Below are 556,234 nucleotides of genomic sequence, written 5' to 3' on the forward strand. Positions count from 1 at the left end.
AAGAAATGCAGTATACACTGCTTTAATGAGCATTGTTTTCTGGTGGGTTGATTGCTCAGTTGAGGTTGTGACCTGTTGCTAATGGAGACACAGAGGGCCTCATTTATAAAATGTTGCGTAGAATCCATCCTACATTTGATCTTAGGATAATTTCTCCAATGTGCGTACGTGTGATTCAGAGAGCAGACAAAAAACGTGCACACAACACTCTTCTAGATGAGAGATCTATAAATCGCAAATGATTTTGAAATTCTGCACAGCTGAATGGTTTCAGATCTCCATGGCACCTAATTAATGTCATTAGCATATAAAAGATCACCAGTCAATGTCCAAATCCTTTAGGCTTATGGTGGGCGGCAAGAATTGCTTAGTTCCCTTTCGAGTCGGTCTCTCGAAATTGCGCAATAGCTTACGCTTTAGGGAAACTCCTTTCTCTGAAATTCCTGAAGCCTTATTGAATCATGCTATTGCACTTGCAATAGCCAATGGCGCTCAAGCGCTCACACGCTGGGTGGGCCCAGCCGTTATATAGATGGCGCTGAATGCCAAATTATCTCAGAATCTTTCTCCTTCCCATAGAGTTCCTGGACTTGCACAACGAATGAAGGGGCACTAGGAAAATCTGATTCCCATGCCTGTGAGGACCTGCCTATCAAGATTCTCTGCACGACGAGGCTCAACAGCGGCCCACTGGATTCTGCGTGTCCCCCTCCTACCGCCACAGAGCCGGCGGAGAGGTCGTAAACAGCTCCCTCGGGAGGCTCTGCTGATGAATTATTGCTGAATTATTGGTGGAAGGGGCAGATAAACATGGTTATCCCCGGTCACATCCCGTTGAAGAGGCCGTTGTGGCACACCTGTGTCCGTCCCGCGGATGGAAGTCGGCTACGCTGCCTTCACAGCCATGTTGGACTACAGCCCACATTGCCGAGAAGGCATTACATATTTCAGCTGGACACGCAGCATCTGCCCTTCATACAATGACCCTGCAAGTATTCCAAACTAGACTGAAGTCCCTGGATGAAGAAGGCCTGGACCCAGAGTCTTTTCGAAAGCTGCGCATGGCAGCAGATAGCCAATGGCGCTGTGTGTAGCAAAGAAGGTCGCCCAGGGAGTCGGGCGCAGCATGGGCAGCCTGGTAGTACTGCAGCTCATGCCCACAGAAATGTGCAACTCAGACAAATCGCAGCTGCTCAACACCCCAGTAAACCCCATGGCCTCTTTGATGCCGTAGGGGCGATCTTAGAGAAGTTTGCGCAGGCGGAAAAAAATCTAAGATGATGACCCACTTCTATCCCAAGCGAGCCAATGCTCCCCCTCGGGTGAGATTGACAAGATTGTCATATTGGGTTGTCAGTACCATAAAGAACGGCTATGCGCTTCAAGTTGCTCACAGACCGCCCCGCTTCAGCGGAGTGATCATGTCAGAAGTCCCGAAGCAGGGCTCTTCCTCTTTTACGTGGAGAAATTCTTGCTCCTGGTCAAACAAGCAGTAGAAATAGTGCCTGAGGACCAACGGGAATGTGGCTTGTACAGCCTCTATTTTCTGGTTCTGAAAAAAGATGGTGGCATGCATCCAACCTTGGATCTAAGACCGCTGAAATGAGCGCTGGCAAAGCGCGCATTCAAAATGATCACAGTGAAACAGATCCTCGCACACATTCAGCCTGGGGACTATTGCATTGCCGTGGACCTGAAAGATGCCTACTTTCATATCAGATAGCCCCTCATCACAGTTGCTTTCAGAGGTTTGCATTTGAAGGTGTCACTTATCAGTTCAAAGTCCTGCTATTCGGACTAGCTTTGTCCCCTCGCACTTACACAATGTGATAAAATGCCCCTGAGACGCGTCCTGAACTATCTCGACGACTGGCTAATCATAACCTAGATTCAGAGTGTGCTAGAGGACCACAGACACAAGCTTCTCACCCATTCATGGCTGCTGCAGCCTCTGTTTGCTGCCTGGGTCTGCTGCATATGAGGCCACTGCAGCTATGGTTAAAAGGTTATCGGGAACAACGCGCATTGAGGCAACACTGACCCTGGCTCGACGTGAGCGAATGTTGGATTAGAGAATCAGTGTGGGCAGAGTGGCCAGACAAAAGGTGGCCACCCCAGATGCATCATTGACCGGCTGGGGAGCCCTACCAGCATTTGGTACATGGACGAGTGCCCAGAGGCAGTGGCATACAAACTTCCTAGAGCTCAAAGCAATTCACTTCGCCCTACAGGAATTTTCGCTGTTCATAAGGGACCATCATGTTCTAATTCGGACAGACAATACAGAGTTGGTGGCGTACATCAATTGCCAGGGAGGTGTGCGCTCAAGCGCCCTGCAGAGAATGGCACAGTGCTTTCTCCTGTGGGCGAATCAGCACTTCCTCTCGATCCGGGCAGTCCATGTACCAGGGGGCGAGCCGGACATGCTGTCCAGGGAGGATATCGTTTACGGAGAGTGGAGATTGCACCCTCAGACCGTGAAATTGATATGGAGCCTCTTTGGCGAAGCAGAGGTTGACCTCTTTGCTTCGGAGGAGAATGCCCACTGTCTTTCTCTCTGACGAGTGTTCCCTAGTAGGAAACTAGCATACGAAACCCAAGTAGGATATCCAAGAAGCGAAAATGCACTTTTTCCCTGGCCAAAATAATGCTGCTAGTGCTGCAGAAAATCAGGGAAGAGCGGGACACTCTTTTGCTGATAGCGCTGATATGGCCCAACCAGCCATGGGTTCCTGAGCTGGTGAATCTGTCGATAACTCCTCTGTGGCCGATCCCATTGAGAAGGGACCTTTTGTCTCAGGCTAAGGACACTTTAGAGGGTTGCTCAGTGGGTTAACACACCCTAATAACAAGCTTTCTTCAGGGCGCGAGACGAATGAATCCTCCCCACCCTCGTCTAATGCCAGTATGGGACTTATCATTAGTGCTCTCATTCAAGACGAAGCTACTGCTTGCTTTATCATGTGGGAAGCGAGTGGGGTATTTGCAGGCTCTCTCTGTCAACAGTGCTTGAATGTAGTTTGGACCAAACGATTGCATGGTGAGGCTTAAGCCTAGACATGTTTATATACCTAAAGTGCTCTCAATGCCGTTCAGAGCCCAGGGTATAACGCTACAAGCGTTTCATTCCCCCGACCCAACCTCTGAGGTGTCTCAGAGGCGCGTCCTGTGCCCTATTTGTGCATTGTGTGCTTATGTGGATAATACCACCCAGTTCTGCATCCCAAGCAGCTGTTTGTCTGCTTCAGAGGCACTAAGAAAGGCCATGCAGTGTTAAATCAGAAACTGTCGCACTGGATGGTGGAAGCCATTTGCCTGGCTTATGCCTCCCGAGGAGTCGACTGCCTAATAGCGGTATGTGCCCACCCCACTCTTGGTGTCGTTGTGGGCTTGGACTAAAGGCATGTCTATTCAGGACATTTGTTTTGCGGGGGGTTGGTCTTCACAAAACAATTCCGCTAGGTTTTATAACCTGGAAATTGCAGGGGAAGACGGCTGAGCAGCCATTGGATGACTGAGAGACTTTGTGGCCACGCCCCTCTCTAGCTCGTGTTTCAACTTGGTCGTATAGACCGATGTGCTGTGCCATTGCTCACACTAATAGCTACTGTGTATGCAAGACTAATGCATTCATAGCACAACCTTCTGTGTTCTACGTATTTTCAGTAGTATCCGGGGGCTCCAGCTGACTGTTAGCTGTCTGCCCTATTATTAAGCTTGTGAACTTGGCTCATCCTGCAGTTTTATGCACCAATATATTTGTTGCTTCATTATTATCACTGTGCCACATTAGTCCAGCGTTGCTCGATTGTGTGCAGGGCGGTGCTGAAGTTGCCATTGCTAGTTTGGCACTCTGTCAGCTAGTTGTAAAACCTCCTCAGGGTCCATGAGTAATTCTCGCTCAGTCTAAAGATTCTGAGAAAATCTGGCTCTACCTATATAACGGCTGGGCCCGCCCACCGTGTGAGCGCTTGAGGCCGGGCACCTTTGTCTATTGCAAGTGCAATAGCTTGATTCAATCAGGCTTCAGTAATTTTGGAGAAAGGAGTTTCCCCAAAGCATAAGCTATTACATAATGCATTGTTCTCTCCTCTCAGGGAACCATTATAACGTTGAGTAACCCAAGACGATTTCCAAATACCTGCAGTACTCCCACTCTCTGCCACAAGAAAAACATCTGCTTACAACCTGACGTGGTGCTAAAAAAAATTCCACCTCAAAGACCGTTTTTATAAATATGCGTACATTTTAGAATGCGCAAAGTTCAAATCTGTACATATGCACGTTTTATAAATGAGGCCCAGAGAGAAAGGGATACTTTCCCCTAAGAGGTGAAAAACAAGGTTTGAAACTCTGAAAAGGTCTTCTTTTGTTAACCAACCGAGTGAAAGGTGCTAAACTTTTAGAAAATGTTCTCATATAATATTAAGATCTATAGATTTTGGCCTTGTTACCAGCTCTGGTTTGTGTGATTTTCTAGCCATGCATGAACATTACATTTAAAATAAAAAAATAAAATCATCAGAATGGGAAACAGCATTGTATTCTGACTTTCCCATAAACTAAAGGAAAATATTTGATCTTATGATTTTATATTGTTTGAAAATTTTGTTTTTCTTACAATAAGATAATTTTACAATACAATAATTTTACAGTAATTTGGTAAATCTTGGAATGGTTGATGTTTGATATTAAAACCATTTACATTTCACGCATTGATAATTTTGTTAGATGCTAGATGCCATAATGTCAAGTGATTGATTCAAGTGAAAGTGCTAATAGTTAATTGCTGAATGATGACATTTAAGATCTTGCTTGTTTTTATTGTTCATTTGAACCACATTCTGCTCACAGAAGAAAATGAGAGTACATAACAAAAACACCTGAGTCTTCAGAAATAAGAACATTTTTCTAATGACATACAGGTTGTATCCAGTTCAGATGTGCAGTACAAAGCTGGATCTATTTTAATTCACCAACATGGATGTATATTTGATGTATAAAGCATTTGTGCAAAACATCACAAAAATACACAAACCAAAAGCAATAATCTAAAAATTCCTTCACAGTTTGTGCAATAAGAATAACTGCTCTTCACAATAATAATAACTATTTCTAATATCTGAGGAGGAAACCCATGAAGAAACATCTGGGTCATAAAAGAATGAAGAGAATTGACGAAATCGATCTATTTTTAGGACTTTTTCTTTTTTGAAGCAACCCCACTCACTGTAAGGTGGGTAAACTAACTATAGTACAGTAATGACAAACATTATGTCCAAGCACAATTTTTGTTTTAAAATCAGCATAAATTGCTTTCAGTAAAGAATGTACTACTATTATTACAATTTAAAATTGAAATAATTTACAATCAGTAATCAAAGTGGAGATGGATGGTGTGTTTTGATTTGGTTGCAAGTTGCAACATGACCAGGGCCTAAAATTAACGCTCACCAAGCGTAAAATGCATGTAACAATCGGTGTTGGCGAGTATTTGAAACAATGTCAATCGCCAATTGGTAAAAAATTTATGAATTTTAACCATGCAATGTTGCGAGAACAAAACGCTCTCCACAGTTGACAGGTCAGAGCAAACGGAAGTTATCATGAACTTAACAAAGGTCAGTAGACCAGGAAGATTTTAAAACAAGTGGTTCATTCATAAATCCATAAGATCTTACCTTCATGACCGGAAAACAGAACACAATGAGCACAGTGCTGAAAGGTATCAAAATTGGAATAGAGAATTGTGGAATTTCACTGGTATCTAAAATTTTGGTGCCATAACTTGCCTGTTTTTGCAAATCATTTGTGGCAAAAAGCTAGTTTTAGGCCCTGAACATGACATATTTGACAGATTCACTCTGGAACTACCTATAGTCTTGTTGGACAGATTATCAAACAGCTGCATGTCCCTTTCACCCTCTTTGAGATGCCCAAGTGACCCTTCACAAAGACCCTGGGCCTCATTTATAAAATGTTGCGTAGAAACCGTCCTACATTTGATTTTACGAATATTTCTCAAATGTGCGTACATGTGATTCAGAGTACGAACGTATGCACAAAAAACGTGCGCGTACCTCTCTTCCAGATGTAAAATTCATAAATTTTGCGTTGCTGAATTGTTTCAGATCTCCATCTTGTGAACGTCACCTAATTAATGTCATTAACATATAAAAGAGCACCAGTCAACATCCAAATGCTTTACTTGAGAAATATATTGCCAGGGCAAAGAGGATACTGACAATGCGCCGACAGACAAGTTACTTTTTTATGAAACAAAGTCTCATTTGTCTTTTTTTATTTTATTTTTATTCAAACAATAAATACCGTGTTGTGGCTCTTTGTGTTGTGACAGATCGCTGTACCGCCTCAGTTCAAGTGGCACGTGAACCAAAAATCTCTTCCTATTAGTTATAGCATGAAATAAACATGAATGAACATCAGAAGGTGTATGTTGTTTCAACCACGGAAAGACGTCAATACACACAATTGTTCAAGTTCAAGTTCACCAATGTTAATCTACTAACTCTGATAAAATGGTGGACAAAATCGGCGTTATGATTGGTCAGATTGCCTGTCAAAACTCCCAGCGAAGGGAATTTGTGCTGTAATCTGCCATTCATCCTCATTCTAAGACAAAAGTCAATAGCGATTGACTGTAACTTGACAGTGTGTAAACGTCAGTGAGCATTCAGAGCAGTCTCAGCTCTCTTCTTTGCCCTGACTGTCACATCCACACAAACACATTCATATGCTTGAGTTTTCATCATGGCTGTCTTCTCATTAATTCCCAAAAAGATTTTATCCTGCTCTCAGATATGCTTGCAACAAATCTCTTTAATATATAAAAAAAAACTCTTTAGTTGGCAAATAAAATGGATATAAACTTTTTTCCATCAAGATTTTTGGTTATAAAATATAAATGTATAGAGGAATGAGTATATTTCAGGTGTGTAACTGATAGCCATTTTGACATTTTCACAATTGAAATCCCTTAACTTTTTGCAGTTCAAACAGTCCTACAGTTTTGTGTACTAGTTTTACATGATGAAACCTAAAAACTGCAGTTAAAACTGCATGTATTTATTAAATGCTTCATCTTCATCTTGATGAGCATCACAAATTGTTACACAAAGTGTGCTTTTGTTGTAAAATATTACACTTAAAAAAAAGATTATAAATATTTCACCTAAAATTTCAGCTGAAAAATACAAGGACTATATATATTCCAGCTGAAAAAAATAATAAGCAATGTATATATTTATATTACATTCGGCACAGACAAAGCTTCACATTCCATAAAGAGTCTATGTAGATTACTAAAAGGTTTTTTGCTATATCTGCATGCTGCACAATTTGTATCAAATTAGTTCAGCAGTTCAGAACTGTGATTCCATTGATGTTGGTCATTGGATAATGCCTGTACATTCACAGAATAATAATTTATTTCTGTTAGAGGTTCAAGAAGAAACACCTGTGAAACTATCAGTGGTGTGAGGTAGAGTTCTCTCTGATGCTCAGGACAGTGAGAGGACAGCCATGATTTAAGGAACTCATCAGTACAACCCCAGAAGCAGCAGAGAATGAGAAAAGAAGAGGATGAAGAATCTGACGTGGTCACGCGGAGTCTGGTTTTCCCTCTTGCGTCTCCTCTTCTTTATCAGATGTTTCTTCTTTACTCTCTAAATCAAAGTTCTGCAATATAACATTAATAAAATCAGTAAATTGCATCATCATGAAGAGTATTATTCGATCGAACACACACACACACACACACACACACACCTCTAACTCCCTCATAACTTCATCCATAAAGTCGTTGGAGTTCTTCTTGTAGGACAGAGCCATCTGAATGGCATCTTTAAACACCTGTGGAACATTGCCAGAACATTAGAACTTCACACAGCAGGACCAAGGACTTCCCTTTAACCCTAAAACACATAGGGCCTTTTACACATGGTCACTTCGTGTGTTTTCTCTGATCAGATAGCTGTCCGGTCGAGCAAAAGCCAGGTGTAAATGCCCTCCAAAACGCTTTCAAGACGGATTTAAATCCGATCACTCAAATCACTAAACTGGACAAGTGTAAATGCATCTGGTTTTTGAAACCACATACAGTATGTAAACTTTAAAAAATAAACCAAAATGTTAAGAAATAAATGAGTGTGAGTGTGTGTTATAGGCCATATGACACGCTATAGCCAGATATGACAACGCTACAGCATCACGCATCACCACAGATGAGTAGCTGAGTATCTCTTCAGCAAGCCAATGCACAAACTGCCACAAATAAAACTGAAAGTAAGTCCCAGACACTCAACACACAATCATCTTCATTAAAAGTAGTGAGACTAAACAATCTTACCAGTGCTTATACCACTCTCTCTCTCTCAAAGATTGTGGTCTTTGATCTTGATATTAGCTGATGATAAATAAAATGCTGCTCATATCTGTTGCTTATGTTGACTTGAACTTTAGCAAAGGAATTGAAGATCGGATTTATATTTGTTTTGCGGAGACACATTTATGTGGCCAAGTGTAAATGGAACCGTTTTAACAAATCAGAAAGCTATCCGATCAGTAAAAATGTATGAAGTGACCAGATGTAAAAAGGTACATAGCTAAATAAAATTATTCCACAAATGCATCTGCAAGTCAAAAATGATACAATTAAGTGCTTATTCTTTTTAAAACTACATGTATTATCAATTTAAATTAAATGTTTTTTAGTTTATATGAAAATTACAGCAAAATTACAAATGTAGGGTTAATCATTTCTATTATAAGATGCATACAATTTCATCTCAGCAAAACAATAGGGACTGTGACATCTACTTTTAAAATTCATACTAAAAGTTCAGTATGCTATAGCAGCTTTTTTTACTGAATGCTCCCCTGGCTGTTGATCTGTCTGTCTAGGATGCTCTGTTTTCCATTCTTACCTTCACCACATTGGTCCCATCAGCAGCAGATACAAAGTAGAAGGGCAGACCTTGTTTCTTAGCAAAGTTGAAACTCTTCTGGGTCACCTTCATGTCAGCTTTGAAACAGCAGAACACATAAAAGAACAAAAGATTAGAGACATGCAAAGACTAACTCTGACTAATAATGCTCTTATCTGTAATCTCACAAAGGACATATGAAATGTACCATCTATCTTGTTAGCGACCACCAGACATGGAATCTCAGGCCGGTACTCTCGGAGTTCTTTGTACCAATTTGGGAGGTTCTTATATGTGATTTTCCTCTGGACATCAAACACCTGGCAAAAGCAATTGGATTAATTCTGAAAGCTTTTTTGAGATCTACTTTTTATGAAAAGCATTCAAAATAGGTTTCAGTTACAAAAAGCCACAACATATTTTTCACTCACTAAAATATGTTGTTGTTTTTTTTATATAAGTGGAGGTGTGTGTGTGTGTGTGTGTGTGTGTGTGTGTGTGTGTGTGTGTGTGTGTGTGTGTGTGTGTGTGTGTGTGTGTGTGTGTGTGTGTGTGTAAAATAAGTATAGGTTAAATTATTAGAATCATTTAAACTGAAATAAAAATACATTAAACCTAAATATTTAAAAAACAAATGACAAAGGTCATAACAAAATTACTAAAATTTTAAATATAGAAAATAAAACCTAATTAAAAACATTAAAGGTGTCCTATTATGCCATTTAACGAAGTCTTGACTTCGTTTTTGGGGTCTACCAGAATTTTTTCATACTTGATTGTTCAAAAAACGCATTATTTTTCACATACTTTACATTATTACAGCAGTGAGAGAGCTGCTGTAATAATGTAAAGTATGTGAAAAATAATGTGTCTGGGTCTGGGTCGAACACGCCAATTTCGATGAAGCCCCTCTTTCCAAAATACGAAATATGCTGTGATTGGTTAGCTGGCCTATTGTGTTGTGATTGGCAGCGCTTAGCGTCCCGCCCCTCCATAACTGTGAGTTCTTCTCTAATGTAAATATTAAGGATACCAATTCAAGCCTGATTCAGACCCTGACAATGTAAACAAACAAGAGGATCGTGCAGAACAGATTTCATGCAGACTTTGAAAGCACAGATTTCACAGGACGTTTCAGAGTGGTACGTTTTTTGTAATTTTCTTAATATAAATTAAAGATACAATGTTATCCACTATTTATTCATGATATTTGTCTAAAAACTAAGGTAATACAAACAGTAATCGATCACAAAACCATGGTTAATTTTCCTAAAGAGCAGTGAACCGTCTTACAAAAGCGAGAGCTTCTAAAAGCAACAGAAAACAAGCTGTTTTCCATCAAATGTGCAGCACACAGATAAATATTGGGGTTATAATGTTCAGGAACAGTGTTTAAAATAAGTTCAGCCTTAGAAAGGTCAATTAAATACGTTTTGGAAAAGTGGAAAAAAGTGCGTCTCTTTGACAGCAAAAACACTGTCTACAACAGCCAGGCCTCTTCCCCTTTTTTGCGTATTCCGTGGGCGGGGATTATTTAAATGAGTAATATTGTGACTTCATCAGATCCGGAAAAATTGTGTCGTTGTCCAAAAGTTCGTTTTAGTTCTTGAAAAGAGGATTCTGTTAAATAAAATATCTCCCTTTGGAGTGGACTTTGAGCTTTGTAATATTGCAGATATTTTTAACGCTCAAATAGCAACATTACACACTAACTAAAGTTGAAAAAGTGGAAAAGCATAAAATAGGAACCCTTTAATAAATACCATAATAGTATATAAATAAGAATAACTCAAATAGAGTGTTTTGTGACCGCCTCTTCTCTTACCATGATACAGGCATGAGATTTATGGTAGTAAGATGGGTGCATGCTTCGAAAACGTTCTTGCCCTGCAGTATCCCAGAAATCTGTGGTGAAGTTAAACAAGTGCATAAGTGCTCAGGTTGGATACACAAAGGCATGACTGCTCATCTAACATGAAAACTAAACTAAAACCCCTTGTATTATAAAGCTGCATGATTAATCATTAAAAGATCGCAATCTCGATTCAAATACCAACACAATCTTACTCAGTAAGAATCAGTAGCGAATAGCCAATAGATATAAAAGAATACATTAGAAGATGAAGCAATAGCATCTTCATCTAATGATATTATTTAATAATCTTAAACCATTTTTAATTATAATTATTTACCTAATTTAGGTTTTACACCTAAAACCGATTCCATAGTATAGTTCCCAGTTGTCATGTATAGGTGTAAAACAGCTTTCACAAACTCTTTTCAACCACACAGTATCATTATTTCTGTTACTATAATTCAAATGATCACAGAAGTACTAGCATAAAAGTTTATAGTTCGGATATAAACACAGATGTGTACGGTAGCGATCAAAATAGAGTAAATCATGTTATATGTGTATACAAATACATGTTATTTTGTTTAGTTTTCTATTCAGAATCATATCGTTATCTATATTTTAAACAACTAGGGGCGTTTACACAACAGCGTTTTCAAATAAAAACTGAAAACTTTTTATGCCTTTTTGCCATTCATGTACACGACAACGGCGTTTTGGCCTGAAAATGCAACCTTTTGAAAACGGGTTTCAAAGTGCAAGTTTTTGAAAACGATAGCTTTGCCGTCTCCGTGTAAACTACAAAAACGTGAATTAGTGAAAACGTTGGTGGCATGTGCATGCGTATAACGTGTTCAATCTACAGGTGCGTAGTGTTTTTTTACAAAGTGACATTGCCAACTACTGGCCTGACATGCATAATACAGCGTTTTTATCGTTTTGCACAGATCTGTGTGAACGGAGATCGTTCTGATAACGTTGTTGTGAGAATGCGAAAAACACAAAGGAAAAACTTCTCTGTTTTTAGAACATCATTGTCGTGTACTTAGTTTATCCAGAATCGTATTGGATTATTGACGAGAAAGCATCGCTATTTTGTGATGAAAAATCTCGGTTTGGGTTCAGAAAATTCACTGTGAACATGCACGACAACAACGCGTTTCTAAGCAACGCCAGGACCCACGAAGGGCCTTATTTGCTCTTGGTAAGCACCAGGCTGTTTTTGAAGATGCCTGATTCGTTTTTATTTGTAAATTTTAAAGTAGCCTATGTTATTCTAATGATTTCTCTAAACACAATACAACCAAAAAGTGGCAAAAAAGAAATACTGATATTACTACAACTACTATTAATAATAATAATACAAATTGAGAAAAGAATACGTTAGAAGATGAAGCAATAGCATCTTCATCTAATGTTATTATGTAGATGTGATGGTAATTTTAAACTATTTTTAATTATAAAAAATATGTTTGTATCAATTTCTGAAGGTGTAAACTTTGACCTATATTTTACACTTACTAGGAAACAAAACCAAGAAACAATTACTGGAATATCTTCTTTGTCTTTGACAAATTACCTGTCAGTAATATCAAACACAATAATCGTACTTTTTTGAGTTTGAGTAAGCAGCACGTAACATTCACAGAATGTTGTCTTGGTCGCATTCTTGACATGGGAATGACACAGAACAGAAAACAAATCTATATAGATCTGCTTGATGAACAGTCTGATAGAAAAGTCTTTTCTTTTGAAATCGATAGCTTTGCCGTCTCCATGTAAACTACAAAAATGTGAATTAGTGAAAACTTTGGTGGCATGTGCATGCGTATAACGTGTTCAATCTACAGGTGCGTAGTGTTTTTTTACAAAGTGACATTGCCAACTATTGGCCTGACATGCATAATAAAGCGTTTTTATCGTTTTTCACGGATCTGTGTGAACGGAGATCGTTCTGATAACGTTGTTGTCAGAACGTGAAAAACACAAAGGAAAAACTTCTCTGTTTTTAGAACATCATTGTCGTGTACTTAGTTTATCCAGAATCGTGCAGCTCTAATTCTTCATAAGACACGTGTATGAAACTTCATCAAAAAGGTCAATTATGTGCAAAATGTGTAATGTCTCAATAATAAAACTGCAAAATTCTTGTATACCAAAATAACACTGTTTTTGATGCCAAACTTACCAACCAGTATAGTTTGTCCATTGATAGTTGTGGTGTATTTGTACAGAGTCAAAGCGTAGGTGGACAGCTGCTGAGGCCGACTGATACATTTCATTAAGAACCTGTCAACTTTGAGAAGGAATGATACACTCACATACAGAGAGAGAAGGAGATCAAGCAGATCTTGGAGATGATACACACTCACATGCACACATTCAAACATAGAGACAGTTGATACATATATACTGTGCATATACACACACATAATGATGTCAAAGGATACTATCCATCCATAAGGAATCTCTCCATAAGCCTGAAAAGATATGAAAACCATTAGAAAAAATGCAAAAGCCTTCACTGTATGAAAGCAATAACACAGCTAACGTTACTCCATTAGTGTCCGTAACACATTAAGCATAACGTTAACTTACTTGGATTTTCCCACAGCGCTGTCTCCGAGGCAGATGATCTTGACTTGTTCATCAGCGTCATATTTCTCCAGGTCCAGGTCAGAAATGCCTCCTGCGTCCATTGCGAGACTAGAGAAGCAGCAGCAGGAGTTGAAACACTGAGCCTCTTAATACAGCGGGATTAGATGACAGCTGACCACACAGCTGAAACACGGCACTGCTTTACTCCATCACACGCTTTCTAACTCTATGGATATCGTTTGGTTAATCTTTTCAAGCAATAATTCGTAAAACAAACCGCAAATGGTACATTACCAAACACAACCCGACAGTGTTATTGCTTTGGCTAACGTTAGCTGACTAACGTTAATTAGCAGATTAGCTCGATTGTTACCTAAGCTATCTAACTATCTACGCTAAATACATATTTACGGTTTTATAATCTTCGGTGGCTATATTTAGGGCTCGTCGTAAGTTTGTTTGCATTCACGGATAGATTATTGACTAGAAAGCATCGCTATTTCGTGATGAAAAATCTCGGTTTGGGTTCAGAAAATTCACTGTGAACATGCACGACAACAACGCGTTTCTAAGCAACGCCAGGACCCATGAAGGGCCTTATTTGCTCCTGGTAAGCACCAGGCTGTTTTTGAAGATGCCTGATTCGTTTTTATTTGTAAATTTTAAAGCAGCCTACGTTATTCTAATGATATCTCTAAACACAATACAACCAAAAAGTGGCAAAAAAGAAATACTGATATTACTACAACTACTATTAATAATAATAATACAAATTGAGAAAAGAATACGTTAGAAGATGAAGCAATAGCATCTTCATCTAATGTTATTATGTAGATGTGATGGTAATTTTAAACAATTTTTAATTATAAAAAAATATGTTTGTATCAATTTCTGAAGGTGTAAACTTTGACCTATGTTTTACACTTACTAGGAAACAAAACCAAGAAACAATTACTGGAATATCTTCTTTGTCTTTGACAAATTACCTGTCAGTAATATCAAACACAATAATCGTACTTTTTTGAGTTTGAGTAAGCAGCACGTAACATTCACAGAATGTTGTCTTGGTCACATTATTGACATGAGAATGACACAGAACAGGAAAAAAAAATCTATAGATCTGCTTGATGAACAGTCTGATAGAAAAGTATTTTCTACTTTCCCACAGAGGTCAGTGAGTGCATGACTAGATTAAAATTGAAAGGAAGAACAGAATGGATATATAAGCTATATATATATATATATATATATATATATATATATATATATATATATATATATATATATAGCCTAGGCCTATATAATGAAACTTTGCAACAGTACTTGGACCCAACATCTAGATATGTCTCTTCTTCAAATGTTGACATAGCCTACTGTTAGAAGATGGAGTTGATCTTCTTTTGTCAAAGATGAAAATTTCAAGTGTAATGAAAAACTTCCAGGAAATTTTGTTCATGTGGTGTGATGCAGACCTAACCTCTCTCAAATCAGAGAAGGTCTTGGACAGCATGGCAGCAGGGCCGGGTTAACCATTAGGGCAACTGGGCACTAGGGGCCCATGACATCTAGGGGGCCCTGACAGTTAGGAAATACACAGAAATTTAATAAAGTTATCAAACTCTTTACGATCTTCTTCACTGCATAAAGTGCATCTACGCGGGTTCACGCGACTTTCCTCCCTCCCCGCTGAACGCCAGCGATTACTAATTCGTGAAATGCACTCCCGCTGGTTGAGCGCGGTAAAGTTCGTTTCAGGTTCGATATTAGCCGGACATTTGTTCTATAGGGTCGGTAGTCTAACAAAGATATCAATAGCAAGATTAGTTTTAACATTATGTGACCATTGTATATCGACATGATGAAATATTCGTTCAAAATCATTCGTGCATTAATGCTGCATAATTATAGCCTACCTGAGAATGCTTTGACGCGTTTCCACAGCGCACGATGCTTAAGGGAACGTCTGCCAATTCCACCAACTGCGTTAAACGTAGTCTATAATTTGTATTATTTAAAATTACTTTTAACATTTAAAAACAGACGTTTTCAAATCCCAAAGCTTGCAGAAGGTTCCTAATGTCAATACTGACTTTACAGCTATACCGCTTTCCTGGTAGCCTTGAGTAAATTAACATGTCTAAGAAAATGATTCATAAAACGTATAAATATCAGTTGAGCCTATGTTTATTTTCGTCACTGACACAGACGAAAATGAAAAGACTATCAGTCAAAGTTCAGCTTTAGGAGAGGTAGAAATAGGCCAGTATAAGAATACTGAGAGAATAAGAAATATGAAGATGAGGAGAGAGCAGACAAATAATCTAATGACAAGGTTTTAAAGCTAGCCTATTTCTTAGAATTTTTTGGCCTTCAAAAGTCCTAAATTGCACATATGTAGGTCAGAGAAATCCAAATTTTCTCGGGGGAGCATGCCCCCGAACCCCCCTAACTACGGGGGGCCTTGAGTCTTGTTGCCCAGGGCACAGGAAATTGTTAATCCGGCCCTGCATGGCAGGGTGTTGTGAGATTTTCCGAAAGCTTGTCACATATCTCAAGGCACTTCATTTCCCATGTGATATCAGAGTAATAACCTATAGGTTTTCTGAGAGCACAGTGGACAGTAGTGGAACAAGCACACAAATGAAAACCATAAGCTCTTAGCCCTTGACTTAAGTGGCACTGTCACAGCTGTGGGTAAAGATGTCAGCAAATTTAAAGTAGGTGATCACATTGTGTCTTGTTACCCTGTGGCTGCCACCACTAACGTAGTTCTCCCAGCAGCTGTTTGCTGCAAAGCAAAAAGGCTTTCATCCCTTGTACAGCCGAAAAAAACTTTGTTGCATTAACTTCGATACATCCTGTTATCACTCTAAAGCTGCTTTGAAACAATCTGTATTGTAAAGGGCGTTATATAAAGGTGACTTGTGTGGGATAACAAATTTAAGAATCTGTTTAAGATCTGCTGATCTTATGTCCTTACATAACATAACATGAAAAACTGATGTAGTACATTGAATTTAGCATTTAAGGTTATAATGAAGATATCAGCTGTTAAGCAAAGTTTACAGCAAGAGATTCCTGACAGTCTTGTTCTCTCTATTGTAAGTAAAAGGAGTACTGAGACTCTCACCCTTTGTCTTTAATGGATCTTGGAGACCCTGTCCCAGTCTTTGAATAGTTATGATGATTGGATTAGGATTGGTAACACTCTAGAGTCTAGGGCGGGTGCCTTGTGTCTCTTATATGGTACTGACTTGGGAGATCTTGCATGAGGCTTTACGCAAAGCTAAGCAGCAATGGAAATTGGGCATTTTCTCCACTGTTCCTGGCTCAGTTTTGATGAATGTGTTAATTACTATTGCAAACAGATCAGGTTGGAATGTCAGAGTGAGCACGCAGACTGATCAGCTGTCTTGTGATTTTAGTGAGGTTGCGGGAGCTATTCTTATACCTCCTTATAATGTAGAAACCGCTGAAATAGCTAGCAGTGTTAGAGAGGCATCAAAGACATTGTTCTTGTCTATGACAGCCAGACAGAATTTCCATTCAAAACTACAACATTCCGACGGACAAATGAGGAAGTCTGCTTTCATGCCCTCCTCATGCCCCAAATAATGCAAAACGGGTCTCTGCAAACGCAAATGCCACACATCTACCGTTGGCATAAATCCATGCATTTGGACAGAAAGTCCTTTTCTTTGGAGGCAACAGCTGTTCAAAGAGTGAAATCTCAAGACACTGATCTTCTGTCTTTAAAAGAATCGAAATCATACTTCAGATGCCAGATCCTACCCATTATCATCCTGAACAGTGAAGACAAGAACCAGCTGTCTGACATTCCAGTGATGCCCAAACACAGTCTATTCAAGAAAAATGCTGACTATATTGTCACAGGGGGTCTAACAGGGTTGGGCTTTGAGACAGTAAAGTTTATTGCTCAGAAAGGGGGGAAAACATTGTCATTCTGTCAGTAATCCAAACCCTAATGCAACAAGAGATAAGTCAGGTCAGTAGCCATTGGGGTTCTGTCATTAAGTCTCTGCCATGTGATATTTCTGTATCTGAGCAAGTGGACCAGACAATTGTTAATATTGGAAAAAAAATTCCATTCAGTCCCATCAAAGGGGTATTCCACAGTGTGGTTGTCCTGCATGATGGGCTGATTGAACGTCTTGACAAATCTCTTTATGAGAAAGTTATGAAGCCAAAAGTAAACAGAGTGATTAACCTTCACCGTGCTACCATACAGTGCAAACTGGATTACTTTGTGTTCTATTCCTCCATCTCTGCCTTCATTGGCAATGCCTCACAAACTAATTATGCAGCGGCTAATACACACTTTCTGTCAGTACCGCAGAAACATTTGGCTCTCTGGACAGACTATTAATTGGGGGGCTTTATATACAGTGGGGAGAACAAGTATTTGATACACTGCCGATTTAGCAGGTTTTCCTATTTACAAAGCATGTAGAGGTCTGTAATTTTTATCATAGGTACACTTCAAATGTGAGAGACGGAATATAAAACAAAAATCCAGAAAATCACATTGTAGGATTTTTAAATAATTAATTTGCATTTTATTGCATGACATAAGTATTTGATCACCTACCAACCAGTAAGAATTCCGGCTCTCACAGACCTGTTAGTTTTTCTTTAAGCCCTCCTGTTCTCCACTCATTACCTGTATTAACTGCACCTGTTTGAACTCGTTACCTGTATAAAAGACACCTGTCCACACACTCAATCAAACAGACTCCAACCTCTCCACAATGGCCAAGACCAGAGAGCTGTGTAAGGACATCAGGGATAAAATTGTAGACCTGCACAAGGCTGAGATGGGCTATAGGACAATAGGCAAGCAGCTTGGTGAGAAGGCAACAACTGTTGGCGCAATTATTAGAAAATGGAAGAAGTTCAAGATGACAGTCAATCTCCCTCGGTCTGGGGCACCATGCAAGATCTCACCTCGTGGGGCATCAATGATCATGAGGACTGAGGAAGGTGAGGGATCAGCCCAGAACTACACGGCAGGACCTGGTCAATGAAAAATCAAAAATCTCGGTTTGGGTTCAGAAAATTCACTGTGAAGATGCACGACAACAACGCGTTTCTAAGCAACGCCAGGACCCAAGAAGGGCCTTATTTGTTCTTGGTAAGCCGTCTTTGAAGATGCCTGATTTGTTTTTATTGTAAATTTTAAAGCAGCCTACGTTATTCTAATGATTTCTCTAAACACAATACAACCAAAATGTGGCAAAAAAGAAATACTGATATTACTACAACTACTACTATTAATAATAATAATACAAATTGAGAAAATAATACGTTAGAAGATGAAGCAATAGCATCTTCATCTAATGTTATTATGTAGATGTGATGGTAATTTTAAACAATTTTTTAATTATAAAAAATATGTTTGTATCAATTTCTGAAGGTGTAAACTTTGACCTATATTTTACACTTTCTAGGAAACAAAACCAAGAAACAATTACTGGAATATCTTCTTTGTCTTTGACAAATTACCTGTCAGTAATATCAAACACAATAATCTTACTTTTTTGAGTTTGAGTAAGCAGCACGTAACATTCACAGAATGTTGTCTTGGTCACATTCTTGACATGGGAATGACACAGAACAGAAAAAAAATCTATATAGATCTGCTTGATGAACAGTCTGATAGAAAAATCGTTTCTACTTTCCCACAGAGGTCAGTGAGAGCATGACTAGATTAAAATTGAAAGGAAGAACAGAATGGATATATAAGCTATATATATATATATATATATATATATATATATATATATATATATATATATATATATATATATATATATATATATATATATATATATATATAATGAAACTTTGCAACAGTACTTGGACCGAACATCTAGATATGTCTCTTCTTCACATGTTGACATAGCCTACTGTTAGAAGATGGAGTTGATCTTCTTTTGTCAAAGATGAAAATTTCAAGTGTAATGAAAAACTTCCAGGAAATTTTGTTCATGTGGTGTGATGGAGACCTAACCTCTCTCAAATCAGAGAAGGTCTTGGACAGCATGGCAGGGTGTTGTGAGATTTTCCGAAAGCTTGTCACATATCTCAAGGCACTTCATTTCCCATGTGATATCAGAGTAATAACCTATAGATTTTCTGAGAACACAGTGGACAGTAGTGGAACAAGCACACAAATGAAAACCATAAGCTCTTAGCCCTTGACTTAAGTGGCACTGTCACAGCTGTGGGTAAAGATGTCAGCAAATTTAAAGTGGGTGATCACGTTGTGTCTTGTTACCCTGTGGCTGCCACCACTAAAGTAAAGTAGTTCTCCCAGCAGCTGTTCAGGTTCAGTTGCTGTAGCCTACTCATTATTATGTAACCACATATATAAATATAAATATGTGTAAATAAAATCTAAAACATTTTTATTATTATTTTGTGTCACTTTATCGTATATGTTTAGTCTTTTTATTATGATGACATCAGCACCAAGTGAAATTGTCATTTTTTTACTTGATGAATAAAGTTTCTAATGTCTAATTAATTATTCAAATTAATTAATCCACTCTAGAGTGTTGCTCTAGAAAATGTACTGTAAAAAAATAAACATTATAAATATTAGAAGGTTCTGTTGAAATCCTGTCTTTGCTCTTATAAGCTCCGCCCTAATTTGCATGTGTCTGGGATGTAAACACAGCTGAGAGACACTCTTGTGCTACTGACAGCTGGACCTGACACAGAGAGAGAGAGTGAGAGAAAGAACAACTACACATTTAATATACTGTAGGTAGCAAAATGGCCCGTAGACTGTCCGTTACAGAGGAGGATTTCTACTGCCCTATCTGCTGTGACATCTTCAGAGATCCAGTTCTCTTAGCCTGCTCTCACAGCATCTGTAACGGCTGTGTGAAAACCTTCTGGAATCGGCGAGGAACTCAAGAGTGTCCCATCTGCAGAGCTGTATCCTCCACACCCGATCCACCCATAAACATCGTGCTGAGAAACATGTGTGATCTGATAAGAGAAGAAACAACTCAGGACCTTCCCGTAGAGACGGCGGGGTTCTGTAGTCTTCATGGAGAACCTCTTACTTTCTTCTGCGCTGAAGATCAAGAACTAATTTGTGGAAAATGCAGAAATGCATCACATAACAACCACCGCATCCGTTCAACAACAGACACATCACAGGACCTCAGGGTAAGAGCTCAAACTTAAGTGTCAGATTGTCTGGTAACATGATGCTGCACGGCACGCTTTATTTAAACAGTTCATTTTAATTTAACACCATTGAATCAGGTTTCTGGTTCAAATGTGATTGCTTCGTGTTAAATTGACTTGAAACAGTTACTCTTTGACTTAACTTGATTTTTTCATTTTGAAATAACATGTTTCATTCAAGTAACCCAATCAAACTTTCATTTCCCATCATGCTTTGCAAAGAAGATGAGAAAAAAAGTTTATTTTATGTTAGTGGTTTTGGGGGTTACCATTGTGTTTGGTTTGAGGACCTGCTAACAACAATTCACATTGCTTTAACGGTCAATTTTAACATTGAGCTCATTTTTTTGTACATTTGGAGTGCTGTCAATACAGAGAACAACGACAAAAATCGGTGTTGCCTACACCGTGTTATCCTCTTTTTAAAATTTGCACCCTGTTGACTTCAATGGGGCAAGTTAAACCTGCTTTTAGCCTCTTAACATCCTTGATGTGTCATTACAAGTGCACAGGTCATGTGAGTGAATGAGTGATTCCTTCGGAGTGAACGCGGGTCAATCTGACTGCAGATGAGAAAGATATACGGTGGCCCAGTAGTGCACAACACAACGGTATTTAAAAAGCAAACATAAGTTCACAACACAACGAAATTAAGCCACAACACAACGAAATAAAGCCACAACACAACGGAAAATCTACAACACAACGAAATAAAGCCACAACACAACGGAAATGCTCCCGACCACACTAGACGGCTCTCGGAGCGCGATAAAGTTAGTTTGACGCGCTACCACAGCGCTTGATCCCTGAGGGAACGTCTGCCAATTCCTCCAAGTTGTTAAAACGTATAATTTGTATTAATTAAAATTACTTTTAACATTCAAAAACAGACATGTTCAAAATCCAAAGCTTTATTGTATTTGATAATAAACTGACTTAATACAGGTGACTTTTTTCCAATACCCTTAATGTATTTACAGTAAAGAATAATTTTTTTTAGGAAACTTCTGTAAAAGTGTTTTTTTTTTTTTTTTTATCATGTTTCAAAGGTTGTAGTTTCTATTAACCAGACTGACTTACAACAGGTGAAATTGTGCCAATAGCTCCTGCACAGTACAAGATTTGTTTTTTATGCAAACATTAGGCCTAAATCAAGTTTTTTTTTTCATGTCACAAAGCTTGTGGTTCCTAGTGACCAGACTGACTTATTATAGGTGGAATTGTGCCAATACCTTCCTATTTCACCAAATGGCTTTTATTTTTATTTATCAAATTATATTATAATAGATTATACGTTTTAACCACTTGGTGGAATTGCCAGACGTTCCCTTACGGATCATGCGCTGTGGTAGCGCGTCCAAGCATTCTCGAGTAGCCTATAAATCAAATACACAGCTATAATTCATGTAGGTTATTTTGAAGTAATATGTCGATATACACTGTTAAAACTAATCGTGGTATTGATATATTAAGACTGCTGACTCTATAGAACAATGGCTAGGAAAACTAACTCCGAGAGCCCTCAAGTGGTCGGGAGCATTTCCGTTGTGTTGTGGCTTTATTTCGTTGTGTTGTAGATTTTCCGCTGTGTTGTGGCTTATTTCCGTTGTGTTGTAGATTTTCCGTTGTGTTGTGGCTTTATTTCGTTGTGTTGTGGCTTGTTTCCGTTGTGTTGTGGCTTAATTTCGTTGTGTTGTGGCTTAATTTCGTTGTGTTGTGAACTTATGTTTGCTTTTTACATTTCGATGTGTTGTGCACTACTGGGCCACCGTAAAGATATGAATAAAAATGATGTTTATTCAGCCAGCGCACATACCTGTATTTACATCCTGTTTTAGGTCGAAGTCCATAGTAATCGATTGTCGCGTTCACGCGCATGATCATAGGTACTAAACCAATGCGCGTGAACTCGACAATCGATTACTATGGACTTTGACCGAAAACAGGATGTAAATACAGGTATAAGCGCTGGCTAAATAAATATCATTTTTATTCATATCTTTCACATCTACTCCAGTCAGATTGACCCGCGTTCACTCCGAAGGAATCACTCACATGACCTGTGCACTTGTAATGACACATCAAGGATGTTAAGAGGCTAAAAGCAGGTTTAACTTGCCCCATTGAAGTCAACAGGGTGCAAATTTTAAAAAGAGGATAACACGGTGTAGGCAACACCGATTTTTGTCGTTGTTCTCTGTATTGACAGCACTCCAAATGTACAAAAAAATGAGCTCAATGTTAAAATTGACCGGAGTTCTCCTTTAATAAGCCTGCTATGGCAGTGGATGAAACCAGTATCACTCCTTGACTGCCATAACTGAACATCACATGTGTAAAGAAAAGTTATATTTAGTTTGTTGTTATTTAAATCACAGGACTAAACAAGAAGTGATAAATATGATTCATTTGAATAATTCAATTTAAATGAAAATCATTTAAGTTAAACTAAAACCATTCATTCAAGTTAAGTGAACACCGTTGATTCTAGTTAGTTGTATGTTGGGTTTTACTCAATCAAGTGGAACAACTGTCCATGATTATATCATGTTCTTTTGAGCTATTTTGCAATAGTCAAATCAAATGCTTGGTCAAAATGTCCAGCTTGTGGTCAGATTGGACTGATTGCCAGTGTCAGATTTAATGGACTGGAAAAAAGGGTTGAAAAATTAAAGCTGTCTCGTCAAACAGGTCTTAGCATACTAATGGCCCTTATATGACACACATTCACACACTACAAAAACAAAGGTTTGTGGGAACTTTGCTGATAAAGTCAAATATAAGCTGGATAGACCTGATCTATTTTGGATATGCAGGTTTTTAACAAACAACCTGTTTAACAATTGTAAACAACGCTGGGAAAATCATCATGTAACAGATTAACACGGAATGACACGTAGAGTAAACATCTGAGCATCATAGGCTGAAACGATGACATCACTGTTTTCTCCAGAGTGGCTATTTATATAAATGAACTAAATTTATAACTTTTTTACAACAAAAATGAACCATCACCATATCTAAGCACTGCCCACTAAAATCTATATAAACTACAATGTACATTGCCTTAGTTAGACTTGGATGACTACAGCGACGCACAGTGATTTCAAGCACAACAATGGAACTATATATATATATATATATATATATATATATATATTCAAATGTATTTCAGAAATTGATATAAAGCTGAAATAAAATTTCAATTTCATTTAATTTCTAGTATGAGCTCCAGCAGAAACTAAAGGCCTTTCTGGAGAAACTTAGAGTCTATGAACAATTTAAACAGTCCTGGAATGAAACAGCGGAGTACATTAAGGTGAGTATCGGGAGGAAATTCCAACATTTACACAGTACTGTATGGGTGTATATTGTATCAGCCTGATTGTGCTGATATTTTGTGCCTACAGAGACAGAGCCAGCACACAGAGACTCAAATTAAGGAGGCGTTTGAAAAGCTTCACCAGTTTCTAGAAAATGAAGAAGCTGCCAGCCTGACGGCACTGAGGAGAGAAGAAGAACAGAAGAGTGAGATCATTAAAAAGAAGATGGAGGAGATTACATCAGGGATGTTATCTCTCTCACATATTATTGAGTCCATCGAGGAACAACTGAGAAGGAATGACTTCACATTTCTAGTGGTAAGGAGCACTTGGTTTGACTTGTTCCATGATGCTTTTATTCAAAACTACAAGTGTCCCCCCCCCCCCCCCCACATTATATTACATTAAGTTGAAATTACAGAAAGTAATTCGAAAGAAATTATTACTATTATTCTGCAAGGATGCATTAAATTGATAAAAAGTAAAGACATATGTGTTACAAAATATTTCTATTTCCAATAAATTCTGTTCTTTTGAACTCTCTGTTCATCAAAAAATCCTGAAGAAAAATGTATCACGGTTTTCTGATCACATAACATAAATTAATCTTTCTGTTTCTATCTACATTTCTTTTTTCCTAGAACTACAATACTACAATTGAAAGGTAAGAAAATATGTCTTTGCTTAACCTTTATGGTTCTCAGCCCACATCAGTACTGACTCCTAAATGTTGTTTCAGAACAAAGTGTACTCTGCGGGATCAAACCAGACCTTCAGGAATGCTCATCAATGTTGCAAAACATATTGGTAACATAACCTATGAAGTGTCAAAAAAACTACAGGCCAACATTTGTTACAGTAAGTATTGAGCAGTAAAAACCTTCTCATCTGTTCTATTACTGTGTCTTAAAAGTGGGTGAACATCTTTATCTCTATCCCTCCAGCCCCAATAACCCTTGACCCCAACACCGCCCATCCTTATCTGGCCCTGTCGGATGATCTGACTACTATAACTTACACTGATGAGCACTTCCAACAGCTTCCAGAAAACCCGGAGAGATTTGACGGCTACACGAGCATTCTTGGTTCTGAGGGCTTTGACTCAGGGTCTCACTGCTGGGACATCGAGGTTGGCGACAACACTGCCTGGGCCGTGGGGGTGATCACAGAGTCCGCATACAAACTCAGACAGAACCCCTCCAAGACGGGCTTGTGGTATGTGGGCTTCTGCAATGGTAAATACGGGAAGGGCTATTCTCCAAAAATCCTGACCCTTCTACGGGTGAGCCAGAGAATTCAGAGGATCAGGGTGCAGCTCGACTGGGACAAGGGCAAAGTCATTTTCACAGACTCAGGCCATAATATTGGTTTGCATGTGTTTAAACACGCGTTCACTGAGAAAGTATTCCCTTACTTTTATAATCACTGTATGCAACATCCGTTGAGGATCATACCAGTAAAGACAACTGTGGAAGCACACATTTAGAGCCAACACAACTTGAAACTGGTGAAGTTAAGTTGATAGGTTTACTGTGATATCAGTTGAATTAATCCAAAGGAGACAGTAGCATGAGAAGTACAGTACTGCAATAAAACATTTATGACATGACTGCAATATTCAAGCCATCTACAAAAACATTATTTTAACCAGAATCGTTGTTTTTTTGGAGCAATGCTTGCTTACAAGTAGATTTACCTGCAAAGGTATTAAAGAGGACCTAATATGCCCTTTTACAATGGCTTGATTTTGTTTTTAGGGTCTACTAGAATAGGTTTGCGTGCTTAAATGTACAAAAAAAAAAAAAACACATATTTGACATTATTGATGCTTCACCTCTCTTCCCAGTCTGTCAGTAACGCTCTGTTTAGCCCCTCTCTCAATGAAGCCCCTTCTTCCGAAAAGTGCAATGTGCTCTGATTAGTCGGCTGGATCAGTGTGTTGTGATTGGTCAGCCGCTTCGAGTGTTTCGGAAATGTCACGTCCCTCACCATAACTGTCAATTTCATGCCACATACCATCATTGCGTAACAACATAATATGTTAATATGCGGTTCCGAATGTGGATGTATGGATGGATTCTGAACTATACTAGCATACTCTTATTATTTCTGCTATATAAAGATATGGTAAAAATAGTACGAGTAGTATTATAGTATGCGGTTATGAATTCAGCAAGCATCTCTTGGACATGGCAACAACACATTACTAATGCTACTCAACCACCCCTCGCCCCTTTTTTTTTTCTGTCTTGGGTGGGAATTATGGAATATTGAATTATAGAATATTGTGACATTTATGTTCCCAGAATAATTCTCAAGACTGTACAAAATATACAATCGAAGTGTTTCAGGGAGTACAGAAACAGTGTTTTCTAATATAGAGAATAACTCCTTTTGGAGTGACTTTGAAACTTCACAGATTTGTTTTTTCATGCTCAAACAGCAACATTAGCCTACACACTAACGAAAGTTGAAAATGTTAAAAAAAGAAAGAAAAAAGAAAAAGAAAAAAGAGGCAAAACTAACGTATGCCAAAAAAAAAGGAAAATAAAACTAAGGTATGCCACTCCCAAATGTGTCAAAGTAGCCGGACTTGTGTATTTACGGATATGACGAGCACGCACAGACAAGTGACGCAAGTACGCGATTTCACGTGAAAAGCATCTCGCTCTGCCTAAAATATAAGCACTTATAACGGGCTTACTAGTGAATCAGGTAAGACAAAACTTTTGGGAGAAGAATTGGTGGTGTATTGACTCATTATTCAAATTAAGTTTACTTTGAACAACAACAAACAAAAACAAAAAAACATATAGTTATATCGTGCAACTTAAAGGTTTTCCGAGAATCCATTTTATTTTGTAAATAAAGCTCACTAACTGAATTATTTTATGTCATGGAGCAGAAAAAAAAAAGTTTAATGAAAGATTTTAAAAAGAAAAAAGAAAGAGTAACGGTGAACAACTGCACTATTTATGTAAATATTGTACCTGTACCAAGTCAATAATAAAGTGACACTAACAACGAGGTATCTTGATTCAAAGATTTACTTTCTTTCTTGATTTACACTGTAAATCATCAGTGCTGCCACCATTTTAGCTCTGTTCCAAAACCTAGTGAGCTGCATTGCTGTCTGCTACCTACACAGACAGCATCCAAACTGAAAAGGCAACTATATGAACAGGCATAATTAGAAATGTTTCCTGAGCCGCAAATCAGCATATTATAATGATTTCAGAAGGATCATGTGACACTGAAGTAATGATGCTGAAAATTCAGCTTTGCATCACAGTAATAAATGACATTTTAAAATCAAAGCAGAAAACAGTTATTTTAAATTGTTATAATTTGTCATAATGTTATTGTTTTACTGTATTTTTGATCAATCAAATTCATCCTTGGTGAATATAAGAAACCTTAAAAAATGTCACCGACCCAAACTTTTGAAAGGTAGTGTCTATACAGAATATACCTTTGCGTATGGAAGCGTCTGTGGTGTAAAAATTCTAGTTTTTAGTTTTGGAACAGCGCAGCACAATTATTGCATCTTGGAGCCTTTTTTTTTTTACTGAAACATCATTTCAAGTTGTATATTATTGATATTAAGACCTGCTATGACAGACTGTAGCTTGTTGGACTGAATTTATAAAGGATCTGTTTAATCAGCACCATCCACAATTATGGGAGCAATGTACTCAGAATGACGAATTCCAAAGGAGAAGCTGGGAGCTTTGGTTCCTGTGAAAGCAACCTGTTGAGAAAGACAAAGAAAATAGTTTTAGTATACTAATTATTGTTATTTTAAGTAACAGTAGTTTTAGTAGAGAGCAATTCTAAACTAAAAACTGAATATACATACACTACCATTCACAATTTAGGGTCTGTCAGATTTTTTTAAAATGTTTTTGAAAGAATGTTTTTGAAAGTAAGCTCATTTATTTCATCAAAAATACACTGAAAACTATTTCTATTTTAATTTATTTTATATATTAACATTTTATATAATCATATATTAAAATGTAACTTGTGATGAAATAAATGGATTTTTTAGCATCATTACTCGAGTCTTCAGTGCCACATGATCCTTCAGAAGTCATTCTAATATGCTGATTTTTCATTTTTAATAAAAAATCTCACTGACCCCGAACTTTGAAACGGTAATGTATTAAGTACAGACCCTTTCTGGATGGTAGGCTGCAGGTCCTGGTTTCTTGGTAGTGTCCCCAGGCATGAGGTTGCGACCGGTCATGCTGTATTGAGGGGCCTTTTGTCTGTACACACATGAATCTACCACGTTGTAGGTCCCTGGGCCTGGAGTCTGAGAAAAGGATTGTTATCATCTTTGCAAAGAACATAAGAGGTACATACTGTAATGTGTCGGCACCTTCCGAAAATCTTCATGGAAGCTGCCAATAGGACTACGACCACTGAAGGAGACATTTGGACAGGCTGTTTTATTCACGACTTTTGGCCCTAATACTGGGGGGAGCAAGTACGCAGCTGGACCTGGAGACAAGATTATGCACAAACGTCTGCTAACGCATGGGAAACATGACTGTTCTAGTAGTATTGTTGTGTATATCTGTTTGAATCTACCTGGTGTTTGGTCATTGCGGAACAATTTAGTTCTCGCAGAGAGGGAGAACGCAGGGGCCAAGTAATTGGTGGTCTTCATTGCCTTTTCAGGTGAGTAACTGCCTGAAAAAGAAATCAAAAGACAGTTGAACTTTACTGTGTATGTTCTTCATTGTTCTACATTTGCACACAGCTACAAAGCCTGTGTGTTTTTTGTTGTGTGAAATACCTGGGCCAGGGGTCTGGAAGGGCTGAATGTCCTTTCGCCGGCCGTAGACAGAGTACGCAGGGGTTCCGTCCCGACCCATCCTGGTGATGTTGGAGGGAACGAGGTATCCGGGCCCTGGGGAGAAGTTGGCCGGCAAGTCACGAAGGCGCATGCCAAAGCTAAACGCTGGGCCTTTTTGCATCCGCGGGTCATGCTCGTTCATTCCTATAAAGGGCAAAGAAAACCCCCAAAATTGAGATTTACTGCAGGGCACTAGCTAGGTATTTTGGACCCCTGACCCCTTTTTAAAAATAACATTTAAAAATTGTTGTGTGTTCTTAGAATCGTTCCAACCTTTCACCCCATTAGCTCCTGAATTACTGTGTTTATTGTGAATTGTGTGTGTGGCCTAATATCACATAAAATGTCCTCACTAGTTAAAGGGGCTTATAAATCAACCTAATCATGTTTGTGTTTAAATCTAGTGATTTGCACAGGTTTCTATCATGATGGTTACTTTTACAAATAGAGGTTGTGTTATAGAAAACATAATTAACCTGATATAAAATCAGTGGAAGTCTATGAGATGTCCGCACTAATAGTGAAACAAACGTGTGGGCGTGTGTGTGTGTTTAGCCTAAGTTACCAGTTGCCCCTGGGAGAGAATATGCTGGCCCTGGACTGTTATACATTGCAGCGATGGGGCCCCTTGGCCGGTGGGGCCTCCAAGAACCTATCCATACATCCATAGGTGACATGATGTCTGTTTTAAAAAAAATAATATATAGAATTAAAAAATTACAAAATTAATTTGCATTTCTAATTTGATTAAATAGTCAAAACATGTCATAGAGTTCTGTAACAGGTAAGTTAACGTTAACCGTAGCGTGATATCTACAACAAAACATAAAAATATACAACAAACGAAGGAAACACAATAACTTACCTTAAGTGCAAGATATTGATTTTGTAAAGTCAAAGCCACGTTCCTACAATATCATCGCTTAATGGCGACCTTTATCAAACGATAAAAAGTTCCACTTAGATAACTTAAAACGATCGAATTGCGATGCTGAATTACAATATCTGCACAAAATAACTATATTATTTAGCTACATCTAAAAGTAAAATAAAGGAACCAAAATCTGTGCTCAAACTCGCAACTGCTGTACTGTACTTGACGCTTAACGTTATAGCAATTGTTTTCTTTTGCATCTCTATGACGCCGTCGCCTTGGTGATTCTTTGATGTCAGTTTGAGTGACATTCCAATGGAGAGAAGTTCACGAGTAATGCCAATCCACTAACCCGTGCAGTATAATTAATTATTAAACAAACCAAATTCAACAAATGCTCCCCTTAGAGATATTTCAAAGTTTAATACACACATACTGTCTTGTCTATAGACCAGATTACAGACTACTTATACAACACTTATAAAACACATCAATTTCAAAGTTACAACCAGCCTACATACTAAAACGTTTGCCTGCAGTGACCATATAATTATTAGGACACTTAAGCCACACTTAAAATGCGTGTGAATTCCATTACAAAAGATAACAAAATATTAAACCAACTAACGTGCATGCAAATATAAATGAATGAGTGAATTAATTAATGAATGAATAAAGACAACACGGGCACACTTTAGGCCCGTTCACACAAGGACGATAACGATAAAGATATAGTTCTAAAAATCGTTTTCAGTATTAAAGTATACCAGAGTTCAACTTCACAACACAGCTATAACGATAACAGCAGAGAAACGATATAGTTTGAATCACTTTCAGAACGATTTTTCTTCTCATTGGCAGCCAATCAGAATCCATCCTGCTGTAACAAGCTCGAGCATTAAGTGACAAACAAGCACACGCTTAGAAGAATAAACAAAACGATATCCGATGATGTGGATGCTAATATTATCTTTATAGTTATCGTTCTTGGTGTGAACGGGCCCTAAGGCTAAACAGTTCACAAAAATATTTCAATACTCATTAAAAAAATCTAATTCTGCAGATGCAACTAGGCTTGATACTGTACACATTGAAATACATATCAAATAACTTGATCAGTCATACAGTTAATGAAACAATATTTCTTTATGGATATCTTTTTTAGTTTAACACTGATGGCGTTGCAGTATTTGGATGGTGGTTGTGTAGGCACAGCTCTCTCATTGAAGCTCTGAGGACGCGCAACAAGATGCTGTTCCTCTCTATTTCCTCAGGAGGGCGCTGTTATGACACAAAAACATGCAAAAGTTTGTATAATACGTCTCCAGTTACTGCTCTTATTTGTTTGCTATCTTTATTTGTGAAAATTAGCACATGTACACACAAACTTACTCTTGTTAAAGCTCGAATGAGTCTCTGTAGTATAGCATGTTCAAATTGAGGACATTGAACCACCACATGACCCACACAGTCCAGCAAACAGCAGATGGTGTGCCGCTGAGACTAAAACAGCACAGAATTATAAACACACAAAGCTGTATAAGATGAGATACATGTCTTATATGTATGATGCATACTCGTAACTATACAACTGATTACTTTCGATGCTTTTTATGCTTACAAAATGTATATTTACTACATGTATTAAGTCCCACACAATACAGTTCAACATCAAACTGTGGCCAGACTTAGTTCAGATGTTCACCTTGTGAAGTGTGATAAAGGAGTTTTGTGCAGGCCAGGTTGAGGTCAGCCTCTCTATGTCATCTTTATTGAGAACAGGCTCCTGTTAAAAGAAAGCACACCAGCTAAACTATTGCATTTGAAACAATGAGAAAAACCTTTCTAAAAAAAAAATGATAGTTTTTAACAGACATGAATATGTTATCTGTCTTTTTTATCACTGACATAATTTTGTGCCAGAAGTACCATACTGTGACCTCTGACCTTTAGTCTGTCCAGCCAAGTCCATAACAGTGTGCTCAGAACGTCTGGATCTGTTTCCATGACTAATGTAACCCAGCCACATTCACTCAAATTGAGCTCATCCTGCAGAGAATTAAAACAGGTTCAAATCTCTTACATTACCACAATATTTACTCACTGTAATTTCTTTTATTATTTACAACTGTAGTCAAAATCAAGCCATACATACTATACCTGCAAGCCCGCTGCTCTTTTCAATACAGTGTCCACTGGAGGACGCTGTTGTGCCATTGCCTTAGCGACAGCTCTCGATAATGACGACTGATCTAATGTATAATCCTCTCGTCGTAACTTTAAAAAAACATCCACAACATTTGCACAAAGGTAATACAAAATAAAAGTTCTAAAAACCATTCAGGCAGTGATCTTATATGCAGGAGAAAAAAAGACAGACATTTTAATTTGTTTCACACTGACCTCGAGGTTTGAGCTGAACTTTAGGAAAACTTGAGGTTTCTTGGTTGTACATTTCGTCTTCTTGTTAACAGTCTCATTATATGAGTGAGGAGCTGATGTTCCATTGCTTTGGTCTGTCATCAGGATATGAGGAATCTTTTGGGATTCTGTTAGGATTCTCTGATCTTTTGATGGACCGATTTCCCCATTGCTCATTTTTTGGAGTCCACCAGATTGAGGAGAGTAATGTGAGAACATGAAATCCTTGCAGAGACAAGATTTCAAATGTCATGTATCGTATTTTAATATATTTTAAAATGTAATTTATTCCTGTGATGCAAAGCTGAATTTTCAGCATCTTTACTCCAGTCTTCAGTCACATGATCTTTCTAAAATGGCAGCTAATAAACATCATCAATTTTGAAAACAGTTGTGCTGCTTAATATTTTTGTGACACTGATACACTTACAAATAAATGCTGTTTTTTTAAAAAACTTTCTATTAATCAAAGAATCCTAAAAAAAAAAATATATAGATAGATAGATAGATAGATAGATAGATAGATAGATAGATAGATAGATAGATAGATAGATAGATAGATAGTGAGCACCAATAATTGATAATTCAGCATAAAATCAGCATATTAGAATGATTTAACAATGATCATGTGGCACTGAAGACTGGAACAATCGCACAATAAATTATATTTTAAACAATATTAAAACTTTTATTCGAAATAGATTTTTTTTTTAGTAATAATTCAATTATTAATAATTCAAATTTTCAACATCGGTGATAATGTGGGTGCATTTAATCCTGAATTGATTCATCAGATTACTTCCACTTTATGAAAAATGTATTTTTATTATTTTCTGAAATTCCAAAATACAGCAAATCTTGCTAAAAAAAAAAAAATGATTAGCTCTCACCTCAATGATGGTAATCTTGCTGAGATCTGATTCGCTGTAGCTTCGCTTGTTTAGCAGGACGTCTCTCTTCCTCTCCAAGAACCCGAATGGCTCGTCCCAGGACTCGCAGGAGAACATTCTGCTCGAGCCTCGCCTTTCCTTCAAAGCAGGAAGGTTCCTCTTCAAAAGTGTCTCCTTCACTGCCTTCTTTAGAGCCAAAATGTTCACCCTCTTCTCCAGTTCTCTCTGGACCTCTGAAGGACTGGAAGCTCCCTGGGTTATAGTGATCAGCATGCTGCAGAGGACGTGCAGGATCTTGGGTGTGTGTTTGAGTGTTCGGGCCTCTTCCCCGTGCAGCAGAAGGGCCTGACGCAGGAGGTACTGCCGAAGACTGAAGGAGGAACCGTGGCGCACGTTCAGACACGGGAATTGGGCCAGCTGAGAGCTCACCAGCCGGGCGAAATCAAACACCAGATTGATCTGTGATCGAGTCTGGATTGAACGAGGCCTTTTGATCCGGACGTAGTGGACAGCTTCACTAGCGCTGATTCGACAGGTGTAGACTAGATAGCATGCGATAAGAACACCTGTAAAGCAGGATGGATATTAAAGAGAATAGAATGTCACTAAATTTACATTGAAAGTACTGATATAGAAATTGCAACTCGCCTGTCCTGCCTAATCCAGCATGGCAGTGAACAGCCACCTTCCCTTCCTGCACAGAGAAAGCCAAAACCTTCACGGCATCCACCATCCCCTCCAGAGAAGACACTCCAAAATCAGACATCCCAAAATTATAGAAAAAAACTGTCAGACAAAAAAGGAATATAATTCAGTAATTCATCAGCTAATTTATTGGGTAAATCTCAAAAGGAACATGTAGGTCATATTTCGTTGAATGGCATGAACCATTCATATATTATTAGGACCAATACATATTGTATATGTTTGCATTGTGACATAATTTTCATGATAACATATTATATATTATAATAGCACCATTCAAAAGTTTGGATAGAAATGTAATTTAAAATTAATTTTAAAACAGAAATTAACACTTTTATTCAGCAAGGATGCATTAAATTGCATGAAAGTGGCAGTAAAGACATTTATAATGTAATATATATATATATATATATATATATATATATATTTCAAATAAATCCTGTTATTTTAAACTTTCTATTAATCAAAGAATCTTTGATTAGTTTTCCACAAAAACATTAATCAGCACAACTGTTTTCAACATTGTTAATAATAAAAAAAATAGCAACATTTTATTTTTTTAATATAATTTAATCATTTTTATAATTTAAAGAAGGGGAGAGGTATATATATATATATATATATATATATATATATATATTTATATATTATGGTAATAAGAATTATAAGTGGCACAATGCAAAACATATATATTTTGTATCCTATTTTAAAATATTTCTTTCTTTCTTTTTTGTTCTTGACAGGTTTTTGCCTTTACAGTCTATGGTTTTTGCATGTGTTTTGCTCACTTTGGCTGTCCATAAAGACCTGAGGTGAATATGTGAACCCACTGTCAGGCTCCAGAGGAGGGCCGCAGTGAGCATGTTCCCCTGGGAGCTGCATATTAATAATGGATTTAATGTTCAACCTGTAAGCACACACATACACTGCCAATTATTAACCAGAAACATCCCCCTGCAGAGTGTAAGTAAATATTAAACATCCTGATTAGGACTGTATTAAATAACACTCACTGTTTGAACTGTTCTATGATGCTGTATCTCTTGATGAGATATGTAGAAGGTCGTGCCATTGCAATAATGTCATCCGTCACCCTAAATACAAAGTGAGAAATAAACACATGCAGTGAATATGTGCATGGCTATGTAAGGATATTCTATAAAGTAAAGAAAGCGGGACATTTTTAATTAGGACGCAGTGTGACCATCTAAAGTGACATTTTATATTTATGCATACATGCATACAAATTCTTTCACATATACAGTTGCAATCAAAATTTGTTAAACCCTCTTGACCGGCAAGACGAGAACAACATTTTATGAAAACAATTCAACAAAATCGCCTTTCAGTAAACTATTATAGAAAGTTAAGTTGTAGAAAATAGAATAGAAAGTAAAGGGCGTAAAGTTGATGAAAAATAAAAGAAAAAATTATTCAACTCCCAAAAGTCACATTTTGTGCAGAATCATTATTCTTTATAATCTCCAATAAACACTGCCTGTAAGCGCTTAGAAGCTTCTGTCACCTCTCTACTGCAATCATGGCCCATTCCACGCTTAAAACGCTTCCAGATCACTGATAATCTTTGGTTTTTACGTTACCACTTTCTTCAAATTCCACCAAATATTTTCAATGAGATTTAAATCTCCAGACTGCACAAGCCACTCAAGACCGTTCTATGACTGATTCCTGATCCAAGCTTCAGTAGATTTGGATGTATACTTTGAGATGACTGTCCTGCAGGAAATTACATTTATCATCAAGCTTCAGTTTCTGCACTGAAGGCATCCCCATCTTTGCAAAAATGGCTTGATGCTTCAAAGAATTCATGATGTCCTTCATACAGTCAAGATTTCCACTTCCTGAAACAGCAAAGCACCCCCATAACATGACTGGACCACCTCCATTGTTGACCATGGAGATGGAGTTCTTCTGCTCATAAGCTTTGCCTTTTTTGCACCAGATATATCAAAGATCCATGGGTACAGAAAGTTCCAGTTTGGTCACATCACTCCATAAAACATTCTTCCAGAACTCCACAGGTCTATCCAAATGAATGTAAGCATATTCAAGTCAGCCTTTTATGTTCTTTATGTTCACATGCACAGGCTAAATGTATGGATGTGTAACAGCACAAGCTATTTTGCGTTTCCAAAAGCTTAATTGTGTTTTAACACAGTTGTGTACAATACAACTAAGTGACTTAAAAACAGCAGCGTTGAATAATTATGAAATAGCTATATTACAAAAAAAAATCCTATAACTCAAAAGCATTACATTATATACTGACATTATCACTTATTTTGCCACTAAATTTTTTTGTTATAGATGCATTTTTTTTTTTTTAAACACTATCTTTAGAAAAGCTTACATTTGTAAATTGTTACATTCTCCGGGGGGTTGAATAATTTTGATTGCAACTGCGCATTCATGTTCTCAGATATAACCATTCCTGTATGTTTGGTGTGTCACTTCTAACACTAAATCACTCAGTCAATAGAACAATGTTGGCCTCACCAGCTGCTAAAGACTCCTTCAACGGCCTGCTGGCTCGTGCTCCAGCACGCCGGACCCTCATAGCGGCAGTCTCTCCCCCCACAGGCCAGAAGACAGATGATCTTAGGAGGAACAGCCTTCACCAGACTCTCCCTGGCCTGAGAATATGATGGTCTGGGCACTGGAACTTGTGAAATCATGGAGGACAGGAGAGGAAAGGAGGGAAACTAACAGCAAATGACTGCTTCTATATGCACTAATGGCTTAAAATGTAGCAGGCCATTATGTGGATATGCTGTGCTTTGGAAATTCAGCTGAGGAATACTATGATGGGAATACAGACAGAAAACATGCACACTTGCAGTCAATGACAGAACTGTCAGTTTCCTCCTACTATATACTAACAAGACAAGAAATGAATTAAAATAAGAGAAGAGCAGTCAAGCTAATACACTATAATCACTGCACCGCCGCCATGTTAGCTGACCCACATTTTAAGCCCGATGAATTATCTCCAGCTCTGAGCTTTTCTTTATTGATCATTTTGACAGTCAAAAAAAAAACAAAAAAACTGACTTACCCATGTGGCTCCATCCAAAGAAAGAGTTCAATGTGAGAGGCGTACATGGAGATGGCATGACAAACATGTAGAGAGAATGTTACATGGCTATACTGCATACAGGTACATGTTCATGCCTCAAAGCTGACCCAGCGATTGGCTTCTAATCCTTATTAAGTGTCATAAACACATTAGTGGATAGACATTCACGATTCGTATTAACTCTAATGGTCCAGCAGTCTGTATCTACAATATACCTACCAAACCACAAGAAATATTTTTCTCATGTGCATTTTGCTTAATCAAAGGAACTTTTGAAAACAATTGCAAAGTTTTCTTTGGTCTGAATTAAGTTACCCTTACAAAAAAGAAGATTATTCAAGTGTGCTATTAATAGACTTCTTATATACTAAAAATAAGAAAGTATACTTTATATATATATATATATATATATATATATATATATATATATATACTTCTCAGAAATATACTTGTACTTAAAGTATACTTAATAAAATTAACTTGAATTCTACTTCTTTTTTGTAAGGATACCCTTGCGAAAAAAAAAAGTATACTTCAGTATACTGCAATTAGAGAATTGAGATGTCCTTCAAGATGGCTGAGCTCGATTGGTTTCCGGGTTTTCTTATAAGGGATACTGCACCTGTACTACAAGTGAACTTAAAATGATCCAGTTTACTATTTTATTACTTTTAGTAAACAATTTTAGTTTATGAAAGTACACTTTGAAGTATACTCTCTCTCAGTAAACTACAAGTTTAGTGCTTTTATACAAGTAGCCTATAGTCTACTTGTAAATTTTCTTTAGGTGAACATAACATCATACTTATAGTTTACTATTGTATTAATATATTATTTTTGCACTTTAAGTATACTAATGTTCCTATTTAGGTATTATTATTTTTATACTTGAAATATATCTTTAACTGTACTTTTAACTCTTTCCATTTAAAAACATTTTATTCTAGCTTCATGCTTCCTTTTTTATCAACACTTGAAAGTGGGTACGTTTCATTAAAAAAGTAACATTTTAAACAAAAAGCGACACGTTTCAGCTTTTCAATCTTTTCAGCAGAATCACGTTTTTGTAAAAAGACTCAAATGTCGATGATCAAAAACATAGATGGAGTAACGTTAGATCGAGTCCATCAACACCCCCAAAGCTTCACAGTCGTTAACCCTTCCTGTGTCGACATTTAATCCGGTAACGTTAGGCAGTCTTGAACTTAAAGGCTGTTTACTGTTTGTTTGATGATCCCATTATTTTATATTTTATATAATCTTCTATCACCTGTCTCTGCATTTTCTTCGCCTGTGTTTTTTTGATCCGGAGATTCTGTACTAGAAGATATGTAATAGCGCCCCTACCTTATAACAGTGAAAACATGGATAGGCGGAAAATACTCATAATTTAGTCCAGGCGTTTTAAGCCAAAATGGGGGTCAACCGAGAACAAATTGCAACAGAATCAAACTCAACTGATTTTGTATCCTCAATATGTCCTGAGTAAGGAAAAAAAAAAGCCCCATTCCATTCAGGGTTCCATTCAGACCTTAACATTTAGTCTTTTACTGTTATATGTCAACAGATTCAACAAGACATTTTCTCCTGGCTGTACCCAATGTTTAGATCTGTTGTGGTATTTATGCAAATTAGCACATCTGTAATTAGATTATGCACCGTTTGTCCATTTTAACAAACAATTAAAAAAAAACTTGTAATACATTTTTTGTTTGTCTTGATATAAGTAATCATCTCAGTAATTTTCATGGTGATATCTAAAGGTTACATTTTTTACCCTATTCATGTGAGAAAAATAATGAAAAGGCGCATGAATAGGCTATATTTGGGTCTTTTTCGGAACTTTCCCCTAATGGGATTTTTCTGGGCTTTTTTTTTCCTTACTCAGGACTTATGGAGGATACAAAATCAGTTGAGTTTGCTTCTGTTGCAATTTGTTCACCCTTTTTTCCTAAAACGCTTGGACTAATTAGGAACATAATGTTTTCTTTATACATGTAAAGAAAAAAAAAATTTTTTATTAGTTTCATACAATGTAAGTTTATAAGACTGTATGTTAAACTATGTGGAAAAAAGAATTTAATAGGCTACTCAAACAAAAGAGTAAACACATCTACAAGCTAAGCATACTAATTATACTTTAATAGGTAATATAAAAAAGATATTTAAGTAATCTAATCTTGATCAAAAGATTGACTACATGTATAGTCCAAATAGACTTTTCTGTCAGTAAGTCAAGTATACTTAAGTGTAATTTTAAGTTTATTTCTGAGAAGTACATAAAAAGCATTCTTATTTTTAGTTTAAAAGAAGTATACTATTAATAAACTGAAATAAGCATAAATGAATGCTCAATGTAGCCAAACAAATGAGACCATAGCAATGAGACAAGCAACAACAAAAAACACAAACTTTTTCTTTTCTTTTTTCACAACATACTTTATTTAGGGGAAGTTACCGTGTAGCTCATTAGAACGTTTTGTATTCAGGCAGACAAATGCACAGATATCCATCTGCAATCATGACATTCTGAAGAACATCATTGTAAAAACTAAATGCATCACTTTCTAATGATTCCCTGCCACACAACCAAGAATCTAATTAGTGCTCAATAGGATATGAAGGCCTCTGATGTTGTGTTACATCTATTAAGCTTCATTTCGGGGCTAGACCTGTTCTGTATGAAATCATATCTCATTACAGGTATGTTACATATGTTGTGTAACTTTTGTTCAACAGCACTGCAAAAACACCTGTGCGTGAGATTTAGCAGTGTGTCATATTGTGAAGTGTAAGTAAGGTATCTGAACCAGTGGATTCAACGAAGTCAGCACAACTTGCAGAACCGTTGTGCCTGTGAACCCTATCCCGGTGAACATGTAATCTCGCTATTAGCATGCTCTCTATAGCCGAGTGCCATTGACATGGCATCAAGTGAGATAAAAGAAAAATAATAATAATAAAACAGTGGGCTTTTACCACTGACCCTGATCCGCTGCTCCAGAAACCTTCTGTTAGTTATACTGGAGAGCTTTGAATCAAGCAGCCATAGTCTGAATATATCCTTACAACAAATACACCTGGGCTTCAAAGGGGCATTGACCTCCCAAATGTGAGCAACATAGTACATCCATTTGTACATTTTCAAAATGCCCATTAAGCCCATCTCTGTTTGTATTTTAATGGATTTTTGACTACTGTAGACCTGTTGCAGAAACAGTCAGTCCTGCTGAAATAACTTGGAGTCATGTGCGTTGCTCAATGGCACAATGGTGATTGAGGACGATTGTGATGACAGAAATAACTGGCTCACATCTTCCAGCCTCTTGGAACAGCAGCTCTTTAACCATGAGGTCATCACCTCTCCATGTACATTTCATTCTTCTCTCCATGGTTTCTTCAGGGTTGCACAAACAGACACAAAAGCAGAGCCAGTCTGAAGAAAAGCGATGGTGCTGCCACTGCACAGCGGGTAAGTTGCGAGGTCCATCGTTCCTATGGAGGATCATGGTCTACGTGTCAGGTTTGCCATGGACACACATGGCGCGGGAGGTGCTTGAGTCGTGACATTTGTCACAAAAGAATCTGTGTGTTTCTTTGGCTGCTGCTTGCTTGTATCAGCAAGTACACACAGTTCATGGATCCAGCGTACTATTGGGTCTCTTTCTCAACACTGGCTGCATCAAGGTCTGAAGCAGTTGCCAACCCCTGGCAGCCGACAATTACTCCAGCACCTCCATCATCTTCATCATCATCATCTTCATCATCATCCCCTTCATCACTCTCCTCGGAAAAGATCTGTTGACACAGGACAAACACGGTTGCTTAGATAATGTAAAAAAAAAATGTTCACTCCACTTAACGGTACACTATATAACCTTTGCCACATTAGTGGTTAATTAACTGCATGTGTCATTGTCTCTAGTCCGCAGGTGCTGGGCTACTCCGCAGCAGTTGTCATCCCGCCCGGTTTAAAATAGTCAGAATATAAACACTTGTTATAGGCGTACTAAAAAAAAAGTTACATTGTGTACCTTTAACTTAAAGTTATTATTTTGCTTTGCCTTAGTTAAGTTGTATGTACTTCAAATATTAAGAATTTTCAACTTGACAAGTTATTGCCAAATCTGGCAGCCCCCACTCCATATATACATACAGCACTTGATATAGGCCTATATAGAGAGAGCAAGTACAGTCAGTTTCATATAGGAAGACATATAAGGAAGATTCTAGAGTCATCCCATCTAAAACATTAGAAAACCTCTGGCACACCCTCTTCAACAACTACAGGGGTGGGGTGAACACAACAAACATGAATTGAGTTTAAGATGCCACACACAAACAAAGGATTATAATGTAGTTAAAATGTATATGTATCTGTTATAATAGGCTATTACAGCAGAAACTATTGTGTCAATTATTCCAACAAGACAGATTAATGCATATGTCCTTAAAAAGTATGTTATCTGCAGTAAAGTTTGTAAAGACAATGTGTAAAAGACAACCTAATGTCAAACCTAAAACCACACGTTGTGTGATTCAAAATGGTTGCTGAAGTGGAAAAGTTAGACTACTTTATAATATAATTTAGAAAAATGCAAAATCCTACTAGGATACACCTCTAACATAAACAGCATTGCACATCACTTCAAAAATCATGTATTCGATTGTTGTCACGACCATATGATTGAAAACTTGCATACTTAACTATGAATTCACAGGTTAGAAAAAATATTAACAACAAACCATAAAGCTTACCATTCTTTTGATTTGTTTAAGCTTCAGAGCAGCAGCAGAGTTCATGCAGAAAAAGAGATATTCCTCCATTATTTATACTCCAGAAAGAAAACGGATCACACCTCATCAGAGAACGCCCATGTCAGCAGCCAATCCGGTGCAGGCACATTACATTCGATGTTTTCACAGAAACGAAACTTTGCTTGTGAGGGAGTTTCTGAATCATGTGATTTATCATAACAATTCAGAACACGGCTGTATGCTATTATTATGTAAGATAAGCAAAGACAGTCTTGTTGACATTATAGGAAGAAACTGTGAGAGTAATTAAGATTATATTCTGTCACCCCATTTTAAACCTATAACACACCCTTTTAGATAAACACATTCCCTACAGAGTTGAGTGAACAACACAAAACAACATTTACGTTTTACATGTATTAATTTAGCAAGCAATTTTATCCAGAGCGACTTACAAAATGAGGAACACAACTAATTTATCATAAAGAGGCAATACAGTTTCAGAAATCGTTTAGAAGCTAACAGGGAGAGATTAAGAAAAAGTTTATTAAGTGCTGACGGAAGAGATGAATTATCTGTTCTGCTGTTTCTTGAATATGATTAAATGATTTTGTGTCTCTTAGTCAAGATACTACAAGACTATGGAAGCAATATTCAATTTGAAATGTAATAATGTGCAAATGACAATGCAATAGGTAAAATGGCAATCCATTTCTGTATTTACATTTACATTTTCCATTACATTTGTGCAACGTTTGGTGCAAAATGAGAATGATAATTCAATTATAATTTACTTTTGCCATTTCAAACACTAGTTTTAATATGTAAATTGAATACATATTTTAATGCTTTATAAGTTGCAAAATGAAAATGTATTACAGAAATTATTAGATATGTTTGATATGTTCAAGCAAAAACTGTTGCAAAATGATCATTTAAATGTTATTTTTCTGAATTGTATTTACACTCACAGTTAAGACACTTGCGATTGAATATTCTAAAACTTGCTGAAAATACAATATGAGAATTAACTGCACAATTACTAGAAATTTGTACTTTGAATATTATACAAATTGCATGCATACAATATATAGATATGTGTGTGTGTGTGTGTATATATATATATAATTATTATATATTATTATATTAAAGCTGTCAAATCGATTAATCGTGATTTATCACATCTAACATAAAAGTGTTTGTGTTTACATAACATGTGTGTGCATATATTATTATATTTATATAATCCCTAAAAATATTCCCATATTGGCCTATACTGTAAGATGTGCTATCGTTAGTAAACACATCATAAAAAAATGGACAAATGAACAAAAAATAAACACAGCACAATATGGACTTTTGTTGCGGATTTTGCTATTTTTATTTAGGTTTTTTTTTTTTACATTTTGTTCCGGGGCTTTTGTTTTATCAGCTGGGCCCCGGACCAACCGAACCAAGCAATGCAGAAGATTTCACCAAAAAAGACACTTCTTCATTTCAGTTTACTTTTCATTTGTAGCATTATTCATAAGACAGCAATGTCAAAGAGGTTTCTCGGTTCACTTTTAGCATTATGCATTGGTAGGATTTTTTTCTGGTTGGTTTTTCACTTTGTATAGACTTTGTTGTAGACTTGAGGCTTCGCGTAAGATGTCAGGCTTCGCAGCATTACGGCGCTGGCCTCTGCGCATCTAGACACCAACGCAAAACAGAGAGTTTCCCCTCTGAATGTTGCTGGGCCAGATGACCCCGCCCGTGGCAGCGAGGATTTACATGAGATCCGCCTCCTTCATGATGCTACAACAAACAATAAAACCATTCAGATACAGGAACTGCAGATGGTGTCAAATACCAACATTTGGTACAATTATATAACAATATTGCATTTGAAAGAAGTCATTTAGATGTAACATTGCGAGGTTTGTTTGTTTAGTTCACTAATGTCTTTTACAGTATAGATTAAAAAAAAAAGTTTGAAATATCTGGTATACTCACACATTAGTGTGACGAGATCACTCAAGGTTTCATGGCGTCTCCAGAGGAACCACCATAGACCTGTTAAGAGGATTCAGATTCCAGGTTACACAGCGACAAACCACCAAAATAAAATTTGCATTACAAAATCCTTTCATTGTGAAACACTTTAAGAAAACTTTTTATTCATTAAAGTTATTCATTATTCGTAATAGTAATTGTGAGAAATTATCTCTTACCCTGTTGATCCATCAGCAAGAGGCTCTCATAAAGGACAGATCAATGTGTGTCGCTGTAATTTATACTGGTACGCTGTTCCCGCCCTCAACTGATCTGAGAACTGCTGTTGCCCTGGTTTTCATAGGTTTCGATTTCTCTGTAAGTTTCTGTTCTTCTGTCTGCCCATCCCTCTACAGGACGGGTTTGTTATTCTTGGTGAATGACACAGCATTTTTGTTAATACTTCATTAGTTAATATAATATCCACTAAAATGAACTCCTCTTTGCTAAGATAACACATTTTTCTGACTGTTATGTCCCAGGTCATATATTTATTTTTGTTTTATTTTATTGTGAATGTGTGTGTTGATATTTCTCCTGCTGGCTAACAGCCTGCTGGGAAATGTTGTTTTCCTGCGCTTCTCCCTATCCTCTAGTCTAGAGGAGCCTGTATTTAAGCAGAAGGAACTGGTTGTGCAAAGAAAGACACTGAGCTATATTGTTTTAAGAAAACCTGTTGCTCCTGCTGTGGTGGCAGCCAAAGTTGATGTGTTGTAGTTTTGTTATTGATTGAGAAGCAGGGAGGTGGGTGCTATTTACCCTTTTCTCAGGTTTATAAGGAAGTCAGGGAAGAGTTTTGTTGTTTACTTGATAGATTTATTTCGACTTCCTTACTACCAGTTTACTTTATCTTTGTTATTTTGACCTTATCCACTCAAGCTTCTTTACTTGTTTCTTTTGAAATTATGAACATCATCTGCAAAGACCTTGTAAATAAACCCTTGAGAAGTATTTAATTTGTGTGATGAGTGGTGGTGCAGTCATCTCTCTTATTTTCTTGCTCTTTTGATCTCATTGGTACGTTTTTGATATGCTACCGCCCAATCATGCCAATGGGATGCATCACTGACCAATTGCTTTGCATCCCTTTCTAGGATCAGAACACTTGTTTAATTATAAATATTGTTTGAGAATATTAAATATTGGGGCTGGTAGAAATCTGACTTGGGAAATTTCAACAGCTCTCAAATTTAAACTGTACTTGTCAGTATTTGTCAGGATACAGGCACGGAGACAGAGATAAGTGAATCCAAACACAGCTTTATTCAAGTTGACAATAGTGCAAGGTGAGTATTCAGTGAGTTCAAATGCAGATTCAGTGAAGATCACTCGGTGCAGGGCAGACAGCAGGTAAGCATGTTCACTTCAGGTTTGTAGATACCAAACAGTCACAGTTCATAAATAGGCTACTTGTCTTTTCTCTTTCAGATGCAGTCAATAGTAAGCAAGCTCGGAGGAAACACTGGAAGCTCGGGAGAACAACGGATCACAGGCAATAGGAAATCAAACAGGATTCCTGGAGACAGCAGAACAATGACACAGAGGTTAGTGTTTCACAGGTGAGTATACGTTACATCTTGGAAGCATCAGAGTTTCAGGAGACAACAGCTCATGGTCTATTCCTGTTGGAGGCTTGACCATGAACTGGGGCTATGGTGAGTGTTTTATAGTGCTAGTTGATGAGGCTGCTGATGATGAACAGGTGTGTGATTAGTTTTCCGGAGAGAGTGAGTGCAGGTGTACCAAAGAGGATCCTGGGTAATGTAGTGCAGAGACAGACGGTGAACGTGACAGTATTAGTCATACAGTACAATAAGGTTTCATTTGCATTAGCTTAAATAAAGAACGAAGAATACTTACACCATACATTAATCTTAATTGGTCATGACACTTTAATTCCGTGCACGGAAGATTCATAATATTTTTGCAAAGATGAATGGAAAAATATTCCCAAGTTAAGATGTTCCAAGCTGATAGACTCATATCAAAAAAGACTGGGTGCTGTAATAAAAATAATAAAAAAGGTCTGATATGATTTTTACATCACAAAAACATTTATTAACCATTGTTGTTACAGTAAACTAAAACTGAAAAATTAAAGGTATTATAATAAAAGCTACTTCAAAATATGAATAAATACTACAATGGTATAAAAATAATACCAAATTAACTTACATTTTATGGACCTTAATTAGAATGCTTTCGTTTACCCAAAGTCTTCAAAATGGAGCCAAACAACATGATATAGACAATAAAATATTAAACTATTGGCTAGATCGGGGGGGGGGGGGGGGGGGGGGGGGGGGAAGAAACACACACAGACAAAATATGTTTTACATTTTATTAAGAGGGAGTTGCCTGTAGCACATTAGCACATTCACAAAGACTTTGTAAAAAGTCTTGTATTTGTACGAAGAACTAATGTCCCAATTGCTACAAACCAAGTGGGCTATACTCAATGAAAGCCGCTGATGCCAAAACGGCATTAGCGGATTCACTTCTGGCTAGATCTAAAGGTCCTTTAATTCGGACAGTTTTGTATGAGATAATTTCTCAATACAGCTACTATAAGTTACCCAATGTTGTGTAACTTTTGTTTAACAGCACTGCAACAGTGCCACAGTTAGTAAGATATTTGATCCACCGGATTACTACCAGGCCAGTCTATATAATCAGAGGGCCTGTGAACCCTACACTCATAAAAATAAAGGTTATAAAACGGGGTTTCGCAGTCATGCCACAGAGGAACCATTTTTGGCTCCCTAAAGAACCTTGAACAGTTGTTAAAAGAACCATTTTTTCTAGAACATTTTAATAATCTAAAGAACCTTTTTCCACAAAGAACCTTTTGTGCAATGGAAAGTTGGAAAGTTTTGTCCCATGGAATAAAGAACCTTTATTTTTAAGAGTGTATCCTAGTGGACATGTAACAATAACAAATACATCTGGCCTTAAATGGGCATTGGCCTTCCATTTATAGCAATGTAAAAAAGCAATGTAAAACATTTTCATAAATACTGTACATATGCCCGTCCAGTTTGTATTTCAAACAAATGCTTGACTGCTGTAACTACAGAGAGTATACATGCAGAAACAATCAGTCCAGCTTAAAAGTTTTTGGAGTCATGTGTGTTGCTTGATGGCACAATGGCGATGGAAGATTTTTGTAATCACAGAAATAACTGGCTCACATTTTTCCACCTCTGTACCAGCAGCTCTTTAACCATCAGGTCATCACCTCTCCATGAACATTTCATTCTTTTCCCCATCGTTTCTTCAGTGTTGCACAAACAGACACAAACGCTGAGGTTTTCTGAAGAAAAGTGATGGTCCTACACATAACAGCAGGATTGTTGCGAGGAAATCATACGTGTCAGGTTTGCCACGAAGATGTCACAACAGAAGATGTGTGTTTGCTTCAGTGATACAGTACATATCAGCAAATTTAGCAAATATATGCAGGCTTATATCAGCAAATACACTTTTTTGTGGATCCAGCCTACTATGAGTCAAAGACTGCAAGCAATCTATCCTTGGCAACAGACGCTTACTCCAGAATGTACATCAACTTCTCCATCATCATCGCTGTTATCCTCTTCATCACTCCCCTCGGATATCTGTTAATGGAGGACAGGCATTGTCACTAAATATATACAGTATATATATATATATATATATATATATATATATATATATATATATATATATATATATATATATATTTTTTTTTTTTTTTTTTTTTTTTCAATTTTAATGAGTAATCAAAATATAATGAGAAAGCATCTGCTATAATATTATTGTAGATACATATACATTCTATGTATATATTCTTAGTTAAATATACATTTTCTTTTTGTGCGTGCCACCTTTAACTCACAGTTCATGCTATTGTTTTGTGCGCACTGTTTGTAAGAGGAAGTGCCTTATCTCAGGTTTCAGGTGGAGTGCTCTATAGAACATTAATTTATGTACACATAGTTTCTTCCACATAGTCTGTGCGTTTGCTATAGTCATCAATTTGCATTTTTTCAACTTATTTTTTAAAGAATACTTATATTTTTATTATACTTACATTTATTCTAATAAAATTGTACTTATATTGCATACAGTAGTCAACATTTGAAGTGGATTAAAACCTTTCATCAAAGTTATACATGAATTTTGAACAAAACCCATTCTTGCCTTTAGGACAACTATGATTAACTTCTTTAATCCACTTCAAATGTTGACTGCTGTCTGTGTGTGTGTGTGTGTGTGTGTGTGTGTGTGTGTGTGTTCTGCTCCACCTTAAACCTAAGATAGGGGGCAATTCTTCTGATGAACACATTCTCTACAGATGTGCACACAAAACAACAGCCTGAACTGTGGATGCACAAACATATACTTATATATGTATATCTACCATAATATTTTAGCAGATGCTATCTCATTATATTTTAATTACTCATTAAAATTAAATTCTAAGTCCCGATATATAGTGCCATTTGCCGGTCATACCTACAAGACCTGTTTTTAAAGCCTACTTTATCTGCAGTGACACTTCGCTGCATTCCATTGCTGAAAATTACGGAAGTTAGGTTCACAAATAAATGATTTAGATAACGTGATGTTATTTACTGCAAAAACTAAAAAAACAAAACAAAAAAAAAAACACAAAAACCTTGTAAAAGTAAACTAAGTCTGATTCGATTTTGGAAAAGTTACTGTAACAATGTTAACATCGCTTAAAAATTCTAATTTCTACCTTACAATGTTAAACAGAGCATATCATTTCATAAAGCATGTATTTGGCTGTTTTCACATAATTTAATATGGACCCGACCCACACAAAACTTGCATACTTACTGATGAATGTTGATTTGCAATAATAACAACATTGTTTATCATATGCTTCTAAGTTTATTGAAATAAATCGTTCAAAAAAGCTTACCATGCTGATGATTTTTTTTTGAAGTTTTGGAGCATTGCAGCCTTATTTAAGGAGAAGTGGATCTTCATCCATTATTTATACTCTTCCTACAGAAACTGTTCACACCTCCTCAAAGAACTCACAAGCATATGGTGACCTGCAGCAGCCAATTAGATTTTAGATGTTTTCACAGAAAAGAAAGTGCAAGTAAATATTTGTTTAGAGGGAGTTTCTGAATCCACGTCTTCCTATCTGCATGCACCTGCTACAGTTGTATTGGAAAACAGAAGTACAATGTAAAATCATGTATGTACACAATAATTGCATTGTATCAAGTGATTCATTTAAATGTTACAGTTAAAGACACTTAATATAAAATTATAATAAGCAAAGATAGTCTAATAAAAGAGTGATTGACAGTGGCATATATGGTCGTGTTTTAATCATGTTTTGCTTCCTGCTTGTGGAGGGTTATGGCAGTTCTATTTCTGGAAAGCTGTTGATTGCATTGTGGTAGATTTTTTTTTCTTCTTTCGCACCTGACTTAAATTTACCTGGGGCGTTTCCAATCGACACCCAAGCGTCTACAGTCGACACTTAATAATCTTTATACTCTAGCATTGCGTCTACAGTCGACAACTGGCTTCGAGTCGGACGACGTCTCGTCCCTTTTCCTATGACACGATCAAAGCGTCTAAGCTTCACTCACTAACTTGCTGCACAGCATTAACAGACTCCAGACAACGCCTTCGAATATGCTTTAATCACGGCCGGAGGATCTCAGACCAATTTCAGAGAGAATCCCACCAGCAAAAAAAGTACAACAGTTTTTATAGAATAGGAGCATGGCAAAGGTGACATGATTCATTGCATAATTTTCCTACAATGTGATTGGTTCTTATTCAGCAAACCCTTGCTAGGTAGAAGCTTTGTCTAAGTCATGAGTTTATATATTTAAACATCTGTCTAGTCACTTCCCCTTTTGTTATATTTGGACATGATTCACTAACACACACCCTGACTGAGTTTTTTTCCCCCAAAGGGTTTGGAAACATATAGGATTCAAAAGCATATGTTATTTAAAAATAAATAAATAAATAAATCCATCACAACATCAATACTTTATATAATATACACACTGTTTATATTGATGTACTGTTTCACCATTGATTTCATTTTCGAATGTTCTTTAATTGCAATATCTAAAAATAACAATGCTATGGTTAGTTGCTACAAATTGATCAAACATTGGCCAAAAAACAACAGTACAATATGAAGTTGTTGCGAATTTTACTATTTTTATTTATTGTTACATTTTGTTCCGGGGCAAAATTGGCAAAATTGTTGCCAAATTCTTACATTTGTTTTATGAGCTGGGCCCCGGACCAGCTGAACCAAGCAATGCAGAAAGGTTCACTTAAGGTTCATTTTTAGCATTACATGCAATGGTACTGGTTTCTTTTTCATAGACTTGAGGCTTCATCCAAGATGTCAGGCTTCGTAAAATTACGGTGCTGGCCTCTGCGCATCTGTACACCAACGTAAAACAGAGGTAGAGAGTTTCCCCTCTGATTAGTGGTGGGCCAGATGATCCTGCCCCTGGCAGCAGGAGATGAGATCCGCCTTCATGATGCTACAACAAACAATAAAACCATTCAGATACAGGAACTGCAGATGTTGTCAAATACAAATTGTATGACAATTAACAATAATGCATTTAAATAAATCATTAAATGTAACATTGCAAGGTGTTGTTTATGTTTAGTTCACTAATGTCTTTTAAAGTAGCTCAAAAAAAGTTTGAAATATCTGGTATACTCACACATTAGTGCGACGAGATCACTCAAGGTTTCATGGCGTCTCCCACAGAGGAACCACCATAAACCTGTTAAGAGGATTCAGATTCCAGGTTACACAGCGACAACCCACCAAAATAAAATTTGCATTACAAAATCCTTTGATGATAGAAAACACTTTAGGAAAACTTTTAGGGAATACATTATTCTAAATAATAATCATAATAAGTAATAATAATAATTGTTAGAATGATCTCTTACCCTGCTAATCCGTCAGCAGGAGGCTCTCATGAAGTGTCATCAATGCGTCTCTGTAATTTATACTAGTACACTGTTCCCGCCCTCAACTGATCTGAGAACTGCTGTTTCCCTGGTTTTCATAGGTTTTGATTTCTCAGTAAGTTTCTGTTCTTCTGTCTGCCCATCCTCAGGAAATGATTTCAACAGCTCTCTCCCTCACATGATTTCTAACAAAATGAAGAATTTTCGATACTAAGGTTCAATTTGTTAACATAGCATGAACTAATAAGGAATGAAGAATACTTTTTCATCATTTATTAATGTTAACTGATTGCAAATCAAACGTTTTCTCTGTGAATGTACTGTGAAATAACATGAATGCACAACAGAGATTACTAAATGCTGTAAATATATTAAGCTACTCTGTCAGTTCATGTTAGGTAATGCATTAAATAATGCCAGCTAGCAAATGAGACTATATTGTAAAGTGTTTCTGTAGTTGCTTTATGCTATTTTAGGATTTCTTTCTCTGTTTGAGATCAGCAGGGTTTTTGTGGTGTCAGGTTTTGTTTACACCTTTGGCCACAGAATACGCAGGTTACTTTCATATCTGCTCTGGATTATGAGCAGAAGGGGTTATAAAGATAATGTTCATAAATGTGGATGATAAAATGTCATTGACATCTGCATGTTTAAAACTCAGATTAAATGAAGGTAGACCAAAAAAATGGAACAATGGAAGTTAATGGGGTCCAAATGTTGTATGAATCCCCCCGAATTTTAATATTTTTATGTTCGAAACACTAAGATTAATGGTTTCTCGTGCACACACTAAAGTCTGTATATATATTTTTTTTTTTTTCAAAGGTCCTTTTAGAGGCTCTGTAATACCATGCTAAGAATATTGTGAGAAGAAACCAAAAACGCTTATAACCTGCATTTTTGTATAATGAAAAAGTGCACCTTGAATTAATTCAGTCATGTTTGACAATCACTAAGCTGATATGAAAACAGACTTCTTGTATGATACATTTATTTTCATTCAATTCTTAATTTTCTTTTATAGAAAACTAAATAGGAGCCATAGTCTGGAAATGCAAATATTTTTCCATACTCAGCTTTCTTTTTTCCATACTTTTCCAGACCTTAAAATTACTCAAATCAAATTCCATACTTTTCCAAACTGCGTATAAGCTACTCAAATAAAATAAAACACAGATATTCATTTTAGTTCAACAGGTTTTTCCATTTTTATTTTTATTTTTTTATTTTTTTTGGGAAAAAGTTGCAGTCAGCCTTTATACAAAACATGGTTGGTTTTATTGCAGGTCATCCCCATAACCTGTAACCAAGCAACAGACAACCAGAAGCCGACCAAAGAAAAACATTTTTAGGGGATTGTTTTTGTCTTTGTCTTCGGTTTGTCTTTGGTTTGTCTTTTGGTTTTGTCTTTGGTTGCTTCTAGTGTACTGGTGCTTCGCCAGCAGGTCATGGGTCTGGTGCTGCCCACTCCAGGTCCACTGGACCCCAGCCAGGCATCCAATGTTGCCAGAGAATGCACTAGAACAGGGCAGTGGACCCGAGTGCCGAATCCCTTGGCAGATTCTCCTCCTCTCCTCCTCTCCTCCTTAAAATCAAAACATGAAATGACAACATTATTATATCTAAAACTTCCATCTGATCTCAGTAAAAAAAAAGAAAGAAGAATTTAAAGTGAAATATACTTACAAAAATTAAACGCAAGCAAAAGAGATCCTTCGGCAGCGTGACGTCTTGACTTGTATGCAGTCATCTGGTGGCAGCTAAAATTGAAAGGAGACGGAGAAATAACATTAATACCATTGATTATTAACTAAATCCAAATATATATATATATATATATATATATATATATATATATATATATATATATATATATATATATATATAATCAGCTTGATAAGTCTGTGCATGTAATCACAAATAATCAAGAATTTGTCAGTCAACCAGGAAGTGTTTTCCTTTTATTTCTCCCCCATTCAGTTTCGGTTTTCTTCAGACAATAAAAAATGTAGGTCTCTAGATCTCTTAGACAGAACTTTTTCAATGGATTGTGATTTAATTTGACAAACGGGTGGAGATTTTATTCATTATATTCCTCAAGGACAACGCCCTTACTATTTAATATGTAAAGAGGTCACAGAAAAAAGATAAATGATTAAAACATTATGCAATTATTACTGCTGCAAGTTTTAAAAAGCAAAAAATAGACATGATCACTCACCAGACTGCAACTAGATCACAGCATACAAGTAAAGTCATTCCGCTCCATCTCAGACAACAGTCTGCAGGATAGAAAAGACTGATCTCTGCTTCCTCTCGCTTAAATAACCTACAGCATTTCCTGTATAAACACCTCCCTCTCCTTACCAGGCTCAGTTTCTTAGTAAATAGAAAGCAACACCAGTGACTTGTCTTAAGACATTTTTATTTTTTTCTTGTTATATTGTTTATAACTTAATGAGGAGGAGGAGGGTAGTGAATGACAACCCGGGTCACTAAAGACCTGAGGTATGCGTTTAAGGGTTAAAAAAAGGTTACACTTTATTTTAGTACTGAGTAATAATTACTATCAACTACTTAATGTTAGGAATATGGTGTGGTTTATGGTTAGTTGCATGTAATTATGCACAATTTATAGTAATTACTATGGAACTACATGTAATAGTAACAAGGACACAGTAAAATAAAGTGTTACCAAAAGATTTATAGGAAGCTTTGTCTGTTGGTTCCCTAACCAACCGAAACCAAGCCCACAGAAACCAAACAGGGGATCCTTTACCACAACATGATTCATTTTGAAATATTTCTGAGGTGATTGCATAAGACTTCACTTTAGTAGTTATTTTTGTTTTTTGCACACAAAAAGTATTCTCGTCGCTTCATAACATTAAGGTTGAACCACTAGTCACATGGACTAGGCTATTTTAACGATGCATTTACTACCTTTCTGGGCCTTGAAAGTGGTTATTACATTGCAGTCTATAAAACAATCAAACAACAAAACAAGGTCAGCAAAATGGGACTGGAGATGGAGTTTTTTTTATATATGGAGTTATACATTATGTAATCGACAATGTAACTGAAGCTTTTATTACATTTATCTATGTACAGTTCACTGATGTATCTTAAAGGGTTAGCCTAGTTCACCCAAAAATGAAAATTAGTAAAGACAGAAAGTTAGTAAAGACAATGTTTAAAATAGTGACTACAGTGGCTCAACCATAAGTTTATCAAGCGACGAGAACACTTTTGCGCAAAAACAAACAAAAATAACGACTTTATTCAACTATTCATTTTCTTCTGTGTGGGCTTCTGAGTGAGTTCACGTAGTGTAACAGCGCAGCGCTTCTGGGTTGTATGTCAGAACGTAGGCTCACCACTGGCCGACGCTGGTCATGTGTGTGATGCTGGCCAATAGTGAGCCTACGTTCTGGCGTACAACCCAGAAGCGCTGCGCTGTTACACTACGTGAACTCACTCAGAGGTGAACTGTAGCAGCAGTTTCTAAGGCGTCCTCCAGAGGAATCACCACAGACCTGTAAAACTAATTCACGGACGTCTGAGTTTATTCCCAAACCTAACAAAATTGACCAAGCTCAAAAAATAAACAATTCAACACCCTCCTACCTGTGACGTGTGCAGATGTTGCCCTGGAAAGTCCTAGAATCATCTCCACACCCAAATCTAATCATGACTGATAAGAGACAAACGCACGCTAGGGGGCAGTTACTGTGGCTGTGGTAGTTTTAGTTTACAACGGTGGCAATAAGTTTCTATTCCGCTCTTTGTTTTGGTTTCAGTATGTTTCTCATTGCATGCACTAAAGATACTCGAGTTATTTTTATGACTTTTATTTACCCTTTTTTGAAAATCCTTTCAAAAGAGTTCCAGTTCAAGGAAAAAATATTTCAATACAGAGACGACATGACTCATGTAACTACTGTATAGTAATTAGAAAGATTTATTTCTCTCTCTCTCTCTACTGCAAATACATACTGATAGATGTAATCTATAAAATAAACCAAAATATTGTAAATGCACACAAAGTGCTATTTATATTAACTTTTTAGTGTTCTTTATCAATATATCCTTTTCAAATATTTTAGTTACAGTTTAGTGAGTTGGCTGAAGATGTTAATTCCAGGTGCCATCTGCTGGATTGATGCATTAATGCAACTTAGATGAAATACAACTGAGAAATTTACAGATTTGTGTTGTTGAGAAAATTACTATCAACATTAAAAGACTTTTGGATGTTTATACATAAATGATTTTGCTCCCAAAAAGTGTGACACCTGAATTTAAAGTCTGCATTTAAAGAGCAAAATAGATTTATAACATTCAACACAGTATGTTCACGATTATGTTTTATTCTAAAACAATATCATACATATAATACACAAACAAATTTGTCATGATAATAGGGTAAAATAGATTTTATCTGTTACACCTCAGTTCAGGAAAGCATACCATTTCAACCAGACAAGGAATTCATCAATACATTAAATTTGCATTTCGGAGTCAGATTCAGACACAAATAATGATAAGCTCAAGAAACACGCCTGAGCAAAACATTTCACATGGCATGACAAATGTAACCCTGTCAATTTTGCCCCAATAAAGTCCTGAAATGACCTTTAATGCAAACACTTAAAACTAGAGTAAAGTGCAATATCTAGTTCGCCACTAGGTGGCAGTGCACAAAGAAACGTTCTTCTTCTGCTTTTTTCTGCCATTTGCCTTGCCTTACAAAAGCCTGGAAAAACGGGAGCCAGAGTAAATATTAAGATTGAAATTGATTGAAAACGAAATATATCCTCGAGGTTAAACTACATTGAAAATTAGACAACACTTGTTGTAAAACAAAGTTATCTCGGTGAGTGAAAACTATCATTTTATGTTGATTAGCTTGAAGCTAAAATGGTGAAATGACTAAAAAGTTTACATTTCAACATTACAGTGGATTACAGTGGATAAAAAAAACAAAAACCAGTCTGGCTATCTACAATAGCAGTGGATGTTACCCCACAGGTATATTTTGTTGTATATTCTAATTTTTGTACAATGAAAAAAATGCATTTTGAAAGGAAATAATTTTGTTTGAGTCAAGTATGTCAATTTTGAGTTACTATGCTATGCTGTACTTTTGTTTGTCCAATTCCATTTTACTGATTTTAATTTTAAGTTGTATTATTGAACATATGGACTTAAATGATGAAAAGATGGAAAAAGGACATTTAGTTGAACATTAGTTAATTTTCTGCACATTTTTGTGTAGACTGGTTTTTTTTTTGAGGCTTCTTCTGGTCCCGGATCCCTGGTGTTCTTTCCACTGAAGTTGGATTCCTCTCTGTTCGCCCTGGTGCCTGGTTCCCTGGTCCACTGCCTCAACTAACAGCGCTGCAACGGTGCCATTGGGTGGTTTGATATGGACGCTAACGCTAAGTATTGAAGGGGTGGCTGGACAGTTAAAATATTTTGAGTGCACTCAAGGGTAACAATTTTTTCCTTTGAAAGATTTTTTTCCTTTTGTTTTGTTTCATGAGATCTCAAAGTTGTGGCCGATTTGTTAACATCAATGACACTAATGCTGTGTGAACTGAACTAAATATTGAATTTTGAATGAGAAAATAAGAAAAATAATTTGAATAAGAACTACATTTAAACTTTATTCTATTGTCCTGTGCTTCCTTTGGAGTGGAATCTATGTGTCCTTTGACCATATGATTAGTATATAACCAGCCTCCTCATCGAATCTAGATTTAGATAACTCCTACAATAGATTCTTAACCTGCCTATAAGCAGAACTACCACCGTAGGGTTACAGTCGTGGCGAGCCAGCCAGGAGGTTGGTACAGTGTATAAAATAGACTCCACCCCAAAGCTGAAGTACACTAAGATCGCATTTACTACAAAATGGATCTTTGCAATCAGTTTAATGTGCATGGGCCTAGTTGTCTATATGTCACAGGCATAGACGAAGCCTATTCTGATGATGACATTACAGAGTTCTTTAAAGTTAACGGGGACATTAAGAAAGTAGTCAGAGTTCCCAATGACCCAGAACAACCCAGAGGCCGTGCACTTATTGAATACACAGCAGAGCGAACAATATCCAGACTCGACCCAGTACAACTAGGTAGCCTGCCCAGTCCCAATGATCTAGCAGTTACCTGGTGTGTCAAGACAGTCCGTGAGCTATGCCAAGAAGAACTAGGACGAGAACTCGCTCAGAAATGTTTAGCTGAATTGAGCTCTCTTGCTGAAATTAGTAAAGCTGGCTTTTGGGAAGCACTTCAAAGTGAACTGCAGAGTGCCCAGCCCCAGACAGAACTTGCCCCTCCGCAAAGCCCAGATACTCAGCTACAGCCCTCTGAAAATCCTGTTGCTGTCTCCACAAATGGTAGCAGTGCAGATGGTGATATGCAAACCAACAATGATATTGCTAATCCATTTGATGCAGTCACCCGAAACATCCCAACTACTGCTACAAGGAATCCATTTCTTGATGAAGGCACAGTTAACCCACCTCATGTCCAAAAAGTTATTGTTGAACATTTCATTCGCAGTGACTCCACACCGTCTAGCTACAGTCAAAGCAGGATCCGTACATTCTCGGGGCGGCTGCCAAAACCAAATGGAGAAGTTGATTATGATTCCTGGCGTACTCAGGTAGACCTACTTCTTAAGGACGTGTCTGTCTCTGATTCACAGAAAGTAAGGAGAATATTGGAGAGTCTCCTCAGCCCAGCAGCGGACATTGTTAAGCCGCTTGGGACGGATGCAACCCCCCAAGCTTACCTCACCCAGCTCGAGTCAGCATTTGGAGTGGTTGAAGATGGAGAGGAGCTATTTGCTACCTTCCTGGGCTCTAACCAAAACTCAGGTGAAAAACCCTCTGTCTATTTGGGCCGTCTCCAGACTCTCCTCACCAAAGCCGTAACCAGAGGGGGAGTTTCAGCTGCAGAGTCTGACAAGTACTTACTCCGGCAGTTCTGTAGGGGATGCTGGGACCAGAGTCTGATCATTGGCCTGCAGCTCGAACACAGGAAACCCAATCCCCCCTCATTCCCAGAATTGTTGTTGCTTTTGAGAACGGAGGAGGATAGGAGAGCAGCAAAGATGGATCGCATGAAAAAGCACCTTGGAAGTACGAAAGCTGCTGTACATGTTCATTCAGTTATGAGCATGCCAGTATTCGAACCTGAAGCTGCCCCCACTGCAACAAAGAGACACGAGACAGATTCTAAACTAGAAAAGGAAGTTGCAGAGTTGAGGATACAGGTTGCAAAGCTAATACAGCAAGGAAAGAAAGGAGAAAGGCATGAGGGAGTGCAGAGCCGTCCAGCCCAAAGTGAACTGCCTGCTAAGACTGAATGTTTACTCGCGCAAGCTTCCAATAGAGACTCAAACCCCCATTCTCCGACACCACCTAAGCCCTGGTTCTGTTTTAAATGTGGGGGTGATGGCCACATCGCTGCAAAGTGCACTTTTGAACCCAATCCAGGCCTCGTCCGGAAAAAGAATGCAGAGCTCAAAGAAAAACGAAGCAAATTCTGGGCCAAGCAGGGAGCCAACAAAGCATCTTTAAACTTCTAGAGGCTCCTGCCTTGGGGCGACCAGGAGCTGAGGACAAAGAATGTCCCATAGCAATGACTCACAATGAGTGCTCTTCTGAACGTAGTAGTTCTTCTGGCTGCAAATTGCCGCCTGGACTTGTGGGACCTCGTTGCACTTCGAACATCTCTGTTGGAGACATGAAATGTGATGCCATTCTCGACACTGGATCCCAAGTAACAACAATTTCAGAGACTTTTCATTCTAGATACATGTCAGACTTACCTGTTCAGTCGATACACAATCTTCTCGAGGTCGAAGGGGCTGGAGGTCAAGCAGTGCCTTACCTGGGGTACGTGGAAGTCCACTTAACCTTCCCTGAGAATGTTACTGGAACAGAAGAGCAAATGTCTGTTTTAGCACTCATTGTCCCTGAGAACCAGTTCAATAGCAAGGTTCCTGTCTTAATTGGCACAAATGTCTTGCTTGAGTTATACCAACGTGGAATAAGCTATGACAAATCCAAGTTTCTCAGAAGATCAGACAGTTTTGCAGTACTACTCCAACATGTGGCCCGAGTACGCGAAAGTGAAGCTAAAGCTTGCCTAGTGAAATTGCACGGAGAAAAGCCCATTACTATTCCGGCAAGACACAAAATGTATCTTTTTGGAGATGTTAGAGTCGGAAAAGCCAATTCCAATATGACATTTGTCGTTGAACCCCCCGAATCTTCCTTCCTGCCAGGTGGGTTGTTCATTCAGTGTGCACTAATAAACATAAACACAAGAGCTTCAAACAAGATCCCTGTAGTCCTCAGCAACACCACAGATCACACTGTCACCCTACCTCCAAAGTGTGTTATTGGTGAAGTGTCTGCAGTTCAAAGTGTAATGCCCATGACCTCCTCTGCACAAGTCGATTCACAAACATCAAATGGCAAACATTCATTCAATCTGGATGACTCCCCAATGCCAGAGGAGTGGAAGGCACGCATTCGAGATAAACTGAACTCCATCCCTGAGGTTTTTGCGCTTGATGAGCTGTCATTTGGCCATACCATCGCTGTGAAACATACCATCCGTCTGCAGGACGAGACGCCCTTCAAAGAAAGATCCAGGCCGATACACCCCAGCGATCGAGAAGCTGTCAGACAACACCTTAGAGAGCTTCTGGATGCTGGTATAATAAGGGAATCCGAGAGTCCCTTTGCATCCCCAGTGGTTGTCGTGAAAAAGAAAAACGGAAAGATCAGACTATGCATCGACTATAGGAAGCTTAACAGCCGCACTATTAAGGATGCTTATGCTCTTCCTAACATCGAGGAGACGTTTTCTGCCCTGAGTGGAGCAAGGTGGTTCTCTGTGATGGATCTAAAGTCTGGATATTACCAGGTGGAAATGGTGGAAGAAGATAAACACAAAACTGCGTTCACATGTCCATTAGGTTTCTACGAATTCAATCGTATGCCGCAAGGTGTCACCAACGCACCTAGCACCTTTCAACGCCTTATGGAAAAGTGTGTTGGTGACCTACATCTGAACGAGGTTTTGGTGTTCTTAGACGACGTCATTGTCTTCTCCCAGACTCTAGAAGAGCACGAGGCAAGGCTCCTGAAGGTGCTTAATCGTCTCAAAAGCTATGGACTAAAACTATCCCCAGAGAAGTGTCAGTTTTTCAAGTCCTCCGTGAAATACCTGGGCCATATTGTTGACGCTCAAGGAGTTCACACAGACCCAGATAAAGTGTCAGCTCTGAAAGATTGGCCCCGCCCTGGAAACAGAGAAGAATTGAAACGCTTCCTCGGATTTTCAGGGTATTACAGAAGATTCGTGGAGGGCTACTCAAAAATCGCCAGGCCTCTCAACGCTCTCACCGCTGGGTACTATCCACCTAAAAAGAGGGGTAAAGTTTATAAAACCCTGAGACCCAACACTGGTATAAGCCCCAGAGCACCCTTTGGCTCAGAGTGGACGCCTGAGTGTGAGTCCTCTTTCAGAACACTGGTTGAAAAGTTGACATCGGCCCCTGTACTCGCTTTCGCAAATCCCAAGCTCCCGTATGTGTTACATACAGATGCTTGCTGTGAGGGGTTAGGAGCAGCTCTTTATCAAGCTCAAGATGGAAAGCTTAGAGTAATAGCCTATGCCAGCAGAGGCTTATCCAAGAGCGAGAAGAACTATCCTACTCACAAACTAGAATTTCTAGCGTTAAAGTGGGCAGTTTGTGAGAAATTCTGTGATTACCTGTATGGTACAGATTTTTCAGTCCTAACAGATAACAACCCGCTTACCTATGTCCTTTCATCCGCAAAGCTCGACGCAGCCGGACACCGCTGGCTAGCGGCCCTCTCAACCTTTAGATTCAACATCAAATATCGAGCTGGACGTGCTAATGGTGATGCGGACGGACTGTCAAGGAGACCTCAAGCAGCTCCTCAAGAGGATCATGAGTACCTGCAGGAAAAAGAACGGATCAACTCAATGACAAAACGCCTTATAGAGGGGGAGATTCCATCTGACGCAGTCTCAGCTGTATGTCAACGCCATTCAGTAACCATGCACTTACCTGTCCTTGCTGAGTCCCTTGTTGTTGACGCCTCCTCCTTACCTGATCTATTCACTGGTACTGGACAAGACACTGTACCTGGCATGACAAAAGAAAACTGGCATGAAGCACAAAGAAACGATCCATCAATTGGGAAAGTCATCACCTTGGTCAAAAAAAGACAAAAGCCCCACTTCAAATCTGTAAAAGCTGAGTCACCTGAAGTCAAGTTGCTCCTTCGGGAGTGGGATAAGTTTGAGCTCATTGATGATGTCCTTTACAGGAAATGTTTTGACAGAGGAAACAAAATTCATCAGCTCGTCTTACCTGAGGAATTCAGAGAAAGAGCTCTCAAAGGTTTTCATGATGAGGTTGGTCACCTAGGGCCAGAGCGTGTGTTCAATCTCGCTCGTGCCAGATGTTATTGGCCTAAAATGAAAGAATCAGTTGAGAAGAAGTGTCACACATGCGAACGTTGTTTCAGAAGAAAAACTCCGCCACAAAGAGCAGCACCCATGGTGAATATTAAAACAACTTACCCGCTAGAGCTTGTTTGCATGGACTACTTGTCCCTTGAACCCGACAACCGTGACACCAGAAACATACTAGTCATCACTGACCATTTCACCCGCTTCGCAGTAGCTGTGCCAACAAAAGACCAAAAGGCCAGAACTGTTGCTAAAGCTCTCTGGGAAAACTTCCTGGTCTACTATGGGTTCCCTAGTCGCCTTCATAGTGATCAGGGACGTGACTTTGAATCCCACACAATCAAGGAGCTGTGTTCACTGATAGGGGCTGAGAAAGTGCGCACCACCCCATACCATCCTCAGGGGAATCCTGTGGAGCGCTTTAACAGGACCCTTATCAGCATGCTCGGTACCCTTGACGAGAAAGACAAACATCACTGGCGAGACTTTGTGAGGCCTGTTGTACATGCGTACAACTGCACCAGGAATGATGCAACAGGTTACTCACCGTATGAGCTGATGTTCGGCAGGCAGCCGACTCTGCCAGTTGACCTCATTCTTGGCCTGAAACCTCTAACTGAGACTAATACAACTCACTCAGAATATGTCCAAAACTTGCGCAAGAGACTCAAAGAAAGCTATGCACTGGCTGCAGAGAACTCCAAAAAGTCTGGAGAAAGAAATAAGCACAGATTTGATGCCAAGGTGAAAACTGCTGAATTAGAAGAAGGGGACCGTGTCTTGGTGAAGAATGTCAACGTCCGTGGCAAACACAAGTTAGCCGATAAATGGGAAAGGCCCATCCATATCGTTGTGAAACGGATTGACGGTGGTCCTGTGTATGTAGTCAAGCCAGAAACAGGAAATGGCCCTCAGCGTACACTTCACAGGGACTTACTTTTACCATGTGGATTTCTGCCAGTTGAGACTACTCCTAATTCAGTGCCACACCAAAGCAAACAAACTCAAATGCGCCTGAGGAATAGACAAGACCAAGAGATGGAATGCGAATATTCGGACAGAGAAGAAGAGGATGATGGCTACTATGTGAATGAACCTCCACAGTTCACCACATGGGGACCCTATGTGCAAGAGTTCGAAGTTATCCCCGTCAGTGGCTTTCAGTCTTCTCTGAACCCCATGGCTCCTGAGTTCAAATCGCCAGAACCCCAACCAATTCCTGATCACTCAGTTGCACCTCTTGACACAAATACAGCTGTCCATCAGTCCCCAACCCAAAGTGACCATGTCATCATAGACATTCCAGAAGATGAAATATTGCAAAGCACAGTGGTCACAGATCCGACACCAGCTCACGACACGGACAATGCTCAGAACAGGTTCCCTGTAACTACTAAAAGGCACTCAGAAGTTATTTGTGGGGAAGAACAAGGTGAGCCCAGACGTTCACACAGAGAAAGACATCCCCCACCCAAGTTCACCTATGAAGAGCTAGGGAAACCCCTAATCCTTGCCCTTAGTCAGTTTTTTGGGAAACTCCAAGACATTATTCCTGACCATCAGATACCTTGTCAGGTTTAACACACATGCAGGGACTCATGTGGTTTAGAGGGGGAGGGTGTAACCCTGTCAATTTTGCCCCAATAAAGTCCTGAAATGACCTTTAATGCAAACACTTAAAACTAGAGTAAAGTGCAATATCTAGTTCGCCACTAGGTGGCAGTGCACAAAGAAACGTTCTTCTTCTGCTTTTTTCTGCCATTTGCCTTGCCTTACAAAAGCCTGGAAAAACGGGAGCCAGAGTAAATATTAAGATTGAAATTGATTGAAAACGAAATATATCCTCGAGGTTAAACTACATTGAAAATTAGACAACACTTGTTGTAAAACAAAGTTATCTCGGTGAGTGAAAACTATCATTTTATGTTGATTAGCTTGAAGCTAAAATGGTGAAATGACTAAAAAGTTTACATTTCAACATTACAGTGGATTACAGTGGATAAAAAAAACAAAAACCAGTCTGGCTATCTACAATAGCAGTGGATGTTACCCCACAGGTATATTTTGTTGTATATTCTAATTTTTGTACAATGAAAAAAATGCATTTTGAAAGGAAATAATTTTGTTTGAGTCAAGTATGTCAATTTTGAGTTACTATGCTATGCTGTACTTTTGTTTGTCCAATTCCATTTTACTGATTTTAATTTTAAGTTGTATTATTGAACATATGGACTTAAATGATGAAAAGATGGAAAAAGGACATTTAGTTGAACATTAGTTAATTTTCTGCACATTTTTGTGTAGACTGGTTTTTTTTTTGAGGCTTCTTCTGGTCCCGGATCCCTGGTGTTCTTTCCACTGAAGTTGGATTCCTCTCTGTTCGCCCTGGTGCCTGGTTCCCTGGTCCACTGCCTCAACTAACAGCGCTGCAACGGTGCCATTGGGTGGTTTGATATGGACGCTAACGCTAAGTATTGAAGGGGTGGCTGGACAGTTAAAATATTTTGAGTGCACTCAAGGGTAACAATTTTTTCCTTTGAAAGATTTTTTTCCTTTTGTTTTGTTTCATGAGATCTCAAAGTTGTGGCCGATTTGTTAACATCAATGACACTAATGCTGTGTGAACTGAACTAAATATTGAATTTTGAATGAGAAAATAAGAAAAATAATTTGAATAAGAACTACATTTAAACTTTATTCTATTGTCCTGTGCTTCCTTTGGAGTGGAATCTATGTGTCCTTTGACCATATGATTAGTATATAACCAGCCTCCTCATCGAATCTAGATTTAGATAACTCCTACAATAGATTCTTAACCTGCCTATAAGCAGAACTACCACCGTAGGGTTACAACAAACATAAAACACATCAATCAATTTCAACTTTAAATTATAATGGAAAGAACTTCAGAGATGTTATCATTGCATCATTGTGGCTGAAGAACATAATGTTCCCTTTGACTCTGAGAGTAAAACCAGTCGCTCAAACATTTACCACAAACAACAATGGATTGTGGGGAGTAAACTAACCTAATAAAAGAAAGTTAACCTTTTCATGCCATGCATGCCATGTGCTGTTGATATGGGGAATTTCAACCAAGATTCAGAATGAAGTAAACTCATGCAGACAAGGATAATGTTCAGAAGGACCACAGGACTCCACGCCACTACAGTGGATAATGTGATTTAACAAATTTTACAACGTTGCATACCTATAAGGATTAATGGAACAGGCATGGCTTTGATTTGCCCAACGACTCCACATGTAAAGAGCAGTTCTGAAATATTACTGACCCCACAGATTCTTCAGGGAGCTCCTTAACAGAAATTCTCAGCTAGATGCTAAAACATGATGGTCAGATGTTAAGGACACTAAAGCAAAACCAATAACCCTGCTCACTGATCAGGGACTCCAGCGTTTTTGGTTTTGCATGAGGCCTTTCTGAAAAACTGAAAAGTCAAGAGTGAAGGAAGGTCCTTCAAAACATTTTTTCCTCTTGCAAAATAATAAACTAAACGTTGTTTTTGTTGGAATTACAACAAAAAAAGAAGAAGAAAAGAAATAGATAAACTTGCGCTACAAAATATTGTAAAAAAGAAAGGCTAAGACAGGCGCAGAGTGTTTGATGGTTTCTCCCCAGCTTCCAGTTCTGTCACACACTTAAAAATTCTAAGAGGAGTCTCTAGCCTTTCCATTGGTTCATACACCTCATCTCGCCTCTAGCAGACCCACTAGCGCTTGGAGAGCTCATTGGATAACCAGTCCAGTCCTTCGTAGAGTCCAGTGCCCTGTGTAGCGCAGGTCGCTTGAACGTACCACTGCAAGAAGCCCAGACAGAGGAAATCAGCCAAAATGTAAAAAATAAAAATGCCTATAAGTAGGTTGATGCAGCTTACTCTACTTAATCTTTTTAAATGTCATGTAAACACTTTATTCCGCGCCAGCCAAATCAGACTAACAGACCTAGATAATGTGATAGTAGCACCAGTTTTGTCCAGCATGTTCAATACTATGCACAAGTTAGTGGTCAGTAAGGTTTTTTTTGGAAAAAAATGCTTGGCAAGGATGAATTAAATTAATGGTTAAGATAGTTATGCTACAAAAGATGACCATTTCAAATATATTTTGTTCTTTTGAACTTTCTATTCATCATAGAATCCTGAAAAAAAATCCAGTGGTTTGCACAAAAACATTAAGCATCACCACTGTTAAATGTTTCTTGAGCAGCAAACTAGTATATTAGAATGATTTCTGAAGGATCATGTGACACTGAAGACTGGAGAAAATTTGCCATCACAGGCATAAATGATATGTTAAGTAAAATAAATAATATAATATTATATATATATATATATATATATATATGAACAGTTATTTATTTTTTTACAATATTACCTTTTTACTGTATTATCAAAATAAATGCAGCCTTGGTGTAGCCTGGCTAACGTCAGACCTCTTTCTCATTGAGACGTGGTCTGGGAACCACATGTTCATTTTCTCGTATTTGAGGCGTGGTTTACGAATGCCCAGAGCCGTTTATTGGGCGCTACGAATGTCTATCAAATGCGCCTGTACGTAGCTCATAGCCAATCGTTTCAATTATACCAGATGACGTATGTAGAGCGACAGAAATTCGACGAGGAAGAAGACGAAATAAACTTGAGTTCTAAACTACTTAGAACACTATCTAAGGCTGCATCGAAAGGTAACTTCGCGTCTGATGCCATGTTGGATCCATAGATATAAACAAACTGCTTCAGTGTGTCGCATAGACGTCGTCATCGTCTTGCTGCTCCCTCCCCGTTCTGTGATTGGTTCCCTTTTTGAGGGGAAAATCTGGTCCATGGTGTCCAGGCTGCCTAGCAGCGTGAATAAAACTGCGCTGCGTGCAAGGCAGCATGGGGAAACCCAGGCTAGCCTTGGTGAGCATAAGAGACTTTAAAAAACATTTATTTTAAAAATCTTACTGACCCCAAACTTTAGAACGTTGGTGTATACATGTTAATTAGATGTTATTTAGATTTTGTGCAGTTTAATAAAAGGTATGACTATGTCGAAACTAAAGAGTAAAGGAGCACACTGGTCTCATTAGTGTGCATGTGCGTACCGTTCTGCTGCGTAGACTCTGCAGCCCAAGTTTGTCTGTGAGTTCACTGACAGCCATGGCGTTGGGCAGATCCTGTTTGTTTGCAAAAACCAGCAGCACAGCGTCCCTCAGTTCATCTTCCTGCAACTGCAAATATGCACAGGAAAAGACACTGATGAGGCAACTTAACCACATTAAGCCAACAAAACACTTCCACAAATGTCCTGATTCGTTGCTGCCATTAGAGACACTCACAATTATATATGCTTACCATTTTAGAAAGCTCCTCTGCAGATTCTGCCACTCTCTCTCTGTCATTGCTGTCCACCACAAAGATCAGACCCTGAGGACAAAAGAACGAATGGAATAGGAGAAATGAGTTTATAAGAAACTATGTAAGTGTTTCTTATAGTATGTAAGTGTGCAGTGAATTAATATTTCATACAAATGCACATCAAGATCATACCTGTGTGTTCTGAAAATAGTGTCTCCAGAGAGGACGAATCTTATCCTGACCACCGACATCCCACACAGTGAAGCAGATGTTCTTGTATTCAACGGTCTCCACATTAAAACCTGCCCAATAGAAACACAGTGCTCAGAAATACACATCATACAATAATGGAACAGTTCTGCTTTTTAATGAAACACTGGCGGAACACTTTAGTGGTGCAAGACAGGACAATCAGGCAATCACAGAAACCACATGTATGACGGACAGCCAGTGGATGTTGACATATCATAAAGGGAGACAAAAGTAACACAAATTCATAACTTGTCCCCAGTGGATGATGGAACACTCATATGACTGTTACAATACAAGACAATGACCTCAATCTATCCATGAGAACTGCTCTGAGATCATAAAGATGAGCTAATGGTGTCACATGTTTACCAGTCCTGTCCTCTTACCTATGGTTGGAATGGTGGTCACTATTTCTCCAAGTTTCAGTTTGTACAATATTGTGGTTTTGCCGGCAGCATCCAGCCCCACTGTAAAACACCAAGAGTGCATGATGGGAATGAGGTTTTCAACAGCAGTCACATCACTTTAAAACTCTCAAAAGAGCTCATGTCATGTCCTTAAATGGCCAAGGATATAAACTACATTGTACTATTCTATTAAATATACTGGAATATAACATTTAACATGAACTAAACGATACTTCTCTTTATTGTGGGTTTTACACTATAATTAACAAGAGCATAACTGTAACTCTACTATGCTAGTATGGAAAGTTGGAAACCTATACTAAAAATTGTGTAAAAAAGTCAGCAAAATGTGCCAGGGGGTAATAATATATAGCTATATTTAAAGCTTTCTTATTGTAATACGGTCTATATTTAGAGCCTTTCTTTATTCAACAAAACCATAAAGTTGAGTTTTTATCATGTGAAATTTGGTCAAAAATGTGAAAGAACTAAATTAAAGCACTTATCATTATTTTTAGAATATTCAGTGAAGCAAAAAGTACTTTTTCCCCAAAAAAGTGAGAGGTCTTACTCTTGAGCACTGAATATTTTCATTAACAAATCACTGAATAGCACAACACAATACAACTGTATAAGTATAATGCCATAATAAACGTGAGGTGGTTTCATGATAGTTATGAGAAAAAGTAGTATACTCTACAATAACATAATTATACTAAGTCATACATTTCACAGTATAAGGCACGAAAAAAAGACACACTATACTACATTACACAATTAAATAATTTACACTTCACCCGAAGATAAATGATACTAAACGTAAACAGGCAGTGTAACAGCAGCTCATCCGTTCCTGCTCATGAATTGACAGTAACTTACATTGAAATTATTTATCACATCCAATTATTCAAATTTAAAGCTTGTGAGAGCATATCGCAGACTATTTAGCCTATATATAAATGCCCACTTGACTTAGCTATGTAGATACATTGTAAAGAAAACCAGGAGTCAGTTTTAGTTTTCTATTTCATCTGTTATTTTCTGGGGAATGACAGAATTGCGAAAGTTGGCTAACGCCGCTAGCTTAGCTAGCATGAGATTCAATACTCACCCATGAGAATTCTCATCTGTTTCTTTCCAAACAGCCTGCTAAAGATCGACGAGATGGTCAAACCCATGATGAAGGACACAAATCACCCAAAACTACGGGATTACTCCTAATGTCTAAAGTTTTTCGGTGTGATGCTCGTCTGGTGTCAAGAAACCTTGTCGACTCTGCGCTTGCGTAATGCCACGTCACGGCCGCCGTGGAAGATATGATGCCACGCCACTTCCGACAAGGAGTTTTTCATAATGACAGCTTTTAGAACAAAATAAACAGCTTATAATAATACAAAGAGAAAGAAGTACACATACTGTTCAAAAAATGAATAATAATAATAATAGTGCAATTATTATTATTATTTATTGATGTCATTATTACTGAGCAGTAATAATGACATCAATAAATAATAATAAAATATAATTTATATTAATTTATAATTAAATTAATACAAAATAATTATTATCATTATTTAACAGCATGTGTTCCTGTTTGTATTATTATACACTGTTTTTGGTTGTAATAAAAAAAAAAAGTCAAATTGTATGGAGGACCAAACCTGCAGAAATTAAAAATGAATAAATACATAAATAAATATGCAAAGACATGTAAAAAAAACAAAAATAGATGACTATTTATACTTTTATTTCCCTATTTATGTATAATTATATATTTTTCCACATTTATTATTTCATTTATTTATTTCCACTTTCATTTATGTATATATGTATTTATGTCTACATTTATTTATTTATACATTTATTTATTCATTTATTGCTCTGTATGCTAATGAGGGGGGCGTGTTTTACCTCAGACATAGCAATCGAGCTCAGAGCGGCAGTGCTGAAGCTTTGAGGCCACAGTGACACTTTGTGGTGTGACCAAAAAATATGCAAGAGGTTTGTGGATGTGACTTTACAGGTCATGCAGGAAATAAATGACTTAGAGATGGGCAATATGGCCAAAATCTTAAATCACGGTTCATGTCCTTTAATATCACCCTAACTGTATGTATAGGTTTACCATAGGCCTACTCTTTATTCCGGACATGGCTGTAAAACATCAGCTAGTCAGGATTTCTCAAATGTCTGGGCACACATGAACAGAATCCGCTGATAACAGACACTTTGACACAGAAGCGCGTCAAATTATCCACTATTAGGCTAACCACATTTTATGCCATGCATTGTAGATCCGTACGATCCGTACACAGAAGGAAACTGCATTTTTAATGTATCTTCCAAAGCCAATGTTGACAGCAACAGAAACAAACTTTTCCATAAAGAGGTGATATTTCCTGGGGCATTTTTAAAAACCTTATCAAATAAGTTCTTAATTTTAACTGATCAATTAAAATAAAGAGGATATATTCCGGAATAAAGAGTAGGTCTATGTATGGTAAACCTATACATACAGTTAGGGAGATATTAAAGGACGTAAACCGTGATGTAAGATTTTGGCCATATTGCCCGTCATTTATTTCCTGCGTGACCTGTAAAGTCACGTCCACAAACCTCTTGCATATTGTTTGGTCACACCAAGGTGTCACTGTGGCCTCAAAGCGTCAGCACTGCCACTCTGAGCTCGATTACTATGTCTGAGGTAAAACACGCCCCACTCATTAGCATACAGCGCAATAAATAAATAAATGTATAAATAAATAAATGAAAAAATAAATGTGGAAAAATATATAATTATACATAAATAGGGAAATAAAAGTATAAACAGTCATTTATTTTTGTTTTTTTACATTTCTTTGCATATTTATTTATGTATTTATTTATTCATTTTTAATTTCTTTGTTTGGTCCTCCATTTGGTCCTCCGTGTGTGTGTGTGTGTGTGTGTGTGTGTGTGTGTGTGTGTGTGTGTGTGTGTGTGTGTGTGTGTGTGTGTGTGGTTTAATGGCTGTCATTGGAGTGTACTTAAATTTATCCACGAAAATGTCTTACGATTTCAGGATAATTTCTTAATATATTGTAACACATCAATCAGTCCAATGAAAACAATCCAGTGAACGAACGAAGTTTTAAAAAAAAGTGTAATTTGCCATCACTGCTCGACTGTCACGCGCCGGTTCGCAATCGCATCATTCTAAAATTCAAACAGAAACAAATAACAAATACTTCTGCGGTCTGTTTTTTACCAGGCAGTTTCTCGGTCGCGATGATTAATGAAAATAGCTCAAGTGGTCAGGGAAAAACAAGCTGGTCGGAACTTAAAGATCTCGAAAAAGGAGGACGACAATTAGCGTGGGTTGAAGTGGACGAAAATGAAGAGAAAAAAGAAGCTGAAGGTGAAACCCACCGCTGGGTCTTGAACCCACAGAGTCACTTCAGGTAAGTTAACGTTAACACAGACTCACTAGCCTGGAAACTCACGCTCACCATATTTCATATTAACCAAGCTAACGTAATTCAGTTTCTAATTATTCAGCATCAGCATATAATTAAGCAGTAACTTAATTAGAAGTGTGATCGTTGTAACGTAAAAATATATATTTATATAAGCTATATTATGACGTCTTATTTTATCTCTAGGACGGTTATTAAGAGTGAACATGAATGACAGACGATAACTGATTATACTGAACAAATATTGTTTTGTAATATCTTAATAAAATCAAACACAATTTAAATACACATTTCACATTCACATTTTTAATACACGCGATTACATTTAAATAAATATAAGTAATATAAAATGTAATGATAAAATTAAAAATTTTACACTTGCAATTGAAATTAATACAGAACGTGTGCTACTAAATGATACTATGTGATATGTAACATGTTTTTGCATGGTAATTCAAGGTTAAAGTCTTCTTTGGCATTATCACTATTTATTTAAATAAATACATATGTTAATACGTATGTCATAAATACATAAATACGTATGTCATGAGGATGTAATGTCTTGTGTCTGTCAATGTGCCATTAATGCCATCACAGTGATCTAAAAATAAATGTTAAAATTTGCCTTTTTCTGTCTTTTAGGCACTACTATCTTGTGTATATGGTGGTCTTAACATTTGTGAACCTTATAACGATTCCTCTGGACATTGCATTTTCTGATGATATGCATGGACGTGCCCGCAAATACTGGGTGGCTTTCAATGTATTCTCAGACCTCCTGTTTTGTGTTGATGTTGGCCTTAATTTTCGAATGGGTATTTTCAGTGAAGACGGTCAGGTATGAACATGCCTTCATTGTCTTGTATGTAGTGTAATATTAATATTATTATATTATGGCTTTACCTTTCTAAAATACGATTAAAAATGGATACAATGCATTATTGTTTCTGTCTAGGTCATCCTTGATCCGAAATTTATAAGAAAGGATTATTTCAAGGCTTGGTTTGTGCCTGATGTGATGGCTGCATTTCCGGTCGACGTTATCATTATTACTGTGGTAATTGTATTCATCAGTTAATATAACTCACACTTATCAAATTGTAGAGATACTTCTTACAGTACAACCAATTCACCACAGGAGCATTTTGATCACGCTGACACTACTTCACTGATGGCTTCGAAGTTGGTGCGGATACTCAAATTTGTGAGGATTTTCAGTATGATCCGTTTACTCCGTGTGCCAAAGCTTCTGAGATTCTGGTTTGAATTGGAAAGTGTAAGTTTCACAATTTATAAGGACACAATTTGTTATGAAACTTTAAAAGGAACTTCCAAATGATCACATATGGAATTTAAGATATTATTTATGTACAGTAGCACTTTACATTGTTTCAAAGCTTGACTTGACAAATGCGTAAAAATAAAGGCTCCAATAAAAAGGCTGTCATATTAAATGTTATATCAAGAAGGACTTGTTATTCTCTAGTTTTTCAGAAAATCATCTATGACCTGATCATTTAAAGGGATAGTTCACCCAAAAAGGAAAACTTTGTCATAATTTACTCACCCTCATGTTGTTCCAAACCTGTATGAGTTTCTTTTTTCTGTTGAACAGAAAAGAAGATATTTTGTAGAATGTTGGTAACCAGACAGTTGGCAGCACCTATTGACTTCCATAGTATTATTTTCCTACTATGGGAGTCAATGGGTGCCGTCAACTGTCTGGTTACCAACATTCTACAAAATATCATCTTTTGTGTTCTAAAAAATAATATAGCAACTAAAGAACCCCCAAAAAATAGTTTTTAATAATATGATTTAAAAATAAGATGAAAGGATTTTTTATTTAATTTTTTGTAGTATTTTCTCATATTTTTCCTCCTCTGTCATAACACGATAAACCAGCAAGCAACAGGACATTTTTGGTTGTATTTTGTACACCCTTACTGTTCAATGGATACTTTATGTTTTATTATCTATCATTTTAGTTGTCTGATGTACAGCTTGAAGACGTCAAGAAGTTATTCAAGGTTATCTTAGTTTTCCTGATGATGGTCCTCATTTGGCACTGGAACACTTGCGTTCAGTACTTCATATCTGGAATGGAAGAGTTTCCCCAAGACTGCTGGGTTGTAAGAGAGAAAATTGAGGTATGTCAAATTTTTTATTGCTTATGCAGGCATTTGTTTGAAATGATGTGTTCAACATGTCTTCCTTTTTTTTCTGTTACATTTTGCAGAATACCTCGATCGGGGAAAAATACTCCTATGCTTCCTTCAGAGCTTTCTCTCAAATGGTCTGGAGATCAACTGACTCACCAACACGTACGCCGAGCAACATTCTTTCCACATTCATTATTTTTTGAGAAATGATAATCAATCTGATAATTGGTCTTTGGTGCAGAATCACTTTTACGATCAGGATTTGGGATTTTGTTTCAAACCTGTGATAAAACGTTAGTCTAAATCTATGATGTGCTGTTACTTTTAAGTGATCAGACATATGATTTCCATTTGCCAGATGAAAACAAAAAAGCAATGCATGTTTTGCATGAGCAAACACCACTGAAGAACTGGGGAAAAAAAGTAGTTTACATTGAACTAAAGTGATTCCCTTTTGTTTTTTTGTTTTTAGGTGTGGATGAACGGTGGATAGCTATTGTAAGTATGGTGATTGGATATATAATGTGTATTACATTTATTTCTTGGGTGATCAACGCATTTGGGAACATGTCTGCGACTGGCAATGCATACAAGGTAAAGGTGAATTTTAAGAGTTAAAATTAAAGCTGTTTGTTTATTGTTTGTATATGTTAAGTTTGTTTATTCAACAAATAAATACAAGGCGGCTCTGATAATATTATGCCATTATATAAAATTTTTCAGATAAACCAGCTACAATCCTCCACAATGTTCCAAAAGCTGCCCAGAGTGTTGCGCCAACGTACCACTGCCCAGTACAAGTGGCACCGGGATAAGAAGAACATCCTTGACATCGTGTCAAAACAGCTCAGAAAGGTTTCTAATTGATTCATAAATATAAACTTCAGATAACACACAATAAGTTTTTCTGCTGTTCAAACAATCATTTGGCTCAAACAGTATCTTTTTATAAAAAATAATATTTAATGGTGCTATGTTTTCTGTTTCAAAGGATATCATGGCAGAAATATGCTCCAACCTGTTGAACAAAGGCATGTTTTTGTCATTTAACAAAGAATTCACCGAAGCCATCTTGATGAAGTTGGACTATGAGTTCTTCAATGCTGGTGACATCATCATTCATCAGAGTGCTCAACCCGACAAAATGTTCTTCATTGACTGTGGACGGGTTCTTGTGAAGAACGAGGCTTTCCAGATGGAGCTGTGTGATGGAGATCACTTTGGAGGTGATGTATGAGAAACTTACTGTTGTGTGATTCGGTTGAGAAGTAGTCTTGTGTAGAGTAACGGTCTGGTCCACATTGCAGTGCTAATCAAGTCAAATTTAGCGCTTTTCAAATACACATTGTTTCAAAGCAGCTTTACAGAAAATCATGTTAATGTTTATAATATCTGAATTTCTGCATGCCTCTGATAGTCACATTTATCAGATTAGAGCTGGGCGATAGTATAGTTTACATTTTGCAACAATACAAGCAATAAAGCAGTTGAGATCTGCTATATACATTATGCTGATACTGTATGAATGCGAATAAAGTTGGACATGCTTAAATATCCAACCTTATATAAAGAGCTGGGCAAAAATGTTTTGCGCTGAAAAAAAAAAAAAAAAATTCAGCCAACTGAGACTATTTAATTAGTTTCAGCTGCCTGATTTATATACATATATATATACATATATATATATATATGTGTGTGTGTGTTAAAAAATATGCTATTTTTAAGAAATTAAAAACAACAACATTTAGACATCAAAACATGCACACTTAGAGCAGGTGTTTAAACTTTTGCTTTAAATGCAATTTGTTTCATATCAAAAGGAACCTCTTGTCTGTCGCTACGTTGTCAGTGTCCTCTTTACGCCGCAATGTTTTTCACTGCATGAGAAAACAGACGTGTGGTGTGAGAGCATGAGGACAGCGTCAGTTACATGAGTTTCACACTCAAAAAGGCTCAAAATTAGATTACAGAGCTTGCTACATCAAGAAAATGTTTTCCCAGTTTTGTGTGCTTGATCAGATGGTCAGTCAGATAATCTTTGCTGTGAAACTCCAATGTGTTTTAAACAACCAGCCTCATACTCACAATTTTAAGTTTTGTGTTTCTGCAGAGATCTGCTTCCTGTTTGGTGGAAGGCAGTTGGCCACAGTTTCTGCGCTGACCACCTGCAGCCTTTTCACCCTGTCATTACAAGAGTTTCAGAAGATTGAGGAAGAGTTCCCACATGTTGTGAACGAACTGAGGGGAGCAGTTCAACAGCATGAAAATGATCTAGAAAGTAAGTCTTGCACTATGAGTTGCTTTGTGCGGTCATCTTAGTTTTGTCGTGGCCATGACACATTAACTTGTGGGAACGTGATAAGTTGTGGCCACGAGATCATTTCGTCGAGCTAACGCATCATTATTTTGTTTAGAAATAGGAAGTTCGGATCATTTTACTAACTCGGATCTTTGAATCTCGTTCATCAAAATGAGTTATTTCGTTCATTTCAGCAGAATGTATTTAAAATGTTACATGTTAGCCAAATTCCCCAAACACATCAAATGTTGATCGCATTTAGAATAAGAAAAAAAAATTGCAATGCAAGGAAAAGGCCAAATTATGAGAAACAGAAACGAGTAATTAATTGATCTTGGTCTTCAGGCTATGCAGTCTGTTATGCCTAGTTCACACTACACAACTTTAAACGTCGGCAGATCGCTGTGCTGTTTAGACTACATGACTTGCTCTGGAGTCTTGAAGTCACTATGTGACACTACGTAAATGATCTGAAACAGGGGGTTACACACTAGACGAGCTGACAAAAACTCTGTCACCCAACAACTCTATCCGGTCCCAAAACCACATTTTGGTTGGTCCACAAGAAGTGGAATGGGAAATGGCACATTCCAATGGCGCATTGTCTATTTGAAAATGGACGGCGGGACAAAATTGGCAGTAAAAAAAATAAAAATAATATGGGTGAAAGGATGGATAAGCACAAGCGGGCAGCAGGGATTGTCTGTCAGAGAGAGTTGGAGGTGAGTAAAACATTATAATGAAAAAGCAGCTGCCTGTTGTGGTTTGGCAATGATGGTTACAAATACAAAAGGCTTTGTAATGTCATAAGCTGATCATTGGCTGTTGCTCGTCGCGACACGTGACACCACAGGCTATTGAGTCGGCCAATAGCTCCAGATATTTTGCATGCTAGATATTTGTCTGGCGTCGGCGATGTGTCAGCGAGTGTTTTTGATGCGTCGTTAAGTATTTCACACTTAAAGATTGGCGAGCACGGATCACCCGCAGATTTGCATGCGATTATAGCCCGACCTGACGGCGAGCTCGTTAACTTGCAAATCGGGCTTAAATCCTGTAGTGTGAACTAGCCATTAGTTTACCTCTCCTCCTGAAGCTGTTCGTTCATCCCGTGACATCCTCATAAACTGAGCTTTGCAGTCGGTAGTAGCCTACCGGATACAGAATTGATTAGTTCATGTTTCGAGTCTATCGACTTCGGGTTCGAGTCATTCGTTCATCACATGACAGAAGAACAAATGACTCGGACCCGAACCCGAAGACTCGAGAGATGAACTAATCATTTCTGTTTCCAGTACAGAACCTTTTGGATGTTGCGCATGCGCGGTCAACACAAAATGAACAAATCACTCTCTGAGACAACTCGGTAGTCCCGAGTCATATTACACCGTGTCCTAACTACACGCGATGCTGCGACGGGCGATAAAAGTTATCTTTTCCATGTTAATCAGAGTTTTTGTCCTAACCAGCCGCGACGGCGACACGCGACGATTTTATTTTAGAAACGGTTTCCATTTTTCTGCGACGTCGCGCTAGAACAACAAACACAAAGTGTGGCAATGATTTATGTGCTTTATTTAATGTTAAAAGTGTGTAATGTGACTTTGAATACCATTTAGTGCTCCAGCTTTGAAACTGTAAAAGCAACCTCAGATTAACCTCAGATCTTGAAATTAAACAAATGGAAACAAAAATGTTCAAACTGTGAACAAACAAGTATATTCTTTGTTACGGCCTAAGCCTTATGAGTGTTGTATTTGTATTTTGTGTGTATCTGTTTCTGTGCTCTGATTAGTTTCTTTCTCTTGTTAGGCTCCGCCCCTGCGCACCTGTGCCCTGTTGCTCTAATGGCTCCTGTTGAGAAGCCTATAGAAGAGTGTGAAACAGAATGAGGCACGCAGCGGTGAAACCCAGCTTTCATTAGCCGGGTAGTTATAATATAGTTATAAATAGTTATAAATAATGTTAAAGTTATAATAAATGTTTAAACTGCACTTTGCCTCGCTTGTCCTTTTATGTTGCTTACCCCTTTTCCAACGAGCATTTTAAAAACAGGGGTTTGTAACATCTTTGACAAAGATTGTTTTAGTAACTCAATAGCCTATGTATTTTTAATAATGTTTAAATGGTGTAATATTTGTGAATTTGATTATGTAGCCATCTTATTTATTTTCTTGCGAGTGCCGTCAAGATTACTCTCTGGTGCTGTGAACCTGATTCTATTCTTAGTATATTTTTATACCCTACAATTTATAATCGTTTAACTATTGATTGCAAAGGATGGAAATTGACCCAAACAATCTGTAAAATAGTTTAAATGTGCCTTATCCATCATCACATTCCGTGGCTGTTATTGGTTCATCATTACCATCATCAGTAACAAGATTAATATTCTTTATTTACACATATCAGTTCAGAAGGTGCCATATACATCATTATTATTATTATTATTAATCAAGTAAACAGAATTAGATGTTGTAATAAGTAAAAAGGGGAAAAACACATTCTGTTCATTTATTCTACTTCTTTCCAAGTACTTCCAGTTTTCTTTGTGGTTCTGTTGGTGTTGTTCATAATCTATTTGCCTCTACAAAGTATGCTTTATTAATAAGTTAAGCCTATATTGTGTACTAAACTTGGTACTTCAATATCACTTTCTTAAGCCACATTAAGCGTATTATATGAGAAAAGAACGCTTGATTACGGTGCTGTTGTGTGTTTTAGCACATACTGCCATCTAGTGGTAGCAGGTTTTCTCAGACAGCTGTGTGTGGATTGTGCAAGGCTAAACTGGCGAAATGAAAGTCTCAAAATCCAAATGAATCAAATAGGATTGACTCAGAAAGAGTTAATGAATTCACGCGTGTCACCTGATCCAGAAATATACATCTTACTTGTTGCATGTACATATTCTGACTTACATTAATACAAAAGAGGTTTTGTATTAACAACTATGTCTTTGTATTAACCTCTATTTGTACAAAATGCTGCACATTCACGCATTTCTAGATTTTATTGTATTAGTTTAAATGTAGTGACGCACATTTGTGAATTTGTCAAATAAATGGGTAGTTGTGCACACATTAATAATAAGCACCAGGCCTATTAATTTGTAGTTGTTTGTGTGTGGTTTGTGAAATGCTTAAAAACCGCAAAAGGAAAGTCTCAAAATCCAAATGAATCAAATGAGATTGACTCTTTTCTGAGTCAATGATTGAACGCGTGTCACCTGATCCACAAACGCATATCTTTGTTGCATGCGCAAATTATGATACACTAATACAAAATATAACATTTGTATTCACAAAAATGTCTATTTCAACAAATTGCTACACATTCATTCAATTTTGAATTTTGCACACGCAAGTTGAAAGGCATTTGGTCTTAGTAAAACATATCAGCAACCTTTATCAAGTTCATGGATTATAGTGCTTGCACGTGTTAATCATATTGATACTATATTCATCCCATAGGTTTGCTGTTCAGTAAACTGTCACATTGTAAACTTAAAAAAAAAAAAAAAAAAAAAGGACAAGCATAGGGCACTTGCTCTGGAGAGTTGTATAAACACTCAGGAGACAGGGAAACGGAGATCCATGTGGGTAGGCCTACATGAGACCCTTAGAAAGACCGCGGGGAGTACAACCACTTGGTCCAGGAGCTTCGCCTTGATGATGGTCGGTTCAAAGCTTATTTTAGGGGACAGTTTGACAACCTGCTGTCAATCATCGGTTCGAGCATCACTAAAATGACAACCAAATATAGGGAGTCCATCGGTCCTGCCAAGCGGCTGACCATTCGTTTACGTAATGTTTTTGCTTGTAAATGTGTAACGTTTTGTAAAATGTTATATCCTGCTGGGTAGTTTAACCTGTGGTCGTACAGCATAATTTATGAGTTAATATTTAGTAATATATTTTGTATCAGTACTCAATCTGTAAAGTAACTTATTAGAACATGTTAGACAAACATAGGAAAAGTAAAAAGCACAATATTTACGTCTGAAATTATGCACAGACACATTCACCTAGAGGTCAAGGCAGACTGCAACTCAAATGGGCAATTATTCTACCCAGGGCTAGTGCTATGTAGCCTGGCTAACGTCAGACCTGAGACGTGGTCTGGGAACCACATTTTCATTTTCTCGTATTTGAGGCGTGGTTTACGAATGCCCAGAGCCGTTTATTGGGCACTACGAATGTCTATCAAATGCGCCTGTACGTAGCTCATAGCCAATCATTTCAATTATACCAGATGACGTATGTAGAGCGACAGAAATTCGACGAGGAAGAAGACGAAATAAACTTGCGTTCTAAACTACTTAGAACACTATCTAAGGCTGCATCGAAAGGTAACTTCGCGTCTGATGCCATGTTGGATCCATAGATATAAACAAACTGCTTCAGTGTGTCGCATAGACGTCGTCATCGTCTTGCTGCTCCCTCCCCGTTCTGTGATTGGTTCCCTTTTTGAGGGGAAAATCTGGTCCATGGTGTCCAGGCTGCCTAGCAGCATGAATAAAATCGCGCTGTGCGCAAGGCAGCATGGGGAAACCCAGGCTAGGTGCTATGTATGAGCATATACCTGCACATTTTTTAAATAAAGTCTAGGCTCTTGCACTACTCACAGTAACTAACTCCCTTTTATATTACAGATTTCTAGCCACTGGCGATTCAGAACAACTGCATTCAGATACAGGGTTGGATTCTCTACCGTGGTGGGCATTGTGTAATGTGTGCGAGGCAATCTGGTCATGTCTGGTCGAAGAATACATTCAATTTCCTGGAACGAAGGCATTTCCTTAACGTGGCATACTGTACTAAGACAGTGCTATTAAAAGACCAAACTCAGTAAACATCATATTAATAAACCATACCATGTATAAAAAAAAAATCAGATCAGATGAGCCCAGAATATGAACGCAACGCTTTTAATTACACGCTAAGCATTTTCTTACCATATCCATTATAGAAAATGCTCAATGTGGCTGGACACCTCATTGATAAATGTGTATAAATAACAGAGTTAAAGCAATGAGCTGAATTTCTCATTAAGCGTTTTCACAAGTAATGTTTCCTAATTTTAGCCTATTATAGGCCTACTAGGTGACAAAGTTCACAATAGACTTTATCAATAATGCATAAAATAGATTCAGAATTCTGCCAGGCTTCCCTTGTTTAACCCACAGCGACACCAACAGACTTTGAAGCGGACTAATCAATGATTGGTCGGCTCCTTAGCTGCAGACCACTTAATTAAGAGTGAATACTGACTTTCTATTGTGTTGTAGAAGATGGAGGAGATCGTGGATGACAGACGGAGCACATACCCACGGTGAGGGAACTGGTGAGTAGCGGAGTCACAGGACAGGAGACACGGAGGACCAGGAAGACAATGGAGGTAACATATACTTTGGATTTAGCAGGAACAACAGGTAATCGAGTCCTAGCTCAAAACAAGACCAGACAAAGTGTGGAGGTGAGGTGAGACAAAGTGAGGTGTGTGCTTTTACACTGCCTGTGATGATGAGTAGATGATGTGCAGGTGCAGGTGATTAGTATTCAGGTGATAGTGATCTTCGTGATTGGGTGGTGATGGAGCCTGGCTGGACCCTGACAAACTATTTATATATATATATATATATATATATATATATATATATATATATATATATACACACACATATAAAAATGTTATACATTATCTATCTATCTATATACACTGCGTGCATAAGTATTATTTATGATTTTCTGATCATATTTTTTTTCCCCAAGCACATTTTACCAATTCCAAACCACATCAATCTTAATAACTACTATTCAACTTGCATAATAATTAGGCACACAGTGTGTGTGTATATATATATATATATATATTAGTGGTGGGAGAAAAAATCGATCCATCGATGCATCGCGATTCTCTCTCCAACGATTCTGGATCGATTCTGAGAATTTCAGAATCGATTCTGAGCTTAGTTTATAACCAGATGTGCGATGACGCAGAGTTTGCTTTAGAAACACCCGTCTTCTGCTTGCTAACAATTCCCCACACACGTACCTTCAGTAAAATAATATTTAATAAAGTTCCGTAAGGTTGAAACGAATTATAAGGACATTCACAGGCTTCATTGTACAGGATGCGCTGTGAGAGACGCGCATGTTTGATGTTACACTTGAAGTGTGCTGTCTCGCGCCGCCGCGCGTCGATATTCTCCTTAAAAATGCTCTACGAAGTCATCGTTTATGTGGTTTGGAATGCAGTGGAGTTATATATTTAAAATATGAACCTCGCTAACAGAAGGCTGCTTTCAGTTTCAAATGCTGATGCGCGCTTTGTGTTGACTGCTCGCGCATGCGGCTGTGCGACTCCGTGTAAGTGGTTTAATATACTTGTGCAAAATGAACGTAAACACAGCAAGTTATGTCTTAAGGGATTAAACGGTGAGGACAAACCACATTACTACTTGTATTTAAAAAGAGATCCGAGCGTGAATGCAGCTAAATAGATATCTAAGATATCTCAGTCTAATAAGATGTCAAAGTAAAAAACAAAAGTATGATGAAAATAAATCACTCACAGTTCTTGAATGGAAAATGTTCAGATAATCTTAAATACTGAAAGCACTCTTCTGTTTCTTTGTCATTTGTTTCTATGCTTCTCTTTATTATTTGCTATTTATATGGTTTGAAGTTATATTAGTTTAAAATTCTTAAAATAAAACTGTTTTAATGTTTTATTTATTTTATTTGTAATTATAAAAAAAAATAGACTACTTAATTACTTATGTAAACTAATGAATTAATTAGTTTAATTAATTAATTGGGGGGGGGGGGGGGGGGGGGTAGATAAAGAATCGTTCTGGAATCGGATCGTGACTCCCAGAATCGGAATCGGATCGGATCGTGAGGTGACTGAAGATTCCCACCTCTAATATATATATGTATGGAATAATAATATATATATGTGGAATAATATTATAATATATATTTTATAGTGTTTTTTGTATTTTCAATTTTTCTCTTTTTTTCTTCTTTTTTTCTGGGTAACAGTTCACTCTCAATTTTATTTATCAGTGAAACCTGCACTATTCCATTCACTGTGTTAACACATTTCATTGTGTTGTTTCAAATTTGTTGCCTCAGGAACAGCACATAAGACATTTATGATAATCAGTGCAAGCAACAACTAACCGGTCAGCTGATTTTGTGCATTTAAGGTGGAACCACCGTCTGCAAATAATGCACAAAATATAGTCATCTCTGTGCTTTGGGTCACCCTTACACGTTGAGGTTAAGCAGAGAGTCCAGTCTTTGCTGTTCGGGTGTAGCCTTTTCAAGGTACCAGTGTAATCTGCTTTGCTTACATGTGCTGTTTGTGTGACTGCCTCATATGTCTGTACTTCTTTTTTAAAGCAATGCAGTTTTTCGTGTGAGAGTCCCGCCCTCCTGACCTTTGGAGGCTCACATTTTTCAATATATATATTTCAAAAAATAAGGGTATGAATCCACATTCTTGCCTTGACGCTGTTGACTGGACCTAATGGTGTGTTGTCAATGATAGCACAAGCATTCACTACAGCAAAGGCCCGCAGTCATACCCATTTCCTTGTTGTGGAGTATTCACCACATCTGAAGTTTTCCAGTCAGAAGCCTGAAAGTTTTCTGTTGCTGAAGCTACACGCAAGCTACTACTTTCTTTCATTTTGGAGCAGCATGCTTCAAAGTTTAAAGACTGTGGATTGAATTGAACTGAAATCTCTCGCTCTCTGAAATTTACAGTGGCAAGAACCCAGTGATAACCACGGCCAGTATTGTCGGTGTTGAAGGGAATTATAATTAGATCATAATTTATAGCCTTTTTTGTAGCACAAAACTGCAAAATTGGAGTAAAGTCTCCTAGTGCAGCTAGCTGGTAAAGGTATGTGGGTGCACAAAGAATTGAGTCTGACTTTTTTTGTTGGTGAATGAAGACATTAATTGCCTGCTCAATTGTTTCTCCTTCAAGCCAGGTCATTGGAGAAAGACAGCGGCTTTTGTCCTCTTTTTCAGCACCTGGTCGTGCTGGCACGTTTGACAATGTAGCTTTATCAGAACACTCCTGCTCTGTATTTTTTTCATTTTCAACATTCAAAGAAATTGATGGCATGCTGTCCACCAAAGAGGCTGATTCATATGAGCACCCAAACTGGCAAGTATCTTTTCCAGCATCAGTCTGTGGTGGCTCCTTAGACAGAGCAGCTGTATCGGAACACTTATTTTTATCTGTTTTGTCCTCCTTTTCAACATCCATAGGAATTTGTGGAATGTTGTCTACCAGAGAGTCAGGCACTGAAGACAGTAAGGAGTCTGGTGCCGGGTTTACCAAATAAACATAGTCTTTTGTTCTGGGTTTTTTCCGGCCCGATTTTGTTTCATTGCCTCTCCCTCTCTTCCGCATCACTGATGTATTTTCGATTTGTAGCAAAGTGAAGCCCCGTAGCCATTTCTACTGCAAAAATGTGGTAGCATTTTCCAGTGCATAATGCACCATTGGCAGTATTTCAAACTACATGTTCTGATTCGTTTGAGGGACTTTTCACGACAAACACTCTCAATGATGGATTTAGACTCACCAGACCCATTTCAATGACTGTCTTGGCCAAAGATGTCTGAGAAGACAGAAGTTTAACTCCTTCAACTTTGCATGGTTCATTTTCTGTGTTGGTCTTGATCCTTTTGATAATTTCTTCCAAAGGAAGAAAAGGGGGCATGTTCACATCCGTCACTGCTACACTAAGGTTCTGCTTCATTGCATAATTTCCCAAGCCACATTTTGCCCTCTGAAATTCAAATAAAAAGTATGACTGCATGTAGTACAGTGAGAGCACCATTGCGTCCACTGGAAGTTCTCGCCATTCATTTGGGGATTTTATCATTTTGTTGATGCTCTCACTTATATTGTTTGTTTGTGTTTTGTCTTTAAATGCACATAATTGTTTGGTGTAGTATGCAGCCATGTTTTCACAAATGTCTGCTTTCAGGTGATGGTCAAAGTAGCAGAAGAATCCTTCTGACCATCCTTTTGCGAAGGCATTATAGCGGGCATCAAACTCATTTGGACAGGAGGAATCAATGAGCTGCTCAATATGGTCTTTTAGGACCTTCACATCATCCTTTTCCCCCCATGTGTCTTAACCCAGTACTCACATCTCTTAAGATGTGGTTGCGGCAGAACACTTATATTGGTAAAGTTTTTTTTCAAAGCACCAACAATTCCTTTCTCCCTGTCAACTGTCACTGGTATCTTTTGGTATTTTTTTGAGTCCATTCCCAGCTTCCCAAAAATCTCAGTCAGAAATTTCTCATGGTGTTACATGAATTTACGTTCATGTAACATGAAGCCAACTGGATACACTGGGTCATTGACCAGTGCAGTGTTTCTCATAGCCAGCACAGACACATAAAATCCCCCATTTGAAATGTTGTGTCATAACTTATCATTTGTGGGTACTCAAACTAGGCTAAAAAAATAGGCTAACGATTGCGTCATAACCACGTGACTCTCTGGAAATTACTGTATAGACAGGAGGAGAAGCTCGCAGTCAATCGGGGGGACGTGGAGGCATAAAGTCCGATAAATTCAAGGGAGAAGCCCATGGAGAATCATACAGTTGCTCCTGCTCCTAGCTCATGGACAGCTCCTACTCACGCTCTCCATCTCTGCAAGATTCGGAAGGGAATGATTCAGATTTCTCTTGGCACAGCTACTAGAAGACTTACAACTGTCAGACAGGCTGCTCACGTCACATCTACGTCGTCAAGCTCAGTTTGAGCCTGCGCAGTACGCTCAGCCATCAGGAAGTGAGTGCTTCTAATTTGCTTCACTTTTCTCCGTTGAAACCTATGGGGTCGCTGTGTCCAGTTTATATACTGTCTATGGGGTGGAGTCAGGCTCTGACCAGGGGTTTAGTTACCCTTTAAGCGTTTTTCACGTTAAGCGTTTTAGAATGTCCCCGTCATGCTGCGGAACAGGAATTCCACAGCAATACTAAACATCACATTAAGATAATACTGTTGTCGAGATACACACATATCAGATTATTTGAAATTAGATTATATGAAGCATTATTTGGAAACTATTTTAAACGTGTTCACAGTATGTACTATAGGTCAGATGACTGGAGAGTAACAGTAATCACAGCAAATAGCAAGGCCAGACAAAGATATATAGAGCAGCAAACTGTCTCCATATGCCACAAAACGAACTGGCAAACACATGAGGGAAGAGAGCACAGGACCACCAGGGGCCTCATGTATAAAACTTTCCGTAGATTTCATCCTAAAAGTGTGCATACGCACGATAGCTAGATTTTGTGTACAATTAGTGAAACGAGGACTAGACAGGAGGCGCGCTGGGCAGACCGATCCGTGTATGACAGTAAAAGTATAGGCTACTGCAAAAGCGATTTGAAAGCATAAGGGGCCGTCTGCTCTCTAATCGCTCTCGCTGTACTATTATGTCATGCTCTGATTGGCCTACACAGCACGCCTTCAAGTCGAACACACCTTGGGACTAAACTAGGGGGCGTGGTAAAGGAAGACAAGGGGAGCACATGGCCTATATAAAAACAAAGCAATGTGCTCAAGCACAAAACAAACATCAAATCATTAAGCAAAGACAAACAAACACAAAGTATGTTGACACAAATTTTATTTTCTCACAGTGCAAATGTTAAATATTATATGATATTTTATCATATTATATTATATTTTATAGAATAGTTAGTTGTGGTTCTTGAATCTGATTGGCTGAGCCTTTTCCAGTCATGGCATGAATCGCATTTCCACCGCAGTAACTTTCCCCAGGAAATAGGAACTTTGGGGTGGTACTGGTTCCACCGCAGAGACAAGAGTCTAAATAAAAAATTAAGCTGCAGGTAAAAATATCCCCCTCAGAAAGTCCCTGCTTGCGTTGCGAGGTAGTACTTTTTCAAAGTTCAGAAACTTTCGGGGATGGGACTTGGGCGCTGAACCTGCTAATTGGTTGAGTTCATTCATTTCATTTCAACCACCATTTTAAAAAAATCTGTTGCGGTGCGTGCAGTCCTGTCCTGATAGACTTATTTGCCTAATCTTCACGGTACTTTAGACCTCGGTGGAAACGCAGAAAGCAACATGTCAGGGGGAAAAAAGTTCCTGGGACAAATTGTTCTGGGTAATTTAGGCGGCCAAACTCTACTAATAGTTGTGTTTGACTTGAAGCAGCGCTGCACCGAACAATCGGTGTATGACATCAAAGTACCGCGAGAGCGATTCGAAAGCATTCGAGCTGGCAACCGTTTCACAATTTGTATCACTCAGTGTGTTTCTGCCAGATCTATACGGGCAGCATTTCTCACAAGTCCCACAGGACTACAAAACACGCCCCTGCAAGTTCGCATTCTACTACAGGTTACGCCTCCTGCGAAGAAACAAGCGTGGATGTCATTACCTAAATGACTAAAACCATCTTTTGCAGTAAATTATTTTACGTTCTATGTATGAATGGTTTGTAAGGCTTATATTGCTTTCGAATCTTATGAAGTATGAAATTACAGCTATTAGTTAAACATAAAATAAATTATTCAATAACATTAATGGTTAAAAACCTATCCCCCAAGCCTAAACCTGTACCTTAATCTACCCCTAAATAAATAAAAATGTACTGTAGTGTTTCATAATTAAAATACTTTAAAAACTGAGGAAAACAAACAGGATGACTATGGCGTCTGGTGATCAACGATCTGTATCACTATGTGGCGATAGCTTAAAAAGCAACCGACAAATGCATTGATTAGCTTCTGTCCTAAATCTCCAGGAACTTTTACATGGAGCTTTTCCAAGAGTGTTACAAAAGCTTTGCTGAAGAATTAGCACCGTTCCTGGTAGAGATGTTTTTGGAGAGTATTCAGTCAGAAACTTTGCCTTCTAGTTTAACACAAGGACTCCTAACTCTTATAGCCTATCTAAACCTAAAAGAGTTACTTCTTTGATAGATAATTGATGGCATACCTGTCTTCTAAATAATGATTATAAAATATTAGCTTGGGCTTTGGCCAAAAGATTTAAGTGTGTCCTGAGTTCTGTTATTGATGAGACTCAATCAAGATTTATGCCAAAGAGACATATAGCAAACAATATCCGTCTTGTACTAGATTTATTAGACTAAAGCGAATAGTTAATGATGACAGTTTTATTCTTTTTGTAGATTTTTACAAAGCTTTTGACTCTCTCAAACACCATTTTTTTCTACCTCTCTAAAAGCAGGGGTTTGGTGATCCATTCTGCAAATTTATAAGAACTCTTTATAATAATGACAACTGTTCCATCAACCTTAAATCGGGTACCTTGCCTATATAAGAGTTTGTCAGGGTTGCCCTGTATCCCCTTATTTATTTATTGTGGCTGCACAACTTCTTTCCTCCTTTCTTTCGAGGAGTCATCTGCAAGGTATTACTATTGCCAACAAACATATACTTATTACTCATCTAGCTGATGACACTAGCCTGTTTTTAAAAGATGAATCACAGATTCCGATTGCCTTCCAGCACATAAATTATTTCTCTAAAGCTTCCGGTTTAAATTTAAATCTTAATAAATGTGAGTTGTTTTGCTGTTAAAACCTGTCCTTCTCTCTCCGATTATAGTACTGCAGTTAAGTCACAGGTGACCTATCTTGGTGTATCCATATTGGATGATGAAGTCAGATGCAAACTGAACTTTGACCCAGTTGTTGAAAAAACTAAAAGGACATTCAATTCATGGTTACAGAGAGATTTATCTCTGAGAGGACGAACCCTTATTGTTAAAGCTCTCAAGATCTCAAGAATGACTTGCCCTGCTCTGTCCTTATACGTGGATAAATCTGTATGGGCAGATATCGAATGCTATTTGACTTTCTGTGGAAGCATAAGAGGCATTACGTTAAAAAGTATGTGGTTATTAACAAATAATTGTGGTGGGCTAAACTTTCTTGATGTTACATACCTTAATAATAATTTCAAGATTAATTGGTTAAAACAGTACTTAACAAACCCCGTTTCATTTTGGAATAGTCTTCCCAATCTTGGGAAGGTGGGATGTCTCCCTTTCTTATTGTTATGTAACTACAACATCACTAAATTGCCCTTTAAATGATCAAATCTTAATAAACAAGTGATTTTGGCCTGGCACCTAATATATAAACATAATTTTATTCCTCACCGTTTTTTTATTTGGAATAATTTATATTCTTTATAAAAATAAATCTTTGTTTTTCCAAGATTGGGTCAATAATAATATTATTTTGACCTCTCAATAAAAAAATAAATAAAATGCTGATGGACAGTTATATTCCTATTGAGAGTTTTTGAACAGGTATAACATCACTCCACGAGAGTTTGCTATTGTGATGGATGCCATTCCTTGTGGGGCCATAACTCTTCTCAAAGACTCAGCTTGACCCCCGTCTCCTTTGTCAGTAGCTCATCCTTTGATACAATGATTGGGAATTAAAAATTGTTTTAATCTAACTCTTCTGGTTGTAACAGGAGAATTAGACAGCTATTTCAGAACGAGATTGTTTTTCTCCCATGCACTGTGTCCTACTGGAATGGACAGTTTGTCGACATTCCATGGAAGAATGGGGATTTTATTTTTAATAACCAATAAGGTAAAGGACGTCTTACAAAGTACTTAATCTTTTTAGCCTGTGAAGCTAATTCAAAAAGATGTTTCCTGACATTAACTCTTTTTTCTTTTTTTGTCTGTGTGTGTGTGGTGCTGAAGACGAGTCTGAAATTCCTCATCTCTTCTTGGAATGTACAAGTCTGTTCTGGAAGGTGTTTTTCAAAGATGTTTTATTTAGTCATCACAACTTTGATAAAGATGTAAAGGACCAATATTTTTGAATACACTTATTTATTTTCCTAGCAAAGTTTTCTTACACTAATGTAAATTTCAGGGTGCTAAGCCCTACATTTTCGTTTATTTTTTGTTAGGAACTTAAATCCTACCTGGACACTCTCCTTACATCCAGCAACTCCAAAGACTTTAAAACTGTCTCACTGGGTCATTGTTATGGTATTTTCCTGACTTTATTGAATTCCCAATTGTATTACCCCTGGCATTGGTTTTGCATTTTCTTAGCAACAATATATATGCAGTGCGGTGAGTCCTATCGAACTCGTCAAGTTTTCTGAGGCGGACTTACTTTACTGATCCCACTATGACGAAGGTCATACGGTTGCTTGGTAACCTTCCCGGAGTGTCTTTTACTTAACTTAATTCACATTCATGGTCCATGCCTTTCTCCTATTAAGAATCTTTTATTGGACAGCTGTTTGAGGCTTATTTACGAGCGTGAGATATATAGCCAATCAGTAAAGCTTACTGGGCCTACGTCACTTTACGTAGTTAATATTCATAAGCAAAGCCTTCGCCGTAGTAGGTTTGTCTGGTCAGCGCTGTATCTTCAGCAGCAAGAGTCAGTCAGTGGAGCTTGATTCAGCTGTTGTGGCCGAAGATGGCGGCGTGTGGACGTGTTCTGCTGCTGCTGCTCCTCCTCATGTTTCTCTGCCTTCTTACCGTGCAGGCTCTTAAACCTCTTCCAGGTTTCGGGAATGTCCATCCTCCAGCTGTCGCCATGAACCAGCAGTTCAGAGCCGCGCCACCGAATGCCGGGAATAACGCCGTTGCTGCTGCCGCTGCCGCTGCCGCCGCGTCCTCCGGTTTTCAGTCTCGAAGATCCACCGGCTGGAAGCTGGCAGAAGAGCAGGCCTGCCGGGACGACGTGACCCGGCTGTGTCCAAAACACACCTGGACAAATAACCTGTCTGTACTGGAATGCCTGCAGGACAAAAAGGAGGTGAGCAGGAATCCTAATGATGATACTTATTTTTCTATAATTATTTAAAAATTAACAGATACACAATAATTTTACACAATACATTTTATATATATAATTGTGTTAATATTTTTTTAATAATACTTGTTTGTAGTATTTTATATATTTAAATATTAAATATATTTTGTTACATTTATATAGGCCTATATATATATAAATATATATATATATATATATATATATATATATATATATATATATATATATATATATAGGCCTATATAAATGTAACAAAATACTACAAACTATATATAATGTATTATTATTATTATTATTATTATTATTATTATTATTATTATTATTATTGTAAACTTGAACTCAGGGTGATATTTTTGTTTTATCTTCTGTCATTTAGCTTTGTTAATTTCACCCTGATAAGTGAAGTAGACAAGCTTTCCAGAGCTAAACTCCTATTGAAACAATTTTGTTCAAATATTATCTATTTATTTTGTTAAAGGCTCCATGAAATGCCTTGTTGAATACACTTTTCTGTCTTTCCTGTTTTGACCAAGGAGGTCCATAATATCTGATATAAACTCAGAAATGTGTTAGCATTTCTGTTTATCTCAAGTGCAGTTTCTCAGTTCTGAGGCCAGGTTGTTTTCACCCAATCATTTGAGCTGTAAATATAGGCTATTACTACCATGTGACTAACTATTGTGGATCTACAGGGAAATTACATCCTGACCACGTTTTCACAGAGTCTTTAATCGCAGGTGCATAAGCTTTGACTCTGACCATAACATCTAAATGAATAAGTAAATGTTTAGGCTATATATAAGTAAGGAAACATTCTTATTTTTCTCTGCATTTATAGCTGCACAAACACAGACCTTTAATGTGGATTGAACTAATTAAAGAACCTTAAACACTTGATTTGTCTTTTGTAGTTTGCCGTGCCGTGCTTGTTGGCACAGTGGCCTAGTTGTGTGGATGAGGAAATTATTACAGGATAACTTTTGTCCCGCCACAGCTGACGTCCTCCAAGTCTTATTTTCATAATAAAATTAGTTTGGAATGATAAAGTCTTGATGCTTACATCTTTTGTACAGTAATAATAATCCAACAATAGTGTATATAAAATTTGTTTTCTGAAGCCATACAATAGTTTTGTGTGCTGAACATGACTAAACAAATAGTTTTTCAGTGTCTTAGACACCAAACGTTCCGTGGCGTGTCTTGATGCACCATATTTGAATTTATGCAAATTAAGATCAAGATCTGCAGTGAAAAATATCTAAAATTGTAATTGGGTAAAAAATTTTTTACCCAAACTATCATACGGATTCTCACTTGTAATACAGTGCACAAGTTCAACTAACTATTAATGTATACTTTACTGTTTCTTTTTGGAGTTTAAAAGTCCCTGGTCACTAAGCAAAAAAAAAAGAAAAGAAGACTTTTATCTGTGCAGATCTTGATATGATCTAAGACATGTATGCTTATTAAACATGAGCGATGATACTTAAACATTTGTTTTAAGATACTCCTCCGTCACTGCTTAGCCTCTGATGGTGCACCACTTTTCATTTGGCAATCACAAGGGCCAAGGTTCATTTGCAACTAGACACAAATTAATTTAAGCCGAGAAACATCTTACAGCAGCAGTTTTCTCCACTAAGACTTTCACAAACTCTTGAACTTCTGTTGAAATGTCTCTTATATCGGAGTCTCGCCCACAGTATGCTAAAATCCAGCTCTCATTACAGTCACAGCTTTAAACCCATATGCCTCTCTCTCTCTCTCTCTCTCTCTCTCTCTCTCTCTCTCTCGCTCTCTCTCTCTCTCTCACACACTCTCTCTCTCACTCTCTCTCACACTCTCTGTCTTCAGTAATTCACTGACTCAGGCTCTCATTAGTGTTGAAGCGAGGTCTTGCTCTCTGGTCCGTGATAACTAATTTCTACACCTGAGGGACATTTCAGATAGTGGTCTGTCTGAAACACGGCTATTATGCGTGTCCCATTTAGGGTGTCGAATCTTTGTTTCGTTAGCCTTGAAATGCAATTTGATGTACGCTTCGAGTTCATTTCTTTTTAATCATCCATTCATGCCTCTGAAAATTGAAATGTGGGTGGCTTCATTTCTTGCTCTGATGTATTCGGTGGTAATATGCTTGTAGTAATTGGTCTAAATGCTGTCTATGAGCAATATGTGCACTTGGTGTGCTGTAGCTTGCAGAGAACATCTAACACACACACACACACACACACACACACACACACACACACACACATATATATATATATATATATATATATATATATATATATATATATATATATATATATATATTAGTGCTGTCAAATCGATTAATCGAGATTAATCGCATCTAACATTAAAGTTTTTGTTTACATAATAAATGTGTGTATATATTTTTTAATTTATTATATATATATATATATATATATATATATATATATATATACGTGTGTGTGTGTGTGCCTATGTGTATATATTTATGTTAGATGTGATTAATCGATTTGACAGCACTAGTAATTTATGTATTAGTAATTATTCACTTTTTTGTGGATAACTACATTTTTTTGGACAAGTATCGGGGTAGTATATATGTATAGTTTTTTTTTTTATCTGGAGTTGCAATCACTTTTTAACATTTTTGGACAAGTACCTTAGTAGTATATGTATGTAAATATGTAATTATAATCTATGTATACAAAAGAACCACTACAAGCATCCATGCCAACAGCAGTCCATTGGTTTTGGCATTGGCAGCAGATAGAAAATTATAATTATGCTAGCACGGATGAAACATCAAGACAAGCTGTAAACTCATCCTTCAGTCTCTCCTCCTGCACCACACGCCAAGTTCATTTGCCCGCGAACGGTTGCTTCAGCAGTCCGGACCGCGGCTCTAATTATTAGGATAATTGCTTTGCAGAGGCTCGGTAACAGCTGTGGCCTTCTGAAGAGGTAAATGATGTCCATAAATCTTTCTCCCAGCTCCCTGAGGTCAGACCCCTCCGGGTCGGCCTTTTTGTGAACGAACCCTTGCAAACGCTTGAAGGAGGGAGGTAAGGTGGTCGTGGCACAGCTGCAGCACGTCTGTCTCAATGTAATTTGCATTTTTAGCAGGTTCCTCTACTGGTGGGACGGCGTGGTTGGTTTGTTGTAAACAAAGCAGCTAGCGTGACTGATATGAGAACCTCCCGCGGGGATCCGTGGTTGAGGGGAGACATCCTGATAAAGTAAATGAAGGAGCTTAGCTCTTAATCAAACATTTGTTTGATATAGCAGAATGGAATGAATAAGGCAGCTAATCGATTGTGTTTTTGCATTTTCTTTTTTTCAAATGAGCTACCTCATTTTTTTTGTGTAGGCCTATGTGTGTGTTTTTGTTGACTGTAAAGCTATTAGTTTGGAAATGTCTCTTTCAGTGTTCCGCTGAAGGGGAAATCATGTCTTGTGGCTTTGACAGCTCACAGCATGATGGTCTTGGTGTGACCAGGCCTGATGTTTCCTCTTGGTAGATGGCTAGCCTACTTCTTTAAATGCAAAGCAACGTGTTAACCGAAAAGAAAGGATTATCCAACGTTATAACTCCAAAAAACACAAAGCCATTTTTGTGACCATTATGATTTTGTTGCATTATGTGACATTGTCTTCGTCAATTAAAATGTTTCCTCTCTCTCTTATGCTTCTGGACATTTGCATTTATTGTATTTCTCATTATTTTCAGTGATGATTTAAATCAGGCAATATAACTAATGTAATTGAAAAATATTTTACTTTACATTTCATAGAGATTTTTTCATTATTGTAATAAGATTTAGGTGGATGTGAAAAATAATGCAAAATAATGTCAATAATGGTTTATAAATAGCCTTAAAGGGGTGGTATAATGCCCTTATCACAAGATGTAAAATAAGTCTTTGATGTCCCCAGAATGTGTATGTGAAGTTTTAACTCAAAATACCCCACAGATATTTTTATATAGCATGTTAAAATTGTCAATTTTTGAGGGTGAGCAAAAACGCTCCGTTTTGTGTCTGTTCCTTTAAATGCAAATGAGCTGCTGCTCCCGGCACAAAGGGCGGAGCTTCAAGAGCTCGTGTCCTTTCACCTCACACAGACATGCACTGAAAATTTCAAAAACTTTTAGCCTTTTATGTTCAAACCGGATTCAGACAATGATGGAGAGACTCAAGAAGTGACGACATGTAGAATGCAACAGGATTTTTCTGAATGGTTAGTTAATGAATTTATGTAGCTTATGTGTAGTTATCTTCTAGTCATTGATTAGCATATTCTGTCATGATAATCTATAAATTGTGTTCCGGGGGCGGGGTTTATGTAAATTTTAGGGTTGGTGATGTCACTAACCCGGGAGGAATGTCGTGTAGTTCCTATTTCAAGAGGAAATATGATTTAGAAATGGTCTTGATTTCACTTTTTAATTGGTGAGGGTCAGTGTTGAATAATTGCTTTCATTCTGACTAATGGTGCAGAAATCCTGTAATGGCTTGAGCAAAGGCAAGTCTCTGACTGCTATTGTCAGAGGAAAAGCTATCAGATATCATAGTTTTGACTGTCAGTAAATGTGTTGCAGTCACAAAAATGGGCTTGCAGGACTGCAATCATGTGGTTGTTCTTCAGCCATTCTTTTTTCGTTTGTCTGCTTCGGTCAAAGGCGTGACATGTTTTTGACCTCTCAACTGATGTTTGGCCAATTTTTATTGCTTTTTTTTTGATGACAGACAGTGGAACACTTTTTAAAATTGCCAGCCAATATTTTTCTTGCCTGGTAAGGACAAAACAGAGGTTACTGCTATTCTCTACTGTAGCTTTGATCCATTAATTCAACAGTCTCGAAACATTATTAAAATAGAAGCCATGGGCCTTTTTTTAGGGGTTTGAACTTTTTCTTAGTCTGATGTGAATCTGATTATTCATTGTGACTTCTAATTCTTTGAACAATGTTGTCGTCTAAAAATAAACATCCTGTAGGCTGTTTCCATCTTGTGAGCTTTGCCACATAAAAGATTTAGCACGAATGGCAATGAGGAACGTCTGATGTTGTTTACCTCTGTAGTGTAAGAACAGGTGTTCTTGTAGCACTCGGATTATTATAATTCATGTCTTCTAGCGATATGACAGAGTGTACGTCCGTGCAGTATGAGTATGACAGACAATCAATTTATATATGCATGTATGTATGTATGTATGTCATTGACAAATAAAGCTTCAAAAAAGGTGTTTTTCAAAACTTTTCAAAACTGATGTAATGCATATTTTTGTAAACAATGTGTTTAAACAAGTTTCAGTTGTTATAAAAAGTCAAAAAATTAATTTAAATATTTTGAAATGTTATTTGTCAGGTGGTTAAACCATTTTTTAACTAAACCAAACCTGGTTTAACCATTTTTTTTACCATTTGTATATGAAAGGTTTCAAACCAAAAATGATGCCATAGTATTAAGTTTTTAATTTTGTATTATTAAGACTCCATTTTAACTAGTTTTCTTAGTCTGTTCATTTGTTTGGACCGTTGCACCACCTGACATTTTGGGGGTTTAAGATAACATAAAATAATGTGTATTATTTAAATTTACTAAAAATGAATTCAAACTAAATAGGTTTTATAGAATAAAGTGATATATATGTCATGAATTTATCAAATAATTTTAAAAGGAAATTAAAATTATGCACTTGGTACTCATGTCAGTAACACATTACTGTATACAGTAATGGTCAAAAGTTTGGAAACATTATTAATTTGAATGTTTTTGAAAAAACGTCTCTTATGCTCATCAAGCCTGCATTTATTTGATCGAAAATACAGGAAAAACAGTAATATTGTGAAATATTATTACAATTTAAAGTAATGTTTTTCTATTTTACTATAAAATATAATTTATTTCTGTGATGCAAAGCTGAATTTTCATCAGCAATTACTCCAGTCTTCAGTGTCACATGATCCTTCATCTAATATGCTGATTTATTATCATCATAAATTTAGTAAATAAATAAAAATATTAAATATAAAAAATATAGTAATGTTTCCAAACTTTTGACCGGTACTGTACACACACACACACACACACACACACACACACACACACACACACACAATTTATTGATGTCAAGTGAAATTTATAATATAATTATTTTACTATGTATATACACTTTTTAAATTTCAATTATAATAATTATGAAATTTCAATTATAATATTATGAAATTTCAATTATATAAATCGCTGTACTATGTTTGTTTATATATACATATATATATATAGAGAGAGAGAGAGTCAGAGTCAATAAAACAGACTTACCGATACATGGGTTTGACAAAAAATGTTTTCTAGAATATAATTTTTGTTGTACTTTGATTAAGGAAACAGTCTGGCTGATTTACTAGCATGCACATAATGTTATTTTTGTGTTTTATATTTTATTTGCAGTGTCTTTATATGCGGTTTCAAACACCCCCCCCCCCCCCACAAAGTAAATAAAGTTAGTAAGGGATCTGCTTTTTCTCACTCAAAATAAAGATAAGCTCCCCGTTGAATTACTCACTCGATTTCCCTGCATTACTGCCACATTCACTCTTGCACCTGAGTGAGGAGGGATGTTTTATTCACTGAAAGTGCATCTCACTGAACAGAAACCAGAGCCCGTTTCAGAGGGCGAACAGACGCTGGGTTGTATTCTCTCCACTTTCCACATCTTTCAGAGTCGTGCTGTGATCATTGCACTTGGCAGGCCCTTAAGTGGTTACAACATATAATATTAAACACGACCACTGTTCCCTCCGTGCTTCTCCTGTGACACACCTCCCAGTCTGTATAGATTCACAAAAACAAAATAGTGACGTTTCAAATAGTGACGCTTCATTAATTAGGCTCAAAGGAAAGGATTATACCAAGTTCAGCACAAGTCAAGCTCAAATTACATAATTTATGGTGTAATGTTTATAACCGCAAAAATTTAAAGGGTTACTTCAATTTAAAAAGGATATGGAACACGGTGGAAAATTACTGTTAAAATACTCGATCATAAATCGACATTTCATTTGCAAGTGCAGGAGGTGGTTTTCTGGGAGGTGAGAATGTGCCGTTGATACTAATGCTAATACAGTAGCAGAGAGTTTGGGTTTCTCTGAAGGTAGAAGGGAGAGATTCAAGGCTGGTGTCATAATCACTCATCTGTGCATGAAAGAGGTGAGCGAGTGCTTAATGCGCTCTGCCGCAAGCAAATCCCTGACTGAGTGAAACTTCACCTTTTTATCAGGTCTCAACCTGACTGAAGCTGCACTTGTTGACGGTGGTTCATCCATGACTTGTTCCGTCTACTCTTTATTACTTATGACGAACCCTGAACCCGGTGCGCAGAGCAAAGAGATGTCACAGCTAACACAGATGTTGGTGTCACAGCAAAGAGATTTCTGTCCCTCACAACTGATTTATTTTACCAGCAAAAGCAGAAATGATAATTTTATAAGCCTTGTCAGAAAATATGTGAATATTTTAGGTGAGCATGCTCAAAAGAGATCAGTTTACCATCCGTCCTGTCAGATTCAGTCAGAGCAAGATAAGGTTTAAAGTGAACAGTAGTACAATTTAGTAATTCAATTATTGGCTATTGAGATTATAACACGAAATTGTTCATTATATATACAAATGGTCATTAATCTAACAGAACCCAAACCATTACCGTAAATTGCTTAATTGTCACTGCATGTCTAATTTGCATTAAGCCCTGCAGATGTATTTTTTCAAACCATTGATCAGTAGTTTTCTCCATTTATGTTGCTTCATAAAAGCCTATTTGTGTTTTTCAAAATATTTTCAGCTTAGCTCAAAATAACTCAAAATAAAAATGCACTGGCATGTTGTAAGAAACTTTTTTAATGAAATAAACATACTTTATTAAGCATTTAATAAATTAAATTAAACTGTTTATGTATGTTTATGTTAAATACACACAGTTAAATAAAAAAATCAACAAAACCCAAAATAATGTATCACGGTTTTCACAAAAATAATAAGCAGCACGACTGTTTTCAACATTGATTAATAATCAGAAATGTTTCTTGAGCAGCAAATCAGCATATTAGAATGATTTCTGAAGGATCATGTGACACTGAAGACTGGAGAAATTATGCTGAAAATTCAGATCTGCATCACAAGAATAAATTACACTTTAAATAAAAAAAATTACAGTGTTACTGTTTTTTTATCGAATAAATGCAGCCTTTGTGAACAAAAGAGACATATAAAAAACAAATCTTACCGTCTCAACTTTTGTTTGGTAGGGTACCTTATTTTTTGGGTGTATCTAGTTTTATTTTAAATGATTTTCCTTCTAAGCAAAGTATCTGCCAAGTTAAACATTATCTCACTACTTTAGAAGGAGGTTTGGAAAGAGACTTTGTCCCTCCCTATTGTAAAACATTTATCTTCCCTTTTAATTATTCTTCAGATGGTCTTATAGTCCTGCAACAAAACTACTATACTTTCATACTAAGGAATTGTTTGGCTTTTTGAAGCCTGTTTTTTTTTTTTTTTTTTTTTGAGAGCAGGACTGGGTTTCTGATTAATCTCAAATTGCACAAAACAATTAGTCAGACATAGGATTGTCACTTTACAAAAATTTCAGTAGTCTCTATCAGTCAAATTTCACTTTTTCATTTTCAAAGCAAAACTGTTGTGACTATTTTGTTGTAATATTTTTTAATTTGACTATTTGCAAATTAAATGTATGAAATAAATTAAGTTAGTTCATTTTGATACTATAAATGATTATAAGTAAAGATGTTAAAACATAAGCACGTAGCCTTTAAATATTGTTCAGTTAAATAAACATTGAATTTAAAAAATCAAATGAAGAGAATGCAAAACAGAAACAGGTAACAGAACAAGAGGCAGGTCTTACACTTTAATGCACGGATCTATTTTGACACTTCTGGTTTTTTTGTTTTTTTTCTTGTTTGTTATCAAACATCTCAGTTTCGTAATTTCAACTTAAATTACATTAAACTGACTGAAGTTGAATCTTGTTGTCATAACTTATTGATCATATACATTTTTTACAGTGTATTTGACAGCATGAAAACTAAAAATATGATTCGGTAACACTTTATTTTACAGTGTCCTTGTTACATATGTTACATGTACTTACCATAGTAATAAGAGTAAATTATGCATAATTACATGCAACTAACCCTCAACCAAATCCTAATCCTACCCTAACCCTATAGTAAGTACATGTAGTTGCTTACTATTACTCAGTACTTAAATATATAATTACACTGTAACAATGACACCTTAAAATAAAGTGTAACCAATGATTCTAATTATTAATAGGTTATATCAAAAAAGCAATCAAAGAGCGCTATCTTTATAGTCAATGAAGCTGATATCACCTCGGTTCGGCTGAAGCGCAAGCTCACTGACTGAGTGAAACCTCCCGTTATAATAAACAAATCTGTCTTTATACCTCGTATATATACTCTGGTGTATAGAGCAGATTTTGATTAACTTAACAACACCTCTGATTGGCCATTGCGTTTACGCACTCGACAAGCATGTCTGTGATTGGCTACAATGCTCAACACTGCAAAAACAAGTTGTAAATCTAAACCTTTGATGCTCTTCACAGAGCGCTCACACAAATATGCACGGGAGAGTTTGAAAGTAGTGCCTATCACCGGGTACCGGATTGACCCGGTATTCGATACTACCGTTACTGCAGAAAGACTGGTACCGTTAAGTTTTTAAAGTATTGACTTGGTACCGAAGAACCGATAAATATGACAACCCCAGTCAGACAAGTTATTAAAGAACTGGAGAGGTGGTTGTTATTATTAACCAGACTTTTGTTGTTATTTTTTTGAAAGTTGTAGGAAAGCTCTTATTGGGTCATAACCAACACTCATCATTGAAAAAAATAAGATGGATGGCCAACTATTAGTAGAAATCATTGGGGAGCTTTAAAACGGTACATTTGCATTCACAGATGTCTGCAGTCTACTAGAAATTGTAATAGGAAGTGTTTGTCAGCCTAGACTGCAGTTATTATTCAACCCACATTGCCTGATGTGGATTATGGAGAAAATGGTCCAGTGGTCTATAATATTTCCTTCTGCTTCTTAATGAATCAGACTGACTTACAGTTTAGAAGATAACTGATATTCATTGCATAGAGACCATTGACATTTCAACTGTTCCACCCACCTGACCACCTTTCATTGCTGTGATCCAAAACACATGCCTTGTTAGTTTTTATTTTTTTTAAATTGATCACAGGATACATGAACCAAATTAATTGAAAAAGAAAAAGTCACTGAAGATTGATGTCACTAATAAAAACTGTAGTGATTTTACTGTAGTTCGAACAAGTGAATCCCAGCAGAATTCTGTGAACCCTTTGAACCAAATCGTCCAAATTCAAGCTTTATCAAATTATTACAGCAAGCAACGTGTAATCTCTCAGAATTAGTAGATGATCCATGAATGCCCTGACCGCCCTGTAATCACAGAGCCCTGACGTACAAATAGAAATATCCTGTTCTGGCTCCCGACGAGAAACTGGATGATTGATCCGGGTGTGGTTACTGAGCTCAGATATCAGTATGTTCCTATTTAGAGCCTGTTATGTGGTTCTGCGGCAATATCGTCTTCTGATCCCCTTCATGAACATTAACGATGAATCTGTTTAGTTGTTTTATGTGGGTATAGAACACTAATGGTACTAGTTTTATCAGCTGTTGGTTAAGTGCTATGAGGATTCAGTACACATATTTTTATTTTTAATGTAAGAATGTCACAAAAACAGGACCAGGTCTTCCTAATATCTGTCTGTCTTTAGCTCTCTATCTGTCTGTCCTATAAAGGCCAATCAGAAGAGCCGATCAGATGACGCTAAACTCACAAGACATTTTTTTCTATGTGCTGCTAAAATTGGTTCTCTACATTCACCGGTCTGGCAGTTCTACCAGGTGTCTGAAAAGGACAATAAATTTGCAATGTCTTTGCGGAGAGTGGATACATTGCAATGACAGCATCCCTACAGCAATGACGGCAAGAAAGCTTTCTGTGTGCACGCTCCAAACCAGAGTGGAACATGGACAGGCAAAGTGAACTTTTAGTTTCAGGTTTGCGACTAAATGGTTAAATACACTCAGAAATATATCAAAATGGCCGGTTTGGTGAGTATTTGCTTAAACACTGTCGGTTTTGTTTTAAGTGAACATAAACAGTTGGGAAATAAATCGCATGTGTAACAGTATAATGGATCCGTGCATTTGGTTTTAAAGTGACAGCAACCTAATAATACTGCTGCCATCTGTGTCAATGTTAATCAAACAAGAAAAGACAAAGAGAAAATCACTAATTTCTCTTAAATTTAGTAGGATTAATCGATGTTTAATTTATACAGTGAAGACTATACAGTGTTGGTTTACATTTGATTACTTTCTGTTGATAAAGACTCTTCTGTTTTTTATTTATTTCACAGGAATGCTATATTTGTTCAGCTCTAAGCTGTTCCTATTCACCTCTAAGGCCCTGTATCTATCCACCAACGTGTTTTTTCACGCGGCTGGCATATTTTTATAATTGTTTTCAATGGGAGAGCCGCGTTTTTAAAACTGCATGAGTGTAACGAGCATAGACAGTAAAATAAATGGACACAGCGACCCCATTGGATTCAACGGAGAAAAGTGAAGTCAATTAGAAGCTCTCTCTTCCTGATGGTCGAGCGTACTGCGCAGACTCACACTGAGCTTGACGACGTAGATGTCACGTGAGCAAACTGTCTGTCTTCTAGTAGCTGTGCCAAGAGAAATCTGAATCATTCCCTTCCGAAACTTGCAGAGACAGAGTGTGAGTAGGAGGTGTCCATGAGCTAGGAGCAACTTTTGCTAAGTATTCTGATTAATTACTTTGTCATTTTGCCTCCACGTCCCCCCGATTGCCTGCGAGCTTCTCCTCTTGTCCATACGGTAATTTCTCTACTGTGCGACAGAGAGTCGCGTGGTTATGACGCAATCGTTAGCCTATTTTTACAAAAACTGTTTCTACTGGGCCATACGCAAGATACACGGTAATGGAGCCTTTTATACATTTTCGTGTTTCTTTAGAAATAAATAATGGACAAATGTAGTCTTTAAACGCCTCAGATGTAAAGTTATTCGCTGTCAAAGTGACACCAAAATGAATGGGAGTCAATGGAATGCTAACAGCAGGTGATGGTCTGCTAATCAATGGCGGCACCCGGGGAAGCTTCAATGTTTTCCGAAACACTGCCCCCCTGGTAACGAGACGCCGGGCATCTTTTCCACGCTGAAGTGCTGTTTTTTACCGGTCACTGAGAGTTGAAGAACAGCTGTCCAATCACAGTGGAGGAGGGGCGGGACAAATACCACACCGACCAACCACCACGTTCTGCTTGTTCAACTTCAACAGATGACAACAAGAAGCATAATAATGGAAAAATGATTTAAAACTAGAGCTAGAGCAAATACGTTACGTTACATTGTATCGACATTTTTATATAGAAACAACACAGAAACAAACTATCTGTGAATTGAGTTACAAGTAACACTTCTGCGGATATTCCGTATCATAGCAAACAAAGGGTCTCCACTGGAAAAAAAAAAAACTCTCTCAAGTGCCCACAGCTAGGTGCTTTCAGCAGAGCGCCTAACATTTTCAGCTGGCTAAAAACAGTTTGGTGGACAAGCAGCCTTAAAGAGGGAATGGTATATGCTGCACATGTTGCTTGCCAATAAATAAAGAGTTGTCAATTCATAAGACTTTCTCATCTCTTAATTTTTTTATACTTAAAATACATTGTTGTTAAGAATAGTATTTATTTCGGTGATTGGGATTGGTGATTGTGACTGTCTTTCTGTCAATCTGTCTATCAATTTGTCTCTCTGTAGTATTCATAATAATTTATTATATTTTTAAAAATAAATCATTTAGTTTTATATGTATATATTTATAATGTATATTATTTATATAATAATTGGTGTATATATATATATAATTCTTATAATATATAATATATTTATTCTTATTAATATTATTATTATTATTATTATTATTATACCTATTCTACTCTCGATCAACTTTATAATGTACACTATATCTTCCTTTGTGTCCACGCTGGCAGGTTTGTTTTGATGTCTGAGGGCAACTGAAGGATGACATATTATTGTCAAGCCATTGTTAGAGCATTGTATGTTAATGCACATTGATTTTTGTCTGTTTGACTCTGTTGTTGTCGTCCCCTGACAATTGCTAATTGCATTTTCATGCTCTGTGAGTCACTCAGGAGTTGTTTACTGTGCTAGGTTAGAGACTGTGGTTATTGACAGTTTGCAGACTGTGGTCTTACCCTGCTAGAATGAGAAAAAACAGACATACTGCTGAAATAATGAATTTTGTTGAGAAAGGAAAACTAGAAGTCACAAGGCATTCTCTTTATGTGCTTGAATTATTAAGAGGCTTTAATGTTTTGTTACATAGCTGATATTGTACTGCATTTCAATTACGACAGGAACGCTATCAGAATTTTATATCAAGGACCAGAACTATCCGTACTTCTATATGCTTAACAGCGTCTTTAACTGTTTAACTCTTATTTATAATGCTAATGTTGGCGTTTTTGTATGTGTTTGTTTTTGTTTTTTTTATTTGTAAAGCAAATGTGTCTGCATTGGAAGATACTGTATGTACTCAAAGACATAACTAAAACAAAAAATATATATTCTGTTTCATAAATTTGGGATTTTAAAAATGTATCAGCATCGGTTGATTTTGGACCATGAATTGGATTGTGTAATTTTTATTTTATTTTTTATATTTTATTTTATTATGGTAACACTTCATAATAAGGTTTCCTTAGTTTGCATTAGTTAACTACTTTAGTTAACATGAACTATGAATGAACAATACTTATACAGCATTTATTAATCTTAGTTAATGTTAGTTTCAACATTTACTAATACTTTATTAAAATCAAATGTTGTATTTGTTAACATTATAGGGTAATGCACTGTGAACTAACATGAACAATCAATGAACAGCTGGATTTTTATTAACTAACATTCATTAAAAAGATTAATAATACTGTAACAAATATATTGCTCATTGATAGTTCATGTTAGTTAATAAATGAACTAATGTTAACAAATGAGACCTTATTGTAAAGTGTTTTTTATTTTATTTACTTTTTTGATTTATTTTATTTTATTTTTATATTATTTTATTTTTTTGTCTTTATTTACTGCCAGCAATATAGCTTTACTGCCATGATTTTCAGACCATAAAACTTCAGTATTGGAAATCATTCTGAATAAATGAATAAGGAGAAGGAAATGAAGTGAAAAGTAAAAGTAAAATTCTCTCCCTCTTTCTCTTACAGGACACAGAGATTTCTACGGATTGCAACCATGTAAGTACTCAAAAAGCCCTGCCTTTAATAATAGAAATTCATCTGCGTTCTACTGTCCTTCAATATGACTCATCTCCTTCACAGCTTCACACTTCTCTTATAGTGATGTTCCTCCCTGTTTACTAGACCCCCTGTGCGCACTTTATTCTTTCAAACAATTCTTTGTATCTTTACGAGAGAATGCCTCAGTAGGATTTAGAGACTAGTAAGATCAGCAAGTAATTTCAGAAGAATAATGGCCTAATCACTTTCTAATGATGACTGCAGCCCGCAATTAATTTGGTGGGGCCCCGAGAGAGGTATCTGTTTCTGATCTCCTTCCCTAACGTTCGTGGCTTTGATGTTCTCATTAAGACCGCAGTGCTGAGGCCTGGTCCACAAATCAGAAACGAGGAAAATTTAAGCATACAATTCAGGCCTGAGTCACCCGTCTCATTAAGCAAGGCTTATAGTTGAGCAATAATGATGATAAAGACACGAGCTCTCTGTCGTTTTGAAACATTCATCAGCACTTTTAGTTAGTGTCACTATTAATGTGCAATTATATTACTGAGAGGTTTTGAGCTTTGGTGTGTGATACAGTAACTACAAGGCCGTTTACTTCAACTGAGATCTTATTATTTAAATAGAATGTTTCATTTTTTCATTTAAAGGAATAGTTCACCTGAAAATTAAAATTGTCATTATTTATTCACCTTAATGTCATTCCAAAGCGGTATGACTGTGAAACGTCAAAGGGAGAAATTGGGAACCGAAGCCTTCAAGCTTCAAAAAGGATGCAAACGCATTGTAGAAGTCACACTTTATTTCAAGTCTTCTGAAGTCACGATAGCTTTGTGTGAAAAACAAATTTGAAATGTGCACCTTTATTTGCTGATAAATGTTCCCGCCAGTGGATTCACAAACATCACTACAACACATAAATTACATTAATATGCATATTTGTAATGTTTCATATTCCTAATAATGTTACCTCTCCTTTTTCTAGCTGTTGTGGAACTACAAGCTGAACCTGACCACAGATCCGAAGTTTGAGTCCGTGGCGCTGGAAGTGTGTACGAGCACCATGTTAGAGGTCAGGTTCTGCCATTGTTTTGCTGAATCATATTACTTTTGGTCCTTATCTGTTCAATCTGTTCGATTCTCTCACCTTGAGTGTATGTGAGTGTTAGGGGTTAACAGTTTAGGACCCAAGGACCAGATGTTTGAAAGAAGACCCGGAGTCAGAATTATAATAAATTGAAGAAAAGTTTTACTGAAGAAAGTTTGCAGTTTCATCAGCAGAAGTCAGCTTCAAGACTCACACAGGAGTTCGTAGGTCGCCTCGCTTACAGTTACAAAGATCACAGTAGTTATACCCTTCATCACACACACACACACACACACACACACACACACACACACACACACACACACACACACATACACATACACACACACACACACACACACACACACACACACACACACACACCAGTTATACCCTTCACCAAGGTCTAAGCTATGTCATTGCTTACAGGTTGAATGATTCTCATTGGCTAAGAAATAGATGAACATAGTAATTTTCCACACATATACAGATAGACTGAAGCATATCTACATAGATTATGCAGCTGACACTCGGACCCTGAAGTTAGGCATGTCATGACCTTCCAGGTCGCAGATTTGGGTTGCTGGGCGCCAGCATGTCCAGAACAACAACTCAGTCAATCTCCAATAATACCAGTGGTTCCTTAACCTGTAACCAAGAAGACTAACACACACACCAACATGGTTCCAAGGTTGGATTTGGCCAGGCTCTAACTATAAACAGGAGTCTCGTCTCAAAACTTCAAGATAAGACACTTTAGTCTAAATGGAAAATATAGGCTTTAACTGAGAAATGGTCCCTTAAACTATAGACTTCAATGACCCCTATTTGACACAAAAAAAACATGTCCATATTTCATTTCTGGAAGCCGGGCTAAATAAGCAAGCACTGTTACTGCATTCAGATATCAAATACTGACATTAAAGAATACATGAAAAGAACATTTCAGTAATCACACTGATAACTTCTATAACAAATTAAAATCTCCAGAGAAGTCATTCAACTCATTTGATATTTAGAAGGAAAGATATTGATTAATACCTTGATTATAATCACTCATTATTACATATACATTGAAGCAGCAGTGGATTCCAATCCATCCCCTTCAGTGAGTGTGTCATTTTATTTAATAAATCTGTGCACTGCAGGTTTCAGAGTGAAACACGGCACTGTGTTCTTTTACAGTAGTCGCCAAATGTTATGTCCAGCCTAGGAAATTATAAAAAATTGTTTGCATTTGTGAGTTTTTAGTTTTTCTATGCATAAAACCTGTAGCTTTGTTGCCTTATATATATAAAATATTTTGATGGTTTAATCGAACTTATCAAATATCCCCTCTGGATTTAATATTTAATAATAATAATCACAATAAAAATCTTATTTATTATTTTAGTCATATTGAATGGATCAAAAGCAGTGGGAATATGGCCTATGAAAAAGAATTTCCTTAATACTCTGTTCACGTTATGATTACTGAAAGAGGTTTGAGTTGGGTCTTGTAAAGAGTTTTTCCTAAATCGTTGAGCTCTAAAAGGAGGGCTCACACTAAAAGTCTTTAGTCATTTTTTTTTTTTTTTTCTTCTTCTTTTTTTTTTATGCAGATGCACTCTCCAACAAAACCACCCCAGTAATTCTAGAATGAGTAATCCAAATATAGCTATTCATGGCTCTGGTAGAAATTCCTGAATTTTTTCATATTTTCTTTTTTTTTTATATGGTGCAGAGGAACTGCCGTCTACATTTATAATGCAGTGTGGTTTTATGTTTGACTGCACTCTAAGCTGCCATAATGTAATTAAAATGAATCTCAATGGACAAAAGTTTCTCACTAACCTATTCGTGTGTGTGTGTGTGTGTGTGTGTGTGTGTGTGCGTGCGTGCGTGCATGTGTTTTGATGCAGATTTGTGGTTGAATTCACAATTTAATTACCATTATACATTGACTTGATATTAAATAGGGAATGAAAATTCTTCATATCTGTAGCATTGATGCCTGACTGCTCCATCTCACGGATAATTAAAAAAAGAGCATTAATCTGTTTCTTAGCTGAAAGAGTGTGCAGATGAGGAGCGAGGGAAAGGCTATCTGATGTCCTGCCTGGTGGATCACCGTGCTAACATCACAGAACGCCAATGTCATCAGTACATTACCAAGATGACCAGCATCGTCTTCAGCGACTATCGGCTCATATGTGGCTTTATGGATAACTGCAGAGAAGACATCAACACCCTGCAGTGTGGAAGCATCACTGTCGGAGAAAAAGTAAGCTTGCGTTCCAATAATAGTGGAGAATGCTTTGACTCCTAGCCTACTTAAAACCGCAAAGCTCTAGAATGTCCCTTTGGGAAACCATAGGATGTTGGCTTGGTACCAGATGGCTCTGTTATGTAGTGACTCTGCCATTCCCAAAGTATCCACATTCCTCCAGGCATGATTGAAACTGGGCACCCGATCACTGCACTTGCCTTGTTCCCCCGGGTGCTCTCTGCTGAAATTAAAAAAGTTAACTTTAGACTTGTCTGCTCATTGACTTAAAATATCCTAAATAAGCTCAGACTGCCACACAGACAAGATGGCAAGTGAGGAATGAAAATTGTATTAAGCATCTTAGTGGGTGTACACATATTTCAATGGCTTTTTAGATCATGGGCTATGTAGTAATTAGGTACTATTATAAGAGTAACTGACAGCTCCCGTTCTGTAAAGCCTTTACATTTTGTCATGAAGTTGCGTGCCTTAAATTCTGGCACTTAATTACTGAGTGGATGTTTGAATATCATCATCAACACTGTTTTACTTGTTTGTAGTTTCCTTAGGTGGTGTTTTTTCCCGGGCCTCAAGAAGTGTTCAGCGGCTTAAGACTTGGCCATCAATTAAATTCACTGGCCAATGATCTAAAATTGGCAACATTCTTTAGCAGATTTTTTTTAAAGTTTATTTTTTATATATATATATATCTAAATATAATTTATATTGTATTTTTAATTTGTATTCATTTTATTTTATTTTATCTTAATTTATTTAATATCTCTCACTGTCCCAGTATTGTTAATGTTAACTAAAACTGCTAATAGTTTGAACTAAAGCTGAAATTTAAATTTAAATTTAAAAGAAAATTAGAAATCTTGCCTTGGCAAATGAAATGAAATATAGTACTTAAAGCTGCAATCCGTAGTTTTTCCGCTTTGTCGCCATCTCTGCTCGAAATCTGCAATTGCAGTTATTCGCGGAATTATCAACTTTACGTGGGTTGTGCCTCGGCACGGCACAGTGCGGATGAATCCAATGTTTTGAGGAGAATGTGCGGCTGTCAGTCGCCGCGCCGGTGTGGATCCTGTCATTCGCAATCACAGATTCTACTTTTTGGAAGTATGACCAACATAAGAATTTTCACTGGAAAATGTCATCTGTAAGTAACATCCACTTTTGTTCTGACCAACTAAGGGAAAAAAAGCATTGCAGTAAATCTCGCTGGTAAATCTAATGATCGCTTATCATTCATGTCAAACCATGCAAATTATACTTTGTTCTCAAACATCAGGTTTGTGGGTGAGGGATGAAGCGAGGACTCAATTGCAGGAAGATGGGTTTTTATTCATCAAAAAATAAAACAAAAACAAACAAAAACTATCCCGAGGCAGGGGATGGCGCACACAGCAGGGAAACACACAGTGTACATACGATGACGAACCAGCACAGGACTGCAAACACAGGGATTATAAATAGGGAGCAAACAAGGCAGGTAACGAGGGAAGACAGGTGGGGCAAATTAACCAATAATCAGGTAACAAGGTGGGTGGGGTTAAACAATAGACAGGAGAGCACATGGCATGTGCTCACACCAAACATGACAAAAACACAAGCACATGGCAAGTAAAACAAATCACAAGCCATGTGCTTACACAAAACTAGACATGAACACGCAGCCAATGAGAACACTCATAAGCCATGTGTTCACACAAAACATGACAACATGAAAGCACACAGCTAGTGTAAAACACAAGCTGCGTGCTACACAGCACAAGACAAAACATGACATAAAAGTATGCGGCCGACGTAAACACGAACCGCATGCTACACAGGGCACAACAACACGCAGACGGAAGAGTGTACGGCTCGAGTAAACTCGAAACCTCACGCTCACGTGACAAGACAGAGCGCACGAGAACGAGCGAAAGCTCATTCCGTGCGCTCACAACAGAAAACAAACACGTGGAGCATGGATGTCTGAATCCTGACACAGAACCGAAACCAAACTATACCGACGTGCCGGGATCCAAACACCATGCCCCGCACATGTAACAAGGCACATAGACAAGTGAGTGCACGGCTCGAGCACGCTCGAAACTGCGCACTCAGACAAAGACGAGACAAGACCAGGAGTGTCAGAGCTCTGTCACAAAACCAAGAAATGAACTAGACCGAAGTGACAGAACCCTGACATCAAATTGTTAATGTTAACAACATCAGCATTACATGACTACATTTAATGCCCTTCCGATATTTATCCTTGTTTTCATATGGGCCCGGTTGCAGTCTCTTTTTTTCTGTAGCCACTCTGAAGTCCGAAGTCTTTTGCATTTTACAACGGGTGAATCTCCAATTGTCACTGGTGATTGTCGTTTGAACCTTTCTGGATCCGCCATCAAATTTATAAGTTTAATTATATCAAGTGCTGTGAGTAAAGGCTATAAATCTCCACCTCCAACATCCTCACACGCAATATAGCCTACTAGCCGAGACACCTTCTTTATGTGTACAGATGTGACGTAATGACGCAAAGACATGCTTGAATTTCCGCGGAAATCCACCAGTAACACTGGAATTAAAAACATTATTACAAGCTTACTGTTTTGAATCGAGCTACGGCAAGCAGATAGTTTTGAACACCGACTGGTTATGTACTTGCTCAAATTTATTTAGGATAATTTTTTAACCCAAAAAAGTTACGGACTGCAGCTTAAAAAAACTAAAAACTAAAATAAAATAAAAACTAAGTAGAAAAATGAATCAAAATAACAAAACCACATAAAAATTACTAAAATTTAAATTAAAAAATGCTAAATATTAACAAATACTATACATTATAATAGTATGTAAATAATACTAAAATAACACTACTCTCTCCCTGCACTTTCCTGTCTTTCTCTCCTATATAATAAAGCCAATAAGCTTATAACAGAAATTTCTTAAATAAAATAATGGTCACACTTTAAATTCGGTGTCCTTAACTACTATGTACCTACATAAATGTACTTATTGAAGTTCACATTGTATTACAAAACACGTTTGGTGCTATCGAGGTGGGATACGGGTCATTTTAGGGACAGGTTTGGTGGTATGGGTATGTTTAAGGGTTGGTTAAGGTGTAAGGGAAGCCTCAACAGTGTAATTATACACCTGTATTACATGCAGGTATTTTAAAAAATATAAGTACAATGTAAAAACATGTATGTACACAATAAGTGTATCGTATCAAATGATTAATTTTAATATTAGTACATAGTAGTAATTTCATTTATAATCTTTGCAGTCAAGACACCTAATATAAAGTGGAAGCAAAATAATTATATTAAATAAAATAATTTTTTGCACTTTTCTCAAAGAATTTATTCTTGTCTTTTCATCTCATAATTGAAAGCATCATTGGTAGTCTCTTTGATTTTCTCTGTAAAACATCTAACTAGTTGACAGTTTTCTTCCCTCCCGTTTATCTCTTCAGTCTAACATATCTGTTGTCCCAAAATAAACCCAAAGCCAACTAATTTGTCCTTCTTTTTTTCTGCCTGTTAGGACCTGCATTCCCAGGGCGAGGTGATTGCGTGTCTGGAGAGGGCTCTGGTCAGGGAGGCAGAGCAGCAGGATAAGGCTCATAAAATCAAGGGCGACTGCAAAAAGTCCATCATGAGAGTGGCCGAACTGTCTGCGGATGATTTCCACCTCGACCGCTACCTCTACTTCTCCTGCCGAGACGACCGGGAGCGCTTCTGTGAAAATGTATGTCAGCTTCTCTAATATACCTAATTTGCATACTTGTACTATTCACTGCAAGTATGTAATTTTCTGGTCCAGTATCATGAAGGGGGGTAGGCTGACATGATTGACAGCTGCCCATCATGTGCTATGAGTCAGAATGACAGGATTAGACCACATAGCTGCTTTGTGTAGGAGATGTGGGCCGATGTGTGCACATATCACATGTGTGAACATGAAGTGTCGAATATCTCCCGGTTGACCTGTCAATGCTTAACATTTTATTGCTTTTATTGCTTTTTTTCAGACCCAAGTGGGAGAAGGCAGAGTGTACAAATGCCTGTTCAACCATAAATTTGAGGACGCGATGTCAGAAAAGGTGCGGCACATGTATAGTTATTGATATTATGGGAATTAAACACATGATTATTCAATGTAAATGCAAATGTAATATAAACAAGTTTTTTTTTTTTTTTTTTTTTTTTTTTTTTTTCTTAACCAGTTTAGTGCAACATTATGTGCATTAAATGTCAGTGTGGGAGGGTAGTTTCTGAACTGAAGTCATAGTCTAGAAGAACCCACAGGAATGTTGGTGGTCAGTTTAGTGTATGTGTTTGTCCTGTCCGTGTACTTAATAAGCATCTCTGTCCACAGTGCAGAAACGCCCTGACAACTCGGCAAAAGCTCATTGCTCAAGATTATAAAGTCAGTTACTCCCTTGCAAAGGCCTGTAAGGCCGACCTACGCAAATATCATTGTAACCCGGACACCAGCATGCCCCGCGCACGAGAGGCCAGACTCTCCTACCTCCTCCTCTGCCTGGAATCTGCTGTTCACAGAGGTCTGTTAATATACATCTATTTACCCAAAATCTGGGTATGTTTGTAGTAGAATAGTACAATTGTACTCATGCTACTTTTTTTTTTTTTTTTTTTTTTTGTGGTACCATTTCATTTTAGTTTTTATTGTATTTTCTTTTATTTGGACAAAATATTATGGAAATTTAATATTAGTCATAAAAAATAATAAATAATTATCAGCATCCACCAGAATATTAAATCTAAATGAATTATTATACATTATAATATAAATATAAAGTAATTAAAGGGGGATGGTTGATTATGATTTCACCTTTCTAACTTAAGTTAGTGTGTAATGTTGCTGTTTGAGCATAAACAACATCTACAAAGTTACAACGCTCAAAGTTCAAAGCAAAAGAAGATATTTGCTTTTAAAGAAATAATTTAAGGACTACAACAAACGGCTGTTATGGATTACACAAGATTCCTCCAGGGTTAGTGACATCACTAACCCTAAAATTTACATAAACTCCGCCCTCGGGAACACAGTCCATGTTGAGAAGAGGAAGAGTTGTTGTAGTAGAGCACTTTTGTGAGTCTGCTCAAGCTGTCGCATCCGTCTTTTCACATGCAATACACAAATGCAATAGCATGTCACTCTGTAGGCATCTTACAACAGTTCCCACACAAGCGATTTTAGAGAATATCATGACAGAATATGATAATCAAAGTCTTGAAGATAGTTAACTGAATTTAAGTCAGCAACATAAATTCATCAACTAACCATTCAGAAACGTCCTGTTGCACACTACATGTTGTCACTTCTTCTTGAGTCTCTCCATCATTGTCCGACTCCAGTTTAAACATAAAAGGCAGAACAGTTTCTGACATTTCAGTGCTTGTCTGTGTGAGGTAATCAGAGCTGCTAACACACACACTCACACATGAGCTCTTGAAGCTCCGCCCTCTGTGCCGGGAGCAGCAGCTCATTTGCATTTAAAGGGACACACACAAAACGACCGTTTTTGCTCACCCTCAAAAAGGGACAATTTTAACATGCTTTTAAAAAATTATCTGTGGGGTATTAAACCTTCACATACACATTCTGGGGACATCAGAGACTTATTTTACATCTTGTAAAATGGGGCTTTATACCATCCCTTTAAATATTCAGTGAATATTAGCACCCCTATTATTTTGTAGTGTGCAAATTGAATGCAGGATGTAAATGTTCTGTTTGCATAGAAGAAAACAGATGACAGTATGTCATGTACAAGTGTGAAAAAGTACAGTATACAACTCAAGAGTTAGTCTGCACAAAATACATTCATAGAGCACACTGCATTTTTTTTTAAAAACATTACATGCAATATACTGTATATACTGTGCAGTATGACGTAAACAATGCGCTAGAATTCTATTCCAGGCATATAGTTTCTTTTCATTCATGCATGTTTCTCTGTTTAAGGCTATTTATTGATTTTCTGCAACCTAATAAGCTTGTCCATTGTTTTGTCCCTTCCCGTGGTTTTCACTGCTGTCATCTCAGGCCGTACGGTGACGGGAGACTGTCAGGGTGAGATGCTGGACTACAGACGCATGCTAATGGAGGATTTCTCTCTGAGTCCTGAGATCGTGTTGCATTGTCGAGGAGAGATCGAGGCGCACTGCTCAGGACTGCACCGCAAGGGCCGAACCCTCCACTGCCTCATGAGAGTCGTCCGCGGGGACAAGGGCATGGTGGACAACCTCTGTCAGACAGCAGTAAGAAACGTTGGGATTGTGGGAAAGGGTATTGGATATTTAACATTATTAAATGTATCCTTGCTGAATAAAAGTATTTCTTTCTTTCAAACTTCACCCCAAACTTTTTGAACGCTATTGTAGTCTTAAGGGCCCTACACACCGGGACGAATATCGGCGCGCGTTATTCGCCAGCGTTTTTCAACGCGTTTTTTGTGTTCACACTAGGGGTGTAACGGTACACAAAAATCACGGTTCGGTACGTACCTCGGTTTTAAAGTCACGGTTCGGTTTATTTTCGGTACAGTAAGGGGAAGAAATGCAAACATTAAACTGCAGGTTGTTTATTACTATAAACTTTTTTTAACAATTTGTTTGCACTTTTTTAAACACTTTTTAATAAAATATAATAAAATAGATATAAAATAAAAAAAAAAAGAATAAGAAATAAAATACTGCTGCAAAGTTCTCCACTAAATAAAATACTCTCAGTCTCAAACCAATATCACATAATAAATTTAATGAAAAATATAAATAAATAACTATGATTACAGTGCAGCATTACCAATCCCAGCTTGTAGGCCTGCTCATATTTAAAAATTAAGGCTGGGGATCGATAAAAAAAAAAACTAATTAATTGCACAATTTGCTGTAATTAATTGCAATTCCTCCAAGCTTGTAATCATCAATAATTAAACTTATAATCACCTAATTAAATGAAACATGGGGAAAAAAGGAACAGAAAATAGCCCTATATTAAAATAATATTAAGCATAAATATATCAATGTATTATTATTTTTCAATAATCAATCAACATAATCAATTTAAGATTTTTTTTCCACTTTTTTAATAATTATCAAAATAAAATATAGTCCAAAGCTATAGTAGCCTACAAAGCTATTATTACCAGAGCATGTGATCAGAGCAGGTCATTTTACCATTGTTGCCAGCATGACTATACCAGCTCAGCAAACAGAAGTGTACTACTGAGAAATTTCACCTTATTTGAGCGGACTTTGCTTTTCAAGTGCGCGTGATCGGTACATGATTGGAGTGTTTGGGCCGTTAACGACAGAGCAGAACACGCAGCGCAAACACGGACTCGAACATTGAGCAGAGAGTGCAGCGGGCCGACACGCGGAACGGAGAGTGCGGCGGCGCACACGGAGCGGAAAAGCTTTTTTTCGCCCTGCAGTTGATTTCATTGGTTTAGGTTACAGTGACGAGGATAAAACTTTAGAATCAGCTGCAGGGCGGGATTTGCGCTGAACGCGGAGACTTCCGCCACTTAATATGTTCGTGTGGAAACACGAAAATGTACCTATGTTCCGCACACAAAATATTGCATTCAGTCATTCGGTACACACGTGCACCGAACCGAAAGCCCTGTACCGAAACGGTCCGGTACGAATACACGTACCGTTACACCCCTAGTTCACACCCAAGCGATTTTCGCTGACGATGAGCTGAGTGAACATGCAAATTCATTCCTTTTTTTTTTTTTGCAAATTACGTCCTTCGGATGAGACGTTAAACCGAGGTCCTGACTCTCTGTGGTCGTTAAAAATCCCAGGATGTCCTTCGAAAAAGAGTAGGGGTGTAACCCCGGCATCCTGGCCAAATTTGCCCCTTGGCCTCTGTCCATCATGGCCTCCTAATCATCCCCATATACTGATTGGCTTCATCACTGTCTCCTCTCCACCAGTAAGCTGGTGTGTGGTGGGCGTTCTGGCGCAATATGGCTGCCGTCGCATCATCCAAGTGGATGCTACACATTGGTGGTGGTTGAGGAGATTCCCCCTTTCATGTAAAGCGCTTTGAGTACCTAGAAAAGCGCTATATAAATGTAATGAATTATTATTATTATTATTAAATTCATTCCCTGACATTAGATGGCGCTTAATGTAAAACAGAAACCACTCCATAACAGTTCTCTTTTATCAAGATTTTTGTAGTCGCTGTCGCGTTTGTCATATAGTTCTTTATGTTCCGACACCAACGAGACCAGCAGCTCTACAATCATCTTGCCTTGCATCTTCCTCGTCTTATTTCTTCCCGGCAGTGTAGACGCTACTTGGTGTATATCTTCTTCGCCGTTACGTATGTGTGCTCGGCAAGACCGTTTTGTGTTTGAGCGCCCCCAAGTTGTGTTTTACTGTAACTTCAGTAGCTCCAGACACGTGAACAAAAGCGCCAATCTCATTGGTCGGATAGTTTTTGACGCGGCGCGTCAAACCAAAAAAACGAACCCGAGGCGTTTTAAAAAAAATGACGCTTTTACGCGTGCCGTTTTTCGCGCCGGTGTGCACACTCACATTGGCGACCTTTGTTTAGTCACGAGGCGTTAAACGTCGGCGAATATCGCGCGCGAAATTCATCCCGGTGTGAACAGGCCTTTATAAGCATGAATTGCTTTCTCAGAGATATTTTTTATTTATTTACTTAGACTACTTTTTTTATTGTCTTCTTTTTATATTTTTTCATCTGTGACATTCATTATTTGTCTCCTGTAGCTGCAGACTCTTATCCAGTCAGCAGATCCCGGCACCGATTACCGGATTGATCGCGCTTTGAATGAAGCCTGTGAGTCAGTGATCCAGACAGCCTGCAAACACATCCGTAGCGGAGACCCTATGTGAGTCATAGTGCATTAATATAGTGCAAATACTTTCAAGAAATGGTGTATTTTACTTTAGCATCAATGTTCAATTCTCCAGGGGAAACAGCTAATCAGTACTAGGTAACTGTAGTCTGGCACAGGATTTATTTGTTGATTTAATTCCTGTAGAGATTATTCCACTTGGCTTCATGCTTTGTTCAATTCTTCGATACTGTCCGGTTATCGAGTTTCTCATAGTCTTTCTTTCGCAGGCACCATATTAAAGTGAAGTGGATTTAGAGGACAGGGTCAAATCCAATTAAGTGTGTGTAGAGTGTAAATGTGTCACTCTCTTTTTCTAAGAGGAAAAAAAGATGGTACAGGCATTCAAGTTGTAGAATACAACACAGTCCAGTTACAAGGCCCCAATATACTCATGGCAAAGTTCTTTTTGTTCTTCACTTAGGGGTAAAAAGAAGTTCAGAATACCTTTTTTAAAGTGGTATACTCTTAGTAAATATCCCAACATCCCAATTTTACAGAAAGTTGGGATGTTGTTTTGAACTACTGAAACTAACTCCATAACGAACTTAGTTTTGGCCTGATTTGGGCCGAAATGACGTCACACCAGTTCATTCTTCAAGTTCGATTTAAGAATATCGGGGCCTTTATGTTTTGTTTTTTTGGACATTTGGAAAAAATGTCTGTTGAGTCCAGTTACACAGTGTCCGCATTGGAAGAGACTGATAAACTAAACTCTTTATTTTTTAATGTATTTATTTGTTTACTTTTTGTGATATTTTTGTGATACTTCCAATGCATTTTTATTTTTTACAAATATCGTAAAATAAATAAATAAAAAAAAGTAATTAATAATTTATCTAAACAAAGATAAAAATTGTAATATCTAAATAAAAAATTATATTAAAACGAATATAACCAAAACTTTCTTTATTTAATTAAAAAAAAAAAAAAAAAAAAAAATTATATATATATATATAATTTTTTTTTTTTTTTTTTTTTTTAAATTAAATAAAGAAAGTTTTGGTTATATTCGTTTTAATATAATTTTTTATTTAGATATTACAATTTTTATCTTTGTTTAGATAAATTATTAATTACTTTTTTGTAGGAAATGTGCTTTGAAAGAGACTATAATACTATAATACTAAGGCGTCAAACAAAAAAACAAAAACTTTAATTATACATTTTTCATTAATTCGTTAATTTATTCATTCCGTTTTTAAATGTATTTTATGATATTTGTAAAAAAATAAAAAGTAAAAAGTAAATTTCAAGTTGGGATTTTAAATGTATCAGTATCAGCCGCTAATGTATTGTGCAGTGTAATTTATTTCTCATTTAAACTTTAAAACCAAAATTTCAATAACACCATTAACATTTTATCATACTGTACATTGTAATGTTCAGTTTAAAATATTCAGTGTTTTAAATAGTACAAATAGTGTGTTTGTGTGTGTGTAGGATTCTGTCTTGTTTAATGGAGCATCTTTACACGGAGAAGATGGTTCAGGACTGTGAACACCGGCTGCTGGAGCTGCAGTACTTCATTTCAAGAGACTGGAAGTAATCATCCTAAATTCCTTTTTCTTTACCTGACCTTACTGTACGTGATGACTCATACAAAATAAGACTCTTGAAACCCCCTTATGCTTTTAAGTAATGTTTCGAGTGTGTTTGTATAATAGCTTGTTGTTCAAATCCATTCAGTCAGTCAGAGGTCTTTGTATGTTTAATGGCTCAGCACTCGTCTGCAGTTTGGTTTGCCTGCATGATGCGACCTTCACTGTGTGTTTCTCTCATCCGTTCAATTTGAGAAGGATGCCCACACAGTGCCATTATAATAAAACCATTAGATGGTCATAACTTCATTCACAGCCCATTAGATTCAAGTGGTTTTTAATTAGAGCCGTTTGAAACAGCAATTTGGTTTGATGGTCCATTGTGACAGTCTGGCCGTGTGACAGCTTTGTTTGTTACAGCCATAGAGAGATTGCTGTTTTGTTCTCTTTTGAGGCTGAATCATGACAAAAGATGTTTACCTTTAATCTCGATACATGCACTGAATGCACCCGTGAGATTTTTGTACATCCACTCATGTCACATGATCCTTCAGAAATCATTCTAATATGCTGATTTGCTGCTCAAGAAACATTTTTATGATTATCAATGTTGAAAACAATTGTACTGAATAATATTTTTGTTGAAACCGTGATACATTGGGAATCTTTTGTCTGCGGAATCTTCTTAACTGCTTTATAGTCGCTTTTTTTCAATTTAATGCATCCTTGCTAAATAAAAATATTAATTTCTTTAAAAAAAAGTCTTACTGACCCAAAACTTTTGAACGGTATTGTACTTTATGCTAAATGTGTACATAGACTTCAATGAAGGATTGATTTCAGGTATATACACAATTGTGCTTTCATTTTGATAGCAGTGGTTGAGGTTAAGGTGACTGTGATTGTGACTGATTTTTGTCTGCTATGTGTTTTTTTTTTTCCACCAGGCTTGATCCAATCTTATACCGTAAATGTCAGAATGACGCTTCCAGACTTTGCTACACACCAGGCTGGAATGAGAGCACTGATCTCATGCCTCCTGGCGCTGTGTTTTCCTGCTTGCACCGACACGCTTACCGGACAGAAGAGCAGGGAAGAAGGGTGAAAAGCACAAATAATGGCCTTTTTTTAATTTGTCAACTCAGTTCTCATTAAAGGGATAGTTTACCCAAAAATGAAAATTCTGTAATTTACTCACCCTTATGCCATTCCAAATCCATTAGTCTTTTGTTTATCTTCGAAACACAGATCGGAGAGATTTCTGACCCTCCATTGACTAGTTTATTCAACCAAAACTCTTGAGACTTCAAAACATTCATAAAGAGATCATAAAATAAATCAATATTCATAGACACAATCGCTTTATATGATTTACAGGTTTATTTTATGTTTTTATTCACATATAAACATTGATCAGTGAACACTGTTTGCATTCAAATTTGCTCATGCATGCTTGCCTGACACTCGAGATCCAATGAAGTTCATTTTCGTGTGCTATCCAGTGCGTTTGAGCTTTCACAAGGACCAATGAGATTTGTTCTTGCGTGTCAAGCAAGTACGGCTGAGCTTCTGTTTATGTTCGTAGTGTCTATATGTGAATAATATATGTGTCTTTATGAATGCTTTGAAGCATCGGAGTTGTGGGTGAAAAGACTTTCAATGGAGGGACAGAAATCTCTCAGATTTCATTAAAAATATCTTAATTTGTGTTCAGAAGATGAACGAAAGTCTTTGGGTTTGGAACGACATGAGGGTGAGTAATTAATGACAGAATTTTAATTTTTGGGTGAACTATCCCTTTAAATCACTGAAGAGACAATTGGAATGAAGTTTGTTCCACTTTCTGGCAAGGAACTACCCACTTTGGGTATTTGACCAACATACAAAAGTCAACTTTATATGAGACAAAAAGCATTTAGAATGGAGAGCATGCAGTTATGGATTCAGCCATTGAATTTGCATGTCAAAACAGATGATTGAACTGGTATTCTGTCATAATATTCAACTGATGTGGAAAAATTCACTGACTCCTGTGTGCAGCTCACCAGGGACTGTAAGGTGGAAGTCCAGAGAATTCTTCACCAGAGAGCTCTGGATGTGAAGTTGGACCCTGAGCTCCAGAAACGTTGCATGACTGACCTGGGCAAATGGTGCAGCGAGAAGACAGACACTGGACAGGTAAAAAATGTGCTGAGATTTGTGATTATGAGATCTGACTTTGTCATTGATTCACTGGTAGTTTTTTTCTGCATCAGGAGCTGGAGTGTCTTCAGGACCATCTAGAGGACCTGGTGTCAAACTGCAGAGAAGTGGTGGGAAACCTGACGGAACTAGAATCTGAGGTATGTTTCATATCTTACTCCACTGCAGGTACACAAACCTCAGAGTGAACAGGTACATAATGCACGTAAACGAAATTGCTTGCGAGGTAGGTACCGTTTTTCAATTCATTCAGCTTCAACTGCTTAACATACAGACGCCATTTGAAGTTTTGTGGATCATTTTAGCATTAAGTGTGCTATGTTTTGTATACATTTTATGCTTAATATTTACATTTTTTTATTTTGCATATTTGCATGAATTGTGATTGGATTTGAACATTCCCATGCAAGCATTCATATTTCAACATCTTGTTGGGTTACTTTTGGGTTAATGGGTTACTTTTATTATTATTTTTTCTAAAATTAATACTTTTAATTGCAAGGGTGCATTAAATTGATCAAAAGTGACAGTAAAGACATTTATAATATAACAAAAGGTTTCTATTTCAAGTGAATGCTGTTTTAACTTTCTATTCCTCAAATAATCCTGAATTTCTATCACATTTTTTATCATGAAATTTATCACAATTTCCACAAAAATATTAAACAGCAAAGACTTTTTTCTATGTGGATAATAATATAAATGTTTCTTGAGTGTCAAATCAGCATTAGAATGATTTCTGAAGGATCATGTGACTGGAGTAGTGATGCTGAAAGTTCAGCTTTGCATTAAAATATATTCAAATAGAAAACAATTATTTTAACAATATTACTGTTCTTACTGTATTTTTGATACATGCAGCCCTGGTGATTGTGACTTCTTTCAAAAACATAAAATTATATTATATATAATATTATATCTTAAAAGATCTATAAATATATACATATAATTGTAGGACTTCTTTTTTTTTATTTTTATATATATGGCCATACTGTTGTGTTAACAGGACATTCAGATTGAAGCCCTGCTGATCCGAGCCTGTGAACAAGTCATCCAGAACCACTGCCACGTTAGTACTCACTGCACACATCTAATTATTCTCTTTATTTATTAAATCTGAATTTCTCATTTCGGTCTCCTTCCTTCCAGGACGTAGCTGATAATCAGATAGACACAGGGAATCTTCTGGAATGCCTGGTGCAGAACAAACATCAGAGGGAAATGAATGATAAATGTGCTGTGGGCGTCACTCATTTCCAGCTGGTAAGGCAGTCACACATCCAATTTAAATGATGACAAGTAAATGTTTTCCTAAATGTCATCCTGTCCCAGCCAAGATCATACTGAATGGTTTTGGGTTGGTTGCATATGTTGACCGACTAATTAATCAGCTGACATTTGACGAGGCATGTAATGGTATAAAATGTTCATGTTGCAATAATTGCTGAAGCTTTTATCACGGTAAATGGTTTTATCACGATAAGTTGCACAAAAAAAAAGTGTTGTCATACTATAACACATGTAATAACTTCTTTCTTATAACAAGAAGAACTGAACATTTAAATACAGTAATACACTGAAACATTTGTTTACTTTAGATATTGTTTTTAACAGATTAAAGTGCAAAAGAATTATAAAGAACAATTAGTAACCCTTTAAAAAAAGATCTCATTAGTTATCGTTAGATAATCCATTAACATTAACAATGAGCTATTATTCTTTGATAACGTTAGCTAAAACATACAACTAATCATTGTTAGTTCATGTTAGCTCAGGTTTGGATTTTAATAATGTATTATTAAATGTTGAAACTACAATCAGAACATTTTCAATCAATATCTAGAGCATGTTGTAGTAGCCTATCAAGTCTTTTTAAGCATTAAGTATTTGGTGCTGTGATGAACACCATGATTTTTCTCCTATTTCTCACCTGACCTAAGTATACCTGGGTCTCGTCTACAATCGACGTCCCCGAACGTCTTCAGTCGACGTTTAGTCTATCTGGGTCTCGTCTACAATCGAAGTCCCCTAACGTCTATAACGTTTAGTATATCTGGGTCTCCTAACTGACATGCTGCGCAGCATAAATGACAGACAAACTTCAGCAAATGTCCTTTAAATGCTTTAATCACGGCCGGGAGAGTTCTCGAGCAATTCTCAGAGAATCTCAGCCACAGAATAATACATCAGGTTTTATAGGATAAAGACATGACACATAAAAACAAAATCATTGTGCCTAACTCATGACTTTAACATGTCACCTTCTATTAATGGCTGCGTTCACACTGCAGGGCTTAATGCTCAATTCCGATTTTTTGAAAAAATTCGATTTTTTTGCAAGGCCGTTCACATTTCCAATTAAATGCGACCTTTTGTGATCTCCTGTGTGAACGTGAAATGACCCAGAAGTGACCCGCATGCGCAGAAGAGTACTCAACGGTCAACGACGTCACTTGTTGTTTGCGGAAGTAGCTAAACATGGATGTCAACAGTGGAGCTCGTTTAGCGATATTAAAGTTATTTTCCCAACGGAGCCAGCACAATTACAATCTTCCGTGTTTATCTTCTCATTCCCGCCTACTTCAACTCAGAATTATGACGTTTGTCGCGTATCAATGACGTGCGGGTCGGAAACATGCGACCTGGCCGTTCAGACTGAAGTCGCATTTCAAAAGATCGGATACGTATCGGATTTGGACCACATACCCAAGTGGCCTGGGTCGCATTTGAAAAGATCGGATCTGTGTCGTTCAGATTGTCATGAAAAGATCAGATACAGGCCGCATAGGGGCAAAAAAATCGGAATTGGGTCGTTTCAGCCTGCAGTGTGAACGTAGCCAATGTGATTGGTTCCATTGGTGAAGCAAACCTCCCCACTTAGTGTTAGTGGCCTAAGTAAAAATATCTCGGAACATAACAAAAACACAAGTAAAGGGTTAAAGGGATGGTTCGGAGTAAAATCAACCTAGGGTCCTTTGCACCATGACCTCGAGCCAAACACCCCCCTAGAAGCCTTTTTTCACTTGGTCGAACATTATTAAAGTTAGAGATTATTTAGAGAAATCAGCCGGATGGCTTAGTGCAGGCGCTAATGGATCCTATGATGTATCTCGTAAATTACCCCCACTAATAATGCCCAGAATGGTACCAAACTTCTACAGTAGTACAAATAGGTTCTGTACTCATAAAACGAGGCATTGGAAAGTTTGTAAGTACATCAGGAGTTTATTTAAATAACACTTGCCTGACGGCTCATGCTACTGCTAACCCGGATGTCGGCGTCACTTCAGTGATTTGGGAAAAGCACGAAAAAGTCCTGGCAGAAAGCGATGCATAAGGATGTAGTGTTTGTCATTTCAGATTGACCACATTTTCTGAGTGAATTGTGAGTTAATAGATTATGAAAAATTAACTACTATCTGAATTTTTGCACATATGCTTTATATCAACATTACACTACTGTTCAAAAGTTTGGTGTCGGTAAGATTCTTTTTTATGTTTTAGAAAGAAGTCACTTATGCTCACCAAGGCTGTATTTATTTGATCAAAAATACAGTTAAAAATAGAATTATTGTGAAATATTATCACAATTTGAAATAACTGTTTTCTATTTTAATATATTTTAAAATGTAATTTAGTCCTGTGATGCAAAGCTGAATTTACAGCATCATTACTCCAGTCTTCAGTGAAGTGATCCTTCAGAAATCATTCTAATATGCTGATTTGATGCGCAAGAAACATTTCTTCTTATTATCAATGTTGAAAACAGTTGTGCTGCTTAATATTTTTTGTGGAAACCGTGATAGATTTTTTCAGGTTCTCTTGATAAATACAAAGTTAACTGAAAGAACAGCATTAATTTAAAATAGAAATATTTGTAACATTATAAATGTCTTTAGAATAGCTTTTTTGATAAATTCCTTGCTGAATAAAAGGTTTTTTTTAAATCATAGCAACCCAGAACTTTTGAACGGTTGTGTATTGCACACTGAAATAAGGTGTATTACCCAACAGTCCTTGTGAGTTATGGGATGTATTTTTATTTCAAGTGTATACTTGTCTACCCTATAGGTTCAGATGAAGGACTTCCGCTTCTCCTACAAGTTCAAAATGGCCTGTAAGGAGGATGTACTCAAACTCTGTCCAAACATTAAGAAGAAGTGAGTTCACAAATCCCAGATCTACTTTGCTGATATGATTCGTGGCTGTTTTGCAGGTTTTGAAACATTCTGCATAAACTTTTTTTTTTTCATTAAATTTTGATGGTGATTTATTTATTATATAACATCTTTCCATAGAGGCTTAAATCATCACAGCCTCACTGTGTGTCTCCTCTTATTTTGGCTCTCTTGCACTTGCTTGCTTTCTCTCTCGCTGACACAAATTTATCCTCTTGAACCAAATACTTTTTTTTATCCTCTGCCCCCCTAATGTCTCTTTCACCCTCTTCATGTGTCATTTCGTGTTTCTTCCACCTCAGGGCGGATGTAGTCATCTGTTTGAGCACCACAGTGAGGAACGACACGCTACAGGATGTGAAAGATCAGCGCGTGTCTCTGAAATGTCGGAAACAGCTGAAGGTGGAAGAGCTGGAGATGGTAAATTCATTTTACCCAAGTTAAATTAGACATTCACCCTAATGTCGTTCAGACCTTCTTTCCTGTACAACAAAAGTGAACTGTGATTTTATACAATCAAGGACCTAAAAGCACCATTAAAAATAAATGACACTGAATTAAATGTCACATTCTCTGTCCTCTTCGTTCACAGTCAGAGGACATTCGACTAGAACCTGAGCTGCATGACGCTTGTAAGAAGGATATCAACAAGCTGTGTTCCTCTGTTGCCTATGGAAATGCTCAGGTAAAGGTTTACTTTGATCTTTTACATTTCTAGATAGCTTTATGCCCCCACCTATGGCTTCTGCATGCAGACACATGATGAAACTTGTCCAGTTAGTGAAAGAAGCTTTATATAACAAGATTCCCACGGTCATGGAAGACCTGGAAATAGAAGATAATTTTAAAATTGAGATTTCCAGATCATGTCTTCAGCAAATAAATTTGCACTTCATTGAACCAAATTTACAGTAGATTCTATATGTACATAAACTAGGATGTGTGTTAAAATAATAAAACGATAAATAAGTAAAACAATTATAAATTATGCAAATAATTACAGAAGTTACATTAAATTAATGTTCTTCAGGTTTTACCGTTTTTATTACCAATAAATTTACATGACTTTTCTAGTCATTTGTAATTACGGGTATTAAAAAATATATATATTTATTTTTTACTCAAAAATATAAATTTGAACCCAATAACATGTCTTAGAAAAAGACAAAACTGCAAAAAAATTAATTATTTTATTAATTTCCGTGACTTTTCCAGGTCTAAAAATCACACTTTTAAAATTCCCTCATATATGCTTGTTTTGCAAGACTGTGCGGACCCTGGTTCTTAAATAAAAATAACAATTGTGGAGGGAACAAATAAAAAATAAAATGTCAGCTTGCATCTTGATTTATTTTTTTAATAATCTGTTTTAGTTTTGTCAATAATTTTAAGCCATCTTGAGTCGCCTCTAAAATGTTGTGGTGGCCCCCTAATTGATAACCACTGATTTAAATCCATTGATTGTAAGTATTGGTATCTAACATACAGTACAAATGGAAATCTGCACCTTCATTTATCTCTATAAAATGATACTTAAACGACTTACTGGGTGATCATGAAAGTCATGAAAATCCACTGGTCAAATGTAGGAACCCTGTGGAAAACCGTACATTACAGCCAGATGGTTTTAAAGGGATAGTTCACCTAAAAACGAAAATTCTGTCATTAATTACTCACCCTGATGTCCTTCCAAACACGTAAAACTTCGTTCATCTTTGGAACATAAATGAAGATCTTTTTGATGAAATCTGAGAGATTTCTGTCCCTCCATTGAAAGCCATGCAACTGAAAATTTGACGCTTCAAAAAGTTCATAGAGAGATTGTAAAACTAATCCAAATGAACTTAATTGAACAGATTGAATTTTGGCTTTTATTTATTTATTTATTTATATATATATATATATATATATATATATATATATATATATATATATATATATATATATATATATATATATATATATATATATATATATATATATATATATATATATATATATACATATACATTGATCAGCAAACATAAACAGAATCTCAACTGAACCTGCTTACGCGTGAGAACCTGCTTCTTATGGAAGCTCAGTCGTGCTGCGTAACACATGAATGTTTTTTTGTGAATAAAAGCCTAAATTTAATCTGTTCATCATATAAAGTGATCGAGTCTGGACTAAACCGCTCAATTCATATGGATTCGTTTTTCGATCTCTTTGTGAACTTTTTGAAACGTCAAAGTAGTTGCTTAGCTGTCAACTGAGGGGCAGAAAGTTCTTAGATTTCATCATTAAGATCTTTATTTGTGTTCCGAAGATGAACGAAAGTCTTACGGGTTTGGAACAACATGAGGGTGAGTAAATGATGACAGAATTTTCAGAATGTTTGGGTGAACTATTCCTTTAAGCACGTACAGCATGTAAACATGCAAAGTACATATTATATGTAATGCTAAATGGGATTTTCCTTGCTCTTTGTAAATGCATTTTCAATTTGCCACACTCTTAACTTTCTTAACTATAAAAATGATTCCACCATAAATCATGTTGACACAACCATGAGCACATTAAAATATGACCACACACATTAACATAATTACACTTATTCAGTAGTCGGCAACCTGGCAGGGTCCCTTGTAGTCATGTAACAGCAATGGCCAGCCAATCATAATGAGTCTTTGTAAAAAATAATAATAATGTGTGGAAATGCATTTAATCATGCCCTCTGACCTTCATGCAAATTTCACAAGAATTGTTCATACCTTTGGCACAATTCCTGCTTTAACTACCACCTAGTGTGATTATTATTTGAAATAGTTAATGCATTTAGTCACGTCCCCGATGACCATAAACAAGAAACCTTGACTAACCTTAAAGGTGCAGTAAGGGATTTCTGAGAAACACTGTTGATATTTGAAGTCAACCCAAACAAACACACTCCTCCCTTCATTTTCATCTTTATCATAGCTCTGCTGAAGCGAAGCAAAATAATGCTTTGTGAAAAATAGAGAAATAGTGAAAAACAGAAATCGCGTACTTGCACCTTTAACTTCACAACATAATTGGAAAAAATAAAATGCTGGAGAAGTGTAGAATTGAGCCCTATTAAAGGGTAACTCTCGCCAAAATGCAACCTAGGGTCTTTTTGTTAATCTACTGTCCAAATACGGTCCAAACTTAAAAGTGGCGTTTCCATTCTAATTATGCTTTTAAACGAAAGTTTGCCTCGGGTAGATTAACAAAAAGAGCTTAGATTGCATTTTGGTGAGAGTTACCCTTTAACAAACTCACTTTGGAGAAGCCCTTCATCATTTGTTCTTTTCTCATTGGTATCTCTCCTTTTCCTCTTAGATCATTGAGTGTCTCAAAGAGAACAAGAAGCAGCTGTCCCAGGTGTGTCATCAGAAGGTCTTTAAGCTTCAGGAAACTGAAATGATGGATCCAGAGCTGGACTATCAGCTCATGAGAGTGTGCAAGCAGATGATCAAGGTGAGGTGTTTTAGCAGGTAACTAACTTAGGGCAAGTTCTGCGGTTCCCTTCAGTCATGTCCTGACACATTATTCATCCTTCATTAAAGCTTTCCTGTCAAACAGAGCGACCTGATGGTTATAAACGTACTCTGTATTGGCAAAGATCAATAGTAGCTTAACCCCCACGTTTTAATTACTTAAGCCAATAATATCATCGTGGGGCGGGAGTGAAGCGGTCGATGGATTGGACCTGATTTGCAAAAGAGTGTTAAACACTCAAAACTCATCACTTTGTCTTTTAGGAAAACAGTATGGAATGAGCAAACACATGACCACAAACTTTTGAAAAGTAGTGTAGTTTAAAAAAGGACTCCTCATTTTTAAATGTATCACTTGTTTTATGCCAAATTACATCACAGAAGAGCAATGGTGTGATGTAGCGGGGCTTATAATCTCAAAATATGAGGGTTTATAATCTTGAAATTTCTGGTTAATTTGCCAAAATGACTGGGCCATTAGCTATCACTATATTCCCCCTGAGTACGGACCTCTGAATCTGCAATGAATCTTTATTATGGTTGTTATATTATTTATTTAGCTTCCATATGTTTCCCATAGATCTGTCCAGTCTGAAGTCTTTCTCTCCTGTCTTTCTCAACCTATTTATCCTTGGTTTAGCGTTTTTGCACAGAGTCGGATGCTAAGAATTTTCTGCAGTGTCTAAAACTGAACAAGAACAGCGAGCAAATGGATCCAAAGTGTAAGCAGATGATCACCAAGAGACAAATCACTCAGAACACAGGTGAAGACCTTACACATCTCCACCAATAGAACCTTTCATTTCCACATATCTAGTTGAGTTGGTTAATTTGAAGCTTTGTCATCTAAAACTCTCTCTGTTTGGCTCTTAATTTTTCTCACAATTGTGAGTTATAAACTCGCAATTCTGACTTTTTCTCCAAATTGCAAGGTTTGATCTCTCAATTCTGACTTCCTTATTCAAAATTGTGAGATATAAACTTGCAAATGCGAGTTAAGTCCAATTCTGAGGAAAAAAATGCTTTTTTTAAGAGAATTGCGAGTTTGTCTCACCGTTATGACTTTATATCTCGCAGTTGCGTGTTATAAAGTCGGAATTGTGAGATATAAACTTATATAAACTTTCTTAAAATTGTGAGTTTATATCACAATTCTGACTTTATAACTTGGAATTGCAAGTTTATATCTTGCAACTTTGATGAAAAAGTTTCCCTTTTTATTTTTTATTCAGTGGCAGAAACAAGCTTCCATAGAATTATTTCAACTTGTGTAATACTAGATTTCTAATTTTGTTGTTGTCTTGATGTATTCAGACTACAGATTGAACCCTGTGTTGAGGAAGGCTTGTAAGGCAGACATTCCCAAGTTCTGTCAGAACATTCTCAACAAAGCCACTGATGCCAACGAACTGGAGGGCCAAGTCATATCCTGCCTCAAACTCAAGTATGCAGACCAGGTATGCGTGTCACTGAAAATTAGCAGCAAATAAATAAGGAATAATGTACTGTACAGTCAGCCTTTTATTATAGCAAAAGTATAGTCTTGTATCATTACTGAAGGATTTATTTTCTGATAATGACCAAATTGACTGTACATTATCCTGCTTATTTAATTCATTATTGTCAATTAAAACTATTAAAAAGTGATTAGTGATTAAAATAAATCTGAAATAAATATAAATATTAGATGAAAAACTTAAACTTAAAAAATGTACAAGTAAATTAATTAAAAAGAAATGCTGCCTAAATCCGCTAAAATTACTCAATCTGGGAAAAAAGTTACAATTATATAGAAATATTTTTTTTTTTAAATAACAATAGTTATAAGGGCAAATGAACAAAAAAAATAATGATGTGCACTCATAAATCATTCATAATAAACACTGCAAAATTCCATAATAAGAATTTCCCATTTTGATTTCATGGTGACTTTAACCATGAAGTTTAAAATTGGTTAATAAATTGACATTTTTTTGTCAGCGGTTGTCTGGAGAGTGTGAGGATCAGATCAGAGTGATTCTTCAGGAGTCAGCGCTCGACTACCGGCTCGATCCTCAGCTCCAGGCTCACTGTAATAATGAGGTGAGTGGAAACATTGGCTCTGCATTTTGGGATTGAATTGTCTGCTAAAGACACATACTATCTGAACTTCGAACTTGAAATTTGGCCAAACTGTGGATATAGATCAGCTTCATTTACTGCCTACTGTTTAAATGATGCATAAAATGCTGTCTTTTGCGAGGATTTTGCTAATGTTAGGAACAAAGCCCATGGCCTTCAACATACAGCATCTTTATGAGATCTAACAGTCTGTTTAAACGTCAGGACACTCATTTTGAGCTATCCAGAGAGAGTGAGTGGGCGTCTGAGAGTTGCTCTAAAAGATCTTCATAGCGATGTTGGAAAGAACCAATAGAAGTGAAGAGAAAACTGCCTCATGAATAACTAATCTACAGTACTATTTCAGTTCTGGTTTTGAGGGAATGGGAGCAATTCATCTGTAATGTCACAGGAAAGGAACTAGATTTCCAACTCAAAATAGTCATATCAACTGTCATATTTAGCACTAACTCTTTTCGTCAATATACACTACCATTCAAAATTTTAGGGTCAGTAAAAATTACAAAAAAAAAAGTCTCATGTTTGCCGAGGCTACATTTATTTGATCAAAAATACAGTAAATGCAGTAATATTGTGAAATGTTATTACCATTTTAAATAACTAAAATATATTTTAAACTGTAATTTATTCCTGTTATGCAAAGCTGAATTTTCAACATCGTTAGTCTTTCTTATTATTATAACAAATGTGCTGTTTAATATTTTTTTGGAAATCATCATACAATATTTTTTCATATGTTACAATGTACTTTACTGTCACTTTTGATCAATTCAATGAAATGTTCTTGCTGAATAAAAACAGTAATTTAAAAAATTTATTTAAAAAAAAACTGACTGTCCCCAAACTTTTTTAAAGGTCAAGGAAATCTATCCCTATTTCCTCCCTCTGTTTTCATGGTCTTACGCAAACTCTAGTATAAATTCAATTATTTACAGGCGATATATGTAATATTGTCATTTTAATTTATTCATCAGTTGCTCATTTAATTTAAATTTCATTTTTATTAAGCTTAAAAGGTTAGTTCACCCAAAAATAAAAAAAAATTATGTCATCATTTACTCACCCTCATGTGAGTAAATTTAATTTGTTTAGCATATACATTTAATCTGTTCATCATATAAAGCAATCAAGTCTGAACCACTCAATTCACATGGATTCGTTTTATGATCTCTTTATGAGCTTAATGTCCTAACTGAACTAAGGCCTAATCCTGGCTTAATCTAAGCCCTGAATATGAAATCAGACCTTTAAGTTTTATTTTAATTCTGTCTGGACAGTGTAGAATGACAGGAACCTATTAGTATTGTATCTGGTAATGACAGTCCGAATCCAAACTGCTGTCCTATGTTATGTCACGAGATTTTGTGCTAACTGCTGCACCAAGGCTTAATTGGTTTTATTAAAGGTAAAACTGTTATTGTATTAGGACTATTTGATCTGCTATGCTGCAGAGTGTGTTTGTAATGCAATGGGACAGGAACACCCTCCTCCTGCAGGCTGGTGTCCATAAGCTATAGGCTCTCATGGAGCAAACAAGCAGAAATGGCTCTCTTGATTAGTCAGTAAAGAAAATGTACTTTGAAAAAATAATGAAATTGAGATTTTATACCTTTAGTCACTTCATAACGTGTGTGTGTGTGTGTGTGTGTGTGTGTGTGTGTGTGTGTGTGTGTGTGTGTGTGTGTGTGTGTGTGTGTGTGTGTGTGTGTGTGTGTGTGTTTGTGTGTGTGTGTAAGATCATGCGGCTGTGTGCAGAGGAAGCTGCCGCGCAGGAACAGACGGGTCAAGTGGAGGAGTGTCTGAAGAACAACCTACTGAAAATTAAACAAGAGGAGTGCAAGGCGGTACAGAACACATCCTCAAACATGCTTCATCTGCTACACACTGGTTTCCTCTGCATCAGTTGCTATGGAAACACCATCAGTGTCTTTAAACCCACATCTGTGGGGTTTATTTATGAGCAGAGATTCCCACACTAGACAAATAGGTGGTTGTTTTATATAGATGTTTAGATTTTTTACTTGCATTGGTCATATTCAATATGCTGAAATATGTATATTCGGTTCAAATATATATACATACAGTATGTATGTATGTATATTTTTAAAGAAATTGATACTTTTATTGAGTAAAGACACAATAAATCAATCAAAAGTGACAGTAAAGACATTTATAATGTTAGAAAAGATTTCTATTTCAAATAATTGCAGTCAATTCACTTTATTAGTCAAAGAATCCCACAAAAATATGAAGCAGCACAACTGTTTTCATTGTTAATAATCATAAATGTTTCTTGAGCAGCAAATCAGCATTTTAGAATGCTTTCTGAAGGATCATGTGACACTGAAGACTGGAGAAATGATGCTGAAAATTCAATATATATATTGAATTATATTTTGTTATATTTTAATATCTATTTAAATACAAAACAGTTCTTTTAAATTGTAATAATGTTCCACAATATTACTGTTTTACTGTATTTTTGATCAAATAAACGCAGCCTTTCAATTTAACATTTAAAGTTTTTACTGACCCCAAACTTTTCTACAGTAGTGTAATCTCCAAACACACACACACACACACACACACACACACACTCACACACTCAGATCTAACTATTATGGTAATTAATAATCATGACTGTTTTGGTGTCCTCTCCAGTTTTTCTCAACCTTTTTTTTCTCCTCTGATGTCTTAGAATGAAGTCTTTTTTTGCTGCTGTTTTGTGCTTCACATGTGAAATGAGCAACAGTCCGCTCACACACAAGCTGTAATAGTTACATACAGGTTTAGTGTCTGCATTTCAGTCATTTCATCCTCTTTTTCATGTGTAGGAGGTGTTGAACATGCTCAAAGAAAGCAAAGCAGACATATTTGTGGATCCTGTCTTGCACACAGCCTGTGCTCTGGATTTGAAACACCACTGTGCAGCCATCAACCCTGGAAGGGGCAGGCGTGAGTATTCACTGTATTGTGTGTGTGTGTGTGTGTGTGTATAAACAATATACACACTATCAGAGCATATGAGCGGAGTGGAGCGGTGAGAATCTCCGCTCATCGCTCACGGAACTGTTCACCCCTCCGCTCCCCCGCTCAAAGCTACATCAGGCCGCTCCGCTCATTTTCGCTCAGCGCTCAAAGCAGTTTGCTTCGCGCTCCACTCAAATCGCCCCCCGCTCGCTCCAAAAAAGGAAAAAAATCTACATGTATATCACTTTTAGCTTAGACCACAGCCTTACCTCCTAAAGAACTAATGAGCAACAACAACATTTTTCAAATAGAAATGTTTTATTTCAAATTACAAATTACAGGCCTATGTAAGAAGGAATATAGCCTACACAAAAAGTCCTGTAAAATTAAACGAATAAATGGGCCTAATAATATAAATAAAAATTATATAAACAAAAAAATACATAAAAGGTTTAAAAGTAAATTAACTATTAGGCCAGAATTTTGATAAGTGAACTTTTGCGCAACGTGCACGATTAAAATTTTAATTGGCTTATATGCATTGTACACACAAACTGCTGTAAAATTAAACAAATGAATGGGCCAAATAATATAAATATTATTACGGACGACACAAATTAAATAAAACAAACCATTAGGCCTACTTGAATGACAAAACGAATTTGTTTGAATATTACGCTATATTTAATTTACACTTTGTTACAAGTTACCGTATTCAATTTGCTAACCTTTTGCTTTCTTCCCAGCGCGTTCACGTATCATGTTTTCGAGAGATGTGTATTTTTAGATTCCAAAATGAATCTTTACTGACATTCTCCACATTCGTTTTCTTGTACCACATTATCATTGTTAGTTCATTTTATATTAATACCTGTATGACTTCTCATTTTCCTTTTTGAAGTACTTTTTGAACTCCATTATTGAGCGAGTTTTGACTGAAAATAGTCTGCTGTTGATGACTGTGCAAGACAGATGGATTCTGGGTCAGGCTTGACTGAGCATGCTTCAGACTCGTGGTGTGAGCGGAGCGAAATTGGAGCGGGAAATAGGGCGACGCTCCGTCCTTTTAAAATTGCCGCTCTGCGCTCTGTCCAAGATCCGCCAGCTCGCGCTCCCCGCTCGCTCCCGCTCCACTCCGCTCACATGCTCTGCACACTATACAGTCATACTTTTAAAGATGCTATGAGACATATTTCTTTCTTATTAAAGGTAGGGTAGGCAATTTGTTTCATAAACACTTTTTGTTATACTGGTTGAAACTCTCTTCTCACCCTGAATAGCAATCAATAATAGAATTGTTCTAAATATCTAAACATGTACATACAGTGCTATGCATAAGTTTAGACACCCATGCTAAAGTTGACTAAAAAGAGGAATAAAAAATCATCTTTTGGAAATTGAACTTAATGCCTTAATTAAAAAAATTAGGAAAAATCCAACCTTTAAGGACACCAATTTTCTTTGTGAATGAATAATGTATCGTAAATAAATAAATGTTCTTCCTTAAAATACAGGGTGCATAAGTTTGGACACCCCTATGTTAAATTCCCATAGAGGCAGGCAGATTTTTATTTTTAAAGGCCAGTTACTTCATGGATCCAGGATACTATGCATCCTGATGAAGTTCCCTTGGCCTTTGGAATTAAAATAGCCCCACATCATCACATAGCCTTCACCATACCTGGCCTTTAAAAATAAAAATCTGCCTGCCTCTATGGGAATTTAACATAGGGGTGTCCAAACTTATGCACCCTGTATTTTAAGGAAGAACATTTATTTATTTACGATATATTATTCATTCACAAAGAAAATTGGTGTCCTTAAAGGTTGGATTTTTCCTAATTTTTTTTAATTAAGGCATTAAGCTCAATTTCCAAAAGATGATTTTTTATTCCTCTTTTTAGTCAACTTTAGCATGGGTGTCTAAACTTATGCATAGCACTGTATATCTTCTGTGGAAGTCACAGGACCAAAAAATGTCTTGTGACGCTTTACAGACGCTGCTTGTGTGAGTTGTGATCATGTGTTTTGAAGGAGGCTCTGAAGGGAGGGTTGGATCTTATGCTTTCAAAGCTAGCTTGCTATTGCTAGCCTGTCCGAAATTGCCTACCCTACCTTTAAATATCTTGCTCCACATAGTTGCATATTAAACCCCAAATACATCATTTAACATTGAATATTCTGTTTCACAGTTGAATGCATTATAAAAACAATTTCATGTTGTTTAATTCATGATGCCTAGTAAGATAACTGTGTCGAGGGTCTATTTTAGAGACCTTATTTCCGTGTTGGTAGATAGAGAGGAAAAAATATATGGAACTTGACAGATGGTGTTATTATGGTGTGTTGTTTTTTCTTCTGCTTCTTAACTCTGCAATTTGGAGCTCCTGACTCACTGTGTTTGTAATCCTTTCCCAGAAATGTCCTGTTTGATGGAAGCTCTGCAGGACAAGCAGGTGCGTCTACAGCCTGAATGCAAGAGAAGATTACAGGACCGCATAGACATGTGGGGCTATGCAGCGAAGGTCAGTACACAAACACATTTAACCCTTTTGCACGCAAGTTTCAAATATTCTGGCTGAGCCCCCAGCGGGAGTTTTTTAAGACGAACATAATTTTAGAATGCGTCAAATATTATTTTTATGCCGACGCGTCATGCTTGTCACGTGACACACCGCAGGGATGTATGACAGATGTATCGCTTTTATTTAATTTTTCCTTTTTTATTAAAAATATTCACAATCTTGTTAACTATATCATGAACTATCTGATATTCCGATTCTCAAATGTGTGTAAGTAAATGTGTTTTGTCTTTTAAAAACCTTGATAATGATCATGTTAGTTGATCTATTATGCACAATAGGGGTTAGGACCCCACACTATTCCATTGGCTCAAAATACTTTTAATAGGCACTCTCTTTAGTGCCTGTTTACAATTCCTACAAAATCATGTTATGAAAAATGCTGTTTGAACTACGTTATAAATGTCTGTATTAGTTAGCTTATATACTAGCATAACATACAGATACACGATTAGCCTGATAGCTTAGTTTATACACGCATTTGCACTTACCCTACATGTATTCACAATCATCTTTAATGTAATTACGTGTTAAATTAATTTTTAAATGTCGAAATATTTTTGTTATAAAAGGAATGTAATGATGATCATTTATTCACTTAATAGGCTATTATTATTTATTAATTAACTAACAGTTTATCAACTGAAAGAAACGTTCACTTTGTTTTATTATGCATTATATAGAAAGCTATACATATTTTAAATGAATATCATTTGTATGTACTTAGTATTAAGTGATAGTTGATGAAGACCCGGTTTCGAGGGCGGACCCGATCTGTCATGACACCGCCATGTTAGTTTGCGCCGCAGTTTTACTTCATGTAAATTCACCCACTTCTCCCGAAATACATGAAAGTAAGTGACAGGTGAAGTGGGAGAAGAAGCTATATAGTTATAGTAAACTATATAGTTACCGATACAATCTGGTATGAATTGAATGAAAATCAGTGTGTATTTAACAAACTTTAAATTTTTATATATTTTTGCTATTACTTATGTGTATTTAAATGTCTGAAACATAGAATAAACATATGCAAAATAAATGGCGTCACACTCCCTACTTCCCCTAAATTGAGTATTTAGAAATAATATTTACACAATATAACTAAAGGCCAAAGTAATTCAAGACAACCTAAGAGTTATAAATCAAATGAACAAAAGCAAGTTTCACAAAAGGCACATAACCACAGAGGAAATAAAGTCAGCGCAAAACAAATGGCATGCATTCGGCCTCCATAGAGTGTTTGGGGCGGTCCTTTTCAATGGAACCAGAATTAGACCAATCAGGATCTCTGCTGGCTTGAGTGCAGGTCACACCTTCTCCTGCAACAGAAACACTTACTTTCTAAAAGACATAAGCTGTAACAGTACGCGTCAAAGGGTTAACTAGCTGTCTAGATAGACAACTAAATATTTTTTTATAAAATATAAAAATTATAAAAATTGTTATAAATTATAAATCTTATAAATAAATCTTATTATTATTATTATTATTATTATCATTAAAAATATATACATTATAATTATTATTAATAATTAATCATTTTAAACCAGTATATTAAGATCAATTATTATTAATTTAATAATTAAAAAATAAATTAATATGGGCATTTATATTATATATCAGCAATATTATTATTATTATTAATGTTTATTTATTAACAACTCTTCACTTTGATAATGTCGCCTAAAGGATGTTATGTCAGGTTTAGCTGAATTCTGGGGACAAAGTCACTTCCTTATTATGAGTTCTAGTTTGTGATTTCCCAGGTGGCACCAGCTGAAGGTTTCTCGGACCTCGCTGTGCAAGTCATGACGTCACCTTCGAAGAACTACATCTTGTTCGTGATTGCACTGGCTGTGTCCATCCTCTTCCTCGTGGGGCTGCTGTGTGGCCGCATCACCAAACGTGTGACCAGAGAGCTGAAAGACAGGTAGAGAGAGGATGCCGCCCATCCGCCCCTTCCTGTTGCACACCTCATTTCCTGCCCTCGCTGTTCTTTGTACTTACACCTGCGAAGACTTTAGGAGCTGTCAGCAGACCTTCTGTGGGCTGGTGTGATGTTAGGAACCCTCTCTAGCCCATGAATCCAAACGATAAACTTTTGAAATGCTTCTCGGACAGGATCAAGATCGTTTTGGGACATTATGCCTTGATTATTTATGGTTTTTGTTTTTGTTTTGAGAGTGGCAGCCTTACTTCTTGACTGTAAAATGTTCATGTGTCAATGCAGTATTTTTGTCGTTGTATCTTTTCCAGTTTTTGAGAATGTGCGGTCACGGATGGGCTTTAATCAGCAGCTTACATTAAGAAGTTCACAAGCCATCTTTATATAGTTTTTTTTTTTTTTTATTCCCTACAGTTTTTTTGTTTGTTTGTTTTTTAATCTTAGTCCACTTGATTTTTGGATGTCTGGGATTGAATTTTGGATGTCTCCTGAATGTTTTGACACTGGGGAGGTACGATGGTTTTTCTAGTCCAATGTGATGAACTTGGTGACATGTGAAACAGTGGTCTTTATCAGGTAAAGACGTTTTATCATACATTAAATATAAACTTGCAAAGATTATGACATTTGAATACACCTAGTAAACACCAGCCCCACCAATTAAAATTTTGTACATCGTGACATTATTTTCTTAACAATTTCACTATTTTGCTCATGTAATGGGTAATGGTGTATTTGCTCGATGTAATGGGAATTTTACTTTTGAGGTTTTGTCATTCTCACTATCCTCAATAGTGTTTCTCATTGCTCATTTTTACCGTTTTATGGTTTAAAAAAAAAAGTCACTAATACAAATTGGTTTATTTCTATATGTAAAGGTAGTACAACAAATACAGCAAAAGAAAAGAGTCACAATGTCATAAAATGTTTAGTTTTCTTTGAACAAAATGTGACAATTTTGTGTTTTTAGTGTCCGTTTTGCGCAATTGCAGACATTAAGTGATAAATATACGAAGAGAATGAAATTGGAGTAGACCTTTAGAGGTGGTTTCATGTTAAAGATCTTTTTATTGTCCAGGGCCAAGTTTCCTTCGGACCAACGTTGTAAGGTTGATCGCGACTAGATACCCTGTTTCAGAGGTACTTTGAATGTTCACAGGACAATTGCACTTTTTTTTATGTTTTGTTCTGTTTGGCTTAAGCCTTATTTATTGTTTACAACAAATGTGCTGATCTTGGTTTCATATATGTGAGTGTGCGTGTGTGTGCATAGAGATAAATATGTTCTAATGTTGCCTTTTCTCTTTCTCTGTCATACCAGTGAAAGGAAACGTCCATTAGTCCCCATCGATGGTGGCTCTGTATTTTTTCAAAGCTGTACCCACAAACATCTCTAGGATGGAAAGGAATTACATACTTGTCTTTGTCTATTTGTTAGTTACTCTGATTATAACTGTGATGATTATATGCATAACATTTGCTGAAGACATAAGGGTTTTCTAAAAGATCCGTGCATGCTTTTCCCCCAGAACTCATTCTGCATCCGCTCACATATGAGCAAAATAGTGCCAGTCAAAAGTTTGGATGTTTTTGAAAGAAGTCTCTTATGCTCATCAAGGCTGCATTTATTTGATCAAAAATACAGGGGAAAAAATAGTAATATTATTACAATTTAAAAAAAAAATGGTATTCTATTTAATATACTTTAAAATATAATTTATTCCTGTGATGTAAAGCTGAATTTTCAGCATCATTACTCCAGTCTTCAGTGTCACATGATCCTTCAGAAATCATTCTTATATGCTGATTTATTATTAATGTTGGAAACAGTTGTGCTGCTTAATATTTTTTTTGGAACCTGTGATACTTTTTTCAGGATTCATTGATGAATGAAAAGTTTAAAAGAACAGCATTTATTCAAAATAAAAATCTTTTCTAACAATATAAATCTTTACTGTCACTTTTTATCAATTTAACACATTCTTGCCTAATAAAAGTATTACAAGTATAAAAAATAAATTACTGACCCCAAAGCTTTTGATGATTTCTTTTTTAAATAAATACTGTTCTCTTTTCTTTTTTTTTCTTTTTTTTAAATTCATCAATGAATCCTGAAAAAAAGTATCACAGGTTATAAAAAAATAGTAAGCAGCACTTCTGTTTCCAACACTTATGGTAAATCAGTATATTAGAATGATTTCTGAAATTTATAATAACTATAATAATTATTTTAAATTGTAATAATATTTCACAATATTACTGTTTTTTTGTTTTGTTTTGTTTTTTCCTGTTTTTTTTTATTAAATAAATGCCGCCTTGATGAGCATAAGAGACTTCTTTCAAAAACATTAAAAATAGTAATGTTTCCAAACTTTTGATCGGTACTGTATAATATATATATATATATATATATATATATATATATATATATATATATATAGGAATTTGTGGTGAAAAGTGACCTAGACAAATCAAAATTTCACCCCAAATTAAAAGATAAAATAAAACAGGAGCTGTACCACCATAGAAAATATAATGTGCATTTGTATATTGTGTCTCTCAAAGAGTGTGCAAAGCTCTATAAAATTAATTTGTCCACTATCCTTGTATTAAAGGGATAGTTCAGCCAAAATTGAAAATGTATCATTTACTCACCCTGATGTGGTTCTAAACCTGTATGTTTTTCTTCTGCAGAACACAAATATATATGTATATATATATTGAAGAATGTTGGTTACTCTACAGTTGTGGTTCCCAATTTGTGATGATGATGACGACAGAATTGAAATGTTTAGGTGGACTAACCCTTTAACAGGTTTAAAAATCCCAGAGTCCAAAATCTGGTAACAGATTTGTACATTTCATTGCTTTTTTCTTTTTTTTTTTTTTTTTTTTTGGAGCTCGGGAGGCCACAGGCGTACTGCTTACCTCTAGCATTGATGATCTCAATGTTCTTCTGTAAATAATAGATCTAATGTGCAAATGACATTGTCTGAGATTTCTGGTGATTGAAATTTGGACTGTAATATTCTACTGATCATATGGTCACATTTGACTATATATTGTAGATAAGAAAATGTTAAAAGTTATGTTATTCCAAATATATTTCTCCTAATTCTTTTTTGGTCTTTTTTTTTTTTTTTTTTTTATTATGATGTGTATTGTTTGGATTTTTTTTTTTGGGGGGGGGGTTATTTTACTATTTTACATATAACTGGATGAGATAACTTAACACATTGGATGTTATTGGAGTGTTAAAAAAAGCCGACTGTGATGGGTCATTAATCGCTCTTTTCTTTTAAAACTCAAAGTGCCCATGTTGTTTTAGATTTGAACTCGGTTCGATTTGTACTAGTTTGGAAATCAAGTGATCCTTAAACGGTTTTGGAGTATGTGCATGGAATATCGAGTCTTTCCAACTATTCCAACTTTTTTGTAGCAACTTTTTTTTTTGCTAGAACTTGTTTTTTTCTTTGTTTGTTTTTTGCATTGTGCTCAAATCACGTTGCCATAGATTGTACATTTTTATGTCAAAATTTAGGAGTCCATATGTTGAAAGACCATTGTTTGGGGGGTTTGGGACTTTTGACGAGTCCCATTTTGAAAGCATCTTTTGAAGCCACAAGCAAGAGCAAAACCTGATTCCATTACTCTGAAAAGTGACATTGCCCGTCATAATTTCCCAAAAGTCATGGTGCAGAGCCAAAGATGATCCTGCTTTGAAATGCTCCTCTGCAAGACTCTAAGTGGCTCCAACATCTGCTGGACGGTAGTTTTTCTTGTTTCATATTAACTGCAAATTGACTAAACATTTTAAAAGGTTATGGCTGTGATAGTTTCTCAGTTTCTTCATCTTGCCTTGTAACATTAATGCAACAAATCATATTTTTTATTGTTGGTTTCCCTAATTCTGTACAGATGATGAATTATCAGTTTAATAAAATGCTGTAGATTTTCTTACCATTCTGTTTTGTCTTCAGTTTTGTTTCATTCAGTATATTGAATATTGATTCAGTTATTCAGCTAAAGTTACACAAATGTCAAAATTATAATCACTTTCTGACTGGCTGTTATTTAGTTTTTTTTGTAAAACTTAACAAAAAGGTCCCAAATACAATTGTTCAGTGTTAGTTCAGGTCCATAAATTATAAGTATTTTGTTAGTTTATGTTAACTAATGTTAAAGTCTTCTAGTCTTCTTGCACTTTATTCTCTTTACCCATCGGTCTCTGGAATTGCCAGTCCGCTGTAAACAAAGCTGATTTCATTACATCTATTTCTAGTCATTCAGGTCTCAGCCTATTGGCCCTGACTGAGACCTGGATCAAACCAGAGGACACTGCCACACCTGCTGCCCTCTCCACTAAATTCACTTTCTCACACACCCCTCGCCTGACCAGAAGGGGTGGAGGTACTGGTCTTCTCATCTCAAACGATTGGAAATGTGATCCTTTACCTCCTCTGTGTGACACAGCTAATTTGAATCACATTCAATTACCATCACTAGGCTATTTAAATCCATTTTGTAGTTGTCTATCGTCCACCAGGTCAACTTGCCAGTTTCTTGGAGGAGCTTGATGTGCTACTCTCATCCTTCCCTGAGGATGGTACTCCTCTCATAGCTCTTGGAGACTTCAACATCCTCCTAGAAAAACCTCAGGCTGCTGATTTCCACACTCTGCTGGCCTCATTCGACCTCAAACGAGTATCTACTGCGGCTACTCACAAATTAGAACAACCTCCTCAACTGAGACTGCCCTGCTCTCTGTAATTGAAGCTCTGAGACTGGCAAGAGCAGCTTCCAAATCCTCAGTTCTCATCCTGCTGGATCTGTCTGCTGCCTCCTGTCAATTTTAAAGACGAAGGGCATCTCGGGAAGCGCAATACAATGGTTCAAGTCTTACCTCTCAGGTAGGTCCTTCAGGGTGTTGTGGAGGGGTGAGGTGTCTAAGACCCAACATCTAGCTACTGGGGTGCCTCAGGGCTCAGTGCTTGGACCACTTCTCTTCTCCATCTACATGACATCACTAGGATCTGTGATTCAGAAACATGGCTTTTCCTATCACTGCTACGCTGATGACACACAACTCTACCTCTCATTCCAGCCTGATGAGCCGACCAACCCAGCGCTACACCACAACTTCTCCATTCAGCTAGGTTCGTCATCCATGACTCCATCAAGGTCGGCCAGGAACCTTGGAGTTGTGATTGATGATCAATTGAACTTTACAGACCACAATGCTAGAACTGCCCGGTCCTGCAGATCTGCCTTATACAACATCAGGAGGATCAGGCCCTTCCTATCCGAGCAGGCCACACAACTCCTTGTCCAAGCATTTGTTCTATCCAGAATGGACTATTGTAATGCTCTCCTAGCAGGTCTTCCAGCTTGCACTGTCAAACCTCTGTAACTGATCCAAAATGCTGCAGCTACGTCACTCCTCTCCTCACAAAATTGCACTGGTTGCTAGTTTCCGCTCGCATCAAATTCAAGTCACTGACACTGAAAGAACAACCACTGGCTCTGCTCCCTCCTACCTAAACTCATTACTTCAGACTTAGGTGCCATCCAGAAACTTGCGCTCTTCAAGTGAATGTCGTCTTGAGGTTCTCTGTCCTTTTTCTGGTCTGTTCTCTGCTGGTGGAATGACCTGCCTAACTCAACCAGAGCTGCTGAGTCCGTGGCCATTTTCAAGAAACGACTGAAGATGCGTCTTTTTCGGCAACACTTGATCCATTAATACTAACACTTTATCTTCTATTATATATCTATTATCTTCATAAAAAAAAAGGACACGTACTGCGTTAGATTAAACTGAGAAGGGTCATAGCACTTGCATATTGTTGTCCTATTGTTAGTTTAACGGCTTCTATTGTTCTCATTTGTTAGTCGCTTTGGATAAAAGCGTCTGCTAAATGAATTTAAATGTAATGTAAATGTAAGTCCCCCTGTGGTGAAAATCCCTTTTCTTTAATGTTGTTTATATGTCTGTGTAGACAAACCATGTGCAAATTCATAAGTCAACACCATTGCTTGAGTATTTTGTCTTTAAAACTGCAGTGATCTAAAGACAGTCTCAAAAATATCTTCTGTCTTCTGGCGTCACGAACTACCTTGTAACCAATCACGTCAATGTTGATTTCAGAGTCCAGGAATGTCCAGAAACATATGATGACAAACTTGTTTTCTAAAGCAAATTAAAACAACGTATTCGTTAGTTACAAGCTCCTATCATGTAAGTTTAAATAAGAAAAACTTTTCTCCTACATCAACATGTCATACATTTTAAATAAGACACTATAAAAGAACATTTGCATTAATGAGTGGTTCGTAAGGGTCTTTGGTCCTGCTAAAAGAGCAAATGAAACAGAGATGAGGAGTTGAGGATGTCTCATTAGAATCAATAGAGAGGAAGACACTGCAGAGATGTTCTAGTTAGTCCTATCAGCAGTCTTAAAAACATAGCCTGCAGAATGCCCAAAAAACATGAGATTTTAGTTCATGGTTAAAGATTTCAAATTCTTATCATTCCTATTGCTAATACAACTGTAGAAGGCCTGAGGATTGCTGTCACTTGGGCTGCTGCCATCAATGATTATGATAATGAAATACTCTATGCATAAAATAATGAGGCACTTGTCTTAGTCAGAGCCAGTCTTCCTCTGCATTAAGAGGCTTATGTAACCCAGGAGGACTTGGATAATGAGAGTCAGTACTCAAAATGGCATAACATGAATACCAGGATGTCTTAGTATGTGGTCTGTCTCCTTTTGCTTTAATGGCAGCAGCACTGGAGCACAAAACCTGATGATCGTGTTTGAAAATGACCCAAAGAGCATCACAAGCTTCAAATGAACATGATTATCTGTACAAAGAGTCACAAGATCAATTCTTATTTGATGGACCCTTTTACATTTCCAGGTTTCTCTGACGCAGAAGTAGGCCTGATCATAGTATATAGCGATGAAGAATGACTATTAAATATATATTTTGTGATCCTTCCCATTTGCTCAAATAGCAAAAGAAAAACTCCACAATGGTGTTTTCACAATTTTATAAAAGTGGTAAAAATAGAGAGATATTGATAACAGCAGTCGTCAATTTGACTGCTACTCACAGCCGCTGTATTAACCTCCCTCACAGCAGCGTTTACTAGTTTCTTGTAATTTGATGCAAATGTAGGCTAATATAATATTAAAGTATAGTGTGAAAAATGTACATATATCTTTTTATTAGCCTACAGTCTGTGAAAAGGGTCCATTAGTGACCTGGGAATAGAATTGCCTAAGTAAATTGCGTCACAGTGTTTTTTTGTTTTAAATGTTTCAGAGGTCTAAAACGTCGATCATCAAACAAGTGGTGCTTTTACTGCCACCTAGTGGTGTCTGGACTGAAATGCTTTTATAGGTTTCCCAAGGTTTGTGATGGACCAACGGGCAAAGATTAATGACGTCAATCCTGAAGGGCTTAGATATAAATAACTAGTGGACAGCAATAATCGTCACATAATTTATTACCTACTAGTCATCCGTCATCCATCCATCCATCCATCCAGAATTACCAGGTCCAGGAGGTCAATACTCTCTCTCTCTCTCTCTCTCTCTCTCTCTCTCTCTCTCTCTCTCTCTCTCTCTCTCTCTCTCTCTCTCTCTCCTGCAGCCACATTCTGTACACTGTTCAGCCTTCTTTTCTTCTTCAGGAAACCAGCCTTACCAGCCAAATATTGCATTTCGTCCATATAATGAAACATGCCATTTTGCAAACTTTACTTATAACTTTATTAACTAAGCTAGTTAGAAGAATATGTAATTTTTTAGTCTGTATCCTACAATGTCTTAACACAATGATGTTATGAATATGTCCAAGCAAGCAATAGATCAAAAATAAAACAATGCTTTAATAGAAACCATGAGTAGACATAGTGATCATTTAACACAGCATTTTCTAATATAATAGACTTGAATGTGAATGTGAATTTTATAAATGTCATTTATAAAATGGAAGAAGCCCACTTATTTTTATGTAGGCTATATGGTATTTTCCGGTATTTTCGTTTTCCTAATAAAATAAATAAATGCATAACCTAATGTAGGCCTATTGTTCTTTATTTTGCAAAAATGTCATTCTGAAACGGAAAAAGCACATCAAATATATAAGATTATATCATAAACTCTAGTTTTCAGTAAATGTAGTCTCGAGTAAAGCATCTACACATAGCCTACTACTTTTTTGCTAGCTTCACTATTGTACTAACCTCCATGACCCGCCCTCTCTCTCAAAAGCCCCGCCTTCCAAACACATGTCAGCCAACCCGATGTCAGCACACCTGACTGTGCGCAATGATTGACAGGCTGAGAGTGCTTCCAATTGGCTATAGTCAGTTTGACCATTTGTGTGTTGAGTACAAGGCCTTGGCTTGTTGCAGAGATACGTTTTATAGTTTGGTGTTTAAAAAAAAAAGAAAAAAAGCACCTTTAAGACATAAACTTTGGCTAGAGTTCTCAAGTCACATTTACCTCCAAATCTGAACACAAAAGAAGATATTTTGAAGAATGTTGGTAACCAGAGAGTTGATGTTAGCCATTGACTTCCATAATCCGTTTTATTAACAATATTCTTCAAAATATATCTTCTTTTGTGTTTAACAGAAGAAAGAAACTTATACAGGTTTGAAACAGAAGGGACAATTGATGACAATTTTCATTTTTGGGTGATCTACCTTTTAATGCATTTTGATATTTGCATTTCTTATAGATAATGCAGATCATATCGAACCATTAAATTAATTAAATATCGAAAGCAATTAAAAGCCATTCAAATTCACATTTTCATGTGATTTACTTGCAGTTACTCATTTTTAATAGTTCACTTTTATGGACCTTATTTGATTGATGCACCTCCTGTTTCACCGTCACGTATTTCTTCTTTGGTCCAGCAGATGGCAGTCTGTGTACAGATTTTGCTCGCTTTCATTTCTTATCAGCATTTTCATATAAAACAGCAGCTCATGTAATTCCTCATTCTGTCAGTGAGCTTATACTGTAGCTCAACATATAGTTTATCTTAGATACATAAAATAAAATGCTGCAATAACACCGACCGTTTTCAGAATGCATTCTTATCCGGCCTCAATTAATTCCATAAATCTTCCCAGACAGTCCTTGTCGATTCATTTGCTCTCTCAAATTTCGGTTTTGGATTTAGCTGTAATCTGATTTTGCCATATTTATTGGGGTTGACTAAATCTATTTTCTAAAAAAAAAAAAAAAAAAAAACTATAATAAATAAAAAACACGAGTTTATTTGCCAACACAGAAAAAAATAGTTGAATTTACTCAAAATATACATGCAACATTATATACATCCAACTTGGATCAATCTGATTTAAAATTATCAAGAAAGCTTTTGTTATATGTACTTAAATATGAGTTCACTCAACATTAATTACTTAAAAATATCAAACACAATAGAATGTACTAAGTAAATGCAAGTTGTGTTAACTTAAAATTTAAGCGCATCTACATAAAAAAAATCAATTAATTGAGTTGAACCAACATAAAATTTGGATTTCAGATCTTGAGCTATTGATCAATTCATTTAGAATTGTCAGTCCAAAATAAAAAGATTTTATTCCTCTCCTAGGTGTGCTGCACTATTCTTTTATCAGTTTTGTTATTTTGGCCCAGTCAGCTCCTGAATCAGAAGTCTCAAATGAATCAATAAATGTATCATTTATCAAATTTACTGTCTTTCATGTTGCACTTTTTCCCTTAGATGGGGTTTAACAGTGTTAAATTGTTTTCTTTTAAATAATAATTTGAGCAGATATGATATTGCATTTTGTGATATTGCGTGCGTGCGTGTGTGTGTGTGTGTGTGTGTGTGTGTGTGTGTGTGTGTGTGTGTGTGAGAGGGGCAGATAAACCCATCGGGCTGCTCTGGGCTTTTGTCCTGGGGTCATGCACTTGACCTTTTGTCTGAACTGCGGAACAGCTGCTGCACCACGAGCTCTTCTGATACTGTCTGCTCCAGATATCAGGACTTGAAATCATCGACAAGAGGGTTTGACATGCTTATAGATCAGAGACTGTACACTTCATTATAAACGTATGCGATTAAATCGAATGGCACGTGAATGAGCTTAATGTGAATCATAAGTGGATTTGGCTCCGTTTTAAAGATTTTCAAATGTTCACCTCTGAGATTTTCTTTTTTTTTTTTCTCTTTCTTTCATTGTAGCGAATTTATTTGTTTCTTTGTAACGAATGAATGTTTCGAGGATGCAATAGACACAAATCTGACACGATATTTGCGATTGTTAAAAGCATCCAAAGTCGGTGAATCAAATAGCTAATCCTCAGCTTTTTGATTCGTCAACATAAAAACAACATTTAATAAATAACAATGACGAACATTTAGATTTTCACAGCATAAAATATTTTTATTAATGAGGAGAATAGGGTGAAGACTATACCATGTGTCTGTTGACGCATGAAGAAATATGCGACTGTTTAGCAGAGATATCATGTTAAATATTTTGTGTATAGTTATAATAATATAAGGGTATTAGTTATAATAATAGGCTATAAGGATAATTGTAACTTTATATTAATATAGCTAATTTTGTTAAATTGTAAAACAGAATGGGGTTTAATGTGTTTTAAGAACGAATATTTTGATGTTTATAAAATATTGACATTAAGGCTAAATTAAAGTTAGCCTATTGTTAATGATTGCAACAGTCATTATCCGATATTATTATTATTATTATTATTAAAAGCAGAAGAGCATCACGTCTTAAATACTTTTATAAATATCTAAAGATTTTATATACAATTTGAATGTTAAAATGTTAATTGCTGAATCAAAGGCCGGATATTAAATTATAATATGCCTTGAATCGTAATTATCCGCTGCATTTGAATTCAGAAGTGGCTGTGTTATATTTCAGCACGTGGTACAGAGGTTAAACGGTATGGACATTTAAAATAACATGATTTTACAGGCAAGACGACAATTTTTGAATCCAGTTAACAGCATATAATTTTCCGCATCAGGACTGTTGTTTGGTCATTACAATTCCTCATTTTCTCAAGCTGTTCTTTTAGGTTTATAGGCAACTTACGTTGCATAATTCGATCATAGGCTATATCAACCAACAACACACGTGAACGGACTATATCCAAATTTATGCGTAGTTTTCTTTCTGTATTTCTTTCTTTCTTTCTTTTTTTAACACTGACCCGCAAAGTCCGACAATTTAAATTGCTTAAAAATGTCGCGTGAAATGACATTTATAAAGATATCAAATATAAAAGAAAATATAGAGCAATATATAGTCCCTATCATCTTCATATACTTCACATATATGAATATGATATTAAAATGCCACAGTAATTCATTGACCTTTCTGATCATGTCCGATCAACGCAACGTGGTTTTAGGCCGGCAATTTCCAGTCAAGTTCATGTTCACAGCACGTGCATCTCATGTACATTTATAGAGGTAGAAAAATAAAAGAAAGAAAACTTACACTTTTAAAGGTTATTAAACATCTTTTTTTTCAGGTTATAGCCTAGTTTTATAGCTGTATCTATTAAAGCCAGACATAAGGCCTATTCTAATAAATGCAAATAAATGATGACAGAAAACAGTATAATATGAAAGAAGCAATCAGAGTAGAAAATAGCCTTGCACATGAAGGAACAGAGAAATATATTCATAGAGTAGAAATATATTTACAATATGGACTTACCCCAAAAAAAAAAAAAAAAAAACCCAGAAGAGAAGAGGGCTTGCGGTTGTCCCGTCTGATGATTTTTGAGAGATTTGAGGAGCAGACGCTGTGAGACAGGGTGTCGGGCTGCTGTTTGAGGTTAAGGTCAGGAGGTCAGCAGACAGACAGCAGTCAGGGCTTTAAACTGCACAGCACATTGCATGTCATATGGAGGGCAGAAATTGGGTGGGTTAAATAAGGATTTACAATTCCATGAATAGCATCAAGATTCTTCAATCTCCACAATTTGACATTTGTTGTGAAGAGAGTAAATGTGATTTTTTTTTTCCTTTTTTTTTTTCATTACTGCAAGATTAAGCATAAATGTGCCCCTCGGCAGAATTTCTTTCTTCCCTTTTTTCTTTCTGAAGTTAATTTAGAGAGTTTAAAGTGTTTATTTTGCCCGTACTTCACTGATTCTATTTCAATAACTACACATGATTTGTTATCACTGCATTTTTTCTTGTCAAATCAACTCATTTTTGTGGTTCCGATAACATAATATTTTGAGTTTGTTGATTTAAACCAATCTCCTTCATTTCAATGAACTCAAAATTTGAAGGCAACTTATTTTGGTTACACTTTATTTTAAGGTGTCATTGTTACAGAGTAATTATATATTTAAGTACTGAGTAATATTAAGCAACTGTACTTAGTAGGATTAGGATTTGGTTGAGGGTTAGTTGCATGTAATTATGCATAATTTACTGTTATTACTATGGTAAGTACATGTAATGTAACAAGGACACTGTAAAATATAGTGTTGACCTTATTTTTAAGTTACAATATTTTTTTTTACAGTGTGATAAATGATCAAATGTTGTCATTGCCATTGCCATGCTTTCTGAATCTTATAGAAAATAAATATTTCATTGCACTTTTATATCAAAACCTGCCAAAAATCACCATCCATTCAGCATTAAATAACAATTTAAATCCAAATGACAAAGAATATTAGTTAAATATAGATGAATGAGATGTTATTATTGGTATTTAAAGGCCTTACTCTGGATATAATAAAGAGTTCACATTAGTTTAGATTGGACTACAGCATTTCAGGACAGTAGGTTATCAATGAATCGTTTAAACAATCTTAAATATGTGCAATTTAAGATTTGAGTTTGTCCATCCATCTTTTGAAGCCTCTGTGTTGAACCCCAGTCGTTCTCTCCAAAAACTCAAATAGAGGAGCGTGGTTGCCATATCAACCGGCCACCTGACGTGTTACTGTGGCAACAGCAGTATTAGACAGAAACCGCTTATTAGATGTCCCATCTAAGGGTGAGAGGGAGGGGCGAAGGTGGAGGGGGTAGAGGGACATCTAGATTAAAAAAGAATGAAACGAGGAATAATACTGGCTAACGCTACTAGTGATAAAAGCTAGTGTAAAATTGTGGCGGATCTTAAATCCTTATAAACCCTTTGACTGCAGTATAAGCAGACAGTCAGAATGGAGAGGGGTGACGTTTGTGTCCACAGAAAAAGGCAATAGTGAAGTGATGCTCAAGGGTCGGTGGTGTGACGTTATAACAGATGCGGCGTCCGTCTAATGGGACTTTTGTACTGTAACACAAACAAAGACATTCAATCAGGTCACAAATCAAGTGTATAAGTGTATGTATATAGACCTTATTCAGAGCAGCACCATGAAAGCGAGGCTGTGAGGGATAGACTTGATGTGCTTTCAATGGCATCCGCTCAAGCTATAGAAGATCACTAATCATTTTTTGAAAAATTTCTTTGAAAGATATTTCTACAGTGTTTGGTCAGCAAAACAATCCAAAAACACATTAAGTAACTGTACACAACCCTCTGAAGGGATGTGTATCTATCAGCCTCCCATTGAAAATCAAAGATGGCGCTGCTGTGAATAAGGTCTATTGTCTGTGTCACACCCACAAATAATTATTTTTGATAACTGTGATTATAATATTGCTGAGCAGTGAAATACTTGATAACAGGGTTACTGGTTAGTGTTTCTGTTGAGAGCTCCAGTGTTGGCAGTCTCATCTTCTCTCATTGTATGCATAAACTTTAAAATGAAAGAATTTTGAACCAAGAATATTTCTTTAATTCCAAGTTAAATTGACAGTGTCATCTCATCCCTCAGTCTGTAAAAATGTGAAGTGATGCACTTTTGACTACCAATAATGTGCACTGTCAATGCATTTGTTATACAAAATTCAAGATGACTCAATTGTTATTGATTGACAGCATGCCACAGATGCTGTTTACGGATATGAATTTATATTTAACCCAGATATTTTTAATAGAAATTATACATTTGGAAGAGTTGTGCCATATCCTTTTTAATATCCTCATAAAACCCAAATCTTTAGATAGTATAAAAAAATTCCATTATTTAATAAATTAATATCTGTGATCAGTTACTACTTTTATTAGAAGAATTAGGTAAGAAAATCAAATGTAATAAGAATATGGCACATAAATATGCTTATTAAACACGTAAAGGCAAGTTGGTGTTTAGAAAGAAGCAATGTCATTATTTAATAAACAAACATCTGTGATTTGTTACCACTTTATTAGAAGAATTTTCTAATAACAAAAAGGCTAAATATGAATTAGACAAGGACATCAAGTGGAAATGGAATAATGCACATAAATAATGCTGTTAAAAAGGCAAGTAAGGAATTAACACATCCAGTGTGTGCGTGTGCGTGTGTGTGTGTGTGTTTAGCATGTTGGGGTAATTAACCCACATTAGATTAATCTACGAGGGTGGCATTTGTATCACAATGAAAACAGTGACCCCCAGCACTGCCGTGGGGCTCACAGACATATAGAGGTCTGGCACCGGGCCAGAGACACACGCGTGCATAAACAAACACATATGCATACACACACATTCACACAAGCAGGCAAGATCCGAGGGATTATGCATTCAGATCCAACCATCACAGCAAAAGAAGTATGATTTCACCTCAAAATGTACAGTTTTATTCTTCTTTTTTCCTCCTACAAATGGGGAAATGTAGTGTGAAATGTCCTTAAGGATAATGCATATAGTTTTTGTGCTTGATTACTTACAGGTTCAGTAATACAGAATCTAGCAAATCTGGGCTAAACATTCCCACTTGGATTATCCTAATAATTTCCTTCCAAAAAATTCAAATCCACAGAAGGATTTGCCAGCTATTGAAACTTTACCCTGGATCAATAACGACTGGATTTAGGGCTCTTGTGTTCTGTTATCCTCACAACCTCTGAAGATCCTGAACACAGGTATCACATAGGGAACATAAATGGGATTTCCCAGCAGACCATGTATTATTCCAATTCCTTTTTCTTGCAGCTGAGAAATAGTGTTTATGCAAAGTGGCTCACACCGTGGCCCACATTCGTGAAAAATGACTCCCAGAAATGATTCTTCTGGGGTGTTGTATTGTTTTACACATAAATATATATCCAGCATGAGTCATGAAATTTACCAATTTTCTTCAACAAGAACGGGCCTTGCTGCAGCCTCCCACATTTATGTAAACCACCTTTGGCTTAACCATATCCATTTACACATTTTACAGACTAGTCCGTATGAATAATTTAGCAGAATTTTTGATTTACCTGTTCCATATAAAAGATTGAAACAAATCCTTCACTTAAAAGATGGTTATACAATAGAGCTCAACATGTTCTGATCTAGAACAGCCATAATATATAACAAAAAATGTATATATTTTAATAGATGCAAAGAATTATTGCAGGTATATCTGACTTAATTAGCCAAATGTAGATGTGTTTAACTGAGTGAAACCTTCACAACAAGCTTCAAAACAATCATTTACATTGACAGGTAAATACTACTGTTAGAATAGGAAAATCACATGGATTAATCATGTGAACTATTCTACTCTATAATTTAATATGTAACATGTTTTGTCATTTATTCTGAGACATCACATCTGTAAAAAAAAAAAAAAAAAAAAAAAAAATTCAATAAGGCTAATAAATGTAATTACTTTTGATCTTTGCATATTTCATTTAGATAACCAAAAGCCTCTTATTTGGTAAATGTATTTATTTAAAAGGTTTTATTTTAAAATCGATTAGATTTGACTTTGCTGGCTTTTTGCATTAACATTAAATGCATTGTTCAGTGAGAGGAAAGAAATGTTCTTTTTTTCTATAAGCGGTTGAAGAATCAAAGCAGCCATAAGGGGGCGCTGTAGAAGCACTCGCCTCTGTCGTCACCTCATACTGGTTATATGGTGATCGAACACATTTGTATAGTTTGCCAGAGTCCTAGACACATTTAAGTTGATTTGTAATTGTTGTGACTACATCAAAAAAAAAAAAAAATTTAAAAACGTGAAAAATATTTTAATAATCCCTCTGAGGAGCGGCAAGCGTGTGGCAAAAAAATAGATGCTGTTTCTTCTTTTTTACCCCTACTTTATAGGCTTGTCTTAAGACCGCATCATCTTTTTTTGCTTGCGTACGAAATACATTTGCTTATTTAAATATGATGCAGTCTGTTTGTTTTACAAGATGTGTGTTAACGCTAAGCTTGCATAGTGTTGTAACTGAGAAAAACGATTATTATAAACCATAAAAAATCAGCACAAACCCAAAATCACTGTTCCTGCAGATGGGTGCATGAATCAGAACTTGTATTCAGCTGTTGGTCCATCTGTGGCTGATGAATTCTGCTCTTTTGTTCATAAAGGCTTTTCAAGGAAACGTCATTATATGGGCTTGAAAATGACCGTGATTCTGCGTCTCTGTTGACGCATGTGTATAAATGATTTAAAAAATGTATAGGCTAATGCATGGAGAGAGAAAAAATGCACCAAGATTTTGTGATGCACACACATGTATTATATTTCCACATGCAAATAAGCTAAAATTCACGCATCAAACTTTCACCATAACAAACTTAGAATGTGACTGTGCGTGTGTGTGTGTGTGTGTGTGTGTGACCGGTGGTCAATGAAAAGTAGCCTATATAGCCAACATTTTGACTCATTATAAACAAATATATATATATATATTAAAATAGTATCCATTAGCATTATATATATATTTTTTTTGTTTATATATAAATGGTTATTTGAAGGCATGGTAAAAAGTGCTCGCTTGGATTCTCCAGTTTGAAAATGTGCAAATTTATATTTAACTTAGAAAATACCATAAAATACATTTCGTGCATTTTAAGTAGCAAATAAGTTAAGCTATATCAAATCTTTATGTAATGCAGGGTCGGTTTTTATGACAAAACGGAAACATTGACCATAACAGCAACAGCCATTCAAGGACGCGCGTGCACGGACACACACACACACACACACACACACACACACACACACACAAAGAACACAAAAGAATTATCATGACAAAAGACACAAGTAGAGTGAAAAACACTTCAACACTCGCTCCTTTCATGTAGAAGTTTTAATGAAAACAATTTTCTTCCTGCTCGTGCACAAATGAAACGTATGCCATGTGCTACTGGTAAAATATTGATGCGATTATTATTGAGATGTTGTTGTTGCCTATATGCAATGCTCCTTTTACTCGACCTTAAAGATGTTTTTCATATGTAGCCTACCCTATGTGTACGCTGAATTGTAAAACTTTGGACATTTTATTTCCTTTGTAAAATTGTATTGTATTGATCATTATTATTAATAGTTGTATATCTATTATTATTTATAATGTGTATTTTTATTTATAGGCTACAAAATTTCCAATACACTATTTAAAATTGGGTTCAGATGAGTAACGTAACGCTTAGAAACACTGGGATACATTGTGTAGTAGGCTATATACAGTGTACAATTTTAACTATAATGCACACTAATGAAAAGCATTTATAGAATTTAAACGCATAAATATGAAGTTTTGTAAATGTAGGCATATTTATCTTTATGTCCATCCTCGAACAACGACTGCTAAAATTAACCGCTGTTTTTGATGCTCAAGTTTACAATTTTACAATTTGCGTTAATTATCTTGAAAATCGTATCCAGTTGCATGTCTACCCAATTATCATCCACTAAATCTATGCGGTTTAAGCATAAATGCACTTTTTACAGTAGCGCTACAAACTTTCCACTAGCCCTATTGATTGTCAGAACCTGATTTATAGGATTTGCAGAACATGCATGATTATGATCATAAGGTTTCTTCTCCACTGGTGCATAGCTACTCATCATGTGAGTATTAAATATTGCTATAAATGTTTATATTTTTCCTCATCCACCTGCTTCTCATCTCATGGCACCTTTGTTGTGTTATCCTCCTTTATTGTTTGTTGTTTATGTGCAGATGTAAAATTGTCCGATAGTCTAATTCCATCACTATATGACCCCCCCAAACACACACACACACACATACACCTCCCTCCTCTCTTTCTCTCTCCCATCCTGGAATCTTATTGATCCAGGAGGAGCTAATTATCTCTTCCCCTCGTGACTGTGTAATCAGCACATGCGCAGTGTGTTAATTCCAGCCATTTTTTGCACGAAAGTAATTAGCAGGAATAAAGACCGGACTGATTTTTTTTCACTCTCTCCTCCTTCCTCGAACCGAAGCCAGGGCGCGTCTGTCGTCTGCAGTACAACCAAAAACAAACCCTTTTAAATGCTTTAAGGAACAGTCAAATACCTCGTTTAACTTCAGCGGCATGATGTGTGAACGCATGCATCTGCGCGAATGGGATCTATAAACGTGTTTACCGGAATACAAAGCGACGCGTCCAAATGTAAGTTTGTATCCGATGACTGTTCTTCAATCTCAGCCTATAGTTGATTCTTCTTTGCTCAAATTTGATTCTCGCTATTTACAAAAGTATAAAGCGTAACAATAATGAACTACGTGATTATTTTGCATCCCTGCTTGTTTTGTTATTGATCTTTACTAGTTGCTGTTATTACATATGTATGACATAGTCGCTAATGTAAAGCGCACCCTATTGACTTCCTTTGATGTCAGTGTCTTTCTCGATTTCAGTTTGAAGTTATAAAGCTCTTCTGGTGTTCTCCTACCTGTTTTCTTCAAGAGTTGTCGCCCTCTTGCTAGTTGCAAAAGAAAGAAAAAAAGACCGAAAAGCGTAAAGAAACGTCCTTTCTGTGTATGCTTTTGCTCGGACGAGTGCTGTTGTTGCTGTTGTGTAAGTCAGCACTGACACATCAGGCTCATTTTCAGAGAGTGTATCAGTATTGACACGCGCTACGGGTCCGTGTAACGATATGAAGGATCCGAACGAAGCCTCTGTGCGTCCTCCGCGTCGCGACTCAATTGCGCGCATGTAATAGCCTTATTTTTTTATATATAAAGATATATTTTTAAAGATACGAGGTCGCAAGGGTGTAACTTTTTGTTTTTGCGTCTTAAATGAAGCGTAGATGTATAAGAGGGAGGATTAAGCTGGCCCTGATTTCCTGGGCATGCTTGGTCAAGCCTGTTTGGACTTGTGTGTGTGTGTGTGTGTGTGTGTGTGTGTGTTTGTGTGTGTGGGTGGTTGTGTTGTTCCCAGAAGTTAGGGAAAATATGATAAAACCTAAAAGATATTCACACAATTGCACAAAATAATGTATATATATTTTTAAATTTCATAGGATATGCTGTATGTGTTTACAAAGCTAAAGTTATCAATGATAAAAGATTCATAAATAAGGTCAATGTTTGTATTAGGTAGTGTGTTGTAATTTTAATTCATACATTTATAAAAGCAATACAAATCTATAGCATGTCCTCATTTATAAAGCTAGATAAATGTGTTGTGTGTGTGTTTGTGGATGCGCTTGTGTGTGACCAACTGACCGGGTGTTTGGGTATTGTTTTTTTCTGTCCTTTTGTGAATCTGTCACATAGTGACAAATAGTTTCTTTTTTTTATAAATTACACAATAGTTTTTGACTTAATAGTTCAATCGTTTGTTTTTGAGCAGCTGGGCTCATACAAAATAAGGATGGATTTTAGACTTGATTTAGATTTTTTTTTTTATGCTTCAAATTGTTCATTTAGCTCTCTAAATGTTGGAATATTCAACTTTAGAAATACAATAATCTTTACATTTCTAGGTAAAAATACAGTGTTTGGCCTAAAATAGAGAGCTTACACTGGTATAACCAGTTCTACTGTGATAAACACAGTGTGCTTGAGGAGCAGGTAAATGAAGCGAGCACCGACTCTTTCTTTTGAGAATACACACACACACACACTCACACAGGAGATGGTGTTGGGCGAAAGAGGATTGTCTCACAGGTCAGAGTTCACAGAGTTAGGGAACAGGGTGAAAGGAAGAAGATGGGATGAAAGGGCACAGCTAGGGAAGAGAAAAGTGGACTCTGCAGGGTAGCGGTGTCAAACAGATAGTGCTTTCATTATAGATAGGGTTTCATTGAAACATTTTTTTGTTTACTGCATTAGCAAAATTTAGTGGATGTATGTACTGTAGAAAATCTGAATATGCATTAAAAAAAAATCTTATTCGTATATAATTTGTATTTAAAAAAAGAAATACTGCAGTCCCGTTATATGCTTTGTATGTTTCTTTTTGTTTATTCAGTGTGTTCGTAAAGTCTTCAACCCTTGCAGGACGCTGTAAAGATTGTGTAGTTGTTGCTTTGTTTGTAAATAAGGTATTGCAACATCTGAATACTGAATTGTGTGCGTTCGTTTGTGAGTCTGTGTGCACACACTGCCTTCAGGGTTTGACTTTTTCTGTTTATCATAATAATAGCTGGGGTTGTGGAGAAGTGAGGCACATCGGCAGATCAGTCACTAAGGCCTCTCAAACGCACACACACACACACACACACACACACACACTGAGCCAGAGAACAATGCATGGGGGCCCAGCCTGCCAGTTCAAATTCTGCTCTCCATCCACGCCTTAAACAGACCTTGTGTATATGTGTGTGTGTGTGTGTGTGTGTGTGTGTGTGTGTGTGTGTGTGTGTGTGTGTGTGTGTGTGTGTGTGTGTGTGTGTGTGTGCACAGGAGAAACGAGGGTGATCAGTGATTCTGCCTCACCACCGTGTTACTGTCAACTCTCACCAGAATTCACTGCAAATATTGAACTATATTACACTGCCTGCCTTAGTCCAAGCAGAAAGTGGTGTGTGCTGTTTGCCATGGCTGTTGAATATATAGAATGAAGGTATAGTTTATAAAAGGTGCATAAACCACAGTAATGCAAAGGTCAGTGGGTTTGTTTAACACATTTTCTTGGAAATGGACTAGAAATGGAGACAGACAGAGCCTGTAGTGAGAGACAGAGATTTACAGAGTGTTTTCAAATAATGTAAAAAATGTATTTCAATAGGGGTACTAGATATGTTTACAATTTTTCTTAGATTAATGGGGAAAAAAGGATGGTATTTGTTGAAAGAAATAGGGAAAACTGTATGACAATTTAGTGTCTTTACAGATTTAAATCTTTACATATTTACTCTTAATTTAAATATTATTGTGATGTCATGTTTTTAGTTTGTATCTCCAATAGTAATATTAGTATTTGTTTAGCACGCACACACACACACACACACACACACACACACACACACACACTCTCTCTCTCTCTCTCTCTCTCTCTCTCTCTCTCTCTATATATATATATATGTGTGTGTGTGTGTGTGTGTGTGTGTGTGTGTGTGTGTGTGTGTGTGTGTTCGTGGATTTCTTTTCTAGCCAGTTGTCACATTATTATTGTTTTAGCAAAAAGGAATTTCTCCACACTTTTCACAATTCAGTCAATTCCTGGTGGATTAAATAATGCTACTTGTAATATTATTTGTCATCAACCCATTTTCAATTATCCTCCAACAGAATGTAATCTCTTGTCATTTTGTTACAGGTTGCATAAATCATTTGTTAACACCAATGATTAAAAACAAGATAGCAGTAACATAGCTAGTCAATTCCATTTTTGTTTTGCATGTTGTTCAGCTCTGCAGGATTATTATATTCATGCGTTTTGAATTGGGATCTAGCTGTTAAAAGGAGTTAATCTTGCACAAATGTTTTCTTTTTCCTTTCTCATTTCACAGTGCATATACTTGGGTAATGAATGCAGGATATTTACATGAATAATCCTTACAGATAAAAGCTTTAGTTACACAGTGCCACTTTCCGATACGTGTGTAACAAGTGCCGCAATTTGACTGAGGAAGAACACACAAGCGATTCCCATGCATTGTCAGAGGCATAAGATCAAGTCAACTCTTTCAGTGTAGCATTGATTTCATAATCCCGCTGGATCTTGCTGCAGTTTAGATCGATACGTTTACATCACGCTCAGACTTTCACACTAGAAACTGAAGCGTGTGTGACTTACTGTAAGCATACTGACAGAATGCATCACTGTGCATGTGTAAAACATTGTTCTATATCTCTGCCTATTGGAAACTTATGGAAGCAAATGAATTTTTTTCCAGAACTATAATAGAAGGCTCATTTTTAAGGAGGCAGCTGTCATAACACTGTCATGGCCCTGCCATAACATCAGCATTACCTTTTGAACTTTGACCCTGCATTTTTGTCTGTCACTTCCTTTTTGCATGTCATACAGGAAGTGCATCAGCGTTTTACTTCCTGCTAACGTATTTTGTTCTATGCTGGCTGACTAATCTAGAAACAATGTTAAGGCCACAGTTTTCTAAATTACAAGTCATACATTTTCCCCACCACTCTCGCCCTCTCTTTCGTCCACTCTTTCTTTTTCTCTCTCTCTATCATTCTCTCTCTTTCTTTTGAAGTTTTGCTCCTGAATGGGCTAGTGTCTCTAATGGAAATGGGGCATTAAATCAAAGATCAAAGACAAGCGCACAGCAGAGAGGACAGCTGTCTAAATACAGTGGGAGAAAATGTGTCTGTGTTTGTGTGACTGTGAGAGAGAGGGGTGTGGGGTTAGCTGGTTTAAGTTTGGTTTGATACTTTCATTTTTTTAGTTCAACCCTTGAAACAGTTTTCGTTTTTTTGTGCTCATGCATTCATGCATGTTGCAAGTGCTTAAAAAGATTAAAAAAACGCTGGCACAAAGTAAGATTGTGCACACACTTGATCGTTTTAAGTGTTCTTTGATGTCTCAGGTACTATGTAGTATAGCCATGTGCTGTGTCATGTTGTAGACATGTAAAACACGCAAGGATTAGGTGTGTTGTACAGTCATATCTATGCAATAGAATGTTTACTAAGATACTGAGGCAATATTAGATTAGCGTTAAAACAGGAAGCCAAGCCCCTGAATCAGCAATATGTGCTGTGAATTTGAAATCACTCTCTCTAACAAAACAGGGCTTTCCACACAATATCTTTTTTTCTTTCTTTTTTTGTCAGGTTAACCACTTCCTTTCAGTGGTTAGAAAATGTTGCTAGTCAGTCTCAGGAGGTCAAACTAAATATTAAATCAGCTTTTTTATTTTCTATTCAATTTCTGTGAAGTTTGCAACCTTTTTCGCAATTTTCTATCAGTTAACATGAAGTAAACATTGAAGTAGACAAAATGAACAGAATAATGCACAAGAATGAGATGTTACAGCTTTCATTAGGAGCAAGATTAATTAGTGGTTATTAAGAAACTTATTTCTTATATTTGTCATTTTTTATAAACTAGAGAGGATGGAGTGGTAGTATTTCATTGCCATACTTTAATATTGTTGTAGAAATTCCCCCCAAAATGTTACCTCTTGAGTGCCATAAATGTTCTTCTTTATTTTTTTTTTTTACAAAGTTGGAGATTTATGTGGTAACAGGAATTGCCCACAGCACGTGGGTTAAGTTTATGTTAGATAATAATTTAGTCACTTGAAACAGTTAAAACAGTTCCCTGTACATGTTGTTGTAGTTGCTGTTGTTGTTGTTGTTTAAGGGTTATTGCTGGTACTGTTAGTGTCAGGGTTAATATTAGTTTTAGTGCTGTTTTGTCTAATTCTCAGCTGACATCTTGGTCTTAATCCACACACACACTTACAGAGAGTAATTGGTTTAAGATGTGTCTTGATTCCAGCTGTGTGCCCCCTATCAGGTATCCCAGAGAGATGGGTAATTAACCTAGCAGCTAATGAGATACATCACTAATTACCCCCCCAACCCCACCCCCCACACACACACATGCACACACAGAGCAAAAAAAGAATGGATATTCATTGATCTGTACAGAAAGTTTAGTTAGTGTCAGCTTGGCAGTTTGTTTATATATGTATCTCTAGCACTCTATAAGCATTTGTGTTTATTTCAATGAGTGGACTCCTATGTATAAGAGCTGTTCATTATTTTTGAAACATTTGGCCTTTTAAGTCCATTTTTTAGGTCCAGTTCGAGCTTAAATCAGGGAACGCATCCTTTAGCCTGGTGTGCTAGCATCCTGGTCTTGCTTCCAGTAAGATGCTTAGCATTCACGCTATTGATTTTCCCATTAGCACTTTAGCCCCCTCCAGTAGAGAGGATCAGAGAGAGCTCAATATAACAGCTTGAATCTCAGTTCAAGAATCTGCACTCTTCAACCTAGAAACTGAGCAATTAGCCCCTAACTACAATCCACAAACTCTGTACTCTCCTCAGACACCTTCTGTGCAAATGTTTGATGTTTTTACACTATTTAGGTGACTTAACTGTAGATAAATCCAGTAATAACTATAAGCACATTTTAATGATTTAAATATAGCCCACGGTGTAAGCACAAGGCAGGCTTAAGTAGCTACATCATATGTTTGTATTTGTAAAATGTGTAACTTTGTGCTGCTGGTACAATTAAAATTCCTTTCCAAATGTGAACCTGTTTCTACTTAGCATTAATGCAAATTGCAATTATTATAGACGCCTAGTATAGGTTGAACCCTGTTGTGATAGGCTGCTTTAATATAATTCAATTTAATTCACTTCAGCTGCTTTACTGATCAAGGCCTGTGGGGGCCGTGTCTCTGGAGAAACCTGGGACTAGAGTCAATAGGGAACTTATTCCAGAGGCACTGTCACGGGGCAATCCCCCGTAGACACAGCCCTATGTTCTGCTCAGTTGCCTAAAGGGAAATATAATTCAGATGGAGGGGGATGGGGGAGTCAGAGACAGACAGAGACATTTAATTGAGCAGATCTTGGTGATTCCAGGAATTGTCTCTCATGTAATATTCAGCTCTCTGTAATACAGCTAGGCAAAGAGCTATTGATCACAGTCTAGACCTTTCTCTGCTTTCCTTCATCGTTCCAGAGTTGCTTCTCTCTGAATAGTGACACTAAAGTTTATGCTGCTCAAATTTAAAATACTTCATATGTTGCTGTAATTATGAATGGTGCAAAGTGATTTAGAAAATCGTAATGTAGGTGTAAAGTTTGGGTAATTAAACTTTTCTCTCCCTTTCATTCTTTTTCTAGGCCAGGGTGGGATGAACGTGCTCAGTAGCTCAGAGGATGGAGTGTTGTGACTCTGTCTCCAACAATGGAGCCTCTGGCCCCCACACACAACAGCCTCCTGGGCTCTGCAGACCACTGGCCACCAATCCACTCCTACTGGCCAGAGATCAAGCCATTCATCGGAGCACAGCAACTCTGTCCAACCAGGATGGACTAGTGGGGCGGGCTGAGGAGGAGGGACTTGCTGGGAGATATGAAAAAAGATTTAGGGAAAAACAGGTTAATGAATGTTCAACCAGAGAGATGTTAGAGAGGGAGAAGGCAGATGAAGAGGAAGAAGGTGAGGATGTGGAGAGTCCTATCGGAGAGATCTTGTACCAGCCTGATGGGTCTGCCTATGTGACGGAGAGTAAACTCACGAGTGGTGTGCCCTCCTCCTCCTCGTTAGGTTCCCCTTCCTCCATCATTAGAACCTGTTACATTTCCTTGTCTCAAAGCCCCGCTCCACAGATCTTTCGTGTCTTCCAAATGCATAACCTTGACGACAGTGATAGTCTAGCTCTGGTGACCCGCCAATCCAAAGATAATGCTCCTGACGTGGCAGGATCACCAGAGACAGGGGTGACATGGTCTGGTCTAACCAAACCCATCCTGATGTGCTTTCTGTGTCGGCTGTCTTTTGGCCGTTCACACTTGTTTAGGGCTCATGCTTCTCAGCAACACAACATCACCTTCAGCGATGAAGAACAACATCTGCTCTCGTTTAAACACACCTCTGCCATTTTACAGCCTGCCGGCCCAGGCAACCGCCCATTTCTCTGTTTCCTAGAACCAAAAAGGAATTGTGAGTCTGTGGTACCACTTAACCTGGCATCTCCGACCTCTGGGAAAAGCACAGAGGACACGGCAAGACGGAAAGAGAATGAAGAGGCTCTGATCTCTAAGCCAGGACTCCCTATCCTGCCCTCTCCACCCAGAACCTCCCCTGCTACCTCAATACCAAGCCCTGCCAAAGACCCTTCAACCCTGGGAAGAGAGGGCACACAAAGAGGCAAGGAGGACAAGATGAGGAAGGATGAAGCAAGTAGTGAGGGAGGAGAAAGGAGATTGTATTTAGAGGTAGGCAGCACTGTAAATGACAGTGCTCACGGTATTAGCAGCAGTAGCAGACAAGAGCACATTACTGAAGCTGCTCTGTCAAACCAAAGCATTTCAAAACTTCCAAACTCTGTAACAATAGCAACCAGCTTTATGAACAACACCAAAACCCTTACAGACTCTGAGTCAGAGTATGGAACAAGCTTTAACTGCCACGACCCTGCACCTGCTTCCCTTGTTGTGGTAAACCCGTCCACTGTCACTACTACAGAACAACTTGCCAACCAAGAGAGTGCCACAGCAACCGAACCAAATGACCAGTTAGAGAATGGTAGCGCCATAGCAATGGAACCAACCACTAGGTTGTCTGAAGATGACAGACATGCTGTCACTCATTCTGACCTGCCCAATAATCATAGCCATTCCACGTCCCCTACACTGAGTCCTACCTTAACCCAGACTAGTCAGCCTATTCTTGAAGAAGGGCACTTGGACACTGCCTCTAGAAAAAGGCTGGTGGTGGCCATTGACGGAGGCTTTGTTGCCGCTGGGGACGATGTCCAAGGATCATCTTTCAGTTATGCCGTTCAGGCCTCTATGGTACACTCCAGAAACTCCTGCAAGACATTGAAGTGTCCAAAATGCAACTGGCATTACAAGTACCAGCAAACTCTTGAAGCCCATATGAAGGAGAAGCACCCAGAGTCGGATTCTGAAGAGTGTCCATACTGCAGCAGTGGTCAGAGCCACCCACGCCTAGCAAGAGGTGAGACTTATTCTTGCGGATACAAGCCGTTCCGCTGCCAGGTCTGCCAATATTCCACCACCACCAAGGGCAACTTGAGCATTCACATGCAATCGGACAAACACCTCAACAACATGCAGAGCCTGCAGACGCAGTCACATGCACACAGCCCAGCAGCCCAGCCTAATCCTTCAACCCATTCACATCCTACTCTCACTCACCCCACCCAAGCCAACTCCCCCTCTCCATCTAAGCTTCGGGGACGTGCATCGTGGCGGTGTGAAGTCTGTGACTACGAAACCAACGTGGCACGGAACCTCCGAATCCACATGACCAGTGAAAAGCACACGCACAACGTGCTTCTACTGCAGCAGAACTTGGCACACATGCAACGTCAACGTAAGCACAATGCCACTGAGCTTTACCGCCACTGCCAACCTCAGACCAAACTGTCCAATGCCATCGCTTCTCTGTCCTGCAATGAAACCTCTTCACCGAAACTCTTTGAATGCATTCTATGTGGTTGCTTTTCCTGTGACACTCTAGAAGAGCTTAGTCAACACCTGACCATGCAGCGGTCATTACCCAATTCCTATTGGAGGAGCACAACTGGAGACACCCATCACTGTCGGCTTTGCCATTATGCCACGCCTTTGCGAGCAAACTTCCAACTGCACTGCCAAACAGACAAACACGTACAGCGCTACCAGTTAGCTGCACACCTACGAGAGGCCAGTAGTCAACATGTAAACATCGAAGAGGAGGAAGAAGAGTGGCGCCTCAGGTGTGTCGCTGCTGGAAGCCAAGTGCAGCTCAGGTGCAATGCATGTGACTACGAGGCCAGCAGCTTGGAGAAACTGAAGCTACACACCATGAACTCCAGACACGAGACCAGTCTGAGACTATACAAGGTAAATCTCACAATTCAAAACCAGATACGCTATGTGCAAAAAGAGGCCTGGGATTCCTGTCAGTAAAATCCACAAAAGCCCAAGATGCCCGCAGTGAAGCCATTATTCCCCAAAACCTGTAAGGCCTCTGTGGTAATTGAGATATATTGTATGTTATTTTTTCCCTCCCTCTAATGTGGTCCATTAACTCAGCACATCTCTAATCAGTTTAGAGTTCTGTAAAACAAGTGGACTGGTGTTTCTCACTGTGGTTGTGTGTATGTGTTTTTGTGTCTGTGTTCATCTAATGTTTCACTGGATTCATCTGCTTTGAATCTGTCTGCTCAGCTTTCACCAGACCGCAGACAGAGGGAGAGATTTAGCGTTTATTTGAGCAAAGCATGTTAAATAACATCTACATAGGTGTTTTTACAGGGTTCTATTGATCCTGCATTGATCTATATTGTGCTGTCCACATTAGAGGAAGCCACATATTGATCATTTATGACTATATGGTCAATGACTTCCGCTAAAGTAGCTTAAGTATGTTGCTGGTGTTGAAATGTGAGTAGAAGAGTGTTTTATTAATTGATATAACTTCTGTTATCCTTCCTTATATCCTTCCTTTCTGTTTACCCTCACACATCATGTATGATTAATGTTTATCTTTACTCTTTCTCTCAGTATTTGCAGCAGCTGGATGGAATGGAGTCTGAAGATGTCTGGCTGCACTGTGTGCTGTGTGATTTCTCCACTCAGAACAGCCTTTCTTTAGTGCAGCACTCCCATTCATTGAGCCACCAGAGAGGGGAGGGGCTGCTTAGACTACAGCGAATCCAGAAGGGTCTGCAGGATGAGGAGGAGCTTGGTGCCATCTTTACAATCCGAAAAAGCCCTGCTCAAGAAAATGGTATGAGACACACATGCACGATCGCTTTGTTCTGTTTCAATTTACAGAGTTATCTTCAGGGGTTTTGCAAAGCACCAAAAAATAGTTTTTAAACCAGTAAAATTTCAGGGGGGGAAATAAGCTAAATCCAACACACTCATAAGCAGAACACCAGCTTTTGATGCTAGATTAATATTGGGGAGAAAGTCAGGGAGAATTCCTTAAAACCCTAATCAAAAGACTGTCCCTTGTGTGTTGTGCTCATGACGCTCAAGGCTCTAAAACACACAACAGAACAACAGAGGGGGAGGGGCTGACAGACATGCCGAAAAACAAAAAGAATAGGAAAAGGAAGAGGGCAGATATTTACACTGGGGTAATTGAGAAAACCGGGTGGTGGAGGCAATTAGCATTTAGTTCTAACACAGAATAAGCTCAACTAATGAGTTGAACAATAGCCCAACCTTGGCACCCAGCCTGTTTGTATGTGTATATTTACATATGCATTTGTTGTGTGAGAGCGAGAGAGAAAAAGAAAGCAAGTGAGTGTGCCTTTTGTACAGAATAGTAGGAATTGATTTTGTTAATTGACTTGCCAATAATCACATTTGTAACATCTTCACTGGCCAGAAAGAGGCTAAACTAGAGGGTTAGCCAGTCAATGCAGCCAATAAAGGCGCAACCCACTAACGAGGCATGAGTTAATTAACATTCTCAAATTAACATTTTAAAGGAAAGACAGAGAAAAGGTCTGATAGAGATTCCTAAAGACTGACAGGTGTTTGGAAATATTCCTGGTTTATTTTGTGTTAAGAAAATGTTTATATTTTAATATTTTTTTCTTTCTAACTTTCTAACTAAATTTGTTTAGTAATGTTTTCAAATTAATCCGCAAAAACATTTTTTTTTTGAAAAACTAATGTAAAACTTCCTAAACATGGTACATTTAAAATAAAGAAAACTGAAATACTGTATAGTAGCGTTATATTCCCGATGAGGAGAAATGGCGAACACACCGGGTACAAGAAAAGGTTAGCAGTCAGTGTGTCGTGTACAATCAATGCTAAAGTCAGTGAGTGAGAGTGAGTAGCTGTTTCAGTGTGAATTTGAACCTGTAGGAACATCGGATCAGCGCTGCTTCCGACCTGCTGGAGCGCCGCAGCTGAATGGCTGGTTATTGATCTCTTTAGGAACACCAGGGCATTGCCTAATTTATAATCAATACTGGATCAATGCTGCTGAGCATTTGTATATTGATCCCTGGGACGGGTAGGAAGTGCTGATGAAGTGTGTGTTGAGTGTGCGCCTGGAGTGTGTTAGCATGTGTGGGTGCATCTGATCACTTCATTACTGGCCGGAATGACCTCACCACGCTGAGCCACGGCCATCTGTTTTGTCCAAGAAGCGTCATGAACATTCTAAGTGAATGAATCCACATGCCCCCTTTGATTTTTGAAGTGCATTTTCAATGCAACTTCAAAATTAAATAAAATCTTTGTGTCTTTGATAATTAAGTTTCATGATAAATAAGTTGCAGGTAAAAAAAGTGTTTGTCTAAAACATGTAAACCAGAGGGGAAATGATCCATTTTGCAAATGATTTGCCATTTTGTCAGAATTTGAACATATCATGCAACACATTATGAATGTTCACTAATTAATGATTTCCTTCAGTCCCATACATTTAGTTTTATTTTATAGATTTATTTTTTTATTTCAATACCTAAGCTTTTTTTGTTGTGATTTTCCCTGTGAGAGATGCTCAACAATTGACAAATTTTTTTTTGGTCAGGTTCAGCGCGGTGTGTGTGACTGAGAGAATGACTGAGCGAGCGGGCTCAATGGGGCGGTCGTAACTAGAGCGGATTTGACAGTTTCAGGTTATGTGTTCTGTGTTTATGGGTGTGTTGGTTTGATAGGAAATCAATAGCGTGTCTGTCAGGATAATTGGTGTTCAGATGGCCTTTCTCGCTCTCTCTCTCACCCTCTGTCATAATCACCTTCTCAAAGAATTACCAGAAGATACCTCAGCCTGCGTTTGATTGGTCTGTTATGACAACCCTCATGCATTTTTTTTGTTCTCCCCCCCATACCCCAACCACCCCCCCTGCCCAAACCCACCCAAATCAACTCTGTTCTTTTCCCTTCCCCCCACGTAGCAGAACAATTACTTTGCTAAGAAAGCAGAAAGGCAGAAAGCAAGAGAGAAGAGGATGAGGAGAGGGAGGGAGGGCGTTGAATGGGGTATCTGGTTTAGTGTGTCCCGAGGCTGTGTGTTTTGTACCTACAGAGCTCAGCCGAAGCTTTTAGACGCTGCAAAAGAACAACAGAGCATCATTGCCCTTTTTGAATTTCCATCTTAATGTGTGCGTGCTCTCTCTTTTTGATTTTGGAGTTCATCGGGAAGATTAAAAAATAACAAGCCAAAACTGAAGACTGTTGTCAAAATATTGTCAGTAAATGCCATCCCACATATTTTAGATATGCACAGTCATTTCAGTTTTCAGGGAGCGCTTTGGAAAATGCTTCTTTTAGCAAGAAAGCTATAACTAGTACAACAGACTCAAAGTGAGCACAAGACCTATTGTATAAGATCATTTTTAAAGCCTGTCATGGCGGCATTGTTCGCCAATTTGTGCTTTGAAATGGACTCTTTGTGTGTGACCCTCCTGACCTCTGCTGTATTATCTTCCTCCTGTGACTTTTCAAATCCCCACAGGTCAAATAAAGCTCTGCTGACGCCACCGACTTTAACTCGTCCTCCTTCTGATTTTCTTCTCTCATATCTTTCTTTGTATTTTTACTGTAGAAGATCAATATATTTAACTTCTTTTGAGTGAATCCATAGGAGATTTTGTAGATTACTAGCTAGTGTTTTGTGTCGGTCTGTCCGTTAATGTGTTTGAGCAGGTTAGTTGGGTTTCACTGAGCTAGTGTAGACTGACCCCTATAGGTTTGAATGTGTTCCTGCATTCAACCTTGTTTTGCAGTGGCACATGCACGCAAGATATTTTCTGCAATGACCAATTGCCTAAAAAATCTAATAGTTGGCCTGATAATTTAAACTGCAAAGCATATAGGACACAAACAACCTAGAGTGTGTACATATGAATTTGTCTATTGTGATGTGCTCACTGAATATATTTTTTTCTCTTCAGCTCTTCAACCAGATCAGAATGGAATGGAGTCTCCCACTGAGGATACAGCTAACCAAGAAGACCGAAGTAAACATGGAGACATAACGAGGAAAAAATCAGGTCTTTACCAAAATTATTGCTACAGTGTTTTTTCAGCTGGATTCGCTTCGGGACCCAGATTTTACATTAGATGCTGTGGTGAACCCACACCAATATAGTTTAAATTTAGCTTATATTTAACACCATAGCGCTAATTGCATTATTTGGGAACCACTGTTTTACAATAAGCTTAGTGTTGTTACTTGTTAAACAATAATGTGTGCCTCTTATAAATGATCTGTTTGCTTTTTTTTTGCTTTTTTTTGCTAGTAGAAGGATTTATTCAAACAGAGGCAGAGCAAAATGAGTCGTCTTCAAGTCCTAAGCGTCCCTCATCTGGATCTGACGAGTCAGATGACCTCTCTCCCTGCAAAAGGCCACGAATACAGGAAGAGGTCTGCTGCAATGCACTCTGCACTATTTTTTTTATTTATTATAAAATGTAACCTGGTTTTGCCATGTTTATTTTACAAGTGCCATAAGACCACTGATGCCTATTAATTTTCTGTACAACTAGCAGAATAGTATAAACAAGTAGCTGTGCAAGCCCTAACAAATACAATGGTATAATAATATGGTAATCATTTAATACTAATTTAATTAAATTACTATTAACTTAATTGCTTATTATACCATAACTATACCATTGTGCAAAAAATAAGAAACATAAAAGAAACAAAGCCTAATATTATTTAAAGGAACAGGATATTGCAAAGACAGTATGTAATTCTTGTACCTCTGTTGTTTGTTTCCTTCCATTCAGATGAGACAGTGTCCATTCTGTCGGTTCCGTCATAGTGATATTGAGCGTCTAAGGAGTCATGTGATGAACCAGCATGCAGTTCAGCCTGCTCCCCGCTGCCCACTGTGCCAAGACACACTGCACAGTATTGCCCTCTTGCGTACCCACCTCACACAGCTGCACAGTGTCACTGCAGACTGCACTCAGAAGCTCATCAACACGGTGAGGGGGGAAAAAGACAGTATGCATATATCATGTAGATTCAGTATTTTAGTGCTATATAGTTTGTAATTTTTAGTGCTTTTGTAAAGAATTAAAGCAACCAAAGATTTTAAACAGTAACACGTGTCCATTCCAGCCACAATTCTCACAGCAAAAATTGTTTTTCTTATTTCTGTTACCTAGTAAAAACATCTTAACTCCCTTTAAGATCAATTGCTTGGGCTATTAAAAAGACAATATGTTTTGAATTAGTTTTTTTTTTTTTTTTATCCCTTAGGCAGTTTTTACTGATGTCAAAGCAGGATCTATTTACAATTTTTATTTTTACTAGTAATGAGGCAGGCCAAATAATCAGCTGATATTTGGCAATTTTTAAAGTAAAAATTTTTGTATTGTGCTTGTTTAAATTCTGCAATTTTGTGTAGCCTGCATCTTAGTCGCTATTATTACTTGTGTTACGCTAGCCGTCAGCCATGCTGCTTTCTAGATATTGATTTTAAAAAACATCAGTGGACCCCTATTTTTTATATATGGGGTAAAAATGGTATTAATGCAAGAAAATGTTCAGCACAATGTGCATGTGCGTATAAGGAGGGGTGTTTAGACCCTCAGTGACTCCAGCACGAGCAAACGGAGACAAGTAATGACATTGAGTTGGGGGAGGGAAGAGGTAGCTGCCTCAGATCCAATGAATATTAAAATTAGCTTTTTTTATCTGCAGAATATAAATTGATACTAATGCACCCAGAGCTTGTTTGAACCAGAAGCAGACATGCCTCACTGTTTCTGAAAGGTTGGACATTTTTTGCCAATTCAGTCAGCTTGCGCTGAGTGCTTTTTCTTGCGTAAAAGGCTTTTCTGTCTGTCTTTCCATTTCTCTCCTCTCCTATCTTTCTTGGTCCTCCTTGCCCTCTGTTCTGCCATCTCTCTTGATTTCTCTCTTCGGCACTTGCCGTTCCTCTCCCCTTCCCCAGCTGAACTGAAATACAGTAATGAAAATAATTGTGCTTCATTAGTTCTGAGCCAGTGCTAGGTGATTTTCGTTATGAACCGTGCCTGGTAATTATGTTCTAAATTAAATGTGACCTTGAAGAGGACTTGTGTGCTGCTTTGTGTCCCTTCAATACAGCACTTTCCTGAAATGGTGTGCTTTGTGATGGAAATAGCAGCCATTTTGTTTGGTTGTTCATCCCTCCCTCTCCCCCCTTAAAGTTGCATTGATTTACACATTTTAAATTTGAGTGGGTACAGGAGGAAAGAAGGAGAGGAAGATCAGTAAAGTGGCTTTTTTACATCCAAAGTTAGCTAATTGTGTTGTCATGGACCAAAGAGGGCTTCCATTCATACTTAACCTTTGAACTGCTTTAAGTGTTGGTTCATGACTGCGATTCCATTTTGCCTTCTAAAGTTAAGGGTCTGTTCTCTTGCACGATGCATCGTTAATGCACACGTAGCAGGAACACAGCATAATGACCAATCATTTTTAGAGATAACAATCAAATGACTTAATAATGAGATTTTTGTGGATTAATTAATCCACAAAATGGATTTATCAAACCTATTATGATTTCTTTTTTCCCTTGTGATCAGATGATTGCTTCAGACGTGCTGCCAGAGAAGATGTTTTTACCAGTGAACAACTCGGATACACAGCTGATAAATGCTAATGAAACAACGAGACTGGATGGTTAGTATAAATATTATAATTTTTTTTAAATCTAGGTTAAGCATGTTTCTTTATTTTTCATCATTTTAAAATAGGTTGACAGTTATGATCTGACTCAATAAGTAGTCCAAAGGTGATTTATCAGTATTTGTGCTTGGTTTAATTATTAAATTATGATTGTTCTAATTAATTTTGCTTCATTATGTATTCACAGCAATTATTTTTCTGTTTATTCTTTAGAAATGTCAACCGATGCTGAACCTGAGAGAGGTACCACACCTCACTTGGAGGCAGCACAGATCTATAAACAACCATCAGAGGATGCAGAATCCACAAAGGAGAACAATGCTGCTTTTCCTTGTTGGCAGAAAGGCTGCAACAAAGTCTTTACATCCTCAAGTGCACTCCAGACACACTTCAACCAGCTTCATAGCCAGAAATCTCAAACGGCAATATCTGATCGCCACATTTACAAGTACCGGTGTAATCAGTGCAGCCTAGCATTTAAAACCCCTGAAAAGTTACAACTGCATTCTCAGTACCATGCTATCAGAGCTGCCACCATATGCTGCCTCTGTCAACGTAGTTTTCGTACAATGCAGGCCCTTCGGAAACACCTTGAGACAAGCCACCTGGAGCTGAGTGAAACCCAGATACAGCAGCTTTATGGTGGTTTAATGATGAATGGTGATACCCTGATCTCCGCAGACCAAACATTTGGTGAAGAGGAGGGATCACCAGAAGAAACTGAGATGAAAGATGATGAAGAATGTGATTTGGAGAAAAAACTAAGTCCTACAGACAGTGATTCAAGTTTGGTTAAAGATAATGCTGAATGTGACCCCAAGCAGCCTGTTTTTCCACTTAGAAAGGGCCCGAATATTACAATGGAGAAATTTCTGGATCCATCAAGACCTTTCAAATGTACTGTTTGCAAGGAATCTTTCACACAGAAGAATATTCTCTTAGTTCACTACAACTCAGTGTCACACTTACACAAACTTAAACGGTCTCTGCAGGACACGTCAACTGGATTGCAAGAGCCTGTCAACAATGCAGACCACAAACCATTTAAATGTAGTATTTGCAATGTAGCATATAGTCAGAGTTCAACCTTAGAGATTCATATGCGTTCTGTCTTGCACCAGACAAAAGCTCGTGCATCCAAGCTTGAAACATCCACTTCTAGTTCTGAATCTGTTGGCCCTCCCCCAGGCAAGGCATTGTCCAGCACCCCTGCAACCATGAAGCCTGCTACTTCCATGAACAATGCTGATCTAAGCCACCAAAAAAACACTTTACTCAATGGCACACCTGCAAACCCAGACACCAACCATCCTTCAACATCTGACATGAGGAAGAAGTTGGCAAACATGATTGATTCAGCTACCAAGCAACAACAGATGTCATTACAACAACAACAGCAGCAGCAGTTAGTCCAGGCTCAAGCCCATCTCCAGCAAGAGCTCCAAAAGAACGCTGCTCTTCTTCAGTCCCATTTATTCAATCCTGCACTTTTACACCCTTTTCCTATGGCAACAGAGGCTCTTCTTTCAGTGCAGCAGCAACAGCAATTGCTTCTTCCTTTTCTTATTCCAGGAGGAGAATTCCGCATGAATCCAGAGGTGAACCTTAAAGGCTCTGGTCTAAACTTAAGCACATTAAAGCCTATTGTAAATGAGGATACTGCTGAGTCTTCTAAAAAAGATGGCTCGAAATATTGTTCTAAACAAAAACAAAATGAAGATCTCGTAATTCATCCTGAAATTAATGAACAGAAACTGACCAGTGATCCACTGTGTGAGAAGGATGCGGATGAACTGAACTGTAATGAAGGATCAAAAGAAATGGATAATGTGGGTATCAGAGAAAAAACACATCATCCCAAAACACAAGAAAATGAAGATGTAAACAAAGAGATGTCAACCAGTGGGAAGAGTTTTGATGAGTTTCTTCCACCCAGAATAGCCCATGATGCCCCTGGGAATGCTTCAAAGGCTTTGCTTGAAAACATTGGTTTTGAGTTAGTCATGCAATTCAATGAAAATAGGGAGCGATTTCAGAAAAATATTACTGAGGCGATACCAAATGGTGGGGATGTGACTGACACCAAAGAGGTGGATCATTCAGAAGGCACGGAGAAGCTAGAGTGTGAGTCCTGTGGGAAGCTTTTTTCAAATGCACTGATTCTGAAGAGCCATAAAGAGCAGATTCATCATTCTGTATTCCCTATCAAGTCATTGGAGAAATTTGCCAAAGACTATAGGGAGCAATATGACAAACTGTTTCCATTGAGACCTACAACTCCAGAGGCTTCTCCTGTCTCATCCCCTTCTCCTACACCACCTATGATTCCCAACCCTTCAGTGCAGCAGCCACAACAGCAACAACCAGTGCAACCAATTGTTCCTGTCTCTACACTCAGTTCTACTCCTGCTACTGTTTCCATTTCTCAAGTTAAGGCTCCATTAGCTCAAATTCCCTTACCCATGGAACTTCCACTCTTCCCCCCACTTCTAATCCCTCCCATACCTTTGCAATCTTTAACTCATCAGGGCCCTGTCCATCTGCCCCCGGTGGAGGCCGGTTTGAGTTCTGATTTGACACAGATTTATCAACAACAGTTAACTCCATCAATGTTACAGCAGCAAAGTAAAAGGCCTCGAACCAGAATCACAGATGATCAGCTTGTAATCCTGCGTCAGTATTTTGATATCAACAATTCTCCGAACGAGGACCAAATCCATGAGATGGCCAACAAATCTGGTTTGCCACATAAAGTCATAAAGCATTGGTTTCGGAACACTCTATTCAAAGAACGCCAGCGCAACAAGGATTCTCCATATAACTTTAGTAACCCTCCCATCACAACACTGGAAGATGTAAAGGTGGATTCTAGACCACCGTCTCCTGAACCACTAAGACAAGAATTTTATGGGGGTAGGAGGTCCTCAAGAACCAGGTTTACTGACTATCAGCTAAGATTACTGCAGGATTTTTTTGATGCCAATGCATACCCCAAAGATGATGAGTTTGAGCAACTGTCCAACCTCCTTAATCTTTCCACCCGTGTTATTGTGGTATGGTTTCAAAATTCCAGACAAAAAGCTCGGAAGAACTATGAGAACCAAGGAGATGGAGGGAAGGATAGTGAACGCAGAGACCTATCCAATGACCGCTACTTTCGTACTTCCAACAACAATTTCCAGTGTAAGAAATGCAACATTGTCTTTCAACGCATTTTTGATCTAATTAATCACCAGAAAATGCAGTGTTACAAAGATGAGGAGGAGGAAATGCAGAACGATCAGAATGACATTTCAATGGATTCTAAGACTGAGTGTCATAGTCCAATATCTGGACCCTCTTGTTTTAAACAAGCAAATTGTTGCTCAAGCCCCTCCAGTTCATCTGGTTCTAGTACTAATGTGAAGTCCACTGATTCTGAGCATATGCAAACAACTAGTCTTTCTAGAGAGCTTAAACAAGCAAATGAAGTATCATCTGACCCTAAACAGGCTGTTAGTATCAACACTGAGTTTGAGAAATTAGAGAACAGAATGCAGCAGCCAAGGCCACTCTGTGAGGAGAACCAAAATGTAAGCACAGAGATTCACTCTCACTCTCCTCCTAAACAACAACAGGTTTCCAGCACATCTGAAACAAACCCAACTCCTTCACAGAGCTCCCAAAAGATTTTTAGTCCTTTAGAGATTCCTTCATCTGAGCAACAATTGCAACAGAAACCAGCTCAGGATATGAGCCCTTACCACTGCATCCAGTGTAAATTGAGCTTCCCCTCTTTTGAACATTGGCAAGAGCACCAGCAAATGCACTTCCTTACCCAAAGTTACTTTCCCAGCCCACAGTTCCTCGACCATCCTGTCGACATGCCTCTAATGCTGTTTGATCCTGCTAATCCCCTACTTGCGAGGCATCTGCTTTCAGGAACAATTTCCCAGATAGTGGCAAATCCACCAGCAGTGACAACCATTCCAGATTCAACAATAAACTCTTTGAAGAGGAAACTTGAAGAGAAAGCAGGAACCAGTTCTATGGAGAATGATTGGGAAAATAATGGGGAGGAACCCCAGCGAGACAAACGTATGAGGACCACCATAACACCAGAGCAACTAGAGGTTTTGTATCAGAAATACCTTTTAGACTCCAATCCAACACGCAAGATGCTTGACCATATCTCTAACGAGGTCGGTCTTAAGAAAAGAGTAGTTCAAGTCTGGTTCCAGAACACTCGAGCTCGTGAGAGGAAAGGCCAGTTTCGGGCATTGGGACCATCTCATATCCATCGTCGTTGCCCATTCTGTCGAGCTCTCTTTAAAGCACAGACTGCTCTCGCTGCTCACATACGTTCACGTCACTGGCATGAAGCAAGGAATGCAGGGTATAGTATGGCGATATCTAGTATGACTCAAGATCAGGAAAGTTCTCAATTTAAATCTGATCTCTTTGATTTAGCCAATTATTCTCAGTTTTTGAGCTCCACTGATGATGCAGATTCTCCAGCGTGCAAAAGCATGGACCTGTCTTCACATCAGCAGCGTCTGAGCCCAAAACCTATAAAAGGTGAGAGCATGGAAGATTTTGAGATGCCTTCCATGTCAGTTTATCAGACTTTTGAACAGAGCAAGCTGAATAACTGTGAGGCTAACACAAACACAACCCATGACCATACAACTGATGAAGGAAATGACTCTCTAGAGGGTAAACATGGCAGTATCGACCACATGTCTCCCAGCACTGAAAGGGAGGCTTCTTCTGAAAGTGATGAAAAGATGTCTTCTGGATTGGTTAGTCCTGCAATGAGCTTTAATGCTAAAGATTTTGATAATGATTTAGTCTTAGATTACAGTGAAAATTCCAGCCTGGCTGATCCAGCTTCACCTTGCCCTGGTAGCTCCAACAGTCAGAGTTTTGATGACAGATATAGCCAAAAACGCTACCGCACTCAAATGAGTAATCTGCAGGTGAAAGTGCTCAAAGCCTGCTTTAGTGACTATAAAACCCCAACAATGCTTGAGTGTGAAGCCTTGGGCAATGACATTGGACTTGCCAAGAGGGTGGTTCAGGTGTGGTTTCAGAATGCTCGTGCCAAGGAGAAAAAGGCGAAGCTTAGCCTTGCAAAGCAGTTTGGTACAGAGAGTACTTCTATTGATAGACCTAAGACTGAATGCACTCTTTGCTCTGTTAAATACAGTGGCTGCTTGTCTATTCGTGACCATGTCTTCTCCCAGCAACATCTTGCTAAAGTTAAGGAGGCTCTGGGTGGCCAGAGGAAGAGGGACAAGGAATATTTGGGTTCAGTATCTGCTCGCCAGCTGATGGCTCAACAAGAGGTGGATCATCTAAAAAAAACAAGTGATGCTCTGGGACTTGTCCAACCACAAGCTATACTGAGCTCAGTGGGTCTCAACCAAACTGCCCTTCAGTGTCTGAGTCAGTCTCCAATGTACTCAAGTCTGCAGACGCAGAACACTAAAAGCATTCGAGGAGGTAACTGCAAAATGACTGATGGTTTTTCTTCCATAAAAACAGGTATGTCTAACCTACACTTTGTTTTTAATTAATTTACTTAAAATTCTGATCTTTTGTAATCCATGCTTTTTTTTCTTAATTCATTATCATAGAAGGTGCCAGTGACCCTCCTGTAAATGAGCTGACCCACAAGCCAACCATGACAACCTCTTCTGCCATATCAGCTATGGATGACAAAGATGTAGTTAGCACAACCAACTCTGTCTTGACCCCAAAGACCACAGAACAAGAACTTCAGTTACCCAAAGAAAACGACACTGGAAGTAACAGGATTCCCACAAACAAACATGACAGTTCTCCATTGGGAAATGCTACTCGTGCAAACTCTTCTTGCAACAGTAAAGAGAAGTCAGACTCTTCCAGACCAACAGTATCTACTCAAAATACTGGAAGGGAATATGTCATAGACCCAACTCAGCTACAAGTTCTTCATGCGGCTATGAAAACTGACCAAGCTGCTCTGCTCCCTAGTCCTCTTTTGCCCTGTCTGATGCCTGGCTTCCCTCCACTTTTTTCTGCCCATATTCCCACACCTATGCCTGGAGGCCTCCTGCAGCCCATGTTTGGCATGGAAAACATGTTCCCATATGGTCCAGTCTTGCCACAGGCTCTAATGGGGCTATCCCCGGGCTCCATTCTCCAGCAATATCAACAAAATCTGCAGGGTGCATTGATGCAACAAAGACTGCAGCTGCAACAACAGAAACAGTTAGTGCAGCTACCAGATAAACCAAAACCTAGCCAAATCTCTGCTCGCCTCCATGCAGAAGACACCATTTCATCCAAACGTGACAAGAAGCAAGGCACACTCAATAGCACAGATTCCCCCTTCATAAACTCTGTCAACACAAAGCAGCCAGATGTGAATAACAACTTTCTTCTAAGCCACTGTATTGTTTCCAAAACAGAGTGTAGAACAGAAGGCAAAGATGGTCATCTTTATGACTGTCTCGCCTGTGAGGTGTCTCTCACTGGGAATGCAGAGCTCATCAAACATCTTGAGTTCCCTCAGCATAGACAAAGAGTGGCAGAAAGACTGAATGCCAAAGAGCATGCTTCTCAATTACCTCACATCAGTCCCTCATCTACCTCTCAGTCAAACCCATCCAGTGAACAGAGATCCTCTTCAACGGCCCAGTCTTCTTTAGGTACTCCTTCTGAAACCTCCATCCCTACCCCAACCGGTTCTGACCAGACCAGTAGACATCTCCAAAGCTCAACCCTGACTTCAGCTTTACCTGAGGCTTCCCAAAGCTCACAGGCTTCTCACTCACATCATGTTCTTTCGCCTTCAAATGTTACCTCAAGCCTGACAAGCCTTGCAAAGACATGTCACACAAAACCAATAGACTCTGTGGATGGGCGTTGCGACGGCAACGAGTCAGAGGAGGGACACGACTCGACATAATATATTGGAGCAAGAGGTTTGATAAAACTTGTTTTTATGGCTTTGAAGCCTCAGAATAGACTCCATGGAATAAAAAATAACAAGAGGAAAGTAAAACAAAATGTCTCCAATGTAGATTACACTGGGGGAAAGATATGACCCAGAGCTAGTCTGGCAGACTGTTTTAAAAGGACTGAATCCTGTAGGATCCAACTTGCATTACCAGTGCTTGTAACCAAAAACAAGTGTCAGTAGAATGTTTTTTTCCATTTCAATATGCTGGTTTTTAACAAAAACTTGAGTATATGTAAACTGTTTGGAAACTAAAGGGTGCACAGCTAAAGACTGGTGAAGAACCTGAGATGGTTTCATGATTACTTAACTAACCAAAAGTCTGTTTATAACGTGTAAGTTTTAACAGACACCCATAAAACACCCACACTATTTTTTTGCCCTGTCAAGTGTTAAAATATTATATTATTGGCTTAATGAAGTGATGTAATGTTTTTTGATGTTGTCTTCTCTCAGGTCAACAGCTCTCAATTTTGTTCTGTTACAAGACATACCAATAGAAAATATATTAAGCCCAAAAGAAATGTGTAATGAATGAAAACGTACAATTCTGATTTGTATTCAAAGTCCTGAAACTAAGCTAGTAGATGTTCACTTTTTTTTCACGGACATGTATTTGTCCAGACACAAAGCGTATTGCAGACCGTTGTAAATTGTGGAAAAATATAATTTAGTTTTTTTTTTCTTTTTGAAAATTGACAAAAACATTCTGTGTTAATGATAGATAAATGTATGAGCATTTTGGTGTTGCGTAGATTGTTGAATTCAGATGACTTAATTGTATGGTAGGTTTAAAACAAATGACTTGTATATTTAACTTTTGTATTGTCCCAGTCAAAGACACTTGAGGCTTTTTAGCCATGCTCATGTTAAAACATAGCATTTACCCTCTAATGCTGTTGAAAATTGTCACTGTACAACCAACTTCCTCTCCTGCACTGAGCCAAGTTGAAAGACCCTATCTGTGTATGAATTAGATCGATGCACATCTATAAGATATTTTCTATTTTTGTTGTCTTTTAAACAGAGCATTTCGATTGTGCACTTATTTTTTTTTCTTCTGTTGCCTTCAATACTGTAATTTTACCTAAGGCAGTAGTTTTTCATTTTTCCTTCAGCACACAGTGATTTTATTTCTTAACATTTCTGCACTTGCCATGACTAACAATAATAACAATGACGCTATTATGAAACAATAATAACTTACAGTATTGCTTTAATGGAAAATCCAAAGATAAAGTAGTCTTACCATTGGTGCATACAAAAAACTTTATACTTTAGAAAATATTACTGTTTTTAAGGAATGGAAATCTTTTTAGATGATGGAGCCAGCTACTGTATGAGAATACTGTTTTAGCTAACTTATTAGAACATTTGTGACCTCATATATGAAACAACCAGAGAACCAAAAATAAAAAACAAAATAGAAAGCTTACTCTGAGGATATGGGAGGGACAGCACTGTTGTGCAGCCATTGTAGTTTGTATTATAGAGGTGAACTCACATGGTTTGCTTCTCTGTGTCTGGCCTTTTTGTCTGGTTATCTCTTCTGATTTCATTTCTTATTGTTTGTTCTACTAAATGTACTGGGTCTAATTGTTGAGGAAATAGAGTGTGCTGCTAATGTAGGTTTGTACTAAGATGCATGCTTGATTTTGCTTTTTGCTGAAGCTTTAATGACGACCGTCAGTAGCCACAAACCCTATCCCTGTTCCTGTTCCACCGCAGTTCTGTCCACACATGACTGTGAAGACTGTGACTCTCCATGAACTACATTATGTTCTCCTCTTAGCCAACCAATGTTGAAAACCAATGATGATATATTTATACAAAGTTTGCATTCCAAATATCACATTTGTCATTTGAATTGATTGTTTTCTTTTTTTGTTGTTGTTGTTGTATTCTGCTTCTAAGGGGACTCACTGTAACGTATTCTCTCACTCCTGAGTCTGGACCTTCTGTGAGAGACTGTTTTCTCTGCGTGCTCCTGGAAATGTTATTACTGTAGCGATCGCCAAATAATGTACATTCATGATGCACTTGTGTTTATTCATGTGACTCACTGGGCTAATGTCTCCTGTCCTCTTATATACAAGCATTCAAAGTGAATAAAATCTGTTTCCTTTTAATAATTTGGCATGTCTCTCTATGGTCCTCGGAGCGGCCAGGCAATCTTTCTTTTTAAAAGATTTATTTTGACTCCCCTGTCTGACAAATTGAAGGTTGCAAATAACATATTTTCACTGAAAATGCACACCAAATTTGTAGTGATCAAAGTTCTGTGATTTGATCATGTGCATTTCTGTTATGTCCTTAATCTGATTGCATACACCCTACTCTGCTGAGGCAGTGTAAAGGAGACGGGCAATCAGCCAAAGCACTAGAAATCAATGGAGGTTAAACGAGACAAAATCAATGCAGCTAAAGTTCAAACTGAGATTCAAGTTCATGTGTATTAGCAAGAGACTGCATTGATATCAGTGTTGGCTTGTGCTCAATATGTAATGCACTGGGTTCAGAAAAGGAAAAATATTTTGTCTATTTACTTTTTGTGAGAGGATTATGCCTTATACTCTGCAAATAATCTTCCCAACAGGGAAGCTAGAAGTTCTCAATGTTGGTATTGTTAAGGAAAGTATTTGTTTTTTAACAAGCTGTTTTTTTAAGTACTTACAAAAACATTCTCACATATTTAAGGGATAATGTAGAGTCAGCTGGTCATTATCACAATTAATGCCAACAGGGTGATCAGGATCAGTCTTGTATCATAAAGAAGTGGTTTATTTAGCCATATTGACCAGATGACTGTATGAGTTGTCAATTAGTGTTTCCATGCCACAGTCTTTATTCAGAAATGTTTGACTCACCAGTGAGTCAGGGACTGACCAATCAGGATTAAGTATTCCAATCAGGATGGGTAAGTAAAAGAACCATTCTACTTTTTCTTATAGTTGTCACAATAGTAATGTGGGTGGTTTACCATATGAAGCAGTATGTTATACTTTTTATTTTATAGAATGTCGTGTTAATCTACATGACATATTACAATGTCTCCCCACCCTTAGCCAAAATAAAATGTTTGGAAAATGTTTATTAAGATTTTTTTTTTTTTTAACTGGGAACCATGGAACGCTTCAATCACACAATCAACGAACCTGTAGTGCACGAAACCATTTGATTGGTTGATTATAATTGCCGTATAGTTTGTCGCATTACGTCGTTCACTTGCAATGCAGAGAGGCCGAGCACGTGTGTGATTCGTGTATGGTGCTGGGAGATGAGGACTAAATTACATCACGTCTCTGAATGATTTCTGCACATCTTATTACGAGAGATAGGCTACGGGAAGGTGATGGGCAGAACTAACCCGCATATCTTAAGAAGCACGAGAGCTGTTTGATTGCGTTTCTAGGGTTCATTTTAGACAGTCATGGCCACGATTTCAGGGGCTTTTTTTAATTAGGCTTTGTTGTAAAATTAAAGTAGGAACTCAAGTGTTGTTGTTTTTTTTCCAGAGGTATTCCAAACCTCCCACCTAAAGAGCTTCACAGCCATGGTCATATAGCACTTACCCGTACTGCGCATCATAATCCTGTCTGAGCTGAGGTAAATCACGGCATAAACGAATCAATACGCACTAATTGTTTTTTATTGTACAATTAGTCCGCGGCTTTGCGGAAAACAGAAACCATTTCCCGCTAATGACTCATGCATCTGCGTATCCCTTCATCAGGGTGGCGCGAGGTGCAGATGATTCTATAGAGTGACGCCGGTGCGAGTGGGGGCTGCACGTCATTGGCTGCCGAGGAAGGTTAATTGACTTTGCGTTTAACATGCTAAATTATTCCAGTTTGCCTGCATGGCATTAGGGGCTGCAACACTCCCCCCATCCTCAGCCGAGGTCAACCCAGACCAGTCATTAATTAAACTTGTGACATTTAGCCAGATGAGTTTCCTCTGAGTGAGGATGATATTATTAATATTAACGGCCCTGTGTGAATAGAAGCTGTAACCGACCGTGTTTTTTATGGCATCAAAGAGATTGAATCTTTCTCGAGCAGCAGATTTTAAAATGAAAAAGCAGGCTGGGATATGGAGATCCTGGCTCGTGCATTGCTGGTGTCAAAGCTAAATGTGATGCGTCAGGCATTTTGCGCATAAAGCTTGTTCTTTGGAAGATGACTTTAAGAGTCTCTCTCTCTCTCTCTCTCTCTCTCTCTCTCTCTCTCTCTCTCTCTCTCTCTCTCTCTCTCTTTTAAAGAGAGTTTCCGAATGCTATGCATGCTTATAACTGTCTCGTGCGCTTTTAAATGGTATAGCTAATGCAGAAAAGTGTTTGCGTGGTTAATGGAGAATCATTTCTGTAATTGCCTGAACCTAACAGATTAAAGATGCAATAGCGTCATTGGTTTTGCATGTCGACATATTAACACGGAGATCATTTGTAAAAAATTGCATTAAATGCCAAGCCCACCCCTGTTTCGAAACAAAGTGAATTGTGGTACCTCCAGAGAGACCCTTCCCCCATCTCATTGGTTTTAATACTGGGCAGCGCAGGGCCGTTATGAGCATTTCAGCTCCTCTTGTGTTCTGATAGATGGGCCCTGCTGATACATGATCTATGATGTATGCGGAGAAAGGCCAGCTCATCTTTATTCATGAGCTCGGAGCTGTGATTTCCTCTTAAAGAGACAGAGCTCCACATTCAACGCACCTTTCTCTGCTTGCTGCCAACATGTAACTGATGTTGTGATTTGAAAATATCACCAAGGCTCTTTAAGAATAAAGATGATAATGTATTTTCATCTGAATGTTTCTTGTTAAACAGATATTGTTTGCTTCAGATTTCATGAATGTTTTTCACAGAAGATTAGCCTGTAGCAGCATTATCATTATTTTCAGTTGAGTCATTAAGAGATTCACAGACTGTGTGTCATGTTGTCCCTCTCCAGTGAAGCAGGTCGAGGCAGCTATAATGATCTCCCAGAATCTGAGAAAGTACCGGCTAGTTCTCGCTTCCTACTCATTAAAACCAATACAGTGTTCCTTGAGACAATTCGCTTCCTTAGCATGGGAGCACTGAGAGATTGGTGCAGCAAATTCTTCTGTGGATACATGCCATCTTCTATCTGTATTTCATTTAAGAACCCCATTAGATGCAAAACCACAGGACGTCACCTGTTATCTTTCTATTTCTGGAAATAGGCTATATTGTTTCTGTTTTCTCACACGCGCCATTAAAGTATGCTTCCCGCAGTAGACATTTAGAGGGGAACCTGCTAGCTATCTGTCTCTGAAATGACTTTTTAATGGCCGACTAGATTTGCTCATCTATCACAGGTCTGCACCGCTCTTGATTCTCCGATAAACTCAAATAGATTCGGTTACTAATGTTCACGCAGCCGCCATCGCACTGTTCCATATGCAGCTCTTTATACGGCGTGGCAGAGAAATTCATCTGAGTGGGTTTTTATCTTACTGAATCGTTCACTCACAAAGTCAGGTTGCAAAAGTAACTATAAATATGTAAAAACAGGGCAAGCTTATAAAGGAAATGTTGCTGTAGCAGTTTTTATCCAGAAATATGTGCTGGTGACATTCTGTCAAAGCCTCAGCAACATTTGAATATTGTCATATATACAGTCGTGCTCAGAATTAATCATACCCCTGGTAAATGTGATAAAAAATGGCTGTAAAAAATAAATCTGCTTCGTTTATCCTTTTGATCTTTCATTCAAAAAATTGGCAAAATCTAACCTTTCATTTAAGTAAAAGAATTGAAAGTGGGGGGGAAATCACATTATAAAATAAATGTTTTTCTCCAAAACACGTTGGCCACAATTATTCATACCCTTTTATTAAATACCTTTTTGCAATCTCCTTTTGCCAAGATAACAGCTCTGAGTTTTCTCCTATAATGCCTGATGAGTTTGGAGAATAACTGACCAGAGATCAGAAACCATTCCTCCATAGAGAATCTCTCCAGATCCTTCAGATTCCCAGATCCATGTTGATGCTTCTTCTCTTCAGTTCACTCCACTCATCAGGTCAGGGAACTGGGACGGTCATGGCAGAAGCTTCATTTTGTGCTCTTTTGTGTTGATTTTGATGTTTGTTTTGGATTGTTGTCCTGATGGAAGATCCAACCGTGGCCCATTATAAGATTTCTAGCAGAAGGCGTCAGGTTTTGATTTTTTATCTGTTGATATTTAATAGAATCATGTATCTGAATAAGAAGTCCAGGACCTCCATCAGAAAAATAGGCCCACAACATTAAAGATCCAATGGTAAATTAAATTGTACACATGGGGTACTTTTTATCCTTGTGTGCACCAAACCCATCTAGCGTGTTTGCTGCCAAAAAGCTCTTTTTTTAGTCTCATCTGACCACAGAACCCTGTGCCGTTTGAAGTTCCAGTCATGTCTGACCACTGAATATGCTGGAGTTTGTTCTTGGATGAGTGAGGAGCATTTTTCTTGAAAACCTCCCAAACAACATGTGGGGATGTAGGGGTTGTTTGATTTTTTTTTTAAAGTCTTTCTGACCCCCCAATACTCAACTAATCTCTGCAATTCTCCATCTATGATTATTGAAGAGTCTTTGGCCACTCAAACTTTCCTCCTCACCGTCCATTAAGACAATATAGACACATGTCCTCTTCCTGGCAGATTCGTAACATCTTTATAACTTCATTATATCTTCTTAATTATTGCCCTGATGGTCAAAATGGGTATTTTCAATTCTTTAGCTATTTTCTTACAGCCACTTTCTATTTTGTGAAGCTCAACAATCTTTTGCTGCACATCAGAACTATATTCTTTGGTTTTACTCATTGTGATGGATGATTAAAGAAATTTGGCCTTTGTGATTCCTCACATTTATACTCCTGTGAAACAAGAAGTCATAGCTGGACAATTTCATGTTCCTAGTCACTCTGGTGTGCTAAAAAAAGGTAAATATTAGTGGGAATATACTTCAGAGATATTTTATTCATAAACAATTCTAGGGGTATGAATAATTGTGGCCAACGTGTTTTGGAGAAAAACATTTATTTCATAATTTTTCCTTTTTTCCACCACTACTAACTACACTAACAATACTTTTATGTTATGTTGTTGGCTGATGCTGAAAATCAATGTCTGCTGTCATCACATGGAAAAGAGCAGTTTGGATATTCAGGAAAAATGAAATTTTCTTATGATATTGACATTTTTAAGCTTCCAATGAAATGTGTGAGGTCAGTAAGACTTTTATTCAGCATTGATGCATTGAATTGATCAACAAATTAGGTGATAGTAAATAAATTTATTCTAGTTTACATAAATGCTGTTCTTTTTTGAACATGTGACACCAAAGGCTGCTGAAAATTCAGCTTTGCCAACACAGGAATAAATTGCATTTTAAAATATATTGAAATAGAAAAAAATATTTTTATTTATAATAATATTACCATTTTTAAATTATACTTTTGAATGCTATAGGTAAACATTGCCAAATTGGGTATATTAAGATGTAACCTATTCTAGTTATAATTCAGTACTGATCTTTAATGATAATCAATACTTAAAATATACGTCATGTTTTGAATATATAAAACAAATTTCAAGGTGTGGTGTCTAGAATGTTTTTTTTTTTTAAATGTACTGCAACATATCCTAACTGCAATCAAAATGCAGCATTGTTGTAAAACTATTTTATACATACTAAGATGTTTACAAGTATTGATGTTGTTCTGTAATGTTGTTCGTAATACCGTGAATCGCAGAATGCCGCAATCCAAACATTTGCTGACTAAGGCACCCTTTTTCCCCCTTTGTGGTTTGCGCTGTCAGTTTGACACGGTCACTGTATAATATTTTGGGTGAGCATCTGTTTCTACAGGGCAGGAACTGAGCCATCATGTTACTGGAAAGGGGGCGTAAGAGGGGGGGCTTTTTAAAAATCAAGCCTGTGAAATGAGATGCTAATCAGAGGCAGCAGGAGCATGAATGGGCTACGCGTGGCTGCCGTGAATATCTCACACTGATATGATAAATTATGCTAAATCTTTGACCCTTTGACCTTGGGGAGTCTGGTGTATAAAGGTTTGTTATATGATTTTGAGACCCTACACCCTGCGTAGAGTGAGTGGTTTAAGACTGGCAGAGCAGTTGTTAGGTTAGGGCGAGTTACCGAAGGATTTAGAAAGTGGCACAGGTGGGCATGCTACAGGAAAACGTGGGCAGGATGGCGCACCGAGGTTGGAGATGTATTGCAATGGAGGAGGGGTCTATCCAAGTGAAGTCATTAGCATAAGAAAAGTATGCAGTGTAGTGGTTGCGCTGAGCTGCGCGCACTTGATAACGGCAAGAAGCGTGCCAGACAAACACACACTTAATCGTACATGACATCTCACCAGGTGGTGGCCAACACCACATGTCTTTCCCTCTTTCTATCTTCCCCCCTTTCTTTTCGTTTCTTGAAAGAGAATAAATCCTTGAAGCACCGTTTGTCCCTCAGCAATGCTTTGTGACTCGGTTCATACAAAAGCTTTGGATTAGGGCTTATTCTGGGCTCTGGTTTCTGTCTTATTGTTTTCCACATCATGGAAACGCACCGGCTAGCCTGTGCCATTTGCCATTTGCCACAGCAGAGCTAATATGAGAATATTTTAAAACAATTTTATATTAGAACCCCCTGCATACACACTCTGTCACTTCTTCATTATATATGATGGATAGCCCAATTTAAAAAGCTGCTGAGGGAGTCTAATTTAGGCATGAGATTTTTAACGAGATTAAACATTTCACATTCATAGCGGGTAATCGATGCAGACATTTCTATCATACGTAGACCTTGCTGCTCCAGTGTTTACATACAGATTTAAATATATCCGTCAGAAAGTAATTACATTAAAGTCACATACGTTGGAGAGTGGCCATTCTTGGGTCTGGAGGTCGGATGCTGTTTTTTAACTTTATTTACCAAGAAAATATGTAAGGAAAATGATGTTACAATGAGCATGAGAGGTGAATGTGAGTAATATGTTAAGTACAATTTAAATTATTATTCATTTCCTTTTACTTTCCCTTTCCCATCTTGTCTTGTTCTTCCAATTTCTTCCCTCCAACTGTGTTTGTCATTATATTTCTGTAATGGAAAATTTCTAATTTTCCTAATCTCTCCTCTACTCCGCATGCAGTCTTCTCCTTTCTTTTATGGAAAATATTGCAGTGGTCCTCTGGTGGCCTGTTGGCTCGGGCATGATTTATTTGAGTTATGTGTGGATGTCCAGTGTAGAATAGCCCATTGTGCGGAACACAAAGAGAAAGGCCAGTCTCTGCAGCCAGGCAGATGGCACATCCTGGAATCAGAGACAATAGTCTTCACCCTGAGTTCTATTAAAGAATGCAAAGAGCTGCATACTAATCATGCATATATTAAACTGGTGGCCAGTGGTGGACTTTACATACTATGAAGCATATGGATTGTTTTATGTCTCAATATCTTAAAATCTCAAGTTTATCCTCCCAGAGAGAATTTAATGCCACAATGCTGTGATATCTTAGTAGATTATACGATTAAGACAACATATAATAAATGTATATTAAATACCATATTAGAATAATGGAATGCATCATCAAAATAACACCCAAAACATATATTTTTTAAGTGCAGTGTACTTTAAAAAAAAAAAAAAAACATTTAACATTAAATAACTGATTAAGAAATGGTCTGCATTTTTGAAACAACACCCTCATTTCTCGTTTCTCTTTCCCTCTCCCCTCTCTCTGCAGGTGCACGAGCAATTTAATGAGATGCAAATGAGATATGCATACAGCCAATCTCATGTGCCATGATTAAGCACAGGATATTAACCATTCTCTCTCGCTCTCTCTCAGTCTCTTTTCATCTAGTAAATCCCATCCTTGGCTCTGTCACTCCATGGCAGGACTGCTGCAGCAGAAATATCTAGAAGAAATAAAAAAGCACTGAAAATTCAATGCATTTGTCCTGCGTCTTGGTATGTGACGCATTGAGTAGAAAGATCCTTTCAGATTTCTCGGTAGTTTCTTGCGTTTTGGTGCTGAGGCTGGTAAGGAAGCATATCCTCCATTTTCTAGCCCCCCCCCCCCCCCCCCCCTCCCCTCCACCGTTGCCTTATTCCCTCTTCCTTTGACTCGCCCCCTTTGTGTTACTGTGTGTGTGTGTTTGTGTGTGTGTGCGCGCAGTTTTTTTTGGCATAATCCATTTACATAATAAAGATGAGGTAAAATTAAGATCCCCACAGGAGTAAAGAAGAGAATCCCAGCGATACAAACCTCATTAATACAGCACGATTAGCATATCCGGACATAATTGTCCACAATCGGTACAAAGAAAGATGTAAATGCAAAAAAAAAACCAAAAAAAAAAAACCAGGAACCGCAAATTAATCGTCCCATTTCGCGAGGTTGTTAACGGCTAATTTGAACTTGTTTATCGAAGGTTACTCTGAAAACAATGCCCGTTTCGGAACAAATCCTCCGTTGCTTAACGAGAGCGATGTCAATAAAAAAATTCTATGCACAAACGTCTGTAAATCTGTTCCTTAAGAAAGCACGAGAAAGAAGAGGAGGAGAGAAAATCTGCATTATTTATACTCCTCTACAATGTCCTGTGAGAGACCGAATTCTCTCACTCACTCTCTGAGTGGCATTATTTTCTCTCTGACTCGACAGGAGGCTTCGAGGATCCTCAGAACAGGTATTCAAGCACAAACCTGTCCTTGTACTTGGAAAGCTCTGCAAACGGAAAGATTTCAAAAGTTGTGCATCCATCTGGTAAACTTCACCACGCTAATACCCGTCATTTATCCTTTTGGTGTTCCCGACGTACTAATGAACTCTTGCTTCTACTGAATGTATATTTGTGCAAGCCACTGCGGAGTACGTTCTGGATTTTTGCAGTAGATAAAAAAAAAGTCATATACCATAACAATAGTTGCGATTTGATTGATTTGTTGAGTCACTGTTTAAGTTAAGGCCTGTGGTTTACTTTAGCTCCTCCCTGTTTGCTTGTATCCTCAGTTGTTTCTTCTGTCCTGTCCACCAACTTTACCATTTCTGATATCCAACATTTTTGGATGGCAAACTCTTTCTTTACTCTTCCTTTCTTTCCATTTATCCTTTTACAAACCCTGTTGAATGTTAAGAAATGTTGGCATTACTGCTGGCCGTCGACATTCCTTCAGTCTGGTTTGCCCATCACTTTTGTTCACACAAGTGTTCCTGCCACATTCCTCCTCACCAAATCTGTCACACTAATTAACCCAACAAACTCTGCAAGTGTTAATTAAGCTGTCGGATCACTGTGTTTTTCAATCTTGTTTTGTGTTTCGTCCCTAGGGCTCTTTGTCTTTGCCAAGTGGCACGCGTCGGGGGCTGGTTACTGCAGGAACATGCTGGCACTCTGCCATTCCCAAGCCACCGCCAGCTTCCCAGCGGCATGCGGCGGCGTAGAGATCCTGGCACGCTGCCGAAGGTTTGTGCGTGCCAACGAGAAAAACAAGACAAGTCGCATATCTCCATTAATACAAAGCAGATGCCGCCATACCCGCGTCGAGTGGCATCGACATCGGGGCATGTGCTGCTGACTCTCTGGGGGATATGCCTACTTGGAGCCTGGCACAGTAGTCACGAAGGAGATGGCGAAACGCAGCAGGATGGCATAGCCTGCGGGAATCGCAATGACGAGGTTGTGGCGAAGAGTTTTGCGCTTTTCTGAAACAATAAGAGGATAAAAGGTTTGTTAGGAGACACCACATCAGTTTATCGCAATGCATTGAATGAGGCATTGCATACTCACACAGTCGCCATGCTGTCGAGCTGGCGGATGGATCTTCAAAGAGCTCCAACTTTTGAATCCAATGCTCGGGAACATCTCGTTTGCAGAATTGGCAGCAGGATGATGCCTCTCTTTTCTCTTGTTATCTGTCTCTCCTCCTCTCTCCTCTGTAATGCCACCCTGCCTACACGCCCTCTTTGGCACCGGCGCTGAGTGGATGGCACCGTGCCAACCTCGCAAAACCACCGTGTTCATTCGCCACTTTGCGTCATGCTCTTCCCCCCACACACCCTCCCTCTCTAACTCTTCAACCCTTTTTCTCTTTCCATCCCTCATTCTGTCGCTCTACTTGGGATCCATGTGCTCTCTTTGATGACTTAGAAGTAGGAATGATTTCTGATGTGTCATGCTCTGTGTTTACTTCAGCATTCACGTCTGTACAGCGCGCCACAGTAACTTTCTATAGCGTTTTCTTGTCGCTGCTCTTCAGCTCTGATGTGCCTTTTATTTCTTGCCATTCAAAGATCACAAGTGCGCTTTTATGTCCCTTATGATACTCCACTTCCAGAGACACGCAAGCCTGTCCGCTGGGCCCCAACAAGTTGTTCTCCCTTCTGTTCTGTTTTCTGTTCTTTCATTCGGAGAATCTAAGCATGAAGCGTTTCGCAACAGGAGGTCACCGCGATGCAAATCAAGTGGATTAGCATATCATTTAGTGGAATGAATATGCAAATGCTCTTTGAAATTTGTGAGTTTTCAGCTTTCAACAACTCAAAAGTCTCTTATGTGTGCACTGATACCTCTTTTCTTTTACATTCTCTAATCTCTTCTCACTCGCTCCCTTTTCTCATTTAATCTTCATTTTTCTGTCTCTAAAGGGTTTGTATAGGGGAAATTCCATGCTGTTAAGATTACCAAGGGATATTGAGAGTATTTCAGGGTAAAATAGTCCACCTTGTGAGCATGTCTGCCCAGCTGGGCATCAACTCCCAGATACACAGTGGCACAGACACTGCTAGAGGAAACACTCATGGTTGTGTTTTCCTCTTGGCTACAGAATGTCTTTATATTTAAATACTAGGAAAGGGCCTCAAATTGCAGCAACAATGCAACAAACCAATCTTTGGATGCAATATGTGCTTAGATGTGCATGTTGTTCTCTCTCATGTTTCTCTTTATTGTAAATATTAATTATAATTATCAATTTTATCATTTTTGGGATTGTTTAACCCGTAACAAAATATTGTCCTTAACATATTTTTGTTTTTACAGTACTGTACATTGTTTTGTTTTTTTTGTTTTTTAATAATGGAAGATAAATAGCAGTAGATCTTGGTTATTTATCACTTTGATCCAAATTGGTTTGTCTTAAACATTGCTTTTACTATCATAATAGACACTCAAATGAAAAATATATTTTGACACTGTTAGAAAAATGAGGGTCATCCAAAATCTTGAACATGAATGAATAGATGAGAATATTAAACACAATTTTAAATTCTAGGCATGATTTATTATGCCAATTTAATTGCATCAAATTGATGATTTATACCCAATGATTCAAGACGCAATGTCTTTTAAAATGGCTAATGAGGTCATTACATTGCATGTTCATTTCTAAAATATTTTGTCTAATTTGATAATACGCTATGCAGTATTCACAGTCCCGGTTAACGCATTTGATCAGATTTCCCCCCACAATCAGCACAGAAAATGGGGGGTATACAAAAGCTGTGATGAGATTAACAGGGTACTTACTGTGTTTACTGCTCCCTACATATTCAGCAGGGGATATTTGTTCAATGCGTGTGACAAACTTCATTCAATTGAAAGGCACTGCAATGTGCAGATTGGGAGTTTTCAGGTAAGCTCATGATAAATGTGTGTGTGTGTGTGTGTGTGTGTGTGTGTAAATATATATACAGTATATACCAATATACTTTGGTACAGTTAGTACACCTTTTTTGTTTTTGAAAGAAGTCTCTTATTCTCATTAAGCCTGCATTTATTTGTTTAAAAAAATACAGAAAAAAACTGTAATATTGTGAAATATTATTTAAAATAATTGTTTTCTATTTGAATATGCTTTAAAATATAATTTATTTCTGTGACGCAAAGCTGAATTTTCATCAGCCATTACACAATCTTCAGTGTCACATGATCCTTCAGAAATCCTTCTAATATGATGATTTATTATCAATGTTGGAAACAGTTAATATATATTTAGCTATAACCTGTGATGCTGTTTTCAGGATTCTTTTATGAATAAAAAGTTTAGAACATCATTTATTTTAAATAGAAATTGGACTATACACTATACTGTTCAAAAGTTTTGGGTCAATAATTGTTTTTTCTTTCTTTTTTGAATTTTTTAAAATATTTTATTCAGAAATAATGTGTTAAATTGATAAAAAGTGATAATAAAGATTTATATTGTTAGAAAAGATTTCAATTTTAAATAATAATGCTGTTCCTTTTTACTTTTTATTCATCAATGAATCCTGAAAAGTATCACAGGTTCGAAAAAAATATAAATATTAAGCAGCACAACTGTTTCCAACATTGCTAAAAAAAATGGAATGATTTCTGAAGGATCATGTGACACTGAAAACTGGAGTAACGATGCTAAAAAATCAGCTTTGCATTACAGAAATTATATTTTAAAGTATATTAAAATAGAAACTTTTAAATTGTAATAATATTTCACAATATTACTGTTTTTTTCTGTATTTTTGATCAAATAAATGCAGCCTTGATGAGCATAAGAGACTCTTCTTTCAAAAACATAAAAAATAGTTATGTGTGTGTGTGTGTGTGTGTGTGTGTGTGTGTGTGTGTGTGTGTGTGCGTGTAATTTTGTAATGTTTAACATGAAAAAAAAAAAACCTCTTCTTTGTGTTTATTTTAGCAACTTCCCGTCAGTGTACACTTGTTCTTTAAGTCATTTGCAGTGCCCTTCCGACTGAGCGGATGCACTTCCTGCGATTTAAAAACTGGCTTAAGATGACCGGATATGAGATGCTTTGGCAGGGCATTGTCGGGGGAATGGAACATATCCAAATTCAATGTTCTGTAAGTATATTCATAATGCCTCACGCATATCATCCTTGGTGGATAGACAAATACTAAGTTGCTCTGAAAAATACGTGAGGTGTGTTTTAAATATGGCTACCATACTAATGCAAATTACATCGCACAGAAAGATCATACACACATACACACTCGCTCTATGCACATACATTTATGTGAGTAACCGTAATGGGAGACTGCTTGGCCACCTTAGAATATAAATCACATTTCCCATCAGCCTCTGCTCTGACCTCTGACCTTCACTTTGATATGGTTCAAGAAAGTGTGTGCGTGTGTGTGTGTGTGTGTGTGTGTGAGAGAGAGAGAGTATCACTTGGTCGATAGCTACAGGATCTCTGCTCTTCTACACTACATTATTCTCACATCTGTCCATTAGCAGGGCCACAGAGAGTAAATCTCCTCACCTACACACACACACAAGAGACAGGGAGGTGTGATATTACTGTAAGATCACCATGGAATAAAACTTACCATGCATGTCACGGGGCTGTCAGGTAGCGTTGCCATGGAGATCACCAGCAGGTGTCTATATTATGAGGTGGTACCATCATGTTTGTCAGGCTCTAGCATGTATGCGTGTTGACATGCTCACTCACTCATGCACAAATAAGCACGTGAGCTTGCAGTGCTTTCTATTTTCAGACACAAGCTCAGACTGTTTTCCACACAAAACTCTCACTTTTATTCATTGCTTCATATTCCGTCAGAACAAATGTATAATTTCGGATCTGCCTCGCATTTTATTTCATTCTCTGTCCATTTGCAGTGGGAATACTTCAGGGCACTTTTGTTTATTGGAGCTAATGGCTGAATATTAGGAGCTTCCCTCTTTCAAAATGTATTCCGCTCCGAGCTATATAGTGTGTGAAGTCGACCTAAACTCAAATGAATATCATTAAATCGGTCTTAGCTCTGTGAAACAACAACAACAACACAAAAATTCTCTGAGAAAAAATGAAATGGCATTGTTTATTCATCAGCCATTATCTAGATCATACTGATGTTTGCTGGCGGAACCGAGAGGAAACGTGCAATATTAACAGATGATCCAAAGAACCACAATATCATAAATATACCTGGTCTTAAAGTAATAGAATAGAATAGAATAGAATAGAATAGAATAGAATAGAATAGAATAGACCAATAAACACTACAGAAATATGCAACTGTATACGCAAATGCCTAATAAATCAGAATTTATTACTCATTAGATTATGTTTGCTGGTGGAACCAAGAGGAAACATACAATATTAAAAGATAAAGTAAATTATATGCAGTTGTATACAAATGCCTAATAAGTGCAGAATTTATATGTTTAAATGAATTTATAAAACAAAACAAATGAATGCACATTTCTGGAAAGTCGTCCTGCAGTGTGACATGATGCGTTTTAAACAATTTTAGGCAGCGTTTTGCAAATTCTTTTTTAATTATAATGCACGCAGTGTTTATGTCCTCGTGTTAATTGAGAACCTACGTGAAATATTTGTAATTGTAAAAATTAATTTGTCACACCGCAGGATTATTTAAATTGAGCTAGTGAAGGCAGGGAGGCGATTAAAAATGGAGGGGAACATTTTAAGAAATAGGGAACAGCACCAAAAATACATGTTATCTTATACATTATTTGAACTTTAAATCTTGAAAGATAAATAAATAATGAACTAAACAAACAGTACTTTTAGTATATATAGTCATATTATTGTTATGTGTCAAATACATTTTGCATTGGAGTACAAGCCAGCATGCAGGAGAGAACATAATTTTCTTTTCGCCAATATTAAATGTTGATTACATTTACTTTCTAATTTTTTCATATTTTATTTTATAATGTCATTTTTATATTTCAATCTGACAAATGTCTTTATCTAATGCAACTTGCAGTGTACTCAATCTTTGCCTGAGAATCAAATCCACTGCCTTGGATTTCTTACATGTCGAGGTAAATGGAACCCAAATGATATGCTTTTGAATTTGACCTTAAAACAGAGATCTTAAACATAACACATGACTCCAGACATTCATGATTCCAAATCTCTGTATTCCTTAATATTTAGTTTAGTCCTGTATTAAGCTGCAAGTATAAGGTGTGTCTGCAGATGTAGCCTATAGGACCATGCAGTAACAATAGCTACATACAACAGCACTGCAAGTGTGTATGTAATCCATGTTTAATCCTGATCTTTTTTGTGACCTTCTCAAAAATTTCTAATCATGAATGATTTGTGTCACACATTATTCTTCTTCTTGCAGGCATAAGAGACAGAAATAAATGAAAGATATTATACTTGTACCACAAGGAAACCCCCAAAATAAACTTAAGAGGGTCTGCGCTCACACACTTCATCTGAAAAACACAGGCAGAAATACGAAAAATTATAGTGTCCCTGGAGGGCAAATTACATGGAGTTTGAGCGTGTGTGTCTGTGAGATGCTGCAAAATGAAATTCCGCCTATAGGGAGTCAGACACGCGCTCCAAGTGAATAGAGGAGAACAAAGGATTATTCTCTCCCCTGATTCCTCTTGTTCTGCCTACTGTTGTTACTCTGTTCATTTATTTATTTGCTATTTTTTTCTTTGTCCATTTGTCCTTTAACAGCGCCTCTCGAAAAACACAGAAAATTGGCGACATAAACACAAACACATACAGCTATGATGACAAAAAGTCACAAATAATGTCTGACATTTTCTATCTTCTCTGTCTCTGCAGGCTGTGATTCAAATGCTGCACTCACTGTCAAACAGTGACCTCCAGAGGACGTTTATAAAACTGCAGCCTGCTGCAAACTCATTATTTGAGGCATCCATAGGCATTAAACTAATGCACTGTGACTGTGAGGATAAGTATGCAGAATATTTTTTTTATTATTATTAATCCTAGAACACAAACTCTAGATGATTTTCCATCCCTACCATAGAGATGCTATACGGCGCCACATCATCAGCTCCATTATAAGCCAAAGATTAATGATTACAAACTTGATTGAAAAATGTTGCTACAATGTTATAAAAACTCAATATATCAAATTCAAATGAGCCTTATCATTAAATTATCACGCATTTTTAGGATTATAAAAGCAGATGTCTATATAATAACATGCTACTTAATATAAATAATTCAACATTTTGAAACAAAACACTATATTAATAACAAAAGAAATTATACATTTGAATTAAAATAATATTATCATTTTGCAGTCGATTTAAGCAGTTTATATATATACTGTATATATATATATATATATATATATACACATATATATTCTGTGTATAAGTGTGTGTATATATATATATATATATATATATATATATAATATATAATCAGTGTATAAGTATATATATATATATATATATATAGAGAGAGAGAGAGAGAGAGAGAGAGTATATATTAGGCCTATATATTAAAGCTTGTGTAGACTGCAAAATAATAGCTAATAATAATATTAATAGAATTTGTATGTAGACTGCAAATGTTATTTTTATTATTATTTAGCAGTTAACGCAAGCTTTTGGATGCAAAATTCTCTGTTTTCCTTTCCCCCCCAGTTCTATCACTTTTAAAGCCTCATCTAATATGACTATTTCTCTCTCTTTCTCTGTCACCTTCTCTCTCTTTTCCCCTTCTCGCGTCCTTCCTGAAAGGCAGCAGTAATGTGATTTCAGTAATGTAATTTGTCTGCGTGTGTGTCAGTGTGCGGACAGTGAGGAGGAACCTGATCCAGGCTGGATGATTTATGATGTTCGTTCCATCGTTTTTCTAAAACACGTTTCTCTTCATTTATTTTTAATCTTCAGAGCGATTAGTTCTCCCTGTCACCTGCTATACAGCGTCTGAGCGGAGCGTTAATGAGAGAGCGAGAAAAAGAGGCTTAAGAGAGACAGATGCACAGACACACACTTGCAGCACATGAAAACATGCAGAATAGAACCTATAGAAAATAAAGAGCGCACAGTGCATTAGATTTTGGGTTGAGATCTTCAGCACTGGAGGAATATGTCAGCTCATACACACCACTGTGAATGAGCAGTCACTGCAATCAGAGGTCAGACTCAAAAGCAGCCAATTGAAATCACTCCCCGCATTTCCATGGCAACACGCTCCATATGACTCCACTTGATATAGCTTTATTCCCTTTACTCATCTTTTTATTTCCTTTAATTCCTTGCTCTCTCTGTTTTTCCAGCATAATATATTTATTGTAGAACCTATTTAGCCTATAGCAACCACATTAGGCTACAATGTTTTAAATGCTGTCAATCGATTTAAAACTAAATTGTTCTGTAGTTAATCGCGATTAATCGCACCTTAGTTTTTAATATATTTTTATATTGCAATCTTTCTATATTGTAATACATTGAATCTCCAAATAATGTAGAAACAACAAAGACAGTATAATTTAAATATTTGTTTAATGGCATCTTTTTAGTAGCCTATATGATACCAGTCTTTACTAAATGGATTTTTTTTTCCCCAATTTTAGCCATATAATAACTTTTAATGTAAAAGTTAATTAAAAAAAAAAATTCTGCATAAACCCATTGTAATAAATGTCACAAATGTATTTTATGCTTAAATTATTCATTGAATATAGATGAATCATCATTAAAGCTAAACAGAAGTTATTCAGTAAAGAGCAGTGAGAGATTTTCTCTTTGTCTTTGATTTACGTTAATGACAGACAGCAACGGGTTTATTAGGCTGCTGTCACTTTAAAGGAGAACTCCGGTCAATTTTAACATTGAGCTCATTTTTTTGTACATTTGGAGTGCTGTCAATACAGAGAACAACGACAAAAATCGGTGTTGCCTACACCGTGTTATCCTCTTTTTAAAATTTGCACCCTGTTGACTTCAGTGGGGCAAGTTTTAAACCTGCTTTTAGCCTCTTAACATCCTTGATGTGTCATTACAAGTGCACAGGTCATGTGAGTGATTCCTTCGGAGTGAACGCGGGTGAATCTGACTGCAGTAGATGTGAAAGATATGAATAAAAATTATATTTATTTAGCCAGCGCTCATACCTGTATTTACATCCTGTTTTCGGTCAAAGTCCATAGTAATCGATTGTCGAGTTCACGCGCATGATCATAGGTACTAAACCAATGCGCGTGAACTCGACAATCGATTACTATGGACTTTGACCGAAAACAGGAAATAAATACAGGTATGTGCGCTGGCTAAATAAACATAATTTTTATTCATATCTTTCACATCTACTGCAGTCAGATTGACCCGCGTTCACTCCGAAGGAATCACTCACATGACCTGTGCACTTGTAATGACACATCAAGGATGTTAAGAGGCTAAAAGCAAGTTTAAAACTTGCCCCACTGAAGTCAACAGGGTGCAAATTTTAAAAAGAGGATAACACGGTGTAGGCAACACCGATTTTTGTCGTTGTTCTCTGTATTGACAGCACTCCAAATGTACAAAAAAATGAGCTCAATGTTAAAATTGACCGGAGTTCTCCTTTAAGACCTGAGTCACATGACTCAGATCTGAAACACGTTCTATTTTCTCACAACTCTTTACAGTTAACATTCATTTAACACCTTTTTTTTAAAAAAAAACAAACAAAAAAACAAGACAAAACGGGAATTTTGGCATAATTTTGTGTGTTTTTGTACGCTCAAGCGCGAAAGAGTTCTTTCGCAGTTTTCTGAGTTCTTTTTTTGTTTCTTATCACTCTTGAATGGTTTAATAGAACTTGAATGAATGATAGCGTAATAATAGCTATATTGCAGCCAAAGTATGACAGAAAAAACAGATGCTGCTTTAAATATTTTTAATGCGTTAACCTGAAGAAAAAGTAATCAAAAAATTAACCCGTTAATTTTGACAGCCCTATGTAAAACCCAACACTTGAACAACTGCATAGCAACGCCCTGGAAGCCACATACAAAGCCTTGTTTCATGGTAATGAGTTTCGTTTGAGCAATGACCACTCACATTTCCTTTAGAAAATGTAAAAGTCTAGTTTATTTGTGTTTTATGTTACATTCAGATTTTTTTCCTGCCCCAATGAACTGGTTAACTGCTATTCTGGTCACTCTCACTCTGTTTCTCTGTAATCGAGCCTTCAGTCAGCAGCCGCCGAGCTTTAAATAAAGACCTGATCAGATCATACGATGAGGTCAGTGGGACAGAGGGGGAGGGAGGTGGGGGCTCCGCTCTATTGATCTGCTGTCTGTTAGACTTGTTCTACCGTCTAAACATTATTGATTACACTGTCCTCAAACACAAGCTCCCTGCTCAATTTTCATTTTAAAGCTATTTGTTCCTCTTTAGAAAGGCTTTAGTCCACTTGTAAGTCAATACACATGAAAGAAAAAGATAGTAACACATTGTTTTACATCATGTGCTGTGTATGTGTCTCTCTCTCTCGCTCTCTCTCTGTGTGTGTGTTGGCCTAGTGTCTGAGCTTCAAAGAGAGTGAATGGATTTTTGAAAGGGATGGTTCAGAGTAATTTCAACCGAGGGTCCTTTGCACCATGACCTCGAGTCAAACACCCCCCAGAAGCTTTTTTTCCCTTGGCCGAACATTATTAAAGTTAGAGCTTATTTAGAGATATCAGTTGAATTGCTTAGTGCAGGCGCTAATGTATCCAAGTTTGTATCTCGTAAATTACCCCACTAATAATGCCAGAATGGTACCAAACTTCTACAGTTTGGCTCGAGGTCATGGTGCCAAGGACCCTCGGTTGAAATTACTCTGAACCATCCCTTTAAAGGTGCACTTAAGTAAATGAGAAATTTCATTTTTATGAACTAATTAGTAATAACTGAATTAGTGAAAAAAATATCTGTAATATCTTTATTTGTATAATTTTACAAATTTAGGAGATACCAAAATTATTTGATATTTACCACCATTACGTATTCACCAGGTATCTATATGAAATATTTCTTATTGTTAACTTTAATCTTGTATTCGCCACTGCGGTAGGCCTACTAGCATTTTAGATGGTATTATTACAGTCGATGACATCAGACCATCATAAAATGTCATAAAAATTCATAATTTGTTTTAAGAGAGATATTAATATGCTGTATTTATCCACGATTACAGAAAATGTTTTTGAAATGTTTGTTAAATACCTGTCTGTTTCTCTCCAAGTACACCTGGCTGCAGCCTGCAGATCGGGGTGGGGGTGCACATGGTTAGTGGCACAGTAATGACGTCGACGCCACGGTAAACAGGAAATGTGGTTGAAAACAATGCTCATGACTTAGGCCTCATTATACTTCTGCGTCGGACCTACGCCGGAGCCTATACGCCGTAGGCAACGTGTTGGTTTTAATGTATACTTCTGTGTCGTTGTCCGCGTTGACGCGCACCTAGGGAGCATGTGAAACCCCGAGGGAGGGGTTCTGGCAGACCAATCACCGCGCTTGTGTCCGCGTAGAATTGACGCGTTGTTACATTTTTGGAGAGGTGCACGTCAGGGTACGCCGTAGGGTACGCGCGCTACACACAGCCTACGACGTAGCTACGGCGGCAGTTCGACGCAGAAGTATAAAACAGGCTTTATGGTGCGTTCAAGTCCTCCTGGGAAGTTCGTACGTACGAGGTGGGAAGTCGTGCTTATAACGGCATGTGCGTTCAAGTCACTTTCGTCGGAGCAAGATGGCGGAGTACTTTCTCTTAATTAATTACACAAAAATACAGTAAGATTCTTAAAATCTTGTTCTAGAAAATGAAGAACAAAGAAATGTGCATCAGGTGTACTTTGTAATATGTTTTTAATTAATTTATGAAGCCACTGCCAGCTCATCGTTATATGTTGCATTGTTATATTATAATAGCCTACTATCATACTCTGTGTTGGTGATTAGCTAACTGCTCTGTAAATAGAAAAGCCTGACAATATCACTGCTAAATACCTTTACGTATTGTGTATTCCGCCATGTTAATCACTGACACGCCCCCAACTCGTACAGATCGGGGCTTAAAGAAAATCCCGAGCTCCCCACTGGTATTTACGACATTGTGGTGGCGTTCATGTGCGTTCAACTCGTAAATACGATCTATACGAGATGACTTGAACGCACCATAATGGTAGTATGAAACAAAAACTTTGAATCCGTTAATGACTTACATCTGGTAATAATATATAGTATTATAAATATTGTTATTTTTTGAAAACCGTTTCATTATGTACATTTCCAAGCAATAATCCAGTTACTTCTTTTGACTTGTCACATTGCAATGTCAACGAACTTAGTTTCAAGTTATTTTTATTCATTTTAATATTATTTCAGTATGCTTTACAGTTGCAAGTATTAATTATTAACATTTAAATAAAAGTTGAATATTTTCAGCAAGTCTCAAGATGTTATTAAAATGATTAAATTATGGATTTACTTGATAATGAAAAGGGTTATGGTTAATACCAGCATTGTTTGTATATGAATAACATGCCAAGACTATTATTTCATTGTTATTTATTTAGGTATCAAACGGTTTCACAATTTCCTCAATCTCCTTTCCCCAGTTCACGTCACCTGTAGTCAAAAACACACAAAACAGAACCCTTTCATATGCACATCTAAGATCATGTTAGCCATGATACTGATGAGGCCTTATGCCGCACACATTTAAACTTTAACACACTTGTTTGCCTTTTGTGCCTAAAAGGATAGCAGAGAATACAAGTCAAAATATACATGGTAGGAGAAGTAAAAATGTCTTATTAAATGTCTTGTACATTCTTTTCAGTATGCCTTATTTGCCTTTTTCTTGCCCGTCTTTCTTCATCAGACCTGTAATGAAAAGTAGTACAGGAAAGGTATGTGAAATGCACAGGGTTTGAACACATTTCTACCAATAAATTTAAATTACTTTTCCATGACTTTTAGGCAAATTTTCATGACCTAACGTTGCATGAAACGTCTGTGTATAGTATAATGTAATACTAATGTAAAAATGTAAAAAAAGAATAAAAATGTCATGTTCAAATGTCAAAAATCACAGTATATCTTAACTAATTAAATGACAAGCTATGTGGTTAAATACAAAATAAACACTGACAAACCAGTAAGCCGGTTAGATAAAATACTGTGTCTGACCCTATCAACGGATTGACATACATCAATGGGAGGCAACAATGATCAGTAAATACAAGTGTCCAGTAACACTGGCACTGTCACCTTGAAAACTAACTCAGAGACAAACTTTTGGAATACCAAATTTAGTAACTAAGAAGATTTTATAACAGCTTTACACACACACACACTGCAAACATAATACACACACCCAGAGCAACGGGCAGCCCGTGTGGTGCTCAACGCAGCAAAAAGGAAATCTAACGGAATACAGTAAGATGGATCGAATGAATTGTGAGTTGTTTAACCAATATTATCACTTAAACATATTCTATTCTATAAATATTTTGAAACAAATTTCCATGATTCTAACAAAACTTTATAGGATTATTTAGTTTTCCATAACTTTTACAGGCCTGGAAATTGCTATTTTAACATTCCATGATTCCATGTCACAATATATACACCGAAAGATAATTGCAGTTTATATATCAAAAAGTATCTAAAAATTATGCAGACATAAGTTATCCCAGGTAAACACTACAGATTCAGAATGACTTACACAAACCATCCAATGTCCTGGTATCCATGTTGGGAAGATAAACCAGTCGATGTTTTCATCCAGCTTGAAAACAAATAATGTCGTTTTGAATCACCAAAATGTAGAAACTGTGACTGGGTTTCACATTAAATAGAACTGACTAACACATAGTGTAGAAGTTGCTCATCAGTGTCCTGTTTGGCCATGTTTCAATTTTATATGAATTAGCCGAAAAAACATTCACATTCCGTATGGAAAATTGAACATACTTTAATTTAACCTAAATACAACAACATTTGAGAGTATTAACATTGCATCTACAAAAGTATGTATATTTCATCTAAGGGGCTGCTTAAAGGTATAGTTCACCTATAAATTTACATTTTGGTGTATGATTGTTCCTGTACATACTTCCATATATTTTTTTTCTAAATACAATAAAAGACAATGGGGACCAGCAACTGTTTGTTACCAGTCGTCATCATCTTTTGTGTTCAGCAGAAGAAAGAAACTCATACTGGTGTGGAACAACTTGAGGGTGACTAAATGATGACAATTTTCATTTTTGGGTAAACTATCCCTTTAAGCAGCTTAAGTAAATTGAGCACAAAATATCATTTTGACAATTTATATGACTATTTCACCTGTGATTTTGCTATGGTCTCTATCACTTTCAGGCAACAGTTGAGAACCTGTGTTTAAATAAAATATAGAAACTCAATATAAACAACATTCACCATTAATTGCTATATTCAAATATAATGTCTTTGAATTATGTACCGTTCCCTTAACTTCTCTTCCCAGTCCCAGGCAGCACAGGTCTGATCGGTTTAGCGTTGTGTTGTATACAGTTGTCAATAGCTCGTTTTTGCACTTTCTGACATCCAAAGCATTGTTTAGCTAACATTCAGATAGAAATACATAAATGCTCAGGCTGTTGAACAGTTTTTTTATAAAGACAAAATCCCTAAAATTCACTTACCAACTGCTATTGCTCCTCATTTGGCATGGTCCCCCAAAATGTTTTGCTCGATTTAACAATGTTCAGGCTTGTTACCACGGGATTTGGACAAAGTTTAGGGTCAGACTGTGACTGGACAGATGTACATAAGTAAAAGATAAAATTTAAAAAATCACTTAAAATGCAAGCAAATCACAAACTTCAATGAGTTAAAGAACAACTTCAACCTGTATGCATTTCTTTCTCATTCAGAGTTGTATTCAAAGTTTGGGTAGTCTTTGGAAAATGTGGTCCCGCTCCTATGCATGTGTTATAAAGATATGGTTAGTACAATTAAGAGAATGGAATAGAATAGAATGGAATGACCTATTCACATGCAGCACATTAATAGAATATCTATACGTTACCAAGTATGACCTTTCCATTGGAGTCTAATTACAAATTAGGATTGCCACTGAACAATTTCTTGAATTGTTCCAACTTCTTCCTGTTCCATGTGAGATTCCGGTGGTGAAGGATGTTTCGGGCAAGAAAAATGTGTGCAGAAAGTCTTAACATGTTTATGAAGTAATTGTCTCTCTTTACTTCAGAAAACAGCTGCTCTGCACACTAGCCAGCTCTGGTACAAGACCAATAGTGCGCAGCACATCTCTCGTCTTTACTATTGCTTTGGTGGAAAACAACACACAGGCAATAGTGCTCTGAGGACCCTGTCAATGGGTGGCAGTCAGGATCCATAGGTTTTTTTCTTGTGAGCCAGCCAGGGAAGATGAACCTTTAGCTTTCCTTCTTTTGCTTTTTGTATGTTTTCAGAGGAGGGGTCTTGTCCTCTGCCTTTAAAGGGATGGAAAGGTGGGTGAAGTGGTTTTCGATTATATGTGTGTGCCACTAATCCTCTAGCGTAATCATAAATTGTGATATTGGGAAAGTGTTTCCAAGACAAGAGAAGGTCTGCAGTCACAGGGACTCTCTGCTCTCAAGTTAATAGAGTAAACAACACTACAAGGACACATTATCACACCCAGTCCACCTAAAAGCATACAAAACATTTGAATGAAAACTACATTTTCTGAAAGATCAGTGAAACCATTCCACCACCACATATGACATTATACAGGTACGGGTAATTGCTATTTTAGGCAGTTTGTCATATTATATTTCATTAATGTTTATTTTGTAGTACTGTATTGTTAACTTCAAAAAAGTTACAAAAAAAAAAAAATCACTCACCAGAAGCACTCACATTTCGAAGTCTGAGAATGAGATCCATTTTGGATCCAACATCATCGACACCACACTGTCAACACAGCTTTTTCAAATCGACAATCTGATCAAATATGAAAATTTGTGAGTAGGTTCAGCAAAAATAAATTACTATAAAATTATAATATTTTTGAAGAGAACATATACATACCACTGTGCAGCCAACAGTGTAATAATAGCTTAATGTGGTAAACCAAAACCCTTCTGAACAATTTAAACAACTATTTACCTTGAGGTGGAGCAGCTCATCACCAGGTCTTTCCTCAGTAAAAGGCACATCAATGTCACCCCCATCATTTGAGGATTTAACCTTTGCACTCTCTGTGTTTAATACCATGGCCGATTCCCTTGTTTTTGGACCTATCCATGGGGACCAGTTGTGGTAACTAGGTGAAACTGTAAAGATAAATTAACGTTAACACAGACTCACTAGCCTGGAAACTAACGCTCACCATATTGCATATTAACCAAGCTAATGTAATTCAGTTTCTAATTATTTAGCATCAGCATATGGTAACTTAATTAGAAGTGTGATCGTTGTAGCGTAAAAATATATATTTATATAAGCTATATTATGACGTCTTATTTTATCTCTAGGACGGTTATTAAGAGTGAACATGAATGACAGACGATAACTGATTATACTGAACAAATATTTTTTTGTAATATCTTAATAAAATCAAACACAATTTAAATACATATTTCACATTCACATTTTTAATACACGTGATTAAAAATTAAATAAATATAAGTAATATAAAATGTAACGATAAAATTAAAAATGTTACACTTGCAATTGAAATGAATACGTAACGTGTGCTACGAATGATACTATGTGATATGTAGGCGGAGACCGGGGACAATTGCAACACTTTTTGCATTCCTCTCAGTTACTCAGACTATTTGGACTAGACCAACCAAATTTGTATATATTAAACTTGCATCTGTCTGCTAATTACCCATACCATTTAAAGATGATTACATATGACATATCGTTCACAGTATTTATTTGAATGGAAGAAGCCAGATGTTGCAACTGACCCCAAACCAGGGGCCCAGAGTGTTGCGCCAACGTACCACTGCCCAGTATTGGCGCCGGGATAAGGAGAACATCCTTGACATCGTGTCAAAACAGCTCAGAAAGGTTTCTAATTGATTCATAAATATAAACTTCAGATAACACACAATACATTTTTCTGCTGTTCAAACAATCATTTGGCTCAAACAGTATCTTTTTATAAAAATAATATTTAATGGTGCTATGTTTTCTGTTTCAAAGGATATCATGGCAGAAATATGCTCCAACCTGTTGAACAAAGGCATGTTTTTGTCGCTTAAAGAATTCACCGAAGCCATCTTGATGAAGTTGGACTATGAGTTCTTCAATGCTGGTGACATCATCATTCATCAGAGTGCTCAACCCGACAAAATGTTCTTCATTGACTGTGGACAGGTTCTTGTGAAGAACGAGGCTTTCCAGATGGAGCTGTGTGATGGAGATCACTTTGGAGGTGATGTATGAGAAACTTACTGTTGTGTGATTCAGTTGAGAAGTAGTCTCGTGTAGAGTAACGGTCTGGTCCACATTGCAGTGCTAATCAAGTCAAATTTAGCGCTTTTCAAATACACATTGTTTCAAAGCAGCTTTACAGAAAATCATGTTAATGTTTAAAATATATGAATTTCTGCATGCCTCTGATAGTCACATTTGTCAGATTAGAGCTGGGCGATAATATAGTTTACATTTTGCAACAATACAAGCAATAAAGCAGTTGAGATCTACTATATACATTATGCTGATACTGTATGAATGTGAATAAAGTTGGACATGCTTAAATATCCAAAGCTGGGCAAAAATGTTATAACATTTTGCAATGAAATAAAAAAATCAGGCAACTGAGACTATTTAATTAGTTTCAGCTGCCTGATTTTCACACACACAATAGATATATGTAATACACATACATATATATATATATATATATATATATGTTAAAAATATGCTATTTTTAAGAAATATTCAAGAACAAGAACATTTGGACATCAAAACATGCACACTTAGAGCGGGTGTTTAAACTTTTGCTTTAAATGCAGTTTGTTTCATATAAAACAGAACCTCTTGTCTGTCGCTACGTTGTCAGTGTCCTCTTTACTCTGCAATGTTTTTCACTGCATGAGAAAACACTCAAAAAGGCTCAAAAAGATTACAGAGCTTGCCAGATCAAGAAAATGTTTTCCCAGTTTTGTGTGCTTGATCAGATGGTCAGTCAGATAATCTTTGCTGTGAAACTCCAATGTGTTTTAAACAACCAGCCTCATACTCACCATTTTAAGTTTTGTGTTTCTGCAGAGATCTGCTTCCTGTTTGGTGGAAGGCAGTTGGCCACAGTTTCTGCGCTGACCACCTGCAGCCTGTTCACCCTATCATTACAGGAGTTTCAGGAGATTGAGGAAGAGTTCCCTATGGCAAGCCGTTTTAGCTTAAATTGTACCCAGTGTTACTCGTCGTAATTGCATTTTTACTAGTAAGAATTCAATTAGAGAGCTCTACAATTGAATTCTTACTATTAGCAATTACAATTAGAGAGCTCTACAATTCAATTCTTACTAGTAGCAATTACAATTAGAGAGCTCTCTAATTAAATTATTAGTAAGAATTACAATTACAGAGCTCTCTAATTCAATTCTTACTAGTAACAATTACAATTAGAGAGCTCTACAAATGAATTTTTACTAGTCATATGTCTCCATTGACTTCCATTCATTTTTAATTACAGAGCTCTACAATTGAATTGTTACTAGTAAGAATTACAATTAGAGAGCTCTACAATTGAATTGTTACTAGTAAGAATTACAATTAGAGAGCTCTACAATTGAATTATTACTAGTAACAATTACAATTACAGAGCTCCCTAATTGAATTTTTACTAGTAAAAATACGAATTAAAGATATGTATAATTGCAGAGCTCTGTAACTGAATTAGGCAAGGCAAGGCAAGTTTATTTATATAGCACATTTCATACACAATGGTAATTCAAAGTGCTTTACATACTATTAAAAATAATCAGAAGAAATAAGAATATACAAAACAGTTTAAAATAAAGAAACGAGAAAGAACTAAAAATAATTAAAACAGTTTAGAATAAAGAACAGTTTAAAATAAAGAAACAAGAAAGAACTAAAAATAATTAAAACAGTTTAGAATAAAGACTAAAATAAGACACAGGATAAACAGTCGGACAAACAGTGACAGTGCTCATTCATTAAATGCAAAGTTAAACAGAAGTGTTTTGAGTCTGGATTTGAATGTGACTACTGTAGGAGCACATCTGATCTCCTCTGGAAGCTGGTTCCAGCTGTGGCTGGCATAATAGCTAAAAGCAGACTCTCCTTGCTTAGAGTGAACTCTTGGAACTTCTAGCTGATGTGATCCTAATGATCTGAGTGATCTGTTGGGTTTATATTCAGTAAGCATATCTGCAATGTATTGAGGTCCTAGGCCATTAAATGATTTATATACTAGTAATAATACTTTAAAATCAATCCTATAAGTAACTGGCAGCCAGTGTAATGACCTGAGTACTGGTGTGATATGATCATATTTTCTGGTTCTGCTCAGAATCCTGGCTGCAGCGTTCTGTATGAGCTGCAAATGTCTTATGGTCTTTTTGGGAAGGCCAGTGAGGAGTCCATTACAGTAATCCACCCTGCTGGTGATGAAAGCATGCACTAGTTTTTCTAAGTCTTGACTGGAAACAAAGCATCTAATTCTTGCAATATTTTTCAGATGATAGTATGCTGATTTAGTTATTGCTTTGACATGACTATTGAAACTAAGGTCTGACTCCAAAGACACACCAAGATTCTTGACCTGATTTTTAGTTGTTTGACCTTTAGAGTGAAGGTATGCGTTCACCTTGAGAACTTCATCTTTGTTTCCAAACACAATGATTTCAGTTTTGTCTTTGTTTAACTGTAGAAAGTTTTGACACATCCAACTGTTGACTTCATCAATGCATTGAAGCAGAGAGTCAATGGGGCTGTAATCATTAGGTGATAGGGCTAAGTAGATCTGTGTGTCGTCTGCATAGCTCTGGTAAGAGATTTGGTTCTTTCTCATTATTTGGCTCATTGGGAGCATGTACAGGTTGAACAGGAGTGGCGCAAGAATTGAGCCTTGAGGGACTCCGCATGTCATGGGCGTCCACTCAGACTTATGGTCACCTATACTCACATAATAACCTCTCCCATCTAAGTATGACCTGAACCATTTTAGAACTGTCCCAGAAAACCCCACCCAGTTTTCCAGCCTGTCTAGAAGTATTTTGTGATCGACAGTGTCAAAAGCAGCACTGAGGTCGAGTAGAACCAGCACTGATAATTTGCCTGAATCAGTATTTAAGCGAATATCGTTTATTATCTTAATGAGCGCTGTCTCTGTGCTGTGATGCGATCGGAAGCCAGATTGAAAATTATCAAAGTATCCATTTGAGTTTAAGAATTTGTTCAGCTGGTTGAAGACAACTTTTTCAATGATTTTGCCTGTGAAAGGAAGATTTGAGATCGGTCTATAGTTGCTTAATATAGTCTTATCCAGATTGCTCTTTTTCAGGAGGGGTTTGACAACAGCAGTTTTAAGGGAGTTTGGAAAACTTCCATAGAAAAGTGAGGCATTTACCACTTCTAGGAGATCTGCTTCTAAACAGTCTAACACACTTTTAAAAAAAGATGTGGGAAGTGTGTCAAGGGCGCAGGTTGATGTTTTAAGGTGCCGAACGGTTTCTTTCAGAATTTTGCCATCAATTTCTTCAAAATCAGACATAGTAACTACTTTCTCAGGTTGTAGTCTGATCTGACTGACCCCAGCGCAACTCAAGGATGTGCTGATCACCTTTCTAATATTATTGATTTTCTCAGAGAAAAAGGTAGCAAACTCACTACACTTGCTGTCGGAGAGCATTTCACTGGGAATCTGGCTTGGGGGATTTGTTAGTCTGTCGACAGTAGCGAAGAGATTTCGAGTATTATTTAGGTTTCTGTTTATGATATTGGAGAAGAAAGTCTGTCTAGCTTTGCCTAGTTCCATATTGAAAGCACGAATGGTGTCTCTATAGATGTTATAGTGGATTACAAGTTTTGTCTTTCGCCACATGCGCTCTGATTTTCTGCAGTCTTTTCATAATTTGCACTGCTGTTGAGTTTCTCCAAGGTGCTTTTTGTTTACCATTCTTCCTGACTTTCACAGGAGCAATATCATCAATTACATTTTTAACCTTCGAGTTAAAAGAATCAAGGAGAGAATCAACCGAGTCAGCAGATATGCTCGGTCTTAGGGATATGGCCTTCATAAATAGTACACTAGTGTTCTCATTTAGGCATCTCTTCTTGACAGACACAGATCTAACTTCAATGGCAGGAGAGATCAATAAATCAAAGAAAATACAGTAATGATCAGAGAGTGCGACATCCTTAATATTCATTTGTAGAGCTCTCTAATTGGAATTGTTACTAGTAAGAATTCAATTGTAGAGCTCTCTAATTGAATTCTTACTAGTAAAAATGCAATTACGACGAGTAACACTGGGTACAATTTAAGCTAAAACGGCTTGCCATAGTTCCCACATGTTGTGAACGAACTGAGGGGAGCAGTTCAACATCATGAAAATGATCTAGAAAGTAAGTCTTGCATTAGGAGTTGCTTTGTACGGTCATCTTAATTTTGTCGTGGCCATGACACATTAACTTGTGGGAATGTGATAATTTGTGGCCACGAGATCATTTTGTCGAGCTAACGCATCCTTATTTCGTGTAGTAGTGGGAAGTTCGGAATCGGATCATTTTACTAACTCGGATCTTTGAATCTCATTCATCAAAATGAACAAATCTTTTTTCAAGTCATTTAGTTTATTTCAGCAGAGTGTATTTAAAATGTTACATGTTAGCCAAATTGAATAAGAAAAAAAATTGCAATGCAAGGAAAAGGCCAAATTATGAGAAACAGAAACAATTAATTAATTGATCTTGGTCTTCAGGCTATGCAGTCTGTTAGTTTAGGCTACCTCACCTACCGAAGCTGTTCGTTCATCCCGTGACATCCTCATAAACTGAGCTTTGCAGTCTGTACTAGTACCTGATACAGAATTGATTAGTTCACGTTTCGAGTCTATCGACTTCGGGTTCGTATGGCAAGCCGTTTTAGCTTAAATTGTACCCAACGTTACTCGTCGTAATTGCATTTTTACTAAGAACTAAAATTAAGAGCTCTACAATTCAATTCTTACTAGTAGCAATTACAATTAGAGAGCTCTCTAATTCAATTATTACTATTAAGAATTACATTTACAGAGCTCTACAAATGAATTTTTACTAGTCATATGTCTCCATTGACTTCCATTCATTTTTAATTACGGAGCTCTACAATTGAATTGTTACTAGTAAGAATGCAATTGCAGAGCTCTTTAATTCAATTACAGAGCTCTGCAATTATACATATCTTTAATTCGTTTCTTTTACTAGTAAAAATTCAATTAGAGTATGGCAAGCCATTTTACCTTAAATTGTACCCAGTGTTACTCGTCGTAATCGCATTTTTACTAGTAACGCCCGTTTCACACATACTCCGTGTGCAGTGCGTGTGCGGTGCGGGTTGCAGTGCGTATGCAGTGCAGGAGCAGCACATGCAATAGTGCTTTCACATATCCTGCGTTTGCCGTGCGTAACTGATCCGCTGCTGTAGGCTATAACACAAATACATACTCGCTATTTGTATTTCAAATCCAGAAGTTATCAGCAACTTTTATTTAAAAAAGTTTTTTTTTTGTCAGCATTGCAATTCTCTTTGTACACCTACACTCTTTAATAGACATTCACGTTTAAACACAATTTAAACAACATATTATTGAATGCATTACTTCTATTTAATTATAGTTGCTCAAGCAAGTGGTAAAATATTTTACCATGTACAAATATTAAAATCGAATAGCCTACATTTTAAATTAAAACTTAAAATTGACAAAAACAGCAGACTCATACCTTTTCTTTTGCATAATTTAAATCTTTATACAATAAACCTTGCATGTCACAAAGAACTTGTTTTTCCACCTCCACGAATGAGACGAGTGTTGTTCATTATGCCTTGTTGAAGTAAATTGTATTTTCCCTTGATTTACCCGCGATCTTAACGTCTCAGCATTGTGATTCTCTTTGTAGGCTATACATACTCTTTAATAGACGTATGCACGTTTTTAAACACAATTGCAACGGCAGCCTATTATTCAATGCATTACTTCTACTTAAGTTGCTCAAGCAAGTGGTCAAATATTTAACCATGCATAAATCGCAAACATTTTAAATTAAAACTTAAAATTGATAAGAACAGCCGATTCTCATGCCTTTTCTTTTTCATTTAAATTTTAATACAATAAATCTTGCATGTCACAACTTGTTTTTCCACCTCCACGAATGTTCATTATGTCGCCTTGTTGAGGTAAATAGTAGCTTTCCTTGCTTTACCAAAAACGTAGTAGGCCTATTTAATTAAATACATTTATGGTGAGATTTACTACATTTTATTTCATTAATCGCATTTATGGTGAAATTTCTACATTTTCAGGTCAATCTGTGTTCATTTTGACCACGAAACATGTGCTGTCACTTTAATTCAGCGTGTGCAGCACAGCAAAAATAGACTCGGTGCGGAAACGATCTCTGCACTGCTGTATACGCACCGCAACTGGAACGGATCGACGGACTGCAACCGCGTGCAGTGTGAAAGCTCTAACCTGTTAACATGGGTACGGAAAAAAATACGCACCGCAAACGCACTGCAAACGGAGTATGTGTGAATTAAACGGGCGTAAGAATTGAATTAGAGAGCTCTACAATTCAATTCTTACTAGTAGCCTAGCAATTACAATTACAGAGCTCTCTAATTAAATTCTATAGTAACAATTCCAATTAGAGAGCTCTACAAATTAAATTTTACTAGTCATGTGTCTCCATTGACTTCCATTCATTTTTAATTACGGAGCTGTACAATTGAATTGTTACTAGTAAGAATTCTAATTAGAGAGCTCTCTAATCCAATTGTTACTAGTAAGAATGCAATTGCAGAGCTCTTTAATTCAATTACAGAGCTCTGCAAATATACATATCTTTAATTCGTTTTTTTACTAGTAAAAATTCAATTAGAGAGCTCTGTAATTGCATTCTTACTAGTAAAAATTTAATTGTAGAGCTCTAATTAAAAATGAATGGAAGTCAATGGAGACATATGACTAGTAAAAATTCATTTGTAGAGCTCTCTAATTGGAATTGTTACTAGGAAGAATTGAATAAGAGAGCTCTCTAATTGTAATTGCTACTAGTAAGAATTGAATTGTAGAGCTCTCTAATTGAATTCTTACTAGTAAAAATGCAATTACGACGAGTTACGCTGGGTACAATTTAAGGTAAAACGGCTTGCCATAGGTCCGAGTCATTCATTCATCACGTGACAGAAGAACGAAAGACTCAGAAGAATCAGACCTGAAGACTCGAGAGGTGAACAAATCATTTCTGTTTCCCGTACCGACAGCAAAGCCTCTATGGGACTGACAGGAAGAACAAAAGACTCAGACCCGAACCCAAAGACTCGGACCCGAACCCAAAGACTCGAGAGATTAACTAATCATTTCTGTTTCCAGTACAGAACCTATTGGATGTTGCGCATGCGCGGTCAACACAAAATCAACAAATCACTCTCTGAGACAACTCGGTAGTCCCGAGTCATATTACACCATGTACACACAACGCCTATAAAAGGTATCTTTTCCATGTTAATCAGAGTTTTTGTCCTAACCAGCCGCGACGGCGACACGCGATGATTTTATTTTAGAAAGGTTTCTATTAGCACTAGCCTTATAATAAATGCTTAAACTGCACTTTGCCTCGCGTGTCCTTTTATGTTGCTTACCCCTTTTCCAACGAGCATTTTAAAAACAGGGGTTTGTAACATCTTTGACAGATTGTTTTAGTAACTCAGCCTATATATTTTTAATAATGTTTAAATGGTGTAATATTTGTGAATTTGATTATGTAGCCATCTTATCCATTTTCTTGCGAGTGCCGTCAAGATTACTCTCTGGTGCTGTGAACCTGATTCTATTCAGGATATTTTTATACCCTACAATTTATAATCGTTTAAATATTGATTGCAAAGGATGGAAATCGATCCAAACAATCTGTAAAATAGTTTAAATGTGCCTTATCCATCACATTCCGTGGCTGTTATTGGTTCATCATTACCATCATCAGTAACAAGATTAATATTCTTTATTTACACGTATCAGTTCAGAAGGTGCCATATACATCATTATTATTATTATTATTATTTCAGATTTCACCAGTCAAGCATGTAGATTATCGCTATTTCAACAGGAGTCAGTTCAATAATGCGTTTCAAAAGGGTGCATATGACAACATCATAATAATAAATAAAATATATTTATTTTCTCAAATAGAGTTTCAGTATTTGGCACAAAAGACAGTGTTACAGGCACTACAGTAAAATAAAGCACTTTGTAAATGATTCTGTAAACTAAATCAAAATGTTCACAGAAGATTAAAAACAAATTCACTCAGAATTCTTTTGTGAAATTGAGGGACTGAAGAGATGAGATTAGCAGAATCTACTAGCACTTTGCAACCCCTTTTTGAGAAATAAAGTATTAACTTTAACCATAATTTACAATATAGATGTGGATATTTGATCTAAACAACATTCCAAATCAAATCCCATGATTAAATTAAGTGGCAGTAAAGCTACACGAACCAGTCCAGAAATGATAATAAAAATAATAAAAAAACAACCAACACCTGGTGAATGCCTAAACAAATATAGCCTACAACATAAAACAACCACATATCTAAATATGAATACGATAACATCTAAATACTTATTCTGTTTGTCTGACACATCTACAAAACTAGAGATAACATAGTAACACATTTAAAAGTGTTCTACAAATTTGAAGGATGTGCGATTCATCATCCGTCCACTAGAGAGGGACAACCAGCACAAGTTATTAAATGAACAGTTCACCAATAAATGACAATTGTCACAATTAATTCACCCTCATCGTTTCAAGTTCATATCATGTTTTTCTTATTTCTCTTGTTGTTGTTTTTTTTGTTTTTGTTTTTTTAAGTCAAATGGGTTTCAAATGACGGGGTGAGATAATAATGACAATAATTGTTTAAAGTACATTTTTTAATTGTATTTATATAATTTTGTGAGGTGAGGTTTTCATTTAGAAATCAACACAAACCTCATTTTCCAGAAGATGTGCACTAACAGTGAAACACACAGTGAGAGAAATCAAGCCCTTGATACACATCTAATCTGATGTATTAAGGGTTCTGAACTTCAAAGTCCATACCTTGCAAATACAGCGCACGAACATTGTCCATATTCCATATGTCCTTGAACATCACTCTCTATCAGTGAAGCATGGTCAAGCACCATTAAACTCAATCCAACACAATCTTATAAACACGGTTAGCATGATATTCCACGTAGTACATGGCTTAACACGGTCAAAAAACTGTGTGCCTCTCCCCAAACACCTGCTGTAATTACCCATGTGCTCCTAATATGCCAATGTCAGAGCGCCCCCAATGGACAAATATATAATTGCATTAAAATGGCTCCTACATACATAACACACATATAGTACTACAGTGATATTTAACCAAAGACTCGTACTTTTGGAGTTATTTAATCTGTTGAAAGTACCTTTTTGATGCTTTTACACTTTTAAATTTCCTTTTAATGTTCGATGGTTGAAGGGTGAGTAGAATAATGTCATCTTATCTCATTGTGACACTTTTTTTTTAACGTTTTGCGTAGAGCAAGCGTCTCGTTTCTCTGCCTAAATGCTCCTGGTTAATTGGCTCTCGTGTGTTTGGGTTAACACGTGCCTCACTGAGGGGGAAGAGCCTCTGCACTATGCTCGACCGTGATTGGTCAGACAGCTCATTTAGCACCGCCTCTCCACAGGCACAGGAGACTATGAGAAGCTGTTACATAGTCACTCACCATGATTAAGATACAAAAGTAAAGTACATGTAGGCTATTTCATGTAAGTAATGAATCCAGGATTATATACATTTCAGATGTATCGATAATGAAACATATGCATGTTATTTAAACAGAAGTAAAACCCGTGGGTTTTTTTATACAGCCGATTGCAGTTATGAAACCCCAGCAGCGGCTTCTTTTGTAACCTGTCAACTCGTCATTCATTCGTTCGTTTTGTAACGAGACTTACGGATGTATTTTAGGCTACCTATCAGGGTTGTCTCTTTATGACGCAAATGATTTTGATATATTAGGCTATTATAGGCTATTTACTGTGTTGAAAAGTGACGGATTTGGTCAAAGAGAATGTCTGTAGGCAAAGATATGAAGTCCGTGTCTCAGGTCCGTGAACTCCTGAGAGAGTTGATGTTGGGTCGTGAGGATCCGGACGGGTTTTTCTGTCTGTGTTTGTCTCTGCTGGGGGACACAGACACCCGAACACACTTTCTGGACTTGATCGAACCCCTTTCATCCGGACATGAACATCTACACAGTCAGCTGACTGCAATCTTTCTGGAGTACTTCTCTAAGGTAGTGTGTGTGTATGTAGCCTATGTCTGTCTGTCTGTCAAATGTATTTAATAATATAGCCTACAGTAAAAATGTAAGACCAGTCAAATACCTAAATAAAGCATATCTGGGTTGATGGCATGGCGTAAGGTAGTGACAGGAGTGTCCTTTTTAAAGAAATGATTAATTTTATAATTAGTCATTATAATTTTGCCTATGAAATTGATCAAAAGTGCCAGTAAAGACTTTTCATTGTTACAAAAGCTTTCTATTTCAAATAAATGCTGTTCTTTTTAACTGTCTATTCATATTTTTTATGTTTGTTTTTTAAACGTTCTAATAATAACTTTCTATCAATAAAAATCCTGAAAAAAAAAGTTTCCACAAAACTATAAAGCAGCACAAAACTGTTTTCAACATTGATAACATTGATAATAACAAGAAATGTTTCTTGAACAGTAAATCAGCATATTAGGATGATTTCTGAAGGATCATGTGACACTGAAGACTGGAGTAATCATGCTGAAAATTCAACTTTGCTATCAAATTAATGAATTACAATTTAAAATATATTAACATAGATAAGTGTTATTTTCACAATATTAATATTTTTGCTGTATTTTTCATCAAATAAATGTAGCATTGGTGGGAAGGAGACTTATTTCATAAATGCATTTCAAGGGTTTTCAATACAGATTAACATATTTGTTGCATAATAAGAGTTCAATGTTATTTATATAGGCTAATGTTGAATACCTTTTTTTTATGTTTTTTTTTTTCAGGATGAAGCAGATGAATTAGAGTTGGCCTTAACACTGTCTCTTAATGAAACCAAACACATCAAAACAGATTTTAGACAGCAGAATTCACACCATCAGCCTCAAATGCCTCCCTGTTACAAAAGCTATGCTGACATGACTACAGTAACTTCAGGTGGTGATCAGCCAAAAGTCAATGCATCCGTAGAACCAGAGAACCAGCCTATTACAAAATGGACACTAGATACTGAAGTACATAAAACCACATGTGCCATTAAAAACATAAATAAAGACAATTATGATCTCAAAGTCACAAAGTCAAAGAGGTCACAAAGGCGTCTGCGTAAGAAGGAACTTCTGTTGAAGAACCCATCGGGACCGCGACCTGTTCTGCTGTGGTTCAGAAGGGACCTCCGCATGTTGGATAACCTTGCTCTGATTGGCTGCCTGGAGCTTGGTGCACCAGTCATACCAGTCTTTTTGTGGAATGCAGTGGAGGAGGAGGGACCAGGGGTTACTGTGGCATCCGGCGGGGCCTGTAAATACTGGCTGCATCAGGCACTAGTGAGTCTGAACCTCTCTCTAGAGCAGCTTGGAAGCCACTTGGTGACCCTGAAGGCAGAGCCCTCATCTTTGACAGCGCTGCAGGGGTTGATCGCTGAGACGGGGGCAGCATCGGTTGCGGCAACGGCCCTGTATGAGCCGTGGTTAAAGGAAAGAGATGACAGCGTGTGGGAGGCACTGGAGAAACAAGGTGTTAATTGCCACATCTACCATTCCTACTGCCTTAGAGACCCCTATGCTGTCACCACACGGGGCGTTGGACTACGAGGTGGGTAATGCAGTGCAGCAGCTCACCATATTGTCCCTTGTTGAGTTAATTAAGAAAATTGTTTTGTATTACAAGATTTCTGAAATGTTGTTTAACCTGTTAACTGTCAGTGTCTTACAAGCAGGATGCTTGGCGCTCTTTTTTTTATTGCCTTTCCCCCCATAGTTTAGAGATCATCATAAATGACATAATTTGAAGGCTTAAACAGTCAAAATTAATTAGACAGGAAGTAAAACTAACATTGGATTCGGATGTGCCTCGATGCATCCTCCAAAGGCAGCATTTTTAAGCTTACTACACCTTGATGGCGGTGACTTTTGCAAGGGCAAGCACCACCAAAATCTTTTAAAGTGCTAGTCTTAAGATATTCTACATTTATTTGCAGGTATCGGCTCTGTCTCTCACTTTATGAACTGCTGCCAGCAGAACCCTGGCAGTGGACTGGGAGCTCCACTGGATGCCCCCGGTGCCCTGCCTGCTCCCTCAACATGGCCGCAGGGATGCCCGCTTGTTGATCTGGAGCTTGCACGCATGCCACGCAGGAAAGATGGCACAGAGGTGAAATATTCAAACCACCACTAACAAACACTGCTTAATCCTAAACTAAGGATTAGCTTAGTTCAGTTTGGACATACAGTATAAGTAGCTTTTATAAACGTGCCTTAGAAATAAACGTTACTGCTGAGCATCTTGAGACAAAACAATGACATTGATATATTTTAAGAAATGACAGTGCAAGTTGCTTTCAGTTAAAACAACTCAAACATGCAATTTAGTCTGGGACTAGTCTTAAGCCTTGTCTTTGAAACTGGGGGTTCATGTTTTAGAATAAAAAATAATATTGATGTTGAAATGTGTATCACATTTGACTTTTAATAAAAAAAAAATCCTTTTGAATTATAATTTGAATTTACTATGATGAATTTGTTTTATTGTTATATAAAAACAATTGTTCGAAGCACTGAAGATAACAATGTGCTGAAACGTTTGCTCCTGTTCATTTGATTTTAATTCACTTCACACTTTTTGCATGATGCAATTCCTAAAATAAAAAAAATGTTTTGATAGACTAGTCTGTACTGAATCCAATGTGCAGCCAGCCATCTTCTTACCTGTTTTATATTAGTTATATATGCATCAGAAAGATCTCTCTTCATGTAACTTAAAGGAGACATATCATGCTTTTAAATCGTTCCTTTTTACATATAAATCATACATTTGTAGTCTATATAAAGCGGAACTGCAATGCTTGGGTCTGAATTCCTCATTATTATAGCTCCACAGGCCCCTTTTCTACCCCTTTTCTGATGTGCGTCTGAGAGCAACTCGTTTTGGTGCGGTCTCTTTAAAGGAGTCATAACCTGCAAATTTCACTTTTCCACGAGAATCAATGTATGTTATGATTGCATAATGATTATACACTGGCCGGGAAGCCGATATTTAAAAGTGAAGCGTTTGTTTACCTCAGGGTTTGTAAAATAGCCCACGTGCACGCGCACTAAAAAACGAGATTTTGATTTCAGCCCCGTCTTGACGTCAAGACGGGGCAGGATATACCATATATGGACACCGCAGCAGGAAGCCCGCCCTTCCCCTCTCCCCCATATTCAGTTCAGTCGCGAAAGATGGAGAAACCGAGTGCACACGTGAGTTGCTCTGTGGTTGACTGCCAGAAACAACATGCGAATGTGTTTTCTATACCAAAAACGGACCAAACTATCAGGGACCAGTGGAAAAAAAAAATATTTTTAATGACGCTGTCCCAGCAACACTTTCAACTGGCTTATTGTTCGGTGTCTGCGCTAAACATTTTACGCCGGAATCATTCACAAATTTGGGCCAATATCAGGCGAAGTTGGCCACGAAGCTCCGTTTGAAAAAAGGTGCCATTCCAACCATCCGGGACTTGCCTGAAATTGAAACGGTAAGACTGTTTTTATTGCTCTACTGTGTGTAACAAACAGCAGCTAACTACTAATGCGGCTATTGTATGTAACGTTAGCTTCAAGGTAAACACGGGGAATGGACTCTACGTCCACGACAGCCAAAACATCGCATCAGATCTCGCGAGACAATAATGCCTTCAGAAATAAAGGTTTTAGGAGCTCTGTTTTTATTTTTTTTTCCACTTTTATTTTTTAGAAGGGCATGAAAGACTATAATACAGCAGTAGGTATCCAAATTAAGACTAGGTTGTGACTCCTTTAAATACAATTGAGACACTTCATACCCCGCCCCCTCTCCAGGTTGCAGAGGTTCAACTCCACCCCGTTCGGCCATTTTTGTAGTTTGATAGCAGAGATACGATTATCTAGCGGCACAGAAACTTTTTATTCACACGTTATTAACAAAATGTCAACAACGGAAGACTTCTCCAGCCAGCCTTACATGTTCGAGCCAGAGTCGGAGCCGGAGCGAGATGAAAATGAAGACGACGAACCTGCAGAACAACGTCTTCATATGGATGTATCGCAATGGTGTGTTACTGTATTTACACATGAAACTTTGGTCTTCCGACCTTTTACCACCGTGTCGATTTATTTTGATTAATATGTGCGAGGGAAAGAGAGCAAGACAGCGTCTAGTTTGGAGACGGTGAAGTCTTGTTTACACTTTCGCCTGGCTCCGAAGAGAGAGAGAGAGTGCGTGTGCGCGACCGAGTCTCTCTCTCTCTGCTCGTTCTTTCAGTTAAACATGCGCCCTGTCACAAGCGCGGCAGTTCATCTACATTAGATGGTGTAATGAAGCGTGTGGGTTACTACATCCAACAACCAAACATTTTAACTTACCCTCTCGTAACTTCTGCATCTTTTAGCTTGGACTACAAAATTCCAGCGAGAAATAAAAATGGCGGATTGCTCGAAGTGTTGAGCCGGTAGTCGATGTCCTTATTTGACAGTTCCGCTGCAAATACTGTGACGTAATAGTTCACAAAACGTCATAGATAACAGAAAAATCGGAACAGGTTGAAAAATAAGACCAAAACAGAATATAAAGATATCAACGAAGCACCTGAAGAGAATAATTTAAACTTTTCTGTACTTCTAAACACTCCAAATATACAACAAAATGCATTTAAGGGCTAAAAAAGTGGATTTAGCATGATATGTCCCCTTTAAGAGGCCATTCACACGTTGAAAAACACAAGACGCAACCAGCAAAATGGAGGAAATCACAAGGTGTTGAGGCACATTTTTAAAAGTTTAACTTATTTTAACCTGAGTGTTGCGTTTGATACAAATGATGCAAGTCATGATCGCAACTGTCAAAGACTACCATCTAGCATGTTTACACGCAATGCAAAAGTAACGCAGTGGAATGCAAAAACATGTCCTGTGTGAACGGCCCCTAAGATCTAATTGCTGTTATTATATGGTACTGATAGATTGACTGGGCCGTGAACATTCGGAAATCATGGGACTTCAGTGAAAAAGGAGCTCAGGCCCATCTTGAGGCCTTCCTGCGAGATGGTAAGATACATTTCCAAGGTGCATGTTTTAATGTAGTTGTATTACAAGCCCATTCATTATTTTGCACTCATCAATTGACTTCATTGTAGGTGTGTACCGTTATGAAAAGGAGTCAAGTCGAGCCGATGCCCCAAACACCAGCTCTATATCTCCATATCTGCACTTTGGGCAGCTGAGTGCACGCCGCCTATTATGGGACGCCCGTGGAGCTCGCTGCAGATCTCCCAAATTCCAGCGCAAACTGGCCTGGAGGGACCTGGCGTACTGGCAGCTGTGCCTTTTCCCAGACCTACCCTGGGAGTCCATCAGGCCACCGTATAAGGCAAGATTCCCATTTATTATTACCGCTCAATGCTTGTGCTTGTATGGAAAGAGCAAAATCATGTCTAGTCAGTATTATTGCAGTTAGGATGGGATTTTGGTGTCAAATCAATCATGTGACTTGAGGAGATATTTATATAGCACTTTATACTAGATTGTTTCAAAGCAGTTTTTCAGTGATGAACAGGAAAATAAAGATCAATGATGCAAACAGAATTCAATTCTGCTGTAAAGCAGCTCTAAGTCAGTTCAGTGTTGATTCAGTTCAGTTTAAAAACTGCGTAAACTTCATCAATTAAGAAATGAGTTCAATTAAGCTATAAAACAGCTGAAAACAGTGATGTTATCATCCAGCTAAATTCAGTTCAAGTTTTGTTTTCATCCAATACTGTTAGTGCAGTCAACTGAATAACACTACTACTAAATATTAAGTGTCCTCAGTGCCAGAGCGGACAGTATCAAGGAGCCCAAACTCCATCAGATGGAGAAATGGAGAAAAAAACCTTGGGAGACTGTAGGCCCAATGAATAAACATGGTGTTATTATGATTCCAGGCTGCATCACAAGTCAGATTGTGGATTGATTATCGTTCAGATTTTATTAATGCACTCTCAGAAAAAATGGTACCCTTTAAAAAGGTTCTAATATGTACCATTCAGGTAGGCTACTAATATATTGATACCAGTATGTACGTTTTAGGTACTAATATGCACTCTTTAAGTACAAAGGCATACATTTTGAAAGGGTACCGCCCCAGTGACAGCTTTTGTACCTTTTTTTATGAGAGTGCAACCACCAGAAACATCCTAGAGTCTTGGTGGCGAGTTTTGCATTGACAATCATTAGAATTTGTGTGTCTAGTAATGCGATTATCATCATGATTACATTTGTATACTCAAAACGTTTTACCCAATGCAGGTTTTGCGCTGGAGTTCAGACCGTGCCCATCTAAAGGCCTGGCAGCGTGGATTCACAGGGTACCCGCTGGTAGATGCAGCAATGAGACAGCTGTGGCAAACTGGCTGGATGAACAACTACATGAGACATGTGGTGGCCTCCTTCCTCATTGCTTATTTGCATTTTCCCTGGCAAGAAGGATACCGCTGGTTTCAGGTGACACATACAGAAGACACCAAATTTATTCTCATAATTCTTTTGATTTTGAGCTGACTATATAATGTTATGCTACAGCTAATGTAATACCCCTAACTATAAGTATTAATGTTGTTCCAACCCTGTAAGACTTTCGTTCATCTTCGGAACACAAATTAAGATATTTTTGATGAAATCTGAGAGCTGGCTCTCTCCTTCATAGGCTGCTAGGTAATTGCATCTGCCAGCCCAGAAAAGTTAGTAAAGACTATTGTTAAAATAGTCCAAGTGACTACAGTGGCTCAACCTTAAGTTTATCAAGCAACGAGAATACTTTTTGTGTGCAAAAAACCCCCAAAATAACGACTTTATTCAACTATTCATTTTCTTCTGTGTGGGCCTCTGAGTGAGTTCACGAGAGCGCCACAACGCATGCGCGAGAACTGAGAAGATTTTTGCGCACAAAAAGTATTCTCGTCGCTTGATAAACTTAAGGTTGAGCCACTGTAGTCACTTGGACTATTTTAACAATGTCTTTACTAACTTTTCTGGGCCGGCAGATGCAATTACCTAGCAGCCTATGAAGGAGTGAGCCAGCTCTCAGATTTAATCAAAAATATCTTAATTTGTGTTCTGAAGATGAACGAAAGTCTTACGGGGTTGGAACAACATGAGGGTGAGTAATTACTGACAGAATTTTCATTTTTGGGTATGGTATAGTGTGTATAGTATAAATTTAATCTGGACAAACTACATTCGCCATGTTGCCCTTATCACATGACCTATCACTGCCATTAACAAATCCTCTCCTGTGGCCTCATGGGATAGTAACGTTTCCATCGTATGCATGCTTCAGAATCCCAGGTCATCTGTGTACTTTTTGCCTACTCATTTATGAGTACTGTGAATTTGGACATACCTCTTTTATCACATACTGTTTTTCGCCTACTATATAGTGGGAAAGTATGCGATTTCGGATACAGCCGTCAACTTGTCACAAATGTATTGGAGTAAAGCGTACATATACTTATTCAAAAATGTAGTCAAGTAGGGAGTACAATTTTCTAATATCTTTGATACTCAGTAAACTACAATGTAGCCAAAAACATACCAAAGTACAGTAACTAATTACATTTACTCCAGTACTTTACACCACTGCACCTAGCAACATACTAGCAACCAGCCAAAGTACCCTAGAAACCAGATAGCAACACCCTGGCGACCACCTGCATCACAGTACCATTGTGCTGGCGAGTTTAGCATTCACTCATTGAGTTTCTGGTTTATTGATAGAAAATGTGCAACACTTTGAGAAATGACCTGTAATGGACCATTGAACACAGCATCTCTCAACACTTTTTCTCCATTTTATAGGACACGCTGCTGGATGCTGATGTTGCCATAGATGCCATGATGTGGCAGAATGGAGGAATGTGTGGACTGGATCACTGGAACTTCGTCATGCACCCTGTTGATGCAGCACTGACCTGTGACCCCTATGGCACCTATGTGCGGCAGTGGTGTCCTGAGCTGAAGGCCCTCCCTGATGACCTCATCCATAAGCCCTGGAAGTGTCCAGCGTCAATGCTGCGTAGGGCAGGTGTGTTATGCTAATCTGCTCACAGTTATCTCAAACTGAGACAGATTAAATGAGATATACTATTAATATCACATATAAAATGGTCATTTTATAATGCTTTATTTTAAAATAACTGCATTGGAAATTAATGGAAGACTAATTTCATCTAGTGAAAACTTTTGGAACTGGGGCCAAACAAAATCTTACTGAAAGCTCATTTTTTGAGATATCAAGCTCAAATTTGGAACATAACTTGTTTAAATTTATGACTTTCATTTTCTTGTGGTTTTAGAGTAAAACTTGTTTTTGAAAATATGTATTTCATTAAAAAATGTAGTATTTTTGTGCATTTTTCATAACAATAAATGGAAAATACCTTTTTAAAGTTCACTTTTTTTAAATAATTTTTTTCACTTCAGCAATAATTTGCCAAGTGTCGTCTTTGAAAAGAGATCAAGTCTGTACTCTAAATAATTCAAGATTTATGACAGTTTAAGTCGGAAATTTACATTTTCAGGTCTGCTCAAAAAGTGAAAAAATGATTTATAACTACAACGTAAATATAATTTAGTACCATGATAAAATACCCTAAAAATATAATTTAAAAAAAGACATTAGAGACACCAGAGACATTAGAGCAATTTTAAACCACTTAAAGGAGAACTCCGGTCAATTTTAACATTGAGCTAATTTTTTTGTAAATTTGGAGTGCTGTCAGTACAGAGAACAACGACAAAAATCGGTGTTGCCTACACCTTGTTATCCTCTTTTTAAAATTTGCACCCTGTTGACTTCAATGGGGCAAGTTTTAAACCTGCTTTTAGCCTCTTAACATCCTTGATGTGTCATTACAAGTGCACCAGCCATGTGAGTGATTCCTTCAGAGTGAACACAGGTGAATCTGACTGCAGTAGATGTGAAAGATATGAATAAAAATGATGTTATTTCAGCCAGCGCACATACCTGTATTTTCTTCCTGTTTTCGGTCAAAGTCCACAGTAGTCGATTGTCGAGTTCACGCGCATAGGTGACGTCACGCGCGTGAACTCGACAATCGACTACTGTCGATTCAACATTCTACCATTTAAGTCAACAGGGTGCAAATTTTAAAAAGAGGATAACAAGGTGTAGGCAACACCGATTTTTGTCGTTGTTCTCTGTATTGACAGCACTCCAAATTGACAAAAAAAATTAGCTCAATGTTAAAATTGACCGGAGTTCTCCTTTAAGTGTAATAAGACGTGACAGAGAACTAAACAGAAAGCCGCCTGTCCGACAGCACGTAAATATTGAACTGCGTTCATTTTTGCGGTTTATTGAGCTTCAAATACTTATGTCTAAATGCCAATCTTGGTGTGTATTTACATAAACACCCCTGCTAAAAAAAATCCAGCATAAACCAGCATGAATTCCATGTTGGAATTCATATAGTACTGGTCAGATATAGTACTAGTCTAGCTGGTGGACCAGCCGTTCTCAAGCAAAACTGAGTTGGTGTAGCTGGTCCACCAGCACTCCCTCTTCCCATGATGCTAGTGACTAGCATAATGTCTAAATACCAGTCTTGAATATTAAGTTGAGTCTAAAGTGAACATAAATATTTGGGGGAAATTTGGATTTTGACATAATCTAAAATCATTTGAAATGTTGGCATCATAACCTTATTTCCAGCAAAAAATGACTATATTGTGATATATATAGTTATTCTGTTTCACTCTGAAAGATGTCACATTACAAAGGTTTGCTTTCTGTTCACAGGTGTGGTTTTAGGGGGTAACTACCCAGAGCGGGTTGTTACTGACCTTGAGGAGCGACGTGCACAGTCTCTACAGGATGTTGCATCAGTGCGGAGGCGTTTCAGACAGTTTATAGACCAGCGATCAGGCTGTGATCTGGTGCCTCTGCCTGCCAGGCTGGTACAGGAAGCTCTGGGCAGTATGGGGGATGTTGTGAGGCATGAAGGAAATGGGTTCCTCCTCCCAGTCATCACCCGCATGGAGTTTAAACACCATTCGGAGGATCCAGACAGGCAGGACAACCCATACAACGCTGTGCTAAAGGGCTACGTCAGTCGCAAACGGGATGAAACAATTGCCTTCCTCAACGAGCGAGACTTCACAGCCAGCGTGATGTGTGAGACTGCACAGCGTAGAGAGAGGTTAGAGAGGGACTGTTGTCTTCTGGAGGGTCTACCTCAGCCCACAGCCTCACGTGGCCGGGCCAGGCGTACCCCAACCAGAGACCCTTACAGCAAAGTGCCTGGGGGTGTCGCTATTCCCCACAGATAACAGAATGACATGTTTTAAGGCTGGAAAACACTAAATGACTTCTGCATCATTTTTTTGGATCACGATTTGCAGTCTGGATCAGTCGATTCCAGTCAGTGAAAGGCAGCCAGTCTTCAGATTTTCGGGAGTTGATAGATTTCACACATATTCACGCAGTGCAAGATGGGCACAAATTCAGATTTTTTTTTTAGCTTCAGACTATGATTTCATCCAGTCAGAGGATATCAAACATATTTTGAGCCAGTTTTTACACATACTGTTTTTATTAGTCACGCCTAGCAATGAGGCTTGTTTCTGCCTGAGCTTGTGTTCAGAATGAAAGTCTGGTATGAAAGTGTGATGCCAGTAACTGAATAACAAAATATTTTCCAATCATTTATAATCTATTTTGTAATTAGATGTGCTATCATTATTGCTCATGAGTTTATATAGCAAACCATTACTTTTCTAAGCTGTCCGATTTAAGGTTTTCACCTGGTGGTTGCAAAAAATAAAAGGTCCTATTCATTCATTGCATTGAAGGAGGGATCTGATATTTAGAAATCAGAACAACAGATACCTTTGATATTATTTTGACTTGCAAGCAACTATATTAGGAAGTAAATATTGTGCATTTTGTTTGCATGTTCACTATAAATGCAACGAGCAAATTTCTTAGCACATCCATCATGGTGTTAAACTGTTCTATATTTAACATATTTATGACTTTTTTTTTTTCTTTAAATGTACATTGGGTTCTATATTTCATACATTAGATCTGAGAAGCACATTTGACACCAAAAGCAACATTTCTAATGCAATAAAACCATTTAAATCCGGTAAGAGTTTTAAATAGTTTAATGATGTTAATCACTTTCACTCAATTGTGAGTCCTCAAAAACCAACAGATTTCATAACTGTCCTCAAATTGGACTTTAAGTGTTATTCATACTCCCACATTTTATTTGTAGCTTATTCCAAGCAATGACAAACTTTCACAGGAACAGTGTAACATCTACAAAAGAGACGAAACTGTTACATAAGCTGTGGATATTTGATCGTCAAATCTCCGTGGCTAGAAAACGAACAAAGTAACGGGCTCAATCAAACCAGGTCTGCTTGTTGTTTTCCAAGCGAAGTGCATAATGTTGTGACCATGTCCATTGGTTGGGTGTGGGTTGAAGGGAGAATATATAGTTTAGAAGAATATCTCAACTAAATCAACTACAAACAAAATGCATTTAATGAAGAAGTAAACATTCCTTAATTGATTCTTTTTAAATTCTCCCCCATATGCAACATGCCAGCAGAACGATCTAGTCCTCTATAGATTTGATGTATCTCTCATAAGCAGCTTCATCCATCAGTCCATTTAATTCCTCAGGAACAGATACGGTCATCTTCATCAGCCAGCCTGCGAACAAAATACACACTTAATGATGACAATTTATATTTTTGAGTGAGATATTCTTTAAACCATGTCACAAGTAGTTAAAAGATTTCAGGCTGGTTTGCGTCAAAACAAGTTTGGGGGAATGTCTCACCATCTTTATAGCAAGACTTGTTGACCAGTCCAGGGTTGTCCGCCAGGGCATCATTGACATCCGTCACTTCCCCCGTTAGAGGAGAGTACAACTCACTCGCTGCTTTAACACTCTCTAGAGTACCGAATTCATCTACAATACAGATTATCAGAACATTCACAATTGATCATATCATCTGCTTAACTAACTACAACAATTAACTCAAACTGAGAATGTACTCTCTTATGCTTACATAAATATAGTGTTACCTGACTGTGATAAATTTGCACCAACTTCAGGGAGCCCACAGTAGACAACGTCCCCCAGAGCCTCCTGGGAACAGTGAATTATAAACATGAAAATACAGCCTATATAGTTTATATACCTCTTTCTATATAAAAATGAAGCATTAATAACTCGCCTAACCTGAGCAAAATTACTTATGCCCACTGTTGCCACACCACTGTCCACGCGAACCCACTCGTGTTTGTCTGTGAACTTTAGTGCTGCATAACACAGAGAAAACAGATTTGTTTGGGTCTCAGACGAATCAGGTAACAGCGTAAACAATCAAGATTTATAAATGCACATAAAGATGCATTAAACTGTAATGCAAGGCAATTAAATTATAACTGGGATTGATCGCTGCCGTAGTGAAGCAATTTAAATGATTGCAAGATCAGTGCCTATTACAGATAGATAGATAGACAGACAGACTCTAGCGTATCTGGCATTTGAAGGTACTCAATATCACTTGTCAATATCAATGTGATCACAAACTTTCACGCGTGGCGCTTGTAAACTTTCATAAGTGTGGATACCTGCGCAAAATGGAGCGGTTGTGTTCAGGAACCTTTTATAGCATGTCCTTGCCAGTAGTCTAGCTGGAGCCAGAGAATTTCTGTTTGAGAGTCGAGGTAGAGAGGAGGTCAAACTAACAGAAGCACATCGTAATATTGTGGACATCGCCATTGTTCCCTGTACGCAAATAACAATGGACGCCGGCGCGCCTCGATGATGTCATTATTCGAATGGACTATGCGCGCCAAAGCAGTGCTTCGAGGTGCGTGTTCAGTTTTCGTTTGGAGCGTAAATGTATCTAGTGTAATTTTTTTTATTATATTTAGATCTATAAATGATGTAATATGATGATCTAGATGTAACTGATCACTATTTAATCAAATTATGCTGTTGTAAAATTCACTTCAATAGTTCTGTGGTGTGACAAATTACACTTTTAGTACAAATAGGCCTAATATCTTATGAGATCATAAAACTATCATAATAATAATATAGATTTATTATTTAAAAAAAATGGGCTATTTGCCTATTTTTATAGAGGGAACGTTAATAGAGTGAAAATATAGCCTAATTGATCAGGAATGATGGATTAAATCAGTTCATAAGCAGAAGGTGCATACCAAAAAATAAACTGATCAATTTAGTACAAACTATAAAAGTTAATTTGTGTGCAATATTCGTTTTATTTGACCAGCACATTGAAAAAGACAAGTAACCACAGCAACAGTAAGTTAAACGCTTTCGACTGGGACCCGAGTTAAAAAAAACAATAGTGCTGTCATTATTGATTTGTTAGACATTTACATATAGCCTATCCAAAATAGGTTTTGTTTATAAACTCTTAAAGAGACATAGCAGATTTCCCCCGAAAATTATACTTACAGAAAAGATCTTAAAATGTCGACCCCTTGATAGTCATTAATTAATTCTTACCCAAATTTGAATAACAAAAACTAGATTATTAGAGGTTAGCACAGTAGACGCTCGCGAACATAAGTCGCGTTCACCTCAGGAGGAAACGCAATGCAACAGCTCGAGCTCTTTCCTTTTAGGATCTGTAACGGACGGGTACACTGACGAATTGTAACTATATTACGATTCAATTCAGCAAGACAATATCCTCAGTAGGCTATACAAATATGAAAAATCCAATAAATAAACTGTGAACTGTCCAAACCATTGTGAAGTTAAAGTAAACTTATGGTCATACTTCACCAGTAACTGGAATAGGCTATCTATCACCTGATCTATATGCCATTCCATATATAAGGTATGAGTGCTCGTGCGCGCAGGTGCGCTCCTTCCTCCTGATGCCGCAGGTGCGCGCAGGTACATCATCCTCCTCTGACTGTACAGAAGATGGACGTTTATCCTTCACTACTCTGGGACAAATCACAGTAGTTTGTTAATCGTACCTCCTAGATTTCAACTTGATTAATCTTTAAGAATCTTTTCCAACTGAGAATTTCAATCGATTCTCCTAAAATGAAACTCGTCATTTCATGATCGTTGAAGGACGTCCGTCGCTCTGAGATGAACGAACAGCGGGACATTAAACTGTTTTCACTCTGTACACTTTTCATTTTCAAGCTATTTGTGCTTCAAGGTAAGTATCATTTTAATTCTGAACCATGCTTCATCCCCATTAGGTAACCTTTCTAAAATTTCCTGAAATATCCTTCTATTTATTTATCCTACAACAGTAAAATCGTGGTAATAATGTTTTAGTCATAATACATTTAAAGATTCTGAAAATCTCCTACACTTTTTGAAGGAGATCCCAGAATTTTTTTTAAATGTGTTTTAGCAGAAAATGTTTTACCATGGTAAAAATTTGAATGGGAAGTTTGCTGTAGGCTATTTGATACAATTTCTGTAAACTCTGAATTGTGTATTATGTAAATCAATCTTAAGCTTCGAAAAATTTGCAGTTTACTTACAATTTACAAAATCTTAAAGTTTTCAGTATCCTAAGACTATTAGTTATAACCTACGATGGTTCATTTAAAAACATATTCGTTTTTTGATCTAATGCAATGTTTATTATTTACAGACTAAACTTGGTTAATAAGATACGTTTATAAATATGATTGATTTTACATTGATATAATTTTACTTTTGACAGGATTTATTTGCCAGGAATCAAACTCAGAAAATAAACTCCCCAGGTATGTGTTTTTATAGGTATTACACCTCTTGCTTTGGCGCTTTCATGACTTTTACAAATGTGTTAATAGATTGCAGTTTGATTGTACCTTTAAAAACTGGTGAACTTTATCAAACATCCATTATTACATGGAGCTTTTAAGTAGAGAGACAGTGTCAAGTTATATATGTAACCACTGATAAGAAGTTAAGTGTTTGGTTTAATGTTTTGCTGTGTAACCATTAAACCATTTCCTTGAGAATCATTTAGTCCATCAACGTGACTGTGTCTGTATGGCATCTTAAGTGTTTCTGAACCTTTAGTCTCACAGTCACCGCACTTTTAATACTGCTCTCTTTGTGCTACTTTTAAAAGGAGGGTTAATGCACTGCGGCAGAAACGGGATCTCTTCCGTGAAGAGGTGAGTATACCTAAGAGAAAGTGACAAGGGACAGAGTGGAGTAACCAATCACACACACACACACACACACACACACACACACACACACACACACACACACACACACACACACACACACACACACTCACAAATACTGAGATACACTCTCGGTGCTGACAAAGCTGTCTTTGTGGAGTTTACACAAATGCTACAGACACTGAAAGCTCCATTCCCAAATGTCTGCAGTGGCAAAACCATGTGAGGGAACGTCAAGACAAGTTCACCAATATGGCTTAGTGGCCAGACATGGTACTGTTGCCACAATAGCTCGTATAAGACCCAAATACTTGGCAAATTCGCTATAACATTTTTTTCTCTCTGCAGACCCTTAGTGCAGTGCTGTCTGATTCAGCTCTCCCTCGAAGAGTTCTTCATAATTATACAGCGAGAGATGCATCAACAGGTATTGCACACTCAAAAATATACAGTATACAGTCTCACTTGATCTTGGATGCTAGAAATATAAATTAAGTTATCCTTTTATACAAAAAGATCATCTAGAGCCAAATTTGATAAAGATTGGTGGGTGGCTCTGTAAGATTTGAGCAGAAGAACCCAAAGTTGGCCAGACAACTATTTAAAACCAACTATATGGTTCTATGGGTTTCTTTAAGGCGATTCACACTGCACCGACAGACGCGACCAACAGGCGGGACACCGACAGAGGTGACGCACTGATCTGACCAAAACCTGACAAAGTGTTCGCCATCTGTTGGTGCAGTGTGAATTGACCTTTAGACTCCCAGGCAAAGGAAAATCAAAAAAATGTCCGAACAAAAACACTGGGGGTGAGCTACTTCAGTGCTTGGCCCCATAATTTTAAGTTTTCATTTGCTTTATTAGTAATACTTAGTGAAATTTGCCTTTTGTGTTTGTGTGTGTTGTAGAATATTGTGGGTGTCTTAATGGGGGCTGGTGCCAGGAGGAAGGACGCTGTGATTGTGCTCAGTTCCAGGGTCTCGGGGAACGCTGTCAAATCAGTAAGACACACACACACACACACACACACACACACACACACACACACACACAGGTTATATTAAATTCAAAATGAAGCTTGTTTCGATTTAATTATAGTGAGGTACGTATGGTCTGATATTATCATCTGCCACCCAGTGCTGACCATTAAATGTGGATGAAAGAACCCTGAATTTAATTACTAGAAATCAAATGGCATTGCTCACTGGTTCCAGATAATCTATGTGACTATGTCTTACTTCATTTGGTAGCATTGGATTACAGATGTGCTGGGAATATATTGCTTGCCACAAAGAGCTTCTGTATGTATGTTTAATTAACCAGGCACTGAAAAAGCCAGACAGCTGGTGTGACCAACACAATAACAGGTTCCTGCATATACTGTATTGATATAAGCCATACTGATTACATGCCCAACAGGGAATTGGTTACATAGGGCACAAATATTGAGTTAAATGGTTTAATAATCACTAACAAAAAAAGTAACGAGAGTTACCTTGATACTAATGGTTTTTGGGCATATCCCCATGTACCATGTATTATTTGAAATACCATGTTTAACTACCATTCAAATGTTTGGTGTCAGTATGATTAGTACTTTTATTGAGTGAGGATGTAGTAAATTGATCAAAAATGACAGCAAAGACATTTATTATGTTACGAGAAATTTTTATTTAAAATAAATGCTGTTCTTTTGAACTTTCTATTCATCAAAGAATCCTGAAAAAAATCATTACGGTTTCCACAAAGATATTAATCAGCATTTTCAACATTGATAGTTATACGAAATTTTTTCTTGAGCATCAAATTAGCATATTAAAATGATTTCTGAAGGATCATGTGACACTTGAGTAATGAAGCTGAAAATTCAGTTTTGCATCAAAGGAATAAATTACATTTAGAAATATATTCAAATAGAAAACATAATTTAAATTGGAATAATATTTCACAGTTTTACTGTTTGTGTGATATTTTTTATCAAAATATGTGTCTAGGAGAGCATAAGAGACTTCTGTCAAAAACATTTAAAAGTCTTACTGACCCCAAAACTTTGAAGTTTAGTGGACATATTTTGTTATCATTCAATCCCATAATTCTAAGGTATTTTCACCATCTACTATCACGTCTTATGGACCCGCCACAGTACTTTTTTGTATAGGTTTTTAATGTTGTATTTTTTGTATCAGTTCCCAACCATGGTCAGGATAGGGATGGAATTTGCCGTTCGTGGGGTCAGCATCATTTTGAGACCTTTGATGGAATGTATTACTACTTCCCTGGAACCTGTTCATATATCCTGGCCAAAGACTGCCATTCCACAGAGCCCCAGTATACGGTGTGGGTAAGTTACAGCTACACCAGAATTTCTGCAATAGAACACAGGTCTGTTTCCTATGTACAATTTTCTTTTGATACCTGCATTGCAAGTTTATTTCTCTTTGGCAGGTTCATAACAGTCGTTCATGTAGAGGTTCGGTGTATTCATGTCCACGTGGTCTGAGTCTGTTCTTCCCAAATGAAGAGGAAATCTATATTAGTGGTTATCAGGTGCTCAAGGATGGACATAGGTGAGTTTGGATATACTTTACTGTTCTAAATTAATCATTTTATTTTGAAAGGATGCACTAAATTTATCAAAAGTGATAGTAAAGACATTTATTCTATTTTAAATAAATGCAGTTCCCTATCAGTCAATCACGTTCGATGTTGCGTCAGAACTGAGCTGACGAATTGAGATCTTACCTGAGAGCCCAATCACCTTCAATTGTTCTAAACGAGTCAATGGACATTGGTGTACGAGATTTGCATCGTGCACCCCGTCCTGCGAAGTGAGTATATAAGGAAGCGTGCTTGCATTTCACATTCAAGATTTTGCTTCGGAGCCGAGCAAGCACGGGTGTGACGTTGCGTCTTTTTAAAGATGTCATTCCACCCGTGTGTTTATGGATGCAGTGGTTTCATGGCTCAGTCTGACAGTCACTGGGGACCTGCCCCAGCGGCCAGCTGCTGTCTACACCCCACCGCCGGCTGCATCCCCCCGCTTACTCGTCGCTGAGGGTGCTCCCCTGGGCGACCCAGTGATGGAGGGAACAGCTCTTCAGGAGATGGTGACTGCACCACTCCTTCCCCCGGAGGAGGGCCTCGCAGAGAATACTTTGAGTTTTATCTCTGTCCCCACTCCGGAACGCTGTGCCTTCTGTGTCAGGCCCCTGTGCTCCACCTCGCTGCCCCACTGCAGGTACATCTGTAGTCACTCTGACCCCGCTTGCACTGTCTCTGGAGGCCTGGATAGTGCTTCCCAGGCCGTCTCGCTGGCTCATTCGGACCATCAGACTCTACTGAGCGATTCGGTTCACCCGCCATCCCCCTAGGTTCAGGGGCATCCAGTTAACCTCAGTGCTGGACGAGGATGCTCCTGTCCTGCATGCAGAGATCACAGTCCTACTGGCGGAGGACACGATAGAGCCGACTCTCCAGCCGATATGAAGTCTGGGTTTTACAGCCCATACTTCATTGTACCCAAGAAAGGCGGTGGGTTACGACTGATCTTGGACCTGCATGTTTTGAATCGGGCCCTTCGCAAGCTCCCGTTCAAAATGTTGACACAGAAATGCATTTTCAGAGGCAATCATCCCGACTTGACGCCAAACCTTCAGTCAGTGGTCAGACCTTACATTTCTACTTTCCCTAGAACAAGTGTCCAGACATGTTGTTGTCTCAACAACAGGCTCCTGGACAGGAACTCGACTGCAGTGGCACATCAACTGCCTCCAGTTGCTAGCAGTACACCTTGCGCTGCACCACTTCAAATCGCTGCTACAGGGCAAGCATGTACTGGTCCAAATGGACAACGCTGCGGCCATTGTGTACGTAAACCATCAGGGTGGTCTACACTCCTGTTGCATGTTGCAACTCGCCCACCATCTCCTCCTCTGGAGTCAGAAGCATCTGAGGTCGCTTCGCACCGTTCTCATTCACATGTTGTGAGCTCTCACAACAGCCCACGCTCCCAGGAGAACGGCGACTCCACTCCCAGACGGTCCAGCTGATTTGGAGATGCTTCGAGGCCGCACAGGTAGACCTGTTTGCCTCTCTGACACGTCCCACTGACACGTCCCACTGCCGGTTGTTTTACTCCCTGACCGAGGGGACCCTCAGCACCGATATGCTGGCACACAGCTGGCCTCGGGGCCTATACAAGTATGCATAATCCCCAGTGAGCCTTCTCGCACAGACACTGTGCAAAGTCAAGGAGGACAAGGAGCAGGTCTTGCTAGTTGCACCATACTGGCCCAACCGGACCTGGTTCCCAGAATTAATGCTCCTCGTGACAGCCCCTCCCTGGCGCATTCCTCTGAGGAAGGACTTACTTTCTCAGAGTCGGGGCACCCTGTGGCGGAGGAATTAGGTGGTCTACCCCCAGCGGAGGTAGACACTATCACTTCAGCAAGATCACCCTCTAAAAGGCGTGCCTATGTTCTGAAGTGGAACCTGTTTGTTGAATGGTGTTCTTCTCACTGAGAAGACCCTCGGAAATGCCAGATCAGAGCTGTGCTTCCTTCCTGCAAGAAAGGCTAGAGCAAAGGCAGTCTCCCTCCACCCTGAAAGTGTATGTTGCCACTATTGGCACACATCACAATGCAGTAGATTTGTAAGACTGTGAGAAAGCATGACCTGATCATCAGGTTCCTGAGGGGCATGAGGAGGCTGAATCCTCCCTGCCCTCACCTTGTACCCTCTTGGGACCTCTCCTTAGTCTTAGCAGCCTTACAGAGAGCGCCCTTCGAACCACTGCAGTCAGTAGAGCTTAAAATCCTGTCTCTTAAGATGGCGCTCCTGACTGCATTGGCTTCTGTTAAGAGGGTAGGGGACCTGCAGGCATTTTCGGTTGATGAATCGTGCCTAGAATTCAGACTTGGCCAACTCTCACGTAATCCTGAGTCCCCGGGCAGGATACGTGCCCAAGGTTCCCACTACTCCTTTTAGGGATCAGATGGTGAACCTGCAAGCGCTGCTCCCAGAGAAGGCAGACCCTGCCCTCGCTTTGCTCTGTCCTGTTCACACTTTGCGCCTGTACGTGGACCGAACACAGAGGTTCAGGACCTCAGACCAGCTATTTGTCTGTTATGGAGGCCAGCAGAAGGGAAAGGCTGTCTCCAAGCAGAGGTTGGCCCACGGGATAGTGGACACCATAGTCTTGGCATATCCGGCCCAAGTCCAGCCGTGCCCCCTTGGGGTGAGGGCTCATTCCACTCGAAGTGTCGCCTCCTGTGGCCTTCTTGAAGTGTTGTTGGTGCACGGCGCCTCGCTAGCAGACATTTTTAGAGCTGCGGGCTGGGTGACACTTAACACGTTTGCAAGGTTTTACAATCTCCTTGTAGAGCATGTGTTCTCCCGTGTACTCGCCACAAGTAGCCGGTAACATTGGGGACCCGCTGGGTGGCTCGCTTGCAGTGCCACTCCACTCCTAGGACGGGATACGTGCGCTATCTGCTCCACAGATGAGTTCCCCATCTGGGAAACTCTGCATGAAGTTCTTCCAGCACCCTCGGCAGTCAGATGCTATGGAGGCGTCCGACGCTAGGTCTAGCACTTGTGTGTATGCCCAGAAGGACAGCCCTTATACTAGACTAGGTGCCCATGTGTTGTATTTCTCCTACGGTTGATCGCACATGTGTATTCTTTTACGGTATGGCTTCCCTGTCGGCGAGTCCATGTCTTTCCCTTGGCAGAGCACGCCCTTCCATCTCTGCTCGGTATTAACTTCACCATAGCTAGGCTGAATCTTCCTCAGAGACCTTCCATATGGAGCTCTGCCTTAATGGTCAGTCTATATGTGTAATCTCCACGTTACCTCCCTTGGGACAGGATGTGGTCTCCGTAGCATCCCTTTCCATAACGCTTTCCCAGTGTTATCCAATAGTCTCACTGTGTGGGTCAGAAGGAACAGCAGTGATCAACACTCTCTCTGCGGTAAGTCCTATCCTTTCTCCGCCCCAGCAGATACGGGGGAATTAGGTGGCTTTCGCGAGGTGCTGGAAGGGGTTGCAATTGTGGCGTTTTGGTAGGGATCCCAATTCATCAGTTCAGTTCTGACGCAATGTTGAACATGACTGACTGATAGGAAACATCTAGGTTACTAATGTAACCCCCGTTCCCTGAAGGAGGGAACAGAGATGTTACGCGTCGCCATAATAGCTGTACCACTGCTGAACAGCCGGGACACACCGTCTCAGCTCCTCAGTGGTAAACTTGAATGTGCGATGCAAGCGTGCTTCCATACATACCCGGTTGCTGGTTGGGGTGCTCGATTCAAATCTGAAGGAAGGTGATTGGGCTCTCAAGCAAATACCAATTCGTCAGTTCAGTTCTGACATACCTTCTCCATTCCCTCATTTAGGGAAGTGGTCATTAGTAACATTGGTTACATTAGTAACCTAGACGTTCTGTTCTTCTATTTTGATCAAAGAATCCTAAAAATGTATGTCAGTTCCACAAAAATTTAAGCAGCACAAGTTTTTTTTAGCAGAGAAATGTTTCTTGAGCAGAAAATTGCCATATTAGAATGATTTCTGAAGGAGCATGTGACACTGAAGACTGGAGTAATGATGCTGAATTTCAAATTTAAAATTCAGCTTTGCCTTTACAGGAATGAATTACACTTCAAAATCAATAAAACTAGAAAACAGTTATTTGATCAAATAAATGCAGCCTTGGTGAGCATAAGAGACTTCTTTTGAAGCCATTAAAAAATCTTACTGACCCCAAATGTGTTGTGAATCTTTGATGAATTAATGAAAAAACGAATTAATAAACCTACTGACGGAGGGATAAATAACTCTGTTTGATGTGTATGGTTTGTCGGAAAACATTAGAAACCTTGGCCACTTATGGTTTTCAATAGATTTTAGGTCACGATAGCATGCTGATGATAAAATGACAGAAAAAGTCCTATGGCAACACATTTCAATATCAAACATGATTGAAATTCTTGTGTTGTTTGTCTGTTTCATGTGCATGTTTTCAGGCTGAGTCTACCACAGACAGTACGTAATGTTTTCATTGAGCGGTTGGCTGACTACATCCTGGTGAAGAGCACGTTTGGCTTCTCTCTGGCGTGGGACGGGAGCTCTGGAGTCTACCTCAAAATGACCGAAGCACACAAAGGAAGGCCTTGTGGTCTGTGTGGAAACTATAATGATGACGGATCGGATGATCTCAGCAGCAGCCACGGTGAGACAAACAGGCCTGTACACACACTTATCATCTCAGTCAGCAGCAAATTCAGGACAATTATATCAAAGCTGAGCAGAGCTGCATACTCAGTTTGAACACACCTGGCCTGGCCCAGTGTTTTCTATTTAGAGATGAGTTGTAACATTTTAGGGACAGTTTAATTCTCAAGAAACAGTGCTAAAATGTAATTTGCAGCAAATCTATTATGGTGACTTTATTGCTTTGCATTTTGCATCTTCAGGTGTAGTCTCTGACGACATTGCTGAATTTGGGAACAGCTGGGCAGTAGATTTGCCCCAGGAGAGACCCTGTCCTCAGGTTGATGATGATTTCCCTGGACCATGCTCATCTGAGTCCGATATGGATGTACGCTTGTACACAATGCATTCTGGGTTTGAACTGAGCTAAATGGGTCTTATTATGTATGATAGTTTTAAACAAGAGTGTTTAAGAGAAGTCATACATGCTTAAGTGTGAGTGTGCATTCAGTAAAATGTGAAAATTCCATGCAGTGTATTTTTGGTTATCCACCTTAAAACCTGTTTTAGCAACTTTGCTTGTTTGTGTGTTATCTGAGCAGGATGCCATTGAGAAGTGCAGTGCATTGCTTTTCTTTCCTTTCATCTCCTGCCATGAGAACATTGACCCAAATCCATTTGTTGCCAGTTGTGTTTCGGACATGTGTGTGTAAGTCAAGTGTGGTGCTTTTGTCTAAATGGTGTAACTGAAGTTGAAGCCTGCTGAAAAAAAACAAAAAAACAAGCTAAAGATGGATTGCTGATCTTAGCTGGATTAAGCTATTCTAACTGGCCTCTCAGTCTGTCCAAATTAGTGTTTAGCTGGTTGGCTAGCTGGTCTCAAAACCACTCTAAAATCATTTAAATTGACTAGTCTAACCAGCTTGGCCATACTGAGAGATCAACTAAGCACCTTAGACTGGTTTCATATAATTTTGTAATTTGATCTTTTTCAATTATTTGCTTAAAATGTGGGAACATAGTTAGTTGCACAATATTTACATGGTGAAATTAAAAAATCAGATGACTAATTGTAGAATACTTTCAGTATAATGTGATTTACTTTTGTGCTAATGTCAATATTGAACATTTATGTTTATAGTATTTAGGATTTTAAGTAGACTTTCTCTCTCTCTTCCTCTCCCTTCTTGAATGTTTTTTTTCTCCCTAGCCTCTTTCCTGCAATCTACACTTCCCAATTCCAACAGGATTATGTTAATTATAGTAATGAAAATATCTTGAATATAGCAAAAGCTGCAGAAAGAATGTTTGTGAACATATGTAGCCTATATGTATGTGTGTGCATGCATGCAATTATGCTTGCACTAGTATTCGTAAGAGTGTGTGCGTGTGTGTGTGTGTGTGTGTGTGTGTGTGTATTGATTACAGTGATGAAATAGCTGCTGGAGTTTATGAACAATTTCAGACTCAACTGTTGATTGAAGAGGTAGTAAGAGTATCAGATTGCAGGAGCAAGTTGAACAGCTGTACTGCTCTTACAGTTTCATTCAGTCTTATATCACCATACTAAAAGAGATTTCTTTAGTATTGACTTTTCCCCCCATCTTTTTATTAGAACTATTTGTATTTTTGGCTGTTTTATGTTTATTAACATTTAAATGTTTTTTATTTCCAGATCAGATGAGGAGGAGACCTTTTGTCGGACTTTGGTTGAGTACACCAGGGCTTGTTCTCATGTGGGCTACCCCGTCAGAGAATGGAGGGACAGTTTTCCTACATGCGGTTAGTCAGCTTTCTTGTCATGAAGATAACACATGGCATAAACTTTGCAGCTTGTCATGTGATATGTTTGTGTTTCAGCGGACGGATGTGAGGAAAGTTTTGTCCACAGAGACTGTATCAGCTGCTGCCCGCCAACATGCACTTTTGAGAAGGAGTGCTTGGGCACCAATCTACACTGTCTGGATGGATGCTACTGCCCAGATGGTGAGACTGATAATCAGATGTTTAAATGGGGGTGTTATTATTAATTTTCCTGAATGTTTGCTATTATGAGGAGAATGCAAATGAGCCCTTTTGGGCAATTCAGAATGCATGTTGCAGTGATTTGTTGATGATTTAAATTTTTGTATGATTTTTATGACTACAGCTGACTTCATGGCTTCTCTTTCTGTTTGGCTGCTCTCAGGTCTGATTTTGCAGAATGGCACCTGTATTGCAGTGTCTCAGTGCCCTTGTGTGTACCATGGTACAGCATATCCTCTGGGTCATGTATTGGAGCAGGGCTGCAGTGTCTGGTTAGAAACATCCAATTTTCACTCTTTTACACCTAAAACACTAAATAAAACATATGTTTCTCCCATTTTTTTAACCAGTTGATAATCACAGTAGCTGATAATAAAAATCCCGGTTCCTTATCAAATGTGTTGCATTCATGAGTAAATCCATCTAATGTGAATTACATTTTCAGTGTCTGTATGGGAGGAGTGTGGAACTGCACTGAAAACAATTGCACTGGTAAATAACAACCTTTATATCGGACAGTTTTACATAATACCAAACCAAAAACATTGTAAAACTAGGCATTTTATTTAAGTTTAACGCAAATTTTCTTGGCTTTTAACGCAAAGTTTCAATGTTTTGCGAGCAAACACAAAGTTACTCAAGTTAACATAAAAGTTTTGCTAGCAAACGCACTTTTTTGGGGGGCGAACGCAACATTTTTGCGAGCAAATGCAAAAGGATTTAAATATCAATTTTTTTTTTCATCACCATGTCTCCTTACGAGCTCTGTAACTTACAAAATGAGTGTGTATTCAAAGATTATTTTAGAATAATATGATTTTTTCAACCCCTAGCGGAATGCACAGTAATGGGTGACACGCATGTGACAACATTCGATGGGCGGATCTTCATGCACATGGGCTCTTGCCAGTATGTGCTAGTGAAGAGCCGTGGCAGCACCAAGTTTACTGTCACACTACAGTACACTGCCTGTGGAGAGGTAAAAAGAGTGCGTCTGGAAATGTGTGTGATCAGAGATGTCTTGTGTGCGTTTAATTGAGGCTCTCGTCTCTTAGTCTCAGGAACACTCCTGCATCCACTCAGTGGCTCTGGTGGTGGATGAAGATGTCAGCAGACAGCTCACTCTCACAAGAGAGGGGGAAGTTGTCATTGGGGCTAGTATGGCTGTCAATTTGCCTTACTCAGATGGTAAGGACAGGTTCTCAGTTTTACATCGGTACTGGGCCGCTTTAATAGAAAATGTTTCTTATACCTTAGTCAAGGTAGATGCCATATTTAATTTGCTGCAAATGAAAACAAGACTGTGAGGGACAGTCTTAAATTTCGTAATCTAAACCAATTCTAATCTAATTTTCTCATTTTTACTATGGGTCATTATGCTTTATTTCACATTTCCAGGTTAAATACTGAACCTAGAAATGCAGTAATACATGTAATTTGAGAGTTAAATGAGTTAAAATATACATATATTTGTAACCAAAAATATTACAATTACCTATTAAAATATTTCTGCTACCTAAGTAGTAATAAAAGTGTGTCTACTACATAGATAATAATTCAAAGAAATAAAATTAGAATACATTTGATTAAAAAAGAAATAAAATTAGAATAAATTTGATTAAAATGTATTTCCTATTTCTTTATTTCTGTTTGTTAGACATGGTGAACGTGCGTCGGTTGACATCTCTGTTTGTGGGTCTGCGATCTGTCTTTGGCCTGAGGTTTCAGTATGATTGGCAGGGTGGACGAATCTACCTTCAGTTGGACAGCACCTGGATGGGCTCCACTCTTGGCATCTGCGGGACCCTCAACGGAAACCTACGGGATGATTTCCTGTGAGAAACGGAGACTGATCCTCTGAATTTCTTTCTGCAAAACATTTTAAATGTCTCTCAGTATCATTATGTAGTTCTTGGACTTGTGTGAAGAACTAAGTAAATGTGTTTTTACTCTCCAGTTCTCCTGCAGGCATGATTGAAGGAACTCCACAGCTACACGTCAACGCCTGGAAAGTGTCTTCAGCGTGCATTAGCCCTGTCAACATACCCATTATCGACCCCTGTGAAATGAACCAACAAAATGGTATATATGTTAATCCTTTTGCTTGTCCAAAGAATCAGGGCCGGGTTTCCCGATAAAGTTGTCTCTTAGCGCGCTACGAAGACTCGTAAGGTATAACTTAACTAAAGGTATACCATTTCTAGGAGTGTTCCCCGAACCATACCTTAGGAAGCTGCTTAAGAAATACCTTCTTACGTGCGATGTTACCCGGCGCTGTCCGTGGCGATGGTGCTGAATTGGTTGATATCGATGACTCGAGAATCAATTATTCTCTTGTCCAGGCGCTGTTTCACTGCTTTATGCTAGAAAGTGGTGTTCTTTATAAAATAAGCACTTCAGAAATAGTTGAAATTACATTTATTAGGACTATTGGATATTATAAAAAATAATCCAAACTATAATAGCCTATAATAGCCAAGCCTACATATTTTAAAATTGTAACATATATTGCTGCCACAATAACCATTTCAAAAATGTTACGTGCTTTCTTCTCTTTCCCATTTTTGTTCGCTGAGGTGGAGCTGCGATGAAATATTGTTCTTGTAAATACTTTCCAGCATTTCAGTAATAAAAGTGTACATCTTACGTACGGTGCTCGGCGGTGATCAAAAAGGATTTAAACAGTGAATTTTGAATCTCTTCTTGTAAACTCAGAGATGTGGATTCAGGCGGCAATTAAACTTAACTGACAGTATGCTTTCACTGGCCTTTGAAAGCGCTCTTTTATTAAATTAATAATATAATATATAATAATAATATAATTAAAATTCTAACAACAATCAGTGTGATTGACAATTTTAGTCTTTGCATGAAAACACTTGAATTAGCCTAAATGAACACTGTCTGTGTGTATTAAAACTTCAGAATTATTTTCATATAGACCTGCAACAGTGATAAGGTAAAGCTAAGAGCCTTACGAAAGTGTGACTTACAGAAGATATACTTAGCGTACGAACGTGTCGGGAATCGTGCCATAACGTTAAGAGAGAGGTTAAGGAATAGGTTAAGAAGTACTTAGCGATAAGAACGTTTTGGGGAACCGGGCCCAGGTTTCTCCAAAACAAATGCAATGCGTGATTTCTAGAAATTCATGCATGATGCTGAAAAGGTGTTTTGTTTCAGTGTTTTATGCTGCCCAGTGTGATGTGCTAGTGGAGGAAGTGTTTGCGCCATGCCATGCATATGTTAGTCCCAGCGTGTACCACCAGCAGTGCCGCTACCAGGCCTGTCGATGTGGCAGCGTCTGCCTCTGCACTGCTCTGTCCCACTATGCATACATCTGCAGCAAGCATCACATCACCATCAACTTCAGAGCGCATGTCTCTGAGTGCGGTTCGTTGGTCATCCCTACATGTATTTGTCTTTACAACTATCTATTACACAAGTATGCTCAGGAAGTCATTTGTCTATGCGTGTATGTGTGTAGGTATGGTGTGTTTAGGTGGGATGATGTATCACCCGTGCACATCAGCATGCGGGAGGACATGTCAGTCAATCAGCAGTGCTGAAGTGTGTGATGGTGACTGTGCTGAAGGATGCAGCTGCAATGAGGGATCATTCTACGATCACACACGACAGCGCTGTGTGCTGCTGTACGTCTGAATACGCCAAACACCAATACCACCTTGTAATGTCTGAACACTAGCATAGAAATGGATATATTTTTCCTTTTTTTGGTTTTGGGTTTAATTTTAGGTCCCAGTGTCACTGTTACTTCATGGGTTCGGTGTTTCAGCCTGGTGAAGTGTCCTTCAGTTCATCTGGACCATGGTGAGTGTGTGGACATGGAGGATTTTGTTGTCAAACACGTACAGATTTATAGCTACAAGTAGTTTTGCTAGTCTGATACATTATGCAATAACTTTCCCAATTGATCAAAAGTGACAGTAAAGACTTTCAATCAGAATAAAAAAAAAATCAGAATGAGCGTTATTGCAAAGTATGTTTACACATAAGGGGAATTTGTCTTAGTGACAGAAGCTTCCACGGCACAGACAGAATGACAGCGACAAGACAGATAATAAAAATAAAAATATACAAAATAGACAATAGACAAAATGTGTATGTACAGGTATGTTATATACACTTTTTTGCTTGTCAATTTGACGTTTTCTAGAATTTCCCAATGATAAATTATAAAACTTTGCTCATTTGCTAGATATTTACAGTGTTACAAAAGATTGAAATAATCATTTCAAATAAATTATGTTCGTTTGAAATTTCTATTCATCAAAAAATCCTGAAATCCATGTGTTCATAATAATAATAATAATAATAATAATAATAAGAGATTTTTCTTGAGCACCCAATCATCATATTAGAATGATTTTTGAAGGATCATGTGACTGAAGACTGGAATAATGATGCTGAAAACTCAGCTTTACATCACAGGAATAAATTATATTTTAAAATATATTCAAATAGAAAACAGTAAATTTAATTTATATTATACATTTTATTTCAGAATCATATTACACAACATTACTGTATTTTTGATCAAATAAATGCAGCCTTGGTGATAAGACACTTCTTTCAACTTTCAAAAGTCTTGCAGACTGTTAAAATGCTAAAATTGTTCAAATTAGATTATCCATTACATAAGAATATGTATATACTGTATATGTATGTTGGTAATGTATATTTCGATTTGTCTTTTTCTTTAGTCTCTGCAGAAATGGTCGAATGGAGTGTGTGCCAGAAGAAAGAGGTAAACTTTTACTTTTTACTTTTTCTTTGCTCCATTTCATCAGTCTCCTTCTATTCCCTTTTACCTCTGCCTTCCCCTGGAAAAGAGCGTTTTCATCTTAGATAGTCAGCAGTACATTCCTCAGAGGTAACACATTGAGCAAACTGAATGCCTGACAGATCTGAACCGCAGATACACATGCACAAAGAAAGAGGGAGACTTGGGGAAAGACCAAATTCCACTTTTTGCTTATTTGCTTGCCGATTTGACTTTTTTTTAGAATTTTCCAATGATAAATTGTAAGACATTGCTAATTTGCTAAATTATTTGCTGAAATAGTAATAGTAAATTTACATAGTAAATTTGATTTCAGTAGTATTCATATTGGCTGCATTATTAATGTATTGTCCATTGTTTGTTTTTTGACTTTAGATTAAACTGGTTGCCTGTTAACCCTAATTCCTTTTGATAATTATTAGTGGTGCAGTCCACTAACTCAAATTGTTATACTTCGGCACGTAACTCTTTCTTCATTGTTTTAAATGACACCTCACATCATGTGTCTTATTGAGGTGAGTGGAAAGTTGAGTCAGACTAAAAAACTAAACAACACACTGAAACTAGGAGTCATATCTAGAGAACCACCTAGAAACCTCAAACCAATGGATTAAAACAACTTTTGCATGAGCAAGCACCACTTGAGTTCCCTATACAGTTTCGTTTAAAGGAATAGTTCACTTCAAAATGAAAATTCTGTCATCATTTACTCATTTACTTCAGTTGTTCTAAACCTGTATGAATTTCTTTCTTCTGCTAAACACAAAAGAAGATATTTTGAAGAATGTCGGTAACCAAACAGTTGATGGACCCCATTGACTTCCCTAGTATTTTTTTTTCCTACTGTGGGAGTCAATGGAGTACATCAACTGTCTGGTTATCGACATTCTTTAAAATATCTTTTGTGTTCAGCAGAAGAAAGAAATTCATACAGGTTTGAAACAACTTGAGGGTGAGTAAATGATGACAGAATTTTCAATTTGAAGTGAACTATTCCTTTAACCATTCTCTCTCCATCCATTTTTTTTCAGAGCCTGAGAGAGGAGATTGTCCAAATGGTAAAGTCTACTACAGCTGCAGGGGTCAGAGTGGGCGTGGACCTTCAGGTGTGGGCATGGCCTGTGAACTCACCTGTCGAAACCTGATGCTGAACCTGACCTGCCCTCCCATGACCCCATGTGTACCAGGATGTGGATGTCCTGCTGGGTAATCACTTTCTTTTTTGCATTTGGAACAAATGTTTTGAAAAGTATGCATGTCTATTGACACCAGAGCATGTAATATTGCACCATCTTCTTTAATTGGTACAGGCTAGTGATTCATAATGGAGACTGCTATTACCCAGAGAACTGCCCCTGTGCATGGCTCGGTCTAGAGTATCTCCCAGGAGAGACAGTGGACACTCCGTGCTACCGCTGGTCAGTGTGTTTTTTTTTTTTTTTTTTTTTTTTAGCTTAGCTTCCATAAGTCTGTTTCCTGTTAATGGGCGATTCTTCAGTTAGTGGAGCTTTTCTATTCCCTAGCATGATTTTAAAGAAAGGGGAAATGTATTAGGACAGATTGTAAGAGCTTTCAACATTTTTTTATTGTGTCTCTTATACCTAATAGCTCTTTCCTAATTAAGAGTGTTGAAAAGTTACATTTGAGAGAATTATTTGTTTTGGGCTTGTCCTCTACCCGGACCTTTTTACTTTTTTAATTTATAAAAAGTGTTAAAATCAGGAAAATTCTACATTGCAATTGTCCTAAGAACCTTACAACCATTTTAAATTTAAAGAGTGGAATTCAGGTGTACAAATATGGTACACCTTACTCACGCATTCTGAGTGACTAATAACTCTGTCGGTCATTTGGAATTCACAAAACCACAGTTACCTACATAACTAGCTCACTTCCTCAGTTTATAAATCAGTCGATCAATTTAGCTACTTTTCAGTCTGCTTCTCAATCAGTCAGGGATCACCTTTTGTGTCCTTTGTGAGCCTTTAGGTGCTATGTGGTGGCTACCATTAACCTTAGACAGACAGATCAGCTTTTTGTTTATGTTAGTGCTCAGAATTATAGGGGCTGCTGTATCTGTATATAAGCAGAGATTGTCAAATTGGATTCTGGAGGGGATCATTATGGCATACAAGAAAGCCCAAAAGCCTCTGTCAGGAAGTATCTCTGGTCATTCCACTAGGGCTGTCTATACCTTGGACTGCAGATATCTGTGCAGCTGCTACTTGGGCTTCTCCCTGTATTTTACCCACTTCTACAAGTTCAACGTTCCAACCCCTGAAGCTGTCAGATTAGCAGCTCTTCAGGAGCAACCTTATATATTTTTCTAAAAATAGTTAAGGTTGCTCCTGATGACTGTTATTAGGAGTCATCCACTAGTGCTTAAGCACCGCCTCTGGTGGCCAGGAAGAATGAAACGGAGTGCTAGTTACGTATGTAACTGTGTTTCTATGAATTCTGAATGACCGCCAGAATTATTTGTCACTCGGAATGTGCAAGGCTTACCTCGACCTATCTAGCTGGCACTGCGATAATCCACTAGTGCTTAAGCATTGCCTCTGACGGTCATCCGGAATTCACAGAACCACAGTTACCTACGTAACTAGCGATATTATATTTCACTGAAGACTGTCACATAGTAATGATGCTGAAAGTTCAGCTTTGCCATCACAGGAGTAAATTACCTTTGAAAATATATTCTAATAGAAAGTTTTTTTCAAATTTTAATAATATATCACAATATCACTGTTTTCACTGTATGTTAATCAAATAAATGAAGTCTTGATGAGCATAAGTGACTTTGTTTAAAAAAAAAAAAAAAAAAAAAAAAAACCTTACAGACACTAAACTATTGTATCTTACATTTTCTAAATGACGTCCTCATAAGTCAATAATTAACGCCATCACACATTACAAAATCCACTTGAAGGTTGATGAAGGCCATGATCAGAACATGTGATAAATATTTCAAAACAGATGAAATATAGTTAGAAGAATATAATTTTTCAATAATTGCAGAATTACCAGTATATGATGTATGTTTTAAGTAATGTTTCATTTGGTCTCTCTCTCTCCAGTGTTTGTCATCGTGGGTTCTTTAACTGCACATATTCACCGTGTCCAGCCGTATGTACCATTTACAGTGACCGTCATTACCACACTTTTGATGGCCTGGAGTATGATTACGTCAGTGACTGCCAGGTCTACCTGGTCAAGGTACTTCCTGAGTGTGTGTGTGTGTTTGTGACTTTGGGCACACAAGCCAAAAAGTTAAATAAATTTTAGTGATAGACATTTAAAACAGCTGACATTTATCCTTTTTGAGATTCATAGGCATTGGCTAATAACCATGGGCAATTCTTTTGTGAATTATTAGTAAAGTAAATATAATAATAAGTAAATATTGTCTGAAAGAAGCATTCATTTAATTTCAGAAATGTTATGCATGTACATTACTGTTCAAAAGTTACTTATGCTGACCAAGGCTGCATTTATCAAAAAAATACGGTTAAAACATATAGTGAAAACAGTGATATTGTGATATATTATTACAATTTAAAAGAACTGTTTTCTATTTGAATATATTTTAAAATGTACTTTATTCCTGTAATGGCAGAAGCCATTACTCCAGTCTTCAGTGTCATATTTTGAATTATATTTATACAGTAGTGTATTACCATTATTGGGTTACAATCATTACTGTATATTGCCCACCCTGTAGACATAGCCATCAGCCATTTAAAAAGCCCACAATGGTCAGCGATTAATGGTACCATGGTTTCTTGACTTGTAACGTGGCAATAGTGCTTTTTTTTAGGGTAAGCTTAAGTGTAAGTGTAAGCTTAAGTGTACAACTGCTGCATTTGGTGATGATTGTGCCTTGTGTGCTGGTCTTAGGACCAAGTGGAGAGGCTCTTACCAGCTTGTCTTTAACAAAGAGTGTGTTTTACCAGTTAAAAGTGTTGCACCCTTTAAACCAAAGAATTTTTTTCTAATGGCCCAAGAGTGTGTATGTGCATGTGCGCTCTCAAACTTTGCGGACTTCAGTAAGGACGTATAAAGTAGCAGGAAAAGAGATCTGCTTCTACCGCCTCTAATCTTGGGAAAATCAGAGGGGATTTTTAATTAGAACAGGACTGTGGTAATGGAGCCAGAGTTAATGTCAGTCCCAGCACAGAAACTCAGCAAAGAGCCGCACATAACAAAGAGCAATCTGTTCCCTATCAGCCTACGCAATGCAACCTGCTACTGCCCTTAATGACTGAGAATGTGTGTACAGGTATGCATGTGTGTGTGTGCGTGTGTGGTTTTGTGTGAGTGTGTGTGTGTGGATGCTTAAGGTGCAGGTGAATAGAATTTGGTGTCTCTTAAAGGCCACTGATTCTCTGAGGAGTCTACTGATCTACCCGGGGGACAGACTTTTCCATCGCGACAAAAAGAAATGGCTTTAGTCACACACACACACACACACACACACACACACACACACACACACACACACACACACACACACACACACACACACACACACACATACTGGTTTCCATGTTTTATGGGGATTTCCCAGAGACATAATTATTTTTTATATTTTTATTTTTACTGCACAAACTGTATATTCTATCCCCCTACACAATCCCTACCCCTAAACCTACCCATCACAAAAAACTCTTTTTCAAGACACTTTATTTTCAAAACACTTTATTTAGGATGCAAATTTATAAGCTGTTTTCCTCATGGGGACCAATCAAATGTCCCCATAAGATCAACATTTACTGATATTACTATCCTTGTTGTCCCCATAATGTAGGGCATACCAGATACACACACACACACACACACACACGAATGCGATTGGGTCGGGACTACACTACCGTTAAAAAGATTTTTAATGTTTATGAAAAAAGTCTGTTATACAGTAAAAACAGTAATTCTGTAAAGTATGATTACAATTTTCTTTGAATTTATTTTTAAGCTTAATTATCATCAGTGATTATAGATATTTCTGTTAACACTTTAGTTTAGGGTCCAATTTTCACAATTAACTAGTTGCTTATTGGCGTGCTTATTACAAGGATATTTAGCATTTACTAGTACTTACTGTATAAAGCACATATTAATACTTTATTCTGCATGACCTTATTTTACATCCCTTAATCCTACCCAATACCTAAACTTAACAACGACCTTACTAACTATTAATTAGCAGTAGTAATTAGGCGTTTATTGAGGCGTTATATTTTATGTTGAAAACAGTTGTGTTGCATCATATTTTTGGAAAACAATATATATATATATAAATATGTATATTATCAGGATTCTTTGATGAATAGAGTCTTTTGTAACATTATATATGTCTTGATTGTCACATTTGATCAATTTAATGTGCCCTTGCTTTTCACTGGTTCTGTTTGGTTATGCTGGTTCGCCTTTAAGGAAGTGTTGTTTTTCAACAGAGATGACAAAGCGTCATATAATGAATGCACACTTTACTTGTGTTAATCTTGTGTCTAAATGTAGAGTGTTGGTGATACTGAGGTGTCCATCATGGCTCAAAATAAAGATTGCTACGAAAGCGGGATTGTTTGCATGAAGTACCTGCTCATCTATGTTGGCCTCACCAAAATCTACTTCAGTGATAAGTCTGGTAAACCTGTGAGTACAAGACATAACCATCTTCAGCTGTTTAATGGCACATTTGTCCTTTCATAAACTATGAGACTGTAATTGTTTCTGAGTTGCATATCTTGTAGTCTGTATTTACTGTAATCTGCATTTGATTCGAAGTGGTTTTGTCCTTGTCCTCCAGAGCTCATCTACTGTTGTGGGGAGAGGATATGAGTTTCAGCTCTGGGGTGCGGGCTACTACACTGTGGTCCACTTCCCTGCTCAAGATCTGACTGTTTTATGGGACCGCAAGACAACTGTCCATATTCGTGCTGGACCCCAGTGGAAGGTCAGAGGTTGTTTTCTTTGAATGAGCAGTACAATGTTACACTGTAGGAACCATATCTCTTATTATAAAAGTTTGTGACTTTGCTTTTAGGGTCAGATGAGTGGTTTGTGTGGAAACTTTGACATGATAACAGTAAATGACATGACCACAGCCGGACATATGGAGGTCAGCAACGCACAGGCCTTTGGAGACAGCTGGGCTGTTGGACAGGTATGACACCTAGCTTTAGGATACTACTGTGTGAGACTGGATTACACTAAATGTACACTTGCGTTCAAAAGTCTGGGGTCAGTAAGACTGAATACTTGAATACTTTTTATTCTGCAAGGAAGCATTGAATTGATCAAAAGTGACAGTGAAATTTATACAATGTAACAAAATCTATTTCAAACAAATGCTGTTCTTTTGAACTTTCTATTTATCAAATTATTAGATATAAAAATATTTTCCAGCAACATATTAGGCATCACAACAGTTTTCAATATCATAATCAGAAATGTTTCTTGAGCAGCAAATCAACATATTAGAATGATTTCTGAAGGATCATGTGACACTGAAGAGTAATGATGCTGAACATTTAGCTTTGGAATAAATTACATTTAAAAATATATAAAAATAGAAAGTTATTTTCAGTTTTAATAATATTTCACAATATTACTGCTTTTACTGTTTTTTTGATCAAGTAAATGCAGCCTTGGTGTGCAGCATTCAAAACATTTAAAAAACATTTAAAAAGTCTTACCGACACCAAGCTTTTGAACTGTTGTGTATCCTTATAATTTAACTTACCATGATAACCATAGTTTTTACTATTGTCAAATCATAATAACTGTTCTGTGCACTTTGTTACACTTTGCTTGGATGCTTAGATTAACTAAGCAGTAAATCTTTTAATTATGTGTGCTGTGTGCAGTGTGAGAGCGATTTTGTAGTTCACAGACCGTGTGAAGGAGATCTCAGCCGACAGCCGTATGCTAAGCGAGAGTGCGGCCTCCTCTACAGTGATGTATTCGCTCCATGTCACAATGTGGTGAGCAGCTCTCCTCTGGGATTTAACAACACATTTGGCCTACAGATAAAAAGGCCACATCTTACCCACACACACACACACACACACACACACACACACACACACACACACACACACACACACACACACACACACACTGTCTGCCATGAACCGACTGATAGAAGCTTTGAGATGGTTTGCATTTCTGAATCTGGCCACTAGGGGGCTGTATAGGTTTGAAAAGCTAGAACATTCCACCATCAACACAATCAGGTGAAAGTCAATTGTCCTGACTGTGTGTTGCATTACCAATTGTGTGTTTTTGACGAGCTAATTGGGATTTTAGATACCCGTGTATTGTGCGTAACTAATCCTTGTGGCCCCCCAGGTAGATGTGACCTGGTTTTATAAGAACTGCCTAACAGACACCTGCAACTGCAACCGTGGGGGGGACTGTGAATGTCTGTGCACCAGCATTGCAGCGTATGCACACAAATGCTGTCAAAACGGCATCACGGTGAACTGGAGATCCCCCACCGTGTGTCGTGAGTACAAGCACACACCTTTTGACCCGGTCACGCTGTCTGTCATCGTAGGTTAACACACGTATACAAACATACATTTCTATTGCTAAACAAACCCAGCATGGCGTTTGCTGTCAGGATCTGTTTATATAATCAGAGTCTAATTCTAGCTTCTGTTTCAGTTGTAGGTTTGTCACAGTGAAGAAGTTAAATGCATTCCAAATCCCATTTCATGTTGCTTTTTAAGCTGGTAATGGTAAAATAATGCATGCAAACTCATGATACAATTGCCACTAATACAAGTATGTTTCTTTTAACAGCGTATGACTGTGAATATTACAACCAAGGTGGGAATTATTTATTTTGTAAATTTGCCTAGAATAATTATGGAAGCAGCTTTTAGCACCAGAAGATCTTTCCCTAACCTTTTTATTTATTATTGTGTATTTAGAGTTGGGAGAGGGTCCGTTCACTCTGTCCAGCACAGAGCAAAATGACTCTGTCTGTGTGTTTGGGGCAAACGTGAGCAGTGGAGAAGTGTTTCCCCTCCTGAGGACCAATGCTCAACCCAGCACCATTTTCCACTTCATGATGACAACTGGACTGTACAAGGACCGAGCTTCCAGTGAGAACACACTCTTCACTTTAACAACAAAACAAAAAAAGCTAAAAAAAATTGCAAATGAAATAGCTTGAAACTAAAATGGTCATTTGTTTTAATCATGCTTTGATGTGAAATACAATGATCTGGTGTTTTCAGTGTCTCAGAGCACAGCTTGGTTTGTAGTAAATGTTGCTCCGTACGAGCTCCATCTCTGCAAGCACTGTAAGTTTGGGCCATGCATTTGAAAATGCAACATGTGGCAGCCATCTTCCCAAATTTTTTTGGAGAATTGTTCATTATTATTATTTTTAATAAATCTGTTGTCAACAAAAAAGAAGCTTTAAGTTCTCCCAGTAGTTTTCCGCCAAAGTAAAAGCTCTATAGTTTAATGTCTGAAAGCAAAGGAATGTAGATAGCCATAAATATGAGTATTGAAATTTTACTGTTGTTCTGTAAAATAATAATAATAATGATAATAATAATAATAATTATAAATATAAAATAAATCAATAAAGTATATAAATGAGTATATACTACTACTAACAATAATACTTATTATTATTATTATTATTATTATTATTATTAATAAAAACTTGTTTTATTATTTGACCATACAATAGTATTATTGCAATATTGCAGTATTTTTTTTTATTCAATTTATGTAAATAATAATAAAATAAAATATTATAATACATATTATTATTATTATTATTGTTGCTGTTGTTGTTGTGTCATTATTATTATCATTTTTTTTGTATAGTCATATTCAATTGTGGGGACAGGTTTTCCTTCTTTTTTGTCCTCAGCTGATCACATGCCCACATCTTATTAGATGATGAAACAAAATTGGCCAACCTCTGAAAAAAAATGTTTTTTACACCATCTGTACCATTTGATTACAATCTACAAGTCTAAAAACTAGCATCTGCTGATATTGCGCTCTGTATTTTGCTGTGTTTAGGACTTCCTGTTGTCTCACTGGAGTCTGCAGAGAGGCCCAACTACTTCCTGTGTGTTACTGAGAACCGAGGGTTACGATTGGAACACTGGCAGAGCGGGGAAGAGTTTAGACGGCAGGCGACCTTCATCCACCACCAGGGCTTATGGTTACCTGGGCGATCATCCTTTGAGTTGCACAGCCAGAAGGGCGTCTTCCTCACCCTCTCACACACACACGCACATGCTCAGAACTACGACCTTACGTACAACTTCAAAATCAGCAGCAGTTTTACCATTGAGGGTAAGACCTGTCTGCAAATAACAATGCATCTTATCATCAGACCCAGACAGTTTTTTTTTTATTATTATTATTTTGAATAAGTATTTAATATAATGATATGCGAGCCTGCTCATATTACTCATATTACACCGAAACTACACCCGAATAAGCCTCCGAGTATCATGTGGTAAAATTTACTCACCTATTTCTGTAATGTTAATGTTATTTTTTTGTGTGTCTGTGAATGGTGGTTGTGTTCCTGCATATTAGAGAGCAGTTTTGTGATCCCTTACCGCTTGATGTGCGAGTGGAAATATCATGCATGTGCCAGTCCATGTGTGAAAACATGCAATGACCCTGATGCCACACGCTGCCAGTTTCTACCTCCGTAAGATCATGCATGTGCTTATACTATAATAATATATATGACAATTTCACAAAAGGTGCTTGCTAAGGCATTGTAATGCTTTACTCTAAAATTAAATGAAAAATATTAAAGAAAATCAAGACTTTAGGACAGTTGTTCTCAACCAGGGGGGCGGAGACCTCTAGGGAGGCCTCAAGATGACTAAAAAGTATTGAAATTAAAGGGATATTTCACCACTGGAAAGATGAATGTTTATTAAAATTTTGGTCATTTATGTAGTAGAAATGTGAAATTATTTTAGAAGTTGGTGCCTTCTAGACTGAGAAAAGCCAGACAATTTTTTTTTGGCTCATGTGGATGAAAGACAACAACTCCCAGAATGCACTTGCTTCACTGCCCTACGAGGCCACTCCCAAGCCGATCGGTTACAGAGGGCAGTATCGGAAGAAATGATACAACTAGGCTACTAGTTGACTCGAAACTGAAAAGACGGCGTTTTATCGTGAGATCCCACCCCCTATGGGCGGGTTGAACACATGCGGAACTAGCTACTACTACTGGCTGTAGTCTCGAGCCTCTGGCCAAAAAAGCCTCCGATGACGCAAAATGGCGATTTTTTTGCATCATCAGAGGTCTTTTTCCAGACACACAATACAGAAATCTCTCGTCTCAGGGGGTCATGAGGGAGGGGAGCACGGTCATTCGAAAATACAACCGGGTTTCTACTGATACAAAGCTTAATGCTAATCGGTGAAGTATCCCTTTAATAATTTATTAATTGATTAAAATAATCAAATTAAAATGCTAAAAACACATTAAATAATTATGTGAACTAAAATGCATTTCTTATATTACAAATATAATGAAATAAAAATAATAAAATCCTAACAATATATATATATTTCCCCCCTCAATAAGAGCACAGTTCTTCAAACTTCTGAAGTAACAAAATGAATTGTTTAATTCATTGAATTAATATCAATAAAAATCATTTACATGGGTGAGCCTTCAAATCAAAAAAGGTTGAGAACCACTGCTTCCGGGTGCATTTTTTGCACTGTTTAGTATATCACGGCAATTAAGCACAATTGAGTGTTGATGGTTATAAACACTTTTTTTTTGAGGATAATGACAATTACAAAAAATATTACATTAAAACATCTGAACACATATCAGTATTTTGTTGTGAATATGTGCTTATTTGTCATGAAAATGTCTTAAACAGGCTTCCTAGTCTTAGAATATACAATATAATATGACCCAGACATCACAATTTCTTCAGGAAAAGTAAAAATCCACATCTGGTATGATATCTTTCATTATCTAAACTGGTTTAGGGCTGAAGGTTGTTTTCCACGCTGTCCCAAGTCTATGCTGCTGGATGAAGTGACCAGGCGGTGTGTGTACAAAGAAGATTGTACGTGTGAAACTATAATTTCATCATCTTTTATAAACCTTTATGCACACAATTAGATTTGTCTCAGCTTACCTGTCTTGATTCTAATGTGCTTGTCACAGGTGCGATACTTGCTCCAACCCCCACTCCTTATATGTTTGTGACCCGATCAAACCGAACCACGGCAGGTCCCAGCTCTGCTCCTACAACCACAACAACTCCCTCCACCACAACGGCAACACCGAGCACAACTGCCAGTACTACAATCGTAACTACACCTTTAGAAGCAGATGATTTAATTGGCAGCCCATCTACACCCACATTACCACCAACCACACTCTCTTCAACTTTGGCCACAACCACGTCCACTGAAACTCCAACAACTTCCTCTCCACCAACCACAGAACCCCCTATAGTCAGCACCGCTCCGCCCACCACAACAGCCACACCCACTACACAGCCCACAACTCTTTTTACCACGTTAGCATTACCTACCTCTACCACAGAGGTGGTGACCACACCCGAGGCCACCACCGAACCAGAGACGACCTCTCCGACTACCACCACCGTCCCGCCTGTTACAACCACCACTGTCATTACTACTGAGACCACAACTTCAGAACCTACTTCAACAACCGTCACCACAGAGACAACATCTGTCTCCATGACGACCGAGGAGCCTTCGACAACTACAGCAGCTGTTTCAACAACCTCTGAGATGATGCCTTCACCCTCTCCTTCGCCCGAGACAGCCGGAATAACAACAGTTCTTACTCCGTTCCTTATACCCACGGGACCCTGCACGGTAAGAGTTTGTGTGTTAGTGTTGGTGATACTTATTCCGAATATTTCGTTTTCAATGATATTCATGGAATCACACTGTTGCACGCAATTGTAAAAACATACACAGTGGACTTTTTAATTAATCAGTCAAATAGTCTCACAGATCAGTTATGATCTCATGGGTTGTAAGTTTGAATTAGTTTGAATTGGAACTCACTAAGTGAATCAGTTGAATCTGTCAATCTTACTCCCTCAATTGGAAGTCATTACTTTTGTCATGTCAGACTCACTGAATTAAAGCTGTTACTCATGTGCACATAAGACTCAAGTATGTGTATTTCGTGAGTGGTTGTTCATACAACAACTTGTAGTTATAGATTCAGAATCAGAGAATCGTTCAAATCTCATCCCTAGTGTCTGTTCTCCAAGAAAAAATGTTTTGCCTCTTAGTTACTGTTGAATCATTTTCTGTGAGATATCAGTGATGGTTGCAACAGTATTAAGTGAGAGCTGATGTCTTCCATTTCCCTCCCTGACTTGGATATCTCTCTGACACATTTACACACATGCCCATAAATATACACATCCTCAAGATTAAAAGTTGATCCACATAGTGTGAACACTTCTACAAGCCTTAACTCCTATGTTCTTGAGTCATTCCTGTCCATTTGCCAGGATGTTGACGCCTGAAGGGAACCATCATGGGTACATGTGGTACTGTACAGTGAATAATTGATGAATCTGTTGTAATACTTGTTGTAGTATAACACAAGAACAGATCACATCAATGCGTACTACCTAAGAGCATGTAAAAATTGCCTTATAGAGTTGAAATCTTGATGTTCTACGAGGCAGTTTTTGGTGGTAGAAGGGTTTATATACTCTCTATTTCATGAACATCTCTGTTTTGTATCCACACAGCCTCCATATTCATTGCGCGTGGATGAGTGCAGTGAGTACATCTGTGTTAATGGACAGCTGTTGCTGCATAATTCCTCCCAACACTGCAGATACAACATCAGCCAGCCACAGTGCAACCTGCTGGGTACACCAATCCAGACCAACACAGACCCCTGCTGCCCACTGTGGCAGTGCCCATGTAAGACATACACACTTTCAGATGGATACTTTTATGTCAGTGTTCATTTACTATTACCTTCACTACCGTTTAAAAGTTTGGGGTCAGTAACATTTCTCTTTGTTTTAAAGAAATTTGTGTTTTTATTCAACAAGGATGCATTAAACTGATTAAGAGTGACAGTAAAACATTTAATGTAATAAAAGATTTATATTTCAAATAAAATGGTTTTGTACTCAACTCAAAATAAAATGAATCACAGTTTCCACAAAAATATGAAGCAGCACAACTGTTTTCAACACTGACAATGATAAATGTTTCTTGAGCAGCAAATCAGCATATTAGAATGATTTCTGAAGGATCATGTGACATTGAAGACTGGAGTAATGATGCTGAAAATTGAGCTTTGCATCACAGAAATAAAATATATTTTCACATAGAAAACAGTTATTTTAAAGTATAATAATATTTCACAATATTACTGTTTTTACTGTGTTTTTGATCAAATAAATCCAGCCCTGTAATCCAGTCATTTTAAGCCAAAATGGGGGTCAACCTTGAACAAATTGCAACAGAAGCAAACTCAACTGATTTTGTATCCTCAATATGTCCTGAGTAAGGAAAAAAAAGTCCCGAAGAATCCCATTAGGGGAAAGTTTCGAAAAAGACCCAAATATAGCCTATTCATACGCCTATTAATTTTTTTTCTCACATGAATAGGGTAAAATTTTTAACCTTTAGATATCACCATGAAAATGACTGAGTTGATTACTTACATCAAGACAAACAAAAAATGTATTACAAGTTTTTTTAAATTGTTTGTTAACATGGACAAACAGTGCATAATCTAATTACATATGTGCTAATTTGCATAAATACCACAACAGATCTAAACATTGGGTACAGCCAGTAGAAAATGTCTTGTTCAATCTTGTTGACATATAACAGTAAAATACTTAATATTAAGGTCTGAATGGAACCCATTTAGGCTACCCATGAGCATTAATACATAGAGTCAGGAAGAAGTACTTTAGAAACCAGCCTTTATTAATTTTTAAGAGATGGGGTTTAGGGCTGGGTCCGTGGGACTATTTCTGGGGATTTACTTATTATTTTACTTACTTTGTCTTCTGCATTCTCCTTACCATTGTCTCCTGTTCTTGCCTCAGACTCGTCCCCCAGAAACAGTCCCACGGACCCAGCCCTAAACCCCATCTCTTAAAAATGTTTAGATCTGTTGTGGTATTTATGCAAATTAGCACATATGTAATTAGATTATGCACCGTTTGTCTATGTTAACAAACAATTTCAAAAAACTTTTAATACATTTTTTGTTTGTCTTGATATAAGTAATCAACTCAGTAATTTTCATGTTGATATCTAAAGGTTAAAAATTTTACCCTATTCACGTGAGAAAAAAAATGAATAGGCTATATTTGGGTCTTTTTCGAAACTTTTCCCTAATGGGATTCTTTGGGACTTTTTTTCCCTTACTCAGGACATATTGAGGATACAAAATCAGTTGAGTTTGCTTCTGTTGCAATTTGTTCAACCTTTTTTCCTAAAATGACTGGACTATTGGTGAGCGACCCCAAACTTTTGAATAGTAGTGTATACTATTTTTTATTTATAATATATAATAGTATATAAGCCCAGTAATTAATTATTAATGTTTTGAATTAGCTTTTATTTTTTGTTTTAGTAATATTCTTATGTGCTTTTGTCATTTCCATATATCTTTAATTTCAGTTAGTGATTTTAGTACTTCAAAAATTATTTCATTTAGTTGGCTAGGCAACATTTTTTAATTTTCATTTACGTATTTATGTCAGCTTTATTTCAGTTACTTTAAGCAATATTTAATAGTTTTAGTTATCAATAACAAGACTGGTTATGTTAAATAAAGTGTTTATCTGATCATGTTTTGACTTTTAAAGTGTGTGTGTGTGTGTGTGTGTGTGTGTGTGTACTGTCAGGTCGCTGCTCTATAATCTCTGACCTGCGTGTGATCACATTTGATGGGAATAATGTGGCTCTGTATGATATCGGTTCTTATATTCTGGTCCACCTGCCCAGAGAGAAGATAGTCGGTCACATTGAGAAATGCCCAACCAGTGAGGTAAACCCATGCCAACACTCTACGTCTCTTCTAAATATGCTTCTTTATGTTTCTATTAAATGCTTTGCTTTTCCTTCCAGAGTGTGAACTACATCAGAAGACCAGTAAGTGTGTTATATGTATTAGCTTATTTATGTTAAAATGTTATTCACTATAATCATCCTAATCAGGGCCACAAACTTATTTTCTTTCTCACTTCCTGTTAGACTCCCACTGGTGGAACCTCCGGTCTGTGTTTTAAGAAGCTGAACATTACAACTCACTCGTACAGAATTATGATCAACCGCTTGGACAGAAAGGTAACAAAGTTCACCACCTGTAAGATGTCAGCAGTTTGGGGTCTTAAAGATTTTTTATATGCTTTTGAAAGAAGTCTCTAATGCTGACCAAGACTGCGTTTATTTGATCAAAAATACAGTAAAAACAGCAATATTGTGAAATATTATTGCAGTTTAAAATAACTGTTTTCTGTTTGAATGTTTTAAAAACATTGTGATGGCACAGCTGAATTTTTAGCGTCATTACTCTAGTCGTCAGTGTCACATGATCCTTCAGAAATCACTCTAATATGCTGATTTGCTGCTCAAGAAATATTATAATTAATGAATGCATCTCGTACCTCCTCTTAATCGTACCTCATAGAAGCATGATTATATGTTGTTGTGGTTTGATCTGACGCAGGTGTCGGTGAATCAGATTACGGCCCGGCTTCCTCTTACCAGACAGAACTTCCATATTGATGACACGGGGACAATGTACATCATTGATACACCTGGTGGGATCAACATAAAGTGGTACCACAGCACTGGCATTATGGTTCTACAGTACACGGCTCCTGATAATACCTCCACTAGGGGGCTCTGTGGTCAGTGTGTTGCACTTACACTTTGTGAAACTATGAAATCAAATTTAACCCAATTTCCTTTCAGTATCTGTGATTCTATTTTGCACAAATAATCAGAGCATGCTTGTGTAAAAGAAAAAAATGCTTTTATAATCTTTCATCAAAATGTAAACAGTTATTATCCTACTTTTCACAATCCAACCAAATCCAGATAATGTATGAATATTATTTAGTTTAGTTCTGAAAGCTAATGTGTTTTTATTTTTCTATGTTGCCTTTTACAATTAAACTGTATTTGGTCAGTTGTGGTCATGTAAGTGTGTTTGATGTATTTTGTTACCAACATATTTTGTTTCCTTTCTCAGGATGTTGCGACGGTAATCCAGCTGATGACCTGCGCCTGCCCAACGGCACTGTGGTCCGGGATGTTGAGGACATTCCTATGTTTCTGCACGGATGGATGGTGGATACGTCAGAGGATACAGATTACTTCCGCAGAGTGGGAGACAACTGCACCACCGGCAACTGCTCCAAATGTTTCACCATGCTCAACCAGAGACCTTTCTCTAAATGTCACCCCAAGGTACTACACACACAAGCTTGAGCGTGGGCATCCCATTTACATCCATTGCTTTTAATATAAGCTAATTTAAATAATTATAGATTTATGTTAATTCTAAAATCTTATTTAGCTGGTTCAGATTTAAATAATTAAATAAACATTACATTTTAAGTACACATAATTCGGCATATAAAGGAATTGTTTGCTCTTTTTTAAACTTTTTTATTATTGTTAACTAAAATTAAAACGATTAAAAATAATTTCCGTTATTGATCAATCGTCGTTTTGTAATAGAAATAAAGCTGAAATAAAATACAAAAATAAGTATTAAATGAAAAAGGACAACTTACTGTTACTTAATATTTATGTTTTGCTAATATTCTGGGGTCATTTATAGAAATTTCATCCCCACTGGATTGTGTACCCATATGTAAGTTCCCACTCACACGTACATATGACTTGACCATTATATATTGAATTTCCAAATGCCGTTTTGCAGGTTTCTCCAGAAAATTTCTGTGATAAGATATGGGCCGGTGACCTGCATTATAAAGAGCATGAGTGTGACTTCCTGGCTGCTTATGTGGCCATTTGCTACACACATCAGATCTGCTTCAGCTGGAGGAAAAGCAACTTCTGCCGTGAGTGTGTTTACAGAAACTCTACCAGTCAAATGTCTGAAAACGTATGTGACTAAATGTACATTTCTCAGTCTTAACTTTTGACTGGTTTTTGTATACTTAAGTCGTTTTTTTCATTTCACAGCACTCAAATGTCCTCCTGGTAAGGAATATAAACCCTGTGTGAATACATGCAAGACCCGAACATGTCAGAACCGAGATTACTACGAGGAGAGCACCTGTTCTTCTATCAGAGAGGAGTGCGTTTGTAAAAGTGGTTCCATCCTGCATCGGGCGGACTCCGCCTTCTGTGTCACCGAGGACCAATGCGGTGAGAATGCCACACTGTGCATTTGCATGCAAAATAAAGTGTTCTTGTGATAATGCCCTATGTTATGCCATGTGATCAGTGTGTACGGATAACGACGGTGCTCCACGTGCCCCGGGTGATGTGTGGAACGGCTCTCTGCGTGGCTGCTGTCTGTTCAAGTGTCTGGAGAACGGTAGTGTGGTTCCAGTGGAACCCGATTGCAGTTATGAACCTGCCCCACTGTGTGAGAGGGAGGGAGAGTATGCAGTCGCCGTGCTGGAGGAAGGAGTCTGCTGTCCTAAGAAGATTTGTGGTATAAACCTATAAACACACATGGATGTATGCTTCTCAAATCCATCAGAAATAGTATATCATCCTGGCACCTTTGGTGTACTTTGTATATATACTATGAGCTAGAAGGCAATCATCTCTAATGCTAATGTCACATACTATACTAATGTTCAAAAGACATGTTGAAAAAAAGCAAGGATGCATTACATTGATAAAAAATGCCAGACATTTGTAATGTTACAAAAGATTTCAATTTCAAATCCTGAAATAATGTATCATGGTTGCCACAAAAATTCCAATTGAGCCCCAATGAGCCCCAATGTTTCTTGAGCAGCAAATCAGCATATTAGAATGATTTCTGAAGGATCATGTGACACTGAAGACTGGAGTAATGATGCTGAAAATTCAGCTTTGACATCACAGGAATAAATACATTTTTAAAATATATTCAAATAGAAAGCAATTACTTTAAATTGTAATAATATTTCATAAATTTACTATATTTTTTGGCAAATAAATGCAGCCTTGGTGAGCATAAGAGACATGCATTGGGAGTTATTGTTTTCCACACAACCTACGGTGTATGGAGTTGTGCGGTTGAGTTTAGTCCATGTCTATTTGTTTTAGGTCCATTTATATCCCTAAATAGTATTAAAAGTTAACAAAACAGACTTTCATAAGATTCTTGCAAAATGTTTAGATTTGATCTTTCTGTATGTAAATTATTATCATATTTCTCTATCGCCTTCTTTATCCTTTTAAATATGTTTATTCATTTTATTGACCTCTTTTTGTTCTTGCCACGAAAATGGCCTTTTATGCTGACATGGCACAAACAACCAAATAAATAACTAAACAAATCAGATATGCACATTTAAAATGTACAATATTTTTCTTCCAAGAAAATGAACCAAAAATATGTATGGAAAAAAAAGCTGTTGTCTGTGTGTGTAGAATGTAACCTCACCATCTGTCAGAGTGAAGTCCCTAGCTGTGAGAATGGAGACAAGCTGGTGATTGGCTACAGCGCTCTGTCCTGCTGTCCCGAATACAGATGTGGTAAGAGCTCATGTAATCCTTTCTTTGATTGGTTGTTTATGTGATCAGTTGATAAGGGTCAGTCTTCTGATTGGTCTCTGTTAGAATGTGATCCGCTGGCATGCCTAAGTGTCCCTGCCCCGATTTGCAGAGAAGATCAGTTCCTGGTGGAGGTCAGAGGGGCACACGCCTGCTGTTACAGCTACATGTGTGGTAATAATACATTATAAATACTTCAGTTCTACAGGTGACATTCCATCTCTATGCTGACAATACAGAAATATAAATAAATATATATATATGTGTGTGTGTGTGTAGGCTACTAAAATCTAAGGTCGTGTTAATACATTTATAATTAATACATATTTAAGATAATTATAATGACTAATTATCAAACATTAAAATCCCAAATATACATTGTTTATGAGATTCTGTTCTAAAAGCTCTAACACTCTATGAAGCCTGTATATATAATTCATTATATTATAATATAAATATACACTATATTAATATACAAAGATATACAAGTATTTATAATGCCTTAAAATACACATTATAATGCATTGTATATTAAAAAAAAAGAAAAAAAATATATATTATTATTTAAAAAAAAATTTTTTGTGATATTAGGGCATGCTGTAGTAATAATTTGCATATGTTTTGCAGTGTGCGAGTCCTGTATAGAACCTATACCAGTGTGTCTGCTTGGAGAGATACTGGCTGTGGATATGAACACCACTAATCACTGCTGTCCGCAGTATCATTGTGGTAATTATAACAAAAACACAAGTAGTCACTCACTGTACTGAAGTGCCCGGTCATTTTGTGTGTCGTAATGAAACAGAGAAACATGACTCGTTCTTGATCTTTCAGTGTGTGATATGAGTCTGTGTCCTGAGGCCAGTGTGAGTTGTGCTCCTGGAGCTGTGCTTATGAAGAGACCCGTGCCGGACAGCTGCTGCCCAGAGACACACTGCGGTATTGGACACATGCACACACTTACCTAGATATCTAAACTGTAGTTTCCCTTTGACTTCATTTTGTTTTTAAGATGATCAAGATAATTATAGTAACTACAGAATAACCCTTACTCAAACCCTCAGATTCACCTTTTGACATTTTAGAAGGCATTATTTTGTCTCTCTGTTTTTCTTTTGTCCCTACTTTTCTTCCTTTTGTGGATTTTGAAAAAAAAAAAATCCACAGTTCTCTCTTAAAGTACAGCTAAACTAAAAACATGCACAAGCTCACAGATACAGAAACATTACATTAAAGCCCCTTTCACACAGCGCATTGATCCCGGGAAATTGCCGTTAAATTGCTAGAGTGCCTTCTGTGTGAACGCAATTATCCATGTATTTTCCAGAATCTCTGTGTGAAAGGGGCTTTACAAGTACCATGCCATCTCCATGTGTTGTGAACACGAATACCATGTAAATAGCATGATAAATGCATAAGCTAATAATAGTACACTATCGTTTAAAATGTTGGGGTCTGTTAAAAAAAATTTCAGAAAGGATATTGACAGTACAAACATTTATATTGTTGCAAAGATTTCTATTTCCAATAAATGCTGTTATTTTGTTTATACTTTCTATTCTATAAAAGAATCCTAAAGAATGAATCAGTTTCCACAAAAATATTTAGCATATTAAGAATTATTTCTGAAGGATCATGTGACACTGAAGACTGGAGAAATGATGCTGAAAAAATCAACTTTGGCATAACAGGAATAAATGACATGTTAAAATATATTCAAATAGACATTTATATTTCACAATATTACTGTTTTACTGTATTTTTGATCAAATAAAATGCAGCCTTAGTGTGCATAAGAGACTTTCAAAAACATAAAAATATCTTACCGACCCCAAACTAGTGTATGTATCAAAGTTCCATATCACCATGATTTGTCAAAGTGTTTTTTTGTATGCATACACACAGTTACATTTGTAATATGTGTTTTTGTTTTTCTAGAATGTCAGTGTGAGAACTTTACAGTTCCGGTCTGCGCTGCGGTGAGTGTTCTAAAATGAATTCTGTGTGTGTGAATACATTGTATATAGTCCATTTTGTTGTGTGCATGAATTACATTGCCATAATGAACTGTTCTGGAACTACAGTATTATTCCGTGACCTTTGTTTTATAGGGTGAGGTGAAAGTGGAGGATCCAGACTCTGGTGGCCCGTGTGGATGCCCACTGTATAACTGCAGTAAGACTCAAACTAACACTCACACACTCAAAATGCCATGCTATTCAATGAAACTGAAACACAAGTCTGTGTTTATGTATCTTTGTGTGTTTGTGTGTGTAGAGAAGGCAGAAGTGTGTTTGTTCCAGGATGTGACAATATTGAATCCGGGCCAGTCTATGGTGCAATACTTTGAGGGGGAACTGTGTTACACGGTTCAGTGCCTCACACATAAAGACCCCAGCACCGGGTTCTACGCCATGGAGGTCACCACTGCCAACTGCTCTGAGAAGTGTGATCCTGTAAGTCACATGACTAATACAACTTTCAATATATGAATTAATGGATGTTTCCACATATTTTTCATGATGTTCCATGAAATTTATGAAAGTCCAGTTTTAAAAGGCACATATCATGGGAGAAAAAAATGCTCTTCTAAATTAAATATTTCAATGTACAGTGTAGAGGTTAGTCAATCATAATCATGATTTACATATAGAAGTCTTAAAGGTACAGCCCCAATTTCAGTCTTCTAATGGTTAAAAAGGATATGTAAAACTAAATTAAAGCTGTTTTTTTTGTGGATTTCATGGAATAAACAAAACTTCAAAAGTGCAGAATAGACAATAACATATCTTATTTTTATATTTTTCCAATATTTTTGTGTTATGAATTTAAAATACATATTTTTAAATATATATTTTTTGTTTACATTTCTGTCACTCTAGCATCAGGTTTATGTCCCATCATCTGATCCACATGTGTGCTGTGGCTCCTGCAAAAACATCTCATGCTCATATCCCAGTGAAAACGGCACTACAGAAGTATTTATGGTAATCTGCACTGGTGCTTTTTATTAATGTAACCCCAAACTTACCCTTGAAGGAAACTTTCTGACATTATTTACTGTATTTATGAACATTTTCCCCTTTGAGGATGTTCACAAATGGATGTTTTGTCAGATTTTCTGGGGGCATTTTCAGCAAATTGATCCATAAAAAATATTGCTATTGTAGGTCAGAAACACACACACTCAGACAAACCCCGTCATTGTTTTCAGGAAACAGCCGCAAACGCATGAACCTGATAGGGTTTTTTTTTATGTGGTTTGCAGGCAGGCAGCTCATGGGTGGCTAACTGCACACGGTTCGACTGTATGGAGACTGCGGTAGGGGCGGTAGTTCTGGCCTCTGGAGTTGTCTGTCCTCCTTTCAATGACACAGAGTGTATTCAGGTCTGACACAAATCACTGCATTCCTTTTGCTGCTTCTGTATCTGTTTGTGTTGTTGTTCTTCTAACCTCTGTGCTGTCTGTTTCAGAATGGAGGCGTGGTTCAGACGTATGTGGACGGTTGCTGTAAGACATGTGAGTAGTGTGTGTCTGGGGCTGGCTGTGCTTTCTGGGAATGCTGGGGGCTGTTTGGAACAGCATGATGGAGAAGCAATGCTGGGCTTACTACTGTAGCTGCTGGTTGCATATTGTGGTTAGATGCTCCCTGTTGTCCCGGGGGAAATGAGTGCTGCTGTATATATCTCATGGGCCTTTTCATTCTTTTCTTTCAATTTCAATTGTGCTTTTCCTTGTCCTCAATTCTCTCTAAAATACAATGATTGTACATGCTGTAATCTTGAAAGAAATGTATATAGATTTTAGCTTGTGTTGTCCGAAACAGGGTTTCTGTGATGAAAGCCCAATGAAAGCCAGATTGCTATACAATTCCCCTCTCTATGTGTCCTTAACTCTATCTTTGTCTTTTGTGTAATCTGTGGCTCAGGCTGGTTTTTGTGCTATGGGATTGGTGTTTGTGGTTTTTAACTGTCTCTTGTCAAAGCTTGATGCTTTAGGTATAAACAATAACTTTAGCAAACCTTGAATGTTGACAACGAGTGATTAAGTAAACTTTAACTAGAATAAGCATAGAAAAGTTATGGGAATTCATAGGTTAAAAGGTGTGGGAATATTTATTTAAAATGCGCAAAATGAATGGGCAGCCGGATATTTGTGGATATATTGCGTTTCATAAAAGCATCGTACACCTAAGTAGATCATAGAGACAGTTGGCAACAATGGTCTCCACAATCTATTTAGGCTTATGATGCTTGTGGAAAATGCAACCCTGGCCGATATTTCAGTGTTCAAAAGTTTGGGATCAGTGGGATCAGATTGTGATATTAGGGCATGCTGTAGTAATAATTTGCATATGTTTTGCTGTATTGAACCTATACCAGTGTGTCTGCTTGGAGAGATACTGGGATCTATTTTTTATGTATTTGTAAGAAGTCTCTAATCACCAAGGCTACATTTATTTAATCAACAATACAATAAAACAGTAATATAGTGAAAATGTTTTAAATAACTTATATATATATATATATTTAAATGTAATTTATTATTTTGATGGCAAACCAGAATTTTCAGCATAAGTACTCCAGTCTTCAGTGTCACATGATCCTTCAGAAATCATTCTAATATGCTGATTTGATGCTCAAAAACTTTTCTTGTTGAAAACAATTGTGCTGCTTAAGATTTTTGTGGAAACAGTGATATATATATATATATAGCCTATTTTAAGATTCTTTGATGAAAGAAAAAAGTTCAAAAGAACAGAATTTATTTGGAATAAAAATATTTTGTAACATTATAAATGTCTTTGCTGTCACTTTTGATCAGTGTGATGTGTCCTTGCTGAATAAAAGGTAAAAAAAATCTTACTGATCCCAAAGCATTTGAATGTTAGTGTAGGCCTATATTTTTATTTGCATTATTCATAAACCAAGGAAAGCATATTGGAAAAAGCTGCATGAATCTGTTTAAGACACAGTTTTCTTTGTTTATATTGGCATGGCATGCTAGAGGGATTCAGAGGTGATTTTGAGGAAGAAACTCCACATGTCTGGCATGTGCCTTTGCTGGCTAAATATGTGCTAATAATTTGCTTTCAACAAACTGGTATGTATTTTTTGTGCAAGCGGTGGGTCTGTGCATCTTTTTACGCATGAGGGCACTTGTGGGTGCAGGTTTGTGTGTGTTCGCATTGGTTTGGGGGCTCTTGTGTTTGTGCTGGAAGCTTTACGAGCGACTTCAACCAAATGAGTTTGTTACAGACTTGTGAGTTTGTGAACCTGCCCCTGTGTGTTTCTCAGGTGCTGGACTTGGTTTGTTGCCTTTTTCCGTTAGTCCAGTAACACCCACTGCTAGTACTAACTGTGATACAGGTACTCACTCATCTACTGAATTATCTTCTTTATCTGTGTCTCATAATATTTTATGTGTGTTGAAGAAAATATTTTTTTGACTTATCTCTTTCAGTCTTGCCATCATTTTCTTTTAGTTTGAGTGAATCAATTAAGGTGAATTGATTAAGTGTGTGAGACGTTTGGGCTATAATAGGAATTCTGTCATCATTTACTCACCCTCATGTTAGTCAAATTCCTTATACAGTTGTTCTGCTGTGGAACACAAAAGCAGTACTTTTGAGGAATATTCATACTTATTTTCCCAATGTAGTACTGTACCTTACGTCTTGAATCTTTTAAAAAAATAATAGAATAAAATTATTCTATTTATTTACAGGAAATCTTGCCTCAGTTCTTAAATGTTATAAAGCCTTGTATTTAATTCAAATATGCCAAATATTTTGGTGAAAACATGAAATAAATATTTTTTTTTCAATTTATGGTATGCCACCTTTTTCCTTTTTGCGATTTTTTTTTTTTTTTTTTTTTTTTTTTTTTGTGTGTGTGGTTGAGCACCTTCATTGAGCCTTTTGTCTAATTTTTAATTCATTTAAATGTATTAATTTTATTTACATTTATGAACTGTTTGGCAAAAATAACAAAAGGGCACTGTTGTATTCCATGGAAAATAGAACAACAATATGGGTTTCCACAACATGAGGGTGGGTAAATAATGTCAGAATTGTCATATTTTATGAACTATTCCTTTAATTCTCGTACTTGTGAACATCCGTGTAACATTCAAACACAGGCACAACTGCTTTCCAAAACCACTCATCAGCTGTCCCTCCCACCATCTCAGACACACAGCTGTGAAGTCTTGATTTATTTCCTGTTGAAACCCCCTGATAGCTTCGAAACCTGTCCTCCGTTTGAACCTCCAGAATCTCAGTGTCAAAATTAATGAGCTGGGAATTTACAACATACACACACGCACACACACACACACACACACACACACACACACACACACACACACACACACACACACACACACACACACACACACACACACACACACACACACACACACTGCCCTCAAAAGAATTAAATGCCTTTCATTTTATCATTGTCATACAAACAAAACTTACATATGGGTGAAAAGTTCAGTTTTCAATGGTGCCACTCGATCATTGTCAGACAAATGTCACCATGGTAACTAACTTGTCAATCAAGTGGAGCCCCCAAGGTGCAGTAATAATAGTCACTAAGCCTGTTGTGTTAATGTGGTTTGATGTGTGTGTGCGACTCTGCGTGTGTGTGTGTGTGTGTGTGTGTGTGTGTGTGTGTGTGTGTGTGTGTGTGTGTGTGTGTATACTTGACTCATTGTTACAGTCGTATTTACAAAGAATAAACATAACTTGGTTTAGTTGTCAATACAGACCTCGTGGATTGTTACGATCTTTAAAGGTCTAGGAGATGGAACGCAACATAGATATAACACACAAGATTTTCTCTTTCTGTCAGGAGTACAGATTACATAGTCTGTATCACTCAGTTTTCTTAGAAAATCCTGCTCATAAAGCAGAGCCCACAATAGGCAGCAATACCAACACCTGGTCACCTTATTTTTAAAGGAGCAAATTTTCATATTTCATATTCCTTATTTGTGAAAATTCACTACTGAACATCATTAAATCTTTATTTTTTATTAGAATTTTTTACATTTATTTCATTATTAATAGAGTGCAACAGTCAGATTCTTGAAGTAAAAACTCCATTCATTTTCTCCAAAGGGAAACCGGTTTTGAACGATAACTTATAAACCTGTAATAACAGCCCTACTGGAGCTACAATGTAGTTTAACCCATGGTATTTGCAACTACTGAAGCCGTCAGCCTGAATTATTTAATAATCGTGTTTAATGGTAATTACTGGTGGAAAAACTACATTATCTATGAAGCTGTTCAGAAAAGTACACCAATCAGAAAGTCAAAAAAGCAACACACACAAAATAGCTTTTTAGTTCCTCCCACTCCCATTAAGCACTGTGAATGATGTCATCAAGTCGATCTCTCTACACTCAAAATACTGAAATGTTTATATATATATATACAGTGCTATGCATAAGTTTAGACACCCATACTAAAGTTGACTAAAAAGAGGAATAAAAAATCATCTTTTGGAAACTGAACTTAATGCCTTAATTAAAAAAATTAGGAAAAATCCAACCTTTAAGGACACCAATTTTCTTTGTGAATGAATAATGTATCGTAAATAAATAAATATTCTTCCTTAAAATACAGGGTGCATAAGTTTGGACACCCCTATGTTAAATTCCCATAGAGGCAGGCAGATTTTTATTTTTAAAGGCCAGTTACTTCATGGATCCAGGATACTATGCATCCTGATAAAGTTCCCTCCTCGGCCTTTGGAATTAAAATAGCCCCACATCATCACATAGCCTTCACCATACCTAGAGATTGGCATGGTTTTATTTCAGTTAGCCTAATAGCTAGTTTGATTTGCATTGAGAGATGATCTTATGGAAAGTACCCCATGCCAATCTCTAGGTATGGTGAAGGCTATGTGATGATGTGGGGCTATTTTAATTCCAAAGGCCAAGGGAACTTTATCAGGATGCATAGTATCCTGGATCCATGAAGTAACTGGCCTTTAAAAATAAAAATCTGCCTGCCTCTATGGGAATTTAACATAGGGGTGTCCAAACTTATGCACCCTGTATTTTAAGGAAGAACATTTATTTATTTACGATACATTATTCATTCACAAAGAAAATTGGTGTCCTTAAAGGTTGGATTTTTCCTAATTTTTTAAATTAAGGCATTAAGTTCAATTTCCAAAAGATGATTTTTTATTCCTCTTTTTAGTCAACTTTAGCATGGGTGTCTAAACTTATGCATAGCACTGTATATATATATATATATATATATATGTATATGTGTATATGTATATACTGTATGTATATGTATATATGTGTGCATATTTTGCAATAAACTCAAAATGTTTTTTAAATATGCAATCAAAATTTGTAAATGAGTAGTTGTAGTCTTGTACCTTTTGTCTTTTTGTCCGATTTTCAAAAACTTTTGTGGTTCAAATTTTTGTTTTTCAAGTTTGTAGTGTTGTGATTCACCTCGATTGGCTTGGTTCATGGCTTTAACAAATACTTTTTTGAAATCCCTACGGGAGAAATGAATGGAAAAAAAATACTTTGGGATTCAGCGCCGCTGAAAAAGGGGACAACCACTGCTGCATTCTATAATGTTATGGCATAAAATATCAGAAACATTGTAAAGTACTACTGTATATAAGTTTGTTGAACGTCAAAATGACATCTATTTAATTTCTTATTGCATGTTCCTGGTCTCATTGCAAATTATTTATCAGAGCACATTATTCCAAAAATTAGTTTTCATAATCCTCAAAATGTAAGAACCTGCTTCACCTCAACTAATGTCAAATAGGCCTTATGGGCTATTTATTGTTGACAAAAAAATAAAAAATATTCTGGCTTAGATAATGCAGCATTTCTGAAATCATGCCAATAATTAATAATAATTAATGCAGTATAATTTAATGTTGGTTAATGTCATGTTACAGCAATAATAGGAAATAACTATAGTCAATTCCGGATGGATAAAATAAATGTATGCCAACATTTTTTTTTATTTAATACATTTCAAATTGTTATTATTATTTTATTTAATATTGTTTAATGTTGCTTTAAAAACGAAAATGTGCATGTTTGTGTTCATTTGTAAGTCACAATTTTTTTTTGTGTGTGTGTGTGTGTGTGTGTGTGTGTGTGTGTGTGTGTGTGTGTGTGTGTGTGTAGGCAAAGAAGATGGTAAAACCTGTAAGAGAGTCGCCATCAGGACCACCATCAGAAAAGATGACTGTAGAAGTAATGCACCTGTGAGTGTGAAAGATTCACATTAAAATTGCAATTCCTTTTGTTACATATATACATTTTCTGTTGTTCTAATCTATTAGGTTTGCTTATATTCTTTAATCCAGAGGTCTTCAATCCTGCTCCTGGAGGCCCAAAGCCCTGTAAAGTTTATCCAGCTTGCTTTAGCTTATGATTTTCAAGCGATCCTGAAGAGTTTGATTAGCTAGTTCCGGTGTGTTTGATTAGAGTTGGATCTAAACAGTGGACAGTAGACCTTCAGAAGCAGGGTTGAAGACCTATTCTATTCTATTCTATTCTATTCTGTTCTGTTCTGTTCTGTTCTGTTCTGTTCTGTTCCATCCATCCATCCATCCATCCATCCATCAATCAAAAATCCATCCATCCAAATGTCAAAAATCCATCCATCCATCCAAAAATCAAAAATCCATCCATCCAAATGTCAAAAATCCATCCATCCATCCATCCATCCATCCATCCATCCATCCATCAAAAATCCATCCATCCAAATGTCAAAAATCCATCCATCCATCCATCCATCCATCCATCCATCCATCCATCCATCCATCCATCCATCCATCCATCCATCCATCCATCCATCCATCCATCCATCCATCCATCCATCCATCCATCCATCCATCCATCCATCCATGCTAACCTCATCTCTCTTGGTTTTTCTCTTCAGGTGACTGTGTATTCATGTGATGGAAAATGTCCATCTGCCACCATCTTCAATTTTAACATTAACAGTCACGCACGTTTCTGCAAGTGCTGCCGTGAGAACGGCCTACAAAACCGCATCATTCAGCTGTACTGCACTCGAAACGCCACCACGGTGGACTATTACTACCAGGAGCCAATGGACTGCTCATGCCAGTGGAACTGATTCTTTGTGGATTGTGTGCAGTAAAGTTAAGATCTCAGTGAGAGCACTAGCTTGACACAGATTTTGACTGCATATACAGTATAGTATCTGTAAAACGGCTGACTACTAACACATCACTGTTTTTGTCTTTAATATCTCAAATGTATCTGTAATACGTTAATCAAACATTCATTAGAATAAGAACAACAAACTGCTGTTAAATTTGTGTATTGTTTAGATTTTAGAGTATTAACATTAAATGACATGCAAATTAGTATTAATATTTTCCATAAACATTTTAAGTACACTTATACTGTACATCTTAAGATCTTAACTTAACCAAATGCTTTATTTAAATGCAACTTTGTGCTTTTTCTAACAAAATCACATTTCTTATTAATTAGAGGGGGAAAAAATTATGAGCCAGTCTTAAGTAGTTATTTGATATTTCAGTAACACTTGCAATAAGGTCCCAGTAGTTAACATTAGTTAATACATTTGTTAACGTTAACTATCAATGAGCAACACTTTTGTTACTGTATTTATTGACCTTTGTTAATGTTAGTTAATAAAAAATGCAACTGTTTATTGTTAGTTCCTGTTAGCTAAGGTCCATTAAATAATATTAACAGATACAACTTTTCTTTTTTACTAATGTATTAATACATTTTGAAATTATATTAACATTAACTGAGTTTAATAAATGCTTTAGAACATTCTTTCTTTGTTAGTTCATGCACTGTAAAAAAATTATATGATCAGTAAGTTATGACACTATATGTTTTTACGTTGCTTTAACTCATCAAAATAAGTTAATCAATTTCAACTTTTTTGTAAGTTATACAAGATTCAACTAATTTTTTTTAAATCAGTTTAATTTAAGTTGAAATTACTTAAAGTTGATTGTACTTAAAAAATTAAGCAACTTTTTTACAGTGTGTTAAATAATGTTAGTAATAGGAATCTTGTTGTCAAGTGTTACTGATATTATCTGCTACAGGCGCACACTTCCTGTCACTAGTTGTGTCCTGTCTTAGCCGTCTTTAAAAAAACATAACTTGATGAACTTGAATTTTCCATACTATAGCCATAATGTCAAAATTTTTATTTCTGCTGCAAATGATCAAAATTGTGTAAGCCTAAAAAGGATTAGCATTTAGTAAAATACCTAAAAACCTGCATGATATTGTCAATGTTTTTTAAATAATGAAATAAAATTACAAAAAAATTGCACTGTGCAAATCAATTGAGTTACCAAGCTATTTTGTAATATACCACTCAATTATCCACAGATTATTATACCGCAGATATTAATCATTTTGAAAATATTTCACCTTTATGTGTGTGAATATTTCATTTAAGTCATTTCACTGTAAAATGACCACATGAACTATCAATAAAACTGCAATTTGGCATCAATCTTGGCATCCATCACCGGAAGAGTAGGATCTTTACCCTGATCTAATTTCAGAAGTGGTTTATTAACTAGATCAGCCCACGCATGACTTGAGTTATATCCTGCTGAGTTGTGTTTTGCTTTCAAGTCGGATAATTAAAATGTTGGAAAAGTTCCTCTCCTCCCTTGTGTACATCTGCTGAATCAGAATTTAAAGGAATGTTGCGAGTTCAATACAGTGAACTGTAGATTTCCACAGAGAATAACATCGACTAACATCGAGCTTTACTAGTAAAAACAGCAGTGCACTGACAATAAAAATCTGGGGTAGGACATGGTACTGGTATAAAAATAAAAAAAGCTGGAGGAATAGACATTTGAAAAAGCTGTATGGCTCAAATAACACATTTTTGTAAATGAATTAATACGTTGCGTTCTAACTTCAAGTGCATTTAAATGTAAACATTTCTAAACCTTGCATAATGTTTGTAAATGCCTAATTCTTGACAGCTAATATAAATTGATTTTTATTCTCAGTGGGTGATGTAATACATGTAGGAGTCTGGTGGGTGTTAGTGCGGGATTTTTTTGTGCCTGTTTTGTTCGCTTCACCACTGACCCTACATGACTCCCACGTGCTGACTCTGTTGTCTCGACAGCCTGCACTTTATTTCGATTCGGTCAAAAACGAAAGAAAAACATGTAGTGGAGAGGCTATCTGATCTGACTGAGAGCTGCTTTCAAGAGGAGGTGTGGTTGAATCCTCCAGTGTTTTGTTATGCTATAAGATGCTGGCCTGGGCATCTGAAGTGGCAGAGGAGGCGTGCCCTCAAGGAATGTTGGGCTTTTTTTTTTTTATGTAAACTGAACTGAGCCAATTTTTTTGCTCTAAGATGCCACGGAGTGCACTTGTGACCACAAAGACTGTTTTAGGATGTTGCTGAAGTTTGATCATATTGTGGTGTAGGTTATTATTACAGCGCAGGCTGCAAGGCTAAAGACCTTAGTGTTTTACTTTAAGAATATGGTGTCGTCTATGGACACTGGAATTATGGGATGGAGCTCCATGGACAAAGTTCTGGCCTTGTTTTGGCAACTTCTGCACTTCTTTCAGGTAACAATTCATTTAAACCGTTCATTCGAGATGGATCCCTTCATCTTCAAGTGCAAAAATGCAATTGTCTGCTGTGAATCAAGAAATAAAGAAATATGCCTTTCTGAGTTACATAACAAAACCTGTTTATGTTAGAAAAAATCTAAGCTGGAATAGTTCTTTAGAAAACTTTAAAGTCAACATGAAATCCAAATTGACTGTTTGCTTTCTTAAGAAATGTTCCTGTGCCATTATTCATTGGTTAATGAGAATGAACTTTTGATGAAAGACTATAAAGACAATACAATCTTTCATCAAAACGTAGTAACTTTTGCATCTGAAATGACTTTCCTTTTCAGCCGTGTTGTTTACACTGTAAAAAATTATTTTCATGATTTGTTGTCACAAATTTTGTCACAAATCAACTTAAATAATTGTAGATCTGTGGTTCAGATAACAAAACATTTTGAGTTTCTGTTGATTAAACCAATCTCCTTTATTGTATGAACTCAAATTTTTAATTTCAATGAACTCAATATTTACCCAGGTAACTTACTTTTTTAAGTTAAACCAACAATACTTTTTTTTTTACAGTGGATTGACCAGAAATAATGTTAATCAAAAGCTAAATACTGCTTTTTTGACATTATTTTGCAGCCTTTGTAAAATCTTCCAGATAACAGAAATCCAGTGGTGCCTAACAATAATATAATAAAGGTTTTGGCAATAATATTGCAAAAATATTTTTTTTTTACCTCCCTCTGGAATACAAGTCCCTTTTTTAATCATCAAATATCCTATGTAGTACACGCAGAAGTGGGATGTGAACATCTTTTCATGTTGATTTTAAAGGTCTTATAGGGAGCATAATGAAGTAGTATTAAAGGCTTGATAGAAAAACAATGATCTGCACCCGATCCTTAGATTTTTCTTTTTGTCCTTCAGGCTTTCAGTCTTCCATATCCCAGAAGTCCATCCTCTGTCCATGTGCAGGTGGCATTTCAGTGTTTTCCGTCACAGACAGCTAACACACTTTCATTGGGAAACAAGGTGAGAAGCAAACACTATCCCTCTCAAAATGCTCTCGCACATTAATTATATGTTTGATTAATTGAGTTTCTCTGTCAGGTGCTGTGCAGTATTGCAGTTTGTGAAGACGTGTTTGAGTGTGTGATGACTTTCAGAGGACCACAAGTGTATGAGAAACTGGAATTTAATCTGCAGTCATACAACGACACAGAACTGCTGGATGCCAAGACTTTCCAACTTGGTAACTTTGTTTCAACCCAAAAATGAACATAATGTTTTATTTATTCATATTTTATTCATTGAGATTCTACTTTGTTTTAATACTCTTTCTTTGCTCTATTGTTAGTCCCCCTCCTGAGCTCCTCTTTAAGCATGGAGATCTCATCCACGACTGCCATGTTCAGCTGGTCTACATTAGATGGTGGAAATGTCTTGGATGTGTGTTTGGATGAGCAGTGTTGGGTTGCATCCCATTTTCAGCCATTCCACCAGGTGAAAGGGTTACAGCCCGGACGTCGTTACAATGTCATTGTGAAAAAGAAAACATTCTTCCCTCAACTCCAAATTAACGTTACACAAAGCCTTCAGCTGGCCATAAAGACGGGTATGTGCAAAAACACATATTGTTGGGTCTGTGATGAATTGCTTGTGTTCCTTTATTGCCACTTTATAGTCACTTTAGTTAAAGGTTTCTGCTAAATACATGAAGGTAAACGTCTCAAAAGTAAAGTAGACCCATAATTGTTTTACTGGGCTTGATGCCATAAGAGAACCTTTTAGAGTTTCTCAAATACTTTTTACTCTCCAGTTATGTAGAAAATTACAATTAACATTTATTAAAGAAACTTGTTGTGGGATTCAAGATTTTTAGTGAATATTAACTTAAATTTCAGTCTATTTCTCACACAAAATGACGTATGACTTCAGAAGATTTGAAATGTAGTGCAGAAAGACTAAAAACGAGACTTAAACTATTAAAAATACTTTTTGTAAAATGAAATGAAACTGAAATAGAATATAAATATTAGATGAGAACTTTGTTAAAAGTTAAGTTAATGTACTAAAATGGCTAAAACTGAATTAAAAAAATAAGCTAATTTGAAATATATATAAAAAACTAAAACTAAAAAGCTTAAACTAAAATGGAAACTGAAAATATAATATAATAACTCAAAGCTAGATTAAAATGAAAAGTTGTTTGGACTAATCTGATGGTGCTTCTTTGTAATTTCTGGGACAATATAATATTATATTTGACAGAATAAATCACCATTCACTTTTGTTGAATGAAAAAGTGTAGAGTAGAGCTCTACTTTAGTGTAATCTCCATTTGTGCTCCATGAAATATCATGCTGATTTGGAATGACAAATGCTTGAAGAAGATGAACACTTAAGTAGTAAATAGTATAAGACACACACATACACTGACAGTGTAACTTGTTCTCCTGCAGGTCAGTGTCCCGTAGGCTGGTTTGCTGTGGGGTGGAGCTGTTATAAGGTGAGCCTTATAAGGTTCATGTCATGGTCTGGAGCGAAGCAAATGTGTGAAAGCTCAATCCCAGGGTCACATCTGGCCAACATAAAGACAGATGCAGAGTTTCTGTCCATCACATCCTTCTTAAAGTCCTGTGACCATCTTCTGCTGTTGTGGACGGCTTTGAATGACCGTGAGGTACGTCAAACACACATAAACAATAATGACGTAAAGTATTACGTACCTATATTTTTGAAAGACATGAGTATGCAGCATGTATACTTTGAACAGTGTGCAAATTGTGCGTATGCATATATGAATATTCTTTTTCGTAAATTAAAGACATTTTTATACAAAATTGGAAATTAAAATGGAAAACAACTAACTTGAGGTCATGTGACGACAACGTAGCATAATAGAGTGAACCAGTGCCTGTCCACTTTTTCAGCGGCCTTGGTTCCTGAAGGTTTTCTCCCATAATTAATTTTAAATGGTCTTCTTTAAAGAGTTGAACCAAACTAACCAGTTACTAGGTGAATCACAACATTACAAACTTTTATTTGCAGCAAAAAAGTATTTTTAAAATCAGAGAAAAAGATTCTGACTTTATGGGATTGGGCAGATGCTGAAGTTGTTTTTATTCTCTGATTGGTGGAGCTTTCTTTGCAGAATCATGGGTAATGTATTTTTTCACCAGGAATTCCACAGTTAAACACGGTTATTAAAAAATAAAAAAGTTGAAATAATGCAGACTAATGCAGAGAACAAGCTCATAGCTCACATCAGGTCTGTCTTTAATTGTTTATAAGATATCCTTATTGAAAATAAATGGGGTTTTTACTTCCGGAACCAGGCTGTTGAATTCTAAACTGTTTGAAATGGGTTTTTTATTCAGCCTCTGTTTTTTAATATCTACAGACAGAAGGTGAACTCCGCTGGTCTGATGGCTCCGCCTACAACTTAAATATTGAAGTGACATCATCTCTTGCACCCAATCAAACAGGCTGTGTTGCGATGCAGAAGAATGCCACTGGAGCAGGATACTTCTTCACTGCTTTCCCGTGTTACCTGCTGCTCCCCTATATATGTCACGAGGAGTGTGAGTGAAGAAGAGAGATAAGGGGGGTGTGATTTACACAAGCAGGACATCTTCCTCGATCAACATCCACTGTTGTTCTTGGAAAAAGGGGTTGGGTTAGAGTCAGGATTGATTGGGTTGACAGGAATGTTGTTCCTGGACCAACAAAGCTTGTTGATCCAGGAATATGTCCTGTTTTGATTAATTAAACTCTATGATAAGCATTTTCAGAGAAGTGCCCTGAGGAAGACTGTATTGCTCAGAGGTTGCTCTTTTATAGTTCTGGATTTTCTTTTAAAGGTGCTATAATTCAGAAAACCTTGTTATTAGCAACATTGTTGGCTGTTAAGTGAATTGCAGCCAGCAACTTAATGCTCGTGCTCGCACTCGTGCACACGCAACGTACAAGAGCTGATATACTCACGACAAAGTTCTTTCTCGATATACTGTTAGTAAACATCCCGACTCTTTCCACGCCGCTGAGAGCGACATTTAGATATGTAAATATTTGATAATAACAAGAACACACAACAAAAATGACAGCGGTGAGAAAACAGCAGTTAAGAAAGTATCGGATCATAGTGATGTGAATATGTTTGCACTAGCTCATGTCAAATGAGGTAATTAAAATTACACTGTTATGATAGTTTGATTATAAAGTAGGCTATATTTGAGACTATATAGATCTGGCAATGTGAGACGGGGGGAAGGACCAATATTTCTAATTATTGCAGTGGACTGCAGTCCCCCTCAGAGCCCTATCATACACCCGGCGCAATGTAACGCCAAGCGTGGCGCAAGTGTTTTTTGCTAGTTTCAGCCCGACGCAGTTATCATTTTCACGTCCTGCGCCACATTGTTTAAATAGCAAATGCATTTGCACCCATTTGCCTGCTGGTCTAAAAAAGAGGTGTGTTCAAGTGCATTGTTGGCGCGTTGCTATTTTGAGGCAACTGAAATAGACTGCGCCATTGACCAACAAAAACCTTGTCGAAAGTCAATGGCGCAATATTTTTTTTGTTATTTAAAGAGCGCGTTAGTAATGTGTGCCTATAGGCGGGTCCACAACACGCTTACACTCCGCTTATTACACACACAGTGACGCGCAGCAGCACACAAACTAAAAATAAAAGGATTACAATGTAAAAGATTAATATTGTGTACATAAAGATATGGTGGAATCCGGCTTGTCCCGTAGATGGTCTGCTTGCGCGATTTAACATCGCGCATGAGCAGATCCGTTTGCGCTCAGGAGACGCGTTCAGTCTTTCCGTTTGCAAATTCCGCCATGTAAATAGCGAATCCACCATGGCGCGAGCGTAACTGGCTTTTAAAGGGAATGGGAAATTTTGTGCATGTTACGCCCAAAACACACCCATTACTCATTTAAGAGAATAGAGACAACCCTTTTAGACCATGCGACCTTTTTTCCCGTCGTTCCACTAGCAAAAGTGGATTCGGACATGCCCTAAGTGCACTTGCGCCCTGCGCTTTAGACCATGCGCTTAGATCGTTAAAATAGGGCCCCTTAATGTCTATGGTGCTTAATTAATCCCTTTTCTTTGCATGACACATTGACATCACAGTACAGAATAGCTATTTTGGCATTACCCTGAACATTGTATAAGCATTTAATGTGTCATGGAACAAAATAGAGGCTTTCAGGAGAGCGCGTAACTGTAGTACTGTATCTTTTTGATTTTCCTGGCAAAAAACCGTCCCGACAGTCCTTCACATAAAAATCTGTCTACTACAGGCTTTCATAGACAACCTAGGAGGTTGGGGAAGGTCTTGTTTTTTAAGTTTCCTTACAAGCTGTCCACACACTGGCAACATCATTAGAAGAATTAAAAGTAGACTCAAATGAGACAAATGCTGACATACAATACAATTATAAAGCCATAAAATGAATGTGGATCAGAGTTATCATTAAGTAAATCTAAGACTGAAACTATTACAAATCATTTTTGTTATCATTTTGTTTTTGTTTCAAAGCTGAAATAATATATAAATATATAAAAATTAGAAATGTTGCCTTGGAAACTAACTGAAATAAGTTAAGTGGAAGTACTGAAATGACTAAAACTGAAATGAAAATAAATCTAATTTTAAAAATATATTAAAAACTAATTAAAATGACAAAAGCTCATCATAAACAAACTTAATGAAAATGAAACCTAAAAATATAAAAATGTAAGATAATTCAAAGTATTAATACAATTTTAATGTGATAAAATAACTGATGTGGATTGCATAGCTGAGATTATTTGGTTTTACAACAATTCGATGAGAAATGTTAAGTTCATATTTAGGTCTCTGACTTTTGATTGTGGACTTTGGTGTCTTGGAAGATCTGAGCACAGTTTGAGACGTTGAGAACTTTTCTGAAACTCTAGAGTATATCCATGAGATGAGATTGTGATTACTGGAATCTTTTTGAAGGGAAAAAGCAGTGGGCCAAAATGTGGAGAGTGCCACCTTCATCTCTGAGACTAGCCTATGTTTTTTTGGGTAATAGTACACTGTGATGTCCACTTGTAAAGGGGCACTTGTAAGGACCATTTGTGGCTTTCTTTTAGAATAATCTTATCTATGTGTGTTTCTGTTACAGTGTTGCAGAGCAGTAGTGAATGGCTGTTCCTGGAGAGTGTGTGTGAGACAGAAGCAGCATTTATCTGGTCTAATGAATCTCACCTTGACTTATCTGCTGGTTTTTCACTCGCTCTACAATCAGAAGATGACTCAATGGATGGAACCCTGTCAAATAGGCCACTCACAAACACTCAAGGCAGAGTGAGAGTGAGAGGTCTCTCTCCTGGGCACATCTATCATTTCTCACTGGTTCTTACACGCCCCAGTGGGGCGTCTCAGACACTTGGACCCATTTTCATCGCCAATACAAGTAAGTTTCTACATCTGCAGTACCAACACACATTAAAGGAATAGTTTACCCAAAAAATAACTGGGTTGTTTGTTTAATGTTGCAGAGCCAAATCCTCCTCAGAATCTCACAATTACAGCTGTTACGTCCAGTCAGATTGCAGTGTATTGGACCGCCCCTGATTCTACCCAGAATGCTCTATTCAAGCAATACATCCTGCACTGGGTGGATCTATCCTCTGGCAGAAGCCATTCTATTCAGTTGGACAAGACAAATCAGAGTGCTGTGATTGGTGGGTTGAAGGCGTATCATGCTTACAAGATCACAGTTTTGTCTGTCACTGCTCAAGATGTGGAAAGCAATGACAGTATGTCCGTGACTGTCATCACAGGTAGGTTTTGCGCAAAAAAACAAAGTGTGTAGGAGATACTGAGGGGTGAATTCATTTTTGCGTGCAGTATTTCCATTCAAAACTATGTCTTATCAACATGCCAACCACAGCTCAACTTAACAAAAACACTATACACAAGATAGCACTGTGCAAACTCACCTATTGTGTGCAAATTAAACTATGTGTGTGTGTGTGTGTGTGTTTGTGTGTGTGGTCCTCGTTAACCCTACATTAATGGTGAGGATATTTTTTGGTCCCCATGAGAAAAACAGCTTATAAATCACACTAAGTTATGTTATTTGAAAATGTAAAAATGCAGAAAGTTTTTTTGTGATGGGTAGGTTTAGGTAAGGGGATAGAATATACAGTTTGTACAGTATAAAAATCATTACGTCTATGTAAAGTCCCCATAAAACATGAAAACCCAACGTGTTTGTTTGAACGTCAATTTTGTGTATGTAGACAACCTAGTTTTATTTATTTTTTTAAATTGTGCATGTAATGATTTAATAACACTGTTAAATATAATCTTTAGCAAATCTCAAAATGAATATCACAACATTATAATGTACATTGTAAAAAATGGATGTCTAATTCCACTGGTAGCATTCAAAACATTTGACTTTTAGTGTTTTATTTATTTAGACTAAATTGTATAGAATATTATTATCAGCCAGTTATCAGGATCAGCCAGAATTTTTTTAATGCTGCATCCCTAAATTTGGAAATTTCAGTGTATAGGTCGGAAGTCAGTTTATACCGGCTTGTCCTAATTACCCATGCCACCTTGTTTGGTGCAATTACCTTATTTGCATATTGTTTTACTGAATTAGGTTATAAAACAGTGTAGACAATGATTGAAAATAAGCAGATGCTCATAATATCATTCTGAATGAATTCCCCCCTCAATTGGGTTTGAATAATTTGGGTTTTCACCCGGTTATGGAGATCTACATAGATGTTTTGTGTGTTGACGTCTGTGTGTTTTAGAGGTTAGTCCTCCACGCAAGGTCTCAGTTGATGCCGTGGGTCTGGAGAACGTGACTGTGTGCTGGTGGCCTTCACCAGATGAGGAAGTTAATGAATATTACATCCGACTCCGCCCACAAACAAATCAGGCCCAAACTAGAGAATTCTGGGTAAATAGCTCCACCTGCGCCTCTCTTGCACAGCTCAAACCAGGTGGGACGTATGTAGTGGAAGTGGCTGCAGTGAAGGACAAAAACAGAAGCGCACCAATTACCATACGAAAGACTCTGAGTATGATTAGTTTGTTTTGATCTTCCTTTTCCTTCATTTCCCTTATGATGCCTCTGTCTCAGTCTATAATATGTATTTTTATGCTTGTTTCAGAACCTGATAGCATCCAGATAGCTGTCCCATATGCAGTCGGCACACATTCTGTGGAGCTCTTTGTGCAGATGCCCAGAAACAGCATTTATGACGGCATCACCATTACTTACCAAAATAATCGATCCTGGACGCCAGTGTCCAAAGACAGCACCAAAGTGGTAGTCGGCAACCTGAATCCAGGGACGCAGTATAACTTTTATGTGTTTGTGACCAGCAGAGACACAAGCAGTGACGGTTTTGCTTTACCACCTGTGAGCACCTGTGAGAAAACATTTGAGAAACTTACTTTTTATAACTCTTATTGCTCACATAAGTACTGTACCGGTCAAAAGTTTGGAATCATTCAGATTTGTTAAATGTTTTTGAAAGACGTCCCTTATGCTCACCAAGGCTGCAATTGTTTGATTAAAAATGCAGCAAAAATGGTAATATTGTGAAATGTTATTACAATTTAAAATAACCGTTTTCTATTTTAATATGTAATTTATTCCTGTGATGGCAAAGCTGAATTTACAGAATCATTACTGACGGTCTTCAGTGTCACATGATCATTCAGATATCATTCTAACATGCTGCTCAATACTAAGAAATGTTTCTTGAGCGCCAAATCAGATTTTATTCAGAAAGGATCCATTAAATTGATCAAAAGTGACCATCTTCAGTGTCATATGATCCTTCAGAAATCATTCATGCTGATTTAGTGCTCAAGAAACATTTCTCATAATAAGATATAATTTTGATAAAATAAATGCATCTTTGGTAAGCATGAGACTTCTTTCAAAAACATCTTAATGATTCCAAATTTTTGACTAATAGTGAATCGAAATATGAGCATAAAAATACATTTTTATTTTATTTTTTACAAATAATATGAAACCAAATGCTGTTACAGTACCAAAAAAAGAGCAAATAATCCTGCATTGCTATCACATGACCTTGTAACATTGTATATTTAATACAGCATCAGTTATAATTTTAAAATAAAAACTTAAAATATAGTTTTGCACAATATGCATACTCCATGCTCCATAAATAATGCGCGTAGAATGGTAGTATGCTATTCCAAAAACAGTCAGAGTCTCTGGGGCTTAATTTGAATGTGTGTTTATCTATTTACAGGTTTGGCTCCTCCCACTCATGTGCATGCTGGTGTCGTGACTGACAGCTCTATAGAGCTCTTGTGGGACAGGGCCGAGGGGGAGGGTCACCATTATGAGGCGCTGTGTATGAACTGTGCTGATACTCCCATGGTATGATTCTGTGTTTGTGAGTACACATCCTGTGTATGTCTGTTTCTTTTAAGTGACAGATCAGGTTGAAATAGCTTCTTGAGTGGATGATCTCATACAGTGGGGCATTTGATGGAGAAAAAAAGTGCCTAGCAGTCGCTCATGTGCAACAATCACCATCATCATTATGACACTAAAGTGAAATTGTGCACAGAAGATTTTAAAGTCAATGTTTTATGCTGTCCTTAAATAATAGATACTCAAACGAGGAGAAATAGTTTGTTTATTACTTTGTTGTGTGTGTCTTTTAGGTGCAGAAGGTAGTAGACACTAGAGCAGTTTTTAAAGACGTGATAGCAGGAAAGCTATGCAACTTTTTAGTTCGAACCGAGAAGGAATTTTTCAGAGACAGTCCAGCAGTGATTATCGCCATCAGAGCTGGTAAACATACATTCACTAAGGCTTAAAAGTTCACTACCGTTCAAAGGTTTGGGGTCAGTAAGAATTATTAATTTTTTTTTACAATTTTATTCAGCAAGAATGCATTTACTTGATCAAAAGTGACATGCAGTAAAGACTTTTACATTGTTACAAAATATTTCTATTTCAAGTAAATCCTGTTTGAACTTTCTATTCATCATAAAAAAAAAATAAAAAAAATCCTGAACAAAAAATGTCACAGTTTGCATAAAATATTTAGCAGCACAACTGTTTTCAACATTGATAATAATAAGAAATGTTTCTTGTGCAGTAAATCAGCATATCAGAATGATTTCTGGAGGATCATGTGACACTGAAGACTGGAGCAATGATCCTGAAAATTCAGCTTTGCACCACAGGAATAAATTACATTTTAAAATATATTAAAATGGAAAAATGTATAGTAATAATATTTCACAATATTTCTGGTTTTACTGTATCAAATAAATGCAGCCTTGGTCAGCATATAGACTTCTTTTATAAACATTAAAACTCTTCACCCGAGTTTTTGAACGGTACATTTCTACATTTTTAACATTTTTAGAGAGCAATTTCTAGAAAAATGTATGGATTTTATATAAAATCTGGAAATCACAATTTTTTTGTGCAATCCTGTCATATTTCCAGGAGTTTTATGAACCCTGCTTGATCACTTTAATTGCCTTGTGTCTGTTTGTAGCTCCCAGTTCGGTCACCTTGTTGCCTGTGCAGAGGACATCAGCATCTCTCAGTGTGCTCTGGAGGGCAGGCCAGGGGGTCAGTGACTCATTCATCCTGTCCATCAGAAACTCAACCTTTATCCTGCAGACCAATCAGAGTGCGTCTGATGACAGGTGCGGATTTAGATCAGTTATCTGCCCTGAAGATTCGTTCTTTATGTGAGAGAGGTTTGGACTGCAGCTTGCTCTCTTTTTAGAACATTTCGCTTTGACAACCTGTTGCCTGGAAGTGTGTATACTGTTGAAGTGAGCAGTGTTAGTGGAGACAGGCGAAGTTTACCTGCTTCTGCAATTGCTAACACACGTGAGTGTTACTACGCTTATACATTGGTACAAAACTTAGCAAGAACTTATCGTCTGCTCTCTCACACAAATCCACATATAAGCTCTGTTCCAAAATGTAGTGCCTTGCTGTACTGCCTACATAGACAGCTGCCCTCTAAGGTAGCATGCTAACTGAAACGGAACATTATGACTCATTCGAAACACTTCACTTAGGTAGGCACTCCAAATGCCCCACAAAAAGTGCTCTTCATGTGAAGCCAATTCAATAGAGTTTGATGTTAGTGTGCCTGCCACTAAGCTAAAGCGATACTCCAGTAAACATAAAAAATACATATCCCCCTGGTTTCACAGACAGGGCTTAAGACTAGTCCTAGACTAAAATGTAAGTCTGAGCTGTTTCCACTGAAATAAACTTGCACTGACTGATCTTAAAAATATATCAGTGCTTTTTTAGTTTTAAGATGCACATCGGTAATGTTTTTTTCTAAGCATGTTTATAAAAATTACTTAAATGTCCTAATTGATCTATGGTCTAATCCTGGCTTAGTCTAAGCCCTGTCTGTGAAACCGGGCCATCATATATTAGGATTAAATCTGTTTATCAATAGGTTTAGGTATTGAGTAATATTCACACTACCGTTCAAAAGTTTGAGGTTGTTTAGATTTTTTGATGCTTTTGAAAGAAGTCTCTGACTTACTTATGTGAGTGTCTCTGAAGTCGCAATTATGAGTTATGAAGTCCAATTCTGAGAAAAAAGTCAGCCTTGTTTTTCCTCAGAATTGGACTTTATAACTCGCAATTGTGAGTTTATATCTCACAATTCTGAGAATAGAAGTCAGAATTGTGAGAAAACAAGTAATAAAAACTCAGTGAGTGTTTTAGCGCAATGTTCTCACGTCATGGGATCACAACACTAAGAGATAGTAAATCTTTTCCTGGATTTTTTTTTTGTGCGTTCCCGAGATTAGACCTTCCTTAACATAATGCCGAAAACCCGAAGTCTCTAGGTGGTCTGGTTGAGGAGTAGATAGAAGTGCAAGATTGGTGCGCACAGACAGAACAGAAATCATGAGTTAACAATCGCAATTTTGTCCGGTGGAAAATTTCGCTAAAAAGTCGCAATTATCTTTTAAATTGTTTTATTCAGTGGCTGAAACAAGCTTCCATAGCATTGCACATATCTTTCATGGAAAAGCCAATCCCAGAATGCACTACAATAAACTCAGAGGGGGTGTAAGCCAAGATGGCAGGTGAGAAAAATAGATTTTTGTCTTTTTACAGGAAATAATACTTTTATTCAGCAAGGACATGTTCAATTTATCGAAAGTAAAGACATTTATAACGTTCAAAATATTTCTATTTCTATTAAAAGCTTTTCTGTTGAACTTTCTATTCATCAATCCTGAAAAAATGAATCATGGTTTCCACAAAAATATTAAGCAGCACAATGTTTTTGATAATAATAAGAAATGTTTGAGTAACAAATCAGAAATAATAATTTACTATATTACTATTTTTACTGTATTTTTGGTAGAATAAATGCAGCCTTGATGAGCAGAAGAGAATTATTTCAGAAGCATCAAAAAATCTGAACAACCTCAAACTTTTGAACTTTAGTATTTTACTTTTAAAAAAAAGAGAATTGTGAGATAAAAAGACGCAATTACTTTTTTTTTCTTTTCTGTGGCGGAAACAAGCTTCCATACGATCCATAAGAAGGCAGAATAGCATAGAGACACGAGGATGGGCTCTTTGTGTTAGGACAGTGTCAAATGCAAACTTCCTGACACCCTATTTAGTTAAAATTATGCTGCCTGATTTTTGAACAGCCTGTTCCTATGATGCCTTATTAGCACCTATAATGCCGTTAATGCTATCTATGTAGGCAGCTCACTAGGGTTTGGAAACAGAGCTCTAAACACACAGATGCTTTCAAAAACATATATTTTTCTCAGTTCCAGAACCTCCTGATGACCTCACTTGCATTGAACAGGAAGTGAGCAGCATGTACGTGATATGGACACACCCACCAGGCAGAGTGGATGGTTACAGGGTAGGGTGACTTTTTGATCATCCAATCAGTATCGAGATCTGTATAATGTAATTTGATAGTTGTATATGATAGTGTATTTTCACATATTGGATTTCTTTGATTGTTTTGATGGCCTCTTCAACCTTCTGACCCATTCAGTCTATGTAGAATGAGTTATTATAAGTTTTTTTTTTAATTGTAAGCATGACTAGACTAGTTTTGGAGCCTTTGCACACCTGTTAAAACTTTAATACCGACCGTCTCAGCTGAAATGTAGCCTAGCAACACCCTGTAGTCTTGTGTGCTCGGGTTTCTGCCTTTCTCATAATACATGAGCGCCAATCCTTTATTTTACCTCACAAAGAGAGGGAAGGTGTTTGAGTGTATGATGTAAAAATCCAATTTTGCAAATTTGAGAAGATGTTTTTCATCCAGTGTAAAGTCCCCTTGGAAAAAACTGGGCTAAAGTGACTCCTACGGTTAATGAGCTCCTCACTTCTATGGTCACCCCTATTCTAGATTGGCCCTGCCAGCATCTCAGATCTTTGACTGGGCCACTAACATCATTTTTTGATTTGTTAGTAATTTTATGTACATTACCATTCAAATGTTTGACTCCTGGTTTCACAGACAAGGCTTAAGCCTAGTCCCAGGCTAAAATCCATGTTTTGTGTTTGTTTGTTTTTACTGAAAGCAACTTTTGCACTGTTATATCTTAAAATATATCAAGTGTCATTGTTTTGTCTCAAGATGCACACCAGTAATGTTTTTTCTAAGGCACGTTTATAAAAGCTGCTAAAATGTCCTAATTGAACTAAGGCCTAATCCTGGCTTAATCTAAGCCATGTCTGTGAAACCAGGCCTGGGGATAGTAATTTTTTGTCATTTTTTTTTTTTTTTGAGAAAGTCTCTTATGCTCACCAAGGCTGCATTTATTTGTTCAAAAATGAAGCAGAAATATTGTTATTCCTGTGATTCAAAGCTGAATTGCATAATGAAAGGTACTGGATTACCCCAGTCTTCAATGTCACATGATCCTTCAGGAATTTCATTCTAATTCTGCTGATTTGCTGCTCAAGAAACATTTATTATTATCATTTTTGAACTGCTTAATACTTTTGTAGAAACTGTGATAAAAAAAAATTCCAGGAATATTTGCTGAATAGAAAGCTCAAAAGAACAGCATTGATTTTAAGAAAACAAAAACAAAACAACTTTTGTAACATTATACGTCTTTACTTTCACTAGTGATCTATTTAATGTATCCTTGCTAAATAAAAGTATTAATTTTTTCAACAAAAAAAAAATGTATACAGACCCCAATCTTTTGAACGATAGTGTTTAAAGTTTATGCCCATACTTATTTTATTTCTGTTGCTTGCTTTCTTTACATTTGTTCCTCTTTAGTTTCGATATGGCCTCGCGGGTGACCGTCCTCTGCAACACCAGGTTGATCTCCATGGAAACAGTGTCAGTATTCATGACCTGACCCCAGGAAGTGATTACAGGTTTGAGATCCAGTCCTTCCTGGGGTCAGATTTCAGCCAGACCACATTCAAAAACATCTCTACTAGTAAGAATTTCCCAGTGATACTTTCTACTTTTGGTATCATTAACATTATAGATATGGAAAAAAAAATACAATACATAAACACATATTAATAAGAAAGATAATTCTATGCACTGATTTTTATTTAATTTTTTATTCCAGAGCCAGCAGGTGTGTGTTCACTCTCTGTGTCTCACGTCAACATCACATCAGCCACAGTGGCATGGGCACCAGCTGCTGGCTATTTTGATTTTTATAAAGTGACCATCAGTAATGGCTCTCAAATCTGGACGTTAGATGTGAGTCCACACTTGCAGGAGGTCACCGTCAATGGCCTGTGGAGCGGCTGCTCCTACAACACCACTGTACAACGCTTCAGAAACACCATCGGTGGAACCGCTGCCACCATCACCATACACACAGGTTAGACTGTTTCCCAAAATGCACTTGGCATAATGAAAGGTCCTCTAAAACTGTTTTAGAACAGTTTGTATTGTCAAATGAAGCTTGAATTGAACCGAGCTGAATCTATTTTAATTGAGCAAAACTGATTCACCCTGCGTTAAGTTGCAACTGAATTGCATTGAATTGCATTTGAAACTTGCATTGAACAGATCCAAACATAATTTAATGGAACCGAACTGCATTGAAACAAACTGAACCTTAACCGTAAATTATATTACATTTCAATAAATTGAACTGAACTTAACTGAAATTAATTATTAATTTCGATTAAAAACAGTTAATTTTGGCTTGGTTCAACAGCATTGATTTGAACTGAACCGATCTGAACTGAATCAAATTGAACTGAACCAAACTAAAATGAATCAAATTAAACAATTTATCAACAACACTATCATTCATTTCTAATCAATTTTGCTTTATGAACATTTCATTGTTGATAATTTTTATAATATTCTTAACATTAACATTTTTACTGTTTTATTCTAAACTATTTTAGTGTTATTTTCATTGCTTGTATTTAATGGCAATTGCTTGTTTACGCTAGTAAAGCACTTTGAATTGCAGTGGTTTTGTTTTAAAGGTGCTTTATAAATAGTGGCTGAGTGAGTGAGTGGCTGAGTGAGTGAGTGAGTGAGTGAGTGAGTGAGTGAGTGAGTGAGTGAGTGAGTGAGTGAGTGAGTGAGTGAGTGAGTGAGTGAGTGAGTGAGTCGTTGAGTGAGTGAGTGAGTCGCTGAGTGAGTGAGTGAGTGAGTCGCTGAGTGGCTGAGTGAGTGAGTGGCTGAGTGAGTGAGTGAGTGAGTGAGTGAGTCGCTGAGTGAGTGAGTGAGTGAGTGAGTGAGTGAGTGAGTGAGTGAGTGAGTGAGTGAGTGAGTGAGTCGTTGAGTGAGTGAGTGAGTCGCTGAGTGAGTGAGTGAGTCGCTGAGTGAGTGAGTGAGTGAGTGAGTCGCTGAGTGAGTGAGTGAGTGAGTGAGTGAGTGAGTGAGTGAGTGAGTGAGTGAGTGAGTGAGTGAGTGAGTGAGTGAGTCGTTGAGTGAGTGAGTGAGTCGCTGAGTGAGTGAGTGAGTCGCTGAGTGAGTGAGTGAGTGAGTGAGTGAGTCGCTGAGTGAGTGAGTCGTTGAGTGAGTGAGTGGCTGAGTGGCTGAGTGAGTGGTTGAGTGAGTGAGTGAGTGAGTGAGTGAGTGAGTGAGTGGCTGAGTGGCTGAGTGAGTGGTTGAGTGAGTGGTTGAGTGAGTGAGTGAGTGAGTGAGTGAGTGAGTGAGTGAGTGAGTGAGTGGGTGAGTCGCTGAGTGGCTGAGTGAGTGAGTGGCTGAGTGAGTGAGTGGCTGAGTGAGTGAGTGAGTGAGTGAGTGAGTGAGTGAGTGAGTGAGTGAGTGAGTGAGTGAGTGAGTGAGTGAGTGAGTCGTTGAGTGAGTGAGTGAGTCGCTGAGTGAGTGAGTGAGTCGCTGAGTGAGTGAGTGAGTGAGTGAGTCGCTGAGTGAGTGAGTCGTTGAGTGAGTGAGTGGCTGAGTGGCTGAGTGAGTGGTTGAGTGAGTGAGTGAGTGAGTGAGTGAGTGAGTGGCTGAGTGGTTGAGTGAGTGGTTGAGTGAGTGGTTGAGTGAGTGAGTGAGTGAGTGAGTGAGTGAGTGAGTGAGTGGGTGAGTCGCTGAGTGGCTGAGTGAGTGAGTGGCTGAGTGAGTGAGTGGCTGAGTGAGTGAGTGAGTGAGTGAGTGAGTGAGTGAGTGAGTGAGTGAGTGAGTGAGTGAGTGAGTGAGTCGTTGAGTGAGTGAGTGAGTCGCTGAGTGAGTGAGTGAGTCGCTGAGTGAGTGAGTGAGTGAGTGAGTCGCTGAGTGAGTGAGTCGTTGAGTGAGTGAGTGGCTGAGTGGCTGAGTGAGTGGTTGAGTGAGTGAGTGAGTGAGTGAGTGGCTGAGTGGCTGAGTGAGTGGTTGAGTGAGTGGTTGAGTGAGTGAGTGAGTGAGTCGTTGAGTGAGTGAGTGAGTGAGTGAGTGAGTGAGTGAGTGAGTGGTTGAGTTGCTGAGTGAGTGAGTGAGTGAGTGAGTGAGTCGCTGAGTGAGTGAGTGAGTCGTTGAGTGAGTGAGTGGCTGAGTGGCTGAGTGAGTGGTTGAGTGAGTGAGTGAGTGAGTGGCTGAGTGAGTGAGTGGCTGAGTGAGTGAGTGGCTGAGTGGCTGAGTGAGTGGCTGAGTGGCTGAGTGAGTGGCTGAGTGAGTGGTTGAGTGAGTGAGTGAGTGAGTGAGTGAGTGAGTGAGTGAGTGAGTGAGTGAGTCGTTGAGTGAGTGAGTCGCTGAGTGAGTGAGTTAGTGAGTCGTTGAGTGAGTGAGTGAGTGAGTGAGTTAGTGAGTCGCTGAGTGAGTGAGTGAGTCGTTGAGTGAGTGAGTGGCTGAGTGAGTGGTTGAGTGAGTGAGTGAGTGAGTGAGTGGCTGAGTGAGTGAGTGGCTGAGTGGCTGAGTGAGTGGCTGAGTGAGTGAGTGAGTGAGTGAGTGAGTGAGTGAGTGGCTGAGTGAGTGAGTGAGTGAGTGAGTGAGTGAGTGAGTCGCTGAGTGAGTGAGTCGCTGAGTGAGTGAGTGAGTGAGTCGTTGAGTGAGTGAGTGAGTGGTTGAGTGAGTGAGTGAGTGAGTGAGTGGCTGAGTGGCTGAGTGAGTGGTTGAGTGAGTGGTTGAGTGAGTGGTTGAGTGAGTGGTTGAGTGAGTGGTTGAGTGAGTGGTTGAGTGAGTGGTTGAGTGAGTGGTTGAGTGAGTGAGTGAGTGAGTGAGTGAGTGAGTGAGTCGTTGAGTGAGTGAGTCGCTGAGTGAGTGAGTTAGTGAGTCGTTGAGTGAGTGAGTGAGTGAGTTAGTGAGTGAGTGAGTGAGTGAGTTAGTGAGTCGCTGAGTGAGTGAGTGAGTGAGTCGTTGAGTGAGTGAGTGGCTGAGTGAGTGGTTGAGTGAGTGAGTGAGTGAGTGGCTGAGTGAGTGAGTGGCTGAGTGGCTGAGTGAGTGGCTGAGTGAGTGAGTGAGTGAGTGAGTGAGTGAGTGAGTGGCTGAGTGAGTGAGTGAGTGAGTGAGTGAGTGAGTGAGTGAGTGAGTCGCTGAGTGAGTGAGTCGCTGAGTGAGTGAGTGAGTGAGTCGTTGAGTGAGTGAGTGAGTGGTTGAGTGAGTGAGTGAGTGAGTGGCTGAGTGGCTGATTGAGTGGTTGAGTGAGTGGTTGAGTGAGTGGTTGAGTGAGTGGTTGAGTGAGTGGTTGAGTGAGTGGTTGAGTGAGTGGTTGAGTGAGTGGTTGAGTGAGTGAGTGAGTCGTTGAGTGAGTGAGTCGCTGAGTGAGTGAGTTAGTGAGTCGTTGAGTGAGTGAGTGAGTCGTTGAGTGAGTGAGTGAGTGAGTGGCTGAGTGGCTGAGTGAGTGGTTGAGTGAGTGAGTGAGTGAGTGAGTGGCTGAGTGAGTGAGTGGCTGAGTGAGTGAGTGAGTGAGTGAGTGAGTGAGTGAGTGAGTGAGTGAGTGAGTGAGTCGTTGAGTGAGTGAGTCGCTGAGTGAGTGAGTTAGTGAGTCGTTGAGTGAGTGAGTGAGTGAGTGAGTGGCTGAGTGAGTGAGTGGCTGAGTGAGTGAGTCGCTGAGTGAGTGAGTGGCTGAGTGAGTGAGTGGCTGAGTGAGTGAGTGAGTCGTTGAGTGAGTGAGTCGTTGAGTGAGTGAGTGAGTCGCTGAGTGAGTGAGTGAGTGAGTGAGTGAGTGGCTGAGTGAGTGGCTGAGTGAGTGAGTGAGTGAGTGAGTGAGTCGTTGAGTGAGTGAGTGAGTCGTTGAGTGAGTGAGTGAGTCGCTGAGTGAGTGAGTCGTTGAGTGAGTGAGTGAGTCGTTGAGTGAGTGAGTGGTTGAGTGAGTGAGTGAGTGGCTGAGTGAGTGAGTCGCTGAGTGAGTGAGTGGCTGAGTGAGTGAGTAGCTGAGTGAGTGAGTGAGTCGCTGAGTGAGTGAGTGAGTGAGTGAGGGAGTCGTTGAGTGTGAGTGAGTGAGTGAGTGAGTCGCTGAGTGAGTGAGTGGCTGAGTGAGTGAGTGAGTCGCTGAGTGAGTGATTGAGTGAGGGAGTGAGTCGCTGAGTGAGTCGTTGAGTGTGAGTGAATGAGTCAGTGAGTCGCTGAGTGAGTGAGTGAGTGAGTGAGTGAGTGAGTGAGTCGTTGAGTGAGTGAGTTGCTGAGTGAGTGAGTTAGTGAGTCGTTGAGTGAGTGAGTGGCTGAGTGAGTGGTTGAGTGAGTGAGTGAGTCGTTGAGTGAGTGAGTTGCTGAGTGAGTGAGTTAGTGAGTCGTTGAGTGAGTGAGTGGCTGAGTGAGTGGTTGAGTGAGTGAGTGAGTGAGTGGCTGAGTGAGTGAGTGGCTGAGTGGCTGAGTGAGTGGTTGAGTGAGTGAGTGAGTGAGTCGTTGAGTGAGTGAGTCGCTGAGTGAGTGAGTTAGTGAGTCGTTGAGTGAGTGAGTGAGTGAGTGAGTGGCTGAGTGAGTGAGTGGCTGAGTGAGTGAGTGGCTGAGTGAGTGAGTCGCTGAGTGAGTGAGTGAGTGAGTCGTTGAGTGAGTGAGTGAGTCGCTGAGTGAGTGAGTGAGTCGCTGAGTGAGTGAGTGAGTGAGTCGTTGAGTGAGTGAGTGGCTGAGTGAGTGGCTGAGTGAGTGGGTGAGTGAGTGAGTGAGTGAGTGGCTGAGTGAGTGAGTCGCTGAGTGAGTGAGTGGCTGAGTGAGTGAGTGAGTGAGTGAGTCGTTGAGTGAGTGAGTCGTTGAGTGAGTGAGTGAGTCGCTGAGTGAGTGAGTGAGTGAGTCGCTGAGTGAGTGAGTGAGTGAGTCGCTGAGTGAGTGAGTGAGTCGTTGAGTGAGTGAGTGGTTGAGTGAGTGAGTGAGTGGCTGAGTGAGTGAGTCGCTGAGTGAGTGAGTCGCTGAGTGAGTGAGTGGCTGAGTGAGTGAGTCGCTGAGTGAGTGAGTGAGTGAGTGAGGGAGTCGTTGAGTGTGAGTGAGTGAGTGAGTCGCTGAGTGAGTGAGTGGCTGAGTGAGTGAGTGAGTCGCTGAGTGAGTGATTGAGTGAGGGAGTGGGTCGCTGAGTGAGTCGTTGAGTGTGAGTGAATGAGTCAGTGAGTGGCTGAGTGAGTGAGTGAGTGAGTGAGTGAGTGAGTCGTTGAATGAGTGAGTTGCTGAGTGAGTGAGTTAGTGAGTCGTTGAGTGAGTGGCTGAGTGAGTGAGTGGCTGAGTGAGTGAGTGAGTCGCTGAGTGAGTGAGTGAGTCGTTGAGTGAGTGAGTGGCTGAGTGAGTGAGTGAGTGAGTGAGTGAGTGAGTGAGTGAGTCGTTGAGTGAGTGAGTGAGTCGCTGAGTGGTTGAGTGAGTGAGTGAGTGAGTGAGTCGTTGAGTGAGTGAGTGGCTGAGTGAGTGAGTGAGTGAGTCGTTGAGTGAGTGAGTCGTTGAGTGAGTGAGTCGCTGAGTGAGTGAGTGAGTGAGTGAGTGAGTCGCTGAGTGAGTGAGTGGCTGAGTGAGGGAGTGAGTCGCTGAGTGAGTGAGTGAGTGAGTCGTTGAGTGAGTGAGTGGCTGAGTGGCTGAGTGAGTGGTTGAGTGAGTGAGTGAGTGGCTGAGTGAGTGAGTGAGTGAGTGAGTGAGTCGTTGAGTGAGTGAGTCGCTGAGTGAGTGAGTGAGTGAGTGAGTGAGTGAGTGAGTGAGTGGCTGAGTGAGTGAGTGGCTGAGTGAGTGAGTGGCTGAGTGAGTGAGTCGCTGAGTGAGTGAGTGGCTGAGTGAGTGAGTGAGTCGCTGAGTGAGTGAGTGAGGGAGTCGTTGAGTGTGAGTGAGTGAGTGAGTGAGTCGCTGAGTGAGTGAGTGACTGAGTGAGTGAGTGAGTCGCTGAGTGAGTGAGTGGCTGAGTGAGGGAGTCCGTTGAGTGAGGGAGTGAGTCGCTGAGTGAGTCGTTGAGTGTGAGTGAATGAGTCAGTGAGTCGCTGAGTGAGTGAGTGAGTGAGTGGGTGGGTGAATTGGTGAGTGAGTCGGTAGGTGAGTGAGTGGGTGGGTGGGTGGGTGAGTGGGTGGGTAGGTGGGTGAGTGGGTGGGTGGGTGGGTGGGTAGGTGGGTGAGTGGGTGGGTGGGTAGGTGGGTGAGTGAGTCGGTGGGTGAGTGAGTGAAAATGAATCTAACCAAACCTGATTAAAATGAATGAAATTTAATTTAACCTTAAAGGGGGGGTGAAATGCTCATTTTCACTCAATCTCCTGTTAATCTTGAGTACCTATAGAGTAGTATTGCATCCTTCATATCTCCAAAAAGTCTTTAGTTTTATTATATTTATAAAAGAAAGATAGGCTGTACCGAGTCTTTCCGGAAAAAAACGAGCGGCTGGAGGCGGGCCCTGTGGGCGATCGCTAAAGCTGTGCTAACGCGCCGAGCTAGTAACAACACACAGAGACAATAGAAGCAGTTTTACTCACCGAACCTTTATCATTGTGACTGCTCGATCCTTAAGCATTAATAGACGATCTGCAAATCCGACGATCTGGGCTTTGTTTATAAAACAATCATCGTCGAAATGCAGGGAACAAACAGTCTACACAACTCCGTTTATGCTCAGGAAAAACAAACTCCATCCACTGGTGCCTTAACGCCGGGTTCTTTGGGAATCTGTGCAGGGTTGTCTTGCCCTGGCAACCAAAAACACACTTCTTTGGTGACATTGGCTTCCCAAAAGCCGGGCAGGGCGCTTTGATGGCGAACTGCTTTCGCTCTCTTGCTCTGGTCTACGAGTGCGCGCGCGCCCGCGATCTTACCGGAGAAGTGCCCTTAGGACCCATATAAGGAAATTCCGTTACATCTGACGTCACACATACCCATACTCGAAAAAAACTTTCCGAAACTTGTGACAAACCAGAAGGACAATTTTTGGCACAGAAATACTCCTTCAAACGTACAATTTAATTTTTGAAACTTTGTCCATGTTTAACATGGGAATCCAACTCTTTAACAGTGTAAAAAACTCAGTATGCATGAAATAGCATTTCACCCCCCCCCCCCCCCTTTAATTTAAACTAAAGTGAGCTGAATTGAATTTTTAGCATTTGTCTGTCTGTAAAATAAATACATGTATTTTTTTTTTTTTTTTTCAAAACCCAAATCTGTGTGTTTCAGTGCCTGCCAGTCCTGAAGGGTTGCGTGTGATCAACGTGTCACCTCGTGCTTTCTCTCTCCACTGGCTGGCATCACTTGGATGTGATAAGAACTACCTGATCCAAGTGCTTCCTGACCACGGCAATATTACCATCACCACCACAGAAGACAGCTACGTCCAGGTACACCCCCCCACACACACACACACACACACCCTGAGTCACTCACAGACCTCTCCCACAGCCGTATGCCAGGTGTCAGGTAGAAGAGTATCCGTGTCAGCTGGGCGGAGTGTGAGGAGGAAGGTTGGAGAACAAGGTAGAGAGTGAAAGAGAGAGAAGACCGTTAATAATAGGTTTAGCATTGGTGGTGGGACTAGTTTGTTTCTGATCATTCGCATACCAGTGGTTAGTTACCCATTCAGCAGCTATCTATTAGTGAGGGGCCATCATGCCATCCTGTCTGCCCCTGCTGGTTATCCTGTACTCGGGCCTCGGTAACGTTCAGGTAGGCATCAATTGCATATTTGCATTGCATGGGTTTTGCATTACATGACATGCATTAAATACTCAACATAGAAGGGTCTTCTGAATGCCATTCAGAAGTGTATTGAGAATTATTTTAAAAACCAATTCAGTTTGTGAAACTGAATTGATGTACCAAATACATTTGTTTTAAAAAGTAGAATTAAAATAGAATGTTGTAATCCTTGAAATTACAACTTACAAATATAATATATTCCATTATATTTAATAAATTAAACTTTAATATTTTGGTCATATTGGGAAAATAATGCTTTTCACATAATACTCCAATTTAGTAAATTACCCCTTTATGTTTCATTTCATTTTCTTTTTGTTGTAATTTGGATTCAAATTCCAATTGAATATCATGTGTTCAAATCATCAAATGATTTTCAGTGAAATTAATTGAATGAATTCAAATTAAAGTTCCAACTCAGGAACTTAAATGGAGACAATTTTGTAACATTTTGAAGTTTTCATCCCTGCAAAATAGATTTATTCTCATAAAAATTTGCTGAACTCTTACACATACACACACACACACACACACACACACACACACACACACACACACACATACACTTTGGTCTGTTTGAGTGTGATGGTGAGACGCTACACGACCTTGGAGGAATTCTTAAACTGGCTTGTGTTTCTTAGAATTAAGAAATACGACAATTCTTCCACACAAAGACTTGAGTGTGTGATAAATATCACTGAACACTGACTCGTCTTCCTTGTGCGGAACTGTATATTTGTAAAGGATTTCCATTTGACATTTTATGCATTAATTTCTAGAGCATTCATAATTGAACATCATAATAACATTTCTGATAAAAGTTGCCATCAACAATTAAAAGTTTCGCTTAAAACCCGTATGCTTCATTTTCTGCATCATTTATATTTTCTTTACTATTTATATTTTCCCCTGTGTGAACTTGAAAGTAACTTGCTTTAGGGTTTTAGGAGTTAGTTAAATTGCAAAATGGCTCAGAAGAGTGAAATTAGTTCTAAGAAAAGCTCTTGCAACATTTCTAAGCAAATATATTGGTAGATATTTTATTTATTTGCAGTGAAATTCATAGAAGTGTGGTTTATATTTATACATATATATACATAAACGTTATGTAACGCAGGGATTCGATTTTACCATGTTATCTTGTTTTACTGGTGTTGTCAGGCCATTTTATCCTCACATCTGATAAGACTATTGTCTTTCTGGAACAAGTGGTGTGACATCACGTATGGTAACTTAGCCTGCCGCTGTTTCATTACTCAACAAACTTTGTGTTTGTGAACATGTGACAGAAGACCACAAAAGATGCTTTTTAATATATGATTTATATGAACAAATGATTTCTGGTGAAATTATTGCTAGTAATGGCTCAAGAAGATTCGCTTGCAAAAAGTGTGTTTGTGTGTCTGTTTGTGGGAGTGTCTGAGGTGCATGGATTATTGATGATGTCTATACAGTAGATGTACAAAATTCCTTGTGTTTTTGAGGGTGGTTTGATGCATGATGGTGTTTTGGAGTAATAATGCGATGTGTTTGATTTATGCAAGTCATTGTCTTCAGTCTGAAATTCATATATCTGATCGCATTCAAATTGTGATTTGTTTAGTATCTAGTGCTGACTTTTTGGTTTTACCTGAGGTTTATTTTATAGCATGTTATGCTTCAGTTTTCTCAGAAGAGACATGACTCAGCAATATGTTGTGAGATATTACTACGCTTTATGCACTGAAAATGAGCCTTTACTGACTATATTATTTTAAAAATTGTACACCATTCAGTAATGTAAAATGCAATAACTAAATCAAAATAAGCACAGATTTTATTTCTCTATTAAATAGATTTTTTACAATCCTGAAATTTTAGGTGCAAAACAACACCAACAAAATAGGTAACTAGAAGACATAAGATGTTACCATTATAAAGGTCACTCTCAAAAACTGTTGACTTTTTGGCTTGAGTGAGTGAGTAGTTGAATAGTTCAAATTCCTAACATAAAAGGAATAATATATTCCTTTATACTAACATAATATACTGTGTACATATCATAAATATGTATTAAATGTCAAAATGTTATAATCTTTGTTATTTTAGTCTTTATTTTTTCCACACCTTTCATTTCCCTCTGATTTTAGGTAGAGGTTATGCGTAGGGTTACGTTTCAGGGTAGGGATTGTTGGACTGCGTTTACATAATTTCTAATGATTAATTTGACCCACAATTTCATGGTTAACCGCAGCTGCACAGACCCAAAATAAAAATATGTATGTATTTATGATGTTAGTTCCTCAACTACCCTCTGAGAGTATTTAAATTTACATTTATGCATTTGGCAGATACTTTTATCCAAAGGAATGCACATTACGTTAAATGCATACATTTTTATCAGTTCAAGAATGTTAATATTGCTGGGAATCGAACGCATGATTTTTGTGTTGCTACAGTAGCACCATGCTCTACTGTTTGAGCTTTAGGAAAGCACACAAAAATGAAACAAAAACCATTTAAAAACAATTAAACAAATGGTTAAAAATAGTTGTTAAACACGTGTTTATTTTTGATGTAATGTGTGTGTGACTGTGATTGTATTGAATCCAATTAGTGTCAATTTGACCTGCAACATAAAAATTGGACCCAGATTTCGAACATAATACAAGGGAGGAAAAGCGCTAAACAACACAGTGTCTTTTATATTATCCAATATAAACAATGGTTATAGAAAATGTTATAGAATTGTCTTTTAAATATTGTATAAATATTAGGGCTGTCAAACGATTAATCGCGATTAATCGCATCCAAAATAAAAGTTTGTTTTTACATAATACATGTGTGTGTACGGTGTATAATTATTTTCTATATATAAATACACACACATGCATGTATATATTTCAGAAATATTTGCATGCATATACTGTGTATATATATTTATATTATATATAATTTATATTATATATAAATATTTTATATATAAATAACACATTTTTCTTAAATATATATGCATGTGTGTGTATTTATATATAGAAAATAATTATACTCCATACACACACATATATTATGTAAACACAAACTTTTATTTTGGATGCGATTAATCGCGATTAATCGTTTGACAGCCCTAATACTTTTTTTGTTTTGTTTTGTCAAGAACCGTATCTGTTACCATATTTGAGAATGACCCATATGTTCATTGTAGATGTAGATCTATGTTTGTCCTGTATATGTATTGTGTCTATTCTATGTTTTAGGCTCAAGTGTCCAGTGTAACCCCTGGAACATCATACACCATCACGGTCAATGCAGTGGCCTCGTCAGGGTTCAGCTCACCTGTCAGCCGAATACTTGTCACCACTATTGAGTCATGTAAGTCTGTGTGTTCCATTCTTAAACCACTATCTTCTTTTAATAAAAAATATGCCTTCCTTTCTTAATTTATGTGTATTTCCCCATAGTTCCTATATATTCCTCTAGACTACTTTATCAAGTGAAAACATTCTATTCAGTCAAACAAATGTTGTAAATAATGTCACACTAACAAAAATGCCCTAAATTATCCATATTAATGTAGAAAATGTAATAAAATAACATAAAAATGTAATAATGTAATGTACATGAATCCATATGGACTTTTTTTCCATTTGAAGTGTGTGTGTGTATGTGTGTACATTTATGTTTGCATAATTGATGCTGATTCCAGGCTTTGATAGGTCAGTATCATATTCCCGGGTCGCTGGTTTGCTCATCTCTATGAGAATGGCATTGGCGGGTCACGATTTCTGATGGCTTTATATTGTATTGTTATTCTCCTAAATGGCTGACACCTCCACAACAACTAGTTGTTAGCGAGCCAAGCACCTTCTGAAAGACCTCTACGTTTGATAATGACCTGGACGATACTATATCTTGGTTAGAGTAACAACATCCGTCCTGCTTCATTGCAGAAGATGAGGATAAAATGGCAACACAAATGACAATCAATTAAAAAAAAACGACATGAAAAAAATTACTGTAATTAACCAATTCGAATCAAGTAATCAATAAAGCTGTCATAAAAATAGGATAAAATATCAAATGCATCATAAGATTCTCAAGTTTTTTGTGTGTTTATATGTATGTGTATGTAGTACCTGCGGCGCCCTCTAAGCCAGAAGGTGAGCGGGTTGGTTCCAATGGAATCCTGCTGTCCTGGCGGATGCCGCTGCCCCTTGACCCCACAATTCACTCATTTGTCATCAAATACAAGGAGGTGTGTCCATATCCCGACCCTACCTTCACTGAGGTCACCAAGGGCCTGGACATCCCAGAAACTCTCCTGAACACACTCACCCCTGGAGCAACGTACAACATCAAGGTGCACGCTTGATCTTCACACATTTCAATAGTTATGAAAGCAAAAATTCACAAAGTCTAATTTAACCACGGCATAGATTTTCACATTATAGAATCAGAATATAGTGTATTTTAAACTGCTTAAAGAATGTACACAACACCATAATACAAAATGCACTTGTACTGCAGTTTTTTTTGTTTGTTTTTTGTAGGAACTGTAAAAAGTTGAAATAACAAATGACGCAGACTTGAAGAAAATACAAGTTCTCGGCCCGGCCGCAAATGTATTGTTCAGGAAAAACTATCAAATTAAAGTGTCAAAAATAATAGTTTGTTGTTAAAGCTCACCAAGAAACAGCAGACTTCAGTGGATAGTTTCTAAATGTCACAAAAATACATCCTCAAAATTACCTGGCAAGACTTCCTTAATGAAATTGCTTGTCACAGCCACATAAAGCTTGTGAACCATAGGAGCACACACACACAGAAAGGGACAAAAATACAAATGTTTTGATGAGCTGCTCAAAACTATATACAGTCGTGCTGTTATTGCATGTTTTTAATGCATGTTATTTTTTATTTAGTACTGTCCTGAATAAGATATTTAACATAAAAGATGTTTACATATAGTCCCATTCAAAAGTTTACATACCATACCCTTCAATCTTTATACTGTGTGTCATTACCTGGATGGTCCACAACAGTGTTTTTTTTTTTTTTTTTTTTTTTTTTTTTTTTGTGACGGTTGTTCTTGAGTCCCTTGTTTGTCCTGAGCAGTTAAACTGGCCAATGTTCTTCATAAATAAATCTAATTCTTCAGTTTTCCAGCATCTTTTGCATGTTTGAACCCTTTCCAGCAGAGACTGTGTATGATTTTGAGATCCATCTTTTCACACTGAGGACAATTGAGGGACTCAAACACAACTGTTAAAAAAGGTTCAAACATTCAATGATGCTCCAGAAGGAAACATGATGCATTAAGAGCTGGGGGTTGAAAACTTTTGACCAGGATGAAGATGTCCAAATTTTTCTTATTTTGTTTAAATATAAAAAAAAATCATTTAGTATTGTCCTTCAGAAGCAACAGAAGTGGTACAGTACTTGCATGTTTCCCGGAAGACAAATAAAGTACAATTTACCTTGATCCTCAAACTGAAAAAGTTTTCAACCCCCAGCTCTTAATGCATCGTGTTTCCTTCTGTCATTTTTATAAATTCATCAATTTGGACTATGTAAACATCTTTTATGTTACATATCTTATTCAGGACAGTACTAAATAAATAATAACATGCATTTTGTACGATACTTCTTATTTTGTTAAAATAATTAACATTTAGCAGATTCTGCAAGGTGTATGTAAACTTTTGAGCACGACTGTATATTGAAAGAATGTGCTACTTTATACCAGCAAGAATGTATTAAATTAATCAAAAGTGACATTAAAGATATTTATAATGTTACAAAATATTTCTGACAGAATATTTCATCAAAGAATTTTGTTTCCAGCAAAAGTATTTTCAACATTGATAATAAGAATCAGCATATTAGAAATATTTCTGAAGGAACATGTGACACTGAAGACCAGAGTAATATCTTTCAGAAACATTCAAATATCTTTCCGACACCAAACTTTGAATGGTAGTGTATATGATGCATAATAATGGCAAAAAAAAACAAAAAAAAAAATCACAAGAGGGTGATTTCCATGCAACTTAATGCTACAATTCTGATGGGACATCATGAGAAACTACCTTCCATACCATACACTCTACAAAGACTCCCAATGTCTAAACATCATGGGAAATTCTATAGATTTCCAATTCCTTTCAAACTCCAAAGAACTCCAGGCTTCTTATTGAAGAATGGCGCAATATCCCACAGTTCAAGTTCTGAATTTCACTATTCCCCGAAGAAACTGAAGCTCTTCTGAAGGCAAAAGTACAAGACCTGGGAATTAATACAATTATAGATGTTGCTACTGATATTATATCCAACCCATGTTTATCTGAAATGTTAGAGCCCCCTTTACTTCCCTTTTTAGTATTTTCCATTTATTTAATGTCTTTGTCGGGTAATGTTTTGTCACCTAATGAAACGGCAGCAAGCAAAAACTTTTCTGAAAATGGTTTTCATTAAACTGGTCCAGCTTTCAGCAGACACCACTGGATTAACTATCCATGGGAAAGTTGCCAGTGGCCTCTATTCCATTGATCTCACTCAATAATTTATCAACTGTGAATTATTCATGTCCTACAGAGAACTCTGGATCCACGAGGGATCTCTGTTTTCCCTCATTTGTCTCGTGAATTCATTGGCTGGGTACACCGTGAACTCTGAATTGACTCTCTAAGCTTTTGTGTGAGCGTGTGTTTGTATGTGTGACGGTCTTTGATGGATCTGTTGTCTGGAGTAGATCATCTTGCATTGGAATCTTCACTCACAGTGTCTTTATAACCACCTCTGCTAAGTCATGGTGATAAATCAACCAGATGTTCTTATACTGTGTGCAGTTTGAGTATATTGCTTTTTAAAAGCTTTTCTTCTGTCTTTTCTTTATAGGTTGCAGCAGTCAACAAAGCAGGAACTGGACCCTTTAGCCAATCTCTTTACTACAAAACAGCAGAGGCCCGTAAGCACTATCCATGTATTTCATATAAACTGTTTTCAAAACCCTAATGAGCTGCTTTACTGTCTAGAGAGGTAGCTACCATCAAAGGTGCAATATTGCATGAGCAATATTGTTAATGATCACACGTATAAAACACAATTGGCTCTCCTCATGTGAAGTGCATCGGAGTCTACTGTTAGCATTCTATTCATCACAGAATTCTGAAAGAAATGATTCACAGTTTCCACAAAAATATTAAGCAGCAAAAGCGGTTTTCAACATTGATAATAAGACCTGTTTCTTGAGCAGCAAATGAGCATATTAGAATGATTTCTGAAGGATCATGTGACACGGAAGACTGGAGAAATGATGCTGAATAAATCACAGGAATAAATTACATTTTATATTAAAATAGAAAATTTTGGAAGTTTGTTTCCGTCACAGAATAAAAAATAAATAAAAAAGGTAATTGCGACACATTTCTGACATTTCTGTTTAAATCTCGCAATTCTGACTTTTTGACTCAGAATTGATTGATATAAAGTCGCAATTGTGTGTTAAGTCAAAATTGTGAGAATCTCAATGACTTGCGAAATATAAACTCGCAATTGCGAGAAAAGTCAGAATTGCAAGTTTATATCTCACAATTCTGACTTTATAACACGAGTTCTATAAATTCTGAGTTTATATCTAGCAATTCTGACATTATACCTTGCGATTCTAACTTTATATCTCGCAATTCTGTAAAAGTAAACTCGCAATTGTGAGTTAAAAAGTCGCAATTATCTTTTAAAAATGTTTTATTCTGTGGCGGAAACCAGCTTCCATAGAAAATAGCTCTTTTAAATTGTAATAATAATATTTCAAAATATTACTGTTTACTGAATTTTTGAGCATTGACCAGCATAAAAGACTACTTTCAAAAACATTAAAAAATTATACTGAACCCTAGCATAATTTTGCTACCTAGAGTGTGAATACTGATGACTTAGTGGGCAGCTCACTGGGTTTTAAACAAATGTGTAGAATTCATTCAATTTGAACAGATATTTTCATTCTGCTTGTTTAGAGTATGTATATGTTTTAATCCATGTGTTTATGTTCAATCTCAGCCCCTGGTCTGGTGTCAAACCTCACAGCGTTTGCTGATGATCACACATCAGTGGTAGTGACATGGTTTCTCCCCGTACGTATCAATGGCCTTATCGCTAAGTTCGCAGTGAAAGTCAAACATGCCCGAACAAGCCAGATCGTCCGCACGCTGGAGCTCAATGCAGAGGACATCATGAACGGAGCTCTGCCTCACTGCAACGTAAGTCTTTGCTTGTATTAATGTTTATTTGAAGTGATACAAGACAGCTGAACCAAATTCAAAACACCTTAGAGGTATATGCACTGATCTAGCAATTTTTTTGCAATTAGTTTCGGTTGTTTATGTGTGTTTTTGTGTCTCCTAGGATGCAGCAGACATCTTATCTCGTGGAACTCCAAGCCCGTCCGAGTCTTCCCAGTTGACGTCTGCTGCGCTGCCCTCTGTTACACTCTCAGCCGTTCCCCCCGCCTCCTTCTGGAGCATTCCAATCAGTGTAAAGATTGATGAGCTCCGCCCCTACACACCTTATGTGTTTGAAGTCTCCGCCTTCACCAGTGAAGGGGAGGGACAGATTGCCAGCACTATGGTCCGCATGCCAGAGGCTGGTATGCTATCACACACACTTTATTCTTATATATATATGTAATATGTATATATATATATATATATATGTGTAATATATATGTAATATGTAATATATATATTACTGTTTAAAGTAGAAATCAATGCTTCTATTCAGCAATGATGCATGAAGTTGATCAAAAGTAAAAGCATTTATATTGGTATAAAAGATTTCTATTTCAATGCTGTTCTTTCTATTCATCAGAATCCTGAAAAATCTTATCACGTTTTCCACAAAAATGTCAAGCAGCACAAATGTTTCCAATCTATATTGCATCATAAATTATTATAAAATCTATAGTTTTTACATTGTAATAATATTTCACAATATTACTGATTTTATGGCATTTTTGATCAAATAAATGCAGATTCAGAGATTTCTTTCAAATATATCAAAGAAATCCTACCGACCCCAAATGTTAATCAAAATTAAGTCTATTTACTTGCTGATGTTTTTTATATAATAATATATGAATATATTTTCTATAATAATACATGAATACATTTTATATAATAATCCATTATGGAAATACTTGATAATACAGAAGCTAAATTGTATTGCAAATTCTGTTTTATGTTGTCTTCTTGTTCAAATAATCGCAATTTCCACAATTATATATAATCTCAAGTTTCTGTAACAAATCAAAAATGTAAAGACAAAAATGTGTGTTGCAGCCCCTGAAGACCCGCCGCAAAACGTAGTTTTAAGAAACATCACTTCTAAATCTCTGTCTCTAACTTGGGACCCACCAAAGATCACCACAGGACGATTCAGTTATGTCATCCAGCTCCACAGCTCTGAAGGTAACACTTTCTGACACCCCATGACCATCAAACCAATGTCTTTAAATGGTAAAGGGATAAAGGGATAGTTCACCCAAAAATTTAAATTAGCCCATGATTTACTCACCCTCAAGTCATCCTAGGTGTATATGACATTCTTCTTTCAGAAGTGTACAATCGGAGTTATTTAAAAAAAAAAAAAATGTCCTGGCACTTCCAAACTTTATAATAGCAGTGAATGGCTGTTTCTGTTTTGAAGTCCATAAAAGTGCATCTATCCATCATAAAAGTGCTCCACACAGCACTTTTATGATGGATAGATGCACTTTTATGATGGATAGATGCACTTTTATGGACAGCCATTCACTGCCATTATAAAGCTTGGAAGAGCCAGGACATGTTTTAATATAACTCTGATTGAATTCGTCTGAAAGAAGGATGACTTGAGGGTGAGTAAATCATGGGCTAATTTTCATTTTTGGGTGAACTATCCCTTTAATACTGTACTATCAGACAGACACCACACACAAGCCCTTATCCTAAACCAGCTGGATGGACTTGCATTTAGCACACATGCTCCAGACTACTTAGTTCAAAGCACATTCTCTCATTGTTTGTATGTTAATGTGGTGCATGTATATGTGTATTTCAGGGATTATTAGTGAGAACAGCACAATCGATCAAGGGTTTATTTACACTGGACTGACTCCATACACACAATACTACATCCATGTGATGGCCAAATCCTCAGGGGCCACAGGACCGGCAGCAGTGGTCAACATTACAACAAACGCAGAAGGTAAACACACAAACACACATGTTCTGTTTTCATGTTTTATGGAGGCTTTCCATATACATAATGATTTTAATACTGTGCAAACTGTATATGCTATCCTCCTACACTAATCCTATCATCACAGAAAACTTTCTGCATTTTTACATTTTCAAAAAACATCACTTAGTATGATTTATAAGTTGTTTTCCTCATGGGGACCAAAAAATGTTACCACAAGGATTTCAGATACTGCCATCTTGGTGAGGACATCTTGTCCCCATAATATAGGGTTTACCTGGCAACCCACCCACACACACACACATGCGCGCGGCTTACCAGGACATCAGACTTACTCTTACCCAAATCCAAACCGCTATAAGAGAACATTTTTGCTTTTTTATGTGCAAGTAGTTTATGTGTAAATTTAGTTTAATTTTGTTTTCCAGTTTAGTATGTTTTTTTCAGATTTAGTCAACTTATGGGAACAACAAATTGTTTCTGTACTATAGATGATAATAGATTTACAGATCTTACATGATGTCTTACATAGGTTTTTGTATGTCACAGTTGATGATTTAAACCTTTATTATATAATTATACATTATACATTAATAAATATACATTATATAATATTAGATAAAGAGAACCTGAGTGAACAAAGTATATAACTGAACTGATTTTGTTCAAAAACGACTGTCAAAATATTACTGTCAAGTTAAACGGAACCAACTTTCCCTTTGTGAAAATATTTTTACTGGAGTAATGGCTGCTGAAAATTGAGCTTTGCCATTATAAATTAACTAGTATTTGAATAGATTTTATAATAATTTAAGTTATAATAATATTTCACAATATCACTTTTGATCAAATAAATGCAGCCTTGGTCAGCATAAGAGACTTCTTTCAAAAACATAAAAACCGTTTAAATGGTAATCAAAATTAAGTCTATGCATTACCTAGATAAACCCTTTTTAGCTGTACTGACTGCAACTTAAATAAGCATTAAATCACTTTAGATTCTGCTGATGTGGAACTGCTTTTGTTTTTTCTCCCAATTTTCTTACTGCATGACCTAGCTATACTTTAGCTGTGATTTATGGATGAATTGCCACAAATTCATCTAAATTCATGTATTTTCCACTACAGTGGAGAATTAATGGTTCCTTCAGATGTGGCATTCAGGTTTTCATGACATAACCTCCATTTTGATTGATTGTTGGTGTCGTATTTTCTCAAACTGTGTTTGTGTATGCTTGAAGGAGGCATATTGGGTGCCATTTTGACCAAAGCAATTCCATTTTTTGACTCATCTGTATGGAGATTAGAGAACATACTCTCAAAAGGCTCGGGGAATGTGTACGTGTTTGTGACTTCTGTAAGTGTTCATACTTGGGGGTCAAAATAAGTGAGAGTTATAAATGAGGTTTATATTTAGCTGGTCTGGTTATAATTAAGTCTGTCTGAAATCAGCTATCTCTAATTATACCTTTAATTGGGTTAATTTAGCTGGAGGAAATGACTTTTTCACTCAGAGCCAGTTGTTGCTGCATAGCTGAATGCTCATTAAATGCATGGAAAAACAAGAAAGGTTATTTGTTCACTTAGGGTTGCTTTTATCTAAAATTAGATTTTGGTCGAAAGCCTCAAAGCATCCAATGCCGAAAATGTGTGATAAATAAAGGGCTGCATTTTTCTCAGGAATGAATTGTACAATTGGGAAAATTTATCATTTATTGGGAAAAAAATGGCTCTTAATTTTATTTTAAAGGATTTTTAAAGTAATTTTAAGTTATATTGCGACCCCCTCGGACTTTGCTGAGGGTCTTGGCTAAGTATACTGCAAGGTGTGTTAATAACTGTTTGTGTGTGTGCATTTATTTCCATGTTAGCCCCGAGTGCGGTGTCTCATCTGACAGCAGAGGCTGTGGACTCTACGTCGGTTCGTCTGTCCTGGAGATCCCCGAGCCAACCAAACGGCTTGATAAGCCACTATCGGATTCTAGTGCTGTACCGTACTATGCTTGTACAGGACATCACCCTAAGAGGACAGGTAAAACAATAAATTACACAAGCATGCACACACTCACTGCATTTTGTTTGGTTTAGCTTCACTGATTTTATGTTGTTGTTACAGAACGCTGTCTCTCGACGACTTCGTCGCAGTGCAAGGTCACTTGACATCACCACAGAATCTGCATTCACTCTCGCCTCACATGGAACATTTCTCACTTTGGGTCGCGGTTTTACCAACACTGACTCGGAACTGACCTCTGACCTTCCTTTGACCCCAAGCACCCCCCACACGCCTCCACCCTGGCTCACAGTCACCAACGACAGAACCAATGCATCTGTTCAGGCTGAGACTGAGGCTGTAACCGAGGACCCTTTGACTGAACTTTCACCTCTCACTCTTGGCACTGACCAACCGTCATTGGTTAACTTAAGCCCCTCCCAGCCCCATCGCGTCACTAGGGCGGTGGCCACAGATTACACCCAGCAGCAGACGAACCTCCCAACAAGAGCTGCCACTACCATTGGAATAGAAGGTAAATAACTCCTCCCACTGACTTCACCCACTATGACCTCACTCACATTTCAAGGTTTTTGCGATTTGGCTATTAACAGGACTGTTTAAAGCACAATTATAATAACAACTCATAATTTCCGTAAGTAAAGATACAGATAAAATCCCCATGCATAAAGTTTTTTCAGCAATGTGAATAAACCTTTCAAGACAGACCTACTGTGTTAATGTAGTCACTGTTGCCATAAAAATAGATATTGGTCAAAAGATACCGAAACAAGTATTTTACTATTTTTATATAAATGTAAATATTTTTTAACTCTTTATTGAAGACTTTTTTAAATCACAATGGAGAAAATGAATGGGAAATTAAAAATCATGGGCACTAAAAGGTGGGTAGTCATTGTGTTTTCTGATTGGTTGTGCCTGTGTGCTGTTTTTTGATTGACAGTTCTACCAGCCATTGAGGAGACAGCAGACCTGTCGTCTGATCACATCATGTATGTGGTTAGAAGACTGAGCCCTTTCACAGAGTACACATTTAACGTGTCGGCGAAAAACATCATTGGTGACGGACCTTCCGCACAAGTAACAGTGAAAACAACTGAACAGGGTAAAATAACTTAAGACCACTGAGTAGAATTACAGTTGTTATAATATACTGCCACTGTATAAAGTAACCCCAGTGTTTTCCCACAGTGCCAAGCTCTGTTCAGAATGTGTCCTATCAGAATCTTACCTCCACCTCTATCCGTGTTACCTGGGAGCCGCCCCTCAACCCCAACGGCAAGATAACGCACTACGCTGTGTATATACAAAATCTCCTCACAAACCAGGAATTACGACAGATGACAGACAACACCACTGCAGTGCTCACAGGTAAAACATGAATTCATTTTTTGTTCATCAAAGAATCCTGGAAAAAAAAGCAGCACAATTGTTTTCAAAATTGAAAATAATAAAATGTTTCTTGAGCAGTAAACCAGCATATTAGAATGATTTCTGAAGGATCATGTGACACTGAAGACTGGAATAATGATGCTAAAAATCACAGGACTAAATTGCATTTTAGAATATATTCAAATAGAATACAGTTTTTAGATATTGTAATAATATTTTACAGTATTTCAGTTTTCCTGTAGTTTGGTCAAATAAATGCATCCCTGGTGAGCAAAAGATATATTTAAGACATTTCTAAGAGTGACCCAAGCGTTTAAATAGTTTTTGAGGCCAGTGTATGACACTATTTATGGTCATATCCACAGGTCTGGACAAGTACAGCAGTTATAAGGTGCGTGTGGCGGCGTCTACAGCCGTGGGGGAAAGCCCCATGACCGATGAAGACTACATCTTCGTTGTGACACTAGAGGATGGTATTGAGACAATTATTTTTCATACACATGCAAAAGTGCTCTTACACACACTTGAGATCTCTCAGTATGCCTCTATCTGTCTTTTAGAGCCGGATTCACCCCCACGGGATCTGGTCGTAGTGAAAACCACCTCCTCCACCTCTACTCTCTCCTGGTCTCCTCCAGAGAAGCCCAACGGCATCATCCGCCTGTATGAGGTCTCCTACACAAACGGCACATACAGCAACACCGTCAACAGCACATCACTCAGCGCCACACTGCACTACCTGAAGCCGTACACACACTACAATGTGACTGTCCGTGCGTTTACGCTGCATGGACACGGGAACCAGATTTCTGATACTCTACAGATGTTGTCCGGGGAGGATGGTGAGTCATTGTTCGTGTTCGTATTTAATTGGAAAAACTAGAAGAAACATAAAACTTTAATCTCATCCTGAAATCCCACAATCTTTCCCTTTCAAAAGGTTCCTACAATTGTCGGTATGCCAGTTGCTATTCACTCTTTGCGTCTCTACTCAGTTTGCATGAGGGTGAATGTAAATCATCATCTCTCATAAATGAAGATGAATGACGTTCGCTGCTTTGTTGCAGCAAGTTGCTGTATGTACACTGTCATTCAAAAGTTTCTGGTCATTAAGACTTTTTTTCTGTTAAAGAAATTAATACTTTAGTTCAGCAAGAATACATTAAATTTATCAAAAGTGAGTATAAAGAAATTTTTATTTAAAATAAATGCTTTTAAACTTTCTGTTTATCAGAGAATCCTGGAAAAAAATTATCACGGTTTCCACTAAAATATTAAGCAGCACAACTGTTTTCAGCATTGATAATAATAAGAAATCTTTCTTGAGCACCAAATCAGAATATTAGAATGATTTCTGAAGGATCATGTGACACTGAAGACTGGAGACGTTATGCTAAATATTTAGCTTTGCACCACAGGTATAAATTACATTTTAATTTGTTATAACATGTAATGTAATAACATTTCACAATATTACTGATTTTACTGTATTTTTGATCAAATCAACGCAGGCTTGATGATCTTAAGAGACTTTATACATAAAGCATACAGTCACATTGCATACGTGTGATCGCAGTTCAATTCTGGCTCCCATCATTGGTCGACCCCATTCATCCCCCATTCCTTAGTAAACAAAAAAGCCCACTTGCAAGAGGTTCTATTGAATATCAGAAATTTGCAGGCTGAATTATATTTCAGACACAATATGGCCAGCTTATTTATTTATCTGTTGTGTAACATTTGCACGAGTGCTGACTTTTCTTGTTTGTTGCAGTGCCTGGCAGCCCACCTTATGATTTGACCTATGAGAGCATCGGATCCAGCGAGGTGAACGTGTCGTGGGTGCCACCGCTTCTCGCAAACGGCATCATCTTGTTCTACAACGTGGAATACTGGAACGCCACACACAGTCTGAACCAAACCACACATGTGCCTTATGTTGTCCTGTCCAACCTGCGGAAGTATGCGCGCTACCGCATCAGCGTGCAGGCTGCCACACAGGTCGGCATGGGTAACCACACGAGCGAGATCCTGAACATCACCACACTGGAGGACGGTGAGTGTTTGTTTTTAACCAACAGACCCTGTTGTGTTTAATTAAGATATTCTTCCTTTTTAGTGTCAGTGAATATGTCTGGATCTGGCGAAAGTATCTGGGTCACATGTAAACATTTCTCCTCTTTACAGCTTTTCGGTGGACGGAAATGGGAGTGTGTTTAACTATTTTTATTTCTCCCAAATACATTTCTGACAGCACTCGGGAGTGTTATGGATCAATTTTGTCTTTAAAGCAGGTTAATCTTTCTGCCTCAGGAGTCAGAGGAGCTTACCAACAATGTTTTTGTTTGTTTATCTGTGTTTGGTTGGTTATTTGTTCCATTATCAGTTGTCAAGATGGACACATGCGGATAATGCACATGGCATGGGAGACAATGTCTTACATTTACTAACCCCAATCACTATCATGTTTGAGAGTAAAGTAATTTTCCTCGGTTTTGAGTCTATAATAGCTGTTTTTCCTAAACGGCAGTACCCAGTTCCCCTCCAAAATTCCTAATCGCCAGGAAATTGTCAGATACTGAGGTAGAGTTGTCCTGGAAACCTCCTGTGGAGGCCAACTCTGAGATTTTATACTACATAGTGAGAGTGTGGTAAGTCCAGATGATTTAAAATCATATTTTACCATAGACCAGACTGCAGTCATACTAGATTGAAACTGACATGTATGTTTGTTTATTAGGAATCTGAGCTCTGAATTTGTGGCCAATGTGACGAATACGTCAGTGGTGGTGAGTGTGGAGGAGCCGGGCCGGTATAATGCCTCCGTTAGCAGCTGGACTCGACTCGGAGACGGAGGGATACTGATTTACATCACGTTCAATACTGTAGAATCAGGTGAACACAAACACGTTCTGCTCCAAACAACCTAGACAACACTTTTAGATATCGTAAGCATATTTATAATGTGAAGAGTGCTGCTTTGTGCTTATATGCCAAATGTTTGCCCAAAATCTAAGGCTGCATCACAAGTATCATTGAATAAACTTGTGGGGAAACAAATATTGGAGATGAGGGAAACATCAGATTTAAATTTGAAAGTGTGGAGTCAGTAAGATTTTTTTATTTATTTAAGAAATTAACACTTTTAATCAGCAATGCATTTAACTGATCAAAACTGATATTTTTACATTGTAACAAAATATTTCTATTTTTAAAAAATATATATTTTCTTTTCACAAAACAATTAAACCGCACAACTGTTTTCAGAATTGATATTAATAATAGATATTGATGACTGCTGAAAATTCAGCTTTGCCATCACAGGAATAAAGTACTTTTTAAAATATATTCAAATATGCAAATTATATTCAAATAGAAAAGAAAGTTACTTGATCAAATGATAAAATAAATGCTGCATAAGAGAGTTCTTCCAAAAAACATTTGAACATTTTACAGACCCTGAACTTTTGTACGGTAGTGTTTATTCTGCACTAAAAGCATTGATAGAAAATAGAGCAACATTTAACTTGTTTCAGGGCATGTCAGTTCGGTCACTTGTAAGGTTTAGTTTCAGTTAGAATGCTGCTCTAGAAGGTAGTTAGAGAGTGAGGCAGCTCACTAGGTTTGAAAATGATTCATAATACATAATAATAGCATGAAACAGCATTGCCCCTGTATTCATAATGTTAAATTCTTTTTCTGTTTTGCAGCCCCATCTGACCCTCCACAGAATGTATTATACACACTCCTTACGACCACTACAGTGCTTCTCAGCTGGAGTCCTCCAAATGAACCCAACGGCATCATCCAATACTACACTATCTACTACACAGACAATTATACAGAGTATACACAGGTATATGCTCTCACACAGATGTGTATTGATCTTTTTGGAGACACTAAATAATATGTCATATCAAGGTACACCTTGATAATGTGACAAGCTATTAAAATGACTTTAAAATAAATCCTATAAGTATTTTTGATGGTCTGTAGCACTGGGTAGCTCCGCCTACAGTTAAATCTAATTTAATACAGCTATGTAGTAAGTGACATATAGTGTAAAGTTTGTGGTTGCTTTTTTAATATATATAAAAAAAAAAAAAAAACTCTTATGTTTACCAAAAGCTGCATTTATTAGATTGAAAATACAGTGAAAACGGCAATATTTTGAAATATTATTACAATAAAAAAAAAATGTAAAAAATGTAATTTATTCCTGTGATGTTGAGTTGGTGCTCAAGAAACATTTCTTATTAGTTGAAAATAGTTTCTTAATATTTTTGTGGAAACTGGAAACAATGATTTTTTTCAGGATTCTTTGATGAACAGAAAATTCAAAAGAACAGCATTTGAATTAGAAATATTTTGTAACATAAATGTCTTTTACTTTTTACTTCCTTGCTGACTCAGTATTTATTCATTGGTCATGGAACATTTTTTTCTGAAATGTTTTGGTTGGACGTTTGTCTGACGTTTTTTAAACGTTATTACTTGTTTCAGAATGTTCAGAGAACATTCAAAATTAACATTCAAAAGTTGTATTATACTTAAAAAAAATAAAATCTTTCTGACCCCAATTCCGCTCTGGAATAAAACAATTTAAAAGATAATTGTGACTTTTTATCTTACACTTCTGACTTATTTTCTCACAATTGCAAGTTTAAGGCTCAATCCCAATTCTATTTTATACCCCTTCGCCTACCCCTAACCCTTCGCCTACCCCTTACCCTTGACCCTTGAAACAGAGTTTCAAGGCATAGGGGTGAAAATATTCCCCATTTCATGTTTATCACAAACTTCCAAGATGCCGTCGTCAGCTGTAGTCTTGCGTGAGTTACAGCTATTTTTTTGCATTTTTCTTCTGAAGTTTGCAGAAAACAACGGAGATGACGATATCTTTGACGCCTATGCTGCGTTCACACCAAACGCGAATAGAGCGTCTGGCGCGAGTGATTTCAATGTTAAGACGCGTTTACGCGCGTCTGGAGGTCTTGCGGCGCGAATGAGGCGTTTAGCGTTTAGAATTCGCCTCATTCGCGCGTCCACTTCGCTTCAAACTTTTGCTTTTTACACACGTCATATTGTTAACGAACTTTAACGTTTTTTTTGCAACCGTTTCTTTGAAGAACATGACCATAAACACTAGATTGAATGTGATATAAAGAAAATGATTATTGGCAGTCATGTTGCCTCTGTAGCCGGTGTATGCAGGTACATTTCTCATACCCCTTCGTTTGAAGTGTGGTCCCGAAAAATCTTCGTTTCAAGGGCTATCTGGCCCTTCCCCTTACCCCTACCCCTCCAACCAAAAGAGAATCGAGACAGCCCTACCCCTTCACGGGAACGCGCAAGGGCCAAGGGGTGAATTGAGATTGAGCCTAAATCTCACAATTCTGACTTTATAACTTTATAGCAATTGCGAGAAAAAAAGTCTGAATTGTGAGAGAAAAAGCCGAGGTTACCTCGTTTACTTTTTATTCATGGTGGAAACAAGCTTCCATAGCTTAGCACACAGTGTATTCTAACCACAATATACTGTAGATATGAATTGTTTAGATATGAGTTAAGACATTATTTACTTCTAAGGTTGTTTTTCTTGTGTTGATCTCTTCACAAGATACAGAACATTTGCCAGGTTTTACTATCATGATTAGTTGTGCAGAAAAATGAAAGAAATAAGTAGCAAAATGTTCCATGTGTTTTGGAGATTTACCATTTATTCTTTGAAGTAGCTTAGACTGTAAAAAATACAATGAAATACATGAATATAATTATGGTAATCATCAATACAATCCCAGATAACAAAAATATGTTTTAAGAACGTTTTGCTAATGTTCATATTAAGTTGTGAAACATTTTTTCTTGGTCATGCGAATGTTAAGGTTACATTCCATTTAATCATTTGGCAAATTATGGGAACGTTACTTTTGAATGTTCTCTGAACATTCTGAAACTAGTAGTAACATTTAAAAAACTTTAGATGAATGTCCAACCAAAAAGTTTCAGAAAAAAGTTCCATGAACAATGCATCAATAATGTTTTTGTTCTAACGTTTTGTTCTAATGTTTTAAAGAACAGATAACTTTGAACAAACATTCTATTAAAGGTAGGGTAGGCAATTTCGGAGAGGCTAGCAGTAGCAAGCTAGCTTTGAAAGCATGAGATCCCACCCTCCCTTCAGAGCGTCTCCAAAGCCACGCCTCCTTCAAAACACATGAACGCGCAGGTCGCACACAGCCCGAGCAGATTCAGCGAAGTGTCATAAGAGACACCGTTAAGTTACCTCATGCATCAAAGCACATAACATTACAATAATAATGAGCGTAAACAACTTACAGAGCTCTAATTGTACCACCTGACTGCTGCAGATTCATTTCGGCATTGATCGTGTTTGACATAGAAACTCATAAATCCGAGTCTGAGGACGTGAACAGCTCCGGGTAGAATGTCACGGGTTTCCATCTCGTAATTACGGTTACACCTTGGCGAGAACTCAGCATAAGCTCATTGTTTTGGTTCAGGTGGAACTGTACAAATTGGCGGCTGTTTGTTGCGGTCTGTCTTCAACTCTATGTGAAGAGAGTTTAAATCAGAATAACAAAAAGTGTTTATGAAAAAAATTGCGTACCCTACCTTTAACGTTACTGGAAGAATGTTTGTTAATAACTTTGAGAGAACCTCGCAACAAAGTTCTCAGGATGTTCCCTGTTAGCTGGGATTCTATTATTATCTAATACCAGCATTTGTACCATGAAACCAGCACAGCACATTCTGTAAGGGTCGGGGATTCGATCTCCATAAGAATAGCTACATCAATTCAAAATCTCATAAACACATTTCAAACTCGCAATAAAATGCTGATGTCGTGCAGTGAATGAGCAGGTTCTCTTTCTCTCACTGTAGAGGGTTCCGGGTTCAGAGCAGTGGCTGGTGTTGTCTGATCTGATGGCTGGACAGGAGTACAGTGTATGGCTGAGTTCCAGCACTTCTGTTGGTGATGGGGGAGTGTTCAGCCCCCGTCTAAACTTCACCACATTAGAGGACGGTCAGTCTCCTCACACACTCAGGGGAGAAGTTCAGCTCTGCACCACTTTTCCAAATGATTATGCTCCAAAAAATCACACTGAAACTCATACACACACACACACATACACACAGCACATATTCAGCATGTCTTGTGAAAGGAGACAACTTCCTCCAAGCTGCAAACTTGGGATTGTTGAGCCCTCACCACGAGACTGAGTGTGTCTGATCTCAAAGCCTTTTATTTGATGGTCTCCAGACTATCCCAGCTTGCATTTCCTCTCACAGGATTTGTTGAAAAATAGAAAATAGCACATGCTGTTTTTGTTTCTGCAATGGCAAGTTTCTGGGTACATTATGTAGCATGTTATATTTGTCTTCAAAAATATTGTAAATGTGTCGATCTCAATGATCATAAATCTTCTTGTCCGAAAGCTTTCGGAGACTTTTTTTTGCTGAAGCCTCCTGCTTCATATGTTTGTCCTGAGAAAAAGAGCCCAGTAATTTCAAAAGAGATTTCAACAATGTCTCAATATGTGCTCAGATTTGCCAAAATCTACATTATAAACTCAATATGAACTTTCTCTTCAAGTTTTCCAAATTTAAGCAAATAATAAGAGTTGCTATACAGATATATACAAGTTTTTTAGCTGTATACTCTTGCTCTATGACAACAGTTGTCTATTTGGGGCCAGATTTACTAAACAGGGCAAATTAGCATGAGAGCACAATTCCATAAAAGCGCAGATGGGAGTGAAAAGTTCTTAAAATTAAAGAACACAGAAGCAGCCGGATCATTTCCATAATGACCAACACAATCTACCAAGAGCAGTGCAAATTAGCGTCTGGTGACATGCTTTTTTTGGGCGGTAAATAATGGTGCAATATCATTAAATTGACTAGCTCAAACCTTATTAAATCACCTTGCATGATTAATTTAAATACACTCCTCCCATAAATTTTGCGTCTGAAAGGGAAACTCCTACAAATGCATATGCAATAAGCTGCAAAAATAACCCTGTCCACGCCTTCACAGTGCTAATTTTTCACAGCGTGTCTTTAATAAATCATGACAGTAGTTTTTTTATCGTCAAAAGAGGGTTTACGCTGGCGCAAGCTGTTTGTAAATCTTGCCCTTTATATCCTGTTAGAAGAAACATTAAGTTGATACTTAACTGAGAACTCCATTAGGTCTCCTGAACTATGAAAGAGCAACATTTGAGCATTAAAATGTCCCCCTGCGATACTTAGCAAGTGAATATGTTGACCTAATTTCAATATCTATATGTCAAGGATTTGTGTACGAATCATAATGAATGGTTTTTGTGTGATTTTGGGAAAAATGGTGCAGAGGTGACCTTTTGAAATAGATAAAGGTTTTCTCCCCTGGTGTCTGAGATTTTGAAAGTGTTCTATATGAATAAATGATGCTATGGTCCTGTTTGGTTCTTTGTGAGTGATTGCATCTGATTGGTTTGCAGTTACTGGAGAATCACCCAGCTTCAGCGGCTCAGTACAGCCCAAAGCAATATCTCGGACACAGAACATGCTCCAAAAGGATTTTCCTACTAACATAACTTGTCTGTCTTTCTCTGATTCTTTCTTCTTTCCTATATTTGTGATCTTTCACCTTGACTCTGAATTTTGCAGGTGCCGCGCAGGAGTTTATTTACCATTTTTAATTTCCACAGACTTACAGATGTGTGTAATGTGAATGCTGAAATTTATGTGTATTTGTGTGTTGTATGCATTCTTGTGTACAGTATGAATATTTTAATCTCTGGGTTTAAGATAAGAATATTTATTCTCACTGCTTTTGTGATTAGATGTTGCAGCGTGTCATTTATTTCTTATATATAGAAATAAATTTCTATATTTCTTTATAAATTAGTTTAACTGTCATGTCTATGTAAAATTGATCATTTATATAATTACAATGTATTTATTTATTAATTTATTAATTATTGTTGTTGTTGTTTTTAGGACTTTTATGAGTTTTGAGCTTTTGTGGCACTATTTTCTTTACAATTAAGCTCATTCTCATCCCCAAATTTTTCATTACTGCAATGCAAAAATCACCCTTGAATATCATCTTTAAATTAATCAATTACATTTTTATTTTACAAATGAACAATTTAAATACCAATTTAATTCGTTATCATTGTTTTTTTGCAGTAATGAGACTCTTTTCACATTTCAGTAGGCTATTGAGATTTGGAGAGGAAAATGTGCTTAATCGTGATGAGTGTAACGGTGAAAAACCTCTTAACGGTCCTTTAATATGCTTAGTTTTCATGTAAAATATATTTTTTTTCTTTTGAGGTGAAATATGTCCTAACATTGGCAGATTTCATGAGATGAACCCTTATTTTGTCACAAAGACATGTTTCACATTAGATTAGGGAACAAAGCCTCATTCCATTTCTTGATTCCACATTGAAACAGCATCTTTTGTTTGGACTGCAATGATTTGTTCCCCATTCTAAAGTGTAACTGTTGGCCATTCATCACATATATTAATTGTATGTCTTCCACCCCCTTCCCCTGCTGCAGTGCCGAGTGGTCCGGTCGGCAACCTCACCGCTACGATCTATAGCTCTACGGCTGTAGTGATCAGCTGGGACCCTCCTCTAGAGCCCAACGGCAGAGTCTTCTACCAGCTGAGCTTGCAAGAGGCGGGAACGACCCACCCGTCCATCAACCGCACGGTCAACATCACCATCTCCAAGACGACCACAGACACCATCTACCTCTTCACCAAGCTCAGGAAGTATTTTCCCTACATCATAAAAGTCACCCCAGCAACCGGTGCGGGATCAGCTGTAAACCACACTGCAACCCTCCAACTTCGAACAGATGAAGACGGTGCTCATCATTTGCTGTATTTTACATGCACATGTATATAAAGCATGAGGGTTACTTACTGATTGTAAACTCATGATTGTGTTTTTGTGTATACTCATGATTGTGTCTTTGTGTGTCTGTGTTCTGACAGTCCCAAGTTCTCCTCCACTGCCTGGAGCTAGTAGAAATCTCTCCAGCACCTCCATCCATGTGTCGTGGTTCCCTCCAGTGGAGGCCAATGGCGAGATTATAGATTACACTGTAGTTTTACAGGGTCCTGGGGCCGTCAACAGAACCTACACCTCTGAAACGCACCTAATTCTCTCAGAACTCACTCCATTTTCAACTTACAATCTCTCCATCGCTGCGGTTACTCGCCAAGGTGTCGGCCCCTCCGTGATTATTCCACTACATACTGATGAAGCAGGTCAGAGCCATATATTTATTGCTATTCTTTTAACTGATCTGTTAAAATTTAAATCTTTGATTCTTTGCTTTGAAATTTGGAGTTTGTTTAAAATTTGAACATTTAAAACAGATCATTTGAATAGGCTGATGCTTGATCTTTGAAAGTTTAAACTTTTTTTGAACTTTAAATATTTAAGTTTTTGCTTTGGAGTTTGCTTGATATTTGACATTTTTATACGAAAATTGTATTTGAATCCTGATGTTTGATCTTTGGAAATGTAAACTGTTGTAAAACTTGAAATATTTAAGTCTTGGCTTTGAAAAGTGAATTCTGAACTAAGAAATTTGAATGGCCTACATTGCAAATTCATACAACTACAGTATAAATGTGCAGACTTAAGGTGTCTAATGTCTAATGGGACTATTTGTGTGTCCAGGTCCAATGTCTCCACCACGCAATCTCAGTATTTTTAACCACACTGCGAATTCAGTATGGCTTCACTGGGAACCTAGTCCAGAGCCAAATGGAATAATCCAGCACTACGGATTCAGAATACTCGAACTGAACACATACACGTTCAGATATCAGGTAGTGCATCTATGTACAGTATATGTGTGATTATGATCTTTGATTTTTCTCTGTGTGTAAATTAAACTCGCATGCCTCTGTCTACTCAAGAACTCATCAGATGCGTCTACACAAGCAGAACTGAGTGGCTTCAGACCTCATAATTCATATGAAATCAGTGTGTGCACATTCACTAGAGCAGGAAATGGGGATCAGTACAGCCTGCCTGTGATATTTACCACCAATGAATCAGGTAATACTCACTCACACATCCGTCCGTGTCACATGGTCCTTCAGAAATCATTCTAATATGCTGATTTGCTGCTCAAGAAAAATTTCAGGTAACACTTTAGTTTAGGTTCCAATTCTCACTATTAACATGCATATTACTAGGATTAGTGCAAAGGTCGGACTCCAAATTGTGGATGAAAAACCATCAAGTCATGAATAGCTCCATCTATATCAGTTCTGAAAAGACTGACGAAGTCAATAGTTACATTACCTGGACCAAGAAGTTACAGTGGAGCACACCATCAGCTGTGAGCAGATGGAAAGCAGCAGCATTGTGGAGCTTCTCGGCCATCAGCGAGGTTATCACTACCATCAGCAACCCAACCCTGCGAGCCAATCTCTTCAATACCACCATACTATACCAGCATTACTATACGGGAGTGAGACATGGTCTCTAACTAGAACAGATGAACAGAAACTCACTGGAACTGAAAGTGCAATGGAGCGAAGAATGCTCAGTGTCACTCGAAGAGAAAAGATCACAAATAAATGTTTCCGGGAGAAGTCAAGGGTGAAAGATGCGTTCACAGAGGGAAAAAGAAAAAGCACAGATGGGCTGGGCATGTAGCTCGAATAGAGGATGATCGATGGACGCTGAAAGTGACAACGTGGTAACCCTATGAGATTAAGCGACCTCTCAGACACCCGCCAACTCTATGGTCAGATTCCCTAAAGAAGAGTTTTGGCAAAACCTGGATCCCCACAGCCAGATACAGATGCAGATGGGAGAAATTCTGTGACCTGCATCATCCACCGGAATGATTGATTACAGGCCGAATGAAAGATAACTAGGATATTGTCTGTTTATTAGTTCTTATAAAGCACATTATTGCCTTAGTCTGACCATATTCTACATTCTTTAATCCTACCCAATACCCAATAACTATTAATATGCAGTTATTAAGAGTTTATTGAGGCAAAAGTCATAGTTAATAGTAAGTGAGAATTTGAACCTAATCTAAAGTGTGACCAAATTTCTTATATCAATGTTGAAAACATTTGTGCCTCTTGATTTTGTAGAAACTGTGTTGCATTTTTTCAGGTTTCTTTGATAAGTAGAAAGTTCAAAAGAACAGCATTTATCTGAAATAGAAATCTTTTGTAACATTATAAATGTACTTTACTGTCACTTTTGATCAATTTAATGCATCATTCATTAATATAAGTATTCTTTTTTTTTTTAAACATGCCAAATGTGAAAGACCTTAACCTACGGCATTAGACTGCAAAGTCATTTTTGTTAAAAACTGCATTCTTTATTTTCAAGTGTGTTTGTTATATATCTGTGGTGTCTGTGTGTATGTTGCAGTGTCAGATACAGTTGGAAATCTGTCCTGCTCTGGATTGGATTGGAATTCAGTGTACATGGAATGGGAGCTTCCGATTCATCCTAACGGAGAGATTCTGCACTACCTCATTCGCTCTGGCGATCTGGAGGAGGAGGCCCATCCTCTCACACTCACATACACAGTGGCGCACACTTTCACTGGCCTGTCGCCTGACGTTTTCTATGTCATCAGCGTGGCTGCAGTTAATTCAGCCGGAATAGGGGAGGAAGCCAACTGCACGGCACACACTCCACCAGAGTCAGGTCTTGTGTCATTTGGTTGCTCATATGTATGATTTGAAAAAAAACAAAACAATGCTAAGTACTTTGGCATGCAACTTGCTCTGCACCATTTATGCTACAGACATGATCATGCAGATTGTTTCTTTCTCTTTCTGCAGTTCCTGGTCCTCCCCAGTCGCTGACCATAATCGACGTTACCTCTGACAGTGTGTCTCTAAGCTGGCAACATCCTGTCCATCTTCCTGGTCTTCTGCAGGGTTTTAATGTAGAAATTAAGCAATTGGCAAGAAATTGCGAGCAAGAGCAGCCCGTGGAGTCTTGCGTGGAGAGTGAACTTGTGGAGTGGGTTGAAGGACAAACCAGCGGAGTCACACTTTCCCCTCTGCTCAAATATAGAGAGTATCGTATGAGAGTGGTGGCGTTCACCAGGGCGGGGGCCGGAGAACCCTCAGAGTGGATCCACACACAGACGCTCGCAGGAAGTATGTTACACCTGTGTGCTTATAGACACTGTCATAACAGAATCACAAATGAGATGGAAATGTTCTCATCTCAAATGTTTCTCCTTGTTGACAACATGAGAATGTTGCATGAATCTCCTTCTCAGATGTTTCCCTTGAGAAAAAGATCCCAACAATGTCAGATCTCAAACTCAAAAACTCTTCAGAAACATTTATCATTAAATTCTTTCAATTTGGATTCTATAGTCTCACTGCATGTCTGCAATTCTATTATGTCAGGTTTTTGAGGCAACGTTGATACTTAATTGTGTTCAATAAAAATTATCACATTTTTGTAATTTAATTTTTTCTTATAAACTAAAAATATAGGAATATATAGATAAAAATATTAGTTATATGCATACTATATTTATATAAATGCAATTTTGTCATTTAATTTTTAGAACGTGTTTCTAATAAACTAAAATATAAATATGTATATTTATTGATTGATTAATATAAAATAGAATTATTTAAATGTCATTTTGCAATTTAATAAATTTTTTTCAGAATGTGTCTATAGCTTCTAAAAAACAAAAAAATATAAATATATATAAAATATATATTTATTGATTGAGAAATGTATATTTATATGAATATGTAGAAAAGATATAAAACATTATCTAGAGGTCATACATTATTATTTCTCTTGTTTTCCCAAAATAATCAGCAAGATAACTTGATGTATTAGTATTTTTGTTAATGAGTTTTAGAGAAAATTAGAGAAAGGAAGAAAGGACAGTAATAATGCATGACCTGACCTCTGTGCATGAACTTCATTGAGTTTGGAATACATCATTTATCTTTCAATTCTGTTTTGACGCTTCTATGAGATTTCCGCAGTATGCAGGTATCTTGTGAATCAGCTACGTTCTCACAGCTTTAGTTCCATACTGAAAATAAATGGACTGTTGTTGAAGCTCTGCCCAATCCATTAAATTTGATTCAAGACATCTCAAGATCAGCATATTTTCCACACATTTTTGAGCATTTGCCTTTTGCAAAGAGCATCATGACTGTGTACACGTGCAGCTTAAAGGGAAACTTCATTAAGTCTCCTGAGCTTTTGAGCAATAAAATGTTCCTCTGGGTTGTCACATACATATAGCATAACAACAAAATAGCCCCAGCTCTTTATCTCTACCTCTTTACGTTAGACCCTGATGCCCCTCCTGGTGCCATCTCACTGGTTCCTTCTGCCAATGGGTTAAAGATTGAGTGGGACGAACCATTGGTCATCTCAGGGCCCACCTCATACATCATTGACATCACTGCTGTGAGTTCATAAACTTTAGAAATCTTGTTCATCTGTTCACTTTCTGATAGTTTCTACTTCAATTTCTCTTTGTTCTCTTGCAGTTGGACGGTTTGGGATATAACATTAGCTTAGTGCGGTATTCAGAGGAGATCAGGACGGTGGTTGTCGGGAACCTGACTGCATTTACCCTGTACTCTATTACCATCACCGCCTTCACGGGGCAGCTTTCCAACGCTCGCACAGACGGAAAAGCATCTGAACCCGTACTCGTCAGAACCCTGGAGGATGGTGAGGACGTTTGAGCATGCCTGTTTCTCAGATACTTATTTGCGCTTCGTGTGACATTTACGGTTGTGTTTTCCAGAGCCCAAAGATCCTCCCCAAAATTTGTCATTGACGGTCATTCCAGAGGAAGTGACACGTGTATATCTAACATTCTCTCCACCGGATGAGCCGAACGGAAACATCAGTTCCTACCGTGTCGCCATCTACCGCAACGGACAACTGGATTTCTACATCAACAGCCTGTCTGTGATCAGCAACCCTAATAACACCATGACGGCCATTATAGATGGACTGAAGGGTGGATTCAATTACAGCATAAGGGTAGGAAACTAAAACCAACTTTGTTGGTGTTTTCATACTTGGTTTGATTGCTTGGTTCAACTCCAGCTTCTTCACCTGTAAGCACAGGTCTCTTTCTTTTTCATACTGAACTGTGGTACGTTTGCATCATCTAATATCTAATATTACCACACCACTAGCGGCAGCTATTTCAAATCGTATCCAAGTAACAACAGAGAATGCAGCACCGAAAATGGAAAGCAATATTTGCATCACTCTTTTTATTCATGTTAGAACTCAAATATTGCTTGCACAAAATGGTACTTGTAGTTGTTTGTTGACTTTCACAATTAGGCCAAATGCATTTGTTTTCTACTTGTTGCAGATAGCAGCCGTGAACGGAGCTGGTTTAGGTCCAAGTTCTGAGGTTCATGTCACCACCGGTGTGAAAGGTATGAGAAAACATAATACTTGAGTAAATCAACTGCTCTATTTTGTTGAAGTGACTGTGACTTTAAGATCCTGATGGGTTTATTTAGCACCACCCAAGCCAACAAGGACGCCACGGGCTGCTCTGAACAATGCTGGTGTCGTCATCGCATCCTCCAAGACCATCACAATCGAGATGCCTGAATGTTTCTTCACTGATGACCATGGACCAATCCAAAAAGTCCAGGTCATAGTTTCTGAACCAGCAGGTATTAAAATCTGACATTTAACACTATATATATATATATATATATATATATATATATATATATATATATATAATATATGTGTATATACAGTGCTATGCATAAGTTTAGACACCCATGCTAAAGTTGAATAAAAAGAGGAATAAAAAATCATCTTTTGGAAATTGAACTTAATGCCTTAATTTAAAAAATTAGGAAAAATCCAACCTTTAAGGACACCAATTTTCTTTGTGAATGAATAATGTATCGTAAATAAATAAATGTTCTTCCTTAAAATACAGGGTGCATAAGTTTGGACACCCCTATGTTAAATTCCCATAGAGGCAGGCAGATTTTTATTTTTAAGTATTTAAAAAAAAAAAATTTTAGGATACTATGCATCCTGATAAAGTTCCCTTGGCCTTTGGAATTAAAATAGTCCCACATCATCACATTGCCTTCACCATACCTAGAGATTGGCATGGGGTACTTTCCATAAGATCATCTCTCAATGCAAATCAAACCAGCTATTAGGCTAACTGAAATAAAACCATGCCAATCTCTAGGTATGGTGAAGGCTATGTGATGATGTGGGGCTATTTTAATTCCAAAGGCCAAGGGAACTTTATCAGGATGCATAGTATCCAAAAAATAAAATAAAATAAAATACTTAAAAATAAAAATCTGCCTGCCTCTATGGGAATTTAACATAGGGGTGTCCAAACTTATGCACCCTGTATTTTAAGGAAGAACATTTATTTATTTACGATACATTATTCATTCACAAAGAAAATTGGTGTCCTTAAAAGTTGGATTTTTCCTAATTTTTTAAATTAAGGCATTAAGTTCAGTTTCCAAAAGATGATTTTTTATTCCTCTTTTTAGTCAACTTTAGTATGGGTGTCTAAACTTATGCATAGCACTGTATATATATATATATATATATATATATATATATATATGTGTATATATGTATATATATATATACACACACAGCATTATTGGGAAAAACTAATCCAATGCATGCACAATATAGCAATAATGACAACAAGCACAAGAAGCCATGTTTATGCGTTAAATTGCGTTAAATTGCGTTAAATTGATCAAAAGTGACAGTAAAGACATTTATAATGTTACAAAAGAGTTTGAATAATTTCAAATAAATGCTGTTTTCAAAAAAACTTTTATTCATCAAATGTATCACGATTTTTTTAAATCTTACCCTTTAGTTTATGTGCTATATATAGCTACACACACAGAGGCGTTGTATTGTGAACATTAGAGTATGTTTGTACAGTACAATATGTTCATAATTTATTTAAAAACAAAAAAAAAATTCAATCATATGTGTAGTAAAATGATTTTATTGAAGGGTTTATTGCTAAATTGTTGCTTTAATGTTGATGCAGTGATGGACTACGGTAATCTGTCCAACTGGAAGAGTGTTTTCCACCAACCTACCGCTCCGTACCTGACCGACGAGGGCTTCTTGAACCCAGGCTGCTTTAAGAAATCAGAGCGCATGAGCACAAACACTAACACATACACCATAGGAGCAGACGAGGGCTGCCTGTCTGAAGATGCCAAGACTCTTTGCAACGGACCCCTCAAACCCCAAACACATTATGTGTGAGAGACATATGCACACACGACTAAACTGGGTTGTAAATATCCTAATCCAGGAATCTTTTTAACCTGTTCTTTACTGTTTATTTTTGTATTGTAGGTTCAAATTTCGGGCGACAAACATCCGTGGGCAGTACACAGACTCTGAGTACTCAGAGAGGGTCAGAACGGCAGGTATGGACGCAGTTGCTATAAACTAATGTTACAGTATTAATCCACCAAGAACTACTGATTTCTCACTTACATTTACCCTTGTTCCTATCCGAGTTTCATTCTTTCAGTATTCTGTTGTATATACTTTCAGTTAAAGGGATAGTTCACCTAAAATTCTGTCATTGTTTACCATCGAATGGACTTTTATGATCCTCTTACAGTGCTTTTTTATTTTAGAGCTTGACAGCCCCAGTCCTTATTCACTTTCATTATTTAAAATATATATAGTTTTCCATTGAAGAAAGAATGTCATACAGATTTGAAACAATTTTAGGGTGATTAAATGATGTCACTTCCTCTGATATTTAAAATTTTGGGTAAATTATTCATATATATTTCTTTAACTCACTAAACTTTTAGTTTTTATTTATTGCTTATTACTAATTATATTTTCTTTAATATTGTACTTTTTATTATACACTTTCCCCTCAAACATTTCAAATAGAAATATCGTTATATTGCCTTATGATATTTCTGTTAGCATTCCTCTTATTATTGCTACTTTTATTCATCAAGGATGCATTAAATTGATAAAAAGTGACAGTAAAGGCATTTATAATGTTACAAAAGAGTTCTATCTCAAATAAATGATGTTCTTTTGAACTTTCTATTCATGTTTCCACAAAAATATTAAGCAGCACAACTGTTTTCAACATTGATAATAATAAGAAATGTTTCTTGAGCAGCAAATCAGCATTTTAGAATTTCTGAAGGATCATGTGACACTGAAGACTGGAGTAATGATGCTTTGCATCACAGGATTAAATAACATTACAAATATATTAAAATAGAAAGCAGTCGTTTTAATTTACTAGATTTTTGATCAAATAAATGTATTGTTCTTTGTGAACAAATACTGCTTCTGCTGCATATAAATATTGACTTTGATTTCAGATGACCGCCTGCTAACCAGAAATGAACAGATCATTCTTGGTGTCCTGCTGTCATTTTTCCTGGCATTGTTTTTCATTCTGATTATTTACGGATCTGTGAGGTAAGTTGATTGTTATTGTAAAAAGAGGCTCAACAACTAGTATTTCCCAAAAAGCCCCAGTTTTTTCCTGGTTTAACAACTAGACTCTCTCTCTCTCTGATCCCAGGATCCACCGCAGACAGAAGGAAGGTGGGACGTACTCTCCACGCGAGGCTGAGATTATCGAGACAAAGTTCAAGCTGGATCAGCTCATTGCAGTGGCCGACCTGGAGCTCAAAGAGGACAAGATTAACCGGTGAGATATCATACACTGTACATGAGCAGTGGGCTTTAGTTACATGTGGATATATGTGCTTTAATCTGCACTTTCTGACTCACTAATTCCATCATTTGACTCACACACTCATTCATTCTTTCACTCATACACTCTCACTAATCCAATCAAACACCAAACACACTTACTCACTATCCTCTGTTCTCAGGTACTCCTCCTTTTTCTTTAGAAGGAAGGAGATTTTTGTCATCCAGTAAGTAGACAGTGATGTTGGTGTTTAGCTGATGCATGACATTACAAGTATTTTCATTCGTTTTAAATGTAAAAGTTTTATTTTCCCAGTTGCATGTTGTGCTGTTGGTTCCTGGCTTTGAATCTGTTTTATTATGAATGACTGTGCCAGAGTAAATGATCTCCCTTGCCATAATTTGTGGCTGTTCGGTTTCATACTTCTGCTCTGCAGCTCTGCTCTGCTTTGTGTATTTCTGCCTGAAAGATCAATCAGAGTGACTCTCCGATTCGTTTTATGTTTGTGTGTCTTCGTCTAATTAGATTGTGTAGTGAACTTCACTCAGATTCATTTCTTATTTATCAATGGATTTGAAAAAGTAACCTAATTTTTTCAGTCCAAGGCCAATTTCATAATAATTCTCTACTGTCTAATGTTCCAGGCTGCTAAGTTACAGGAAATCTCTCAAGTAAGTGAAGGAGACTTTATGGATTGATTGATATTTTCTTCATTTCCCTATTTTTATCCCTTATTTATTTGTCTAGTATCATTCAATAAGCAAGTCCCAAAGACAGATGATTATTACCCTTTACCACCTGCTCTTTAGTCTTTTGTGGTTTGTTTAGAGGTCATAAGATACATATTCTGTAGAAATAATGCGTGTTGCTGTGGTAATAATTAAAAAGATGATGATTATTTATGATTTTGTGGGTATTTTCATGCTCTCTTTATTGCTCTCTAACACATTTGCAGGCCAATCAGTAAGAAATCATTTCTTCAGCATGTGGAAGATCTTTGTGCCAACGACAATGCCAAGTTTCAGGAGGAGTTTGCTGTAAGTTTTAGTGTTAAATGTGTGTGTGTAGGTGGGTGAGAGAGAAAGAAAGCTCTAGTGAACTGTAAAATGAGTTTCAGTGACACATCATTCTGATTGGGCACGTAGTGTTATGTGCTCAATGGTGTATGTCTTTCTAGAAAATCTATTCCGTGGTTGATTCATTTTCTTTCTTAACCTTTTCTACGGTGTGTTTCAGGAGTTGCCGAAGTTGCTTCAGGATCTGGCCACTTCAGACGCTGACCTTCCCTGGAATCGCTCCAAAAATCGCTTCACAAACATTAAACCCTGTATGGAAAATTTTGAATTCTGTCATTGTTTAGTAGCTCTTATGTCGTTTCGAACCTGCATGACCTTTTTGTTCTGTGCAAGACAAAAGGAGACGTTTAAGAAAATGTAAACGCTGCAGTATCCCATAATTAAACAATACAATGATTACATGGTGTCAAGCTCCAAAAAGGACATAAAAGCACCTCAGACGTATCCCATATGACTTTTGTGCTACTCTATCATTCAAAGTTTGGGGTCAGTATGATTTTTTTAATTTCACTTAAAGGAGAACTCCGGTCAATTTTAACATTGAGCTCATTTTTTTGTAAATTTGGAGTGCTGTCAGTACAGAGAACAACGACAAAAATCGGTGTTGCCTACACCGTGTTATCCTCTTTTTAAAATTTGCACCCTGTTGACTTCAATGGGGCAAGTTTTAAACCTGCTTTTAGCCTCTTAACATCCTTGATGTGTCATTACAAGTGCACAGCCAATGTGAGTGATTCCTTCAGAGTCAACACACGGTGAATCTGACTGCAGTAGATGTGCAAGATATGAATAAAAATGATGTTATTTCAGCCAGCGCACATACCTGTATTTACATCCTGTTTTCGGATGAAGTCTACAGTAGTCGATTGTCGAGTTCGGGCGCATGATCGTATGTACTAAACCTATGCGCGTGAACTCGACAATCGACTACTGTGGACTTCGACCGAAAACAGGATATAAATACAGGTATGTGCGCTGGCTGAATTAACAATTTTTATACATTTCTTTCACATCTACTGCAGTCAGATTCACCCGCGTTCACTCTGAAGGAATCACTCACATGGCTGGTGCACTTGTAATGACACATCAAGGATGTTAAGAGGCTAAAAGCAGGTTTAAAACTTGCCCCATTTAAGTCAACAGGGTGCAAATTTTAAAAAGAGGATAACAAGGTGTAGGCAACACTGATTTGTGTCGTTGTTCTCTGTACTGACAGCACTACAAATTTACAAAAAAAATTAGCTCAATGTTAAAATTGACCGGAGTTCTCCTTTAAGTTGACCAAAGTTGCTTTTAAATGATGATAAATACAGTAAAACCAGTAATATTGTGAAGTATTATTACAATTTAAAATAACTGTTTATTAACAGAATTTATTCCTGTGATGCAAAGCTATAGATAGATAGATAGATAGATAGATAGATAGATAGATAGATAGATAGATAGCTGTGAAGTCATATGGACTACTTTTATAGTTCTTTTATAAAGCTTTTTTTTTGTCATTTGGGGTATTAATTATATCAATATAATTTATGCTATATGGAAAAAAACGTTTTATTTTTGTTCTACGAAAGTCATGCAGGTTCTGATCGACATGAGGGTAAGAACATGCTGACAGAATTTTAATTTTAAAACTTACCAGGCTTTCTTTATACAAACATTGTTAACACATACTTTAACACTTCTTGTTTAGATAACAATAACCGAGTGAAGTTACTGTCTGAGCCAGGAATGCCGGGGTCTGACTACGTCAATGCCAGCTTCGTCTCTGTAAGCGCTTGAGACCGGCCCACATATCAGCTGTCTCTCCTTTTATACTGCGGCACAACTTTAATTGAATTGGCTTAAACTCCTGTTCTGTTTTGTCTTGTCTCTGTGTCTCAGGGCTATCTGTGTCCTAATGAGTTTATAGCCACTCAGGGTCCTCTGCCTAGTACTGTCGCAGACTTCTGGAGGATGATCTGGGAGACGGGGACCAAAACCATCGTCATGCTCACTCAATGCTTCGAGAAGGGCAGGGTGTGTATGAGTGTTTAAATATAACATATATACACATATATTATGTAAACAAAAACTTTTATATCAGATGCGATTAATCACGATTAATCGATTTGACGGCACTACTTGTTTGTTTATTTATTTAATGTATAAAACCCATTTTATACAGTGAAAAATATAATTTTGGAAAATGTTTCTCTGGAAAATAATTGCTTTCTTTTAATTTTCTAGCCACCATTACAGTGTTGTTTGATGTATAAACCTTAAGAGAAACTTAAAACCTGTTAATAGATTGAAATTTCCAGTAAGTCTTTAGTAAACAGTCATAATACCAGATTTGATTTGATAATAATGTATATATTTATTTAAGTAATTTTTATTATTTTTTTTTTCACATTTTTTGCACTATTTTTACTCTTCAGAGTGTATAATATGTAGTATATACTGTTAATTAATTCTTTTAATTCTTAAAAAGTAATTAGTTAAGTCCATATAAATAATTTACATCCAAAACACTTCATGTGAAGGTTTGACAGTGATCTGCTGAAATATATGCGTTACAAGTAATGTTGCTATATGTTTCAGATCCGTTGTCATCAGTACTGGCCAGAGGACAATAAACCCGTCACTGTTTTTGCTGACATCATAATCACTAAACTCACAGAGGACGTGCGCCCTGATTGGACGGTCCGGGCGCTCAGAGTGGAGAGGGTAAAACAATGTGCATCTTTACATTGTCAGCATTGTCTTTACATTGTCATTTTTATCTTTCAGCTCAACTACTGTCATAGCAGAGCAACAGTTTAAGAGTTAAAGTTGCCAAAATTGCAAGCTGGTTAAATGTACACATCCAGTTAAATGGCATCCAGTTTAATTTAAAGAAAACTCTGTTGCCCCTGGAGTAATGAGGTTTCTTGACACACTTGCATGTGTTGATTGAGTATTCGGGTCTGTGGATACATACTTGAGTTTTTTTGTGGCCTTACTCTGAGTCCTAACAGTGCACAGCAACACATACACACACATGTGGGTGGTTAGATGGATAATTAGTCCCCAAGGACACATTTAGCCCTTCCTTTCTCTCTCTTTCTCTCTCCAGCATGGCAACTACATGATTGTTCACCATTTCAACTACACCTCATGGCCAGAACACGGCGTTCCGGAGTCCAGCTCCACACTCATCCAGTTTGTCAAAGCGGTCCGCTCCAACAGAGGCCATGAAAACACAACCATCGTTGTCCACTGCAGGTGTGTGCTATCTGAGGTGTTGAAGCTTTTCTCTACAGTCTGCTTCCATTTTTATGTTTGAGCTGATTCGGACTGCATGGAGTAAAAGATAAAGCTAATTACAACTTAATTTCTTAATTTTTTCGGAAGTTTCTAGTATTTGCAACTTTATATTCACAATTTGACTTATAACTCTCTACTTCTGCTTTGTCTCACAATGTCTTTTCTTATTTTAAACTATTCTTATTTCTAAACTCACAATTACCTTTTTATTTTTTGTATTTATCTGAGGCAAAAATAAGCTTCTACAAAACTGACCAGTGTTTTCTTATTATCAATGAGATACTATTATAGACTTTATTATTTTGAATTAGTTTTTAGTTTTGTCTTTTCTGTTTTGATTTTAACTATTTTTTTGTAAATTAGTTTGTCATTTTTATAACTTTTTTTCATTGTCTGTATCGTTTTTATTCATTTCTTTTATTCATTTTTAGTACACAAAAATAAACTAAATTTAAATAAGAAAATTTTCCTCAGCAACTAGCTCAAATAAAAAAAATTTTTTGGGGGGGATTTCAGTTAACTTTTATTTTATTTCAAGTAAAAAAAAACAAAGGTTGACAAAAAGGTTTCATGGTTGTAGTTTAACATGTTTATAGATATTATGTATTAATATCTAATGTGTGTATGTGCAGTGCTGGTGTGGGCAGGACTGGGGTGTTTATAGCCCTGGATCATCTCATTCAGCATTTGAGGGATCATGACTTTGTGGATATATATGGCCTGGTCGCAGAACTGCGCAGTGAGAGGATGTGCATGGTGCAAAACCTGGTAAACCCATTCAAAAACTGACAGATTTCATTTCATCTTGCAAAAGTAGTTGTGTAGACTAGTGTGAGAAGATCATTTTTCAGATGTTGATATCTGCCTCTCTCTCTATCTGTCTCTCAGGCTCAGTACATGTTTCTGCATCAAAGCACTCTGGATCTGCTCTCTGCAAAAGGAAACAGCCAGTCCATTTGGTTTGTAAATTACTCCGCTCTGGAGAAGATGGACTCGCTGGATGCGATGGAGGGTAAAATATATCCTACAATCAATGCCTTGTGCAGTGCGATTAAAGCTGGTGGTTAAAGATCTCTGTCATTCTTTTGTCTCGTCTTGATGGAACCGTATTTTGTCACGTTTGTTCTCTCAGGTGACGTAGAATTGGAGTGGGAAGAGACGACAATGTAAAAGGGACACTTGCGTTCTGTCACTTTGTTGGTTGTGAAGGAGACATGGAGACTCGTGGAATCCATACACAGATATGCTGGGACTTTGGAGCTTGGGGCCAAACACTGAGCAAAGGATAAAACGAGGAATAGAAGTGATTCAGAAGCAAACTCAAATATTCTCGCCTAAATGGATTGACTCTGGCTCACAATCTCACATCCAGGAGACACTCTCATCCATCAAAGTTTTTTTCTTGTCTGGTTCTTGTCCAACTTCTGTAATTATTGTATCTCTACCTACTGTAGAATATAGGAACTACCTACTTCAACAAAATGGAATCAAAATGGATCAAAACTTCAAAATTATGTGTTCTGGAGAAAGTACGAATATTCAGCAGCCAGGAGGAAGAAACTAGTTTTTTTATGTCCTGTAGTCAGATGTATTATTAAATGCAATTATTAGGAAAGAGAGTCATTAAGAATATATTGATACTGGTCTTTTTAGTCACATAGAACATGAACAAATGCCTCCTTTTATTCTTCCTTACTCCAAGAATGAAAACTATAATGTTCTCTCGTCCACATCAACGGACAATAACTTTGCTTATTAGCACGCTCCAGATACGTTCTGTGAACATAACTACCCAGACAGCAACATAGTGTCGGCCCAGATCCGGCCCACATCTGGGCCATGTGGAAATCCACGTGCACCAGATGTGGGCCGGATTTGGGACGACGCTTTGTTGCTGTCTGGATAACGTGCGCTTTAAAGTCGCATAGATTTTGAATATCTGTTGATTTTTTTTAATCGTTCATCAGCTGGAAAAGTCGCCCTGAAAGACTATTTTACTTAAACTATTTTAGCGTCCACATCAACGGACAATGACGTTTAATATAAGTTTGAGATAAAGCCTATTTACCGCGCTTGATTTGCGTTCTTTGAAGCTAATCGCAGCGCGCGCTTTACTGTCTGGTGGATTTTGATTGGCTGTCAATATCTTACGTTCAGCGTAACGTGAACATCGTGATCCCAACAATATCATTCCACCGCGTCGTTATCGTTATAGTTGTGGTCTGGTTTGGACTTTAGAACGGTTTCTTGTGGTTATAGTTATCGTTCTTGGCGTGAATTGGACATTAGTCTAGATGGTTTGAGAGGCCTGACATGAATGATATTTACCCACAATGGGGGGAAAACTGCACTTGTTGTTTTATACGAAAGTTGTGTCGTGTATGTCTGACTAAAGTTTTTCTAATCAATAACTGTGACGTTTGAAAGAAATATCTTTCACACGGCATCTCTTCACTATCATCTCTGAAGTTTCGAACAATGGTGCTTTTTAGTTATTAATTCAGTTGGAATCCTTTTTTTTACAATCCTTAACTTTATTTGTTAATTCTTTTGTAAATAACAACTTTATAGGCTAAGTCGTCCATTTTTCTTTTATTGCTTCATTTGTTCATGTTTGTTACGAACTGCTCTGAGACACAAAGGTTGAGGATCCAAATGCAGTTTATTCGAGTAACCCAGAATCGTAATCAAACACAGGCAAATAGTCAAGCACAGGAAGGCAGTCCAAACAAACAAACAAACAGGGGTCAGAGGCAAAAAGGGAATCCAAGGCCCCGTTTACACGTAACGTAACATGGTTATTTTGAAAAACGGAGACATTTCCCTTCGGTTGTGCCCCTCGTTTACACGCAAACGGAGAATTCGCCTCTGAAAACGATTCTTTCTAAAAACTCCGGCCAGATTTTGGAAAACTCTGTTTGCACGTTTGCATGTAAACTGAGAAAAACTGAGTTTTAGGCAGTCGACGTCACAGTATGCGACAGAACTTTCACTGCGTCAAAGGTGCGAACTATATTTTCAGGATTCTGATTGGCTAACATGGGCTTGAGCTTCTCGTTACACTGCCACCTACAGGTTTGGCATGCTCTTGACGGCATATACACGGGTTTGTGTAAACGAACACTTTTCTGAAAACGGAGAGGGTGAAATGTCCATTTATGAAAATAACCGGCCACGTGTAAACGTAGCCCAAGAAACAGGCAAAAATCCAAGAACCAAGAGACAATGAAACCAGGGAGAATGCTCAGAAATGCAGTATAAACACTAAACAAGACTTCGCAGATAATCAATGAGAAAACCAGGCTTATATGGGGTGAGCTAAACAAGATGAGACACAGGTGAATGTGATAATGGATGAAGAGTCCGGGCAGTGAGTTATGGGAAATGTAGTTTGTGGGGAATGACAATAGTCTTATGTGGAGTGCCCTCTGGTGGCTCTCAAGGGCATTCCAGCTGGTGACCGTTACAATGTTACACAGGTAGGCTACTGAGAGCAAACCAACATTTGTTATCTCACAAAATTGTAAAGCTCTTTCAGAAGTTATCTTTCTTTTGCATAAATTATTATCAAGCCAAATGAGTGTCAGGAGATGAATTTGTTGTGTGTGTATTTGGAAATCAACAGTATTTGTGTTTTGAAATAAATATATATTTTTCTTCTGAAGATCACTGCAGATATTTTTGACTCCTGATTGTTCAATTTTGATCTGTTCTTCACACAAAGCTGTCATATAACTCCAGAATATAGTGCTTTTAAGATATTTTTATTTTATTTTATGTCCTCTTCTTCTTCTTTCTATTTTCTTTTTTGTATACTGAAAAGATTGAGCTCGACTTTTGTCAAAAAATCACCTTTTGTGATGAACGAATGACACAAGAGTGAGTAAATTAAATCTTTTTAAATGGTGACAGTAATGGAAATGTTCTGGTGTTGATGTTTTTTAAAAAAAAAAAGAACTATTAACTTAAGGTTTCCAAAATATATAATTGTTGAAATTATTTCAGGAGCTCAATTTCATAGACATCCCATAGAGTGCAAGGACTGTCATTCTCTGTATGGTTGCTTTGAAGAGTGAGAGAGCATCCAGTGTGAAAGCAGCAATTCAGGACCCTGGAGAGCAGCACTAAAGCTTACTGTCGAAACAAAGGGAGGATGCTGGGAGAACACAAGGTCCTACTTGAGAGGACGGTTCAGGACAGGTATTGGGGGTACAATAAAACAATAAGCCATTAGAGGCTCTTTCTTACTTTACAGTGACACCAGTGTTTAACAAATAATCAGAAAAAAATCTGTAATTACTGAACTGATATGAAAGCACAGGTGTACATATCTACTATTTTACATTTCTTAACTTTGAGTAAGAAAGTACTATTGTTCATAAGTTTGGGGTCAGTAAGATGTTTTAATGTTTTTTAAAGAAGTCACTCATGCTCACCAAGGCTGCATTTATTTGATGATAATTAATAGGGAAAAAAAACACAAACGGTAGTATTGTGAAATATTGTTACAATAACTGTTTTCTATTTGATTATATTTTAAAATGTAATTTATTCCTGTGATGCAAACAGCATCATTACTCCAGTCTTCGTGTCACATCCCTCAGAAATCATTCTAAAATACTGATTTGATCCTCAAGAAACATTTCTTATTATTATCAGTGTTGAAAACAGTAGTTTGAAACTGAAATATTTTTGATATTCTTTGATGAAAAGATGATAACAGAACAGCATTTATTTATGAATAGAAATCTCTTGTAACAATATAGTCTTTACTGTAACTTTTTATCAATTTAATGCATCCTTGCTGGACTGGATTCTAGGTATTAATTTATTTAAAAACTAACCCAAAACTTTTGAATGGTAGTGTATGTGGTACAGTTATGTAAATTGTTATTTTTATTACAATTATTATAAATTATATAGGCTACATTTAATGGGGTTTAAGCCCAGCAATTTTTTTTTACTGTCTATGGTTTAAGCACAACAACTTCCGTATTCTGTAAAACAGGTCGCATCACTTCCGGTTCAGGTCGTTAAATATAGAGCAGATGTCTTCAAAGAAACGAGCAAAGATAAGCATAACCGATGTCTATTGCATTGATATCTAACAGTTTGTTGTTTTATATTTTCACTTACATTTATATATAATCACTCGTTGAGGTCACAACGAGACCTGTTTTCATGTGATGGTCGGCATAAAAACGTTACTGTTTATATTTTCATAATTAGTTTTTTGTTCAGTTTCCTCAGTTTTTTATTGGGCGGCATTTTTTTTGTACTTCGATGCAACTAATCTTATTTCTAATAACTTTGATAAATGGAGTTGATAATGTTTGTTTATCTCGTAAAGCTTGCGTTTATTAGTACTAATTAGTAGGGGTGTAACGATACCTTCATTTCAAGATTCGATACATATCACGATACTCTAGGGGTCGCTGTTTGACAAAAACACAATTTCTACTTAGTGTGGCTTTAAATATAGAGCAGATGTCTTCAAAGAAACGAGCAAAGATAAGCATAACCGATGTCTATCGCATTGATATCTAACAGTTTGTTGTTTTACATTTTCACTTACATTTAGATATCGTTGAGGTCACAACGAGACCTGTTTTCATGTGACGGTCGGCATAAAAACCTATAGCCTAACGTTACTGTTTATATTTTCATAATTAGTTTTTTGTTCAGTTTCCTCAGTTTTTTATTGGGCGGCAGTTTTTTTGTACTTGGGATGCAACTAATCTTATTTCTAATAACTTTGATAAATGGAGTTGATAATGTTTGTGTTTATCTCGTAAAGCTTGTGTTTATAATTAGTACTAATTAGTAGGGGTGTAACGATACCTTAATTTAAAAATTCGATACATATCACGATACTGAACTTACGATACGATATTGCGATACTCCAAGACATATAATAAAAGGTTAAGAAAAAATGTACTGTTGATTAAATGCTAAATTTGATATAACATTGTGGGTGTAAATGAATAGGCTTGGACAATGGTGACACCAGAATAAATATATTCATGATTCTGAACCTGAAAATACAGAATTATTTTAGACGAATATGCTTGCACTCTGTCACTGGCTAACTTTAGATATATTTAAAATAATGTAGGCCACTTTTTACTGGTAACATAAGACTTATAAGCATTATCAGGACCCACTAATATTCCCCCATTATTATACATTATATGCAACATAATATATTGTAGTTTAATGTAGTACTGACTCTGAAAACTTCAATTTTTTCTCACAGGGTAATTTTTATTTTGGGTGAACTATCCACGATACATATTGTTGCATTTTTGTATTGCAATATATTGTGACACGATTTATTGTTACACCCCTACTAATTAGTGAGCAAACTCTTGAATGTCAAGTTTAATCAATATGCCAGCTGCATTTAATGTATCCAGTCAATAGTATTTGAGAAGGTCTAGCCGAACAATAGATTTCCAATATTATTTTACAGGCTGCTGATTGCGGGTCATAAATACCATCATGATTTGTAAGTACAATAGTACTGAAACACAAACAAGACACACACAAGTTTTTCTATTTTCTGCACGTTTAATGATTTTTGAGATATGATTGAGTGACATTGCATATACAGGATATGAATGTGAGCATATCAAGTGTCTCCACACTATATAAAACTTCATAATAGTGTTCAATATAAATATAAATCGTAAAAACCTATTAGATGGGACCATTGCAATGACCATCACAAGGCCATATTTTGTCAAGTTATACATGAATTTCAGCATTGACTTCTTTTTTTTAGCCTCTCTTTTTTATAATAAACTTCCGGGAAAGAATTTGAGTCAAGAAGTTCACATTAGACTGAAACTATATGGACTCTAGGATGCAGTTTATGGTGCATTTTCACAAAAATGCAGTGCATGTTCACAACTTCACAGTCAGAATACGGCCCCTCGCTGGGTTTAAATGTGTCAGGGATGTTCTTGGAAACAAATATATTGCTACGTACTAATTTAACCTAGAAAATGAATAGCTTCTGACTCGTCGTGGTGTGTGGTAGAGGAGCGTACATGATTTGAATGGTCCCAGAAACATGTCAGAGCAGGTGTACACCAAGAAAAGACTGAATTGGATCTGCGCATCTTAATGAATAAACAGCTGTGCAAATTATACAATAAAGCTTTTCATTCTCCTACTTTATATGAATAAATAGATTTATAAATATTTTTTTTTGCTGCTTTTCTGTAATTTCTGTGTCTAAGCACAGAATGACATCATTTCCAGTAATGCCTTGGAAAAAAAAAACGGATATATTTGTTAAAAACTAGTTCTGCGATTCGAAAACCAAGCAAAGAAAATAGAAACATAAATATTAGTGTCGATATACTCCCGATAAAATCTTTTTATAGATATCTGCACATAAACATATGAATCTCTTATGACATGCAATACAGAAAACGTGAGTTCAAAGTGGCAAACACAAACATAATCCACCAGATCCTTTTAAAACACAAATCCCCCCCCCCCCCCCCCAAAAAAAGGTTTTAACATAATATTTTAATAAACATTTTAAGTGATACGTTTTTAAAAATATACAATTTCTCAGTCATAGCCTTGTAGTATACAACATTTGATATTTTCTCAGAGGTTTGATGTGCACCTGGTTTCACATGAAGCTACCTGAGCACCAGGCTTGATCACAGTAACACGCTACAGAGAGACCGGACAAAATAAACAGGTTGATTTGAGATGATTCGCTGGGTTAAAACCGGCCCCTGGCTCTATTGGTAAAACATCTCACCACCCTCGTTCAAATTTTGTATTTTTTGCTTTGTGTCGCTATAAAAATATGTTGTAAAAATGCATTAGCAAAGAGAAAATGAAATTTGGAAACGCTTTTATACATTTAACTTTCGTTTATACCAGTAGGCTACTATCAATAATGCCAAACAGATTAATACTTGATGTACATTCAAATGTGAATATATATATATTAAAATAAATCAATCAAATAAAAAGTAATTTCTATGGAAGCTTTCCGCCACAAAATAAAACATTTTAAAAGATAATTGCGACTTTTTATCTCACAATTGCGAGTTTACATCTCGCAATTCTGACTTTATTTCTCAGAATTGCGAGATATAAAGTCAGAATTGCGTGAAATAAAGTCGCAATTGCGTGTTATAAAGTCAGAATTGCGTGTTATAAAGTCAGAATTCTGACTTTTTTTCTCACAATTGTGACTTTATATCACGCAATTCTGACTTTATAACACATAATTGCGAGTTTGTATCTCGCAATTCTGACATCTTTTCTCAGAATTGTGAGATATAAACTCACAATTGTGAGATATAAAGTCCAATTCTAAGGAAAAAAAAGACGGACTTTTTTTTTTTTTTTTTTTACCTCAGAATAGTTTGTATCTCACAATTCTGACTTTATAACACGCTTTTGCGACTTTATATCATGCAATTCTGACCTTATATCTCGCAATTCTGACTTTATATCTCGCAATTGCGACTTTATTTCTCTGAATTGCGACTTTATATCTCGCAATTGCGACTTTATTTCTCAGAATTGAGACTTTATTTCTCACAATTCTGACTTCATATCTCGCAATTGTGAGAAAAAAGTCACAATTCTGAATTGATATATCGCAACTGTGAGAAAAAAAAGTCAGAATTGTGAGATAAAAAGTCGCAATTATTACTATTTATTTATTATTCAGTGGCGGAAACAAGCTTCCATAAATTTCTGACTATTTGCTTGTCAGTGATGTAAATATCTGATTTGGATAAGTAAGCACTAAGCAGGTATCGCATAGAAGTTGGTTTCAACACTGATTAGCAATTCAAATGTGCTTTTTAAAGGACATTAAAATACTTTTGTCGGAAGGCACGAGTCTAGAGCCGGGTGTCCGAACGTTTTAAAGGGTTTCTAGAGCTCAGTCAACACCCTTGTTAGGAATGAGGTGCACGGCTCTCACGATCAAGCGTTTCCTCCACATAGGATGGCAGTGTCCTCAATTTCTCAGGGGACTGGGACTCTTGACGGGAAAAAAACGACAGTAGATGATGCCGTATACAGACATAATCTGTAGCTTTTATCTTGTAAATTAGATCTTTTTTAGTGGCCTCGTCCTGACCTAAATATCATCCAAAACCTTTGGATTCAGGACATTCACAACACAGTTTGAATAATTCACTAAACGACAGTGATTTGCAGCAATAAAATCATTCATTTTCTGCCATTCGAATGCCAATGTGGATTCACATGATGTGACAACCACCAATGGGAAAGCAGAAGAGGTCACATGATTTGCCTTACTGCAGTAATGTGTGCACAAATTGTTTATTGTTGTATCTAAACTAACTCAAGGGGTGTTCTCTTATCTAACCAAGTTACATTTTTCTTTTTCAGAAATGTTGAGGTATGATGTATATCCAAATACTGGAATTGGATTTCGTCTTTGGAATTTAGACTAACAGGTAAGACCTTTGAAAGAGGGTGGTGATTTCCTATTTCCATACAAAATATGATGTGAACATAAATATAATTGCAAACATTATTTTATGCTAGTGTCTTTGAACAAATTCACCTTCACAAGCACTCTCTCTATACTACATCCATCTATTGTAGTTCAGGTCACACGACATGGGTGTTTAAGGAGAAATCAAAATATAAACACTCAATTTGAATGCAGGGACATGGTGAACACACACAAAAAAGATCTGAGAAAAAAACCCTCTTAAAAAAATACTATACATCTACTCACTTTAAATGCACACTTTAAGGCCATGAGGACCCAACTATTCTAAGAATAGCTTCTTTTGAGCGATCAGAGCCTAACAGTTCAGACTGGGTTGCTTGTGCTATTTTGTGTCTTCAGAAAAAGAGTGTACATGATAGTTTAGTTTTCAAAGCAATAGTTCACATAAATATGAACATTCCATCAATATTTATTCACCCTCATGTTGCTTTAAAATCCATATGCTGTTTTTTTTTTTTTTTCAAGGAACAGAATTTTTATAGCTTGTTTCCATTCAATGATAGTTCATAAAAAAAATCTCAGTGCTTTTGTTAATTGAAATGGAGCTGAAATAAAATATAAATATTAGATGAAAAACTTAAAACTTAAAAAGTTTAAACAAACATTAGAAGTGGTGCCTTGCCAACCAATTGAAATAAAATCTTAAAGCTAAATAGAAATAAAAATGTTAAAAGCACATAACATAATTACTCAAATTAAAATGAAAAATGTAAATATAAAAATAAAAACAAATTTAATATATTAATAAATACTATAATAGTATAATACAAAATAATACTGGACAGTTGACACTTCATAAACTGCCAAATATGTCTTATTCCTTCTAGTTAAAATGTCTAAAGTTCATTTAAATGTGAAAAGTCATTTTAGAATTACAGTGGAGATTTTCAGTGACACACAAAGCTCACTTATCGCTTCAGAAGACTTGGAAAATAGTGCACAAATTGTACAGAGCACTTGAATTGTGATTTTATATATATATGTTAGCAGCATGAGTTTGGAACGACATGTGGGTGATTAAATAAAGACAGAATGTTCAATTTAGGGGATGTGTCCTTTTAACAGGTATAAACTCATCTCTGAATGTGTGTTATTCAGACTAGGCTGCGTGTCCCGCTGGAATACCTGCGTTGGCTCAGCAGGTGGCGTGGTGGTGGAGGGGTCGGGGGGCAAAACTGATGCGGGTGATGATAAGGAGGCGGCGGGGGAGGGAGGGGCGGCTGCTGCTGCTGCTTGCCCCCCTCCCGTGACCTGGTGGGCGTGGACACAGCCGATTGGATGAGGCGGTGGGCGGGGTTGTGGCTGAGGAACGCCTCCACGTGGCCACGCCCGGCGGCATCCATGACGATCACCTTGACGATCTGCTGGCACTGGATCAGGGTGTCTGGGGAGATGGTGAGGGTGGAGCCAGGGGCGGGGCTAGGCAGGACGGCCAGGTGTTGCTGAGCGCTGGGTGGGGCCAGAGGAGAGCTGAGTTGGTATGTTTGGAGCCTGTTGTGAATTGACACCTAGTTTAGAAACAGCCAGAAGCAGGAAGCGTTATCAGCCTGGCCTGCTGCACTCTCACGGCCCTCTGGTGCGGATCACACGACGAGGCCATGCCACAGAGCATGCAGGCGGCAGAACGTGACACAACTACGTACATGCAGCGCAGTCGAAGTGGGTGAAAGCAGGGCGACTTCCTACTTGAACTGCCGGGATTTGGATAATTATGCTATCTTATGCATTTCCTTTTATTACCGCACTGCTAATCAGACTGTTATATTTTTATCCGTCTGTAAAAAGCATTAAAAGTGCCCCTGGAGGGCCTAGACGCTTGGCAGCGAGGGTCTTTATTGCATGCTGGATAATTTGCACCTTGTCTTGACAGACCTTGTGTGCGTGTGTGTATGTTATGTGCGAGGCATCTCGTGAAAGCAAACTCATGTAGCCTGTCGGTCCACACTAACCACTGCTCATTCCTTTTCGTTTCGGCTCTTTTTTTAATGAAGTATTTGAATTTTAATGAGTTCCAGTGCGAGAGTTCCAGTTTAGGCTGTGGGCGCTATCATACACCCGGCACAATGCCAGGCTTGACACAAGTGTTTTTTGCTAGTTTCAGCCCGACGCAGTTATCATTTTCACGTCCTGCGCCACGTTAATTAAATAGCAAATGCGCCCATTTGTGTGCCCATCACATCGCATTGTTGGCGTGTTGCTATTTTGAGGAAACTGAAATAGACATTCACCAACTGAATGTCTATTCATTCACTTGGCCATTGACCAACTGAAACCTGGTCTAAAGTCAATGGCGCAGTATTTTTTTGTTATTTAAAGGGCACATTAGTAATATGATCCTATAGGCGGGTGCACAGCGCACATACACTCTGCTTATTACACACACAGGGACGCGCAACAGCACACAAACTAGCCAAATATTAAAAATAAAAGGATTACAATGTAAAAGATTAATAATGTGTATGGTGGAATCCGGCTTGTCCCGTAGATGGTCTGCTTGCGAGCTTTAACCTCGCGCACAAGTTGATCCGTTTCCTCTCTGGAGAAGCATTCAGTTTTTCCGCTTGCAAATTCCGCCATCTAAATAGCGAATCCGCCATGGCACGAGCGCAACTGGCTTTTAAAGGGAATGGGAGATGAGACTCTGATTGGTTTTTGCATGTTATGCCCAAAACACACCAATTACTCATTAAGAGAATAGGGACAACCCTTTTAGAACATGCGCCGGGCGTGTTAAACTAGCAAAAGTGCACTTGCGCCATGTGCTTTAGACCATGCGCTTAGATTGTTAAAATAGGGCCCTGTATGTGTGAATGCGCTTATCAGTGTGTCTTATTTGAATACACTATCGACATAATTTCCACAAAGATTTTTAAGTTGAAAGAATTTCACCCCACAACAACAGCAGCTGTAGTGAAGCCATAGATTAGAGATCACGACGAGGGGCAGTGGGGTGGTGTTTTCTGAGGTGCGGCAGTGCTGTTATTGCTTGCACGAGTGGTGTGTGATTGCAGTGAAGACACCGAGGGCGGGCGTCTCCATTCTGACAGGGACAGAGTGAGCTCAGGGGTCAAAGGGCAGGGAGTGGGGTGCCAGTGGGGAGGTTATCTCTGATTCTGCAAGGAGATAGTGATGTTAACTACAATACATGCTGTCACCACCTACAATGTCCCCAAAAAGTTTGGAAACACACTAGGTTTAAAAATGGGACAATATCAGCACAAAAGTCCTCAACATTTTTGGTGTAAATGCATTGGCGTATTATGCAATTATCATTGAAGACAATAATATTTTTCTTCTTGGTTGCACATTTTTTTAGCTTCACTGATTGATTGACAGAGCAACAGATCAATCAGAACACAGTTTGAAGATGCTTTATAAACTGCTCTTGTACGGTATTTTTCTATGCTCTGAATTCACTGATTTTTTCAAATACATTTCCATAGTTATATATTTATATATAGATATATATTTATATATTTCCATAGTCCCTTGCAACTTAATCATTGCAAAGTCATCACTAAAAATAATACAGATTTATGCTGATATTATCCAAAACCACACTTTGCCTAGGGGTCCAAAATTTTTGAGGACACTATAAATACATGCACACAGAATCGGAACATAATTTGCACTGCGCTCACACCACGATATACTGATACAAACCTCTACTGTGTTGCTTCCTGTTTTCTCATAAAAATCATCCCCTGCAAGCCATACAAATACACAAGACATGAAAAACAGTCTTATTTTTGTGTATGAGTGCGTGTGTATGTGTGTGTGTGTGTGTGTAAGTGTGTGTACCTGAAGCAGAACTAGGTCCAGCGTGGATGTCTAGTTGTGTGCCATTCTTGTTAGTTTGATTTCTCACAACCTGTTGTCTTTCTAGTTCCCCTGAGAACCACATGCATAATTCACTTTAATGTTGGCCACAACCATAGCATTCAAACCTCAGAGGAATGTAGAGGGTTCATTTTTATTCAAGCTAACCTTTAGAAAATGATAATGAATTAAAATGTTACAAATTATTTAATTATTTATAGTGCTAATAAACAACACTGTTTTATTACATACAGCATAGCCCACACATACAGCCTATACACAATAATGTACTATAAATAATGATGCTATTTTAATGTGTATTAACTTTCCATGAAGAACCTTTATCAACCTTGGAACCTTTCCATTGCACAATGTTCTTTATAGTTGAAAGTTTCTTCAGATTATTTAAATATTCTTTGCACTAAAAAAAAATTATTGTAGGATTTTTTTACCGAAATGTTCTTTGGGGAACCCAAAATGGTTTGCTTGCATTGCTGCAAAACCTTCTTTTGAACTCTTTATTTTTATAGAGTAGATCAAAACTTTTCTGAAGCAAATGTGAGTGATGTTTGCCTGTGCAAAAGTCACCACTAAGATTGTTAAACATGTTGCTATGTGATTGCTAGGTGGTTTCTTACTGTTCCCTAGATTTTAGCTTTTCAATGTAAATCTATGGGATGTATTTTAGACAAAACATGGACGTCCAGAAACACAGATTTTTTTAATGTAGAATTTAACAAATGTGACTATCACTAAGCTAAAGCATGTGAACATGAGTAAATGAGCAAAATGAGCAGTAACATGCAAAGACACTCACACTCAATCCGAATTTGTTCCATCTCTGCCACCTCTGCGATGCTCTCTCTCAGGTCCTCTACAAACTTGAGCAGCTCCTCTGAGCTCTGAGAACAGAAACTCACCACCTGCTTCTTCTCCGACGAGAACGGAGACAATATCGTGATTCCATGAGGGTAATCTGTGATGGAGAAAACACGCTGTGTATCACACATCTGATACTCCAATTATTGAGTAAGGTCCTGCTTTGAGGATTTGTGAATTTTCCTGTTTTTATCATTTAAAAAAAAACATGTATCCATCTGAATTAGGTTAAAAATTAACAAAATGGTAAAATTTTGGTCATTCTTCAGAAGCAACTGAATTATATAAAAAGTGATATATTATTGTAATGGTTTTCAATATTTAGACATTTTAGATCTTTTTTTTTACATACAGTCCATGGTAGTACTACCCCCTGTAGTACTTTTATGGACAACTATAACTGTAACATACTTTTTACTGTATTTATAAATACAGTAAAATATAAAAATATATAACATTTAACTGTTTTGTGTGTGCTTGTGTTCTTACACTCATTCTCAAACAGATGGAATTGCATTCCCAGTAAACCCATGGCCTTGCAGAACGTGTATGTTGCGGCACTCTTCTTCTTAGGGCATAGTTTTAGGATCTAACATCATAAGAAAGATTTAGTTTATTTTCAGTTGTTTGTTTGTACGTGTGCGAATATACTTTCATCTGCGTGTCTCTCACCACTATCAGGTCATTGAAGAGGAACACCTCTCTCTGATGCGAAGCCTGTTTCTGCGGTTTATTTACATCGGTGACCTCATAGAGTCGACTGCAGCACACCAGCCTACGGTGAGGAACCGACAGTATCTGAGGAAGAAAGAGAGAGATCAAATATCGGGTGAATTCAATTCAGAAGGTACAGCTTCCGTCAGCACAGGAAATGAAAAGAGGGATTTCTGATGCAGCATGGGCTGATGAAAGAAATGAATATTTAATATGGAGGTACAGTGTTTTGCTGCGCTGCCATGTGGAATCTAAAATTACAGCACCAAACTAATGAGCAGTTTCAGTGTCAAGTTTCCTGTTTTTATACCTGTTTTTATAAACTGATTCACTCAGCTGTTGGCATACAGAGGTGGGAAAAAATTATGACCAGAAGCTGTAATGTGAATTTAACTGGCTGATGCTTTTAGCAAAGTTTATTTGTACTTCATCATGTTAATCAAACTTCAGACTTGCAAAAGTTTTTGGGGTCATATAAGTAAAAAATATGATCAAATTTAAGTATCAGACTTGTATATGAAACCCATGTTGTTTACCTTCCTTATTTTTCAGTAAGTTCTTATGCAGAACCAGGTTAATTTACATAAGAAAAAAAATGATGAACCTTGTCCGTTAATAGCGCAAAACATACAAAGCGACCAGTGTAGTTTGATTACAGAACAAATCACTCTTTACTGAGCTGGTTCTTTTTAGTGAATAAAAAACATGCAGCACAACCAGTGCATTCCGCTTCACAAACAAATGTTTTTTATGAGCCGTTTCTTTTCAGTGAATTAAAAAACATACAGTATAGTACAACCAGTATAGTCTGAATCCTGAACAAATGAATCTTATGAGCTTTTATTAGTGAATCAAATGCATATGTGACCCTGGACCACAAAACCAGTCACATGGGTCTTTTTTTTTTTTAGATTTTCTTGAGATTTATACTTAATCTGAAAGCTGAATAAATAAGCTTTCCATTGATGTATGGTTTTTTAGGATAGGACAATATTTGGCCGAGATGCAACTATTTGAAAATCTGGAATCTGAGGGTGCAAAACATCGAAACATTGAGAAAATCGCCTTTAAAGACGTCCATTTATGTTCGTCATTGTGCTGCGTTCACTCACAAAAAAAAAGTTTAATATATTTACGGTAGGAAATTTACACAATATCTTCATGGAACATGATCTTTACTTAATCTTCAACTTAATCAACAAATCTTCATATATATATATATATATGAAGAGTTCAGATGCAAAAGCCTCCCCGTTTACACTGCCAGTGAAATGTGACCCAATTCCGATTTTTTGCTCACATGTGACACAGATCGGATGTGTTCTATGACAGTGTAAACAGGAAAAAAACGCATGCATTCGGATATTTCCAGATCGGTTTCAGGCCTCATTCATATGTGGAAATAAATCGGATATGTGCCAATGCGACTGTCATGTAAACAGGCAGATCGGATTTTCTGAGGCATTAGGCAACGTCTCCGCGGTTTAATGACGAGAGAAACCCCGACGCACATCTGCAAAGGGACGGATGGCCCGACGAAACGTGTCATCGTAGGAGAGGAATGTGGAGAGGGGCACGGGAAGTGTTTTCACATGATTGTAAATTTAACGAAAATTTTTGTTCATTTACATTTATTCATTTTAAGCAATTAATAATTTATTTGTAATAAACACTTTAAGTGGGCTATTTAAATTTAAAAAGTGCTAGGACTATTTACATTTTCAATTATATTTTTAAAACATGCGCGCAGATTGTGATGTAATATTGTGTGTGCATAGAAAGAATTTGTCCGCAGCCGCTCAAAAAAGAAAAAGAAAATTGTCCATAGCTGCTCTACTCCTGAGCGCAACTCCACTGTCAGTGTTGTGTAAGTAGTAAAGGCTCTAGACAGTTTTTTTGTGTTAATTTCTATTTCTTGTCGCTGTGCGGGCTCTTTATTGTATAACAGTGAACAGCCCTTAATGTATGTGCCGTAGATCGGTCCGTTGCATTACGAATGAAAGCAGTATCAGTAATCTCAAATATGTGATGTGCAGTCAAGTTCGGGTGTGTGTATGTTGTTTTAACGAGTGTTCTCACCGATACGCTTGTGATTCGTGGTAGTTTTATAGACATTGTTTCTTATTCAAAAGTGGTGTTTGGCAACTTTGCATATCGCAGAGCATGAAACATATTTTGTATTCGTCCATTTGTGCAAGAGAATTTAACCCTTTAAGCATGCGCGATATGTTTCAGATAGTAGCCTAGGCTACTAGCCATGGCAAGTGTAAACATATGAATCGGATATGGGTCACAATTTAAAGAACGTGTAAACAGACAGTCAAAAAAATCGGATTTAGGCAACAAATCAGAATTGGGCATCAAGACCTGCAGTGTAAACGAGGCCTTAAATGCCATCTGAAATTGTCTTCTAGAATGATCATTTTTATCAAGCTTGTATATTTAAGTTCATTAATTTCACTTAAATGACAATTCACAGGTAATTTTCATTGCCATTTAAGTGAAATTACTGAACTTAAATATATGAGCTTGATAAAAATGATCATTCTAGAAGAAAATTGCAGATGGCACTTAGAGGCTTTTGCATCTGAACTCTTCATATATATATATATATATATATGAAGACTTCAGATGCAAAAGCCTCTAAGTGCCATCTGAAATGTTCTTCTAGAATGATAATTTTTTATCAGGCTTGTATGTTTATGTTCAGTTATTTCAGTTTAATGGCAATGAAAATTACCTATTAATTTTCATTAAAGTAAAATTACTGAACCTAAATATACGAGCTTGATAAAAATGCTCATTTTAGAAGAAAATTTCAGATGGCACTTAGAGGCTTTTGCATCTGAAGTCTTCATATATATATATATATATATATATATATATATATATATATATATATATATATATACACACACACACATATCAATCATCATTTGGCAATAACAATTTCATAATTGTTTTTTCTAAATATTTGTTCCTTAAAATGGTTAAGAAGGATCCCTGGACATAAACGGTGCTGGATAAGTTCAATACCTAGTGTGTTAGGGTTTGTTCAGATCACTTACACTACTAGTTTTACTTGATCTTAGTGCTGCGTTCGATACTATAGATCACACAATACTCTTAGATCGACTACAAAATTATACTGGTGTTCAAGGACAAGCATTAAGCTGGTTCAGATCATACTTATCTGACCGCTACCATTTTGTCTATTTAAATGGAGAAAAATCGATCATAACTCCAGTAAACTATGGAGTGCCGCAGGGATCTGTGTTAGGCCCTCTATTATTCTCAATATATATGCTGCCACTTGGAAATATTATAAGGAAACATGGAATTAGTTTCCATTGTTATGCTGATGACACTCAAATATATATTTCATCACGGCCGGATGAAAACGCTAAATTATCCAAATTGACAGAGTGTGTTAAAGATATAAAAGATTGGATGACGTGTAATTTTCTTTTATTAAATCCAGACAAGACAGAGGTAATACTTATCGGTTCAAAAAACCGCCCACAAAACCTCTCACAATACAACTTTAACATAGTAGGATGTCCTGTTACTTCATCCTCTACAGTAAAAGACCTGGGTGTTATATTAGATTGCAACCTGTCTTTTGAAAGTCATATTTCATATGTTACAAGAACAGCCTTTTTCCACCTTAGAAACATTGCTAAGCTACGTAACATGCTATCAGTTTCTGATGCAGAAAAGTTAGTTCATGCATTCATGACCTCGAGACTAGATTACTGTAATGCTTTATTAGCTGGTTGTCCTGCATCCTCAATAAACAAGCTACAGTTAGTCCAAAATGCAGCTGCTAGAGTTCTTACTAGATCAAGAAAATATGATCATGTAACACCGATTTTATCATCACTACATTGGTTTCCTATAAAGTTCCGTATTAATTACAAGGTATTGCTACTGACTTATAAAGCCCTAAACAGCTTAGCTCCAGTCTATTTAACCGATCTTCTATCGCCCTATAATCCATCGCGCTCTTTAAGGTCACTAAATTCGAGGCTTTTGGTCATACCTAGGATATCCAGATCCACCAAAGGAGGGAGAGCATTTTCACATTTAGCTCCAAAACTCTGGAATAGCCTTCCTGATACTGTTCATTGCTCAGACTCGCTCTCCCAGTTTAAAACTAGATTAAAGACGCATCTCTTCAGCCAGGCATTTATATAATATTCTTAATCTTACAGTTCAAACTACAATCCGACCTCTAGTTCATAAACGCCAGAGGAGAACTAGCCCCCGACTGAGCCTGGGTTCTCCCAAGGTTTTTTTTTTCTCCATTAGGTCACCATTAGGTCACCTGATGGAGTTTCAGCTCACCATTAGGTCACCTGATGGAGTTTTTTCGGTTCCTTGCCACTGTTGCCTTTGGCTTGCTCAGTTGGGGATATTTTGGGAATATTTAATTTTATTTTATTAATCAATAAATTTCACTAGAAACAAACCTTGTTGTATTATTTTAATTTAATACTGTGAAGCTGCTTTTGATACAATCTGTATTGTGAAAAGCGCTATACAAATATACTTGACTTGACTTGACTTGACTTACTACAGGGGTGTCCAATCCTGCTCCTGGAGGGCCACTCTCCTGCAGAGTTCAGCTCCAACCCCTATTAAACAGACCTGATCCAACTAATCAAGGTCTTCAGGCATTCTAGAAACTTCCAGGTAGGTGTTTTGGGGCAAGCTGGAGATAAATCTCTGCAGGACGTCGGCCCTCCGCTGCGCTAGTATGAGTGATAGTAATGGCAATGTTTGGCTCAGCAAGACCCACTGTAAAGTTAAGAAGACAGTTTGGTCAGCTCTCTCACTGTCTCTAATCACCTTTTCAAATCTGTAACTGGTACAAACCGAACCAACAGATGATGCACTTTTCACTTTTACATGACCTTTTGTTTAATTGGTAGAGAACTGACTCACCGTCTTCATTCCAAGAATGCTTTGCTCCACCCTGGTAACGTAGGTCACATGGTCCTCATTGGAGCGCAGCTCCCTCTGCTGAATCCGCTCGTAAATCCCGGCTAGCATCTCCCGCGGAATGTCTGCCCCATCGTCCACTCCTGAAGGGGAATTTATTTATTTATTTATTTATTTTTACATCATAATACAAAAGTAAAAATATAGTTTAAAGGGATAGGCCTAGTTCACCCAAAAATGCCAATTTTGTCATCATTTACTCACCTTCAAGTTGTTCCAAACCTGTATGTTTTTTTTTTTCTTCTGATCAACACAAAAGAAGATATTTTGAAGAATGTTTGTAACCAAACAGTTGATGGATAAAAAAATACTATGGCTACTGTCAACTGTCTGGTTACAAACATTCTTTAAAATATCTTCCTTTGTGTTCAACAGAAGAAAGAAACTCGTAAAGGTTTGGAACAACATGAGGGCGAGTAAATGATGACAGACTTTTAATTTTTGGGTGAACTATCCCTTTAAGGCAGGAAAAACTGTATAGCCTGTGTAATAGAAATAAATCTTTTGTTAACAAGGAACACGCCATATAGAAAAGCAGAGGTGTCACTGTGTACTTTTAAGTGACTTATTGCTGTTTAAATTGAGGATTTATTTGGCTCTATGGAAAAGTCCTATTATAAACTAGAGCTTGACTAATAACAAGCTGATTTCGTTCCAGTCCCCATGTCTTTACATTCACTTTAAAGAAGAGCTCTCTTATACTGTATGTGTTTGCAGGAAGTAGGCAACAGATCAAAAATTATTTGATCAGAGACCAGGAAGACACACACACACACACACACACACACACACTGCCTACACTCCTAGGAGATAATCAAAGTGACTCTTTTGATATGAAAAAAAAATGCTAATTTAAACATGGAGATGGAAAGCTGATTAAAATCGTCAAGATTCAAAATCAAATATTTAATCTCTGACCTCAAAACACCAACACGCTCTGGTTTTAATTAACACAGCACACATAAACACACCTCGTAGGTTGCGTATGAAGTCTTCCAGCAGCATCTTGCGCTCTGGTTTTATGTTGGGACTGTACATGTCTGTGTTCAGCAGCACGATGGCAAAGGCCAGGATGAAGATGGTGTCGGGGTTATGAAACTGTTGCACCACGTCAGGGTTACACATACAATACCTCTGACTGAAAGAAGGAACAACAGATTACACAGGAATGCGCATTATAGTAAATGTACCGCACCCAGTAAAAGCTGTGGATAAAATTGCCATAGTTAATCTGAAAAATGTCATGTGTTTAGGAAATGACTCTTTACTGGTGTGTGTGTGTGTGTGTGTGTGTGTGTGTGTGTGTGTGTGTGTGTGTGTGTGTGTGTGTGTGTGTGTGTGATTCTCACCTGAATGCTTCAATGAGTCTCTCGACTTTTTGAGCTTCTCCTTGCACTCGCACGTGAGCCTGAAACTTCCTCAGAGCTTCATCCAGCTCCAGCATTGAAAAATCCATTTCATCCACCACACAGCTGAGAAAGAGAGAGAGAGGCCACATAAACCTCATAAATGTGCTCTATTTGAATTAAGAGCCCAATTTATGAAGCTCCAGCACTGTAAGAAATGAAAATGTGCCGTTATTACCTTCAGTGGTTGGTTCTTAAATTATAAGCCCCAATCCTGAATATGCAGTAATATGTATGTGCTGGTTAATGCCGTCTTATTGACTCTAATCGTAATGTTTCCCTTTCAAAACAAGAATATAATTTCATAGTTCGTTAATTAATATATACACAATATTTTTTATTTAGATTTTCTATTTATTGCCATTGACAATTCTGACCTTTTTTGCATTATCTTGTCAATCCCTTGCATAATTGTATTTCTATATAGTATATTTGTACATAGTTTTGGTCTATTTTGTATATATGTTATTCATCTATTATGTTTATATTGTTAATATGTATTTATTTATTACTATCTTGTTGCTGTTCCAGTGCACTGGAAGCTTTTTATCACCATGACAAACATACTGTTAACATACTGTACTTGGCTATAAATCTCATTCTGATTCTGATTCTCTTTAATAATTTATATAGATGGGGGAATATAGATAGATATAGGGCTTATATAGATGTTTTACAGGATTTTGGACTAAATATGGGCCTCATCAGACAGATCGTCTGCAAAATTACTATGATACATAGAAAACTATAGTGTATAAAAGTTTATGAAGACGTGACTCACTCTAACACATCTCTGTTGAACTGCCTTTTGCTGTTCCCCAGGAACTCTCCAATCATCTGTCGGCTCAGACCCTTCCTCTGCAACAGGAAGTGAGCAACGCCAATGGCGGTATCCGGAATAAAGCCCCTGGATATCAAGAACTGGATGCCTTTGTCTGGATTTCTGCAGGAAGATCAAGATGTAGATGAGTACTAACAAATGTTTTTTCTTTTTCTAAAGAAGCTAGAGCTAACACTTTATAATAACTATCATTTAGACAATTAGCTAACATTATATTATATAATTCTATGATATAATATACCTTCATGTACATTTAATATACATTTTTTATATTTATTTATACTTAAATGTACACTACCTGTTTACCCAAGTTTCCACAAAAAAAAATTTACAAACAAAAATTGTTTTCAACATTGATGATAATAAGAAATGTTTCTGAAGGATCATGTGACACTGAAGACTGGAGTAATGATGCTGAAAATTGCATCACAGTAATAAAATTTTACATTTTAAAATATACTGTATGGAAAATATTATTCACAGTTATTTTAAATTGTAATAATATTTCATAATACTGTTTTTACTGTATTTTTGAGCCAATAAATGGTGTGCATAAGAGACTTCTTTCAAAAACATATAAACAATCTTATTAATTTCAAACTTTTGACCAATAGTGTACATGAATTGTTAAGCATAATTGAATGATTTTTTTGCAGACATATTTTACCATGTTAAAAAACATTCAACAAAATTCTTCAGATTTCTGCCCTTTTAACAGAAGATACACAAACAATCTGCATTTAGTCTGGGTCTGTGAAAGTTATTATGTTTCCAGGGGGGGAAAAAACCCTGAAGAGGTTTCTGTGCTTGTGCGCAGGTTCACATATATAAATGTAATAGAAGAGATATTCATAGCTAAAAACATACAGCATATTTCAGATTACTCTTTCCACATCCAATCACATCATTCTGTTTCAGAGACGACATGTCCATATGTGGATATATGTCAGTCCAATAACAGCTGGACTGAGTATCTTATATTTATGTATGTACACTACTAATCAAAAGTTTGGGTCAATAAGAAATTGCTTTCATTCAGCAGGATGCATTAAATTGATCAAAAGTGACAGTAAAGACCTTTATAAAGACATTTCAAGTAAAGCGAGTAGTGAAGGCAAGGAGTGTGAAATGAAAAACTTGGAGTGGAGCAGGACATTGCTTCATTATAAGTTGATTTAAGGGAAAAAACAAGCCATATGGCCTTTTTGAATGGACACCAGTGAAAGCTTCTGTTTTATTTGCGCTATTGCATTGAGATGTTCATTTATAATAATACTGATATTTCCTATTTCCTTCTCAGTCTCTCTTTGTATTTGTCTGTTTCTTGCTTTCTTTAGCATCAGACTCCGAGATGACATCACTGTAACGTGCATTATTTCCACCACTCCGAACATCTTCTCAGGTCACATCTGACCTTATACTGGCAAACGCACACACACACACACACACACACACACACACACACACACACACACACACACACTAGATGGCAAGCCGTTTTAACTTTTATTCATTTCCGGGATATGAATCCTTGATATCAACAATTCAATTTTCACTAGTTAAAATTATAATTTTTTATATCAGGAATAATGTTTCTACTAGTAACAATGGCTATTTTTGATATCAGGAATTACATTTCAACTAGTAAAAATGTTCATTCTTGATATCAACAATTGAATTTCAACTAGTAAAAACTATAATTCTTGATATTAATAATTTATATCCTGGGAATGGCAATAGGCAAGCCGTTTTGACTTTTAATCATTCGCAGGATATGAATTCTTGATATCAACAACAAAATTTTCACTAGTTAAAATGATAGTTATTGATATCAGGAATTAGATTTCTACTAGATCAATATAATTTCAGATATCTAAAATGTCTTTCTTATTAACATTGCATCACTAGTGAAAATGTAATTATTGATATCAAAAATGAACATTGTTACTAGTAGCAATTCAATTGTTGATATCAAGAATAGACATTTCAACTAGTGACAACTGAATTCTTGATATCAAAAATAAAGGTTTTTACTAGTAAGAATTGTATTTCTGATATGTGAAACTGGAATTTCAACTAGTAAGAAATCAATTCTTGATATCAACAATGGATTTTGAATGGCAGCCTATGGTGACATTTCACTAGTGAAAATACAATTACAGATATCAAGAATTATAGTTTTTACTAGTGAAAATTTAATTGTGGATATCAAGAATTAGCATTGTTACTAGTGGAAATGTAATTTCTGATATAAAAAATAGCCATTGTTACTAGTAGAAATCTAATTCCTGATATCAATAACTATCATTTTAACTAGTGAAAATTGAATTGTTGATATCAAGGATTCATATCCCGGAAATGAATAAAAGTTAAAACGGCTTGCCATACTCACGTGCTTCACCCCAAACGTGCTACGTTGCCCTTACTCATTGTGAGTGAATAGCTGGAAAAAATACAATTCCTGCATACATCTTGACAGAAACCTTGTAAAAACAACATTGTCCCTTGGTCACACAGCCTGAGTAAAGCCGTGAGTGTAGATCACCTGGTTACCATGGCAACCGTGGCACTACTCACGTCAAGCATGTCAAAGTGAATCTGATCTGAGATTTCAATTGAGTGCTGATGCACTCTGAATCCTCTGAGGATTGGCTTTATTCTCTCTCTCTCTCTCTCTCTCTCTCTCTCTCTGTATGTCTGTGTGTGTGTGTGTTTGTCTGAAAGAGCTACACACACAAAATGGAGCAGAGAAAGAGCTTCACAATCACCCCTGAGGGAGTGTAATATAGTCTTCTTGAGTATGTGTGTATGTATACATGTGCAATTGTGTGTGTATTTGTCAGTGTGTATCAGCAGGCATAATGAAACTGCACTCAACTCTTTAGTCATGGGCAAACTAACCCGGCAAACAAAAGCTCTTTTGTGAAATCATATTTTTATTTACAGCAAATGTACCCGCCAATAAATTCTATTGTTTTTATATTAGATTTAGTGGGTCTTACCGTCTGGCTAAAGGGCACATCACTATGACTGTTGCTCATATTTTGGATTAGTATTTGGAACAAATCTATCAAATGTTTGTTTGTTCGCAAGGCTTATAAACCTTTACACTGTTAACCTTTTTTTCTTCAGAACTTTCAAATAAGACTTTGAAAAGCCAAAATTGAAAATTTACAATGAAAAAACTTAGCTTTTCTAGTTAAATATTATAGTTATATGAATTTAAATAAATGACTAAAATAACGTTGAATTTTTGTAGGTTTTACTGTCTTTGTGGGGACATCTGAGCCTTACAAACAGAAAAACCAGTAACACACACTAAAAAAGCCACTTTAAATGGAAAGATTTATCTTTAACCTTTGTACTCACACATTGAAGAGGTTGAGTCCAATACGGTAAAGGCGTTTGCGTGCGATATCCGTTGACAGCGTTCCGCAGGGTGTGTCCTGGCAGTGTGGGCGGGGCAGAGACAGAATCATCGTCTCGCACGCTGATGTCGAGGTGCTGCTGCTACTGACGGGCTCTGAGCTGTTTTCCGCTGTCTCGGGTGCAATCTGATTGGTCTGTTTCCTCTCCAGGCCCGCCCCTGCTGTCGGTGCTGCATCCGATCCGGCTGGCTGTTGGTTCTCTTTCTCTTCCTCGCTGGGTGGCGGAGGTGGAAACTCAGGCATCTCCGTGGCTGACGATGTTGACTGGCCTGCGATCTTTCCCCCCGTTTGGGCTTCAGAGCCGGTCTCCTTGGATATGCCGTTACCAAGGGAAACTGACTCCAGCATGGAGGAGGAGGAGAGGCGAAAGTTGTGGTTATCAATTTGAACAGTCACATCCCTGAAAGCCATCATGAGTTTACTGGCGCTGCGTGGTATGTTCTCCCCACAGCTGCCCGGTGGGGCCTCCTGTAGGGTATTGGGGTCCATCAGGAGCCCCTCGGGATGGGATCCAGAGGGAGGGGCCGCAGAGGACTTCTCTCCTTCCCCGTCTCGAATAGAACTCCAGCCGCTCAAAGCCTCGTCAATAGACCGTGCTAATGTCTGAACCTGCCAGGGAGAATGGAATGGAATGGAATGGAACAAATTTGAATAAAATAGAACAGAATACAACATATTTGAATTTAATGAAGTAGAACTTAAAATAATAGAACCTAATACAACAGAATAGAAAAACATTTACAACGAAAATACAATAGAATAGAATGGAACGGAATACAATAGAACAGAATAGAACAAAACAAAAGGACAGAGAACAAATGCAATAGAATCAAACAATAAAATAGTATGAATAGAACAGAATAGAATGTGTACTTGAACTACAGTAAATAGGCTGAACTGATTGCACAGAATTCATGCTGTATCATCATGTGTGTTAATAGTGTAACTGTACCTGTTCGGTGAATGTGTCCTCCAGGTGTGTGAGTGTGGTTGTTGTGGCCACCGGCAGTGACGTGGAGTGTGTGAGCGGGATGCCCATGAGTGAACATCCTTCCATCAGCGCCCGTTCGGCAGAGAAACTTTCCCTCTGCACCCGGACCCTGCGCACTGACATACGCCGCGGGATCCCACTCTCCAGAACTGAGTTACGGATCTTCTGGAAGTTCTTGCTGAGCTGGTACTGGCGAAACGCCATCTGAATCTTACAGGCCGCACGCCGGGAAATCAAAGGACCACCGTACTTTTGTTCCAGTTCCTCTATCTACGGACAGATAGATAGATAAACAGATAGATAGACAGACATATAGATGGACAGACCGATAGATAGATAGATAGATAGATAGATGATAGATAGATAGATAGATAGATAGATAGATAGATAGATAGATAGATATAAATTATTAACTCAAATTGATCTCTAACTTAATATCTCTAACGGTCAGTTTCACATGCACAGATGCCTGTCCGTTGGGGCTTACCTGTTTTTGTTTGAGATCAGGAGAGAGCTCATATTCTGGAGGATGTGAGCAGGGCGGCACGTCAGGCTGACCGTGTTTTTTCTCATCTTTCTGTTCCTCTCCTGCAGCAGGAATCGAGCTGAGGATTCGAATGACACAAGTGAGAAGTGGCTGACCCAGATTTGCTGTCTTTTAATCTAGACTGATCAGAACCCAGTGCGCATTCAGGACTAATTAACTCTGCTTAATCACTACATGCAGGGTTTCACGGGTTTCAAATTCGACGCAGTCTTCGTGGGAAATGAGGTAATCAAGTGAAGGTTTTAGATCATCTTTTAATTATCAGAAACTGCAATAGCAAAATTTGAATTGCAATAAAATAAAATTCAGTTTTGTGTTTTAAACTATTCATTCAGTGAATACATTTGTATATTTTGTATATTTAAAACATTATATCACAAAGTGTATAAAACACTGCTTCTGCAACAAAACAAAAATTTAACAATGCATAAGATTCATATAAATCCCCAAAACCAAAGACTGAATCAAACCAAATCTCAAAGGTTAACAGCACTCTCTACTCTATCTTACGTAAGCCCATACATGACAAAGCCATTTTCCTCTCATGTTGAGCTCATGAAAATCATCTCTGAGTGGAAAGCGGATGTTTAAATCATGAGAGATGTCACAAAGTATGTTTCTTCTGCTTAACAACACAGCTCAACCCCATTTCCATTTTCTCTGGGTTCTCTCTCTCAGTGTAGACACGGGTTTACAACACACACACAAGCACACTAGACCGCATTCACTGTCAGCACATTAGCTGCTACCCTGGAGTAAAGGCCACTTAAGCTCTGTAAGCACTCATACACGAGGGGCAGAGAGCAGGGTTTCCATCTTTCATGCACCAAGCGCTGTTTGCCTCTGAGGAACGAGAACAAATGCAGCAGAACCTTAAACGAGAGTGAGAATAGACACCAATCCACATGGTCGGACTCGGTACAGATCATTAAGTTTCTACACGATTGATCTGAGGACCCAATCTGAAATGTGATATCACTCCTTATGTGAGAGAACGTGCAAAGTGATGCAAGTAGCAAAGAGTTTGATGTCATTTCCTGTGATATGACTCAAATAAATATGCTTTCTCTTTCAAGCTGTTTAAAAAAAACAGATTGAGCATGACTACAAGTTTCAACATCAAGCAGAAACCCAGGCTGTCGATTCCTGCAAATAAGAAGCTAATGAATGCTTTTGTTTTCCCTTTTTTTTCCATTTTCTCTTTAGTAATCATTTGGGGAAAATTAAAGATCTGCTCTCTCCGGTTCATCAATCTGAAAACTTCATTACTGGTGCTTGCTCAGGCTTAGGGTTAGTGATTTAAACAAACTTCTAACTCTAAGCATTAAACTTTAGTTTACCACTGAACCTGGACCATTTGTGCTACGGGCAAAAATGATATCGCCAAGTCGCGTCCCAAAAACTACATAGAAACATGCTAAAAAAAACGTGGCAAAGTGCCAACAAGTTTTGAACACCCAAGCATGTTTCCTCAACACTGTAATTCATGTCATTTCTTGTAAAAATGCTAATGTAAAAACAATGCTTAACTATAGGCTATGATACCTTATTATATAAAGTTTTTATGACTTTTCTTTCTTAGAGTGCTGTGAAAAATTGTAAATGGTTTAACATGACATTATATAAACAGTGTGTGTGTATTGTACTGTAAAATACTGTCAAATGTATGTTTTTTTAGAAGTAAAAAATATGAAATACCATAATTTACAGTGGAAAACAGAAAGGAAATACAAACAGTAATATTTTCTAAAAATCCCAATGTGACATCACATAATTATATTTTTTTTGTGTTGTTTTGTTACATTTCTGGTTATTTAGTTAATGTGTTTAATGCATTATTTTGGTGTTGTGTGTTACCCTGATGGTTTTTTGTTTTCCTATATATGAATATTGGCCATGTTTTATGGACATGCTACTTATAAAGAACTCTGATTCATTATGTGGCTTTCTAATAAGCCTCCTGTATTATTGCGGTAATTATCGGTACATTTGAAAGGTAAAAGCATTTGAAGTAGATTGATATATTAACATCATATCACTTAATGAAATATACAATTATAAGAAATAAATTATACAGGCATAATACCGCCGTCACAGAATTTTTTATGGTGAATTTATGGCTACCACATCAGCCAGTTTTTTTTTCCTGTAAAGTTAAAAGTACATTTTTACACTTTAATACAAGAAACAAAATGCACTTTGATTATGTGCTTATCTTGGTTTCGACCATTATTGGAACAAAATGTAAATATATTTTCTACATGAGTAAAGCTGCTTTTTTATGTTCAAACATTGGAAAAAATTATTCAGAGTTCTGTCATTTCTGCCTTATCAGTTTGCTTAAAAAAAAAAAAAAAAAGGTGATAATTTCTACAAATTTGGACACAAAAGTATAGGTTTTCTATGAAGGTAAAAGAGTAGCAAAACTCGAGAGCACGTAGATGTGAATTTTGAGAACTTGTACAATAAATATTCGCACTTGTACGTGAACATTTACACTCACAGCTCCAATGTGAAAACCTGTAAAATAAAAATCTGAAGTTGAATGCTGAAATTTGCACTCGCAATAGTCACAAACCTGTATTCTGAATTTGAAGCTGCAGACAAGTAGTCACAAATGTGTCAAATGACATTCTCAGAAATACAATGACAGACACAAACTTGTAATATATATATGCATTTAATCTTACATTCACATTCGCAGTACAATCTCAATTAGGCACTTGCAACTTCTCAAATCTGTCACTGCAATTTCAAATTTCACGCCTTGACTTTTGATACTCTCTTTGCGATATATTAGTGCAAACTAACTCAGTGGCGGCGAGAGAGAAAGGGGGACGGGAGCAGGGGTGTTCAAAGGAACCGTTTTATTGGTTGGCGCCTAGCCAATGAAATGGGACTTCTATGTGTACTTGATAATGTCAAGAAACCCGCGTCCTCGGGGACACTCTGAAACGCCAATGGCTTAATGCTTTAGACTGATATTAACCCCTTGAGCGGCAGGGATCACTGGTGATCCTGGATTATTGTTGTTCAAAATTCATTACTCGTCAAAACATCACACTCTTACTTGATCTGGACAAACTCAGCATCGTAAGAAAGGTTTAAGACTCCAGCTTCGCTGGATGGCATGCTACTCTTTTACCTTCATAGAAAACCTATACTTTTGTGTCCAAATTTGTAGAAATTATCACCTTTTTTTTTCTTTTTTTTTAGCAAACTGATAAGGCAGAAATTACAGAAAACTCTGAATATTTTTTTCCAATGTTTGAACATAAAAGAGCAGCTTTATTTCTGTAGAAAATATATTTAATTTTTTTTCCAATAATGGTTGAAACCAAGATAAGCACATAATCAAAGTGCATTTTGTTTCTTGTATTAAAGTGTAAAAATGTACTTTTAACTTTACAGAAAAAAAACTGGCAAATTTCAACATTCAACTTCCGATTTTTATTTTACAGGTTTTCACATTGGAGCTGTGAGTGTAAATGTTCACGTACAAGTACGAATATTTATTGTACAAGTTCTCAAATTCACATCTACGTGCTCTCGAGTTTTGCCACTCTTTTACCTTCATATTTTCTGTTGTTGATTATGTTCACAGTTATTATGTACTGTTTTATTAAGAATAGCTATTAAAACTTGGTTTTGTTGGCAGCATAAAATATGCTTTGTTGACTAGCTCAGATGGTTTGAAGTTCCCAAAATAGTGCAGAGCTGCCACATTCACACATGCACATCACACACACACACACACACACACACACACACACACACACACACACACACACACACACACACACACGCACAGCCTCTCTCTCCACCTGAATGACGGTGCTTATCCATGCCGAGAGTTTTCCAGTCTATCAGACAAAGGACGGAGCAGGGTTAAGCTACACCTGCAGCACACACTAACTCTCTTTCTCGCTCACAGACACACACACACACACACATACATTCCGTTGGCTTGAATCCCATTACCCAGAATGCCTCAGGCCAATAGATCAGGGACCGCAAACAGAAAACCACTACCATTTAAAAGATGGAATACTTAACCAATGCAGACAGCTTCAGAAAACAAGTATATTCACTCTCCTTATTGTTTACTTCTTACTGTTGCTCATATTGCACATTTTGCTTGATATGTAGAAAGTGTAACTCTTATGATTGGCTTGTTACAGAAGGTGTCATCCTCACCCGGAGCAGGTTTTGGAATCTCCCTCTGGGGCCTCTGGTGCTGGACAGCAGAACTGGTGCAAGACGGTCTGACTCCTGAAAATGTTCAAATCCACATTATGGCAATTAATACTATTATTTATATGTCATTTCATTTGTCTTCCTCAAGCACTCATATTAGCTTAGTGTGATGGTACTGAACTAGTTTTGCTTCAGAATCCAGATTGGGCCTTAAAGGAGTAGTTCACTTTAAAATAAAAATTAGCCCATGATTTACTCACCCTCAAGCCATCCTAGGTGTATATGACTTTCTTCTTTCAGATGAATACAATCAGAGTTATATTAATAAACTTCCGCTTCCGAGCTTTATAATGGCAGTGGATTGCAACCAACAGTTTGAAGCTCAAAAAAAGTGCATTCATCCATCATAAAAGAACTCCACGCGGCTACGGGGGGATAGCTATATAATAACTACAGCTTCTGGCCAAACGACTTGTGACGTCATAAGTAGTGTAGTGCGTCATGGCGTAGTGTAAATACCAGCAGTACGTTGCGTTACTTCTGCATATTATGCGTTACTTCTGCATAAGTTGAGTTTATCAACTTACCCCCCCCCAAACCTCTTCAAACTGATGGTTGCAATCCACTGCCATTATGATTATATTCATCTGAAAGAAGAAAGTCATCTACACCTAGGATGGCCTGAGGGTTGAGTAAATCATGGGGTAATTTTCATTTTAAAGTGAACTACTCCTTTAAGTAAATGTATGCATTTGGTAAACTCTTTTGACCTAAGCAACTTACATTGCATTCAAAGTATGTTATCAGTTCATGCATTCCCTGGGAATCAAACCCATGACCTTGGCATATAGCGCTATACTCTTCTACCTGAGCTACAGGAAATAGAAGGACAGCCAGAACTTCACAGCAGAAAACATATTATAGTTGGCACAAACCATGTCCTTGATGCAAGTGAGCCTGTATTTAATGTAGTCTGAGTAATATATCCTTTTACCTTACAAATGGTTATTTGCTCTTCCAGGTGATTACAACTCTATCAGAACAGACCTGCAGTTGAGAACCACTAGCCTTCTTGATGCTAAACAACATACTTAAATGAATTTCGAAATGAAATGTTCACAAAGCAAGGGTATGTAAATGGCTGCTCACAATTCTTTCCGAATCCCCAACTCCTTCCCGTTTTCTGTTTCTGTGAGTCTTGTTTGAGCCCTCCATTGTTGACAGCACATCAAATATGTTTACTTCTCACTCGAGCAAAACATGAGAATGTGAAGTGCTATTAATATAATCACATTTGCATATCACTTCCTTACACTCCTGCTATTGTGGTTATTATGTAATATACATTATTAATGCAATATTCTGTTGTGAATGTAAAATTCCCAGCTGCTTTCTTGTTTTTTTTAAAAAAAGTGCACCGCTACGTTTCATGGAAGAAAGAAAACGACATGAGGGTGAGTAAATGATGGCATAATGTTGTCTATGGCAAACAGTCCATCTTCACTCGCTAATAAAGATGCAACAGTCTCAAATTATACCTGTCATAACCAGACACGCTGATGATAGCGATGTGAGATTAACTTTAATGAGCTGCGTGCATGAGCATAATTCGGCCTTAAAACTCATTAGCAATGAGAGTCTCACACTTCCAGTACAACTAATTGTATTCTGTCATAAACACACAGCAAGGTAACATCAGACTCAAGACTAAGTGTTTTTTTACCCTAAAGGAAACGATAATGCTACAATTAAACAAATCAGAGCAGAATGTATCATTCCAGTTTTGCTCGAGGGGTTAACACACACAGAGGGAATACTCTACAAATGCAGCGTAAGATGTGCACTGAAGCAGATGAGCAGCCATAATAGATGAAACACACACACACACACACTCACTCTCTCAATCTTTCTCTCTTTTACTGTGGATTAGATTCCAGCTGGCGGATCAAATTCACATACACTATGGGAATGTCACTTAAAGCCTCACTTTATGCATAAATCTGTGCGCGCGCGCATGTAGATCCCTGGCAATAAAGTGTTTTTAAGTGCTTTTTAAAATGCATTCTTGCAGCAAAATAATCAGGTGCATTAAAAACCTCTTTCTTGAGACCTTTTGCCCTGGAAATAGTGAATGTGCTGTGCTAATGCTGACCTATAATCGTTTTTCTTCCATTTTAGAGTGTGTGGTTATTTCAAGACTGGACATAGCAGTGCAAACACACACACACATACATACAGACTCTCTCGCATACATATAAGAACTGATTACACACCCACATGATCTTAAAAACAGAACGCTGAAAGGTTTTATAAATGCAAATCATCACTCGTTTTATGATCACTGAATTATTGATGTGCAATTGCATATTCACTGTGGCCTGCATAGTGAAATTCCTCTGTTATGTAATCCTGTTGGCGCATCTAATCTGCCTCAACATCTCACATCGATCTCGTGTTTTCCTAAAGAAAGAGTGATTTGAGAAACTGTGGTATGAGAACTCACTCAGATGTCCGTGGGAGTCCCACAGCTCGGCACAAGGTGGCAGGTGTCTGTGGGACCAGGGACCTACAGCAGGGGTTCTGAGCGTCATCATCATCATCATCATCTTCATCAGCAGAGTCCGGACTGGCATTGCTGGGTCCAGCAGGCACAAGCTGCATGTCCAGAGGGGAATGATGCTGTTCCTGCTGCTGCTGAGTTTGAACCGGGGGTGTCCCGGCTCTGCTGGTTCGGGGCAGGCTGGAGGTGCGGGGGGGCGGAGGCGGGTGATAGCGGGGAGGGTGCCGGTGATGGCTGCTGCTGGAGTCCCGGAGCTGCCGGTTCTCACCCGCTAGATCCTCCAGCCGGCGCTCGAGTATGTCTATCCGGTATCGCTGGGTTTGGATCAGACTCTGTTGATTCTGCACGATGGCGGTGAGCTCCTTCAGATAGAGCACCGCCTGCAGAGGGTTATCCAGGAGGCTTGACATCCCGTGCGACGCTCCTCTTGAAAAAGCCGAGCAATAATGTGATCCAAGCAGGGCGTCTCGGTGTCAGTAGGCTCCCCTTGATGTACGGGTTGATATTTAAATGGCTGAACTGAGAGAGAGAGAGAGAGAGAGAGAGAAAGAGACAGAAAGAGCGCGAGACTCCCTCCTCCGCCTCCACATCCGTGTCCAGAGCGCGCATGAAGGGATGCGCGGAGTGTTGCTGATGCGAGGATGTCCAAACACAGGATTGAAGGGGGCGTGGCCGGATTCGCGAGTGACGTAAGGGGCACGCAATGAGGCGCAATAATGGAGTTTGTTTGGTAAATAATTAGAAATCGAGATCTACTTTGTTTATTAATTGATTCGGATTTGTTGTTAATAAAGAATCATCATTATTAACTACCTCGACATAGCTCCTTGGTTTGCATCTTTAGTAAAAAATTAACATCCCATGTAGGATACTCATGAAAATGTATATTTAAAATACCTATGCCTAGAGTCTTATTTTATTGTTACAAATTTAGATTTATGTTGCTTAGTTACCAAATGAATGTTCTTTTTCTCCAACAGAGTGCATTGACATGATTGTTGCTCACTAAATAATAGGCTACTAAAGCGTCAATGCAAATAATAATAAAAATAGATACAAATATAAAAGGTAATGTGAACATCGTTAGTCATATAGCCTACACTACTAGCTAATTAATTACTAATTTACTACTAGCTAATTTACGCATTTAGCCTAAGTTAGGCCTACATGGAATCCAACACAAAGTCAAGTGTTTATTGGTAGATGTTTACATTCTTTCAGAATTATTTTAATATTCTTATGACCAACACAAAAGGTAGCCTACAGAAAAATACAAGAGGAATGCCTCGTGAGAAAGCGAGGAATGAATAATAATTGTTATAATAATAGCAATAATAATACAATAACTAATAATAAATTAACAGTATAAGATTAAAACATATGCATTAGTCATTGTCAACATTTTAATAGCCTTTTAATAAACATTTCATTTAATCCCAACATACTGATATGTATACAGATTTTAAACTTTAAAATTTGCTTTGTTTTTATTATTTTATTATGCGTTTTCCCCTATGGTTTTCCCCCCGTTGCACGCGCCGACGTCAGGCGTCACGTGATCTGAGAGTGCGGAAGTTTTGATCCTGACAGACTCCGAGCGCCTTCAATCTTGTGAACGTTTGTGCTTTTGATATATAAATGGTCAGGTACAGTGTTCCCTCGTACTTGCATTTATTTTCATAGCAATATTTCATAGACATAGGCATCCCTTTGAGTTTCTTGCCGCTGTGTTTTTTCCACCGGAGATAGCAGCAGGAAGACTGCGTTGTGTAGATCTAATGAGAGTCATTGTTGTACAATTCAGCTGATTTTTTTAAAATAGATAACTGTTAATTGTTATTGTACACTCTTATTATTAATGGTTTTGCATTGCGACATACAGCATAACACTGTTTGTTCGACTTTATCTAGCAGCTAAACCTCTGTCCGAGTCATCATGTGACTTTCATTTGTTTAAGCCTCTGGGTTTGTTTCTGTTAAGGCTGGATCAGTGTTTCAATTTCGCTGTACTAGATTAGAGTCTTCTAGATTGGATCTAGATACGTGACCCATGTAACTGTGATGAAAGGGGGCGAAAAACACAAATCCCAGAGGATATTAAATTTGCATTTCCATCCATTGTCCATTGCAACAAAAATAGTATTGTGGGGTGCCAACTTCAGTAGCCTTTAGTATGCAGTGTATACCTGTAACACAACATATCAATTTAGCTACTGCCATGGCAAAATATAACACTATACTTACATTTTGTGTGTGTGTGTATGTGTGTGTATATAAATATATATATATATATAAAAATATATATACACACACATGCTTAAAGTGTGGTTCAGCGACATATTTAACACAGATTAAATGATTCATTGGTGTGTATATGTGTAGGATGACGCAGAAACGTTACCTGGAGGGACAGGTGTACTCTGTACCCCTCATCCAGCCAGACCTGAGGAGGGAAGAGGCTGTCCATCAGATCACTGATGCATTACAGTACCTGGAAACTATATCAACAGACATCTTTACTAGGTAAACACACATTTATTCACATTCAGTCTTAGTACATAGTGTTTTTTTCTGCAGATCACTCAGAGATTTAAAAGATCAAGGGTACACGCAAACATTGAAGGCAATATTTTTGGGTCGCCTATTCAGGTCTCAACAATACGTTTTTTCATAGTTTTTCAACATTAGCTATGTTTTCATCCTTCTATTTTTATGCACATTTTGGGGTTTCCATAAAAAACCCCACTAGATGGAAACCTCAAAATGCGCATCAATTAGGGGTGCAGCGATACACTCATGTCATGGTTCGATACAAATCACGATACTTTACGATCACAATATTTTAAAGCAAAACTTTTTTTTTTTTTATTATTATCACTAAAATAATATTAGGACCCACAAATATTCCCCATGGCATTATTATACATTATATTCAACGTTATATATAGAGTAGTTTAATGTAGTAATGTCACTAAAACTCCATAAACTTTCATTGAATGTCTGTGTTTACTTCAGTATGCACGTTTGTAAATCTGTTCATCATATAAGCCATCATGTCTCTTTAGAAGACTTGGATTTGGATTAGACTGCTTGATTTACGATGCCTTTATGACATTTTTTGGATCTTTTAGGTTTTAGGGGAATGGACTTTATGATGTACGAAAAAAGAGCCACCGTGGAAACTTATATTTTTATTACAGATATTTTGTGCAAATTTCCTAGGAAGGGACAATTTTGTTCTCTTGAACACATGGGATGGAAACACTGCATTTTTCGCATATGTTTTATATGATATTCCAGTTTTGCGCACAAGTTAATAACATTTTCACTGGCACAGCTACAAAAAATAAACATAGATTTTATGAAAAAAAAATGGTCACACTTTAGTTTAGGGTCCAATTATCACTATTAACTAACTATTAACTACAACTTTTGCCAAAAATAAACTCCTAATTACTACTTATTAATAGTTAGTAGGGTATTTAAGTTTAGGTATTGGCTAGGATTAAGGTCATGCAGAATAAGGTATTAATATGTGCTTTATAAGTACTAATAAACAGACAATATATTAGTAATATACTTGCTAATAAGCAACTAGTTAATAGTGAGAATTGGACCCTAAACTAAAGTGTTACCAAAATATTTTTGCCACATATAAAACATGTTGCTAAAAATACATTTTTTTTTGCAACGAATTTTATATGACAAAAAATAGATTTGTCTTAAAATTATATTTTAAGTTCTTTACAAAAAAATACTATAAATAATTTCTTAGTTAAATTTTAATAGCTGGGCATTATATACACTACTGTTTTTAATATTTTTATTAATCACTGATGCATTAAACTGATCAAAAGTGACAGTAAAGACATAAAGTGTCTTCTTTTCAAAGAATCATGAGAAAAAAATGCATCGTGGTTTCCACAAAAATATGAAGCAGCACAACTGTTTTCAACATTGATAATAAATGTTTCTTGAGCAGCAAATCAGCATATTAGAATGATTTCTGAAGGATCATGTGACACTGAAGACTTAAAGGGGACATATCATGCTAAATCCACTTTTTTAGCCCTTAAATGCATTTTGTTGTATATTGTGTTTAGAAGTACAGAAAAGTTTAAATTATTCTCTCCAGGTGCTTCGTTGATATCTTTATATTCTGTTTTGGCCTTATTTTTCAACCTGTTCCGATTTTTCTGTTATCTATGACGTTTTGTGAACTATTACGTCACAGTATTTGCAGCGGAACTGCCACATAAGGACATTGACTTCCAGCCCAACACTTCGAGCAATCCGCCATTTTTATTTCTCGCTGCAATTTTGTAGTCCAAGCTAAAAGATGCAGAAGTTACGAGAGGGTAAGTTAAAATGTTTGGTTGTTGGATGTAGTAACCCACACGCTTCATTACACCGTCTAATGTAGATGAACTGCTGCACTTGTGACAGGGCGCATGTTTAACTGAAAGAACGAGCAGAGAGAGAGAGACCCGGTCGCGCGCACGCACTCTCTCTCTCTTCGGAGCCAGGCGAAAGTGTAAACAAGACTTCACCGTCTCCAAACTAGACGCTGTCTTGCTCTCTCTCCCTCGCACATATTAATTAAAATAAATCGACACGGTGGTAAAAGGTCGGAAGACCAAAGTTTCATGTGTAAATACAGTAACACACCATTGCGATACATCCATATGAAGACGTTCTGCAGGTTCGTCGTCTTCATTTTCATCTCGCTCCGGCTCCGACTCTGGCTCGAACATCTAAGGCTGGCTGGACAAGTCTTCCGTTGTTGACATTTTGTTAATAACGTGTGAATAAAAAGTTTCTGTGCCGCTAGATAATCGTATCTCTGCTATCAAACTACAAAAATGGCCGAACGGGGTGGAGTTGAACCGAGTGTCACCTGGAGAGGGGGCGGGGTATGAAGTGTCTCAATTGTATTTAAAGAGACCGCACCAAAACGAGTTGCTCTCAGACGCACATCAGAAAAGGGGTAGAAAAGGGGCCTGTGGAGCTATAATAATGAGGAATTCAGACCCAAGCATTGCAGTTCCGCTTTATATAGACTACAAATGTATGATTTATATGTAAAAAGGAACGATTTAAAAGCATGATATGTCTCCTTTAAGTAGTGATGCTGTAAATTCCGCTTTGCATCACAGTATTGTGAAATAGTATTACAATTATTTGAATATTTCACATTATGACTGTTTGTACTGTATTTTTTGAATATATCAAATGCATGCAGCCTTGGTGAGCATAAGAGACTTCCTTTAAAAGCTTTTTTTTTTTAAATCGTATAGATCCCAAACTTTTGAATGGTAGTGCGACCAATTTAACTTCATGAAATCTATCACTTCATACAGTTTTGTTGGAACGGGTTCATCAAAATCTTGTATGTTGACCAGCTAGATAACTCTAGAAGGAACAACATTTCAGTGCATAAATCAGAGCAAATGATTATGAGTGCAAGGCATAAAAACACATCTTCATGATCAACAAACATAAGATTTAGTGAAAACACAGCATTGGTCCTATAAAGTAAGTGCCGTCAACAGGCCCAAAACTCCCTCACACTGGCCCCGGGCCATCCTTATTGTTGCGCCTGGCTATTGAAGGAGAGAGTGTGTTTAGACTGTGCGAAAATAACAAAAGAGAAATACAATGAAAGGTGTGTGTTTTGCATTAGATGCAGTTGTGAGGGAGTGAGTGCTCAAATATGCTAATTCCAGCTGAACATGCTGGAAAACCATCCACAGCGTTACCATGACAACATGGCACGTAGGGGTCCAGGGAACATATTTGTGTGTGTGTGTGTGTGTGGTGAAGCAGTGCGTTTCTAGGTCAGCTCTATTAAGCCTCTCCTTCCCCCCTCTCTTTTAGTCATTCTTCTGTCATTTTCCCTCCTTTTCTAATGGAGGGTCTTTTCAGACAGCATGTAGTGCCATAGGCTACAGAAGAGCGCACTTAGTAGTGATGATAGGACTGTACACATTGCACAATTATGCTCATATTCCCGCTGCATTTTGTTTGTTTTCAGGCTGGCGTACTGTAGCTACCTTATGCAATCAAGGGATCTTTTTCCCATTTGTGATGTTTGTCCACAGAAGAAGTGTAGACGAACGAAAGAGTTGTGGTCAGTGAGTTATAGTAGGTGTAATAAAAAGGCCAAGACAGATGGCATTGTCATAGAGCCAGAAGGTCAGAGTATAGGTGCTGTTTTGTCTGCAAAGCAATAGCATGCTGCAGTACACCGTGACCATTTGCTTGGCTTGTCATTCAGACCGTTGTTTGGAGAAGTTTGCTGCAGAGTTTCGCATTCATCCTGGTTGTTGCAGAATTTTAGGTGAAATTTAAGATAGACTGTGAACTAAGATTTTTCAGTGACTAATGCTGATATATAAAGGCCATAGTGGCCAGTAAATCGATTAATTGCATCTAACATAAAAGTTTTTGTTTAAATAATATATGTGTGTATATATTATTATATTTATATATATATATATATATAAATGTGTGTGTGTGTGTGTATGTATACACACCCATATGCAGTATGTATGTACAGTGCCCTCCACAATTATTGAACCCCCTGGTAAATATGATCAAAATTGGCTGTAAAAAATAAATCTGCATCGATTATCCTTGTGATCTTTCATTCAAAAAATGTGCAAAATTCTAACCTTTCATTGAAGTAAAAGAATTGAAAGTGGGGGGAAATCACATTATGAAATAAATGTTTTTCTCCAAAACACATTGGCCACAATTATTGAAACCCTTTTATTAAATACTTTTTGCAATCTCCTTTTGCCAAGATAACAGCTCTGAGTCTTCTTCTATAATGCCTGATGAGTTTGGAGAATAACTGACAAGAGATCAGAGACCATTCCTCCATACAGAATCTCTCCAGATCCTTCAGATTCCCAGATCCATGTTGGTGCTTCTCCTCTTCAGTTCAGCCCACTCATCAGGTCAGGGAACTGGGACGGTCATGGCAGAAGCTTAATTTTGTGCTCCACAACAAATTTTTGTTTTGATTTTGATGTTTGTTTTGGATCGTTGTCCTGATGGAAGATCCAACCACGGCATATTATAAGATTTCTAGCAGAAGGCGTCAGGTTTTGATTTTTTATCTGTTGATATTTGATAGAATCCACAATGCCATGTATCTGAACAAGAAGTCCAGGACCTCCAGCAGAAAAATATGCCCACAACATTAAAGATCCAATGGTATATTAAATTGTACACATGGGGTACTTTTTATCCTTGTGTTCACCAAACCCATCTAGTGTGTTTGCTGCCAAAAAGCTCTGTTTTAGTCTCATCTGACCACAGAACCCTGTGCGGTTTGAAGATCCAGTCGTGTCTGACAATTACATTTGCTGGAATTTGTTTTTGGATGAGCGAGGAGGTTTTTTTTTAAACCCTCCCAAACAACATGTGGGGATGTAGGGGTTGTTTGATAATTTTTTTTTTAGGCTTTCTGACCCTAAGACTCAACTAATCTCTGCAATTCTCCATCTGTGATCCTTGGAGAGTCTTTGGCCACTCAAACTTTCATACTCGCCGTGCATTAAGACAGTATAGACACACGTCCTTTTCCTGGCAGATTCATAACATCTTTAGTTGGTTATAACTTCTTAATTATTGCCCTGATGGTCAAAATGGGGATTTTCAATTCTTTAGCTATTGTCTTACAGCCACTTTCTAGTTTGTGATGCTCAACAATCTTTTGCTACGCATCAGAACTGTATTCTGTGGTTTTACTCATTGTGATGGATGATTAAGGGGATTTGGCCTTTGTGTTTCCTCATATTTAAACTCCTGTGAAACACGAAGTCATAGCTGGACAGTTTCATGTTCCTAGTCACCCTGGTGTACTAAAAAAGGTAAATATTAATGGGAATATACTTCAGAGATATTTTACTCGTAAAAAATTCTAGGGGTTTCAATAATTGTGGCCAACATGTTTTGGAGAAAAACATTTATTTCATAATGTGATTTCCCCCCACTTTCAATTCTTTTACTTCAATGAAAGGTTAGAATTTTGCACATTTTTTGAATGAAAGATCACAAGGATAATCGATGCAGATTTATTTTTTACAGCCAATTTTGATCATATTTACCAGGGGGTTCAATAATTGTGGAGGGCACTGTATATGTGTGTGTATATACACACACAGACACACACACACACATATATATATATATATGTATATATAAATATAATAATTATATACACATAAATATAAACAAAAGCTTTTTTTTTTAAATGTGATTAATCGCGATAAATTGTTTTGACAGCACTAATATATACTGTGTGTGTGTGTGTATATATATATAATTACTATTATTACTTTTTTTAAAGAATACTTTTTTATGTTCACTGAGGCTGCATTATTCTGTTCAAAAATACAGTTAAAATAGTAAAATTTAAATATTACTATTTAAAATTAAAACATAATATTTTTGTGGAAACAATTATATATATTTTTTCCTTTGAATACTAGAAAGTTCAAAAGAACAGCATTTATTTTATATAGAAATACTTTACATTATAAAACTATAACATTATAAAACAACATTATAAAAGTCTTTATTTGAAGCATGCTTGATAAATAAGTGTTAATTTCTTCAAACTTTTAAACGGTAGTGTTTATATTTGTATATAACATATATACTGTTTTATTAATTAACAATGCACTTGTACCTTACCGCTTATAGCAAATTAAAGCTAAATTTATTCTTAATGCAGTATTTACATAGATTTCACTCAGAAATACTTGATAAACAGAATATATTTAATTATTTGACAAGACCATAGTAAGACTGAAAATTGAATTTTTGAAATTGAAATTATCAGTGTTGAATGTACAAATAGTTAAATATCAGTCAAACACACTGGTTTAAAGTGGATTCATTGCAAAACAGTTTCAATCAACAACATATTAGTTCAGAATTGAATTTCAGGTTACACTTTGGTGAAGTTCTGATCTAAATATGTCAACACCTGTATTCTGCAGACATTTTTTTGACTTGGTTTGGCTTTGACAGGGTCTCTCAGAGCGTGGAGAAGAACCGTGCACACCTTCAGACCGTCACAGACCGGATCAAATTGGCTCAGGCTAGAGTCCAGAAGATCAAAGGAAGCAAGAAAGCCACAAAGGTGATGCAGATGATTCAGACACAGTGTCTGAGGACACAGGACACAGTGTAGAAAAATAAACGTATTCTGCAAGAAGTGTCTGGAGCAGCATGTGAATATGCATACATGTAGGCTAATGGTGTCAGCGTTGGTGTAGGAAGTTAGGACCCAAATGCAGAGATGCACTTCAGTGCTCTTTATTTCGAAAAAAACACCAAGGCATCCAGTAGAGTGGGGCTTGAGCACAAGGCTGGGTGCAGGACACAACAAGGCTTGCAACAGGATAGCACACATAGCCCTATTTGGACGGTAATTGTTTCTCATGGGGTCGTAAGGTATTTTCAACATTTACAGGGGTTAGTCTGTGATTTTATTGCCATCCGAATCCAGAATGTCAGTGTTTTTCTCCCACCACCCGGGTAAAAATCCCCGGCCAAATTACCTACTGTTTTGCCATCCGAATCCACATCTTGAGTTTACAAGAAGAGATCACTTCAAAATTCACTGTTTAATTCCTTTTTACACTGCCGAGCACCGTACGTACGATGTACAGTTTTATTACTGAAATGCTGTAAAGTATTTACAAGAACAATATTTCACCACAGCTCCACCTCAGCGAACAAAAAAGAGAAAGAGAAAAAAGCACTGAAAGATTACATGTATTTTCAGTCATCTTTAGTCAGATGCATTTACATTGTGACTGTGCCTCAGATTCAGTCAACTCTATCTGTGTCTGTGAAGGGGTGAACCAAATGGCCCATACAGACATTGAAAGAAACAACATTGCTCAGAGTAAATTGCAGTGTGGATCAATCTCCTGTGGGAGGTCCTAACAGTTTTCAATTGAATATAGCCCTTTTGTCTTCATGTTTAAAGTTCTGTCACACAGACAGAACTTTGGGTTAAGATTATTGAAGGACGGCATGCTAACATCGCTGCTGAAGAGCTGCTACACTACAAACCTTCAATAAATTCCTCTCCCCACACGAATTCTGGTTAAACGTACTTATTTTATGTATTAGAGAAATCTACTACATTGGCGAGCCACCCAAACAACCGCTCGGCCAAATACAGCTAAATCTAACAAAGCACGTAAACATTTGAAAGGGGCCGATATTGTGGCAGCAATATATGATAAAATTGTTAAATATGTAGGCTATTATACACAACATTAAAAATACAAACCTAGCAGCTTTTTTTTTTTTTTTTACCTCATGCAAATAAGAGGCTGCATTATCTTGTTTCTGCTAATTTCCATATTTTTAAAATGAGATAAAATGCAAGGATATAAAAACCATTTTGAATATACTGTACGTGCTTCTAGCTTTCTATTAATAAAAATGAGATTTAAATAATAAATAGAACAAATAGAACCCTATTATTAAATTAAATACAAATTTATTTGTATTATTCCAAGCATAAGACATTTTATTTACAGCAGACAATCATGCGATTCGCAGTTCGCAGGATTACAAAACTCGCTCCTCCACCATCAATAAATGGCCAGTTTTATCACTGAGGAGCCATGCAAGTTTTCTTTTTACAGACGTCCACTTGAGAAACAATTACCGTCCGACAACGACAACAAAGACAGAGCACACAGGGAGAATAAATAGGGGAGCGAACAAGGAGGTGGGGCAACTGAACCTATAATCAGGTAACAAGTGTGGCTGGTTAAGACAATGAACAGGAGAGCACGTGGCAGATAGAAACAAACATGACAACATGCTCACAATGACAAGACAATAGGGGTGTCAGAGCTCTGTCACCAAACCAAGAATAAACAGACCCAAGTGACAGAACCCTGACTAATGGTTAAAACAGTGAAAATTACAAAACCTATTTTGCAAAACCAACAAAAACATTGTTTATATTAAGAAAATAGAGCTTATTTATTTAGAGGATATTATTTTTATGACAATTAAGCACATTTACCCCCACATTCTCCTTACTACATTATTATAATACAAATTTAACAACTTTATCTGTTGTGCACTTTGATCTTTAAAACTTTACATTCACAAAGAGCCTTATTACACACTGCATGAAAGGTAATATTTGAAAAAGCATAATAGGGGCGTTTTAAATGGGTTATATGTTTGATGTGTTTGTGTAGGTGTTCTCCAGTGCCAAATACCCCGCTCCAGAAAAACTGCAGGATTATTCTTCCATCTTTACGGGTGCAGTTGATCCCGCATCCCAAAAGCGGCCTCGCTTTAAAGTTCAGAGCAAACTCCGCCCACTGGATGACAAGTCCTTACAGGTGAAACAAATTTGACAAACATGACAATGACTTCCTGTCATGCTCACTTTGCAGAGTATATGGATCATATATATATATATATATATATATATATATATATATATATATATATATATATACATATATTTTTTAAATATGTGGAAATTAATGGACATAAGCTAGCATTTTGTCTTTATTTTTATATATACTTTTAGATTGTAATGCATTATTGTAAAGACTTACGTTTACATATTAAAGTCTGCAGTTCATAATTATTTCCCTTGTATAATTTAATGGAGTTTTCAACAACAACAAAAATCTGACATAAAGAGGGGAAGTGAACTCTTTCATTTTTTTCATTTGATTGTTTTATTTAACTACATTTTAAAATATGGATTGAATATGTTTTAAATATGTAGATTCATTTGTACATTTAAAAAGTGATTTATTTTTTTTATTTCCAAAAATCATGGTAACAGAATTGATATTATAATACTATATCAACTCTGTTGCCATGATTTTTATGACACTTACAAGTAAAATTTCAGATGAGAATTTCAGACTCGGTGTGCAAGGACCTTTAAGCTTATTTTAATTTGTTTTAAAATGTAGTTAAAATCATAAATTATTCAATTACTTTTTAAATTAAAACATAAATGGAAATATTTAAAACTTTATTCAATGCATGTTTTAAAATTTAATTAAATAAATCAATAAAATATTCAATTAAAAATAATTTTGCATTTTGAAAAAAACATTTTCCAATTGTTTTTTAATAAAAAATGTATACATCGAGTTAAAAATACCAATGGACAGTTCACTTGTGTAGGCAATAATCAACCACACAAGCACGTAACAGTTGTTAAATGAAAAATTAAAGATATTTGTTTCAGCATTAAATTCCTTGTAGTTTCACAACCTTGAGCGCTAGGTTTGTAACGTCAAATCACAGTGTAAAACTCTCAACACAAATTTATGTTACAATGATTCATGAAATGACCAACAAATGTGTTTCATAGGAGAAGTTGATGTATTTGCCAGTGTGCGTAAACACTAAGAAGCACTCTGAGGATGAGACCGAGGAGGGTTTGGGAAGTCTGCCGAGAAATGTCAACTCAGTCAGCTCCTTATTGCTGTTCAACACAACGGAGAACCTGTGAGTACACACACACCTACACATATTGACTGAATGCTGCACAGGCGATGCAACCTTATTAACGCTCATATAATCATCGCTATGTGTGTTTGTGTATTCTCAGCTATAAGAAATATGTGTTTCTCGACCCTCTGGCGGGCGCTGTAACTAAAACACACACCACGTTAGAGACGGAAAAGGAAGATAAACCGTTTGATGCACCGCTGTCGATCACCAAGAGAGAGCAGCTAGAAAGACAGGTTGTTCAGTCACACCTATAATAAGGCAATAAACTGACAACAGGATGCAAGCTTAGCTGATGTCTCTTTCACGCTTTCTTCTCAGACCGCAGAGAATTATTTCTATGTGCCAGACCTGGGGCAAGTGCCGGAGATCGATGTGCCGTCTTACCTGCCTGACCTGCCCGGCATCGCCGATGACCTCATGTACAGCGCTGACCTCGGCCCAGGGTTCGCACCATCCGTTCCTGCCAGCAACAGCATCCCTGAACTTCCCTCGTTTGGCACAGAGCATGATGAATCTAGTGGATCCGGTGGGATCATTATTAACATTCTTTTTTGACAGATTTTAAACTTAAAGAGGTCATATTATAAGAAAAAAAATGTAAATAAATTATATTTATTTTTTATATTATTGTTTATATTTTTATAGTAAGACCCCTATGTTTTCCTTCATAGTCTAAACATTTTTTTGAATACTTGTTTTGTTTTTTTAAGACTCTCATTTTAGACTTGAGGCTCCGCCCCCTCCGCCGCCTCCACCCCCTCCTCCACCAGAGCCAGCCCAGGTATTGGCCCCGCCCCCTGGAACTTCTCCAGCCCCGCCCCCTCCACCCCCGCCTCCACCTATCACACCAGAATACACTGTCACATCAAGCCAAGCCACTCCCACAAGTAAGATTCATTTTCATTGTATTTTTCATCATTTTATTGTTATTGCTTGAGGCAAACCGACTGTGATGATGTCATGGCAATATTGAATTGCTATTGGTCTACTTTCTTTCAACTTTTTTTAGACTGCAAAGATGGTTGAAGGGATAGTTTTATCAAAATGTATTAATTTACATGTTGTTCCAAAAACCTGAATGAGTTTCTTTCTTCTGTTGAACACAAAATAAGATATTTTAAAGAATGTTGGTAACCAGAGAGCTGACTAGTATTTTTTTTCCTACTATGGAAGTCAATGGGTGCCGTCAACTGTGTGGTAATGACAACATTTTAATTTTTGGGTGAACTATCACTTTAAGTGTTCAAAACCTAAACCTATTAAAAAACATGACTTTAATATTTCTGCCTTCTGCCCACAAACAACAAAAACAATATTTTTTTGTCCATATAACTACCATTGAATGTTTGTTTGTTTTTTAAATCTTTTTGAACGATGTTTCTTATGCTCACCAAGACTGCATTTATTTGATCAAAATTACAGTAAAAACAGTAATATTGTGAAATATTATTACAGTTTCAAACAATTGTTTTCTATGTTATTATATTTTAAAATGTAATTTATTCCTGTGATACAAGGCTGAATTTTCAGCATCATTACTCATGATCCTGGTCACATGATCCTTCAGAAATCATTCTAATATGCTGATTTTCTGCTCAAGAAACATTTCTTATTATCATCAATGTTGAAAGCAGTTGTGCTGCTTAATATTTTGATGGAAATTTTTTTATGGTAGTGTATGTCATTTTAATGGTAGTGTATGTCAAACACATTCTTTTGTGTTTATGTTTACAAGGTGTGATGAAAGGCGCCCCTACTGAGGTGGTAAAGCCGTCGGACGGACGAGCAAGCCTGCTGGAGTCGATCCGAAACGCCGGCGGTATCGGCAAAGCAAACCTCCGAAATGTGAAGGGCCGCAAGATGGAGAAGAAGAAACAGAAGGAACAAGAGCAAGGTCAGACGCCACCAGTGTTTACACTCTGTGCTAAAAGTAGGCCGAGCATACTGTCAAACATAGTCAATTAGAGGGTGTTAACATTAGCTAAACTGTAATTTGAATAAGAACTTGTTAGTAGTGTTTGCTAAGGCGAGCATAAAAAATCCTATGGTACCCAAGCCGAGACATGGGTCAGTAAGAAACCACCTAGTAATCGCATAGGTACATCCTGGCAACCACCCAGAATATATGTAAAAATGTACTTGCAATTAATTAGCAAGATCAATATAATAAGTGTACAAGAGTATTCTTTTTTTTTAAACGAGGAATTCATTGTTTCAGTATCACTGATGTGGTATTTGGAAAGGTCAAAAGAGACATTTACTTTCATTAAATCTGCCCTATTAAGCCTTTTTAAATCTGCTTGACATTTTCTCTGAAATCGACTGGCTCTTGACTCACAAAGTCTCAGATTTTTAAGACAAGTTCTTCATTGATATAGTGTCATTGGATAAACTGTATGGTATTTTGAATTAGTCATCTCTGAGAGGTAATTACTAATGATTTAGGACTTGGTTGAGAATAAATGCCACGGTTAAGATTTGAGAGAACATAATTTAATATTCTTTACTACTTGTTATTCTCCTGAAATATGGACTGTTTAATGCAGAAAATAACAGGCATTTTTTGGAAACTGCTTTTCTTTCTTTTGAGGAACACTCACTCTATTTTTGTTTCAATGAAAGTTAATGAGTCTCTGAAAAGGTCAAAAAAGCACAATAAAAGTGATCCGTATGACTTATGCGCGATATACACTACTGTTCAAAAGTTTGTGGGTGGTCAGATTTTTCATTTGAAAAGGTTTTTTATGCTCACCAAGGCTGCATTTATTTGAACAAAATTACATAAAAACAGTAATATTGTGAAATATTATAACAATTTTAAATACATTTGAATATTTTAAATGTAATTTAGTCCTGTAATGTCAGCTAAATTTCCAGCATAATTACTCCAGTATTCAGTGTCACATGATCCTTCATAAATCATTCTAATATGCTGATTTGTTGCCCAAGAAACATTTATTATTATCAGTGTTGAAAATAGTTGTGCTGCTTCATATTTTGTAGAAAGTATTTTTAGGATTTTTTTTTTTTTTTTTTCAGGATTCTTTGAATAGAAAGTTTACATAATTTAAAAGAACATAATTTATTTGAAATAAATATTTTGTAACATGAATGTCTTTACAGTCACCAAGTCTTAAGTTCTTTCCTTCTTAAATTTTTTCCTGTAACTTAAACTAGCAATCATCTTTTTTTCCAGTTGGTGCAGCGGTCAGCGGTGGAGACCTGATGTCGGACCTCTTCAATAAATTGGCCTTACGCAGGAAAGGTGCGTTTGAAACCTTCATTTTAGTGCCTCAATGTCTGTGTTTTCATGCAGCCTGATGCTTGTTTTCCCCTTGTGAATATTTGACAGGTATCTCTGGCAAGGTTCCAGGGGCTGGAGACTCATCTGAAGCACCTGCCAGCTCCGGCGGAGCGTTCGCCAGGATGTCAGATGTGATCCCGCCCCTTCCTGCGCCGCAGCAACCGGCCGCAGACGATGAGGATGACTGGGAGGCGTAACCATGGCGACCCAAGGTTGAGTGGGAAACTCAAGTCGGGAGTTGAAATCCTCAAAGACAAGAGTCTGCAAATATTGTCTCTCCAAGGAGAGCTATGGAGTGTTAAGTGAGACATTTTGTCACTTGTTTTGTAACCTCAAGGTCAGTGAATGAACAAAAGAAGATGTGTTCTAAATGTCATTAAAACCCTTAGAGCCAGAGAGATTATATTATGAAAGTCAACATGCCATCTAAATTCAACAGTGCAATTTATTCCATATATATATATATATAATCTTTCATCAAGTTCCTCTAGTTCTGAAATGACTTTCCTTTTCATCTGATGTCATCTAGGCCACACAAGCAATTGGTTAATGTTAACCAGTTTCACTCAGAAATCTGACATTATGGTTGTTTTATGTTGACTTTACTTAATCACACTTTTTGATGAACATTTTTCACTTCTCATGCACATTCAAAACAAGGTGACAATGAAGTTGATGGTGAATCATATTCCATTAAGGAAGAAACGAATGTATATAAAAACTGTTTTACATGCACTAAAACATTTGTAGCTTTAGTACAGAAAAATAAACTCTAATCTACTATAATTGTTTTAGCCCATATGAACCAGTCTGTTGGCTTCACATTTTGGTTTTGTAAAAATGAGCTTTATTTCAATGAAATTCAAGAACTGAACCAAAAAAACACACGAGGACAGAAGTGGCAGGACTCAATAATTCACAAGGCCAGAATAATCAAACAAACATTCATAATGCAGGACGCACCGGAGTACTTTTACACGCTGTCGAGTCGATGGCCTCAGAGTGGCGGTCTCTGTCGCTTCTCCAGGAAAAACTGCGGAACCAAATAAAGGATCAGACGGAGAGCATACTTGCTAACAAATCCTTCTCATCCTGTCATCCTCCGCTTCCTGTCATTAGAACAGGCGTGCTTACAGAGAGCACAGCTGGAGAACGTCTGTCTCATTAAAACAGCGCACAGCTGGAGAGACACTCAATTGCACTTCACGCGCTCCTGTCTATCGCACTCTACGAGATTGGCATCCTACCTGCTAATTTAGAAATAAAGCTCAACGTGGTATGCATGAGGCAAGTGATCAGCTAGGGACAAATTCACCTATTCAATATGACTATATAATTATTATAATAATCAAAAATAAAATAATCAAAGAAATATTACTACTATTGTACTGTAAAATAAAATACAAATATTGAATAATAATAATAACAGTAAAATAACAATACTTATATTTATGACTGTCTTGATTTATTCATAACTGTCTTTGCTTTCAACTGTCTTGTCTTTTTGTTTTTATTTTTGATGGAAAACCACTAGGGGACCTTAAAGGAACACGCTGACTTTTTGGGACTTTAGCTTATTCACCGTATCCCCCAGAGTTAGATGAATCCATACATACCCTTTTCATCTCCGTGCGTGCCGTAACTCTGTCTGACGCACCCACCGCTAGCCTAGCTTAGCACAAAGACTGGAGGTAAACGGCTCCAGCTAGCACACTGCTCCCAATAAGTGACAAAATAACGCCAACATTTTCCTATTTACATGTTGTGATTTGTATAGTCACAACGTGTACAAATAACAAGGTCACATGAGACACAGCCATATTCTAACTGTATACAGACAGGGAACTATATTCTCAGAAGGCGAAGCACTGCTATTTCAGCGGAGTGATTTACTCCAACTCTGAGCGAACTCTCTGCTCCTCACCACGGGGCTTCTCAGGTGCTGCGAGCAAATCACTCCGCCCAAGTAGCAGCGCTTCGCCTTCTGAGAATATAGTTCCCAGTATGTATACGGTTAGAAGATGACTGTGTCTCATGTGACCTTGTTATTTGTTTACCTCCAGTCTTTGTGCTAAGCTAGGCTAGCGGTGGGTGCGTCAGACAGAGTTACGGCACGCACGGAGATGAAAAGTGTATGTATGGACTTAACTAACTCTGGGGGATACAGTGAAGAAGCTAAAGTCCCAAAAAGTCGGCGTGTTCCTTTAAATCTCGTAAAATACAGAAATCCATATAAATATGGAAATATCGCATCCCTGATGCATACTGTACACAGTATGAATGGAATTCCTGGATGAGCTACAGTATAAAACAGAGCACATGGTATCCCACATTGCAATGTGCTTGACTTGACCTTCCATTTCCACTATGACGTGGTGACATCAACTGCATTTTTTAATCATTTGTTGGCTTAATATTTGTTATGTCTGGCAAAAGTTAAGACATTTTTACACAAAAATTGGGGGTTAGGTCCTTTGCTCAAGGGCTCCTCAGTCATTTCCTGCCGGTATTGAGAAACGAAGCCGCAACCTTCAGGTCACCAGTCAATTTTTCAAAAAGTAGGCAATATATATACACTACATACGGCACAATATGCAGTACGCTTACCCTCCTGACGCTGGCGAAGGCGGGACCAAACGTTGTGTGCGTGTGCGTGCTGGAACGAATCCATTGGGGAAGTTTCTGCAGCGTGCCTGATCGGGCGTACCGATGGTCGCACAAGGCTATGCATGCGTAATCGCCACGGTGACGGATCGCACGACCTGGAGGGGCAGGAAGTCAGAAACAAATGTGTTAAATTGTGCCTTACTCTGCTTTATCAGTTACTAAACATCTTAAACTCTTAAATGGCAGATTGCATTGTCTTAATAGCTGAATTGTTAATAAAATGCTAGTATGCTATTCTTAGTTCAGACAATGTGTTTAAACAAACTGCATTAGTTTGCCCTTTGTGAAACACAGCATTGAATCACAGGAGGTCTTGAGTATGTGGCTCCACCCACCAATAGATTGATTGACAGCTTTCATGCACAGACCCTCAACCAAAGCCTTCCCGGGACTTTTACCACTAACGTGAGGCTGAAACAGAAGGGAGAGAGTTAGAAATGGCCGATTTGTTTTTGCAAGTTCACATCTGCACCATCCCGTAGGACGTCTCACCATGTGCTTGTCCAGGTAAGCCATCTTCTCCTGCAGCTCTGGCGACTTTATGTTGGGATACGGCATTCCAACCATAACGATACATCTAAAAACATCCATAAATGCAAAAAGCTATTTCATTTAATGATTAAATAAGAACATGCTTTCATAGATGATATTTGGCATAGGCCTCATGTCTATGTTCAATCATTTTTAATGTACAACACAAAGCAAACACAAATTTTCTAAATTTTCATAGCATTGTATTTTGGTTTCAATTAGGTAATGTTGCGTTTTAAAAATAATTATTAAATATAAACAGAAAATGTAACAAATAATGTAACCAAAATAAAACGTTTTAGAAACGTGAATAAAAAAAAGTCGTAATATGTACTTTCGAATAAAAGCCATTCACGTTGTGAAGATGACGTTTAAAATAAGGTGGATACATACTGCAATGGTATGGTTTTCTATTGGAATATAGTGCAAGTACTCACCTGCCAAGGTCATCAGAGAAGTTGATTCCTTCACTCATCTTCCCTCCGACTACAGAGAATAGCAGCGCCCCCGTCTGGCCACTTCCGGCATTACTGCAGTGCTGCATGAATAAAAAACATTTTACACTATAAAAACACTATAAAAATGGTTTGAAAGACAATTAATATGGATCAATATTATCGATTTTACTTCACTGTCACTATCGGATGAGAAAAAAAATTGAACCTGCACCAACATTGACAGTTAATGAACTAAATGGAAACAACATTGAATTAAACTGAGCTGAATAATGACACCGTTGTCTGTTTACTTCTGTCAGTAATTTAATTCTGTCAGTAATTACTCACCCTCATGTTTTTCCAACCCCGTAAGACTTTCGTTCATCTTCGGAACACAAATTAAGATATTTTTGATAAAATCTGAGAGTTGTCTCACTCCTCCATAGGCTTCTATATTATTGAAACTTGCCGGCCCAGAAAAGTTAAAGACATTGTTAAAATAGTCCAAGTGACTATAGTGGCTCAACCTTAAGTTTATCAAGCGACGAGAATACTTTTTGTGCGCATGTAGGCTCACTATTAGCTGACGCTGGTAATGTGTGTAATGCGTGAGCCTACGTTCTGACATACAACCCAGAAGCGCTGCGCTGTTACAATATGTAAACTCACTCAGAGGCCCACACAGAAGAAAATGAATAGTTGAATAAAGTCGTTATTTTAGGTTTTTTTCGCACAAAAAGTATTCTCGTCGCTTTATAAACTTAAGGTTGAGCCACTGTAGTCACTTGGACTATTTTAACATTGTCTTTACTAACTTTTCTGGGATGGCATATCGATTACATAGAAGCCTATGGAGGAGTGAGCCAGCTCTCAGATTTCATCAAAAATATCTTAATGTGTGTTCCGAAGATGAACGAAAGTCTTACGGGGTTGGAACAACATGAGGGTGAGTAATTACTGACAGAATTCATGTGATGCTGCTTTTGAAACAATCTGTATTACATTTACTGTAGATATAAATAGATCTGTTCTGGTTTACTGCATGAGGCACAGTAGTGTTTGCGTGTAATACAAGTATAGTAATTTTCACATACTAACACACCTGTATACACTTGGAATAGTCAGTGAGCACTTGCTCAACCTGACTGGCTTTTTTCGGCTCCTGGAAAATCTGAAACACACAGAGAGCATCTTAACTCGAGCATAAACTGACTTTGCATGGTAGTGTTGCCGAATGTGTACCTTCTTCTTGGACTGCAGCCGCTGGAGGACACCAGTGCTCTCCCAGTGTCCCAGAATCCTCTTCTCATATTCGTAGGAGGGGAAGAAACAGACTACGCCCCCCGGCACTATGTTACAGAGGTTTGATAGAACACGGCCTGTCTCCTCCATCTGATATAGGAAACGGGTATAAAGATCATGCTGAACATATTTTTGTTATTTCAATCTATCATTGATTATACAGAATTATTTTGTTTGAAAATTAAATCATAACCAATGTCGCGGAAAGTAATGCGTTACAATATTGCATTACTCCCTAAAAAGGTAGCTTATTACGTTACATAGTTACTTTTATGGAAAGTAATGCATTACGTTACTTTTGCATTACTTTACTCGTTACTTGAAAAAGTAATCAGATTACAATTACACATTTCTTGTAATCCCCCCAACACTGATCATAACCATAGAAGACATGTTCGGTTTTCTTAGTTTTGTCTTGGCCACAACATATTAACTCACTGGAACGTGAAAATATATCATGGCCACAAGATATTAATTTGTGGGAATGTCATTTTAACTCATGGGAACTTGATAAAATGTTCCACGTGATGTGAAGTCGTGGCCTTGAGATCCTATGTTGAGGGAACGACATTTTTCTTGTGGTTACGAGTTTAATGCGCAAACAAACCTGCATAACCATAGCAACCTGTGATTAGCAGAAATGTAACTTAATAAATTGATATTTTGAATTTAGAAAGGATTATTTTAACTATTTTATACTATTAGCCTATATTATATTGTGCACAATGTTGCCTAGACAGCATTCAAATGAAGTTTGTCATTATAAATAAATGTTAAAAAGAATATGTAAGAACATAAAATAAAATATCCCTACAAGAAAACATTTTTATCCATCCCACAGTATTTTAAATCCATTCACAAATCATTTATTTTTATTTAGTATTTTGTATATTAATATTATTAGTAGTAGTAGTAGTATTACTAATATTGGTTATATTTGTATATTCATTGTTATGTATTTGCTTTAATTTCCCTTTAAATCCATGTATCTCTTTACCTAATTAATGTATTAATAAATGTCTGTATATTATGTTGTGTAAAATTATGTTTGTAAATGCCCCATTATGCAAATCAAGTTTGGACTTTATGACTGTATTTATGTAGGCTACGCCAGCATGTGATGATAAATGAGTGTCTGTTTTCAATTACAAATGTATGGTTTGTGCCCATGACAGCATTTTAATAAAGTTTGAATAATTTAGTATTAAAAGGCTATGGCGCGATTTCACAGACAGATTAAGCCAGGATTTGTCCTTGGTTCAATTAGGGCATTTAAGTAGCTATTATAAATGTGCCTTAGTAAAAAAAAAACATTACTGATGTGCATCATGAGACAAAACAATGGCACTGAAATATTTTAAAATATGACAGTGCAAGTTGCTTTCAGTTAAAACAGCTCAAAAATGGATTTTAGTCTGGGACTAGCTTAAGCCTTGTCTGTGAAACCGAGGGTATATTGTTAAAAGAATATTTAAGCTACAAAAAAACAAACAATTTTGTATTCATCTCAAGCCTTTTAAATCTATTCAAATGAAAAATCTTGTTTGTCAGTCAGTATTTTGGATTTGTGCATTGTCTTAAAGTGACAGCAGCCTAATAGTCCTTCTGTGTGTTTTTAACGTTAATCAAATAACAAAAGACAAGGAAATCACTCACTGCTCTTGACTGAGTAGCTTTTGTAACTTCAATAATGATTAATCTTTATTTAATTTATACAGTGAAGATTAGATGCAATTTGATTACTTTATTTAATTTCTGTACCTGAAAACTGTTAGATACCTGAAAAACCTTAAAAGCACGGTTGATTTTACTTGTATCTTTACTCTATTGTATTTATTTGTGCCGTTGCTTGTAGTTTGATTATTTTATCTGACAGTAATCATTTTTTCCCTGAACATAGCACCTACCGAACTGTACTGAAACGGTGACCCTAAAACCCTGATAAAAAGTTATTTGATCCGTTACATCCCATAGCCTACATAGCAATAATTATAAAAAGAAAGACCTAACCAATAATAATAATAAAATGTTTTATTCAAATATATTAATAAGAATAAATAAAAAAATAATAATAATGAAAACCCATCAGTGAATGGATTTAAAAGACTGTGGGATGGGATAGATAAAAATGTTTTCTCGTTATTTTGTGGCAATGACAAAACTAAGAGAACCAAACATGTCCCCTCCTGGTCACCATATTTATGTGTATTTTGTGGCCATAATTAAAAACAAGGCGATTTTTGTGTTTGCATGCAACCATCTGTGGTATTTTTGGTTTGCACATGTAAGTTTTACCATCTGCGGCGTGTCTCTAGTCTGAAAAGTGAACTCCAACTGTTGTCCTGAGGGGCCGGCGCAAAGGATTATGGGTAGGATGTTCTCAGGGGGTATGACATGACCTGAAGCCGTTATGCAACAGTTACACACATAATAAGCAACATTGCAAAGGGTAAGAAGAAATGAGCACAATAACGTAAACTCACCACATGAGAACTCTAAAATACGGTCTTCTGTGACCCCTGCGGAAAACAGAAGCTGCTCTTTGAAATCAGCAACCTGCAAAACATTACCATTAAAAAAACAGTCTTGCTTTCAGAGTGATATTCCTAACACTGAGAATCTTTAATGTGTTAGTTTAAGGTTATGTAAGTGAGACAGCTGTGTCACTGTCTCCAATAGTCTGTCTGTGTGCATGAGAGTGTGTGTGTGTGTGTACTGACGGGTTGCATGGTTCCCCCGGCGATGATCACAGCCCTGCACTCCTGGACGATCTGTGCGAAGTGAACTGCGGCATTCAGCAAGAGAAACTTCACACTGCTCTGGGCAAGACATGCTGGAGAAACAAAGGCTAATTATTTGTGAGAGAGAAATTCATGTGTATCTGTGTGCAGGTGATCAAATACCCCACTAACCCTGCCTTTGTATCACGACTCGTCCGTCTTTGTTAGCGTTAGTGAGGGCAAACAGGAAACTTTCAACCAGCATCATTGGAGAAGCCATGATTGGGTTGTCCTCTACTGCCACCTGTTGTTCTAAAACATCTAGAACATCAAAAATACAGGTTTTACATCGTCTGAGTGCTGCTTCTCCTCCAACACCAGGATGTATAATGAGGAACTAACGGTGTGTTCACGCTTGTAGTTTGGTTCTTTTGGTCCAGACCGAAAAAGAAAATGATACATTTAGTCCTGGTTCGCTTAGTGTTCACACTGTCACTTTTAACACCAAACCTAAAGATACAAACCAAAAAAACACACACAAAAAAAAAAACACACCAGAGTTCAGCGGTCTCGGTCCACTTGTTTGGACTGCACCAGGGTCCGATGGCAGCGTTCACACTTATTCAAATGAACCTTACTAACAGAGCAATCGCACCAGAGTTCGTTTTAATCGAACCAAACCTGACAAGTGTGAACACACCCTAAATGTTTACTGAGACCAGATTGTACCTGTAGGTTTGTTCTGAAGCGTCTGCAGGAAACGCCCGAGTCCTTCTATACGACGGTTCTCTTTGTTCTTCGAGTGTGTTTGTACACCGCTGCCTTCATATTTTTCCACAAATCCACACAGCTACACACAGATCATCAGTGTGTATGTTAATGTACACTTGTTAAAATAAATTCATAAATGTGTTCTCGTACTGACCTTTCGGCTGATCATGCTCTTCTCAAAATATTTCTGAACCTTCAAAAGACAGATTAAACCAATGTCAAATTAATATTATTAATAATAACATGGTTTTGTTTCCAGAATGTGCCAGTGAAGTTGTTGCAGTGATGTTATTAACTAAAACTATTCAAATTTGTTTTTGTTAACTGAAACAAATCAAAAATAAAATATCAATATAAGATGAAAAACTTAATGACAAAAGCACATAACAAAATTACTAGAGTTAAAAATAAAAAATTATTAAAAATAGTAATAAATATTATAATAGTACATAAATAATTCTATAACACAAGAGTTGGAGTAATACCTTAAAAAGGTTTATGTTATCAACTTGAGCCTTAAACAGGAAGTCGTTGATAGTCAGCAGCTCACTTCCTGTTGTGTAAAGAAATTCAAAACCAAAAGAACATTTTTAGAAATACAGGAAAAAAAGAAAAAGTTTCTATGCATGTTGTGCTTGTTTACCTGTTTTGCAGGACTGAGTGTTCGGATTCTGACCCACTTTACCTGTTCACAGGAAATGACAGCAATAAATCATCTAGATAAAACCAGATGAACAAGATAATACACAAGCAAAACAATGCAGCGCACAGCTTACCTCCGAGTGTTCGCACAAGCCCCTCCAGCACAAAGAGGATCTGTTTGATGTACATCAGATTTTTCGCCTTCAGTCGACTTCTGCAGCCATCCGACACAATGACATGTACAGTAAATCATAATTATAATATCTGATGTTTAAAAACATTCCTCTAGCTGACTTCAATTTCAGTACTTTTGTGTGTGTGTGTTTTTTTAGCTCCACAGCATAATGTTTCTTTCAACATATTAGAATGATTTCTGAAGGATCATGTGACATTGAAGACTGGAGTAATGATGCTGAAAATTCACAGGAATAAATTACAGTTTAAAATATATATACATAGAAAGCTGTTCTTATCAACTGTAATAATATTTCACAATAATACAGGGTTTTTTTTACTATATTTTTATCAAATATATGCAGTCTTGTGAGCATAAGAGAAAAAACATTTTGGTGCTCAACAGCATTAGTACCATTCATTTTCAGTGTGCGAACATTCTTCAAAAGTTCTTCTTTTGTGTTCCACACAAGACAATGGGTTTAAATGAATGGGTTTGCAACAGAATGTACAAAATGTTTGAAATGTGTGTTTTCTTTACCTGTAGCGCTCACAGTACTGAGAGAGCTGTGAATGAGCCCTGCAGAGCTGAAACATAAGAAATACACATTAGTTACATGTAGGGTAGGCATTTTTTTATAAACACTTTTGTTATTCTGGTTGAAAATCTCTTCACATCCTGATAGCAATCAATAATAGAAGTGTTCTAAATATTAAAACATGTACATATATCTTCTATGGTTGTCTCCGGACCAAAAAATGTGCGTCCAATCATTGCAATCGGTCCAAAAAGACATCCAAGCCATCAGCACGTTCTGTAAGGCTATCCAAAGCTGTAGACAGAAAGCCACCAAGTGTCGCAAACAAACAGCACAGCTTCCTTTTACAGTTCCTCCTGAACCAAAACAACAAGCTTATGCTGCGTTCACGCCATGTCGTAACCGTAATTACGAGTTGGCAACCCATGACGTTATACGTACCCAGATGAATTTGTTCTTAACATCGTTCTGATGTTAGTGAATTCGGCGTATTCTAAATGAACGGCCGAGTGCATGAGGTTAGTCATTTGCATAAAACACGCCCAATCATCTCCATATATGGGCTTTCCACACCCGCTTTCCTCGCAACCTTCCGTCACTCTCGTGTCTCTTCAAACTTGCCGCTGTTTGCAGACGCACTCTCGCCCAATCCTCGAGTAATGGCAAGTGCTCATGATTTGAATCATGATTTGTTCTTAAAATCTTTTGTACGCACATTTCACGCACAAATTTGTGTGGACGCATACTTAGTGAATGAGACTCGTTATTATTGTAACGTTATGTGCTTTGAGACATGGTGAATCATGATTTGTTCTTAAAATCGTTTGTACGCACATTTCACGCACAAATTTGTGTGGACGCATACTTAGTGAATGAGACCCGTTATTATTGTAACGTTATGTGCTTTGAGACATGAGGTAGTTTAGTGCCGTCTCTCGTGACGGTTAGCAGACTCTGCTGTGTGAGTTGTGTTCAGGCGTGGCTTTGTAGACGCTCAGACGGCTGGATCTTATGCTTTCAAAGTCAGCTTGCTATTGCTAGCCTCTCCGAAATGACCTACCCTACCTTTAACTAGTCTTGAGTTCTCTAGATCAGATCAGTGAGTTTGTGCATGCATGTACCTGTGCTCCACTGATTTCTGTACTGTGTATGGCTGAGATGGTGTCAGTCAGATTATGAGCCTCATCTATAATGACAATCTGATCCTTTAGTTTGATCCCTGACGCTTTGCGGGTGGAAGCATGGAGCAACGACTGATACGGCAATACCACCACCTGAGAAAAAGAGAGAAAGACTGAATGCACACACTTTTATATTAATGAGAGTGTATTCCAGTGGGTATGTGCGTACCTGAGCTGCAGGTATGGCCATCCGTGTGCTGTAGTAAGGACACGTGTGTGTTTCCCGGCCGTGCTGTAGGAGCTGCTCCACGTCTCGCACCTTCACCAGCACTTCATCCCTCATCGCCATCAAATTCTCAAAACCCGAGAAGGCACACGTCGCCTTGGCATCACCACGACGCCGCTTCGGCTCCAAGTCTGGTGCTTTTTCTCGTTTCTCTGCAGATGGAGGTCAGAACTTCCTTATTATGTCATTCTCTCCAGATTATGTAATCACTGAGGCATTTGAAATAGCAATGACACTAGGCTTGAAATGGCTGAGATTGTGTTTATATTTCTGACCATGTTTGTTTTTCTGCATTTCCAAACAGCGGTCGTTCATCATTTGGACGTTTCTGAGCCGGATGACCTCTGGATTAATGCACAGGTTCTAATAAGGGCAAAAATGACACAGAAATCATCTGTTTTGCCTTTAATGAATTCGTCAATGTGTTCATAATAATTTATTGTTGAGAGCTGGCCTAGCATTGTAGCTGCGACTTTTGCTCAGGCGAGCAGCACTCATTTTCTTCAGAAAATTTAAAAATGTAAAAATTTTAAGTTAAATGGATAGTTCGCCCAAAAATGTACGTAAATGATGACAGAATTTTCGGTAACACTTTAGTTTTGGGTCTAATTCTCACAATTAACTAGTTGCTTATTAGCATGTATATTACTAGGATATTGGCTGTTTATTAGTTCTTATAAAGCACATATTAATACCTTATTCTGCATGACCTTTTTCTACATCCCTTAATCCTACCCAATACTTAATTAACAATGACCTTACTAACTATTAATAAGCAGTACTTAGGCGTTTATTGTGGCAAATGTAGTAGTTAATAGTTACTTTATAGTGAGAACTGAACCCTAATCTTAAGTGTGACTGAATTTTCATTTTTGGGTGAGCTATCCCTTAAAAAAAAGTAAAAGCATAATCCTTGTTATAGGTACTCATTATTTCGTTTTTATAATAATGATTTTTATCATATTAAATATATTGATTAGTATAATTGCAGCATTATACACTACTGTTTATCATTTTTGGGGTCAGTAAATTGTTTTTGAAAGAAATTAATACTTTTTTTTCAGAAAGGATTCATTTAATTGATCAAAAGTGACAGTAGCCACGTTTCCATTACCCTTCAAATTGCGCAAATTGAAATTGCGAATTGAAAATACGCCCAATGGAAACACGTAAATTTCGCTAAAACTCCCATTTATCCCAAAAAAGCTTTTACGCTCGCAGGAGGTGGTTTTTCAGGAAATTCGAAAAAGGAATATTTCGCAAAACTGCAATGGAAACAGTTTTTGCGCATTTACAGGTCACCTGACGTGGATGACACAGTATGTTTGGACAGAATATGAGACAGAGTTCTTTATTAAATTCATAAAAGACAAGGAATACTGGATTCTAAAACACAAAGAAATGCCACAATCATGACCTCGAAGCAGATATGAGGGAGAAACACCCAGAAACACCTCATATGTGCCGCTCCAAGTATAATCTTTCCTTACCATTAATGCTTGGATAACACACATACGTCTCCTTTGATTAATAATAATGGCCAGTGCAGTGGCTGGGATATACGTAAAAACAATGTTCATTGCCATGATTTTTGGAATGACTTATCGCGAGAGGAAAAAATGAAATTTTAGTCGCATAACATCGGTTAATGGAAACGCCATCATTTCGCAAGAGTTTTTTGTCGACATTTAGAAAATAAATCGCAAAAGTTTTGGAAACATGGAAATGCACAAGACATTTGTAATTTTACAAAAAAAAAATCTATTTCAAATAAATGCAGTTCTTTTGAATAAATAGAAATGCATCAGTTTCCACAAAAATATTAAGCAGCACAACTGTTTTCAACATTGATAATAATAAATGTTTGAGCATCAAATCAGCATATTAGAATGATTTCTGAAGGGTCATGTGAACCTGAAGACTGGAGTAATTATGCTGAAAATTCAGCTTAACATCACTGAAATTAATCGCATTTTAAATATATTATAACATAGAAAACAGTTATTAAAAATTGCAATAATGTTTCACAAAATTTATGTTTTTTACTGTAATAATATATGCAAATAAATGGAGCATTAGAGACTTCTTCTTATAAAAAAATATTACAGACCCAAACTTTTGAACGGTAGTGTGTGTATACAATAATGGCATAAGCGTTTAAAAATCAATCAAACTGTAATCGCAAGAATAAATCTGGTGCATGTTTACCTGTCTAGAGCCCAGGTTAACCAAGTGGACAGTGTCCCCGTATGGACTCTTCTGTACCTCGTGCACAAACTGAGCCAGCTGAGAGTGAGTTCGGCTACAGTAATAAATCTTAAGATATAAAACAAATACACTGTTAAACATGCACAAACACCTTGTTCACCAATGCAGGATGGATTTAAACATGCAGTTTAAACATGCACCTTAGTGACATGATCCTCCTCTAGATCTTCATCATCGTCATCAACACACAGCCTGTAGAGGGAACGCTATGAGAACTCAAGGCTGGGAGACACACACTCATCCACAAACACAATCAATACCTGCTCTTTGGCGTGGCCTCATCATCACTCTCATATTCTGCTACAATAAGCCTCTCCTCCTCTGGATCGTGGCTCTCTGACTCTACCCCCTCTCTGCTGAGCTGCAGTAATTTTACAGCCTCATCATCTTCATTGGCCTGTTAAAGGTGCATTTAGTAACATGACTTAAACTGGGTAAATATCCATATGAGCAATTGAAATAAAGTAGATCCTAAGTTGATGTATTTCTGAAGACTAGACTATTGAATATTTTAAAAAAATACAAATAAAATATTTGCAGAATTCTTCAATATTTGTTCTTTTTTTTTTTTTTTACTTCATTAAAACCTTTCGTTTATTTCCAGGTAAAACCCAGATTGCAGTCTTTAGCCCTATTCGGATGGGATTAACTTTACAAGGGTAGATGGAGTAATGCAATTTTACCACAGGACGTCTGTAATATTAATGGCCAATTCGCACGGGATAAGATACTGTATCTCAGTAAAACTAGCAGAAGTGGGAGGAGTAAATCGATTTGCGCATCGCAGTCACTCCTGTGTCATGTGTGTATTACGTTGCTTCCTGATATCACTTGCGCAAACACATATAACCTATATTTATATATATAAAACAGTTATGTTCGGCTGAACGATGTATTATTTAACTTCAGATTGGACTGTGTTGGTAAAAGGCACTTACCTAACGCTAAAAGATGTTTCGTGCCTCTAACAAGTGCTTTCGATCTTCTTTCTGATCTGAATGGTATGTGGGAAACACTTGAGTTTTGCCACAGACTTGTCACAGCGTCTAGAACGCAACTGAATGCTTTTTCAAGCATCTCCATACTTGAAAAACCGGGAATGACGTAATATTTACAGCAGGTCTATTCGCACGGGATTAGTATTACCTGAGGTAATTATTCCGGACCTTTTTACTGAAGGTAAAAGTCACCGTAATATTTACTGACATTGTCTGTAATGATTACTGAGATGGCACATTCGGACGGGACTAAAATCACAGAGAAGCTCTGGTAATTATTACTTTACCCCACCTCTCCATGTTAAACTTGTCCCGTCCGAATAGGGCTTTTCAGATCCCACTGTTCATGCACTCACTTTTCTCTTCATATCATATCTGAGCTGGGCATTGTGTCGGATCATCTCCAGTCTCTCCTCACGCTTCTTCCGTTTCAGCTCTTCATCCTGAATGAAATTGAAGACAAGGATGATTTTATTTTACATTTTTATATACAGGGGTTTTCAATCTTTTAGATACCATGGACTTGCATATATGATCATCCTCGTGAAAGGCAGCTATATATATATATATATAATATATATATATATATATATATATATATATATATATATATACAGTCAAACCAAAATTTATTTTATTTTTATCACCAGTTTATTTCCTATAGTTTAGAAAATGGTAATAAAATATGACAAGAACTCAAGAGTTATCAAATCAGTTGATATTTCACTGGTTTTGGCCATTCTTCTGTTAGACTGTCTCACAAATGAATTAGGTTAAATAGCTGTCAGCTGTTAAATTTAAGTACACAATTAGATAATAACAATTTAGGTCAACCAATTACCAAGCAATGCTTAATTTTGTTCAGTCTGTGGTGTCAAAATGTCGCATTAGCAATTAAAGAAAAAACACTTAAACAAAACATGGTCAGGTCAAAGTGTCTGAATAATTTTTGGTCTATAAATACATTTTACTGATAGTCCACTGTATAAAGAATTTTGGGGTATAATATGTCACAGTTTACTTTATTTTGCTATCCTCACTTACATAAATGAACTATAGTGTGTGTGTGTGTGTGTATATATATATATATATATATATATATATATATATATATATATATATATAATTTTTAAACAAATGTAAAAATAATTTTAGTAATTTTATTTGTAAAATAGTTTTTTATCAAATTATTTATTGAATAATTGTAATATTATTTTTATGTTTATTTATTTTTTCAGTTTTTTCTCACGTTTTCCCTTAGCACTACCTTACAGCCATAGACTGTAAAACCCATGCTTAGAAACACGTGACTTGAAGAGTTGATGAACTGTAAAAGGTTCTCATACCTTTAACTTGTTCACCATGTCTCTTTCCGCTTTCTTCTGCACAAACTCAGACACCCAGTCTGGCTCTGACAGTTGGCTGTTGCTGTTCTCCTCCTTCACAGCGTCACGCTCCTCCGGTTTATCCAGAAGTCTGGCAGCCTCTCGTTTCTTCTCCTCCTCTTGGTCTCTCAGCCACGTCAGTGCGCCGCATATAAGACTCAGAGACTTTCCCTGCAGGATCAAACACAAGAAAGCTCAAACATCCACTGTCATCTGAACTGAGATGTGAGATGAACCGATCTAATGCGCAGACTGACCGTGCCAGTGGGACTCTCGAATATACCGATTTTCCCCTGATCAAGAGCAGTGTAAAGTGCCTCCATGAAGCTCTCCTGAATAGGATAGGGCTGGAAGGGGAAAGGAAACCGACCGCTCTTGCTCTCCATATCATATAATCGGGATCAGGTTAGATTCCAAAATACAGACTTAACACCACATAAACTCAACAGATCAACACTGCATTTGGGCCAGTTACACGCTGACAATAAACTCCTCACAGTGTCAACTCAACATGACCAAGTTCAAAAAGTTCTTATCTAAATCTGTCGGCTTTCCCTCGCAATTGCACTGAAATCACAAATGGCTGTAAAGAAATATCGCGTTAATCCATATCACAGAAAACACGTTCTGACAGCGTAAACTTCCTCGTCGAACAAACGCGCCAGTATTCTGCTTTAGCCAATGAAAACCAGGGAAATTTTCTCAGAAGCTAGGGACCCGCATCAAATTCCACTCTTTCATAAAAACCGAGACAAGAACAGATTTGAGAGATTTTCACCCTTCCGTTGATTTTCACTAACTAATATTCTTTTGTTTAAACATCAGAATTTTTAAAGTCGTCTGTTTATTAAATATCTTGATTGTATATGTTATGTTTTATTGCATTGTTTGTTTCAGTGTTCATTGTATTATTTGCATACTATTAAAGTATTTATTCATATTTTGAATTATTTTTATGTGCTCTTTTCATTTGATTAGTTTTTTTTCTATTTAGCCATCATTTATTTTTTATTATTTTAGAACTTAATTTTTTATTCTAATTTTATTTTATTTTATTCCAGAATTATTTCAATGACTTAATAGTTTTAATTTTAGTTAACAGTAACAACACTGCTTTCTTAAATCTTCCATCTGTCATTCTTTTGTTTAAACATCAGTCATGTTAAGTGTCTGTCTATTTAATATGGGTATCTATCTATCTATCTATCTATCTATCTATCTATCTATCTATCTATCTATCTATCTATCTATCTATCTGTCTGTCTATCTATCTATCTATCTATCTGTCTCCATGGGTAAATTCTGACACTTGTGTTTTTGTTACATATTAGTATTGTTTTAAAGTGTGTTGTATAAATATAAATGTGTATTTTAATTTAAACAATCTTATTATCTTTCATTATACATGTTACATTGAGTACAGTATACAGTGGGAAACTGTATAGACAATTATGCTTCATGTTAAAATGTATTTTATCAGTCAAATATTTATTCTATTTGTTCAGTACGTTACACATAAAGTGATTTGAATATAATCTATAATATAATCTGATCATAAACACACAATATAACCCCTTTTTCGTTAATGACTGTGGTTAAGATTTTAGCGACGGTGCCTAGTCAATTCTAGAGACTCCTCAGTACACAAGCTCTGGAAAGTTCGCTGAGTCGGTTCAGTTTCAGCGACGGGGCCGAACGTTATATAAACGCATCGCTCCGCCAGTTTGTGGACTCAAAAACCACATTTAACGGCCACTAACCTACACATTCGCGCTGTAGATAACCAAGTCCGTTCCTAATAGCGACATTAAAGCCGTTTAGTTCTGCAGACGTCGAGTCTTCAGTGATTCTTTAAAGGAAAGACCGCTCTGTGAGGAGATAGGATCTATTGTTTGGGCTATTTAAAAGGAAATTTTCATATTAAATCAAAGATGACTGCAGAAGAGGTGGTGACTGAAGGTTGCAGCATCCCCGTCGAGGGTGAAGACATCACCCCAAAGAAAGATGGAGGTGTTTTAAAGGTAAATAGCAGCTACTGCAGTGCACTGAGCCGCATTGACTCCATGAGGGAGGTGTGACTGGCTGAATGCATGTAGGTTAACGTTAGAGCCAATATTTCACTCTGTTAGCTCACTTTACTCCAGCTATAGCTGTTCTATGATGGCAAATACCATACGTGTAAATGTTTAATTTATTTAAACGTTATTAACTGGTTTCGCACACCGTCTGTCGCTAGATCTTTCTAGAGATTTTGTCGAGCTTAAAGGGGCAGGTCAACCGGAATTTTTTTTTTTTTTTTTTTTTTTTTTTTTTTTTTTACAATTTTGTCGTCATTCACTCACTCTCAATGTCTAACACTTACACATTATGAGTCTCTTTCTTGTGTGAACCACAAAATGAGATACAGCAAAACATTAGCGATTGGCACCATTCACTTTCATTGCATCTTGTCCTACACAACGAAAGCGAAAGGCGACTGATACATAAATAACATCTTTTGAGTTCCTTAGACAAAAATTAAGTAATTATGTTTTGGAATGACACTAGGACGAGCAAATGATGACAAAAAGGTGAATTTTCCGTTGATTTCAACAGCGTTGTAATGTTGTTCCATTTGCACAGATTTACCCACGTGCAGTGTCCGGTAAACAATAAAGTGTCATCGAATTTGTATTCATATACAACTGACACATTTATGTTTGGGCTAGTTAAACATTTTCAATGTAATGCATTAAAAAAATAAGCGTCTGAATGGCTCTAATTATAACGTGCAATATAACACACCTTTAGAATTTGCCATGTACAAACGTTGATAAAATTACCTGTAAAATTACCTTGTGTAATGTATAGCCTAATTAGCGTTAAGTATTAGGCGTGAACATCTTTCTGCCCCGTGGCCTTTGAAGATTGACAGGTCACAGGTGTAGTGCAGTGCGACTAACAGATTGATGATTCATCTTTTTCTCTCTTCTACAGATGGTCAAGAAGGAGGGTACAGGCTCTGAGTTGCCTATGACCGGTGATAAAGTATTTGTGCACTATGTCGGAACGCTGCTTGATGGTACACAGTTCGACTCCAGCCGTGATCGAGGGGAGAAGTTCTCCTTTGAGTTGGGCAAAGGTGGGTATTATAAGGTAAAGGGGACTAAATGTTAGTGTGACCTCTCTGACAACATTGTAAAAAACTTTGTTGAGCATACAACTCAACTACTTTAAAACATTATTTGCTCTGTCTCACAGGTCAGGTGATCAAAGCATGGGACATCGGTGTGGCCACGATGAAGACTGGCGAGATCTGCCAATTGATTTGCAAACCAGAGTATGCCTATGGAGCTGCTGGCAGCCCACCCAAAATCCCACCCAACGCTACCCTTGTGTTCCAGGTTAGGACTAGACGCAGGTGAACAGGCTACTTGGAGTATTACAAGGAGAGTATTTGCATTGACGTTTCCATTTGTTTGTCTGGCAGGTGGAGTTGTTTGAGTTTCATGGGGAGGACATCACCGATGGAGAAGATGGTGGAATTATTCGCAGGATCATCACTAAGGGGGAGGGCTACACAAAGCCTAATGAGGGTGCATCTGTGGAAGGTAAAACATATTGTTCTTATGCTTCTATCATGCTTTTTTTGTTGCTGTTTGCATGCAATTGGCTGCAAAGCACAAAACACTCTGATCCAGGTGAAGAAACCAAAGAGAGTATTGCGTTCCGAGTCATTAAATCTCTTGGTGGTCCCGCGGATGTACCAGAAAATGAGAGGAGCGGCCGCTGCTCCCAGGCTGTGGAATAGTTTACTTCATTATATCCGGCAATGTTTCTCTCCCTATTCGGACGGGACTAGTTTTCCAAACGACGTTTGAGTTAAAATTCTTATCAACCTACGTCTGTGATTTCATGTACGGATTCGGACGGGACTAACATCTCCGTGTTTATTACCGAGGTAGGAGTGTCTGTGTTTTACATGTGGGCATTGCAGAAGATCACGTGTTCAGAATGCGTGGATTGCGTATGATCATATGAATTAAAATTAAGCACTTTGAAATATAAAGTAAAACGTCCTAACGTATTTAGTGTTTTGTAAACATTTTATAAAAATTGTAGTATAAAAAACTAAACATATATTTATCATGATTTTGTAGAACTGGATTCTTATAATAAACCCACTGAAATAAAAAAGTTTTAACTTTATATAATTTACACGTTATGTAATTAAGTGCAGAAATGAAAGTAATCTTACCTGAAACTGATATTACAGTAGCCAGTCTTAACAGTTTACGTGATTTGGCTCTTGTTGATTTAATTTTCTTATTTTTCGCCGTGTACCGAACACATCTACATCCATTATCGGTGCGCAAAAAGCAGAAACTTGAATACCGGCGCGATAGCGAGAGATTGTACGGTAGTTCACGTTGACCAAAACACACAAGAAAAAGCGTTTTGGAAAAAAACATTTTCGGCAATCACAGACATTCGCATTCGGACGGGATTAGATTTCTCTGAGGACCGCCGAGTTTGACGAAAAACAGTAGGTAATTTGCTCTGGAATTTTTACAGAGGTCGTGTGAGAAAAAGACAGACATGGTAGATTCGGACAGGATTAAAATCTCAAAGTACGTCTGTGAAACAGAAATTTCTCTAATGTCCCCCTGTGAAACTAGTCCCGTCCGAATAGAGAGTTTAAAGGACATTTAAAAGCATATTTTTTTCATATTGACATTTGATCATTCATGAGTGCTGTATTAGTGGTGTAATGGGTTATTAATAATGGCGCATTGATTTTGAGGTTTTATTTTGTGATTGTGGCAATGTTATAGAATTTGAACGTGATTTTATGATTCTTTTACTCTGTCTCATGTACAGCACTGTGGTCAACCTTCGTTGTATTAATATGTGCTTTATAAATAAATTGAACATTGAACATTGAACAAAGTCCACTCCAAAGGGAGTTATTCTCTGTATCAGTAAGCAGGACCGAGCAGGTAACATTTAATATGAAACACAGTCTCAACTTTCAAATTTGGTCAGTCAAAGAAAATTAAACCATAAATAGGCCTACTGTTTTTTGACTCTTTAATGTGTCATGACAGATTGCCTCAGTTATGATTGGTCAGATCGCCTGTCAATCAAACTCCCTGCAAATTTTATATATATACAGTACCAGTCAAAAGTTTGGAAACACTACTATTTTTAATGTTTTTGAAAGAAGTCTCTTATGCTCATCAAGCCTGCAGTTAAAAAACAAAAAAACAAAAAAAAACAGTAATATTATGAAATATTATTACAATTTAAAATAATGGTTCTCTTTTTTAATATACTTTAAAATGTAATTTATTTTTGTGATGCAAAGCTGAATTTTCATCAGCAAGTACTCCAGTCTTTGGTGTCTTATGATCCTTCAGAAATCATTCTAATATGCTGATTTATGATCAATGTTGGAAACAGTTGTGCTGCTTAATATTTTTTTTATAACCTGAGATACTTTTTTCAGGATTATTTGATGAATAAAAAGTTAAAAAGAACTGTATTTATTTAGAATAGAAATCTTTTGTAACAATATACACTACCGTTCAAAAGTTTGGGAACAATAACTATTTTTTTTAAAGAAATTAGTACTTTAATTCAACAAGGATGCGTTAAATTGATAAAAGGTGATGGTAACGATTTATATTGTTAGAAATGTTTTTATTTTAAATAAATGCTGTTTTTATGAATAAATGCTGTTAACGTTTTACTCATCAATGAATCCTGAAAAAAGTATTCCAAAAAAATATATTAAACAGCACAACTGTTTCCATCATTGATAATAACTGAGTATCAAATCATCATATTAGAATGATTTCTGAAGGATCATAAGACACCAAAGACTGGAGTACTTGCTGATGAAAATTCAGCTTTGCATCACAAAAATAAATTACATTTTAAAATATATTTAAAAAGAGAACCATTATTTTAAATTGTAATAATATTTCATAATATTACTGTTTTTTTTTTGTTTTTTTTTTGTTTTTTTTTTAACTGCAGGCTTGATGAGCATAAGAGACTTCTTTCAAAAACATTAAAAATAGTAATGTTTCCAAACTTTTGACTGGTACTGTATATATAAATATATAATCGACGTAATCGACTAGTAGCAGCTGTACTGTTTAGTCGACTAGTCTTGAACATCCATAGTAGTAAGGGATGTGACATTTCCGAAACAAGCTAAAAGTGGATGACCAATCATAACACAATGGTCCAGCCAACCAATTAGAGCACATTGTGCCAGAAAGGGCTTCATAGAGACATGAACTAAACACAGTGTTACTGACAGACTGGGAAGATAGGTGCTGCAGAAAAGTAAAATATGTAAAAAAAAATAAATAAATCTTGAATTCTTCAAAAAATGAATTCTTTACACTTTTCCAGTAATTTTTACTTAACAAAATAAAGATTTTAATGAAAAAATGTATTTCTTAGTTGCTAAAACTAAGTTGCTTGCGCTAACGGCTGATATTGTTTCAAGTCATGAAACGTGTGTTGCCTAACTTTGATGACACATATCAGCGCAGGCTGCAATACTAATGTTACATGTTTTGTCTTAGAAATGCACATTTCACAGTAGCTTGAGTTAGGGTGCAGATGTAAATTTATGTCATTTACAAAAACGGTAACATCTGTAAAAATGTAAACCTCATTTTTATATTGTAAAATGCAGATATTCTGACTGTTTAAGTTTTGTTTAAATTAACCATTGGTCTTCCATTGTAGCATAGATTTAGATTACGTTAACCATAGTTAAAAACATGCATCCTCAATACCATTGTAAAATGTAACTATGTGGTTTCTATGGTATTTGTATGAAAAACAGTAGCCTAAATACATTTACTATAAATGCTCAAACACAATAGCTTAATCACAAAAAATACTGCAATTATATTCCATTTCTCCTCTAATACATTTAGTACATGTCCACATTAATAATATAATAATTTCCTTCTGAATATCCCACATTTCTTCCACAATACCATGGTGCAGTTAGTGTTACTACAGTAAATTCATGATGAATGATGAAGATTTGTAGTTTGAAAATCCTTCTGACTGTATCGTTGCGCACACTGTTTCTCCTGTTTGTCAGCGTTGTTTCATCTGGCTTAACTAGTTTAAATCGCCAAGACATTTTTTGTTCTTTGCTGAATTCAAGCGCTTCTCATTGGAACTCACAGTGCTGTTTAGTGGTCGCGTGATCTACACGGCAATCTGCAAGTGTCCACTAAATGTGTTAATTTTTCCTTTTCTTTGGTTTAGTGTGTTTGGTGGGCCGTCACGAAGAGCGTGTTTTCGACGAGCGTGAGTTGAAGTTTGAGGTGGGAGATGGAGAAAGTTTGGGTCTGCCTCCAGGCGTAGAGAAAGCCTTGCAGTCCATGGAGCAGGGAGAGGAGGCGCTCTTCACCATCAAACCAAAGTAAACACACATTTCTTACACCTGTGCACATTATCTGTGAATGTTTTAATTCATTTATTCATGAATTTATTTTTGAATTTCAGGTATGGCTATGGAACTGCTGGCAGCAACAAATTCGACATTCCACCTAATGCTACACTGCAGTACACAATTAAACTGAAAGCATTTGAGAAGGTCAGTGTGTCCTCCTAAATAAAAGCAGTGCAGAGCTAAATTTACACCCGCATTACTCAGTATATGGGAATGTTATGTTATGGGGGTTTATATTGTAGGGAACTTGTGGGTTTTTAATATAAAGTTAATCGTATCGTGATGTAAGATTTTGGCCTTTAAATCCACCCCTAAGAACAACAGTAATGTATGATCTTTTTTTTTCTAGCTTTGTAAAAATAATCATGCTTTAATACTTATTACAGACCGTAAATGATCAGTTATGCAGTAATGTCTGTACAAAGTCATTGTCATGAGGTTAAGATGCTGTGTTCCTGTCACACAGGCCAAAGAATCCTGGGAAATGAACTCGAGTGAGAAACTGGTACAGAGCGCCATCGTCAAAGAGAAAGGAACTCAGTATTTTAAGGTAGAAGCAATGTCATGTATTTATGCTCTACATCCCATTTTAATGTAATAGTAGTACTATGCGGCATAACGGTTCATCCAGTTTACCAGTTTCAGTTTTTCGTATGTATTTTTTAAATGCCACCACACCGGTACATAGCTGAAAGAACTGCTGCATCTATTCAATGGCCACGAAGAACGCTATGTATAGTGTATTGAGAGAGGACCTCTATTGAATGCAAACCCTTCTTACTAATGGTTATAACTTTATAACAAGAATAATTTAACATGGCAAATATCATGTAGAGCCCCATGATTTCTTGCAGAAAACTCGGACGGAGTCACAGAATTTAGTCATAAATGGAACTTTCTGTATAAAGTGTCATGGAATTTGCCCATTTTTGGATGAATAAATCAAAAATAGGGCTGTACAAGGAATCAAATCGCAATATGGACTAGTGTCTGTGAGTTAGTGATGTGTGGATCACTGTTATATCAACGGACGCTGCAGTTTGGGCGGGTCAGGTAATAAAAAAATAACATTTCAAAAATTGTGGGTGGATGAGAGATAATTAATGTGTTGATTTTAATAAAGACACAAAACTCTAATTTCATGGTAAAACGCAACGAATGTGCATCACTATTTTACTTTCGTTTTCCACCTTAACCAATCAAGGAAAACATAAGCATAGAGCACCTCCTAGTGGTCATTTTATAAAACACAAAGGAACCTACATGAGACATTGCTTAATAACTTGACAGCTTTAACTAAAAATATACCTAAGCTTAAGAGACATGATTCTGATAAGAGTGGTTTCCAACATATTGATGGAAGCAATTTCCCATAATTTTCTTTTTAATTTGGTCAAATTCATGCAAATTCAACAGAGTTCACGTCAACAAAAGCAACAGAATGGGCTTCATTTTATTTATCATCGGCTAATTTCAAAACTAAAGACCACAATAGGAGAGGGCGCGGCACTGGTAATATAATCTAGTCTTTCAGACCTGTGCGCTTTCATTGACTTACGTAATTTAAATCTCACACTTAAATCATATTTATAGCTCCTAACTTTTTAGGCTATTAAAGCTGGTATAATAGCTGGTTTAGGCTATTAAAGAAATGTAATTTCGCTAAAGAGGAACTTTTGCTTTAAATAAATTATTTAAAAGCAGCCTACTTCATTGTAAAATGCTACCATATATCATGCTTAACACTGAGAATTTGAATAGTGTGACGATCGGGTACTTACTTCAAATGACTTACTGGCAAAACTTGCCAAAAAATAAAGAAATTATAAAAAAATTATTTGATTAATGATTACATTTTTTTACTAATTTGATTACCACAATTTTTGGAAGTAAATTTGTATTTGACATAGGACTGGCCGATAAAACGATAACGATAATTATCGCGATATAATTTTTCTCGATAAAACGATATCAAGAGTTCGATAAATGTTCGATAATGTTTATGCGCCAAAAGCGGAACGAAACTCATTTGAACCGCGCGCCACACGGACCATTTATCCGCTCAGCTCAAAGTCCAAACCGCAGCGCAGCACGAGCTCACTAGAGATGCGTTTACTCTGATCAGTCCCGGTCACGAGATCCAGTGAGAAGCGCTTGAATTCAGCGAAGAACAACAACGTCTCCGTGATTTAAAGGGGTCATGAACTGGATTGTTTTATTATTTTATAATGTTCCCTGGGGTGCCCTTATAATGTTAGTATGATTTTTACATAAAAAATTGTCATAATTTATAAATAAAAGCCATTTTTCCAAGCCTGATTTCAGCCTCAGATTTGAACGCTCCGTTTTAAGGGGCGTGTCTGCTGTGAGACTGCAGTGCAAACGCCCACTGCTGTGATTGGCTGACATGCTTGCAATGAAATAGCTAGTATTACAGGAACTCTCTCGAAAACTTTTACTACGTTTTTACTATTACAGCTATCGAGATTAACAAATCGTGAAAAGTATCGTTTAAAGCATTATATTTAAATCTATTCCATCACATGAAAGGTTACAGCATGATGAGCACTGACTGAGCATATGACAGACAGTCTGTTGATCGCGTGAATAAAGATCTTATCATTGCAACGCAATTTTTGCACTCTCACAAATGCTTACACCAAATCACAATGCAAACACGATGTGAGTACACAGTAAGAGCTTCGTTGTGTAGTGTAACAGTGTCATTATTTCATCACGAGTTTGGTAAGTGTCCAGATAAGCTCTCGCGGCTCGCGCTGTGCTGTTTGATTGACAGCTTGGGCGAAAGGGATCGTTCTTTGATCGCTTTCTGTAGGCTAGGCTATATAATTTAATAACAGTTTAAAAAAAGATTATTTTCATAATACTACGAGAAATTATGTGAAGTTGATCGTTTAGTCACAGATGCATAAACAGTATTGAACGATTTTAAGAGAAATATCTGAACTTGAATAATTACACCGAAATCACTGATCACAGATCAGGCATTAGAATACACATGGTTACTTGCATGTTGCTGGCAGATCCGTGTCGGGAAATTGTGATTGACTGATTTAATAAAGTTTAACCATGCTGGAATCCGAAGGAAGCTTATGCAGACTGTCTTCTTCCACAACCAGGCGCTGCACAATATTTAGTAAACCGCATGTTTATTGCTTGGAAGTAGCTCGATCCGGTTTAGCAATCATCATGTCGTCTTATGTTATTTAGCATGTTTGGGCGAATCGGTGGGCGGGGCTAAACAGGCCGTGTTGAAGTAGGAGTTGATCTTCTTTTGTGGAGGCGGTGTTTTATCCTCTTTGACGTCATAGTTCCCCACTTTGAAAAACGAGTCGTTTGCTGAGCCTGATGTCTATAAAAGCTTTTATTGGACTAACAAGGTAGTTTTCAGTTCTGAAACTTACAGGATATTATTATAGTATGATGATCTCTTATATGTCAAAAGCTCAAGGAAACTTTGATTTCTCAGTTCATCACCCCTTTAAACCAGTTTAAAGGCAGATAACACAGCGCTGACAAACAGGAGAAACACTGTGCGCAACGATACAGTCAGAAGGCTTTTCCGTCTACAAATTCTCATCATTTACCATGGATTTACTGTAACGTTAGCCTAGTAATAACTGCACCATGAAATGAGGGATATACATATTGAATTGTATTATATTATTAATGTAGACAATGTATTAAAGGACTAATGGAATATAATTACAGTATTTAATAATGTATTTAGGCTACTGTTTTTCATACAAATACCATAGAAACCATAAAGTTACATTTTGCCATGATAGTGAGGTGCTGTAGGCTATGCCTGGTTTTATCTGTTGTTATCATGATCTAAATGCATGATACTGGATGACCAATGGTTAATTTTAATAAAACTCAAACAGTCAGAATATTACATTTTACCAAATAAAAATTAGCACATGCAGAATCTAAGAAATTAATAATAAAAAAAAAAAAGATAAAAGATATTTATTTTGTTAAGGAAGAATAACAAATGTTTGAATGTTCTACCTCAGATTTGTGAAATGTTCACCTGTTTGGCAAGTGTTTGTCATGATATGTTCTGACAATAAAGAGTAGTTTAAAACCACAATTAACCACAATTTCATTTAGGAGCAAAATTTGCCTTTAAACTTGAAAGAAATAAAGATATGACATTTATCATGATAATTATCGATATCGACTGATATAAAAAAATTAGCCCCAGCCCTAATTTGACATGACAATATTTTCATATTCTTTATTCTTATGATAGCAAAATAAGCCACTATAAACATGTATTAAGGTCCAGTCATTAAAAAAAAAAGTACCATGATGTATCATTAAAACCACCAAAATCTTAAAAGATACTGATACAGATTTTTGGTCATACCACCCAGCTCTATCTAATAGTATATTATTTTAAAATCTATTTATTGTACAAGATCACCACAATAATGAGTGTGTGTCATTGTTTGTTATGAGGTTGCCCTCATTGAATGATTTGTTTGATTAATTGGAGTGTTTCGTGTGCACAGGAGGGGAAATACAAGCAGGCAGCTGTGCAGTACAAACGCATTGTGTCCTGGTTAGAACACGAGTCCAGTATGGAGCCGGATGAAGAAGAGAAAGCCAAAGCGCTGCGATTGGCTGCTCGCCTCAACCTAGCTATGTGCTACCTAAAGCTGCAGGAAGCAAGCCCTGCCCTCGAGAGCTGTGACAAGGTAGGATATGAATGCTTAAGGTTTAAGGTAGTCATATTCAAGTGCTGCCAAAGTTAATACATCATTTAGTAGACACTTTTATCCATTGCATTAATGCATTTATCAATTCATGCATTCCCAAGGAATCAAACCCATTCCCTAAGTGTTGCTAGTGCTCTATTGTTTGAGCTACAGGAATGCTTAATAATGGCTCTAAATATGTAATGCCTTGAAATAAAATCGTTAATGTGCAAAACAGATTAACGTAAATGAGCATTTTATGTGGCGTTTCATATTGCTGCTCATGTATCAAGTTTAAAAATAAAATAAAAAAGTTGCTCTTAATGTGTGGGTTCACACTTCAGTCTTCTTTAAAGGTACCATACTTGCTCAGTGGTACCCAGTCAATTGTTATATATATATATAGGCGGCGAGCTACATAGGCCTACCGTGCACCCCCCCCACCTCCCAACAAAACCATACTTTTTTGAAAGGTCTGGATGTGTAGAATATGAATCTGAATGTTAACATTGAAAATTTTGGGTTGCACTACCTGTTTTAGCCCTGTGAATAGGGAAACCCTAAAAAACGATTTTAAGCGATTTTAACACATCGAGATTGTCCTAGTCAATCAGAACAGCTTTTAGGTGACCCAATACACACTCAAACTTAACATATGATGACTTAGGTCAAATACCTACCATGCTGCTTATTGGTAGGTGTCTAAAATTAACATAGGTAAGGCTTTATGTCGATATAATGAGCCCATTTCAAGGCCACGACCTAGATTCGCCTATCATGCACCCCAACCCCCTCCCCTTAAAAAAAATCATGCTTTTCTGAAAGGTCTGTATGTGTAGAATATGAATCTGAATGTTAACATTGACATTGTTGGGATACACTAACTGTTTTAGCCCTGTGAATAGGGAAACCCTAATAAACGATTTTAACACGTCGAGATTGGCCTAGTCAATCAGAGCAGCTTTTAGGTGACCCAATACTCTTACTACACTAAATTGATAATTACTTTAAATAGTTGTTTTTAATTATTTTTAATTTAATATAGTTAAGGCCTTGTATGGATATAATCGATCAAGGACCATTTCCATAGCATCAGTTAATATGCTAACGTGCTAACATTCCAACATCCCAACATTCAAACTCCTCACCCTCCCCATCTTTATTTAATATAATTGACCCCTCTTACTACATTGATAGTTACTTTAAATAGTTGTTTTTAATTATTTTTAATTTAATATAGTTAAGGCCTTGTAGGGATATAAAATAATATCCTTTATAAAATATATTATGGATATAATGCAAGATTAGCCAGAATGAAAGAAATACGTGACAAGAGATTAACTGAACCACTGGAATCTGCTCACAGAATGAATGTAACCTGTGAACTTATACCAGACACCATTACAGAAGGTGATGGATATCACAGAGAATGCTACCAAATATTTGATACAGAAAATAAATACAGTGGGGCAAAAAAGTAATTAGTCAGCCACCAATTGTGCAAGTTCTCCCACTTAAAAAGATGAGAGAGGCATGTAATTTTCATCATAGATACACTTCAACTATGAGAGACAAAATGAGAGAAAAAAAGTCCAGAAAATCACATTGTAGGATTTTTAAAGAATTTATTTGCAAATTATGGTGGAAAATAAGTATTTGGTCAATAACAAAAGTTAATCTCAATACTTTGTTATATACCCTTTGTTGGCAATGACAGAGGTCAAACGTTTTCTGTAAGTCTTCACAAGGTTTTCACACACTGTTGCTGGTATTTTGGCCCATTTCTCCATACAGATCTCCTCAGCAGTGATGTTTTGGGGCAGTCTCTGGGCAACACGGACTTTCAACTCCCTCCAAAGATTTTTTTATGGGGTTGAGATCTGGAGACTGGCTAGGCCACTCCAGGACCTTTAAATGCTTCTTACAAAACCACTCCTTTGTTGCCCGGGCGGTGTGTTTGGGATCATTGTCTTGCTGAAAGACCCAGCCACGTTTCATCTTCAATGCCCTTGATGATGGAAGGATGTTTTCACTCAAAATCTCACGATACATGGCCCCATTCATTCTTTCCTTTACATGGATCAGTCGTCCTGGTACCTTTGCAGAAAAACAGCCCCAAAGCATGATGTTTCCACCCCCATGCTTCACAGTAGGTATGGTGTTCTTTCTCCTCCAAACACGACTTGAGTTTTTACCAAAAAGTTCTATTTTGGTTTCATCTGACCATATGACATTCTCTCAATCCTCTTCTGGATCATCCAAATGCTCTCTAGCAAACTTCAGACTGGCCTGGACATGTACTGGCTTAAGCAGGGGGACACGTCTGGCACTGCAGGATTTGAGTCCCTGGCGGCGTAGTGTGTTACTGATGGTAGCCTTTGTTACTTTGGTCCCAGCTCTCTGCAGGTCATTCACTAGGTCCCCCCGTGTGGTTCTGGAATTTTTGCTCACCGTTCTTGTGATAATTTTGACCCCACGGGGTGAGATCTTGCGTGGAGCCCCAGATCGAGGGAGATTATCAGTGGTCTTGTATGTCTTCCATTTTCTAATATTTGCTCCCACAGTTGATTTCTTCACACCAAGCTGCTTACCTATTGCAGATTCCGTCTTCCCAGCCTGGTGCAGGTCTACAATTTTGTTTCTGGTGTCCTTTGACAGCTCTTTGGTCTTGGCCATAGTGGAGTTTGGAGTGTGACTGTTTGAGGTTGTGGACAGGTGTCTTTTATACTGATAACAAGTTCAAACAGGTGCCATTAATACAGGTAACGAGTGGAGGACAGAGGAGCCTCTTAAAGAAGAAGTTACAGGTCTGTGAGAACCAGAAATCTTGCTTGTTTGTAGGTGACCAAATACTTATTTTACAGAGGAATTTACCAATTAATTCATTAAAAATCCTACTATGTGATTTTCTGGATTTTTTTTCTCATTTTGTCTCTCATAGTTGAAGTGTACCTATGATGAAAATTACAGGCCTCTCTCATCTTTTTAAGTGGGAGAACTTGGACAATTGGTGGCTGACTAAATACTTTTTTGCCCCACTGTACCACAAATCCTGTAGAGTCCAATATACACAAAATTTAGAAAAATTGAGAAGTGCAAGCACAGAAAACAAGGCCAAACAAATCCAAATAGTAGAAGCTCACGGTGAGACATTTGGTGCTGTATCTCGAGTTATTGACAAGGAAATCATCGGCAGCAACAAAATGATGAAATTGACTGATCTGACCAAAATCTACATAGCTCATCTAGGATGCACAAACTTGCCTCAGCACCAAATGCCTCACCGTGAGCTTCTACTAGTTGGATTTGTTTGCTTGCACTTCTCCATTTTTCTAAATTTTGTGTATATTGGACTCTACAGGATTTGTGGTATTTAGCTTCTGTAGCAAATAGATCCTTTCCTCTAATTCTGCGAAGCAAATTTTCATCAAATTTTTGTTCTGCAACTTTGAGGACTGTTCTCCACCCATCACACTCAAACTCTCTTAACCCCTCATTCGTCCATATCCCTTTCTTTTGTACCTTCTTCCGTGTAATTGAGTTGCAGAATATACAGTCAGGTGTGAAGAGCACCTTGTCACCAGTTGAGGCCCTCTGACTTTGCCTTGAACTTGCTGCTAATAGTTCAGGCTTCTGGTCGAGTCTTTTGAGATTCATGGTGAATCTTTGGTAGCATTCTCTGTGATATCCATCACCTTCTGTAATAGTGTCTGGTATAAGTTCACAGGTTACAGTCATTCTGTGAGCAGATTCCAGTGGTTCAGCTAATCTCTTGTCACGTATTTCTTTCATTCTGGCTAATCTTGCATCAGAATCTACGTTTGCCCATAATTGCAAGAGTGGTCTATATACAAGACCAGGGACATGCACAATGCATCTGGACTTTGGTTTTGTCCCATGACATACCCTATGCCTTGAAGGACCTGCAGTCACTTGGCCCACTGACTCATGTCTTTACTCAGGCATAACTGAGCAGTTCAACTATGTTGAAGAAACCAACTACATAACCGACTAGATTATCTATGTGTGTGAGGTGTGTGTGTGTGTGTGTGTGTGTGTGTGTGTGTGTGTGTGTGTGTATAAGCTACTGGACGTCTAAAATTTCCCTTTGGGATGAATAAAGTATATATCTATCAATCTATCAAATGTAATCTAAAATAATTAAAAACAAATATTTAAAGTAAGCATCAATGTAGTGTAGTAAGAGGGGTCAATTATATTAAATTGTAAACTAAAATATTCAAACATCGAGCAATTCAGTGAAACAAATTTCTTGCTGTATAGGCAGAGGATGCAGACTTGGGGTATCTGTCTGTGTGAGTAAGAACAGTCTTTCAGGACAGTCTGCCTGACACAGAGGAAACTGTTAATGAAAATTAAAAAAATATCTTATTTTGTCATTGGATGAACAACCCAGACAGGTTTCTGATTTGTCAATGAAATTACTTCGATGGAAAGGGTAATGAGGGTTGGAATGTTAGCACGTTAGCATATTAACTGATGCTATGGAAATGGTCCTTGATTGATTATATCCATACAAGGCCTTAACCATATTAAATTAAAAATAATTAAAAACAACTATTTAAAGTAATTATCAATTTAGTGTAGTAAGAGTATTGGGTCACCTAAAAGCTGTTCTGATTGACTAGGCCAATCTCGACGTGTTAAAATCGTTTATTAGGGTTTCCCTATTCACAGGGCTAAAACAGTTAGTGTATCCCAACAATGTCAATGTTAACATTCAGATTCATATTCTACACATACAGACCTTTCAGAAAAGCATGATTTTTTTTCAGGGGAGGGGGTTGGGGTGCATGATAGGCGAATCTAGGTCGTGGCCTATACATGAAATGGGCTCATTATATCGACATAAAGCCTTACCTATGTTAATTTTAGACACCTACCAATAAGCAGCATGGTAGGTATTTGACCTAAGTCATCATATGTTAAGTTTGAGTGTGTATTGGGTCACCTAAAAGCTGTTCTGATTGACTAGGACAATCTCGATGTGTTAAAATTGCTTAAAATCGTTTTTTTAGGGTTTCCCTATTCACAGGGCTAAAACAGGTAGTGCAACCCAAAATTTTCAATGTTAACATTCAGATTCATATTCTACACATCCAGACCTTTTAAAAAAGTATGGTTTTGTTGGGAGGTGGGGGGGGTGCACGGTAGGCCTATGTAGCTCGCCGCCTAATATATATATATACACACACACACAAAATAGATTCTGCTGTCACTTATTACTTACTCAATTCTACACATTTTAAATCAAACTTTTTATTAATGATTTATAATTAATTGCAATGGGCCTTATTGGCTGCGTTTACACTGGCACAAATTTTATTTTATTTTTTTACTCGCATCTGATGCAGATCATAATTTGTTGCACACATTTAAACAAAAATCCGCACGAGATCCGTTTTTTTCCCGCATCTGATCTGAGGCACTTCTAAATGTGGTTTTAAATCGGGTACATATCCGATATCTGGACATCTGACATGTCTAAACCTGCATATCCGATTCCCCCTGGAATTCCAAGCCACCACAAGGTGATGACGACACTTTGCCCACAAAGATAGCTGAAGCAGACGCTCACACTTAAACTCACAGCTTTTTTTTAGTGAGGTGGAAACTTTATAGTTAAGAAATTGCGCGCACACACAGAACTATTTTTCACAGCAGTGAGGTGAGAACTTCACTGTTTTTGTACATAAACAAGCTTCACTAAACTCAAGCTCGCTCACTCACTCACGCGATCACCAACAGAAAGGGCTGGGATTAATATAAACACGGATATCGGCTACCAATGTAATCAGGTGGGACATCAAATCGGATATGGTCAAAAGTTTCGATCTCTGCATTAAGACTTGAAGTGTAAACGCAGCCATTGTGATTTTGACTTTAAAAGTCCTAATTCATTTATTTGGTGGCTAAGTAGGCTGTTTAGAAATGGTTTCTTGCTTAAATTGCAAGTAAATTTGACCATTGCACCCTTCCAAACTGTTCTCATCGTTTTTTTGTTTTGTTTTTTGCTTTCCATTTTTTTGTGTGTGAAGGCACTGGAGCTGGACCCAAATAATGAGAAGGCTTTGTTTAGGCGAGGAGAGGCACTTGTTGTCATGAAGGAGTTTGACAGGGCGAGAGCAGATTTCCAGCGCGTCACTCAGTTGTATCCAGCCAATAAGGCAGCGAAGAGCCAGATCGTGCTCTGCCAGAAACATATCAAAGTGCAACACGAGAAGGACAAACGCCTCTATGCCAACATGTTCCAGAAGTTTGCAGAGAGAGACGCTAAAGTAAGTGTCTAAGGTTACTAGCTCGGTCACTGCACAAAAGAAATACCCGCCAAATATCTGTTGTCTTCTATCTAATATTGTTTTTTTGGTTGCTGTTTTTCAGAAGGAGGCGGATCAAGAAAAGGAGCAGGAAAAGAAACAGAATGGTAGTGCAATGGAAATAGAAGAAAACGGAGCCCAGGAACAAACCGCAGCATAATGGCATGCGTTTCTATGAATTACTGTGTTTTGTTTTTTAAGAGTTTTTTTTATATATATATATATATATATATATATATATATATACCTTCTATAATTTCTGTTCCCCTGAAGTGTGTTTGTGCAAGTGAGGATGCGTGCGTGCTTTAGTTTCGAATCTAATGTAGCGAGACGTTTGCTTTTGTACTGTGGCCAGACCCTTATGGCCAGGGTGAGTATGAATGCTTGTGTGTGCATTACTGTAAGGCAGCTAGTCGGCCTGGCCATGTTCTCTGCTGCGTCTCTTTACACTTGGAGACCGTGGAAATAAAACGATTCTCAGCCTGTAGCTTGTACTGCAGCCTCTCGTGTCGGCTGCAAAAACTGATGCTGATCCTTAGAAACTCTTTGAGTCGCACTGCTGTACAATAAAGCGCTTTTCTGTCCCGTCACTAAACTTTACGTGCATGGAGGTGATCACCAGGGCAAAAAGACTCTTGTTTTCTTTGATTTGTAAGATTTTGAGCTTTTTTTTTCATCGTTTTTCCACTGTTAAATTTTCCACGTTTAATGTGTACAACTTATCACAACTGGAAACCTTTTGATAGAGAATCTCTAGAGGAGAAACCACACACATTTCCTGTGAAGAGCCCTCTTGTCTGCTTCACTCTGTGTGTAGTCTTTTCTAGCAGAGAACATCAATATAGGGCTGAGATGTTTGTCATTTTACAAAGTGAGATCATGAACTTAGACCTGCAGTCTTACACTGTCTTTTTTTTTTTTTATCTTGTGGACAAGATTACTATGATTTCTCCATAATTGTACTTGCACATTGTATATCTCATGGTGGATCGTCATGGCAGAAGAGGCTTGCTTTACCCTGCGGCGCTGTGTGATGGAGCTCAACCAGGACAGGATTACTCTAGTGTTGTGTGTAAGAGGGACATACAGACAGTTCTGTTCCCATGTCCTTGAAACTCTGATGTTGACTAGAACAATAAAACAAACTCAAAATCATCCTGCTGTATTGTCTGGATTGTAGCATTAGGACAATGTGAAAGTACAAAATGAGTCAGTATCTCTCTAAAAATACAATGCCTGGCCCAAAAAAAAGGTCGCTGTTTGGATTTAAATAGACGAATGCTCAAGTGTCTATGATTGTTGCTGTGATTATTATGTTTCTAGCATGTTATATGTTTGTACAGTTCTTCTAACCCTAATTGATGAAGTGTGTTGCTTTTCATTTCTTAAACAACCATGTAGGAAGACACTGCATGACAATGTCAAGATTCATCAGGCTCAAATTGTGAAAGAATGGTTGGGAGGGAGAATGAAGAATCATTTTCAGACCTTAAAAGGTCCAGAGTCCAGACCTTAAAAGGGTTAGTTCACCCAGATCTTTTTAATGAAATCCGACAGCTTTCTTCTTTTTTTCCGGCCGCAAAATATACAGAAAAACTAGATGAAAAATGTCAAAAAAAATGTTTGGCTAATAAACAATCTAAAACGGCGAATAATCAAATTGTAAACTAAAATCCTTTCATATGTTTCTTTAACTGCCATTTATTATTTACGAAACAGGGTGCTATGGATAAGTCATGGAGATTCGTAAAAAATATCACATCCATGGACATTTTTTTATAATGAATATAATTTTTCAAAATTTATATTAACTTTAAGCTTTAATATATTTTATTGGATAACAATTAGTATTATGGTCAATATAAAAATAAAATCACAGTTCCTGTAACTGTGAATTCCTAAAATTCCTGTAATCACAGACAACTAGAAAGGTCATGTAAACACATTGGTTATAAAAAGTGTAAACCCTGAACAGCATTGTTATTAAAACTTATGGAATTATTTAGTTATTGTTTTTTTTATATATATATATATATATATATATATATATATATATATATATATATATATATATATATATATATATATATACAGTGCAATGCATAAGTGAATACACCCATGCTAAAGTTGACTAAAAAGAGGAATAAAAAATCATATTTTGGAAATTGAACGTAATGCCTTAATTAAAAAAAAATAGGAAAAATCCAACCTTTAAGGACACCAATTTTCTTTGTGAATGAATAATGTATCGTAAATAAATAAATGTTCTTCCTTAAAATACATGGTGCATAAGTGAGTACATCCCTATGTTAAATTCCCATAGAGGCAGGCAGATTTTTATTTTTAAGTATTTCTTTTTTTTTTAAATGTAGGATACTATGCATCCTGATAAAGTTCCCTTGGCCTTTGGAATTAAAATAGCCCCACATCATCACATAGCCTTCACCATACCTGGAGATTGGCATGGGGTACTTTCCATAAGATCATCTCTCAATGCAAATCAAACTAGCTTTTAGGCTAACTGAAATAAAACCATGCCAATCTCTAGGTATGGTGAAGGCTATGTGATGATGTGGGGCTATTTTAATTCCAAAGGCCAAGGGAACTTTATCAGGATGCATAGTATCCTAAAAAAATAAATAAAAAAATACTTAAAAATAAAAATCTGGCTTAAGAAAGTGATATTGAAGCACCAAATTTAGTACACAATATAGGCCTAACTTATTAATAAAGCATACTTTGTAGAGGCAAACAGATTATGAACAACACACATAATGTGTGCGCGCACGCGTGGGGTTTAATGGCTGTCATTGGAGTGTACTAAAATTTGTCCACGAAGATGTCTTACGATTTCAGGATAATTTCTTAATATATTGCAACAAATCAATCAGTCCAATGAAAACAATCCAGTGAACGAACTAAAAAAAAGTGTAATTTGCCATCACTGCTCGACTGTCACGCGCCGGTTCGCAATCGCATCATTCTAAAATTCAAACAGAAACAAATAACAAATACTTCTGCGGTCTGTTTTTTACCAGGCAGTTTCTCGGTCGCGATGATTAATGAAAATAGCTCAAGTGGTCAGGGAAAAACAAGCTGGTCGGAACTTAAAGATCTCGTAAAAGGAAGACGACAATTAGCGTGGGTTGAAGGGAACGAAAATGAAGAGAAAAAAGAAGCTGAAGGTGAAACCCACCGCTGGGTCTTGAACCCACAGAGTCACTTCAGGTAAGTTAACGTTAACACAGACTCACTAACTGTTAGCCTGGAAACTCACGCTCACCATATTTCATATTAACCAAACGTAATTCAGTTTCTAATTATTCAGCATCAGCATATAATTAAGCAGTAACTTAATTAGAAGTGTGATCGTTGTAACGTAAAAATATATATTTATATAAGCTATATTATGACGTCTTATTTTATCTCTAGGACGGTTATTAAGAAAGACAGACGAGAACTGATTATACTGAACAAATATTTTTTGTAATATCTTAATAAAATCAGACACAATTTAAATACATAGTTCACATTTTTAATACACGCGATAAAATTGTTAAAATGTAACAATAATATAAAAATACACTTGCAATTGAAATTAATACAGAACGTGTGCTACTAATGATACTATGTGATATATAGCTGCTACCATGTTTTTGCATGGTAATTCAAGGTTAAAGTCTTCTTTGGCATTATCACTATTTATTTAAATAAATAAATATGTTGTCATGAGGATGTAATGTCTTGTTAATGCCATCACAGTGATCTAAAAATAAATGTTAAAATGAGCCTTTTTCTGTCTTTTAGGCACTACTATCTTGTGTATATGGTGGTCTTAACATTTGTGAAACTTATAACGATTCCTCTGGACGTTGCATTTTCTGATGATATGCATGGACGTGCCCGCAAATACTGGGTGGCTTTCAATGTATTCTCAAACCTCCTGTTTTGTGTTGATGTTGGCCTTAATTTTCGAATGGGTATTTTCAGTGAAGACGGTCAGGTATGAACATGCCTTCATTGTCTTGTATGTCTATACTGTAATATTAATTATTTATTATGGCTTTACCTTTCTAAAATACAGTTAAAAATGGATACAATGCATTCCTGTTTCTGTCTAGGTCATCCTTGATCCGAAATTAAGAAGAAAGGATTTCAGGTCTTGGTTTGTTCCTGATGTGATGACTGCATTTCCGCTCGACACTATCATTATTATTGTGGTAATTGTATTCATCAGTTAATATAACTCACCCTGATCAAATTGTAGAGATACTTCTTACAGTACAACCAATTCACCACAGGAGCATTTTGATCACGCTGACACTACTTCACTGATGGCTTCGGAGTTGGTGCAGATACTCAAGTTTGTGAGGATTCTCAGTATGACCTGTTTACTCCATGCGCTTCTGAGATCCTGGTTTGAATTGGAAAGTGTAAGTTTCAGCACAACTCACCGTCATGTTTATTCAAGAAATTTTCAATGGCAATATGTTCACACTGTACAGCCAGAGGAGAACTTTCCTTGCCACAGTCACCTTTGGCTTGCTCACGGGCTTGCTTCATTTTTGTAGTATTTTCTCACATTTTTCCTCCTCTGTCATAACACGATTAACCAGCAAGCAACAGGACATTTTTGGTTGTATTTTGTACACCCTTACTGTTCTATGGATACTTTATGTTTTATTATCTATCATTTTAGTTGTTTGATGTACAGCTTGAAGACGTCAAGAAGTTATTCAGGGTTGGCTTAGTTTTCCTGATGATGGTCCTCATTTGGCACTGGAACACTTGCGTTCAGTACTTCATATCTGGAATGGAAGAGTTTCCCCAAGACTGCTGGGTTGTAAGAGAGAAAATTGAGGTATGTCTAATCTTTTATTGCTTATGCAGGCATTTGTTTGAAATGATGTGCTCAACATGTCTTCCTTTTTTTTCTGTTACATTTTGCAGAATACCTCGATCGGGGAAAAATACTCCTATGCTTCCTCCAGAGCTTTCTCTCAAATGGTCTGGAGATCAACTGACTCACCAACACGTACGCCGAGCAACATTCTTTCCACATTCATTATTTTTTGAGAAATGATAATCAATCTGATAATCAGTCTTTGGTACAGAAAAATGTCTCCTGAAATCACTTTAATCGGTGGTGTTTGCTAAGGACAGCATCACTTTTACGATCAGAATTTGGGATTTTTTTAAAAACCTGTGATACAAAGTTAGTTAATCTATGATTACTTGTAAGTGATCAGACATATGATTTCCATTTGCCAGATGAAAACAAAAAAGGCAATGGCTTAGCCATGCCATGGCACCCTAGCATTGTGGTTTTGCATGAGCATAAATGTAATGAGCATAAATGTAAAATGTAAAATGTAAATGTAAAAGCAAACACCACTGAAGAACTGTAAAAAAAAAAATTGTTTACACTGAACTAAAGTGATTCCCTTTTGTTAATTTTTTTAGGTGTGGATGAACGGTGGATAGCTATTGTAAGTATGGTGATTGGATATATAATGTGTATTGCATTTATTTCTTGGGTGATCAACGCATTTGGGAACATGTCTGCGACTGGCAATGCATACAAGGTAAAGGTGAATTTTAAGAGTTAAAATTAAAAGGAGAACTCCGGTCAGTTTTAACATTGAGCTCATTTTTTTGTACATTTGGAGTGCTGTCAATACAGAGAACAACGACAAAAATCGGTGTTGCCTACACCGAGTTATTCTATTTTTAAAATTTGCACCCTGTTGACTTCAATGGGGCAAGTACTAAACCTGCTTTTAGCCTCTTAACATCCTTGATGTGTCATTACAAGTGCACAGAAAATGTGAGTGATTCCTTCTGAGTGAACACGAGTGAGTCTAACTGCAGTAGATGTGAAAGAAATGTATAAAAATGATGTTATTTAAGCCAGCGCAAATATCTTTGTTTACATCCTGTTTTTCGGTTGAAGTCCAAAGTAGTCGATTGCCGAGTTCACGCGCGTGATCATAAGTATTAAACCTATGCGTGTGAACTCTGCAATCGACTACTTTGGACTTCAACCGAAAAACAGGATGTAAACAAAGGTATTTGCGCTGGCTTAAATAACATCATTTTTATACATTTCTTTCACATCTACTGCAGTCAGACTCACTCGTGTTCACTCAGAAGGAATCACTCACATTTTCTGTGCACTTGTAATGACACATCAAGGATGTTAAGAGGCTAAAAGCAGGTTTAGTACTTGCCCCATTGAAGTCAACAGGGTGCAAATTTTAAAAATAGAATAACTCGGTGTAGGTAACACCGATTTTTGACGTTTTTCTCTGTATTGACAGCACTCCAAATGTACAAAAAAATGAGCTCAATGTTAAAATTGACCGGAGTTCTCCTTTAAAGCTGTTTGTTTATTGTTTGTATATGTTAAGTTTGTTTATTCAACAAATAAATACAAGGCGGCTCTGATGATATTATGCCATGATATATAAATATTTCAGATAAACCAGCTACAATCCTCCACAATGTTCCAAAAGCTGCCCAGAGTGTTGCGCCAACGTACCACTGCCCAGTACAAGTGGCACCGGGATAAGAAGAACATCCTTGACATCGTGTCAAAACAGCTCAGAAAGGTTTCTAATTGATTCATAAATATAAACTTCAGATAACACACAATAAGTTTTTCTGCTGTTCAAACAATCATTTGGCTCAAACAGTATCTTTTTATAAAAAATAATATTTAATGGTGCTATGTTTTCTGTTTCAAAGGATATCATGGCAGAAATATGCTCCAACCTGTTGAACAAAGGCATGTTTTTGTCGCTTAACAAAGAATTCACCGAAGCCATCTTGATGAAGTTGGACTATGAGTTCTTCAATGCTGGTGACATCATCATTCATCAGAGTGCTCAACCCGACAACAAAATGTTCTTCATTGACTGTGGACGGGTGCTTGTGAAGAACGAGGCTTTCCAGATGGAGCTGTGTGATGGAGATCACTTTGGAGGTGATGTTTGAGAAACTTACTGTTGTGTGATTCAGTTGAGAAGTAGTCTCGTGTAGAGTAACGGTCTGGTCCACATTGCAGTGCTAATCAAGTCAAATTTAGCGCTTTTCAAATACACATTGTTTCAAAGCAGCTTTACAGAAAATCATGTTAATGTTTATAATATCTGAATTTCTGCATGCCTCTGATAGTCACATTTATCAGATTAGAGCTGGGCGATAGTATAGTTTACATTTTGCAACAATACAAGCAATAAAGCAGTTGAGATCTGCTATATACATTATGCTGATACTGTATGAATGTGAATAAAGTTGGACATGCTTAAATATCCAACCTTATATAAAGAGCTGGGCAAAAATGTTATAACATTTTGCAATGAAATAAAAAATCAGGCACCCGAGACTATTTAAATAGTTTCAGCTGCCTGATTTTTATATATATGCATACACACACATAATAGAGATATATGTAATATACAATATATATGTTAAATTTATATATATATTATATATATACAGTGAGGAAAATAAGTATTTGAACACCCTGCTATTTTGCAAGTTCTCCCACTTGGAAATCATGGAGGGGTCTGAAATTGTCATCGTAGGTGCATGTCCACTGTGAGAGACATAATCAAAAAAAAAAAATCCAGAAATCACAATATATGATTTTTTAACTATTTATTTGTATGATACAGCTGCAAATAATTATTTGAACACCTGTCTATCAGCTAGAATTCTGACCCTCAAAGACCTGTTAGTCTGCCTTTAAAATGTCCACCTCCACTCCATTTATTATCCTAAATTAGATGCACCTGTTTGAGGTCGTTAGCTGCATAAAGACACCTGTCCACCCCATACAATCAGTAAGAATCCAACTACTAACATGGCCAAGACCAAAGAGCTGTCCAAAGACACTAGAGACAAAATTGTACACCTCCACAAGGCTGGAAAGGGCTACGGGGAAATTGCCAAGCAGCATGGTGAAAAAAGGTCCACTGTTGGAGCAATCATTAGAAAATGGAAGAAGCTAAACATGACTGTCAATCTCCCTCGGACTGGGGCTCCATGCAAGATCTCACCTCGTGGGGTCTCAATGATCCTAAGAAAGGTGAGAAATCAGCCCAGAACTACACGGGAGGAGCTGGTCAATGACCTGAAAAGAGCTGGGACGTAATACACTAAGACGTCATGGTTTGAAATCATGCATGGCACGGAAGGTTCCCCTGCTTAAACCAGCACATGTCAATGCCCGTCTTAAGTTTGCCAATGACCATTTGGATGATCCAGAAGAGTCATGGGAGAAAGTCATGTGGTCAGATGAGACCAAAATAGAACTTTTTGGTCATAATTCCACTAAACGTGTTTGGAGGAAGAAGAATGATGAATACCATCCCAAGAACACCATCCCTTCTGTGAAGCATGGGGGTGGTAGCATCATGCTTTGGGGGTGTTTTTCTGCACATGGGACAGGGCGACTGCACTGTATTAAGGAGAGGATGACCGGGGCCATGTATTGCGAGATTTTGGGGAACAACCTCCTTCCCTCAGTTAGAGCATTGAAGATGGGTCGAGGCTGGGTCTTCCAACATGACAATGACCCGAAGCACACAGCCAGGATATCCAAGGAGTGGCTCTGTAAGAAGCATATCAAGGTTCTGGCGTGGCCTAGCCAGTCTCCAGACCTAAACCCAATAGAGAATCTTTGGAGGGAGCTCAAACTCCGTGTTTCTCAGCGACAGCCCAGAAACCTGACTGATCTAGAGAAGATCTGTGTGGAGGAGTGGGCCAAAATCCCTCCTGCAGTGTGTGCAAACCTGGTGAAAAACTACAGGAAACGTTTGACCTCTGTAATTGCAAACAAAGGCTACTGTACCAAATATTAACATTGATTTTCTCAGGTGTTCAAATACTTATTTGCAGCTGTATCATACAAATAAATAGTTAAAAAATCATACATTGTGATTTCTGGATTTTTTTTTTTAGATTATGTCTCTCACAGTGGACATGCACCTACGATGACAATTTCAGACCCCTCCATGATTTCCAAGTGGGAGAACTTGCAAAATAGCAGGGTGTTCAAATACTTATTTTCCTCACTGTATATATATATATATATATATATGTTAAAAAATATGCTATTTTATATGCTATTTAAATATTTAAGAACAAGACCATTTAGACATCAAAACATGCACACTTAGAGCGGGTGTTTAAACTTTTGCTTTAAATGCAATTTGTTTCATATCAAAAGGAACCTCTTGTCTGTCGCTACGTTGTCAGTGTCCTCTTTACGCCGCAATGTTTTTCACTGCATGAGAAAACAGACGTGTGGTGTGAGAGCATGAGGACAGCGTCAATTACACGAGTTTCACACTCAAAAAGGCTCAACATTAGATTACAGAGCTTGCCAGATCAAGAAAATGTTTTCCCAGTTTTGTGTGCTTGATCAGATGGTCAGTCAGATAATCTTTGCTGTGAAACTCCAATGTGTTTTAAACAACCAGCCTCATACTCAACATTTTAAGTTTTGTGTTTCTGCAGAGATCAGTTTCCTGTTTGGTGGAAGGCAGTTGGCCACAGTTTCTGCGCTGACCACCTGCAGCCTTTTCACCCTGTCATTACAAGAGTTTCAGAAGATTGAGGAAGAGTTCCCACATGTTGTGAACGAACTGAGGGGAGCAGTTCAACAGCATGAAAATGATCTAGAAAGTAAGTCTTGCATTAGGAGTTGCTTTGTGCAGTCATCTTAGTTTTGTCGTGGCCATGACACATTAACTTATGGGAACGTGATAAGTTGTGGCCACGAGATCATTTTGTCGAGCTAACGCATCGTTATTTCGTTTAGTAGTAGGAAGTTCGGATCATTTTACGAACTCGGATCTTTGAATCTCGTTCATCAAAATGAACAAATCTTTTTTCGAGTCATTTCGTTCATTTCAGCAGAATGTATTTAAAATGTTACATGTTAGCCAAATTCCCCAAACACATCAAATGTTGATCGCATTTAGAATAAGAAAAAAATTGCAATGCAAGGAAAAGGCCAAATTATGAGAAACAGAAACGATTACTTCATTGATCTTGGTCTTCAGGGTATGCAGTCTGTTAGTTTACCTCACCTCCCGAAGCTGTTCGTTCATCCCGTGACATCCTCATAAACTGAGCTTTGCAGTCGGTAGTACCGGATACAGAATTGATTAGTTCATGTTTCGAGTCTATCGACTTCGGGTTCGAGTTATTCGTTCATCACATGACAGAAGAATGAAAGATTCAGAAGAATCAGACCCGAAGACTCGAGAGGTGAACAAATCATTTCTGTTTCCCGTACGGACAGCAAAGCCTCTATGGGACTGACAAGAAGAACGAAAGACTCGGACCCGAACCCGAAGACTCGAGAGATGAACTAATCATTTCTGTTTCCAATACAGAACCTTTTGGATGTTGCGCATGCGCGGTCAACACAAAATGAACAAATCACTCTCTGAGACAACTCGGTAGTCCCAAGTCATATTACACCGTGTGCTAACTACACGCAACGCAGATAAAAGGTATCTTTTCCATGTTAATCAGAGTGTTTGTCCTAACCAGCCGTGACGGCTACATGCGACGATTTTATTTTAGAAACGGTTTCTATTTTTCTGCGACATCGCACTGGAACAACAAACACAAAGTGTGGCAATGATAATCTCAGGTACTATTTATGTGCTTTATTTAATGTTAAAAGCATGCAATGTGACTTTGAATATCATTTAGTGCTCCAGCTTTGTAGCTGTAAAAGCAACTATGGATAATTCACCTCAGATCTTGAAATTAAACAAATGGAAACAAGAACATTTAAACTGTGAACAAACAAGTATATTCTTTGTTACGGCCTAAGCCTTATGAGTGTTGTATTTGTATTTTGTGTGTATCTGTTTCTGTGCTCTGATTGGTTTCTTTCTCTTCTGAGTATTAGGCTCCGCACCTGTGCCCCGTTGCTCTAATGGCTCCTGTTGAGAATACAAGCGGAGTGTGAAACAGAATGAGGCACGCAGCGGTGAAACCCGGCTAGCCTTCTAATAAATGCTTAAACTGCACTTTGCCTCGCTTGTCCTTTTATGTTGCTTACCCCTTTTCCAACGAGCATTTTAAAAACAGGGGTTTGTAACATCTTTGACAAAGATTATTTTAGTAACTCAATAGCCTATGTATTTTTAATAATGTTTAAATGGTGTAATATTTGTGAATTTGATTATGTAGCCATCTTATCCATTTTCTTGCGAGTACCGTCAAGATTACTCTCTGGTGCTGTGAACCTAATTCTATTCTCAGGATATTTTTATACCCTACAATTTATAATCGTTTAAATATTGATTGCAAAGGATGGAAATCGATCCAAACAATCTGTAAAATAGTTTAAATGTGCCTTATCCATCACATTCCGTGGCTGTTATTGGTTCATCATTACCATCATCAGTAACAAGATTAATATTCTTTATTTACACGTATCAGTTCAGAAGGTGCCATATACATCATTATTATTATTATTATTAATATTAATCAAGTACACAGAATAGATGTTGTAATAAGCAAAAAGGGGAAAAACACATTCTGTTCATTTATTCTACTTCTTTCCAAGTACTTCCAGTTTTCTTTGTGGTTCTGTTGGTGTTGTTCATAATCTATTTGCCTCTACAAAGTATGCTTTATTAATAAGTTAAGCCTATATTGTGTACTAAATTTGGTACTTCAATATCACTTTCTTAAGCCACATTTAGCGTCTTATATGAGAAAAGAACGCTTGATTACGGTGCCGTTGTCTGTTTTAGCACATACTGCCATCTAGTGGTAGCAGGTTTTCTCAGACAGCTGTGTGTGTGTGTGTGTGCGCGTGTGCGTGTGCGTGTTTTTCTATCCCGGTGGGGACTTCAACCTGAATGCACACAGACTCGTGGGGACTCGTCTCACACAAGCTTATAAATCATACAGAATGAGTTTTTTGGAAATGTAAAAATGCAGAAAGTTTTCTGTGATGGATTAATCAAATGGATTGACTCAGAAACGAGTCAATGAATACACGCGTGTCAGCTGATCCACAACTCTAGCATGTGAATAAGAAGCAATACAATAATGCCATGGAACTTTTATGTTCACGCTGCCATCTTGTGGTGCTATGCAACACTTACACCTTATGTCTCCTATAGTTTCTAGACTCTTCTTAACCGATAGCTGACGTTTCTTTCTAAAACGCATGGATACAGTGGATCATTTACAAGTGTATCCGTACAATTTAGATGCATATAACACTTGTTTTGTTGATGAAAATAAAACATTTAATGATCATTTTGATTGTGCATGTCAGGTTTTGCCAGCAATGACCAAATGACACCACAAAGACCTGAAATCCACACTGTGGCGATCAGCCAACAGCTCCCACAAGTAAATAATGATCTCAAATGAAGTAAGAGGATAGAGTATACAGTTTGAACAGCATAAAAATAACTATGTCTATGAAAAGTTCCCATAAAACATGAAAACGCAACATGTCTGTGCGTGTGTGGGTGTGTGCGTGCGTGCGTGTACCGAAACTCAGGTTGCTTCAAGGGAATTTTCTCTAAAAAGTCTCTATTAATAAAAACATCTGATAAATGACAGCTTATTTAGCCTACTTTATTAATAAAAATCTGAACATGATAAACATCGCCTGTATGTGATGACAAAAAGATAACATGCAAATGACAAAACGTTTGACCCATATAAAGTAGCCTACACTAGGGGTGTTAATATGAACCCCTTTTTATACAAAGTAAATAGGAAAAGGGTTAGTTCACGGATATCTAAATTGAGAAATATCAGGTAATAGTTTATATTAAAAAAATATAGCAAACTATGCTTGCATTTAGGGTTAAATAAAATGTTGTAAACTTGAGCCCTTCCCTCCCTGCCTGTGGTGTGTAACTAGGTAACACATTAGTCATTAGAGACAGTGAAGTCCCCAGGCAGATGTGTTTGTTTGTCAAGTGCTAAGCACATCTCTCTGCTTTTAAGTTTTCAGGTTCAGAATTATGGCTTATGCAAAGATCTGCCAGAAACAAGCTGCATGCAAAACAACAGCAGCAGCAGCAGGTCATACAGGTTTTTCCAGACCAGCAGCACTGCACACATCCAAACATATTCTTTTGTCCTCCTTGAAGGACTTTTAAGAGACAATCTCAGTTTCTTGAAAATTCGCATTTGAAAAAAATAAAATAAATGTACAAACACTTTCAGGAAAATAATAGCCTAATAAACATTAACTTGAAAGTATAAATAAATGAGGAAACAAGATAAAAATGGTTATAATTTGATGATCCACTTTAGATTTTCTACTAAGTAACTGTCAACATGTCAACTAACTCATTCATTTGGGTTAGGGTTATAAGTTGACATCTATTAATACTTTAATGACCAGTAACATTTAGTTGCAAAAAAAAATATATATATTTTCATGATTTATTAAAAAAAAAGAGTCTTTGGTCAAATCAATTTAGGTAATTAATGTGGTTCAGATAACATAATATTTTGAGTTTCTTTTGATTAAGCCAATCTCCTTCATTGTAGTAACTCATTTTTTTTTTCCAATGAGCTCAATATTTTAAGGCAACCAGGTAACTTACTTTTTTAAGATAAACCAACACTATTTTTTATTGTGTACTATGCCCAATCTTATCTATCTATCTATCTATCTATCTATCTATCTATGTATCTATCTATCTATCTATCTATCTATATAATTTCTTTTTTTCAAGGTAACAATTACATAACAAATGTAATGACTTAATACTGTACATTTAACAAGGAATGAAAAATACAAATTCTAACAGAAACAAACACAAACGGAAAATCACATAAGCAAATAAATAGATAGAATAAAGAGAAAAATAATAATAAAATAAATTATTCCATCTCGTCAAAATATATCCTTTAACAAAATAAATTAAGAATGCAGCACAGATTTACCTGTCTTAAGAGCTTTGGAGTTCTTTAAAAAAGGAAATAGTTTGCATATTGCTCGATATATAGTTGAATTTCCCCTTGTTGTAGCCTACCTGTTGAGAAGATCAGCGACGTCACGCAGAGGGCGTGGCCTACTCAACCTGTGCGTGCACTGATGTTTGAGTGAGAGACACTTGCAGACGCTGAATCACACACGCAGGGAAGGAAATGTGGACGAGCGTGACGAGAGATTAAGTTTTTACACAGGGTTTGAAACCGGGAAAGCGTGTATCGATGATCCTTCCAGCGGTTTTCAACTTCTGTGATCCACACGGAGCCCGAAGGACGTAAAGATGATGCTCAACTTTCTCCCGGTGCGGAAATTCAAGCGCAACGGCAGATATATTGTGTTCGGGGCGGTGCTGATGGTCGCGTTACTGGCGGCTTATCTGGAGTTCATGGCCACCAGCGAGTGGAGCAGCACTGGTGAGTGGCATCTGATGCCCTGTCCACTCATTACTCATTACTTCACACGTTCATGATGGCAATCCTCAAATATTAAAGTCAAAATGTTTACAATAAGGACCAATTCATTAACCCTAATTAATAGATTAGGTATCGTGAAGGGACATTAAACAACATTTTTACAGCATTTATTAATCTAGATAAGGGATTCCCAAACTTTCCCAACTTTTTGTTGTTGTTGTTGAACACATTTGACCTAAATATAATAACGCATGCTTGTCGGTTAATGGTAGGCTACATGACAAGTAGGTAAACAACATTTTTTTTTAAATATATTTTTAACATTTTTTTATTTAGAATATTTTTTATTTAATTTAGCATTTTATGGTTTAATTAATTATTAGCTGATTATTATAATTAAGGTTAAATTCTTTAATATTGGTTAATGCTTTAGGTCATTATCATTTCGCTCTTCATATCATCCAACTACATAACGTTCAAGTTGTTTTAACATTAATTAATTTATTTTCATCAACACAAGTTAATCACATATAATGCTAATAATAAATTAGCTAATGCTAATATAGATAACACTCAATAAGGTCGTTTTGGCCAATTTCAAATAGGATTCCAGTTTCCAATTACCTTCTGTTTTTGTTTTCTTAGTAAATTTTGACCAACTTGTAATTGCATTCCTTTCTACATACATTTTCTAATTGCAATGTTTAACCATTATATTCCACAGTTATAATGTTTACTTGCAGTCCATTAGACTTACATTCCAGTGTTTTGGATATTATATCTTCTGTTGTATCAGGAGTTTGAGCTGGAGATAAAGTTTGGAGTTTGTTAGCTTAGTGAGTTTGTAGAACAGCACAATATAACGCTATGGCAGAATACATTGTGTTATGTGCATGGAAACACGAGAACATCAGGCTGCTTGTTTCTGCCCTGCTGGTCTAGTTGTTTTTTTTTTTTTTTTTTGACACACCAGCTTAAAAACAGGGTGTTTCTTCCCAATTCCCATTGTGACTCACAGTGTCTCCTCTGCTTTCCTTCTGACTCAGGCACCTTGAAACTTATAGCAGTTTTAATCATGTTTTCTTATTGGTCCTATATTGCAAAGTCTGTACAAAGAGAAGCTTATGTGATTGCGGAAACCTGAGAGATGTCAGGTGAGCTCTGACCTCCAGAAGGGGTTTGTCATCTTGTTTGAGGTCAGTGTCAGACTAGAGGAGCAACACCAATGTCTCACCACCTGGACATCAGCGATCTGCTAATGTGCATCTAAAATTACATTTGAATAGTAAACTCACACTGACCTGCACAAAATCAGATTATAAACAACAGCTGTCCAGTTGCGATTTGCTTGCACTCATTCTAATTCTGATTGGGTGGAGGACGCTTGAATGCGATCCGAATTCCTTGTTCCTCCTGTATTTCCAAAAGAAATCCAGAGGTGAATGTTTGATCTGCACATGGAATTATGATGCGTTCGAGTCCTCCTGGAAGTTCGTATTTACAAGTTGTGTTTACGACGTCAGGTCTGTTCAAGTAAGTGAGCAAAATGGTGGTGTACCTTCTCTTAAGGCTTAGTTCACCCAAAAATTAAATTTCTGTCTTTAATTCAGAGTCAGAAAGCTCTCCGATTTCATCAAAAAATAACTTAATTTGTGTTCTGAAATGTTTTGGGTGAACCAACCCTTTAATTAACTACACAAAAATACAGCAAGGTTTTTAAACTATTTCTAGAAAATGAAGAACAAAGAATGTGCATCAAGTGTATTTTGCTTTATGTTTTTTACTGATTTATGAAGCCACTGTAAACTTTGTTACATATTATATTCTTATTAAAATGCTATTATATTTAGTTCAGGCAATTAACTTATTTTGTTGTAAATAAAAAAAGCCTGACAATGTCACTGATAATGTGGTTATCTGCCACATTTGTCTCTGATACACCTCCAATTCACTTTGACATGCTGTTCATGTGCGTTCAACTCGTAAATATGATCTTTCTGACATGACTTGAAATCACCATAAGTGTTGCACGAATACCGGTAATAGAAACGTGTCATGATACCCTGCATTTAAAAACGGTGCGATTCCTTATTTTACTGGTCCCGGTACTTTAAAAATGGCAGCAGGGTAGTGTGTGGGCAGTGCTTTGCTTACACTCCCTGCAGGCACACTGGCATAATTTTGGTTTCGTGACAACATGGCATTGATAAGCACTTAGGAGTCCATTGCTCATGCATGCCATTCCTCTGTGAACCTGCATATATTTTGCATGCTTGTTAAACCTCACACTGTAAATTAACGTTGTTTGCATACAGTATGTATGAGAGGTTAATAACAATAAAATGGACATGCACAACACAAAAAAAACAAGAATGCACTCAACTTCTGTCAAACATCACCTTGTCAGTCTATTAAATAAACTTTTAATACATTATGTTTTTCCCTCCAACTCTGAAAATAAACGGCATGTTTTTGTGACCCGGCATGTTTTTGTTAAAAGTGCAAGAATAATAATGAGGCTAATAATTAATGACAGTAATTAATGAGTGTTGCTTAGTTAATGATTGGTGGTTGTTGGCTAAACAACTCTGTGTAAAGTGTTTTTTGAATTGTTTTGTACTGCAATGCAATTATGAGTTATCACTGCAAAATGTCACTAATTGTCAGCAATGTTTTGTTTTTTTCAATGGATGATATCCAGAGAGTTAATGACTGCAGATGAGATATAAAATTGCTGAAATGAAATTCAAACATTTTACACAATATTTACTCAAAATTCAAACTAAATTTGTTTATTATCGGTTGTCAAATCTGTACATAGATTTTTGGTATTGAAGCTAATACAATCAGTCACGCAGATTTGGTTTTTGGCTGAAAATGACCAAAATATAGTTGCCAAATATTCACCCAAAAATGAAAATTCTGTCATCTTTTAGACACCATCATGTCACTCCCATCCTGAATGAATTTCTTTCTACTGCAGAACACAAAAGAAGAAATGTTGAAAGTCAGCGGAGTCCAAACAACACTAGATCTCATTGATTTCCTTTGTATAGACAAGAATTAACAAATATAATAAACAAATCCACTATAAATAAAGTCTTTCAGGTTTTGAATAACATGAAGCATTTTTATTTTTTGGTGAACTATCCCTTTAAAATCAGTGCTAATTCGCTCAATATTACATATAATGTTGCTTAACCCAGAGTTACAGTTTTCATCAAAATTATTCAACCCCCATTGCAAATCAGGTTTATTGGCAAAATTTAAAGACTTTCAGCTGTTTGCAATGAACAAATCAAACAAAACTAATTGAAATAACTCAACACAACAAAAGTGGTTTCCCCAAATTTAACTAAAAATGCAACTTTTAATGACTTCCGCAGTCACAAAATTATTCAACCCCCTGAATATAATCCCTCACAACAGCACAAATCTGCAAAACAGTTGTTGTCTCAAGCACACCTGATCAAGGGCTTCATTAGCTGCACCAGGTGTGCTTGAGCTAGAACACATGAAATATCTGAACTGGCTAGGTTTGTTGAGTGTCACGTTTTGACTCTATGTTAGAAATATGGCTAAGTCAAAAGAATGGTCCAAATAGTTAAGAGAAGATATCATCGCCCTTCACAAACAAGGAACAGGACACAAAAAGATAGCGAGGGCACTAAATGTTTCTGGAGACACCGTTGGAAGCATAGTTTGCAAGTTCAAAGTTAAAGGAACAGTGGTTACACTTCCTGGATGGGGCAGAAAAAGTAGGTATCAACGGCTGCAACCAGATTTCTGAGAAGGCAGGTTCAGAAACCCTTGAGTGACTGCAAAAGACTTGATGGCAACAAGCACTGAGGTTTCAGCTTGCACAGTAAGGCTCGTACTAAACTCATGCCAGAACTCCAAGATGTACCTCACTGACCCAAAAGCACAAGAAAAGTCTGCTCCAATTTGCTCAAAATCATATAAATAAGCCAAAGAAGTTTTAGGATTCTGTTCTGTGGAGCGATGAATCAAAACTGGAACTTTTTCGGCCCTATGGATCAGCGGTATGTCTGGAGGAAGAAGAATGAAGCATATGCTGAAAAGAACACTTTGCCTACAGTTAAGCATGGTGGTGCTCAGTGAATATCTGAGGCTGCTTTGCATCCTCTGGCCTTGAAAACATCCTGCCATCAGTGAGGAAGCTGAAGCTTGGGTGTCACTGGACCTTCCAACACGACAATGATTCCAAGCATACCTCAAATTCCACCAAGACTTGGTTGCAGAAGAAGTCCTGGAAGATTCTACAGTGGCCATCACAGTCACCTGACTTGAACCCCATTGAAAATCTCAGGTGGGATTTGAAGAAGGCGGCTGCAGCACGCAAACCCAAGAATATTACTTAACTGGAGGCCATTGCTCATGAGGAATGGGCTAAGATTCCTCAGAAACGCTACCAGAAGCTGGTGTCTGGTTATACATCTAGTTTGCAGCAGGTCATAACACCAAAAGGGTGTTCTACTAAGTACTAAAGTTGCTAGCCATGAAGGGGTTGAATAATTTTGAGACTGCAGAAGTCATTAAAAGTTGCATTTTCAGTTGAATTTGGGGAAACCACTTGAAACATTTGTCGTGTTGAGCTATTTCAATTACTTTTGTTTGATTTGTGCATTGCAAACAGCTGAAAGTCTGTACATTTTGCCAATAAACCTGATTGTAGTGCCAATCAGTGAATTTTATGTAGCTAAATTAGTGTAATATCTTCAGGAGAAGATGCACAGTTATTTGTTCTCATTGTTTATACTTTCAGCTGGCTCCGCACCACGAGCCTCCACTGACGTTTTTCCAAACAGACGAGGCGTTTATACTTGACACATCCTTGCCATTTGTATTATTCTTTGAAATGACAGGTGGCGACTCTGAGTAATTGTTCTCTAAATCACCAGGAAGTAGCGGTAAGAAGTAAGGTACACACGTGACAATGTTTGTTTTTATTACACTTCACCAAACCCCTGCAACAAAACAACCAAAGAATCATGTAAAACCTAGTAAACCTTGAGATTATTAATTGTGACATTGTGACAATTTAAACGTTTTCATTTAATTTCATGAACATTTTTATTAAACATAGACCTTTATTTTCCTTAAAAGGGCTTATTTGTGCAAGTGAAGGCTCATTTTGTAAATGTAAGCAATTAATTTAGATAAGCACAAACTGGGTGCCGGTAAGATGCCAGTAACAGATGTACCTGGTCGGCCAGAATCGCCTCGAAGTCATGCATCTTCGGAAGCGGAGCCGTGTTACAAAAAACGGCATGCAGACCGCCACGCAAAATGGGGTCTCTCAACGCGCACAACCGCCAACACCGCTAATTTTTTCCGTGTGCACCCTTGCGGACTCGGCGAGTATAAATCAAGCATAATTCTGTTGTTTTGATTGTTGACAGCGAGCTACTGTGTTCAACTTGCTCTTTGAAGGACTGTAGTTCATCCATGTTTCCAAACCCTACATTTTATGTGTGTGTCAGTTTAGACACACTGGGGCGACATTGTAAGTCAGTGTGAAGTGACACACCCTTGTGACTGACCCTTGACCTTTGATTATTTTTGCACCAGTGGACCCAGTCCTGGACTTTTAGTTCATGATTTCTTTGTTATTTTTTTGTGGGGAATCATCAAAGACCAGGTGCACGGAGCAGAAATGGAACGAGACTAAAGCAATGCATGTAGGGTGAGACATGCATTACTGTAGTCTCGTTCCATTTCTGTTGCTCGCTCTCTCTCACACACCATCTCTCTCTCTTTCTCTCTCTCCTCTGTCCTGCACTGAGCCCTGGGGCTTCTACCCTCTTTTAAACAAACTCGACATTCCTCCGGGGGCTACCAGTTATTTCTTGGGTGAACAGTGAAAGAAAGGATTTGGATGATGGGGAAAGGCAAAGAAGGAAATTGTGGTAAAAACACTAAAAAAACACTTTGAACATGCACATCAGATCCTTAGGGTCACTTCTTTAAACTCATTTGTTCTCGCTCACACACTAAGGAAAGTGCACACACCACCCAGTGTGCAAATACACCTGAAGACACAGACCATAATAGCCTGTCCGCCCCGGCCCTCCCCGCAGTGTGTGTTCAGTGGCGCTGGGGGTCAGGTGACCCTTTCTTCTTTAAGCATTTCCTGTGTTCCTTGTTGCTATAGCACCAATGTGCAAGGTTAAGCACACTTGCTCTTCTCTGTACACGCACACTCTCTCTGTCTTTTTGCTGGGAGTTCATGTATTTTCTTTTACCTCTAGACATTTAGCTATATTTGCTGAAAATATTTGCAGATAGCTTATGTGTAAATTAACTATACAAGGTTTTTTATGTATTGTGTGCATGCATTTTTAACTGTCTATTTGAAAAGCTTGCAACATAGCAGGATGTTTGTCAGCCAAAAGTCAGTAGTTGTTTGATGAACGCCACGTCAAAATCTCCATTCTTCATATCTAAAAACTTAAGTGAAACTTGAATAACTGGTTTTCGCTTACCTACTGTATAATGTGACTGAAGGGACAATGTGCATACAAGGCACATACAGGTGTCCAAACAATGTAACAGGAGTCTGTTTTTATGTCCTTTCGGTGATGTCCTCAAGCTGATTCATAAATGAATAAATGTTTTTTTCTTACAAGTTATTCTTATATGGGTAGGGTTAGTTTATAGTAGATCTGCATGATTTTGGATAAATTGAGAATCACTATAGTAATTAACACTGAGACACTAATTTGTGCAAAAAGCACTAATGACTTGTTTAAGACTTGAAGCTTAAACTCGAGGGCTTGCAACTTGACTTGGACTTGCCTGTCTTGACTCGGGACTTGAATTCAAAGATTCAAAACTGACTTGTGACTTGCAAAACAATGACTTGGTCCCACCTCTTGTTTGAATGAATGATTCAATGACTCACTCATAAAGAATTCACTAGTGGATATATATACAGTGAGGAAAATAAGTATTTGAACACCCTGCTATTTTGCAAGTTCTCCCACTTAGAAATCATGGAGGGGTCTGAAATTGTCATCGTAGGTGCATGTCCACTGTGAGAGACATAATCTAAAAAAAAAAATCCAGAAATCACAATGTATGATTTTTTAACTATTTATTTGTATGATACAGCTGCAAGTAAGTATTTGAACACCTGAGAAAATCAATGTTAATATTTGGTACAGTAGCCTTTGTTTGCAATTACAGAGGTCAAACGTTTCCTGTAGTTTTTCACCAGGTTTGCACACACTGCAGGAGGGATTTTGGCCCACTCCTCCACACAGATCTTCTCTAGATCAGTCAGGTTTCTGGGCTGTCGCTGAGAAACACGGAGTTTGAGCTCCCTCCAAAGATTCTCTATTGGGTTTAGGTCTGGAGACTGGCTAGGCCACGCCAGAACCTTGATATGCTTCTTACAGAGCCACTCCTTAGTTTTCCTGGCTGTGTGCTTCGGGTCATTGTCATGTTGGAAGACCCAGCCTCGACCCATCTTCAATGCTCTAACTGAGGGAAGGAGGTTGTTCCCCAAAATCTCGCAATACATGGCCCCGGTCATCCTCTCCTTAATACAGTGCAGTCGTCCTGTCCCATGTGCAGAAAAACACCCCCAAAGCATGATGCTACCACCCCCATGCTTCACAGTAGGGATGGTGTTCTTGGGCTGGTACTCATCATTCTTCTTCCTCCAAACACGTTTAGTGGAATTATGACCAAAAAGTTCTAGTTTGGTCTCATCTGACCACATGACTTTCTCCCATGACTCCTCTGGATCATCCAAATGGTCATTGGCAAACTTAAGACGGGCCTTGACATGTGCTGGTTTAAGCAGGGGAACCTTCCGTGCCATGCATGATTTCAAACCATGACGTCTTAGTGTATTACCAACAGTAACCTTGGAAACGGTGGTCCCAGCTCTTTTCAGGTCATTGACCAGCTCCTCCCGTGTAGTTCTGGGCTGATTTCTCACCTTTCTTAGGATCATTGAGACCTCACGAGGTGAGATCTTGCATGGAGCCCCAGTCCGAGGGAGATTGACAGTCATGTTTAGCTTCTTCCATTTTCTAATGATTGCTCCAACAGTGGACCTTTTTTCACCAAGCTGCTTGGCAATTTCCCCGTAGCCCTTTCCAGCCTTTGTGGAGGTGTACAATTTTGTCTCTAGTGTCTTTGGACAGCTCTTTGGTCTTGGCCATGTTAGTAGTTGGATTCTTACTGATTGTATGGGGTGGACAGGTGTCTTTATGCAGCTAACAACCTCAAACAGGTGCATCTAATTTAGGATAATAAATGGAGTGGAGGTGGACATTTTAAAGGCAGACTAACAGGTCTTTGAGGGTCAGAATTCTAGCTGATAGACAGGTGTTCAAATAATTATTTGCAGCTGTATCATACAAATAAATAGTTAAAAAATCATATATTGTGATTTCTGGATTTTTTTTTTAGATTATGTCTCTCACAATGGACATGCACCTACGATGATAATTTCAGACCCCTCCATGATTTCCAAGTGGGAGAACTTGCAAAATAGCAGGGTGTTCAAATACTTATTTTCCTCACTGTATATATCTTAAACTGCATAAAGTTTTCTTTTAAAACTGGGATTAGGGTTAGGTTGTTAATGTCAGATAGAAACATTAATATATATATACTTTACTTTATATATATATATACTTTATGCACATCTTAAACTGCCCCCCCCCCCCAGCAGGACAGTTTATGGGAAATCAGCACCAGGAAATCAGTATGCTTTATGCATGACATTAGATAATGAATAAGGAAAAGAAAAAGGAAAATCTAATGACATGTCTACTTTGCATTTTGGGAAACTCTGAAAGCAGCGTTGCATTCTATAAATGGATCAGCATAGTCGCTGGAAACCCAGTTTAAACTCTGTGATTGCCTATAGAATTCATATTTTTGATTTAATCTAATTTTGGATCAAATTTGAAAGTGTTTTAATGGAGAGAGTGAGTGACTTAAGTAAAGTTAATGCTTTTTCCTTTTTAAAGATTTATGTGAACATGGAATCAGTTTCACTCTTATCTGGAGAAACCCCAAACCATCAATGGCAAACTAATGATACTGTCATGGATCAAACACACACACCTGGTCAGTCAGGTTTAATTCATTGATTGGCTACTTGACTAAACATTTACTCTGTTTCTCTTTCAGACGTAACCGTCCGCAGCATTGCCGGGCCAAAAGCTACTGCTCGACGAGTGGTAAAAACTCAGTTACACTCCATCATGTTGCATGTTTCATTCATCTAGAGTCTAGTTATAATCTTGGAAATTATTATTTTACATGATTATTGATTATTAAATTCAGGTCAATGATTATTAAATTCAGTTTTGTGTAAAAACATGACTCTCAGCACCCAGTTAAATATTATAAGTCACAAAAAAAAGATGAAAAAATCATGGCTGATATTTCTTCTGGTTCATTTGTGAAATGGCAGATAACATATAAAATAAAAGTTGAGTACATTGCATTGTGGGATGCAATATTTGTGTTTCACAGGCTCAAGATGATCACATCTCTGATAATAATCGTGAGAGAGAGATCTGGATACCAAAAAACACTCAACAGACATGGAGGATGGAGGTAAAGACACGGCCACACGGCCACGGTGTTTACCATGGTGTCCAAAAATATGGTTTAACGGTGATGCATGTCCAAAAACATGGTATTGCCATTGTACATTTTCAAAAAAGCATCGTATTACCTTGGTATGTACCCAAAAATCCCTAATACTCTGATATTTTTGGTACTTTGTAAGTGTAATAGTTTGTGATATTTCTCTTACTCAGAGCTTTGTATGCATATGTGTTGATGTGCATATGCTGTAAGGATGATGGTATTAAACCACAAGAACATTTGCCTCTACGTTGGCCATGGCTCTTTCTGTGTGTCTTTGGCAAGACTTTTGCTGTCTTGTTAAATTTAGCATGACTCTGTGTGTCTCTGGTGTCACTGCACTATTTTAAACATGACACATGAGCTGTACATTTTTTGTTCTTTCTGTATGTTAGTTGGGGATTTAAAATAATATATGTGCTTCATAGTAATTTAAGCTTTAACAGGAGAACTGAGCAGCTTTTATTTTTTATTAAAGGAATAGTTCACCCAAAAAAATGAAAAATTTGTCATTATTTACTCACCCTCAAGTTGTTCCAAACCTGTATGAGTTTCTCTCTTCTGTTGTACACAAAAGAAGATATTTTAAAGGATGTCGGTAACCAGACAGTTGACGGTAGCAATTGACTTCCATAGTAGGAAAAAAAATATTATGGAAGTCAATGGCCACCATTAACTGTCTGGTTAATGGAAGAAAGAAACTAATACAGATTTGGAACAACTTGAGGTAATAATGACAGAATTTTCATTTTTGTTTAATTCTTATTTGCAAAAATGTGTATTATTTGAGCTATAAAGATGAATGGGCCTTATTCACCAATATCGTCCTAAAAATTTTCTTGAACTTCCTAAGAAAAGTCTACGTCGGATTCGTGACATGTTCTTAAACAACAGAATTGTTCGCACCTGTGTTCTTAGGATTGATGAATCCCACGTCTTCGTGATTGAAAGCGTGTTCCAGTTGTTCCTAATTAGCATAAGAAAACGCCCAGCAAATACCCATATAAGGACATGACACTTCAGGGCCGTGTGCATGAAAAGTTGGAGAATGTCCAAAAGATGGTGGTGGTCCACCGATCACCAAATGAAAAAAGAACTTCAGTAATTCTGAAATAGAAATTCTACTGCAACTGGTAAATGCCAAACGAGGCATAATATTTGATTTAATCAGCTTAATTGCTGATGTAAATTGCAGTGTTAGTGTTTCTTTGCATAATATGATTTTTAGCGCAATTTTCCACCGGACAAAATTGCGATTGTTAACTCATGATTTCTGTTCTGTCTGTGCGCACCAATCTTGCACTTCTATCTACTCCTCAACCAGACCACCTAGAGACTTCGGGTTTTCGGCATTATGTTAAGGAAGGTCTAATCTCGGGAACGCACAAAAAAAATCCAGGAAAAGATTTACTATCTCTTAGTGTTGTGATCCCATGACGTCAGAAAATTGCGCTAAAACACTCACTGAGTTTTTATTACTTGTTTTTTTCAACAAATGATCAGAAATACATTACAGTAAAATACTATCATTGTAAACGACTGTAGAATTAAATAAAATGCAGTAACCAATTATTTGGAGCAAACTGTCATCAATCAAATGTGCGTAAGTGTGCTCTTGAGTGTGCGTAGATTTTGTTAGCTAAGAACAAATCCAAGATAAGAAAACATTAGTGAATATAAAAAGTGCATAAGTGGGGTTTAAGAACACATTTCTTTGTAAGAACGGTTGTCGAATGAGGCCCAATGAATGTAAATCGTACAGACAGTCACTTATCATATCATATTGTGCAACTTTATTAGTTCAAATACCTTTGCACAGAGAGTTTTTATCACAACCGTGACCCGTCTCATGCTGATACGTATGATGTTTAGGTCTTGTAGCTCTACTTTTGAAACAGTATTTTAATGTTTATTCCAGTGCAGAGTCTTTCCCCATAGACTTCCATTAATCAGTATTAATGTAAACATGTTTCCCTCCCGCTTGTTTTTACAGTCTGATGGATCAAATTATCCAAAGAATTTATTTTAATTGTATAGACTATTGTAAAGTAAAAATCTGTTCATTTAATATATATGAGTGTGTTTGTGTGTGTTTGCTGCAGTATAAAGGACAGGCTAATCTTCACATCTTTGAGGACTGGTGTGGCTCATCTATAGCTCAACTACGGAAGAATCTACATTATCCACTATATCCTCATGTAAGTTATATAGCTGTCAAATATACACTACCATTCAAACGTGTGAGGTCAGTGATATTTTCTTTTTTGAAAGAAAACCTTTCAACAAGGATGAATTAAATTGTTCATAAGTGACAGTAAAGACTAGTTTCATATAAACACTGTTCTTCTGAACTCTATTCATCAAAGAATCCTGAAAAAAAGCACAATTTCCACCAAAATATTAAGCTGCACAACACTGCAATGAGTCTCATTCAATAATAATTGCATAAATTATTGGTATTCATATGCACAGGAGAACTTCTCATGAAAAATTTCAGCCTAATTTACACAACGTGTACGCACATGGAATTGTTCTTACGAATTGATCTACGTTAAAGGAGAACTCCGGTCAATTTTAACATTGAGCTCATTTTTTTGTAAATTTGGAGTGCTGTCAATACAGAGAACAACGACAAAAATCTGTGTTGCCTACACCTTGTTATCCTCTTTTTTAAATTTGCACCCTGTTGACTTCAATGGGGCAAGTTTTAAACCTGCTTTTAGCCTCTTAACATCCTTGATGTGTCATTACAAGTGCCCAGCCATGTGAGTGATTCCTTTAGAGTGAACACGGGTGAATCTGACTGCAGTAGATGTGAAAGATATTAATAAAAGTGATGTTAATTCAGCCAGCGCACATACCTGTATTTTCTTCCTGTTTTCGGTCGAAGTCCACAGTAGTCGATTGTCGAGTTCACGCGCATAGGTTTAGTTACCTATGATCACGCGCATGAACTCGACAATCGATTACTGTGGACTTCGACCGAAAACAGGAAGAAAATACAGGTATGTGAGCTGGCTGAATCAACATCATAAACTTTTGTTGATCACAGAGCTTGTTTTTAGCGTTAATTAAAAAGCCTATGGGAAAATCCAATTGGGTTTTTGTCGAGGGAACCAGTGTGATACTAACTGCCGGTTGGCCTACAAAGTGACGTCATGCCTGCACCACTCTATTGCATAAAACACTCCAAAACCATCTCCATATAAGGGCTTTCCGCATACCCTTTCCTTTCGCTGCTCTTAGCAAACATGACACTCTCTAGGACGCGTTCTCGTCTGAAAGCACACGCAGCATTCAAAGAAATTTCTCTTAAACTCATTTATAAATATTACCCTTTTAATTATTATCTTGTGAGCAGATTTAATTGTTATATTGATATATTTTGTACATTTTGTGGTTTACATGTTGAAAGAGTTTTCCTCATTCAGTTTGTTTTTGGTCAGATTTCTGTTATTTTATTAAGGCTCACATCATACCCAGTTTTCAACTGTGCTTTAAAAATGTTTTGTTTATTTAATTTTTTTCTCCTATGACAAATCTTATCATAAGGAATATTACTTAATTAATCAGCTATTTTTTTTAGCTAAATTTACTATTCATCGATGAAAATTTGGAGGATAATAAGCCTTTTTTAAATCAGAAGTTCAACAATACCTAAACACAATGTTATGTTTAAAAAATAATAAAGCTGTAAAATGTGTTTCCATTTGTAAACATTTTCATATTTTAAATTAACTTTTAAGTTTGTTACTGTTTTTTTATTTACGTATTTGTCTTTATTTTTTTTTTTTATTCAGTGTACCCCACTGACTGTAGTTGTGATTCTTTAAAACCAATAAAATAAAAAAGGACGCGCAGAAAGATCCTCTATTGATGCCAAGTGTGCCAACCTCAAAACAAGTTCGAACACACAATATATATATATATGATGAAATGTGTATGTATAAAATTTAATCTTGGTAAAAGTAACTCACCTTTACAAGACCACCCAGATATATGATTTTTGCGTACGTGTGGTTTCAGTTCGTACAATTCTTTAGTAAATTTAGAATAAAATTTAGAACGAAAGTTCGTGAAAAAGTTCGGATTTCACGCACAAATTACGTGCGTACACATGGTTAGCGAATGAGACCCAAAGTTTCTTGAGCATTTTCAAAGGGTCATGTGTTTTTTTTTTTTATATAATAGGTTTTACTGAGGAAATCGAAATACTGTACGAGTGTGTTCCTAAAAGTTAAGAAAATAAACTTTTTTTAGCGCATATACACATTTAAAACTCTTTCTCTTTCTGACAAAAAAAAAGCACCAGGAATATTGATGACATCATCTCCTGTGCAGGAGGAGCAATAAAATGCTTTCTATAATAAGAACATCTCTAAATTATGAACACCACCAGCCGCTGATCTAAACGGGCGTTTCTGCTGCTGGATAACCTACTGTTATTGGTGGACCACATACTGCAACTGGCCTCAACTTTTGAAAATATGATAGCAAATGGGATGTACAGAATTTCTGATATAAGACTGCAATCTAATTTAAAAAGGATTATAATCAATTTGATCATACATTTACACTAAATGGTACTAGAATACACCTAGGTTATATAAATGAATTGAAAATTGATCTAAATACTCTACTATAAAACAAGATCAAACATGTTGACATCACATTGTTATTTTAGTATATTAATATTTTGAATTGAATTTTGTGCTTTTGTCATTTTATTGGTTTAAAAAAAGTCTTGAGTTTTATTTTTATAGTTTTAACTAAAACTATTTTAATTTTAGTACTTCTGCTTAGTTATTTCTAATTTTATGTTTTCATGTAATACTTATTTTATTTCAGCTAACAAAATGTGTTAGTTAACAATAAAACACTGTTAGCAACATACTTTTCTTGCAGTATTACATTTGAAACACTGTTTTTTTTAACCTCTGTAGAATCGTTCAACTGTGAAGAAACTTGCTGTGTCGCCCAGTTGGACCAATTATGGACTCAGGATATTTGGCTACATACATCCTTATAGTGATGGTCTGTACATCTCTTTCTCACGCACACACATTCAGATTGTGTGCTATTGTCTCACTGTTAATCCTTCCCTGTGTTCGACAGGTGACTTTCTGTTTGCAGTGGCGTCTGATGATAACAGTGAGTTCTGGCTCAGCGACGATGAGAATCCCGTAAATCTGAAGCTCCGTGCTTACGTTGGAAAGGTTTGTGAGTGTTGACTTTACAATTACTTTTGCGCTGGTGCGTGAAATAGATACACTTAATTTTGTGTGGTTACTCCATTTTTAGACAGGTAGAGAATGGACCGCCCCAGGGGAATATGGGAAATACGCCAGTCAGAAATCAGATCTTATTCCGTAAGTGAATGCGCCGTTTGTGTTTCATAATGCTTGAGGGAAATGCTCACACACCTCTCCATGTTATGACCACATACATACCTCAATGATGAAGAACTATTTTTAGACTCAGCATGTGTAGATTCACAAGCTGCTGCTTGTGTCCTAATTCTGGTCATGGCACAAGGCGGGAAGTCATTAGAAGGGATTCGTCTCATAAACCATCACTTGTAGTGTGTGTGTGTGTGAGAAACAAATGTTGGTCAAGGTTACATTTCAGTAACATACTTCAAATCAAACAAAAATGGGTAAATCAGTTGTGCTTCCTGAGCTCAATCACACAAACAGTGCTGATCCAGCTAATCTCCAATGGGAAACAAACACGCAATTGATCCAGTCTTCAGTGTCACATGACTCTTCAGAAATCATTCTAATATGCTGATTTGATTCTCAAGAATTATTAAAGAACATTTCTTATTATTATCAATGTTGAAAACAGTTGTGAAACTGATCTTTTTTTTCAGGAGTCGAATAGAAAGTTTAAAAGAACGGCATTTATTTGAAGTATAAATATTTTGTAACATTAGAAATGTATTTACTGTCACTTTTGATCAATTTAATGTATCCTTGCTGAATAAGAGCTTTCATTTCTTTTTTAAAAATTGTGTGTATGTTAAAAATGTATAATCTAAATTGAATACAAACATGGGAGGTTTCTATTAATTAATTATTCTATATCATTGTGTATATTATATGCATAATCTATATTAATTATTCAGTATCATTAATAAAACATGGTCAATTTCATATATTTAAAACTGTTGAAAAGCTTTATATAAAAAAATCTTCAAATTCTCTAAGAGAAAATTCTCGCACATAGTTCTTACAAAATGAGGAATGTTTCACATTTTGTTGTTGTGTTTTACAGTCTTCAGAAGACCAGTAAATATTTCTTTGAGCTCATTCATAAACAGAACAATCAAGGAACGGACCATGTAGAGGTTGCGGTGAGTGTGTTTACTGAGTGTGTTGCTGTGATTGTTGTACAATGTTATGACACTGCCTGTATTTACTTACAGTGGCAGCTCAAACAGGCTGGACACGGATTTTCAATCATCGATTCCAAGTTCATCTCCCTCTATATCAGTGAGTGTGTGTGTGTTATTTTGGGCTGTGGTTGCAGAAATGCCAGGGTAGTGTTAGGATGCCTGGAATAGCTGCTCCTGTCCACACACACGCCCTAAAATAGAGCTAATGATGGGGTACAAAGTGCGTGTGTGTGTGTTGTCGTCTTATTGCTTCAGCTGCTCTTTGCGTTCATTTCTATGTAAATGTATACAGTACTTATGTAGCTTTAGGTAAAAACTGTGTTTTTGGTGTACTTCAGATTGCTATTTTGTCAATATCCGTCTGTCACTGCATCACTGTTTTTATTGTTAAAGGGATATTTCACCTCTGGAAAGATGAATGTGTATTTAAATTGGGTCATTTATGTAGTAGAAATATGAAATTATTTTAGAAGTTGGTGCCTTCTAGACTGAGAAAGCCAGAAAATGTATTTTTGGCTCATGTGGATGAAAGACAACAACTCCCAGAATGCACTTGCTTCGCTGCCCTAGAAGCCACTCCCAAGGGCAGTATTGGAAGAAATGATATCGATCATTTGACTCGAAACTGAAAAGACGGCGTTTTATCGTGAGATCCCACCCCCTATCGGTGGGTTGAAAACACGAGGAACTAGCTCCTACTACTGGCTGTAGTCTCGAGCCTCTGGCCAAAAAAGCCTCCGATGACGCAAAATGGCGATTTTTGCGTCATCAGAGGTTTTTTTCCAGACACACAATACAGAAATCTCTCGTCTCAGGGGGGCATGAGGGAGGGAAGCACGGTCATTTGAAAATACTACCGGGTTTCTACTGATACAAAGTAAAACTATTTAAAAAAAAAAATGTCAATTGAAATGAAGCTGAAATAAAATTATTTAGTGCTTCATTTAGTGTACACAGTTATATGAATATGCAAATTAGTCTCTGCCTCCACTCACTCACAGCAGCTCGGTATACCTGATCCACTAGGTCAACTTTACTGTTGTAAACGCTGCACAATGGCAAGAGGAAATACTGGTTTAATTCACCGATATATGTTTGAAACAGAAACTGATTCAGAAGAAGTGGAAGAGTGTATTATACAGGCTCGTCTACAAGTCGATGTATTAGAATGGTAATGCTTTTTATGTATCGCTCTCTACAACGTCGGACACTTAACAGTAATTAATATGATTAGCCTTTTGCTTGACACAAACAGCTAATAATGTGTTACTAATGTTACACAAACCATGTTCCCGTTCGCCATTTTAGAGTCAGACAGCTGCCTTCTGAAAATCAGTATCCTAGAAACCGTTTGAACAACTTAGAACGTCAGTGGAGAAAGTTTTTTTAAATTGTTTTTTTTATTGACAGAAAAATACACCAGGATAACCTGGCTTCTCTTGAGACTCCCCTGCTTCACAGCAGTTAATGATATGCTAAAGCCCGCCCGCACATTGTAGAGAACAATGGTGATTTCAAACCGCGTCTTTGGTTCACTGCAGTTTTATGGAGAATGATGAATTTGCACATGGTTTGTCTGAAAGCATATTAAAAACAACAAAGAGACATATAAACAACATTAAAAACTTGATTTTCACCACAGGGGGTCTTAAAAAAAGACAAGTGAATTGCAAACTTGCTAATACTAAAATGAAAACTAAAAATATGCAAATAAAAGCTAATTCAAGATATTAATAAATACTGTAATTGTATATAAATAATACAAGAATAACTGCATCGCATGCGTGTATGTTTACGTTTTTCTGTAAATATTGTAGGTATGTCAAATGATGCGGACCATGTTTAGAATGGAATGGAAGTGCATACTATTCTTTTTAAATAGTGTATTATATTAATAGTATAATACGTTGTAAAAACAGTGTTTTAAGCAGTATATTATTTTTATTATATCGATAACAGTTTCAAACACTATATACCTGATTGTTTGTGTGTCCAGATGAGTCCACTCTGAAGGCTGAAGATGTCAATCACATTCCTCAGACCACTGCCAGTCATGTGACTCCGCCCCAGAGGTCATCTCAGACTCCGCCCCATGGAGCAGATATGCTGAGAGCAGATCCACGAGACTCGTTTCATCAGGGTGAGAAATTCAGACAAACTCGCGCCCACTTAATACAATTTTTATAGTCAAACATAATACACTAATAACTCAGACCTGATGAGCCATTCAACACTAAACTTAAAACATGAGTGAGTGAATATTAACAGAATTTTAAAAAATAAAGTGGACCTGGCAGATTTAGAAAAATTCTATTACAGTATAATAAATAAATCATTGTCCTCTGCACTTTGTATTACGATTATGATAATGATCCATCACTTTATATTTGCTTCTTGTTTCTAGTTGTTTGCTTGTTTCTTAAATTTTGTGATGGATTGACTTCTTAAAGTTGCATGTGTGCAAGGCAAACTAGAACATAATATTCAGAACATGAATTCAGCGCCACCTTGTGGCAAAAGAGACATTTCCACATTATTTCGACTGGAGGGCCCTATTAATGGAAACTGAGAATCTTGATATATTAAATTTAATTAATCATAATCCATTTTGTGATTTCTGAAGTTTTAGGAACTGTATGTTCTTCAGTAGAAACAATAGTTATTGAGTTTGTTTATTTAGAGTTTAGAGATTATCAGAGCTTTGAATGTTTGCTCTGACCTTCTGGTTGAACTACTGCATTAGAGCCTTCATTTTGTAGAATTAACACATTAAAGTATGTGAATGTGTATGTTAATAATAATAATAGAGTTAATTCTTGTTTGTGTGTATTTGTATGTGTAGTTCCATTACTGGACAGGATGCGTTTGCAGGGAGTTTTACCTGACTGCATCTATAACCCCAGTTACATCATAAAGGGATATCCTCTAGTGCGCTACCAGGGCCTGCAGTTTGTAAGTGCTTAAACACATTTTTTTTGTAAAGCGATGAATGTTGTGCCTATGTGAGCATGATCTTGAGCAATCTAATCTGATGCAGGTGCACCTGACGTATGTGTATCCCAATGACTACACACGGCTCACACACATGGAGAGCGATAACAAATGTTTCTACCTTGCAAATCCATACTACCTGGACAGGTAGACACACACAACTTCACTACCGTTTATGTTTATGCTCAACAAGGCTGCATTTATTTGATCAGAAATATTGTAAAAAGTAATATTGTGAAGTATTATTACAATTTTAAGTATTTGAATTTATTTCAAATGTAATTTATTCCTGTGATGCAAAGCTGAATTTTTAGCATCATTACTCAAGTCTTCGGTGTCACATGATCCTTTAGAAATCATCCTAATACGCTGATTAATTTGAACAGCATTTATTTTAAATTAAATATTTTTTTAACATGATTAAAAGTATTAATTAAAAAAAAAAAAACTCTAACATTTGAATGGCTGTGTACTATCTGTACATGAGTGAAAACACACACACACACACACACCAATCTAGCTCTCTTTGGTGCACTGTCTGTAGTGTGTTATCGATGATGTCATTGACCTGGTTCATCATCACATGCACCTTGTGTATTATGATCTCAAATCAAATCATATATTTTCAGATATGGCTTCTCAAAATACATTCAACTTGATCTGCCTGAAAACGAAGAGTTCATCAAATACAAAGGTACAGCAAACACATAGTGCTTTAGTGGTTTATTTACATTGAAAGACAACATTAAAACAACATTCTCAATGCATTTAACTTCCTTAATGCGACAAGAATATTTAGCAGGAAATGAGCAGGACTTCATTTTATGAAATTATGGGGAAAAAAACATGTTTGTCTTATTAATAATAACATATAATGAATTGTGTGTAATAAGATCAGGTACATTTTTTAAATGGGGTCAGTTTTGTTATCTTTAACTTTTGTGTTGCAATCCGCATGATGGTTTAGAACATAAAACATTTTAATAGGAAGGTAAAAATGTTTATTTATTCCCCATTTCAAGACACCTCATGCTTGTCTTTATCTCCCTGTAGGAGATAGAAATTATGATAAGCAGCAGCAAGAGGAAGGTATGGAGAGGAACAAGGTTCTCCAAGATTATGGTGAATATTACGATTACTCAATGCAGATGCGCCGCAAACTGTTCTCTGTCCAGAAAAGTGGCATAAACAGAAAAAATAGGCAAGACGGGAAAATGTATGTCAGATTTGAACAGATAGACCAAGATAACCAAGCTAAGGAAATCCAAAAACCGCCTGAAGAACCACAGAACCTCCCAGAAGAACCACAGCACCAACCGAGAAGGAAGAAAAAGAGACGCTCTCAAAAACACCCGAAGGACCAACACTACCTCGAAAATAAACCTTCTGAAGTGAAGACCTATGACCAGGGAAAAGAAAAAGACTTTGTGGTTGCTCAACCGATTCAGAATAACATCATGGAGAAGATACCTGATCAGCAGAATCCAGGACCAGCTCAGAAAGAAGGCCGCTGGAGGTCAGAGGTGAAACATCAAATGGCCAATTCGCTCCATCAGGATGGTGGAATTGAGCTCCACCCACTTAAAGCCCAACACGGCAATAGTAGCGATGGAAATCCAAACCCTGTTGCAGTCAGAGACAGAGATATTCCCTTGGAGAACATACGAGAAGTCGATGAGTTGAAGGAAAGGTCAGTGACCAACCCTGCCATGTTTGATGAGGTCCAGAATGAACGTCATGACCTTGTAAATCGGATGGGTAATCGAAAAGTCTTTCTGGGAGAACATGTGGACAAAGCACCCAAGAACTCATTAGATGTGGTAGAAGTAAAGAAGAACAACAGGACAGATGAACGACCATCTTTGGATGGGGACGAAGTCAAAGCAGAAGCAACGATGAGGCCCAAACACCCAAAACGTAAAGCAGAAAAAGCTGTGCATGTTTTGAAGGACAACCCTGAAAAGGCTGTAGTAGATGACAACAATATCATCAAGCATACAAAAGTGGCACATCATCTCCAAATCACCCAAAATCCACAGCAAAACACATCATATAAAAAGGGCAATGAGCACAAGACGTGGGTCCTCTCCACAGAAGAACATAAGCACTGGGGTGCTGTAAATGATGCCAGAAGGGGAAATGAGATACAGGATAGTGCGATACATATGGAAGAGATTGACGATGGACGAGGTGAAGAAGATGCTTTGGTGGATCATGGTTTCTCTGATGAAGAAGACTACGACCTCATCAATAAAGCTGTGTTTGACGTGGAAGTCAAGTGGTCTCAGACGTTCCAGGCTAAACCCCTAGATCTGTATGCCATGCGCTCCGATTGGATCGATCTGAAGTGTAATGTGTCTGGAAACCTGCTGCTCGACGAATCAGAAGCGCTGTCTGTAGTCGAAGCTTTTATGAAGGAACTAAACAAGAAATATCCAAGGTAGGCTGACTGTTACAATTATTTTGAATCAAATACATATCCGATTAATACAATATGCAAAATGGTGTTTGGAATGGAATACTAGCATATTGTATACCACACATTTTATACAGTATACTGCCTGCCATTTTATTAAAAATATTATGTGAAACCTGCATCAACAGGGTCACATTTCTTTGTATTGGTTTGTTCAGAAAGTAACATGTTCCGTAAATATTGCAAATTATACACTATCGTTCAAAAGTTTGGGCACAGTAAAAAAAAAATAAAAAAAACTTTTTATTTTATTTTATTTTTAACATTACTACTTTTATTCAGCGAGGACACATTAAATTGGTCAAAAGTGACAGTAAATACATTTTATAATGTCCATTTTAAATAAACGCTGTTCTTTTGAACTTTCTATTCATCAAATAATCCCAAAAATTAAATGTGTAACAGTTTCCACAAAAATTTGAAGCAGCACAACTGATTTCAACATTACTAATAATAAGAACTGGTTTTGAGCACCAAATTAGAATGATTTCTGAAGGATCATGTGACCCTGAAGATTGGAGACATTATGCTGAAAATTCCACCTTGCATCACAGGAATAAATGAGGTCTTATAATATATTTAAATAGTAAGCTGTTGATTTAAAATGTAATAAAATTTCTCAGTACTGTATCAAATAAATGCAGCCTTGATGAGAATAAGAGACTTCTTCCAAAAACATTAAAAAATCTTATCAAACCCAACTTTTGAATGGTAGTATATACTGTGTATTATTTTATTGTTTAATGAATATAGCATTTTAAATTGTATGCACTATGCAGTTTGTGTGTGATCTTTTGGGATTCTGATCAAACAAAACATCAAAAATATTAGTTGATTATTTCTGGTTCATTCGTCATAGTGAAAATTGGAAGATCTAGTCAAGCGCATTGCATTTTGGAATACACTACAGTATGCTCTGGTCCTGTAGCACTGATTGCATACAGAAAATCTCTGAACAGTAACAATAGTATGAGTAGTATGGTAATATGCCATTCTGAACATTTTAATTAATCTCAGACATAAATTGGTGTGTGTGTGTGTGTGTGTGTAGGCAGTTCTCTCTAGATCGTATCGTGAACATTGAGAAGAAGCCTGATTATAATCGGGGCAGTAGATATCTCCTGGAACTGGACCTGCTGGAGGCTTCAGGAAACCACTTGCGCCTGGTTCAGTACATCTTTGTGAAAAGAACTGAAGATTGGGGTTCTCATAAAAAACAAAAGGTTAAGGATGAAGAACTTAAGCTTTGCAATCCATATAACTTCTACTGGAACCCGACAGCTACTGTCCACTTCATCATCCCAGGTAAAACTCTCTCAAATAGAGAAGGGTGAAGAACCAGATTTTCTGAATTTTATTCAAGACGCTTTCTTACTAAGAAAGATGGGTTGTTCTGGTCTATTACTAGCACAAACCAAACACCTTTATATTGGTAACCAGCAGTAAGATCATTTTAAATGGTCATTACACAAAAGTTGGATGGTTTAGCAGAAGTTACACCAGCACATTGAAACAGCTTTGATTTTATATCGTTATGCATAATTGTCTATTTAAAAATCCTCTCTGCTACATTCTGTAACTTTTTTTAGGTTTATAAATTTGATTTGATATAAATTTGGTTTATAAATATATATACTGTGTGTGTGTGTGTGTGTGTATGTATGTGTATATATACAGTGAGGAAAATAAGTATTTGAACACCCTGCTATTTTGCAAGTTCTCCCACTTAGAAATCATGGAGGGGTCTGAAATTGTCATCGTAGGTGCATGTCCACTGTGAGAGACATAATCTAAAAAAAAAAATCCAGAAATCACAATGTATGATTTTTTAACTATTTATTTGTATGATACAGCTGCAAATAAGTATTTGAACACCTGAGAAAATCAATGTTAATATTTGGTACAGTAGCCTTTGTTTGCAATTACAGAGGTCAAACGTTTCCTGTAGTTTTTCACCAGGTTTGCACACACTGCAGGAGGGATTTTGGCCCACTCCTCCACACAGATCTTCTCTAGATCAGTCAGGTTTCTGGGCTGTCACTGAGAAACACGGAGTTTGAGCTCCCTCCAAAGATTCTCTATTGGGTTTAGGTCTGGAGACTGGCTAGGCCACGCCAGAACCTTGATATGCTTCTTACAGAGCCACTCCTTGGTTATCCTGGCTGTGTGCTTCGGGTCATTGTCATGTTGGAAGACCCAGCCTTGACCCATCTTCAATGCTCTAACTGAGGGAAGGAGGTTGTTCCCCAAAATCTCGCAATACATGGCCCCGGTCATCCTCTCCTTAATACAGTGCAGTCGCCCTGTCCCATGTGCAGAAAAACACCCCCAAAGCATGATGCTACCACCCCCATGCTTCACAGTAGGGATGGTGTTCTTGGGATGGTACTCATCATTCTTCTTCCTCCAAACACGTTTAGTGGAATTATGACCAAAAAGTTATATTTTGGTCTCATCTGACCACATGACTTTCTCCCATGACTCCTCTGGATCATCCAAATGGTCATTGGCAAACTTAAGACGGGCCTTGACATGTGCTGGTTTAAGCAGGGGAACCTTCCGTGCCATGCATGATTTCAAACCATGACGTCTTAGTGTATTACCAACAGTAACCTTGGAAACGGTGGTCCCAGCTCTTTTCAGGTCATTGACCAGCTCCTCCCGTGTAGTTCTGGGCTGATTTCTCACCTTTCTTAGGATCATTGAGACCCCACGAGGTGAGATCTTGCATGGAGCCCCAGTCCGAGGGAGATTGACAGTCATGTTTAGCTTCTTCCATTTTCTAATGATTGCTCCAACAGTGGACCTTTTTTCACCAAGCTGCTTGGCAATTTCCGTAGCCCTTTCCAGCCTTGTGGAGGTGTACAATTTTGTCTCTAGTGTCTTTGGACAGCTCTTTGGTCTTGGCCATATTAGTAGTTGGATTCTTACTGATTGTATGGGGTGGACAGGTGTCTTTATGCAGCTAACGACCTCAAACAGGTGCATCTAATTTAGGATAATAAATGGCGTGGAGGTGGACATTTTAAAGGCAGACTAACAGGTCTTTGAGGGTCAGAATTCTAGCTGATAGACAGGTGTTCAAATACTTATTTGCAGCTGTATCATACAAATAAATAGTTAAAAAATCATATATTGTGATTTCTGGATTTTTTTTTTTTAGATTATGTCTCTCACAGTGGACATGCACCTACGATGACAATTTCAGACCCCTCCATGATTTCCAAGTGGGAGAACTTGCAAAATAGCAGGGTGTTCAAATACTTATTTTCCTCACTGTATGTAAATATATAAATATATACACACACATATATACAGTTATCTTAATGTTTTCAAAAGAAGTATCTTATGCTCACCCAGGCTGCATTTATTTGATCAAAAATACAGTAAAAACAATTTAAAATACCTGTTTTCTATTTGAATATATTTTCTGTGATAAAAAGCTGAATTTTCAGCACTATTACAGCATCTTCAGTGTCACATGACCCTTTAAAAATAATTCTAATATGCTGATTTGCTGCTCAAGAAACATTTAGAAAACAGTTCTGTTAAATATGGTTTCAGATTACTTAATATACTTTTCAGATCTTCCTGACCTCAAACATTTGAACAGTAGTGTATTTATTTATTGTTGTATTATATATTTATATATGTAAAAACTGCAACATTTTAGGGAGTTTATGGTTATAAAAAATTAAACCTAAAAAGAATGTTCTTAGAACATTGGCTTCTAAAAAAATAACCAAACCAGAACCATACCATAATTTTGAGGGGATGCTCAGTGTTGGCTGGGTTATGTACACGTTTACTGTCCGCTGCATGAAATATCTTAACAAGACACTGTGTGTGTTTGTGTGTCTGCAGTGAAGAACCAGGCCCGTTGGGTACAGCAGTTTATTTCTGACATGGAGGAGTTATACCGCACCACTGGAGATCAGAACTTCAACGTCATCATTACCGACTATGAAAGCACTGATATCAACGTAGAAAAAGCACTACAAAACTCTTATTTACCCAGGTACATTTACAGGTTTATAATTATACGCATAGTAGAGTGAACCACTGAACTTCACGAGTTTGATTCCTTGATCATTTGGCACATTGCCATTTCATGCTTCTGTAGCTATCATTATTATAATTATATATTTTTATTTTGCCTGGTTCTTCTAAAACAGTGTTAAAGGGTAGTTCACCCAAAAATGGACATGTTTGGGTGAACTTACCCTCAAGTTGTTCCAAACCTGTATGAGTTTCTTTCTTCTGTTGAACACAAAAGATATTTTAAAGAATGTTGGTAACCAGACCGTTGACGGTAGCAATTGACTTCCATAGTATTTTTTCCCTTCTATGAAACTCAATGGGGCCCATCAACTGTTCGATTACCAACATTCTTTAAAATATCTTCTTTTGCGTTCAACAGAGGAAAGAAACTTGAGTAAATGAATAAAAAAAATTGGGTGAACTATTCCTTTAAAGACACTGTTTTAATAATTCATGTACTTCAAACCTTGTAAAATGAGACCTCACTTTGACTCCTTTTCTATTGTGTGTCCTCTATTTCAGGTATCAGTACCTCCGGCTGAGTGGAAACTTTGAGAGATCAGCAGGACTGCAAGCAGGAATTGACCTCATTACTGTAAGATTAACGCACACAATCACTCACATGCACCACACTTGCACAAAATATGCTTGAATTTCTAAAACTTGTGTTCAAAACGTGCCATGAATGCCTGATCTTCGCTTATGCAAGCTGATGAATGTCACTCAATTAAGGTCTGTCTGTCTCTCTGTCAGGACGATCATAGCATTGTGTTTCTTTGTGATCTGCACATCCATTTTCCTCCTGGCTTCATCGACACTGTGAGAAAACACTGTGTGGAGAGACACATGGCCTTTGCTCCCATAGTCATGAGACTGAACTGTGGCGCTACACCTCTGGAGCCTGATGGTACAGTCTTTTACCTAATAACACTGTCAAATACATCCGAGAGAATTAGATTCAACAAGTACAATACCTTTCAAAAGTTTGTGGTCTTTAAGACTAATATATTTGAAGAAGTCAACAAGGCTGCATTTATGTGTGTCAAAAATACATTAAAAACAGGAATATTGTAAAGTAGTATTACAATACACAATAACTGTTTTCTATTTTAGTTTTATTTATTCCTGTGATGTAAAGCTGAATTTTTAGCATCATTACTCCAGTCTTCAGTGTCACATGATCCTTCAGAAATCTTTCTAATATGCTGATTTGCTGCTCAAGAAACATTTATTATCAATGTTGAAAACATTTGTGCTACATTTATGTCATTACTGTCACTTTTGATCAATTTAATGGGTCCTTGCTCAATGAAAGTTTTTTTTTAACAGTAATGTAGATGTTTAAATTCACAGCAGAACCGCTGAATACCAGATTCACAGTGTGTGTTTAATGTGCAGGTTACTGGGAGGTCAATGGCTTTGGACTTCTGGGAATTTATAAATCAGACCTGGACTTTATTGGGGGCATGAACACCAGAGAATTCAGTGACCGCTGGGGCGGAGAGGACTGGGAACTACTGGACAGGTCAGTCGTGAGACAATACACACACTAAAAAGCTGTGATTATGGTTTTTATTAGAGTCAGTATCAGTATCCATTTTTCATACTGTGCATTATGATGTTGGGATTTCATATAAAGTGATTGCTTTTAGTTTTTGACTTTTATTTATATAAAAATAAAACTATATATATTATATATTTTTTTATAGTATAAAATTTTTACTAAAATAGTATAGAATTAAAAAAAAAAAAATTTTTGTATTTTTTTTACATAAAGATCTTTGAATTACCATCATGTATGGAATGTGCTATGTACATAAACTTGCCTAAGCCTTGCCTTTCCTATAATATTAATATCGGCTATTTATCGTTACCTATAACATTGAAAGTAATTCAGCTTATCGTGTTAGATAGAAATGTAATATCAGTGCATCCTTAATGTATAACAAACATTATTTGGTGTGTGAAGTGCCTTGTGTTATCTGTGGTCTGTAGGATCCTTCAGGGTGGGCTGGAGGTGGAGCGTCTGTACCTGAGGAACTTCTTCCATCACTTTCATTCAAAGCGTGGAATGTGGAATCGCCAGATGCTGCGCAACACGTAACCGAGTCAACAGTCTCGCCGCTGCTGAGCAACGGTTACCACGGCACTTTAAACGTTTGGTGAACCTCAGGACATTCCAGATGTGCGTTCCAGATCGCATCTGATTGAAGGTGATTTTGAGGTGCAAATTAGTGGAAACAAACACTGAGACTCAGGAAAAGGTGATGTTTTGTTTGAAGATGAGTTATGCAACATCTCCAGCTGCTATGGGATCATTTCCAGAGTTGAAATGTTTCTCTAATGCCAACTACACTGTCAAGGAAAAAAAAAATGTAAACTGAGCTAAACGAACATTTTGAGGTCATTGAAGGTTTCAGCATTACTTTGGTGTTGGCATCACTTCCAGGTCAATAATATGCCTTCAGCTGCGTCTGGCTAAATATTCTGTTCTCACTGTGACGTACAATGAGATGTATATACTGAGAAAATGTGTATTTATTCAGGTAGATGAGTGTCTTGGGTGAGGGGTTTGGCTTTTCACACTTGTTATGTGTTTTATGCTGTGTGACCTCTTAGGGACTGAAGGAATCTGTGGACAAAACCAAAGAGATGTGCAATATTCCCAGAGGCACAGAGCGTGTTTTTGAATAGTGAATTAATTCAGGTTAGAAATGCCGATCCGTTTTTCAGGTCAATCGCATAAAGCCTGTCAAGAACACGTCTGTGCCATATTTCGTCCCCAAAATACAAAAGAAAGAAGACATTTTATTTTCCCGTAATATACATGAAAATTAAGCACATTTTAATTCCAAATTCTCATTACTGTAATGTTGAAAAATAAAGACACATTATTAAATTGAACGTCTGTTTACATCATGCCAGTAGTTGTTGTGATGCGTTAAATCTATGCTGATTTAAAACAAAAATCATATTTTGTTACTGTAATACAGTACAGGAAAACTAAAAGTTTCAAACATTCATTCTATTAATGAGAACTGTACAGATGTGCTTAATTGTCATTAAACCTACTGTCACAGTACCTTCATTGAAGGCTTCATTTTTTTTTTATCCAAAATGTAATTTTTTGGGGGAGGGGGAGGTATTGGGTATGAAATAGCCTTGTCTTTGTGATATTTGCCATTTTATAGTGAAATTCAAGGTGTTTTGATGATGATAAATGCCTTTTTTTTTGTACAAAAGAAAGGGATTTTCCTGATTTCCATGCAAGTTCTTCTGTGTTCATGACACATTCCAGCCATTAAACCCGGCTCATGTTGATTCAGACTGATTCAACCATGTGCAGTATTACTTAAAACAAATTAGATCTTAATAATATTCATCAAACACACACATAAAGACAGTGATGTGGTTTCTTGTTTTTATTCTGTGGGTTATCATTTGGTTTATGAGTGTGTATTGTGATGAATAACTGCCCAGTGAAAGCTGACCTAAGCCATGGTCATCTATAAGTGCCTTATGTTGTTTCATTTCAGATGGAAATCTACTGTACACTTCTTTTTGTGGGGATTTGGTGCTGGTTTTCCAGAGATTATTTTCAATGGTTATACATTCTCTAAATGTTACTGCCTTGCTGGGTTTCCTTTTTTTTTTTTTTTTTTTAAACAAACAAAAAATAGATGTAATGAATTGTAGATCTGACAGTCAATAGTGTCATTGTTTTTAATTTTTTCCATATATTTTTATATGAAGGATCTTCTTGTAGGAGGCAAAGTTAAAATGTCTCGTTGACGCAGATCACCAACAACCTTAAAATAAAAAGTCTCCAGGTTTTGTTTTGTTGAGGTGTGTATTTATGACCAGCCTTATCAATTGTTCGGTCAAAAGTGGAGTCATGTTTGTGATTGGCAGTGAAAATTCATTGATGAAGAACCTTCAACATGGTTTCTCTGATGCTAGACGTTTATACAGTTTGTGCCTTGTCTTTTATTAAAAAATTTGTGTTTGGATTGGAGTGTTTGGATTGGAATGACATGAAGCTGAGTGAATAATGACAAAATATTCATTTGTAGGTGGTTCCTTTTTAAATGCTATTTACTACCCATGTAATCCAGAGTTCTCGCAAGAGCACAAGTTGAATTTGCTCAGCGAGTTACTCTGGTGTCGAGTAATGATGCTCATTAAATATGCCCCTCGATCTGAGCTGCACCAATCACATCGGGTTATCTGATATAGGCGGGCCAGAGGCGAGCTAAACAGATGACGACAGCGCTGTGAAGTTGAAGTCATTAGTAAACATTGCAAGATGGCTATGGATGAACACCAGTTGTTTGAAACGGCTTTGGCCGCTACAATGAACGAGTTAGACTTGGCTTTTTATCTAAAACAGGAACAGAAGACGCCGCTCGAATCGTTCCTTTGCAAGAAGGACGTTTTTGCTGTTTTGCCGACCGGATACGGTAAGAGTATAATCTACCAGCAAAGCCCGTCTACGGAAAGCCTGTTCACTCCAACGCACTATTAAGTCCTATTGGTTGTAGTTCCAATCAGAGTTCCATTGGGGGCGCTCGCCATGAGTGCAAAATGAATGGGAGTCAATGGGGCTAGACGGCTAAATTTGTCTCCCTCACCCGATTGCCGTTGCGAAATCCCAGATTTGATTGTAGGTTTTGCAAGTTCAACATGGGTTATAGATCGAAAGTTGAATGAACGAGTACTTATTTCTTTTCGATTTCTTACAGGTTGAGTTGTTGCCCATAACACGTTAGCATTCTGCTAATGACGTCAGCATTCTGACGTCATTGACATTTTGAAATACTTTTTAAAGCAAATAAGTGACTCTAAAAAATCTAACACCAAGCAATGTGTAATTTCTTTGCATCCCCTTTCGAAAACAACATTCAAATTACTAAACAAATTATATCCTAAGAAAAGTGGATTTTGAGCGGTATAGCTCCAGACCTCCATTCATTCTGCACTCATCCTGTGTGCGCCCTCATATGGAGCAAGAGTGGAACTGCAACCGGAAGTTTATTGAGTGGCACTTCTCCCCTCATTAGACTTTCTCTGCTACCAGTTAGCTCCGCTGGTAGCTGGGGTTTATTGTTGTGATTGGTCATAGTGTTATCCAATTGCGTGCAGTGAGATTTTCAAACGCACGCTTGGTGCCGCCCCTCGAGCTGGGCAATTTTCATTAGTCGACGCCAGACCATTAATCTTTTAGATTTAGGTCTGGATTTCCAGGCTAGCTTTTTACCATTTCAGATGAAAAATATGCAATGAGGCCATTAAAGGCACACTATGCAGTTTCCGTTTTTGTCAAACAGCGACCCCTAGAGTCACTGTGGAGTACTTGTATTTAATGTTATTGTTGTAAATAGTTTCTCATTTTCTTTTCCATGACTCTTCGCCATGATTCACGTCTGAAATGTGTGTTAGTGTTTTCCATAGAGGCTGCTTCAAGTGTTGTTGATGTATGTGACGTTGTGCCGTAACGCAAGTCGTGATTCTCGCGAGATTTGGTGGGGCGCCACTGCTCAAACCTGCATTGCTGGTTTTGCCAGCGGCGTCCCCCCTGATTTGCTATCGGGATGATTCGCCTTACGAGTTCGTTCACCATAGAAATGATTTCGAAGCTGTTATATTAAGGTACAAATCTTGCATATACAGTGCCCTCCACAATTATTGAACCCCCTGGTAAATATGATCAAAATTGGCTGTAAAAAATAAATCTGCATCGATTATCCTTGTGATCTTTCATTCAAAAAATGTGCAAAATTCTAACCTTTCATTGAAGTAAAAGAATTGAAAGTGGGGGGAAAATCACATTATGAAATAAATGTTTTTCTCCAAAACACGTTGGCCACAATTATTGAAACCCTTTCATTAAATACTTTTTGCAATCTCCTTTTGCCAAGATACCAGCTCTGAGTCTTCTCCTATAATGCCTGATGAGTTTGGAGAATAACTGACAAGAGATCAGAGACCATTCCTCCACACAGAATCTCTCCAGATCCTTCAGATTCCCAGATCCATGTTGGTGCTTCTCCTCTTCAGTTCAGCCCACTCATCAAGTCAGGGGACTGAGACGGTCATGGCAGAAGCTTCATTTTGTGCTCCACAAACAAATTTTTGTTTTGATTTTGATGTTTGTTTTGGATCGTTGTCCTGATGGAAGATCCAACCACGGCCCATTATAAGATTTCTAGCAGAAGGCGTCAGGTTTTGATTTTTTATCTGTTGATATTTGATAGAATCCACAATGCCATGTATCTGAACAAGAAGTCCAGGACCTCCAGCAGAAAAATATGCCCACAACATTAAAGATCCAATGGTATATTAAATTGTACACATGGGGTACTTTTTATCCTTGTGTTCACCAAACCCATCTAGTGTGTTTGCTGCCAAAAAGCTCTGTTTTAGTCTCATCTGACCACAGAACCCTGTGTTGTTTGAAGATCCAGTCGTGTCTGACAATTAAATTTGCTGGAATTTGTTTTTGGATGAGCGAGGTGGTTTTTTTTTTAAACCCTCCCAAACAACATGTGGGGATGTAGGGGTTGTTTGATAATTTTTTTTTTAGGCTTTCTGACCCTAAGACTCAACTAATCTCTGCAATTCTCCATCTGTGATCCTTGGAGAGTCTTTGGCCACTCAAACTTTCATACTCGCCGTGCATTAAGACAGTATAGACACACGTCCTTTTCCTGGCAGATTCATAACATCTTTAGTTGGTTATAACTTCTTAATTATTGCCCTGATGGTCAAAATGGGGATTTTCAATTCTTTAGCTATTGTCTTACAGCCACTTTCTAGTTTGTGATGCTCAACAATCTTTTGCTACGCATCAGAACTGTATTCTGTGGTTTTACTCATTGTGATGGATGATTAAGGGGATTTGGCCTTTGTGTTTCCTCATATTTAAACTCCTGTGAAACACGAAGTCATAGCTGGACAGTTTCATGTTCCTAGTCACCCTGGTGTACTAAAAAAGGTAAATATTAATGGGAATATACTTCAGAGATATTTTACTCGTAAAAAATTCTAGGGGTTTCAATAATTGTGGCCAACATGTTTTGGAGAAAAACATTTATTTCATAATGTGATTTCCCCCCACTTTCAATTCTTTTACTTCAATGAAAGGTTAGATTTTTGCACATTTTTTGAATGAAAGATCACAAGGATAATCGATGCAGATTTATTTTTTACAGCCAATTTTGATCATATTTACCAGGGGGTTCAATAATTGTGGAGGGCACTGTAGTGTGCCTTTAAGGTCTGATGAATGAAAATCAAACATGAAAATAAGCTAGAAAAACATTTAGATCATACAGCTACGTAGCCCCTAAAGGGACATGGTGATGGAAAAAAATATGAGAAAAGTGATGAGGAAAAATTATGTCGACGCTTTTTTTTTTTTCTTCCTGGTTTTGCTGCTAGTCCATGGTTGAAGTGCCACCATCTCCTCAAAATGCAGGATTTGTTGATTCAACATTCAGAATTTATTTGTTGAACCACATTGAAACACCTTAGGTGTTTGGAGTTCACTGGAAAACCAGTCTGATCTCTTTCCCAGCTTTTAGATCTGTTGAAGCTGATGCGCAAGATGACCATCTGACTCAGACTGTTTCCATAAAATCTTGAAGATTTGAAAACAGTGAAGATGAAGAGAAAAATAGAGTCTTCTTCCCTGAAGACATTAATGAGCAATTCATGTACATGAGACTGAAAGATCTCACATTTTTCAGCAGATTCCAAACCTGGAAGATGTCAACATTAATTTTCGGTTGGATCTGTACCTCAGATGTTAGTCAAGGCTCCTGGGACATTTCGCAAATGCTTTTTGCCAAGGTGACATTTTTGACAACATCATTGGATTGACATCATCATATAGAGAGAAGCTAAAACAAGAGCTATAAACTACATCTGAATTGGCGAGTCCGTAATGGTTTAAAAACGTGGCACAGCAGACAAAGCTTTGCCAGGTGGTGAGTTTTATTTGGTATACGATCAACGTCAGCAGTGCATCACCTGTTTATGGCCTTTAATCAAATATTCCTTATTTTACTGTCTGACTGACATATTTTACTTCATTATGGCTAAAAATAAACTTCCTGATATTTGTTCTTCTGTCCAACACATATGTGGCAACCATATGTTAGTTTCATCATTCTTCTGTTACGTAACCCCTGTTTGTTGTGCCAAACTCTAAAAATAGCTGCTTGCATCTAAATGTGCATCATTGTTGTAATAAATAACTAGACCAAGACCTCAAAGAACATTTCTCAGTAGGCTACCGCAGTAAAATTCTCAGCATATGCTACTCCAAATGTAAATGATTTGTTGAAAGTGGAAGCAGGTACTTGTTTTGGGAAAAAAACAGGTTTGTTTTAAAAAAAAAAAAAAAGTAACATCCTTTTTTAATGCTTGAACTGCAGTAATGCTCCATCAGTACAATTTCCACTTACTGGGCACTTCCTAAAAGTGGAAAAATGCTGTGTCATGGGGAAAAAAATGGTCACTTGGATAAACATTCGGCATTCTATTTGACAAGTCTTGTACAGAAGTTATACATTTTGTTAGTTTTAAAAGTAAAACTCACCACTTAAAATGAAACTGTCACGGTTTGGGGTTGAGGAGATGAGGCGAGGACTCAAACACAGAAGAAGTATGGCTTTTATTAAGCAAAAAATAAAACAAAATACAAACAATAAGCCTACTACACCGAGGGGGAAAACATGACTTGACTACAGGAAGAACACACAAGGGTAAACATATGACAAGGAACCAGCACAGGACTGCATAAATAGGGAGAGCAAACAAAGCAGGTAAGGAGGGAGGACAGGTGGGGCAAATCAATCAATAGTCAGGCAACAAGGTGGGTGGGGTTAGACAATAGACAGGAGAGCACATGGCACAAGGAAACACATGACAAGCTATGTGCTCACACCAAACATGACAAAACAGGAATGTCAGAGCTCTGTCACAGAACCAAGAAATACAGACAGAAGTGACAGAACCCTGAGAGAAACACTGCAGCTGAAATTAAATCACCATGAAATCAGAAACGACCGTTCTTATTTTATTTTTTTTATGGAATATTGCATTATTTATTTGCATTAATGATTTATCCATGAACATTATTATTATTAAAAATGTTCTTGCCCTCATAACCTTTAATTAAAAGAACGTCTCTTCTCTGATGATGCGTTTACTGGCGCGACGGCGGCATTCAACAATCCAGTCAGTTACCAGTGGACAAAATCAAGTCCCGCCCTACATTTTATTTGGTTGTTCAAGAAGCTGTTTCATCACTCGGATGTAAGTCACAGTGGTGAAGAAAAGAGTATTTCAACTTCTGTTTTTTTTTGCTGACTTTAATATATAGCGCTTTCAATTTCAAATTCTGAAACAATCCACCAAAAATAGGTTCCCTATTCGTTCCGCTCGAATAGTAAAAGTAAATACAATAGCTTACCTAATTCCAGAGCATCTATTCTAGAAAGTTATATATAGGCCTACTGTAGCATACCCCCCACCTGCTGGTATGAGCTTGTGAAGGGTTAAAATGAGACTCTGACTTCTAATTGCCATGTTTAAATTCTGCAAATGCCTTTTAATTTTATACGTTGGGTTATATTTAGTGAAGGCTCACGTCTGTGCATTTATTTGGAGTTCTATATACGTGCACATTCACGTCTGCTGACAGCTGAACTCACCATAGTGCAAAGTACAATGCTCACACTCATTATCTAACTCAATTGTTTAAACTTTGACATGTTCAAAAGAGGTTTGTAATCTTATTTAAGTGTGAGAGTGTTAGCACACTGCATAGTACGCACTACTACAGCCTTTGATTTATTTGATTATTTCAACAGTAAATACTTTTAGCCTACATTGTTACAAAATATATATATTTAAAATAAGTGTTGTTCTTTTGAGCTTCCTATTTATTAAAGAAACCTGAAAAAAATGCATCAGGGTTTCCTTAAAAATACAGCATATTAGAATGATTTCTGGGGATAAACTGCTAGGTCTTTAGTCATTAATTTATTTTCTTTAAGACTGTTCATAAGTCAGTTACATAAAAACGTAGATTGGTCTAATTTGATACCGAAAATAAAGACCGATTACCCCTAACTAACTGCTAGTTGCTCATAGTTTTTAAGACACAGTCTTAACATAATGGCAATGTTCATACATTACAACTCTCCCCTAAAGGATCATGTGACACTGAAGATTGGAGTAATGATGCGGAAAATTCTGCTTTGCATCACAGGAATAAATTACATTTTAAAAATATATTTAAGTGGAAAACAGTATTTTAAATTATAATGTTATTTCACAATACTATGCTTTTACTGACCCCAAATAAAGGATTTTCTGCAGCATTTCTGCATATTTTTCCCATTTGTGCAAAAATTCTTTAATATTAGGCTACATTAAGTTCTATTTTTTTATAAAACATTTTAAATTCTGGTGAATCTAGTGATAATCACCAGAATAACAGGAATAAAAAAAAGTTAAATGTCTAAAATAAACACAAAAAAAAATGTCATGAAAGCAATGTCACAATGCAACAGCAAAAAAAATCAAAATATACTTTATTTTTTATTCTACATAGGCTACAAAGTATTTTGCATTCATTTTTGTTTTGATTTTGGGGTATTGTGTCTTGGAGATTCACACATTCACTGAATGTGTATGATGAGAATAATAAGAGTGTTAATCCCTGTCATAGTCGTGCTATTTTGAGGTGATAAACTATTCTTTCCACTCTACATCCCCGCCGTTGTTCATACAGTATGCCTGCCAAACCAGGCCACATTACATGTCCACAACTCATCTCTTTTGTCAGTCTCAGACAGGTGTTGACCAAATAAATCACTGCCAGAGACACTAACTTCTCATGTCCTTGAGCACAAACACAGCCAGTCACACAGTGTGAATATTCTGAGTGAGTCAATTGTCAATCCGTCAGTGGTGATTGTGACCTGACCTCACAGCCCTGATATGTAACCGGCTGTCAGTCACACAAGGTCGTGAAGTTCTATCCATCCAGTGTGTGCTAAAAATATCATGACAGTCTATTGTCATAATGAATCACACATAATTAGCATAATCAAAGGTTTAATAACCTTAAATTAAAGTCATATGAAACATTCCATATTCATAGAGTTACAAGCTTTCTTTAGAGATTTGTATTAATACATATTGTTTTGTTTTTTTATTGGTGATTTTCTTCATTTTGGACTTTACCGGTCACTAATAACAAATGCACACGCATACATATACACAATTATACACTCTTATATACACTCCTATCACTGTCCTCCACCAGCAGCATCAAACATCTTCTTCCTGCCCTCCATACCAGACATGGCCTCAACGTTCTTACGCCAGTCGCCCACCTCTGTCGACATAACCTGACAAAACAGAAATGCAGTTATGTCCAGAAACTGAAAACGTGTTTCCTTTATGCAGGTGAATCTCTAAAAACCTGTCAAGGACACTTAAAATGACAAATTTCTGCAGCATTTGCCCCATTAATGTAATGCAAAAGTTCTATTCTATGAAGTTTTATACAGTATGCTTGTTGTGTTCTGTGTGTGTACCTTCTCTTGTTTAATGTCTTCTTTCTTCACAGATTTGAGGTTGCCTCTGAGGTCCATGGAGCCCTTGTGTTTGGAGCCCAGAAGCGCTCTCATCATCTCATCCGCAGACACGCGCACCTTCCTCAGGGCAGGTTTCTTAAACTTCCCTCCTAAATCTTGCACCTTCAGCTTCAGCTCATGGATCTTTTACACACACATACACACTCTGTTCGTTACAGAAACATTTAGTGTGAGATTAGAAATGGTACATTCATTTATACTCACTTCTTTGTTGTTTTTATTGACTTTGGCCTCAAAGTCGTATCTCTCCTCGTCCACTGTGTCGACTTGGGCATGAAGTTGCCGACACAGTTTCTGGATGTGTAAAAATACTCATTCTTAATTATTACTGCTTCTCGTGTTTTTAAATTATATTATATAATAATAGTATTTTATAATATATCAAATTAAAAGAACACAATTGGAAATATGCAAATTGTGAGGTGACTGAAAAATATTAATGAATAAATCCGAACTATCTTGTTTTTAAGCTTCGATTCCGTCTAGATTCAAACTTCATGAGAAACATAATCTTAACATATCTTAACATATCTTTCACTAACCTGCAACTCCTCCATTTGGAGACCGGTTATTTGAAGAGGTGGAAGCTTCTCACTCAGATATTTCACCTTCTCGTCGTCACGATTGGCCGTTTCCTGTTCCAACTCCTCCATTGCTCTTTGAAGCAAAAGGATCTTGGAAAACAGAACACAAACAGACATTCTGTAGTTAAAAATAAATAAATAAAATGTTGTGTTTTCATGTTTTATGGGGACTTTCCATAGACATAATGATTTTTATACTGTACAATCTGTATATTCTATCCCCTAAGTATGGAGGCTTGTTTCCGCCACTGAATAATAAATAAATAATAATAATTGCGACTTTTTATCTCACAATTGCGAGTTTACATCTCGCAATTCTGACTTTATTTCTCAGAATTGCGAGATATAAAGTCAGAATTGCGTGAAATAAAGTCGCAATTGCGTGTTATAAAGTCAGAATTGCGAGATATAAAGTCAGAATTGCGTGTTATAAAGTCGGAATTCTGACTTTTTTTCTCGCAATTGCGACTTTATATCTCACAATTCTGACTTTATAACACGCAATTGCTACTTTATATCATGCAGTTCTGACTTTATATCTCCTAATTGCGACTTTATTTCTCAGAATTGCGACTTTATATCTCGCAATTGCGACTTTATTTCTCAGAATTGCGACTTTATATCTCGCAATTGCGACTTTATTTCTCAGAATTGCGACTTTATTTCTCACAATTCTGACTTCATATCTCGTAATTCTGAGAAAAAAAGTCACAATTCTGACTTGATATATCGCAATTGTGAGAAAAAAAGTCAGAATTGTGAGATAAAAAGTCGCAATTATTACTATTTATTTATTATTCAGTGGCGGAAACAAGCTTCCATACTTAAGCCTTAACCTAGCCTGACTACGTCAGACTTCGTACTTCCGCTCAATTTCATTTCGCTTCTGTACTCAGTCTGATACAGCGTCAGAGCTTTCTGTTTTACACCGGTCTGGAAACAGCCGGGCCAATCAACGAACAGAGGGCGGGCTGAGAGCCGTGACGTAGACGCTGATTGTACCGTGGATGCGTAGATTTACTTCACATAATGTGCAAAAGTCGTTCACAGCCATGTTCACTCCATAGACTGTGGTTCACTCCGGTATTTCGCTCGATGGTTTTGTTTTCGCATCATACATGTGTTTACAGTGGAAGTTAGATGCGGCTGAGCATGCGCATAACACACGCCATAACCAAACGTCATGTGATTGGCTTACGGGTAACCAATGATTTTAAACTTAAGACAAGCGCCCCCTAGCAAGAGAGAAAACACTTCTCTATTATGCCATTCCAGACTCTGTCTACGAAGCAAAGCAAAGTAGCAGAGTCTGGTATTACCAGGCTAGCCTTAACCTACCCATCACAGAAAACTTTCTGCATTTTTACATTTTCAAAACACTTCACTTAGTATGATTTATCAGCTGTTTTCCTCATGAGGACCAAAAATGTCACCACAAGGATTTTGGATATTGCCCCATAATGTAGGGTTTACCAGGACCCCCCTTCCTCCCCCAACCCACACACACACACACACACCATACCTTCAGGGAGAGTTTTCGAGATGCAGAGATCTTAGACTTTGGCTAAAAAGGGGGGAAAGAAAGTGATTAAAGTGAATGACTAGTTAATCCCAAGTTTTATGCAATATGTTCTGTCATTCAACAATGTATAGATGAATGTATAAGTCACAATTATCATAATCACAATATACTGTTGAATATGCTGGTGAATACCTTGGCTTGTACTCCCCGAGGGGCCAATGGACCAGGTGCCTTTTGATGAAAATTCAAATAAAGTAAAAATACATAGTATAAATCACATTGTCCATATCAGAAAATTATTGTATAATATAATTAAGGTTTAAAGGTTTTAACCCTTTAACTAATTATGTTTAACTAACACAATTTACTTACATCGCTGCGGATTTGTATGTTTGTTGGTGGTTGCAAAGAGAAAAAGAAGAAAATAATAAATACAAAGATGTGTGTTCATGTTTCACAGAGTAACGCAAAAACAGTGCATAAAAACTACTTACTCGTCTGCCATCGTGAAACCTGTGATATCGGAAATAAAAAAATAAACAATGATGTATAGTTGCAATCACAATACTAAACTAAATAAATCTTGTTGATCCAGTGTTGAGAGATGTCTAGGAAAGTGGTAGCTGACACAAAGAGATGTGTGTGTTACCTGAGGTGTTGCCTGTTGGGTCAAACCAGCTTCTGAAAGCACAATGGACAGAGACAATTGTTTTTATGTGTGACAGGCAACAGCTTTGTAATTTTAGCTCCCAGAGACAGGAATGAGAATGAATGGGCAGCTGTCCTCAACATATCAGAGCCTGGGCGTGTGTTTGTGTGTCCTACGCCACAAGGACAAAGCAATTCAAAGCCTACTATGTGACTCAAATAATTTTAATATGCATCTTTAATACAATATAGCAGACAAAAATGGCATATCCTATAAAAATTCAAACAGGAACAGTATAAGGAAAAGTCCTTCGACTAAAAATGACTGCCTGACACATCTGTAAATTACAGGTTGTTAACTCTTCACCTCGAATACGTTACAGTCAAATAACAAGACATAGCATAAAGCAAAGGTTTTCATCCATTAGTCATAGGACAGAACAATCAGCACCTGCTCACTCTCACAAAAGCAAACCTCACTTCCATAAATACTCATTTTAAACACCATTTGCCCACCAACCCTGGACCTAAAATATGATCTCACTGTGTTTTAAACACCTATTGTTCTTTAATGCATTTTGTAGTGCGTTTGAAACCAAGAACAAGTGTTTATATGACCACATAGTTTTTGTATTGGTGTATTCTTAGTGATATAAATACTTGACTCTTGATTAAGACCATTTGGACGTTCAGGTCATCAGATCTGGCAAAACTTTAAATGCTGATCATTTATTTATCAAATTTTTTTTGTTCTTGACCAAAAAGTCCTTTTGGATTCAGTGAGAAAAAACTTTTTCATTCATTCAGTTCACTTTTCTATATGGATAGAGGAGGCATGACTGGCACTGACTCTATACAGGCGGATGGTTTCGACAGCTTGGGGTGTCAGGAATATCTCTCATGCATCCCCTTGCATATTTGAGCTCAAATTAGCTAATTTCCTCCTAAGGCAGCTCAATGAGGTGAAAAAACCCTTTGATCCAAGGGTTCATTTGAAACTAAGCCAATATTTACGAGGTATTGAATTGATCCTTACAACAGAAGCCCAAACTACTTAACTTACCCCCCTAACACACAAACATACAAACTCCAGACTCACAAATGATGCCAACAAATGCACTCATGCATATAAAAATAGTCTTTGATGACAATATATCAGTTATGGATTTTATGTAACATGATGCTTGCTTATGTAATGGTTATTGTTAGACACCTATTGTTAGGTCATCTCTGCAGTATGCCTAACTCTGCAACATAAAAAAAAATGAATATAGGCTACTTGTGTTCGGAGGTTTTTATAAAACAATAAAAGGGTGTAAAAAATAGGCTCTGGTCAAGTAAAGTAATATATAATTTTTAATCATCTTGGATAAGTATTAATCCTTGACTCTTGATTACTTAGCAAGGACCACTGTCAGGACCATAGGCTATATAAATATGGACCATATATATACAATTATGAATATATATATATACATATATATACATACACACATATTATATATATATATATATATATTTTATTATTATTATTTTATTATTGTACAAATTTTTGTAATTTATCATTCAAGATGGAATGTTTTAAAGTGTGAGAAAAACCAATTGATATTACAAACATCACATAATTCATAATAATTCATCAAATCTAATAGAGCTATCTAATAGTGCAGCTCAATAATAAATAGGCCTGATTATTATATCAAGCTCTGGTCAAATTAATAATAGCCTAATGTATATATTTAACTTTATATATATATATAAAGGGCCTATACACACACACACACACACTGTATATACACTGTATACACACACACTGGGGCGTTTCCTCTGAGGAGGCAAGGGAGGCAGTGTCTCCTCAAAGAAACTGGATGAGAAAATAATCGATATTACCAACAAAAAAAACAGCACAAATATTACAAAATTTGACAAGCGAATGAATCACTCCTTTTTCTAAAGTTACACGGTCCAACAGCGACACCAGCAGGTAAAGTTACAGCGGGAGGCTTGCCTCTCCTGAGTCCATTGACTTTTGACAGATGGGGGAATGGGGAAAAGTCACGTGAGAGGGGGCAATGCCTCCATCATGCTATGATTGGATATAATCGGTTATGTTTGGATATGGTTGGTTCCTGCGACCCCGCCTCTTGTTTTCGTGAGCACAGAGTGGTGCAGGTATGACATCACTTTGTAGGCCAAATCATGAAAGCGAGTTAGCATTTTAGCACTTCCGGTTCCATCGTCCCTAAGTCAATGGGTTTTTTAATGGGATTTTGGTTAAATGGTCTGTAACGAACACAAGTTCAAGACACTTTCACATTTTATTCCACAACATACAATACAACAATATTACCCCACTCGTGATTTTTTGAAGCTGTTATGTGTCTTGAAAAAGGCTAACAAGTGGCTAAATGTGAAAACAGAGGCAGTCGGGGACATTAAACGTCATCACGCCGAACAGATAAGCTCAGTCCGCTTTCACAGCTTCTTTATGCTTGTAATTGAGCTCTGCTCTTATAAACTCAAATGTTCTGGGAAAATGTTTTAAGATAAAAACTGAAAGAGTTGTCAGAAGCTAGTGATGGTGACGTTGAATTCGTGGGACTGTGGTGTAGTTTTTTTATAGCCTACCTTTAGCCTTTTACTTCTGGCGACTGCATTGAGGCTTCAAAATTCATAAAAGTTGTATTCATCTGTGATAATTATACTGATGGACAAAATGTGCAAGTATCACAAACTGTTGTTGATCATAGAGCTTGTTTTCAGTGATAATCCAAGCCTATGGGAAAATCCCCTTTTTTTGTCAAGGGAAACAATGTGATGCTAACTGCCGGTTGGCCTACAAAGTGACCTCATACCTCATGCTCTAGTCTGAATGAACAAAATTATGAAAAAAAGACTAATTAAAGACAACTCAACCACGTAGATATCACTGCGTTATGCCACATCAAATTCAAATTTGAAACGGCCTGAAAACATGATGACTGTGGGTTTTATTTAGTGAGCAATCAGCGTGGTGAAGTTAAAGGTACATCTTCATGTGACCAGTGTTTACCGAGCTTGATGACTGATGAAAATAAGTTGACTATTAAAAAGAACAGCTGAACATCAGTTCACAAATAAAATATATTGTTTAAATTGTTACCACCTTTAGTTGTTTTAGAATAGCCTAAATGTAAAAATGCGTTAAAAAATCTAACTTGATGAGATTTATGATTGGTTTAAAAAAAATGTGAAGATTAATTACATACGGTAACGTTAGTGTAAATACAAAATAGAACTGAATGAATTTACATTTGATATATATATATATATATATATATATATATATATATATATATATATATATATATAAACTGCACAGTGCACACCCATAGGCTATATAGTATTAAAAATGTCTTTATATTTTTTTATAATGAATGTCTGTATCTTTTTTTTAACTTGTAGGCCTTTTTGTTGTGTATGATTTCCATCTTTAACAATTTAGAGTTTCATAGGCTACTTTATCTGATAAATTACAACCATGTGAACATGAGCTAAACATGTTTTATGTTGCATTAAGCACCAGTATGTGTGTTTACACATGCTAGCCTACATACATACTGTAGGAAGGTCCCAGTTGGATAGCACGCAGTGTTTAATAATAGTAGGCTAATAATCCACTGCCTGACTTGGCTCTGGATGCAATGGGATTAACGTTATTTACACTGACTTTTAATCCTCGACGATTGTAAAAAGTCAAATGCTTATTTGTCCAGTTATTTTAATAGCGTGAAGATCTAAGATAGACGTGATGGAAAAAAAACTTTGGATGAAAGTTTTTAATATTTAAAAATATTTCAAATCAGCACACATCTGACCCAAATGGCATCAATGTCCGTGACCCGGATGTGCTCTGACGTGCCCGCCTCCCAGTCCCAACTGCGTGAGCGATGCGCCAGAATCTGCGAAAGCTGTTTCATTTGACAGACGATTTTAATTTTGAAAATTAGCCTTATAAACATCTACATTTTGGTATGATTGCGACCAAAATGCAACACAGAATCGACGCTGCACCTTCCTGAGATCTAATCATGATACAAGAAGCGTTTCAATCGGCACGAGGATCTATGGAGAGACTTTAATGTCAGATTGAACCGCTAAGGTGAAACTCTGGTGAGCTGACATAATCAAAAACACTAAAATAACCTCATCTATCTGTAGTTTATCCACAGATCTGTATTGAAACATGCTTTTGTATCAAATATAGTGCTGCTGTGATATATTGACAATGTGAATGCAGCTAAACTGCTTACTGCCTGAACCATACAGAGCTAACGCTATGCATAACGTTATATATGATTTGTATAAGAATTATTATCGATTTATGTCTTTCATAAAATGTTTTGGGGTTCTTATTTTACGTTTTGATTTTGTTAAAATAATAATGTGCATGAGACTGCTAACCGTGAGGTGAACCTAGAAATGTACATATTGATTAGCTGTATTATTTAATTATTTTCTCAAAATTATGCAAAGATCATGTTTACGTGACTACTGTTACTGCTTTTTTACATGAACAAGGTGCATGCAGTAGTTATATATTGCTTCTTCGCTTTAGAATATTGGTCCGGTCAAGTCATGTCGAAAATATCGTATTTACGAGTTGAACGCACATTAACGCAACGTAAATACGAGTGGGAAACTCGGGGTTTACGAGTTGGGAGTGTGTCAGTGAGAATATGGTGGCTGAACACCACAATATTTATTGGTATTTAGCAGTGACATAATGACGTCGTTATTATTATTAGTATTTTTTTTTTTTTTTACAACAAAATGACCTAATTCCCTGCACAAAATATAATAGAATTATAATATAACAATATAGCCTAATATGTAAAGATAAAGTTTACAGTGGCTTCATAAATGATTTAGAAACCTATAAAAGCAAAACACTCCTGATGATGCACATTTTGGTCTTCATTTCCTGAAAGTAGAGTTTAAAAACCTTGCTGTATTTTGTGTGTAATTAATTAATAGAAGGTACACTACCATCTTGCTCTGATGAAAGTGACTTGAACGCACCTGACTTAAAAACAAGACTTCCCATTTCGTAAATATGAATTTCCCAGGAGGATTTGAACGCACCATATATCTGCTGCATTAGTCCCTGGCCCTTCTGTCTGTCCTCTAGTCTAATCTGTCAAAAGCACCTGTTGTGTTCACATGTTTCAAGTATGAATGTATGTGGGTCAGGTTGCTTATGATTTGTTTATTTTTTCCTTTTTAGCCTTGATCCAGTGTGGAAACAGAATGTTTGTGTTTATGTGTGTTTAAATAAGAAGATTAGAGGAATAATGCCTGGGAAGTTAAAGGCGAAGATTGTTGCAGGGCGGCACCTGCCCGTCATGGACCGTGCCAGCGATCTCACTGATGCCTTCGTGGAGGTCAGTTGAGCACCTGTCTATTAATAAAGTCACTCTGCTCTGCACATTAGTTCAAAAATGCTGCTTGATCCAGCTCAAGTTTTGAGGAACAGCCCTTGTTATGTCGCAGATCAGCACTTATAAAGTTTCGTTCCACAGGTGAAGTTCGGAAACACAACATTTAAAACGGATGTGTACCCCAAGTCCCTGAATCCTCAGTGGAATTCTGAGTGGTTCAAATTCGAGGTAAGGTCTTCCTTCTTTTTTTCTGCTATAGTTTGGGCTTTTATGGAGTTTATTTCCTATGTTTATCTTTCTTTTTCCTTCAGGTGGATGATGAAGATTTGCAGGATGAGCCGTTGCAGATAACTGTTCTTGACCATGACACATACAGCGCTAATGATGCTATTGGAAAGGTGTACATTGACATTGATCCATTACTCTGCAGTGAAGCTGCTACGGTCATCTCTGGCTGGCTCCCCATTTATGACACTATACATGGTGTGTATCCATAAGCAAATTTAGGGCTCTTTCACATCTGGCTCGTTTGGAGTGTTTGTTTTGGAACCTGGCACATTTTCTCCCATAGTTCAGTTCAATAGGCATAAACGAAGACTGCAATCGCGCTCAGATCCACACCAAAACAATCGGTCCGAGATCGCCTGAACGAGGTGGTCTCTGCCTGCTTAAAAACAAACTCTGGAGTGGTTCGCTTGTGGTGAGACAGCAATCTTGAACCCAACAGACCAGTCTGTATCACAATCAGTGCCGTCGCAGGTGGGGTGCGAGGCCCTGTGCGAACTTGAAATGCGAAGCCCTGCTCTTTGATGTGGATGCTCAAATGCGCATGAATAACAGTCACACGGACGTAGCTGTTCTAGTTCTATTGCACGCATAATCTCGCAGCAATTCGTTTTTATCTAGTAGAATAATGCAGCATAATAATGCACATAGTCTCAGCTATGACTTTTTGCTATTAACGAGTGGCTTTACATCAAGTCAGCTCGAGAATTTTAGTGATCCATACATAGATCCGCCTATTATGTCATTGTGTATCTCAGTGGTCCAGTGGTAGAACTTTCGCCTAGCGTGTCAGAGGTTCTCGGTTCTAATCCGCACTTGTATAGTTTTTTTTCTCATATAGTTTTTTTTTCCTCATCAAAACCGATTATGTTCATCAGTGGTTGTATATCAAGCAGGGACATGTTTGTGTGCATTATGTTTTGTGATTTCACCAGAACGAATAGAGTATCCGTAAACGGATTGAAGCGCGTGTCCGAGACAGTGCGGCGTGTGCGCGAGCCACACGAGAAAACACTGTATCCGCACCACTGATCGCAGCGGCAACGAGCACTTTGATCACTTGATTTAACACATTTCAGCGCTAGATCGTCTCTTATTTAAAAAACGAACGGAATGAATGCTCTGCCAGTTAACTGGATATGTTTTATTTATTTGTAGAATTGTTACATTCGTGCCGCGAGATGTTTTAAAAAGTGGTGGGGACAAAAAAAAAAAAACAACAGCAGGATTGCGAGGCCCCCCTAGTGGCGCGAGGCCCTGTGCGGTTGCACAGTTCGCACAGTCTATGCGACGACTCTGATCACAATATATGATGAGTAATTACATGTGTTGTGTGAAAAAGCAGCAGTGTTTGCTTCCTTAATGCCTCTCAATATGAATCATGGGCTGAAGTTGAAATTTGGTCAGACGAACATATTTCAGAAGGCCAAAACACATAAAAATACAGACGAGGCCTTGATCCTTGCTCAAAATGATTAAGTAATATAACGGCAGCTACAAAAAAAGCCATAATAAGCCTCCGAAGCTGTTTATTGGATGACCGCTATGGGCGGAATCCCGGAACATAAACAGGTGCACACTGTCCAATGAGAGGACCGGTTACTACTCGCACGTGACTTGTATTAACAAGTTTTGGTCCGTTTAGAAATGTTGCCTTGTAAAAGCGAGCAAAACCAAGAAGAAATTGAAACAGTGTAACATTTTTAATCCCTGTTTCGGAACAAAGCAAGCAAACAATCTACAGGTCTGAAAACACCCTTAGTCTGTAATATCAAAGAGTTGTGAATTGTTTTGTTGATGACATGCTTGTGTTCAGGTATAAGAGGGGAAATAAATGTACTGGTGAAGGTGGATCTCTTCAACGACTTGAACCGCTTCAGACAGTCTTCATGTGGGGTCAAATTCTTCTGTAGTAAGTATCTACATCATCTGCTTCCATTGCCTCCTGTCCTTCCTTCCTTTAATCCATCTGACAATCTGCTTCCTCCACTATCTACCCTGCTCAGCTCACTTTTCTCTCTTTATTTTTATCTTCCTCTGAGAATTTTTACTCACGTTGGGTCTCATTCACTAAGCACGTATGAATGATTTTAATAACAAATCACAAAATTTATTCTAAATTTACGAACAAATATAGGAACAACTGAAACCACACGTACGCAAAAAGCACTTACTCTGTATGGCCTTATAATCATGTAAAGAAGTTATATTTCATCCTTAAATACATTTAATCATATAGGCTACAGTAAAAGAGTAAGAAAAGCTGTGTTCTAGCTTCAGCTGCGAGGTTTCTCTGAATAACGCAGATATACACGTATGTACAGCTGGCTAATAAGAGGTCTGCAATCTGGGTCTGTATAAAGTGTTTATTGTGAGAACTAGTGAAAATGGCACACTTGCCATTACTTGAGGATCGTGCGAGAGTGCGCCTGCAAACAGCGGCAAGTTTGACGAGACACGAGAGTGACGAAAGGCTGTGAGGAAAGCGTGTGCGCGAAGCCCATATATGGAGATGGTTTGGGCGTGTTTTATGCAAATGACTAACCTCATGCACTCGGCCGTTCATTTAGAATACGCCGAATTCACTAACATCAGAACGATGTTAAGAACAAATTCATGTGCGTACAAACGTGTTGTTCTCTTGAAGTTCTCTTGTTCGTTTCAAAGCAGCTTTATAGAAAATGCACAAGTCCACATTACAATTTAGAGTGATCTGTTATCAGAGGTAACAGTCAAAGTTATGTATTTCAGAAATCTGCATATACAAAATCACAGTTAGCGAAAATTTTTATTAATTTAAACAATGGAATAATTTAATGAAGAAACAATGAGCTCATTGAAGTAATGAATCCTGTGCATACAAATACGAAATAATCCACGCAGTTATTAGTGAATGAGACCCATTCTGTTTTTCTTCAGCAACCTCCATTCCCCGATGTTACCGGGCCGTTATCATTCATGGCTTTGTGGAAGAGCTTGTGGTGAATGAGGATCCAGAGTACCAGTGGATCGACCGTATCAGAACCCCTCGTGCATCCAACGAGGCCCGACAGAGACTCATCTTTCTCATGTCAGGTACCTATACACAAACGGTGTTCAAGAGAGACTGAAAGATATATGTAGGAGATATGAATTGTTCCAATAGTTTTCATAAGTTGCCAGTAGGGGTGTAACGGTACACGCATTCATACTGAAATATTTTGGTACGGGTCTTTCATTTCGGTACACGTGCACTGAATGAATACAGTGTTGTTTTAAACACTGTAAGTGTGGAACTTCTCTGTGTGTGAAATGAGTTTCCCCCATAGGGTGGGACAGTGAGCTGCTGCCGGATAAATGCACGATTCAAGTCGTCTTAAACATGAGATGTGCTTCAAGCTAAATCATAAACCTGATGTCTATGAAAGTCTGATGTGCGTTGTTTAATGCATTTGAGATGCACAGCTTACATCTCACAGTTGTATACTTGCCTGTAAATGTTACAAATTCATGCAAGTACTTCCATTTCATGTAAAGCATTATCCTGAAAGCAAGTGAGTCTAGTTTAACTTCACAAAGGTGGGCATGTTGACATAATTTTTGTGTGATTTTGTACATTTAAGTGCAAGACTTGAAAGAGAACTCAATATTTGCGCTCCGTCTGAGACGCGACTTTCTGTGCGCGCGCTTCGGATGAACGCATACACAAACTTCTCACAGTGCGCATGAGTTCTCATTTGCGTCTTCTTGCTCTTGAATGTTTAAATTGGCAAGGCTTAAATGAGTTTAGTTTAAACACAGATAGCAACATGTGCTGTTCAGGTCTCACCTGCGCTTGTTTGCTCTCAACACCCGGCGTAAACGACTGGTCATATTAGAGCATACGGCACTCGCATTGAACAAAGTTTAGGGGAAAGAAGAATTCATATCCATCAATAAACATACATTAGCCTAACTGTCTGTTTTATGCGTTGCTATTTTTAACAAACCATATTATAGATTTGCCCAATATTATTGAGTATTTGCCTTTTTTCACACACACAAAAAGGCACCACAACTTACTTAAAGACAACTTACTGTGTCACTGTGTGCAATCTGAGACACTCCTGACAATATTTTCTTGGCTCGTGTGGTGGGTGTGTAAATGCATACGTGTTTCTGTTGTAGGTGAATTGCAGAGGAAGATAGGTCTGAAGGTGCTGGAGATGGGAGGGAATGCAGTGGTTGGGTACCTGCAGTGTTTTGATCTGGAAGGGGAATCAGGCCTTGTGGTTCGTGCCATCGGGACAGCCTGCACACTTGAGAAAATCAGCACATTCCCTGCCACAGCCACACTCCCCAGCAACTCCTCTCCTTCAAAAGACATAAAAGAGTAAGTGTCACAACACACACAAACCACCTCTCTTCCAAATCAAATATATAATGCCACTGTTCATGCGTATGTGCATGTCAGCATCAAGTCTTGCATTTGGAAATTGTGGTTGTTTTGCTTTTCTTACAGCTATCTCAGTTCATTTGCAGTACATTTGACTAGATTTCTTTTAAAATGAAAACAAGAATTGGTCCCACTTTATAATAAGTGGCTTTAAGTACTATGTACTTACATTGAAAAATAAGTACAATGTACTTATTGTGTGGATGTTGAATTGTAAAACACTTTTGTTGCTATTGAGGTGTGATACTGGTAAGGTTAGGGTCAGGTGTGGTGGTATGGGTAGGTTTAAGGGTGGGTTAAGGTGTAAGGGAAGGGTCAACAGTGTAATTACGAATGTAACTGCATACATAAATTACAGTTGTAATTACATGCAGGTATTTTTTAAAATATAAGTACAATGTAAAAACATGTATTTACACAATAAGTCTATTGTATCAAATTATTAATTTCAATGACAGTATATAGTACTTAAAGCCACTTAATATAAAGTGGGACCCAAGAATTAAATTTTGTATTAGAAATGAATGTGTTGTACATGGGTTATTATTTTAGAAATCAAAACGCATCCATGCAATTTTACACCCCTTTAATGAAATAAGAATAGAGGCTGTTTGTTTTGAAGTTTCACTCACTGTACACTGCCATTCAAAACTTTGGGGTCTTTAAGTCTCTTATGCTCACCAAAAAGTCAAACATAAATACAGTAAAAACATTAATATTGTGAAATAGTTTTACAATTTAATGTTTAATTAATTTAAAAGTCTGTTTTCTTTTTGGATATATTTTAAAATGTAATTTATTCCTTTGATGCAAAGCTGAATTTTCAGCATCATCACTCCAGTCTTCAGTGTCACATGATCATTCAGAAATCATTGTAATATGCTGATTTGCTGCTCAAGAAAACTGTTGAAATCAGTAGTGCTGCTTATTAGTTTTGTAGAAACTCCGATACCTTTTCTTAATTCTGTTTTAAAGATAGAAAGTTCAAAATAACAGCATTTATTTTAAATATAATTTTTTGATCAATTTAATACAACCTTGCTGAATAAATATTAATTTCTTTAAAAAAAAAAAGTATTGACCCCAAACTTTTGAACGTTAGTGTATCATCATGATTATGTTTGCATCTATTTATTTTAGCAGACATTTTTATCCCCAGCAACTTATCAAAATAATTTATTAAAATGTTCTAACATTCCTTTGGTTTTATTAAACAGGTATTAATGCAACATGAAAAATGCTGTACGATTGCTCACTGTTTTCTGTTTTTATATTTATATTTATAAATGAGTATGAGGGTGTGTGTGTTTGTTTTATGAGTTGCTGTTTTATAATTTCTACAAAAATGCATTCTCAACACACAAACACACCACAATCTTGTCCTCCCCTGCATGTCCTCTTTCTCCCTCTTGCTCTCCCTCGCTGTCTTTTTTCTGACGTTCTCCTGCATGCTGCATCTCTCTTGCACTAGCATGCGTTTGCTTTAGACTGCTTAAAGATTAAATGCTGTACAGTTGTGCATTTCAGAACTAGCCGTGGTTTGCATCCGGAGTCCTGCCTTGAGTCTGTTGTGTTTTGTGTTTGTGTTGTCTTTCCACTTGCTCTCTAAGGAGCTAAGAACATTTGAATGGCAGTGACTTGCCTAACTAGACAGCATTTTTGGGTGCCGTCTAGGTAGTCAGCTCACTAGGTTTTAAGAAACAGACGATATTTCCTACCTGTCGGTTTTTGATGCGGTCTACTTTGGGGGTTTGCGTAGGGGTGGGATTCTTTAAAGGGTTAGTTCACCCAAAAAATACTCACCCTCAAGCCATCCTTGGTGTATATGACACAATCAGAGTCATAGCCATCATAGATAGCGGCAGATCTACTTTAGATAGATCTAACTATCAGATGTTTTGTCCTTACCACATGAATGTTTACATAAATTTTGCGCCCTGCAGGACGAACACAAAGAAAGCGCACATGAGCATTTGAAAGCAAACGTCTGTCAGTAATTGAGTTTCATGTATCGAATTTATACTGCATTTCAAATGGCATTAATGATGAAAACATTGAAATGCTGAGAGAATAGATTTTTTTTGTCTCCCACCCCTATGTGTGCGCGTGCATGTTCTTGTTATGTCAATGTTACGTGTGTGCGTCCGAGTTCTCTGTGATTGTACTGTACACAGTGGGTGCATGTGTGTTTAATGTATGAAAAATGGGTGAATGTGTGTGTAGCTCTCCGCAGGCTGCTCCTTCCACTCTCGGATGTCGTTCCACACACAGCAGTCCAGTTCACAGTGCGAGCAGTCGTCTTTCTCAGGGCTTCTCCGTGTCTGTGCCGACACTGCTGTTCGCCGGTATGAAACCCAGACACAGGAGCTCAGAAGCCCCCAGAGCCAGGCAGTGTAGGCAGGTACCCCACGACCCCCATGACCCCGCCACGGACCTCTCACCACCCCCTTGTTCTTCATTGGCAGACAGCTACGACATCACCAGACCCCCCCCCTCCCTTCAGCTGCCAAAGCAACCTCGTTTACAGCTTTAAAACACCTCTGACCAATCAGTGAGCTGCATTCAGCTGTCACTCACAGAGTATAACCAATCAAAGGTGTGGGTTTAGCTTCTGTGTTTTTAAGTTGTGCGTGCGTTCCTTTTATTCACAGGCAGGGTTGTTGAATTTTACATTTTGGCCTTGTAAAGGCAGTAGTCGACCCTTGTTATCAAAGCGTTGTGCTTTGGTTGGCTGAAACACGCTTCTTGTTCATCTCATTTGCATTCTGGCTCTTTTTTGGTTTTCACAGTGTTGGATTTTTTTCCATTTATTTTGTTCTATCCCGCCCACTACATCGCGTGCTTTCCTGTCTCTTCTTGACATCCTCACGCTCTACCCTTTCAGCAGCAAGCAGTCATCACTTTTCCTTCTTTCTTTCTCTACCTCTATTCCTTCTTCACACATAAACACACACACACGCATGCACACGCTCAAACACACGCACACGGGCACAGTCCTCATGTATGACCCTGTGAGTCCGTGTGTGTTGATGGTGTGTGTTACTCCTTGCTCTGACAGGCCAGGTTTTGGGGAGGAGGGTCCAGGCGTCCCGTTGTCCTCAGGACCCCCCACCCCTCTGAGAGCACAAACCTTCTCCTCCTTCTCCCCCTCCAAGTCCTACAGTCGCCAGTCCTCCTCCTCTGACACCGAGCTCAGCTTAACCCCCAAAACCGGTAAGATACCCGTCCCCACCTGACCTCAGGCACTCTGCCAGACACTCTCTCTCTCCTTGATTTTAATCTCTATCAGTGTGCTGATCCCAGTATCAAGGCCTAGAGGCAGAGGGTGTAGGGCACAGTGTCTCTGCATTTTTTTTGGTCTAGTTTTGTGTTTATTTAATTTATGTATGTTGTGTTGTCCCTCCATTATTTCTTTATCTGCATGTGTGAAATGTTTATTTTTATTTGACTCAAGGTTGTGATCTAGTATTTTGTACATTTGGAAATAAAAGAAATTATTTTATTTGGAAAAAAATTCTTTCCGTGGATGCAACCTGCTCACCTTTATGCTAAATCCTCGGTTTGTTATACAAAATAGGTCACTTATTATTTGTTTCATGCTGAACCAATGAGCTTATATTTTTACAGTAAGGTTAAATTTTAAAAGTGATAGGTCAACCAAAAATTTAAGTTCTGTCATTTACTCACCCTCATGTCGTTCCAAACCTGTATGACATTATTTCCTCTGTGTAACACAAAAAAAGTTTTGTCCATACTATGGAAATCAATGGGGTCCAATGTTGTTTTGTTTCCCAACATTCTTCATAATATCTTCCTTTGTGTTCCACAGAAGAAAGTAATTCGATACATTTAAATCGAAAAAGAAGAATGAACTGATGTGACGTCATTTCGAACATAATCAGGCCGAAACAAAGTTCGTTTTGGAAGTTTGAAACTCCGGCTGCAAAAAACATTTGTACTACCATTGGTCTGTGGCGATTACGTAATAGGTAGGTGTGCGCGGAGGCTCCGCCTTCTTTCACGCTGAAATCTTTTCTAGTTCATTTGGCCTGTTCAGTCGGTCGAGGTCAGACGTCCGTGAGTGAAAACATAAACACATTGGAGAACTGCTTTATAGTCGAAAATGAAGTTGTATTTCTGATGAAACGCTGACACTGTTTTTCATGTTTAAAATGATAAAGCTGCTTGATTTTAAGCAATCTATTGTGTAAAGTGCTATATAAATAACATAACGTAACTTTACTAGAGTGCCGAATTGCAGAGCTCGTGCAAACATATCAATGTTGATATGATCAGGTGCTTTTCTTATGCTTTATTAAAAAAATGCTTGCCGTTTTCTCAATTTTGCTGTGTTTATTTTGTTATTGAGAGGAAAGTGTGCTGCACATATTTGCATATTCATCTTAACTCTCTCAGCAATCTAGGCGGCGTCGGATGTCCACTAACAGTATATCGCTGGTCACGTATTTCGAACTTCATTTTACCCCTAAACGAAGAACGAAAAATAACTTTGCCGTGAGTGTATCGAGGCCTTAAATGATGACAGAATTAGAATTTTTGGATGGGCTTTTGCTTTAACATGAGACCTCTGAAGAGAGGTATTTTGTGAAGTAGATAATTGGGTGATCATGTGCTTGATTACAACAATGCTAGCACAGATAGTCTGTGTAAATGAGCTGAGTGTTTTTCTGAAGGTTTCACAACTTAAATAAGAGACTTTTTGAAAAGCAAAGATAAGGTGCGGATTTTCCTTGCAGACACCCTAATTTACAGAAACCTGATGATCTAAATTCATTCAACACTATCTTTTCATTTTTTATTGTAAAAAATTTTCAAACTTTTCCTCTTAAATCACTTTAAGCATGCTGTGAAAGAGTAAGCAAACAATGACTTGTTAATGTGCACAAGAAACAAAAGGGCATGGTATAGTTATAAATATCGTGTATATTTTATGTTCATCATTTTCTCTCCTCTGTTGTTCATCCTTTATAAGTTTTACATAAAAAAACATTGTAATTTATGAAATGTTGCTGTATCCTAGTCTTTTAGTGTTTTCGTATGAAATACAAGAATCTCTTTAAGCAGATTTACCTGAGGTGTAGAATTATATTTTCTACATTTTGAAATAAAATGTTTTGAAAAGGTTTGAACTTCATATTCACCCACATATGAAAATGATATTTTCTCACCCTCATGTCGTTCTATGTTTCCATTCAACATTAGTTTATAGTGACCATGTCTGTCAAGCTAAAAAGAAAATCACCATTAGAAAACATAAAAGCATACATTTTGTAGTCCATATGACTAATCAAAGTCTTTGACAGCTTTGTATGAGGAGTAAACCGAATAATGATAATTCACAGAGGTAGTCGAAGTCAAGTCAAAAATCTGAAAGGGACTACAAAAGTCATTCTGACAGAAGTTTCAGTTTTGGATGAACTGTATACAGTGTATACCGTCAAAAACAACCTGCTGGAAATAAACCCCTGGGAAACCTGTGACTTTCTGACCTTTATTTTATTTTATTTTTTACCTCTTATCAGTTTGCATCCCTTTCTTTCTGAGTTCCTCTTTCTTTTTACATTTCAGTCACCCCACCCCCCTTATTTTTTTCTCATGTGATGTCTTCATACCATCCTCCCCAAACTCTCCTTCTCTCTCATTCTTTCTCTGTCAGCGAGGATATTTCTGTCTCCCAGTACTCCCGCCCTTGAGTCTGAATCATCTTCCCTCCCCTCTGTCCATCTGCCCCATCACTTTCGGCCAGGGATGGCCTCCTGGAGTTCAGCTCCTCCCCCACTCCATGTCAGCCAATCAGACACAGCCATGCTGAGAAAGAGCGTGTCTTTCAGTGAGGAACTGCTGCTGGCGGCCTCTGGTAGGACACACTCACTGCTGCCCCTATGGCCTTTGACCCTTGGTGCCGGGATTGCATCCAGTGTGACCACACCAACCGCTGTGCTGCCCCCTGGCAGAATAACATGCCTGTCTCTCATTTGCCCACATTTTCCACAAATGCACTCTGAGTGCTTATGATAGAGCAGTGTGGTTTCATTTCTTTTGAGCACTCTGATTTAACAAAACCCCACTTGCATGTTTTTTCAGCCTGACTGGAAGTTAGATTCCTCCGCCAATGGAAGAGCAAACAAGAAAAGCAAACCACTGGCCCTCAGTCATCTGTCTGGTTCCATAAAATCTAATTTCCTAGTGCCTGGGCTCTGAGCTTGTGTGTCTGAAACTGTTAATTGTTTTAATCTGTCCAAATGTGATGATTAGATAAAGTTTCCCAGCTAGTGAATGAGTTGAAACTGCTTGTGATGAATGTTATATCTTAAATGTCTTAAGAGTCTCTGAATGTTTTCTGTGGGTTCATATTTGTTTCTTTAAGTGTTAATCCAGCTAATGTAATTATTACATTTTTAAAATGTAAAGTTTGTCTTGTGTTTTCAAAATGGATGGGAACATATTCAATTCTTTATATTAGACCGCTGCTCTACCTAATAGAGTGTTGAAAGTCACTAATTGGCTATCAAGGCTATGTGCACCAAATTAATTATACCACCATTCAAAAGTTTGGGGTCAGTACGAATTTATTTATTTAGTTAAAGAAATGATATTTATATTAATGTTTCTTGAGTAGAAAATCAGCATATTAAAATGATTTCTGAAGGATCATGTGACACTGAAGACTGGAGTAATGGTGCTGAAAACTCCACTTTAACGTCACAGGAATAAATCACATTTTAAAATATATTACAATAGAAAACAGTTTGAAATTGTAGCATTTCACAATATTACTGTTTTACTGTATTTTTTTATTATTAAATAAATGCAATCTTGGTGATCATTAAAGACTTCTTTCTAAAATCTTGTCGATTCCAAAACTTTTGAACGGTAGTGTTTAACCATTTTTGCATGCACATAATTTTTTTATTCAGGTATTCTGGTAAAGCATTTATATATAAAAATAGGTTATTATATAAAAAAGTTATATATGCTCCACAGCAATTGGAATATTCCTGCATGCATGTTCTTTTCCTACTTTGACAACAGCACACAAGAGTTAAATAACTAAATGTAGGCAATGAGGCTCTTTTCTATATCAATTTCCTTTTCGCTTGAAAAATGTTTCCTCTTTTAAATAACATATACAGATATAAATGAGTAATTTGTTTACATGACAAGAATTCAGAATAATATTACTAGAATTACTAATAAATGCTATTTTAATTCATATAAGATTATTTTTCTGCATGTAAACAGTCATAGTCACACAGAAGAGGTGAATGTACAGTATGTGAGTGCATGAGATATTGTAACATTGTTTATTTGGTTTTGAAGTGAAGTATTGTTTGCCATCTTTCATTTCCCCTGAATTGCGCTCTCTTCTCCACCAACAGGAATGGGAAGTGGCGGCAGTGCAGGGAAGGAGGCGGGGCCTCTTAAAGCTCTTCTGAGGCAGCAGACCCAATCAGCGCTGGAGCAGAGAGTAAGACAGAGACAGTATATTCACATGTATTTATATATTTACGATCACAAAAGCTGGTGATTATGAGAATTATGTTTCTCCAATCTTTCGCTCTCTCACTTGGATTCCAGGGGGTTTCATCATCCTCTGAAGCATTTGTTAGGACAGGGGTATGTCTGGAGAGGGCATGCCGAATGTTTCTGGTTGTAGAATCTTTCGTTTATGTTTCCCATACTCCTCCCTGTTTGAGAACTTTGAACTGGAAGACCTGCATCTCTTCTACTGTCCTATTGACATCATTATCAAACCAATGGCACATTAGTATTGTGACAGTTGGTTTGGGCGTTATGTGGTTATGCACCCATTTACATGGAGAATGTTCTAGAACCTCTGACAGGTGCTAGGAAGCTCTCATGTTTACCTGTACGTCACAGTTTTGCTCTGATCTTTGTCTGATTTTGTTCCAGGGGTTAAATGTCTTGTGAAATAATGATTAATGTAGCCTAAATGAAGAGCCAGAGTTTTTGAAGCCTGTGTCTTTACACTCATATGGATGAGAAAAAAAAACAGGTGCTGGTAACAATTTTGTTCAGGCTTATTATCAGGACTTGAATATTCATTATGCATTTGAGTGGTACGTAAGTTAAGTAAATATAAGGGCCTCCATATGCGTTTATATGCATCTAAACTGAGAACCACTGTTTAAACCACTTCTACTGAAAGTCCTGATGTATTGCACTGCGCAGAGTTGTTACCCAGTTAAACAGCCTAAAGTGTCTGAATCTCTGTATCTCTGCATGAGTCTTGTGTTGTAATTTCTAAATATTGACAATGTAATGGCACGACCCGCAGGTTTCAATTTCTGTGCTGTAAAAAATCTTCAGTTGTGTGTGAAGATTTCATTACAGAAGTTCACCTGTCTTTATGACATTTGTTAGAATGCCAGTGGGTCACCTTGGTCCGTTCTGTATGACCCCTCCATCACCGTTCTGTGTGTTTCAGGAATACCCTTTCTTCACGTTGACCTCCTTCCCACCTGGATTTCTCCTCCACTTGGGGGGCGTAGTCAGTGCACGCTCGGTAAAGCTTCTGGATCGAATTCACAACCCAGGTAAGATGGCTCGTATTACACAGGCACAAACATAAACAAATACCTGCAACACACCAAATATATGATACATTAACATAATTTCAAACAACAAAACTTTACTGTAGTAAGTACTAGGGCTGGGTTGAAAATATTGATTTCTCGATTTTAATCGATTAGCCAATATTGATGCTTGAGTCCCCTAGAATCAATCTTTTTAGTCTATGCTGTTTTCAGTTTATGCGTGAACAAATCTTCACTAAACATTATTTGTAGCACACCTCCCATCCAATAAATCGCAATAGGCTTTGTGTTTTACTTTGATATGAGACAGTCTCAGTTTTCAAATTCTGTAAATTTAATTACAAAATTCAAACAATAAATACCACTTTGGTACGCTTTAATGTGACAGATTGCCGTAGCAGCTTCAGTTTAAGTGAAGTGACTCAGCAGATCTTAAGTGAACCAATCGTCTCTTCCTCTTTACTACTAGTTAGCCTACAGCATGAAATAAACACAGAAGGTTTGTTGAAAAATACAGTGCAACTCACTGTAATATTGCATCACTCAGTGTTTCAACCGTGGAAAGATGTCTATAAAACAACAAACAATATGTCTTGTAATGTAGCATTTACCTCAAAAAAGCCATTCAGTGTCCATAGTTTGTTAGTCAGCTAGAAAAAATAACTCTGGACAGGAGCATTTTACTTATTATATACACTATATTACACACACACACACATAACATACTATGTATGTTTGAATAAATACGTTATTTATTTAAGTACATTATTTATACGTTATTTGAATATATACGTTACAAATCAGTTATTAAAGGTATAGTGGAGGATTTTCCCGAATTTTAGAAAAGAACCGCCCTCTCCACTTTTTGAAAAAATGCACATGCGCAACACTCTTACCTGCTCCCGAGAGGGAACGCCTATTAAACGTGTGCACGAGAGAGCATGCACGAGCCTAGTTCTCCTCGTGCACGCTCTGTTTACAAGTTGCTGTCGGCATGGCTCATACAAGCCTACTTTCCAAAAGAAGATTTGCACTTTTTCCACTATGTCAGACTTGCCACCGAGTCAAAAAATACCTAGCCATTTCACAAAAATGAACACACAAGGTTTTAGAACATTTCAGCGTGATACCTTTTACCATTTGGTCATAAGGCTACTTTAGACAAATTGAGATGTTTACCGTGTCTGCCCGGTGCGTGACTTGTGCCAGGGCTAGCATCGCTAATCATAGCTTACATTAACTTTTACTAGCAGTGATTTTAAATGGATTTCTCCAAATAGCATGCCAAACTTTACCTGTCGAGTAGAAACTTCGCGACTGAGGGATCAGTGGGAAGCTTTTAGCGCACGCCAGCATGTGAAATATTCTCCCAAAAACACTCTGGTCTTGTTTCTTTCTTCAGAGGCCTTTCTCCTCTTGTCATACAATTTGTAGACACTTTTTCTCTTGCGACCCTCAGACATTTTGAAAAAACCCGGTGAGAACGGTGAGCTTCAATGAATGGCTGAAACCGTAGCTCACCACACATATACACCTGAAAGTGCGCATGCGCAGAAAGCGAAAACTACCTAGGGACGAGCACGTACGACGGCCTTACGTAAACATATCACCAGAATGATTGACAACTAGGAGGACCAATAGTCTTGATGATCCACCCGGAAAAAGAAAATCCTCCACTATACCTTTAATTTTAACCTTTAATAATAATGTACCAGGTTTCCTGTATAGTTTACTGCATTAGTTGAGAGAATTTTCCTTGAGAACAATTGACATTATACTGAACCTGATCTATATCCAAATAAATTAATATAAAATGAAATCGGATCGAGATCAGAATTGAATCACAAGCTTGTGAATTGAAATTGAATTGTGAAATTTGTGTTAGTACCCAGCCCTAGTAAGAACACATACAGCAGGTGTATTCGTGAGGCAGTTTGGAAGTGTGCATGTTGTGTGCATGGCTTTCGTTGTATTTACAATTTCAGTTCGTTGTACAGTATATGTTCTGCATCACGTGCACCATTTTCTTGGCCTTACGTTTGTCCTCTCTAGCAGGGCCTGAATTTCGTTTTGGAAAATGGGGGGAATTCCCCCCTTAGGTGACTTATGGGGGGGATTGTTTAATTTGAGGGGGAAGTTGGGTGGTTGGGGGAATTATTTCATCTAAATCCTAAATGAATTTGTGTTTTTACACGGAGGTACATTTTTCACGCAGTAGCTTACACACAGCACAAGTAAGCTTGGTTTTACAAACAGTCAGTTAACAGTACAATAAGAACAAATAAATCACAAGCTGTAGCACAAATAAATACAATAGAATAGAATAAGGATAAAGAAAGGTTTTTTTTAGGTAGGTCTAACTAGGGGTGTGACGGTTAGTATATAACCGTGAGACCGACGGTTATAGTTGAACACCGTCATTAGAACACTAACCGCCAAAACCGTGTTATCAAAATATTTTTTACAAACATTTTTTATCATAGAGAATGTTTAAATACTAATTAAAAACAATTGTTAACAGTCTGTGTCATTAATGGTCTACGTCGTTTCCAACTGTATTTGATTCTTTGCCAAGTAGCCTACTAACGCAAGTTTTGTTTTGTAAATCGTCAGACATGATTTTTACCACTTCATTAAGTTTTTCTTTGTAGAAAGCCTTTCTTTAAAGTGAATTTCGTTTTGTACAAATTGTATCTTAATTTTAATAAATGTTTCATCACCCAATTGCATGTATTTAATAAATAAAAAGCAGATATAGCAGACAATATAATAACCGTGACATTGAGGCGCCAGCGCGCCGCGTTCACTTGTATTTTATTGTTAAAAGCCTTTTTTTAAAACGAATTTCGTTTTGTACAAATTGTATCTTAATTTTAATAAATGTTTCATCAACCAATTGCATGTATTTTTAATAAATAAAAAGCAGATATAGTAGACAATATAATAACCGGCGCTGGTGCGCCGCGTTCACTTGCATTGCATTGTGAACTAGAGCGCATCTCATCGTAAATGAATGAAACTCAGCGTAGGCCTATGGCTCATACATTAAGCATTAAATATCTTTGCTGCATCCTTTCTAGAACAGACAAGGGCTTTCTCGCGGCTCGCATCAGCAGAGCATTCCATCATCCATAGACCGCAAAACAATCACACGGGCGGGTGCGGCTTTGAAATTTGATAAAAAAAAAAAAACCGGTGTGGATGAGTGCGAATAAAACCCCATCCGCGTATCTTTATCGATAACATTGATTATTATTATTTTTTTGGATTTAGGCGATCAAGTGTCTGCTCCTTTATTCAAACTAAGTTGTCCTATACAGACGAACGTCGCAACACCCCCCCCCGACGGTTATGTTACGAACCGTCACATTTGACTCACGTCATAACCGTCATCACCAATTCTGAAACCGGCACACCCCTAGGTCTAACGTTAGTATTCAGGTACAGAAATGCTAAAGAAATTGAATAAAGTAATTCAATGTAAAATACCACTGTATAGTCTTCACTGTAAACTTAAATACTGATTAATCCTTACATTTAAAGTTACAAAAGTTATTCAGTCAAGAGCAGTATGATTTTCTCTGTCTTTTGTTGTTTGATTAACATTAATGACAGACAGCAGCAGGTTTATTTGCTTGCTTCACTCAAATGCACAGATCCAATGTACTGTTACACGTCTTCTTTCTCAACTGTTTACGTTCACTGAAGACATAACCGACTTTGTTTACATGGATGGTCACCAAGACAGGCATCTTGACATAATTTTTGTGTGTATTTGGTCATTTAAGCGCAAAAAGCTTCGAAAAAGAACTCTGTACTTTATGTGGGCGCACTTTGGATGCATCTCAGAGAGTGTACAAGTACCGAAAACTTTAAAATCGCTTGAATGTTTAAATTGGCAAAATGTGATGTGGGCAAGTAATAATTCCGACTATCCCGAAATGCGAGCTAAAATGTTGTATCGCACCTTGCAGCTGGCTTGTAGTGCAGATGCAATGTGCTTATGTGAAGCGACTTGTCCCTCATAAGATACAGAGTGACAGAGCGAGCGAGGGTGAGAAAGAAGACACCAAACTGCTGAATCATTGATTTGATCTGATATTCAGTGTGGATTAATTTACTCATCTAACCTTACGGGAAGTTCCCACGCTGTGAGAGTGAAACCTGTGGGAACGAGTAAAACTACCGGCAATCCCATGACGAAATTCAGGCCCTGTCCAGCATATAATGCTCTATTACTCTTCTTTGCTTATAGAAGATTTTGAGACATCCATATCCCCTGAACATTATTTTTGCCTGTTTTTTCACATGCACAAATAATTATTTTTTGTAAACCTGCACATACCCTTTCTAATCTGTACTAATGTTGCATTATAGAGGATGTAAATATTGGCAAAATACAAAATTTACAAAATATTTTGTAAAATATTTCAATTTCCATCTCTGAAGGAAGGTTCTGGCAAGGTTCTCTGCGTTCTCTTGGGCACTTTAATCACAGCTGTAGAAAACGCAAATCCTATCTGAATTAACAATTGTGTACCACCATTTGTACCACCACGTCTTTAGTGCTGTTGTACTCGCATGATTTCTCCAGTGCATAATTATGAATCAGACCAAAATAATAATATTTAATTCATGGTGCATTGCATAAAAAAATGTATTCTTGTCAGGGCGAATTTTTACATCCTTGTTGCATGATACTTTCTGTATATAATCTCCTTTCTTTCTTTTTTTTTATCTACCCAATTTTTTTTATTTTTATAGCATAATTCTCATTCACTCTATCATCAGTATGACCGTACCTTTTGTAAGGCTGCCCACTGCAGTGATCTCTGAGCGCATTTGTTTAAAACTTGCATGTATTCAAGCTTCAAGCTAACCAAGCTGAGCCATTACCTACTAATTTACATTTCAAATGCTGACGTGTTTCCAAATTAGGTATCATACAGAGAAACTATTATTTTGTTAGTAGAGTGTAATTAAGAGGCAGAAAACTTTAATTAAGCTCTAGAGTGCAGAAGGGTATCTGTTGCTTTATTTTCTTAATTATAATGTACAGATGACTGCAAACACACAAACACCCACAATTTTCATGTAACAAAATACAACTGAAATGCATTTACAACTACATCTGTGTATGAAAGTTTTAACTGCGTGTGTGTGTGTGCATTAATTAAAGCATGGTTGAAGGAGCTTCTCATGTAGTTTTGATTGTAGATGTGCTGATTTAGAGCCTCTGACATAGTGCTGCTGCTGCATGCTTCTCTCTCTCTCTCTCTCTCTCTCTCTCCTTCCTTCACCTCTTTTCCCCTTGATTCTCTATATTATTCCTCTCTGTGATTCTGTCCATCTCTTCTCTCTTGCTCTCGTTCTCGTGGCCACCCTCTCAGATAACTTTTGTCTGACTTTGCAGTTCCTGTGGAGTGGTGTTGTCCAGTGTTGTGTTCTTGTTTGTAGTTGGTGTTTGGTTTTCTTTTTCTTTTCTGCTCTCTTTCTTTCTTTCTTTCTTTCTTTCTTTCTTTCTTTCTTTCTTTCTTTCTTTCTCTCTCTCTCTCTCTCTCTCTCTCTCTCTCTCTCTCTCTCTCTCTCTCTCTCTCTCTCTCTCTCTCTCTCTCTCTCTCTCTCTCTCTTTCTCTCTTTTTCTCTCCACTCTTTTAACCGATCTACTAATGTGGCGATTTGGCTCAGCCTTGGGTAACACCAGATCATACAAACTGCTAGACTGGAATAGTTTCACTGCAGGTACTACCCTACCCTCAGTCCTGCTTTACACACACACACACGCACACACACACACACACTTATATGCAGCCCCTGGCAGCTCAGCTGTTATGTAATCTAATGATTGAATATATATTATCAGGTTCTATGTAGTATTGCGTTTTGAATATTTTCCATTAGTAAATAATACAGTGATAATGCTTAAATTGATAGTTTACTCAATAATGAAAATTCTGTCATTATTTACTCACCCTGTTTTTCAAACACATATGATTTTCTTTCTTCTGAGGAACACCAAAAGAGTTGTCCAGCCGAATGTCCATGCTCTCCTTAAAATTAAATAGTAACCAGAATTCACTGAAAATCCTTCAGACTTGGCATATAAAGACATATTGCAGTAGGTTTCGCACCAGGTACATTTGCACATCATCACATTTTCAATGACTCTCAAACGACTCGTCAAATGAATCAGTCTCTCTAAATCCCGCCTTTCCGTGATATACTCTGCTCTGATTAGCCAGACAGCTCAGTCTGTTGTGATTGGCCCTACCGTGTACAGCGCGCCGAAAACAAAACCACCCATTGCCATAACAACGTCAGCTCTGCGTGTCCTGAGGCTTCCTACACCGTAAACTAAACACAGTAATGAATAATGACGTTGATTTTACCATATCAATGCGAGCGCAAGCCCGATGATGAAACATTGGAAGAAGTGTTATTCAACCCGAACCTCCATCGCAAGGACGACTCGAGTAGGACTCAGTGTTTCTCAGTGATACACTACTCAGTTTGAGGTACATTGTATGAGATGTTGCAACTGGAATTCCTCACCATCAGCATTAACAAGTGCATGTCCATCAACAAACCGATTATTTTACTTGTATTAATTTATTTACCGAGTATTTTTCTAATATATTGCGGTAAACACATGGAAACTATATCAATAACAGTGCATGTATACAATATACATTAGCCGAGCTCTAGAGTGAATGATCTGATGTAACATAAACGTTGGTCAAACAAATATTTCCTCAATTTAGTGAGAATGACAGACAATCTGCATTAACAGACACAGTTATAGGTAATCGTGGTCCACAACTGATTAGCAGAAGTATTTCAGTAAGACAGTAATAATGTGAGTTAACCAGTTAGCAGCAGGAGACCTAAGTTACACATATTTTGAACACCATCTTTCAAGAGTAAAAACGGTTTGTGAATCCTGCATTGAACGTTGAGATTTGAGAAGCAGTCTTCAGTAAAATAAAGAGAACACAGCAAAAGTTTAGGATTATACTGCTGTGATATCATGGTAAAGATTAATTTTAACCACTGATTCTTCACATGCTCGTCCTTGGGCAGTGAAAAAAACTGGCTTTACCTTCACATTGTACCATTGTACCTTCATGATGCTATCCAGTATCCACAGGAATACCTCAGCTGTTGGTTTGAGGTTCAAGTTTTCCCTGGTGATAAGTGGGCGGGCAATATTCTAATGTTTCGTCTTGACGTCACAACAAAACAGCTTATGACTCGTTTGAAAACGAGTCAATGAAATTAATTGTTTTTCAATTCATTTCATTGACTTAGAGTCGACTCTTACTTTTGAAAGACAATAACTTTATATACGGTGTACTTTCAGATTTAAAACTTTGCAGGATGTTTTCATTCACTTAGAGTTATGTTACACACTACGTGAAAGGTCATTTTCAAAAATCCATAATAGGGGCCCTTTAACATTAAAAATGCAGGCAGCAGCAGGAATATTAGGCTGCCGTCACTTTAAGACCTAATGCAGTGATCCAATATACTGTTTTTCTATTCTACTGCACTACTCTTCCATTGTTTGTCAATGTAAACACAAGCTAGACGCAGTTTAAATGTTGCGCTTGCATCTTTTGCTGCGTCTCGCGCATTTCACTGCATTCTAAAAACGTGGCGCTCAAGTTAAAAGAAGTTCAACAAGTTCCGAGCATCGTTCACGCTGGCCCCGGGCCATCGGGCAGTCCTTACAAGTTATGCGCTTATATGATACATATCATCGAGGCTAAGACTATAACACAATGTGCCTGGACATCTTTCGCTGTTTTTCACATTCGTGGAGTAAATACATGTTAACTTTGTATTTACAAGGCTTGAAAAAAACGTGTGTTGGTGTTTAAGGTAACTTTCGCTCAAGTCACTGGTACTGTAGTTCCTATTTTGCTGGGTTTGACCCTACTCTGAAGTAGGAGCTAATTCAGTCCCCCCAAAATATGTTCCTATAATTAAAATTGTTCCCAGTTCCTGGGTGCGAACACGACAAAAAGCAGGTGCTTCCGCCAAGACAGTAGTTTTTTATTGAATTAGACTGATTTATTCCATTGAATGCAAAAGAAGATTGTAGGAAATTCATACGTTTCGAACAACATGAGAGTAAATAAATGACAACGTTTTAAAATTAGGTGAACTTTTCATTTATGTGTTAAATATTTCTATGCCATGCATATTCAAAATCTTTGCTCATTGATTTTTGTCAAGAGCGATTACAAATACATTTAAAATAAGCATAAATGATTATTTTTACACATTTTATTTGTTCTAGTCTTTACACATAAAATCTTAAATATACACAGACTCAATTCATATAAACTAATGCCTTTTCTCATTAGTGAGTGTTGCATGAGCTGCCATGCGCTGTGCTTCTGAATGAACGTGTGTCGGGCAGCTGTTGCATGCTTTAGCTGGATGCGTGGCTGTTCTCTGCTCTGGCCGATCATTCCTTGATCTGCTCTGACTGCGCTTCACCTGACCCCGTACCCAGCGTCCACTGCTCCCTGTTCACATGACCACTTGATCTACCAATCCAGAGAAGTGGATTTAGGCAATGTTCTATTTTCAGTCATGAGACAACGAGATTGTCTCATGACCTCTATGTGCTTGGCAGTGCTGGTTCCTCTGTGGTCATTGTTGCTTCCTGTACTGAAGTAAAAAGGATTAATACATTATGGATTATGATTGTGCCAGCTGATGTGTTCTAATGATATTGATTTGTAGTTATTGTCTGGGTTCGTACTTTTCATTAGGGGATTTTTAAAATGTATTTAAAGACGTTTAGTTTCTTGACTGAATAATTTTGATATTTTTCATTAATGCATTTTTTGGTGTTTTTGTGCAAAAGTTTAATATTGCTCAGGAACTGGAACAGCTGGCAGCAGAGTCCAAAATGAATAATCTATAATACATTTTTTTGGTAAAAATTGGTATTGGTGAGTAAATAGAAATAGTCTGACCTTCCTTATGCGAACCATGTACACAAAACATATAGGCCTGGTTTCACAGACAGGGCTTAGATAAAGCCAGGATTAGGCCTTTAGTTCAATTAGGACATTTAAGTAGCCTTTTTAAACATGCCTTAGAAAAAAAACAGTACTGGTGTGCATCTTGAGACAAAACTTGCTTTCAGTTAAAACCACGTAAACATGCATTTTAGTCTGAGACTTGGCTTACACCTTGTCTGTGAAACTGGGGCATAAACCGTTTGTCACAAATATAGAGAGAGTGGAAAACCCCCCCGCTTAATAATGCCATTGTCATAGGTATAAAAAAACGTAATTTAAATTAATTTATAAAGTAATATAATAATATAATTTAATATAATCAAATTCTTGGCCTGAAGGCATATTTATTGGCCAGTAGTTTTTATCTGCCATTGGCAGAGGTGGCAAAAAGTTACTTTGGAGCTCTGGCAGATGCACTTTTTCAATGACTACAGAGCAATTTATATATATATATTGTCACAAAAGCAATTGGACACTTGGATAGTTTAGAAGAAAGCAATAATTTTAATGCTTCTATATGTATATTTTTAATGCTCAGTTACTAGTCAGGTTGCAAGTGATTTGAATCATATTATAGCAGTGGTAAGGTGAGCATCAGACCATTATTTATTTTTTGCACTTTCTTTTGCTTCTGATCTCTTATACGCTGTTCACTTTTCTTTTTACTGTTACCGTTCAAACTCCCTCCTGCTGTGGGCTGTTTATCCAGAATATGATGGAGTTTGTCCTCCTTTGGGAAGCATGACTGCACTAGCAGGGGAATGCTCTGCCTACTGTTGTTGATTAGTTCATTAAAGCTGTCAGTCAGGAGAATGGCAAATCATACCACTGTCCTCTTCATCTTCACCACCACCATCGTCTTCCTCATTCCCTCTGCCCTCTCCTAGTATGTGGTTAACAGGCAGGGGAGTTTGCTTCGGTGAAAACCCCTTGCTCTCAGAGAGCGTGAGCACCTGTGCGTCCATGTGTGAGTGTGTGAGAGAGAGAATAGATCAGGTACTAGCCTTGTTAGCTTTAGTGCATGGTTTGCTCTGAGGACAATTTTGATATATAAGTTTTGCACAACTTAATTAATTAAACATGTCTGAAGCTGTTTTAAGGCCTTTTTCACACCACATGCTCAAGCAGCTTCTTAATTACGTATTGTTTTTTCCCCTGATGCATAACCAAACTCTATACAGAAAATAAAGTGATTTTCTAGGATGCTATGTCGAATATTTATGTGTAATAATAATAATAATAATAATAATGGTGAGGAACAGGTCTAAAGGCCCATTCACACCAAGAACAATAACTATTTAAGTGTCTACACAAACATATGTAAAGTTTTGTTTATTCTAAGCGCATGCTCCAGTTTTGTAGTCTGCTGCTTTAAATGCTTGAGCTCTTTAAAGTCGGGTCTAATTTGATTGGCTGTCAATGAATTTAACACTTCTCGGCTAGAAAAAAATCACTCCCAACGGTATTCCATTCGGTATTCCATTCCATCGATATTGTTATTGTTAGTTGTGGTGTGGACTTCAATTCTCATAAAATTAGAATGATTATTATTTAAACTATATAGTTATCATCATTGGTGGGAATGGGCCTTAATGCTTCTGACAATCAGATTTTTTGGGGGGATAAACACCGTTCTAGAATGGGAATCAACCATTAAATTTAACATATTATTGATATAGAGCAGGGTTTCCCAAACTGGGGTTTGTAAGTTGATAAAAAGCTAATAATTAGATTATAAAAATAAAAAATTACAATAAATGAATAATGAAAACACTTAATAAAAAACAAAACACTTAATAAAAAGATCAAATATTTTGTTTACCTGCATGTCATATGAACAATAACCGACATGAACCATGAACATGCAAATGTTTTGTTATTATTGAAAAATTAATTTAAAATCTCAGGGTAAATACTAGACTAAAAGTTTGGGAATCCCTGATATAGACAATAATATTAAATGAATAAATACGTGAAAGTGCAAAATTGTGATTTGTGCCAGATTGCATCGAATTACCAGCTAACATGGCTAGTATGCTGTTAATGCAAGAGGAGTGTTAATGTGCCAACGGTGTACGTGATGTTGTAAATATGTTTGTTTCAGACGAGCCGGAGACACGGGATGCGTGGTGGGAAGAGATCCGTCAGGAAATAAAGTCTCATACCAAAGCTCTTGGCTGCCACGCTGTGGTGGGGTACAGCGAGTCCACCAGCATCTGGTACTTAACAAACACACACACAGACACAACTCTTTTCAAACAGTGCATCTCAACTCATTTGACTCCAAGGCCTCCCATTGTCCACAACAATATTTGAAAATACCTCATTATTTTCAGATGTTTGTGATTTACTGGATAAGGATTGATTTTTAGAACTTGGCATAAGTAGAGAAATCTAGAAATGAAAATTTTAAAATGAGACTTTCGATTTAAAATTAGCCTAGGCCCTTTGGTTGAGCGTTTTAATACCCGTTGGTGTTTATTTTGTGTGTATCACACTAACACATGCACATTATCTCTTACATACTGTGGGTAAAGTACACTTTCAAAAATAAAAGTGTATTGTCATCTGTGGTTCCATAAAGAACATTTAACACCCATGGAAACTTTCCATTGTAAAAAAAGAAAAAAGAAAAGGTCTTTTAACTCTTTCCCCACCAGTGCTTTTTATAAAAGTTGCCAGCCAGCGCCAGCATTTTTGATCATTTTCACAAAACCTTTATATTTTGTTGTATTAATATCTAAACATGCAATGCATAAAAAAAAAAAAAGAACAGACCCTCTGCTTTAAAAAAACAAAACATTTTATTCTAGCTTCATGCATTCTTTTTTTATCAACACTTGAATTGGGGTAAGTTTCATTAAAAAAGCAAAGTTTTGAACAAAAAGCTGAGAAAATAACATTTTGTCAAAGACTCCATCCATATTGGATTCATAACGATCCTACTTCCTACTAACCAGAAGTGTTTTTAATATGATTTAAAGGTACACTGTGTAGTTTTTTTAAGTATTTTATTATCTAAAATATCTTTGTTATGTCCTCATAACAAATATGTCCTCATTGATGTAAAATTACCTCTACCAATGATCTGACTTATCCTCATAAGCGAAGAATTTCTTATCTTTATTTACATTGGACGGGTAAGTCCAAGGAGGCTTCCATGTCGTTCCGCCATTTTGAAAAACTGTAATAGCTGAGAGGGACAAAAAGCACTAGCCTACCTCAACGCGTTTCCACAATGCGTTTTCGTTCAGAGCCAGCGTCACGTGACTGAAACGAGATCAGTGAGAGGCGCTTGTCACTGCCCCGGCAAATTTGAAAGGCTGCACTGCACGGTACTTCATAATGCAGGATCATACTTATGCCGAGCCACAGGAGAAGGAATCCTCGTCGCCAAAAAAGCGAAACACGAACCTCATCACCCGAAAGAAAACTCGATGAAGTGCTATTGGAAGACATGTTGTCATAGCTTCTTGGTACATAACGGCTATTGTAGTCGCAACACGCATTTTAAAAAGCGAGGCGCTAGAGAGCACTATTCGTTTGAATGCAAAATACAATTTCACCGCTAGATGTGAGAAATTCCTACACAGTGTACCTTTAAGACAAACCATGTGCAAATTCATAAGTCAACACCATTGCTGAGTATTTTCTCGATACAGTCTCAAAAACGCGGATTGAAATTGCAGTTGTTCTGTCACAAATGCCGTCGTAATCGTAGCATATCATTAACTATGCTGTGAAGCAGGGGAGTATCAAGGGAAGCCAGGTTATTCCGCTATATTTTTCTGTTGATATATAAAATCAGGTACATTTAGCAATATAGCGGGTGAATTATGTATCTCTGTATTATGTATGATGTGTATTACGATGCTATGATGAACTATTTGCCTTTCTCCACTGACATTCTAAGTTGTTCAAGCGTTTCTAAGGATACTGATTTTCAGAAGGCAGCTGTCTGACTCTGAGATGGCGAACGGGAACATGGTTTGTGTAACATTAGTAACACATTATTAGCTGTTTGATAACGTAGTTAAGCAAAAGACTAATCATATTAATTACCGCTGTGTGTCTTACGTTGTAAATAGCGATACATAAAAAGCATTACCATTCTGATACATCAATTTGTAGATGAGCCTGTATAATTCACTCTTCCACTTCTTCTGAATCAGTTTCTGTTTCAAACATATATGGGTGAATTAAACCAGTATTTCCTCTTGCCATTGTGCAGCGTTTACTACAGTAAAGTTGAACGAGTGGATCAGGGAATCCGAGCTGGTGTGATGCGGGGTGGAGGCTGGGACTAATTTGCATATTCATGGATCCGCGTATACTAAATGAAGCAAGGGTTTATAGTTACTTTAAAGCTATTTTAAGGCATGAAGAAATTATTTTCACAGGATTTTTTTTTAAATATGTCATTTTGGTTATTTTCAATATTGTCATTTTATAGGATCAAATGATTGATTACAGGGTGACTTTAAACTGATTTGAGTCTTTACCAAAAGCATGTGAAAACACCCTCAAATACAGCTTCCTCATCCCGTTCTGTGATGAAATGCTCTAATAATATGCTTTTTATGTGTGTTTGCAGTGAGGAGGTGTGTATTCTATCAGCTTCAGGCACCGCTGCGATCCTCAGCTCCCGTTTCATGCAGGACGGCCCGCTGGAGACTGATCACAGGTTGTCACGGCAACCGCTTGTCTTTTCTACAGGGTCAGAGAGGGTCGATGGGGATATGGGTAGTACAGCCTCATTGGGGTAGGTTAATGACACACACAAGCACATACACACACACACACACACACACACACCTTTGGCCCCCTGCTAAGGGTATGGCATTAAATAATGAACAAAGCGCAAGCGCATAAACACAGCTTGCAAGTGAATTACGGTGAGCACAGTGACAAAGCTTGCACGTAAAATGTAAACCTGAAGAAATTGCAAATCCTAAACTCTAGCAAAAAAAATATGAAATTGTGCACACAAATCAACACAGTGTGAGGAGAAATAACAAAACCGCAAGTCCTAACAAGTCTCGCACACGCAGGACTGACCATAAGCGCAAGTTCTGTTGTGATGTTCTTGTTGGCCCTCTCCGAATGAACCAGTAATTTGGCAATAAAAGAGATTTGAAATAGGATGATAATGAGATAGAACTGAGGAGTCAAGGTTGGGTTTCTTGAGAACTGGGGTAACTGTGGCAGTTTTGAGTGGCTGAGGAAATGAAGCAGAGGTAAGATGTATTAATGGAGTAAGAAGTAGGTGCAGAGATGACAGAGTGGCAGAATTTCAGGATAGAAGTAGGGGCAAGTCGACAGGATGAAGAGTTGGATTTCAAGATTAACTCAGAGACAGAAGATGGATTAATCAAAGATAAGCTAGTCAAAGACTGGCCAGAGAGATTAGGCACGGAGCTAAACTCAGCCGCCTCATCAGAGAAACACCGGTGGTCAGTTCTGCACGTGTGAGAGCTGTCATGACTCGCACTTTTGTTTTTTCTCCTCGCAACGTGTTGATTATTTTTTTTGTTTTCAAGTTTTTTACCTGCAGGTTTACGTTTTACATGCAAGCTTTTTCCACTGTGCTCACACTGCTGTAATTCACTTGCTCACTGTTTATATGCTTATGCTGATTTGTCCATCATTTAACACCATATAAGGGGCTCTTAAAGCAATAGTTCACCCAAAATATTTTTTTTTATCATTCACTCTCCCCCTCATGTTGTATCAAACTGCAAAAAGGGTGTGAAATGAAAATTCACCATATCTATTTTCTAAATGAATGTTATAGATATTATTGGGAACAATTCATCAGTGCATCATTTTATTCTTGTTTCATAAAAAAAAAAAAAAAAATGTTTTGACCTCATTAAGTTAAATGAAAATGCCATAACTGGACCTTCCAATAAACACTGACAGACTTCTCTTTGATGACATATATAGGACTTCTCAAATAATTTAGTCTAATACTTTAGTCTAATAATTTAATGCTTAAACCCACTACCCAATATATATATATATATATATATATATATATATATATATATATATATATATATATATATATGCGCAAAGCTATTGCACATGTCTTCCTGAAACACCTAAAGCACTATTTGTTTAATTTGTATTTTTGTTCTGTTGTTTTTTGTTGGTATTGTTTGTAATTTAGTTTCTTTGTTCTTATTGTATTGCTGACTGTTTTCTTGTCTTCTGTAACTGTTTTGAGGACTTTTACATATAGTACATTAATTAACCTAGTATTAGTTTTTGCTGAAGTATTGATAATTGTGAAATTTCACTGATATTTAAAATTACTCATATCATGAAATAAGACTTTGATCATTTCACCCACCTTTAAATAGTGATTTCAATATTGAGCAAAATAATCGTGATTATGATTTTTGCCCTAATTGAACAGCCCTAGTCACAGCCTCTTTTTATATATATATATATATAGAGTTACACTCAAATACACAATATCACAGATCTGTCGCTACTTCCATTTCATCATGACTTTAACAAAAAAGTAATTAATCGGTAAATATTCTCCTTGGTTCAATCACTCTTAAAGTGGGCACGGAACTTAAATTGTGACTTGAAAAAATGTAAGGTGTGACTTCATTTTGCCCATTGTTTTTGATTTCATACTGAGTTTAGAAGTCAAACAGGTTTGGAACAACATGAAGTAAATCATGACTTAAATTTAATTTTGGGTGAACTTTTCCTTTAATCTCAATACTAAACAGTACTAATTAAATTGGTGTGTGTGTGTGCGTGTCTGTGTATGTTTGCTGGGGACAGTTTTTACAGCTACTAACCAAATTAAGTCTTAAGGACTTCATAACAAAGGGGCTAAAACTTGGCTTTGTCTGAATATGTACGTGTTTTATGTAAAAAAAAAAAAATCTTTACAAATGTGTACGCTTATGTAAAGATAGTTTTATTCTGTTTATGGCTGGTTGGGTCTGTGTGTGCCCTTGTGTTATGGTTTATGTACTAATTGGAATTTTTATTTCTGTTAGATTTGAGGAGGTGGCGCCCCCTGGCTGTGAGTTCTGTCACATACCGTACGATGAGTTGAATATACCATTTCCTGCTCAACTCACCTATTGCTGCTGCTGTCGCCGTTACAAAGTGCCCGATGTCCTCTTTACCACGATCGACCTGCCTACTGAAGCCAACATCACCGGGAAGGGCTGCCTGATTCAGGCCAGGTAGAAACTGCACATAACATCCTGTCCAAATGGAACACAGTATAGTGCAAGTAGTATCTGAAGCAATTAATAATAAATAGCAGTGTGTAGGGCTGCACAGTGAATTGAATTAAAACCTAAATCACGTTATGTCTTAGTGTGATCATCAAATTGCAACGGCTGCTATGTAATCGAACAAATATGTGCTGTGTGTTTCACTGTTCATGCATGAGCAGCTCGGTTTGCAGTAAATGGCCCTCCACACAAATGTATGCTCTGAGTTTGTGTCGCTTATTATGTGCAACATGTGCCAACCATTTTCACAAACTTATAATGAGAAGCATTTTATAAACTAAATTGTCAAGAAAAAAATCTTTAAAGGGCTTTAAGTCATTATTATTATTATTTTCTTAAATAGTTGATTTACAGTTCATTTATTTTACAGTGAAATATTACAATATTAATATTGTTTAATATTTATTAATAATAATAATAATAATAATAATAAAACAATTTTTTATCTTATACAGTATATCATATTGATGTTATCACTACATTTTTGGCCAAATTAAGCAAAGCAAAACCTTTTTATTATAAAAGATTTTATAGGAAATATCACTATTAGATTTTTCCCCAAATCTTGCAGCCTTAGTAATTTGCTATATTTTTTTTACAATGTTGCAAAAAAAAGAAAGAAGACATTTTACTTTTTTAATGTGTCCCAAGTGAACAATTAGTTCAGATTTTGGGGGAAGAGTTCAGGTCAAATGTATTACATTGTGGGATACAGTGGCTACGTTTACATGCAACCAAGTAATTCATTAGTAATCGGATTGATGGCTCAGTCAGACTGAATAGCCTTCCTTTAAACACCTTAATCGATCCGATTGAGCTCAATCTGAATAAAATTTTGATCGGTTTGAAAGGGGTGGTTTATTCCTTTTCTTATCCGATCGAGAGAACATATAAACACTTGATCGGATTGAAAACCGAAACTGGAAAGGACTGGGCATATGCAATGATGTAGAAATGGCGTTATGACGTGCGGAACGAGCTGCATTTGTTGTTAAATAAAATGTAAATAAAATAATAAAATAAAATACAACGTTCCATTAATCCCCATCACTTCATAGTCTCATCCACAGACACTTTATTTTGGTTGCGGGAAGGGGCGTTTTTACTGTTTTATATATAAACAGTACGGCACAACGGTTCATGTGCTTGACGTCTCTTAATCAGGACCTAAAATAAATAAATATTAAAGGAGAACTCGGCAACTATAGCGAACTCTAGTCACTTCTTCGCTGATTTTTCCTTTTGTTGTCGCATGTTTTCCCCACGAGCTCCCCCTACAGCTGTGGGGGGGCGTATATTTCACAACACGGTCGTAAAAAACTCACTTGCGGCGGCCTCCTCCCCCTCTCTACCGCTGCTCATGTGCGTTTGTTTTGATCGGAGCAAGCCAACAGTATTGTGTGGAGCTATGTCTACCGAGGTGGGTAATCTGGTAATACATCATACATGCGTGTGTGGTTATGTCGAATTGCCGTAAAGCAATTCGTGTTTTGCGCTCGTTCTCGTTCTCTCTTCTCACGAGACTTCCAATTTTTATCTTGCCGGGACGGTAGTCCCCAAGTTGCAAGGTTGGTTTTCCGCCTGGGAACGCTGGGGGGAGCGGGGAAAGTCAACAATATCACCAAAACAGGTTGTTTAACCATCCAAATGAATTCTAGACAGTTTTATTAAGTTAAAAAAGTTGCCAAGTTCTCCTTTAAGTTAACTGCTCTTTAAAACAAAGAAAAGAAGCAATGTAAGAGAATAGTATGCACAAACAGCGGGAAACTCTGTATATTCGTACAGTCGCACGTCAATTCAATTTGAATTCATTCCGACTGAAACTAAAAGTGTGCATGTAAACATAGGCAGTATGTTCTGGTGGTATTCACCTTATTCCGGAAGTAGCACTGGGTGGCGCCATCCGCGTAATCTCACTTCCTGGTTTAGCTACTTAGCGCTTTGTTTGCCCTGGTCCAATCTGTTATCTGTCTTGATATAAGTAGATAGACTATAATATTATAGCCAAATGCGTTGGCCTATGGTTATTAACAACTGCTGCAACGTACTAAAGTACATTTCACTTGAAGCTTTTGAAACAATGCCACAATCAAATTATTTAATAGCTGTGTCTTTCTAATAGCTATTACTTAGTTATGAAGATGTGCACAAACACTACTACATGTAAAGTTTGAAACATTATTACACCACAGTTTGTTTGCTTAATCACCAGATACATTTGCATTTGCCAACAGATGAGAAAAAAATAGCCACGAACTGGTGTAGAAAGAAAGTAGAGCCTCAACTAGATGAACAAGAGGGTAACGTTAGCTTAGCTAACTGCTAGCTGCAATTTCTTATGGTTTGATCTCTAACACAAGTAATGGCTGTAAAATAAATCCAGCGACTGAATTCTAGAGGACCATAGCTTTCAAACAAGGTATAGCATGTGTATGTGTCCTGTAGTGAGACCATTACAACATTAGATGTTTGTGGCTAATGTAGGCTAAACACTACACATCGGCCGGGCTGCGATCAGACAGGCAGACGGGTCATATAAACACCTAAAAGTCGTTTAAAAATTACCCCGAGAAACAGTGCATTGCTGTGCTGTTGGTACACACGTACATAGCACATTTGGCACAAATTAGCTTATCTTATGTGACATTTTATCAGTGAGACTTCTCTGCAGTTCTCCTTGAAATTGAATGAGGGTCCGCTAAACCGGAAGTTGGTTTACAACGAAAGTACTGGACAGAAGTAAAAGTGGGCGGGGCGGAATAAGGTGAATACTGTGCGTTTTGGCAAATGTGATAGGTCATCTGGGTATTCTTTGCATCTCCACCCCACTGTAGGCTGTGTCGGACTAAAAAGAAGGCCCAGGGCGAGGGGAACGCCATGGCCATCAGCAATCTTCTGCCGTTTCTCGAGTACGAGCTCCACACACAGCTGATGAACAAATTGAAGCTACGGGGCATGAACGCTTTGTTTGGTCTGCGTATCCAAATCAGCGTGGGAGAGACCATGCTGCTAGGACTGGCGGTCAGTGTGCTATTACCAATTATGCTCAGTGCGTTTACTTAATTAATTATTACCGGTTGTCCTGTTAATATCTGTTGTTTGTTGCATCCAGTCTGCAACAGGAGTCTATCTGACAGCGTTACCCAGTCCTGGAGGAATCCAGGTATTGGGAAAAACTCCCAGTGACATCACATACGAACAGCACATCTCCAATATGCAGAAGAAAATCAATGACACCATCGCTAAAAATAAAGAAGTGTATGAAATCAACCCTCCTGTAAGTACACATACACGTCAAGGCACTTTGTGAGATAGTATTTAAATCATAATAAAAATAAAAATCAAAACATTTTCTTTCTTTTTTCCCCATCGTAGGAAGTTATCGAAGAGATCATTGGTTCGCCTATTCCTGAGCCTCGTCAGAGGTCCCGTCTCTTTCGTTCTCACTCAGAGAGCTCAGATGAGGTGTCAGAAATAGACCTGTCCCATGGGAAGAAGGATGCCTTTGTGTTGGAGGTAAACTGGCTTTGTACTAGGGGTTGAACTTAAACTTGGAGATACTGGACTTTTTTTGTGGAGTGAAAGATCTGTCTGATGTTTTAATACACTTCTAGATTGATGACACAGATGCTGTGGAAGATATTCATGCACTTCTGACTGATTCTCCCACCCCAGCTGGTACAAACCTCTGCTAGACCATTGTTGGACTCTATTATGTTTTTACTGGACTGTATATTCAGATGTGTGTTTGTACGTTGTCTTCTGTTCAGGATTCTACAGCTGCAACACTGAAATCATGCCTGGGATTCAGAACTGGACTTCAGCTATACAGGTATCTTTCACCATAGTGAACTAGGGATGTGACTGTGAGGAAATTTTCCCACTGGTTAATCGACGTGTGACAACACCAGTAATATCGGTATCACCGGGGGGCGGGGCATTGGAGTTTTTCCCTCTTTTGTACCCTCGCTTTTAAATCGCTAATTCAAAAGCGAAAGTAAAATGTGCACGGCCGCACGGGCATTCATAAAGGCGCGGAGAAGAGCAAGCGTTTTCAATTAATTTCTATGGAAGTTGAGCGCGAACACACTCGCTTCGCTCCAGTGGACACGCACCATTATGAATGCCCGTGTGCATTTTACTTTCGCTTTTGAATTAGCACCAATTCAGGGGCAGCAGTTGCTTGAATGGTGGGTTCATTATTATTCTTAATGAAAAACACAACAAAACAGTACAATGACAAACTCGCTTAAATACGCACTTTTACGTTTCGCTTTGAAACCAAATCTTTCGCCGTCGTCTTGTCAGTCAAGAGTGAGCTCTAACTGAACTAAATTACTTTTATTACTATAAAAAATCTAAATGACGGTGGGGACGGTGCGGAGATGGGCAAGTAATGTAACCAGTGTTGCAGCTGGACATCGGCAACACCGACTATCGCAGCAAGCCTATAGTGAACCTTTCCATTTCCTGAAAATTGCAGATAGAATGTTGGTGTGTTTTTACAACACTCACAATTTGTTGACGTGCAACTTTTTGACTTAACAAAAACCAACAATATTTTAATAAAGACAGGATGCGCAAGAGCCATTTCAAACCGCAACACAGATATCAAAGGATTTTTTGAGAAATATTTGTTTATTTACAATGGACCCTTTTCACGGAGTGTGATGATGCATTTTCACAGTTATTAACATCATAAATCTTTTAAAAAAAATTGAAATGTACATTTATAACACTACTTTCTAATACAACGATGAGGAAGTGATGGAAAAATTTACATTTTCCTCACTTCTGACCAACACGGTCGATCTCTCAAAAAAATTGGGAAATTCATAGAAACACTATCATGATTTTTTTTTCTTTTGCTGTTGGAGCAAATTGGAAAGTAAAAATTGTGTTGGCCGTAGTTCACACCCGTTCACCACTATAGAAGTTTACTCAACTATGACAACTTCTGCTTGTGAAATGTGAAAAAGGTCCATGAAGACCATACCATCGCCCTAATATTTGCAGACAATTAATAAATGAAGCTAGTTTGAGATATGCGCACTCCAGAAAACAAATTTATTTTCTATCATGTTTGCATATTATATTTGGATGTAATTCACATTTGTTTCTTCAGAGTGAGTTGACATGAGGAGGTTTTCAATGTTTGGTGTAGAATCAAACATAGATTTTTGTGTGCTTTCAGATGTTTACCTCTGTGAGGGTCTTTCGCCTTAACAACGTCAACTTGACCAATCAGGGACTGAATAAGGTTTTCAGTGACCTCTGTGAGAACCTGCTTAAGGTGAATCATTTTTTTCCCCCTATATTTCCTATATCTTATTTCTGTCATGGTCTAATATAGACCAGCTAAACCAAGTTAAATGATTAATACGTGCTTGGATATCACTGTTCTTACTGGAATATATGTGTGCTCTGTAGAGTTTGTACTTTAAACTGCGGTCATTGGTCCCCTGCTGTCTTTGTCACCTGAACTTCACCGTGGCCATACCTGAAGATGAGCTCATCCAGGTGAGAGCACACCTGACCTTACTTTTTTGTCAAATAAACATTCAACTTTCAGTTTGCAGTCTTGATACTGTTATGAAACATAAAGCAAGTAATAATGGATCCCTCAAGATCTGTTTATCCTCTTGGGTTTCTTTTCTTACCCTTTTACCTCTGTCCAGCATTATCTGTCAGTGTTGTTTAATTTACAGGTGGCGGTGACAGCTGTGGCAATGAGCTTTGACAAAGAGCTGACTCTGGAAAATGGCAAACAAAGTGGGGATAAGTCGCTAAAAAAGGGTGAGCATGCGGTCTATGTACCTTCATGTAGGAAACACCTCTCTGAAAAGCTGATCTGCATGGTCTCCTGTTGATTGTCTTTTGCAGAAAATGACGAACAGCTTCAGTTCAACCTGGAGCTCAATGCTGAAATGTTGTCTTCCAACCCTCTTAGCTCCCCCAAAGGTAACCCGGGTGAATCCAAACTTCACCAGATGCCCCAGTCAGTTCTTTATAGCTCTTTAAATGTTTGCCATAATCCATCCATCCAGCCTTCCATCAAGGGGTGGGCGATATGACCAAAAAATGTTTCATGCTATGAGAAATTTTATTTCACAATAACAATTAAAGTGCAATTTATTTAACATGTAGTTAGAAATGGAACCGAATGGAATAATCAAATGTAAAAATAAAATACTTCATATAGTCCTCATTGTATGAATTAAATATTAATTTATTTTTATTAAATCTACAAAAAGTTGTTCAGTCAAGATCAGTAAGTTATTTTCTCTTTTGATTGATTAGACATGCAGGTCAAATCAGGTGTATTAGGCTGCTGTCACTTTAAGAGTGACCTTCAATCTTCCGCTGTTCCGACGCTTGCATGCCCATTGTAGGTGCTTTCGACGGTGGACGGGCACTCTGATTGGTCTACGGCTTCACGGCCCCATACGCAGCAGAGTGCGATGCACTGTGTTGTGACACATTCCTCTCATAACCATCATTCATATTTTGAGTGACTTGTGCCACAGTAAGACCTTCTGTTGGCTCTGATCAGACGGGATAGCTTTCGTTGCCCTCATGCATCAATGAGCCTTGGGCGCCCAACACCCTGTTTGTGGTTTGTCCCTCTCCTCGGACCACTGTTGGTAAATTTTCACCACTGCTGACCGGGAGCGACACACGAGCCTTGCCATTTCAGAGATACTCTGACCCAGTCACCTTGCCAGAACAATTTGGCCCATGTCAAAGTAGCTCTTTGATGAATTATTGTAAAAAATATTATTGTTTATAGTATTGAGCCCTGGTGTTTAAATACTACTAATGTGTTCAATGCTTTCATTGCATTGGTTTCCTTTGTGTCACAGGTCTATCAGAGGTTGGCAGCCATCCGTCGGCCAAAGGTCAGTACCTGATTCATTGCTGAGAGTTCTGGAGGCAGCAGGGTGTTTTTTTCTTTTCATTTCTGCTCCTTTTGTGTCTGACAGTTTGAAGTGCTGCAGCACACACCCCAGCATCATCCATTTTACCCCTTTTTCTTTTTTTTCTTTCTTTCTTTCTGTGTCTTGTTTCCTCTTCTCTTTGTCCCTCTGTTGTGTCGTTGTATGTATGTGTCTGTGGGGTTTGTGACCGCATGTGCACATATTTGTGTGTGTGTCTATCTGTGTTTGTGTCTGAATGTTCGTCTGTCTGTGTGTGTGTGTGTGCGTGTGCGTGTGTGTGTGTGTGTGTGTGTGTGTTTGTCCAGCCCCCTCAGTTGATTACAGTTCCTTTGCAGACAGATGCAGCTCCTGGATAGAGCAGCTTAGACTGAAAGCTCACACCATAAGACGCGGATCAGTTAAAACAAGTAGGAGTACATGCAAACTCGCTTACATACACGGACACATTCCAACTCTCATAGACCCTAGTCAGAGTAGACTGCATATTTAAAGGGATCTTTAACTTCAAGATGCAATTAAAATGGGCCAAATTTGCATAATATACTCTGTTAATGCAATTTGCATGAACATCTACTTCTAATCTATTCACATTCCATCAGTGCACAATTTTTCAAATAAATGAATGTTTGTCTTTGTAATCTTTCACCAAAATAATACCTTCCAGACCTATTTTAGTGTTGTCAAAAATATCGATATTTCTATATGTATCGATACTGAAATATCTGAAACCGTTCCAATGCTCCTTTTCTGCTTTATCGATACACCTACAGAAATCTTTTTAGAATTCTAAAAGAATTTTAGAATTTTAGAACTCCGCTTCGCGTCGTGACCGCATTACCACCTCGGGTGTGCATTATTTTTATAATAATTCAACGGCCTGTCGTCAATTATTCCTTACTTATTTCACTGTTATGTTTCAGTTAATAAATCTGCAAACACATTAAAATAACATGAAGAAAATGACAAGTAACCTATTGACATAGCCTTTCTAAATTATAGAAAAACTGGGCACACAATGTTAACGTGTGTCTACTTTGTTTAAATTTAATGAATTTGAATTCGTTTAACCACAATATTTATCTTGAATTTATCTGTGACCTCAGCTCAAATTACTGCCGCGGCAGATTACGTCATAAAGAGAATAAACTGACACTTTTCAAAGTCTGTGATTACAGCGCCACTCAGCGGTAAAAGGCAGCAAATACACATCCCAATTTTGCCGCCGCGGGAACGGCGGCGGTAAAAGTCTCATTCTGGTTGACCACCATCTAGAGATTTTGAGATTAATCCTTAAAAGAATTTTGCCTTTGCCTCATCAGGCTGGCTCCGACACTCTCCATATGAAAGACGGAACATTAACACCTCTGTCCTCCACCCCCACGATAAAGCAAAGTATTGCCTTCTCCAAACCCCCCACAGGCTATCTGAGTTTGCAAAACAAAACAAAGAGTTTGCCACTCGTCGTGCCAAACAAATTATAAACTTCAATATTTAATTCAAAACAATCTCAAAACGCTTTATGACATTTTGAAAAGCCGTGGATGCATTACTGCCACTGGAACCATGAACGCAACAGAATACTGGTTCTGATTTTATTGTTTGTCGTTTAAACGTCATATGAATTATTATAGGCTACAGAAGTAAAGTCATTGTATAATATTTGTTCCTTAGTGTAAAATGGAAATGCATGGCGATTTTATTTTGTAAATAGGCAAAAAAAAAAAGTTTTAGAAGACAAATCTCTCTGCATCAACAATAGACTATAAAATGCATTAATAGGCTAATATAAAAACACCAGTAGTCCAAGTTAGTTCGGGATTCGAACCCGTGTCATCTAAATGATCGTAACGTACGTTCAACCACTCGGCCACTATTCACTCGTTGCGATACGGCCTAACGTTCCAGTGTGTGTTCGCTCGCACGAGCGAGAAACGCTCTTCATTCAAATGAACGCGCCGCCGCATTTGTTGAACACTAATTCAACATGCCAGAATAAAACCTGGCTTTAGAACAATGCATAGCGCCACTCGTCGTGGTGTGCCAAAAAATTACAATAATTTAGTTTAATTTATTTCAGTGTTAATGTTTGAGTTAAAAAATCCTCTACAAATTAAATTAACCCAAAGTCGGCTATAAGAGTCCTTTAGGCTATAAAAAAGCAAAGGGCTTACAGTCTTAACATTTAGGCTACTTTGCTTAAATTCGATACATTTATTTTCAGTAGGGCCTAATACATTTGTAGGGATGTAATTTCAGTATGCTTTACCAACGCTATGTATTCAATTAAAGTTCCAAGAGGTCTGGTCTCTATATTTCCTTCCCTGCTGACACTTATATGCAAGTGCACAGCAAAAATCACAACTTGTGCTTGCTGCGAACGCAAGTTATTTAAGGTGTCTCAACTGTACACAGTCTACCCTACAGTGTGAATTCGTTACAAGGTTTCATTTAATTACATTAACGTGCAGCAATTTGTACAAATAGAGTCTATAGGCCTACTATACTGTTGTAGCCATTAAATAATCTCATTTAGTATCATATTTGTTAAAATATTATAATGTTGTTTTTTCAATCTATGTTGAATATGAAAAGTGAACAGCACGAGTAAGATAGGATGCATTATATCGAGAGATGGATATGGAGTGGGTCAGACATGATTTTGACCACTTCATTAAGTTTTGTTTAGTAGAAACCTTTTTTTAAAGTGAATTTCGTTTTCTATAAATTGTATCTTAATTTTAATCATTTTTTCATCACCCGATTGTCTGGATTCAATAAGTAAGAGAAGCAAACAGACACTAATCATAGAGGCGCCCGTGAGGTCACTTGCATTGCACGTCAGCTGGAGCGCATCTCATCCTCCTAATTTAACGAAACTCAGCGTATGCCTCACACAGACATGATAAATACATCAAATACACAAAGCTTGAAATGTCTTCAAACGAAATAATTCAAAACGAAAAAGAAAAAGGCTACTCTCTGATTATGTCTTTGTGCATTTCTCTCTAGGTGCGTTCACTACAAATATGGCGATCGTCAACTTCATCTTTGCAGTCGACACTGTCAGAAAACACTAGTTCATTGATAAAAAATCATATGAAGACAAGGCATATATTAAGTTATTTTAGCTGTTATGAGAAAAATAAATCTAACAAAACCTAAAATCTAAATCTAATAAATAAAAAAAAAAAATATTAACGCCAATTCAACATGCCAGAATAAAACCTGATTTTTGAACAATGCGTAACGCCACTCGGCCTGGTGTGCCAAAACACTACATTTTAAACTTCAATGTTTAATTCAAAACAATCTCAAAACGCGTTGTGAATTTTTTTTAAAGCCTAGCCTATATACATTAAGGGCATTGAAACCAGGATCTTAACTAAAACGTGTTCCGCGTAATCTCTCAAAAATTATGCCACACTACTCCATGTAATTTTTTTTTTTTTTTAAGGACTGCTTTTGAAATCACTATAAATTGTATCGCTCACGAGAGCTCTTCGTTTATCTAATTCCTCAATAGAATAGTAAAAATATTCAGCGTCATTGCTCCTAACATCGTCTCTATTTTTAACTTTTGATTCTATTTTTTCAGCTGTAAAATTGATTCTATCTTTGGTTCTATTCTGTTGTAGCCTAATAGGCCTATTTATATATATGAAAAATATGCCTATTATTTAACCCACTTACATTTTAAAATACGGCAATTGCTGCTGTTTTGCACAATGTCCCTTTGCGCCACCTGGCGGTCATTTCGGGAACGACTTTGAAATGCGGCTGGTTTATTTTCGCCGCGGTAATTTCGCCGCGGCGGCTGGCGCGGCGGTAATAGGCATTCTGGTTGACCACCATCTGTATACCAGCGAATTGACACACACCTGCCTCGCCTCACTGTGGAATAGGGGTTGCACGACTACTGATTTCTGCTAGTCGATTTCTTATCAAAACAATACTCGAGTTACTCGACTACTCGTGGTTCATGCTACTGTAAATGAAAAGACATAAGCTAGATCTTATCAATAAACATTATTTATTCATAGCCTAATGCAACAATTACATAAGTAAACTCTCAAAACATTATAATTATGACATTTCATTTTAAAATTTTCATGTAACAGTCTCAAGCCAAATAAATAGCCGTTCTTGCCTTTCATTTCAGACGGGCCGTTCACATATCGCGTCTTTTTCGCGCTCAAGGTCGACATTTCAAATGTAGGCGCGCGGCGAGCGCGCTCATAATGGAAGCAACATGGTGCGCTAGTTTTTCCAGGCGAGTTTTTCCTTCTCATCTCCAGAAATATATCTAGTAGTAAAGCTAATGCAAGGGCTAGAAATCAATTAATCCTTTGCTGATACTTCTTCGTCGTCATCATGGAGAGCGCAGTTCATGGTTGGTTGCATAGCAACGACAGACGGGAGCGCAAGCGCTTGTAGGAGACAGCGGCACGGCCGCGCTTTCCACACGTTTTTAGACGCAATATGTGAACGGCCTCTTGCAGAGTTGGCCAATTACTATATTTTTGTCATGCTTGATGAAATATTTCCACACATCTGATGGTGACGTTCGCCATTTTTAATTCATTTATGGTTAATGGACGCTCGAGTAGTCGATTGTTTCCGACAGCGTCGACTAGTGGTTGAAGTAGTCGATCTATCGACTACTCGACTAGTCTATGCAAGCCCTACTGTGGAAACAACATCACAACATGTATCTCCATCAAGAGGTGCATCAATCTTTGGTCAAGATCTTGAATTGAGTCAAGCACACTGTAAAGTCTACTCCAGCACATCCCAAAGGCAAATTTAAGGTCTGGACTCAATTCATGTGTGAAAATGATTCTTCATTCTCCCTCCCAACCATTCTTTCACAATTTGAGCCTGATGAATCTTGACATTGTCATGCAGTGTCTTCCTACATGGTTGTTTAAAAAAATGAAAAGCTACACACTCCATCAATTAGGGTTAGAAGAACTGTACAAACATATAACATGATAGAAACATAATAACTGCGAAATTGATCGAATCATAGACACTTGAGCATTTGCCTATTTAAATCCAAATAGCAACTTTTTTTTGTTTCGTTGGCCAGGCAGTGTATTTAATCATGTGGACAATTTGTTTAAAGATGTTTTTACAATGTTTCACCAGCTATGATCAAGACCAAGGCACAACGCTGTATGATATATTGATCCAAAGCCACGCTTTTAAAAAACAAATTTATATTTTATGTTTATATAAAATGGCATCTACTCTGGCTACAGTCTATACTCCTACACGCATCCTTACACACATACTCCCATGCCCTGCATCTAAAAGAGGACGAGTCTTGCTGCCATACGCCGATCCAATCGTATCTGAACTTGACTGACAGAGTGTGAAAGTTGAGGTTGAGTCCTAGTAAGCAACCGTGATGAAGAAGACCATCATTCTTTCAGTTTTGCCTCAGTGATTTCATATTTGAGCTGGCTGATGAGATGTGTATGAATAAAAGCACATCACAGACTGCCTCTGTCGCATATGATGCATAAATGCATCATAAGTTTGGCTTTAAAGTTTGTACAGTTTAGGGTTGGGCGTTATAACTAGAAAAATCGGTTTATTCTGATGATATATATGTATGTGTATGTATATGTATATATGTGTGTGTGTATATATATATATATATATATATATATATATATATATATATATATATATATATATATATATATAGATAGATGCTCTGAAATGGCAACTCAAAAGCTACTGAAGTCAAGAAGATACAAAATGTTTAATGTAAAAACTAAAGCACATTTAGTGTAAAATAATCAAGGCATGTTTTACACACTTTTTTTCACTAAATGAACACAACTATTATGTGTGTGTATCATTTCATGTTTAATTTTATAGACTGTTACATCACAGGATTCTCACAGCCCTGGTAAACTTGTAAATATCAGCTAACTCCAGTGTGATTTCCTAGCCTGGAAAAATCATAGACATTATCAAAATCTTAATATCAAAAATAGTCATGATGTAGTCATGAAAATTTCTGTAGTCCTAAATTTGTTGTTATGCTTCATTCTAAAATCTAAAAAAAAAAGTTGATCTTTGTGATTTTTATAAAATACCCACTTCGAATGATCCAAGTCATGACAAAATTATGAAAATTCATCGGTTAGTTATTACATATACATACATGCATACATACATTATTTTTGATTCATGAAAAATGACAAATATTTTTAATGAAATCATTGAGTTCGAATTTTAAATCAGTTCTTCTGGCATTTTGATCTGATTCTCAAAAATGAATGGGACAGAACTGACTGTTCTAATCAGCGATGCTATTAAAACAATTCTGTCTTAATGCATTCATAAAATCAATGCTGTGTTTTCTATATTGTTTTATTGAATATCACCACCAAAATCGCATGAATATTCAATATATATCGCCCAGCCCTAATTGAATCCACTGACCGATAGTTTGAGCAATGTCTTGGAGCTGCATGCACACTAGTGCCCTGTATAACAGTTGTGATGATGCAGCGTCATGTATGATGTTTTACAGCTTTGAGATTTCGAGCTCTTTCACACTCTTGATGGGGAACAAAAAGTGTCCTCCCTTCTCAAAGCTAATCTTTTTCTGATTTATCAAGGCAGAATCAACATGCGTACATTCATTCTTTCTCTCCTCCTCTGTCTCTCTGTATTTGCATGGTGTTTATTTGCATGGTGCAGTGCCTTTGCTTTGCTTTGATCGCACGCCGCTGATCAGCAACACACAAATACACATATGTCTTTTTTCCTCGGTCACACTATGTTTGTCTCGTCACATGCGTTGGTCTTGTACAGCGCCCTCTGAAGGCCATGTCTGGTATCTTCCCACCCCCCTCTTTCTTTTCTCTCTTTCTCTCTACCCCTCTTTCTCTCTCGCTCTCTCACTCTCAACAGCGTCATCTCTGGAGAAGGCCAGCCCGTTGCCCGAAGGTCGCTCTCGTTCTCTTCGGTCGAATCGCTCCTACTCGGGCAGTTCTGTCGCAGTGGTCAGAATGACCCCGCTCTCTTTCATTCCTGGCGCAAAGATCATAAAATACCTCGGCATCATCAACATGTTCTTCATTAGAGAGACCACCTCACTGAGAGAGGTAGCAGTCTCTCTGTTTTTACTACCCACTTCACCCGTATTGAGAAATTTGGTTATGATGATGAAGATTATTATTACTATTACTAGTATTACTGTTATTAGGGGCTTTCGCACAGAGTAGTTCTAGGAACTAGCCACCAGGGTGGTTCCCCGAGAACTAATGGTTCCCTTAGGAACATTTTCCTGGTTGCATTCGCACCTCCAGTAGGAACTCTGAAGTGACGTAAGCCGCGCTTGTTGTTGTGACTTTTATTTTGACGACGCGGCGGACATTTATTTTGACGGCGATGAGAACCCCAGAGCCTGAGCACACCGTGCTCGCATTCTCCGTGTTCATTAGTTTACGATCTGTCTAACAGTCCTGTCTAATACGTTATTAGATAGAACTGTTATACATAGAAAGTAGACAGTAAATGAAAAGGCAGAGTATGCCGTGTGGATGATGTCCAGTGTTGCTAGCTGAGCAGAAACACATAATCATGTTTGGTTTGGTCCTCTCAAAGTTGCGTTGGATTTTCTCCTTCGCGTAAAGGTTAAGAGGCCCATCTGTCACCGTTTACCATGTTCGTAGAGTTAGTTTCTGGAGTAAATATATAGGCTATAATCTGTGTTTACACAGCTTTTTTTTTTTTAAATGGCGGGTGCTGGTGTTTCGTGTGCGTTTCAGCCAATCAGCGAACACTAACGTCACGGATAGTTCCTATAGTGCTGGTTTAGACCCTACTCTGAAGTAGGAGCTAAACTAGTTGAACTAGTTTAAAACTAGTTAAACTATGAAAAGGTTCCTCTGGTGCGAAAGCCCCTATATGTATAATATGAATGCTATTTAAATTAATTCATATATTTTAATATAAAATTAATAATCATTACAATAATAAATATTATTAATATTAAATATTTTATATTAATGCTTTTAAAATTACAATTATTGACAAATAGTGATATATATATATATATATATATATATATATGTGTGTGTGTGTGTGTATATATATATATATATATATATATATATATATATATATATATATATATATATATATATATATATATATATATATATATATATATACACACACTCACCTAAAGGATTATTAGGAACACCTGTTCAATTTCTCATTAATGCAATTATCTAATCAACCAATCACATGGCAGTTGCTTCAATGCATTTAGGGGTGTGGTCCTGGTCAAGACAATCTCCTGAACTCCAAACTGAATGTCAGAATGGGAAAGAAAGGTGATTTAAGCAGTTTTGAGCGTGGCATGGTTGTTGGTGCCAGACGTGCCGGTCTGAGTATTTCACAATCTGCTCAGTTACTGGGATTTTCACGCACAACCATTTCTAGGGTTTACAAAGAATGGTGTGAAAAGGGAAAAACATCCAGTATGCGGCAGTCCTGTGGGCGAAAATGCCTTGTTGATGCTAGAGGTCAGAGGAGAATGGGCCGACTGATTCAAGCTAATAGAAGAGCAACTTTGACTGAAATAACCACTCGTTACAACCGAGGTATGCAGCAAAGCATTTGTGAAGCCACAACACGCACAACCTTGAGGCGGATGGGCTACAACAGCAGAAGACCCCACTGGGTACCACTCATCTCCACTACAAATAGGAAAAAGAGGCTACAATTTGCACGAGCTCACCAAAATTGGACAGTTGAAGACTGGAAAAATGTTGCCTGGTCTGATGAGTCTCGATTTCTGTTGAGACATTCAGATGGTAGAGTCAGAATTTGGCGTAAACAGAATGAGAACATGGATCCATCATGCCTTGTTACCACTGTGCAGGCTGGTGGTGGTGGTGTAATGGTGTGGGGGATGTTTTCTTGGCACACTTTAGGCCCCTTAGTGCCAATTGGGCATCGTTTAAATGCCACGGCCTACCTGAGCATTGTTTCTGACCATGTCCATCCCTTTATGACCACCATGTACCCATCCTCTGATGGCTACTTCCAGCAGGATAATGCACCATGTCACAAAGCTCGAATCATTTCAAACTGGTTTCTTGAACATGACAATGAGTTCACTGTACTAAAATGGCCCCCACAGTCACCAGATCTCAACCCAATAGAGCATCTTTGGGATGTGGTGGAACGGGAGCTTCATGCCCTGGATGTGCATCCCACAAATCTCCATCAACTGCAAGATGCCATCCTATCAATATGGGCCAACATTTCTAAAGAATGCTTTCAGCACCTTGTTGAATCAATGCCATGTAGAATTAAGGCAGTTCTGAAGGTGAAAGGGGGTCAAACACAGTATTAGTATGGTGTTCCTAATAATCCTTTAGGTGAGTGTATATAGTATATAATAGTGAAATTATAAATAGTGATAACTAACAAGTATTGTTATTATTGTATTGTTATATTACATATTAATATTAAATATTTTTATAATATTGCTTTCAAAAGTAACTATAAAATATTACACAGTTAAAATGATTAATATTAAATATATAAATACATAAAATATAAATACATTTAGGATAATGTTAATATAATTAAATTACAATTATTAACATTAATAGAATGAAATGTAAAATATTTTTTTATTAATGTTAATTGTTTTATTATGAGCATTAGAAAATAAAATTGTTAATATTTATTGTTTGTTTTATTAGCATTAGAAATAATCACTTTTCATAGTATTAATATTATAAAATTATTTATTATTAAAATAATAAGTAATATAATATAATAATATTAAATATTTTGTATAATATAAAAATTATTAAAGTTAATTAAAATGAATTAAATGTTACAAATATTAACATTAATAGTAATCAATTATTATTTTTATAAATAAATCTATAATTTATTGTTGTATATTGTCTTAGTATTATTATTGTGTTTTAGGAGGGAGGTGTGAGCGGGTTTCTGCATACGTTCATAGCTGAAGTGTTTGCGATGGTTCGCGCCCACGTCGCTGCTCTTGGAGGGAATGCTGTCGTCTCCTACAGCATGAAGGAGTGTGTGTTTATGGAGAACCCTAACAAGAACCAGGTTAATACATACACAGGCACACACACAGACTCGTCCATACACACAACCAATCATGTTTGTTAATTTATGCTGGTGTTGCACATACTTTACAGGCGCAGTGCCTAATCAACGTCAGTGGGGATGCCGTCATCTTTGTTCGAGAATCTGAAGTCGAGGCGGCTTCGGTACAGCCACAGTCAGCCACCACACAGACTTCCAACGGTGAAGGAACGTGAACCAACATACACACACCAACAAACTCAAGTAAATGAGTCTTAATGTGAACCATGCCATTTGAAGCGATGTCACGCTATAACTACCAACCAAATCTCCAAGAAGTTCAAATCTAGACACGCATAACATGACCTGATTGGTTAGTTCTCCCTTGTGTTATATTTTAGCCCCTGTAAATGGCCAATATTTTCTTTTATTTCAGAATTATTTTTTTTAAATCCCTCCATCGGAAGCCTTTCAGAAAGGTCGTCTGCCATGTTTCTATGTGTCACATTCCATTTTGTCCATGTGGCAAAGGCAGCTACAAAATTAAGAAGGTCTATGAAATGCGTTTTGTGTTCTCAAAGAGTGTGTAAACGTGTCAATCACTCTAAATGGCCATGTTTTATATTTAAATAAAGGAATGAACTACTGATGCACTCACACCGACATGCAGTTCAGGATTTTAAATACTGGTTTCAAATTAGGCACTTCCTGTCATGTCCTACTGATCTCTTTACAATCATGTCAAATGCTGGAAACGTTTGTTTGCTTTCATGTGCCACAATGTATGATTTTTAATCCAAATGTTTGGATCGGACTTCTGTGAGGCCGGTCCAGTTATCTTGCATGTGCAATGCCAGTTAATCATAAAGAGAAAGAGATATTTCAGGGCAGAGGCGTGCTCACCGTGGACTGACACTTGAATGTACAGATGACTGGTCTGGATATGAGGTGGGCTGCTCTGTTCCTGTGTCGACTGACTTTTATTGCTATTATTTTGTATATGTGTTTGCCTGAGGACAAATCTAAATTGTACATTATAAGATATAATTGAATAAAACTATTATGGCTCTGGTGTGTTCTTCCTTGTTAAGTTCTTCCCTGTTGTTTCATGAATCAGATGTCAGACTGTAGTTCTGAAAATTACTTGATTTTGTTCATTTGAAGAATTGATCATTTTATATATACGTGTGTGTGTGTTACATGGCTTGGTTGAATTCTAATGTAGAATGCGGTCTGTTATTTCTTGATAACAGACCGCTGCCATGCAAAGCAGAGCATTGCCATGGACACGCAGGATTCTAACCGTAGAGACGGAATGGACTATTTTCTTTAGCGGAAGCAATACAATCGTTTTTAAATCAATAAACTCTTGAGTCAAATTATTGATTTATTTGGTAGGTAGCTATGTAATAAGCGGGAGCAAGGGCGAATGTAGAGCGAGGCGGTTGAATACAACCCCTTCAGGCGGATTCAAGATCCCTCGCTTCGCGTCGGGGTCCTGACTCCTGATCAGCCTGTCGGGGTTGTATTCGCTATAACAACCGCCTCGCTCTACATTATCCCTTACATATATAATTATATCATGGAATAGCACGATGAACTTATATGGGGTAGGCTAGGAGCAATTATCTTCACCATGTTGAAAGAAAAAATCCACAGGACTTTGCTTATAATATAATAATAATAATAATAAATAAACGTTACTATGTCACACCAAGTGCAAAGCCCGCTAAAAAAACGCGTGCAAAGCCGGACTCCCCTTTGCATGAGAGGTCATCGCTGGACTGAGAGTTTTACTGAGGTAAATTATTTTTTTGTATAGGCCTAACGTTATATAAGTAGGCTATAAAATGGACGTACCACATCTAGATCTACTGTTCACATAAACAAAGTGCTTTCACACTTGGTTCAATTGCCTGTTCCGAACCCGAGTTCGATTGCTCCCCCGCCCCCTGGAATAGCCCAAATAACAGAGTTAAATTCTTTAAACGGGACAGGATATTGGTATATATTCATAAAACTCTCATAAGATATCAGATCACCATTAGAGTTGAATAGATCAGCAATAAAACAATATGTTTTTATTAAACCATTTATCAAGAAAGATTGATCCATTTCTAATTTTAACCCTAAAACTGGCAATGTGATCTGGGTGTAACATAGCTTTTGTTGTCTTTTTTGGGGAAATCCTTTTATAATTTATCACAGCCTGGTCTGTCTTGAGTATGCTGGTCACATGATTTGTTTAAGATTTTTTGTGATTAATTAGTGAGCCTGACCTAAATCCAACATGGCTGCCAGTGGTGCAGGACATTCAGATTTTGAGATAAGTAAATATATATTAAACTTACTTTTCTTTTGAAAAAATAATACTAACACTGCTAGTGCTAACATTAATTATGAACATTGTCTTAAGGTGCTGAAAAAGAAAATGTATAAAAATGTTGTTCATGTTGTTATTTAGCCTAGCACGTTTTAAAATATGTTACACCTGAGTCACATTGCCACTTTTGGGTATAAAAAAGGGATTAACTTTGTATTCATTTTTGTAACAATCTTTGTATTCTAAGGTAAAGGTATAATTTTTTACAAACTATAAAATTTACAGGTTAAACTGATACAGCCTGTCTGTCTTGAGTATGCTGGTCACATGATTTGCTTCAAGTTATCTGTGATCAATTAGTCAGCCTGACCTAAATCCAATTTTTTTTAACCTTTTTACCAAAAATGTTTTACCATTTTTATGGTAACGCAAGGTCCGATTTCAAAACGGTTTTCACAGGCTGAATCTTGAGTTTGTAAGCTTTCCAATGATATATTTCAACCTTATATGAGTTGAAGTATAGGATATAATTGTTTTAAACATGCAATGGCAGTTACAGTTATAGATTTGGTCCTTTTTTTATACCCTAAACAGGCAATGTGATCTGGGAGTCACAACTCATAAAATCCAAAATACATAACATTTTTCAAAAATTCTTTTGGATATGATTTACTTCAGATGATATAAAAATGACATGAAATTATTTGTTGCTTTTTTTCTACTCTTGCCTGTTTAAGGGTTAATATCTGAATTATTCCATAAGATGGTTTTATGGGGGGAAAAGTTGTGGTTGTAAACCAATTTCCAGGCTAACAGAGCTTGTTGATGAAATCTAGCCAATTTAATGGGTAATTTACCAGTGGAGTACTTACATTTCATCAAAAAAAAAAAATCAAAAAAAAAAATCAATGGATAATGTTTCGACAACCAATAAAAATAAAAATGGGCTTAAAGGGCAACCCTGTCGTATTCCGCGAAGAATAGGAAACCTTGGTGATGTTCGTGAATTTAAAATTATACAGCTATCAATATCTTTATACAACATTTGGGTCCGAGCCCACCTTTGTCGAGTACGAGTCAAGACCAAGTCCTTAAACATCAAGTCCGAGTCCAAAAGGGGCCGAGTTGGACTCAAGTCCGAGTTCTTAAAGGACATTTTTACATTCTATTAATATTTTAACCTTTCAACCCATTAAACCAATGGCAATATAAAAATGTAATAGAAAAGAAGGGATATAGAGGTATATGTAGAACTTTTATTATATTACAAGTGCATGAAAATACAAATGAACCTGTTTTATTATTGTATCACACTATATTGTCCTCCAGTTAAAGCTGACATTTCAGTTATTTAATGCCTCTCCCCCACATTTAAATAGGCTGAGGAAATACTCAGACTAGAGTTTAAATCTTTCAGCTAGTCATAACAATAAACTTAAAGCTTTATTACTGTGCTTAATCAACAACAAACTCCTTTCTGAACACAGCTCTCTGGTCTTGTAACATGAGTTGTAATGAACACTGAACATGAAATGTACTATAGTGCACAGTCAAGCACTAAACCAGGGCCATATTGCTTTTCAGAAATACAAGCGCTGTGACTAATTTATGAGTTAAGCGTGCACGATGTGGTCTCACGATGAGGCCACCTTTGCTAAAGACACGCTCTACTGGTGCAGAGGATGCTGGTATAGACAGCACTTTTACAACCAGAGAGTAGAATTGTGGGAATCTCTCCCTGTTTGTCGACCACAATTCAAGTGCTGTATTTGTGTCTGTGTCTTGAATGGCATCAAAGTACTTGTGTATCTGAGCTGAAATGCATGTATCCTTAGCTGAGTGGCTCAGGTGCTTGTGGGCTCGATAGCGAGCTAGAAGTCATGGGCATTTGCCAGGAGAATCTGTGGCCTCAACTTCTGCAGTCAAAGTATCTGAAAAATATGAAACATGCACAAATAACACACGTTAAAATGCATTATTTGGTTTTAGGGACCTAAGGACCATTATTGTATGCCTACTGCATGTTTTTATGCTCTGGAGTATACAGTATATGGTAGACAAATAAGAAGTTTGCTTCAGAATAAAATGAGTGTTCTTTTCAGATCCTCTCTGGATTTCTTCACCGAATCTGGACTCTCATTGTTGGTTACATCTAGATCAACCCACTTCAGGCCAAACTGAGGATCAAGCATTGTAGCCAAGAAATAGACATTATGGTTGAACTGGTCCTCTTTCCCATTTTGCTCAACCATTTTGCTTCTCACAAAGATCCCAGAGAATCTCTTTAAAAGCGATTGCCGAAGGGCTGTGGCTGGCAATGACTTCTTGACTCTGATATTTGGAGCAGATGAGTGTTTAAATCAAGTACAGTGGGGACCACCATACTAATAGTGACCATTTTCTCACCCTCTGTAAGGTCTGTTGCTTCCAAGCAAAGAGAGACAGAACCTAAATCCTTCAGTTGATTCCATTCACGAACTGAAAAAAGAACATGTTGAAAGTCTGAACTGCAAATTTGTGCGAGATCCCTATGGTCAAGTGCTGTAAGGGCCTGTAGCTGCTTGAATGTACTGTTCCAGCGTGTGGATGTAGCCTCAAATCGCTCTTTAAATGTAGTACTTGTGTGAAGTAATGTAAAGTAATGAGGTTAATTTTGACATTTTGGCAAGTGCTGAAGAAAATGCCTTGGCTTCTTTCATTCCATCATGTACAACTAATTACAGAGAATGTGCAAAACATGACAGCCTTTGTCTTGTTCTCACCATGATAGTCTCGTCTTCCCAGGTCACATCCTCCCAAAGACTCTCATCATCTAAGTTTTCCTCTTCTGCATCACTGTGCTGCTCTTCCTGTGGTAGCTTGGCTTTGAATGCACACTTCATATTGGCTGCATTATCAGTGATAATGTACCTGACTTTACTTGCTATGTTATATTCATCAATGATCTCATCAAATGCCATGGCTATGTTGTCTCCACTGTGTCTACCACAAAACCTCCTACAGTCTAAAAGAAAGGACTCCAGCTGATTTCCATCTTGGTTTAATCCATGAGCTGTAACACCGAAGAAGGACCGCATGGTTCGATCAGACCATATGTCAGCAGTTATGGACACAGATGATTGGGTCTGGAGCTTCCTCTTAATTGAATCCTTCACCTGATCAACCAACAAAGGAATGTGTTTTTCAGTGATTTTTTTTTTCTTGCAATGGGAGTGTATTTGTTGTCCATTACTTTCAAGAAATGCTGATTTTCAACAATTGACAGAGGTAAAGTGCAGCCAATGAGCAGATCCTTAATGGGGGCATTATGAATTTCTTGTTGTCTTGGAGAACTTGCATCATAAAGTTGCACTGCTTGTTTGGTCAATTCTGGTCTTGGAAATCCTGCAATGCTGGGCTGTGCATCGTCTGTTGGTTGCTGCTGTCTTTGGTACTCTCTTATTCTGGGACAAAAAAAGAAAATTTTAGCAATTCTTGCTAATTCAAAAACAGAAGGTAAATGTAAAACAAAGGCATTTGTCTAATGTGCCTAAAACATTTTTTTTTTCAAAGTTTTGTTTAAGTTATTTAACTAGTTATTGCAATTCAGATCACATTAAGTCATTGATTGAAAATAATTACATTACATTAAAAGCAAATCATTTTAAATTTAAAAGGACTATATTTACAGTCCCTGCATTTCTGTGGTGATATGTTAATTTCCTTACTAAAATGTTTTTCGTAAGCAAAACAAATTATTGCTTACTTTGAAGACATCGTCCTAGCCACACATTGATGTCCAGTGAGTGATGTGTGTGTTTTGTCTGCAAGCATAAGATGATGCTACTGCTGCCTGCCGGTGTTGTGCAGTAAAATGACAGGCGGGGAGACATTAATTAATTTCTCATCCCAATTTTATGATGGTTTTATTGTTACACACATGACGCAGACTCGACTGTACTCGGTATATTTTCCGAGTCCAAAATGTCCAAGTCCGTGTCAAGTCAGAGTACAAATTCACCCGAGGGCGTGACAAGTCCGAGTTCATTCAAAATTGGACTCGAGTCCAAGTTCGAGTACCCTAACTCTACAAAAGATAGATAGACAGTCTTTCTTACCGCACTACAAATCAAATTATTAGTTTGAATTTGCGGAGCATGTATAGTCAGAGCGCCATCTTGGTCACTCTCTCGAGCTTAAAGACTTGTCTGAGGCATTACAAAACAGAGAAATTCATCTCTCTGAACGGTTAAAAAAAAGTTAAATGGCAGGCTGATGTTTTCTTAGCAATGATGGAGACACCAGGCCTTCATTACCAGATTGCCTGTCAGGCTGTTCAGGATTGTGTTTTTAAGGGGGTTCCATTGAAAACTGGTGGGAGACAAATAAAAATCAAATCACAAAAAGTTTGTTCATGCACTCAGTTGTAGCATGCAGTCCAGGATTGTCCCAGAGCATGAGCTGGAGATTTTTGATCAAATAAATGTGCTGTTACCTGACACCTGGCCCTCTCCAGTGCCACTGCTGTATGGAGAACAAGAATTGAGGCAGCTGTGTGATAGTCTGGCAATGAACTACTGTAGTGTCAAACAAGGTTTCAGAGACTACAAGGAAAACCCAAACATGGCAATTACAGAGGGTCTTCTGAAATTAAACACACAGTAGATGATGTTCGTAAAGTTAGTGGGTCCACCACTAGAGTTGTGGAACCCAACTAAGTTTGTTAGGAAGTGAGTGATGACAAGGAGGTCAGCAGACCATGCCTGTAGACAAAGGCAGCATAAACCAGTCTTTAGCCTCCTTGTTAGAACACCTGATTCTCACGCCGGTGACCCGGGTTCGAGGCCCGCACAAAGCGAGGCGAGTAGGACTCGGGTGGAGAGGTTACATATATATCTAACACCTGCAGCCTTACAGACCAGAACGAAATAAAAGAGGGAGACACAGAGACAGAAAAATCAGGCTGATAAGATTTATCTTTCAATACTGTTGAATATTCATGTCTGACTCCTCCCACAGGTGAACAAACTTTTCCTAACAAGCAGGAGGAATTACTCCAGGAGAAACTATTGAGATGGAGTTTGAGGAAGAACCCCGCAGAACGAGAGATGAAGATACAGAGGAACAAACAGGTTGGTGTTTTTCTTCATTCTCTTTAATGACTGATGAGGAACATTAAGATGAAAACTGACATATTAGACTATGGATTACTTTTATTTCAATCTTGAATTGTCTAATTTAATATGTTAGTTTTAGGTCTGATGGAACAAAGTGAAGTGGAGGAGAAACGCCATCAGTTTCAGAAACCTCAACAAAACATTTAAAGAAGAGGAGAGAAATGTTCTTGCACCTGCTCTCAGTGTGGAAAGAGCTTTACAGCTAAAGAGACTCACGAGAATCCAAACTGGAGAGAAACCCTTCACATGCCATCAGTGTGGAAAGACCTTCACACAGGCAACTAGTCTCAAAAATCATCTGCTGTTTCACTCAGGAAAAAGATCATTCAGCTGTGATCAGTGTGACAAGACATTTATTTTGGAAGCACACCTGAAAAGACACATGAATATTCATGCAGATGTGGCGCCTCATGTGTGTTCTGTTTGTGGAATTACGACTGGACCTATTAAAGATATTATAGATATTAAAAACATTAACATGATTTTCTGTAAAGCTGCTTTGAAACAATGTGTATTTGAAAAGCGCTAAATTTGACTTGACTAGCACTGCAATGTGGACCAGACCGTTACTCTACACGAGACTACTTCTCAACCGAATCACACAACAGTAAGTTTCTCATACATCACCTCCAAAGTGATCTCCATCACACAGCTCGATTTTGAAAGCCTCGTTCTTCACAAGCACCCGTCCACAGTCAATGAAGAACATACTGTCAGATTGAGCACTCTGATGAATGATGTCGTCACCAGCATTGAAGAACTCATAGTCCAACTTCATCAAGATGGCATCAATTTAATCATTTCTGTAAATACATATCAAATACATATGAACGTTTGAATACTTTCGTTCCAACTTACAGTAAAGTATTTCTTTGTGTAAATACATCAAAGACTTCACAATACAATAAAGACTTAGCAAAATTAACAGAATATCAGTTCTTCAAAAAGATTTGAAAGAATTAAAAATGCACTTATACTAAAATGTTATAGTACATAAAATATATTTTCTCATCTACAACAAAGCTAGACTTGTTTTTTTCACTTTTCAATTTCACACAATAAATACCCTTGCATTTATTTAACTTTTTTTTTTAAAACTCCATCTATGGAAGTAAAATGGATTATTGAATTTTTAATAATGAAAATGTGTTTGAAATGTTTTTAATTGAAATATTCACAGCTTAAATATACAACCATGTTGAATTTCAGCCCATAAAAATGCAAGCCCTAAAAATACAATGCATTAAAATGCAAGCATTGTTAATGCAATGCCTATTTTTTTTCAAGTAGTGCAATTCAACAGGCTTTTTATTTCAAAAACATTTGACATTATTTTACTTCCATAAAAAAAGACCAGACCCCTCGACGCCTGTGAAACTTTTCTCCCTAAAACAGCAAGCTAACGTTACTTCTACAGGCTACACACAGCAATATAAACAACATCTGCATGCTCTCTTCACATCGTTCTTGTAAAATAATAATAATAAGTAAATAAACATCAAAATCACTTCGCAGAGAATGAAACACCACTTACCAGCTGCCGCGGTGTTGAAGATATCTTTTCTGGTAATTAAAAAATGCGCGTGCGGCGTCAGGAATCGTCCCGGTCGAATGAGGTCGTCGTCGTCAGGTGAAAGGTCATCATGTGGGGCATTTTATTTACGGCTAAATTATTATGAATACATTTTACTAATATTTAGATTGGGCATGGGCAGGCATTCACAAAAGGGCCTTTAATTACCAAAAAAAATTTGAGGAAATTTTGCTTTGACAAAAGGGCACTTTGGGCACCAAGGGGCAAAGGGGCAGGTGCTGAAGTTTTACGGGTTTGGAACATAGACTGTAAAAAAATAGGTTTGGAACGACATCAGGGTGAGTAAATAATGAATGACAGAATTTTTATTTTTGGGGGAACTATCCCTTTAATTCGCCAGTCCTGTAACGTCAACTTACTATCTTATACCTGTCAGCCAATCAATTGGACTTCCCCGAGCGTGACGTACTTAATATTCATAAGCCAAATCTTCGCCATAGTAGGATTCGTTGGCAAAACAGCCAGCGCGCTTCTGTTTTCCTGTGCAGTGTCAGACGTGTCGCTCAGTCAGTCCTCTGCATTCAAACCTTCCTGATCTCCATCTTGAGGAGATTCCTAACGTTACCCCAACTGTTTCCTTTAGAAGTTTGTTATACAAAAAATGGGAGATATAAGACTGCCGAGGCACATGTTCCTGTGGTGCATTTCTGCTATTTATTTGTTTGCATTTGCGTCTCTTTACGTGCAGATTCCAGGTGAGTTTGGGAAGATTTTTAGTTCAACTTGCATGCATTAAACTAAGAGTTTATCTGTGACGCATGCAATAAAAGTCTTTTAGGCATGCATTTTTAATAAACATACTAATCTATTACATTAGGTAATAGTTTGATCAAATCTCCAGGTTGTTTATTCCAATGCTTTTGCACAGTAGAGATGAAAATATTTTAAAGGGCCCATCATGGGTCTGGTTGAACTGTTTGTGCAGGAAACATCACAGATAAGCATGTTGATGCCTGTCCTGAAGTCTGAATATTACAGCCATATTTTCACTCAAAAGGAAATGCATTGCACAAAATTGTTTTTGTCTATTTAACTAAAAGTATAATAGTATTGTTTTTGGACATGCACATGGTATTGGAATGATTGGAATATGGTGATAATTCAGTACCCAATGGGGTCCAATTTTGTTTAGACCACATTGAAAATCTGAGATTCACAATCTGATTTAAACCTGAAAATTAGGATTCTGAAAAAACAAACAATAAAAACCAACTAAACTAAAAGTAAACTTCAGATTCTGCAGCAATTATGACCATGTGAACGCCCTCTTTCTTTAGGTCTGTATGGAAATGAGGGATTGCTGCCAGCACGGTGGCATCTGCGAGTGTCTGGTAAGAGTCTTATGGAGCAGCTGAAGGATTCTCCCACCCTGCTGTGGTTTGGTCCTCGTCTGAGTTTGGACACGCAGCAGTGCATGGAGCTGTTCAGTCTGACCGGAGCTCTGCTCAGTTTAATGACTCTGGCTTTACCGCCGCTCAGAGATTGCAGAGTTTTCCTGGTGCTCTGGATACTCTATCTGTCTCTCTACCAGGTTCAAACTTATTTCACAATCAGATTCTAATCCTGACTGACCAATATGGGTTTTTCAATGGGTGATGTATAGAGAACAGGGTGACCTATGGCTGATATAATGCTATTATATAAATATAATACAATTTAACAACAGCAAATCTCCCATATCAGTTACGAATACTACTTATTAAGGGTAAAAATAATTCATTTTAGAAGGTAAAGTATAAAGTACTGAAATGTGCTTGTTGTTTTTAGGTGGGCCAGGTATTCTTATACTTTCAGTGGTGAGTATGAGACTTTTTGTCAGTGTTTGTTGCACTTGATGTTATATTGATTCACAAAAGTTCTTGTTCCTTAAATTGTATCTGTTATGTAACAGTCTTTGGCTTTGTTTAACTCTGTACAGCCTTGAAATCTTGACCTTGAGTGTATTATTTATTGTAGTCACACATGTTGATCTGCTTTGAAATGCATGTGAAATGACCTCAGCAGCACATCAGAATTTGGATACGTGTCAAACTTGTCTCTCTCCTTTTCTCTATCTTGTTCCCAGGGATAACCTCTTGTTGGAGACAGGCTTCTTGGCCATTCTCGTCGCTCCCATGAAAATGCCCTGGTCTTCAAAGGTGTGCCTCCATGATAATGTGACTTTCTGGCTGGTGCGCTGGCTGTTGTTTCGGCTGATGTTTGCGTCAGGTGTCGTCAAACTGACCAGCCGCTGCCCCACTTGGTGGGGCCTGACAGGTGAGGAACTGTAGAATATATCTGTATTTGTGCCTTCATGTTTTTGTGTTGCTACTGGAAGTTTCATAATATAATCAGAATGGTGCACCACATGAGATACAGTGTCCCACAATGCAGTGCTCTCAAGTTGACCAATGAATTAGAAGCAAAAGCTATGGTTTGTTCTAACTCATTATTTTATTGAACTGTTAAGAATTAAAGGGCTCATGAATTGAGAAATCAAATTTTCCTTGATCTTTTGATTTAAGAGGTCATTGTACTATTAAAAAAAATCATGTTAGTTTTAGAACTCAAAACTTCCTCGTTAGTCCAAAAACAACTTTTATTTAAACCAAGCTACCCTAAAATACTCATTTTAGATTTTGTTACATTATGATATAACAGTGTGACAAAAGACCGCCTCTGCAGAAGATCAACCATAGACTGTAAAAAATATGGACAAAGCGTCTGTGACGTCACCCATAGACTTTCTGAAGAACGGTTTTGAGGCCGTTTATGGGGGGTATCGGCGGCGCCATCTTGGAAAACCTTGGGAAATCCTAATGATCAGAAAGAATACAGAGGTGGTATGATGTGTTGTGTCAGATCATGGCCGAGACGTCAAATTTCAGGAATTTCACTCAGCGCAGCCTATGCTCGTTATCAAGCTGTCAATCAAAGTTAACCACGCCCTTATTTGTCATACATTTTATATCTAAATACGATCTAAACTAACGAGTTAGAAAAAAATTCACCCCCTCACAGTTGTCAGGCACTCGGAACCTATCGAAAAATACAATAAAAGTCCATGGGACCAACCTGTAAAAACATGAATTTATGCTGTGAAAACGGACATTTTAACATGGGGGTCTATGGACATTTGCTCCCTTTTGGGACCTTCCCCTAGTGGATTTTCGATGTATTGCAGTTTTTCGCACTTCCGGGTAGGCTTCATTTTTCAGATTAGAATGTTGCCGCTTGAGATCAACGCCTACTTCTACATCTTTGCCTCTTTAGCCCCGCCCACTGATTTGCGCATGTCATGTAGTAGTAAATACGAGACAGACACAAACACAGGATTACTCCTGCAACAAAAAGTTAAGAGATGCCTCTGAAGATTACAAGACGTTTTGAAGTGCCAAGTTGTGGAAAAACAGTCTTTGCATTACTTGAATTACATTACAAAAACGCAACAATTATTTAAAAAAATGTTTAAATGGACAATATAAAAAGATTCAAAAACAGATTCAAAATATTAATGTCACAGAGTTTCACAGCTAGTGAGAGCTGTGCAGGTAAACCTCACTCCCCTGATCCTAAGACGTGCTAGCGACTGGCGCTAGAGACTGTCTTTAGCATCCTTGTTAGCGTGCCTGCCTCCCATGCCGGTGACCTGGGTTTGAGGCCCGCACAGAGCGGGGCGGGTAGGACCGGAGGGGTACGTTGGTGGCGTGACCCAGATGGGAGTAAGGTTTAGGGGCTTGAGTAATGGAGGCACGTGTTCTGTTGTTCTCTCATCAGCTTTGACCTATCACTATGAGACCCAGTGTATACCGACCCAGCTGGCCTGGTTTGCTCATCAGCTGCCAGTGTGGTTCCAGAAACTCAGTGTGGTGGGTACCTTTGTTATCGAGATGGCAGTTCCTTTCCTGTTCTTCAGCCCCATACGAAGACACAGACTCGCCGCCTTCTACATGCAGGTGAGTGTGTATGCATGTGTGTGATCAGAAATGGAGAAGCTGCTACGAGTTTGTGCATTATTGTGACGACTTTGTGTTACAGGTCCTGCTTCAGGTGTTAATCATCCTGTCTGGGAATTATAACTTCTTTAATATTCTCACTATCACCCTGTGCCTGTCGCTGCTGGATGACCAACATGTAAACTTCTGGCTCTGCAGACCCACGCTGAAGACAGAAAGGAGTATGGACAAACTTGCATTACACTAACATTGAGCTCTTATGCTCACCAAAGCTGCATTTATTTGATCAAAAATACAGTAAAAACAGTAATAGTGTGAATTATTACATTAACTGCTGTTTGAATACATTTTAAATGTCATTTATTTTGTTTCAGCATTATTACTCCAGTCTTCAGTGTCACATGATTCTTCAGAATTCATTATAATATGCTGATTTGCTGCTCTTATTTAATATACATTATATATATTTGTGGAAACTGTTTTCAGTGAGGATGTAAATATTACATTAAGATGGAATTGTATGTTGTATCTTGTTAGGACAAGATGTTAAAACCAGGTCCAGACGTCCATGTTTTTTTGTTTTTTCAGCATCGTTACAGACTCTATTCTCTGGAATGGCTGTAATGTTCGAGGTCAGTGTATACGCCCTGCTTGGCTACTGGACAGTCCAATACTTTGACCTGCAGGTGGACTGGGAAAAGAAAAGCGTGTCCTCCAAAACAGGTGAAGCTCTCAACGATTTGTCATTGAGGTCAGTTATCGTTCAATGTGATTTATCTCTCTTTGTGTTCCTGTTTCTCAGCCTTTACTTATTTTGAGTTCAATGGCTTTCTGAAGACTGTCACGGTGCCCAGTATCTGGATTGGTGTGCTGTCTCTCGCGTGGGAGATCATCACTGCCATGTTTAAGTGAGTGTTACGGGATAGTTCACCTATGGTTTGTTGGCTCAGTGTGTCCATTAGATGGCGTTCTGGTAGAACAAATGTTTTTGATTGCTTGTGGGTGTGCATATGTTCCAGAAGTGCTTGTGTGAGGGGTGTGTTGTGGCGTCTCTGGAGCACAATCCAGTGGGCAGTGATGGCTACAGCTGCTGTCTCAATGTTTGCCATCAGTCTGGTTAGTAAACTTCCTGCCAGTGTTATTTTAGTATCATTAATATAGTATGATAGTATTTATTACATTTTAAATTAGTTTTCAAGTTTTATGGTTTCCAGTTTAGTTTAAGTTTTATTATTAGTTTTTTAAATGTCTATTTAGTTTTTAATATTTTTTTTAAATTTACTGTTAGGTTTTAGTAATTTTAATATTTCCACTTAGACTAAAGGAAAATTAGAAATTTTACCTTGGCAACTAACTAAAAATGTTTTTTTAGATTTATATATGTGACCCGTGCTGGCAAAATGAGTCTGAATGTGCATGGGTTGCTTATGACCTACAGGCAAGTGAAATATATCAATTTTGGTCGAATTTGAGGTTTTCGCAAAAATGAGTTCATGAAGCCTTCGTCTAGAGATCTAAATGCTCCAAATAGCAATTAAACGTCTAAAAGTATCTTTATTTGTAAGTTTTATGAGAGGAGTACCTTTTTCTCTGCTCGCTTCTCGAGCACAAGTTTGGTATCGTTGTAAAGCGCAGTATTCCGACCTTGTGAATATTCATAGCGATTTCTCGATGGCATGAGTCTGAACCAATGAAATGTGATTTTCAGACTCATGCTGATGTAAACAGAACGATCTTACTCGCGCTGACTGACAGATTCAATGTGTGTGCACAAAGACACCTCAGACAACGTGCGATCCTGATATACACTCATGCACAGAATTACAATATTTCAAAATATCTGTCTTGGTTTCCAAGCAAGCCTTATGTGAACGTTTGGTTAACTGTTGGGGAAAAACATCTTGTGCGGTACAGTAGGTCTTTATATAGGCTGTTTGTTTCATGGATCTTAATCAAACAATTGTGGTATCATGAAAAAAAAAAAAAGTTGAATATATTTTTCCTATAGATATTTTGTTTTTGACTTGATGTGTGCCAAATTTGTTGTTATTACAGGGATTTTAAGGTATGGTTGCTAGGTGATTTTGTTTTGGAACCTTCAGAATTTTTTTATCTTGATTTTTCTCAATTTACTTTGCTGACTCTATCGACTTCAAACAGGTGTAGCTCAGTCATTTTTGATCCGATTTCAACAAATCATACATCATTTGAAGGTTTTTTAATAGAGACTTTTGAAAAGAATTTTCATTTTGCCATTACGGGACACACACACTAATATATATATATTATATATATATATATATATGCAGACTGCAGCTGTCAAAAATTAACAACAAAATGGACCATAAAAGTAGTGAATACATCTTGTATTCTATATTTCAAGTCTTATCAAAGAGTCTGATAGCTTTTGTAAGGAGTTGAATAAAATGTACGTAATTTATAACCAAAAATCAAAAGTGCCTTTTGCACTTTTCTATCAAAATCTCATTCTCACATTCATAATACACATAAGAACTTGTGTACTTCAGATATAGTGCACTGTCCCTTTAAGTTATGTAAAAATAATGAGGCTAATAATCAAGTATGTGTGCAGGTTCCCTACACCTACTTTGAGTATGATACCAACAGTAATCTTTGGCCTGGGATCCGGACAGCGTTTGAAATGACTGACCGTTACCAGCTGGTCAACTCATACGGGTTGTTCCGAAGAATGACCGGTGTCGGAGGTCGTCCAGAGGTGGTCATTGAGGGCAGCATGGATCGCAACACATGGACGGTCAGTTTACGAGTATTTCAGGAAGTGCATAGTGTCTGAATTACAGCACTGATTTGTATTTGAAGGATGGACTTTACAAAAAATGAAATATGGGCTTGTAATTAAAAAGTTGTAGGTAGGTTCACACATTGAATCTAACCCGGATCTTAAAGGTGAAGTTCTGTAGGACAGGCAGCCTCAAACTTGCAAAAATACATTTTCCATTTAGGGGTGGGAATCTTTAGGCACTTCATGATCCGATTCTGAATCCAAAACAATTGTTGATCTACATTTTTTTATTATTAATTATTGCAGGAGATCGAGTTCATGTATAAGCCGGGGAACATGAGCGCAGCGCCCACTGTGGTGGCTCCGCACCAGCCCAGGCTGGACTGGCAGATGTGGTTTGCTGCTCTGGGGCCGCAGACACAGAGCCCCTGGTTCAGCAGCCTCCTCCACAGACTCCTGCAGGGCAAACGCGATGGTAAGGATGCTTTGTTTGTGCATGTGTGAGATTTAAAGGCATCCAGTGCATCAATCTGAGCAAGACGCAGTGCTGAATTCAGTGTTTTGTACTATACTGTTCTGTGTGTGTGTTGTGCAGTGGTCAAACTCATTCAGACAGATGAGTCTCAGTATCCGTTCAGCAAACAGCCTCCTGTGTATCTTAGAGCTCACCGCTACAAATACTGGTTCAGCGAGCCGAAAGCAGACGGGTGAGCACATGCAAATTCCCACAATGCCTCTTCCCACAATTTCATTTTTATTATCTTGCAAAACACAATGCTTGACCTTTTGTTGATGTTCAATGTTAGCCTCATTGAATGTGTTTCCTTTATGACTTTTAAGGTCTTATTAGATGTGTTTGTCTGTGTTTAGTTCATATCCCCAGCGATGGTGGAGACGGGTGTATGTGGAAGAGTTCTATCCTATAGTGCACCTTGGTGACTCTTACCTTGAACAGATGCTGGTTCAACATGGTTTGAAGGTAAGAAACGAGTCTGAATCAGGACACATTTTGAACATTGATTTCAACTATAACCTCACAGGGGAACATCAAACAGACCTAAAGTTCACTGTCTGTTATCTGAAGAGTAGTTTTTTTAAGAAGTTTTTTTAGAGCTGCACGATTAATCCAAATAAAACGGAAAACTCGATATGACTTAGTTTAATTATCAAATTGTTAATAAATAAATATATGCATAAATATATGTTACAGAGTGAAGTGCAGTACTATGTTTGTTTACACACATGAAGGAACGTCTACAGCCTGTTGCCAACAAAATAAAAAATGAAACGGTTGTAATATTTCACTGTAAAATAAAGAAATTGAGTATTTAAGAAAAATAATAATAGTAATTATAGTAATAGTAAAGTTGTTATTATTACAGCCATATTGAACAGTCATATTTACAGCAATTTTTATCAGAAAGATCACATTTTATTTTATTTTTCTAAATTGTGCAGTACTAATTTTCATTGAGCTTATAGAAAGCTTAGAGACATCTTTTATAGTTGACATCAAGAGACACTTCGTGTCTGTTATTTTTGTAGATATATTTTGTTGTATGAATCTCTGAACATACAATATATCAAAAGAAAGAACAGAGCCTCTGCAAAAAAAAAAAAAACTTTTCATAATAAAAGCAACATTTTGAAAAAAAAAATAAAAAGCTGATAAAATTGTGGTTTTTGTCAAAGACGATGATCAAAACATAGATCGAGTAGATCATGTCTATAAAGCTTGCACAGGCCTATACCTCTTCCTAGGTTGACATTTCTTCCAGTAACGTTAGGCAGTTTTCATTCATATGCTGTTGAATGTTTGATTGTGTTAGCTTACATGAGTGTAAGCAATCTTCTATCGCTTGTTTCTGCTTCTTTTTCACTTGTTTTTGGATTTGGAGCATCTGTACTATTTCAGAAGATGCATAATAGCACCCCCTAACGTGTAACAGTGAAAACATGGATTGTCGGGGAAAAATGCGTAAATCTGTGTCATAAATGATGGAAAATCTTGTCAATGGTGGGGAAAGAGTTAATGAAGGTTTAACCGTTTTAAATACCATCTCTTGATCTGGTCGAGACCCTCTTCCCATTTTTCCCATCAGGATAAGGCTCCTCTGAGGCGCAACTCGAATGCTTGGCTGCCGCGGTTATTGCGATATGTTGGTGAACATGCCCGTGAGATGCCACCTCATCTTCTGCTGTGGACTCTCTTCAGCTCTGCAGCGACCGTGTGTCTCCTCAACTCTCTGCGGTCACGTGCACATCATCGCCAACACGAATCGCTCCAGAACCAACACACGGACAAACAGGCCGCAGGACGGACATGCTTCAGTGTGGCGGAAAAGAACGAGAAGAAACACGAGGAGGAGGAGAAAGAGGAGGTTACAAAAGATGATGCAGAGGAAGATGGAAAGGAGCAGGAGAAAGATGCAACAAGTGAAGAGGAACAGGAACAGGAAGGAGAAATTGAGGAGGAAGTGAGTGCAGAGGAAACTGAAGAGGACAGCCTTAGGAAAAGGAAGTGAAGTTTTTTCAAATGATCTCCTGTGGCTTTAAATGAAACTCTGGACTTTTTAATACCAGCTCAGGGTAATGACATCTACCCCAAAACATCAGCATTTACATCTTCATTGTGCCAAAACATTGATATTTCTCTGTTTTCACAGGCATTTTTGAGAGATGTAGACAGAGTAGTGAAGCTTTCATGTATCCCAGACCAGTAGTGTCCTGGATTTTCCTGCACGTTTAGTTCAACTAATCCTGATAGGAGGACCACACTGCAAAATGAGGGATTTTTGTTGTTGTTCTGATCGGTAAATGCAAAACAAGGTAGGTTATTGTTTCCCCCAGTGTGCACTAACTGCCTACACCCTACATCATATCATGTTAAGTAAAACCCAGAATGTCTTCTTCCATGAGACCTAAAAATAACTGTAAAAAAAACAAGCAAACTGTACATTCAAATGCACATACTGGGCCTCATTAAACAGAAGAGCGGAATTTGTAAAAGCATTCTTGCACTGAATTGAATGCATCAAAATGCCAACCAGCACTTTTCTGAACTATTTGCACAGACATTCCTTTATTCTGCTCATGTATTATGAATGAAGCCCAGTATGTGCTGTGCCTTATGGTATACCAAAAGTATCACAGAAATCTAGGTATCAGAAAATATTTCAATCTTATTTTATTTTCATGAATAATATAGAGATGCTTAAATATTTTTTTCCCTTAGACTGTTATCTTGTATTTTTGGTGTTATATGACCTGAAATTGTTTTTTGGACTGTAACTGGTTATGGCCTTAGATTTGTGTATTGTGTTCGTGACATTGCTTTTTATTTTTTTTTTCACTGTGATGTCGTCAAAATATTGCATGTTTATGGTTAATATGACTGAAGATACACACACACACACACACACACACACACACACACACACACACACACACACACACACACACACACACACACACACACACACACACACACACACAAAAAAAAAACACTCGGCTTTACTGTTTTGTAATATATTTAATAAACTGAGAAAAATATACACTGGCACAAGTGCCGTTATTTCCAAAGAAATACAGCCTCACAATAAAAAAATTTTATCTTCAATCTTTATGAATACATGATTATAGTTAATATGATTGAAGATGCGTGCGCACACACACAAAACACTCGGCTTTAATGCTTTGTAATATATTTAATAAACTTAGACAAATATACACTGGCACAAGTACCATTATTTCAAAAGAAATACACAATTTACATTTTTATCTTAAATCTATATGAATACATGATTAATTCTAATATAGTAATAACAATGAATACATAAGATAATAGGATGTTAATAATGACTACTACTTTGTTTCATGTTGTTGCTAAAGCAAAGGTATAATAATTGATTTATTTTATATTTTATTTGACATTTTCTGAAGAAACTTCCAAGGTGTCATGTGTGGTTGCTAGTTGGCGGAAGTCAAAAGAGTCCACCCTTCAGTCAGAATGATATTCAGTCTCTAGAATTATGTAGAATTATGGTACGCATTCACCACTGCAGTACACCAGGGCAATACTTATCAATGAGAGCCTGATAATACGGCCTCAGACTCTCCACGTCCGGTAGGTCAGTGCTCTTGGTATACAAATCAAACTTGCTGTCAGAGGAAAGACAAACAGATGCATGTTATTGATCTACTTGTAGAAACTCGCAGCGTGAGGTCAGATCTTCGATATGTGGATCACACAACTGATAAAATGGAATCACAGATGAGATACTCTTATTGAGAAACTGATAACATACTTAAACTCTTTGACCCAGGGAAGCATCTGGAGGTCTTTCTCGTTGCATAAGTGCATGTAGTCTCCGTTTGAGTGCCAGGGGTAGAAGGAGTGGAAGCGGATCATGTAAAGACCCTGAAGGAATTTGGGAGTGTTAAATGTACAAAAGTATCTTAGAAAAGTGTAAATCACATTATATTGTGTGTGTGTGTGTGTTAGATTTGTTTGCTTTTCAGGTGAGCTGTGTGACGTTACCTCCTCAGGGATGGGGCATTTGTTGAACTTCATTACCTGGTACAGATACTCTAGAATAGTGCAAGAAGAATTTCCACTCAGCACTTCAGCAGCAAATACAGCACCGTTCAAAAGTTTGGGGTCATATTATTGAAATGTCTCTTATGCTCACCGAGGCAACATTTATTTGATCAAAAATACAGTAATATTGTGAAAATTTATGTTTCTTTATATGAACTGTTTTCTGTTTGAATTTATTTAAAAAATTGTATTTATTCCTGTGATGCAAAGCTGAATTTTCAGCATCATTACTCCAGTCACATGATCCTTCAGAAATCAATGTAATATGCTGATTTGCTGCTCAAGAAACATTTCTTAGTATTATCAATGTTAAAAACATCCTGAAAATTTTTTTTTTCTTCAGGATTCTTTTTTTGATGAATATAAAGTTAAAAAGAACACCATTTATTTGAAATAGAAATCTTTTACAACATTATAAATTGGAGGCGGGAATCTTTTGGAACCTCGCGATTTGATTCAAAATGCTTCTTGGGGTCATGGATTAAAAGTCAATTCTTGATTTTTGAATCGAATTTCTATTTGATATATTTATAGTTTTAATTTTTAGTTTTGATTCTAAACTTTGATTTTTATTTATTTGAACTAAAATCAAAGTGAAACTGAAAATATAAAGGGAAATAAAATGATTAATTTAAAGGATTAACGTGCAGTGGTGTGTCAGTGCCTTGGTAATTTGTAATACTTGGTATACCATTCATATTCATCAACTGTTCCCCTGGTACAGTTTTGTCATGTCTTATTTTTGTGTTTTTAAGGGGCTTGCTTTGCTGTTTTTTTTGTTAAACCTGGCAACCCTTCACCTGGAGTTTTAATGAGGAGAGGGAAGACTTCAGAAGTGTGTAGAAGGAGAGCTATTGTTTGGTCGTGAGTTATTTCAAAAAGTAGTTTAAATAATGCCACCTTGTAGTCACGTCATTATTTTACACTAGTTGAGATGTATCGAATCAAAGGAAGTGATAATCAGCTGATTCCAATCAGTGTCCGAAAAATATGACACGTCGTTGCTTTCTCAATATTAAATGATTTAGCCCCAGATACAGAATATGTTCATTGGCTTTTACAAGCAGGTATCGACATCTTCCCACGCCCCTGGTCTTTACTGTCACTTTTGATCAATTTAATGTGTATTTTCTGAATAAAACATAAGAACAACTCAAACCTCAAATGTTTGAACGGTGGGTGTTTCGCAATGAGACATTGGATGCAAAATCATCTCATTCAAATCACTCACCATCATGTCCCCAAGACATCAGGACATTATCAAGCCCAGATTGAGGTTTATAGATCCCAAATTCTGTGCTGCATTAAGAGAAGTAAGCAAACACTACATCATCAGGTGGAATGCTAAAGAATGCAATGAACGTTTTATTTCTATGTTGACATAGGATACCATTGTTAACTTTACTAACCGTTAAAGTGAAAAATCATTTACTTGCCCTCATGGTTTTCCAAACCTGTATGACTTTCTTTTGAGGAACACTAAAGCACCATAAAAGTCTTATTGAGAAGTGTGGGTATTCTTCAAAACATCTCCTTTTGTGCTCCATGGACAAAAGACAAAAGTCGTACACGTTTGAAACGTCATGAAGCGACCGTTATTCCTTTAGTATGTTATAATAGTTTGTGTATATGCAGGAACAATGTTGTTATTGTTAACTAACACTTTTTAAAATCATTTAAATTCATTAAATAAATCTGAAATAAAATATATTAGATGAGAAAAATGTACTAAATTGACCAAAACTTAAATGAAAGCTAAATAGAGCAAACTAAATACACATAAAATATAAATATGCAAAATAAATAATAAATAAATATATATATATATATATATAGGAAAAGCCGTTTTGATATTTAGAAGATAAGTGTATTTGTGTTTTGAAAGGTGTGTTGCTGTACTTGAGTGTTGGGTTCTTCAAATCCGGATTGCCTTCAAATGTGGAGTTTCTGAACACTATTGAATTCTGGAACTTGCATCCCACTGGGAATGTGTCTCCAACCACGGCCCACTGAAACACACAAAAACGCATTCTGATATCATTTATATTTTTATATACATTTATATCATATCATTTAGCCCATGTGACCGTCGTAGGGTTTTAGACTGTGTTTGGATGCATTTGTCTCTCACCTGTGGTTCCCCATACAGTGCCATGATTTTTCCAATGTCATGGATCAGACCAACTAGTTGGAACCAATCTGAAGACAGGTAAATATGAGATAAGTGCTTTTAAATTCAGATGCCATGTTGTATTTTAACATTCGCCCAAATAAAAATCTCCACTATGAACTTTCACATTTAGATATGGATTTCAGTCCTGAAAGAAGCCCAGCAGGTATGGACATATTAATCAAAAACAAGCTTAGCTATGTGCTTTTGTAAAACACCATCTTATCTAAGTACAATGTAAGTGACTCCTGTGACCTTTGTCCCTGCTGACTCCTCACCTTTATCAGGATGCTCTTTGCGAATTCCTTCGGCGGTCTGGAAAGCATGGAAAGAGTTCGGGAAGTCAACATCAGGGTCGGATTCGTCAACAAGCTCGTCCAGGGAATTGATGTTTTCCATCATGGTCATGCTGAAGTGATTGCAATTCGACCAATCCAGGTGCTAAAGGTGAGAGGTCATGCTCAGTGTTTGTTTGTGAAGGCTGTCATTTATCTGAGTCATCACAGAGCATCTTAATTTTATTCTAGTTTAACTTCAACAGAGAAACACGTCCAGTTGAACTAGAATTAACTTTACTATGGGAGTAAAGCTTGCAATATAGATACTGTTCAATGGAGACAGATTTTAGTTTTGAGTGAGTCTGCATTTATTTATATCAGTTGAATCAGCACAGGGCTTTTACTTACTTTATTAGAGATGCATTTTATTTATTTAGATTTTTACCTGCTATTTAGTGTCTGGTTTTAATACAGAACATAACTTTAAAAAATGCATGGTGCATCAGAGCAAAAACTGACGTACATATACATACATACATACATACAAAGACCAACCTTTTGTTTGACAAAGTCCAGCGTTTGGCACGTGTGCATCTGCTTGTATGTATTAAACACACGGTCAAAGAGATCTCCACTCTGTATTAGACATGTACACACATCAAAATGGAAATAAGTATGTCATATTAAGAGGAATTATATTAAGTATTATTAAGTTAATAATATGCCAAATTCCAAATTTTACTGTAGGCCTACCTCAAAGTTCCTGAAGTCTGTTTGGTCTTTCTCATGACATTCGGGGCGATATGCCAGAGAAGGATCCGGACCCTAAAAGTAAAAGTTTATGTGTAAGAATTAAGACTTAAAAGACAGATACCAACTCAAAACAACAGTTTGATTGACAGTTTTCAGTATTGCAAAAGTCATTCATGTATAATGCCTACAACTCATGAATGTAAGTAAATGTCTGAATTTCAGGTACATACCAGGTTCACCACCCTCATGGTTCAGCTGAGATTGTGTCGTTCAGGATGGAGGAGGATGTTGTGTGTTTGGCGTCTCTGGGTGCTCTATTTATAAATGCACATATGGGGTGTCTGAACTGTAGTGGGAATAACTAGTAAAACTTTAACTTTCTCCAGTTCACTTTCTCTCTAACGCTTATAGTGGTGTGTTTGTGTTGGGTCAGTTTGTGTGTCTGTCAGTACTGGGGTATTTTGGCCCAAATACAGCAGACTGATTCAGAAAAGACAAACTGTACCATTACAGTGACTAAGGGCATTTGGTTCAATAGTATTTTAAAGAATTTATATTTTACATTTTATTATATTATACAGTATCTCACAAAAGTGAGTACACCCCTCAGCAAACATTTTAGTATATCTTCTCAAGGGACAATACTATAGAAATGAAACTTAGATATATTTTAGAGTAGTCAATGTGCTGCTTGTATAGCAGTATATATTTACTGTCCTCTGAAAATAACTCAACATACAGCCATTACTGTCAAAATAGCTGGCAACAAAAGTGAGTACACCCTAAGTGAACATGTCAAAACTGTGTCCAAAGTGTCCATATTTTGTGTGAGCACCATTGTTATCTAGCACTGCCTTAATCCTCCCTGGCCTCCCTGGTTTGTTGCTGGGGTCCTCTTCCGCTCCTCCATAATGACATCACCGAGCTGCTGGATGTTAGACGCATGGCACTTCTCCACCTTCCGCTTGAGGACGCCCCACAGGTGCTCAGTAGGGTTCAGGTCTGGGGACATATTTGGCCACTCCATCACCTTCACCTTCAGCTTCCTCAGCAAGCCAGTTGTCATCTTGGTTCAGTTGTTTGGGGTCATTATCATGCCATTCGGCCCAGTTTCTGAAGGGAGGGCATCATGTTCTGCTTCAGAATGTCACAGTACATGTTGGAATCCATATTTCCCTCAATGAAGCTCAGCTCCCCAGTACCAGCAGCACTCATGCAGCCCCAGACCATGATGCTACCACCACCATGCTTGACTGTAGGCACGACACAATGTTCTTGGTACTCCTTAACAGGGCGTCACCACACATGCTGGACACCATCTGAGCCAAACAAGTGTATCTTAGTCTCATCAGACCACAGAACATGGTTCCAGTAATTCATGCTCTTTTTGCTTTCAGCAAACTGTTTGCTGGCTTTCTTGTGAGCCAGCTTCAGAAGAGGCTTCCTTCTGGGACGACGGCCATGCAAACCGACTTGTTGCAGTGTGCGGTGTGTGGTCTGAGCCTGGACAAGCTGACCTTCCGCTTCTGCGACCTCTAAAGCAATGCTGGCAGCACTCATGCGCGTTTTGAAGCCAGCTTCTGCACCTGACGCACAGCACAAGGACTCAACTTCTTTGATTGACCCTTGCGAGGCTTGTTACGAGTAACCCGTCTTGGAAAACCTCTGTATGACCCTGGCCTGTACTGTAACTCAGTTTCAGGGTGTTACCAATCTTCTTATAGCCTAGGGCATCTTTGTGGAGAGCAACAATTCTAATTCTCAAATCCTTAGAGAGTTATTTGCCATGAGGTGCCATGTTGAACATCCAGTGGTCAGTGTGAGAGAATTGTACTCAAAGCACAAATTTTAACTGCTCTAATACAAAATACACAAATTTGTATGGTCCTCTCAAGCAGACAAAAACATGAACATGATGAACAGGACATGTGGCTTTGCATGGTTAAACGACGTACAGCTAGTATCACTTAGGGTGTACTCACATTTGTTGCCAGCTATTTTGACAATAATGGCTGTATGTTGAGTTATTTTCAGAGGACAGTAAATATATACTGCTATACAAGCAGGACATTGACTACTCTAAAATTTATCCAAGTTTCATTTCTATAGTATTGTCCCTTGAGAAGATATACTAAAATGTTTGCTGAGGGGTGTACTCACTTTTGTGAGATACTGTACATTATATTTACAAATTTTTAAATATATAGTTTGTACTAAAAAATGTAGTTTCTTATTTGTAGATCATCTCTAAACTGTAGTGTTGTTTGTGTCACCAGAACATTCAGAGACTTCAGATTGATAACTGTGTGTGTGTGTTGTTTTATATATATATATGTTTATGAGGACACAAATGTGTATAATGACATGGGAATTACAAATTAAACATAATTTATGAGAACACTTCCTGCGTCCTCATAAACCAAATGGCTTAAAAAGGGGGGTTCAAGTATTTTCTTCGTTGTGGGGACAAAATGTTTGCAATGCCAGAAATATTTGATCTTGTGGGGACGTTTTTTGGTCCCCATGAGGAAAATGGCTTATATACCATACATAATTATGTTTTTTGAAAATGTAAATGAATATACAATTTGTACAGTATAAAAATCATTATGTCTACTAGAAGGCCCCATAAAACATGGAAACCCAACGTATGTTTGTGTGTTTTGTGTTTACAGTAGGTTACACCCCTGGTTTTTATTGGCTGATAGTTTGTGGGTGAGTCTGTGACATGTCTGGTACTAGGTCACATGCACCGAGGACACAGTCTAAAGTTAAAACCAAGCAGATAAACTTCAATACTGTCACACATACTCATTCTGACATCCAAAACATTTATTTCTCCTCTTCGTCTTTGTCTGTTTTTTTGTTTTGTTTTTACTTTTGACTTGACTTTGACTTTTTTAACACATTTGGTCATGCTATTATAGAGATGATGGATTAAATAAGGCTCTTAATTAAATGTTATTATTAAATTACCTTGTTAACCCCCGCTGGTAGATATTATAACGACACTATCTGGCTCTAAAAAACATATTTTTCTATTGAATTCCATTTAAAATATTTAAATAAAATTTGTTTTAAAACTATGTTATAGTAGGTTTAATCTAGTCTAATTCAGTAGCACAAAACTGTTGAAATTGCTTGGAGAAGATTTAAAATGTAAAAACATTCCAGTTTATCATTTTAACATCCATTTTAATGTATTTCTTTATAGAGTTTTTCACAGTTTCTGTATAAGTTTGCGCTAACTTTGTGTAATGTTTCAGATCTGCAGATGGCAGTCTAACCTAAAACTCCTGAATGGATGTCTTGCCATCAGAATAAAGGTACCTACTTAACCATATTTTGGGGGGAAAATTGTACCCAGAAGCACTGTTGGGGAAAGTTACTTTTAAAATTAATGCATAATAATAATGCGCTAGTCCCTAAAAAAAGTATCTAATTGCGTGTGTGAGTTTTTTTTGCATTTCTTTTTCTCATCTGGGCTTAGCTTGTTTGTTTTTTAATAATAACAAAAAAAAGTTATATTTTTCAAATAAATAAGCCTCAGGCTGAAGGTACAGTAGAGGGTGCAGCTCAAACAAACCTTTCAGCTGTGCTGCCATTCTGAAACACAAATGTTATGTTTATCTAAATTATGTTTATCTAAAGTCATTTTTGCTTTTTAGTATGGTTGAATTGGGTCATCGAATGTCAGCAGCAAAGACATTGGTTAATAAAGTAAATTTAATTGCATAAAGTTTGCATAATATTCTGAGTTTGCACTTCACTGTTTTTATCAGTAGTGTGCCTGGCATGTGCCACAGCGGATAGTGGCATGTGTCACTAAAACTTGTGACAGTGCCACTGACAATGTTGTGGAGAATGTCGCCGTAAGTGTTCGGCAATATTTTTTAAACATCTAGACCGTTTTTGGCACATCTGTGTACATGCCACTGAATGTTGTGTAATACCAGTGCTGCTGTATCTTGTTGATCAGCAAACTGCCCATTCTAGGAAACGCATGAAATAAATCTATCGAGTCACTATACCACATTATCAGTCGCATCCGTTACTGTAAACCATTATTTTTGCATGATGCTGCATGCACAGTGTCAGTATAAGTAAGTGTAACACTGGCCAATGGCTTTTGTGCTTTAAGATGCCATGACAGTTAATGGTAATATCGTTTTTGTTCATTTTGAGGAATACTGAACTTTTCTTTTTTTTTTTTTTTTTTTTTGGTGCAAGTAAGATGAGTAAATGCAAGCTCACATTTAGTCAAAACTACAACAACCATCATGTTTACACAGTGCACACAACCTCTCTTCACTTTCTACAGATTTCTCTTGTGTTACTTGTTTAAAAAAAGTAACTTAAATTTAAAGGTACAATATGTAAGAATTTTGTAAAACAAATTTCCAAAAATCACTTACACAGTGTGATATATTTCCTGCAGTTGTGTACTTACAATATCCCAAAAGTTCCCAAAGATTTTTAATTTCAGAGAAATTCCAATTTTAAATTATGGCTCGTAA

At 37.4% G+C, this 556,234-nt stretch overlaps 24 protein-coding genes and 5 long non-coding RNA genes across 59 annotated transcripts; 14 read left to right on the top strand and 15 right to left on the bottom strand.

Moving 5' to 3' along the window:
- Positions 1 to 4,798: 4,798 nt before the first annotated feature.
- Positions 4,799 to 13,972, bottom strand: rabl2 (RAB, member of RAS oncogene family-like 2). Its single transcript, XM_079874035.1, has 8 exons — positions 13,399 to 13,972; positions 13,251 to 13,280; positions 12,989 to 13,068; positions 10,771 to 10,850; positions 9,154 to 9,265; positions 8,946 to 9,043; positions 7,789 to 7,872; positions 4,799 to 7,698 (listed from the first exon to the last, which is right to left on the bottom strand). Exons 1-8 carry the CDS (start codon positions 13,497 to 13,499, stop codon positions 7,621 to 7,623), a joined length of 663 nt encoding a protein of 220 aa, XP_079730161.1. The 5' UTR covers positions 13,500 to 13,972; the 3' UTR covers positions 4,799 to 7,620.
- Positions 13,973 to 20,104: 6,132 nt separating this feature from the next.
- On the top strand, positions 20,105 to 25,464 carry trim35-30 (tripartite motif containing 35-30). Its single transcript, XM_079874294.1, has 6 exons — positions 20,105 to 20,598; positions 23,843 to 23,938; positions 24,030 to 24,260; positions 24,584 to 24,606; positions 24,682 to 24,800; positions 24,887 to 25,464. The coding sequence occupies exons 1-6, from the start codon at positions 20,197 to 20,199 to the stop codon at positions 25,426 to 25,428; spliced, it is 1,413 nt and encodes a 470-aa protein (XP_079730420.1). The 5' UTR covers positions 20,105 to 20,196; the 3' UTR covers positions 25,429 to 25,464.
- Positions 25,465 to 25,628: 164 nt separating this feature from the next.
- cimap1b (ciliary microtubule associated protein 1B) lies at positions 25,629 to 29,802 on the bottom strand. Its single transcript, XM_079874295.1, has 7 exons — positions 29,672 to 29,802; positions 29,372 to 29,488; positions 28,747 to 28,950; positions 28,539 to 28,640; positions 28,327 to 28,448; positions 28,120 to 28,260; positions 25,629 to 27,693 (listed from the first exon to the last, which is right to left on the bottom strand). The coding sequence occupies exons 2-7, from the start codon at positions 29,481 to 29,483 to the stop codon at positions 27,601 to 27,603; spliced, it is 774 nt and encodes a 257-aa protein (XP_079730421.1). The 5' UTR covers positions 29,484 to 29,488; positions 29,672 to 29,802; the 3' UTR covers positions 25,629 to 27,600.
- A 152-nt stretch (positions 29,803 to 29,954) lies between these two features.
- Positions 29,955 to 36,908, bottom strand: LOC307160306 (protein tyrosine phosphatase domain-containing protein 1). 5 transcript variants are annotated; one of them, XR_013821527.1, is made up of 13 exons: positions 36,773 to 36,908; positions 36,214 to 36,516; positions 34,710 to 34,790; positions 34,485 to 34,603; positions 33,640 to 33,777; positions 32,992 to 33,557; positions 32,084 to 32,326; positions 31,841 to 31,957; positions 31,628 to 31,729; positions 31,386 to 31,466; positions 31,073 to 31,183; positions 30,683 to 30,961; positions 29,955 to 30,372 (listed from the first exon to the last, which is right to left on the bottom strand). XR_013821527.1 is itself a non-coding variant. In XM_079874291.1 (12 exons), the coding sequence occupies exons 2-12, from the start codon at positions 36,390 to 36,392 to the stop codon at positions 30,842 to 30,844; spliced, it is 1,857 nt and encodes a 618-aa protein (XP_079730417.1). In that variant the 5' UTR covers positions 36,393 to 36,516; positions 36,773 to 36,908; the 3' UTR covers positions 29,955 to 30,841. The 5 variants fall into 5 exon arrangements, 4 of the variants coding, with proteins under 4 accessions (XP_079730417.1, XP_079730419.1, XP_079730416.1 ...); XM_079874291.1 differs by having other exon boundaries at positions 29,955 to 30,961; XM_079874293.1 differs by having other exon boundaries at positions 29,955 to 30,961; positions 34,527 to 34,603; positions 36,773 to 36,886.
- A 2,449-nt stretch (positions 36,909 to 39,357) lies between these two features.
- On the bottom strand, positions 39,358 to 41,655 carry LOC307160430. Its single transcript, XR_013821542.1, has 2 exons — positions 41,552 to 41,655; positions 39,358 to 40,591 (listed from the first exon to the last, which is right to left on the bottom strand). It is a non-coding gene; the product is annotated as an uncharacterized lncRNA (long non-coding RNA).
- A 1,384-nt stretch (positions 41,656 to 43,039) lies between these two features.
- LOC307159834 lies at positions 43,040 to 43,920 on the bottom strand. The gene is made up of 3 exons (XR_013821455.1): positions 43,765 to 43,920; positions 43,547 to 43,606; positions 43,040 to 43,348 (listed from the first exon to the last, which is right to left on the bottom strand). It is a non-coding gene; the product is annotated as an uncharacterized lncRNA (long non-coding RNA).
- Positions 43,921 to 52,075: 8,155 nt separating this feature from the next.
- Positions 52,076 to 324,284, bottom strand: LOC307159833. Of its 2 annotated transcripts, none has more exons than XR_013821453.1 (3): positions 324,273 to 324,284; positions 52,259 to 52,332; positions 52,076 to 52,149 (listed from the first exon to the last, which is right to left on the bottom strand). It is a non-coding gene; the product is annotated as an uncharacterized lncRNA (long non-coding RNA). The 2 variants fall into 2 exon arrangements; XR_013821454.1 differs by lacking the exon at positions 324,273 to 324,284 and adding an exon at positions 52,794 to 52,908.
- LOC307159830 (ADP-ribosylation factor 4) lies at positions 64,269 to 68,435 on the bottom strand. Its single transcript, XM_079873472.1, has 6 exons — positions 68,232 to 68,435; positions 67,100 to 67,180; positions 66,654 to 66,763; positions 66,459 to 66,530; positions 66,209 to 66,334; positions 64,269 to 64,919 (listed from the first exon to the last, which is right to left on the bottom strand). Exons 1-6 carry the CDS (start codon positions 68,296 to 68,298, stop codon positions 64,833 to 64,835), a joined length of 543 nt encoding a protein of 180 aa, XP_079729598.1. The 5' UTR covers positions 68,299 to 68,435; the 3' UTR covers positions 64,269 to 64,832.
- LOC307160712 (potassium/sodium hyperpolarization-activated cyclic nucleotide-gated channel 1-like) lies at positions 70,152 to 76,945 on the top strand. Of its 2 annotated transcripts, XM_079874904.1 has the most exons (11): positions 70,152 to 70,560; positions 71,218 to 71,413; positions 71,531 to 71,632; positions 71,714 to 71,851; positions 72,564 to 72,725; positions 72,815 to 72,899; positions 73,210 to 73,331; positions 73,461 to 73,592; positions 73,729 to 73,963; positions 74,848 to 75,015; positions 76,849 to 76,945. In XM_079874904.1, exons 1-11 carry the CDS (start codon positions 70,388 to 70,390, stop codon positions 76,926 to 76,928), a joined length of 1,593 nt encoding a protein of 530 aa, XP_079731030.1. In that variant the 5' UTR covers positions 70,152 to 70,387; the 3' UTR covers positions 76,929 to 76,945. The 2 variants fall into 2 exon arrangements, with proteins under 2 accessions (XP_079731030.1, XP_079731031.1); XM_079874905.1 differs by lacking the exon at positions 74,848 to 75,015.
- On the bottom strand, positions 73,872 to 80,520 carry LOC307160714. Of its 2 annotated transcripts, none has more exons than XR_013821610.1 (3): positions 80,366 to 80,520; positions 74,823 to 74,918; positions 73,872 to 73,938 (listed from the first exon to the last, which is right to left on the bottom strand). It is a non-coding gene; the product is annotated as an uncharacterized lncRNA (long non-coding RNA). The 2 variants fall into 2 exon arrangements; XR_013821611.1 differs by having other exon boundaries at positions 73,900 to 73,955.
- glg1b (golgi glycoprotein 1b) lies at positions 89,492 to 139,269 on the top strand. Its single transcript, XM_079874313.1, has 26 exons — positions 89,492 to 89,898; positions 104,332 to 104,361; positions 105,350 to 105,436; positions 107,499 to 107,714; positions 111,246 to 111,449; positions 111,733 to 111,804; positions 112,080 to 112,266; positions 113,775 to 113,989; positions 116,483 to 116,604; positions 118,054 to 118,155; positions 119,099 to 119,252; positions 120,192 to 120,329; positions 120,407 to 120,493; positions 121,360 to 121,422; positions 121,503 to 121,616; positions 124,425 to 124,513; positions 124,834 to 124,951; positions 125,124 to 125,216; positions 127,874 to 128,011; positions 128,672 to 128,795; positions 129,346 to 129,488; positions 130,012 to 130,113; positions 131,889 to 131,996; positions 132,987 to 133,107; positions 135,541 to 135,647; positions 137,474 to 139,269. The coding sequence occupies exons 1-26, from the start codon at positions 89,557 to 89,559 to the stop codon at positions 137,639 to 137,641; spliced, it is 3,444 nt and encodes a 1,147-aa protein (XP_079730439.1). The 5' UTR covers positions 89,492 to 89,556; the 3' UTR covers positions 137,642 to 139,269.
- On the top strand, positions 155,936 to 181,368 carry zfhx3a (zinc finger homeobox 3a). Of its 2 annotated transcripts, none has more exons than XM_079874306.1 (9): positions 155,936 to 156,149; positions 162,764 to 165,496; positions 166,160 to 166,385; positions 169,522 to 169,620; positions 169,870 to 169,994; positions 170,363 to 170,563; positions 172,154 to 172,250; positions 172,470 to 177,782; positions 177,875 to 181,368. In XM_079874306.1, exons 2-9 carry the CDS (start codon positions 162,800 to 162,802, stop codon positions 179,188 to 179,190), a joined length of 10,074 nt encoding a protein of 3,357 aa, XP_079730432.1. In that variant the 5' UTR covers positions 155,936 to 156,149; positions 162,764 to 162,799; the 3' UTR covers positions 179,191 to 181,368. The 2 variants fall into 2 exon arrangements, with proteins under 2 accessions (XP_079730432.1, XP_079730433.1); XM_079874307.1 differs by having other exon boundaries at positions 169,873 to 169,994.
- Positions 207,061 to 214,617, top strand: LOC307160524 (potassium/sodium hyperpolarization-activated cyclic nucleotide-gated channel 1-like; the record flags this gene model as incomplete). The annotated part of the gene is made up of 4 exons (XM_079874684.1): positions 207,061 to 207,092; positions 207,228 to 207,459; positions 208,299 to 208,414; positions 214,525 to 214,617. Exons 2-4 carry the CDS (start codon positions 207,234 to 207,236, stop codon positions 214,615 to 214,617), a joined length of 435 nt encoding a protein of 144 aa, XP_079730810.1. The 5' UTR covers positions 207,061 to 207,092; positions 207,228 to 207,233.
- Positions 216,986 to 228,735, top strand: LOC307159829 (deoxyribodipyrimidine photo-lyase). Its single transcript, XM_079873471.1, has 8 exons — positions 216,986 to 217,599; positions 218,361 to 219,168; positions 219,554 to 219,726; positions 222,554 to 222,638; positions 222,728 to 222,960; positions 223,878 to 224,072; positions 225,426 to 225,651; positions 227,389 to 228,735. Exons 1-8 carry the CDS (start codon positions 217,375 to 217,377, stop codon positions 227,916 to 227,918), a joined length of 2,475 nt encoding a protein of 824 aa, XP_079729597.1. The 5' UTR covers positions 216,986 to 217,374; the 3' UTR covers positions 227,919 to 228,735.
- gcsha (glycine cleavage system protein H (aminomethyl carrier), a) lies at positions 228,740 to 230,460 on the bottom strand. Its single transcript, XM_079873473.1, has 5 exons — positions 230,242 to 230,460; positions 229,847 to 229,926; positions 229,690 to 229,753; positions 229,442 to 229,573; positions 228,740 to 229,311 (listed from the first exon to the last, which is right to left on the bottom strand). Exons 1-5 carry the CDS (start codon positions 230,390 to 230,392, stop codon positions 229,214 to 229,216), a joined length of 525 nt encoding a protein of 174 aa, XP_079729599.1. The 5' UTR covers positions 230,393 to 230,460; the 3' UTR covers positions 228,740 to 229,213.
- otogl (otogelin-like) lies at positions 231,755 to 276,938 on the top strand (the record flags this gene model as incomplete). The annotated part of the gene is made up of 57 exons (XM_079874144.1): positions 231,755 to 231,827; positions 232,347 to 232,389; positions 232,743 to 232,788; positions 233,152 to 233,230; positions 233,715 to 233,807; positions 234,993 to 235,147; positions 235,252 to 235,373; positions 239,834 to 240,039; positions 240,284 to 240,408; positions 240,623 to 240,729; positions 241,696 to 241,802; positions 241,881 to 242,006; positions 242,209 to 242,317; positions 242,491 to 242,537; positions 242,879 to 243,024; positions 243,101 to 243,233; positions 243,703 to 243,880; positions 244,003 to 244,127; positions 245,229 to 245,438; positions 245,533 to 245,698; positions 245,802 to 245,876; positions 246,770 to 246,813; positions 247,881 to 248,055; positions 248,160 to 248,267; positions 249,927 to 250,065; positions 252,367 to 252,501; positions 252,656 to 252,802; positions 252,893 to 253,012; positions 253,716 to 253,832; positions 254,200 to 254,356; positions 254,656 to 254,682; positions 254,787 to 254,960; positions 255,901 to 256,179; positions 256,429 to 256,546; positions 257,863 to 257,942; positions 258,044 to 258,726; positions 259,626 to 259,803; positions 261,759 to 261,901; positions 261,982 to 262,005; positions 262,108 to 262,200; positions 262,583 to 262,766; positions 263,111 to 263,328; positions 263,807 to 263,948; positions 264,073 to 264,258; positions 264,338 to 264,550; positions 265,483 to 265,587; positions 265,672 to 265,779; positions 266,233 to 266,334; positions 266,440 to 266,544; positions 267,544 to 267,584; positions 267,717 to 267,780; positions 267,883 to 268,061; positions 268,488 to 268,592; positions 268,874 to 268,993; positions 269,080 to 269,125; positions 274,796 to 274,875; positions 275,556 to 276,938. 57 exons carry the CDS (start codon positions 231,755 to 231,757, stop codon positions 275,754 to 275,756), a joined length of 7,611 nt encoding a protein of 2,536 aa, XP_079730270.1. The 3' UTR covers positions 275,757 to 276,938.
- ptprq (protein tyrosine phosphatase receptor type Q) lies at positions 304,966 to 339,018 on the top strand. The gene is made up of 39 exons (XM_079873470.1): positions 304,966 to 305,136; positions 307,674 to 307,743; positions 308,835 to 309,034; positions 309,180 to 309,420; positions 310,112 to 310,240; positions 310,872 to 311,018; positions 312,884 to 313,044; positions 313,129 to 313,540; positions 313,970 to 314,131; positions 314,218 to 314,397; positions 314,784 to 314,891; positions 314,979 to 315,260; positions 316,193 to 316,474; positions 323,998 to 324,309; positions 324,440 to 324,715; positions 325,134 to 325,285; positions 325,376 to 325,517; positions 326,865 to 327,146; positions 327,284 to 327,607; positions 328,783 to 328,901; positions 328,985 to 329,171; positions 329,248 to 329,489; positions 329,833 to 329,899; positions 329,987 to 330,145; positions 331,531 to 331,750; positions 331,848 to 331,921; positions 332,855 to 332,954; positions 333,061 to 333,189; positions 333,377 to 333,421; positions 333,840 to 333,866; positions 334,151 to 334,232; positions 334,432 to 334,522; positions 335,965 to 336,041; positions 336,156 to 336,290; positions 336,855 to 336,980; positions 337,369 to 337,517; positions 338,192 to 338,327; positions 338,448 to 338,571; positions 338,692 to 339,018. The coding sequence occupies exons 1-39, from the start codon at positions 304,978 to 304,980 to the stop codon at positions 338,727 to 338,729; spliced, it is 6,348 nt and encodes a 2,115-aa protein (XP_079729596.1). The 5' UTR covers positions 304,966 to 304,977; the 3' UTR covers positions 338,730 to 339,018.
- Positions 339,019 to 348,083: 9,065 nt separating this feature from the next.
- Positions 348,084 to 372,161, bottom strand: iqsec3b (IQ motif and Sec7 domain ArfGEF 3b). Of its 3 annotated transcripts, none has more exons than XM_079874037.1 (15): positions 371,421 to 372,161; positions 368,918 to 368,992; positions 364,661 to 364,778; positions 364,135 to 364,443; positions 363,124 to 363,791; positions 359,695 to 359,856; positions 358,857 to 358,979; positions 358,479 to 358,645; positions 357,451 to 357,590; positions 352,462 to 352,587; positions 352,279 to 352,378; positions 351,728 to 351,886; positions 350,893 to 350,982; positions 350,755 to 350,795; positions 348,084 to 348,599 (listed from the first exon to the last, which is right to left on the bottom strand). In XM_079874037.1, the coding sequence occupies exons 1-15, from the start codon at positions 371,885 to 371,887 to the stop codon at positions 348,186 to 348,188; spliced, it is 3,159 nt and encodes a 1,052-aa protein (XP_079730163.1). In that variant the 5' UTR covers positions 371,888 to 372,161; the 3' UTR covers positions 348,084 to 348,185. The 3 variants fall into 3 exon arrangements, with proteins under 3 accessions (XP_079730163.1, XP_079730165.1, XP_079730164.1); XM_079874039.1 differs by having other exon boundaries at positions 348,428 to 348,540; XM_079874038.1 differs by having other exon boundaries at positions 348,428 to 348,582.
- Positions 372,162 to 373,017: 856 nt separating this feature from the next.
- wash1 (WAS protein family homolog 1) lies at positions 373,018 to 388,103 on the top strand. The gene is made up of 11 exons (XM_079874064.1): positions 373,018 to 373,123; positions 373,860 to 374,000; positions 380,523 to 380,634; positions 382,730 to 382,876; positions 383,875 to 384,011; positions 384,115 to 384,250; positions 384,336 to 384,543; positions 384,728 to 384,904; positions 385,753 to 385,911; positions 387,214 to 387,282; positions 387,370 to 388,103. Exons 1-11 carry the CDS (start codon positions 373,116 to 373,118, stop codon positions 387,516 to 387,518), a joined length of 1,443 nt encoding a protein of 480 aa, XP_079730190.1. The 5' UTR covers positions 373,018 to 373,115; the 3' UTR covers positions 387,519 to 388,103.
- A 140-nt stretch (positions 388,104 to 388,243) lies between these two features.
- ddx11 (DEAD/H (Asp-Glu-Ala-Asp/His) box helicase 11) lies at positions 388,244 to 403,822 on the bottom strand. 2 transcript variants are annotated; one of them, XM_079874062.1, is made up of 26 exons: positions 403,420 to 403,822; positions 403,124 to 403,333; positions 402,134 to 402,220; positions 401,040 to 401,176; positions 400,920 to 400,971; positions 400,720 to 400,827; positions 398,787 to 398,874; positions 398,455 to 398,663; positions 398,226 to 398,378; positions 397,107 to 397,153; positions 396,526 to 396,605; positions 396,393 to 396,434; positions 396,235 to 396,302; positions 395,904 to 395,942; positions 395,708 to 395,828; positions 395,171 to 395,299; positions 394,979 to 395,091; positions 394,742 to 394,814; positions 394,554 to 394,657; positions 392,199 to 392,348; positions 392,059 to 392,127; positions 390,957 to 391,057; positions 390,481 to 390,565; positions 390,324 to 390,399; positions 389,929 to 390,083; positions 388,244 to 388,354 (listed from the first exon to the last, which is right to left on the bottom strand). In XM_079874062.1, the coding sequence occupies exons 1-26, from the start codon at positions 403,546 to 403,548 to the stop codon at positions 388,319 to 388,321; spliced, it is 2,661 nt and encodes an 886-aa protein (XP_079730188.1). In that variant the 5' UTR covers positions 403,549 to 403,822; the 3' UTR covers positions 388,244 to 388,318. The 2 variants fall into 2 exon arrangements, with proteins under 2 accessions (XP_079730188.1, XP_079730189.1); XM_079874063.1 differs by lacking the exon at positions 392,059 to 392,127.
- A 969-nt stretch (positions 403,823 to 404,791) lies between these two features.
- On the top strand, positions 404,792 to 421,942 carry fkbp4 (FKBP prolyl isomerase 4). Of its 2 annotated transcripts, none has more exons than XM_079874132.1 (10): positions 404,792 to 405,183; positions 406,139 to 406,283; positions 406,403 to 406,545; positions 406,632 to 406,752; positions 410,447 to 410,603; positions 410,687 to 410,777; positions 411,100 to 411,183; positions 415,175 to 415,360; positions 421,420 to 421,659; positions 421,766 to 421,942. In XM_079874132.1, exons 1-10 carry the CDS (start codon positions 405,094 to 405,096, stop codon positions 421,856 to 421,858), a joined length of 1,350 nt encoding a protein of 449 aa, XP_079730258.1. In that variant the 5' UTR covers positions 404,792 to 405,093; the 3' UTR covers positions 421,859 to 421,942. The 2 variants fall into 2 exon arrangements, with proteins under 2 accessions (XP_079730258.1, XP_079730257.1); XM_079874131.1 differs by having other exon boundaries at positions 421,763 to 421,939.
- Positions 421,943 to 425,823: 3,881 nt separating this feature from the next.
- LOC307160169 (potassium/sodium hyperpolarization-activated cyclic nucleotide-gated channel 1-like) lies at positions 425,824 to 432,746 on the top strand. The gene is made up of 9 exons (XM_079874071.1): positions 425,824 to 425,918; positions 426,000 to 426,131; positions 426,398 to 426,559; positions 426,649 to 426,733; positions 427,162 to 427,283; positions 428,178 to 428,309; positions 428,446 to 428,683; positions 431,224 to 431,391; positions 432,635 to 432,746. The coding sequence occupies exons 1-9, from the start codon at positions 425,880 to 425,882 to the stop codon at positions 432,673 to 432,675; spliced, it is 1,119 nt and encodes a 372-aa protein (XP_079730197.1). The 5' UTR covers positions 425,824 to 425,879; the 3' UTR covers positions 432,676 to 432,746.
- A 3,007-nt stretch (positions 432,747 to 435,753) lies between these two features.
- Positions 435,754 to 464,361, top strand: b4galnt3b (beta-1,4-N-acetyl-galactosaminyl transferase 3b). 2 transcript variants are annotated; one of them, XM_079874069.1, is made up of 20 exons: positions 435,754 to 436,119; positions 445,294 to 445,352; positions 445,639 to 445,725; positions 447,861 to 447,956; positions 450,702 to 450,792; positions 450,874 to 450,974; positions 451,060 to 451,127; positions 452,035 to 452,113; positions 452,186 to 452,252; positions 454,152 to 454,295; positions 454,998 to 455,107; positions 455,193 to 455,293; positions 455,776 to 455,840; positions 456,200 to 457,586; positions 458,674 to 458,927; positions 461,487 to 461,640; positions 462,186 to 462,258; positions 462,417 to 462,570; positions 463,062 to 463,188; positions 463,659 to 464,361. In XM_079874069.1, the coding sequence occupies exons 1-20, from the start codon at positions 435,987 to 435,989 to the stop codon at positions 463,765 to 463,767; spliced, it is 3,459 nt and encodes a 1,152-aa protein (XP_079730195.1). In that variant the 5' UTR covers positions 435,754 to 435,986; the 3' UTR covers positions 463,768 to 464,361. The 2 variants fall into 2 exon arrangements, with proteins under 2 accessions (XP_079730195.1, XP_079730196.1); XM_079874070.1 differs by having other exon boundaries at positions 445,294 to 445,343; positions 445,642 to 445,725.
- An 8,415-nt stretch (positions 464,362 to 472,776) lies between these two features.
- On the bottom strand, positions 472,777 to 476,203 carry tnni1c (troponin I, skeletal, slow c). Its single transcript, XM_079874004.1, has 8 exons — positions 476,094 to 476,203; positions 475,935 to 475,957; positions 475,637 to 475,675; positions 475,445 to 475,486; positions 473,881 to 474,012; positions 473,543 to 473,632; positions 473,279 to 473,461; positions 472,777 to 473,089 (listed from the first exon to the last, which is right to left on the bottom strand). The coding sequence occupies exons 5-8, from the start codon at positions 473,989 to 473,991 to the stop codon at positions 472,988 to 472,990; spliced, it is 486 nt and encodes a 161-aa protein (XP_079730130.1). The 5' UTR covers positions 473,992 to 474,012; positions 475,445 to 475,486; positions 475,637 to 475,675; positions 475,935 to 475,957; positions 476,094 to 476,203; the 3' UTR covers positions 472,777 to 472,987.
- A 3,799-nt stretch (positions 476,204 to 480,002) lies between these two features.
- c2cd5 (C2 calcium dependent domain containing 5) lies at positions 480,003 to 528,403 on the top strand. Of its 17 annotated transcripts, XM_079874005.1 has the most exons (30): positions 480,003 to 480,244; positions 481,359 to 481,515; positions 481,654 to 481,740; positions 481,824 to 481,995; positions 483,614 to 483,709; positions 484,717 to 484,872; positions 485,944 to 486,148; positions 488,435 to 488,608; positions 489,270 to 489,424; positions 491,889 to 492,089; positions 493,612 to 493,700; positions 493,811 to 493,849; positions 494,682 to 494,790; positions 505,933 to 506,047; positions 508,423 to 508,590; positions 510,854 to 511,045; positions 513,934 to 514,120; positions 514,212 to 514,376; positions 514,475 to 514,615; positions 514,714 to 514,777; positions 514,870 to 514,931; positions 516,294 to 516,392; positions 516,530 to 516,619; positions 516,808 to 516,895; positions 516,983 to 517,060; positions 517,963 to 517,998; positions 518,343 to 518,444; positions 524,971 to 525,164; positions 528,019 to 528,165; positions 528,258 to 528,403. In XM_079874005.1, exons 2-30 carry the CDS (start codon positions 481,426 to 481,428, stop codon positions 528,378 to 528,380), a joined length of 3,624 nt encoding a protein of 1,207 aa, XP_079730131.1. In that variant the 5' UTR covers positions 480,003 to 480,244; positions 481,359 to 481,425; the 3' UTR covers positions 528,381 to 528,403. The 17 variants fall into 17 exon arrangements, with proteins under 17 accessions (XP_079730131.1, XP_079730140.1, XP_079730142.1 ...); XM_079874014.1 differs by lacking the exon at positions 491,889 to 492,089; XM_079874016.1 differs by lacking the exons at positions 491,889 to 492,089; positions 493,811 to 493,849.
- Positions 528,404 to 532,322: 3,919 nt separating this feature from the next.
- Positions 532,323 to 533,321, bottom strand: LOC307160138. Its single transcript, XR_013821507.1, has 3 exons — positions 533,271 to 533,321; positions 532,874 to 532,915; positions 532,323 to 532,398 (listed from the first exon to the last, which is right to left on the bottom strand). It is a non-coding gene; the product is annotated as an uncharacterized lncRNA (long non-coding RNA).
- Positions 533,322 to 534,729: 1,408 nt separating this feature from the next.
- LOC307160566 (uncharacterized protein) lies at positions 534,730 to 536,437 on the bottom strand (the record flags this gene model as incomplete). Its single annotated transcript, XM_079874724.1, has 3 exons — positions 536,251 to 536,437; positions 534,942 to 535,050; positions 534,730 to 534,817 (listed from the first exon to the last, which is right to left on the bottom strand). Exons 1-3 carry the CDS (start codon positions 536,399 to 536,401, stop codon positions 534,730 to 534,732), a joined length of 348 nt encoding a protein of 115 aa, XP_079730850.1. The 5' UTR covers positions 536,402 to 536,437.
- A 1,243-nt stretch (positions 536,438 to 537,680) lies between these two features.
- On the top strand, positions 537,681 to 547,346 carry lmf2a (lipase maturation factor 2a). The gene is made up of 14 exons (XM_079874879.1): positions 537,681 to 537,912; positions 538,495 to 538,748; positions 538,985 to 539,013; positions 539,283 to 539,473; positions 540,974 to 541,152; positions 541,235 to 541,373; positions 541,741 to 541,875; positions 541,955 to 542,060; positions 542,172 to 542,268; positions 543,746 to 543,928; positions 544,223 to 544,391; positions 544,512 to 544,623; positions 544,787 to 544,895; positions 546,019 to 547,346. The coding sequence occupies exons 1-14, from the start codon at positions 537,819 to 537,821 to the stop codon at positions 546,439 to 546,441; spliced, it is 2,220 nt and encodes a 739-aa protein (XP_079731005.1). The 5' UTR covers positions 537,681 to 537,818; the 3' UTR covers positions 546,442 to 547,346.
- An 85-nt stretch (positions 547,347 to 547,431) lies between these two features.
- On the bottom strand, positions 547,432 to 552,027 carry miox (myo-inositol oxygenase). 2 transcript variants are annotated; one of them, XM_079874881.1, is made up of 10 exons: positions 551,948 to 552,027; positions 551,718 to 551,789; positions 551,520 to 551,600; positions 550,965 to 551,127; positions 550,648 to 550,715; positions 550,416 to 550,525; positions 549,748 to 549,815; positions 548,457 to 548,506; positions 548,224 to 548,336; positions 547,432 to 548,077 (listed from the first exon to the last, which is right to left on the bottom strand). In XM_079874881.1, exons 1-10 carry the CDS (start codon positions 551,963 to 551,965, stop codon positions 547,969 to 547,971), a joined length of 852 nt encoding a protein of 283 aa, XP_079731007.1. In that variant the 5' UTR covers positions 551,966 to 552,027; the 3' UTR covers positions 547,432 to 547,968. The 2 variants fall into 2 exon arrangements, with proteins under 2 accessions (XP_079731007.1, XP_079731006.1); XM_079874880.1 differs by having other exon boundaries at positions 548,224 to 548,506.
- Between the last annotated feature and the right edge of the window lie 4,207 nt (positions 552,028 to 556,234).

Source organism: Squalius cephalus (genome assembly GCF_949319135.1).
Source record: "Squalius cephalus genome assembly, chromosome: 6".
Taxonomy (NCBI): Eukaryota; Metazoa; Chordata; class Actinopteri; order Cypriniformes; family Leuciscidae; genus Squalius; species Squalius cephalus.

Excerpts from the sequence above, each read along its gene's own strand:
- rabl2 (XM_079874035.1), bottom strand. The coding sequence starts at position 13,499 with ATGGACGCAGGAGGCATTTCTGACCTGGACCTGGAGAAATATGACGCT. Across the intron at positions 13,069-13,250 it reads AGATTCCTTATGGATGGATA|TCGGCCTCAGCAGCTGTCCA; the intron begins GTATCCTTTGAC and ends GAAATGTATCAG. Across the intron at positions 7,699-7,788 it reads AAGTTATGAGGGAGTTAGAG|AACTTTGATTTAGAGAGTAA; the intron begins GTGTGTGTGTGT and ends GTTATATTGCAG.
- trim35-30 (XM_079874294.1), top strand. The coding sequence starts at position 20,197 with ATGGCCCGTAGACTGTCCGTTACAGAGGAGGATTTCTACTGCCCTATC. Across the intron at positions 20,599-23,842 it reads ACACATCACAGGACCTCAGG|TATGAGCTCCAGCAGAAACT; the intron begins GTAAGAGCTCAA and ends TTTAATTTCTAG. Across the intron at positions 24,607-24,681 it reads TACAATACTACAATTGAAAG|AACAAAGTGTACTCTGCGGG; the intron begins GTAAGAAAATAT and ends ATGTTGTTTCAG.
- cimap1b (XM_079874295.1), bottom strand. The coding sequence starts at position 29,483 with ATGTCACCTATGGATGTATGGATAGGTTCTTGGAGGCCCCACCGGCCA. Across the intron at positions 28,449-28,538 it reads CCGCAATGACCAAACACCAG|GTCCAGCTGCGTACTTGCTC; the intron begins GTAGATTCAAAC and ends TCTTGTCTCCAG. Across the intron at positions 28,261-28,326 it reads TCCATGAAGATTTTCGGAAG|ACTCCAGGCCCAGGGACCTA; the intron begins GTGCCGACACAT and ends TCCTTTTCTCAG.
- LOC307160306 (XM_079874290.1), bottom strand. The coding sequence starts at position 36,839 with ATGTTTGTCATGCCATCTCCATGTACGCCTCTCACATTGAACTCTTTC. Across the intron at positions 31,730-31,840 it reads AAAGAGCAGCGGGCTTGCAG|GATGAGCTCAATTTGAGTGA; the intron begins GTATAGTATGTA and ends AATTCTCTGCAG. Across the intron at positions 31,467-31,627 it reads CTTGGCTGGACAGACTAAAG|GAGCCTGTTCTCAATAAAGA; the intron begins GTCAGAGGTCAC and ends TTCTTTTAACAG.
- LOC307159830 (XM_079873472.1), bottom strand. The coding sequence starts at position 68,298 with ATGGGTTTGACCATCTCGTCGATCTTTAGCAGGCTGTTTGGAAAGAAA. Across the intron at positions 67,181-68,231 it reads ACAGATGAGAATTCTCATGG|TGGGGCTGGATGCTGCCGGC; the intron begins GTGAGTATTGAA and ends GGTGTTTTACAG. Across the intron at positions 66,764-67,099 it reads GACCACCATTCCAACCATAG|GTTTTAATGTGGAGACCGTT; the intron begins GTAAGAGGACAG and ends TCTATTGGGCAG.
- LOC307160712 (XM_079874904.1), top strand. The coding sequence starts at position 70,388 with ATGATTAATGAAAATAGCTCAAGTGGTCAGGGAAAAACAAGCTGGTCG. Across the intron at positions 72,900-73,209 it reads ATCAACTGACTCACCAACAC|GTGTGGATGAACGGTGGATA; the intron begins GTACGCCGAGCA and ends TTTTGTTTTTAG. Across the intron at positions 75,016-76,848 it reads GCATGAAAATGATCTAGAAA|GCTCCGCCCCTGCGCACCTG; the intron begins GTAAGTCTTGCA and ends TTCTCTTGTTAG.
- glg1b (XM_079874313.1), top strand. The coding sequence starts at position 89,557 with ATGGCGGCGTGTGGACGTGTTCTGCTGCTGCTGCTCCTCCTCATGTTT. Across the intron at positions 120,494-121,359 it reads TGACGGAACTAGAATCTGAG|GACATTCAGATTGAAGCCCT; the intron begins GTATGTTTCATA and ends TTGTGTTAACAG. Across the intron at positions 133,108-135,540 it reads CAACCCTGGAAGGGGCAGGC|AAATGTCCTGTTTGATGGAA; the intron begins GTGAGTATTCAC and ends ATCCTTTCCCAG.
- zfhx3a (XM_079874306.1), top strand. The coding sequence starts at position 162,800 with ATGGAGTGTTGTGACTCTGTCTCCAACAATGGAGCCTCTGGCCCCCAC. Across the intron at positions 165,497-166,159 it reads CCAGTCTGAGACTATACAAG|TATTTGCAGCAGCTGGATGG; the intron begins GTAAATCTCACA and ends TCTTTCTCTCAG. Across the intron at positions 166,386-169,521 it reads AAGCCCTGCTCAAGAAAATG|CTCTTCAACCAGATCAGAAT; the intron begins GTATGAGACACA and ends TTTTCTCTTCAG.
- LOC307159829 (XM_079873471.1), top strand. The coding sequence starts at position 217,375 with ATGTCTGTAGGCAAAGATATGAAGTCCGTGTCTCAGGTCCGTGAACTC. Across the intron at positions 219,727-222,553 it reads GCAGGAAAGATGGCACAGAG|ATTGACTGGGCCGTGAACAT; the intron begins GTGAAATATTCA and ends TGGTACTGATAG. Across the intron at positions 225,652-227,388 it reads GTCAATGCTGCGTAGGGCAG|GTGTGGTTTTAGGGGGTAAC; the intron begins GTGTGTTATGCT and ends TTCTGTTCACAG.
- gcsha (XM_079873473.1), bottom strand. The coding sequence starts at position 230,392 with ATGGCGATGTCCACAATATTACGATGTGCTTCTGTTAGTTTGACCTCC. Across the intron at positions 229,927-230,241 it reads AACCGCTCCATTTTGCGCAG|CACTAAAGTTCACAGACAAA; the intron begins GTATCCACACTT and ends TGTGTTATGCAG. Across the intron at positions 229,574-229,689 it reads TGCAAATTTATCACAGTCAG|ATGAATTCGGTACTCTAGAG; the intron begins GTAACACTATAT and ends TCTGTATTGTAG.
- ptprq (XM_079873470.1), top strand. The coding sequence starts at position 304,978 with ATGCCGCTGCCCCTTGACCCCACAATTCACTCATTTGTCATCAAATAC. Across the intron at positions 313,541-313,969 it reads CACTACCATTGGAATAGAAG|TTCTACCAGCCATTGAGGAG; the intron begins GTAAATAACTCC and ends TTTGATTGACAG. Across the intron at positions 324,716-325,133 it reads ACTACATACTGATGAAGCAG|GTCCAATGTCTCCACCACGC; the intron begins GTCAGAGCCATA and ends TTGTGTGTCCAG.
- iqsec3b (XM_079874037.1), bottom strand. The coding sequence starts at position 371,887 with ATGTCAAGCCTCCTGGATAACCCTCTGCAGGCGGTGCTCTATCTGAAG. Across the intron at positions 359,857-363,123 it reads GGACTCAACCTCTTCAATGT|AAATCCAGACAAAGGCATCC; the intron begins GTGAGTACAAAG and ends ATCTTCCTGCAG. Across the intron at positions 358,646-358,856 it reads AGACTCATTGAAGCATTCAG|TCAGAGGTATTGTATGTGTA; the intron begins GTGAGAATCACA and ends TCCTTCTTTCAG.
- wash1 (XM_079874064.1), top strand. Across the intron at positions 384,544-384,727 it reads TGATGAATCTAGTGGATCCG|ACTCTCATTTTAGACTTGAG; the intron begins GTGGGATCATTA and ends TGTTTTTTTAAG. Across the intron at positions 385,912-387,213 it reads ACAGAAGGAACAAGAGCAAG|TTGGTGCAGCGGTCAGCGGT; the intron begins GTCAGACGCCAC and ends CTTTTTTTCCAG.
- ddx11 (XM_079874062.1), bottom strand. The coding sequence starts at position 403,548 with ATGGAGAGCAAGAGCGGTCGGTTTCCTTTCCCCTTCCAGCCCTATCCT. Across the intron at positions 398,379-398,454 it reads TGGCCATACCTGCAGCTCAG|GTGGTGGTATTGCCGTATCA; the intron begins GTACGCACATAC and ends TCTTTTTCTCAG. Across the intron at positions 390,400-390,480 it reads CTTACCTGGACAAGCACATG|CCTCACGTTAGTGGTAAAAG; the intron begins GTGAGACGTCCT and ends CTTCTGTTTCAG.
- fkbp4 (XM_079874131.1), top strand. The coding sequence starts at position 405,094 with ATGACTGCAGAAGAGGTGGTGACTGAAGGTTGCAGCATCCCCGTCGAG. Across the intron at positions 410,604-410,686 it reads CTCTTCACCATCAAACCAAA|GTATGGCTATGGAACTGCTG; the intron begins GTAAACACACAT and ends TTTGAATTTCAG. Across the intron at positions 421,660-421,762 it reads TTGCAGAGAGAGACGCTAAA|AAGGAGGCGGATCAAGAAAA; the intron begins GTAAGTGTCTAA and ends GCTGTTTTTCAG.
- LOC307160169 (XM_079874071.1), top strand. The coding sequence starts at position 425,880 with ATGACTGCATTTCCGCTCGACACTATCATTATTATTGTG. Across the intron at positions 428,684-431,223 it reads TGATGGAGATCACTTTGGAG|AGATCAGTTTCCTGTTTGGT; the intron begins GTGATGTTTGAG and ends GTGTTTCTGCAG. Across the intron at positions 431,392-432,634 it reads GCATGAAAATGATCTAGAAA|GCTCCGCACCTGTGCCCCGT; the intron begins GTAAGTCTTGCA and ends TCTGAGTATTAG.
- b4galnt3b (XM_079874069.1), top strand. The coding sequence starts at position 435,987 with ATGATGCTCAACTTTCTCCCGGTGCGGAAATTCAAGCGCAACGGCAGA. Across the intron at positions 436,120-445,293 it reads CAGCGAGTGGAGCAGCACTG|ACGTAACCGTCCGCAGCATT; the intron begins GTGAGTGGCATC and ends TTTCTCTTTCAG. Across the intron at positions 454,296-454,997 it reads ACGAGACTCGTTTCATCAGG|TTCCATTACTGGACAGGATG; the intron begins GTGAGAAATTCA and ends TTGTATGTGTAG.
- tnni1c (XM_079874004.1), bottom strand. The coding sequence starts at position 473,991 with ATGGAGGAGTTGGAACAGGAAACGGCCAATCGTGACGACGAGAAGGTG. Across the intron at positions 473,633-473,880 it reads TCCAAATGGAGGAGTTGCAG|AAACTGTGTCGGCAACTTCA; the intron begins GTTAGTGAAAGA and ends TTACACATCCAG. Across the intron at positions 473,462-473,542 it reads TCAATAAAAACAACAAAGAA|ATCCATGAGCTGAAGCTGAA; the intron begins GTGAGTATAAAT and ends TGTGTGTAAAAG.
- c2cd5 (XM_079874005.1), top strand. The coding sequence starts at position 481,426 with ATGCCTGGGAAGTTAAAGGCGAAGATTGTTGCAGGGCGGCACCTGCCC. Across the intron at positions 514,121-514,211 it reads CCATGCTGCTAGGACTGGCG|TCTGCAACAGGAGTCTATCT; the intron begins GTCAGTGTGCTA and ends TGTTGCATCCAG. Across the intron at positions 528,166-528,257 it reads AGAACCCTAACAAGAACCAG|GCGCAGTGCCTAATCAACGT; the intron begins GTTAATACATAC and ends CATACTTTACAG.
- lmf2a (XM_079874879.1), top strand. The coding sequence starts at position 537,819 with ATGGGAGATATAAGACTGCCGAGGCACATGTTCCTGTGGTGCATTTCT. Across the intron at positions 543,929-544,222 it reads TGGATCGCAACACATGGACG|GAGATCGAGTTCATGTATAA; the intron begins GTCAGTTTACGA and ends TAATTATTGCAG. Across the intron at positions 544,392-544,511 it reads CCTGCAGGGCAAACGCGATG|TGGTCAAACTCATTCAGACA; the intron begins GTAAGGATGCTT and ends TGTGTTGTGCAG.
- miox (XM_079874880.1), bottom strand. Across the intron at positions 550,716-550,964 it reads CAAAGAGCATCCTGATAAAG|ATTGGTTCCAACTAGTTGGT; the intron begins GTGAGGAGTCAG and ends ACCTGTCTTCAG. Across the intron at positions 550,526-550,647 it reads CACTGTATGGGGAACCACAG|TGGGCCGTGGTTGGAGACAC; the intron begins GTGAGAGACAAA and ends TGTGTGTTTCAG.